Source organism: Ochotona curzoniae, unplaced genomic scaffold (genome assembly GCF_017591425.1).
Source record: "Ochotona curzoniae isolate NIBS_2020 unplaced genomic scaffold, NIBS_Ocur_1.0 contig_523, whole genome shotgun sequence".
Classification (NCBI taxonomy): Eukaryota; Metazoa; Chordata; class Mammalia; order Lagomorpha; family Ochotonidae; genus Ochotona; species Ochotona curzoniae.
In genome coordinates, this window is record NW_024466459.1 from 7062517 (window position 1) to 7620658 (window position 558142).

General features: G+C 52.2%; 7 protein-coding genes and 1 pseudogene across 14 annotated transcripts; 4 read left to right on the forward strand and 4 right to left on the reverse strand.

The window, feature by feature from the left end:
* Positions 1 to 88490: 88490 nt before the first annotated feature.
* Positions 88491 to 88618, forward strand: LOC121162684 (annotated as a pseudogene).
* A 13126-nt stretch (positions 88619 to 101744) lies between these two features.
* Positions 101745 to 384140, reverse strand: SLC39A11 (solute carrier family 39 member 11). Of its 3 annotated transcripts, none has more exons than XM_040989575.1 (10): positions 384063 to 384140; positions 379547 to 379665; positions 376521 to 376559; positions 339292 to 339447; positions 284512 to 284638; positions 213498 to 213668; positions 159709 to 159778; positions 106559 to 106657; positions 104249 to 104407; positions 101745 to 103255 (listed from the first exon to the last, which is right to left on the reverse strand). In XM_040989575.1, the coding sequence occupies exons 2-10, from the start codon at positions 379652 to 379654 to the stop codon at positions 103177 to 103179; spliced, it is 1008 nt and encodes a 335-aa protein (XP_040845509.1). In that variant the 5' UTR covers positions 379655 to 379665; positions 384063 to 384140; the 3' UTR covers positions 101745 to 103176. The 3 variants fall into 3 exon arrangements, with proteins under 3 accessions (XP_040845509.1, XP_040845508.1, XP_040845510.1); XM_040989574.1 differs by having other exon boundaries at positions 284491 to 284638; XM_040989576.1 differs by having other exon boundaries at positions 383958 to 384140.
* Positions 384141 to 430297: 46157 nt separating this feature from the next.
* SSTR2 (somatostatin receptor 2) lies at positions 430298 to 431544 on the forward strand. The gene has a single exon (XM_040989405.1). It carries the CDS (start codon positions 430373 to 430375, stop codon positions 431480 to 431482), a length of 1110 nt encoding a protein of 369 aa, XP_040845339.1. The 5' UTR covers positions 430298 to 430372; the 3' UTR covers positions 431483 to 431544.
* Positions 431545 to 454701: 23157 nt separating this feature from the next.
* COG1 (component of oligomeric golgi complex 1) lies at positions 454702 to 466170 on the forward strand. 3 transcript variants are annotated; one of them, XM_040989579.1, is made up of 15 exons: positions 454702 to 455063; positions 456415 to 456423; positions 457119 to 457351; positions 457466 to 457647; positions 457778 to 457948; positions 458654 to 458810; positions 459236 to 459446; positions 459722 to 460510; positions 460944 to 461090; positions 461478 to 461636; positions 463479 to 463606; positions 464242 to 464350; positions 464727 to 464836; positions 464918 to 464993; positions 465994 to 466170. In XM_040989579.1, exons 1-15 carry the CDS (start codon positions 454746 to 454748, stop codon positions 466129 to 466131), a joined length of 2937 nt encoding a protein of 978 aa, XP_040845513.1. In that variant the 5' UTR covers positions 454702 to 454745; the 3' UTR covers positions 466132 to 466170. The 3 variants fall into 3 exon arrangements, with proteins under 3 accessions (XP_040845513.1, XP_040845512.1, XP_040845511.1); XM_040989578.1 differs by lacking the exon at positions 456415 to 456423 and having other exon boundaries at positions 457110 to 457351; XM_040989577.1 differs by lacking the exon at positions 456415 to 456423 and having other exon boundaries at positions 454703 to 455063; positions 457110 to 457351; positions 465991 to 466170.
* Positions 465111 to 481767, reverse strand: FAM104A (family with sequence similarity 104 member A). Of its 3 annotated transcripts, none has more exons than XM_040989580.1 (3): positions 481547 to 481767; positions 476475 to 476574; positions 465111 to 467388 (listed from the first exon to the last, which is right to left on the reverse strand). In XM_040989580.1, exons 1-3 carry the CDS (start codon positions 481765 to 481767, stop codon positions 467149 to 467151), a joined length of 561 nt encoding a protein of 186 aa, XP_040845514.1. In that variant the 3' UTR covers positions 465111 to 467148. The 3 variants fall into 3 exon arrangements, with proteins under 3 accessions (XP_040845514.1, XP_040845515.1, XP_040845517.1); XM_040989581.1 differs by having other exon boundaries at positions 467280 to 467388; positions 476475 to 476492; XM_040989583.1 differs by lacking the exon at positions 476475 to 476574 and having other exon boundaries at positions 467280 to 467388.
* A 1489-nt stretch (positions 481768 to 483256) lies between these two features.
* CUNH17orf80 (chromosome unknown C17orf80 homolog) lies at positions 483257 to 492523 on the forward strand. Of its 2 annotated transcripts, none has more exons than XM_040989584.1 (4): positions 483257 to 484787; positions 488438 to 488545; positions 489094 to 489201; positions 492046 to 492523. In XM_040989584.1, the coding sequence occupies exons 1-4, from the start codon at positions 483296 to 483298 to the stop codon at positions 492165 to 492167; spliced, it is 1830 nt and encodes a 609-aa protein (XP_040845518.1). In that variant the 5' UTR covers positions 483257 to 483295; the 3' UTR covers positions 492168 to 492523. The 2 variants fall into 2 exon arrangements, with proteins under 2 accessions (XP_040845518.1, XP_040845519.1); XM_040989585.1 differs by lacking the exon at positions 492046 to 492523 and adding an exon at positions 490178 to 490341 and having other exon boundaries at positions 483258 to 484787.
* Positions 492524 to 496876: 4353 nt separating this feature from the next.
* CPSF4L (cleavage and polyadenylation specific factor 4 like) lies at positions 496877 to 503111 on the reverse strand. Its single transcript, XM_040989406.1, has 5 exons — positions 503009 to 503111; positions 502706 to 502756; positions 501003 to 501155; positions 498084 to 498179; positions 496877 to 496974 (listed from the first exon to the last, which is right to left on the reverse strand). Exons 1-5 carry the CDS (start codon positions 503109 to 503111, stop codon positions 496877 to 496879), a joined length of 501 nt encoding a protein of 166 aa, XP_040845340.1.
* Positions 503112 to 514295: 11184 nt separating this feature from the next.
* CDC42EP4 (CDC42 effector protein 4) lies at positions 514296 to 517270 on the reverse strand. The gene has a single exon (XM_040989409.1). It carries the CDS (start codon positions 517049 to 517051, stop codon positions 515966 to 515968), a length of 1086 nt encoding a protein of 361 aa, XP_040845343.1. The 5' UTR covers positions 517052 to 517270; the 3' UTR covers positions 514296 to 515965.
* Between the last annotated feature and the right edge of the window lie 40872 nt (positions 517271 to 558142).

Consider the following 558142-nt stretch of genomic DNA (forward strand, 5'->3'; position numbering starts at 1 on the left):
GAACTCTGAACTTGAGTTAGGTACTCACCAATTCACAGATACTGACTCCGCCCAGAGCGTACCCTCTTAGTGGCCCTTCATAACGACCCCACTGTCAATAATCCTTACTCAACATCTTCCAACATCCCTCCACAGCTCCCTCATCCCGCCTTCCATTTTCCTTCCCCCTCGTGTCTCTGCTGCCCTCACCATCACCAATTACACATGAGTACGCCTGAGTATTACCGGTCTTTCCTTCTCAATATAGTCTCTCTCCTACTAACATAAGTTCTGCTTATTTAGGACAAGAACTCCAGCAATAAGAATGCGCAGCGCGCGGGGCCAGAGCCATGGCATAGAAGGCTAAGCCTCTGTCTGTGGCACCAGCATCCCATATGGGTGCTGGTTCGAATCCGGCTGCTCCACTTCTGATCCAGCTCTCTGCTAACGCATCTGGGAGAGCAGCGGAGGATGGCTTAAGCGTGGGGGCCCCTGCAACCAAGTGGCAGACCTGGAAGAAGCTCCTGGTTCCTGGCTTTGGATTAGCCCAGCTCTGGCCATTGCAGCCATTTAGGGCGTGAATTAGCAGGCGAAGCTTTTTCTCTCTCTCTCTCTCTCTCTCTCCCTCTTCTCTCTCTGTAACTCTGCCCTTCTTACAAAAATAAATATATATTTTTAAAAGAGTCACACACCCAGCACCTAGTGGCTTCTTAAAAATACTGGGTTGAATGAATGAAGTTGCAGTCCCTATCCTCCAAGGTGATCCAGAATACCCTATGACACTTGAATTCTGAAATACATTTGTGAATTTAAAAAGAAAGAAAGAAAAAAGGACCCTCCATGCTCGCTCCCTTTGGGCTACCAAGAACTTTTATTCAGATCATGCTGGCTTTGTGAGTTACACGTATATCATAATCTCTCTCTCTGGAAAAAATGGGAATTTTCTTTGCAGGGAAATTCCTGTGCTCCCGAGTGATAAATAATCGCCGAGAATGTCCCTAAATTTTCAACAAGTGTTTTCATGTCATTTTTTTTTTTGCACCTCCTATTTCTAGCACTTTCTCCCAGGAAGATAGCGTCTGCTGCCTTGGGGACATGAGCAGAGCCATGACCCTCAGTGCACAGCCAGCTCCAGGTGGACCGCCCGGCCTGAGGCTCACAATGTTCCTGAGGACACGGAAGATGCTGCTGTCACAAAGAGCCAGTGGAACCTTCTCCACAGGGGCCCAGGACCAGAAATGTAACACTTGGTTCATCAGACACATGCAGTTCAACTTTTGACAATCGAACACCGCTCCAGTTCTGGTCTTTCCGCTCCAGTTCTGGTCTTTCCGGGCGTGTAAGCGGATCCTTCCCTCCTTCCCCCCAGGGACACCTCGAAGCAAGTTTCCACTGGGACAGAAAGTGAACCGAAGCCTTTAAGAGGCTGGTGCAGGGGACACGGAAAATCCAAAGATTCTGAGTAACAGGATGCTACCATTTAAAAGGGATGCTGTCATTCCAAAGAAAACCAAAAAAACTATTGGCGGTGCCATCTGCTTTTGTCTGAACCGTTTACAGAATCAGTTAGGACAAAGCATCCTGTTCTGGCGTTTCAACTGAAAAAATCCCCGATTCACCATCTTGCAATCCTGTTTCAAGGACCCCATCTGAAAAGAAACTCGTCCCTCAGTGACACAGAGCAAAACAGCACGTGGCCCTCTTCTCAGGGACGGCATGGCCCCGTGGCACACATGCTCCATCAGACACAGAAATCCACCAGCTAGGCTCCCCGGAGAAGCTCGCTGTGCAAAGCAGGCCCAGGGCCATCCTGCCTGCTGCCCCGAGGCCATTCCCTTCCAGCCTCCAGAGAGACAGAGCACGGCCCAGGTAGAACACGTGGTCGCTGTGCAGACGACAACTGACAGTCCCAAAAGGGGGAAAAAACCAAACAATACAAAACCATTATTGATAACAAACACTGAATACTTGCTTCTGAACTCTACTGGTTTCAAATGGAACTAGCTGACCTCCCTTGGCTGATGCTAACAAGAGAAAATCACAGGGCCCCGGTCATGAAGGGTTTCCAACAGGACCTGGCTGGCCACGCAGCAGGCTGTCATGAAACGTCCCCAGCGTGCCAGGCCCACCCTTAGGAGGGTGCCCAGTACCCTTAGGAGGGAGGTATCACGGCCTTGTGATAGAGATGAGAGGCTCGATCAGAAATGGAATTGTCTTTGTTAAATGACTACATCATTCAGTACTGTCCACACCCCACAGAACCACACATACACACACGTACACACACCAAACGTGTGCACAGCCTGCACACTACTGACAGAGGCCTCCTACAAAGCCGCTTCCATCTCAGCACTGCCTACTTCACCAAGCTTTAACAGTGCCCACTGCCTCAAAATACATCTCCCATTCCTAGTCTGGGCAGCTGAGGGCTCTTCACTCCTAAGGACTCCAGCAGGTAAGATGAGCAGACACCTGGGAGCCCACCTTGGTGACCCACAGCCACACTGTTGTTTCAGCTATCCGACCGGAAACAGCAAATGGTGTGGCGAAGAGCCAGACAGATGGCTTGCCTTGAGGCTCTCTGTTGAAACTCCTCAAGACCGCTGTTACAGCTCAGAAGCCAGCCAGACGGTACTCACAGCATTGGGTGTGTTGTGTTCTACTGAAACTTCATTTGCAACAACAGGTGACAGAGCGGGAGCTTGGTGCAGCGGGTTGGTCCTGACTCCAATTCGGACTTCAGCTACCAGCTGATACACCTGCTGGGAGAGGATGTCTCTGGCAGCTGGAGCCCCTGCCGCTCCCAGGACGCACTCCAACGCAGCGCCCAGGGTGCTGGCCTCTCTCCTCTTCTCTCCCTCCCTCCCTCTCTCTCTCTCTCTCTCTCTCCCTTCCTGCCTTTGGCCTTCTGTTTCTCCCCGTCCCTCTCTTCCTGCGTTTTTTCTCTCTGCCTTTCAAACAAAATGAAAATCAGTAGTGCATTCAGAAAACATGCAGGTGACAGGATGGATTCAGTCCTTGGGCTGAAGCTTGTGCACCCTGAGGGAGAACCTCAGTTCCTGGACTCTCGGACTCCGAAGCCCACAAGGAGAAGGGGCCGGTACCCGCACGGCGGCTCTTGGGAGTTACTGTGCCAGAGGAGGAGGACAGACTTGAGAATCACAGCTCCAAGACCAGCTCTGCCACGCACGTCCACAGACACTGGCTTCATCTCCCTAAATGAGTTGTCACAGTGACATCATGTATCCTGCAAGACTAAAGCTGATTATTTTAAAAATACACGTGCAGGGCCAGTGCCGTGGCAAAGAAGGCTGAGCTTCCATCTGAGGTGCCAGTATCCCATAAGGGCACCAGTTCATTTCCTGACTGCTCTACTTCTGAGCCAGCTCCTTGCTGGCACACCCAGGAAAGCTGCAGAGGATGGTTCAAGTCCTTGGGCCCCAGTAGCCTCGTGGGAGACCCAGAAGAAGCTCCTGCTCCTGGCTCCACACTGGCTCAGCTCCTGCCCATGGTGGCCATTTGGAGAGTGAGCCAGCAGATGGAAGATCTCTGTCATTCCTTCCCTCTGCAACTCTGCTTTCCAGTAACAATAAATACATCTTTACACATACACACACACACACACACACACTGCAGGAAAGTGAATCATCTTGCTGTCCATCCACCTATTTCAATGGCAACGACAACGTTCGTGTTTCTCCTCCCAGGAATTGAGTCCTACAGTGCAGTCAGGGACATCTGTGCAGACCCAGTGCCAAGGCTCACACCACAGCACTGTTCTGGACCTTCGCTGCTATCAACAACAGACACCTAGATGTCCCACACAGGGGACTGGTTCCATGACCCAGAACACTCAGGATGGGTTACCAGGCAGAGGAAGACGCTGCTGGGCTGCATTCGTGCAAGCATTCCCTGGGCCCTGCGGGTCTCCAAGACCCCCTTCCTGTGGGCGCTGGGCAGTCTGCAAGACAGCCATGACTTTCCTAACAATATTGAGATGGCGAGCGCCTCGAGCGCTGAAGTCACTTCTCAGGATGAGAACTGCAGCAGGAAGAGAGGTGGCTGTGTTGGTGGCTCCGTTCTGACAGTGCCACCCTACACGAGCCACTTGCACCCAAGAATAGCTGGGATGAAGCAGGAGAAATGGTTAGTCTTATTCACCCTGGACCTGCGAGCATGCCTTATTTTCCTATCTTTATATAACAGATTGGATGTACGCATGAAACACTGCTTACACAGGCTAGAATGCAACTTTTTGTCCCCCAGAAAAGCAACCGGAGGATGACTGGGTTGCCAGCAAAACTCACTGTGTTTTTCGCTTAGCACCACTTGTACTTTACTGACAGACAAATGATGGGTATTCGCACTTGGGTATCCAGCAGACGTTTTCCCGAGAATAAGTTAGAGAAATCTGTCATTTTGAGAGAAATAATAATTGTGACTAATGATAGTTGGAGCATCAATCAAGAACGAGAATCTTAGAGACCTCACCTTCGTCACCCTGACAGTGACAGTCCCGATACACAGAGATCTTTCCAACACCAATGATGAGACTCAGAAATGGGATTTTTGACATTTTAAAGTGAAACGTGTCTGTATTGGCCAGACCACTGGGTGATAGTTCAAGATCTGGCACAGGCAAAAAAATAAAGTAAAAAAAAAAAAAATTACAAGTTTAGGGTTAGCACTGAGGTACAGTAAGTGAAATCTCTGCATGTCAACATCCCCTACGGGCACCGGTTTGAGACTCTGCTGCACATCTTCTGACCCAGCTCCCAGTTAATGTGCCTGGGAAAACAGCAGAAGATGGCCCTAATAGCTTGGATCCCTGGACCACATGGAAGACCGGGAAGAAGTTCCACACTCCTGGCTTCCACCTGGCCCAGCCTGGGCTACTGCTGTCACGTGGGAGGAGTGCCAGCACACTGAAAAACCTTTCCTTCTTTCTCTCTCTGCCTCTTCTCCCTTTAATTCAACCTTGCAAGTAAATACGAAAATATTTAAGAAAATCCAAAATGGTCCAATAAACCTTAATGTACCAGAATAAGAAATTTCATTAAATGATAAAAGTTTACATTTACATTGTAACCAGCTTTAAAAAGTAAAACAACAAAAAAAAATTGAGTTTTGATCAAATACCAAAGAATACAGTCACCATTTTCTGACAGACCTGCAAATACAGCCTTGCTTTTTTCTAAACACTTCACGTGGGTACTTCTAAATGTTCAAGTAAAACGGAATTAAAAGATGTCTATTCTGGCGCACACCAAAAAAACTGGAAATGCATGCAGGGTTTTTTTGTTTAATAATATGCATCTTCCAGGAACTTCTGAAGTACCCTCATGTCTAGACAAGGCTGGCTTGTTTTTTTCTACTTTACAATATTTGTGTCTCCAGACTGAATATAGATAGGAGAATTCACTTCTTTCCTATTAAGCCAGACACACAGAGCTTTGCGACAATATTTTTAAACGCCACACTTCTCCTGAATTTTTTTAAGAGATGCAGTTATTTCTCACAAAATATTATAATACTAACATGCAATGGGTTAAAAATTATTTTTTTGAAATTAGGATTCTTTTTAATGTTGAAGATTAAGGTAGTAAAAATCAATATTTATGCCATCTTAGCTCTTCGGGGCTCTCAATAATTTAAAAGCACAAATGAACCCTGCAACTCAATGTTTGGGAATCACCACTGTGGTTAAAAAACAAAACAAAACAAAAACTCAACAACTGGGAGAAGCACCCACAGAATTACACTAATTAAGGATAAGAACAGACTGTAAAAGATTTAAGCAAATACAGGCAATTTCATTGCCTTCTGCATACTACTTTCTCAAATAATTTTTATTTACTTGAAAGGTAGGAAGAGACAGAGATCTTCTCCTACAAGTACCTGCCACAGCCAGGCTGCCATCAGGAGCCAGAACCCAGTCTGTCTGAGTGTCCCACATGGGCAGCAGGGGACCAAGAACTTGGACCATCATGGTTGTCTCTCAAGGCACACACTAGCAGACAGCGGAACTCAAAGAACCCAATGGGGACTTGGACGCAGGCACTCTAAGACGTGGGGTGTGGGCCCCCCAAGCAGGATCACTTGCTAGCATCTTCCTCTATCTCTAATGCACTATGAATGCACACTGGGAATTCTGAGTTTCCATAGCAACAGGAGATAGGGGCTCAGGTAGACACATGCCCTAAAAGTTATTTGAGGTGTCCCCTTCTCTACACATACTTACGAATGGTGTGTATGCACACACACAAACGCTCGTTTCATCAACTCCCACACTAATACTGCTTTCCACGACGCCCAGAGTATCTCTGGTTTAGCTCCAGAATAATATCAGATTCTTAAAGTGAAATGACTTTTTCTCCCCAGAAATGGTGGACCTAGTAAAATCTCATCTACACGCAACCATTTCCATTAACTCATTTTTTAAAAGGCGGTGGCCAAGCACAGCCAGGAGAGAAGGTGGGGAAATCATAAAATTACAGCCACCCAGGTTAGGAGTGTGGGGAACAAGGACAAAATGTGCTTGCCTCCTGCAGGCAGACAATAGCCAGGTCTCCATGGCATCAGAAGGCACCACGAAAAGAGTCACTGGGCAAGTCCTGCCTGCTCTCGGGCTGCCTCCTTCTTGCTGGGTGGCCGTAGAAGATGTGTTTCTGTGGCCATTAAGAGATGCTAATGAGCATTCCCAAGACTCCAAGGACTGCATGGGCAGGGTCAGAGGACACAGGGGGGCTCTGAAGAACTTCTGGAATGGAAATCCTGGGTTTCCCAAGAGGAGAGCAGCCAAGCACCCAGGAGGCGAGCTGCGCAAACCAGTCTTGTTGACATACAAGGGGCCGGAGCGGCCAGCCCTGCTTCCCTCAGGCCCAGCACACAGCCCCTGCATGATTTCCTGGTCAGGCCTAAGGCACACAGACCCCTTCTGAGGTTTTCCATGCCACCGCCTCTCCTGGCCGCTCTGGCAGCTCCACATGGCTCCCTAGGGCCGCATAATTAGCAAGCTCCAGTCCATCCGTTGCCAGGCCTGGTATGCTGCGGTTGCCCACTCCCAAACCCAGCCCCATAGCCCCCTCCTCAGCCGGCGCCACTCTGCACACATCCCCGCCCTTCCTTCCCCAGGCACAGTTGGCCAACAGTGGGTCCCCACGCCCCCTTACTGGGGACACATTTCCTAATCCGCTTGCAAACGCAGAGGCGAGACTGCAGAGCCTGGCTGTCACCACCTGGGAACCGAACTTAGTCTCAGCTCATTCAGAGATGGGAGAGAGGGAAATGCAAGGAGCCGAGACTAATCCCCACCTCTCACCAAGACCTAGTCCTCTCTGGCCTCCGCTGTCCCACCCCCACCCATCAGCAGCCTCACTGCTGCCAGGCGGAAAGCTCTCCAGTGGCCTTTCGGTCCACTCTCCCGCCTCTGGGTAGAGCTGCCCCCGCCACACCAAGGCACTTCCAAAAGTCCACAGAAAACAGAATCAAAAGGTACACTTATTTGGCAGTCCCAAAAAAAAATGGAAAGTCCAGCATATTTTGCTTTCACAGTATGCATTTTTTTTTTACAAGCTTTATGATGATCTGTTGCACGCACAGGCTTCAAACATGCTTTTCTTTGCTCTCAAATACACAATCTTCCAATTCCATGCACTCTATGAAGTCCCCTGGAAGTTCCAGCACCTGGTCTGGCGACTTTACGAGGAGTCACACCCATACATTTGACAAGCTGTATTAAGCACACAACACCCTCACTCCGCCAACCTCCGTGCCAACTGGGTACACTCCCCTAGGTACCCACAGACGCCATCTCCTTCCCCAGACTGTCACAAAGGACAGGACAGGAGCCGCCAGCGGGAGGGAAGGTTCCGTCTTCAAGAACGGGGCCTAAAGGAGCAAGCCCTCCCTTTGTGTTCCTAAGTTTACTTTCAGCCTCAGCAGGCGAGAGGACTTTTTTTTTTCCCCAAGAATATCATAAAAAAAAAAGTTATATGACTTTAATTAAATGCACTTATTAAAAGGGTGAAATACTTGGAGAGGCCATTTTTTGTGCTGCAGGCACATTTTCCAGCGTGCTGTAGAGCGTCTGCATCCGCCCGCTCGAGGCAAGTTTTAATGCACGAATAAATCCGCACCTGATGCGCTGACAGATGATTATGCAGTGTAGCAGCCAGCAAAAGTAAACACAGGGGCGAGTTTTAACCTCTTGCAGTCACAGAGCTTCCCCTGCCGGGCCCAGCTCAGGTGTACACAAGGCCTGGCCAAAGCTTTCCACCCAGTCAGGCATTTTCCTGACCTGGCCCCTGTGCTAGCCAAGAGGAGGCTGCTCTTCCGGCATGAAGAGGGGACAGGAAGATTGTCAGATCTGCAATCCCTCCCTCCCCAAAGACCCTACTGTCCATCCTGTTTACATTGCAGCTGTGAGATCCACAGGCTGGTGTGCCTCGGGACTGTGCCGCGATCTGCCAGGGCACCACACTGATCCGTGGAGCCAGCTGCCCAGTGGAGTTGGCTCCACAGCAGACAGCCCCGCCAGGTTCTTCTCCCAGCTCTGCCCAACATGCAGGAGTAGGGATGACTGCTAAAGAGCTATGGGGGATGGGGCAGTTTCAACTCCAGAGGTGCAGATCAGCCTGCAGAAAAGACATTTTCGGAATTCAGAACACAAAACGTCTCATCTCCTAGACTGTGCGAAGCCAGGCTCCTTGAAATGAGTGCATTGCAACAGTCTGCTTTGGGCTGTGCTTGTCCTGTTCCAGCAAGCTGGCGTGGGGAACCACTTGTACTGTGAGCCATCTTTTACCAGCTTGGCTCGGCCCAGATTTACCAAGCCCTAGGTTTCCTCATCTGTGTCCCATCTTCGCCGGGGAACTGCAGAGGGGGAGAGAGCACGCCTGGAAGGAGTTGCCTCGTCTTTGGTCCCATTAGGAAAGGAATCCATCAAGACATCACCCTGTCACTGAAGTCAGACCTGTACTCGGCATCTGTAAACAATTACAGCTATTGTTTTTGTGATTTATTGAGTGTTTACCACAATCCTTGCCCAGTGCTAAGTGCTTTAAGACATTATCTCATTGTATCACCAAGTTCTCCAGGTTACAGAGCCTTAACCCATTCATTCTCACGGTGCAGCTGAACCAGTCACCCACGCTAAGACACTGCTAATGCTTCCACCCATCTCATCCCCCAAGTTAGACGAGGAATAGGATGCTTACCCAGAGTATGCTATTGCCCATCACATCAAAACAAAATAATAATAATGAAACCATGACATCAACCACCTTTAACCAAACACAGTATATTATCTTAAATTTAAATTTTCAAGTATATAACATTTCAGACTTTCAAAGAGAATTGATTCTGACCACAGAACAAATAACTCTTACTCTGTCCTCACTGGACAAGATGGGGGATATATAATTTTTTTTTTTTTCGAAAATTCTGGTACCATGAAATGTGTTCAAGTAAATGGAGAAAATTCCTGCACCGGGTGACAGGTTATGGTGAGGCAATCAGCAAGTAACCAGCTTGCCCATTTCTGGAAAGCCAACATCTGGAATCCTGGGACCTGCCATAGGATGCAAGGGAGAAGCTTTGGAATGGGTGTCCCGCACCACCTCTTTAGGGTGCCTGGATGGAATGCTTCCCCCTATCCCAACTGCAAATGCCTAGGCTGCAGCCAGGAAAGGACAACAGCCACATGATTTCTACTTGGCAGTGCACTTGTCTTCTGGGCTTGCATACCCAGCAAAATTCTCACCGTCACACTGTGAGCTTGTGCCCCCAGCAGCCCGCAGCAGCAGTAGAGCACGTCTCCTACGGCCGTGTGTCAGTCTCACGGAGCCTGGACAAGGTCATCGTGGGAAAGAGAGGCCAACCGTGCTGCTGCTGAAGCTGAAAATGCCAGGTCCTTCTATTCCCAGCCTCCCTTGCAGCTAGGGTGGGGCTTAGACCCACCCCCCTAACACTGAGCCTGAGGCAGAAAGATGCAGTGAGTCTTGAGAAACATACTCTAGTGAGGGCAAGGGAATGGCAGGACGCCTCTGAGCACTTCCAATCTGAGCATGTTGAAGAAAGTGTAGCGATGAACACCTGAGCTCACAGAAGTGTGGTGCTGGGCACGATCTGCCCAGAGGGGCAGCTGAGCCAACACAGCCCCATAGACCTAGCATCAGGGGTAGGCAGAGGCAGACATGACCAAGGTGTTGTCAACAGACCAGCTCTACGGTGTATGGGACACATGCTTGGCTGTGGAGTCTCCAAACCTGGTTTCCCCACTCATATGGAGATGCTGAGCTCTGGACTTGTTAGGATGTCATTTTTATGTACTTACTTACTGATTGGCGGAGCAGTGAGTTAGAGGCCCCATCAGCTGGCTCACTCTCAAAATGCAGGTAATGGCTGGAGCTGGACCAGTCCAAAATCAGGAGCCTTGGGGAGGGTTGTTTTTTGTTTTTTAATATTTATTTGCTTGTTTCTGAAGGACAGGTTTAGAGAGGGAAGGAGAGAGAGAGGACCTCCCATCTATTGGTTCACTCCTCAAATGGCCACAATGGTCAGAGCTGAGCTAATCTAAAGCCAGGAGCCAGGAGCTTCTTGTGGGTCTGCCACAAAGATGCATGTGCCAAAGGACCTGGGGCAGCCTCTGCTACTTTTCCAGGCCATCAGCAGGGAGGTGGTTCAGAAGTGGGACTGGTACTCATGGGGGATGCTAGTGCTACGAGGCAGAGAACTATCCTGTGGAAGCCACGCTGTGAGCCCAAGCAGCCCAGATTTGAACCCAGGTCTTCTACAAAGGGGACAGGGACTCAATTACCTGAAGTCACCACTGGTGCCTCCAAGGCTACATGTGAGCAGGAAGCTAGACTTGCGAACAGGGTCACAGCTCCAACCTAGGCATGCTGTTAGGGGATAATGTTTCAATCACCAGGCCAAATGCCCATCCCCAAAACTGCTTTTAGTACACTAGTTTGGATTTAAATTAGCCAGAAATGTTCTCTGTTGCTTGCAAACGAGAAGCCTGTTGACCACAAGATTCCTGTAAACAAAGCTCCCAACGTTAGTACTTGGAAGTTAAAACAGAATGTCTGTTTGGAGGCCTTTAACTTTATTGCACTCAAACGTACACTGTGTGAGAACACAGCTTATGGGTTTTTTTTTTTCCCCCATAAAACAAATGTTGCACTCATAGCAGAAAGCACCACTGCCCATATACCCAGAAGCCCGCCAGCTGTTTCTGTCCACCACTATCCATGACAAGGACAGACACTAGCCTAACTTCCGACACACTAGACTGGCTTGGTCTGCTTTGCGACCTTACGAAAGCTGTACGAATACTGTACTATGTATGTGGTCCCTCACTGATCTGGGTGAGATCTTCATTTATCACAATTCAGCATGATACCTGGGGAGCCGTTTAAACAGTAGATAAACAGACCTCGTTCATTTTTATCGTGACGTAATGTTCTGCTGAATGAGTATACCAGTTTAACTCACCCATCCTACTGCTGGACTTGGGGAGCTTTGACTTTGGGCCTAACTCTTGTGGCTAGGAACAGTCTGGTACACTTTTTGGTGAAATGTGACCTATTTTTGTTGAATTTTCATATTCACAAAATACATACATGCCCAACTAGCTATGCTGCTGAGCATTGCTGAGCAACAGCAACAGCCACTGTACTGCTTTCCATCTCAGAGACGCAAGACACTACAAAAAGATGGAGCACGTACGGAGAGGGTCTGGTATCACGGCACACCGTGGAAAGCCACTGCTTGTGCCATCTGCCTCCCTGGAGGATGCTTGTGCATGTCCCAGCTGCTCCACTTCCGATCCAGCTCCTGGGGAAGCAGCAGAGGATGGCCCAAGTGCTTGGGCCTCTGCACCTATGTACAAGAGCCAAGAGAAACTCAGGGCTTCAGCCAGACTCCATCCTGGCTATTACAGCCAACTGGGGAATGAACCAGCAGACAGAAAACCTGATCCCTCTCTAGCTCTGATTTTCCAAAAAGAGAAATCTTGAAAGACAGAAAGAAACCGTGAGAAGAACAAAGGGGTACACCTTCAAACGAAGACACTTCTCCCCTTCCTCAGAGGCCCCACTGCAGACAGTAAGAAGCACATCTTGGTATTTGGGCTTTGCCCGCCCAGCTTGACCTGGGTTCGGTGGCTCACAGGTCACGGTCACGGTGAAAGTCAAGGGCACAGCTGGAACTGTGAACTGTGAAGACTTCTGAACTCTCAGCCCCTGGCCCAGCCACTGAGCTACACACATTCTTGTTGGCACCATGAGCCCTAGGAAACAAGCAGCCAGGGCCCGGGCCTGGCCCAGTCTCACCACTTCCCAGCACACGCAGGAGGAGCCAGTTGGCAGTGGCCCTCACCATCTACCGGGCCAGCCATCACTTACATTGGGTCAAGAGTGCCAGGCGATGTGAGGATGCAGTGGGGAGTGGTGACAATCTGAAGCAATGGAGAGCAAATGTCTAGGCTTAAGGAGACATTTATTACCCGGCGTGTTGATTTTTGACATCTGGGGAAGAAGAGCCTGTGGCTGCCAGATTTCTTGGCTTTTCAAAGGAAGCTGGGCAACGGGGATTGTTAGGAGACAAGGCAATATGTAACGTCGTGCTCAGGAGGGAGACACTGCACAGGGAGCAGCCACGACCAGACTGCATGAGGCCCGCGGCCCTGCCTCATCGCCTCCAGCTCAGCAGGGCCCACAACAAAGCCGACTCCATCCCCAGCAACACAGAGCACACGTGAGCAAAAACAGGGGACTCTGTCCACAGCTAGAACGTCATGTGGCCCCCTGCCCAGGTCATCAGCATACTTGAACACTTCCAAGTGCCTCCCCAAAGGAGGGGACCAAGCGTCTGGGTCCTTCCCTCCACATCTGGCAACTGCAAATCCCACCATCGTGGCAGGCCACAGGCTCTGCCCACAGCCTGGGTTTCACATGGTGGAATTCATCCAGCTTTAGCTGGAGCACCTAGGCCTCAAAGGCAATTTGTTCACCAAAGAAACCAGCGGGAAAGAAAACTCTCTCAAGCATACCGTACCCAGCTGCTAACCAGCCCCATCAACATGCTCAAGTTAACAGTTTTTTTTTTTATTTTTAACATTTATTTATTTATTTGAAAGTCAAAGTCACAGAAAGGGAGAGATCTTCTACCAATGGGCTCACTCACCAGATGGCTGCAATGGCCAGGGCTGGATCAAGAAAAAGCCAGAAGCCAGGAGCTCCATCTGGAACTTATGTGAATACAGGAGCCCAACTATGTAGGGCAATTTCCACTACCTTCCCAGGCACATTAGCGGGGAGCTGGACTAGAGGTTGAACAGCCTGGAACTGAACTGGCACCAGTATGGGATGCCGACACCGCAGGCAGCACAGCACTGGCCCCCTCAATGGTTTCCTTAACCAAGTGAGCTACGACCATGAGTGAGCCAACCCCACTTCTACTTGTTTCTTGATCACTACGCATGAATCCCTTCCCCGTGTCTGTGCCCTCACTCTGTGCTTGACTGTTCTCGGAATATCTCACGCACACACAATACACATCATCCTCACACAAGTACAAACAAACATCTGTGCACATACGGCTAGCTCTCTTCATCAGTTCCAACGTGAGCAGACGGGAGCCATGGAGCAACACACCGAAAGGGGATACACGCACCTCCCTGTTCTCCTGGCCTCGCTGTCCACCTTCTAGCTGCTGGTGAGTGGTCAAGGTTACAGTCGCTGCTTAGTATCTGTCAGTGTCATACAGTTCCTGAGACAGACGTGCAAGCCGTCGCACCTGCCCTCAGCAAGCAGGCAGCCCCTTCAGAGGGACACAGGTGCTTCCCATGGATGTGCAATCTTGACACCTCACAAGCCAGCTCTGATGAGGAAACGGAGACACAAAGGGCTGGGGGGAGAAGCCATGTGGGCAAAGGACACGTGGAAAAGCCAAGAGCCAAGTCTTGTCCTAAGTCAATTAAGGCTCTAAGGTTCCAGTGTGCCTATGTCCACCACTGGCTACGTGTTACTGCTGAACACAGCAATATTCAACAAATCAATAGCCTAAGTCCTTGATAAACACTGTGAGCTGGCAGGCATTGTGGTGAGGAACGAATGTGACTCTTGCAGCTCTCTGGGATGGCTCCCTCAACAGTGTGCCTAAAGCCAGCATAAAGATCGTCTTGGGAATTCTCAACGGATGCCTGGGAAACACTGTGGGCTGTCGCCTGCACAGAGTCCTGCTGCCACTTAGCAGGCAAGGGACAGACAGGGCATCTCAGCACCACACGGGTGTCCCCCACCCTAATGCCAGCAGCACCCAGTTGAGAAACACTGGTCTCTCCCAGGACGGAGCTGGGATCCCCATGGCAGCAACTCTTTCCTCCCACTCCATTCTGCACATCCGATGCCATCTGTAAGGTCCCGCAGACTCCTTCCTGCTGGCACAGCGGACTGCTTCAGTGTGTCAAGGACAGATGGACTCCAACAAAACTACCTCCCCTTTAGAGCCAAGGGTACCCAGGACACCAGCAGGGAGGAACAACAAGCAGTGTTATGGGGAAGGGCTTTGCTTTATTTAAAATATATATACAGACATTGATTCAAAGTCTGCAATTTCACAGTACAAAGTCATCAGCACAGGCGCTCCCGGGTTCACCTGGCCAGGGAACCACATCAGGGACAGGGAGGAGGTGGACGGCGAGTCTCCCTCCATCCCACTGCATCTGACGGCACCCAGGACAAGGAGGTGGACCACATGGCCACCAGGTGGGTAAGTGCAGGCAAGAGCAGAACCATGAGAGAGAACAGGAAGCTCAGAGTCGCAGGCCGGAAACACCTCTGTTGTCCTCCGACATACAAGGAACCTCTCCCATTAGCCAGGTTCCAGCAAGTTCCATGTGCTAATCTGCTCCACCAGTGGCTGGCAATGAGCCTGGCCTGCTGACAGCCATGCCTTCATTTGGTCCATCCTATGGGTTACAAGTGTAGCCCCCAAAGTGATGGTACTGGGGAGATAGCCTGAGTCTACCTCTCCCAGCCACCACTCCCTCTCTTTGTTCACTCCAGTTCTTGTTTTGTGTCTCTCCCTGTTCTGTTACTTCTTAAAAAAAAAAAAAAAATCAGATGGGAAGTCTGGTATCCCTGCAGCCCAGCTGAACCTAGGCCCTAACCCACTCTGCCCCCCGAGTCACCAATGGCCAGATCCTTGGAGGAGGACCACCCAGCCAGGCCCAGCCCAGATTCCAGAACCATGAGCAGACAAAGCAATGGCTGCAGGGCTGACACTGCGGCACAGTGGGCTAAGCCACTGCATGCAACACCAGCCCCTCCTGCTCCACTTGGGACCCAGCTTCCTGATGTTCCTGGGCAAGCAGCAAGGCTGGTCCAAATGCCTGAGCCGCTGTCACCCATGCTGGGGACCTGGATGGACTTTGGGCACCTGCCTTTGACATGGCTGTGCCACCATCTGGGAAGCAAAACGTTAAAAGGAAGATCTCTCTCGTTCCCTCTCCTTTTGTTACTCTGCCAATCAGTTGTTTTGTTTTTGTTTTTATTTTTGAAGTCATAAGCAGCAGCAGTTGCCACCTTATGCCGCTGAATGAGGGGGATAGTTTGTTAACATAGTGACAGGTGACTTCCACAAGGCCCAGTGGTTCAGGCAGCACAGCCTTCTGACCCATGCCAACCTTCAGATCATGCCAATCCTGGGGCACAGGCAGCTCCTAGGAGAGCACAAAGCTCGTGGCAAATGGAAGGAAAAGCTAAGGCATGAAATTAAAAGCTAATTTCCATGAAATGTTTGAAGTCTGCCGTATGTCTGTGCTTGGCAACAAGAGTGACCTGCAATACGGATCCACAGCCACCTGCACCTCCCTGGATCCAAGCGTGCATGCAACCTCCCTGGATCCAAGCGTGGCTCCACAGTGAGTACCTAAGCAAGCGTAGATGTTCTTACCAGACTCTGGAGAAGCCCCCCAAAGCCCACCTAGTCCTGCAGACCTCTGCAGCGACAGAGCCTGCCCTCACCACGCCGACCATAACCCCTGCCTCCAGGGAGGGCACCATGGATGGACACCGCGGCCCCTACCGCCGTGTCCACCATCAAGAAAGGTATCTGTCCCCAGCATTGTTGTCCTTCTTCCCTGGAGAGGTTTCTGCTCAACAGGAACTTCCTGGGGCTCTTGATTCAGATTCCCGAGGCCAGCACTGCGGTGCCAGGGCCTTCCCACAGGAGGTTCCCAGGCTGCTCTGCCAGGGACAGATTCCCCGGGTCTGGCGTGGGGCTCCGAGAAGCAGTTTGTCAAGGAGTCCCACTGCAGATTTCGATGCACAGCAACACGCAGGATGACTCATCTAGAATCTGTTGGGCTATGCTCCTGCTGGAAGAGCCTCGCTCGCTCTGCACTTCCTTCTAGAAAATGGGGAACCATGCCAAGTGTGCCCCCCGGCCCAGCCTGGTGGTCATTGTCCCTGCGCGTGTGGCGATCCGAGGATGACACTCAGGTCAGGGGTCTGGCCTCCACAGTGAGGGTACTGCCAAACCACATCCAAGTGCCCAACTCGAGCACGCAGCTCTAGCTTCCCGCAAACACTTACCCCGCTACACGGTCAGAGACAGATCAGGGAATGAGCTCCCTGGCGCTCCTGAAGAGACCTAGACTTGCGCAAAAAAGTAGCAAACCCATATTGATCAAGATGACGCCATGTTTCGGGCACTGTCCCAGTTTAAATATTAGAATAGCAAAGATGATTGACACTTCACTAGAACCCTGGCGATTACTATCATTATCCCCATTTTACAGAGGGAAAGACTGAGGCCTTGAGCCACAAGTGCGGCAAAGGTCACAGGCCATGAGGAGGGGTTAGGCCAGGGGTCCAGAGTTCCCTCCATGCCTCTTATCTGGAGAAGATGGCTCCCTGGAAAGCCCCGAGGGCATGTGGCAAACAGGGAAGCCATATGACTGTGGTCGCAGAGAAGCTGGGTACACGCTCCGAGGGTGGGCACATGTCCACTGCCTGAGTCCAACTCAGGAAACGCTAGGTGAAGGCAAAGCAGGTAGGTTTCTTGTTCTCCCAGAACCTGCCCAGCTCAGCAGCAGGAACAAGCCCGTGAAGTGCTAAGACAAGGGTGCATCTTGCAACCTTCTCCAAGGGTGCTGGGCCGTAGAACCTTCTGTGCATCTCAAGGCCTGGAGCCCACACCAGGAAACCAAGTGGGTGGCGAGGACTGGAGATAAGAGCAGAGCCTCTCACACACTTGAAAGCACCCGGGAAACACCTGGGAACCGCGTCATAGTACGCGACTGCCCTGGTACGTGTGGGTGGGGCTCTTAAGTCTGTATTTCCAGCAGGGCTCCCCAGGGCCAGGCTGCAGCCCACTTGGCACCATGGGAGACCTGGAACACTGCTGCCCTGGCTGCTCTGGCCCCTCACACCTCCCCAGGCCAGCCCTGCTCCCACTCCATGGCCCCAGGAGAACGGCTCTTGTGCATGTTTCTGGGGGCTCCGGCCTCAGCTTGTCCTCTGCACACCTAGAACCATTCCGCAGTCTGCAAATGTCATCACAGACCCCTCCAAGATGCCAAACCCCACCAGAGAAGGTCCCAGCCGAGAGGTCTGCACCCACAGCCACCCCGCACCCCAGGCGGTTCTAACGGTAAGGTCCACCCGTGACTCAGGAAGGGTCCAGCTGGAGAGCGGAGTCTGGCCGGTGGGGGCAGAGGAGGTGAAGGGAGGATCAGCAGGCAGCGAGGAAGCCCCGTGAGGTCTTGTGACCGACTGGGCCTCCTGGTGCCGCCGAGGTGGCAATGCCAGCACACACTGCTGAAATACTTGGCCGGTCTCCGGAGCAAACACTGAATGCAAACAGGCCCTGGTGTGTCTCCCAGCAGACTGTGTAAATAAGGGGGAGGGGGGGAAAAAACCCAACTGGCCACAGCTCCCACTTTCAAACACGTCGAAACAAAATAACCCCTCTCCCTCACTCCCTCATGCACACTCTTTACTCTTTTTTTTTTTTTTTTTAATTTCCACTGCGGCCGAGGCCTCGGAGGAGCCTGGCTGGCGGCTCGTTGTAGGCTGCAGCCTATCTGTCCCAACAGAGCCTGGAGCTGGGAGATCCCGCCCTTACTGCAGTCTGGCAGTGCCTACGCGTGCGCACACACACACACACACACACACACACACACACACACACACTCCGCCACCCAACACCTACCCCCCCCACCACACATTCAGAGCAGAGGAACGAGGCCAGAGCTGTTCTTCGGTGCCTGCTAAGAAGGGACCTATAGGGGTACCCTGGGATGGAGCTACAGGTTGTCCAACCAACTGACTAGGCTCTAACTCAGGTGGCCTAGTCCCACGCCACCCGCACCTAAAGGGTGACCCCACAGGATGGGTGCACAGCTCCAGGCATTCAGCCTCATCTCATGTGTGTGTGCGCATATGCACACACGAGGGAGGCTTGCTTGTGGTTTGTTTCTGGTTTTGTATGGGGCTGGAGCTTTGGGGAGGTGGAGTGGAGTAGGGGCACCCGAGCATGAGTCACCTTCAGAGTAGACCCTCCTCCCCATCTCCCTCCCAGCAAGTTGAAACAATTGAGTTGTCTTTCCCCCAGCGCCTGCCAACATCTCTTACTCAATCTTGGACGCAGAGGGCCTTGGAGAGGGAGGCCGGGAGGGGGATCCAGATGGTTGACTCTGACATCAGGCCCAACTGTCAGAATTGCACTGTGGGTCCCTGGACGAGAAGGGGAATGGGGACGGGCTTGGCGGGTGGGAGGTGGCGGCAGACGGGAGTGGGGGGGATGGGGGGCCAGTGACAAGTGAACTGACCACATGCAGCGGGAAAGGCTCCCCCAGCACAGCGTGCCCCTTTTGGGGTTGGTCTAGTCCCCATCCCCACCCTCTTGCTCCTTATTCTTCAAAGCAGGCCTTGGCTTTACTGGGGCGGGTTTTCTGCTAGCGTTTCATGGTTATTATCCACAATCCTCCTTTACCGACCAAGAGGCCAGACTTAGCCGGATCCGTCCCTGTAGCCTGGGGCTGGACAGGAAGAGAGCGTCAGGTCCCACATCCAAGAATGCCATCAAACCCTCATGAATGAAGCACGGTGGTTGGAAAGCAAGTTAAAAAACGTCAGTTAGGAGAGCCAGCCTGAGATGTCCCAGGTCTGCAAGCAGAGAAGGGTCCTCCCCAGCCTCTACCATCTCCACACTGAGGCTTCCCACCCAGCCCCGTCCATAGAACAAGGGCACCCATACAGGAAGTGATCACAGACAAAGGATGGAAAACTCCTGACCACACAACCTTCGCCAGCAAGGAGCCTGGGTCTCGGAGAGAGGTGACTGCGCTGACTGTGCACGCCTATGGACCTTGTGACGCCACAAGCTCTCCCTTCTGGAGTGGACATTATGTGCCTGGCATCCTGACTGGGCACTTAAGTCATAAAGAAAAGTGGATTACAGCATAGAATAAATTCCAGTAGAGAAATGAGCTGCTGGGTGCACGGCCACTGCTTATAAACTCCTTCCCACCTTTCTGAGTTTCCGGAGCTGTTTACGCAAATCCACGGGGTGCAAACCAAGGAGCCCAGGGAAGCGGAGAGGAGAGGAGGGGAAAGACCTTCCCAGTACCTTCCGACTGCAACCTCGCTCAAGGGACTGGGTCCCAGCAGTCGGGGGTCTGAGCCCGCCTGCCCCAAGAGCAAGATGCAATTTCCTGTTCTGGGGGACCCAGCACCTCTTGGACTTTGAAACACCTCTCACCAAATAGCATTTTGATGAGTTAAGTGCAAATGAATCAGAAACAAGTGGATTAAGTTTCCCAGCACACACAGCCTGGACGCGGAGGGGGACAAAAGGCGAGAGGGAAGGGGACATGATGAGGGTCTCTGTGTCACACTGTGCACACAAGAAGTGTCTTGAAAAGAGAATTCTGGATGGGCTTCTGCTGATCTCCATCCCAGACGCGAGGGTTCGGGCCCAGCTCTTGAATATTCAAATGACTCTGAAAAATACTTCTCCTCCTGGAAGGCAGAGGGTAGAGGAAACGCTTTGAAAAGCACTCCTGGTTATTTCATTATTTTTTTCCAAAGGTAAGGCAGTATATTTTTATCCAATATTAAATAAACATTTTTTGTTAATGGTATGTTCAAAGCCTTTGGGTCTCTGACACTGGTTTGGAGATTTTTATTGTTCTGTGTTGGGTGGAGGGGGTGGGAGAGGGCTTTTTTTTGTTTTTCTGGCCAAACGCTCCCGGAAGGCCAGACCGTCAGATCCCACAGCGCCTCGTGGGCTGTTGGTTCTGCTGTCCGTCTAGGAGCGTGTGGGACTCACAAGGGGCTCAGGGACTTCTCCCGAGAGGCAGTGTCTGAGCGGACCATCCCAGGGCTGCTACGCCTGGCAACGTGGTCATCAGCCACCCCCCAGGAGGATGACACAGTCCTCTCCCCAGGGCCACACGGACACCTCGAGGCCTGTGCAGGCAGAGTAGAGACCTGTGAGGTCAACATACCCGCAGGTGCAGACCCGGGTGGAGAGAGGTACCAAAAGAACAAGACCCAAAAGCCCGCACAGCTTTTCTTCACTGGTCCGAGTGCTTTCAACCTCAGCCTCTGCAAAGCAACCCACAGGACGGAGCACGGAACAGTGGGAACACCAAGGGTCTGCCCCATTCCCCGATACTACACGTCTGAGGAGCAGCCTCCTGAATTCTTACCAAGCGAAATAATACAGAAACGCAATTCACGCTCCCCTTTGTTACAGAATCGAAACTTCAGGACATATGGGTTGCTTGTGATAAACCTTAAGACACCACACTTCTTAGGGCCAAGTTCTCCGGGTCCCTCTCACTAAAAGACAGAAGTCCCATGGCCACTAACACTGCACAGCCTCATTCAGTTATTGTATTCAACACACTTTATAGATCGAAACACCAAAGAGAGGGGGAGCCGGTGCTGTGGTGTGGTGGGTAATGCCATGGCCTGTGATGCTGGCATCCCATATGGGCACCGGTTCAAGACATCTGACCCAGCTCCCTGCTCACGTGCCTGAGAAAGCAGCAGAAGATGCCCCTAGTGGCTGGACCCCCATCACCCACATGGTCAACAAGGTCCTGGTTTTGGCCCAGCCCAGCCTCGGCTAAGGAAGCCATTTATGAAGTGAATTAGCAAATGAAAAAAAACCTGATTCTCCTCTCCCTTCTCTCTCTGGAACTTTGTCTTTCAAATAAAAAAAAAAAAAAAAAAAAAAAAGAGAGAGCCACAAAGTAATCACCCAAGGCCACACAGCAAGCAAGCGGATTCAAACCCAGGTATCCTGGATCCCAGTGTCTATACTCTATAATCTATAGTCCATCTTGCCTGCCTGGCTGGCTCAGACTCTGATGGGCAGACAGGCTCAAACACTCCAACAACAAAGTTCTCCTTGTTTGTCACCTTCCCAACTTCAGTTAACATAAAAAAGCTCTCATCACTAACGAAGGAATTGGGGTCACTCGTATCACAGGACACAAATGGATCTTTGGCTAAAAACTTTTTTCAACATTTTTCAGTGTGCTTAGGACTAGGCGTTCGGCACAGTAGCCTGGCTGTCAGCTGGGAAACCTGCATGTCACATGGCAGTGCCTGGGATGGAATCCTAGCTCAGTTCCCAAGTCCAGCTTCCTGCTGACGGTCACCCTGGAAGCCTGGCCTCCTGCATCGGGCCTGGCCCAGCTCCAGCTCCTGCAGGCATTTAGAGAGAAAAGGAGAGGTCAGGAGTGTGGGACGAGGAGTGGATGTGCCTTGCAAATCAAATGAAAACTTCACGTGAAAAATATGCTTCTGTGCTTTTCTTCTTTTGAAATAACTTAAGATTTACAGAAAAATTGAAGATTCCTGTGCCCCCTTCACCCAGCTGCCCCCAACACAAACATTTTAAATAAAGCTGGCAGTTTTTGCTCCAACTAAGAAATGAACATTGGAGCCTGTCTAATAACTACACCGCAGCCTTCATTCTGACGACTTGTGTTTTTTTAGCCACCGACATCATCTTTTCTGATCCAGGACCTGACCTGAGTACCCTGTGGTCTCAAAACAGACTGCCCACAACAGCACACCACACACACCCTCCCTTCGGAATCAACACATGCAATCCCAGAGTGTCATTGTTCCAGAACTTGCTAACATCCCACTCCACGGCTAGCCGGTGCGCTCCAGTGCGAAGGCTGTCGCCGTTGCTTTCATTTTCTGCTGTGCCAAAGATGCAGGATGGGCAAGCCCACCTAGGCTGTGCATGCCAGGCAAGCGGCTGAGACCATGTCTGGCGTTTGCCCTTCCAGCATCTCTCTGCTTTTGCCACCCTCTTCTCTAGAAAGCCTAAACCCCACGGGCCTTGGCACCCACAGGTGAGCAACATGCCCTTCCATCAATTCTGGACAAGGAAAGAGCTTCCTTGGCAAACTCACTGTTCCACTCATTGCCCTAGCAAGAAAACTGTCGGGCTGCCAAGAGTTAACATACTTTGGAGACGCTCTTCTTCCCCAAAACTGGACAAGTGCAAAGAACCACCCAGAAACTTTCATTCTCACTGATTCCAGTTAGTCTTGATCTCCTCTGAACATGTCCAACGGACACTGGCGGCCAGTGGTCACAGTTCAGTCCTGGAAATAGTTTTGGGGTATGGGGCCAACCCCCAAGAAGCTGAACCTCCTTCTCAGCTCCCCGCAGTGTCTGCCGACACTCCCTGAAGGGCGGGCCTCAACAGAGCGCGGTGGAGAGGTGGGCATGCGGACAGGACGACAGCATCCACGCTCGGCCAGGCCACATGGCGCCTCTTGCCTTTCTACGGGAAAAGAGAGCGAGGGAGGCCGGGGATTAGGAGGCTGCTGGCAGATCTAGAGACGGCTCCATATGAGCTGGACATGGGGCCCTGCCCATATTTCATCTTCAAACGCTTGTTCTTCAGTGTACTTTGTTCCCGTGCTTAAAATCATTCCAGAAAAGCTCTATGTTTGGCCTGACTGGAGGGAGGAGGAGAAGATGGGGTGCCTGTGATGGCGGAGAGAAATTGAGCTGTAGTCATCCTGGCTTGCAAAGGCAAGGACAAGGGCAGGCGGGGCGGGCAGGAAGAAAAGCAAAGTAAGCCACTGGGCAGAGGGAATGCTCTCCATGCCAGGACCCAGCATGAATTCACACACAACGCAACCTCTTAAAGGGGGCCACTGCTTTAAATGCTACTGACTCCGAGCAACAGGAAGCAGAGAATATCCTGGAAGGAAAGGGGCTGCAACAGGAGAGATGTTCTTCCGTGGACAGTCTTGTTACTCAGGTCAAGGCTACAGCTTCAGATCTGGCAAGCAGAGGAAACACAAGGGCCATCTCCCCAGCAGAGCAAGGTCCGTGAAGCTGGGCTTTGTCGTCTCCCGAAGGCTCCTGTGAAGGCCTGGGTGAGCGGCTGCTAGAACCTGTTTTTCTTTTGAATTCCAGAAACTACGATGGGTCAGCCCAGGCAGGAAAAAAATCTCATGGCCACAGGGATTAGTATCCACTCAGAAGACACGAATGCTCCTGGATCTTACGCCACCTTCCAGTTGTCAGATTAATAAGGTTTGAGGACCGCATGTCCAGCCTGGTGGCCTGAGTTTATCACGCATGTAATTTTGCACTTGCTAAGATGGCACGTGTAAGGAACTCACCACCCGCTAACTCCCACCCCCTCCTGTCCCCAACATAAGGTAACTACGTGAGCAGATGACTGTTTTCATCCCATTACATATCTTCATTAAATAGGATTTTTATTGGTCACTTGCACCCCAGTAAAGCTGGGGAAAGAACCCCAGGGGTGCACCTCCACTTGTTACCTGGTAGAGTATTAGAGTAAGGAGGGGAAGAGCCAGTTGGTGCTCTTCTTTTTTTTAAGATTTTATTTTATTTTTACTGGGAAGCTCGATATACAGACAGAAGGAGAGACAGAAAGGAAGATATTTCATCTGCTGATTCACTCCCCAAGCAGCCACAACAGCCAGAGTTGCACCAATCCAAGGCTAAGAGCCAGAGGCCTCTTCCAGGTCACCCATGCGGGTGCAGGGTCCCCATGCTTTGGGGACCACAAGCAGAGAGCTGGATGGGAAGCAGGGATTAGAATCGACGTCCATATGGGACCCTGGCACACATGGCAAGGACTTTAGCTGTGAGGCTACCACACCAGGCCCAAAACTGAAGTCTTAGAGACTTGATCTGCATGCATCTCCCAGAGGGCAGTAAGCCCATTTTGCTTCTCTAGATCTCCTTCACCTGGCGGCCATGGAACCTGCAAAACCTTAAACCGAAGCCCACCGGTCCCGAGATCCAGCTGGGATGCTCTGAGCACGTGACTGCTATTCCACGGAGCTGGGCTGTGTTGTGAAGTGGAACCACACTTCCTGGTGTGTGGACTGTAACCAATGCTGTGTCAGTGTTGGGGGTACGTGTGTCCTGATACGCCTGCCCTGTAAGCGAGCTTCTTCTCCGGGGCCGATGGTAGGAGCGGAGGAGCGAGCCAAGAAAAGTAGCAACTCCTTGTGTGCCCCTCTGAGGGCCAGACCACTGCAACCACGTGAAGCAGTACCCAGAGGCAGGCAGTCCGATTCCAGGAGGCCACCCCGCGCTGTGCTACAGGACAAACAAAATATTTCTGCTACAGCCACGGTAGGCCGGGTGCTGCAGGTCACAGGGCTGGATGGGGGGCACCTACTAGGAGGACACGGCTACAGGCCAGGGCTGTCCACGCGTCTGGGTCTCCAGGAGGAAGAAGCAAACGGCAGCCCTGTCCCTCCTCCTACACCATCCATGTTCGTGCTCTCTCCATCTCACCTGCAACTCTCACCCCTACCCCTCCCGTTCCAGGTTTGCTCAAGGTCAAAGCGGGGACCTGTGGGAGAATGAGAAGGCTTTCAATCCCCAGGACTTGTTCGGCTTGGTTTTTCCAGTTAACTTCCTGGCTGAGGCCACTCTGAGAAGCACATGGAATTCCCCCCCATGACCACTGGCCTTTGAAAAACTCGCCCTCTGCTCCCAGGCTCCCCTCCTGCACAGGTCTGGGGGGCCGCCACATTTCCCATATCTTAGAGAAGAGGCACGAGCAGTGGCAGATGGGACACTTCAGGGGAGGCAGCTCCAGGAAAGTCACAATCAATGCCCTGATGTGAGAGCCCAGGGTCCCCTCACACCCCAGCACAAACAAGGAAAGGGACACCAGAGCTGGTGGGCGCCTGGCCCAAAGGCTGCTCTCCATCTCTCCCTGCCCCTGCAACCTCCCAGAACACTGGGCAGTGAGGTGACTCTGACCAGCCCCTCGACCCTTACTCTGCCCACCTAGAAGTGGGCAGGAGGGGAGTAAGATAAGGAAGCCATACCCACAGGCAACTCTGGGCCACCCAAGCCGTCCTGCTGCCACAAACAGATGGCATGAGCCAGGTGGGAGCCAGGGAGTGCACTCACTGAGCTCCCATGCCAAGCTCTCCAGCAAGAGCTCCATGTGGCCACTGGTCCACAGGGTCTTGCTAACAAGCACTGAGCCTGCAGAGCAGCAAGAGACTGCTGAGCAAAGTTAACCGTGGAACTCTGGAGTCACGGCACGTCAAGCAGTTCAGGGCTTGCTATGTGCCAGAAGTGGGAGCCACCAGACAAAGGAGCCACCTCCCCAGGCCCACGGAGAGAACCACCATTCATCACATAGATTCAGTGATGAGTGTTCAGGGTCAGAACACGGTTGCTCCAGCTAGATTACAACTGCACAGAAAGAAATGAAGGAGAAAGTGTCCAACTGCCCATGACCTTGAGGGACTCCTTTCAAGCCTCTCTATCTCATCTATAAAATGGGCTGATATACACGTGACTATTGAAGGGATTAAACCATTGAGATGAGCATGAGGACCTAGCAGAAGATCCGAACTAGCGTCAGTCTGTGATAGCAGAAGGATCTCTCGGAACAAAAAGTGCATCACGCGGGCCCCTGACCCTCCCCATTTGCCCCCACCCCAGTGGTAGCAAAGCCCTAAGGCCCACGTCATTTGTTCCCAGCAGCCAGAAGGCCTGGGCTTTCCCAGAAGCTCCCTTCTTTCTGCCTCCCCTTCATCCAGCCCCATCCCCAGGAAGCACTCTCGCCACCCCTGTGATTTCAGTCCTGGGTCTCTTTAAGCAGCCGCTGCCAGCGCGGTGGGGGATTCATGGTGATTCAGCCCTGGCCCCAAGCAAGTTGGATGCACCATCGCTCAGCCAGGACATGGCTGCAAGCCCACGAGCTGCTGTGAAGGACAAAGCCGTCTTCTTTGGCCTGTGGCCGCTCCCTTCGGCTGACAAGCACATTGAGGTCCCACAAGTCGTCCGTCCCCAAGGTGGACGCACTTGGAGGCTGGCTTTGGGCTCCGGCAGGACTGAAAGCCAGACATCATCCTCACAGGCCTGAGAAAGGAGAGAGTGTGTGTCCCTCCTTCGGGGCCCCTGCTGCACGGCAGCTTGCGGGAACCCAGAGTTACTGCTTGCTCCCCACCCCCGCCCCCACTCAGGGCCAGCAGAGGGAAGGCATTGAGACGCGTTCCAACAGGGGTGAGCTGCAAAGCGGAGGAACCCTGTGCCCATGGCACTCGGCCTATTTCGGTCTCCAAGCAACGGGGCACAAAACCCATCGGCACCTTATCACGGAGCCGGTGAACCAGAAGGGGCTAGAGACGCTCTGCCCCCAAGCCCTGCACCAGAGCCCACGCAGAGGCTCAGACAGCAAGGAGAAAGGCATGGGTTCTGCCCAGGGGCATCACCCTAGGAAGACATCACCACAGAAGGGTGAGGTGGAGGCTTTTCCAGGCAAGGCAAGGCAAGGCAATGTCACCCAGGAAGGGTGCAAGGTCGGGCAGCTCAGTCAAGGTGCCAGAACCACCTTCCCCCTTCGTGGGCCCAGGGGAGCAAGGCTGAGGAGCCCTGACAAGTCAAAGCTCCCAGCAGAGCCACGCAATGAAGAAAAAAGTCTTCCTGTCCTCAAAGAGCACATAGCAAGACCCACTAACCACCATGTGGTGCTCCAAAGGAGGGGAGCTAGGCTTCCCTTTGGCCGCATGGGTCTGTTTTCCCAGGAGTTGTAGGAGGGGCAGTGCCCCCCTGCCATGTCCCCCACCTGACACAGACACACAGAACCCCCGGGTCCCTGCTTGGCAATTCTCAGGGAAATCTCAGGAAGAGAGCTTTGCAAGAAAAATGGAAATCTAACCAACAGAGAAGAGAGGAATTTTCCTATATGTAAATTACACCCCCACAAGTCTGGCTTTAGGACAAAGTCCCCAAGTTCATCCTTCCTGCCTCGCAGCTACCAACAGCTACAGGAGCACAGCACCAAGCAGCGGACACTTTTTTGGCTTGACAGAAGTGTCCATTACAAACAAAAAAGCTACTGCTTAAGGAAATGAAAGCAGATTCAGCTCTGGGATCAGAGCAGAGCCGTGGACACCGCAGGAGAAGGAGCCAGCCCACCCCGCACTTGGAGGCACACAGAACACCCCCAGTAGAGTGGGAGCCACAGCCGGGCAGTGGGCCATGCCAGGGAGGGACGCAGAGCCCCTCTTCCCACGCCAAGCACACACAGGCTGGGGGCGAATGATTCACAGGCATGGACCAGAATGGACAACGAGGTTATGCAACTCACTGAGCGTTCCCAGCAGCCCAAGGGGCAGCCCGGGTCGTCATGTGCCCACCGGCAGATTCCAAGCCCAAATTTGCGAGCTGCCAGGACCAAGAAACGGCGTGGCCAACGTATCATATCATACGACAAATAAGAACACTAATCGGGTCACGTATCGTGTAACAGGGCAACGCCTTCTGCGAAAGAACCGTTAGTTCCCGATCACGCAAACGTCACTTAACTATGATGACTGCGGTGATTCCATAGGTCGGCCCCGCCAGACGCAGTCCATCACACTGCCCAAAACTTAGTTCTGTGACAAGACTGTGTGTCAAGGATAGAAATAACAATGATACAAACATCCTCAAAAACTCGGTAGAGCTGTGCTGAACTTGAATCGGGCTGCATATCAAACCAAGCCCAGCTCCCCCTCTTTGTGTCAGAGATGAGACACTTGGGCACGCTAACTCTTGCACGCTCTAAGGAACCCATGTATCTGTGTGTCCCAGCAGATTAACAGCCTGCCCCTGTCACCAAGGCCTTGAATGGCGGGCCTGCAGGAATGGGGACACGAGTGAGCAGGCCACAGTCCCAGAGACTGGGAGAAATTCCAACAGCAGTGAGGCGGACTGAAACGGAGACAAAGGAAAGAGATGGGGGAGATTGTGTCACTGCCTTGGAGACAAGCGAGCTTTCCTTTGTCACAGCCCAAACCGGGATCTCGGAGCCGGGGGGCCCCACAGAATCTGGAAAGCCAGCACATGCATCTCATTAAAAGATTCTCTAAAGTCTTGTGCACTTTCAAGAAGTTGCCCCAAGATTCTAGAATACCAAAAGGACATGGGGCAGGGGCTACGGCAAAAGAGGCACTATTTTTTTTTAATCTGAATTTTATTAACAAAAAGCTGACTACCCATAACCATTTTAAACACTAGGCACATTCAATTGTCACAGTCTAAAAGAAGTGTTTCACAGGGGCCATCATCACACAGCAGGGCGAGAGCAGGCCGAGAGCACAAATTCTGTTAAGGCTGACTGCGTGGGAAGCTTCCCCCACGCAGCGCACAGAGCCCCAGTGTGGCCAGGAGCTATCAGATTTCCGATCCACAAGTTGCAAGGCCAGAAGCCCCCGTGAAGAGTGGGGGGGGATTTTCAGGGAAGGTGCACAGCACCTGCCCAGCAGGAAGCAGAGCTGCAGGGATGCGGGACGCTAGCCGCTAGCCGGGGCTCTAACAGGCCCAGCCCAGCACTTCCCAGCCATTGGGCCCCGAGCCTCCGGAGGCCCATTTCTCACTGGGTACTGGACACAGGGCCCAGAGTGGTGGCGTGGTGGGCTAAGCGATGAGGGTATCCAAGTTCCGGGGGGCTGTGCTTTAGACCCAGCCAGCTCCCTGCTCATGACCTACAAAATGCAGTGAAAACCAGCCCAAACACTCAAGTCTCGGTTGAAGCCCCTGGCTTCTGGCAATGGCCTGGCCCAGCCCTGGCTGCTGTAGCCATTTGGGAGAGTGACTGAGCAGGTGGAAGATCTCTGTCTGACTTTGCCTTTCACATAAATAAATCCTGAAGAAGAGGCCAGACAGAAAGACCCCAGCTCGCAAGGCTTTGTTGAGACAAATCATCTGTGGGGTCCAAGCTTGCCCTGAGGGTGCCTGCCTCTGAACTCCACAAAACATACACCTGGAAACCATGCCACTGCACACGTCACGACTCCACGAGGACACCACCAAGCCACACACTCGAAAGAGCGAAGAAGGTCTCATCTCAGTTCTACGCTTCTCCCTACCATTTGCAAAAAGTCAAGCTACACCAAGTGGCCCCTCCTGGAGCTCCGTCATGGAGCCTGAGACGGAAGCGTGGGGCCAGGACTCAGCCACCGTGGGTCAGGAAGCTCAGATGTTCCCATCCCCCAAGCCCAGGACCCTCCGAAGGACAAACTCAATGTTTGCAGAGAGGGTGGGGCAGACAGGCAGGCAGGCAGGCAGGTCGCAAAGGGAGAGGGCCTGGCAGCTGCCCTGGCAGCTGCTGGCACTGGCCAGGCCTGTAGCAGTAGCCCCCCGGGGGCAGCAGGAAGGGCTGGAGAGGAGAGCTCCTTCCTCACGCAGCCTCCCCCAGGCTCCGCAGTGCCCACCACCCCCACCCTCTGCCCGCCTGGCAAACCCTGTGGTTACTTTCTCGGGGCTGGGAGTCCAGTGTCCTTGCTCTGCATCACAGAGTCAACACCAATTTATCTGCCCTGGGCAAACAAGGCGGCCGTAAGTGGTGGAACTCTGACAATATTTAATGACTCAGGGTGGGGGCCGGCAGGCTGGGGAGGGCCAGCAAGGAAAGGAAGCAGAGAGCAGGCACAGAACTGCGGGGGAAATTCCGCGTGTGGCGGGGGAGGGGAGATAAAAGGAGGCTGTAAAGCAATTTTGACAGGTTAACAGACAGGTAATATTCCAACGGTGTTGACTTAACCAGGCGAGCGCTCCATGCAGCACCGATTAAGCGGGAGGCAGGAGAGCCGCAGCGGCTCTGGGTTCTGCAGAAACAAAGATGTAGTCAGGGCAAACCAAATAACAGCCGAGCTGAGGCTGGCAGCTCGGCTGGCCTCTCTCTGGCTCGGAAGCCACCCGGAGATGCTTCCTGGAGACTGGGCTGGAAAGAGAACTTCCTGCAGGTGTCTTGCAGGGCCTGGATGTGGAGGCATACATGCGGCAGGGCCTGGATATGGAGGCATACATGCGGCAGGGCCAAAGGGCCCTCACCTCTCCCACTGCAACATAACCAGCCCACTTCTGGCTGCATCAGGACAGCCAATGCTGGTCCTGCCTAGGGCTCCCGGCTCTGGTTACTCCACCAGCTAGCTCCGAACTTCCAGTGCACCCAGCCAGTGAAGCCCCTGCCCTGTTCACCCTCTAATGGCTAGACCCTCATGCAGTTCCTTAACCCCACTGGGACTCAATAGTCCCATCTGTAAAATGGAATGGTACGAAGGCACTTCACAAAGTTCTTGGAGGAATGGGCTTCTAACCTAGGGTCCAATTCCTGACTCCAGCTCTTGATTCCAGCTCCCATAAACTGCTAGCAGTTAGGGACATGACTCAAGTGATCATGTGTCTGCCCTCGCTGTGAGAGAGACGGCACTGGGTTCCCCTCTCCTGGCCCTGGCCAGTCCTGGCTGTCAAAGGCACCTGGGAATTGATGCTAGATCTCTCTCTCTTCTCATTTTTCCCTCCCTCTCTCTCCCTCTGCCTTTCTCTGCTTGCCTCTCAAATAAAAAATAAATTTTAAAAGCCCATAAAAAAAAGAAATCAAAAGTTTGTATCAATACAAAAAATTACTGAATTCCATACATACAAGGAAATCTTCCAAACGCTCATGAAAAAAGTGTATTCTACCAAGTTCTGCATGGGTTTCTTACTTTCTGGCACACAAACATTTGTTCATTTCATTTCTGTGTCCATCCTGAAGGGCCCTCATCACTCTGCAAAGGTTTTCTAAGGACTGGTGCTGGTCATTAATTCATGTTCATTACTATGTTAATATAGCAGATACAATGTTGACCGTATTTGATACACAAGTCTGAGGAGCAAATACAGAAGAGGAGGTTAAAAGGAGCATGGGGCTTGGATCAAAACAGGTACCGAACACGTGTGAGCTGCGGGCTGCGATGCTCTCGGCCGCCTGCCTGGCCAGACGCAGAGCGGGATCCTCCAAGAGTAAAGCCTGGCCCCGCGCACCCACGAACGCAGAGAACATGGAGTACACCCTTGGCCAAAAGAGGTGACACCCCAGCTCTGAGACCTTGGCAGTCACACTGTGCAACCCGATACACTTCCACGTTCCCGTATTTCTCCGAGAACATGAAAGCGTTCGAAGGCACTGAACCAGCACCCAAGGGGTGCCAAGAGTCTGACTTCACTTCCTACAGGGCTCCCTGGCCTCTGCCGCAGGACGCTATTTTGAGGTTGGATTATATATTTTTAGATTATTTGGAAAATCATTGTGGCTTTAAATAATAAAATTCTGAGTGGCACCTGTCAGCCCCGATTACCATGAGTCTGGTAAGCCGCGTGGCTCTTTCTTTTTCATTTCTCTAAGAGCAATGAAGTAAGTGTTACCCAGCAAGGTCTGCAGGGCTGTGTATTAAACACACTGTTAAAGCTGTTCCCAAAGGCGCAGGCCAGAGACCCTGCTACAGGCAGGCCCACGGAGGCGCACCCAGGGCTGGCCTTGTGCTGGCTGCCAGAACCAAGGCTGGGGATCAGAGTCCCACTAAGACTCACAGAGGCATCTGGTCAACCTCCTCCACTCCAGCAGTACAAGACACGGAGGTCCAAGGACACTGAGGACTCGGGGCAGCCAGGACAAGAGGCAGGTCTCCAGCAGGCTCCCTCCAGCCCTCCTCTTCCTTCCTGCTCTACAACCCACAGCTCAGGACATCCCTGTGGCCATTTCTGCTCTGAGGAAAGAGTGTGTCTCCTGTATAATGTGACCATCTAGGTTCAGACAAACCATTTCTTCTCTCACAGTCACCACCCCTGGGCCCTGGGGGTCCATAACTTGCTGACATTCCTGTGGTGGAGGAAAACATGGAAGCAATGCAATGGGTAGCCATTTGTGCCCAAGACCTTAGGGTGAGTGCCTGGGAATGCCAAGGACACATCAGACACTCACCCAAGAGAGAGGAAAAGCTACTCAGGGTCAAACCCCGTTCTGCGTGTGCGTATCTCTGTGTGCAGGTGCCTGTGTGCCAGTGTGTGTGTGTGTGATGGACTACACACGGGGCACAGGGAACCCTTCTCCTGCCAAGGACCATTTGGACGTTTGTAACATCATACACAACTGTCAACTTGCATGTGAGCCCGCTGTAAACTGACTGAACTTCGAGTCCTGCCTGCAGCTGTCTGGGCAGGACCAGACGCAATGAGGCTGAGGTCATGGGTCTGGAACAGACTGAGGGCCAGATGTTCCCCACCTCTGTCCGGGAGTTAGGGACTAGGGCCTATTGAGTTGAGCCTCTGGGTATGGCAGGTATCTGGAGGGACAATTCCCCAGGCCCCTGCATCCCCCTGCAGGACTTGCCAGCATGCACTCAGCGCCCAAAGTCCGGGTCATCCCGCTCCCCTCTGAACCTTCCTTCACTGCCCTGCACAGGGACGTGGTCACTGGAGCAGCAAAGGTGGAAGCAGCGTTCTCCAACAGCAACAAGACAGGGCACACCAAAGGGGGAGGGTTCTTCTCAAAGTCCACGGAAAATGGCCACCCTGACATCACCTCTTCAAAGATGTTTAAAGGGACGACTGTATGTCACAGCAAGCTAAGCTTCCACACGCAGCCCCAGCATCCCCTACGGGCACCGGTTCCAGTCCTAGCAGCTCCAATTCCAATCCAGCTCCCTGCTAATGGCCTGGGAAAGCCAAGCAGGATGGCCCAAGTCCTTGGCGCCCTGTACCCATGTAGGGCCCAGGAAGAAACTACAGGCTCCAGGTCCTGGATTCACTCACTGGGAATAAACCAGCCGATGAAAGCTCTCTTGCACTCTCTCTCTCTCTCCGTAACTCTATTATACAAATAAAAATATACTTAAAAAAAATAAGGTGTTCTAGATCCTTCGATCTCTCCAGATTTGTGAATACTTCAAAAAGTTTGTGGGAAACGGAATCAGAAGATAAGCTTATTTTGGTGCAAAATTATTCTGACATCCACACATCACAGATGCTTCAATTAGCTCACAAGAAAACAAGCCTTGTGAAACAAAAATATGCAAGGATTCCGAATTTTTTTATGGGGGGAGGGAGCTAAACTTATCTTTCAATTCCATTTTCCCAAGAACTTCCTGAGCTATTCAGCATCATACATCACACCCCAGCCTTCTGATTCTACCCACTTAGAAAACAATGAAATGAGCCCCACTGGCCTTGCCAGCAGCTGAGGACTAACCCACGTCACCACCTGCGGCCTCTAAGTCCAGGCTAAACATCACTAATCACAGGTCCCGGGACCCAGGCAAGGCGGCCTGCCAAAGACGGAAGCATCCGACCACACTACAACGCTTTCTGTGCCCTGAACACTGCAAATGAGGAACTCAACCAGACTGTCCACCCAGGGAACCCAGCTCCACCCCTGCATGTGCCCCGCCTCGGCACCTGCAAGGCCCCACACCTGACCTAGGTGCTCAGTCAGGAATATAGCAGGGCAATCAGCACGACCCTGGGTCCACGACACACCTGTATCACAAAGCATCCTTGGGGAGGCAGACATGACAGTGCAAGGACTGGGGTTCCTACACCTGGCTCCTGTCTGCCTCAGCCCTGACACTGAGAAATAAACTGGAAGATGGAAGGTCTTTTACAGTAGATCTTAAAAAACAAAGTATAAATAAATATGTAAGCTTAATATACAGCAATACCCTTTTCTTTCTTTACAGAATTTATTTTTTTCCTTGATTTGAAAAGCAGAGTTGCAGAGAGGGAGAGACAGAGAAAGATCTTTCATCCACTGGTTCACTCCCCAAACAGCTGTAAAGGCCAGGGCTGGGCCCAGCCAAAGCCAGACGCTGCCTCTTGATCTCCCATGTAACTGCAGGGGCCCAAGCACCTGGGCTGCCCTTCCCTGCTTTCCCAGGTCATTAGCAGGGAGCTGGCTGGGAAGTAGAGTAGCTGGGACTCCAACCAGTGTCCATGTGGGATGCCAGTGCGACTAACACCAGCTTAACTTGTTATGACACAGACAAGCCCACACATATGTCATTTTTAAAAAACCCCTCTCTACTCTTAAAGGTCAATCCTTACAGTGGCGTATCTGCCAGCCTTATACAGAAAGGCAATTCTGACACAGGCTGGGTCACAGAGAAACCCCAAAGACAAGCAAAGTGAGCCAGTCACAAAGGAAACAAATCCAGTGTGACATTATTCCTATGAGGGACACAGCGCAGTCACATCCACAAAGATGGCCAGAAGGACCAGAGTCCTACCTCAGGAGCTGGGGAAGGGAAGGGGGCACCGCTGTTGAACCGGAATAGCTTCTGTTTGTGGGGGAGGACGGTAGTGACAACAGCATAAATGTGCCTAATGTCACGGATCCACCACCTAACAGCAGGAACAAGGCTAGGTTTTATGTTGCATATACTTTATCACAACCAAAAATAAGCAATCACATTTTTGAGAAGTCTTTCTCCCTGGCCTGCAAGATGCAAGGAGACTCCTTCAACACACACCTTTACAAGGTTGAGGTGTCTGACAACCCCCAGACCAGTCAAGTTGCCAACCCAGAGGACATTCAGGGGACCCTGGGTGGGGGAAGGGTGTCCAGTATGCTGGGGCTGCTTCCTTGATGGAAAGCTAAACATCCTCTCATCAGCCCATCACCAGGCAGGTTACAGGAAAGCAGGGAGGACCGCTAGGCACAAGCGGTCCAAAGTGCCGCCACCTGCCCCTTCGAAGGGACATCAGGGACAGTACAACACGAAGCCAGAGAAGACACAACACAGGTGAGGCAGAGAAGGATGCCGGGGCAGCCAGCTGGAAGAGGACAGCCTCTGGAACCTTCTCTGCTGGCCGGGCCAGTGGGACAGCTCTCTCTGATGAAGTCCGCAGCTTGGGCCCCTCCGGCACGTGTACCCAGACCAGAAAGGGGACCACGAATGCACTAGAACGAATGCACTAGAACGAGGCTGGTCTTGCCCTTAAAGGAAATAAAGTATCTGGTTTGACAGATAAAGGAAACTTGGACCCTGGACCAGATAACAGGAAATAAAAAGTCTACATAGGACACAATCTCTCCGAATCCAGCGGGGCGCATCTGATGCTCTAGGCAATGCTGGGAACACCTCCCTCAGGAGACAGAGGGCGTCTCCCACTGGGTGGGCTGGCCTCTGGGGCCCCCCGAGCTGTGGGAGAGAAGCACTTCACACTCACACACCAACAGGCACCAACAGCCAGGGCGCTGCCAGAGGCCACCTTGCAGGCTGCTGGCAAGGTGTGACAGCACCCTGACTTGAGCAGAAGTCAAAACTGTATACCCGATACCCACAATTCCTCCATAAAAAGCACACACACAAAGGCGTCTCAAAGGTGCCTGGCAAACAAGCATCGCTGACACACTACGTGTGAACTTCAGGGTTTGTGCACCAACATCAATTTGTCTTTTAATTCTGCTTTTCGTCAAACTTCTTGAAGAAGCCGCACGCGTAGTTTTCCCGTTTTTTTGAATCGTCACAGGTTTGTCTGATGCGCAGCTGCAGCCAAGCTGTTAGGAGGAGTCTCAATCAAGACTCGTCCATTCACCCAAGCTCTCATGCCTTCTCCCCGAACCCACACTCCTGTCATCTAAACCAGCTCCACCACCTGCTGCAGGGAGGTGGCCGACGGAGATCACTTCAGAAGGTCATATCCTGCTTGGGGCGTTTTTGCAAAGCAGCGAGCTCAAGCCAGCCACAGAAGTAACCGCAGGTCTTCTCAAGTCATGCTGGAATCTGCTACCCGTGAGCTCCGGGAACCCAGGTTCTGTGGCACAGTGGGTTAAATCACTGCCTGCAACCCAGGTATCGCAGACAGCAGGAGCAATGGTTCTAGTACCGCTTGCTCCACTTCCAATCCAGCTCTCCAATGCACCTGGGCAAGTGGCAGAAAGTGGCCCCAGGCATTTATCCCTGCCCCCCAGGAGGGAGACAAACATGGAATTCTGGGCTCCCGGCTTTGGCCTGACCCTGCCATAGACACAGAGGCCATTTGCACAATGAAATCAGCAGGTGGAAGCTCAATCAATTAATATCTCTCTCCCCCTCCTACCTCTCCCTGCATGTCCCCCCTCCCAGCTCTAAAATAAAATAAAAAGGACTGGTGTTGTGACAGAGGGCATTCAACTACCAGCTGTGACACCAGCATCCCACATGAGCAGTGGCTTGAGGCTGGCAGGTGCACTTCCAAGCCAGCTTTCTGTACTTGAGAAAACAGTAGATGACAAATGCAGGTACTTGGACACCTGTCACCCACAGGGAGACCTGCATGCAATCCCAGACTCCCGGCTTCGGCCTCCCCACGTGCCAGTCACTGCAGCCATTTGGGAAGTGAACAGCGGGCTCTGTCTCTTTCACTCTCCCTCCTTCCTGCTCGCCCCAGAGCCCAAGGCTGGTGGCTGGTCTCAGGTGAGTCCCCTTCAGTGCAGGTGATCCACTCACTCAAGCAGATATCGCACAGTGCAAGGTCGGCAGGCCCTTCACTGGCGACCCTTCTCCTGACACGCCTGGTCCTCAGGGCACCAACCCCACGCAGGAGGCTCCATCCTCCTGACCCACCATTAGGGTTAGATTTCAACACAGCAATATCACATGGGACACACACGCACACACACACACCAGCCATGGCACTGCCCAACTCTGGGCAGCTGTAAAAGGCCACAAGCAGGGGGACACTGGTCCCTCCTGCCCCTGCGGGCCCTCCTGCCCCCACGAGCCCTCCTGCCCACACGGGCCACTACAGCCACACAGCCAAGCTCTGCTCCTGCTCAGTCTCCCACGCTGGGGACTGCCCAGGCCCCCTGGGTCTGGTTACTTGTTCCTTTGGGAAACTGAGTGCTTTCGTTTCTCGTCCCTGTTAAGAGCCCCATCCACCCTCGAGGACGCACCCAATTCAGAGTCCCAGACCTGGCTCCTGCCCAGTGGAGTTGGGGTCTGGATAGGGGGGAGGCTGTGGTGGCGCCAGGGCTGGGCCTGCCACGGTGAGTGAAGCAGCCCAGCACGCACTGGCTGGGGTGGAGGCTGCTGTGAAGGGGTGGGGTCTACCTACTCCTTGTGCCCTGCATTTCTTCACTGTGAGGTGTCCCCATCTCATTCACCCCTACCCTATGCCTACCTGCTCACCCCGAGAAAGAATTATGACACCACAGGCATTGCTTGCTGGACCAGCATTCCTGTCAAATTTTCTTCATGCACCGTCCACCAGCCGGGGTCCCTGGATGCCCCACCCCATGCAGCCCAAGGTCACTCATTTGTCCTGCACATGTTTACCTCCAAGGCACCTCTTCCCTTGGCTGGCATTTCCCAGACAGTCTGGGTAGTGGCACCTGTCCGCCATGCCCCCATCACTGGAGGTCCATTCTCCAAGACATTGAACCCTGGGCCTTTCCCTAGAGGTCACATCCTCACCACTTCCACCTGTCACCTCTCCTCCTGGGAAGCCTGATACAGGCCACAGAGGCCACACATGCACACAGCTTCGTATGCACACAGCCATGCCTGCACACAGCTTTGTCCCTGGTCATTCTCTAGGTGTATGTTAGCACACCCAACAGGCATGTAGAGCAGTGCAATCATGGCAAATACACACGAGGCCATCCCAGCCACAGACACCATGACATTCCCACTCACTCACTCTTCATAAATGACGCCTTCACTTTTACTCTACCGTCACACAGACATGGAAACAGACACAGGGAAGCTGAATAACTCCCCCCAGGGTGGAGTTTGACTTCCGTGTTTCTTCACACTAGTTCATTCACTCAATAAGCATTTATTCAGCTTCTCTTTTAGTTCATATATTCCCAATCAAAGAAGGAAGGGGACCGTGGATGTGGGCTTTGTGGTGTGCCAGCCCGAGGTACCCTAGCTCCACTTCCACCCAGGGGAGAGCGACCACTGCCCACCCTCCCAGAAGACTATGTTGTAGTCTAGTGACAACGACTTCCTTGTGGATTCCCTCTGGGTGCTTGAGTGAGACGGAGGACTTGACACAGAACTCATCACACCAAAGGTGCTCAACTAACCCTCCAGACACGTGCTCACAGGTTCTGCCCACTCTATCCCTCCAACACACACTCACTCACTCACGCTCACACACACACACACACACACACACACACACACTGCTCCCAGTGGCCTCACAAACCACAGGACACCACACAGAAGAAGACAAGTCTAAGCGGCGAGGTCTACACCACATTACCTTACAGCACCAAAGCCTGGGTTCACCCTCACAGTCGACACACGGGTAGCTTGGGACAGGGTGTCCCTAGGCCTCACAACCCAGGATCACCCCAACCACAGAATCCCGGGACACCTCTGCCAGCCCCTTCCAGAGCTCCTGCACCTCCCAGACTCGGCGTCCTAACACCTCACTAACACCTAACACCTCACTTGCTGCATAAGACAGCGACAGCGGGCCTGGTGCTGCAGGCGGGGGCATTCACTTGGAGCTGTTATTTAGAATCCTGCCTGTACCTATGCACGCGAGACAGGCCAGCCAGGAAGTACAAGGCCAGCTACACACACTTGGAAACATGGATTGATTGCTGTGTAGGGACACCCAACCCAATTCCTTTGCTGTCTTTTGGATGACCTGTCCATGTTCACATGTACAATTCTCAAACCAGCCTGAAAACCAACAGCGCTTCAAGCCAATCAACTCTCAAAGCCACAAGAACCACAGGCCCGGCGCGGTGGCGCAAGTGGTTAAGGTCCTCGCCTTGCGTGCCCGGGATCCCATACAGGCGCCGGTTCTATCCCAGCAGCCCCGCTTCCCTTCCAGCTCCCTGCCTGTGGCCTGGGAAAGCAGTAGAGGACGGCCCAAAGCTTTGGGACCCTGCACCCGCTGTTGCGCTCACTTGGGGAGTGAATCATCGGACGGAAGATCTTTGTCTCTGTCTCTCCTCTCTGTATATCCGCCTTTCCAATAAAAAAATAATAAAAATAAATCTTTAAAAAAAAAAAACAGCGCAAGAGAGCACGCAGACTCACAGCTCCCTCCCTTCGCTCCTAACTAATCAAAGGACTTCAGACATGAACGCAGCACAAGAGAGAATATGCAGTCACAAACACTGGCCCCCAAAGGGGCAGGAAATGCTGTCCCTTGGCGGCCACAACCGCTGCTACTCATTACACCTGCCTCCTGCACAACCTTCCAGGGGTGGCCCCGTGCCTGGGAAGCAAACCTAGCATCTAGTCAGCGAAGCCCCCAGGGTGCGGCGGGCAACAGAGAACAGATTCCTAATGGTGATTCATGCGTTGTCCAGCCCTGCAGATGATGGCGTGGACAGGCCAGGAGACAGACCAGGCCACGTTACCTTTCCAGCTGCAGAATGCCACCTGCCCACGTGCTGGAAGGAACGCCACGGGAAGCAGGTGGCAGCTGGTGCCGCGCTGTACTGACCCTCAGCGTGCTTGTGTCCCTTTTTGGTTCTAATTATCTCCTAAGTAAATGGTCTCCTTGCCTCTCCCTTCCTCCACACTCCCACCCAAACAACCCCAAGTCCCCTCCCTTCGCCCGCACAAGGCATTTTCTGGAAAACTCCCTGGCTCTGAGCTGACAGCACAAAGCAGGTCACAATAACACGGCAGGTCACAGCCCAGGAGCCCCAAAGGCTGAGAGGCCGAGGCAAAGATACGAGGAGGTGTCTCACGTGGCCAGGGTCCATGCTGGACCCACAGCTGGACAGAGAGGGCGCAGCCAGGAGCCCCAAAGGCTGAGAGGCCGAGGCAAAGATACGAGGTGTCTCACGTGGCCAGGGTCCGTGCTGGACCCACAGCTGGGCAGAGAGGGCGCAGCCAGGAAAAGGGAGCACCCCAGCGACTTGTGCAGGTCTACCTGGACTTAGCACGAGAGGCTGAAGAGGGCAGCTGTCATTAAATGGTGGAACCAGCTTGCAAAATTCCAAGCACTTATAAAGATTCAAAAAGGAGACTTGGAAGAAGTTTCTAGGCTCTGAGACAATGTCCACACCAAGCCTCTAGGCCACCCTCCCTATTGTCTCCCATCTACTCCCTCTGGGGTATTGCAATGTTAACATTTGTAAAGCCTTTGAATCCTCCCCCACCTTCCTTTATAGTAACCCACTCCATCCTTCCACCCTTTGCCAACCTCAGGTCCCTCCACGAAAGTCCCCCTAGAGACCTTTCAATATGTAGCTGATGTCTTCTGGATCAGGAGTTGGGAGGGCAGTCATTAACCTCACACCACACCCCGACAGAACACAGAAAACAGGGCAATTTCAAAACCAAACGCCCTTGCAACATCAGGCATACTGATAAGCCATAACCACCCCAGGTCTCCAAAACCCAACCTCCAGCCATCGATTCTGTGCACGAGAAATTCCAACCACGATGCGAAAGAAGCACACTTCTGTTTAAAGCCACACATTGTGTGGCTGTGTGCTCAAAGTAAAAGGCAAAGTTCCCCAAGAACAGTACTGAGGCCAAGTTCTCCTTGGACCATCGTCATCACAAAGTTCCTCATTTTATCACCAAGAAGTAAACACACAGAGGATACAAACTGAAAAAGAAAAAAAACTACCTCCTGCAGGAGGAAAGAGCTCAATGACACTAAGCCAGAAAAGGAGGCAAGAGTTAACACTTTTCATTTTTCAATGTCTGGAGCATTTGCTGGCAGTCAGCAATGCCTCGTACAAGCACTGTCCAAATCCTACTCCTCTAACAGCTGAGAGAGACGCACAGGCCAGTTCACAGATGAGGACGCTCAGGTTCGGAACAGTAACATCACCCCGGTGCCAGCGTGGATGGCCGAACGGCGACGAGAGACCAGTGGCAACTGCCTATGAAGTCAGTCACAGGATCAAAGCTGGGACAGAAGCAGAGGGCAGGGGCAGGCAGTATTCCAACGCCAGGGCATGAAGTGGGGCGTGCGGCCTGGAGGGATGCTCGTGACCCCTATCAGACACATTCATTAGGACGCCTGGCCCCTGCCTCCTGCCAAGGTGGGCCCTGAGAAGCAGCAGGCATGGCTCAGGGTCTCTGGTAATGGGTTTCCAACCCTTGTGGGCACCTGGGGAGTGAAGTTCTCTCTCTCAACAAACCGTTCGGACTACAAGAAAGGGGGTGGTACTTGCCCACTACCAACTGCCCCCCAGAAAGTACCACCCAGTGCTCTCCCTGCCCCAACCCAAGCTGCAGCTCGCCCCTCCTGGACACTGAGGCTGCAAGCACATCGCCCCACCGCCCCTGCTGCAGGGAGTCCTGATGTCCAAGGAGAGACCCACAATTGCATCTGAAGACAATGTCCCTGATCTGCCTGAGACTGCCCCAGATGCAGGCCATGGGACAGGAGGGTGTGTGACAGCCCCGAGGGCTTGCTACATCCAGAGCTGACAGGACAGTGTGCCCAGGGCTGTCATCCTGTGGTCCTGATTTGTGTCAGACCTGTTCCTTCTCAGAGGCTTTTGGGGGAGACAGATGCCCCAGGAGGCTCTGGCCACAGCACAGACCTGCTCGGCGGGTTCCTGCACAACTGCCAGACAACAAAGATCAGATCTCCTTAGAAACGGCACGCCACTCATTCCCCCTGTCACACACGGCTCTTCCAACCCCAGGGAGCAGAGCAGACAGGCTGCAGGGCCGGAGCTGGTGGCTCAGGTTCTCGGAGACCTGTCCTGCATCACCCCCAGGCTCTCCTCGGGCAGTGACCCCAGACCCCACCATTGCATGAAGCCAAACAGCAGGTCGCCAGCTCCACTCCCCAGAGGCTGTGTGACCTCAGCCAAGCTGCTCACCTTCTCGGAACATGCCTCCTCATTCAACAGATGCCAGTGATGTTGGCCTTACAGGACCGTGGAAGGGCGACCCTGGGAAGCTGTGCGGGGTACCCTCTGGGCAGAGGATGACGCGCAGGCCTGACCACAAGGCGCTGATCCCCGCTCCCTGAGACCCGAGCATTCTGGAGCTCCCACACCCTTCTCATGTCAGGCTTCGCAGCAGGATGCACACGAGACGTCTTGTGCAACCCCCCCCCCCCCCCACGGAGGCACCTGCCTGCGACAGGGGAACCGATCCAACCCCAGGGGCTCAGCTTCGCCAACCAAGATGGGCAGGGGTGACAACATCCCTCCAGAGCCGACTGCACTAAGCAAAACCATCACCACTGAGGAATCTTCCCGCCCTGGGCCAGCCACCAGGTGTAGAACTCAGAATCCTACTTGTACTTCCTGAGGCCGGAGACACCTGCGGGGCCATCAGGTCACCAGGACAGTCCGGCCTGTGCGAGCGTCTTTGCCAACAGTCATAGCTCGAATGGGACAGGTGGAATGCAACGGGTCACTTTTGTCTGCCGGGGGTGGGGGAGGGGTCACCTCTACCTTTCTGGAGGGGTGGTCACTTCCAGCTTCTAAAGGCATCTGAAGTCACACTCACCTGTCCCTTCGGGCAGAACTGCCCTGCTCAGCCTCGTACCCCTCAATCCCCCACGGAGAGGACTTGTTCTTCTCTGAAGGCCTTGGGAACTGCAGCGGAGGCACCTGGGTCTCAGCCCAGACATGCCACCCTGCCCTGGCCACCGTATCTTTCTGCCCTTGACCCACTCCATTCCCAGCCCTGGCTTCCCCATCTGCCTCCGCCTTGAATCACAGGGCAGAGCCTCTGTGCACCCACATGCACACACACACACACACACACACACACACACGTCCCTGAAGGGTGTATGCTTCCTCAGTCCAGGCAAAACAGGCGGGAGACCACGCCCTTCATGACTCTGGCCCACGACTCAGCATTCAACATCCCTCAAGACTCAAAACCCCAAGGCTACTCCTTGTACAGGTTCTGTGACGGTGGATCTTCCCCAACTCCAAGAGAAAGAAATCCACGAGGCTCCAGCCTGGAGACCCCAAGGACACAGGGCAGGGGGCAGAGTCACAGGAAAGAGGGGTGGGGAGTCAGCAGGCACAGCCTCATCCCTCAGCCTAGGGGGTCCAGCTCTTGCTACAATGCATCCCATCCAGGCCCGGACTTGGGCCCCGTGACCCCCCCCCCCAGTGGGGCTACATCATCCCCATGTTGCAAGGACCTCAGGCAGAGAGATTAACTGGCAGGAACCCAGGAAAGGCCCGGACACAGTGTTCAGCTCGGGGCAAGCAGCTAATAGCTGTCTAGCTCTTCAGCACTCATTATCTAGGACACAAAAATCAACTCATAACAGATTACAGACTGACCCAGCAGGAAAAGTGGCCATTCCCAGGTGCCTCCCCCATGCTACAGATAAGAAAACTAAACCTCAGGGCGTGGGGCAATGACACCCCTAGGATCTCAGAGGGGTGAAGCAGTAGGGGGGGCGGGGTGACCAGCCCAGGCCGCACAGCGACACCCCCACCTTGAGCACCGTGAACCCAATCGGACAGCCTGCACAGGGCTGCCTTGGTGCCAGGGCTGTGGCCATGACAACCACGGCTGTCTCCTTTGTCCCCGATCCTACAGATTCTTTCCAGAGCCCAGGCAAGCCACCCAGTCCCTTGGACCGCCAGGGGAGAGCAGGAGTTTGCCAAGTGTCATAAAATAAACAAATAAAAAGAAACAGTTTTTCTTTCGCCAGATAATGTAGGTGCCAGCTGCCCTGAGAGCCCCTGGAATGAGGGGACACACACAGGCCCCTTGCTCACTGAGCGAGCCCTGCCCCTGGACACTCGGTCCTCACGCATTGCAGGAGGGGGCCAGCTCCACAGTGCCCGAACACCACACAGAGCCAGGACAGGCCACGGCCGGCTGCCGGCTCTTCACCCTACACAAATGGCCTGCTGTATTTGGCCTGAGGTCCTTCCACAGGGGCACCGGCCTGACTCCACGATCCCTGACCCCCGCCTCTTGGTCACCAACGACCCTGGAGGCCTGGGAAGCCTCTGGCCTATTTGCCGATGTCTAGGAAGGGGTCCCGGAAGAACTCACAGAGGCCTTAATTCAGGACTCCGCTCTATTGGGACTTAGGTGAATAGCTGATTTCCAGGGGCCCTGTTCACTTTGCCAGCTGGGAACAGGCCCCTCCTCTTATCTGAGGACGGCCAGTTCCACCCTCTCGGGAAGCAGCCCAACATGCAGCCCTGGGCCCCTGGGAGAGCCAGGAATCTGGAGTCCAGGGCTGCCAGAAAAGCCCTCTGGTGCGGGCCCGGCACAGGTGGCCTTGCTGAAGGCAGCCTGCCTGGGCACCAGTCACACAGGGCACTAACGTGGCAACTGGACGAGAAACAAGGACTTACACTCAATCCGGGGACGGCACAGGAAGCACCTCTGCAATGACCCTCAGCCCTTCTGCGTGAACACCCCAAAGCCACTTCCAGGAGCAAACCCAGGCCCTTCTCCAGGTCCCTCCTGGTGTGTTTCAGTCACTTACAAAGGTGCTCGTGGGGAAAAAGTGCATTTTCGACAAGCTTCCTGATTTCAATTTTCTTCTCTGGCAGGCCACTGGGCCAGGGCGCAAGCACTGTGTGTCCAAACACCTTTCACTCCCCCAACGCAATTCAGCGGGGGACGGAGTCAGAAGCTTCAGAAACCAGAACAGACAGGCCAGGTCCTCCAGTGCCTGGGCCAAGGGGAGCCTGCCTGAAAGGGCAGCTCTCTGGCAGTGCAGGAACATGCAGAGAGGCTGGGAAAGTGCGGCAGACCGGCCAACCAACACGTGCAAGCAAACCCTAGGGAGGAAGCAAGGACCACGCTCCGGGAAGCACGCGGCGGCTCTAAGGCAATCGGTGGCGAAAACACCACCAATGCGCCACGCTTCCTCCACCGGGCAGCGGCGAGCCGGGCCCACTGGCTCCAAGCAGCGTCTTTGTGCTGCCGGCAGCGGCTGCGCCCCCACCAGCCGCGCGCCAGGCGGGCGGACGCGCCGGGCACAGCCAGGCGCCGGGAGCGACCACGGCAGCCCGGCCCCGGCGGCTGGAAGCAAACGGCTGAGACGCAGCGCCCGGTGGAGCCACAGCACCATCAAGCGGCGACTCTGCGACGGGGCGCGCTCTGGGGTCGGGGTGCGAACTTGGGCCTTGGACTGCAGGGATCCCCAGAAAGGAGGGCCCAGGTCAGCCGCTCTGGGGCCGGACGCACAGAGATCTCCTCATCTCCCTGTCCTGGCACGGGATCGCCGTGGCCATCAGGGACGCATCCTCTTCTCGACCAACTTACTTGGAGCAGAAAAATTTATTCAGGTCCCAAGGAGCTTGGGGCCAGAGCAAAGTGACTTTCAAGGACCTTGGACACATGGCGCAGAGGGACCCAGCGGTTGGTCAATCGGTCAGTTTGGGGGCTCATAGGTCCCGAGAGTCACTGCCCAGAGCCTACACACTGCTGTGCCAGATACCAGCCGGGACCCCGCGCGCCTCCTGGGACAGAAGCAGGGACAAGTTACGGAGTTCAAGATCTGCATCCATATATCCCATTCATCCTCCGCTGGGGAGACCGCACCCCTGCCTGACTATGCTAGCTCCTATGGCCGCTGGGGAGACCGCACCCCTGCCTGACTATGCTAGCTCCTATGGCCAAGTTTCATGGATAAACTTGGCAAAGTAATGAACGACCACTACCCGTAAGACAGAATGATCACAAGGGCACAGTGTAACTCGGGTTATTTAGAACGTGCCAGTGGCTTCTAGGATGGTCCATGGTCACTGAAACCACGGAAGCCAAGGCCGTGGCTATATGCACAGCAGGGGGAGAGGACCCCCGGATGGATTCACTGGAATTTGCTAACAGGACACGTGGTGGAGGCAGGCATGTTGGCTGAGCCCACATCACGGTGTTAACTCCTTCCTGTGTGTTAAGGCATCCAGGACTTCTGTTTTTCAGGAAAGAAACCGGGCAGCTCCAGGGTTTGCATGCAAGGGTTGTCGGCTGGGAAGGGCAGGGTAGCGGGGAAGGCAGCTCCCATCCCAGCCTTGCACCCGGCTACTCCCAGGGGCTGGGACCAGGTTTTATGGGATCCGAAACCTAAAACATTTTTCTGTAGGGAGAGGCAACTTCCAGGTTCACGCCTGGGCCTGGGGTGCTGCCTCATTACCTGCAGGGGAGACACTCCTCCATGAGACTGGCTTCCAGAAGCTACCACCACCACGACTCCCCCACCCCTGCCACCACTCCCACCACACAGTACAGCTCAACTCTGCCCTTCCCAGCCAGGGCCCTGGCCGCTAGAGCCACCTCCCACGCTCGGCTCCTCCCGGAAACTGCCTGGGCTCAAGGTCATGCAACGACACAGTGGCTGCCAAGGACAGCAGGTACTCTGCCCCGCCCTCCTGCAGGAATGTACAACCCTGCTTCCCAGAGGGCTCCCCGGCGGGGCTTGGCAGGACGCGGGGAGCCCTCAGGCACACTCTGCCTGGTCTCTCCTCCACTCAGCCAGGGGTCATGCATCACCCATGACATGCAAGACTGAGTGAGAGTGTCTGGGCGTGTGATGTGCCTGGCAGGCAGGCAGGCTGGCACACAGTAGGCCTGCACGATCACCAGCCAGCTGTCCACCCTGGCCACCAGGTGGTCATTCTCAGCCCTGCATGAACAGATCCTCGGGGTAGGGGGTCCCTCCCCCTCCCTGTGACACACCACGGACTGTTCAACTTCAGGCCACAACACTGCAGATCCACACTGAGACCGGCCACTCCAGGAACCGTCCACACACGGGTCTCCTGCATGCGCCTGGGTTCCACATCACTGCCCCAGAGATCCACCCTCTTTCCCACACCGACAGAGAATTCCCGCATCCCCCAAACACGAGTCAGTACCTGGCTGGGACATGCCTCCCTTTCTCTGTCCACCTTCAAGAGATCAGGAATAACAACAAAACCGCCATCTCCTCCCTGAAGCGCTCCAGGATGCTCCCTGCCATGAAAGCTTGCATTTTGGATGCACGGAGCTCCCTGAGGACACCAGTAAAGATGGGAACTGGTGGTTAAAGGAACCGGTGACCGGAAGACAGGTCCTAGCCCACTCCATCCTTTACCATCCCCTGGGGGTCCCCACTCTCTCACCGGCACCAGAACAAACAGCCCCCATGGGGTGACATCCTGCAGCGCACACTCATAATTTTTAAATATCCTAGAAGCCACCTTTTTACAAAGCCCGAGCAGAGTGCCACGGTGCCTGGGTAGGTAAAGTTGACTCCACTTCCAACCCAGCCTGGAAAAAGCAGGTGGAGACGGCCCAGGTCCCGGGGTTCCTGACACACGGGAGACCCAGCGAAGCCCCTGGCTTCAGGCTGGCCCAGCCTCAGCCACTGCAGCCATGTGGGGGTGGCACAAGAGAGATCTCTCTCTAGTCCCTCTGCCTTTGTAGCTCTCTGATGTATTAAAAATAGTAAGTCCCCAGAAGAGCTTAAATCAACTTTGTAACATTTAACCCAACATATCCTATATCTTTACAGTTTAAGATGCCATCAATATTTTTTTTAAAAAAAAGAGCTATTTAATGTGACTTTTCCAGTGGGAATTTTAGACTCGGCCTGTCGCACGTGAAATGCCGCCGGCCACGTGTGGCTTGTAGTGGCGACAGCAGGCAGCTGCCCTGTGACCCCGCGGGCACCTGGATTCCTCCCTTCTGTGTCTCCCCCATTTGTCCATTTCGCTCCATATCCTCTCTCAGGAACGGTCACTGCTGTGAGCTGGCCACACGATGGCTCCTCCAAGTCCTCCAAGCAGAACGCAGGCCCTGGCCATGGAGTGCCCAGCACAGCACTCACCAAGCAGGCAGCTGGCCAGCCAGTCCCTTAGTGGCCTCCCAGAGACGGAGACAGTGGGGCTGTCTAAACAGAGGCCACCCCCGCCCCGCCAGCGTACACACATGCACCCAGTCCCTTCCTTGCTTTTTTGTGGATCCCGGTTTCCTGTCCGACCTCCAATGTGAGCATTCAAGCACTTGTCAGCCAGGAGGCTGCAGCCCCACGCTGGCCTGGGAGACGCAGGCTGCGCTGGGTTCTGACACCACTGCAGGTGCACTCTGCCCCAAGTGCTACCTCCTCCACAAAAACCAAACTACTCTACCACAGGACTGCACGGAATTACTTCCTGTTCTCCTCCTGGTGTTACAACAAATGAGCATCATATTTCAGGGCTGCTAGAAATACCCCCAAACCCTGGCACTGTCTCCCAACCTGGGGAGGGGTGGGGGCGGCCAAGGGAGGGGCGAGGCTGTCTCCTGCCAGGCAGAAGTGTAAAGAAACAGGAGAATGTGTGTCTTGTCACCTGGATCCTCCCAGCACAAAGGCACGGCTGCACCAAGTCCTGCGGACGCCATGGCACTGCTCTCCAGGCCACAGCTGCCAGGCCAGGGAGCACCACAGACCCGGGCCCCTCCCAGCATGCTGAGCCCTGAGCGCCCCCAGCACATGCTGCACGCAAGACAAGGACAGGGTCTCCGTCAGCTCCAACGCACAGCATCTCACTGCAGAATCAAGGGACATCCTCTCCGCACACAAGGACACACACACTTGCATGCAGAAGGAGACTCCAAGCTCATGCTTCGTGGGAGACAGAGCAGCTGCCCTCTGCCCTTCACATGCCTCACCTCGTCCACCCAAGGTCACTTGGTGCACCTGCTCCCAGTACGTCTCCTATAGGGAAACACCAAGTGCTCCAAGGGAGACCAAACAGCAGGTGGGCAGCCAAGTCCCGGCTGACCACGCACGTCCCATCAACTCAGGTACCCAGAGGGCGAGTGTTCTGTCAGCCCCAGCCAGAGAGAGGGTGCAAGCTGGCACCTGGCAGGACCCAGAGGGGACAGGAAACAACAGTCCGTGCCAAGGCAAAGGGCAGGCCTGGGATGGGTTGGCAGGACACAGGGACCCCTGACCTTGTTCCCTAGCCCAGCTTCCCAATGCATAGAACAGAGCGACACTGTGTAACTGGGGCATCCTGGAAGGAACACGGTGCTGCTGTGACAGCCTTCCAAGCCACCCGCTGTGCTGCCCCTCCTCCTCGCCAGGTTCACATCTACAGCCCCTCCCAGGGACAATAAGACACAGTGTGTTCTAGAGCCTGGAAGCCAGCTGGAGGCTCCCGGCAGCACATCCGGCAGGGGAGGGGAAGACGGCTCACGCATCAGCACCTGACAGGCACCCAGCTGGCTGTCCTGCCAGAACAGGTGGCACTCCCGGCCACCTCTCTGACCCTGGGGAAGGTCAGGGCTCCAGAAGGAGACTTCCACTCCCTCTGGATTCCTCTGACTGGCCTGGCACCAGGGAAAGCTGGGGTACTGGGGAGCAGGGGAAGGAGGAAGGGAGGAGAGGGAAAGCCCTCCCACCCCATTCCCACAAGGATGCTGTGGAAACCAGGGGCTGAGAGGCATCCGCCATCCTGCTGCAGGCCAGCCAGACCCAGCTTGGGACTCATTCCTCCATGCCCACCCACTGCGTGTGAAGACCCATGCATTCCACAGCACACGCAGAAGCCCCAGTCCCAGCCCCTACCCTGTTCAGGTGAGCCAGTAGGATGGCGACTCATGCATTCAGCATCCACACTCCCACCCAGGGTGGAGGTGGGCTCCACCCCGACTCTCCCATGTGACATTGAGGTCCTCACCCCAACACCCAATGACCCTACCCAGCCAAAATCCCAGGCTGCAAGTACACTCGGGGTGACAGGCTTCACACACACACACATACACACACGCTCCAGGAAGCACCAAGTGTGAGCCACTAACCCAATCCAAGTGTGAAAGAAAGTTCCAGAACTGGCTTAGGCAGGGGGAGATGTGTGAGAGCCCACACACCTGCTTAGCGTCAAGTGCTTTATCTGGAATTCCCATATCACCACCAATGCCTAACAGCCCTCACCCTTCACCGGCCCCAAATGGAAAACTGGCACTTGGGGGACAGAGAGGGGAAAGGACCTTGGCAAACAGATGTACCTGAGTCACAGCTGACCCCGCATGAAGGCTAGTGGGGGTAAGGCAACCACCTCTTCCAGTCCATAAGACAAAAGCCTTCTTGGGAGGGCACCCGTGTCAGCCCCTGGGATTGCCCGGTCCCAGGTTCTGGACCCTTGCTCTTCAGAGAGCTGACACAGACGGACCACTAGGTGGCGACAGACCCCGCACATAACCAGACCAGGACCGGCCACCTTGCAGACTGCAGAGCCCTGTGCACGGGGCCATACCCATAGACGGACAGACAGACAGACACACACACACGATGCGTCTCAACACATCCTGGAAAGCAGGGCTGGCAGGCCTCGTCTCCGACAAGCACACTGCCTTCTTCTATGGGCCCATTTTCATCGTTTCCATTTTAAGTTTATCTTGCTTATCTGGAAGGCAGAGACTGAGGGAGACACACAGTCTCCCACCCACCAGCTCACTCCTCCAGCGCCCCCAACAGCCAGGGATCCAGGAACTCCGGCCAGCTCTCCCGGATACAGGAGCAGTGCCTAAAACCTTGAGTCACCGGAAGGGTGTACATCAGGAGGAAGCTGGGGTCAGGAGCCGGAACTCAGCCTCCAACCAGGGGCTTGGGTGGCACGGGACGAGAGCCTCCCACGCATCTGAACCAACGAGCCAGCCTCCTTTGAAGACCCCGTAGCCTGGACTCCAATCCAACTCACCTGCTGTCTGTGTGGTCTAGGACACAGGGTTTATCTACTGCCCTCACTCGCCACACTGAGGGCTAACTCAACAGATTCAAACCAGGTAACTTCAAAAGGGCAGTAAAAAACAAAACTAAAAAAAGAGAGAAGTTTACGGGGCTGGCATTATACTGCGACGGGTTAAGCCATTGCCTGAAACAGCGGCATCGCATAGGAACTGGTGTTCAAGTTCCCGCCGTTCCACCTACCATCCAGCTCCCTGCCAATGTGCCTGGGAAGGAAGCAGCAGATGGCCTCGGTGCTTGGGTGCCTGCACCATGGCCTCAGCCCGGCCCAGCCTTGGCCGGTATGACCATCTGGGGAGTGAACCAGCAGGTGGAAGACTCTTTCTTTCCCTCTGTCTTCTCTAACTTCCAAATAAAGAGTCTTTAAGAGGGATGAAAAAGTAACTTCACTTTCTCTGGTGCTAACAACAAAAAAATTTTTTTTCAACAATTTTTTGCACCCAAATGAGTTTATCTTTTAATTTGGTTTGCCCACAAACTTTGGAGAGTCTCCTTACAGACCAACAGCAAAACCACTCAAGTCTGTGCCCGCTGGCCGGTTGGCATTCCTCCCTACTGGGGTGGGGGTCATATGTCCCCTCCTCCAAGCCCCCACCCCCAGGGGCAGGCCTCCTACGTGTGACGAGGACCTGGGCTTTATCACAGCAAGCCCACAAGCCCTGCTGGACACTGCTCTGTCCTCCACCTTGGGCCCACAGGAGGTCACTCAACAACTGAAGACCCGGTTCCCAGGAGCTCCTCCACTGGTGCCCAGGGGCACTGCCTGGGAACGGCCCACGAGAGCACCCCTTCCAGGGTCCTGATGGGGCAGAGACTCAAACGCCATGCCCATCAGCTGGCACCAGCAGCTCTGTACACCACCTGTGGTGGGAAGATGAATGGCATAGTTGTAGCTGCTATTCCTGGACCAGCGACAGCGCCTGGAGCACAGGAGAGCTTAGCATCCACGCAGACGCCCAGGTCCTGCCCGTGACTCTGGGGGAAGGAGCCAGCCTCCCGCCCACTGGGCTGTGTAGGACCCCAGCCATACCCGTCGTCACAGCCAACAGTCACTACTCTGTGTGGCCTCCTGCAGCGTCACCCTCACACACCTGCCACTTGGGGTTCTTGTCACAAGCTTCCTTATGCAAGCTCGCAGTGAAAACCTACCAAGTTCCAGAAGTTCAGGACTTCCCATGAGCCCTGTTGGGGAGCCAGGATCTCCCACAACACCTGCAGAGGGCAATCCACAAAATGGGCAGACCCGGGCCACATCCAGGCTGCCCAGCCACTGCACAGGGTCCTAGCATTGGCGCCGATCTGAAAAAGCAACTGTAATGACACATACTGAACACTAGAGGGAACCACAGTCCGTGTTTCTGGCTGCCTGGTGCCCGTCCTACTGGCACCAGGCAATGGGCCCTGCAGGAGGCAGGCCCAGCTCGGCCTCACGCCTCAGTCTGTGCAGCCTGGGGGCGCAGCACTGCCACCCTTTATACACTGCCTCATCCCCAGCTGAGCGGGGAGGTCACACTGGACCCAGGGTGGTTTCCAGTTGGGCACAGCACCTCCCAAAAGGCAAATATGAACCTGCTGTTCTCAGGAGTCCCACTGGCGGGTGATAAGCTGGGGTGGGGCTGATCCGGGGGCAAATGGGGTTGGTGGAGCTCGGGGCGGGTCCCGAGGAGCCCGCGTCTCACAGGGCTCCAGTCACAGGGTTTGGTCTGTGGCTGCATTGCACTTTTATAAAGGCACACACGTGTGTGTGCACATGCGTGTCTTTGCCCCCTCCTGTGAGAGGCACCACGAGCCACACTGGACCTGCTTGTTCCTGCCTGCACGGTGCCCTGGCCACGATGGCCAGGCCTCCCTCCCTGGCGTGGCAGTGTCCTTCCCTGGACTGAGTGGGAAGAACGTAACAGACACAGGTGTCTGGCCCCACAGAGATGCCAGGAGAGCGAGGACCGCAGTGCTGTGAGTCCAGGGCTCGGGGATGGAGGTGGGGGACCTTCTCACTGCCCAGCCTGACACCCCCATACAGCTGATGACATCTGAGCCACCACAGCCACCTCTTGAGCCTCATGCAGGCTGAGTGCCCTGCAAAGAGGGCACACAGCAGGGGGAAGGGCACCTCCCTACAGCTTCCCTTACGGGCCACGGGGCCAGCTGGGAGCTGCCCAGGTCAGTCACCGGCCACCCACCACGGCAGGAACACAGCACTGCAAGTTCAGAAGGCAGGCTCCAGTCCCCACCGAAGGGGTTCTCACATGGCAGAGGGCAAAACTCTGGCAGAAAACCATCGCAAACAGGGAACAGCTGCCTCCTAGCCCCACCTGGGCTCCCTCCTCACCAGCCCCGCACCTGCTCCCCAGGCCCTGGATCCACCGGCCACGCAGAGTTCACACCCACAGGCTCCATCACGGGCAGCGTTGGATGTCCACCTTTTCCACGAGCCCAGTGTGTCCCCCAGTGCCTTCTCACCATTTGCAGCTGGAGAACATCCCAGCACACACTGCCTTCACGTTCTCCTCCTTCCAGAGCACCTGCAAGGGCTGGCTGACGGGGCGGAGCCTCGGGGACAGGTGCCGCACCACACAGAGCCAGGCCAGAGAGCAGGACCTGCCGCTGAGGTACACTCACGCCATAGGCAGCACTCACCAAGTCCCTTCTTGCTCACTCCTCCCCCTTCCACTGTCCAGGGTCCCACACTCCCTTCTCACTCCACCTTCCTGGGCCCCCGAGGGACAGGAAAGAGCAGAGACTTAGCTCAGATGCCCCTACGACTTCAGAAAGCACCCAGAGGGACAGACGCACCCAGACGCTCCACGGCAGTCACCCCAGGCTGGGCTAAGGAAACAGGCATCCACACAGGCTGGCCCCATGCACAGACCACGCCAGACAGGCCTGTCAGCCCACACTGGCACGGGCATAGGTCAGCATCTCAGATGGACACCTGTCATTGTGCAGGTCACCTGGGATGGGCTTCCAGCAGGGCTGTGAGGAACGCTGAGAGCCCCCACGTTCACTGCTGTACCTTCTTCCCCCGCTGGCACTCTGGGAATCAGTCAGCACGCGCGCGCGCACACACACACACACCTGCCGCTTGCTCCACATGGCAGGCCTCAAGCTGAGGCAACTGGTGACTGACACAGGGCGCAGCTTGGTCTGCAGCCCACGTGTGCAGAACCAACGGCGAGCGGGAAGCCTCCGGCGTCCTTTACGCAATAACAGTAAAGCCATCACCTCCACCCCTCGCTAGCCGCCCTGTGCCAAGGAGGCACTCGCCCTGCGGTGCCCTGTACCAGGGTTCAACAGGACCAAGAGCATCCCAAACCAAAGGCAACAACCAGCGAGGCATGGGAACAAGCCGTGCACCTGAGGGTGCACATTTCACAGAAGCCAAACACAGACCAGCATTAAGGAGAGATGAGGGCCTGGCACTGTGGCACAGCAGCTTCGGGTGCCCCCTGCAATACCAACACCTCCTACGGGTGCCGGTTCGAGTCCCAGCTACTCCACTTTCCATCTGACTCCCTGCTAACACACCTAAGTGGCAGAAGATAGTCCGAGGGCTTGGCCACCTGCCACCCACGGGGGAGATCTGTATGGTGCTGCAGGCCCCTGGCTTCGGCCTGGTTCGGCACAGCCACTGCGGCCACCGGGGGAGAGAATCCGCACATGGCAGACCTCTGTGTCTCCCTGTCACTCCCCACCTGTCCCCACGCCAACTTCAACTGCCAGGAAACGAATTGCTCCGTCTGTCATTGAGCTTAATTAAGCCCCAAGAGCCTGAGAGCAGGAGGCCAGGTCCTTCAAACCTGGTTGGCAAGCTAACAAGCACAGATTAAAAGAGCTAGAGATACTTAAGATCCCACTGAGGACCCCCCAAACAGCTCCCAACCCTCCCAGCAACACACAGCCCGCACACTAACCCACTCCCTGGCAAGCACTCAACAGGAGCTTCCGGAAGAGGTAGGCGTGCTCCGCCTTCTGAGATCCACTGAGTGAGAGAAGCCAGGGGCTAGACCGTGCACATGTCATTGTCCCACGGACGGCAGGTCCAGAGGGCAAACGCAGAGCAACCGCACACACACAGAGACTGGCTCTGCAGTCCTGCAGGGGCTGGCGGCGGCAATGGAGGCGAGCTGCAGACAGGAGGAGCAGCAGCCGGGGTGGGCAGACACTTCCACCGCTCTGTGATGGTGGCCACACCACTGACCACGCTTCACCTCCAGGGGCCGGGTGGCGTGCGAGTCACACCTCCATAAAGCTGGCCTGTGGCCAAGTAGCAGCCAGTGGGAAAGAAATCAAAGTTGCCTCCCAAACCATCACCTCTGTCACCTCCTCCCCTCTGCAAGCCCCAGCTGGGGGGACTAGACAGAGCACAGGCAGCGAGGTCCGACAGAGCACCTGGCCAGCTGCTGGATCCTGGGCGCCCTGGCCAGCTCCCCCAGCACCAGCTCCCTGCCCTGCAGGTGCAAGCCAGACTAGGGCCTATTCCGCATAGGGAAGCTCTTGCTTCCCAGTGAACAGGTGCCAAGAGAGAGCTGTGGAGAGCCTGGCGCTGCTCACAATGCCTGGGGATACCCTGGGAGCACCAACAGCCCACCCTGCTTCCAGGGCTGGAAAGTCCAAATGCTAGGCCACAGGGGTGGAGGGAGGGCGACCCCTACTTGAAGGAGCTGGGGCCGAGCCAGAGGGCAAGGGGACACAGGCACTCGGGGCAGCGGGGGCTGCAGGGCAGCAGGTGGAGCTGCTGCTTGGGACCCCTGCGCTCCACACCAGTGTCTGCCCTGAGGCCTGGCTCTGCTTTACATCCAGTTTCCTGCAAATGTGCCTGGGAGGTCGCAAGAGAGGGCTCAAAGACTTGGTTCCTGCAACCCACAGGGGAGACCAGGATGGCGCTCCAGGCTCCTGGCTTCAGCCTGGGCCCAGTCCCAACCATTGAATGCACTTGGGAAATGACCTAGCAGACAGGAGCTCACTCTCCCTAGCTCTTGTTCTAGCTCTGCCTTTCGAGTAGATAAAAATAAACATTAAAAACAAAGGGGGCGGGGACGGGATAGAGCAGGCAGGACCTTCCTCATGCAGAGGCCTGGTTTCCAAGCCAGCTCCGCCTTTCCAGCTGTTGCACTAGGGGCTGCTCCATGTCCTCGACAGAAGCAACATGCTGGGATGAAGGGGGCTCCCTCCCCTGGTTGCGGGGATAGGAGCCCCAAGACCCTAAGGACCCAGCATGTTGGCTGGTGCCTGCCAGGGACAAGCAAAAGGGCGGACCCTGTCTGGAGCAAGCATGGGGAAGCCAGCAGGATGCAGAGGGCTGAGCAGGGGTGGTTCCCAGCTACGCCGTCCTCCCCATTCCCTCCGGGCAAACCTCCAGGATTCCAAGGCCCCGGATGCAACCCCAGCCCCAGCCATCTCTCTCTTTCCCTGCCTCCTGCGCTTCGGGGGTCCCAGCTCAACACAGGTGAAGGAGCCCCTGCAGCAAGGACCAGACTCCAGCAGCTGCTGGAGGAGCCAAGGGTCGCATCCTCTCAGGAGCAAGGTCCCCCAGGGCATGATCCTCAGCGGACATCATGGCCCTACACAGAACAGCAAGCTCCTGGGTCATCATCAACAAGCCAGAGTGGACCCAGGGGAAGCCAAGCCCCATCAGTCAGGAGACACAGGCAGCTGGGCCTGGGTCGCCTTGGAGAGCACGTGTGTGGGGATGAGAGGGCACAGCTGCTCCCATCAGGGCGTCAAGGCACAGCAGCCAGGCAAAGGGCTGCCAGGCACCCCAAGAGCACGCCATTCCCCCCTGGCCCCACAGGGGTAGCTGCCTCGGCTCAGGCCTTGCTCTGCCCTGGTTCAGGCCATCCAGCCATGGAAGACAGGAAGCCACTCCACCTTCACCACCACCTCCGGCACACCCCTCCCTCAATGTGCCCTCCTAAACCCCAGGAGACCCCAGTGCAGGATACCCTCAGATGGCGTTTGGGGGTGCCCTCACAGAACAGAGCTGATCAGACCTGGAAGTGCCCCCCGTCCCCCAATGGCTGCCCCGGAGAGCACAGCAAAGGCACCAGTACACTGGAAACTTCCACCATGCTCAGTGTCCGAACCTGCTGGGCAGCCGTGGGGGTGCCACACCCCAGAACAGAAGCAGTGACTCTCCCAGGCTCCCGGGCCTCCCCGGGCCCCGACCTTCCCGGACAAAGGTGCTTTTCTCCTGGCCCCTCGGGGTCACCCTATTTTCGTCAGACCCGTGCTTGTTCTCTGCTCAGGCCCATCTCGACTTGCCTCCCCAGGCACCGCCGTGCCCAGGAGACAAACCCTGTGTAACAAAGGACAGCGCTGCCCCACCTCCCGCCGCCAATTCACTGGCCCTCCCAGCCACCTCCCCCTCGTCTCATCCAAAGCCCCCTTTGCGCTCAATGGTCCCGCTCCCTGAGGAAGGCGTGGGTACACCTGTGTGGAGGAGCAACAAGCCAGAATATCTCTCTCTCTCTCCCTCTCTCTCCCTCTGTCACACACACACCCAAAGCACATGGCTGCCTTGCCTTTCAGAACTGCACAGAGCCACAGAGCCTCAGACTTCACTCCTGGAATTCTGTCTGTGAAACAAGCATCGGCCTCTAGGACCACCCCCCGCCCCCCCGGCCTGGAACGAGCCAGGATGGAGAGCCGGCCCCTTCACCCCCAGGTCCAACACAACAGTCAGCCCTCTCCATCACGTCCTCAGCCGAGGACAGCGAAATGCCCACACTCCTGTCCTGCGCACCGTAAAGCCCAGGGGCCGGGGTGGGAGCGACTGGGCGGGAGGGCTGCTGTGAGCCTGTCCAGCTGTACCTGCCATGCAGCCCCTTCTGCCACTCCCACCTAGGTGTCCCAGCTGCCCTGGACCCTGCAGCAGCACAGCAATTCCCAAGTTCTTGGTCAGTCCAGGGGGCATCACAGAAGCAGCCCCCTACCTTCTTGCAGCTAGCCAGAAGCTAGCCTTCTTGCCGCTATATCTTAGTCTATCACCCTCCCCCACCAATTCCAAGGCCTCGGCCTTTACGCCCAGCTCGATGTAAACTCTGGCTTCTCCCTTTTGTTCATGACCCAGCCCAGGCCTCCCATCCTGTCCAACCCTCACCACTGAAGCCAACAAGCTCACAGCCTTCTCCCGGCTACATCCGGAGTAGCCCCCTGCCCAAGCCCCCTGGACTTCCCTGCATGCAGGCACGTGCAAAAGCAGGGAAGCACTCGTGCTGGGCAGTGCACCTGAGCTATCCAGCGCTGCCTCCAGCCTGCACAGAGCGCCCAGCCCCTGCACGAGGCGACATCCTCACCCCTGTCTCTCCTCTACCTCATCGGGCATTCTGGATGACCCTCGCCCTCTAAGATCATCCCAATGATCACTCCAGCAAGCCCACCTGGGGGTCCCTCAGTAAGATCCGACGGCTCAGATAAGGGAGAGGCCCAGGATCGTTGTGCCCTTGAAATCCAAACCACTCACTGTCCACTCTCCCACCTCTGCTCCACCGACAAGGATGCTGAACTCTGCAGGAAGCCCACCAGGGAGGCACCGACCACCTGCCACGCACCTGCACCCAATCCTCCTTTCCCCCCGGATGGGGCAGAAATCCCTCCTTCCTCAGTGCACACACACACACACACACACACACACACACACACACACACACACACAGACTGGGCTAACACTCCACCCTGAGGAAGCACAGAGCAAGGACAGTCCCAGATCTGGGACTGGGTGCAGGGGCCCCTCCCTAGGACTTTCCCAGGGGAGGGCCCTTCCCAGCCACAGTTCCAGCAAATCTCTGAATCTCACTCTCTCCTGAGCCAAGCAGCATGACACTTCGCTCCAATCAGAGCAGACAGACTCTGGCTTCTCTGCCGCCTCCCGCAGACAGAGCGACACAGCAGGAGGGAATATATGCCTCCCTCACCTGAACCCAGTAACAAATTCCCAGCCAGGGCTAGGAGAAGCGAGACAGCGGGCAAAGGCAGCTGCCCAAAGCCACGGGCCTGGCAGTGCCCCAGCCCTGTGGGGCCTCCAGCTGGGTAGCAGGCAGAGCTTTGCAATCCAGCACGCCAAGGCTGCAATGTGCTGGGTGACACTGGGCATGTCAATGTCCCACCCCCGAGCCTGGTGCTCCAGGCCTGTGCTCGAAGCCCAGCACATCCACGCTGTCCCAAGCACAGTCACACATCACAGCATGAGCAGGGGTCCTTCCCATGGCTGGCCAATCACAGACGCTTCTGGCTTACGTGACTGGTTGGAAACTAAGCAGCTGATGGTACAGGCTTCTCAGTCACAACAGGGACTCACACGCACACACCTATGGTCAAGTTCACCCGTCCAACATCTCCACCCATGGGCCCTAGAAGGTCCAGGGAGTCACCAGGCCTCACCCTGCCAAAATAACTACAAGGGGAACTCAGAATTCCCTTGCTAGAGGTGGACGGGATTTTTATTTTTATTGGAAAGTCAGATTTGCAGAGAGAGAAAAATTTTCCATCCTCTGGTTCACTCCCCAAATGGCTGCAACAGCTGGAGCTCAGCCAATCCGAAGCCAGGATCCAGGACCTTCTTCTGGGTTTCCCTCCTGGGTGCAGGGTCCCAAGGCTTTAGGCCAACCTCCACTGCTTTCCCAGGCCACAAGCAGGGAGCTGGAGAGGAAGTGGAGCTGCCACAATACAAACCAGCGCCCATATGGAATCCCAGTACATGCAAGGTGAGGACTTTGGCCACAAGGCAACCAAGCCAGGGTCAAGGGAATTCTTAAGTAGAGAGAATTCTGTGGGGCCCCACAAAAGCTGTTACAAATCTGCAAATGGCAGAAAAATGTCTCCTCTCTACCCTCTGCTGGAACAAGAATCTTCCAAAATGCACACTCAGGGCCCAGCCACACAGGTAGGAGCAACCAACTTGCCAAGGAGTTTCTGGGTTACCTACAGGGGACCACAGGAGATGGTCACGCGGCCCTTGACCTCATGGGAGAGCTGCCATCAACCAGCCCACACTAAGATTCCCCTAAAAACCTTTGCCGGCCTCCCTGCAGGGGTGGAAAGAAAGGGGGTTTTGTCCTTCTCCCCACCCCCCACCCGGGACCGAGTTTATCTGACACTGCCACCGTCTTTGAAAGCTGAGTGTCCCAGGATAAACGCTCCCTTAAGAGTCCCTTGGCTGGGGACAGAAGGACCCTCTCCACAGGAGAATGGGCAGCTTGTTCTGATGGCCTTTTAATAGGAGGGGCGGGGTGTCCCTTTCACAGAAGGGGCTCTGTCCCCAGCTACAGGGGAAGGAATTCTTAAAGATGCTAAAGGGGAGAGGCAGGTTTTTTTTTTTTTTCTCCCTAAGGGGCGGGGCAGAGATTGGGGGCTGGAAAGAGGAGGGAAGCACAGAAGGGGGACGGGGGAACTGGGGCCCCAGCACACAGCAGCAACAGGGCAGAACTTGCCTCACACCCGGGCCTCCCGCAGCCCCAAGCCCAGGTTGCGGGCCAACCGGCAAGCAAAACACGAGCTTGTGTTCACGCAAGGGATGGCCTCTGTGCTACCAGCTCTGTGGGCTGCTTCAGTCCAGAGCACGCCCCTCCACGACCCTCCCTCCCTCCCCGCAGTAAACGAAATTCTTACCAAGCCAGGAGAAAAGGGTCACCTACTGTGCACATTCGGAAACAAAATCACCATAAAAGAAAAAGCAAAACTGCAACCACCACAAATGACATCCGTGGAAGACAACCAGGCATGCCTGTTTTCCATTTTGATTTTTGTGCATGTTGAATTCACTAAGAAGCCGTGCAGCGCAGCAGCCACCAGAGCTGGGGTTGGCCTGGCCACAGAGGATAGTGTCCATCCAGCTCTGAGACGCAGAGAGAGGCAACTGGGGCATGAGGATCGGGCAAAGGGTATCCAGGGCATGAGGCAACACCCAAAAAAAGATTCAGGACTCTTGGAGACAAAGTCAGGCACAGAAGCACACGGTCCCAGCCCCTTCTCCAAGCAACGCAGGTGCTGTTACAACAGCTAGGGCTGGCAGAACCTGGCCAGAACCCACTGGCTGGCTCTGACCAGATAGCCATGTGGCAACCACATTCTCACACCAGCCAGTGGCACAGTCTGGGCCTTCGATCTGCCAAGGTTTAGTGACCACATGGAGTCCGTCTGAAGGTCAACACCAGGGAGGCGCTGTACAGTCAGAGAAGGCAAGGGCAGGAAACCTGAAGACCTGTGCCGGGAGGCGATAGGACCTGGGAAGCAACAGGCTCAACTGTCAGCACTGCAGACACTCAGGGAAGAGACGGAGCAAAGAGAAAACCTGACAGAGAGCCAGCACGCACCACTGGCGGGGGAGCGCTATTCACGCTTGCCCCCACCCACTGGATGGCAAACTCAGATTCTACAATCGCTCCACTTCTTGAGTGTCCCTGACCACGCAGCGGGAAGAGGAGGCAGAGGGGAGAAGGGAAGAAGCACAGGAGGACAGGAGGAGTGGGCAGGCCACCGGGCAGCGGGCCACACAGTCGGGGACAAGCCCATTCCAGACCCCACATGTGCCACTGCTCAAGCCAACAGAGGCCTCTGGCTGGCTCTTCATCTAGGCCTTGCACAGGGCAGTGTGCACGCCACCTTCACAGCAATCACTTAAGCCAATGAACACTGCAGACTCAAACAAACAAGGCTAAAAGGCACCTGAACCTGCTGGTGAGAAAACAGAAATTTTCTTTCAATTAAACCCAGAAACAACACAACAGAGATGCAACCACACGGCATAAACAGGCAGGGCTGCCCACATGGCCTTTTATAACTGCCCGGGTCAGGCCAAGAAGGGAGGCAAGAGGTGAATGCCACATTCACTCTACTTAGCCCAAGGAACAAGGCATCTTACAACTCCTATCCCCCAACCTGAGGGCCACACGGGGGCACCACCCTCCCAATCATGTCGACTAAAAAGTCCCTTGGGGTTGATTTTGTGGCGTAGAAGGTGGAGCTGCCACCTGCAACACCAGCAGCTGCTTTGAGCAACTGATTTGAGTCCTGGCTGCTCAAGGAAGTGGGAGATGGGAAGATGGCCCAAGTGCCACCCATGGAGCTCCTGGCATAGACCTGGCCAAGCCCCAACCATTGCCATTTGGTGAGTGAACTAGCCAACACAAGATGTGTGTGTGTGTGTGTGTGTGTGTGTGTGTGTGTGTGTGTGTTCTCTCCCTCTCTCTACACAGGAGTGTGGCTCAGGTGGGCAGGACTAGCTGCAGGGCTCCCACACCACATGAAGGTAATGTTAGCCCAGCATCCCCCTTTCGCCACCCCCCAACTTCCAAGCCCAACATCAGAAGGGGAAGACACCAGCAGCGACACCCTGGGAAAGCTCCAGGAGTGAGGTATACCCCCAGCAAAGTTCTAGCTAACCAAGTCCAAAGCTTTAAACACCACAACTGGCTAAAACCCTGACAATGAACCTGTTGGTTTTCTGACCCGGCCAAAACCTGCATCTGACCTCTCAAGCTTTCTCTCCACCCCAAAGCTGTCCCTCTCAATGCAGACGACACATGGTAGCAACTCCAGTTAGCAATCCCCAACCCTGGCATCCCTCAAGGGACTCAGGCTCATATTGGGCAAACAGAAACAGGACAGTTCTGGGGCAGAGGGAGGTACTGAGTTTAAAAAAGAAAAAGGATTTATTTATTTGAAAGTGGAGTTAGAAAAGAGAGAGAGATCTTCCATCTGCTGGTTCATTCCCCACATGGCTGCAACAGCAGGTGCGGGGCTAAGCCACCAAGAGCTTCATCTGGGTCCCCCACATGGATGGCAGGAACCCAAGCACTGGGACACCTTTTATTGTTTTCCCAGACCCTTGGTGCGGAGCTGGACTGGAAGTGGAGTCACCAAGACTCAAACCACCGCCCATACAGGTTGCCTGTGTTGCAGGGAGTGGGTTAACCCACTACGCCACCACGTGAGCCCTGGGCAGTAGAGGTGTTAAAGAGATCTGCAGCTGGGTCCTGACTCTTTCGCTTGTCCAATGGGAAACGAGGTGAGGTTATTCAGACTCGCCCCACAAGGCGGGAGTGAGACAAGAGCAGAACAGTGCAGGCTTTGGGAAAACTCCAGGAAATCAGGCTTCAACACTTCCACATTTCTCCTCGGCAGGAGACGCAGAAGCCTACTTCCAGCTCCACTCCTAGTACAGAGCAGATCTGACGCCTCCTGGAAGACACAGAAGGAAACACCGCCTGAGAGCTGCTGGAGCCGGGGTGGGGAGGGTTTGGGGCCTAGAGGTGAAGACGCTCCTATTCCCTATGAGGCAGCTTGGGTTAGTCTGGGCTCCATGGGGACTCCAACTTGCTGCTCACACACAGCCCAGCAGGCAACAGGTGATGCTCAAATACTTGGGGCCCTGCCACCCACTCCTGGCTTTGACCTCGCCTGGCCCTGGCTACTGTGGCCATTGGGGAGTGGGTCTGTGGGATAAAGGAGTCCTCTCTGTGTCTCTCCCTCCTTCTGCCTTTCACATAAATTAATAAAAGTTGCCAGTGAGATAGTACTGGAAGAGTGGAGGCAAAGGATGCAACAGAACAGGCAATCATGAGACGCACCTTACTTATGACTTCAGCACTTTCCAAAAGAAACTTTCCAAGCTCAGTTCAGGGCCAATGGACACACGGAGTGCCCATTCGGAAGCAGGTCACATGGGTTCTGTCACATTGGGGTGACAGTGGAGAGTCTCCCCAGAGGAGAACCCACCCTAGCTGGTAAGACCATCTACAGCAGCCGGAACCCTCCCCAGGTCACAGCACCCTCACATACTTGCAAAGCGCCCCCTCTCCTCCCACTCACCACCCTCCCTGAAAAGGCTATTCATACTGAAGTTTTCCCTAGAAATGATCTATTACCATGACAATGAGATTTTTTCCCCCTTCACTATGGCAAATGAGGGTGGTTGGTAGCACCTGCCAGGGCAGTATGGCCTGCTTGAAGAGCTCCCACAGCCACTGTTCCTCAAAGACTACCTGTGTAGCATGCAGACAAAGCAAGCAATGTGGGTCCCCCCCAGCTCAACAGCTGGAGATCAAAGCCGCACCTCCAGCAAGGAACACCGAGCAGGTTGGCTTCCAAGTTGGCACACGAACATGAGAACACAACGGAGCCATCTAAACAAACCCACTCTTGTGCGCCTGCTCTGCGACAAGCTCCCCGTCTGGCTTGTGGGGTCCTATGTTGGCAAACATGGGAGAGAGAAGTCTGCAGAGCCATCATTTCCGGCCTCCACCCCGGGGAAAGCAATGGAACGCACGGCCCCAGGTAGTCGGGGAGCAACACCATCTGTCCAGCAAGCTCAAAATGAGGGAGAGTATTTTATCCTTCTTTGAAAAACATCTCAGCTCAAAGGCACCACTCCTAGCACCAAGTCACTATTCCCTAAATAGTTCTGGGCAGATAAACAAAACTTCACCTCAAGGCCACAGTTGGAAAGCCAAGAGCCCAACTGGGTCAGTCCCTTGAGGCAGTCAGACGGTGCCTTAGGTGAAAAATGGTGTCAAGTGCAGAGACCCTACTGAGGAAAGAGCTACTGAGGTTCTGTCAACTTTTGCTGGGCACTGGGCATGCTCCCACCACTCCCTCAGGCACCAGGGACCCAAACTCCTGCACAGTACACTCTCCATTAGGAAAGGATTGGCCTAGGAGCAGACACCAGATGGAATCTCTATTTGCAGAACTGTGACAGTCCTGGGAGGGAAGCAATCTGCACGTACGACCCGGGTGTGAAGCAGGGGACTCCAGAGAACCAGCAGTGCATTCCAGCTCCCAGCCCACAGAAGTGGGGCCCCAGATGAGCCATCAGGGATGCCAAGGCAAAGGCATCCTCCTCACTGGCTCCGCAGAGGCTGGACACCTGCTAACCCTGTGTCTGTCCCTCTAACAGTGAAACTAGAACTGAAAAAGGAGAGGATGAAAAAACTACAGAAAACCAGATCAACAAAGAACAGCCCCTTCCCAGTTACACAGGGGGAAAAAAAAAAATAGAAGCCACGTGGAACTGCTTTCCGTGCAACCTGCAATGCAAAAGGAACAATCCAGCATGAGGATGGATGAGGAATGAAGCCCCACAGAGGCCCAGCAAGGCTGTCAGAGTCACACCAACAATGGCTGGGGCAGCTCAGGCCCTCAGGGACGGGCACAAGCCAAGCCTTGACTTTGAATCATGGCTCCATCCTGCCAAGCTTCAGGGTCTTGGGGTGTTCACGATGCCTCCGCATCGGGCTGACAGGACTAAGTGAGGTACACACCCTGGAAGCATTTTCCTTCTCCAGGCCTGCCAGAAGCTCAGTGCTCCCTCCTTCTGCTTCCAGCAGGCAGAGTCCAGCAAAAGCTGGGATCCCACACAATCCATCCCCTGGAAACCCATAAAGCCACTTCCTACATGTGCCTAATTCCCCAGATGCTGGACCTTCCAATCACAAACAGGGACAGACCCAGCCTCCGGGGCGCCGGCTCAGCCTTGGGAAGAAAATCCTAAAAGAGAGGTGGCTGTCCTCATTCAACACGGACCCTGGCTCTGCACAGAACCCCGCGGAAATCTGACGCATTTCTTCAGCCACTCAACTCTGCGAGACTCTCTAACAAACCGAAACATCCTCACCCAACACACTTCACGATGAAACTGTGACTCTGCAGGACAAGTGAGCAGGCAGGACTGGCCCCTGGGTTCTCCCAGACTGCACATCCAATCTCCACTCTCCACAAAGTGAGCCAGAGGAGGCGATGGAGCCGAGGGCCTCCTGGGAATGCACTGGCAACATGAGGAAGGTACCTGACCCTTGCCAAGGCCACGGGCACAGAAGCACTCGAGAAACTTCCTTGTAAACCACTGAGACCCAAGGAACACGCTAGGTCACCAGACCTTTCCCTGCAGCAGGGGTAACTGCAGCCAATTCCAGGTACCACCCACATGTACACTGCTGCTCCTTGGATCCTGGGCAAAGCTAGAGCACCTCACCCCCATCGGGGACGGGGAGGAAAGAAAGGAGGAGCAGAGAAGAACAATGGCAGCCAAAGCCGGAACCCTTCGGGCACTGCTGCTGGGAGTGCAGATGCCACAGAAGGCAGAACAAGGCTCTCAGAGAATTAAGCATGGAATGACCACATGATCCAGCAATTTCACCTCTGGGAATAAGCCCCCGACCTCTGCAAGGGCAAGTGGATAGGAATTTCGATGCACGCTCACATGTGCAGGAGCCTAGAGAACAGGAGGCAGATCCTGTGGGATTCTGTTCCACAAAGCACCCAAAGCAGTCAGACTCACAGAAACACACAGCAGGACAGAGAGGCCGGGGCTGGAAGGCGGGGAACACGGGGCGTTCCTGGTGGATGACTCCAGGGGTTCTGTCTGTGAGGTAGATGGTGGTGATGGCCATACATCGAGTACAGACTGAACACTTGAGGAAAACAGTGCTACAGGGACAGGTGCAGCGGCTGAATACCCGTGTCACTGGCAACACCCGTGTCCCATAGCAGAGGGTCTGGGTTCACGGCCAGGCTGCACTTCCGACTGCAGCTACCTAAGGCTCACCCTGCTGGGCAGCAGATGGTGGTTCACGCGGAAGACCTGGACTGCTTCTGGACTCGAGCCTTTTGCTAGGCCACTGTGTGAACACCTGGGGAACGAACAGTGGAGAGAAGCAGCTCTCTCTGGCTCTCTGCCTTTCAAACAAAAATAAATGAATGAAATTTCTAAACGGTTAAAACTGTAGATTTTTGTACTCAGCACCATAAAAAAAGAAATGACAATGTTTTTAAAAAGTTCCCAACCACAGAAGCAGTCATCACTGAGGGCGAAGCACCTGCAGCCGACAGGACATGCCATCCCCACAGCCCCCAAGCACAAAGGACCCCCTCTCCCAGAAAGACTGCGTCCCTGACCCGCACTCCGAAAAACCCACAGGGCTGCAAGGCACGTCCCAGCCAGCAGGCAGGAGACGCGCAGTACCTGCAGATTTCAGAAGGGAGGGGTCTAATGTTAGAGAAAGGGACAGTCCACCGACGGCCACTACGCCTGTCCTACGCCAACTCCTTGGTCCACCAAGGAAAGTCAACGGGAACACCAAGTGAGGTTACGGCAAAGGAAAGGGCTCTGAAAGCCAGGAACTGCATGGCCGTTCCTAAGCATCTTCCAAACAGGGCAGGGGTGGCTCACAGAGCCAAGGGGAGCCTGGAGCCCCAGGACCGCAGTGCCTTCGCCCCGTGCTAGGCTCCAGCCCCAGCTGCAGCCACACATGGGCACCTGGCTTCCCGGCTTCACATACAAACCTGCACCAACAGACCCAACACGGGAGAGGGCGAGGATCACCTGCCACTCCAGCGTTCTCCCAGGTCTCTGGATCCTTCCGGACCCTCTCACACCAGGTGATCTGCTCAGATCGGGTCCGTGGGAAGATTCCCAGGCCAAGCTCAGCAGGCCCCACACAGGATCCAGCTGGCTCTGAGCAGGGTGCCCGTCGCTAACGGCACAGCTGAGAGGCCAGGGGTTCCCCTCCCAGAAAGCGAGCACCTGAGGTGCAGCTGCTAATTTGGGGTGGCAGACTCCCACCGGGTCCAAAACAACCCTGGGAGCATGGCCTAGGATGACACAGCCGCACAGCGAAGCAGCAGCAGTCACACGCAAACGAGGACATCTCCCAAGCCCCCAGGCAGGACAAAAACTGCGCATCTCACAACCTACAGCCTGGGACTTCTGCTCCTTTACCATCGGCCTGAATGCAGCCACTTCTGTGTGAACCAAGGACAAAAGGGCACCTGATTTCAAACCATTTATGTCAACACCTATATACCAACAAACCACAAGTGTAGGAAAGAGTAAGCCTAGAAGGCTTCCTGGAGGAGGAACAAGGGAAAACAACAACTCTGGGTTTGGGTTAGCTTCACCAGGAAAAGGCTCCTTGTCTTTTCCTAGCCGTTGAAGAAGACAGCTCTCAGACTGCCACTGTCTTAAAGTACCCACGTGTTTGACTTCAACAAGGTCACCAAGCAGTTCTTTGTGAAGCAAACCAGAGCCTGATGGTGCATGGTGGAGGCAGGCCAGGCTCGGAGCAGGGGGCCCCAGGGAGTCACTAGGAGAGGGGCAGGCAGGTGTCCACAGAAGCACCGTTCCAGAGCGGCTGACTCACTGCACCCCCAAGCCCTCTCCCTGCCACTTCCTGCATGATCGGTGCCAGCGCAGGAGGGCAGAGCGAAACAAGAGGCACTCGGGCTACTGAGAGGGTAGGGCAGGGAGGGTGGAGAGGCCACCACACTGGGAGAGGCAGAGCAGGGCTGGGAGTGGGCAGGTCAAGCCTGGACGCGGGCCAGCAGCTGCAGGTCCAAGCTCCTGGATGCGATGCAGGAGTCAGGGCCCCTTCTGGGCCTTCACAATACCACACAAGCGCTCTCTACCCAAAGACCCTGGAAGCAACTAGACCCCCACAGGAACAAAATCTCTGAAAGCGTCCCTTCCCAGCCCAAGATTCCTGCACAACACCCCAAGCCGGCACAGCGATCCGTGTTCTTTGCATCTGGCCTGACGACCAGGAAATGCAGGATCTGCTGGGCTCGCACCCTGCGCACCTCCACCACACCTGCTGCTCCCCGCAGGTGAGTCAGCCACACGGGCCCTGCCCCTGCGGACTTGTCAGCTGCTTGGCTGCCGGCTCTCACGCACACCGGATGTCATCTGTCTACCCCTAGAGGACAAGCTGGTGCAGACCGCCTAGCCACTCGAGTTTTACTCGGAAGCAGCCAGGGAGGGGACAAAGATACAGCTCTCCCACTTCCACTCAGGGTCCCTTGATGACCCCGCAGTCCGATCCAGCTCTTGGTGCCGCCAGCAGGGAGCGGGCTGAGTTAACCCAGGAGGAAGGTGAAAGTGACTTCTTAGATTCACCCCCTCTCCACTTGCACCACAGTGCCATGGGATCCGAGAGCAGGTCTTGGATGATCTGAGCAAGGACGCCACCGGAACCCGGGCGAGCTGAACGAGGCCTGTGAGTGAGCTGGAAGTACCGCATCAGGACTGACGTGCTGCATCTGAGCACTGCACCTGCTGACATTCGAGGACACAGGGCAAAGGACGGAAATCCAGGCACTGTTTTGGCAACTGTCACAGGAACCCAGATAGACACCAAAATCATCAGCCTCCAGTCTGTAACAGGACAGCCTTCAAGCTAGCTAACGAACCTCAGAGTGGGCTGAGAGCACTGTATAACTTTGTATTTATTCCAAAAGCAGAGAAACACTGATGAAGATGCCCATGGGCTGCTGCCTTTCCTCAAATGCTAAGAGGCCACCCAAAACCAGGGGCTGGGAACCCAATCCACCTGAGCGCCAGGGACCCAAGAACTCGAACCATCACCACCACCTGCCAGGAAGGAAAGCCGGGACTCGACCCTGGACCCTGGCATCGAGGATGTGGGCACGCGATGCTGCCACAGTCGACCACACATTCGTGAAGGCTGAGCCTAAGGGACCTCCCAACAGTGCCTCTCTGGTGAGAAACGAGCACGCACACCACAGCAGCGGCGAGCCCAAGCCTTCCCCACATCGTGAGGCCCTCCTCCTCCTCCAAGCCGGCGGCAGGAAGCAGTTCAGGGGGGGTGGCCCCCCTGCACGTGAGGCTTGATTCTGATGTGCAGAGTCCATCTAGGACATCTCACAGAGGCTGCCCTCCAAACGGTGGAGAAATCCTCCCGCGCCAAAGATCTCCCCAGCGCGTGACTTCTAAGGCTGACAGTGTGGCAATACCTGCGTGGCCAACAATAGGGGAATTGTCAAGCTGACTATGATTCAGTGCCTGCAGCAGGACACAGGACTGCACAGTCATTACACGAGGGAAGCATTCACATAAAACTAAGGGGGGTGGGGGAGCAAAGTCTACATCATGTGCTGCCCGACCCAGACTGGAGCCCGCACATAAGGGGTCCAGCATAAGGGGTCCAGCGAGCCGCAAGCACCTGCTACGACCATGCTCTCCTGACAACACAGCCAACCCCATAAGTCTCACAACACGCCCCCACATGCAGGACCACAACTTTATAAATTTGCCCAAATTCTCAGTGTTTCTATAGGGTCAGGGTAGGTTTTTTTGTTCTTTTTTCCTACTTGTTATATTGCAAGTTGTTTGTAATTTTTTTTTTTTAATAGAAGAGAGCGTGGGTTACTCTGAAAATCGAACAGTGTGGCTGGGGGGTGGAGGGGTGGTGCAGGGTCCCAGCTCAGCAGGATGCAAATGGGTCCAGCCCCAGATTCAGGGTGAACCGGGGAGCTGAGGCAGGAAGGGGGGGGACAAGGATCACAGGGAGGACAAGGATCAGAGGCTCCTGGGGGAGGAGGGGGTACCACAAACACCACCTTCCCTCTCCCATCCCAACCTGGGCTGCCCAGCTTGCTATCTCACCAACAGGTGTTAGCACTAAGGGAGACCCCTGCCAGCAGCTAGGAGTGTGCTGTGCAGGAGGGAGGGGAGAGTGGACACGGACAGGGCTCAGACAATCCGGCAAGTGAGCCTGCAGGCAGCCCACGGGATGGGAGAGGGGTTGGCAGGGCTGGGAAAGCATCTTCAAGAGGAAGACCCTGGCGTTGGGGACAAGGGCCAAGAAGGAAGGGACCTTCCTTGTTTCTCTTGTACATCAGGGGTGGTAAGGAACAGTCAGTCATTCATTCAACAAACATTCACCCCACGCCCCACGAGAACCCGAGAACCCCGTAGCCCTAAGTGGGGTGCGGGGTAGGGAATCACGGAGGAGCTGAGAGAGGAGGAAGCTACGGACCCAGCAGCTCTAGGGAGGCTCCAGTCTCTGTCCACATCCTCCAGGAAACCTTTGCCAAGCACAGCTGCGAGCCCCAAGGGTAGGAGGGTGGCGGGAGCATGCCCAGGGCCACCTCCCCAGCGCCAATCCAAACGCATCTCCGAGCTTCCGCTCCCGCGACCGCCCAGACCCAGTAAACGAAAACGCTCCCCAAAGTCCCCGGGCCCACGGAGCTCCCGTCGGACACCCAGTGTGCATACCCTGAGTCGTCAAGCGGCACGCGCCCGGCACCCACGGAGTCGGCGCGGCTCCCGGGGTAATAACGGGGTCCGGACGGCGACTAGTGCAAGGGGCGCAGGGGCCCGGGTCGCGCACGGGCGCGCTCCCCCAGAGACTCCGTCCAGGGGCGCGAGAGACTGAAGGACGAACCTCCAAAGCAACCCCAGGACGGGGACGGTCGCTGGCCACGGCGACGCCGGCGCCTCCGCTGCCTCCTCGAGGCAGAAGGGAGCCCTCGAGGAGAAGTCCATAGTTCCAAACGCAGAACCCCGAGACTTTCGAAAGCAACACGAGAGACCGAAGAAGCCGAGACCAAACGCGCAGCCAACTCCGCAAACCGCCGCCAAACTTACCTGCAGCTAGGGACCCGGCTGCTCCAGAGGACGGATCCGCGCAGGACCGGCGCGAGGGCGCGGCTCTCTCACTCCCGGCTGATGGCACCAAGTAATAATCCACGCTATGGGTCCGGAGCCCCCCTACCCGTTGTCCCACCAAGGTCAAGGCGCCGCCACCGCGGCCTCTGCGCCCCGCTCAGGCGGGGGTCCCCGGGCGGCCGCATTGCGGTACCCCGGCGCCGAGCGCGCCCAGCCTGGAGCGCGGCTCCCACCGACGGCCCCTCGCCCGAGCCCAGCAAAGCGCCGAAGACAAATCCTCTCTCGGCCTCGGGTCTGCATGCCCGCGGGTTAGGGCGGCTTGGGAATGGCGCGAGAGCCGCGGAGCTGAGCGACAGCCCGAGCCGCGGCCTCCAGGAGCCACACGCAGCCCGCACACCCACGCCGCTTCTGCGCTCTGCACGCCGCGGGGCCATTCGGCCCTTATAGAGCCGCGGGGGCCGGCGCGGGGCGGGCCGAGCGCCGAGGGCCGGGCGAGGCCGAACAGCTCCCTGGGACTTGTAGTTCGGCCTGCCCAGTCACCGCCAAGGGGAATGGTGGGGGTCGCCGCAGCAGTCCCGTTGGAAGAGGAGGCTGAGATACCCGCTCTCGAGGTCACCGCTGCCAGGTCTGTCGAGCTCTGCGGGCGAAAAGTGGGTCACTCTGGCCCCTGCCCGCCCTCCCTAGCGAGTGACAAAATCCAGGTTAAAATTGCAGCTCCCACCTGGCCACTAATTGGCCGTGTGATTTTTAAAGAGGAATGCATTGCCGGTGTGTGCCTGGGTAGCCTCCATTCCGACACAGACAGCGTTGGATTCCACTTCTGAATGGACCTGACCACCCCCAGCTTGAACGTGGACAGCTGCCGTTCTCTATGTATGTGAAAGAGGAAGAGAGAGACCCCTACCCCACAAATGCCCACAACAGCTGGGGCTGAGTCACGCCAAATGCTGAATACATGGATGCAGGGACCGGGTTCTTGAGCCATCACCTGTCACCCCCCAGGTTGTGCTTTGGCAGGGAGCTTGAATGAGGAGCAGGCCCCGGACTCCAACCAAGGACCTCTGATGGCAGATGGAAGTGTCCCCACGGGGGGGTCTTAATCGCTGCACCAAACACCTCCCCCACTCCTGGTCTTCAACCTGAACACCTGTGCTTTCCTTCCGTTTGTTAAGGACTAAGCAAATTTGGCTTCACACTCTATGCTCGCCAAAGACTGCTTCCCTGACACTTACCCCAGACCCCCACCCACCCAGATTGAAAGTCTTGGAGCTGGCCCTGCCCACGTTCAGGCTTCAGTGTTCCCAGCCATCTTGTCATTATTCCACTCCCTCTGCTGGGCACTGCTGACCCCCAGGACCATGGCGGCAGGCCTTCCAGTCACAGACCCTTGTCCAGCAGGGAGCAGAAGTGACGTGGTGCTATCTAGGACGATGTTGAGGGCTGGGGTCTGAGCTGCATCTGGAAGCACTCGGCAAGGGGTGGGCCAGCAAAGGGGCACAAGCCCTAAGAAGGGAGGGCAGAGAGTTGTCTGCCTGGAGCAACGGTGTGGGGATTAGAAAAGGTGGCTTGCAGGGCAGGAACAGAGGGCTTTGGGTGACGTGCCCAGGGCTGCCAACAAAGAGTGCCACATAATGGGGGGCTGCGGAAGACAGAACTTTATCGCCTCACCAGTTAGGAGGAAGTCCAAAATCAATGTCAGCAGGAATGGTTGTTTCTGAGGATGGTGAGCCAGCCCCGGACCCCTGCTTGCTGGTGACCTTCACCTTGTAGCTGGATTACCCCAATCCTCAACTTTCCATTAGCCTACTCCTTGTGTCTGGTCTCCATGTGTGTCTTTCCCTCCTCCCAACATTTCTTTTACCAGCCTATTGGGCGAAGGGCTCTTGATCAGCTACACCTGCAGTAACTGATGGCCCGATCATCCAAGATTACCAAAGAGTAGGATTTCCACGTGTTTGTTGGTGTGAGGAAGAATTCAACCCAAATGGACCTTGCTTCCTGGCAACATGCACTGTGGCTAACCAGTCCTTCTGCTAAGCGTAAGTGTTGATCAAGTGACCACAGGTTTGTTGAGGCTGAGATACCAGAAGAGGCCCCAGGAAGGCTGGCCAAGGGCACCATGCTCTCAGGAACAAGGCATCCGTGTTGAACGTGCCGGGAGGCACACTGGCTGTGTCCCCAAGGGAAGGGAAGTGATCCCAGGAGCGCAGGGGACAGTGCAGAGAGGGTTTGGGTCACTGTTTCCATTTTATAGTCACAATTTTCATTTCTGCTTTTTCTAGGACCTTCCTCCTTAGAATGCCAGGGAGAAGCCCTCAGTGTCACTGCTAGGAACTCTTCACCTACTGTCTACCTTGCCCAGAGAGGAGGGTTCCACAGCAAGGCAAGGAAAGGGACAACTGGTCACCTCCAAATCAAATGCACACCTGTTGCCAACTCCAGGCGGTTGCCTTGTTCCTGCATTTCACTCCATTCCGGCCCCTAGTCTCCCTGAATTCTTCTACAGCAAACATTAGCTACTGGAATGACTCAAAGAAAACACATACACGTAAGGAATCATGTCTTCCTATGGGTTTGGAATTGATTTTCTGCAACAAAGCTGGGACTGTCTCCTCCTTGCTCAAAAGCCCACTGGGCACACCAGCAGGAACCTTGTTTGGCTTCAGATGGATACACAGACAGCAGTATTTGCAGGCGTGAGCACGTGATGGCATAGCACACACACACTCGCGTCTCCTGGCTCTCTCTGCTAAGGCAAGCAGTAACATTCAGCCAGCAATGGGCACTTGATCTAGGAGCTCCACAGAATATATTTGTTTCTAATGTCATTGAATTGAGAAAAGGAAGCGGAGGTACTAGAGAACCTAGGACAGGATCAGGCCATATACAAGACAAGCCTGAGGTGTGTTATAGTGCCGAGAGCCAGAACACACGCGCACACATACACACACACACACACACACACACACACTCAATGATGTGAGAATGACAGAGGCATCCTGAAACCAACTGAAGAGCTGCCTGTGGCCAAAGCTGGGGCAATGATGGAAGCACTCAAGCGACTACAATGGCATCACACTCTAATCCAGACATTAAATCCACATGCGCTGGTGTGTGCCAATGCCATTGACCGCATGAAGATTCATGCAAGGGGGAAATGAACAACTCTTGCAGTCAGGGGTGGAGGGAGGCAATGTCTCCACTGCTGACAGGTGGGTTGCACACAGAGATTCCCTCCCTGAGGACCCAGGGGCAGGGGGAAGGAGCAAAGACTCCTGGCCATCTAGTCATGAGAAAATCCTCAGACCAGTCCCTCCCAGGCAATCCCTCCAACCACCAAGGCCATAAAGCAGGGAGGGTGTGAGGTGCCGTCAGAGCTCAGACGAGGCTAAGGAATCCTGTCCCTAAATGCTCTTCCATGGCTGGCATCCTGGACCACGAGAAGGACGCCAGATACGACGGGAGGAAGGAAATCTGCACATGAGGACTTTGGTTGAAAATGATGCCCCTTCGTGGATTTGTAACTTTTACAGGTGCATCCTACTCTCTCTCTTTCTTTCACACAGAAGCAAAATGTTTTAAGCTAGTGCAGGTCCTCACATTGCGAGCATCTTCAGGTGAACACTCTACACTTTATTTTGCACGTGGGCGTGCCCAAACATGTTATTCTAGTTCAGAAAACACTTCCGACTCACAAACACTCAGATATAAGTCTCACCCACAGTGCTCCTCCCACAAGTCAAGTATTACAGCAAGCCCTCTGCCAAGCTGGGAGCGTTCACAGGCCAGCATCACTCTGCCGATTAACATTTGCAATGGTTTGTGGCATGTCAGGGGATAAAAGTGGTGCTGTCATCACCCTTAATGGAGAGGCACAGAGACAAAGAGCTTCCGTCCACTGGTTCACTCCCCCAGATGCCTGTAACAGCAAAAAGGCGGCACTGGGAACTCCAGCGAGGTATCCTGAAAGGGTGGCAGAAATCTGACGGCTCGAGCCATCCTCGCTGCTCCTTTCTTTTCTAACATATAAAAAGTGGTTTATTTCTTTGTTTTCTTTCAGGGAGAGGAGACAAATAATGAGAATCTCTCATTCTTGGCTGACACCCCTCAGATACCTCTAACAGTCAGAGCTGGGCGAGGTTGAAGCCAGGAGCTCCATTCAGATCTTTAGCAGGGGAACCAGGCAGAGAACCAGGCCCTTGTGGCATCATCTGCTTCCTGCCAGGGTGCACCTTAGCAGGAAGCAGCAGTCAGGAATCAAACAGGTGCTCCACCATGCGTGGGAGGAGGCCATCTTAATGAATGTGCCCAATGCCCACCCCTAAGTTTGCTTCCTTTGCAGGACAGACAGAAGGAGTGAGTAACAAAGTGACTGCCGAGTGTGTTAAGAGCAATAAAGGATGTCAATTTAGGTTACCATGGAAGAGAAAAGCTCTTCTGAGGAAGGGTCCATTTCCCAGCAAATCGGGCCATCATTCATGGGTGGACATGCCTTATGTCTGATACAGCAATGGAGTCGGCAGCTGCCTGGGCCAGCTGGACCTTCGGCACAGATGGGCAGGTTTGATTAAAATGTAATGCACAGGTGACCGAGCAAAAGCTGGGGTGTAGAAAGGAAGAATGAGTTAGAAAGGATGCCACAGCATCACAAAGCCTCACACTTTAGTGCTGTGGGCCCGTCGGAGCAGGTGTACCGGTCCCACTCCCAGGTGGAAGGTGACAGCCAGCTCTGAGGCTGCTCAGCTGAGACTCCACCTTTCCACACACACACACAGAGGAATGCAGCTGGCCACAGGGAACCCCAGAGCCCTAGGCTTGCCGCATGAGGCATGTGAGACTTGGAACCCATCTGGAATAAGCCCCCTCCCACTCACAGAACAGCGGACAGGTGCGGCAACACCTGCAGCGGAATGGGGAGCGTGCGAGGAAGGGAAGGAGCAGAGAGGAGCAGGACTCCTCCACTCCGGGAAACTTTGGAAATTCTGCCTCCACCCCCCACCAAGGAGCTTGGAGAGAGGAGCTAACAATGGCCAGCACGTGCATCTAAGCCCGTCCCCTGCCCATGGAGCAAGTCCACTGTTACACCATCCTGTACAGGTGGGAGAACTGGCCTAGAAAGACAGGAGACCTTCACTTAAATCAGGCAGTGGGTACACACCTGAGCCAGGTTGGGGCTCTAGTTCTTCTAGCTGCACAGCCTGTGACCCAGGTCTTGTAGTGGAAAGGTGTCTGAGCCAGCTTGGAGCTCTGCGGCCCAGACCCAGGGTGGACAGGTGCTTGAGCTGACCAGTGGGTTTTCCCCTAACAGCACTGTCTCCCTGTTGGCCAGACCTCAGCCGGTCTTGAAGAAATCTCAGCTGGAAGAAGGGGGTGGTTCCAGATCAGATGCAATGAGCAGAACCTGGGTTTCCAGTTGGAAAGTAAGTGATTGTCTTTGACAAGCTCATGAGCCATGAAGCTCTTTCGTGGTCTCCAGAGAATAGGTGACAGCTGATGAGAAAGAATCACAAACTACCACATTTTCATGCATTCATTCCATTAAACATACATTAAGAGGCTTCTAGATGCCAAGCCCAGAGCAAGGAAATATGATGGAAAAATTATTCTACAGCCTGGAAGCAGAAGGCAACGCATTCTGCATTTCATTTTGTAGAGGTAGGAAGTGGGACACAAAGAGGGCAAGCAACTCACTTAGGGTCACACAGCGAGGCAGCAACAAGCCCGCCACAAGTCATAGGGTAGCTCCTGTCAGTTAAGCCTGTCAGCAGTGGGCCATCAGATGAAAGGCATGGACTCATCAGGCTCAACCTCATAGCCCTGTTCCGCGGAGCCAGCTTGCTGAGGCCTGTTGTCAGGGTCCCCCTGTGGATGTTCTTGGGAAAAAAACAATCCCTGATGTTTAGGCAGACATCAACCACCATGCAGGGGAGCACCTTGGAGACAACAAGCCCCCATCCACTGACGCTCCTGGATGAAGTGGGGACAGTGCCCCTCCCCACAACAAGGCCTTGGTCCATGTTCCTATAACCCCCCCGACAACCAAAGCTGCACCTCAACAGCTTATTATCAGATCACCTGTGACGTCACAGGGGCCATCTCCTAGCCAAAGAAAGTGAATCTGATGTACCCAGGAGCACGAGTTGATGGACATTGAGCCCCTGACCCAGCAGATCACGACCTGACTTCAGGGTTAGATGAGAAGGAGAAATGCAGCCCTCAGGTGAGCCCACCTGGTTGCAAGCAAGCCAGGATCAGATCATCAAAAGTGTGACACTGGAACTGCACCTATTGGCCTCCTAGTCTAACTCCGTGTTAGTTTCAGGTCAGGGAAGCAGCACCTTAAACTCTTCACGGATGCTTGTGTGTTCTGACCTCCGCCTCCTTGGAATGTGACACCCCCCCCCCCAGCCTCTCTGGTCCCAGAGAGAGCACGCTTCACCTTCCAATGTTTGTCAGATGCTGACAGAGCAAACACATCCCCACTAGTTGGTGGTGTTCTGTGTGTGAAGTGTGTAGAGGCTCTCTCACCTCATCCCCTCAATTGATGGTGCAATTAAACCCATTTCGCAGATGGGAAAATCAGAATGAGGCCCAGAGTGATTGACCTGGGATTATTGGAGTAATCAGCAGAGAGCCAGGTCCCCCAAAGAGAAGCCACTGGGAGCCACACTGCCCGTGCCCACTGCCCATGTCCCTGCCAACTGCCCATGCCCACGCCTGTGCCCGTGCCCAGCACCAAAGAGTTTTATTTTTTATCCTGTTCTACTTTTCTTTCTCCATGGCATTTACCAGCTGCTGGCAGCTGAAATAATTTATTATTAATATATCATGCTTATTATTTATTGCAGGGCTGGGGAAGTTTTTTTTTTTTTAATTTCTGCTATAAATTTAAGGAAATTCTAATCTGTCCTGTGGTTGCCTTGGCAGGGCAGGACCCAGTGATTTCCTGGGATTTTGTGGGTTGGATATTCCCCACCTCTGGTTTATGGCCTGTGGGAGCAGAGTTCTCTGACTACCCTATGCACTCACTCAGCACCGTGTGCAGCCCAGACTTGACACTAACTATAGATTTATTGAAATAATTGACTGGCTAAGGCGTGGACCCACTTCTTTGGTTATTAGTTCAACTTGCGTTTTTATTGAAATGCATACTGAATAGATATGTGTGTGTGTTTGTTGAGTGTCGAACTAGTTTGTGTAACTAAAATGTGGATTCTAGAACAGGCGTCTACCTCACCTTGTGCCTGAACCCCAGCTGTGTCACTGCTAAACAACAGCTTCCATAGCTCATAAAACATGGCCAGTTATAGAATTCCTGGGGTGTGTGTGTGTGTATGAGAGAGAGAGAGAGAAACAAAGCAATGTATTTTTCAGTTTATTTATTTGAAAGGCAGAGTTGCAGGCAAAGAAGAAAAGACAGAGAGAAATCTTCCATCTGCTTGTTCACCTCCCAAACAGCCACAGCAACCAGGGCTGGACTACGTGGAAACCAGGAGCTTTTTCTGGCTCTCCCGCAGGAGAGCAGGGACCCAAAGACTTAGGCCATCTCCTGCTGGGAGTTGGATTTGCAGTGGACTAATCCAGGAGCTGGATTGATGGTTACATGGGATGTTAGCACCTCAAGCTGTGGCTTAATCCGCTATAGCACAGTGTCAGCTCCGAGACAATGTATTTACAATAGCATGGTAGGAAGTGTGATTCCAATGAATATCTGCTATTATTACCATTTTTTGAGGAAAGAGAAGAGGATGAAAGAAGCCAAGGGAAAAACAGGAAGGAGGGGATCAAGCGAGAACAGAGAGGGAGGGCAGGTGAGGGCAGTGCAAGGCAACAGCAGAGGAAGGAAGCCTAGGTGCTTGTTGCAGCTGGGACCACAGTGCAGGTCCTGTGGCAGCCTGGGCTGCATGGACAGGCATTGTCCCCAGGCGAGGGCGAAGGAGTCAGAAGAAGGCAGCTGCCCCTCACTCCCCTCCAGAGCTCCTGCCAAGATGAGGAGCTAATGCAGCCTGCTGGGCCAGAGCAGCCAGGCAGCAGTGAGCCCAGAATGGGACAGGAGCAAGAGTCTCCCCCAGCGTCAGCCCTGGCACTTCGCAGATTCAAGTTCTGATGTGTCCTACATCTCCCACATGCTGTGGGGGCTCCCCCGGCCGAAGGGAAACACTCCGTTCCATTGATCAAGGTGTTGTGTGTGAGGACACTTCAGCACGCTTGTGGAAAAGGCAATTTCAAAATAAGAATACGTGAATACAACATTAAAACAAAATCTGTGCACAATACATACTATGGAAGGATTAGTTGTGGTTCCTAACAGTTTTGCACCAAAATAAGCTGTAATTGTATTTTCCACATACTGTTTGAACAGCCCTGGTCCGACATGCCATGTTTCTCTCCTAAGCTCCTGGTTGGCACATAAAAATGTATTCAGGAGCCAGTACAGTGGCTCAATAGGCTAGTCTTCAGCCTGTGGTGCCAGCATCCCATCGGGGCGCCAGTTCATGTCCTGTCTACTCCACTTCTGATCCAGTTCCCTGCTTATGGTCTGGAAAAGCAGCAAGGGATGGCTCAGGTCTTCGGGACCCTGCAGTCACATGGGAGACCAGGAAGAAGCTTCACGGCTCCTGGCTTCAGACCAACTCAGCTCCTCGATGGTTGAGGCCAGCTGGGGAGTGAGCCAGCAGATGGAAGGTCTCTTGGCTCCTCCTTCTCTCTCTGTAAAATCTTTCAAGTAAATAAATCTTTGGCAGGACATAATCTGAGGCAGAGAAGGGGACAGTCCACCCTTGGTGAGGACTGCCGGCTTCTCTCCTCTGTTCTGAAGCCCAGGTTTTGTTGAGGACTCACTTTGTGCCAGCTCCAGGGAAGCACCCGAGTTAGCCCCCACCACTCGGTGCCTAGCTCTCCCCCGCCCCCTGTAACTGTTTGCGCTCTGAGGACAGTGGAAAGCGAGCGGTCGATGTGACATAAATTGATCTAAGGAAACAGAAAAAGCACATGTGTGTTCAGGGATAGATTAAAGATGGCCACGGATGCTTTGTCTCTCTGTGCTTAGAAGGTGGTTTCATTCCTTCCTCCCTGACTTGGGGTTGCTGTCAGGGACTGCTGTGACCAAGAGACTGTGCTAGAAAGGACCTGTCCAGGTTTCTGAAACTCAGTCATCAGCATCTTGGAGCATCCTCCTTAGGGTCGTGGAGACACCTCGGGGGCGAGGAGGGTACCTGAGTTATTGGAGAGCACTGCGCTGGAGGGCCTGCCTGTGGATGCCTGGGGTCGATTCCACTGGGTGTTAAGGCTGCAACTATCATCTTCCTGGACCCTGGTGGTGAGCCCCCGCCCCCATGCTCTGCCACCACCACCTGAACATCCCAGAATGCTTCACGAACCAGGGACCTTGCTGAGGGACACACTGCCCGAATTCCTGATCAGTGAGATACACTGTAATGCCTGATCGGTGAGATACACCAAGTTCTGGAGTGGGTTTAACCCAGCAACGTGTAACCACGGATCATGGGAAAGCATATTGCACACTGTCACAAAGGCCTGTAGCCCCAGCTGTCCCTGGCAGCATCCTTCAACCCCTTGGAGGACTCCCTGCCTAAGCATGAAGGCAGCCCAGGGCAGGGGGAGCAATCACTTGTCCACTAGGTCAGCGAGTCCTGAAGGCCCTGAGCCCTGCAACTTCTCACTGTGGAAAGTACACTGTGTTGGGCTTCCCATCATCTTTGCCCATAACTAGTCTTGGAGAAGTCACTTCCCCTTTCTGGACCTCTTGTTTGCATCCTGAAGTGGGAGATTTGTTTCCCCCTGTCTTTCCTCGTTTTATAAGATGCCAGTGAAACGCAATGAACTTGTAAAAACTCAAGGCAGTGTTGACATGTATGCACGGAAAGCTCTGCCCTCTGGGGTCTTAAATTCTAAGCAACTTCACAACATCCACCCACAAGTATTCCATCACATAAGCTTCAGACCAACACATCGAGGTGAGGGGTGCCCTGTCATGAGCATGATTTTAGATGCAGAAACACGATCGTGCAGAGTGAATGATGGGTCGTGATCCCATGGGGTGGGTCTCAATGCTGGGGCTTGAGCCTGTATCATCTCATGTTGGGTCCATTATCGCTCAGCCTCCGGCACCACCCTGTTGGTAGGCAAGGTATATCCATTGGCAATCGGAAAAATATGTGGGGTCAGTGTTGTAGCATAGTGGAGTAGCCATCACCTGTAATGCTGGAATTTCATATGGGCAATGCTCCACTTCCAATCCAGCTCCTTGCTAATGCCCTGGGGATAGCAACAGAAGATGGTCCTGGTGTTTGGGACCCTACCACTTCCATGTAGCTCCTGGGTCCTGGCTTCAGCCCTCATCATTGTGACTGTCTGAGGAATGAACAAGAGGACAGGACATCTCTCTCTCCCTCTCTCTGACTCTGATTTCAAATAAACACAGTCTTTTTTAAAGGGGGAAAAAAAAAAACAAGAACAACAGTGAATTCTCCCTACATGAACACTGCAATCAAATTAATTGGTTCTGTCAAACTGTGAATACCTAAATTGATATTGCTTGAGCCTAAAACATCTTTACGGTGTTTTTTGTTTGTTTGTCTCTAAAAATAAGTGATGCCTAAAATTTCCTGAAATGTGCATTGTTCTGCCAAATACCCCCTCCTCCTTCCCACCCTCTTCCATGGTTCCTGGCAAGCGGCTCTCTCTTCTTCCATGGCCTCCCGTTGGTGGTAACATATAGACCCAAGAACAGACATCTGACTTAGGCCAATCTAATGGGGCTTGCACTGTGACGTTTCCTATCAGAGCCAAATAAGAAAAGCAGCCCCTGAGTGAAGGCTAGGAGGGCTGGTCGGTGCTGTTTCCCCAACTAGAGCGAGATAAGGAGAAGGGAGAAAGCAGCTTTTCTGAAGGGTCACTTGCTCTTCTATCTTCTGTGTTTTGCCAGGGGCTATTCATTTATGAGTTTGCTCCTTGGATTCATGTTAGTAACAGTTGGGAATCTTCTTGCAACCAAAAGTGCAGCTCCCCAAACTAGGAGGTCAGAGGTCATAGCATAAGGAGATGCCGACCATCCCTGGGATGGACAAGCCACCGCGTCCTGCTGTATAGGCATGCTTCTCAAAACAGGTGGGTCCTTAGAACTCATCCAGCTACAAACTCTCTCAAGCTGAGGAAGAAATCCCAGCAGACTTGGACACAATTCTCTTCTGCTGCTCACGTCATGAAGGTTGCACCAGGGATGGCTGACCAGGGCTGGGAATCCTGCTCTGCTAGCCCTGCGGGAAGGACCATAGAGGTGGCCTGGGAGGAGCAGCTGTCTCAGATCAGCGACTCATCTGTGTGTGCAGGGGGGCTCCTCAGAGTCCTGTAAGGAAATGAGCAGCAGACAACGCATGAAGGACGGAGAAGCATCCAGAAGTGAAACCCACGGGGTAAGAGAGCCAGTTGATGCCATCGCTACCAGACAACCCTAAGCGTATTGGCCAGGCAGGGGAAAGGCAGGGAAAGGACCAGGAAGGGCAGAGGGAAGAAATCCAGGCCACGTTTCAGGGATGTTTGGAAGGGAAGCTTGGTTTCCGACCCATCTCTAGTTTCCTGTTTCCAAATGGCCACTCACAGCTACCCTTCGTAGCCTTCTTTCTTCTCTCAAGTTCAACTCTTGAGATCTGTTCCCCAGTCTCCTTCCACTCTGCCCCTGGTGTGTACGGTGTCATGTTCCAGCCTGGACTTCCCCAGCTCGCCCCTCCTGCCTTGGCCCTCTCTCCCTCACCTGCACTGCTGGCAGCGACTCCCTTGGATTTCCACATCGCTTGTCACCCAAAGATGTGTTCTTTGCTTTCTCCTCGTCCCCTGAAGACGTCCTGCTTGAACTCACGGAGTGGTACATATCCCATCCTACCCTAGGTAGCCACCAGGCAATGAACTGGTGGGGCTCACTCTTGTTTTCCATGCGCTTGAGGGCAAAGGTCATGACCCGCTCATTTGTGCAGCTCCCCAGTTCCTCGCTACAGGTAGCCAATCCTTGCGCACTGAAGACAGGCCGTGACTGTCGCTCAAGGCCATCTGGCCTGCATCCACCTCTTGGCCTATCTCACGTCTGTACAATGATACAAATCAAGTCAGGCCCTAAGGGAGCCTCACGCTGACTGTGGGCCATGGGGCTCCCTCCATAATACAATTGAACGGCTTTATGGAAGCACTTTTAAAACAGCTTCATAGCATATGCCGGCATGCAAGATTGGGAATAGCTATCGAGAGATTTACTGGATCATTAAACAAACGGGGAGACAATGAACGCTGTGTGTCAGTCTACACAGAGGCATCCAGGGCGCCCCCACCAGCTCCACGTCAAAAATCAGCCCTCAGGCTCCCTGGAACTCGCAAGTCAGCACAAAGCACCCCCACCAGGCGGTCTCTGCTCCATCCAGAGTCCTTGGGACCCCGGAGGAGGTGGGGGAGGGCGGGGTGGGAGAAGGGAGAGGGACTGTCAAAGGTGCTGTCATTTAGCGTCTGTCTCTTTCTTCCCCCTCTCCCTCCCTCCCATCACCCTGCCTCCTGCACAAGGAACCATTGAGAAGGCACCGAACAAATGCTCCCTTATGCAGCTCCCCCGGAGTCTCTGGGCCTGTCGGAGACAGCTGCCTGTAGCACGCTATGGTTACTCATTACCCGGGTTCCCAGGCAGGAAAAGGAGCAAACTTAATAGACCCGAACTAACCCTCAGCTCAAATACTCCAGCCACAAATAAATAAATAAGTCAGGTGTACCAGGGGGCAGGAGAGGTGGGGGGGGGGGTTGGGGAGAGGGCAGCCATGCAAGTGAACTAATGGGGAAAAAAATCAGTTGCTGGAAGGGGGGAAGGGAGGGAGGGATAATGGGAGGGCAGGAGGGAGGAAAACTTCCTTTGGAGAAAGGACAGAGGGCCGTTTGTGTTGCTTGCTTGTCCTTGCTTGCAGAGTGGACTGGAGTCTCAGCTGGCCACCGGGGACCGCGGCAGGAGAGGAGAGAAAGCTTCTTCTCTGCAGCTCTCATGCGCCCACCCCCGCGAGGACGGCTTGCCTCTGCCTACGGCCCGCTGCCGCCACATTTGCTGGATGTGGAGGCAGCGTGAGATGGCCCAGGGGCTTGAACCTCCATCCTGACCCCCAAAACAAACGGTCTAGTTCATGGTCAGCATGGTTCCATGGGACACAGGAGAAGGGGCAAGGACCGGTGCAGCAGGGCAAGAGGGAGGGAGGGAGAGGGGAGAGAGAGAGAGAGAGAAACGAGTGGCATGGAGCCAAGTGCACCTCCTGATTTTGGCATCCTATGTGAGTGCTCCCCTACAGGACCCGTCAGCCCCCACCCCCACCCCCATTAGCAGACATTCAGTGACATCTGGACACTTTCTTCGGCTGTCAGGGTTGAGATGGGGACTGGCATTTAGCACATAGAGACTAGGACACTGCTAAACACCCTGCAGTGCTCCCAGGTTGAAGAACGTTTCAGTCCCAGGGTTGGGGACCGAAGGGACGTGCCCTGGATCTACAGCGCAGAGGCAGCCACCAGCCCAGGTCATCTGTCATTTCTCAGATGGCATCCGTCAGTGCAGAGTGTCCCTTAAAGCCATCCAGACTGGAGGAGTGAATGAAGGAGATGAAGGAGGATGGGCAGAGAGCTGCCTGTTTGCTGCTGCGCTGGGGATCTCCTTGGGATCAACTCGGTGGCCAAGGGCGCATCGCAGACATGACCACCCACAGAGAAGAGGCCCCTGGCTCAAAGCCACATCTTTAGTCCCTACCTGGTCAGCTAACAGACGGGCCATGCGACTCCAGGGGTGAGGACTGGGGGCGTCTTGTCGCGCTGTCTCAGCACTGACCTCGCTGCGATGGGGTCTTGGAAGCTGCATGCATTTGAGGTTTTGTCTTCTTCCTGTTTGAGGATTTATTGCTCTCTGGCCGAGTGATCTCTGAAGACTGGCACCCTTCCTGTCCTTCAGTTCGGTCTGCAGGACACAGTCTTGCAGTCACAGGACCACTGCAAGCTTCCTGCATTTGTTCAGCCCTCTGAGAAGGCGATGTGCATGTGTGTCCATCTGTTGGCGTGCGTCACTGCACATGCGCACATGGGAGCTTTGTACGTGTGATGTGTGCGTGGGGCTGTGATACCTGTCCCCTGCGTGTGTGAATGTGCTAAGTGTTATGTACCTGTCTGTGGGATGTGCGTGCATATACAGTCACTTGGGTTGGTCAACGGCAGAATGAGAAAACTAGAGAAAATTCCAGAGAAAACGACGTCTGAGTGATGCTGAGTGGAGACACCATGGAGGGGGCAGCTGGTCCCATTCGACTCCTGTGAGTGTTGGGAGCTAGGTGACCTCAGGCAAGGTGTTTAACTTCTGTGGGACCATTTCCTCATCCCTCTACAGGGTCATAAAAGGACCTACTTGTGGCTTCCAGGAATGAGTGAGCTCAGGCAAGGGGCTAGCGCAGGGCATGCTGCAAACTCCTGCTGACCCCAGGGCTGCCCTGACTCACACTGCTCCAGGAGTTGCCTGTGCCTGGAGTCTCGCCTCCCTTCCATCTGCTCCTCACTGCCTCCCGGGGCAGCAGTCCCTGGAGTCGGTCCCCACCTCTGTGTTAGCAGTGTCCTCTGCACTGCAGTTGCTGCTGTGGCATCTAGACCTCAGCTCTCCCCACTGCCCCCCTGCCACCCCCTCCCGGGCTATCCCCACAGCCCGGAAGTGCAGGATCAGGCTGTGTTCCTGGGGACCCCCCCAAAGCCTCCCCAGCCCCCTCGCATCCCCCACCGGGCAGCCACACAGACAGAAAGCAGACTGGCTGGGAGCAGCCGGCGCCGTCCTCCCTGGATGCCCAGATGCCAGGCCAGGTTATTGCCACAATAAAGCAATGACAGGCCCTATCAACTCTCAGTCACCGGGCCAGCCTTTCACAACCAGTTTGTTAAAGCTGCCCTGCCCTTCCTCCCCTGTTAGCTCTCTTATCTGCAGTTGGAGACAGAAGTCTCTGGTTTAATTGTGGCAAATTAATTATTGAACTCTAAAACCAGCTCCTCCCAGTGCACACGCCAGTACCTCCCACTCAAGGTGCTGGCAGAATCCCGAATCAGCAGGAGAAGGAAGCCACCGAGTGGCGTTTGCCATCGCCCCCTCCACGAAGCCCTCCCTCACCTTCCATGAAAGGCATCTTTATGATACGGACTGTGATAGGGGCAGGGCACTATGTTAAACCTTTCCTCCTGCTAACCACGAGATGGGGACGGTTGCTGCATGTGCCTATTTTACAGAAGGGGAAACTAAGACATTGACAGGTGAAGTCACACAGGAGCCCAAAGGGTGACAGGCTAGGATGCAAACCCGGAACACGCTCCCAGGCCAGAGCATCACACAGATGCAATACCAGGACTGGAGCCCTCACCTTCAGGACCAGCCAATGACCAGCCCCTCTGCCGCTCTCCGTAAAGGCCTTCTTCCTCCTGCCAGGAGGACCAGTCAGCTTCAGGTTCTTCCTCATCGCCTTTACCGTAACAGTGATTTCACTGCATAGCTAATTGCTAAATATTCCCTAGCAGCACCTTGCTTAGTCATGTCTTTGAACTTCACAGGAGTGGTGTTGGCGACAGAATATATTCCTAGAGTTCCCTCTGCTCCTACAGTGCATGCCTCCTTACTTCAGGAACTTCAGGACTCCTGACTATACCCACAGCCATTTCAACCTATATGGAAGGATATATTATTTGTGAACTGTTTATGGAGTTCACCAAACAGTTTCTTTTCAGCACACAGCCTTCACTTCTTTCTTCTCCTAACATGGCAGGCTCCCTATAATAGGACTCCCAACACTGGACTCACATCTACTAAGGAATCTCTGTGTGTTTCTGGGCAGCCTGGGAAGGCAACCAGTGCCCAGATCGGAGGTCCTTCATGCTTCTTGAGATGGCAACAATACTTTTATGATGGGGCTAAGAACAGGCATTGGAGGTAGGCTCACCTGGGCTTGATCAGGTATTGACAGTGTTGCCAACAAACTCCCAGGAGATGGCTCCAGCAGGAAACACTCTCGCATTTCCAGGTCTTCTGGTGGATTGTAATTCTGCCCCCTGGGTTGGGCACAGCTGGGCGGCTTGGCTGGAGGTTGCCTGTGCCTGAGCTTGGACCCCAAGCCGTGACTTGATACCAATGATCAGCAGCTACTCACTAGGTAGTGGCGCAAAATCCTACATTCTCCTCAGGGTTCTGGGGGCTGACCAGTCTGCTCTTGCTTGGGCTCACGCATGAGCTGGGGCTCCGGTCTCCTGCAGCTGTCCGATAGATGCTGCAGGCTCCCTGGAAGCTCTGTGGTTCTCTTCCTTGAAGCCTGTCATTCTCCAGGAAGTTCCCCTGACTTCCTCCCAACACGACGGACTCAGGATTCCCACCAAACAGCAAGATCCCCGCCTGCAAGGTCTCTTGGAGTCTAGATTCCCAAAACCACACATCTCACTTCTGCCAGTCTCTTCTAGAAGCTGGTCACCAGGCAGCCAGCCCAGGCTCACATCTGGGGTGTGGAGAAACGGCCTCCCCGCCTCCTGAGGACACAGGAGTGACTTCAGGTGATGGAAAGCAGGGAGTCAGGGTGGGGCGACTCCTTTGGGATGGGTGGGGCAGGGCGGTAACTATTAACCTGGCCCACTTCCCGTGGGCTCTGGCTAATGGAGGTGATCTTCCTGGAGCCAAGACACAAGGGCCAATAGTGATGGGGTACAAGGTTTTAATGAGGCCACAGGGCCCAAACCACACCAAAGTGCATGGGGTGTCTTGAAAACATCGCTCCTGGGCTGGTCACTAATATTGCATCAGCCCTTGGCCAAGCCAACATCACCATACAAGGACAATAGGAAGAGATATGTGAATATGAAACTAAACAGGAACCCAAGCTAGAATAAATCTACCAGAGCTCTTGTCATTTAACTGCTCCATTTGAAATACGGGGTATGTTATCCCTTACAGTGTAAAAGTAAGGTGACCACACTCTTAGAAAGCCTCTCAGTGGGGGTGAGCAGCGAGGGCTTGGCCACCCTTGTCTGAGGACAGGATGAGATCCTCACAGTACCCACTGCTCGATATTGTTCCTGTGCCACTGTACAGAGGAGAAGTCACCTTGTCGGTGGCAGTCTACAGCCATACCATCCTGAACGCGCCCGATCTCGTCTGACCTCGGAAGCTAAGCAGGGTCGGGCCTGGTTAGTACTTGGATGGGAGACCTTCTCGGTGGCTGCAGGAGACCCAGCATTGAAGACCCTCCCCATTCTCACTGCCTCCCAAGCCCTCCCTGTCGGACATTCTGTCTCTCTGATCTTACAATAAGAGGGATCAATGTCTGTAAGAGGGAAACCAAGGCCCTAAGTGGTTTAAAGTGATACCTCAGACCAGGAACATGGAGTCCTTGGGCCAGGCTGCAGCAGAGGGGACACGAGAAACAGAGGGGTGACCTATGGAAACAGGGGGTTAACCTATGGAAATGGGAGATGGAATAGCAGTGGATAACCTGTAACCAGAGGGATCCCAAAGAGCATGGAAGAAGATGCCCACAAGGCTCTTCGGTGACCTGGTCGTTGATGGAGGCTAACAAAGAACTGTGGACCTCAGCCCCGAATCTCTCATACTTAGTATGAGGAGCCCAGTGTGGACCTTGGGACTATGGTGCATGCTAACCCATGGGAATTGGATTCCAATGACTCACTAACTGCAGGCCCTAAGACAAGCCATCCATCCTCCTTGGACCCCAATTTCTCTGCTTATGAGTTGCTGTAGTGGTTTAGATCTGTCCCCCAAAAGTTAGTGTGTTGGAAACTTTTTCCCAAGCCATAGGCTGATGGCACTTGGAGGCAGGGCCTCTGGGAGGTAATTACGGTAATTGCAATGAGGTAGGTAATTACGGTTAGACAGACTCCAGCCCCAAGGGCATTCATGGCTCTATAGGGGGAGACCAGAGATAGCAGCCTGGTTTGTCTCACTAGGAGACGCCCTCTGACAAGTTATAACAGGGCAGACACCGGCACCTTGACGGTACCCTCTCTGACCCCCACCCCAGCCTCCGGGACCAATGCTACATAAGGGATGACTAATCTGTTCTCAAGGATATTTCATTAGAGCCACAGAAGACAGATGGAGACAGTTACCTCCCTGGCTCCCCAAGAATCGCTGGACAGGCATGCAGAAGGCAGCGGTCCAGGTCACCTGGCCATCAGCTTTTCCATGAAGACATGGCACAGAGGAGCCTATAACAGAAGAGAACTTGGCATTGGACTTGGCATTGGGCCGGAATTGTGGCATAGCAGGGAAAGTTTTGCTTGTGATGCCAACATTCCATGTGAGCTGCTTCATGTTCCAGCTGCTCCACTTCCAATCCAACTTCCTGCAAATGGCCTGGGGAAAGCAGCAGAAAACGGTCCAACTGCTTATGCCATGAGGAAGACTCCGAGGCGGCTCCTGGCTCCAGCCTGGCCCAGATCACAAGCCTTGCCTGGCGCGTCTCCTGGGGTGGCAGGAGAACCAGATCAGCAGGGACTGGGGTTACCAAGCTCAGTCATTCAGGGGTTCCCTGGGCAGGAGCAGGATGCAGTTGCTAAGTGGGTGAATTGACCAGGATGAGAATGGTGAGGACGGGGCTCCCCACAGCAGAAAGCACCCACACTCCTGCCCGGTTCTCCCAGGGGATTCCCATCCAGAGGCCATGAGCCCCCTACTCCCACATCCCTGTCCTGACCCTTACCTCCTGTGACGGCAGCCAGAAGATAGCGCTCTCCAGATTGGAACATGTTCTGGGCATTCCTCATCTGCACGGAGTCCTGATAAAGGTCCCCTTGGTCTCACAGGGAAAGGGGATGGCAGGAAAATCAATGCCAAACTCTGCACGGTGGGCAATGTTGGGGGAGTGGGCAGGAACTGGGGGGTGCAGAGAGAGGACGAGGTCCCTGAGAGGGGTGTCCAGGTGGCTTGGGGCCATACATCACTGCCCCAGTGTCCCACCCTTCTCTATGTACATATTGACAGATGAAACACAGGTTCTCGTAGCCCCCTCTCTGCCTACTTTCCTTAACCACAAATAAACTGCATGTGAGCTCCTTGTGTGTTATTTAATAGTCTCAAAACACCTTCAAGTCCCAGGGTGCAGATGTCTCGAGTGGAAGGAGACACTGATCCTAATAAGGACGCATTTGTTGGATTCAAGGTTACATCTAGTTTACTGCGTCTCATTTTCGTTCTTACGTCAAGTGCATGGGTTAGCAGCTGTTTTTAATAATCACGGACATTGGTTCCTGCCAGTGAGATACAGAATCAGTGGGGCCTGGGATGAGGAGCAGTGGAAGATGGGGAAGGTTTCTGGTTACACGTGGGAGACTGGGTCTGTAGGAGGCCTCTCCGTCTTTCCACAGGTGTCAGAGGTAACAGCAGATTCAAAAGATGAAAGCAGAAAGATAAACAGAAAGAGAAGACATGGACTTTTTTTTAAAAGTCAGCAATTGATTTGCTTTTCTATTTTTAAGGTTTATTTATTTTTTGGAAGAGTAGAGTAACAACGAAAGAGAAAGATTACAAGTTTTGGTTCATTCCCCCAAATAACCCAGCAGCTGAGACTTGGCCTGGTAGAAGCCAAAAGCTGGGAACTCCATCCTGTTCTCTCCTGTGGGTAGCAGAGCCCTGGGTACTTGGGCCATCTTCTGTTGCCTTCTTATCACATTAGCAGAGAGCTGGGTTGGATAAAGGAGTTGGAGGGGAGCCAAGCTGCGCCTGGGACACTGGATGGCAGAGAATGAGAGGTGCCTCTTACCTTCAAAGATAGGGGATGCAGTGGAGTGAAGAAGGCAGGACTTCCTGGCTGCTGGTGTCCCCGGATCTCCTCACGGACCCACCCAGTGTGACCAGCAACTTCTCAACCCCAACAGATATGATGAGATGAGTTTTCCCCCTTGAAAGAAGCTACAGAGGCTCCTGTTCAGTGAATGAAGACAGACAGACACCAAAGCCTCACACTATGAGATCCCTTCTCATTAGGAATGAGGAGACCTTGAAAAGAGGAAGAAAGGAGAGCAAAGAAGGAGGGAAGGATTGACAGTGAAAGACATTCCATACACGAAGGAGCAGGAATTTGGCAGTCCTGAACGGTCCAATAGCAGCCCAGAACCTGAGAAACCAATGAAGCAACAGTATCAACATTCAAGGTAAAGTGATTTTCTACCTAGGTTTTTCAGGGCCATCAAACAAAGACAATTTAGGATATGCAAGCTCTCAAAAAACTGAGCTCCCCAAGGAAGCTGTGGAAGGATGCGCTCCAGCAGAATGAGGGAGTGAAAGGAGGAAGAGGAGGACGTTGAGGTCAGGCCAGCCTGGAATGCTGGGGAGCAGGTCACTCAGGGAACTGCCTCGGGCAACATGTAACAACAGATTCCTAAAGCAAGCAGGTGCTCACTTGCTCACACGGCATGTGAATGGACGCAGTAGTCCAGGCCCAGGGCAATGCCGCCACCACGCCCCCAAGGTACGTGGTGCTGGATGCAGATTCCATACCCACACCTCCAACCGTGTGGTGCTGTGGTAGCAGCCGACTGCCCTGGCTTCTGCATCCCAGGTAGGAGGAGCAGAGCAACCTGGAAATAAAATGATAACATCTCCCTCAGGACAAAAAAGAAAAAAAAAAGCCTCACTAACTTATTGCTTTTGTGGCATTGACCAGCATGGTCACCTTGTAGCTGCCCTGACGGGTGGTTGAGAAACGGTTTTTTAGCTTTGCTGAATTAGTTTCTATTGCAACTGTGACAAATGACTGTTAAATGGAGCAACTGAACACAACGCAAAACACAGTGGTCAGAAGGGTCCCAAAGGTCTGACTGGACGACACCAAGCGTCACTGGCAGAGAAGGTGTCCTTCTGGAGGCCCCGCGAGGAGAGATTCTGTTCTCTTGTCCCTCCCAGCTTCTAGAGGTCACCTGTCGGCTTCCGTTCCTGGCCTCTTCCTCCACCTTGAAAGGCCGCCATGGGCAGCTGAGTCTTCCTCACACCACATCGCTTTTCTCTGCCTCCCTTTCTTACTGAGGATGCTTGGGTCTGGGAGATGAGCCAAGGTTAGCGGCTGAGCAGCCTCTGACCACCTTGACTCCCTTGGTGTGCAATGCAGGCTGGTCTGGGTTCAGGACTGTAGGGCGTAGACCTCCTTAGGGGGCCGGGAGTCTGCCGATCCAACTGCTGCAGCTTTGTTTAAAAGCTAGGTCATTCCACTTAAGATGGAGGGTGATGTGGAGGTTAAGTAGATGTGCAGGCTAAGGATTACGGCATGGAAAGATATGAGGACACCACAGGGCGGTTGCTCCAGTGCACATAGAACCTCTATTGTACTTGAAGTTCATCAAAGAAATACACCCTTATCTGTTGAAGCCACAATAAGGAGGCTTTTGTTCCAGGAAGCCCAGGGTAAGCCTAGGAAACACGCACAGTCAAAATGAGAAGCCAATAGGCACTGTCCAGAGTCAAAACAGGGAGGACGCCTGGCATTGGGAGGCAGGAGGGAAACAGCAACAGAACCATCTGGGTTGGAATTTAAAGAGAAGGTCCCAGGGTGGGCATTCGGCACAGTGGCTGAGATCCCCGTGGGATCTCAGCGTGCTGGAGTGGTGGGTTCACCCCGGATTTGCTCCTGACTGCAGTCTCCTGCTAACGCATACCCTGAGAAGCAGCAGGTGATGGCTCTGTCACTCATGTGGGGGACCCAAGATGTGTTCTGGGTTACTGGCTCAGCCTGGCTCAGCCCCAGGCACTTGGGGAATGCACCAGTGGATGTAGGAATCTCCCCTGGGAACCAGACTCAGAGTTGAGAAAGAAGGGAGCAGATCCCATTTTTTAATTTTGTTCAAGAAGGTTGTCGTGCTGTTTGATATGTGTGTTTCATTTTAAAGAGATGAAAAGGGATTGGGGCATCTACAGCAACAACCTGAAAGTGCAAGGAAACTTCCTCCCCATGTGGGGCAGGTTGGGAGAGGCACCCCACGGGGAGACTCAGACCAGCTCTTCCAGGAGCCTACCCAGAGCACTGCCTGGGCCCGACCTCACAGCCCAGGCTCCACAGTGCTCTAAAGTTGCTTCCCCCTGCCCAGGACCCTGCAACCTGCACTGCGGTGCCAAGGGCAGAAAGCAGGAACAGAATCCCATTTCTGAGCTGCAGAGAAGACCTGGTGTTTTTTGGTTTTGAGCAGCGCTCAGAGGAGTGCTAGGCAGAGATGCAGAGCCACGATCCCTTTGGCAGGGGAGGACAATGACCACAGGCCATCGGCTTCTCCTAGCGAGGCCCTGGGGGTGGGGGGCCAGGCTGAGATCACTATCAGCCATCAGCGGTGGTGGCAGCAGCGGGCGCAGCTCTGGCATGCTAAGTGTGTGATACACCTGTCCCCACCGGCAGGCAAATGAGTAGGTTGGCAGGCAGGGGCCTGCCCTATGGGACAATGCTCCTCTTTGTCCCCGCCCAGGGCTCCCTGCCACAAGGAAGCCAAATCCGTCAACACTTGTCTGGGCCCCTGAGGCACACAATGCCAGTGATGATACACACTCCCCAGGCAGCTCCAACTGACACGCAACGTGTCAGTCAAACTGCTGGAAGCCAGCGCTAGGGACTTGTGTAAGGTGGGGACGCAAGGTGGGGTAGGAGGAAGGTTCCCATTGCCAGAAGCTAACTGGGACCACTGCCACTCTGACTCAAGTGTTTTCTTGAATGCGGGCCCCTGAGTTGAGAACAATCACTCCCCTCTGCTGGCAGAGGGTGCTTCCAGCTAATCGAGCCAGCAGCATGTGGCTGGCAGCTTCAAGGACACACGGAAGAGAGAGGGCTTGGGAGAGTGTGACTCCGCAGGAATCCCCTGAAAGGGAGCACTGACTGCGTAGTGGCAATGTTCTCCTCTGCAGACGCTATAGAAACTTGGGGATTGGGGCCGGTGTTGTGGTGCAGCAAATTAAGCCTCTTTCTGAAAGGCTTCCTATATGGGAGCTGGTTCGAGTCCCAGTGGATCCACTTCCCACCCTGTGAAAGCAGCAGATGGCCCAAGTGCTTGGCCCCCTGCACTCACACTGGAGACCCAACTGGAATTCTAGGCCCCTGGCTTTGGGCTGGCCCAGCCCTGGCTATTGTTGATTATTTGGGAAGTGAGTCAGCAGATGGAAGATCTTTCTCTCCTTCCCCCTTTCCTTAATGCTTTGTTTCAAATAAATACATTTTTTTTTAAAAAAAGAGAGGTTTAGGGGTTTTGTTTTCAAAGAGAGCTTGGACACAGCATCCGTGGAAGCTGATGGCAAATTTCACAGTGCCGTGAATGGCATGACATGTCCCATCCTCCTTTCCCCACCTCCAGCTGCATGACTGCCCCATACTGTACCAGGACTCTCAGATTAAACATTTCCCTTGGACAAACAGCTTACCCTCTCTGGTGCTCAACACAGGGGGGTTGATGTTCAAAGTCACTCGCCCCCAGAGATGGGTCAGAAGCTAAGGCAAGGCCAGGACTACTGACTTAGTCTTACTCCCCAACCTCTGTGTACTATGCTTGCCACACCCCACCACCAGGCTCATGAGCCACTGGACGAGTTTTAGAAAAGAACAAAAAGGGGTCAGTGTGGTGACATAACAGGTTAATCCTCTGCCTGCTGGCACCAGCATCCCATGCGGACATCAGTTTGTGTCCCAGCTGCTCCACTTCCTGACACTATTCCCTGCTTACAGCCTGGGAAAGCAGTGGAAGATGGTCCAAGTCCTTGGGCCTGGAAGAAGCTCCTGCTTCCCAGTTTCCAAACAGCCCAGCGTCTACTGCAGCCATTTAGGGGGTGAATCAAAGGATGGAAAATCCTCTTCGTGTCTCTCCCTCTTGTCTGTAACTCTGATTTTCTGTGTAAAACAAATAAATCTTTAAAAAGCACACAAAACTATTAGTACTCAGAAGTACTGAATCATCGAGCCAAATAATAACAAGCAAGCTTTTATTGTTTTCGGCCCATAGCCATTCAGAGGAAAGCAATAAAACACGTGCAACTTGTAAGTTCTATAAATTGCAGTTAAATAGGAAGTTACAGCAAATTTATGTAGTTAATTAGAGCTGTAGAGTTTATTATATAATGTCACTCTGCATGTGTGTTCACAATAATGGAATGTGAGGGTTAGAAGGACATTTTCTGTCATAGTCTTATTTCTGTGGCTGTAACAAAATGCACGGGACTGGGTGACCGATAAAGAAGGGAGCTTTTGGGGTTCCTGGTTCCCAAGCCTGCAGAGCCCAGGAGCACGGCTCTGAACACCTGCTGGACTCCTGGCCAGAGCTTCCTGCTGCCTCATCACACAGCAGACAGCAGCACGTGGGGAGGCAGAGCCAGTGGGCCAGAGACCTCTGCTTTCCTAACAACGCCGCACCTGAGAGAACTCCATACTCCAGAAAGGACTGCTACGTTCACAGGGACAAAGCCCCCCAGACCCGTACCCCCTCCTCAAATGCCTCGCCTTGCAGACACCGTCAGCCTGGGACGTTTGGACCCAGTGCCGCGGCACATCAGGTTTACTCACCCACAGCAACAACGTTAGCAGCAACACTGCAGCTGAGCCCTGACTGCTCTGCATCCGATCCAGCTTCCTGCTTCTCACCTGGGAGACGCAGGTGGAGTCCCAAGCCCTGGCTTTGGCCTGCTCCAGCTCCACGTGGGACATTTTGGAAATGAATCAGTGGATGGAAGATCTCTCTCACTCTGTGTCTCTCTCCTCTATTACTCCACCCTGCCTTTCAAATAAATAAAAGTAATTAAAAGATTAAAAGGTCAAAAAAGAAAAATAAAACCCCAAAAACCTGGAATGGGAGTTGTGGTGCCATGGATTAAATGACCTCTCGGGAGGCCCCCCTTGCAGATCCTGGCTTTGGCCTGGCCAAACCCAACTCAATATGCCCCTGTGGTGGTACAGGGCTTTAATGTCACCAATGAAAGATTGGTGGTGGTGATGGGGGGTACTTCTGAAGAACAGCGTATCTTGAATCAAGGTGGCAGGAGTGTTTTAAAAGAAGATTGTCACAAAGGTCTTCCTGAGCGGGAGAAAGGGCAGACTAGCCGCGTGTACTGTTTGTAACTGCATCTGTGTCTGCCACCCATCAGGTGCAGCATTCCCAATGATCTGGAAGACCGTGCTACCATTTTTTTGCATTCCGTTAAGGAGATTTTTGACTTGATTTGTAACTGATATATTGGTCAAGCTAATGTTATCCATTTAATATTATTTACTGAAGAAGCAGAGAATCATACAGACAGACACACAGCTCTCCTGTCTGCTGGTTCACTCCCCCAAATGCCTATACTCACCAGAGCTTGGCCAGACTAAAGCCAGGAGCCCAGAACCCAATCCAATCTAATCTCCCTCATGCATTGCAGGAACCCACACCTGACTCATCACCCACTGCCTTCCAGGGTCTGCGTTGGCGGGAGGCTAGGTTTGGGGCTGGGGTTGGGAATAGACTCTAGGTACTGCAGTGCTTGGGGGTAAGGGGCAGCATCTTAACTCTCCCAAATGCTCACCACCACTTCATCACTTCCTCTTGGCTAGCTTTGTTCTTAGCAGTTGTTGCCGAGCGGAGTTAAGGGGGTGATGCTGAAACCAGCGAGTTCAATACCTCCATCACCTCAATCATGTTGTCATGATAGTCTCATCCATCCACTGGTACTCCTCCTGGGTAAGCTCCTCACCCCCTTCTCGGCTATTAAACATCAAGCATCCTGGGAGTTGGCTCAACTCTTTTCCCCTGCCAAAAGAAGCCCCTGGGCCCATGGTGTTGACCAACAATGACGCCAAGCTACCTCCATGCTAACGTCCCTACCATCCTCTTCCTCGGCTTCCTTTTTTCCATCCTAACCCCACAGCTACTCCAAGCTGGAAGGTGCAGCTCTTCCGCTCCTCCCCCACTACCTTGCATGGCTGGGAAATGAACAAGCAGAGTGATGGAGGCCCAAGGGGCTGGCACTCAAACCTGGCTTTCCCTCTAACCTCAACTACTGAATGGCTCAGCCAGAGACTGCTTTTTCTCCTAGTGCCTGGATCCACCCAGGACATTGCGCCTGGAGAAGTTAACAGAGGAGGATGATGATAGGAAACAAGCATTAGGGTTTTTGTTTGTTTTTGTTTTGTTGTTTGTTTAGGGCTTGGAAAAGAGGTTTCTAGTTTTCAGCATCTGCCAACCTCATGATTTTGCCAAGAATTTGACATTAAGCAAAACACACCCAACCACGTGGTTCCTGCCCTTGCACAGGCACAGCCTACTGGGGAAGGACACGGCGCTGAGGAAGGAGGGTGATGTGAGTTCAAGAACCCTGAGGATATCCAACGCGGGAGCTGCTTCCACCTGTGTCAAAGGGCTTGAGCGCGCCTCCCTCTTAATGTCTGCGTTCCAAAGCAACAACGCTAGGGCATAATTTTGTTCTATAAGACTTTGCTGCTGCTGATGTTGTCATGCAATTCTATTACCCCAGCTTTGACGAGGCGGCAGATGTGTATCTTTATCTAGTTGTGTATTTGGGCAGGAAAGAGGGGTTCTCCCATCCACTGGTTGATTCTCCAAATGCCCACAGTAGCTGGGAGCACGTGAGTGAGAGGAGCCCCACAGCCTGAGCTACTATGATTGCATCCAAGGGTGTGAATTAGGAGGAAGCTAGAACTGGAAGAGAAACTGGAGCTCTCACGCAGGCCCTGTGATGTGTAATGGGGGTATCACCACACCAAACACCTGTCCCAAATAGGTGCATATTTCTTTTTTTTTTTAAGGTTTATTTTATTTTTATTGGAAAGTCAGACACACGGAGAAGAGGAGAGGCAAAGAGGAAGATCTTTCATCTGCTGGTTTATTCCCCAAGCGTCTGCAATAGCTGGAGCTATGCCAATCCAAAAGCCAAGAGTCAGGAGCCTCTTCTGGATCTCCCACGCGGATGCAGGGTCCCAAGGCTTTGGCCCGTTCTCAACTGCTTTCCCGCCCACAAGCAGGGAGCGGGATGGTAAGTGGGGATGCTGGGACTAGAACCAGCGCCCATATGGGATCCCAGTGTGTGCAAGGCAAGGACTTTAGCTGCTAGGCTACCTTTCCTTCCTTCCTTCTTTCTTTCTTTCTTTCTTTCTTTCTTTCTTTCTTTCTTTCTTTCTTTCTTTCTTTCTTTCTTTCTTTCTTTCTCTCATTTTTTGTGATACAATTCTATTGGGTCTGGGATTTCCCCACTCCCCTCCCAAATTTTCATTGCCCAACTGATTTGCCCCATATTATTACAATACTATAGTCCTTCATAAGCAGTCATAATTCCATCAGTCTGTTATTTAACTGTGCCCCAACATTACTGGCACAAACCATGTTAGCCCAGTATCCCATTATCTAGATATGTCCAACAGTTTCACTGGGAGTCCATCTTTGATTTGGAAGTAGGGATGCATATTACATTGTCTCTTCACATCTGAATATGGTAGTCCCCTGGCCCAAGCAAACCAGCCACCCATGTCTCCTGTGTCCTGAGCAGAGGGCAGAGCCTGAGCACCCCCGAGGACACGTCGGGTCCTGATCTTCAGCGGCCTTGACAGGCATTTAATGAAGGGAGTGGGCATTTGATGACACGATTAGGACATAGCCTGGAGCTCCTGTATCCTGTCATAGTGCCCAGGACAAGCTGGCACAGTCCAGAGGTCCCTTGGGGGGTGTATATATAGGCCCGGCCTTACTGTAGCCTGTAGCCTTTCACGGGACTTTGGTGGCCCGGTGCATCCCCCAAAGGTGGGACCGTTGGCCAAGGGCGTCTGGGAGCTAGGGTTGGAACTTCCAGCGCAGCCTCCTTTCGGGCGCCATGCCCTTTTCGTGCCAAGTCCCGGCGCCGCGCGGCTCGCCCGGGTCCGCGCCCAACTCCGCGGTGCCGCCCCGCCCCGCGCAGGTAAACAGGCGCCGGCCCGCGGTGCGATCCTGGGGACCCGCCCCCGGCGCCGCGCCGCGCCCTGGCACCCGGGAGACGCTTGGCACCACGCCCCGGGAACGTGCGCCCGTGCAGGCAGCCCAGCCTCACCTGGCTCTGAGTGGGCCGGGTCACACCTGCCGGCCGCACACCCTGAGGCCCTGCGGGGCTGGTCCAGGGTGCTACTGGGATTAAGTTCCGAGGGGCTGTGTAACAAAGACACACCTGAAATGTACATCTTTGGCAGAAGTCATACCTCAACTCAATGGGAAAGGGGACAGAGTGGCCCAGAGCTCGCAGGTGCTGATGCCAAGGAGGGAAGTTACTTCCTGCATCCTGCTGCCCAGGTGGGAACCGAGCCCGCCCTGCCTGGAGCCACCTGACCCTCACCTTGTCCTTGGCCTGGGTGCAGTGCCGATGCCCATACGGCAGGCAGGTGCCTCAGCACAGCTGATGACAATGTATTCTGCTCTGATCCGGGCACTGCCACCTGCCTCCTCCTCCTCTCCCAGTCATCAGGAGTGGAAGGCCCCAGCTTGGAGAGAACTGGTCCTTCCTGTCCCCCAGTCAGGGTTACCCGAGGCACCATGGCAGTCCTGTTAAGCGGTGCCAAGCAGTTTCTTGTCTTTGTTTATAAATAGACATAGGCAGCGCCAAGTCTCAAAATGATGAGCTCAAGGAAAAGAAATGGAGAACTTGGGGCTTTTGTAGGCCATTCTTAAACCTCCTCTTTACCCACCCCCCTCCCCTGCTTTTTTTTTAAGGATTTTTACTGGAAAGTCAAATATGCAGAGAGGAGGAGAGACAGAGAGGATGATCTTCCATCTGATGATTCACTCCCCAAGTGACCGCAACAGGCGGAGCTGAGCCAATCAGGAGCCAGGAGCTTCTTCCAGATCTCTCATGCAGGTACAGGGTCCCAAGGCTTTGGGCTATCCTCAACTGCCCTTCCAGGCCACACAGGCAGGGAGCTGGACAGGAATTGGATCGGATGGGACATGAACCAGTGCCTATATGGGATCCCGGCACTTGCAAGGCGAGGACTTTAGCTGTTAGGCTACTGTACTGGGTCCTCCTCTTTACCCTTTTACCCAAAAGGTTGAAGAAGGACCTGGAAGACTGACAGACTGAATTTTTGCCCTGGTAAAATCATAAAGAGCACGGGGACTCTGATACAGATGGAGTGTGGACAGACGGCAGAAGCTGAAAGACACACAGTTCCTGGAATGGGCTGTCCTCAAAGGGCCTCGTTGGTCCCAGGCTTGGCAGCACGTGTTTCAGGAGCCAACACACACACACACACAGTGAGTCAACAGGGAACAGGGCATCGCTCGCAGACCCCAAATCCAGACACCGACAAGCACCAGGCGTGAGGGAGGGGCTTCTGCAAGAGGAAGGCGACATTATGGCTGGGTGAGGCACACCTAAGCTTCCTAAGAAGAAAAGTATTTTTTTTTTAAGTGAAAACAGAAAAAATTGAGTATCAATGTAAACACCAGTTTTCTAAAAGGCAAGTCTGTGAGAAACTCCGTGAACTCACCACCATCCGACCCCATTCCCAGACCTGGTCAGCCCTCCGTGGTGTAGAATGGCACAAGGCAAGCTCTCTGCTGGGCCAGGGGCTCGGCACTGGCAGCTGGATGTTGCCATCCAGAACTGTGATGGGTGGAAGGGCCAGGACACAGACTCGCCGTCTGGATGGGGCTGATCCTTGTGGTGGGGAGGCCAAGGCAGAGGTCGCTGCTCAGCAAGCAGTGGGGCTCAGGGTGTGGGAAGCGGCCCCCAGACTGGACTGTTCTCCATCCGTGCCTGACCTCTGTCCTCTCTTGCTTTTGCCGATCTGACCCATTTCCAATCCTGGTTCTTGCCCAGATGCTGTGAGGCCCCGAATGGCTGCCTGCTGTGGTTCGGATGGGGTGTCAGCATTTCCCCGACTCTGTGTGCTGAGGGTGAGGGCTCCAGTGGGGCAGCGCGGAGGCAGTGGGACCTGTAAGTGTTGTAGCCTAAAGTGAGGAAGCAGGTACTGGGGACACTATCTTACAAAGAATGAGTGCCTGTTGCTGTGAGAAGGCAGGGTCACCCCATACACTTGCGTGTTTTCTTCTCACGTCTCCCTCGTGTTGTCATGCAGCCAGGGGACCCTCACCAGTACCAGGTAGATGCCAATGCCATGGTTGTAGACCCCCCGAACCATGGGTTAAAGAAAGTACTCACTGCTAGGTGTTCTGCAAGAACAACACAAAACAGACTAGAACGCCTTCCAGTAGCTTCTTTTGTTGAAGCTGGGGTTAGATGAGCAGCTCTTCTCACCCGAGCTCTCTCCTCGGCTCCCACTGGTGTCGGCGGGGCAGATGCTGGCTCCAGTGTGGGTGAAACGCTCACGTATTTCTCATCCCTAGCTAGAGGCAACTCTGAGAAGGAGTGAATGGAACACGGGTCATCTGCAACCATATGTTTATTGACGTGAATCACAGTTATGAGGTCTGGTCCAGCAGAAAGCATACATTGGCATTACGGAGAACTCCAAAGACATTAAAAAAAATCAAATGTATAACCAGGCCAGCCCCCAGACCAGCGACTGCATCAACCACTCCTCGGAGCACATATTGTTTCGATCATGAGTGGTTTGGAAGAACATACAATGGCCCAGGCTGGGGTCCAGGGCAGAAGACTCACCCTGGGGAGCAGGTGGGCGTGCAAACTCGGGAGAGCACCAGGCCCACACGCCCAGCTCCTGGGCTGTCTGCCTTCAGTGCAGGGGCTGCTCACAGCCCTGTGTGGATCCTTTGAGCTCTGGGGATGGCAGGCCCTTACTGTGCTGGGGACACATGTGGCATGTCACCTAGCTTGGAGAAGCTGTGTGAATAAACAAGGAGGATGGCTTCTAGTCTGGCTCCAGTAATTCTTTAGGGTTTAATTGGAATGATAACATGCTAAGTGGGAAATGTCAAAACTATCTCTTCTTGTTCCCTCCTGAATCCCTGCTGGCTGACTCCAGCAAAGCTCACTGCAGCTTGGGGAGTCAGACACGTGATAATTTAGGCAGTGACCAACGCGGAAAGACTCGTGGCTTATTCCAATGTCCTAGGGCTCGCTCTAAGCATCAGTGAAGGGCTTGATATCCAACAGCGTGCTGGGTCCCCAAGACTTGCAGAAAATGCAGAGTAGAAACATCAACTTGAACACCTTGGAGACTGGACGGCCAGCACGGAGCACCCGGCTGCTGGGCTGCATGGACAGCACGGCCTCTGGTCAAGGCCACACACTGCCCTGTTCTCATAAGGCTCACTGTTTAGTCATCCTAATTCGCTAGTTCCCTTAACCTCAGTGAATGCCTGTCTTTCCCTTAAGAGACCAGAATGAGAAGGAAGACTGGCCAGAGTGGGCCCCCTCTGCAGTGGCTTCCCTCTCACAGAGGTAGAAGCAGGTGTATCCCTCTGGGGGGGGGGGGGCGGCGGTGCTGGACAGTAGCTTGTTGGCTCTTGGTGCCCCAGACCTAGTGTTTGAGGTGGCCACAGGGTCAGCACTGGAGGATCAGGAGAGGTGCTGGCCGTTGTGCTAAGTCCCCAGGCCAGGCTGCCCAGGAGATGTTGAGGGGCTGTCGGTGTATAGAGGGAGCCTGTAGGGATGGAGGCAGGGGTTGCCTCTTGATTATCAGTGGCCAAAATGAAAGCCTGCAGTTCCATACAAAGCAAACCAGCATCACCCTCAAGAGCAAAACAGCAATGGTTCCATTAGAATCAGAATCAGAATCCCTCAGGAGGGAGAGGAAACTTGTTTTAATAGGAAGGAGAGGCGGGTGGTCCTGTGGAAGCCCACCGACCTCCGCTTCCCAGAGCTGCCTTTCCCACGGTCCAAAGCGCTAGGCGCTAGCCCAGGCCGACATCCAGCGACATCATCACCACGAAGCCCAGGATGGAGGTCCAGGAGGCCAGCTTCCCGTTACCACTGGGAGGGAAGGAAAGGACACGGGTCAGCACAGCCCACCCCCTGGGCTGCCGGCTTGGCTGATGGCATCCACTGCAGAGACCAGTCCCGACAGAGAACCTGCTGCTCATGAGGGTACTGTGCACGGGAGCTTCCCACATGCCAGGCAGACTCTTGACGGGGCTATCACTACAATACCGCATGTTCCTGCCAGGGAAACTGAGGCATAGGATACTAAAAGAGGCGCTGTGGTCAGCAGCGGGTGTAATGGTGAAAATACTGCTTGGAATGGCTGCATTCCCAGGGCACTTGGGTTGGATCTCCAGCTGTGCTCTGGCTTCTGGCTTCCTATCAGGAGACTACAAGCAATGACTCAAGTACTTGAGTCCCTAGCACCCAGATGGGGAAATCCAAATGGAGTTCATGGCTCCTGGCTTGAACCTGGCTCAACCAGCACTTGGGGGAGAGAACCAGCAGGTAGAAGATCTCTCTTTCTCTCTCCTTCTCTGTCTGTTTCAAATAATGATGATGACAGTGACGATAAGTGGCAATGTTTTGAAGACATTATCTAGTCTGGCTCTGTACACTAATTTCAAAGTCATTCTGCAATTAAGCCAAAATGAAGCACAGTAAGCCCAGGGAACAAGGGATGGCTAGACAAGAACATGAATATAAAGCTACTCTTTAGCTACTGTTTTAGAATCCATCTCTCCCCCTCATTCTAGCCCCTGCCCCCCAAAAAGCCAAGAGAGAGAGAAGGAGAGTGAGTGAGCACAGGTAGGAACATGGTGGCTCGCTCCCTGGGGTGCAGGGGGTGCACGTGTCTTTTGCTCAGCATGAACTCTGCTCTTGCCATACCTGCCCTGCCCTCCTCTTTCTCTGAGTTTCAGAAAACACTGGTTGGGGTGGGGGTGATGAGGAGGATGCTGGGAAGGGGAGGGCAAGGAGGGAGGACTAGAGAAAGGAGAGGCGAATGGGGCAAGGGCCGGACGATGATCAGGGGCAGCTCTGTACCTGATCTGGGCTTCTGGGATGATGTCATCCATGACCACATAGACCATGGCGCCCGCGGCAAAGGCCAGAGCATAGGGCAGGATGGGCTCGGCCAGCACCACAGCAAAGGCCCCAAAGACCCCGGCCAGGGGCTCCACCATGCCGCTCAGCTGCCCATACCTGTGGAGAGAACAGGGATGAGACATGGGCCACTGCGGGGAGAGCCGAGCTGACCTGCCACGAGCCCATTATGTGGAGGCAACTCCAGACAAGAGAGGTGTGCTCTTCAGCACCATGGCCCTCGCCCTCCTTCCTTGGCTCGCTCAGCCGCAATTACCTTAAGACCACTTCCTTCCCTTCTAGAAATAAACCGCATCATTGAGATGTAGCGGGTCATATGACGCAAGCCCTGAATGCCACACATGCAGTGGCTTCTACTGTGCGCACAAGCCCACGCGACCTGAACCACTACTTCCAGAACATTCCATACCCTGCAAAGAAACCCTAGACACACTGGGAGCCAGGCACCTTTCCTCTCTCCCCACAGCTCCCACTGATCAATAATGTCCTTTCTTAAGCCATGGATCAGCTCCCTGTGGACACATCACAGAATGAGAGTCATGTACTGTGTGCTGCTTCCCCGCTGGCTTACTTCACTTGGCGTGATGCCTGCCACGTGGCAGTGTGCACCAGTACTTCATTCTTCCCTGGAGACGAGCGTCATTTCTCTGTGTGGCCATGCCATGTGCTGCCCAGCCATTCACCAGCCGGCAATGACAGGGCACCAATGGAGACTAGCATGGGCATTTCCCAGGGAGAGCTGTACCCTGATATATAAGGGGCATACTCCCACTGGTTGAGGGGGTGGATCTGCTGGGCCACATGTATAGGAATAGTCCATTCCCTACCCCCCTCCCACCCCGGGTTTCCTTCCATGGACTTCTTTGTTGGAGCTGGCAGGAATGGGCCTCTGCAGTTAGAAAGCCAGCGAGCTGACTCTTCATGACAACAGGAGATAGGCCAGCACTTGAGGCCCGTGGTGGGCAGCTCCAGCTATCAGGTACCTGCACAGGTGGGCCAGCCATAGCTAAGGAGTCAGGACACTGTTCTTACTGTTATTTATCTGCTGTCTGTCTTGGGCAGGATACGCTGCTTCTGAGCCTCAACCCTTCCATCTATACAAGAGAAAGATGTCTTCCTGGCCCAGTGTCCCAGCAGGCACTGTGGACTTCCAGTCCCTCCTTGGTCCTCCCAGGCCACAGGCAGACAGCAGACATGCAGGAGACCTTGTTTTTGCTGCAGAATTCCAGGAGTGGGTTCTGCTTCTTGGTACCCCATGCTTGTATGCACAGGCCAGCAGCACCGGCAGTGTGTGTAATCCCTGGCCTCAGCTTTGTGGCCGCAGGGGGCAAAAAAATCAGTGGTCTGACATCAAGCCCAGACTGGAGTGAGGGAGGGGAGAAAAATGTGTCATCTCAGGGTCTGGGTGTTGACCACAAAGGCCCCACCCCCTCCAGAGCTGGCCCAGTATGAAATGACAGTCATTTACTTTATAAAAAGGCCTCCTTCCCTGTCCTCACCCAAGCCTTCATTGCATGAACTTTACCAGTGGACAAAGAGACCCTAGCTTGTGGGCACAATGTCAGTTCAGTCTGTGAGGAGCCTGCGGACAGAAGGCAGGGGTTTCCATGCCGTGGCAGGCTCGGATCATACACTCCCAGGTTGGAGCTGTACCAAGGTGTACCTGTGGCTCAGAGCCCGGGGTGGAGGGATAGAGAACCTCCTTGTGAAACTTTTGGTCTCAGGGGCCCTGCTTTTGGTCTTTTGGTCGCAGGGGGCTGGTGGCGGTCATTACATTCCCTGGGTAGTGGCTCCTTCCACCATGAAACGGGGACTTGCCGTTGTGGTAGAAGGAACACAGCAGCCAGGGCTCGGGGGTTGAGAGGGACAGCGCTATGGTGACCATCGTCCCACACTGGCTGCACACATGGCCTGGTCATTATGTGGAGGAGGGGCTGCTGCTGCCGGACTCCTGGGGCCAGGTGGCGGGGGGCTGAGTGACGTCACACACTCAGCGTGGACAGCACATGGACTGTCCAGGGGCCACGGAACCAAGTGCCACGGAGAAGAGAACCATCTGGAGCGGCTCAGGTGTAGGCTATCCATCTGGAGCCAAGCTCCCCCCACCTGAGGGTGCCAAGTTCACCCAGGCCAAATCCCCAGGCCGGCTTACAGATGAGGAGGGGGTCAACCTCGCCTTCATGGAGGGCACGGGGACACCTGCAACGGTGCGTGCTTGGCTCCGGCCTCAGTGACACGCTGTGCACTCACCAGAAGGCTCGCCAGGTGGAGAAGCCCGCCCCTCGCAAGGGGAGGCTGACAGCCAGACCCTCCGGGAAATTCTGGATCCCGATTCCAATGGCCAAATTCCTGAAAGACAGAGAAGGCACGTGAAGGCTGTTGCATAAACCCCTGGACTCTTCCCCATGAGCCAGGTGGACGGTCACCTGGGACAGAGGGAGCAAAGAAAAAGGCGAAGCCTGCAAGTGGCCCGGAGGGAGGGGATGCAGGCTGGGGTCCCAGGATGCCCAACCTTCATAGTGCTTCAGTACCAAAGGCCACAGGTTGGCTGGGCATCAGAGTGTCTTCCTTCTGCCCCTCAGCTGCACGAACTCTGCACCACCCACTTGCCTGCTTATGCCTCCCTCCCCTACACGCAACCTGCCCATACCCTGTGGTTCTGACGGGCAGTGTCTGGTACTCCTCTGCCTCTGGGCCTCAACAATGCCTGCAGAGCTCCATGCACACACGAAGGGCTTGGCTCATTCTGCTGCCTACTCGGCCACAGCCCAGGGGCCAGCACTATACTCTGTCATCTGGCTGCGACCTCAGAGATGTGATGAGGGCTTGCAGGTGCAGGATCTGGCCCTGGGCTTGGCTTCTCCCCAGACCCCGTGCGTGGCTGGCACTGTCTCTGCACTTCCGTGGGCCCAGGGGTTTTTGCTCCAAGCTCTCCTGCCTCCTGGTCGTGCAGGACATAGTCAGGGACAGGGGCTGTGCTGCGCGAGTAGCTCAGCTTGTCAATGTCCATCTTTGAGAACTCACTTGGTGCACAAAATTAGGGAGCGGTGTGCAAAAGAGGGCGGGAGGTGGATGAGACACTGCAGTGTGGGACCCAGTGTCTGACCCCAGGAGCTTCACAGCTTAGCCAAGCAGGCAAGAATCCTCCTAGTGGGCTCGGCGCGGTGGCCTAGTGGCTAAAATCCTCACCTTGAACATGCCGGGATCCCATATGGGCACCAGTTTTAATCCCAGTTGTCCCACTTCCCATCCAGCTCCTGGCTGTGGCTTGGGAAAGCAATCAAGGACAGTCCAAAGCCTTGGGACCCCCGCACCCGGAAGGGCTCCTGGCTCCTGGATTAGGATTGGTGCAGCTCCAGCTGTTGCAGAGTAAATCACTGTATGGAAGATCTTCCTCTCTGTCTCTCCTCCTGACTTTCCAATAAAAATAAATAAATCTTAAAAAAAATTCTCCTAGCAAATGCTGCCAATGCCCACACAGCCACCAAAGGGGCAGAAGGCTGAGGGGGTGGTATGTGGGGTGGAGTGCAATTTGGGAGTGATTCCCCAGAGCGTACTTGGCCTGAGCCCTGCTGACAGGTCCAAGGGGTAGTCTTCCCAGAAGGACCTGCTCCAGACTCCAGGGCGTCAGGGTGTCACCTGGCAGGCAGCGCTGGTCTGTGGCCTGAGGGAGCTGGGGGCGGACCAGACAAAGCAAGGAAACTCCGCTTTGCGGTCAGCTGATTCATGCCGGAACCCACCCAGGAGCTCTGGACCCAGGTGAGGGAGTGCAGGAGTCCAGCAGCTGAGCTCCACCCTGTCCTCTCTGTTCGGTCACCAGCCACCAGCTGCAGGCTCTGGGAACCCGGCTGTACTTCCTGTCTGAAGGTCCTACCAGGTCAGCTCTGGCTGTGGTCCCCAGGCTGTAACCTCCAGCCATGACTGCCAAGGACAGCCCTCCTGAGGCATTTCCCATTTTGAAAAACAACAACATTTATCTATTTAAAAGGCTAAGTGGCATACAGAGAAAGGAGAAGAGAGAGAGAGAAAGAGAGAGAGAGAGGATCTTCTATCATCTGGTTCACTCCCCAGATAGCCACACCAGTCGGACCAGGAGCCTGGGCCCAGGTGGCAGGGACCCAAGCACTTGAGCCACCTCTGTTGCTTCCCTAGGCACATCAGCAGGGTGCTGGAATGGAGGTGGAACAGCCAGGACTGGGATCAGCCCTGTGGTACAGGATGCCAGGGTTGCGAGTAGTGGCTTAACATCCTGCACCACCATGGCAACCCCAGGTCTCTCATTTAATCCCCAATTTGCTTGACAACCCACAGCTCCTCCCACGCTTGCTGTTACACCCCAATCATGCGTACCTGCTCTGTCCAGGGCTCGCCCCTAAGGACACCCTGGCAGCAGGAAGCCACCCCTCCCCAGAGCTGCCAGGCCCAGGAGACTCTTGAACAAGAGGCCAACCCTACTAGGATTTTGACCTTGGAAACCTTTAGCTCATCTGTGTTTCATGTCACTCAACAACATTCATCCTGTCCCTTCTCGACAGCTAGATGGTGTTTCCCTGTGGTGCCACCGATAGGCTTAGCAACATGACAGCGTCTGAAATAGTCTCATTTGTTCCCTAACCAGCAAGAGACACGCCCCCGGCAGTCGGCACTGTTGAGTCTGACCCTGCAACCTGTGGCCCCGGCTGACCTCCAGGCTCCATCCTCTACAGACAGTGGGTTCTGGATCCTCCCCAGGTGCGGAGGACACGGAAGCAGGATGTACCCAGGTTTCCCCAAGCCACCACACTTCCTTCTTTGCTGGACAGTGAGCCCTGGGGTGGGCCTTTCTCTGGTCTCTGAAGTGCCTCGCCCAGGGGAGGGACTGCTCAGGTAATCCAGCGGGTGCCTCATTCCCCCGAAATATGCCTGGAGGGTTTTTGGAAGAAAAGGGCGTGTATGTCTGGGTGTCGTGTGTGTGTGTGTTTCTGGGTGTCTGCATGTGTCCAGGCATCGTGTGTATCTAGCTGTGTATGTGTGTGTATGTGCATATATCTGAGTGTCTCTGCATGTCTGCATGTGCCTGGGTGTCTGTGTGTGTGTGTGTGTGTATCTAAGTGTCTCTGTGTGTATGTGCCTGGATTTCTGTGCGTCTGTGTCTCTGTGTGTTTCTCGGAGACACTACCATGAAGGCAACCTGCACCTGCTCTGCCTTCTCAGAGAGACCCCCGTGGTGGGGGATGTACCCCTAACTCATCCAGCCTCTCCCTGCTGCCCCAAAGTGGCTGAAGGAACACTCCCGGGTTGTAAGACTTTTCATGGAGGTTGGGGCTGCAGGTGTCTTTCTGACGAGGAAGGCCAAGGGTGTTGCCAGCCATATCTGTATGTACTGGCTACATGCCGTACCCAAAATGGCGCCGGCCAGAGAAGCCACATCTTGGTGTTTGGTGCAGAGTCACGTAGCCTTCGCAGTACTGCGCAGGCGCCTAGCGCATGCGCAGTGAGCTGCGGCGCGGCAGGCACGTAAACACTGGGACTGACGAATCCAGTCGCCCAGAACCCTGCGTAATCATGACGCCGACCTATCATCGGCGGAGGCGGGGCCAGACAGCACATAAGAGTAGAAAGCCTGCCGGGATCCGAGCCTCTTTCCTCTTCATGTTGGTGTGCACAATAAATTTTACCGCAGAAGGCTTCGCTCGCGTCTGCGTCCTATTGCTGGGCGGTAAGACACGTGGGCGCGACACGAGGGAGACCTGGGCTGGCCCACCACACCCTCTTGCCTGATTGCATGCTGTGCTTCTCTTAGAGTGACTGGGCAGGGTGGCCTCAAAGAAAGACCCAGACTCCCCCATGGCCTCCACTCCTCCCCGTCACCTGTATCACTTTAGATTCAAGCTTTCCAACCTGGCCACACATTTCAGTTAGAGAGAGCTCTAGCAGATGCCAAGGCCCTGGGGCCACGCTGCTGAGTTGCACTGGTGGCCAGCCCTAGGCCGGCAGCTTTTAAGTACAGGTGACAGTGTGGAGAACCAGCAGACTGAGAAGTCACCAGAGGCAATGGAATGAGGATGGCAGTCAAGCACCGCTCCATCACGGGAGCCCCTTCTCTGCCATTCTGGCACGGACTGGGAGCCAAGGACACCATCAGCGACCAGAGAAAGCCTCCTGCAGACCCAGGGCAATCTGACTTGGGGAGAGCAGGAGAGAGGGTTCCCAGGGAACCAGGGCAGCAGGGTCAGAGCGGGTGTCCGGTGGCACAGGCTGTATGTGTAGACACTGTCCAGTACAGTAAAGCTCCATGCAAAGGGGGCAGAGGGAAATGGGATCAGGCTGCTGGGCAGGGCCCTTGTGTGGCCAAGCACTGAGCTGACTCAGGAGCAGTGAGGGCTGAAGGTGGCAGATGGCAAAGAAGGAAAAGGGCCGGCCTCCTGGTGGGGGTGGGGAGGGCGGGAGCTGGAAGAAGCCCTGGGCTTGCTGACCGCCCGCTGCAGCCCCACTGTGTGCCCATCCTAGGCTGCCCAGTGAAACCCTCAGACTCAGTGACTACGTGGTCTCTGTGCTTGGGGCTCCGTGAAGGGGCAGCCCAGATGAGACGGTTCTTTTCCAGGATGGGTGATGAGCATTCGGGGCAGCATTCAGAGGCAGGAGGGAGAAGCAGACTCGAGCAGCCCGTGGCCTGGGCAAGACAGTGGGGCTGCTGTCCTGTGTGTTTTGTTCCTCCCCAGCAGCAACACAAAGACACCATTACTAGCCTGGACCACGACAAATTAACTGGAGGGAAGGGAAGCGGGGATGAAGGGCTCTTTAAGCAAACAAACCACAGGCTGTCCCCTGACCGTGTCCCTTCTGTGACCAGCCAAGCCCCCTCCCCCAGTGGCCTCTCTCCAGCAGCAAGGGAGAGGACCCTGCGGGAAGGGTTATCTGTGGGGAGACAGGACAGGGGAGGGAGGGAAGGAGGCAGGGTGGGCAGGATGGGCAGGTGTCCTAGGTGCTGGGCTGCACTGGCAAGCAGACTCAGAGCACTGCTTTGCAGCGTCCCGCGTTCGGAGCTACAGTATTCACGATGTGAATTTCCTGTCGTACTTTCGTTTTTATAAGGAGCAAGGTGGGATGGAGGTGGAAACGGGACTAGTAAGAAGGGAGGAGGGCAAAGCCAGGGCAGGGGAGCAGCAAAGGCACAGCCCAGCTCAGGGATCTGTCCAGGACCAAGTTTGCTGACCACGAGCGTCTGCTATGCTGAGGAACCAGGGTACCCAGCCTAACACTGCAAGGGTACCTGGCAGGCAGGCAGGCAGGACTCCCGGGGCTAAACTCCCCCTGAGAGCGGAAGGTTCCTGGACACTGGGGGATGAGCTGGTCACCCTTGGAAGTGTTCTGAAATGCTGCGAGGGTCAGCTGTGGTGAGGGGTTTCAGTAGCCACAGGGGGTGTTTATAGAATCCTGGACAAAGCACACAGCAGATTCAAGCCCAAAGGGCATCCTGCTCCAAGTACTCTAACAGCCCCTCTGGCTCCTCTGGGTGCTCCACCCACACAGGTGGACAGCAGGTCAGCCCCTTTGGGCCACCATCTCCCGCTCAGCTGAGTGACACCCGGGGCCAGCGGACACTTTGCTCTCCTGCCTGGGTCTGGTACACAAAGGAGTGATTCAGGCTGGCGAGGGCCAAGAGGGAGGCAGCTGGAAAGTCCCCTGGGAGACAGGGGTGGGGAGGGGGCAGAGGCATGGGGTTTGCTCATAAATATTGACTCTCAGCAGATGGAGGGGCTGGGCCCACGTGGGGTTTGGTGGCTGGTGGCTGGGGGGCAGCGGGTGGTGGTGGTTCACTCATCGCATCAGCTGGGTCTGGATGCCAGGGGGCAGCCAGCCACCCACAGCTGCTGCTGTGGCTGCCTCCCCCGGCCCCCCGACCCCTTACCCTCCTTCTCCCCCTGCCTGCTGGTGGAGGCTTGGAGGCGGTGGCCAGGGTCCCCTCTGTGCCGCCTGGTGGGAGGGGCCTCCCTACCCTGAGCTTCGGAAACCTCAAGCCCCAAGAACAAGGAGGGCAGTCCTGGGGGTGGGCAGGGGGCACAGCTGCTTTTCCTAGGAGGATGGGGAGCAACAGGGGCCTGACTGCTCCCCACGTACCCTACCCAGGCCAGAGGGCTTCTCCTGCATCCTCTTCCTGCTCAGCTTTCCCTGCCAACACCCCAAAGGTGACAATCGGGAGAACACAGGAATCACGGGGCCCCACAGAGGTGGTCTTGCTCCACCCCTTGGTGTCGAGAGGGCCACAAGCTCAGCCTTTGCTCTGTAAGACAGGTGTGACCCCAGCCCCCCTACAGGGCTCTTGCATTATGGCAAAGAAGCACCACTGAAGGTTGCTGCCAGCGCCTCAAAGGACAGCTGTTGTCAAGGTCAGGTGTTGTCAGGGTCAGGTCCCGAGCGGGGCAGTGCTGAGCTAGGAGCTGGAAATGACCACCTGACTTTACCCCCAATTTCTTGTCCAACCCATGCTCTGCCTTTTCTCGGTTTGGGGACCTCCTGGTCAGGATCATGCCCTGAATTAGCAACGTGGCTGGCTGGAAGGCTTGGTTTCGGAGGAATGCCGGAATCTGCTCCGAGGTCCAGGCCCGGTGCTGACAGAGAACGTAAGGCCCTGTCCTCAAGAGCTTAGAATGGAAAGGGGTGGGGCAGAGAAACTCCGGGCAAACAGCAACAGGAGAGCACAGAACCTGCTAGCCCTGAGAGGGGCATGGAGCACAGGGTGAGCGAGGTGCTGGTTCTGCAACCTTCCCAGGGGAAGGTGACACCCAAGATGGACTTGGCAGGATGAGGGCGAAGGCTAGGGAGCGAGATGGGACAAGGCACTCTGACCAGGTCGTCTTTCCTTCCCCACAACAAGCAAAGAGACGCAAGCAAAGATGCTGGAGCCGGAACCCATCTCCCTAGATGGTAGCCTCCCGCAGGGGTCTGCTGGCTTTTGGAGGACAGCCTGAACGTTGTAGGTCTCAGCTCCATGCCAGGCAGCTTCTCCAGGCCAGAGCGTGGAGTCCCATCCCAGGGACCTCTGCCCCATTCTCAGAAGCAGAGCCGGGTGATGCGTGAGCAGCACCCGGGGTTTCTGCTGAAACCCACTCGTTGGCCATCTCTGTTCCAACCTTCGACTCACAAACATCCCAGACCTGGAGCTCAGGGGACGCCTCCAGCATGAGTCAGGACCACACACAGCACAGCAGACCCCACTGCAACGACCCGTGGCTGACGCCATGCCCCTTGGAGGAAGCCTGGGGTCTCAGGCGACGGTGATCATCACCGCTCTTGATCAGATGCTGTAAGCACCTCACACCTAGCGGCATGCTCTGTTCCCTCCACTCCTTCCTGAGCACAGGCCTCTGTTATTACTCCCATTTCACAGACAGGCAAACTGATGCACCGGGAGCTAAGGGACTGCTCCTCGGGGTTATCCAGGTGGGAGATGACAGAATAGAATCGCTTAATCACAGACTCATCTCACCTCTGCAGGGAAAGATGGCTTGCCTGGGCTCAACTCCCAGCAAGTGTTGGGGCCGGGGAGTTGGGGGTGTGAGCTCGCCTGGGGAGGTGAGGTTCCCGTCCACTTGGGTCAGCAGGGAAAGCAAGCCTGGTTCTGGGAAGGGGCTCACAGGAGACCCCCAGGGTTTGACAGAACTGGAACTGCTCAGTCGCAGAGGGGTTTCTCAGTCTCCCTGCGTCCCTGCCCCCTGGCACTTGGAACTGCTGATTCTGTACTACGGGAAGGTCCCATTTGGCAGCACCCCGGCCCCTGTCCCCAAGAGGCCAGGAGCAACCTTCCAGCTCTGTCAGCTAGAAGACACAGCCCAAGTTGCCCGGGAGGCAAAATGACCCCAGAGGAAGCCATGGTGTAGGTTAGCATGCTTCTTTGGCAAATCCCTAAATGAGAGAACCACCCAGGAATGAGCCCAGAAAACTGCTCTTGGCATATGTCACAATACACCATCTGGGCTCAGGGCAGTACGGCCCTTCCGGGAGCTAAGCAAGAAGGTGAGATCCACCCCAGAGTCACAGGTGGGCGGGGACTGGGGTGAACCTTCCACCTGCCATCTCTGCCTATGGCACCCCTTGGAGTTGTGCATTACATGGAGAGTGCTCAGCCTGCGGGTAGAGGAGATGGTGGGGCGAATGGGCAGGTGAGCATGCTGGCACACGGTGGCCTTGCTTGTGGGCCATAGTCTCTGGCCCAGTGAGAGAGGAAGGCTCTGACTGGGTGATCCTCCCAGGGGCGGAGTGCATGTGTGTTTTTGCACAGCAGGCCCTCACACACCATGCTGATTGTTATCGGCTCTGAAAGGCCTGATTGTTTGGGCCAGATGATGATGTCACCGGCTTCCCACTGGGGCAACCTGTTGAGGTGTTTGATGAGCCTGCGGGTGGGAAGGGCCTGGGTGCTCCCCACAGGGCCGCCTGGCCCTACCTGCTCAGCAGGCAGGCTTAGCACGCAAGGGATCTTCCCTTCTCCACTCCCTGCCTGGCACAGGCCATCCGTTAAGAGTCTGCCACCTTCCTTAGATGAAGTGCAGTCGAGGCCCAAGAAATCAAGCCACGAGGCAGGGTGCGGCTAAGGGTGACTCGGGTCATGGTGCTCACCTCTCCTTGCAGGAAATAGGAAGTCCCAGGTATCTTTGGGGTCTCTGCCTTGCCAGGAGGATGCCCCAGGAACTGACCCTGTCAAATGTGCCCAGCACAGGAAGCTCAGGGTTCACATCACCCAGCCCAGTGTGGTGTGCCCAAGAGCAGTATTCCCACAGAAGCCTCAACAGACACGGGCACCTAGAGTGTGGGGCTGCCATCCCCAGCCACACCCATGCCAACCATGCAGCATGGCAGTGGGAGGAGCCAGTCCCCTGTGCTGCAGCTCCAGGGCGTCTCAGACAAAATCCTGAGCAGGAGAAAGCAGGTGGCAGGGTTGTGAGCGCTGTCCAGTCCTATTCATACTCAGTAGCCAAACAGCAAAACCCAGCAACGCCTTCCCGTCCACCAGCTGCTATAAGGCATCCATGGCCCTTTGCCATTTTTATTTGTAAGTTTTGATTTAAAAAAAAAAAAAAAAGCTTTTGAGCAGAATTTAAGGACTCAGGACTTCAGTTCCTGGGTGGCAATTCTTGGAGGGCACAGTGTGCTCATGGAAAATGGCATTAAAAGAGTAATCTGAAAACCCCAGGCAGAGGAGAGGCCTTTATAAAGTTCATGGAAAAGGGTGTTATAAAAATTGCATTAACTTCAAAAAGTTGTACATCAAAACAAATTTACCTTCAAACTCAATTATTCCATGAAATGTTTTGAAGTAGCTTCCTATTTTGGAAAAAAAGAATAACTTCCCATTGTCTTTTTAGAAAGACATTTCTAGGGCCCTGTGCCATGGCCTAATGACCCACCCAGATCCCATATGAGTGCTGGTTTGTGTCCCAGCTGCTCCACTCCCCTTCCAGCTCCCTGCTTGTGGCCTGGGAAGGGAGCAGAGGAGGCCCAAAGCCTTGGGTTTCTGTATCTGTATGGGAGACCTGGAGGAAGCTTCTGGCTCCTAGCTTCAGATCGGCTCAGCTTTGGCCATTGTGACCACTTGGGGAGTCAACCAGTGGACAGAGGATCTTTCTCTTTGTTTCTCCTTCTCTCTGAATATCTGCTTTTCCAATAAAAATAATTTAAAAAAAGACATTTCTAAAACAGATGCTGTGGGGCAGCAGGTCAAGCTGGCAGTTGAGATGCTGGCATCCCATATGAGAACTGCATTTAGAGTCCTGGCTGCTCTGCTTCCAGTCCAGCTTCCTGCAAGTACTTGGGCCCTTGCTGCCATGTGGTGCAACCTGGATGGAGTTCTGAGCTCTTGGCTTTGTCCTGGTCCAGCCATTTGTGGCCATCTGGAGAGGGAGCCAGTGGGTAGAAGACCGACCTCTCAGTCTCTCTCCTGCCCCTGTTATTCTGGTTGTCAAATAAATGCTTCAAGAAATAAATGACAAAGATGTTGTTAGCTGCAGCTGAGTTTACATACAGAGGCACTCGACAAACCCACAGAACCCACAGCCATAGCAGCAGCAGCCCAGGGTCCCCCCACGCCAGGCTCGCTGCCCAACACTGCCTCCCACGAGGGGAAATGACCACGCTCACCTCTGACAGCACAGTCAGTCGTGGTTGTTTCTGAACTTGGTGAAAACAGGTGAGGTACACCCTAAGACCCCAGAGGAGAGCCACCTGCGGTTTGACTGGCGAGGGCCTGGCTTTCTCCCTTCCTGCAGGCGAGGCACGTGGATAGCCTTGAGACCACAGGCCTGGACTCTCAGGGGTATCCCAGAAACATCTGCTGTAGCTCTGGTCTCTCACTACACCCTGCAGGATCAAGCTTTAATTGGAGGGACTGCAACAAACACGCATAGTTTTCCAGTAACTTAGAACACCCCAGCCAACCTGGGTGCTTTGTCCCAACGAGCTTTCAGGGCCGTCAGACAGACACAGCATCATTTTGCATCTCTTAGATGCAGGGACTAGGGCCTAAAAATACAAAATGATAAACCTCAGAACACAGCATAGGAATGAATTGTTTCCAACCCTGCTTGGCTTCAACTTGAATGACAGGTGGGGAGAACCCATGGCAGCCCTGCAGAAGAGAGGATCAGCAACCGTGTTGTCCCCGGTACTGCCAGTTCCACCTCACACACGATCTGACGGAAGCCTCAGAGATCCTTCCAGATCTCTTCCTAGCCCAGTCCAGCCACGCCTCCTCCACTGCTGCCCCAGGTAGGAACTTCCACGGAGCATCCAGCTCCCTGGATGGTGGTAACAGCCTCCTAATGGACCTCTCTGCTCCTTACATCTGATGCCCTTCCCCTCGGCACGCTTCTGCGGCTCCCCACCTCAGCTGGAGGCAAAGCCCAGGTCCTCAATGTAACCTTCCCTGACCTATCCACTCTCTCTCTCTCTTACTTCTTCTACTTTTTCTTTTCTCTTACTCTTTCCCCCAAATGCTTGGCTGCACCTGCTTTCAGGAGCTTTCGCTAGAATATTCCATCTTAGATTCTGTGTGATATTATCTTTACCTCTTGAAGGCCAGGTCATACGACTTCCCCAAGGTTTGATCCCATAAAGATGCTGCAGTTTCTGCCTCTTCTCTCTCTAGACCATTGGCTCTGGCATGGCACCTGCCATGTTGTGAGAACACTCAGGCAGCCATGTGCTGCCCACATGCTGGGGAACTGTGTCCTAGTGCCGACAGCCACTTGAGTGTGTCAGTCTTGGGCAAGCCTTCAGGTGATGGTAGTCCCAGCTCACCTCTTGATCCAACCTAATGAAAGACCCTGAGCCTGGACCACCCAGCAAAGTCACTCCTGGATTCCTAACACACACACACACACACACACACTCTCTCTCTCTCTCTCTTCTTTAAGCCACTAAGTCTTGAGCTGTTCTGCTATATAGGTAACACAGTCATCTTCTCAGTGGAAATCTACCTTAAGGTCCCAAGGTCTATTTTCCTTTCTCTTCTCTCCCTCCTTCCCATCCTCCCTGATAGCGTTTATGACCTTTGAACCTACCGCAGAATGCATTTGTGGTCTATGTTTATTGTTCTTTCTCCCATGCCTGATGTGGCACCCAATCAAGCTGGGAGCCTCCTCTGCTCACCAGGACACCCTAAGCCCCAGGAGCACCAGGTGCAGGCAGCAAGGACACAGATGTGTGCCTGGCTAGAGGTCCAGTGGAAGCAGGGGGTGCTGTCTGATCCCAGCTGCAGGTAGTCACTCAGCAGGGAGCACATCTTAGCTCTCCCGGCCTCAGGTCCTCAGCTGGGGAAAAAAGGGAGGGAGCGAGGAGTGGGGCAGCCCGGGAGCTCTTTCCATTTCCTGAGCTTTAGTGACTCCCATACAACGGTGGCATTGTGAGATTCTGGAGGCTTCCAAGACGGGCCTTCTCCCCTGCCAGAGCTCACTTTCCTCTCCGTACACATCTGGCAAGGCAAAAAACAACACCATCGCCTGGTACACATCTGGATGGCATAAAGCAATCACTCCGGGAGGAAACTCCAGGACAGCCGCTCAGCAAAACTGCAACGCGGGTCAACCCAGAGAGGTTGAAAGGCTCCTTTCTTTTCCATCCACAAAACCAATCTCCTGGGCTGGATCTCAGCAGTTGAATGCTTGGCCACTGAGTAACATGCTCTTCAATGGCCTGGGCCTGCTGTCTCTGTCTCGCTGCTCTCTGTTTGGCTCTTGGCCAATCTGAAACTTACAGAAAGGAATTTTCCCCTCTACTCCCTGTTAAAATCAAACCATACCTTCATTTGCCCACAGGGCATGTGGCTGAGTTCAAAGCCAAATACCACCTGGTGCTGCTGCAGCTCCTCCTCCCCCTCCTCCAGGGAGGGTGACTGCACTGCACACTGACTGCAAACTCCACAGGGCTGCTTGCATGCAGTTGGCAGGGGCTGGCGAGGGAGAGAAAGCAGCTCGGCAGTCCAAAGACAGTCTTACTGTTGAACAGTCAGTCTGGGCTGCCCAGGCAAGCAGGCACGGTGATTGCCTTGCACACGGAATGAACGTTAGGGGCATTGAATGTTAGGCAAGCAGGGTGGAGGCTGGGGGAGGCACGCATGGAAATGTGGGGTGCTTCCCAGCAGCACCTGTATCTCTGGCGATGTCAAAGACCTGTGGTGAGGATGTCTTAGAGCATGGGAAAGTCGACGTGGTAACAGGAAGTACAGATCCCATGGACAGCAAGAGATGCTTTCAAGGCATGGAAAGGAGGTAGGTGGTGTCTTGGGGGACAGGGCATCTGGCAGTCCTCACCGTCATTCTGTAGACCTCCCTAAGGGTACAGTGCGAAGGCAGGAGCCAGAGGCAGGGAGTTAAAGGCCTGGAAGGTTAGCCTGGGACCCTCACCCTTAAGCACCAGCATCCCTCCCCAAGGTCAGAAAGCTCCTACAAGAGGAGACTGCCACTGCCTGCCCTGCAGCCTCAGAGCATCAAAGTACATGGCTTGGACCTGCTGTCCTGCAGGATGCAGGCAGGATTGGAAGAAAAGCAGACAGGATTTCCAGGGTGGGAAAGGCATCCCAGGAGACTTCCTGTCCTTCACCCTGGAAATCACTCTGTTATCTTGGCTTCCCAATGTTTACGGCTGAGGGTGAGAGCAGGGGACGTGGCCATCGAGTCGGGCCAAGGGACAGGGAGAGGTCATCACCGGCCATGCTACCAATGACACCAAGATGGTGGAACCAGTAACCACCCTAATCTCAGCAGGGGTGTGGCCAATAGTGACCACAGCAGGGGTGCCAGCCCTGCTGACTCAGGCGCTGCCCCGTGCCAGGCGTGATGCCACACATCACACATGCATTATCTTATCTTTCTCTGGCAATCTTCCTAGGAAGGACAAATTATCAACCCATTTCATAGATGGAAAAGACTAAGGGTGAGATATCTCTCTTCTCCTAGTTCATCAGCCATGAATAGCACAGCTGGAAGTTCAGCTGAGGCCTGTGGATTCCAGAGCTCCAGAGGCTCCACTGTGGGTCCACGCCACCCATCAGGCTCCCACAGAGTCCAGGCAGAGCGGGGAAGCGAGTTTTGCAGAAGCTTTGGTTTGCATGTGGTTATTGGGAATCAATCAGAGCGTGCAGCCATCCATGAGCAGGGACGGAGCTAGCACAGACACAAAGAAGGCTCCGATTCTCAGCGTGGGTTTCTGACAAGTCTGGCCTTTTCTCTTGATCAACCTTGTGACAGCAGGAGATGAGAATTCCCTGGCATTTAATTTTCCAGGTGGACTTAAGCAGCTCCAGCAGATGCCCTTGGGGTGGGGTGGGGAAGGGCGCTCTCTCGGTCGGGTTCCCCCTGAGTGTGCAAACCCCACGCTGGTGCAGGAGGATTCCTGGAGCTGGCTCTGGCTTCCTTGCACAGACCTCAGAGGGCAGTGGAGCCTGGGGGTGGAGAAGCAACAGGAAGTTCAAAGCAAGGTAAGAAAGCATGATCACAGGCTATGGAGGTCCGTGATGGAGGAGAAGAGCCCCCCCACGTGGCCCTGACACCGAAGCCTCATCGCAGCCTCATCAGCAGCCGCTCGGGCCTCACAGCATGCAGAGCCATCAGCTCTGAGCTGAGACTTGAAAGAACTGACCAGTGCAAACAGGTGTTGGCAGAGAGGGCCTCCCCTCCGGCTGGGAGTGACATGCCGTTGGGTCCATCTGGGAACATGCAATGACTCTCTGTCTTATTTCTGGTGATACCAGGCTGACCACATGGGTCAAGGACTACATGTTGGGATTTCCCCTGGAAACTTAACCGCCTCCCTCCCAGAGGAAGAAAATGCTTGGAGGGAGCTATCCTGAGGCTCCACAGACACCCTGCTTCTCCCGACCTGTCTTGCACTCATTTCAGCTTCCATTGCTGGATCCTGTTCCACAGCAATTATTACCGTAACACACTAATGGCAACGTCCCACCTCCTCCACTTTTACATTAATTAACTGAATTCTGGTACAAGAGAAAGCACATCCTTCCTTCTCCACTTACTTATTTGTTCACTTATTCACCTGCATCAGTCTGAATACAAATTTCTTTTATTCTGTGGATTATATTCCAACACAGTCATTATTTATTTTGTTGCCCAGGTTGGTGCAGCTGTAGCCATCGGAAACACCCTCAGGTTGGCTCCTGCATCCTTCGAAATGTCTCCCATCCTTTTACAAGAATATCTTTCATTTCTGGTACGTCTCTCCCTCCCCCCCGCACCATCCTGTCCGACCCTGCAAAGTTCCCAGATTCTGTTATATTCTCACTTCTTGAATGAATCATTTCTCCAAGGGGTCCTGGTCCCAACTGTTAGATGTCGGTGTGCAGGGGCCAGTGTCTGAGGGTGTGTTCATTGCCACTGAGATATCATTGTCCCTGGAAACACATGTAAGCTAGGCCATTGTCCAATACCAGGTGGGGCTGGCCACATCCCAGCACGCAGTAGGCACTGCCAGGAGAAAGGATGACTTTCAAAACCTCAGGCAGTTCTAAAAACTCAGGGAAAAAGAGGGAGGAGCAATTGCAAACTGACTGCATTGCTAAGCTGGGCGGAGCAAACCTAAGACTAGAGGTGCCAGGGCTCCCTTCCCATGCCCTGTTCTTATCATCTGGGCAAAGAGGGCATGGGGCTAAGTCGTTAAAGGGTGGCGGCTGTAGGACATGGGTGTGTCTTGGAATCATGTGGAAAGCTTAGCAAGGCTTGGACCGCCCGCTGTGGCGGCCACCGTGTCCATGAAGAGCTGTGCTACTGCTGGGGAGACAAAGCTAGAAGGATCTGCTGCGACTTCCCTAGTCTGTGGGCATTCTCCCTGGCAATAGCATTGGGACAAGGAAGACCAGAGGGTGGGAGGAGGCCCAGGGGGAAACACAAGACCCTCCCCTGCCAGTCAAGCCCATCCCACAAACGACACCATCCCTACACGTCCAAGTTTCCTGTGTTCCAGCCTGATTCCCAATGTGAGCTGGCTGGAGCTCTTCCCTTCTGGAAGGGCCAAGCACATTCGGGCACTAGTATCTCACGCACAAAGTGGAGAGTCCGCATGTCAGGGGCCGTTTGGGAACACAAAACATTTGTACCTCTTCTGCACTCACAGCAAACATCTCTACAAAGCTCTGTTATGAATGGCGGGTTGGGTGCCCGTGCGGCTCACAAAGGCCCCTTTAACTCATGCCTGAGTGGTTCCTAAGCATTTAAGTGTCTGCCTGGTGACGTCAAGTGTGGGGAGAGGGGGAGGAAGCCAGAAACTGAATCACCATTTCTAACAGGACTTGCTTTCCTATGGGAAAATGCCTTCCCTGTAAACAGTGGGAAAGGAACAAGAGATGCAAAGACGTGTGTGTGAGAGAGAGAGAGAAAGAGAGAGGGAGAGAGGGAGGGAAAGAGAGAGAGAGAGGCGGAAGTGTCGAGACAGCAGGCACATTCCTCACGCTGGGAAAGCCCAGGAGAACATGCCCCATGCTCCTGCAGTGATGAGAACGAGGCCATTTAGGCATCCAGCAACGCACAAATGCTTCCTGTTCTCTCCCTGGGCCACGAGCACATAGGCCACAAAGAGCAGCACTGAGAGTGTCCTGAGGGCCGCTGCCTGCCTCGGGGGGAGCAGTGAGAACTGCTCACACTGGGACACAAAGAAGGCCAACAGAGTCTGGCTGTGGGGTCCTTCACGGACTCATGAAGGACGCTGGTCCAGTGAAGGGCTGAAGAGTACATAGGGCCCACATCTGAAGAGGGCACACACGGAGGGACCCTTAGGATTGGCAGGGGGCAGGGAAGGGGAGTGGGGAATAAAGGGAACACGTCCTGGCTTGCTTCAAACGTATGATGACATTCACCCAACATGCTTGAATCACCTCAGTGCGCCCGCATAACTGAGAGCCATTTGGATGCACAGCCATGGTGCTATGCACCCATCACCATGACTGACTTCCAGAAAGCTTTCCTCACCCCAACCCCATGCCCAACAGCAGTCACGTACCAGTCCCCTCCTCAACACCCCCCAGTCGCCCATCTGCCTCTGACTCTTATTTCCCACCCTGCAGAGCTAGACACGAAGCCAGGGAGTCTGCTTTTCTTCCACGTAGTGTGTACTCTTCTCAAAGTTCACCCTCATTACATCAGGCCTTAGGATTCCATCCCTTTTCTCAAGAAATATTTATTTATTTGAAAAACAGAGCAGCAGAGATAGAGAGAAAGAGGGAGGGATGGGGAGGGAGAGAGAGAGATGGAGGAAGAGGGATGGGGCGGGGGAGGGAGTGAGGGAGGAGCTTCCACACACTGAGTCATTAGCCAAATGCTCACAACCATTGGGGCTAGGCCAGGCAGACGCCAGGAATTTGCAACTCCATCCAGGTCTCCCACATGGGTGGCAGAGAACCAAGCACTTGGGCCAGCACCAGGTGCCTCCCGAGGGAATGCGTGAGCAGGGAGCTGGACTTGGAAGGGGAACAGCATCTGAGCCACTGTGCCACATGCCTGCCCCTCACTCCTTTGGATGGCTGAATACTCTCCTCCAGTGCAGGTACATTACTGTTGGTTGACCTGTTCCTGGGCCTCTGGCTCTGGTGGACAGTGTCCAGTGCTTCCCTGAACACCTGCTCTCAGGTCTGGTCACCCTGAGATGTGAGGTCATTGAGTCACCAGGGACACCTTGGGCACGTTGCTTAGGAGCAGCTGGAGGCCCTGTGAGTGTGGACAGCGTTTTAGAAGTGCTCACCAGGACTGACGTGGACAGGGGCTGGAGAGGGGCAGGAGTCACGGTGGGAGACATTCATCCAAGTGACACAAACCGCAGTGGCAGTGCAGGAGGACACGCCACGGCTCCATTTCTTGTCGCCTCCAGTGCCCCACAGTTCTCCTCGTCTCGGATTGTCACGGATGGAGTCAGGTTCGCCATGGACCAGGAGGAACTCGATAGTGTTCCATGGTCTCCTTTAGGTAACAGCCCCCATTACGTCCAAGGGAACCTGCCACCATTCCCAGATGCTCCTCTGTACCTGTGGCCGAGGTGGACACTGCTCCCTCCTCCACACAGCAAGGCTCTGCACCCAAAGGAAGCCGTTTATCCCAAAACAGCCTTCGCTCTTTTCTCATCTGCCCTGTTACTTCTGGAACTGTTCAACTCTTGAGTCAGTGTAAAGGAATAAAGGCTTTGGGTTTTATCCAATCTGAACAGTCTAAAACCAATAGCATTATCTCAAGACATGCATTCCTTAGGAAAAAAAATTAAAGTCCCAAATATCATCAACACTAAATAGGAACTGGCACCTGCAACCTTCTTGTAATCCCTCTCCTGGGACACAGCATCCACAGGAAGGGCTGCTGTCCACAGGGTGCTCACAAGCAAAGATGCTCATTCTTGTTCTGTGTAGGGAGCACTCCCACATGGCCCCAGAGCCAATGACTACAAACCCATCACGTGGCATCTGTAGAGTCTTCTAGGAGCCCTGGAATTCCGCTTTGCCACAAGGAACTGTCGTTGGCAAGAGCCTGATGCTTCTGACGTTTCCCATGTAGCTCTGTCCCTGACAGAACTGGGATGGAAGGAAAGAACGGTGGGCAGAGGGCTGGGGAAAGCTCTCATACCCACGGGAGACAGAACTGAACTCTACATCCTGGTTTGTTCCTCTATTCGTCTGAGACAGATGTTGAGAAGTGGCAAGGGCAGAATTAGGACAAGCAAGATTCCCATTAAAAATGTCGATCAAGAGGCAAAGGGCTGAGCGGCTAGAAAATCCCAGTTAGTCCAGGGTGGGGTTGGGAAAGCCACGTGTAGCTGGCAGGGTGCGGGTGTGGCTTGTGACGTCCACATCAGAGTGGCTAGGTTCAAGTTCTGGCTGAGCTCCTGATCTCAGGCAACAGGTGACGGCTCAAGGCCCTACCACCTCCATGGCCAACAAGATGGAGCTCCCAGCCCCTGGTTTCTGCCTGGGCCAGCCCTGAATCTTGTGGGCCTTTGGGGGCAGGAGCCAGCAGATGGGAACTCTGTCCAATTCTCTCTCCCTCAGTGTAATGTCTCTCTGCCTCTTGGATAAATGGAACAGATAAAACATGTCAAGTAGAGCTGCAGAGGGGAAGCATCCCAGAGAAGGGATGCCTCGAGAGGGCCCCGCAGCCCTGTGCCTCCAGCCCTTGTGATTGGCTTTCCAAGAGAAGTCTAAGCCCCCTGGACAGCTGATTCTTCCCAGGTTGTTTTTGAAAGCAGAAAACCATCCTGACCCCTATAACACTGCCCATCTAGTCACTGTGACTGCTGACGGAGGGGCACTGTAAATGCCCGAGCAGTGCCATCCAAGCACTTTTGAAGATTTCACAATCAAACCTTTAAGGGCAAGTATTCACAGTGGCCCCCAAGAAGAGACTTGTCTGCTCTTGCTTCAGCCCCCAGGGAGCCACAGCATTGTTCTCCCGAGTTCTGCAGGCCATGTGGTTTTTGCCAGGCTCCCTCCACAGCTCTGCCACCACAGGCTGGATCCTGGGACCACTCCCCTGTCTGGGCTCACAGAGCAGTGACATTTACACCTGTCTGGACTCACAGAGCACTGACATTTTACAGTGCTGCCACCATATCCTGGTAAAGTCCAAGGCTTAAGTGCTCGACTCACTGCCTGGAGGCATTGCTCAGGTGAGCAAGACAGGCGGACAGTTTATGAGCTAAGTAACACATCGTAAAAGTGAACAGCAAACGCCAACAAGCCGGGGCAGCTGACCTTTCTGACCAGGGAAGCTGGCAAGGCTAGTATCCTGGGTCTTGGCATGCCTGCCCTATCAGTACTGACCACGATGACTGATGGTAACTCTGGCACTTTCTCCTCCAGACCCCAGGGAGTGAGTGTCAACCTTTGGATTTGGAAAAACTCTCTGGCTCAAAGGACTGCAACACTAAACTTGACCTCCCGTGGAAGGCACTGCCATCCACCTGTACCACTGCATCTCTGCTTCCGGTGACCCAAGGTGTCCCTACTGGAGTTCACTCCTTACTGTTTGCAGAAAGGGGCTGTGGTCTCATCAGATGGCCTGGGAGGGGAAGGTCAGCAGAGAAATATTTTGCTTCTACAGCTTCTTGGCCTCCAGACTGGTCCCCAAAGGTCTGTCTCAGGCCACTGGGATTCTATGATACCTGTAGTTCATGGACCACCAGGCTCCCACCCTATTAATTGCTGCTGACCCCAGATGAACTATTTCAGGATGTGCCATGCATGGTGTAGAAGAGGTGATCATGGTCATCCAGTGATCTTAAAGGAATTGATCTTCCTTTATCAGATCGACAGGTGCTTCCTAGCCGACACCGCCCGTGCTGAGTGCAGAGGACACAGAAGTGGCTGCAACATTCCAGAGCTCAGGATCTCACGACAGACGATCAACAGAAGTGAGCAAGTAGGCCTCTGCACACACTGAGCTGGGACCTGAGGCTCTGAAGGGCAATGGCCTCACTCAGCACAAGGAGGTCTTCGGGGGAGGATCGTGATCACAGAGGGAGGTTAGAGACAGACTCTGGGAAGGGGAGAAATGGAAACTGAGACCAGGAGCATGACAGGTGGGGGTGACAGAATGAGCATTGGGGGAGGGGCGAGGAACTTGCCACACCAATGTAAGAGCAGGAATGAAGACCCACAGATGGATGTGGGAAAAACCTGAAGAAGTCCATGGGACTGGAGTGCCACAAGGGGAACTTGAACTTGATTGCAAACATAATGAGCCCCAGGAAAATCCAGCACAGGCTTCCTTGTGAACTTGCATCAGGCCCCTTACCCTTGGTGCTTGGTTACCCTGGAACACATTTAAGTGCCTGAGGCTTTCGGCTAGGCCTAAGGCACGATCCAGGAACACAGAGAAGCTTTTCTGAAATGTTTACAATGACCAGCTCTCCCATCTATGCATTGGACCCTAGGACTGCACCTGCAGACTCAGCCTGACTTAATACACATCATCTCCGCCTTGCCTGTTCCCCAAGCCTCCAGGAGTCTGTGACCAGCTCTGCTGCCAGCCGGCCTGATGCTGAGGTTTCCTAAGACAGAAGCCCTTGTCCCGCTCCTTGTCTCCTACCTGCTCCTAAACCCCCATCCAGTATCTGCAATGCTCACTGTCTGATCAGAGACCTTCTGGAAGTTAACTGGGTATGTACACTCTTTCAGATAGTATCTAATCCTGGATCCCAAATAGTGCCTTGTCCTGGAGCCACCACAACTGCCTCTTGGCAGGCTGGTGCATGCCAAGGTGGAGCTGACAGTCCGAGCCCCTGGTGACTGCCCCAAACCTCTGCCAGACAGGCACAATGACTGCAGATTCACATGAACGGAAACTGAGGCTCTCAGAGGCCACATGTCCCCTTGGTGGGGGGTGTGGGGGCGGGTGGAGGAGTGCCCTGGGAGCCAGACGCGTTTCCTGACAGCCCAGAGGACCCCACTGTATGTACCGACTACATGGCCCTAGTTGAATGATCCCAGCTGGGAACACATTAGCAAGAAGCCAGCAGTGGAGGCCACTGGAGCTGACTGTCAGATGCTTGGGACTGAATAACTGTGAACTTGAGGGGAAAATGAGTGTGCTCCGAGGCTACAGCTGGGCCCTGGGCTTGTGGGGGCCTGTGTCCATGTTGAGCGAGGAAGTGTACTCTGCAGGCACCCAGCACAGCAAGAACAGGCCCTGAGATGCCTGCAGGAAGAGCCCAGGGGAAGTGCAGAAAGGCGCCTTTACAGGAGGTGGAAGCCAATGTCAGGAGTGGGCTGGGTAGCCAAGCATTACTGCAGGTGAGCAAAAACATTTCTATTTTCTAGGCAACCAATGTGACTTTTCTAGCCAGAAACTGTAGCCATGACCGAATGCTAAACAACTGGGCCAATCTGTGACTGCCAGGTGGCCACATGTGTGCCCACAGCTGCCCTTTCCCAGGGACAAACACATCCCCAGGACTCCCATAAGGCCCTGGAGGATGCCTTGATGGCCATTCCTTCCCTCCTCCCCATCACTCAGGGTGCTTCCCAGTGGTTTCTGAATTTAATAGGACTTCATTTAGGCACGAGCAACCCAGAGAGACATTCACAGGGCCCCTGGTAGTCAAGTTACTTCCCATGGGACAAAGAGTGGGCTCAAGAAGACCCAAGAGGATGGGATCAGCATCCTTGTGTGCCAACTGGCAGGTGCCAATCCCTATGAACTAAGCTGCTAGCTGTCATGCAGAGGGCCCTGGGAAGGGGTACAGATTTACCCCGGGTGCAGACCTCTGGGTGCTGTGGCTAGTCCACATCTGACCTTGTTCCCAACGACAAACACTCCTACTTTAGCTGTGATAGCTGCTCACTGATCCCTGAGAGCCCAGACATCTTCAGCCACCTGCTGCTCTATCTGCCTCCAGGCAACCCAGGGCCTGTCAGAGGGCAGCACTTACCCTATTCACAGGAGACATGGCCGAAAGAAATCAGCCACTGTTTGTTTGAGTAAAAGGCCCTAAGAAGTTCTGCAAGGTTTCAACAGGGCACGTGTGCAGCTGGGTGGGACAGGAAAGGCCTCATGGGGCACAGTTGCTGCTGCTGTTGCTGTTTTTGTAGTTATGTAATTTTAAAAATATTTTTTATTTTTGGTGATGTCTATATAGTTGACCAGGGTGAGAAGGGTCGAGGACTAAGAGAGTATGGGTGAGACTGCCATTTCTTCCCCCTTTTCTCTTCTATCTAGGGGAAGGGGGAAATTAGGGGAGAAGCCGACCCCAGCCTCCCCACTGCCCCAGTACTGGGGATGGGGTTGGTCATGGGGACACTGCATGAGCTTATGATCCAGCATTGCATCCCAAGTACATATCCAAAAGCAAAGGGACTCGGATCCTTCTACATACATGCTCAGAGCATTATCCACAAGCAACGAAAGGTGCGACTGTCTTACATGATTGTCAACTCATGACTGGAACACAAAACTGTGGTTAAATAGACAATAGAATAGGATTCAGCTGTGCAAATGAACAAAGCAGGTACATGTCACAACGCCAAAGAACCCAAAGACATTACGCTAAGTGGCAGAAGCTGGACACAAGGACCACACAGGCATCAACAAGATACATCCCCAGACAGGCCCAGCCACAGGGCAGGAGGCAGACGGAGGTTGTCCAGGCTATGAACTGGTTATCGGACGGGCATGTTTCCCTTTGACACAAATGAAAGCTTGGAACTAAGCAGAGGCGAGGGCTGCAGAATATTGTAACTAGTTGCTATATGGATTTCTTTTACTTGAGAGGCTGGCAGAGAGAGAGCGAGAGAGAGAGCACTCTCATCCACTGCTTTATTCCTCATAAGTTTGCAATAGCTGAGGCCAAAGGTGGGAACTCCGTAACTCCATCCTGGTTCCCCATGGGATGGCAGCAGCCCAAATAGTCATTTTCACTGCCTCATTGGGTCTGCATCAGCAGCAAAGGCAGGCATATAACCCACACATGCTGAAGTGGGATGTGATTGTCTTAAACAGCACCTTAATTGTTAGACTAAAAAAGTAACGGCAGGGCAGGGAGGGCGTTGCTTGCTGTGCCATGCAGGAGCAGGGCTCTGTGTGAAGGGAACGCCGCCCGGCTGTGGACGGGGGCACCTGGGGAAGGGCAGGACCCACTTGTCTTCAGGCTGGGGTGCTCAAGGAGCGATGTTTGGATCACCCAGAGGGCTGGGATACCAGGGTCCCCTTGTGGGATTCACTGCAAATTCTAGGACTCCTGTCTTGGTCTTGGGAACCTACAGCTAGGAGGTGAGGACAGAGTCCATCCCTGTGGGAAAGACCTGATGCAGTTTCCTAAAACCGAGAGGGAGGGAGAGGAGGCAAGGAGGAAAATGTGCAGGGAGAAGGCTGGCTTTCTGAGGAGTGGCAGGTTCTTGCTTGGGAACCCCACTGGAGGTTAGGGTTTTGGGGTACTCTTCCCCTTGGCATCTCAAAAAGGATACCCTTCCTCCTATGTTGCCAACCCCTGGGGTTCCCCCAAATCCTCCAATGTGTTGTGACACCCCCTTGAAGTGCCATGTGGTAGTCCCCACCAGGCCATCATCAGTTCTTGGAGAAGGTGACCAAGGTTAACACAGCAGCCAGGCCCAGGGTGCTGCTGGGAGCCACTAGGGAGGACACTACTGCTCCAAGGAGAAGTTGTCACCTGGAGAGCTCTGGAACAGTTCAACTGGCCTCCCAAACAGGCATGCAGGAAGTACCCACAATGGGATATGGGAAGTACCAGAAGGGCCACATCCATGGGTATGGGGAGGTGAGCTCTTAAGGCCCCACTCATGTATGAAACCTTTCAGGGTGAAGGTAGCCTTGGGTGCAGAGGTGAGCATCTGGCTGCTTTTACCATAACACAGGAGTTAAAGTCAGCACTGTGGCACAGTGGGTAAAGCAGCCACCTGCAATGCCAGCTTCCTATATGGGCTCCAGGTCAAGTCCTGGCTGCTCTACTTGTGATCCAACTCCCTGCTGATGGCCTGGAAAAACCAGTGGAGGATGGCCCAAGTGCTTGGGCTCCTAGCTTTGTGGGGACTGACCCTGAAGGTGAAAGTTAGCTAAGCCCCAGTAGGAGGCTGATGAACAAGTTTCCAGAGTGACTCAGGAGCAAGGGACAGCCCAGCACAGGGAGAGGAGACCACTGGCAAACCCTCAGGCTTGAGCCTTGGTGCTGGCGTGTCTTTGTGCTGACCCCGGAAAGTTGCTAACTTCTCTGTCCCTATATCCTTCAGCATCAGAGGACAGGACTGGCCTCTAGGACTGGCCTCATGTCGACCTCCTGCCTGACCGCAGGCCTACCTCTCCAAGACGTATTATTATTATTTTTCCTAGCAAACCTGGCTAACCCAGTGCAATCACTCCAAAACTGACAGCCAGTGGACCCAGGTCCACCTGCTGTCTCGGCAGTTGCCTACCAAGTTTCTACTTTGTGCCCAAAAGGCAAGAGCTGCCATTTTGGTCCTCATTCCACAGTTCCAGGTACCAATCCAGCAGCTGGATCCAGTGTTTGAAATGGAAACAGTATTTTAAATAATTCCATTTGAGGAAATAGTGAACAAGCAGGGTTATTCAAAGTGGAATCTAAACATGAGGAGAGCGTGGGTGTGTGCTTGGCTCATGCCTGCTTCGTGTCCTACGTGGACTTCGCTCACTCATAAAGGACATGTGTGGGGCCCTGGCCTATACACAGGGTATCAGACCACACACCAGAGCTCCTGGAAGGTGCATATTACAGACAAACTGCAAGGATTTTGAAATTTTTGCACCAAAGAGAACCTGATTTTGAACTCCATTTCCCCATGCAATTTTTTTTTAAAGTGCCCTCCTGTGTCTCTTCCAGCAGTGGCAATATAAAGTTTGGTCATCTGTGCTACACAGGAAGTGTGATTTTTTTTGTCCTTTAAGGGCCAGAGACAGAAACCACTTCAACTGAACCTGGAGCCTGAAGCTGACTCTGTGTGTGTGTGTGTGTGTGTGCACGCACACCTGTGATTCTACCGATGTCCAATTCAACTTCTGTCCACATTCACTCACTGCATTGATGTCAAATGGCTCAAATCATACCACAGTGATGGGGTGGGGGTGAAAGAGGGGAATAAAGACTCAACAGGCATGTGACCCACAGAGGGTGGAGGGGGGACGGCACTGCACTGTCCCAGCTGTACTTGTCCATCCACGCGCTCTCATCCCAGCTGGGTTCCAGCCTACCCACGGTCTGCCCTCTTTTCTGTCAAGACGCAGATGCCCGCAACTGCTGACACCACACACCGTTCGGGTCCATCCAGCACTCAGAGTGTTTTAAGGCCTGTCAGCATTCTGTGGGTTTTAGCAGATGCCAAATACCCTCGTAGAAACCAAACCTCGGGACCAATGTGGAAATTCGAGCCCTGGGCCAGAAAGAGACAGCCAAGAGGGAAATAGCAACTGGGGAATCCGAAGGTACAGCCTGCACTGGGCACATGCCTGCCTGGAGCCTACCTGGCAGGCATCCTCTCACCCCACACGGTGTGCCAGGGCCAGGCTTTTCATGCCCCCTCCCCCACCTCCAGGGCTGCAAGGGCCCCTAACCCACCAGCAAGCCGGGGTCTGGGGAACTTCCTCTGTTCCCTCCCATCTTGAATCAAAACAGATGTTAAAACTGGCAGAGCCCTCCGATCTTCAGAGCTCTGTCTCCAGGCAGTGCCTTGATGCCTGGTGGGCTCGTACCCACTGAGAGGCTTAAAGGCTTTTACATATTATTAAAATATTTTGTTTCAAAACTAGATCAATAAACCATTCACTCCTTAGGTGGTCACGCAGTAGAGTAAGCATCTTGCCTTTCCAGAAATGTGGCAGATTCTGTAGCATTGTGGGAAAACTGCTGCCCTCAGCCATGCAGGTGGGGTCCCGACAGCCACCAGGACCCACAGCGCAGCAGCCAGCCCTGGTGGGGACAGATGCCCCAGTCATCCTCCAGTCATGTGGGGGACCCGGATGGAGCTCTAGCTTCCAGTTTTGCTACTAAGGACGTTTGGAGGGAGATGACAAATCAGCCTCTCAATTAAATACATTATAAACAAAGACAACTCCACAGCTTTGCACCACCTATGCTGGCAGTCTGCCACAGGTGCTGTGCAGGCCAAATCTTTCCCACCTGCTTCTGAGAACAGGCGTTAATGCTTGTGTGCTGTGGAGCTCGCTGGTTGCCACAGAGATCAGATGGATGGATGGATGAGAAGCCTGACACGCCTGCTGTCTGCACTGCATGAAGAATGTAATGTGCTGTGTCCTCCTCCTGGTCCTGACTCTCCCGTCTGTGCTGAGTTCCTGAACTGTCCTAGATGTGAGCCCCAACCCTGGGAGCTCCAGAGGAAGAGGAGGGGGAGGCAGTGCTGGGCTTCTGCCTGCAGCCTTGATTTGCGGCCACAGCCTCTCGGGCCACAGCCTCTCGGGCCAGCACTCCCAGGGGCTCTGCAGGCAGTGGGTTCCCAAGCTATGGGCTCAGCATGCAGCGTAGCCGATCTTACAAAGTGCAGCAGGAAGTTAGCATGAGGCTGCAGGACAAAGCAGCAGAGCCTCGGCAATATCTGGCTCTAGTTCCTGTTTAACCGGCTTGCAGAATTGGGGTCTCCTTGGTCTCAGAAGACTGTCACTCTGCCACCTGCTGGGTGGCTCCAAAACACCTTTTCCCATTGCCCTTGTCACTGGTAAACATTTGGGCTTACAAGGGGGGCTGGCTGGGATACTCCTGCCCATCACCTCCAGTGGTTCTTGAGGTTGGCATAGCCCAGGAGGCAGGAAGATGGTACACAGGGCACAGACAGTTGGGGAAGAGGAGAGGTGGGTCCTGAAGGAGTCCCCTCGGGATGTGAGCTGGGCTGGTGGCTTCTGGAAGTTGTCTCTGGTCTGCCTTGCAGATGCTCCAACCTGGCTCTGTGGCCTGGAGGAGGTGGGCCCTGACGCATGTCTCCCCCCGCCAATACCTCTTGCTAGGAGGAGGGGGTACTCTGCTGGCTCCATACAGAAGGAGCCCGGTTGCATGTTACGATAGGGGTGCCCCCTTACCATCTGATGGTGGCGTTTCCCTCCTCCCTTCAAGAAAATTCTGCCCCTGCCCTTGGTCAGATGAGCCATTCCTTGGTTCTCTTTGACAATCAAGGGAATGGCACAAAGATCATAGGTCAGGGATGCCAAGCACAGAAACAAAATATCCACCTGTGGTTACCCTGCCTCCAGTCTGCCAGATGCCTCTGCCCCTTCCTTGATTCATATTCTCATCTCACAGGGCCTGAGTCCTAACCTAACCTAGATCCCACTCTGCTTCATTTCCTGTTCCATTCTTCTCCAGCCACAATGACCCTCCTCCTCAATACTTGCACACTCGTGCCTTCAATGTCACACCCTCCCATCGACAGGCCATGCCAAGGGCAGAGCTGGGCAGTCCCTGGCCACCTGGCATGTGGTAACTGACGAGCTCTGTGGGAGAAATCTCGTTCAAGGAAATGGTAGGAGACTGGCCTCCATTCACTGCCCTCCTTCCCAAGAAGATGTTGTCAAGTCCTGGAATCTGCGATCTCTAGGAAAAGGGTTGAGTTGCGGATAAAACCACGCACACGACAGTGGCATCCCACATAGGAGCACCGCTTCCAGTCTGGCCTGCTCTGTTTCTGATCCAGCTCCTGCAAAGGCAGCAGAGGACAACAACCCAAGGACTTGGGCCACCACTTACAGGAGAGACCTGAACGGAACTCCTGGCTCCCACTGGTCGAGCCCTGTGGCCACTCGGAGAGGGACCCACTGGGAATCACTGGATGAAACATCTTCCTCTCTTTCTCTCTCACACTCTCTCTTTCACTCTGCCTTTCAAATAAACACATAAAACATTGAAAGAAAGGGGAAAAGGAGAGAACGTCTTTGTAGATATCATTAATTTCAGCATTTGGAGATGCTAAATCCCAATGATGGCATCCTAAGAAACAGAGAAGGCAGGTCACAGGAAAGGAGGAGAGGGATGTGGCCAAAAGCCAAGGGCCACCAGGGGCTGCAGAGGCTGAGAGAGCATTCCCTCGAGGCCCCAGGGACTCAGTCCTGCCTGCACCCAGACCTCAATCTTGGCCCTCCAGAACACTGGGAGACCCCCTCCCTGCGACTCTGAGCCCCCCAGCTATGGAAGCCAGTTGGCTGAGGCACAGCTGGAAGGCTCAGCTAGGGGGTGGGGCTGTGGCCGTAATACCTGGATGCTGGGCAAGGGCCAAGCCAGGAGACACAGACAGCAATCAACTGGAGAAAAAACAATTACAGCTTGTGATATGCTCAGCATGGCAGCAGCTTGGCTGGGGGGCTCTTGGGTGAACACGGGTGTGGGGAGGAGTTGGCAGGTTCAGCTGGGGTTCCCGGGGTTGGAGCTTAAACCAGCATCTGGAGCCCCACCCTGGCCTTCCTGGTCTTCCCCACTCCCGTCGTTATGTCATCAGCCCCATTGGCAGCGGGACCGTCCACTGCTGAGTGACTGAGTATCGGCAGTCACTGACCACAAGGGTGCGACAGGCACAGCTGCAGCACGGGAGGTGACCCATGCAAATCCCAACTCCACGGAGACCCAAGGCTCGCGGAGATGAAGTGTGTCTGCCACGTTCAAGCTGAGATCGGACCACACAGTTGGTTTCTTGGGGCCTGGTGGACTTTCTTCTCCACTGTGGTCACCCACAAAAGCCTCATTTGGTGACCGCTGCCCAACACTGGGTGTCCAGGCTCTCTGATTTCCTTACACGTTTCTTTCTAGTTCACCACAACACTCGATCATGAACCTTCTATGTCCAATGGAACAAATTCTCCTCTTTCCAGGCCCTCAGGGACCTGCTCTTAATAATGATATAGTGAAACTATATCACTCCAAACACAATGGTTGATACACCAGGGCCCACACCATCAGCTTGTAACACAACAGCCCCAGGCACCACCTTTTAGCATTTACATACACATATATTTTAAAGACATATTTATTTGTCAGGCAGAGTTACAGAGAGAGAGAGAGAGACTGATTCACTCATGAAACAGTTGTAATGGCCAGAGCTAGGTGAGGTTGAAACCAGGAGTGTAAAACTCCAGCCAGGTCTCCCACGTGGGCGGCAAGGGCCCAAGGCCTCGGGCCATCTCCAGCTGTTTTCCCAGGTGCATTGGCAGGGAGCTTGGATGCAAGTAGAGCAGCGGGGACTCAAATCAGTGCCCAGATGGGACAATGGTACTATAGGTGGCAGCTGAACCTGCTGCTCCACAAATCAGGCCCCTCTAGCATCTAGATTTTATATGCACAACTCAGGGCCTTGGCACAGGATACCTGCCAGAGCCCAGTGCCCTTCACCACCCTGGCCTACAGCATTCTTTTCTTTCTGCTCTTAACTGTCCCCCTCACTTGTTACGTAGGCTCTGCTGGGTACTTTTTGTACATTTGCTTTTACTTCAGAAACTTCCTGACCACTCAGATCAAGAAGAAGGTGTCCCACTTCACTCCCAAGAAAGCCAGGGACAGAGGAAAGCTAGGTGGGGACAGGGAGCTTGGCCCCACTCAGTTCCCCACAGTGGCCACCAGCATTCACTGCCAACAAATCATCTCTAAGAATCCAAAATTCCCCCACCCCGAACAAAAGGCTGGCTCCACCACACAGCCCATCCCTGGTGGTGGCTGGACCCTTCTGAGAAACACTCGGTCAAGGCCAAGCCACATCTTGTGCCAGGGACTGCAACCTTCAGCCCTCCGTGGGACACAAGTCACCACTCTGAGCCTCGGGACCCTGTAACTGTTCTCCTGCATGGAGCCCTTAGGTGGGCTCAGAAAGGATGAGACACTATAAGGTTCGTGGGAAAGTGTGGTTAAAGGTTAGGGTTATTTTGGTGCCCCCCCCCCCCCAACCCCTGAAGAAAATGAAATCCATGCACAGGTTTTCCATAATATACATTTTTACAAATTTTTGAACACCCCCTTTTCACAGATTTCCAGGTTTTTTTTCTTGCCCTGAAATAAAACTCTTTCTATTTCCACAAACTTTCTGAAGTTCCTTCCTCCTCCTGCCAAGTGCCCCTGGCCATAAGCCTGGGGCGGGCAATTTATTAGTAGAAGGGAGCCACACAAGCTGGGTTATCACAGGAACAGCCTTGTCCAGAAACAATGTTGCCTTTCAGATTGTTTTCTGCCCAGGACAGTGGATTTATAAACCCAACTGGTGGTTAGGGACCCGAGCCCAGCTGCAAAGACTGCCTGCCTTGTTCTGTGCGGGCTTGGTCTGGTATTATCGTGATAAGATAAACGCAGATAATAGTTCCCTGGAGGCTGGGAACTGCTGTGTGTCTCTGCATTTTACCTATGCACCGGCTGAAACTGGGGCTGCCGACTTTCCCATCAAAGGGCGAAGGACGATCTGTTTTCTGGCTCGTTTTCCAGAAGGGAAGTTGGACAGGACTCTTTAAGATGTCACATTGGTCTCTCTCCAGATGGCTTAGAAATGAACAGGATTTAGTTACACCCTGAAGGGAGACCCTCACACAGCTTCTCACTTCTTCAGGGTGGGGAAGCTCAGTGATGCTCAGATGGGGTAAGTTGCAGTAGTCACCTGTGCTTGTGCGTGGTGACAAGTCTGCAATAATAACTTGGGGGTGCGGGGAGGCAGATTGTGGAGACTGGGTGATGAGCATACAAGGGTTTACTGTTTGACATAGCCTCCTTTCTTTGTATGTTTGTTTAAAAATGTTTGCTCTACTTTGAAAGACAATGGCTTTAAATTCATTTCCTTTCATTCATTTATTCAACAAGTACTTCCTGATGATGGGGAAGCAGCACTGGGCGGCACAGGTACCCCTTCTCCTTGACGCCATCCCCAAAGTTCCAATCTTCCCACAATGGAGCATCCAGCTGGGGCATCTTCAGCTGTGAGAGAGGACCTCGGGGTGTGGAGGGTGTTGCTTGGGTAGGAAGTGAATGCATTCTAGACTCTGTGGCGGGTTGGGAGGTTGCAGTGGAAGCAGCTGTTCTGGCCTGGTGTCCTGGGGTGTCCTCCAGTCTGTCACTCCTGGGAATGCCCTAGGGACTCAGAACCAGGGGAAGGTTCTGGGAAGGCCATGCTGTGAGTGGAGGTGTCACGGCTCTATGCGTGGACACTAACAGCTGTTACGCTCCCAAGGCGGGAAGGGACTTGCAGAGGGTCCATCCACTTCCCTGCTGTGAACACTTGGGGACAGATGGCTGTCTAATGGGTAAAGATCTCAGGGGACACAGCAATCCCAGAGAGCTAGCAGCGGTGGCCTGTGCTGTGGACACTGCCCGTCAGTGAGCTGTCACTCTCTGTGTTAACTACACCCGCTTCTCGTGATTCATCTGAGGTGGCAGGAGATGGGTAGCTGGAACCCTCGTCGCCTTAACGCTCGGCCACCTCTGTACTCTCAGATGGTTGTTTGCAGAACCTGGATTTAGGCGGAGCCCCACGCTGAAAGTCAGTGCACCGACAGTCATCCTGCTACGGAGGAGGGAATCCAACACCTGACACACAGCGGCTTTCTGCAGCAAGGGAAGCTTTGGGGGGAAAGGAAGGACAATAGTCTAGAATAGGAGCCCATCTCTGGGGCACTGTAGCTTAAGCTGATGCACAGGCTCGAGTCTGGGATGCTCTGTTACAAATCCAGCTTCCTATCTAAAAAGACAGCAAATGATGAGCTTCTGCTAACTTATGTGGAAGACTAGCATGGGGTTCCTGGCTTTGGTCTGGCCTAGCTATGACTGTTGCAGCCAATCTGGGGAGTGAGTCACAGGTGGAAGGTTGGGTGGGGTGTGTGTGTGTGTGTGTGTGTGTGTGTGTGTGTGTGTGTGTGTGTGTGTGTGTGTGTTTGATTCTGCCTTAGAAAAAGAAACTAAAAAAGGGCCCTGTACAATACCTAGTGGCTAAAATCTGTGTCTTGCACCTGCAGAGATCCCATAGGGGTGCCTGTTCTTGTCTTGACTGCTCCATATCCCTTCCAGCTCCATGCCTGTGGCCTTGGAAAGCAGTAGAGGACAGCCCAAAGCCTTGGGATGATGCACCTGCATGGGAGACCCAGAAAAAGCTCCTGGTTCCTGGCATCAGATTAGCTCAGCTCCAGCCATTGCAGCTACTTGGGACTTGGGGAGTGAGCCAGGGGATGGAAGATCTTTCTCTATTTCCTTCTCTCTGTAAATACGACTTTTCAATAAAATAAATCTTTTTTAAAAAAGAAATGAACAAAAAAATATGGAAATGGTTGGTGTTACATCACCTTGCCGTGAGCCTCTACCGGCCTGAAGTTCTATGCTGCAACTGCAGGGCTTAGCGAAAGTTTAGGTCAGTGCCAGTTACAAATCTGAAGTCTGTAGTTTACATCCTGGGTTTGTTCCCTGCATGTTCTGAAGACAAGAAATCCCAGTTCTAACGTGATTCCCGGTTTGCCTTCAGCAGCTAGGGTTAGAGAGATTTTCGTTCTGGGGCCGACAGTCTCGTGTGTCTGATCCACTAGCCGGTGAGTACAGCCATCTGTGAGTCACACAGCTCAACTGAAACCTAAAACGCCATGGGACATTGGAGAAACCAACATCTAGATGTGTTTGGGGGGTTTCTGAAACACCTCCACGCATTGCCCAGAAAGGGCATGGGGAGTAAGCCTAGAGGGGGCCCAGAAGGGGACCCAGCAGATTTAGAGACCTTGAGGTCACACAGTGTGTTCTTGCCAGATGCTGGCATTGAATCTAACAAGTCTGGCTCCCGGGTCTAAGTCCACGACACTGGCTTTGGGAGTCAGCACCACGGTGGGGAATAGCCCCCCACCGACAAAGCCAAGGAGCAGGTGCAGCCACAGGCCCTGAGAAACAGGAGCTTCGAGATGAGGAATTTGGTTTACAGAGCCTCAGACAATGCACTGCTCTTCAACAGCCTTCCAGGCAGGTCCTGCAAGGCCCTGAATTTGATGGTAGACACTACACACACAGCAGTGGTGGTCTCACGTGGTAAGAACCAATGCATCACCCACAGAGGTCCCCTCATTCTCTAGAGTGGCCCCCAGTCCCCTGGGGGAGCCTGCCCTCTCAGTCTAAGCTCCTATGAGCAGAGTGACCCTAACCCTGGACAGTGAGTGAGGGCGCTCCCATCTCTCTGGTCACAACGACTGCTCCAGGAGGAGCATGGGGCCCAACTGGGGGGGGGGGTCTCATCAGACCCCAAGGGAACTATAGAAGGCAGACAGCCTGTTAAGAATGATTTACTCAATAGAAAGAGGGAATGCATGCTCCCCTGTACTGGCTCACTCCCCAGATGTCTGCAATAGCTGAAACCAAGTCAGGCTCTTAAAGCCAAGAGCCAGGAGGCCAGCTCAGGTCTCTGATGTGAGTGACAGGGACCCACCTATTTGAGCCATCACCTGCTGTCTCCCAGCATGTGCATCAGCAGGAGGGCTGGATCACAAGCACAGCCCACACTTGAACCCAGGCGTCCCAACATGGCCTGTGGGCCTCTGAAGTGCTGGCCACATGTCTGCTCCAAGCTGGCTGAGTTCTACTAGACCTAAGCCCAAGGAAAGTATGTGATGGGGAAGGGATTCAGGGCTGTAACCACAATATCTTGCTACCACACAGAACCTGGGAATAAAGCGTAGCTTGAAGAGAATAGGGCTGAGGGAAGAATGAGAAGTCTAAAGGCACCACTTAACCCACATTGTACCTGACACCAGCTTACAGCACCCTTCAGCTCCGTGGAAGAGTGATGTCTGTTTTCTCTTAGGGCAGCCTGTGTTTCTCATCTTACACACGCCGCAAATGGAAGCTACCCTCAGGTCCTTCAAGAGGAGCAGAGTTTGGCTCCCTCTTCCCCTGCGTTTATCTTAAGGGAGAATCGAGAGCGTGAGCGCGAGGAACTCTGCATGTGTTTGATCTACACTGAGCAGCGCAGGTGATTCTCTGAGAAGGCCACTGGGACATGCAGGACTGGCCCCACGCGAGGTCATCACTGGACATCTACCCCTGGTGACAGGTTGCATGGATGAGGGGAGATGGGTTTGGCGCCTTGGCAGGCAGGGGGCTGCCTAACTGAACGGCAGAAGTTGTTCTCCCTGCAAGCCTTCTGCTTGGATCAGCTGCCTTCTTTATAAATTGAGACCTCCCAGACCAAGAGTGGGTCTTTTTCCAAATGGCTCTGTTCTCTGTACAGCCTTCTGTGACTTCATGGTCCCCAGGAGACCTGTCAACACTTCCAGTGCCCAGGATGCGTGGCTGCCAGCCCTCTGCCATCCCTAAGGTGTCTGATCTAAGTGGGAAGGACCAGTGGGCCAGATGGGGTCTGAGATGTCGGTAAGTTCCTGGGGCTGGCACACAGCTGCCTGCTGGTCCCATGGGCTTCAGGTGTGGCATGTTCCTGTGTGTGTTTTCCTGCTGATCAAATTACTTAGGTGTCATTTGTCTGCTTCCCCAAAATGCTATTTCTCGGACTCATTCGGAAACTTGAGTGTGTGGTTTCTGTTTCTGCAGAAGGAAGGTTCACTTGTGAGGGCAAGGGATAGCGGGCGTGCAGTGACCACGGAACCCAAGGACGGTTTCCTGCCATCTTGCTTCTCTTTGGGTTTCTCTGGGACTTGGGATGCTTTGCTTCCCTTGGAAAGCTTCCATTGGAGCACAAGGGCAATTTTGCCAGATCTTCAGTGTCCCGAAATGATTCTCAGAGAACATTCTGGCAGACAGGATGCAAGAACTACACTGCAGACCTTAAAGGGCAGTGGCAAAGCAAATAATGACTGAGCCTATTGGTAAACAGAGCCAGAGGACACAGGGCAGGTCAGCTTGTTCACTCTTGCCTGGCAGACAGAACTGAACGCCTCCTTATACCTGTTTTCCTTTCCCCCCGTGACCCAAGTTGGAGCTTGCTTCACTTGTGTTTACAGTGAGTCTTGTTTGGGGAGGGGGAGGGAAGGAGAAGAAGGGTCCAGCTAGAGTGTGGGAAAGGCCTCATCTTCGGGGGGGGGGGTGATGGGGAGGGCTCCCTGCAGAACAGGAAGTCTCGGGTCCCAGAGTCACAAAGGGTGTGGGCTGCATCGCAAGTCCAGGCTCCCCAGATGACACCCATGTGCAGCCAAGGCATGGGACCACAGCTCCAGAAGCTCCCTCTGGCCTGTTTGGCAGCCATGAGCTGCCCATGGCCATCAGGCAACTGCAGCCTGGCAAATGTGAACTGAGAGGTGCTGCAGACGGAATACATGCACTGGATTTCCAAGGGGAGAAGGCAGACCATGTCCTGAGTCACACCAATCACAGCTGAAATAGTGTGGGCCCGTGCTGAGCAAGACAGCTGCACGTGTATAGGTCAGGACGTGTGGGTGGTGCTGTGGGGCAGACAGGAAATACGGGAGAAATCACTCAAGGACGAGCAAGCCTGCAAAAGACTCACGTGGCTTTAAGCAACGTAAAATGTCATCATTCCCACTGACAAGGGGCTGTCCCATTCCCTCAGGGACCCAGGCAGACACATGCTTGTTCCATCATGTGGCCATTAAGTCACAGCTCTCCTTTTCACCACAGGGAAAATGGCTACAACAGCAAAGGTTATGGCACCAGACAAAAGTCCAAGTTCAACCTAAGGTCTCTTGAAGAGCATCCTTGAAGAACAACCAGCTTCGTGGATAAAAGCTTGTTTTTTTTTTTTTTAAAATCAGTAAGAGGCAAGGCCACAGAATGGAAACATAGACTCAAGCTATCATCTCTGCAGAACCATAACCACACACCATAAATCAGTGCTGGACGTGGCGGCCAGTGTTTGCTGTGGTTCCTACCAGACTGCTGGACCTAGGCTGCTTACCTTGCATTCCTTCTGAATGGTGCCAGCCATTCCAGCTGCTTTCCTAGCTCGAACGTGGCTGGACCAAGGGGTGCCCAGGTAGCCAGCATCACATGCTAGCTATGACTGCAAGAACATTTTTAGATGAAACTAGCATTGTCTCATCTAAACTGCTAAAGGGCTGAACAGAGCAAAAAGACTGACGCCATAGCAGCTGCCTTTGGACTACAATCAGAACCATTAGGTCTTCTAGTTGTCACAGCCACTAGCCCACAACACAGACCTGAACTTGCTGGGTTCCATCATCAGTAAAGCCAATTCTTTTCAACAAATTGCTTTATGAACATGGGTGTTCTTCCAAGTACAGTGGAGTCATGTCTTCATAAACTCACTGTAAGCTGAATGTGTCTTAAGTCAAAAGTGTAGGGTAATACCTCTAACCCAACAAGCACCCCAAATACAGTAAAAACATGCTTAGAGCAGGTATCAAGAGCAGGTATCAACAGCCTAGGATTGGCCAGAACCAGCCAACACAAGCCTATCTTATGGTGAAGTGTTGGATAGCTCACATCACTTATCGAATAGCACACTGAAGCAGAGTGATGGAATCCGGACACTTTCACACCATCCTAAGGTTAAAACATCATGAAGCCTGACCCTTTGTAAGGTGGGGAGCAGCTGTCTACACATCCTTTGGGTTCTGTTTCTGCAGCCAATCTCTGACTGATGGTTGTGCCATTTCTACAATCTGGCCTGCAACTCACTCGTTCCCCACCATCAGAGATGGTCTTACCCGTCCCTGCTACAAGTAAGGGCTCAGCTTCTCTCTCATGGGAGACGGGCTCATATCAGATGCAGCTCCCAAAGCCCATGGACTAGACTGTGGGGGCGGGCTGGAGACATCAATATGGCATGATGTATGATGGACTGGGAGTGAAGGAGCAAATCAGCTCTGTGACCCCTTCTTTGCAACCTCTCTGCCCCTTCCAGCAGATAGCTCCACTCAGTGTCTCTGGAGATGTCCTTCATGAACCTAGGACCGAGCACTAAGACGGCGGTGACAGGCCTCGACGCATGTTCTCACCCTCTCTGGGTCACCCACTGTCTCTTCCCCCCGACTCTTGCTTAACTCATGTGACAACACACCTCCTTTTATCTTTTGAAAATCACTTGCAGGTCCAGGAGACAGCCGATCTCTTCTTGGACCCATGTGTTCACAGACTGGACCAGCGTGGGTGCCTACCCCCGAGGGCCGGGCTTGGACCTGCTGTTGTCTGAACAGAGATGAGCTCAGCCCACACATCTTGTTGCTCTCATCTGACCACAACTGCGCAGAGAAAGACGCCTTCAGGGAACAGTGGTTGTCGGGAGGACCAGCTATGGACCAACTGTGTCAGTGAGCCAGACAGGTAGTAGTAAGCATGTGAGTGCATGTGCAGTAGAGATAAAAATGGGGAGAAGGATTTTCTAAGCCAAATTTTGGTTATTTAAAAGGCTGTAGATTTCTCTTGCTCTTATTTTTTCTATAGTGTCTCAATGAATATCTATTTTCCCCTCAGAATTAGTTCCTTATCAACATAAGTCCCCTATAAGGAACCTGATTTCCTATCTGGGTGGCTTTGGGAATGGTATATATCTTTGTACTTTTATTTTAAAAGTCTAGTCTAAGCTTCTATCTACTGGAGTGCTCCCCAAATGGTGTAACAGCCAGGGCTGGGCCAGGCTGAAGCCAAGAGCTTTTTAGGGGTCTCCCATGTGGGTGGCAGACGTCTAGCACGTGGCTCATCCTCTGTTGCCTTCCCAGGTGCAGCGGCAGGGAGACTGGAAGAAGAGCATTCTGGACATGAACTGGTGTCCCACTATGGGATGTCAGTATCAACCCCTCTACCTCTGTCTGTCTTTCAAATAAATAAGCCTTTGAAAAAAAAAAGTAAGTTCTACTGAGTTTGAGTTTTCAGAAGATGTCCTTAAAGGAAGGCGACCCTAAAGGCAGCGCAGAGAGTGCACTTGTGGATGTCAGAGAACAGCTGCAACTTCGGGCAGCCCCGGCAGCAGGCAGTGTTGGTGAGTGTTGTGCGTGGAGAAGTTTCCGTGCTCTGCTGGGGGAGTATGAGGGGTTCTCGGGGCCCAGACCTGAGCCTACCCAGGAAAGCCACAGCCCTTCCTTGTTTCTCCGTCTACAAAGACTCTCACTCTCGGCCAAAGGATATGCTTTCACATATCATACCAAACCACAGCCGAATCTGGATGCCTTGAAAGTCGATACCAAGGGTCACAGTGGAGACAGGATCAGCAGCAGGATGGAACAGGCCGGGGGAAGTCGGGACCAACAGTTTGGACAAGTGCGACATTAAGAGGGAGTGATGGGGAGAGAGGTGAGGCTGGCAGGGATCAGGAAGGGGTGCCAAGTGCAGGTGGAAGGGGAAAGTCAAGATGCTGGAGATAAGGGGCTAATGGAAAAGCCAACACCAAGGAGGGAAGGGCTCGGGATGCCAGCAGACGGCCCAGGGGAGGGGCAGGTGGGGGCCGAGAAGCAGGTTCAAGCAGGCGAAGCAGGCTCTAACCCTCAGAGCCAGGGCTGACGGGGTTGGGGCCCAGGCAGGCAAGGGCAGGCGTATCACAAAAAATGGCCTTAAGTCCAGATCAGAAACTGAGTGACAAGGTGGGGCCCAAACCCAGGTAAGGGAGTCTTACCTCCCGGGCAGGCACACCTTCCATGAAGCAGGCAGTACCCCACCCTGGTTGACTGCAGATGGAACGGTCTCTGGGGGCAGGTGGCAAGCCGGCCCCGCGTTCAGGCAGAAGGTGGGAGACACGAGCCACTGTCTACTTAACACAGCTTAGCAAGGACTAAGCCCATATAGGCATAGCTCAGAGCATTCTCCTGCCATGCCCTAGCTCTGTAAGCAAACTCTTTATCCTCCTCCGAGTTCTAGCAAAGGCACTGACATCTACCAAACTGTCCCAATCAAAGCACTTGGGGACTTTTCTTTGTCCCCATCCCCCATATCTAATTGGGCCCTTGGGACCACTGGTTACCTACTGAACAGCAATATCAAATCCCTCCCTTGCACCGTCCCTGCATGGCTGCTGTCACCCAGTGATGGTGGCAGTGTCCCTAAGTTCACTCACTCTAGGACACTGCCAGAGCCACGCAGGGGTTCTCTCACTTAATCCCCCAACACTGGAAACCGCGAGCAAAATTAGCAGCTCAATTACACAGAGCCACAAAGCCAGCGGACACACAGGCAAGCTAAAGGATTTTTCAGAAATACACCTGGGTTGGTAAGCAATGGCATTTGGGTCTTGTATCCACTGCAAGGGCTGTGCAGGTGATATTCAAAACTGCACAGTGAGGGCCCAGTATTGGGGCCCAGTGAGTTAAGTCACTGCCTGCAGTGTCTCTGCTGAGGTGACAGGCTGCTCCCTGGGCCAGGTGGGGAGTAAGGACCACTGTCTACAAATGTTCAAGTCTGTGACTCATCCCAGTTTTCCAGCTGGATCCACCTACCTGGCCCAAGAGGGGGCCAACAACAGGAGGGCCCTCTGGATAAGTGACTATGGATGGAAAAGTCTAGAATCACAGATCCAATGTGGACATATTCCGCTGCCTTCCTAGGCCCAGTAGCAGGGAGTTGAATCGGAAGCGGAGTGGCCAGGACCTGAATGGATGCTAACATGGATGCTGGCACATAACACCGGACCCACATTTGTTATCTGTTTCAAGACATCCTCCTTAGGAGCACCTAGGATGTGGGCTTGCTCTCCCGTCCCACCTCAAGGCTCGCTGCCATGGTGCCCCAACCTCAGCACCTGAGCAGCCCGGCAGGGATGTCGATGGTGGACGCTGCAGGCCCAGGGCAGGAGCTGGCTGAGATACATGTGGGAGAAGAGGCTTTGCTGGGCTCCCCAGGGCCCACCGAGGACCCTGAGGGACCAAGTGGCTCTGGTCACTGGTCCTGGCTCAGTAGCCATGTGGCTGAAAGCAAATGTGAAAGACTTAATAGTTGAACTTGACCTCCCTCGTTGGCTGGTCCAGTGGCTGTTCCCTTCCTTGGAGAGAGCAAAGAAGATCTCCCCTTCCTCACTGCCTGTTTCCTTGCAGGGCCCTCCCCCTCGGCCCCCCAGCCGAGGCATGAGGTAATGCCAGCTGGGACTTGGGTGGAGGCCTGGTGCAGATGGCCTGGGCAGGGCCCCCAGCCCTCCGTTCTGGACGGAATTAAAACCCCACCACCTATCTGATGGAATTACACCAAAGAAAGGAAATTGGCCTTTTAAGAACGAGCGGGAGGCCGATGACTGCAGGCCCCAAGAATGCTGCGGTCGAACCTTTGTGTCTATGTGACTGAGCGAGGGCCGCCTTCCCGTGACAAAGGCCTCTTTCTTAGGACTAGTTAATAGCTCCCACACCGGGACAGTCCCGACTCTCCCAGGGGGCGGGTGGCTGAGGAAAAAGAGAGAGCTGTAGCATCCCTCCAGCTTGGGCCAAACTGAATCAGAAGGGACCGAAGAGGAAAATTCTGTCCCAAAATCCAAAAGGAAAATACCCAAAGCCCAGGGTGGACATGATGGATCGGTGTAACAGGCGAACCCCGGGACCCCCGAGAAGGTCATGGGAAATGCATGTCAGGGAATAAAGCCGACAAGAATGAGGCCTCGGGGCTCAGGGGGACCAAGAGAGAAGAGGAAGAAGCCAAGGCAAGGTCAGAGGGGTGGGTCGCTGAGCAGGGAGTGAGGGGCAGCTTATGTGTGTGTGTGTGTGTGTGTGTGTGTGTGTGTGTTGCGGGGGAGTCTCCTCGGCAGCCACAACATAGCTCACAAACAGGTGGCTCAGGTAACAGGAATAGTCTGTCATGGAGGCCACAAGGCGAAGGCGCAGGCAGGGACAGGTTCATGAGGCTCCAGGGCCCCATCCTGCCTTGCCCTCTCTGGGCTCCTGGCAGCTCCTGGCAGCTCCCGGCAAACAGCGGCATCCTTGGCAAGTGCCTGCATCGCTCTAGTGTCTGTTCCTGTTGCCACGTGCCCGGCTCCTGTCAGGTTGTTCATGCCCTCATAGTCTCCTCGGGGCGCGTGCATCTTTCCTCCTTGTGCCCTAGGGGTACCCGTTAGAAAGGACTTAGGGCCTCTACCAAGCAGCTCATTTCAGCTGGCTGTGTCTGCAAAAACCCTCTTGTTCAATAAGGCGACATTCCTGGATGCCGGATTCCACGCTCCTTCTTGGGGCACACACTGCTCAGCAGCTACGTCCTCCCCCATGACCCTGACCACCTGCGCCAAATATGCCCAGCCGGAACAGGACTTTAAAGCTGCACCTGTACCCCCAGCCTAAACCACCGTAGCCACGGTTCCCAGCGCAGCTGACCCCTGTTTCCCAACCAGCCTGCCGCTGGTCCTTCAGCCTGTAGGAGTCTGCAGGTACAGGGCTTGGGAGTGAAATGGCCCCGCGCTTGGACTGCAGCCAGGCCACAGCCGCATGGGTTCAGATCCCACTCCTGCTCCTTCCTCCCTGGGTGTGCCTGGGCACATTCTGCATGCAGCAATGCAAACATAGGGGAACCATCTCCCTCACCAGAAGGAGGCTCTCAGACTGAGAAAACAACGGGTGGGGGGGGGCTGAACGCAAGCAGGGTAACCCGTCGGCAGGCACTTGGCAATGCCAGCCTTCCTGATCGTTGAGGGATTGCCGGCAACCAGGCGGAGCTAACTGCCCCGGGCTGCGGCCAAAGCACCTGCTGAGTGCTGATCTGTCCCTGATAGGAAGCAGGGTGCTGGAGGTGATTCCTCCACCTCCCGGGGCTCGACAGCCACATGTCCACCTGGGGCAGCAGCAAGGACTAAGTGACAGGTGCAAATAGCACAGGAGTAACAGGAGTCCCTGCCACTCAGCCTCCGGTGCTCCTGACCCACCTGCCTTTGCTTCCCAAGCAAGATGCTGTAAGATGAAGGACATCTCCCTGCCCCTGCCCTGCCACCCAACCAGGCCTCTGCTCCCGAGTGGCCCACTCTGCCCAAAGCTGCCCGTATCAAGCTGTTTGGGAGAATGGACATGCCCGTGGTGGGAATGGGGGCGAGGAAAGAAAATCTGTGACATCTCCAGTGCTGGGAGAGCCACAAAGAAACTGCACTGCCCCCTCTCAAAGGGCTTGGTGGGGGCCCGTCCCTCCCCTGCCCCGAGCCCGCTTCAGGCTAACAGAGTGCACGTTGTGCGGAGACCGCTCCCGTGCCAAGACGTCCCAGCCCCGTCGCCAGGGACTGAGGCGGGGGTGGTCGGGGGCAGCGGTGGGGGAGGACAGGGATGCAGCATAAAGGGCCCCTTGTGCTGCTGGCGGGGGGGGGAGAAGCCACTGACAGGCAGACGGGGGACAGCACGGTGGCCTTGCTCCTTGCCTGAGAGGCTCGGGTACGGTAGGGGGACTGAAGTGAGGCCTGAGAACTGAGAGAGCAGAAGGCAGTGTCGTCTGCAGGGCTCCTGGGGGCCGCTAACACTGCCGAGTACAGCCAGTTCCTGTGGCCCGGGATGTAAAGGAAGAGATGGCTGGGGGTGGGGGCGGGGTTGGCTCCCAGCAGGGACACAGGGCGGAGGACGACGGAGGCCGCTGAGCAGCCAGGACCAGAGAGGCCACTCGGTGCTGACAAGAGACAGCTGGAGCAAGTCATGGGGGAAGACAAGAGAGGGTGCTGCTGAGTTCTGAGCCTGCCCCCCAGACATACACCTGCTGATATGGGATTGCCATGGTGACAGCATTCCCAGGGTGGGGAGTCTGGCTGAAGTTTCCGTGCTAATGGTGCGTGGGAGTGGGGCTGCCTTGGGAAGGAAATCAGAATCAGATGGGGTCATGAAGAAGGGTGGGCCCCCGTCTAGGGGTCGAAGGAGGAAGAACTGAGCCGGCTGCATGCTGGGCCTCGCCAGATATGACCTTGAGCACACACCAGTGAGTGGCAGCACACTTTCTGATTCTCAAGATCCTGAGCCACGGAGTTCAACCTTGGGGGCTCAGATAAAAGCAGCGCTCTGCAGCGTGGCAGCTTGTGGACGGTGCCCGAGCCAGGGGGGACCCAATCCTTGGGACTCGGCCCATGGACACTGTCGCCATACAGTGAACTGGCTGTTGGGAGGCCAGTGCATCCCTGGGTGCCGGCTCCACCTACTGGCTGCCCTGCGGTGAGCTCTAGGGTTTTTTGGGTATGTAATTGTTGCCTAAAGACATCAATGGATAAGGTCAATGTGAGTGTGGGTGAGGTATGAATCCTGTGTGACTCCCAACGACGGGTTCACCGAACTTGCTGGCAAGTGTGGGGACTGACACCTGGCAATTTGGAGGAGAGAGTCGGTATGATCTGTTTAGACCATATTGATCCATCAGCCCATATGGGAGTCCTGAGATGGGCTGTCAGCATGGAGCATCACTGACTGCCACACGCCAGTCCACATGGAAGCTATGGCTGAGGGTCTGTCTGGCAGGGTTGGATCCCAGCACCTGACTGAGTGTCGGAACAGGGGTAAGTCACATTAAGAAGGGTCATGACACCATCAAGCACGTGAGAGAATCAGGTCCAGGAGCAGATTCTGCAGGGGAATCAGGTAAGGCCAGTTCACATCACCCACTGGTGAATCCGAGCACCAACATGGAACATGAGTAGGGCCAGGTCTGGTTGCAACACACACCAGTACACACGATGGCTTGGACTGGGTGCTGGCTGGGCTGGGTTAGGCTTTAGCCCCCATCAACCTGAGCTGGAATTAGGGGTGGGCTGGGCCACCCACTGGCAAAAGCTGAGGTGAGGCAGGCCATGTCAGGCCAGGCCATGGCACCTAACCAGCACATGCAAGACACAGCGGGGGGAAAGGGGTAAAGCTGCTAGGGGGAATGTGGAGGGCTCCTCTGCTGGACAGCCACTCCCACTGGAGAGCATGAGCTGGGATGGGAGGAGACCAGACCAGGCAGAGCTACAACACCTATGGGCCTCATGTGAGCTAGATCAGGGAAAAGCCATGATGGGCTGACGGCTCCTACCGGTACAAGCACAAATCAGAGTGGGTGAGGGTTGGTGGAGCTTTGCTGCAGCAACAGCTGGCAGATGCTGGCACTGGGGGTAATTCTATCAAGCTAAACTGCAGAACCACCTGGAAAGTGTACCATCAGGGAGTGGGCCCAGGAGGGAAATAGTGGACACCTCCCTCTTGGGTTACCACTCCCACTGGAGAACATTAAAACCAGGACTGGGGCAGACATGGGTAGACAGAATGGCACCCACCAGCATGTGTGTGGACTGGATAGTGGAACTGGTTGTGTTGAACTAGGCTTCAATACCCACTGACATGTAGGAGAGCTGAACAGAATGTAGGACAGACTGGAATAGTCTGCCGTACATACTGGCAAGCATGGGAACCAGGGCAGGGGGCGGGCCTAGAGGGGGTTATTGGGAATCACCCTGATTAGGCTGCAGCTCCCACTGGTTTGCATGAGGGCCGAGTGTGAGGTGGGCAGAATAGGCTGGACTGCAAAGCCCATTGATTCATGTGGAAGATAGGGCTGGAAACAGAACTGACCCAGAAATTGGAACCACCAGCATACGCATAAGCTGACTGGGGCGACACACTATGCCGGACCCTGTGCTGGCAAGCACACACAGAAACCAGGTGTGAGATCCCCTAAGATGAGGTTTCTTTGAGGATCCCTCCAACTGAACCGCTGATCTCAGAACCCCAACCATGAAGAGAAGTGCAGGTTCCATGGTCTAACCATGAAGTGCAAGTGTCAAAGCTGAGCCTTTAAGGGATGAACTGAATAAGGAGGGACATAATCAGGATTGGAACAGCTAGACTAGAATAAAAATGCTGCTGTTTTGAAAAGTGTCTGAAGCATGGCTATAGATGAACTAGACGGTAATCCAAAAAGCTTGTGGAAATGGAATTAAAAGCTGACTTGATGTTGCTATGAAACCTTTTGAAATCCACACACAGTTGTTTTCATGATATGCATTATCTATTAACTTTTTGACGATTTCTTCTATGCAAGCATTTAAATAGTTTACATCAAAAAACAAACTTGTCTTTATTTAATTCACCCTTCCATGAACTTTCTGAAGTACCCACATACACGGCTCCCAGCTGTTCGAGGTGCAACAGTCTTGCTGCCTTTTGTAGCAATCTAGTGAGCTCTGACGTTAAACAGCCACGTGGGGGCGCTGCCTTCCTGCCTGAACTTTCAAATCCCACTGTCTCCGTGGCTGGTGGCAAGTGTGTGGGAGGGCTGGAAAGCAGAAGGGAAGAAGGGCTGCTGCCATGAGCCTGCTCCGGGATCTCAGACAGGGCAGGCTGAAAGGTTCAAGAGAAGGGTGCTTGTTTACGGAAAGTGAAATTATCAGCACAACCCACAAAGCATTGCAGATGAATGAACTTCCAGTTTCACCTAGGCGTGGAAGGGTGGGGAGTGGGTGCAACTCTGCTGTGAAAGTGAGTGCTCCAGCACCATCCCGCCCTCACGCTGGGTCAGCCGAAGACCACTCTCCAGGGGTCACCGGGCTGGGACGGGAGCAGCCCACCTCAGAGGGCAGGGAGGAGGTCAGGATGCAATCCTGCTAGTTCCAGGAGCTTGGGAGACTCAACCCTGCCCAGAGCAGGTGCAGGGCTACTCAAAAGCAGGCATGGACGGACACCTGGGGCAACACAGCTCCAGATGCTCCTTCGTTCAAGGATGTTCATGTGAACTCTAATTTAAGAGTCTGGGTGTGACGTTGGGGGGTACATCTGGTCAATTTGCCACCTGAGATGTTCTCATTGCCTGCTGGAGTGTCAATCCGAGACCTGGCAGCTCCACTTCCCATCCCAGCTGCCTGCTGATGCATTGGGCAACAGCGTGTGATGACGCAACTGCTTGAGTCCCCGCCAGTCATGTGAAATCATGGGTGGAGTTCCTGGCTCCTGGCTTTGGCCTGGCCCATCCCTGGGTTCCACAGGTAACTGAAGAATGTATCAGCAGGTGGAGGGTAATTTGTTCTCTCCCCTTGGCTCCCAATATTCTACCTTAAGAAAAAAACCCAAATCCACCAACTTTATACTGTAGCTCTGAGATTCCTCCCAAAGAAGTCTGCTCCCTACAGGCAGTTTACAAGTGTGTTTTCAAGAATCTCCTGGAACAGAAGCAGGACTAGATGGGCTGCCCATAGATAACTCTCTACACACATAAACTGGTTAATGCTGAGTTCCAATCAGGAAGATATGTCTGCTGTCAGTTTGGTTGCTGAGTTAACTGACGGAGTCTGTCTTAAATGCCTGTTAATACTCCAACATACATGAGCATACTTCAAAAAGTGCATGGGAAAAATGGAACTAAAAATACATTTATTTTAGCATGAAACCATTCTAATATCCCTGACTCATACTTTCATCATATGCATTTTCCATGCGTTTTTGTGAGCCAGGGCAAAAGATTTAACTGATTCATGCTGCTTGCTCCAACTTGATGCTGACGCCACCATGTGTAATGTAATAAGCTCTATTAGACCCCAATGTGGGCTAATCACCGCTCATGCTCTATCAAGTGGCTGGTTGTGGAGCGTGCATTCATCTCCCCCAAGGACATATGTTCAGAATGTCCTTGTGGCTGGGATCGAGGGAGGCAACCAAGGGTCAAGGCTGGGGAGAAGGAAGCAGTGCTGGCCTTGAATTCTTTCCGGCTCAGAGGACATGGATTTCTGAGTGAGCACCTGGACGCACGTTGACCCAGCCAGGGAGGGAGGGTGGGCAGAGCAGAACCAGCCTGGGAGGGCTCAGTGAAGATGAGGCAGTCAAACGCTAGGCGGCAGCAGTCACACACACATCACCAATATTGTATGGCATCAGAGAGAGCTTTCCAATTCCCTCTTAGGACATTTAAACAAACAAGGACTATTGCTTATGATGGCTCTGACGCCACGGGTAAGAGAAGGGAACTTTTTGGTCCAGGATGCACCATAAATAGGCCACAAGGAGGGGTCATGAAAAACACCTGGTTTGAGCCCCATGTGCTCTGCTTCTGATCCAGCTCCCTGTTAGCGTGCCTGGGAAAGCAGTGGAAGACAGCCCAGGTGCTTGGGACCCTACATTCATGTGGGAGACCAGGTGACGTTCTAGGCTCCTGGGCGTGGTTACTGTGGCTATCTGTGCACCAGCATATGGAAGAGCATTCCCTCTGCCCCCAACTCTAGCCCTGCCTTCCAAATAAATCTATATATTTTTAAAGACCGCTGTTCTCTAAGCATTGGATGTTGACGCTGAGGCAAAACCATGGTCTTCCCAAGCTTGCTATTGGGAGGCAGGCACAGATCCTCCCAGCTTCCTGTGGTAATCCCACTGCCATTACAGCTCACCAGGATCCACGGGCAATACTCAAACAGATGACTGTGCCTGTGTCCCAGTAAGACTTTATTTGCAGTGATGGGTGTAGGCCAAGTTTGGTCCGTGAGCTGTAGTGAGTAGACAAAATGAACAGAAAACTCTACCTGGCTAGTAAGTTCTGTCCACCGATTACTCTTGGTTTTTCCATAGGACTCTGTCGGATAAAGTCATCCCAAGTTTGAAAACACTGTAAGCGGGACACGCATGCCGTGCAGCCAGGCCACTGGACGCCCAGGCTCAGCACCACAGCCCTCCAGGGTGGGGGACTGCGTGTGGTCTGTTGCCATCGACAGCTCGCTGCCACCGTGCCGCGCCATGTCAAGTCAGGGCAACAGCCAATCCAACTCCACATCACAGATCCCGGTGACTGCTCGTGGCTGTCATCACACGCTTGGGACACAGTTAAGCTAAGCCTTCCTAGATCACGGACCATCATCCACCCCGGGCCCATGCTGGGAATCCTTGCCTCAATCCATCTTCCCTCTCCTCTCTGCCCAGGTCACGGTGACACCAGATTTCAAGATGTCTTCTCGTCATTGAACTTGAATTCTCCCATATGCCTTTCACAAAATAACAACATTGGCTGCCAAATGCATTTAAAAGTTTCCTCTGAGGGGTACGGGTTGTGGAGTAGCACATTAAGCCACTGTTTAGGACACAAGTGTCTCATGTCAGAGCGCGGACTCAAGTCCAAGCTACTTGGCTTTTGACCCTGCTTCCTGTTAACACACCTGGGAAGGCGGGCAGCAGAAGACGATTCAAATACCTGGGGGCCTGCCACCCACACGGGAGACCCAGCTGAAATTCTGGGTCCCTGGCAGCAACCCAGCCTGGATGTGGCTGTTGCGGATATTTTAGAGTGAATCAGAAGATGAAAGATTCTCTCTCTCTCTCTGTTTCTCCATCTTTCAAATAAATAAATCTTTAAAAATAAAAGCTCTCCCTCTGCTCAGCCACTTATTGCTATCATCATGACAACTTCCCACGTCTTCCTCACTACCGATACACAGCTGCAGGAAGTCCTGGGATGGTTTCATTGACTGCTGGTCTGTATACCTCTACTTCCTGCTCGCCCCACCCCATGCCAGGTACCCCCATGTCAGCCAGATTCTTGCTTAAACTGCCTTCTGAGTTATACCCACCAGGGCGCCCATCCTTATTGCACCTGTTCTTTGGCCAACATCTAGAAAATCCTCAGCCTTCCTTCCCAGAAAGCACAGGGGAAGGTCTACCTGTCACCTCCATCTGTTGTGGGGTACGAAAGAGGTCACTCCATCCAAGTACAGGATGTACTAAGGAGTCTTTGTTAGCCAAGCTTGGCGTTGGCAGCGCCCGTTACCCTAAGACCCACCAGTGTGTTGGGAGTCCCACCTTCCTAGCCACTAGCTGCAGATACTGGGCAACCATTCATCTGATGAGAACAGAAATTAGCAAACGAACAGTCACAGCGGCCATCCAGTCTGAATCGAAATCACTGTGAAATCTGTTAAACTGAAGACCTATGTTCCAGCTTGCCCAGCAATATAAATGATCCCAAGAGATGTGCAGTGAACAGCCTGGACACACGTGCAAAGCTGCAGACATCCGCCTTTTCCTGGCTTCTCTGTCTGTATCCCGTTAATGCTAGGCCTCACCTCTGCTACTGAGAGTACCCACATTAAAGATACAAAGCCTCTTAGCATCGTATCTTCATCACTTGCCCAGACAGAGAACAGAGGGTGAGGAATACAGACACGTGGGCCATGCCCAGCAGCTGCTTGTCCTCAGAGTTTGCAGAAAGCCAGAGAGCGAGCGGGTACTAGCAGCCCTAGAATCCGAGTGCTAGAATGGCAGAAGCTTGCGGCCGAGAAAGTCCCTCCCCATCATGGGTCTTTGTGAGAGTTTGAGAGGGGAGTGATTATGCAACAACACAATGCTGCCAGATGAGCACCGTCTGCCTCACAGGTGGGCAGAAAGAATTAGCTAGATCGCGGAGGTGTGGCCACCAAACTCGCAGCCCTGAACTAGTTGCCCAAGACATTTGCCAGTCCTGAAAACACCTTGGGACCCATCTTAGCTTTGTCTGGCCTTCTCAGCTGCACACCGCCCCCACGTTCCTGTAGACACCCAGACATCCTCTGAGGTGTCCCTAAGAGAAGCCCACAGCTTGCCTTTCTTCCAAGGGATTCTTGGACAGACTGGCTGTGTCACTTGCTAGTCGTGGGCTGCCGACAGCTTTAACTGCCTGCAAACAAACGATTTTGGCTGTCTTTTCTGTTATTGATTTTCAATTATAGCATGCTGCGGTGAGACACTGGTTCAAACGGTATTGATCCTGGGGCAGCTCCTCTCGCTGTGGCACTCACTCCCATCAGGTGGGGACGCCCCGACACACAAACACACACACGTGTCCTGGCATGTGCACAGCTCAGGTGGTTACCGGTGTTATCTGTGTGTATCCCAGAGGGGCCTGGGGCTCCTCCACCCCAGGGGATCCTATCTCTCCTGGCAGTTCTGACAGCTTTCCCTTTTAAGCGCAGGATCCACGCACCCTCCGGGCACACCACTTCCCTTCCTATTCCAAGCCTGCTTTGCTGAAGGCACAAAGTGCAACACTTGTTTTTGCATTTTTTCCTAAAGGAGCATGTCTTGTGTCTTTCTGGTTTGTTTTCAACCTTTCCATGCCATGTTCTTCATGTGCCCTTCAATCACACAGAACTGGAGTTCTAAGAAATTGAACCTGTCTCTTTTCCTCCAAGACAGGTCCAGTCACGTGGCAACTGAACTGCTCTGGCTAGTTTGCGCATCCCTCTTCCCAAAGATTTTCATTCATCCCTCTCTGCTCTGTCACCCTGCTCCCCGCCCATCTCTCACTAGTGTACTTGTCTTTCTACATTCCCTACTACTTTGATGAAGCCCCATCTTTCTTCTGGTCCCCATCTTCCTTCCCATGTACTTTTTGCACAGATCCTGTAGCAGGGCTGCAGGCATACGAAGGGTGAACCTGGTGGCCCAGCTTTGCTCTCTGTACCATTCCACTTGGCCAGTGGGCCAGGACTGGGTCCACATCTGCTACAGCTCCAGGGCCGCCTGTCTGTATTTGTAAATAGCCTGCAGCAAAGCACAGCCACAGTCCTTGTGTATATTGTCCCCGGCTGTGGTGGCCCATCCAGGGCACAAGTTTCCTCTTGGGATTATAAATAGGGATCAAGCTACGGCACACCACCACCCTGTATTAACCACCAGGGCCAGCCTTTTTCCAATTTCTGTAAGGTCTGCCTCCCTGGACCCAACACAAAAGCACTAAAACGGATTCAAAATCTCCCATACAATGAGACAACCACACCCCCTGACCTCACTGTGCAAACAGGCACAACGCTGGCCCTGAGCACGCACTGAGTGCCAGCCCTGCGGCCCGGCCTGCATCTCGAGGGCCTCTGCCCCTTGGCTACCCAAGTGAGAAGATCTCTCTCCGCTGTCCCGTAGTCTCCGTTCTCCAGGGAGAGCCACGAGGTTGCATGAGCTAAAGTCAGAGAAGCCAGCAAGTCCTGCTTCTGCATCCGCCCCCTGAGCGTGAGCGAGAAGAACGGCGCCCACAGGCTCCTTGTGGATTTCCAAGGAGGGCAGTTCCCCCTTGTCCTTTGTTGGAGCCTGTGTTGAGGCCTCCTCCCCTGCCCCCTTCCGGTGGACACAGCAATGACGGTGGCACAGGCTCAACAACCCTGCCCTGGAATGATGGGTGGGGCGCGGCATGGAGAAGCACCCCGTGAGGCCTGTGCAGCACAGGGTCTCTCGGAGGTACTGAGATGGAGTCCCACGGCCCCCAAGCCAATCCCGGGCACAGGAGCCTGCGAGGGTTTTTATTATCACTGGTGCCGACTGCTTGGCACAGGGTGGGGAGGGCAGAGCCGTGCTGCCAACGGCCTCGTCCCACTTTCTTTAGAAACATGTCTAAAGATTAGCGGAGTGTGCGGGGGTGATGTCACACAGGGATATAGGAGTTGACAGGGAGATGTCACGGGGGGACTTGGTGCTACCAGACAGAGCCTGGCCTGTGAGGTCCATGCCCGGGGCCAGGCTGTCAGCCACAGGCACAGGCCTTGAGTAGCGTGTGCAGCTTCGAGGGAACTTAGCCTTTGCAGGCTTACGAGATCAGCCCCCCCGGGCATGTCAGCACCACCCGCCCCCACACGGCTTGACCCTCAAGTCCCTCATGGTCCAATGAAGTTGAGACCAACATGACTCTGCCCAGGGGGCAGGGAGCCGACCCCCTCCCATGCCGGCACTGTTGCAACGCTCTGCAGGGCAGGATGACTCAGAATGAGCCCTGGCTAGGGGTGACATTTCCTGCATTCTCAAGGCCCTTCCTCCCCCGACCCCCCACCTCCCATCTCATTTGATTTTTCACAACAGGCATCGCTTTAATGATGATGCTGGGGATAAGGAGGGAGGAAATGACCCAGGAGTCTGACAGGCAGAAGGGAAGGGGGCTGAGAACCTGCCAGCCCGCACTCAGTACACACACACATAGGTCTGGGGCCCTATGGGGCAGACACCAGACTTTTAAGTCAGTGTCCAGTGACAACCCCACTGCACACGCAGGATGCCACCTTTCCGGGGAAATGGACAGAGGGCTGAGGGTGACAACATTGTCCTTGTCGGGCACAGAGCCCTCTGCAAATTCAATGCCAGGGAGGATGAAAGGGGAGTAGGCGAGAAGCCAGTTCCTGACAATCACAGCCAACAGACATGGGGCCCATCACCACAGCTTGGGTGTTTCAGTGGGCAAAGGGTGAGTACTCGAGAGAACACCAGTCTGTGGAAGCAGCTGGAAGCCGGGGTTGGTGAACCAGGGGCCCATGAGCCCTCTGACCTGAGTCATGTTTTCATGTTAATGGGCTGACCCATGGGTCCTTGGAGGCCTCTCAGCCTGCTAACCCCAGGTACAGGGCTCCATCCTACCGAACTTTGGCCTGGAGGCTGCTGGCCTCAGGGGCCCTGGGGAAGGTGGAGGAACCATGTGCAGCTCACCAGCATGTTGACCAAGGTACAGTCAGAGCTCCTGAGGCCAGCCCCTCACCTAGGTCCTGTTTAACTCCACCGAGGTGGACAGGAGGAAGAACTGCTAAAGATGCGTGCCAACGGGTGACGTTATGAGTTAGGTATGGGTCTGCGTGGCCTGTGGCGGCTCACTACGACTGAAGGCTTGGTCCCCAGGGCAGCGCTGATGCGGGGGTGGGAACCCCAGGAGGTGGGGTCAGTGGGAGGCATTCCCTTCCCATCTGGAAGCAAGTTCTAGGCCAGGGTTACAAGAAGACAAGTTTGGTTCCACCCTTCCTCTCTGGGTTCCTGTTCAAGATGGGACCATTTGTTCTTAGATGCATTCTAGACACCTCACGATGCCACACAACACCTTCAGCAGGGGCCCAACCCTGAGGGCCACTTGGAGACGCCAAAAATGTGCGCTAAATACACCTTTTCTCTATATGAGTGGATGCTTCAGGTATTTCATTATAGTAACTCAAAGGCAATTGGTGAGAAGACAAAAGCAAACAGGGCATTGAAATGACAGCGCTTTGGCTGGGCCACCTGGGGGTGAGGTAAGGTGTGATAGGGAACCCTGGAGGAGGGATGGGCTATGCAAGACAGCCAACAGGGTAGGTGAGCCGCACTTGGGGAATGCTGAGTAGAAGGATCCTGTGAGAAACATCTATCAGGAGACGGCTGGGAGGGAGGCAGAGACACAGCGGAAGCCAGACATAGTCTCAGATATCACCAGGAAATTCAGTCATGAGTATAGAAGGGTTCCTGGGGAGTGTGCGCACAGGACAAGGCAGGCAGGAGGCTCTCAGGACAAACCCTGGGATCACTGTCCCTTGAGGAAGCTTTGGCCATAGGCCGAGACACCTGGGGGAGTCTCCCCAGAACAGGTGGGAAAGAGAGGAACCAGGAGTCCAGACGGGGAGCGTCCTCACGGACATGCAGCACTGCCCTCGTCTGACTACTCACATCTCCAGGCTTCATGTGTTTCAAGTGCTTAGCACACAGTGTATGATCATGCCAACCTGGTTCTCCCAGTGTCCGCTCCTTGGAAAAAGGACCCCTCAGATGGCCTGGACGCCTCGGCCAGCTACATGCTTCATCTGACCTCAATGCTCGCCCCTCGCCCATCAGTCTGAGCCCCACTGGGCTGGGCTGCTGGACCGCCACGTACAGTCAGCTCACCTGGGTGACAAGCACATCCACACAGCACTGGGGCTCCAGCGGCTGGCTTACCTGGCAGTCTCAAAGGTAGCGGATGCTGTCTTCTTCACAGCCCCAAATCCAACTCCAACAGCAAGACCCTCTGCAAGAGACAGAAACAAGCACAACCTGTGAGGGATAACTTCCCAAAAGGAGCGCCATGTGTCTGGGGTCAGAGAACACGGCAGAAGGCTGCCAATAACAGATCAGTCTAAAGGGACTGCCATGGGGTCTGTGGACCACAGCTAGGAGGCCACGCCTGGCCTCCTGGGCCAAGAAGGCTTTCTAAAAAAAATATTTGAAGATAATTTTTTAAAAAGCTTTATTTACTTTTTTATTGCAAAGTTAGATATACAGAGAGGAGGAGAGACAGAGAGAAAGTTCTTTCATCCGATGATTCACTCCCCAAGTGATCACAACAGCCAGTGCTGTGCCGATCCAAAGCCAGGAGCCAGGAACTTCTTCTGGATCTCCTACATGGGTACAGGGTCCCAAGGCTTTGGGCTGTCCAGGCCACAAGCAGGGAGCTGGATGGGAAGTGGAGCTGCCGGGATTAGAACCGGCGTCCATATGGGATCACAGCAGTGCATTCAAGGCAAGGACTTTAGCTGCTAGGCCACCACGCCAGACCCCAAGATAATTTTTTAAAACCAATAAGAGAATAATACCTCGCAATACATGTAAAATCTAGAACGTTCAGATTTTGGTGTCTAAATGAGGTTTCATTGGTTCACAGTTACCATCATCGTTGAGCTACTTATGGCTGGTTCTGTGGCATCTCAGCAGAGTTGAGCAGTTGTGCTGGACCATGTAAACTATATATCCTATCTGGCCATTTGCAGAAAGCATGTGGTGACTTCCCGCCCCATTCTTTGGTCGCTGATGCAGCAGAAAGCTCCAGGCTGTTACGGCAGACACAGGCCGCATCCTCACTGCTCAGGTCCTCGGGACTGCACTAACTCCGGACATTGCACCTGTGTCCCAAGCAAGAAGAAAGGAGAAAGGCCAAACCCTTTCTTCATGGAGACTTTGTCTCAGTATGTATGAAGGCAATCTGTTCCCCTGGCTGACTTTTCCTTTCCACCTCTTCTGCCAGAAGAACAAGTGTCTGCCTTAGGATGATACGTGTCCAGGCTCCAATTTCATGACACGTTGAGGTCCACCTTGCTTCCCTCCCAACACCATGGGCCAGCACGTGCCACCTGAGCAGGCGGGGTCTTGTCAGGAGGGGCAGCAGGACCGTGGTTACTGGAACGCATTTTTAGCGTAGTTCTTCAATGACCTTCAATGCTCTGTCCCCAGATGAAGGGACCCTGCCATGGTGAGCTCCACAGCAGCGAGGCTGTGGCTTAGCCTGATATCCTGAGGATGGACAGGGTAACTTCCAGTGGTGCTCATGAGCTTGCCAAGTTCACCAACACCACGGCCGGTAGATGCCCAGGGGTGCCAGGGGGTCTTGTTTGAAGATTTGCCATGTCTTTCAATAGTCCCTTGGGCCCCTGAAGTCCTGCTTAGTTGCGGTGGCCAGGACATGAGGGTTCCAGGCTGGCCCCCAGAGGCACATGGGGACAAGAAGACGGGCAACCTACACAAGGATGCTGCTGAAGCTGCAGCTGGGACAGGCAACGCTCGGTCTGCCTCAGGGTCTCCTGTGGCCTCTTCTCCTGGGTCACAAGAAACAGAGCGACAGCACATCTGAGCAGCTGCCATCAGGTCAGCCTGCAACCTGCAGGGAGAACCAGGCCGCCCAGCTCTCAGGGTCCTCATTTGGTCCTGATGCGGCCAAGGCCATGGCCAGCAAAGACCTTCCCCTGGAAGCTCTGGTCCTCTAGTGCCAAAGCTGGGGCGGGGCTGGACACCAGAGGCGCTTTTTTCAAAGCATAAACAACAGCTGGCCAGCCCTTTTGTTACAATGTTCCCACTAATTAGTCATTTGCCGGCAAAGGCTGGTGGCGCTGGAGCTCATTGGGTGCAGAGCTGTGTTGGTGAGCACCGTCTCTCTCAGCATTTGTGCAGCATGCCGCCCAGGTTCTGCCTGAGGCACATGCTCCTGACAGCTCCAGGAGGCCTGGGTGGTCCCCGCTGGGGGATGAGGAAAGGGGTCTGCCCTAAGCCGCATGGCTGTGGCAACCCGAAGCTGGGCCTTGAACCTGAGCACCCCACCCCCAGTTGTGGTCTCCTTTGTCCAGGTGCCTTGTACTGTCCCGTTTGTGGGAAGGGCAGTGGCTTTATCCCTGGCAGGATGTGACCCCTGGGGGCAGCAAGTGATGCCATCTGAACCGTGGGTGCCCCGAATGCCTCCTCCGTCTGACTCACCAGCAGCGATTCATTTGCAAGTGAACATTCTGCCACAAACACGGCTTATAAATGAGCCACCTCTCCCCCTCTGTCCTCTGGGCTCTTGGAAAGCGGCTGGAAGAGGGAACCCACACCTCTTGGTCTCCAGAGCGTACACTGTAATCGGACATAGCGACCCCAATGTCCTCCTGAGCACCAGCTTTAGAAGAGGGAAGAAGAGGGCTGGTGCCATGGCATAGCACTTAAGCCCCTTTACACGTCAGAGGCCAGCGGTGCCCCCTGTGTCCTGGCCTCAGCTGCAGATGGCTTTACTGCTGGCAGAGCTTCGAGGCAACGTCGAGACCACATGCATACCCTGTGTGTGTGTATGGACGCATGTTTGTGTCTCTGTGTGTCTGTGTGTATGTTTGTGTATATCTGTGTGTGTGTGTGTGTGTGTGCATGTCTGGGTCTGTGTGTGCATCCCTGTGTGCCTATCTGTGTGTGCATCTTGCTGTGTGTTCATGTTTATGCGTGTGTGTGTGTGTGTGTGTGTGTGTGTGTGCATGTCTGGGTCTGTGTGTGCATCCCTGTGTGCCTATCTGTGTGTGCATCTTGCTGTGTGTTCATGTTTATGCGTGTGTGTGTGTGTGTGTGTGTGTGTGTGAGAGAGAGAGATCTTTCCTCTGCTTTTTATGAAACCACCAGTTCTCTGCATCTCCGGTAGGCTGTGTGGGTCCCTGAGTCTCCTTGCCAAGCCCCCGGTGGGAACACTCCCGGAACCAGTTTCTGCAAGTTATAGCTGAAAGCAGTTTAACAAATGCCAACCCAAAGGCCACGCAGGAAATGAAGGGGGATGTGCTGGTTTCTCCTCGTTAAGACAAATGAAGATGAAGGTGGCAGCAGCAAACACCCTGTGAAGGCTTCATGTGTGCTGGACAAGGCCACTCCACCACCCCCTGCCACGACCAATACCCGCTCGACCACCCCAAGCCCTCAGGGAGGAGAAATGATGGGTAATGACTGTGATGGTCCACTCATCCGCAGCTCCACTGGGCACAGGCAGGAGAGAAAGGATTTCTGTGACAGCCAGAGGCATCTGGGCTGGGGAGAAAGAGTGGGTGGGCTGTGAAATATGCAACCAAGTCACTGAAGAAAGCTCTAGAAGATTCTAGGTGTAAGAAGGGTGAGAGGAGGGGGGCTCCTGGTGTTCCTTCCAGCCCTGGATGCTCCAGCAGCAAATACGGACTCAGACTGCAGGAACACCTGACAGCGTACACTCGTAGGTTCCCAGGTCCTGGCAAGTCATTCATTCACGCAATCAAAGAGGAACTATGCTGGAACGTGTAGTTGTTGGAAATGGGGGTGTGCTGAGAGGATGCCACCCCTGAGGGAGGCACTCCTGCTTGCCAGGGAACCTGATGGCAGCAGGTGGCGGCAGCGACCATTGAGGCATTGCCCCGCATATACAGGTGAAGAGTGATAGGCCCACAGGTCTCTCAGGGACAGGGGAAGACATCTTGCTTGAACACTCACTTCCGAAAGTCCGTTTTAATTTGCTTTCTTTGGCAGCCGCCACAGGAAGATCGGCTCTCTGTGTTCCCCAGGGAAGCAAGGGAAAGCGAGCCTCTGCAGGTGCAGCCATCGCCACGCTGAGGCAGCAGTGAGCCCTGCCAGACCTCAGCTCCCTCTGGCTGGGTCCCTCTCCCCTGGGGGCCCGGGTGTCCACATCCGGGTTTGCCCTGGATCCAAAGGATGAACTCCCCAAGGCCCTGGGCCAGGCAAGGGGCTCTGCCTCAGCCTGCCAAGTGCAGACCAGCAGTGGGTACCTTAGTAAACTTTTTCCTTTTGTTAAGAATCGATTTTTAACAATGTCTTTTGACAAACAGTAGCAGTATCTATTTAGGGAGTAGATCTGATTGTTCTATACCTGTCTGTACCCAGCATGCACTTATTAACATTCCTTCTCTTTGTCATTACTTCATGAGAGTGGTTAGCCTGTTTTTTTTTTTTTTAAGATTTATTTATTTGGAAGATAGATGAACAGAGGGGAGAAATGGAGAGAGAGAAGTCTTTGATCTGCTAGTTCACTCCCCCAAAACCACGGGCTCAGACCAGGCTGGTGCCAGGAGCTAAAAGCTTCTTCCAGGTTTTCCATGTGGGTGGCAGTGCCCCCAAGCGCCTTAGCCACCATCTGCTGTCTTCCCAGGAGCATTAGCAAGAAGCTGGATTGGAAGTGGAGCCGCCGGCATTTGAACTGGCACTCGTGTGGCACTCCTACACCACTGCTGGTGCCAGCCGGCCTTACTTCATTCTGTAAGCCAGGCTGGAACATGACTGGTTCTTTTAAACAGGGCCACTTTGGAGTGGAGGTGGGGCTTATTTATGTTTTTTGTCATTTGTGTGGTCTTGAGAGTCTAAAGAAAGGACTGTTCTTAATCCCCTTGGAAGATGTTTGAATACAATTAGACTCTGGCAGTTCCTTCAGGGTGATGAACAACCCAAGACACACGCTCGTTTCTCACGCCTCGTGTCTGGCTGCCACTAAGACGTTTCTGGACGGGCAGGAGAGCCTGCAGGCTCGGGTCACGATCCTGCATCGCTGTGCTGAGGCGGGCAGCAGGACACGACACAGGGCGTGCAGGCAGCAGGCGCCTGTGCTGCGACAAGCTGCAGGATCGCAGTAGATAGTCACTGTCAGGGGGAGAGGTCCTCAACTGTCCGGAGTACACCCCGTGTGGTCACGGCCACATTGCTCACACCAAGCCGACGCCTCAGAAGGTGGCCCTGGGCAAGCACTCCATGATTTGGGGGGGAAATGGCCATGCAACTAAGGGTAGAGGATGGTCTCCACCAAGCTGAGCTCCAAGTGGCGAGACACCCCGCAGAAAGGCTCTGTCGGTGGCACCAGGCGCGCCATCAGCTCGGGCAGGCACGGTCTGAGTTTAGGGAGCCATGGGCTGAAGATGCATTTGGTGGATTGCTTTAGTTCCACAGCCCCCAAAAAGAGGGTGCCCGCCCTCTGGGATTTCCATTTTAGCACCTCCTCTTCTTCCTCCTGCTGCAACTCCCCCCCCCCAGTAGTCACACCTGAACCCACCTGGTAGATTTACTCTCAGGCTTTACACACATCACAGTGGCTCCTTCCAGAATCTCATTTTAAAAATCAAAAAGGGGCCATTCTAGATGACACTAGCTACTATTTTGTTAGCCAACAACAACACACCCGCACACGGCAAAATACAGCAAAATGTTCAAAAAGATTTAGCTGATAAATTCCCCAGCCCCACATCCCAGCGCTAGTTCTGCCACTGCATATTTTTTTTTTTAAAGCAGTCTTTGACTGTCAGTGCTTTGCTGGTATGAACACATTTGTGCCTTGGCACTGCCTCGGTGTCGCCAGGCGCCTCACCGATCAGCCTGACTGTGTGATTGCTGTTATAAATGCCGAGGAGCACAGCACACCCTCTTCTCAATCACGCTGTCTTGCCACTTCAACTTGGTAACGTCTCGGTGTTCGATACTGTCCAGAGACCGAATACATACCACCTGCTTCACGCTCGGGTGGATCCATAAAAACCAAAGCCACGTAGAAAGGGGCCTTGCAGTATCGGGGTCGCATCACGTGATTTTCTACATAATCAGATTGCTGTACAAAGAAGAAAACAGACAGACCTCGTCCCCAAGTCTCTTGAATTCTTCCCACTTGAAGACGACGACAAAGCCGGGAAGCAAGGCCCAGCGGCTCCTGGGACAGCACCCCTCGCATTCTTCCCGCCTCCTGCCTTTAACCAGCACCTTCCCCGCCTCCCTTCCTTCCCTCTAACTCTCCCACAATATTTTTTTAATTGTGGTAAAATATACATCAAACTGACCGTGCTAACCACTTCTAAGTGTGTGATTTATTGGCCGCACTCCGGTGCGACCAGCCCTCGCATCCACCTCCAGAACTCTCACTCTGCAAAACTGTCCCTTTGTCTCGGTCCCTGGCAGCCACTGCTCCCCTTCCTGCCTGATGGAGAGGACTCCACTGTCCCCCACAGGAACAAACACACAGCGTTTCCGATGCCAGACTTCCTGCGTACCACACCGCTCGAGGGGCCTGCTCAAGCTCCCCGCAGAGGTGTGTGTCATCAGCCTCTGGATCCGGCCTTGTGTTTGCGTGCCCGCCCTGGTATTCCACACCTTTGGTTTTGCGCCTAGGAATTGGAGGATCATTTTCTATTATTACACTTCCTAGAAAATCAGTGTGGCCTTGCAAGCCTTATCAAACTACCTTTTCTTTCTTTCTTTTTTTTTTTAAATGGAAGCTAGAGTATTCATTTTCAAGAACTGTTTCTTATTTTTAGATTATTCATTTAGAAAATTACCTATGGAGGAGAGAGAGAATATGACAAGCGCATACTCCGCCAGTCACTGGTTCACTGCCCAGATGCTTGCCACAGCTGGAGCTGAGCTAGGCTAAAGTCAGGAACCTGGAAACCAATCCGGGCCTCAAGCACCTGGGCCCTGGTCTCGGGTGTCAAGGACCCAACCACTTGAGCCATGAGTTGCTGCTGCCGGTAGGCAGGCTGTGTACATCAGCAGGAAGCTGGACTCAGTCGTCACAAGCAGGTGCTCCGACATGAGACCTGGGCATCCTCGCTGATAGGCTACTCGCCCGTGCTGATGATTCCTTGTTCATTATCATCAGTTCTTGCTCAGTGTTTGTAACTACCCACGTGAATATCCCGCCGAGCTTCTCACTTGGCAGTTCCTGGAGCCGCCTAGTTTGCCTCTGGGTTTCCTCCGGGTAGGCTGTGCAATCTTTTTCTGTCCTTTTTCACTCTCTGGTGATCTGTCCTTTTGGAGCAGATTTGGGGATGTGGGACCAGTGTGACGAGTTAGAACAGTTACCTTCCACAGCTACAAGTCCCTTCCCCTAGCAGGTCTCTCTGACCAATCTCATAGTTCATTTTAAGACACTGTGGCTGTGGCCAGCATTGTGGCAGAGTGCTTTTAGCTTCTACCTGTGATGTCAGTATCCGGCAACGATCCTGGTTGGTGTCTGGGCTGCTCTACTTTTGATCCAGCTGCCTGCTAATGTGTCTGAAAAAACAGAAGATGGCGCAAGTATTTTAGACCCCCCTGGCTTCAGCACCTCCCAGCTCTGGCTGTTACGCTCATTCGGTGAGAGAACTAGCTGAGTGAGGAGGCCGAGAAGAGTATGGGAAGAATGAAATTACGGGCCGTGGCCATTTATTTACATTATGACACCAACACACAGTTGAGGATGCTAGAACTCGTTAGGCAGCCTCACAGCATGCTGGGCATCAGCCACGGGGACAGAGGACGGGGGGGCAACGCAGGTAGCACAGACCACACCCTTCTTGGAAGCACATCGGTCTAACACATGCAGAAGGATTGCAATGGTGTGATTAGAAGGGGTGTGCACAGCTGTGAGTGTACCCACAGATGCAGCAACAGTGTGAGAGCAAGGGAGTGTGCATGGCACAGAATGCACACACGTACACCGAAGGAGACGGACATTGACCTGTGCTCCAATGCCAGGGTCATCTTCCTGAAGGCTGCACGGCTGCGCCCGCAGGACAGAGGGCCACACTGCCCCCAGGATTTCCCCAGTGCTGGCCTCTGGTTAGGAATGCCAATCCCAGGAGGGTGCACACAGAAAAGCACTAAGGGAGGACAGAGCACTGGCAAGGGGGGGCAGGTCATTTCCAAGTTCCCGTGAGGGATCACAGGTGAGGATGGAGAAAAAGCCCAGAAATTTGAATGGAAATCAGTTACAGAAATCCTTGATAGGTAAAGTGGGTAATTGCAGAGGAGGGAAACCTGGGCAAGCTGGGATAATGGCAAGACAGGAGGAACGCTATGGACCACAGGAGATGGGGCGTTGCCCCTGGCATGGGACAGTGACAGCCGCCTGAGTGTGGCAGCACCACCCAGTGGCAGAGCAGGACAGATGATCTCATGAATCACTGCCTGACGTGTGTCAAAGTGAAAGTCTGGCATAAATGCCAAACGCTAATAAAACCTGCAGCTCAGCCAGCAAGGTGCTGAGAGCCGGGGGCCGCCTTGTAATTAACCTGGGATCAGATCCAAGATGCTACTAGAGCAGGTGGGCGGGGGAGGATTCCGCCTGGGACCTGGCCTCCTCCCCTGCCCAGCTCCATCCCCAGGCCCCGCGCAGGGGCACAAGTTGCTCCTCCAGGCACCGCAGCCACCACCATCACCTCCACGAGGCGGAGAATCTGCTCTCTCACCTGCGTGAGATGTGCCAACCTGGCTGCTAGGAGCAAGAGGCCAAGCACAAGTGGGCTTTTCTTTGGAATATGGGGGGGTTATTTCAGCAGGAACTTAGCGAGAAATAGGATGCCGTTCGGGTACCAATGTGCGCCAGCATTTAGAACTGTAGGTGCCTATGTCACACCCATTAGGGTCACCACTGTGAAGAATCACCCACTGCCAAATCCCAGTGTGGGCAAGGATGAGAAATAAGGAGCCTTCACGGAGTTCCACCTTCACGGTAGAAGATAGCATGGCAGGCAATTCTTCTCATTACTCCTATTCTTCAAAGATCTATTTTCTATTTTAAGGCTGAGTTATAGAGAAGAAAGATGGAGAGAGCAAGAGATCTTTCATCTGCTGGTTCACTCCCCAAATAATTGCAATGGCTGGAGCTGAGCCAGGAGCCAGGAGCTTATTCTGAGTCTCCCGAGTGGATGTAGGGAACCAAGCACGTGGGCCATCTTCTGCTGCTTTCCCAGGCCTTTAGCAGGAAGCTGACCTGGAAGTGGAGCAGCCAGGACAGGAAGAGGTGCCTGCATGGGATGCTGGTGCTGCAGGCAAGGGCTTAGCCTGCTAGGCTATGGTACTGGTCCCAGTTCCTCCAATTATTAAGAACAGAATCAGCATGTAATCCAGCCAGCCCTCTTCTGGGTCCACCCCCTCTAAAGTGAACTTCCAGTTTTGCATGAGCAGCACTACCGACAGGGAGCGAACACGCAGCAGCAATCCGGAGGGCTGAACGTGATGGAATGCGATTGTGTCGGTGCAGACACCTGCTGCTGCATGGACAAGCCCAGAGAGCACGTGCGTCAGTGAGACAGCCAACACAAGGACAAACATCGAATGACCCCACCTAGAATGGCAGGAATCACAAATGTGGGAAATGCGGTGGCAGTTCCCAAGGGCCGAGGGGAGGCGGGAATGGGGGACGCTGTTGACTTTCAGTTTGATGGAATGAAGAGTTCTTGGGCTGGTCACTGACAACGATTGTACAGCATCAGGAATGTATTGAATACCAACAAAAGGCACATTCCCAAATGGCTAAGATGCACTGTAAGGAAAAAAATGCAGGGGAGGGGGTTTATCTAAGATAAGAGTTAAGATCTAAAAATGGCTCATGAACCACAGCTCTCAAGAGTAAGACTTGGTAAAACATGGCAACTGATTTGATGGCAGTGAAGGCGGCGGCACTCCAGCCTGCCATGGTGGCTCCATGGAGTTTGCCACTCACACCTGTCCCTGCAGGTGGCTGAGGATTCCACTGCAGCTCCCCCAGGCACATTCAGAGCAGCCTGTTGATGAAGGGCCGATGGCTGGGGTGGCCTGAGCTTGAGTTCAGTATAAGTTGCAAGACAGTCTTTGTTCCTTGAGGCCACAGAGCAGGCCTTATCCCTCTGCCAAGCGGCAGGCACAGCAACGCAGGGCCCTTGGCCAGGCCACAGTTCTCTCTGCTTTGCATATTCCTTCCATGTCTTCTGGCCTGCTTTTCTTGACCTGCTCACTAACTCCCCGCCACTGAGCACACAGCTTGGAGTTCCCTCATCCAGGAAGCCCATGCTGGCTCCTGGCTGGGGGCCGGGTGTTGTGTGTGATGCGCCCTTGCCCTGCTGTTTGTATTCCCACCTGCTGCTCCCTGCATCTCAGGCCCCAGGATGTAGAGGGGGCTCTACAAATACTCCCGAGATAACCCCAAGAACTGCTCAATCAATCAATCAATCACAGAAGGCAGTTACAGAACTGGGAAAGTCTGGAGCAAGGTTGAGGTGGAATGAAAGGTGCAACGAGTGCACGTGCCTCCTTCACGTTCCTGACGATCTCTGGCCTACGTGTGTAACACACACTGCCATCCCCCTGTTTCATCAACACCCTCCACTTACCCTTACTAACAAGACTCTTACTTAACTCACACACGTCACAACATGTGTTCCTGAAGACACGAGTCCCCTATCTCGCCCCGGGCAGAGGCTGCCCACAGCACAGATTTCCAAGGTTTCCAGGGAAGCCTATTGCATCACTACTATGGACTCGCATTCTGAAGAAAAGTTTTATTAAAAATTACAAAGGGAAGTCCCCTGCCCCCTCTTTTTCTGTCTTGCCTGGAACACAGGCATGATACTTGCAAGCACAGTAGGCAACTTGTGACCAAAGGCAACCAGGAACCCTGCAGGCTAAGGAGGGCAGACAAGCAAGGCTGCCAAGGGCTCTGTTTGGTCATGTGGGCAGCCCAGGGCTGACTGTTGCCTGGATTTCACATGGTGCAAGACACACACAGGTCCCTAGCTGTTTCAACCTGACATGGTGTAACTAGCAACCATTGGATTCCTAACCCGAGATGTTCCCACGGAGGGCAGTAACTTAGAGAGGTCAACAGTAACAAAATAATCTTGGAAAATTCATAGAAAATCACACAGCTACCCAGAAAACAGAACAGATCTGAATTTTCAAGGCGTGGAAGACATTACAGGATGTGCAGACCAAAGGAACTGTTAGTAAACCAACACACACACACACACACATGTGTGCACACATATACACACACGTGTGTTATTAAAATTGGGTCCATGAGTCTCTAAAACAAGCAACAGGGGTTGAAATCAAGAGAAAGCCCAGTGAGTTCACTAATAACACATCTAAAGGGACTGTAAAACTCTTTGAATTTTTAACTAGTGGAGCAGCAGCTGCAGAAAGAAGCCTGTTTCAAAAAACAAAAACCACCATGAGTCTGCATTTCCCTCAAGCTCTTGGTTCTCACAATGTTGCACAGACACATTTCTAAAGAGAGTAACACTACGGTGTGGCTGCGAGACTCGTAGGTTCTGGACGGCCACACTCCGCAGGTGTCCATCAGCGAGCTCCACACTCCTGGGGGAGGTGGCCAGCTCGAAGCCCCAGGGCTGCGCCGCTGCTATCGTCTGCGCTATGAACATCAACGATCTGGTGCGGACATGAAAGGGAAATTGTGAGGAAGCAGAGGCTGAGATACCAAAGCAATTTGCTGCACAGAAACAAGATAAATTTCAAAGGTTGGGAAGTGAGCTGAAACATCCAGCTCACTGATTGATGGCTTTAAAAAAAAAAGAGTAAATATAAGAGTAGGCTTTTTTAAAAAAAGATTTATATATTTTTATTGGAAAGTTAGATTTACAGAGAGAAGGAAAGACAGAGAGAAAGATTTTGCATCCGACGATTCACCCCCCAAGTGGTTGCAAATGAGCCAATCTGAAGCCAGGAGCTTCTTCCGGGTCTCCTACATGAGTGCAAGGTCCCAAAGCTTTGGGCCATCCTCAACTGCTTTCCCAGACCACAAGCAGGGAGCCGAAGGGAAGCAGAGCAGCCAGGATAAGCAGCAGGGCCCATATGGGATCCCTGTGCAAGGTGAAGACTTTACCTACTAGGCTACCATGCCGGGTCCATGGGTGGGCATCTCACATAGGAGTTAGGATGGCCCTCAGAACATGTGCATCCCTTGTTAGAGAACCTGGGGTCAAGTTCTGGCTGTCCCAATGTCAGCTTCCTGCCAACACACACATGACCCAAGTAGCTGGGCTCTTGCCACCACCGCGGGAGACTTGGATGAGTCCCCGGTTTCTGGCTGTGGCTTGGCCCGGCCGCAGCTGTTGCAAGCATTTAAAGGGTCAATCAGTAGTTGGCAGATCTCTACGCCTCTCAAGACATTCTGAATATGGGCATGGGGAACTAACGGAGAGAAGGCAGGTGGGACAGCACCACGGGCCTCACCAATCAGGGCTTCCCCGAACAGAAACATTGGACAGAGAAAGAAACGGAACCTCGGCGATGTCACAGCTGATGTCACCGTCAACAGTTCCAACACATGACTTTCCCAGCCCAGACCGGGTTCCTGCCCACACGGGGGGTCGGGGAGGGACACTGACCGCTTTCCTGGGAGGCTGTACTGGATTCCAGGTGATGTCTACCTCCCTCTACTGGAAAGGGTCCCAGTTTGAAGGTTTTGACTGCCTAGAAGCGGAGCTGATAGCTCCACTAATCCCCAAATGCTCACATCAGGATCGGTCCACGCATGTTTCCCTGCCCGATGCCTGCACGCACTCCCACTTAGAGGGGTGCTGTGGATGTGTCCTGGTGTGGTCACCATTCCAAGCAGCAGGGGACACATGTTCAAGCAGGCCTGAGCCTGCCTATGAGCCCAGGCAGAAAACTCACTTGAAGCAACTGCACAGAGAAAGGCCCGGGTCTGCACTTCCCAGCTCGGAGGCTTGGGGGCTACCTGTGAACGGGCATTCTGTGAACGCCCTCTCTCAAATACATGTCCCTAAATGCACATGCATACACACACAGTCATACATGTACACACAGGGCTCTGTGTATGTACACATATGCAATCACTGCCCATGATGAAAGACACAGGCGCTTACTTACGCATACGCAAATATATACACATGTGTCTGTGTGTAAACATGTTTGTAAGTGGCATATGTAAATGTCTTCTTAAAAAAAGGTGTACTTATTTATGGGAAAGGCAGAGTGACAGAGAGAGAGCGAGCCCTCTTTCAGTCGCTGGTTGACTCCCCAGATGGCCACAATGAAGGGGACTGGTCCAGGGCAAGGCCAGGAGCTCCAGCCTGGTCGACCCACGTGGCAGGCAGAGGCCCAGATACTTGGACCAGCTTCTGCTGCTTTCCTGAACACATTAGCAGCGAGCTGGATGAGAAATGGAGCAACCGGGACTTGAACCCACACTCCGATTGGTGCTGGCCGCTCTGTCATTCATCAAGGAACTCTGTTTTGTCTATTCCTGACAGATTATATGAAATCCAAGTTTTGTGGGGGCATTTTCTGGCGCTTGCTGGTTGGAAAGACATCAAGGAAAATAATCTACTTCTAGAGAACAGCGTGTCTGATGGGATTTAATTCTGTTGATCCTGCTTGTTTATGAAGCTGGGCCCCAGGCTAGAGAACAGAAAGATAGCCTTGGTTTTCATGTGGATGCCAAGCCGTCTCACAGCCACTGAGCTGAGATGGTCTCCAGCCCCAGCCACCTACGCCTCCAGGTACCATGCTCACTGACGTACCCTGCCCCATGGGCAAACATTCACGGGGCACTCTGGGTGGTCAGGATGATTCCTGGATACAGGGAGGCAGGAAAGATGGCTGCAACTCTGACGTGGCATCTCTGATCAGAGAACCGAGTCTCAGCTCCAGCTCCTCTACTTCGGATACAGCTTCCTACTAAAGTGCACTCTGGAAAGGCAGCAGACGGCGGCTCAAGTACTCAGATCCGTGTCACCCACAAGCACGACTCCTGGATCCCACGGAAGAGACTCATGCAGAGTTTTTGGATTCTGGTTGTGACCTGGCCCAGCCCTGCCAGGAGCGGACCAACACACAGAAGATCTCCGTTTGTCTCTCTTTCAGATAAAATAAAAAGTTAGAAATATTATTTAATTTTAAAAAATGCTACTAGGAACATACTTTTCATTTTTGTTGAAAAAGGGATCTTCACAAAGACAGAAGCCAGCCATCCCATCCCCTGAGTGCCCCTGACGGCTGCTCAAACCCCTGCTCTCCCTGGTGAGACTGTACGTCCACGCCACCTCCAGTGTCACAGGGTAACTGTCCTAACTGCCTCCTATTAAGAAAATCCAGAGTGTGACTTTCTGGAAAAGGTACCAGCTAAGTTTTGCATCTGCTTGTCTGTTCTGCCTAAAACCCTCCCCAGGCTCCACTGTCCTGGGATCGAAGAGTTTCAATCGAAACGACAGTCACTTGCTTACCCACTTCCAGGGACTGTTTGGCCTCACCTAAGAGACAATGCAAATCCACTGAGTGCATGCCTCAGTCCATGTCAACCAAATTGAGCAAAATGAAGCATTCATTAACTAAACTGCACTCCAGGCTTCCTGCCTTCCAAACCCTGCTCAAGTGTCTTCCTGCAAAATGAGGTGCCAAATGCCAGGAGCTATGGAACGGAGGAGGGTGAAATGTCTTTCTGAACACTTGCTATTTTTTGGTTGCTCTATTTCACATTTCCAAATGTAATCCTTTCCAAACACCATCACAGGGTGGAGACAGGATCAGTGTGTGCATTTTAGAGATAAGGAAGCCAAATCCCAGAGAGGTTGAGTAACTTGCCCTGGCACCAACTTTCTGCTCTTTTCCCTGGTCTCAGATCAACTGGGGCCCTGACCACCACCATTCACTCAGTGGGAAAAGGAATCCTAATTGTTGGCTGAATTGTGATGTGCTGAGGTCAACAGGCATCCACGAGCAGGGAGAAGCGAGAGGAAGGCAGACAGGGTCCTGGTTGTTTCCTTAACAAGGAGGAGAGAGCACAGAAGTGCAGAGATCCGAGCTGGGGCAAGTGGTGGGCAGATATGAGCAGTGGGCGGAGACACAATCTAGTAGGAGAGTTTCTCAGAATGGCAGCTCCAAACCCACCCACCCCCATCAACAATGCCCAGGGAAGCCAACTGGTAGGAGTCCCCTGCCTCCTTCTCGTGGGTTCATCCAACATGGGCTAGGGAGTAGGGGATTCAGGGCTGTTCTATTCCCAAGTCACCTGCTCTGGACTCTTGGACACATGCACACACTGCCCATGGATCACTGTTGTGATCAATGATACTGCAGGCTGGGACTTGGCCCTGCAATCCAGAACTTTCCACCTGTTGCCTGGGGAAACACCTGATGGAAGGAAGGATGGGAGGCAAAGGTGGGCACCAGTGGGGAGAGGACAGGAGGGAAGGACAGAGAGTGTCGTGCAATGGGGAGAAACAGCATCTGGACCTGCAGGGAACCCTATGCACTCCCAGCACACCATCCACCTTTAAACCCTTCTTGTCAGTTCTGGCCAAGCCCGCTGTACACACAGGTGCTGCAGTGTTCTCAGTCTACAAGTCCTGACTTCTGAAGCTACTTAGGCAACTACACGGATACAGTGAATGAATGGCAGCGAAACATAAAGTGGCAGGTGCTACAGGTCAAAGACGTGATTTACACAGCACTGTCAGAAGGGAGCTGCCCCCAGGGATGGGGCAATCCTGGGAAGTTCTGCAAGGAGCTGGGGTTTCAACACATCCCAACCATTAGGAATTAATTGTCCAGTGACAGTGGAATCAGATCTAACTGGGGGTTCCTGCTATTGGCATGCAGAAAGCTGTACCCAGGAGGTCTGGGGTGCTGGGCGGACCATGGCCCGGCCAGATGAAGTCGCCAGCAATCCTCCTCTGCGTTCATGAGCTTCAATTACACATCAGTGGCAATGTAACCCATCTTTTGAGTTGGGATAAACATGTTTAGGGTAGGCATTGTGCAGTATGGCGAGTCAAGCAACCACAAGCTTGGTTCAATCCTCAATGACTCCACATATCAGATCCTCCTCCTTGATAATGTGCCTGGGAGGTAACAGATGATGGCTTGAGTATCTGGGTTCCTGTCATCAATATGTGAGATCTGAATGGAGTTCCTAGATCCTGGCTGCAGCCTGTTCCAACACCCACTATTGTGGGCATCTGGGGAGTGACCCAGCAGATACAAGATCTGTGTCTCTGTCTTTGCCACTATGCCTTTAACATAAATCTTTAAAACACATACACATGTGTCATGTTCTCTTTGTGTAAGGCATCCCAAGGAGAACTTTTTTTTTTCCTTTTACCATTTTAGCAAAAAGAATCATCTGACTTATAACTGGACCCAACGCCAGAAGCATGATAATGGGAAAGTCCTATCACCCTCAAGAGCCTGGACAGCACTGAACTATCAGCCAGTCCAGGCTGCTCAAGGGGCCAGCTGCCAAGTGGCAGGCCGTGTGGACAGGAATCACAAGGCTCGTGGTAACAGAAGAGGCCCAGATCTCATGGTAGCAGGTGGAACGTGATTTACGGAGGAGTAGGATGTCCCATGGTCTTGGCTGTCTTGTGACTTAGCATTGGGGACACTAGAGGATGCCCATTCCAATAGCACATGGAACTCCTCTTAGGGGATACTTTCCATTTCAGGGTTCCTTCAGCCTGGGAACTCACTCCAGGGACTGTGCCCTGGTGGAACTCTTCCTCGGCCTCCTCTCCCAGGTGCCAGGCCTGTGTCGCAGGCTGCCAACTCCGGCTCCCTCCCTTTGATTCTTAACAGGCATTCCGCACCGCCGCCCCCCCGACACACACCACCATCCCTACAAATCTCTCACATGTCTAATCCCTTTCCTGGGCACCTACTTATCAGAAGACCTGAACAGATTCACCAAAGTCATGGCTTGCAGGGCCTCATTTGCATTTGGACCTAGCCCTGTGCTTCTGCAAGAACAGCCCTGACCGTGGTCGATTCCTTGCGGCCTCACAGTCCACGGTACATGCTCAGTACCTGTGCGTGAAGCGCCAGCTGTTGGCGTGTGCACCCTGCGCTTCCCAGGCGGGCACGGCTGACACACGTCTACACCCTGCACATGAGTAAACTTGTCAGACGTTACACAGAGCATATAATTTAGTTGTAATTCATCTTAATGATGTTAAAAACAGCAGCCAGCACCGTTTAGCACTTTCCACATGCCAGGTACTGTTTTTATATGTGTTGCTCATTTTCAGAAAAATCTTTAACTAGAAAAAAAAGAAAAAAGAAACCTGTTGTAATTTTGAGAAAAAGATCCTTTAGTGGCCTGACTTCTCAGGGAAACCAAGGAACCAAGAGCATGAGTGTGCGGTGAGAATCACCTTGTGTATTATGCTAAAAAATCATTGATTTGAAAAGCAGGGAAGCAGAGAGAAGAGAGAGAGATCTTCCATCTCTTGGCCCACTCGGCCCACTCCCCAAATGTCCACAATAGCTGGGGCTTGGACAGGAGTAGGACCGCCATCCTGGTCCCCCACGTGGGTGGCAGGTATGCAGCCCCTCGGGTCATCTGCTGTATCCCAGGCACGTTAGCAGGAAGCTGGATCAGAAACAGCACTCAGACACGCCATGATTCAGGTATCACAGCAGCCCAAACTGCTACGCCGCACAGCTGGAAACTTGTGCTCGGCTTTATAGGGGCTGTCCCAGAGGAGGGCCTGGACAGTGACACCATACCTGGCCCCCAGGTCACCTGGCAAGGAGACCACCCTGTGCTGAGTCCCTTCCCCACCCCCCAGCATCATTGAAGAGAAGATTGGACAATGAGTAAGGAAGTGCACCAGCTGAGACACCTACTCAAACAGGCCATGCCGTTAACACAGCCATCAGCCAGGGCAGGGAGGAGAGAATCAACATCCGATTTACAGAGCCATCTTCATCTTCCAACAACCAAGGCAAAGGGAATGCCTACGCCCTGTTCATTCTTTCAAAGTGCAATGACGTCCAATTGACCCTTTACTGCCATAACAGCTGGTGTGGGTCTCCCCTCACCCCCTTCCACACCTTTCCCTGGGACCCCACACATTACCACCTCCTGTTTCTTCTCTTCTCCTCACAACCTGTTTGTTGTTCTGGAGGATGACATCCTGGGAGGAAAAGCCGAGGCTCTCCCTGCTCGTCTGAGTCCTTCCTGACGGCGCTGGACATCGGAGAGGCTGCCCCGAGCCCTCCCTGCCAGGAAGATCCTAGTGGAAGGGGTTAGCTGTTCTCTCCGGTGCCTTCTGCCCCAGTCTTCGGGGTGCCTACCTTCATGCCATGCGTGTCCCTTCCTCGTCACACCTGAGCATTCTCGACGCCCGGGCATGCTTGGAAGCACCTCCCTGTTGAAGCCTGTCTACTTTGCACACCTGCTGCTCCTCTCCCCTTCTGACACAGGACAGGCAGGCAGCTGGGTTAGCACCTGCTGAGCTGGAGGAGGTACCGTGTCATTCGGTTCTCCTACTTGACCAAACTGCCCCCTTTCCCAGCACGCCTCTGCTTCATCGCGGACTTGAGAGGAAGGTGCTGTGGAGACATGTATGTTAAGTCCCACATTTTGAGGCAGTCTTGTAAAACTCCAGGGTGGCTTCAAGCACCCTTGCTGCCTTTCATAAAATGAGGTGCTGTTTCCCCTCCTCCACTCCTTCCTCTTTGGGGCCCATTACCCACCTGTGACATGCTCATATGTGTGCATGTGTGTGTTTGGTTTTGAATAAAAATTACTTTATACATGTAGGTGTATGACAAGGAACTGGAGTGAGAATGAAAGCCCCTTTCACCCCCATGACAATTCCAGGCCTCTAGCTGCTCAGCACTGAAGAACCACAGCCCTGCCCTGGATCGCATGCGTGCGTGATTTTGGAAGGCCCACAGTGAGGGTTCAAATCTTCCTGTTGGCTGATGAACCCATCTTGAGGAAATGCTGCCTGCAGTCCTGGCAGAACCAGGAAATAAGGCAGGAAAACCACTTCCCACTCGGCAGGGTGCAGCCTGGGGGGCAGGCAGGAGGAGAAAGAGTGTGGGCCAGCCACACCTGTTCTGGGTCCTGGTCCCTGCTGTGTCACTGCAGACCTGCTGTCCCGGCTCAGTAGAGAGCTCACAGCAGGTGTGTGATGAGCACATGATGAAAGAATGGGCAAAACACAAAGAAAGCCTGGCCAAGAGAGAAGGGGAAGATGCAAGAGCAAGATGTGTATGGATATCCGTGGCCTGAAGGAGCTGGGTGGACAGGCCATCCCTTGGCCCAATTGTACCGCTTTCAAGTTCAAGTGAGAAGAGGCTGCTATAGCCATAGGTTGGTTCTCCATTTTAAAATGCGACCTGTCTGGATGAGAGAAGAGATCTTACACACACACACACACACACACACACACACACACAGAGTGAGTGGTGGCACAGACTTATGTCCACTCCAGTGTGGCCAAAGGCACAGTTAAGGCCTTACAGCAGGCAGACTCCTTGGCCATCTCCACAACTACTGCTAGCTACAACAGGAACTAAATCCTTTGACCCTCCTTGTCTTACAGATGGGGAGAAAAATTTTAAATTCAACATGATAGAAAAAGATAGACAAAGAGACAGGAGCTGGCCACCAGAACAACGACCCAGGGCTCCTGGTGTGGGAGGAGCCTTGGGGCTCTCGGGGGTAGCAAGTGGTCACAGGCACCGATGCCTCCCATGAGCCTGGGTATGGATAGGACCAGCATCAGCAGACCACAGAGTATGGGTGAGGACGATGCTGGGGTCTCAGCTAGCCACTGAGGGCCCCTATGCCTCTCTGCATGCAAAGTGGTGGAGTCGCTGCTGATTTCCAAAGTAAGTGGCCATCCCTATACTGTCTGGGGACCAAGCCCCAGAGACACAAATGGCCTTCATGCAACAGACAGCTGGATCCAGAAGCAGGGGGCAGACAGGCTGGTACCACTGCAGGCTGTCTCCACTAGGATGGCCCCCGCCAAAGTTGCCATCTTCTTGCTCACTTGACCCACACTTGGCTCCTGAGAAAGCCATGCCTCAGGAGGGCTGGTGGCAGCACATCTTGACTCCCTGGAAGGGCTTCGTGATGGGTTTAGGTATTAAGAACTGTGGTTTCCAAGCAACCAAAGAACAAATCTCCAATTACAGCTCCTGATTTTACAGCACAGTCGCTCTAGAGCGGCACATAATGAAGTTGGCCAAAGCTTCACCTCCCTGAGATTACTTGAGTCTGCCAAGGCCCTCTTCACCACGAAGGGAGGACTGTCTTGGCCTAAGCCATGCCTCGCGGGGGACCCCCAATCTTGCATTAATTGGGTACATTAGTTGGCTGGAAGAATCCAATCAGCCAGGTAGTGACCCAGTCATCTGTGGACCCACGGGTCACTTGGTGTGCTCCAGGCTTTATTTTAAAATTTAAAAATCTCCCGTGAAGAGGAAATAGTGCTCTCTGGCCCACGTATCCCACATCTGTCCGGATCTAAATACACACAGTCACCACTTAGTGTCTGGTCTTTCTCTGCCACAGCCCTGGTTAGCCTGAGGAGCTGTGAGCTAAGCCAGTGCTGGTCCCTTAATCCTCTGCAGCCCCTCTCTCTCCACCAGGCCCAGACACTCCAACAGGCCTCCTTTGTTCTGTTTCACCCTGGCTGTAGCAGTCTGCTGACTCATGCCTACCTAAAATCCTAAGGTACTCATTGTCAGTCGAATAATAGCGCCAGGCTTCCCAATTCAAAAAAAAAAAAAAATGGAAAAGAAACCTAATGACACCTGGTCTACCAGCTGGAACCTTCTTGATTTAGAGGGCTGGCTAATGTAACCTGACCACCTGCTCTTTCTGCCAACCCAGCCCTTTTTATTGGCTCCACTACTTTTTAGCTTCACAAAGACCTCTTGCTATGGAATCCCCTCCCTCATCCCCCACCATCTCCTGGCCCAAGTAGCACTTTCTTACCACACCACCACCACTCAAACCCTAGTCCCTTCAACCAGTTTCTGCTAAGCCCAGGTGCTTCCTGGGTCATCGCATTGAGAATTTTGCTATGGGCTAGTGGCTACATCTGCCACATGACCGATCATCCCACAAACCTCGATTTAGTGGGACACAGCTGTTGACAAGGTATTCTCCTAGCTTGAGCGGGCGGGGGGGGGGGGGTGTTGGCTCCCCAAGCTCAGGCAGATGTTTAAATGCCAAAGATGTACTGGATTAATGTTAAATGGATTACAGTACATTACTACACTGAGGATGGAGCTTCAATGCTGGAAGGCCAAGCCTTGGAGGGGGAAAGGATTGCGTTAGGTCTCTCGGTGGGGTGGGGTGGGGTGGGGTAAGAAGGCGAAAGGCGGGGGAGGGGGAGGCAGCCTGATGATGGAGTCACGATGATTCTATCTGTGTGTAAGGAGAAACCACACTGAGGATACAAGACGGGCACGCCCTTGTGTTTCTCTGCTTCCTGGCTCCCTTGAGACTCCCCTGCATCTTCCAACCTCACCAGCTGCCTGGACCAATAGCCTGGCCAGTTGTGGACAGGCAACCTAAAAAAGTGTAAGCTGAAACGCAGCCTCCTTCCCAAGCAGGTCCTCTGAAGGTGACTGGCACAGATGCTGTATTTGTCAATATGGCAGGTGCATTCTAACACTGCCTGCTGGACGTACCAGGCACTCAGGGACAGGATACAGCTGAGCTGGTCCTGAGTGCGCACAGTCCCAGGGGAATAGACACTTCCAGAAAACAGAAACCTCTTCCTTAGGGGCTGCTAAAGGATTGTGTAGGCCTATGATGGCAGCGGAAGAGGCCATGCTACAAGGTGCCAGCCAACTCCAGTGAGGGAACCGCAAGTCTCAACCCAAAGGAATTGCCCAGCCCTACACATGTGGTCTGTGCGTTCTCTGGTCTGCCTGAAATGACCACATCAATTCCCTCCCAAGCCCAGGGATCAAAGAACCTGCCACCAAGCCAGGCTGGAAATTAGATATGAGCCCTTGGCTCTCCTGCTGTCATGAGACTGATGCCAGGCTGCTCTACATCCGTGTGTTCCTGCACCACTGTGTATGCCGCCCCATGCCCATGCTCTGGCCCTGGCCCAAGCCTCCAGCAGCCCTGAGTTGTTTATGATGCATTCTCTTCCAGGCAGGTCCTATGGCGCTGCCACATGTTCACTCTCACTACATCAGCCCGATCTGGAAAGAACTGGAAAATACAGATGGGCCAGGCTCCTGCTGTGGAGATGTGTTTACCAGCAGTAGGCCAGTGCCATACCCTGGCAGACGCCAGATGGCAGAGTGGAGGTCAGCTCTGTGCCCACCACAGACACATGCTCGGACTCTGAGGGAGCCATGGTCCCGGCTTCCATTCTCTGCCCACTGCCATGCCCCCTGCCTCCACCTCCACTCCTGACACTGTCCAATGTTAACCATGCAGCGCTGAGCAAACCTGGGAGACTGGCTGAGGACGGCTGTGTCCGCCCAAAGAGGAGATGGATGACCGCTGTTTACTGGGCAATTTCCAACCACATGACGCACTCAGGGTCCCATTCTCTTCTTACAGTCACGTTCCTCTTACTTTCCAATTCAAGAGGCGGAGAAGACAGAATGAGAGATCTCATCTACACCCCACAGATGCTCAGTGACCGAGGCTGAAGGCAGCAGCCAGGAACCCAACCCAGGTCTCCCAGGAAGATGGCAGGAGCCCAATTACTGGCACAATGGCTGCTGCCTCCTGGGGTGCACATCAGCTGCAAGCCCAAGTCAGGAATGGAGCCTGGGGTTCAAACCCAGGTACTCTGACATGGCACCTGAACATCTGACCACCAGGTCAGGTCTTTGCACCATTCCATCAGTGGTTTGGAGATCTGAAGTCACCTATCCAAGGTGACCGTCCACAGCAAAACAAGGATTGCAAGGCTCACCTGGCTGCCCGGAGCGTGACAGCAGGGGATGGAGGGGGTCTCAGCTTTGAAGTTGACTTCTGCAGTTTACTGTTGTGTGATCTCTCACAACCTCATTTTTCTCTTATACAACATTGGGTCCTCTTGCCTGTCTGCATCTCTAGGGGGCTGTAAGGATGGACTAAGGTCAGGGGTGGCTCTATTGTTAGGATCTTGGATGAGGCCTGAACAAACACACACTCAGGCTTCAGGGCTTGGTAAAACTTGAAAGAACAGGGCCCGGTGCAGTAGTCTAGTGGCTAAAGTCCTCACCTTGCATGTACCAGGATCCCATATGGGCGCTGGTTCTAATCCTGGCAGGCCTGCTTCCCATGCAGCTCCCTGCTTGTGGCCTGGGAAAGCAGTCGAGGACGGCCCAAAGCTTTGGGACCCTGCACCTGCGTGGGAGACCCAGAGGAAACTCCAGGTCCCTGGCTTCAGATTGGCACAGCTCCAGCCATTGTGGCCACTTGGGGATTGAATCAACAGATGGAAAATCTTCCCTTCTGTCTCTCTTCCTCTCTGTGTATCTGACTTTCTAATAAAAATTAAATCTTTAAAAACTTGAAAGAACAATCACAGCATCCTCATCAAACTCCGTACACTCTAGTCACCTTCTGACCCAAAGAGGGAAACCGCAGGTCTCACTCAGGCCAAGAAACAAGAGAGGAGAGTGGGACGGGAGGGAGCTACACCTTTGGAAGCAAACTGGCTTGGAAAATTGCAAACTGCAACAGGGAATGGCACGCTCGCTCCAACAGTGGCCTCCTCCCATCCCCAATTCACGCCATCCGAGATCTCAGAAGCTGACTTTCCCTGGAAGTAAGCGTCCCTGCAGACGTCATAAGGAAAGGTGAGACGCAATAAGGATGGTTCCTAATCCCAGTGGCTGGGAGGACACCGCCCACACAGAGGCAGAGGCAGGCTGCAGGGAGGCCTGCAGAAGTCAAGGAAGAGCTGAGGGTTGCTGGTAGGCAGGAGCGATCCTCTCCTGGAACCTTCCGGAGCAGCTTGGTTCTCCAGACACTCGGGTTTCAGACTTCCTGAGTCAGATGGATTTCTGTTGTTCTAAGTGACCCAGTTACATGGGGGCTCTGTTGTACAAGACCTGGGAGACTCGCGCACTGCATGATGTGGAAAATGCTGACCCCGGGGCCAGGCTTCATGCTCGCTGTCTCACTCACACTCCTTGCTCTCAATAAACACGCACGGAGTGTCAGCCACGGCCCTGAGCACCTCTGCACAGCCAGGAGAAAGTTCTGTTACGGTGGTGACTGCAGATGCCTCCCGCCCCGGCTCTTCCAGGCGATGAACCCATGGCCCGTGCCAGCAACATTCTCCACTCAGCTTCCTGCCTGCCTGCAAATAACCCCATTTCCAAGGCAAATGTGTCGTGTACCCGCCCACATACAGATCTTATTTTATACACCCCCTCCTGCCTCTCTGTCAAACAGGAAAGTAGGGCTTGGGACAAAAATAGGACCCCTTTCCCTGCCCCCAAGAGCAGAAGCTCTGAGGTGGGTAGGGTACTCATGAGGAGGGGGCACCTGGAACATCCCTCAGTGACTTGGCAGGGGGTTAGCGGGAATCATACTGCAACTTACAAATCTTGCTTAGAGTTCTTCCCCCTAGTTGGGTTGGAAGTGGGGATACGAGACACAGTGGACAAGGTCCTGGTGCACAAGGTCCCAAAGGCAGCCTCTGGGCAGACAGATGATCCCACATCTTTAGGGTATGGCACAGCAGACCTGCTCTACTGTCAGCTGCCAGGGGCAAGAAGTTGTCAAATAGTGTGTGGCCAGCAGGTACTACTTGATATTATTTTGCTTAAAAAAACCCTGAAAGTTTCAAGGGAATTCCCCTGGATGAAGTGGACTTCCTAGGGGCATTCGTTCAGTGCAAGGCATAAGACACTATACTCGCTAGGGTGCCTGGGTTCAAATCCCAGCTCTGCCTCTGAGTCAGCTTCCTGCTGATGGTTCACGAAGTTGGGTGGGTCCCTGCTGTGTGTCGGGGACCTGGATGGATTTTAAGGCTCTTGGCTTCAGGCTAGTCCAGCCTCAACAGTTACAGGCATTTGGAGAGAAAGAACCAGAAGATGAAGTACTGATCAATATCTCTCAGGTAAAAACAAGTTCTTAGAAGTCTTTATCAAATGTTGGAATATTTAGGGTCCTACAGTTGCTTCCTGTTCCCTAACTCCTTCCTTACGGCATGCCGGAGCACTGTAAGCCAGCAAACAGGAGCTGAAGGGGAAGGAGGATTGTTTAAGGAAGCAAAAAGCAATGTCACAGAGATCCCAACACGGTCCAGCTGAGCTCACCTCTGTAAACACATGCTGCTGACCCCAGAGTCAAGCCCTTCACCCACATCCCCAGCCCTGCTGCCTCGGCTGGCTCTCTCAGAGGTCCCACGAGCCCCTTCCCTTGGACAGTGCGATGATCAGGGGCTCTCGTGGCATGGGGAGGTTCGTCAGCTTTGAAGTTTCCCATTGGTCTAATGTTGATTATCTTCCTTTGATAGTCTTTCCTTTCCTCTCTATGTATCTGACTTTCCAATAACAACAACAACAACAACAAAAAATCCTGATGCAGCTCTCTGCTAATGGCCTGAGAAAGCAGTAGAGGATGGCCCAGGGGCTTGGGTCCTTGCACCCACACAGGAGACCACAGAAGTAGCCGAGTCTCCCAGCTTCAGACCTGCCCAGCTCCAGCACTGTGCCATTTGGGGAGTGAACCAGCAAATGGAAGATCTCTCTCTCCCTCTCTAACTCTACCTTTCAATTAAAAAAAATAGTTTAAAGAATACTGTCAGCCCATCTCAGACCTACTGGTCCAGCACCTCCAGGTGACGACCATACACACTTCAGTTTAGGAACCGCTGCTCTGGATCAGTACTTACAATTGCAAATAACAACAGCAAATGCACAAGTAGTGCTTCCTGTGTGACAGGTGCTGTTTTTCGTGCTTCACATTTTTTTTCCAAAGATTTATTTATTTGAAAGGTAGAGTGATGGTGAGAGGTAGAGGACACTCTCTCCTTTTTGCTGGTTGACCCCCTCACCCTTCCCCCCCACCAGAGCTGAGCTCCATCCCGGTCACCTCTGTGGGTGGCAAGGGCCCAATTCCCTGGGCCATCTTTTGTTGCTTTCCCAGACACTTCAGTAAGAAATCAGTTTGGAAGTGGAGTGGCTGGAACTTGAATGGGGGCTGTTAATGCAGGACTCAAACTGCAGGCAGCAGCTTAACCGGCTAGGCCACAGCGCCGACCCCAGTGCATGTTACTCCAGTGCTCTACGCATGCTCACTGCAACTCCGTGATGAAGGTGTCGTGATCGCCTCTCACTTCACAGAGAAGAAATTCAAGGTGCAGAGAAGCAGGGTCACTCTCACAGAGTATTCTGACCGCTTCTTTCTCACCCCCTAGGTAAGGCATGAGTCTGGTTCTTGAACGCCCGTCACTGGATGGATGAGATGGGCAGCACTTCACTCCCAGCCCAGGGCAGGGGCATTGCTTGCTAGGCAGGGCCACTCAAAGGTTGCACCTGGTAACAGAAAGGGCTGTGCAAGGTAGATGTTGTCAGGGACAAAAGTGTAAGGTGACCATTGGTCACCATAATGCAGGAGGCAAAGATGGAACAGGATGATAGGGGATCTACCTGGGCAGAAAGCCCTGCCTGCTGGGTGGGGAGTCCCGGACAGAGGACCTCTCAGCTAGGCCTGGAGGGTGCTGGGAGGCTCCAAAATGTCAGGGCAGCAGCAGCAATCCCAGGCCTTATATGCACACACAGGAGGTGCACGCACATGTAGGAGGTGACAGAGATGGCAGCTGTTCCAGCGGCTGGGCCCTAGCTTCAATCTTCTAATCTGCTACCACCCTCTCATCAACTCACACTGTGCCTCTTTTAGAACTGTCTGGTGCGCCTGGTAGACCCGCCATGATTCCCCCTTGGGCCAGTGCACCCTGGCAAGCAGGCTTGGTGAGTGAGGCTGTGCGACGTAAAGTGAGCACTCTTCCTCTGCCAAGTATGGGTTCCCTGAGAGGGTGCCTGCTGGCTACACACGCCCATGGAAAATCAGCCAGGACAGGAACACGTGCACACTTGGGCATCTGCTCAGCAAACAGTACTGGCTTTTTCTGCCAGGATGGTGCCAGGAACCAGACCTGAAAGAGGATGTCAAAATGAGTCTGAAGAAGCTCCCAGGTTGGGGGAAAGGGACACCGGACTACAAGGAGAACATGAGGGACCAACTACCGAGGGCCTCAACATCACCTCCCAGGGGTGTGGCCTGCAGCACGCAGGTTCAGCGGGTCCCTGAAGTGTGCAAGCGACGAACAGATTTGCTGCGTAAGAGGGTCATTCTGGGTGGGGAGTAGAAGGAAGCTGAAGTGAGGACGGGCCGGCAGCCAGCCTCCCGGATAAAAAGGCCACGACCCAGCCACGGCAGGAGACAAGAGGGATGCCCGTGGAACAGACGCCAGCCCCAGACTAGCATACCACTCCCACGGGGGCACAGGAAGGTCTGGGTTTGGCTGGTATACCTCCAGAGTCCCGTGGCTGGGCAAGTGTTCTAATTGCAGCTACACTCTCCTTGTCTTTCACTCACTGGCTCGCCTTCCCCACATGAAGGGCCTGGTCCCCTAAGCCTCTATGAGGACTGAAGGGGTATGCCTTCCTGTAACACGCAGGGTGATGTTGCAATCTGGATAACCTTCCAAAACTTTACATTGATTCTTTCAAAAAATATTTACTGTACTTGAAGTCAGAGATCAAGAAAGAAAGAGAGAGACAGAGGCAGAGAGAGAGAAAGAGAGAGATCTTCCATCCACTGGTCCATTCTCCAAATAGCTGCAACAGCCAGAGCAGGGCCATCCCAAAGACAGGAAGTAAGAGCTCCCCCGGGACTCCCACAAGGGCGCAGGGGCCTAAGGACTTGGACCATCCTTTGTTGCTTTCCCAGGCCACAACAAAGGAGCTGGGTCAGGAAGTGGAAGAGCTGGGACACAAACTGGTGACCCCCTATGGCATGCCAATGCTGCAGGCAGAGGATTAGCCTGACATGCCACTGCATCGGCCCCATCATGTTGACATTGAACTGTCACTGTGATGCTTTCGGAGGTGACCAAGTTGTGGACTGATGTCACCCATCATCGGAGCGAGCTCCTCACGCAAAGGTGGAGTTCGGTCCTCCTCTGAGTGGGCATTCCCTTACCTGTCAGCCTCCCACCATGGGATGATGCAGGACCAAGGGCCTTGAAGCCTTGACCTTGGGCATCTCAGTCCCCGGGTGCATGAAAAATCCATTTTCCTCCTAAATTGCCCAGCCCATGGTATCCTGCTCTGGCAGCAGAAAACATCCGAAGATGGATGGGATGACAGATTGGATTGTGTGGAAGAGAGAGACGAGGGAGGTGGAAGACAAAGGGTAACAGGTAGCTCTTCTGCGGGGCGGGCGGGGAGCGTCGTGCTGTGCACCTGTTCTGTGTGATTAATGAACTAAGAAGCTGGGACAGGGAGCAAACAATAATGAGTAATACATTTTGCTGCTCTGAGAATAAAGCAGACTCCTATCACCTTCCCCCCTTACGGCAGAGCCAAGCAGGAATGGCCCAGCTGGCATTTCACAGGCTGGCCCAGAGGACAGCACAGTGTCTCTGCCTGGAAGGTAGTTTGCAATGTCCCCAGGCCAGGTCACTGTGAGCCTCAGCTGTGCCCAAGGATGGACGTGCTCTGTCCCCAGGCTGGCTCTGCCCATGCCAGGCAGATGGGACGGCACCTTGAAGATGACGGTTAGCACCTGGGGAAATCATGCCCACCTAGCATCATAATGAGGCCCATCACCTTGGCCCACTCGGAGAGGGACATTTTGGAAGCTCATGCTTGTAACTACCACATAGATCATCCTGGTCGGGGGACGGGGGCTGGCCGCAGAGCAGGCAGCAGAGCCCATCAAAAAGCCCTGTAGAGCCAACTGCTGTTGCCTTGTAGATGACCACGTTTCTGGCCAAATAAGAAAAGTCTGACAGGGCCTCAGTCCCAACTGACAGCTTCAGTGCTTCCCATAGTTCACAAGAAAGGGTACAAAAATACTCGATTGGTCCCGGCAGCCCTGTGCAAGGGTTCTGCCCCAGGCTGCGTCTCCAGCCACTCCTTGCTCCTGGGACCCCCTTCTCTGCTGCACCTCACCAGGTTCCTTCCCAAGGGTGGGCCAAGCACTTGCCTGTTCTCACCCAGCTGAGAACTTCTCTCCCTTCAGGGCCCAGTGCAACTGTCATTTCTTTGGCAAGTCCCCACTCTCTCCCAGTGCTCTCTACCCTTCCAAGTTCAAGGTCTATCGCTGTGTAACAAGGTGTCCCAAAACTCTGCAGATGGAAATGCTATGCACACATTTGTGTGGGCAGTGATAGGGAGGAAAAGAGCCCCAGCTGCACCCGCCCACACAGCATCAACAGCGTCAACAATCTACATGGATGTGATGCTGTAGGCTTCGCAATATTCAAGGAACAGGATTCCCAAGAACGGAAGACACTTCCTTACACAGCCAAGCCATCAGCACAAAGGGAAAGAACGACCAAGGCATCTTGCAGAAGCCTCTGGTCGCCATTATCCTTGTGTAAATTGTCTAATGCATCACTAGCTGTCACTCCCACATTGGGTGGTTCTGCAGCCTCCCAGTCCCTGGCTCAGGAATCCAACGGGGTTGAGTCGGAGTGTTCTGGTCCAGGGTCTTGTACATGAGGCTGCTGTCCTAACGCTAACTCGCTGGGTCTGCAGTCAACTGAAGGCTGCCCTGGGGCTGGGGAGTTCCCTTTCGAGCACACCCCCGGGGACCGTTAGCTTGAAGCTCCAGGTCCCAGCATCTTGCACTTTATATCAGAGCTGTAACGTTGCTTACAACGTGGTGGCTGACTCCCCACAGACAAGGAATCCAAGAGGGAGAGAGAGAGAGCGACAGACCAGGGTGGAAGCCACGGAGTCTTTCTGACCTAGCCGCTAAGCTCACACCCTACTCTTTTGACTAGATGTGAACGGCCAGAGCAAGGGGGATCTGAACTCCGCTTCTAGAAGGTAGGTGTGCACCTGTTTCAGAAGGGATGCGCTCAAAGTTCCTTGTTAGATGGCTGCATTGGCTCAGCAGGCACTCAGTGTTACAAGGAGGAAGCCCTGGGCTCGGCCTCAGGCGGCTGGAAATGCCCCGGATTGGCTCAGCAAGCACCGCAGAAGCAGGAAACGTGTTTTCTGAGATGTGCGAGAGCAGCCTGGAAGTCACATCTTACTTATTAAATGAGGCTTCCCTCATCGTGCTCCTGGCAGCAGCAGCTACGGATCCATGCACCCTCATCAGCAGTTCCCCAGGGAAGCGTCCCCCGCAACGTGGGTCCCAGAGTGGGGGACTCGGGGATGATACCGTTTAAAGGCCATTCAAGAACAGGCAAAGGCTATCTATAATCAAATAAGTTTGAACAGCAAGACCTCTCAGGGAAAGCTCCTGCCCAGAAAGGGATATGAGAAGGTGCTAGGCATGTTTCATAGCTCGATCTGCAGAGTGGTGACATGGCTGCACACATACTTGGTTGGTGCATTTAACATCTGTTCCCTGCTGTATGCATGCTACGAATTGATTTAACCAACGGAAAACAAAACACCACTGGTCAGACTGCAATTGCAAAATACCTTAAGCTGGGCAGCTTATAAACAATAGTAATTCATTTCTCATGGCTCTGGAGATTGAGAAGTTCAATATGAAGGCATGGGGCAGACCTCCTGCCAGACAGGGGGCCTGGTTGTCAAGGTGCAGGCTGCTCATGTCCTCCTGCGCTGGGGAAGGGGGGCAGGGAAGCAGCTCTCCAGGTCTCTTTTATAAGGGCACAGCTGATTCTACTCAGAAAGACTCCCCAGGTTCATGACCTAACACCTCCCCCAAGCTCCACCTCCTAACACCACTGGGCACCTGGACTTCAACCTATGAATGGGGCAAAGAGTGCACATTCATTCATTCAGCACACAGTCATCACCCAACGTGATTGCAGAACTTTGTGGGAAAGGATTCCGGGCGGACAGGAACCATGTGCTTCTGAATGATGGAAACCAGACCCGAAGGCAAGGGGAGCAGCCAGGCATTTCTGGCAGAGGGGCAGTGGCTGAGACGCTACGCTCCAAATGCACAGCCTCCTTCCTCCCCTGCCCAGCGTGTCAACAGTGAGATTCCTGGCTACTCAGTCTCTGAGCTTCAACTTCCTCCTCAAACAAGGAAGTGGCCGATGTTAACGTGGAGCCCACTCCAATGCCAAAATTCTTTAACTACTGGGAGAAGGTTGGGATGATGATGATGATGATTAAGCAGAAAAGTAGTCTCTCACTTTCCTCCTTTTCAAGGGAAGATGGCATACTGTCTTCCCTTATAATCCCTTTACCTGACCGGAGGATACGCTCTCAGGGGTCAACACAGGGTGTCCTCCGCCAGCTCGGTGCGATGAATACAGCAGTGGCCGTAGGACAGTGAGGTTGCATCAACAATAGAAATCCCATTAGCTAAGTTTTCCACCAATATCGAGCTTTGGAGAGTCAGCACTTCTACCATCCACTTGCTGGACCATTGGACGACCTGCGCATGCTCCCCCACCTCCACTCCAGGCTTGGTCTTGGAATGATATTGTATTTCCTCTGGCCAGAAGCAAGGAAAATGACACGTGTTATTGTGTGTGGAGAGGAAAGCTATGCCCTAAGTTCCTCTTAGTCTGAAGCGGAGCTCATTCCTGAGAGGAGAGGAGGCTCCGCTGTCAGCTGGATGGGCTGGCGGCTTACTGCTTTCAGATCACTTCCCTGGGCTTGGTTAAGAATCACCACTGCCATGTTCTAGACTCCTTAGCTATGGCTTGAAATCACAGCCACCCCCAAAACCACCGCAGATGTGAATGCTTTCAGAATGTAGAGTCTAGGGGTACATGCAAGCTCCAACAAACACAATGAAGCAATTTACCAGCAACGGAAGGACTGTGCAAGGGATGGTTAACCATGCACGAAGCTCCTATACCGTCTAGCAATGTAAGAGCATTTCTTGATGAGTGAGGCAGAGGGATCCAGCGATAGGAGCTCATGCTACAATCAACAAAGCCATTTCAGGTCCCATATCTGCCATTATCATGTCTAGACAAGACAGCTAGTTGCTAGATCTGTAAAATGGGAATATGTAAGCACCTCAACATGTGTGTAGAAACATGGAGTTTCTTTGGTATAAAAAATATCTACCATGCATTTTTCACACATTCATCCTTTGCATGCAAAGATTTTTTTGTTTTGCAGCGGAGGTCAGCACTGTGGTATAGTGCATTAAGCTTCCACCTGCTATGCTGGCATGCCATTTGAACACTAGTTTGTGTTCCAACCTGTTCCACTTCTGATCAAACTGCCTTCAAATGGCTTGAGAAAAGCAGTGAAAAGATGGCCTAAGTGTTTGGGCCCCCATCACGCATGTGGGCCAGCTGTGGGTGTTGCAGCCATCTGAGGGGTGCACCAATAGCAGATCTCATGCTTTCAAAATAATAAATGACTTTTAAGAAACAAATGAACTTGGTACTTTGAAGTCAAAAAGTGGAATCTTAAAACACTCTAAATAACTAGACTTTTTTGGTCTAATTAAGACATTCTTTTCCTCTAACTAGCATAGATGGAAATCTGCTGCATTCCGAAGTGTAACCTTCATTTCCTGCTATTCTAGACTCTACTCAATTAGCTTGTTTAAGCAGTCTGCTTCTTCATCTTGCTAAACCTGAACTTGGCATAGCTGCATCCAGGAATCAGACCCTGGAACGAGTCACACCCTCCCTTATGTAGGCTCTCTCCAAAAAAGGTTCATGCAAAGTAGAATTAGAAGATGATTTTATTTTGGAGCAAAAAAAAAAAATTAGAAACCCACACATGGAGGGGTCTTTAAAAAGATCTCAGGAAGTAGAAACAAAGACTGTGTGTTTGCAAAGTGCCCTGGTATATCAAGGACAGACCCAGAAAATCTCAAGTTCCTCTTGGCAGCACCCAACCCACCGCTTGTTCCATGGAGAGCTGCTTACTTTGCTTGTCAGCCAGAAGCCCATCTTGGCACTGCCAGAGGATGCTTTTGCCGAGAAAGAGATGAGTTGGTTTTTAACAGGTGGTCAGAGATGATGCCAGGCTAGCACTTTACGCATCACCCTTGAAACAACAAAATGGCTTTAGCCAAGGCTAGGTGGAGAGAGGGCAAGCTGCACAGAGGGGTCCCCAAGCCCCCTACGTACACACTGAGGTCAGTCTCCCAAACACTGTGCTCTTGCAAACCAACCTGACCCTGACAGTGCTACTTATCAACGGGTGGAGGAGCTTTCAAGATGGCTGTCTTCGGAGAGCACAGCAAGATATATATGTTACAAGATACATTCTAGAATTAAGTGCATGCCTAATACAGTCGCCACTTGTGGCTCTTGAAATCTAAGTTAATTAAGATTCAACAGGATCATCTATCCTGGTCCTGGTCACATTCGTCACATTTCAAATGCTCAAAAGCCCCCAGTGGTGAGTGAGTACCATACTGGATGGTGCAGACACCGAGCAGCCCCACCATTGCATGAACATCCCACTGGATCATGCTGTTTCACCCACAGAGCGTTTGATGCACCTGTGAGATTTGATAAGGAGCACTTCCTCCAAAATGGTGATGCTCCCAGTGGTCCCATGGAAGGCAGGAAGAGTAGGGACAACCAATGAGTCAAATATGCCCCCAGAGAGAACTGTCAGAGGGCTCACTGAGGAAGCAGGAGCAGCTCCTCCTGCCCGGGCCATGCCTGGTCACATTCCCCAGAAAACTGCTCCTAGGATAAATCCTGGGAGAGTGCCAAGGTGAGAAGATGGCTATCCTCCTTTGACAGTGGAAAAAGGCCATGACGGTATTTTAGAGGTGACAACATGCAAGTCATACAGAAAACTTCACCCCAAAAGGGTATGCCAACAATGGCAAACTGACTGGGATGGGAATCTGTGCCAAGAAGACCATCATGGTGAGAAGGGCTCCTGTGTAGTCATCCGGAAGGTGCCCAGCCCAACACCTGTGGGTAGTCCCATGAGAAGCCTCAGAACACCCTCAAAATGAGGATTCTAGAAGAAAGGCTCACACTGGACAATTTACTCCTGTAAGGCGCCAACCCTCATCACCATGATAGCCTTCAAAGAGGGCCTCTTGGCACCTGAGATGGACTCATGCTTCTGCAACTGAATGCCCAAGATGGGGTTATTTCTGAAGAACAGAAATTGGTTTCCTACAGTTCTGGGGGGCCAGAAAGTCAAGGGCAGAGGATCCCACATTGGCTGAGGCCCCTTGTGCTGTACTGTCCACAAAGGTGGAAGGTGGACAGGGGGTGGGACAGGGGACACAAGTGAGACAGAACAGAAAGGCGCAAAATTATCCTGTTACCAGGCAACTACACCTGTGATAGGGAACCCATTCCTGAAAGAACAACATCAGTCCATTCATGGGGGTCCAGTTCTCATGAATTAATACCCTCTTTAAGGTACACACCTGAACATGGCTGTACCAAGGATGCAATTTTATGGCACATGAACTCTAGAGAACAAGACCAAATCATCCCCACCCAGATATACTCCCTGGCTCCTCCTCCTCCTTCCCTTCAACCCTGAGATATTTTCAGGGAGAGTAGGTCAGCGTGTAGAAAAGCAGGGAAAGGAGCAGACGCCTGCCTCTTCTCCACTGCCAGCTCTCAAGGCTAGATCAGATCAGGAGCTGTGGGAGGAAAGATGGAACATTACACCGAACAGGACTGGCATCATGGCTGGCTCATCAGCATGGAACATGACTATCAATGCTCATCATTAACTAAAACCTACTGGAAAATACAGACACATCTGCTCGCAAAATCATCCAAGGGCAGGGGAGGGAGAGCCAAGGACAGGTTGCAATGACAACAGATGTGATCAAACGAAGCTGTGGTAGGATTTTATCCTAAAAACTCAGAATGTACCAGAGGCAACACACTAGAAAGTATGGTCCTGGTAGGACACTGGGGTGCCAAAACCCCATGAGGGGATGGTGGGAGCATGTTAACAGCCATGGCATGGGTGCCCTGCTGCTTTGGGAAGGCAGAAGATTGGTCACAGGAACGCCATATGGTGAGGATAATTATCTCCGTCTTGCACAGAGGAACTGGTGATTCGAAGAAACTCAATAACTGGTCCCAAAACACTTGTGAGTGGCTGAGCCAAGCTTCAAACCCAGATGGGCTCCCAGCCACATCCCTGCCGCTGCTACAGAGAATGATCTCGAATGGGGCCCCCTTGGCAAGAGTCTCTGGCATATGACTAGTGTGAGGGTGCTCTGGATACTAGGTAGGGTGGGGACTGTTGTGGTCTTTCAAAATCCATCCTGTTCCTTTCCTCAGAACATTCAGGAATCTCCTTAGGGAACTGACACATTGGTGCTTTATTCAAACCAATCTGCCCACATCTTTGGATTGAGTCAAGTGCTTGAAGTTGGTTGACCAGTTGTAGAACGTGTCTTCGTTTCTTTACTATACTGCTTAGCTTGCACTTGGGCTGGGGAATCTTTATATGTTGGCAGGTGCAGGATGTTCCAATGGAAATGAACATCCAGACACAGCTTTGGTCACTGATGGAATCAGAAGGTCATTATTTTCATAAACCTCTCTACGCCGCTGCTTTTTTGCTCTCTCCCTCTCTCCACCCTCATTCTCTTATTAGGAAGAGGAAACAAAATATTAGCCTGGCAAGAGTACATCTCATTCTCTTTCTTAATTAGAAGCAAACATTTGCAAAGCCCTGGCACAATCACTTGAAGAACATTTGCAAATTATCTCTGAGCACTATGCTAGCCTATTAAGGACAGTGGTGGAGGTCACCAAGTGTTCCAGGCTAATGCGGGGGTGATCCAGATTTGCGGGGGTCTCTGTCAGTCGCATCAGGGGACCCGTAATCCCCTCACTCAGAGCTGGCACAGAGAAGCGAAACATTAACAAACCCAAGCTCTCCCCAGTGTCAACAGCATAGCTCCGGAGCCAATCATCCCAAACTAACACTCCGGAGTGTCTAATGGCTTTTGGGGAAGTGCTCACATGAATAATCATTTCCTGGTAGAGAGTTTGGATTTCATACACCACGACCCAGGCCTAAAGCTTAAGCAGAGACAGACAAAGAACAGAGTTCTTTTTCCAAAAGTAAACATTACTTCTGATCCACTCCTCCGCAGGCAAATGGCTTCTTCCAGACTCTGCAGCCTGGGGGAGACAGTGGGGAGCATATTCAGGGTCATTTTCCAACCTCAAAGCTCCTGATATCAGATGTAACTTGGCTTCAGCCAGTGCCAGAGGCCAAGTAAGAACAGGCTAGCACCCAGTAAGCACCCAATGGGTGCCAGCTATGACATCACCACCTTCCAACACAAGCTTCACCTTTAGATGACTCTGGGGAAAAAGCCATTCCTGGCCTGCGTGCTCCCTGACCCACAACAGTTCCACATACAACTCTTTTTTCTCACTTTATGGCAGTGCAAAAATGAGAGACATCCTGCAGAAACTGTGCCTTGAGTTCTGAATTCTGGTCTTGTCCCTGGCTGGCGCACTGACTGCCACAGTGTCTGGTGAGTCCTGACAGCCTTGAGGTAGCAGCAGACTGTCTGTGCTTGTCCCTCATTCACTCACAAGCTGGAAGGAGAATTAGGAGGGGAAAGCATTGGCAGTAGAGGCCAAAGCACAGATGTTCCTCGGCTGATGGCAGGCTCCCAGTCTGCTGCACTCTGGGAAACTATCCTGAGTTGAAAATGCATTTCATGTGTCTCACCCGCTGCCCATCCTGGCTCAGCAGCACAGCACTCTGGAGGGCACCTGCTGCTCATGTCATGGCAGGCGATGACTGTGTCCTAAGATGGGCTGCAGTGGTCATTTTGCAAGTTGGTGACTAGACTAGAAACCATTCAGTTGTACACATTGCGTAGGTGAACCACATGGCAAATGAATTACATTCCCATACAACCATCATTTCAAAAGATGAGTACATACAAGATGTGAGCCCAGTCCTCATCTGAGCAGCCCACTCCTCTGCACCAGGCAGAGCACACTGGCAAAGTGTCACATAGGGGCCAGCAGGGTGTATTGGCACTAGACACAGAAGCTTGTTTGGGAGAAGAACCTCTACAGCCTTCAGTCAACTCCTCCTCACCCTGGATGCAGACGCCCTGGGCCCAGGGGAGCAGGAACTGTCTTTACATGAAGCAAGGAAGAGCTTCCCATGTGAAAAGAGAGGCCACTGGTATAAGACTACCTTCTGTAGTGATAAAGCGGGGCTCCTGGGAATCCCACAACACAGACACTTAAAAACAACTGGCCGGCTGTTCCTGATACAGATGCCTGGCCTGCAGAAGACAGAGTTGTAAAAACGCAACAGGAAAACAGGGATTCTTTCCAAACTAGGAACACCCAAGGAGCACGGCACTGACCTTGTCCAGGAAGGCACACGGGGCAGTGGTATAGAGATTTCTGCTGACTGCTAAGCCAACCCACTCATTCTAGGTCTTTGAAGGTAATCTATTATCCACGTTGTATAAAAATAAAGCACTCCAGCTGTAGGCAAAGGCTTATGTTGCATTGTACCTAGGCAAGTGTTACACTGCTGGGAGAAAAGCAGCTAATGCCAAATTTATGTTAACTATACCAGTAGGCCAGCATAGCTGCTTATTCTATTCTTTTCTTAAGCTATATGGTGGGGCAGATGCAAGCATACCAACAGACAGGATCTGGGAGGTCCATATGGCACACTGCCAGAGGACAAGCATGGAGGGCTGTGGATTGCTTAGGGAAGCAAGTCTGAAGATGTGTGAGAGGGAGAACATGACAAGTGAGAAGTAGATTCTGAGGGACTTCCACCAACCTGCCTACTGCACTTGCAGGTAACAAAGGGGATGAGACCAACTGGTTTAGAGGAGGGAAACTGGAGGACCTTTGGGGGCCAAACCAATACACCTGTCTGCATGGGACACCTGACCTGGGATTGTTGGTGTCAACCATTGCCTACCAGTGCACACAAAAGCCATGACTGAGGAGCCTGCCTTGCACAGCTGGACCACAGTACCCACCAGTGAGTGTTGCAGCAGGGTGTAGAACATGTTAGGCTGGGCCAGGACACTATCTCACAAGAGAACTGGGTCTGGAAGCAGATTCTGTGGGAGACTGTGGGCTCACTTCTGTGGGACTGTCATACTGGCTGGTTTGCTCATGGGTTGGGGTGGCAACTGGCTGAGGTAGGCATGACCATGCAACCCAACAACACCCATGACTACTGGAGTTGGGAACAGGCCAGGCTGGTCCAGGCTGTAGCACCCACAGGCACACTCAAGAATTGGGTGTTGGGTGGGTCAGAACACAACATCCATCAGCACACGCAAAAGCTCACACTAGGGGGCAGACTGCTGGGTAAGGGCTTAGCATCTGCTGGTAAGTGTGAGATCTGGGTCTGGTGGGGGAACTTCGGGAACTCTCCCAACGGGCTATCACTCCCACTGGTGAGCATGTGATTCAGACCTGGGTGTTGTTCAGGCTGGGCAGGGCTGCTTCACTTAGTATACATACATATACTTCAGCAGGTATGTCGTTTGGCTCTGTAAGGAGTGGACTGGGCAAGACCAGGACAAACCACAGCACACTGGCATGTGCGTGAGCCAGGATGAGGGGAGGGGCATGCTGAGCTAGACTAAGTTATTACACCTATCAGGCTGTATGAAAGCCAGGGATGGGGGCTAGGCTGCAGCACCTGCCAGTGACAGTTGAAACTTAGGGGCAGGCCAGGCCAGGCCGGAGCATCTGATGGCAAAGGCCAAGCTGGGAGATGGGTTATGCCAGGGTGGGAGCGAGCTTGGGCTGTGGTTCCCACTAGTGGGCATGAGAGCCGGGATGCAGTCAGTGAACTAAGCTGGACATGGCTGCAGCATCCCTCAGTGTAGGTGTGGACTGAGTCTGGGGTATACCTGTTTGTGCTCACAAGAGTTAGAGTGGATATAGGACAGGCTGGGCTAGGTCTCTCTTCCTGCTGAACCATGTAAAAGCTGGGTCCAAGGCTGGACCAGGTGTGGCTGGGCTGTAGCACCCAACAGTAAGAATGGAATATGAGCTTGGGCAGGCAAGGCCGCTGTTCCTGCCAGGAAAGGAGGTGGGCTAAGTCAAGCCGGCCAAGGACCCATTAGTGTGTGCAAGATCTGTCACAGAGTGGTGACCTGATAGAGGGGCTTGGGGAAACTCCTCTGTCAGGACACAGTCCCTGCATGTGAGTAAAAGAACAAAGGCTGGGAGCAGCCCAGACCAAGCCAGGCTATAGTAACTGAGCGTAAGTGCCTCAGGTCTGGGGGCAGGCCAGGTTGGGTCATTTCATTAGCGCCCACTGACAGATGTGAGAACCAGGAAGGGTATAGGATGGGCTGGGTTGGGCCACTACGCCACCAGTTCACATTAGGGCCAAGACTGGGGGCTGGCTAGGTTGGGCTAGGCTGAAGCACGTACCAGCAGGAGTCGGAGCTGGGGGCAGGCCAGGCCGAGTCAAGCTGTAGCATCCACTAGTGGATGCCAGGGTGAAGTGAGCCATGCCAGTCTGGGCTGCAGCTCCCACCAGCATAAATAAGACCCGGGGATGGGGGGATGAGCCCCCATCCCAGCATCCCAGCAGGGGAGCTAGACTCCAACGTCCATTGACGTGTACGAGAGCTGAATGGGATGCGGGACAAACTAGACCAGTCTGCTGCACATACTGCCATGCGCAAGAACCAGGGCTGACCTTGAGATGGGAGAGGATCCTGTTATGTGGCTGGGCCCATGGTAAATAGGGGGCCTTTTGAAGTTACAGAGGAGGGTAACAGAAGCCACAAGGTGAGGAAGACTGCACTGCTCACCGCAGGCCCTCGGAACAGACAGGGCTGAGAGCTCGGACATACAGGAGCCCTCCAGAACTGCGAGGAACAGGCGAACTGCCAGGGAAACATGGGCAGATGAAGCTCCTGGCTTCAACCTCACCCAGCCCCAACAGGTGCAGCCACTGGGGAAGAGAACCAGCAGATGGAACATCTCTGTCTCTGTGTAACTCTGCTTTCAAATGAATAAAAAATCTTTATGTGCACCTTTAGAATGTGTGTGTGTGTGCGCGTGTGTGTAACATGGAGAATGGAAAAGGTTGTGGCAGTGCTGGGGGAGGAGCGTATACTGCTTGAAGTGCCATGAAGAAGCCCCAACAGCACAAGAGGAGTTGGGACAGTGAGGAGGATGACGCTGAGTGGTGTCACAGAGAGCCACAAGCATTGGGGTCTGCACCCCTGAGAAGTCAGGATTCAGGCAGCTGCGAAATTCTGTCTATGCCAGTGAGCACTGCTGAGCCAAACAGCAAAGCAAAACGCAGCATCATCTGTCAGCCCAACACCAACTCGGACCAAGATATCAGTGCGTTAAAAACATACGTAGAAGAGAGGATACCTCCTTCCAGTTATCAGAGCAAACACCTTTTACTCTTCTGTCCAGCAATGCCAAAAAAAGGGGGGATGGGGTGGGGATTTGTGGCTTGGTTTCCTTGACAACCTTATCTCCACGCCAGGCAGCAACTCTGTCTCCAAGCAACAGAGGAGCTGCTCTTTAGAAGTGCCAGAGGTAAAAGCCAGGGCTCTTCTGTTGTCTTCTAGGACCAAGCCATGGACCCCTCACAAGGCAGAGCCCCAGGAGCCAGCAAAGTGTCTGGCCTAGCCTCAGACATCCTCACCAAACCCCATGTGCATCTCGGCAGGCCCCAAATGCCCAGTACCCGCAGCTCCCTTTGTCCCCTGCCCTCCAAAGATGGACAGGTACTTGGTCCTTCAGCTGACTTCTCCTGCATCCCTGCTGCCCAAAGCCCCACTGACCTTGGAAATCTCAGTAGGGGAGGAAGGTGAGGACCACACTGCAACTGCGACTTCACTGATTTAGCAAATGAAGGAGCTCAGGCTGGAGAAACAGCATTAGGCTAAAAGCAGACTGAGAGAAGATGCCCACACTCTCGTCCTGACATTTCAGAGGAACTTGCGTGCACCTGGAAACAGGAGGCAGAGCTTTTCAGGTGTGTCCCAGTCACGTCCCTGGCATCTGTGAACCAGGACGGCTCTCCGAGACTACAGAGAAGAGGAACAGAAGAACAAACGATCTCTGTGTGACCGCCCTGAGCTTTCATTAGAGCAAGAGATGAGAGCTTCTGAGTGGCGCACTGGGCAGATGCAAGGAAATGGAATCTGGAAGTGCGAGGAGCCACAGCGCCCGCCTTTGGCTGCCGCATCCAACCATCAGCATAGCTGCCATTGATCTGGTACCTTTGGTTCCCAAAGGAGCTTGAGTCCATGACCCTGGCTTATCCTCATTTCGCCTTCTCTCCAGGATCTGGGAACCCACAGCCTGGGTTGTTCCTACATACACACACAGGCAGTTATTTTCCAAACAATATAGAAAGGAGGAACAGGTGATGACTCCTGACCCTGATTCTAGTGGATAATGGGGAACCTGGGTAGTCTCAATGGCTCCAAATCAAATGCTACTCACAAATCTTTATCCATGAGCTTTGAGTTGTTTCCTAATGAAATTAACGCAACAGCAAAACAGATATGCCCGGGATTCCTCTCCCTGCTTGTTCACTCGCTTGCTCTCAAGCAGGTTTATTGGGTAGAAGGAACTGAATTCATTTTCAAGGCTTCATCGGAGTTCCATCTGGGACACCTCCCTTTGCAAAGCTGAGGAAACAGCACAGCTGGGTGTGGGGCCAGGAGGATCAGCGGCTTGGGGACAATATGGGAAAGGAAGCAGCAGTTAGGATGCAGTGGGGTGGGAACAGCCACCTGCACGACACTGGGCATGCCCAGCTTTGGCCCACAACTTAAAACAAAAGGAAATGGGATCAAATGCACCAAGTTGGGACTTCAAAGAATTTTTGGAAAGAGAATTAAATGTTGTTAATTTAGGTGCAAAATTGTGTGAAGACCACCTCCCCCATATACACACTCAAGATGCATGGATTTTAATTTTTTTCTTGCACCACAATGAACACATATTTTAATTCCACTTTGCCAGGAATTGAAAACAAAAATCCCCCTCCCATTATTTCCCTTTAGTCATCGTGTTTCAGGGGAGGCACCGCACTCTGACCCAACTTCATGGTGCCTGCTATGGTGTTTGGGTCTTTTAAAAAATATTTATTCTTATGTATTTGAAAGACAGAAGGAAGGAAAGATATGGAATGTTCTTCTGCCAATTAGTTCACTCCCAAAATGAGTACAAGAGCTGTGGCTGGGCTAGGGCTATGCCCAAGGCTGGCATTCCAATCCAGATCTCCCACCCCAGATGGCAGGGACCCAAGCATCTAAGCTGTCACTTGTCACCTCCTGGGGTGCACATCGGTAAGAAACTGGAATGGGGAGCATGGTTTGGATTCAAACCCAGGCACCTCAATCAGCATCTCCCTGGGTTTTCTGAGGTACCCTCCCTCATATGCTCCCCCAGAGCCCCCCAACACTGCTGGAGAGGACAAGACTTTCAACAGACAAGGATGAGACCCTGTAAGAGGCTGTGGGGCGGGCACCTCTGGATGGGTAAAAGCTGAAACACACAACCTTGCGCCTGGTTTCCACAGCGCAAAGAGCTGAGCCACTCCAGGGGCGCTGGCTTGAAACGGTCTGGAAACCTAGCATGTTAGTGGGGAGCCCCAAAAAGGCTTCACACAAACCCATGTTGAGAGCCTTTCATGCCCTGTTGTATTTTGTGGAGGGAAAAAACATCTCCTTTCTTCTCCCAAATCCCTGATCTGAACTGATCGCCTCTGGACGGTCTCCATGTCAACCAGAGGAGAGCCCAGAGCAATGCAGGGCTGTTTAACCCAGGACGCATCCATGCTAGATGGGAACTCAGCGGCAGTCAGCACTGAGACAGTGAGGCAGACGGCAGAGGCAGGAGTGAGCCTGGCAGCACGGCGTCTTGTTCCACTCACTGCAGTTCATCAGAGAGGAGAGGCAAATGGAATTTTGATGTCGGAATCTGTCCTTGGTTAATTGTTATTTGCAGAACACAAGTAACATTTTAATTATTTTCAACTCCACACCCTAACAGCTATCAGGGGAATGAAGACAAGATGGAATAAACAGGGACTTATTAAATACCTAATTAATGTGTGCTACAATTAGCATATATGAATACAAATGAGCTGGGACTTGTTGTAAAGTACGCACCTCAGATGTTATCAGCTGATTAAACATGTTATCTGCTACAGCTTTGGAACAAGTTGGACCCACCAAATGTCTTCTAAACATGGGGGAAGAGAGATACCGCAGACGGAAAGGTTTCTTGGTGCCAGGGAATTTTATAAACCAAAAATTTTAGAAAAAAATCACAAAAATCTTTACTGTGACATGTAAGTAAATCAAGCTCATGTCAAACGTCACCGGCAAGCCTGAATGGGTCACAAGTAACTCCGGACTTTCCACTGAGTTTGACAATCATGCCTTTCTGAACATTTATTCTCAAGTGAGAGAGAGAGAGATCTGTCTGCTGGTTCACTCCCCAAATGCCTGCAACAGCCAGGGCTGGGTCAGACCAAACCTGGAAACTCAACTGAGGTCTCCCTTTCGGGGCGGTGGGGATCTAACTACTTAGGCCTTCTTGTGCCTCCCAGGGTGCACACTGGCAGGAGGCTGGAACTGGAAACGGAGCTGGGATTCACTCTCATGTGAAGTGTGGAATCCTGAGTGACACCTTCACTGCTGTGCCCAGTGCCCACCGAAGGATGCCTCTCATGGTGAAGGTGGCAGCAGCCCATCCGTACGCAGCAGGGGCTGTCCCCTGCCTAGCCCCTCCTGCAGCAAGAAAGGGTCTGCATGGACTTCTCATTGCACTCTTGCATGTAAGTCTCTCCCAGCTAAGCAGAGCACCAAACACAAAATCTGGCAAAGACCAGCCTCCCCGTCAGCAAGCACTCCCATGCAAATGCTCAGCCCGCACTCACGCAGGTGGCTCAGTGCTGTGTCTACACACCACCTCTGGTGACACCCCACTGAAGGAGGTATCTGCACTGTCCGATGTGAAATCCACTAGCACTTGTGGCCATGAAGCATCTCGTGTGACTGAATACAGTTGAAAAGCTCAACACTTTTTTTTTAACCTTTTTATTTACTTCTGATTATCTGAAAGCCAGAGAACTGCATAGGGCCAGTGGCCTGAGCAGTAAGCAATGTAGAGACCTAAAAGGTCTTACTAAAGCCACTATCAAGCCAATCTCTATCTGGCCAAGGTAGAAAGACAACTGGAAGTGACCAGAAAACAGAGTCCCGGCAGCACACAGACAAATTCAAATTCTCTTGCTCTACTTTCTTTTCCCCCCTTGAATTTACATAACTCGCAGGAGGATGACATAACAGAGTAGATATGGAAATGAGTCCTGATTTTCACCCGGATCCCAGGGTGGCCTTATGCTGTGGCTGCTGGAAAGCTGGGAAGCTGGGCCCAGGCGTCTGTGTGCCTGTGGTCCAAGGTGGGTGATGCCAGGGGATCTCAAATATCCCTGCCACTTACGTTGGGGATCATGCAGGGATCCCACGGCCGCGGTTCCTCCCTCAGGGCGTTTGTGCCAGTTCTCACGCTCAGATTCAAAGGTGTAATTTCACACTCTGCTCCCAGCTTCTGCTACAGCACACACCCAGAAGGCGAAATGTTGAGCAAAATGTCATCCCATCCAGGAGCCCATGCTAATTATAATGTCAGGCTTCCCACTGACATACACATCGTCAGAGGCAGGTATTACAGTGTTTCCAAACTCCTGGAGCAAATGAGGAGCATCGTCCAAAGACACCTGCTGGAGATGGGAATTAAAGTGATCCGAGACGCCCCCACTTCCGACCAGCCTAATCGGAACCAGATGATCTTGGCGGATCAAAGCAAGGCAGAGGCGGATGGAGGAGAGAGGTGAGGGGTGGGCGAAGGGGAGGCGCTGGAAGAAAATGAGTGCTTTTCTGGTCCCGCTGCATCTGACTTTGACACCAGCTCACTTCTGTGAGACCACGGAAACATGGAATGTCAAGACACATCTGTTTTGGTGCACGAGAACTTCTAAATCCATGCACAGTGTTCTTCATAATATGCATTTTGCATGAACTTAAAATTAATTCATAGAAGAGACAGAAAGGCAGAAGGAGAGGCACCCTCTACTGGTTCACTTTTCCAGTGCCCACAATGACCAAGCCTGGGCCAGACTGAAGCTATAAGCTAGAATCTCGGTCCAGGTCTTCCAGAGGCCTGGCTGGCACCCAACCACCCGAGCCATCATGTCTGCCTCCCATCTCTGCTCTGGAGCTGGAGGTGTACTGACACGGGGATATGACTTTTTTTTTTTAAGATTTATTCTTACTGGGGAGGCAAATTTATAAAGAGAAGGAAAGACAGAGAGAAAGATGTTCATCCGCTAGTCCACTTCTCAAATGGCTTTAATGGCTAGAACTGAGCCAATCAGAAGCCAGGAGCTTCTTCCAGGTCTCCTACATGGGTGCAGGATCCCAGGGCTTTGGGCTACCCTTCTCTGCTTTCCTAGGCCACAAGCAGGGAGCTGGATGGGAAGTAGAGCAGCTGGGATTAGAACTGGTGCCCATATGGGATCCCAGCGCATTCAAGGTGAGGATTTATTTATTCTCTTAATCCCATTTTCCATGAATTCTTTCAAATATCCTATTGCCGGCAACCCAGTGGATGCCCACCTTGCCTCTACTGCCGTCATCCCACTTAGCATTCAGTAGCAAGGTCAGATGCTAGCTCCATTTGACAGCTGGGAAAACTAAGACTTCCAGGAGCTTACTCAATGTGACTGAGCTTGTAAAGCATCTGGTGGCTGCAGGATCTGAGTGCCTGGCCTATGTGACTCCACAGCCTGGGGACAGCCCTCCATGGGGAGATTTGTATGGGATCTGGAGTGACCTCACAAGGTAGTGGTGCTACTTGGTGCTGGGGGAGCCTCGGAGGTGTTCATTCTGCAGTGCTCTGTCCCACCATGACAGGCCTTGGGGTGAGACCCAAGGCTCCTACTGAACTGAGCCCGGAGCATCTGGAGTGAGAACCATGCCAACACTTCAACGTGGTGCTATAGGCCTTCACACTGAATACGGCAAGCTTAAAACGGCAAGAGCAGCTCCTGAGCATTTCTGCAGTCGTCTCCAGAAAAACACTGCGATTGACTGGAACACAGAGCATCACTACAGCCAGAGGAATGTTGGGGATAACCTGTTAGGATCGAGTTGGAGTCTGACTCTATCTAGAACCAGCTGTGTGGGTGTGGCTTTGCTGCTTGGATCTCCATTTCCACATATTTAAGTAACTCCTGGCTCTGGTCTGGCCCCACCCCTGGACCTCCGCAACAAGAACAAGAGCCTATGAGATCCTGCACCTGCGTCCAGTGAGACCAGCTTCAGGCTTGGGCCTCCAGAACCGGAGGACACGCCCTGCACCTGCATCCAGTGAGACCAGCTTCAGGCTTCGACCTCCAGAACCGGAGGACACGCCCTGCACCTGCGTCCAGTGAGACCAGCTTCAGGCTTGGGCCTCCAGAACCGGAGGACACGCCCTGCACCTGCATCCAGTGAGACCAGCTTCAGGCTTCGGCCTCCAGAACCGGAGGACACGCCCTGCACCTGCATCCAGTGAGACCAGCTTCAGGCTTCGACCTCCAGAACCGGAGGACACGCCCTGCACCTGCATCCAATGAGACCAGCTTCAGGCTTCGACCTCCAGAACCGGAGGACACGCCCTGCACCTGCATCCAGTGAGACCAGCTTCAGCTGCTCGACGAGACCGCCCTGCATGCCAGCTTCAGGCTTCGACCTCCAGAACCGGAGGACACGCCCTGCACCTGCATCCAGTGAGACCAGCTTCAGGCTTCGACCTCCAGAACCGGAGGACACGCCCTGCACCTGCGTCCAGTGAGACCAGCTTCAGGCTTCGACCTCCAGAACCGGAGGACACGCCCTGCACCTGCGTCCAGTGAGATCAGCTTCAGGCTTGGGCCTGCAGAACCGGAGGACACGCCCTGCACCTGCGTCCAGTGAGACCAGCTTCAGGCTTGGGCCTCCAGAACCGGAGGACACGCGGGGGATGCTTCGAGCCACTAAGGTAGTGAGCGCTTGGGACAGCAGCCCTGGGATGCTACAGCCCTCTGTTCTGTCTACAGTCTCTCTAAGCAGACAAACTCTTCCAGCAAGGCTGTAGGTGGCTCTTTCCTATGCTTTTATGCACATGTTGAAGGGGAAGGGATACCTGATAGAGACCCGCCTTCTAGAAAAAAAAATTTTTATCTGATCACAAGTCATAAGTTTGTTATAGGAAGGGTCGATTATAAATCCCACCCCCCAAAAAATGCAGAAAAATCAAACCCAGTCATAATCCTACCAGCCGGGAATAATGAGCTCCTGTTATTATCACAGCATCCAAATCTGCGGTTTTTTTTTTGTTCAGTGAAACAGAAATCACTTCAGATGATGACTTCAGCCACGCCTTTTAAAGCCAATATTAGGAGCCATCAGCAAAGACAAGCAGAGTAATGAAAATCAACGGCCGTGCCCTTTCAAGAAGCACGAGCAGCAGCTCCCCGCCGGGGCCTGGAGATGACAGGGACAGCCAGCAGATGAACTTGGCCCTTGACTCTGAAGGAAAAGAGTTCTGTGACTTAGGCAGCCTCTTCCTCAGTGGATCTTCGTCAATGTTCTTACGCACAGAGGGTGGCACAGGTCTGCCCGGACTCTGGAGACCGACATGAGCCAAATGTCTTCCTTTGGTCCCGCCGTCCAGCCATGCAGAATGGCGGAGGAGGGAGGGGGTCTCTCCTTTCCTAGAGCAGAAGTTAACTAAAAGCCATGGGCTTGAGGACATATTACAGGTTGAATTCCTGGAAGGTTTATTAGGTGCTAAGAGGTGGGATCCTAAAGAGAGACGGTGTGGATCTGGCTGCAGGAAGCTGCATGTGTTGGAAGCGGCCAGTGGGTGGGGAGGGCAAACACATTGAAACAACTGCATGTCAGAGCAGCAGCTGCACCAGAAGGGCATGCAATGCGTCCTAAAGGCAGGAGTGATGAGCCTTGCTGAATTAACCACGCACCACTTACGCTGCGCCTCGCAGGATCAGCCAACAGGAGACTTACAAGCAGCTGGAGTGGTTATGCAACAACCCCCTGCATTTTCAAGTGGAATAATAGTACTGGATCGAGATAGCCTCTCGAATCCCCTTAAGTTTTAAATGTAGCTCTCTCGCATCAAGAGCACCAGAACTGAGCCCACTGCTGAGCCTGTAAACTATTCACAAAAAAGATCTGCAGGAACTCAATTGCCGGCGGATGCTGAATTCTACTCAAACATAGATACAGAGAGCTCGTTTTCCTAAGGTGCAGGACTCCTCGGAAGGCTCAGGACCGCGTGCAAAGCAGCACCATGTTCCAAAGCCTGCATCTGGAGTCACTCCCACAGAGAACCTGCTCCTTGTGCATAGTTTTCCCAGGGGGCTGGTGCCGCCGAGATCACTGCCATGCAGGCAGATTCAGGCCGGACAGCAAGGACGCAGCCTGCAAGGAGCAGGAGACATCTCCACTTGGTTTCAGGCAGTGTCTGCCTTTTACCATGCATGCAGGTGGGGTGTGGAGGGGTGGGGTTGCCATATGCCAGCAATCAGTCATTGCCATATCTTCCCTAAAAAAAAAAATCCTTGATGTGCCACACCACTGGACCCAAGACTGGGCTCCTTTCCTGTCCTAGGCCTGAGGGTGGGCTTCCTGAAGATGCTGTGTGTTACGGGCCTTCACACAATTTATAAATAGAAGCTTAACCCCCACGGGGCTGGTGTAGGAGACGGGGCCTCTCCAGCCCAGATCTCACCAGGTTCTGATCCCAGACTTGCAACTTCCAGAACTGTGAGAAATAAATGCCCAAGGTTTCTAAGCCACCAGTTTGTAGATCTGACGACAGCACCCGGATGGGCAAGGATGCACAGACACCGTTCTCTTGTTGAGGGAGCCGGGTGCAGGGTAGGGTCCACAGCTCTTACTGGATTCTTCAGGAGGATCATGAACCTTCATGAAGCTTCAAAATTCACCTGCTCTTGGCTCATGCATTTTCAACATGAGCCAGATGCTAATGTGCCTACAGATGTGTCCTTGCATTCCAGAAGCCTCTGGGACACAGGACACACACAAGTAACAAGCCTGCCTTCTTCCTTCCACTTTACAAAAGAAAAAAAAAATTAAATGTCTTCCCCAGGACAAAGTGGAACCAGAAAGGAGACACACACACACACACACACATACACACAGAGCTTCAAATAACTCAATTATCCACCGAGTCACTGTGAACAGTTGATCTGACAAGTTGGAATCTCAGCTGCTCTTTCCATCAGCTCTGGAGGAGTGTTCCGGGAGAGTCCTTTTCAAAGACAAGCGAGCCGCACGCAGGCTCTTGACAGGGCCTTCATCAAAGGACCTGGAGCCGGCACAAGTTACTGCAGGCGAGTTCACGGCGACACTGGAGACTCGAGGGCTGAGAGCCACAGTGAGGTCTTCGGGCACACAGCTCTGTGCATTCAGACCCTTGGTAACTTTTTACTCAGGGTCGCTGGCCTCGCCTTCATGGGCCAACAAGCCACAAATGCACACCTCTAACCAAACCCCATGCGTCAACTACAAAGCTTTTATCCACCTAATAGCAGCTCCACTTGAGCGCCTGAAGGCCACCAAATCTGTCTAAGCCCGCATTCCTGTTGCTTCCCGGAAATCTGGCTCCAGCCACATCCTTCCCTTCTCAGTCTAGGGCAAGTTCCCCCTTGTGGCTCATCAGCCCCGATGCCTCTGGCTCCTTCCGGGCTCGCTGCTTCCCATGGGGCTCCAGCACGGGAGCCCTGGTCATCCAGGGTCAGCCTGGCGGGGACCGCCGTCACTTCAGACCTGGATCCTGCAGTGGTCTCCATGGGGGCCTCCCCATGGGGCCAATCTCAGTCCAGCACCCAGAGAAACCCTTGAGGGCTCCCGTGAGGCCGTGTGTTTCTCTGCAGAGCATAAGTGAAACCTTCCATACGGCCTTCATGTCCCGGGGAAGCCACTGAGAACTCCTAGTCCCTTGTGCTTCTCCCTGATATTCACCTGCTGCCACCACACTGGACTCTCAGATGCTCTGGGCAGTGCCAAACAAGTGCCAGCCCCAGGGCTCTGCATGGGCTGTTCCCTCTGTGTGACAGGACCAGTCTTTCCCAGAGACATATAGGATTGACCCCCAATGCAAGGGCACTTCGTGGAGGACTCTACCCACGGATCTATTCAAAACCGCACTGACACATAATGAAAGAGCAAGAAATAGATCAAGGTAGACGACACTGTGGGGCAGCATGTCAGGCCACCACCTGTGGTGCTGGCATCCCATATGAGCACCAGTTTAAATATTGGCCACTCCACTTTCAATCCAGCTGCTTGCTAATGTGCCTCGCCAAGCAGCTGAAGATAGCCAAAGTGCTTGGGCCTCTTCTGCCCAGGAGGAGGAGACCAGCATGGAGCCTTCGCTTCATAGCTTGATCCTGGCCCAGCCATGGCTGTTGTGGATATTTGAGGAGTGAACCAGCACGTGGAAAATCAATTCATTCTCTCTCTCTCTCTTGTTCACTCTCTCCCTTGCCCCTCATAACTCTGATTTTCAAATAAATAAAACCCTACAAAAAAGCCAGGGAGGGGCCAGGCTTGCTCTTACAATGGTCCACTCTCATAGGAACTAACCCAGTCCTGCAAGAACGGCACTGCTCTGAGCAGGGTACCTTAGGACCCTCCTCTTAGCCTGGTTCTCATCTTAAAGGTCCACCGACTCATAATGCCATTGCAGTGGAGCCAAGCTCCAACACACAGACATGCAGAGAGACTCACAAATCACACTCAGACCACCGCAGCTTCTGGCCAAGCGAACCAGGACACAGCTCTCGCAAGCGCACGGCAACACAGGGGTGTGACAGCAAGTTCCACTGCTGGACAGCTGGGGACTCAGTGCCCACTGCTAGGAATTCTGGGTCTTCCGATGGCTTTTTGTTCTCCTGGGAAACAGCAAATCACCACAGTAGCACTCAGACGAGGGTCCTTGAATCTGCTTCCAAGCCCAGTGGACAGATCAGGAAGGGCTTCTTAATGGAGGGAAAATGGCCACTCCTGTGACAAAGGACATCACAGGTACCTCTGCCCTCTGATGATGAGCCCTTCACCGGCTCTTCAGGAGATTTGAAATGCGTACAACTAGCCCCTCTCGGCAAGTTGAATCCACCTTGGCCATCTCTGTACTGGGGGGCCCAACCCAGAACTCATTCTCAAGACATCCTGAAGGAGAAGCCCTAGACAGCTGAACTAAAAAAGTTTATTCCTAGCCAAAAAGGGAAAGGGTCAAGAAGAAAATGAGGAACAGACACTGATGAGAATGTGGGAAGGCCAGCCTGTGGATGGTCACACTGTAGCGACTCCCACGGCAAGAGGACACACACTTGCACCTGGACAAACAGCTGAGCCCACAAAGCACTTAGACACAGGTGGGTGTAAGATGTACTGGAAAATACGATGTATGTTAGAATGCTCACTCTTTTAAAAAAAAAAAAAAGATCCATTTTTATTGGAGAGGCAGATTTATACAGAGCGAAGGAGAGACAGAAAAGAAGATCTTCCGTCTACTGGCTCACTCCCCAATCAGCTGTACTGGCAGGAGCTGCACTAATCCACAGCCAGGAGCCTCTTCCAGGTCTCCCACATGGGTGCAGGGGGGAAAAGAGAGGAAGTGGGGAGGGAGGAAGGAAGGAGGGTGAGAGAGAAAAATCATTCCACCTACTGGCTCGCGCCCCAATTGCCTTCAGCAGGCACAGCTGGGCCGGGTTCAGGCCAGGAACCCCAAATTCTGTCCAAATCTCCCATGTGATGGGCAGGGACCCAAGCACTCGGATCACCACCTGCTCCACCCTCCTCCCTCCCCCAGCCCGGCCTTCCACTGAGCGGAAGCAGCTTAGCCAGGACTTGAACGAGGCACCCAGACACCACGCCACGACTGAAGCACTGCACCGCACCAGCTCCGGATCTGCCATGCTGCAAAGATGGCATGGTTCTCATTGTGTATGCAAAAGGATGCCAAGCTTCATGGAGGAACATTCTCGGACCCGCCGTACCCTCTGCTTCCATCGCAGTAACGCCAGGAGTTCACGCAGTGACCTCCACGGGAGCTGTGCAGGGCAGACACCAAAGCTCCCGCGAGCTCCTCCAGGCACACTCTTGGCTCCTGGACCAGGGCAGTGTCACCGTGTGGTCCATCAAGACTGACAGCACATCAGCTGGGAACACTCGCTGCAGGGTCTAGAACTATGGGCAGATCAGTTTAAGAAAATCGAGGCTTGCACAAGTTACAGCCAGGAAGGCAAGCAGGAGAAACTGCCCATGCAGACAGCTGCCCCCTTTTCCGCCAAGCCTTCTCAAGCCCCGGCAGTCCTGAAAGCTGTGTGTCTATTTCGCATCTTACTGAAGACTCAAAACAAGTCAGGTGTAACATCACCCTCACTTCATAGATAAGAAAACCAAGGCTCATGGAGGCGAAACAACTTCTTAAGACAAACACATGGGGGGTGGGGGTAAGCCGTGTAACACAGTGTGTTAAGCAACTGCCTGGGGTTCATGTATTTCATGTCAAAGATACAGTTCAAGTCCCACCTACTCTATGCTTCCCAGCCAGCTCCCTGCTAATGCGCCTGGGAGGCAGTGGACGGTACCCCAACACTTGGGTACTTGCTGAAGTATTCTTTCCCCATCTCAGATGGAGTTCTGGGCTCCTAGCACCAACCTGTTCCAGCCCTGGCTGCGGTGCACATGTAGAGTGAACAAGCAAATGGAAGATCTCCTTCTGTTTCTTCCTCTGGGTCTGCCTTTCAAACAAACAAAATATGTTTTTTGGAGGGAAGATACATTCATTGGTAAGTGGTAGAGCTGCAATTATAAAACATATCCTAAGAAGCAGCTCTCAGAGCCCGGTACCGTAGCCTAGTAGCTGAGTCCTTGCCTTACATGTGCCAGGATCCCATGCGACGCCGGTTTGTATTCCAGCTGTTCCATTTCCCATCCAGCTCCCTGCTTGTTATTTGGGAAAGTAGTCAAGGACAGCCCAAAGCCTTTGGACCCTGCATCCATGTGGCAGACCTGGAAGAAGCGCCTGGCTCCTGGCTTCAGATCAGTTCAGTTCTGGCCATTTGGGGAGTGAACCAGCGGACAGAAGATTTTTCTCTCTGTCTCTCCTTCTCTCTATAGATCTGCCTTTCAATAAAAATAAGTAAATTTTTTTTTTTTAAAAAAAAGCAGCTTCCATAAGTTTATTTTCATAATCTTTTTATATTTACATATTTACTTGTTGACATTTATTATTTTCATAGGATTATTTTAATGCTTAAATGTCTTCTGACTGCACTAAAAAAAGTCTGTTTCTTTACATTACTTTCGAAACAAAACATCACTAAGCCTTTTTTATGCCAATTAAAATGGCCCCTAAGACATAAAACAAATCACTTCAAAATGCCAAACAGAAAGGGTTGGTGAGGACATTTCCCAAAGATGCTCGCCCGAACAAGCAGTAAGGACGGAATTCCCTACTCTCACAAGGCATTGCACAGAACAGGACACTTCCCGTGTTCACGACAGTCCCCCTCCACAGCCGTGCCGGAGAAGCTGGTATCGAACAGAGGGAGCTAAAAACTCGGACAGAGAAAGAGGCAAAGTGGCTCAAGGCAACTGGGATGGGGCGTTTCCATGTAGAATGATCAAGCTACAGCGAGTAGCCCCAAGAGGAAGTCAGCCGACTTCGATCCCCTCCACCACCGACCCAGGTCACAGTCCCCCACGTGCCTTTTTCAGGCAGACAATGCTGACAGAGAGGCTCCCCCTCCAGGCAGGAGGCGGAGGGTCTGGGCCTCACCTGGGATATTATGGATGGTGATGGCCAGGATGAGCAGTGCGATTCTTCTCCAGCTGCTGCCGCCAGGCTGTGCCAGGTTCCCTCGGGAAGACGCCAGGGTCGCTGGGACCTCTCCAAGGCCCGTAGCCGCCACCTTCTTCCGCTGGTATGCCTCGCCGTTTTCACTCTTGTCTGAGCAAGAAAGAGATGGGAAAGATAGTGTTATAAAAACGTGGCACAGCAAGATAAGCCATCAGCTGAGATGTCGGCCTCCCGTTGGAGCATCAGTTTGCTAACGCAGCTGGGAAAGCAGAAGATGGCCTGGAGTTCCAGGCTCTTGGTCCTCACCTAGTCCTGGTCAGTGAAGCCATTTGGGGAGCAAATCAGCAGATGGAAGCTATCTTGCTTTGTTTTTCTTTCTCCCCATGCCCCGCCCCCCTCCCCAGCAGCGAGAGGAAAGATTCAAGAACAGGGAATGTTCTACAAAGCCCTGTCGGCTGCATATCCTTCTGTTTGCGCGTTCATTCAACCGATACTCACCGAACAGACATTCGGTGCCCACGCAAAGGTAGTAAGAGAGTGTGATACCCTGGCAACTCAGGAGCGACTGGAAACCCCGATTCCAGAACTGATGGCCCCTTTGCTTCCTGACTTGGTCCCTGGTGGGCTCCATGCTAATGCTGGGTAAAGCCACAGCAGTAAGACTGGCACCTGTTTCCAAGAGCTTCCGGGGTGTCCAGTGAGGTGATGAGTGTGCTTGGCTTACAATCAGTGAAGACATTGGGGGTTACTGTCACAGCCCCACAGGATAGCACAGCCCACGCCCCTCCTCTCTGTGTCACACAGACACAAGGACACCAACCGGATGCAAGGCATGGCCACCTGGCTTCCAGGGGACACTGGGTGACTGGGGCTGGGCACACAACGTGAAATGTCGCCTGATGTCAAAACAGCCGGGCCAGAAGGCAGCAAGGGATGCAATACTGCAGAGACAAAGTGGACGCCCATCAGCAACCAGAGACAGACACTTGCAGCCAGAGGGCCAGAGGCGGCGGCACACCACAGGTGTCACAGAACACTCAAGAAAAACCTCGAACACTCAGCCCTTGGCTGTCGGGAGCTGACGCCCCTTCAAGAAATCCCCTCCTTGATTTGTTTCTGAATCATGTCATTCTTGGGGCCAGGTTTTTGTCCAGCCAGATTCTTGGGTGCTCCCATCAAGACACCACAATATCCTATGTTCTCCACAAATCTCATGGTTTCCTTAATTCCCTGGCAGGTGAGCCCTCAGAGTGGAATATTGCTTAGATATCAGAAACACAGGAAGACCTCTTCTTTGACCCCCCACCCCGCTGCATGTTTGCTTCCTTGATCCAACAAGTACAGCCGGGAGAGTGGAAAGGTGCCAGGGCAGGCCCACTCGCTCCTCTGGCTGGGAGAGTGGAAAGGTGCCAGGGCAGGCCCACTCGCTCCTCCATGGTGCCCCAGCAGCTTCCTCTTGCTAACTGCTGGCTCTTGGGTCCCTTGGGAGGAAGTAGCTACAAGTGCGCATGCACCTGTGCAATCTGTGTATATGTCCGTGTGTGTGTGTTTCATCACTATGTGACAGTCCTTTTAGAGAGAAAGAGAGAAAGAGAGAGAGAAAGAGAGAGAGAGAGAGAGAATCTTTCATCCTTTGGTTTACTTCCCAAATGGCCTCACTGGCCAAAGCTGGGCCAGGTTGAATCTAGGCACTAGAAACTCCATTTGGATCTCCCACATGGATAGCGGAGCCATCGGCTGCTGCTTTTCTAGGTGCATCAGCAGAAAGCTGGATCAGAATTGGAGCAGCTGAGACTCAGGCCTGAACCCACGCAGGATGCCACTGTGGAGTGGGTGTCTTGCACCGCAGTGCCGTCCTGAGATGCTGGACAAGCTTTGCGATTCTGCACGCATGTGGAGCATGCTCAGTAGACTGGCACTGTCTACATGACCTCAGCTGCATGCCTGGGCCAGGTATGGAACTGGACAGACGGCTGCTGAAGGCCTAGGGGGCAGTTTCTGGCACTGTCCGTGAGCTACCCTGGGCTGGGGCAGAGGTGCGAAGCCTCTTCTGGCTTTGTCAGTGGGATCTTCCAGTTCCTCGCTCACCCGTGAACACACGCGCCTGGCCTACATATCCTCCAGTGAGAGCTGGTAAGTTCTCCCTAAAATGTCTCCTTTTACAGATTGCAGAAGGCTTTTTCTTTTATTAAGATTTATTTCTTTATTTGAAAGAGTTATACAGAGAGAGGGAGAGAGAGAGACAGCAAAACTTTCTATCTGCTAGTTAATTCCCTAGATGGCTGCAACAGGGCTGGGCCACGCTGAACCCAGCAGCTTCTTCCAGGTCTCCCACATGACTGACGGGGCACAAACACTCAAGCCATCCTCTGTTGCTTTTTCCAGGCCATTAACTGGATGGAAAGCAGGATAGCCAAGACACTAATTAGCCCTCACATGGAATGCCAGCATTGCGGGTGGCAGCTTTACCTGCTATGTCACAGTGCCTACAGCACAGACGTGCGTTCCAGGGCAGGACAGAGAGGGAAGACACGACGAACTCCTTCAAGCCCAAGGCGCAGGAACGCATGCTCTGTAACAAGCAAGCACTGAAGGTTGCAATTATCTTTGCCAAGGGCACAAGAGGGTCCAGCCGGAATCTGCCACAGATGCAGGGAGTAACAGAGATGCTGGAGAACCCCCCCCCATGCCTGCATGTAGTTTCAGCAGGGAGATGTGTAAAGAGGTGTCAGCAGCCAGAAAGACGCCTGCCTGGCCTCAGCATCCAGCATGGGTGTGGGAGCATGTGAATGCCGGGCGTACTTGTGGAAGCTGAACAAGCCATCTGGTAACAGCCACTACGAGCCCGCCCCTGAACACAGATCAGCACAAACACACATGGCAGAGGGGACGCCATGCCCTGAGCCACACGTCTGATGGCCCCTCCTGGCAGGCAGCCATGTCCCCACACCACTGGGCATAGTACTGCCCAGCATACTGTGGCCTGCAGAAGACGCACCAAGGTGCCAAACTCCCCTGCCCCGATGCCACCACCACCAGCCAGCCCGTGACAGTGCCCAAGATGGGAGAGGCTGCGGCAATTGGATCCTTTGCCTTTACAAAAGAAACAAGGTTACTGCTGCCCTTCAACACATGAGGACATGGAGGGACAGAGAGGCAGAGGGGTCGCCACAGCTTGCACGGCCATGCCGGACACAGGGATCAACCCGGATCCTCGGAAGAGGTCTCGTGCTCAATCAGGGACCTGTGGTTGCCTGGGACGGGAGGCGGGGTGAGTGGGGACCTGGATGGCCAATCTGCTCACCTGAAAAGGTGGGAGCACTGGGCAAAGAGTTAGAAATTACTTGGCATGTGAGAGAGGGAAGGAAAAGAAAGTACTCATGGAAAGGAACGAGCGGCTTCCTGCGGCCCTGGGGGAGCCCTGCTCTACAGCACTGCCCATGCGCAAGAACTCACCCACTAGCCTGCACTCCCGCACTGCCCATGCGCAAGAACTCACCCGCTGGCTGCACTCTGACACTGCCCATGCGCAAGAACTCACCCGCTGGCCTGCGCTCCCGCACTGCCCATGCGCAAGAACTCACCCGCTGGCCTGCGCTACAGCACTGCCCACCGCAAGAACTCACCCACTGGCCTCGCTACAGCACTGCCCACCGCAAGAACTCACCCGCTGGCCTGCGCTCCCGCACTGCCCACCACAAGAGCTAGGAGTAGGTGGGATGCCCTACCCCATTCAAGCGTGCTTCCTTGTTCAGCACTCCTGTCTGTGTCATGCCTGAATTTTAGCTTGCATCAAGACGAGAACCTCCCCGTCAGCCATCTCTGCTACCAGGAAGACATGGCCATGACAATGAGAAGGCAGCAGAGAGGGGCCGCTGGGCGCTCCCTGACACAAGGAGCAAGTCAGGCAGCAAGAATCAGTGTCTGCAGACACACCTGAGAAGACCGTTTCTTCTTGTTCAGATTTTTATTTTTATTTGAAAAGGAAAGAGGAGAGACAATCTTCTATCCACTGATTCTCCTAAAATGCAGCAATCCAAAGTCAGGAGCTTCTTCCAGGCCTCCCAGGCGGGTGCAGGGCCCCAAGCACTTGGGTCATCCTTTGCTGCTTTCCCAGGCCATAAACAAGGAGCTGGATCAGAGGTGGAGCAGATGGAACCAAAACGTGGTGACCCTGTGGACGCCAGCGCTGCAGGCGGAGACTCAGAGTACTATGTGATCACTGCAGCTGAAGAAGGGAGAAGCAGCTGCTTAGGGTAAAGCAGCTCTTGGCAGGAAACACTTAGCAAAGCCATGCCTGGAACCAAAGCGCTCAGGACGGAGGGGGAGAGAAATGGGACAGCAATCGTGGAGGAGAAGGAAGAACAAGAGAGGGGAGAGGAGGGGAGGGGAGAGGAAGGGAAGGGAGGGGAGGGAAGGGGAGAGGAGCAGAGGGGAGGGAAGGGGAGGAACACAGGACATCTGGGGTCCCTGTGACACTGCATGAGACAGGCCAAGCTGCTGCAGGCCTGATGACGGAATCATGGCCCCCCTAGCACCACCATGAGTTTCACCACACTAAGGAACAGTTGCCAGCCACAGCACAGCATTACCAGCACCCCTGAAGTGTCACTGGAGATGACTGGCTTGGGTCAGCACACACAGGGCCAAATCCGCAAACCTCTGGCAAAAACACTTGCTTTCTAAACCTTATTACAAAGCATCGGATGAAAAGTAGCCATGGCTCCACCACACAGGGCAGGTGCGTGGACAGGATCCATCGGGAGGGGACGAGAAGACGACCATCTGACACGACTGCCAGAGGGTCAGCAGGATCGGGGGGCAGGGAAGGACTCAATGACAAACCCGAGTGGCCACAACGCTTGCCACCGTCCCTGGGAAATGAACCATCTCCCTTATATAATCGGTGCTGTGTCGGCCTGTGAAATATTTGCCGAGCATTGGTGAGTGTCCGCTGGGCACCTGAGAAACCGAGATTCCCAGGCAGGGCTGGGTGTGGGGCTTCTGAAGAGTCACCTGCAAACTCAGCCCAGAGCCCCCCACCCCCACTGTTCCCGTGGTTCCGACAAGGAGACACCCGGCCGGGAGGGTGGTGGTGACTGTCCCCACGCCATCACATCGGTCTCCAGTCTGCCCACTGCTCTCACACCGTGGAAACACCCCCCCGCCAAGGCGCATGTCCCAGAGTGCAGAACCACGGAAGACAGAAGGCACTCGGCAGGATGCCTGGCCCACAGGAAAACGGAAAGAGGAAGTCTGCTTTGGTGCAAAGCTTCTTTCAAATCCATGGCTCATTTTTGTTGTTGTTGTTTCTTCCCCCCCCCCCATATGACTTTTCTGCGAATGTGTTACAGAACCCCTTCATATGCATGGCTTTCCAGAAAGATTCTGCACCAAAGTGAACTTAATTTTAATTCTATGTTCCACAGATTTTTTTTTTTTAGGTACTCTCACACAATTTAATGTACAGTTTCATATTTCTTAAGCCAACATGATCTGCAATAGCTGGAGCTAGGAGCCAGAGACAAACTTAAACCCAGATACCTGTGATATCAAGTTTTTAATAACCCTGGGTAATGCTGCTTAGTTCTGGGCCTTTGTTTGCAAAACCATTTCTTTTTTCATCTCAATTGGGTCATTTTTTCTCCAGGAGAGATAAAGTGTAGTTCTCCCCTCCTGCCACACGGCGGCGCACTCTTTCTGTTCCCTCCTATCTGTGATGGACACCCAACTTGGGAAACTTCTGTTGCTGAAGTCAGGGGGAGAAACAGCAGGAGCTGGTTCTTGGTTTTGGAACTCCGGGAGTCCAAAGTCTTTAGCAGTTGAAAGGGTCTTCAGTGTCTTTCCTTTGAAAACCATCTTTGGCCCCATGGAGACTTGCCATAGATACTTGCAGTCAATCATTTGGCAGGAGAGACGCTGGAGAAGATGCTGTCGGTGCCTGTACTGCAGGGTTCCCTCAGCTCCCAAGTCTCCAGCCAGCAGTCTCACGTCCCGCAGAGCCCTCTGCGGTGCCAGCACGCGGTCACAAGCGTCCTGCCTGGCATCAAACCGCCAGCAGAACACTCAGCAGCGTAGTAAGTGCCATGGGCCTCAAGCGCTGAGGCGGGGCGGGCCAGCTGATCTGCCCCTCGGCCCCGTGAGCATGCACCCAGCTCCCTGCTAAGGACCTCTTCGCTGTATCCACCTGGGAAAACCCGAAGAAGCACGCAGACACACGCCACCTAAAACATCGGAAGAGGAGCTGGTGTGTCTCCTTCTGCACTTTCTGACGGGGGGGTTACCCGGTTGAGAGGCACCAGGTTATGCAATGGTTAGCGGCTTTTCCTTCCCACTAAACACAAGACGGGAATCTCACCCCCACTGGATGAAGTGCCCTTTGGAACATGCGAGCAGGTGCAGTACCACTTCTGTCCTCATATCCCTGCACGCTCGAGCGGCTTCCAAATGTCATTTTCTCACAGCACGGCAAAAGCTTGCATAAATCCAAAGTTCCCAGAAGTTTGCTTCCGACAGGGCTGTGCTGACCCACGCACCTGGCAGCCGGGTCCTCCGATTTCCTCGTCAGCCCTAAGGCAGTCTCATATCTCATAGTGAATGCATTCATTTGTGGGGGAAATGACATTTCTGTCCGGCTCCAGCTCTCTGTCCTCAAGCGAGTTTGTACCTCCTCGGGGCCCAGGCAGGTTTCTCTCCTCGGCCTGAGGAGGCCTCTGCAGCAGTGACAATGTGATTAACTCCTCGCCGGCAGGGGTAATTTGCCCACTAAGGAGACCTGGAGACCCGGCGGGGGCAGCAGGTGTGACAGCTCGAGAGACGCGCGTCCCCCTGGCCACGCTGGCGGCGGGCGGTTCCTTGCCTGTGATTCCCCGACACCTCTGAATGCCTTTTGGGAAAGCGCAGTCCGCTTTGCCCGTGACGCTACGCGAACGTTTTCTCAGGTCAGCAACTCTCAGCATTGGCACTTGATGCTGTCCCGCCCACAGCGCGGAGGGCGTGTCTCTCCCCGCCCCCACAGCCCTCCCCAGCCTTAGGGCTCTTAGAAGCAACACGGGGATTTTGTCAAATGGGGCCACCTGGCAGAAACAGTCTGTGGTGAACCTTGCTGGAGATGTCAGACGTAGCCAACGACAGGGCAGAGTGGGAGTGGGTCTTCAGCCCCCGGGGGTGCAGGCACCTGAGGCCCACATCACAGTGCCTTGCTGCCCAGCTCTGCCTCCTGATTCCGCTTCCTGCTCATGCAGACCCAGGTTGGCCCGTGATGGCTCCAAGTTGGTGAGCTCCTGCCAGTCATGGAAGAAACCTAGACTGCATTCCTGACTGAGGCCTGGGCCTCGTGGGGCGTCTGAGGAATGAGCCATAAGATGACTGCCTGCTCCCTCTGCCTCTCAAATGAATGAATACAAATAAACTAAAAATGTGTACCTGGCTACCCAGCTAGTTATGAATCTCAGATAACACAGAACGCTGTTCAGAAGCGTATCCCACATGTTGCACAGATATATTCATTGCTATCTAAAATGCAAGTTTGACTCGGGAGCCTGGCCCTGGCAGCTGGGCAAGATTGGGCTGCTCGAGCCACTCAGGCTGCGCCCAGTTCTGACGCCGGGCACGCCCCATCTCTGGGAAGAACCATGCAGGCTACTCCGCCTGGGCTTGCGTGACGCCGATCGGGGAGCGATCCCACCGGAGCCTGGGCTGACATCGCTTATCACGTTCAGCTACTCACATCCGGGGCTGAGAAACACTCGGCCTTCGACACCCACGGTCATAACTGCGTGTGCCCCCTCTCCAGCTGTAACGGCTCTTTCCACTGAGCGCTCTGACAATCGCAAGCCACCTGATTCACAGAGGTCAACCGCTGCTGCGTGCAGGGCCCGAGTGGATGGTCATCACAGTCGGCCGTGTTTTTCCAGGCACCTGTTAGTCATCCCAGCCCTACCTTGGATGCTTATGAATAAGCGATTGCTTAGCGACAACACAGATACAAATAGATCTGTGTAATTGGTGCAAATTAAATGCACATGACAAGAGGAGCTGGCTTCACTATTAGCCAAAGATTTCTCATCCATTAGGCAAACCGCCCACTGAATGTCCCCCGGTCCAAATCCAGAAGTCAGGCTATTTCTGCTCTTACAAAAGGAAAAGTCTGCTTTCCGGGCCAGCTCACCGACTTTAAAGGGGCAGACAGCCGCTCTGTAGGCAACCGTGTACTCCTGATGAATCCATGGTGGGCGCCATGCTCCGTGCTTCCTTGTACACCTGAATCCGCTTGGTCAGTGAAGGGCCCCTGGGAGACAGACTGCCACAGCGCTGGGCACAGGGCTCCTGGCAGAGGCCAACTGTCCTCTTGTATTTCTACAAATTTTTGCCAAGGGCCCCCCAACCTTCCTCTGCAGGACCAGAGCTGGTGGCTTCACTCACCACTGTGCACGACCGGGCTGAGGAGGAGCTAAGAAGGAGAACGCCACCTACCTCAGGTGGTGGCCTGTGCCCAGATGTCCATGTCTTTTCAGAGAGGGAAGGGGGGAAGTGGGAGGAACAGGGGAAGGAGGGAGGAGAGAGGTGCAGCCCTTTCATGTGCTGGCTCACCCCCCAGAGCCCACAGTGCCAGGGCTAGACCCAGCCGGAGTCAGCTGCCACAGCCTCCCTGGATGTCTTGCACTGGACGGCAGGGGCCTCGCTCCTCGGGCCATCGTCGCTGCCTCCGGGGCCTATGCAGGAAGCTGGATGGGAACAAGTGCAGAGCAGCCAGGACTTGAGACAGGCGCACCGATGTGGGCTGTGGCTTAACCCGCTGCACCACAGGGTGCTGCAGACATGAACTGAGCTGTCCTGTGGCTCATGAGCAAACACCCTGTGCCAGCCTGCATGCCAGAGTGTGGGGGTGCAAGCACTGCTGCAATGACGTGGTAGCAACTCGGTTCCTGGCCGCTGGCCGCTCCCCCCACTGCCACGCTCACAGCTACCACATCAGAATCTTTGGAAGAAAGGTCTGGGAACCTGCCGTGCAAGCCATGCACTGCCTCCACACACCCCAAGGTCCTTCCTTTGCCCCTAAAAGATTTGAGGCCAGCTAGCACAGCCCGGTAAGGGGACCGAGGCAGTGGGCAGGGCCACATTTGGCCCTCAGAGCTGAGCACCTGAGGCCACACACGACGCTTTTCCAAACACACAGTGGGAGAGGCAAGCGGTTTCAGAAAAGAAGGGGGAAAGGCATGGTAGGGATCAAACCCCTCTTTTGTTACAGGGAGCATGGGTGACCACAGGAGCTGATAAGACAGCTGGGAGCACCAACAGAAACAGGAAGAAAAAGTACTTCCCCGACGCCAAGACAAGTTCTTTTTCCTTCATTCTTTCTCTTTGTATCTCTTACTCCTGCTCTCATCCTGGGAGTTGGTCACCCAGGGATCCAAACTCAACAGTGCCAGTAGAAACTGTCAGTGGCCACCAGCAGGAGAGTGTACCCATTGCCAGGATGTGTCAATAGAATTCCATCCTGTAAACTACAATCACAATAACACTCTGGCCCGGGGCCACATATAGGAGGGGAAAAGTTTAGAACAAAAAAAGGGCTTAATTAACCAAGGGCCCCCCAACTGAAATTCCACGGACATTTCTTAGTGAGTGGGCTTCTGTGCTTGGTTTGTGGAGGGGGTGGGGAAGCTGGAAAACACAGCAGACTTGTTGGAGGTAACAATAACGAGAGCTTTCACTTCTGTCTTTGTGAAGAGGAGGCTGGGAGCTGAGATGTTATCTGGCATGCGGGACAGAAGGGAGGGTTTATCAGACACGTACGCATTCACCAGAAGGGAGCAGGATGCCATGGGGTCACCCAGTGCCAAGCCATCCAGCACCCAGACAGGATCTCTGCATCCATGGCTTAGAATGAAACCCCCAGCTTAGCTGCTCTCCCTGCTGGAACTGCTGGGCCACCTGCCACGAGGACCAGCATGACCTGGAAGAGTGAGAGACCAAGGCAATGAGCCGTCCACCCGCAAGGCAGGCTCTGCCTTCCGCCAGGACTCGCCAGCTGGAGAGGAGGGATACGGAAGCACGGCCAGGCCCGCACGGAGCTGAGATACAGGGAGCAGCAAAGGAGCAGGCCAGCAGCCCTGCGAGGGGAGTTTTACATCCCCAGACAACCACGTCTTCAGCAAATCAGCCGGCATTAAATTTACAGCAGCTCTTTCACTACCTTTGGAATGATTCAATTCAGCAAACGCACTGTCGGTGTGGCCTTCTTGGGTCGCCTTGACCTTCGCTTTCCCGCGCAGCTCTGGGAGAGGCTGTAACCTCTGCCAGTTTTAGCTGCTTCTGACAGTCAGCTAGCCAGACTGACGGAACTTCGGAGCACCTTTGGGCCTCAATGCTCCCCCAGGGCAGCCACAGCCTCAGACTCAGCCCACCTAAGTGCTCACTCATGCCCTGTGGGTGGGCGAGTCGGAGGACAGAGCGGCTAACTCCCGGGCCAGTGTCAATCCAAGTCAGAGCTTCCGGGACAGCACAGCCCAATGGCTCACAGTAAGAATGTCCGTGAGCGAGGAACAAATGCATTTACCCAGAGGAGCAAGAGGTATTGATTTATTTTGGAAGAGTTATAGGAAGAGGGAGAGAAGGAGAGCTCTTCCATCTAGTGGTTGACTCCTCAGAAGCCACAGCGGCCAGAGCTGGGCCAGGCAGAAGTCAGGAGCCAGGAGCCTCTTCTAGGTCTCCCATAAGGGTGCAGGTGCCCAAACACTTGGACCAACTTCAACAGCTTTTCTCAAACCATTGTTAGCAGGGGGCTGGATCAGAAATGGAGAAGTCAGGACACGAACCGTGCTCCTATGGGATGCTGGCGTTGCCGAATGTAACACTACACCACAACACCACAACACTGGTTCCCACGGTAACAAATGGAACAAAACAAAGCTAAACTGGAACGGGGCCAGCACAGTGGCACAGCAAACTAAACCACCGCTCGCCATGCCAGCACCCAGTTTCAGAGAACCAGCTAGAGTGCCAGCTACTCTGCTAATGAGCTTGGCAGACAAGCAAGGGTGGGCCACGCACTGGGAGTCCTGCCACCAATGTGAGAGATCCAGATGAAGGTCCTGACCCTGGGCTTCGGCTGACCAGCCCCAGTCACTGTGGACATTTGGGAGGAAAGAAACAGATGGAAGATCTCTTTCTGTGTCTCATTCTGCCTTTGGAATAAGCAAACAGTAATTTAAAACACACACACACACCCACACACAACTGGGACCCTTCTTAGGTTTGATGCAGATCCATATATACTTTCTCAACTGGCGTCTAATAACACGATTCCACCTAATACTGAGGTCTGAACTCACTGTGTTGTCAGTAGGTCGCTTCCTGCATCTGTGCCTCTCCAGCTAATGTCTTCCAACTAGAGGTCAGGACCGGCACAGGCAGAACGTACAGCGGCCAGAGAACCAAGGACATACACACTCAGGGCTTTCTGCTGCTGTTAGAGGGGGAAAAAAAAGATATGTGTGTGTGTTTGTGTGTGAGCCCAGTTATTTTAGGAGCAGGCACTGTTCTGTGCTCCAGTTAGCTCTGATGCTTGGAACAATAAAAGTTAGCTGGACAGGAATTAGAAATCACACCTTAAAAAACTGGTCACATGTTGGCTGAGCTGAAAAGGGCCAAAACATCTGACTCTGAGACTTCCAGGGTAGAAATGTTACGCTCATGAGTGGTTTCTGAGCCCCTCCTTCTGAAGAAGTTATGTCAGAATTAACGTGTGTGTGTGTGTGTGTGTGTGTGTGTGTGTGTGTGTTTGCAAGTTTCAGGGCCTGGCAGCGTGGCCTAGCAGCTAAAGTCCTCGCCTTGAATGTGCCAGGATCCCATATCGGCACCGGTTCTAACCCCAGCAGCTCCACTTCCCATCTAGCTCCCTGCTTGTGGCCTGGGAAAGTAGTCAAGGATGGCCCAAAGACTTGGGACCCTGTACCCACGTGGGAGACCCGGAAGAGGTTCCTGGTTCCCAGCTTCGGATCGGCATAGCAACGGCCGTTGCGCTCACTTGGGGAGTGAATCATCGGATGGAAGAACTTCCTCTGTGTCTCTCCTCTCTGTATATCTGACTTTGTAAAAATAAATAAATAAATCTTAATAACAACAACAAAGAAAAACCAAGTTTCGGAACCAGGACCCCCTTGCCTTCCCCTCACTTTATTGTTCTTGAAATTTCAGTCATAATTGGCTAAATGAAGAAATAACTACTCATTTTGGTGGTATATGTCCCCACCTGCTGTAAGACCACAGTTCCCCTCTGTTCTCCAACATTCATACATCGCAGCCCCACCACTCCACAGCTCTGCCACGTTGAGGATGCCATTTGCTACCGCTGGCACCTCAGTGTCCACATCTGCCAAGTGGGTCTAATACTGCACACCCTCTATGATTGTTGTTAGGGAGAGAGAGTGAGTGTAAGGTCAGCCTGCCTAAAAAACGGTAGCACAAACCGCCTCTCTGTAGCTGCCATCATGAACCTGCATTTATAAGAGAAAAGAAAGACCATGGCACCCCCAGGACACCTCGTTTACTCTCAGCTCAGATCCAAAAGGGCCGACGGCCCGGCCCACGGCGGAGGGACTAACAAGAAATGAGAGCATGACAGGATTTGGTACAGAATTTTCAAATATCTTCAAATCCCAATTCTCCGTGTTAGCCAAGGAGAATAGAGTCTTGGCTGCTACCGTGAACACTTTTTAAAAATTCCACAATCATGTTGACATTTTCAACTTTCAGAAAGAATCACCTGCTGCTAAAGACAATAGAGACTTTCCATCGTGAGGTAGGGTGCCCTTTCAGTCAGTCTACATTGCTTCGGAATACAAAGCCACGTCCTCCCACTCCATCCCCCTGCACCATCTCATTTTCTTTAAACAGATTTGTTCTTCAGTCATGTCATTTATACTGATACTGGTGTAAGCCAGGCTAACATTAATGCCTGCTTTTACTTCATTAAAAAATATATATATCTTATAACCAGCAGCAAGTGTTTGGTGCCAATGGTTAAGAAGACGCTATTTGGAATACCCAGACTGCATAGGTTCACATCCCGGATCCACCTTGGATTCTAGCACCCTGCTGATGTACGCCCTGGCAGGTGGGGCAGGTGGCAGGAGATGGTCCAAGGAGCTAGGTCCATGCCCTCCACATGACAGACTTGGAGGGAGTTAGGGTTCCTGGTCTACCTGACCCAGCTGCTGTAGGCCTTCAGCAAATGAACCAGGGGATGGAAGATCTCTCTTTGTCTTTCCATGTTTGTCTCCATCTGTTTGCCTCTCAAATAAATGTGTTTTAAAAATGTTACAATCAGAGAGATGAAAAGAAAGTAGGTCATCAACATCCCTGAAGCACACTGGCCAGTTGCTCATTATCCACAAGTCTATAATAAGTTAGACGGGCAAAAACACACCTTAGCACGTTACACCATCTACATACTATATCCAAGGGTAGTTCGTGAAGACGTTGTATTTCTGTTCCCAGTTGGAATCTTTTTTTTTTTTCCCAAAAGTACAGATATATCACTTGTAGAAATTGCCCCCTCGGGAAACTGAACATATAATGGCTCAGTAACGCACCACAAGCCAGCCAAACACTGGGAAGAACACACCCCAGGCCAGCCCGAGGGATTTGTCCATAAACTCAAGGAAAAACAAATTTTTCCCTACAGAGGACAAAATGGTCTCTGGAAGGGACCTTAGCCACCCACTGGAATGTAGCTCCCACCTTCTTTTCCTGGAGCCACTGCACTGTCGAAAAGTTGGCTGCCTTTACTTAATGCATGCAAAGGTATTATGTCACGAAGGCCAGCTGACTCCGCGAAGGCTGCATGGGGACTCGGGACAGGGAGCCAAGGCCTTGAGCTCTGCTTTCTGAGACGTGTGTGTGTGTGTGTGTGTCGGGGAGAGAGGTCGGATGGGAGGCTGAAAGATATAGATTAACTGTGCTAACCTGAGATTTCTTGGCACTAATATGAGCAGAGAGAATCAGTTCTAATTAGTGGAAATAAAATTGGAAATCAAATGGAGTAGAGCTTATCAGTGGAACCAGCGTGTGGACCAAGAATGCTGCCTTAACGTCCAAGGATGGCTGGTGCTGGGGGGAAATCCTAGGATCTGACAGGGCAGAATAGAAGCACAATTTCCCACAACATTCCTCCTTAGAGACCACAAGGTATGCGCAACGAATGGCTTACAAGTGCACACACGTTCCAGCAAAGGGATAGGCGAAAGCTTTAAATTCTTAAGTTCCCGCCAAAGGCAGCAGAACTGTCTTGGTGCAAACGAAGCCTTTGGAAGGACAGACGACACTCGGTGGTGTTCAGATGAGTACTGCCGGCTACCGTGGAAAGAACCACTGGGCTGGAAGATGGGGGCCGTTATCCTCCACGCCTCTGGCAGCTCCAACTGCACAGAGATGGGAGGCCGAGCTGTGTGCATATTGGGAGTATCTGTGAGTAGTTGGGTGGTAGAAGACTTAGACTGATCTGGGCCAAGTTTAGAATCTTTTAGTGGTGGTTCTCACATTTAAGCTTCCCCCACCCCACCAAAAAGGGGGAGTTTAAGCAAAGGGCAGATTCTTGACTTTCATGGTGGACCTGGGCAGGTACTAGGAATCTTAATTCAGAAGAGCAAAATGTACGTTAAAAAACCACTAAGGAAGGACTCCCAGGTTGAGCTCCCAGGAGCCCAGACTTGTTAACTGTCTTCAAGAAACCTTCACTTGTGGCACAATCTCCCTCTGCCCCACATAGAACACACGATCACCTTTCTGCCAACACCGTGTTCCTCCTCTTGGCCTCTTTCCCAGAATAACAGATCCCCACATGCATCAAACGCGGAACATGAGAGCGAGGCATGAGGGCAGCAGCCCGCAGCCCTGACACTGAGTCCCTCTCTGGTGCCCACAGGCAGATGCCAGGAGCCAACAGCTCCCGCTCCCTGCCTCTCTCCCCTAAGCCTACTCGCCCTGCTTTTACAATTGCAAATCAACCACTTGCTAAAATTAACTCACTCGCTTTGCAGGTGTGGTACAGCTGGCCCTACGAAGTCCCTAATCACCAACCTACAAGGCTCTGATCACTGGATTCCAGGAGTTATTTGTAACCTCCGAGAGGGACCCACCTTGATGCTCGGTCTTGTCTTGAGGGTCTTCTTTTCCCAGAAACTCCAGGGCTGGAGAGAATAGTAACCGCCACCTGCATGTGGTCCCTCAGACTGACTGAAGCCCACGTGGTCATTATTAAAATTCCTTCAAGGACACAATATTACTGACCAATCAAAAGGGGGTCACAAGCGCAGCAGATCACCCAGGAACCTGGCCATGAGTAGAATGAGCACCTCTCAGTTGCAACGTCAATCCAGAGGGGCCATTACCTTCATACTTCACCCCGGGGGAGCCCAGGATTTAAGCAATAGCCGCCCAGCAGCTTACTCTGAGCTTTGTAAAGAAACACCTCTTTCTTCTACCACTCCAACGTCAGTAATTGACTCTTGCCAAGCTAGGAGGATAGACTCAATTAGCAGGTTCCTACATGTAGCAGCGACTCCTGCAACTAGTTTTGGGGTCGTTCTGTAAAAGGACCCACTCTGGGAAAAAAAAAAAAGCAGCTTGTTTTTGGAGATCCCAAGGGAAACTCATGCAGAGACCTGCTCCATCAGAGACTGGGTGGGTAAGTTCCAAGGAGAGGTGCCAGGAGGGCCCAGGCTCACCTGGGATACCTCCATTCAGAATGCTCCCAAGTCCAACCCAGACAACCTGAACAGGAATACGAAATCCAGCCCAGACAGAGCCGTCTGACACATTTCCCTCAACTTATTACCGGGTGGCCAGCCACACACCAGAAAAAGGCAAGTCCCACCCTCCCCAGTGGCATCTCTCCCACTTTAAGCCACCGCAGCCCCAGCCTGCGGAGAAGTCAGACCTTGGCTGCTCGGAGCTTGCAGAATTGTGTATTCCAGAGGCAGGTAGCGGGGGTGGGCTGCAGATAGCAGTGCGTGTGCTGCCATGGCAACCCACGAGCCACCCGGGATGGGGAGGAAGGCGCTTTGCTTAATTGAAATCCAGGCAATGTTTCAACATAAGCCCCAAAGAAGTTAATGACCAATTACACTTTCCTCTGTCCTCTTGTCCCCCTGCTTCTTCATGTCACCGAGTGTTTTTAAAACATTCACCTCTGTGTCTCGCCCCACCTCTCCCCCAGGAAAGACCCCTGAAGATGAGCTGTGGCACAAACCTCTGTGCCTGTTCCCCTCCCCCTCCCCACATTCCTACAGGAAACAGCCTGAAACCGTGTTTCTGTGGGCGACCTGCCCATCTCAAAGGAAACTCTGTTTGCTTCAAGTCTTAGGAACCTGATGGCATTGCATGGCCACCGCCCCCACACTCAGGCCATCCAGCACAAGGATTCCCATGCTTTAAAGCCACCAAGAATTGCCTCGAAGGCATTAAAATGCAGACTCCCTTGCCCCATCCTAGGGGAGCTGGTTTCTACAAATCAGAGCAAACCTGAATCTCTGTATTTTGTTCTTCCCCCAAGGGGCCCTGCGTGAACAGATCAAGACCCTCTGTGTGGGAACTGCAGACTAACAGGCTGTTCCTTTCCACAGCGGGCTGAGCATCCCTCAAGATGGATACTGACGTCCTCACCAAACAAGCCGGAGTTGGTGCATAGGTGGGCCCTCACACACTGCCCTGAGCAGCAGACACATGTGGAAAATGCATCCTGGGTCTTGGTCATGAAGTGATCCTGCTCCAAGTTTCAAGGTTGAGCAAACAGAAGAACAAGTAAGACCATAACCCAGAATTATACACCAGTGAATTCAGCACTGGAGAAGGTGGTCCTGGGGCCTGGTGCAACAGCTCGATGGCTAAATCCTTGTCTTGCAAGCACTGGGATTACATATGGGTGTCAGTTCATGTCCCAGCTGCTCCTCCACTTCCCATCCAGCTCCCTGCTTGTGGCCTGGGAAAGCAGGAACGGACGGCCCAAAGCGTTGGGACCCTGCACCCATGTGGGAGACCCAGAAGAAGCTCCTGGCTTCAAATTGGCTCAGCTCAGGCTATTGTGGCCACTCGGAGAGTGAACCAGTGGATAAGAGATCTTTTCCTCTGTCTCTCCTGTTCTTTGTAAAATCTGTGTTTCCAATAAAAATAAACCATAAAAAAAAAGGAAGGTAGGCCTGGGGGGCCAGGGTTGCGGTATACATGTGAAGCCACTGCTTTTAACACAGCATCCCTTAGCAGAGCGCTGGTTCAAGTACTGGCTGTTCCACTTCTGGTCTAATTCCCTGGTGATGCTGCTAGCAGAAGACGTCCCAAGTGTTTGGGCCACTACCACACATGTGAGAGACCTGGACGGGGGGCTCCAGGCTCCTGGCTCCAGCTTGGCCCAGCTCTGATTGCTGCAAGCATCTGGGGAGTAAGCCACAAGATGAAAAGATCTTTCATCTTTTCCATCTACCTTTCAAATAAACAAACCTTTAAGAAGTCCTCCCCAGCTCCCTATCCAATAACTCAACACATGTCAGCCTTGGGTAACCCCGCTGATTAAGTCAGCCTTAGGTGGGAAACAGCTGTTGTATTTTCATGTTATGGCCAAATTGGTGGCAATGTCAAATTACAAATCTTGAAAAGAATGCTGGGACAGAGATGGAAGCTCTGAGGGATGGCTCGCTCTCTGACAGAGCCCCACACAGGAACCAGCTAACGACCGAGGAGGAGAGGCAGCACAGAGCTTTTGAAAATTTAAACTCTCCAGGAGATGTCTGTCCCTAGCATGATTCCGGGCAAAAAGAAACCAGGGTGTCCCTCCACAAACATCTAGAAAAAGATGAATGAGATAAGCAAACAAATGCAACAATTCAAATGCTGAGCTGGAGACAAAACAAGAAATCCCTTAATGAGGAAGAAACCAAAACATAGAGGAGCAAACCAGCAAAGCCAACGCAGGACGTCTCAGGTAAAATGTCACAGGGCCCGGGGGACTGAGTGTCCCAGCTTACGTGAGGACAAAGATGAGCCCCAGGGCCGGAGGAGACATAAGGTAAAACTATAAATGTAAGACTCGTGGAATTCTGCCTCAGTGCAGACAGATGAACCAGGAGCAAAAAAAAATCCATGCAGTAGCAAAGTGACAAAAAAGGAGGTTCGTGTGTTTCTGCCTGGTCTCAAAAAACAAAAAACTGGGCCTGCACCAGGCCTGGGATTTGCACTTGCACTTTTGTGTAACCTAGGAAAAGCCACACCTGGACAATGCCTCAATGGGATCTGGGTTGCCGGCACTCTGAAGGGATTTCATGGGAAGAAACATGAAACCAATAGCCAGGACCTGAAAATCCTTAAGAAAAAGCGCCTGCCAGGAACGTCAAGTTTCTCATTGTCTCAAACCTAAACACCACTCCCCTTAGGTCTGCGCCGAGTTCTACTTCCTCAAAAAATGCCTTTATTTTGCTCTGACAACTGAGAAAAAAAAAATGGACCTGCGCCTGAATTTCTAGGTGGCCGTTTTTATCCTTTTCAGCACTTATTACTCCATTCAGACAGCCTGCATCTGTCTATAGAAGGATGCTATCTGTTGAGGTCATGGTGAATGTCATCCCCTTCAGGCTTTGCCTTGCTCTCTGGTTGCACATTCATTTTCTTGATTTGTCTTTGGTATTTTTTCATTTTCAGTATGCTATGGTTATAGGTATCATTTTGCTCATTTATTTTCATTTTATTTGAAAGGCTGAGAGAGAATCTTTCATCCACTGGTATGGTCTCTTAGCGTCCCCCCAAAAGCTAGGATTGTGGGTCTGACATCAATCCAGGTCTCCCAGGGGGTGGCCGTCACCTGCTGCCTCCCAGGGTGAGCTCTGGCAGGAAGCTAGATTGGAAGAGGAGCCAGGACTGGAACACGGCACTCCAGTACGGGCTGCGGGCATCCCGCGTGGCGCCTGAACCACTGCCCTGAACAGCGAGCCCCTGCGGTTGGGCTGAAGATATGGTGGCACTCTTTCAAAGTGAATACTTCTTATATTATTGTCTTTTCTCAGAAGTTTTTAGCCACCGTTTCTTCACATTTGCTTGTTTCTCACATTTATTTTCTCCCTTGCCAACACTTAATGTTGTCCATCCTCTTATTTCCATATCAGGTTTCCCCTCTATTGATTAGTCACTGAGTTCCAACCTACTTTCTACTTTCTATTTTTTTTATAGATTTATTTTTATTATTTTTTAATTGGAAAGGTGGATATACAGAGAGGAGAGACAGAGAGGAAGATCTTCCGTCCGATGATTCACTCCCCAAGTGAGCACAACGGCCAATGCTATGCCGATCTGAAGCCAGGAGCCTCTTCCGGGTCTCCCACGCAGGTGCAGGGTCCCAAGTCTTTGGGCCGTCCTCGACTGCTTTCCCAGGCCACAGGCAGGGAGCTGGAAGGGAAGCGGGGCTGCCGGGATAGAACCGGCGCCCATATGGGATCCCGGGTGTGCAAGGCGAGGACCTTAACCACTTGCGCCACCACGCCGGGCCCCCAACCTACTTTCGAACCTGTCACATTTTCAGCCAAGATGACTATGCATTTTATACTTTTTGTTCTTTTGGGTTCTTTAAAAAAGTTTATTCATGTTTGGAGACTGATCCTCTATATGCCAGCTCTTCAAATGTGCATCACTGCTGAGACTGGGGCAAACCAAAGCCAGGAACCTAGGATCCCATCTGGGTAGCCAAGGTGGGCGGCACGGGGCCCAAGTCCTTGTCATGGGCTGCCTTCCAGGTGCATTTGCAAGGAGCTGGATTAGAAGCAGAGCAGCGAGGGTTTGACTTGGCACTCCATGTGGGATGCTGGTAGCCCAGGAGTCAGTTTAACCTACTGTGCCACAATGTGCACCTCCTGTATTTTTAAATGGAAAGTAGATCTGGCAAGCAAAGGTTATGCTTCCGTCGGTGGCGTCCTCGGCCACACTCCTAGACACTTGTTTTTCTCCTAGTCTTTGTGACAGATTAGCATTCTTTTTTTGTAACGTATACAGCACTAGTGACTAATTTGGAAGGTACTGAAACAGGCAAAACTCAAAGAGTGACAACAGAGACAATGATAGGGGTAAGCTACAAGGAAGCATCTGAGTATCGCTGAATGGCCAGGATGGGGACAGAGACAATGACTAGTGGACAGCATCATTAACTCGATTATGCATGATAAGAAAAAGTTAAGACACAAGGATGGAGAAAAGTCAGTCCGCTGAATGGAGAGCCGTATCCACATTTTCCCCTTGTGCCCCTCACTGCTGTTGGTGTCTGGTTCCTGACCATGAACCACCTCTGTTCACTATGGTCTTTATGATGTCAATTACCACCCACCGAGGACACACCTCAGTGACAAACTGGGACAACAATGGATTCGCTTCCTATGATCAGGTACCTTTGACTTGAAGGGATGAGCAGGCGGATTTCACTGTATTATGCAAGGTCCCTAAAAAGAGCTCAGACACCCCACTGGGGATGAGGCTCAGGTACATGCAAGTCAATGGACCCCAGCACTGCCGCCCCTCCTAGCTCCCTACCCCACCCCAACTGGCAGCGGATTCCACACAACACCTGCTGACTGAGGGCACACCCGCATTTGTGTAGAACAGCCTCCTGGAAGCATACAGACGAAGTCGGGTTCTCAAACACCGCGGTGCATGTTAAACGCAGAACCCCAGAAAAGCCGGTGCTGGGAGACAGTGGCAGATGCACTCTTAAAAAATGATTTTTCTTAATCCAAAAACACAACACACCAAGGAAAGGAAATGGTAGGTAACCCCACTGCCTGGATAATCCCTGCTGACATTTGAAAGCGTGAAAAGCAACACATATGCAGGATTAGAAATGCAAATAGGACAGCAAGGATGGAAAGTAAAATCAGGAGTCTCCCTCCCGTGCCCCCAAATCTCTAACAGGTAACCGGCCATCCCAGAGGCCAATGAGTTCTTCCAGGAAAAAAACAGCAGTAGCATCAGGACCCAGAGAGCTCTGACCGCCCTTTGCTGACTCTGCCCCTCACCCAATTCTCCAACCACAGAGGCCTCTTGCCACGCTTCTCCATTCTCTTCCTGGCAATCTCCCCTTCGCAAGCTCTCACAGAGGGTCTGCATGGGGACACAGCCATGTGTACGCACAGGAAACTCGGCCATGCGTGGGAGGAGGAAGATTAACAAGCCAGAGCAACGTGACAACTCGGGCACATTGGGGCTCCTTCAGAAGCAAGAGGCCCCTCCAACCCAGAGACTCTGAATCTCACCCCACTGGCTGATTCCAGACCTCTCCAAATCAAGATTCTCACCACCAGGCATTGGCACGGACCAGCTTTTGCTGCCCACTGTATCAAGCTTCTCCCCATGTCCCAGTGGAAGGGCTGGGACAGACTAGAGATGAATTCTCCCACCTCCTTACATCTCCGTAATAACAACAGCCTATCTCATCTCAAAGGACCTGCCATCCACAGAGCAATGGGGCTGCCGGCACGGGCCCCCTTACGATCTGTCCTTGTCAAACATTTGTCTACCTCAAAGGAGATATATTACGTTCAGTTTTGCAGCCTGCTGGGTCTTGCTTCACTTACAACATAGATTTTCTTACATCTGCATCTGGAACACACCCTCCTTCCTTTCAATTGGCCAGGAAGGACTCAGGGGATGCCCATGAGGGACGTCAGCAGGTCACACGGGGAGCCCTGGGCCTGGAAGACTGATGTGTTAATGTGGAATACTTCCTGGTTTCAGTCTAAGTCCCTGTGAAGGCTTCAGAGACACAACACCTGCCCCGAGTGAGTCAAGCCACGGGACACCACTGTGCGTCCTGCACTCAGGCAAAGCAGCCACAGTACAAACGGGCACGTTTTGCTGTCTGGGCCCTGTTGAGCCACCTGTAAGGATCTCATGACAACCACCAGGGGTCAGGAAGCAGGAAATTCGTTCTAACTCCCCTCTGGAAACAGTGTGCCCAAAGGCAACTTGCTTGTTTACCTGCAAAGCATCTTGGGGAAAACCCCCAAATTGCCGCTCATCCATGCTCAATGTTGGCTCACTGTCAGAGCAGAGGAAGCCACACAGAGGCAGGTCAACCGCAGCCCTGGTGCTCTCCGATGCAGAGACCCAGCCCCCTCTCTTTGGGTCACATTCACCAGTCAGCCGGACTCTACCAGAGAGGGGCTCCATAGATAACCTTGCTATTGATTTGCCTGGGACGTCATTTTGCAGTCTCCATTATCTTTTAATTGGAAAAGGTTTACCTGCTAAAGGGCTTATGTTCTCCTTCCTGTAATTACCTCCCCAAAGCCTCGGCCATCAGGCTCCTGTTTCCTGGCTGCGGCAGAGATGACAATGCCCACCACTCTGATGTGTGTGGATGGAAAGACATGCCCGCTCTGGTCTTGGACCAGGAACCTGACACACAGCTCCTAAAACTCTTGCAGATGTCCTTGGTGATAAGTCAGAAGAAGCCTGACTTTCAGACCACAGCTGAGCTTTTGCTAAGGCGATGACTTTGGCAGAGCCTCTGAGGGTGGGACACGGGGGAGCTGCTTGCTGGGGCGGCCGATCACAGGACAGAGGATTGGCACACGCAGCCCATGTCCACACCAGATCTCCAGAAGAGAGGGAATTCTGGTTGAGTTGCTCACCAACCAAAGCTGTAATTACAAAAATGCCTTCACATAGGGAAGCCTCCCTGATAACCCAAGAAATCAGGGTTCGGAGGGAGCTACAAGGAAGATCAAGCGTGCTTTCCCTCTACACCACAGCCTGTGTGTCCACTCTGTTCCCTGGGGATGGAGGCGGGGCGTGGCAGGGCGCACAGCCATCTCCCTTTGCTTTCCCACCACTCTCCAGTTTCTGAGTAGAGGATGGGAACACTGCCTTGGCAGCCAGGGCTGGGGTATCTGCAAGGCTGCCTTAGGAGTGCTGAGCACAGGAGGTGACAGCTTTGATGCTGTTTGCTCATCCAGGGGTTTGTGTGTTGGGAGCGTAACTCCTAGGCAGGTGGTATTGTAAGGCAGGGAGGGACCTTTAAGAGGGGGAGCCTAGTAAGAGGTCCAAGGTTGACGTGGGAGCATCCTTGGAAAGGGATCAGGTGTTTTTCAGTGAGATCCTAGCTAGTTCTTGCAACAGGCCTGGTCTCGTCCACCTTCCTGTTCCAGAATCTTAGTGATCTCTCCTTCCGACCATGTCCTCCGACTGTGCCCAAGCAAGAGCCTGCCCTCCCAAAACTACAACAAGCCCCTTCGTCACAGCCTGCTTCTGGGGGCTTGTTATAGCAATGCAAAACTGACGAATGCATGAGGGCTTCGAAAAAGGTCACAGAAAATGCATGCTACAAAGAACTCTGCATGGATTTCAAAAACTTTAGGGGCCAGAGTAAACTACCCCTGCAATTTCAATTTTCCACTACACTTTCGAAGTTCATTTGCGCAAAGGAGAAAGGAGAAAATCCTGCTGTTTGGCAATTCAGCACTTCTCTCACCTGGCAGGTGGAGGGTCTGGTAGAAGAGAACCTGGCTTCCCAAGAAACTGCCAGAGGGAGCCAAGAGAGGACAGGGAAAGCCTTGGCGAGTGAACAGGCGGAGGAGGTGGCAGCAATGCGCAAGAGCCCCCTCTCCTCCAAGGCTCCAAGGAGAAGGCAGAGCAAGATGGCGGGTGCAAGCTGGACAAAAGTCATAGAGTCTGGGACTCAGTTCATGCCCCCTTAATAGGGGTAAATATGTTTGATTCCCTTCAATGAAGCTAAGGATTTCACAATGGCTACAGGCTGAAAGAAGCCCCACAACCCAACCAACCAACCGACCAGATCCATCACAATGAAGTACAAGGAGAACAGCACAAACAGCAGCAGAGAGAGAAGAGGAGCTGGGAAAAAAACTGGTGTAATTAGACTGGAGGGTGAGATCCCATCTATGAAGGGGAGCAGGGGAACCTCCCCGGGAATGTAATGAAATGAAAGGCAGACACAATTTTAAATCCCGTGCGCATTAATGCTGAAAATATTCCCCTTAATTCATCATGTCTGACTGTGCCAGCAAAGCTGCAGGGCAGAACCTAGGCTCAGAGTTTAATTACACCCAGGCAGAGTGGAGCATTTTTCACGTTCCCGGAAAAGGGATGAACCTCTCACAGTGGCCTGGATGACATGCACCTTTCTGAACAAAGCTGTCACCCTCCTGGGCACTTCCTGGGGAGCCTGTAGGATCCTGGAGCTCCCTGTGGTGACCCAGCAAGAACTAACGAACTCTCAAAATGAGGTGGGGTTCTGTGGGAAAACCCCTGTGATCCAAGGGTGTCCCTAAGCTTCAAGCGTTACTCCACCTGTCCTGTCCTCATCTCCCCAGCGCAGACACAAGGCTCTTGATAGGAGCATCGGCTGTCTCACATGCACGTGGCTCTGACTGCTCATACAGTCTGTGTGTCTATTCCTCAAATCTACAGGAACATTGTCCATTTCCCTGTGGCCTCCAGAAGAAATAAACTGGCAGGCCCTAGTCAGGCCCCCAGGTCCTTGGCTCCTAAGTCCATGTCCCACCTGAGCCAGATATTACCCAATTAAAATCACCCTTCCAAAGGATTCACTTCTTTTGTAAAGAAGGGTAGCAACAATGTGTTAGCTCTTGGGGAACCCTCAACTAGGGACCCAGCACCGAGGGTGGACCCTCAACATAGAGAAAGTCTGGTGTGCTTTTGGGAGAAAGTACTAGAAGAGATTTTGTGATCAGTAATTCATGTCTTTTCAAAATAATAGTGCCCCTGCTCTCTCGCTTTTTCTCTCTCTTTGCCTCATGGGCCCATCCCACCGGGCCTCTGAAAAGTGACTCACAAGGTAAAATGTTTGATGACTTCAAAATACGGAGCATTTCCCTGACTCCTTCAAAAGATGGGCAATTAGATCCTCGAGTACAGTGATTTTCATTCTGGTTGGTATTACAGCAAAAGTAGACCAATGGGACGGGTTGTGGGGGAAAGGAAGCCAGCTCGTCTCCTTGGTCATCAGCGCATGACAGCTGGGTGGGGACCCATCAGTGATTCTCCTAACCACCCCCAATTATTCATGACAGGAGTTCTGCAGCTGGGCGACCAAAGAGATTACAGGTCGTTTTCCTGATGAAAGGGATTTTTTGAGCCATTGGATTCAGAAGCCCCATCTGGAAGCCGGTGGAATGAGCCCAATGGTCCCCTGATGGGTTTAAGCAGAGACTCGGGCTGAGAGGACTTTATTCCAGCTTTGTGGTGGGCTCAGACATTCACATCCAGGGCAAGAGACTGGAATGAATGCTGTCTTCTTTCACAAATGGCATGGGGAGGGGGGAGCTCATCTTTGCAGATCCAGGACTGTCCGGGGTGATGCCTTGACCCCGTCACACCTGCTGACTAAGGTGTCATGACATGCCCGTTCCTCCTTCCCATCCCGTGCTATGGGGTCTGGGGGTGAGAGGCCAGAGAGCATACATCCTACACAGCTTCCAGGGAAGCGCATCGAGGGAGGCAAGTGCACGTCATGTGAAAGTTACCCACGCTTGGTCTTGTCTCTCTCAGTTCTTCTGATGGTCCTCAAATGGCAGAATATCCTTTAATTCAGAGACTGAACTTTCAGAAACTTGCCACAGCATCATTTCACCCACAGCTCTTGAGGGCAGCATGGCTGTCGGCTAACAAATGCTTTCCTATCCTGGGGGAATGAGATGCATTTTGGCTTCGTGAGCCGCTTCTTCCAACAGTTTTATGTGCATAAATGAGAGGATGACTCATAGAGCTTAATTCTCTCCAAAACTGGTTGCTAAATAGCTCCTGGGGCAATCGCGCTGGCTCTGCTGCCTGACCCCAGGATGAATATTCCTTCAAAGTCAGTCAGGATGATGGTGATTCAGGGGCTGCAAACCTAGACATGGCTGCAGGGACATCTCAAGGGGATGCGAGGTGAGGGTCCTCCCAGTCTTGCTTGATTTCTCTGCAATCTTTACTTCTGCCTTGTCCCTCTGGAAACAGGCTTAATGTCATCCCCATTCTCTCCTAACACAAAATTCGTTACAAATGTTCTCAGCACCCTAAGTGATCCATACCGGTGCTCCTTCGGCTTCTGTCTGGAAGATAAATGGGAATGCTGATGGTCTCTCATCTTTGACAGAGAGTAGGGCGGTCTCAGATTCTAGAAGAAAGAATTTTTACCCATCCACCAAGTATACACTTTGGTTTCTGTGACTGGGGAAATGCATCAAACCAGAAAGAAACAACACCACACACCTATTAAACTAAAATGATGAAGACTGGCCATAGGAGATGGAGATGGAGATATGGAGGAACTGGAATGCTCCCGCTCTGCTGGCAGCAACAGGAAAGGCCAGAACCCCTTTGCAAAGCAACTGGCTGATTGTTTGCATGTGTCCGACACACCTGTATATATCTTACACACGTGGTTTTCTACAGGTCAATTTGCAACAGTATTAAACTGCAAACAACCTAAGTGAATGAATACACAAATTTGATGTACCTGTACATGAAATACCACTCAAGGATGGAAATAAAAAGGAATTACCTAGATTGTGCGAATGGAATTCACAGATGTACATGAGTCAAAATTTATCACATTCTATCCTTTAAATGTATGCCAATTTTTTTTTTGTATGTGAAATGCACCTGAATAAAGGTATTTGAAAATGTTTGGAAAACACTGGGCTAGATAACATGAATACAGTTCCTTCGTGGCAGCATTTCCAAAGTCTCCAAGTCTTAACTGAGGACTATTACTCTGCCAACATGAAACGCAATATATGTCATTTCCCAAACTCACACTTCCATAGAATCTTTTCCTTAGTATTTCACAGAGTTGGCATTTCACGGGCTGCATTGGGAAACACAATAGGAACTGGTCCTGGAATAGAAACTTCTAAGGAACAAATGACAAGACGACACCTTCTGAAGTGTCTTCATAACAAGAGAGACTCTGTTTCCATAAACTCCGCCCGTCCGGCCCCAAAGGCTGCAGAATCACATCAGTTTCTCTTCCACAGCTTCAGGTCACTCTGGTTCCCCCCCTGCTTCCACTGTGACTGCATCTGAAACCACTGGCTAAGAGTCACTGGGTGTGTTACTCCTCCATTCCCATGATGTGTGCTGGCAGTGTCTGCTGCCGTCAATAATAAAAATAATAATACTTCTTGGAGCAAGAATCTCCAGAAAATAATCAAAAAGCTTCTCTTTGAACACCAGCTTTAGGAAACACACTGCCTACCCCCACAATTCAGGCAGGGGGCAAGAAGAGATGTGCTTACAAAAATCCAAGCGGGGGATTAGGGAGATGTTCCCTGGGCTCTTAGCATGCCTCTGTGCATTGTCGATTTCCCTGCTCGGCAAGTCTTTTCTCCGACTCTTGGCTTGGCCTCTGAGACTGCAGTTCAGCAGGAACGTGTTCAGCTGCAAGACAAGGTAGGCCTGCTCTGCTGTCTTACTCCATCAAATGCCTCTGTGCAATGGCTTAATCTTATGGTCTGGGTTTCATCTGAAGCTCTAGACATTGGCAAGAAGGAATGTCTAACTCCTAGCAGATGGAATCTGCTGTTCTTCTCCATTAAAAAATAAAATCTCCCACCCTGCCTGAGGGAAGTGGGATGGTCCTGAGGATTCAGGGTCCAGTCCCACATCTCTCAGACAGGTTGGATCCATGGAGGCAGAGGCACATGCAAGTGACCAGGGCACAAAATGCCACCCAGGTCTGCACTCTGGGCAGGGTGAGCACGCTCAAGTCCACTGGCCCTCAATGGGTCTGTTTTCACCAGCTCTGCTTCCCAATGTCCCTCCTTCTTACATCCTCTATAGCCCATCGCAAAGAGCAGCTGCCCGAACTCCTGATGAAAACCACACAGGTGATCCACAATGGTGCCTTCTTTATGGTTGAGTCACACTCCTGGATGACATCTCTTCGTTTATCCATGAGTGGCAGACCTAGTGGGGAAAAACAAATCTCCCATCCAGCGGTTCACTCCCCCAAATGCCTGCCAAGAGCCAGGAGTGAGCTGGGCCCATGCTCAAAGCCAGGAACTCAGTCTAGGTCTTCCACGTGGGTGGCAGGAACTCAGTTACTTGTGTCATGACTGCTGCCTCCAGGGTTAGCAGGAAGGTGGAATTAGGGAACAGACCAGGAGTCAAACAAGTCCTCTGAAGTGAGATGTGGCCATGTTAATTGGTGTCTGAACCACTAAGCTAAGCACCTGCCCACAGCATCCCTGCCCCATTCCCATTGCATTTAACTTGTGTAAAAATGGATGTGTGGGCATCATTAACATCAAAACTGAAGGTGTCATGAAGGGTAGGAGTTTTCCAGGTAATTACAGGAACTCTGGGAAGAATTTACGAGCTCAATCTCGGTGCTGGAGTCATGATGAAGTGACTACATTCTTTCTAGGGCTTGCCTGAGAGAGAACCCGAGGGTTTCCTGATGGCTGAGAAAACCCATCAACTGTAAAGGAGCAGCAGGAAATAAAAGAGTTATCTCGCCTCATCAGAGCGAGAGATTCAGTGCCAGCCCATGATAATGGCTGCTACACACATCCCCACTCTTCCAAACCTGGAGAGAAGGACATCCTGTCTTGTCATATACAGTTTGGAGGCTGAGGAAGTAAGCTCTCCTGTTGCACCCAAGTAGAGACTGCCTTTATAGAGACTCTTCCCATGATCAGGAAACTCTGCGACTGCCCTTGGATGCCCAAAAGGACAGCATTGTCAGTGCTGATGGCCACATGCCATGCTGGTCCATGCCCAGTCAGGCTGTCACCCAGCTAATTGCAGGAACAGGGCATTAGTGCCAATTGCATTTCAGACCACGACTCCCCTCAGCATTGTTTCCAGCTGCCCTGTTCTTCACCTGCTGCAGTGCAGGGCTGTGGCTCAGACTGTCTCCTGCTTCCTGTATTTACATGATATGTAGCCCCATAAACAGCAGCAAAGATGATGACCTAGTGGTGGACAGTCTACTCTCAACTTCATTTAGTGTTCAGTGCAGAGAAAGAGCCATTCCATTAAACTATGTAGGCTATAATTTGTTGGGTTTTTTTTTAAGGCAGTTTTCAGTTCCTAAAGATCAGCTTCCATATGGTTAGTTAGGGCACTGGCAGTGTGCCCTTGGAAGGCAGTTCTCCTACAAGGATTGGCCATAAAGACTGAGTCAGGACCCCCACGCGCTCAACAAGCCACCAGGTGGTCCTTCCTACACATTTGCTCCTCCTATACCGCCATCCTCAGACTCACTGATAGGCTGAGGCTTCCCAGTCTAGACTGCAAAGCTCTAAAACCATGAAAAGAAATACATCTCAGGACCAATGCCGTGGCAGAGCACATAAAACCACTACCTGGCGTGCCAGCATTTCCCATGAGCACTGATTTGAGTCCCAGCTTCTCCACTAAGATCCAGCTCCTTGGTAATGGCCTGGGAAAAGCAGCAGATGGTCCATATGTTTCCTCTGTGGCATCTGGCATCAGCTTTTGCCTGGCTCAGTGCTGGACACCGTGGCTGTCTCGGGAATGAACCAGCAGATGCGAAAATTCTGTCTCTCCCTCCCTCTCTGTAACTCTTTCAAAACAAATCAGTCTTTTTCCAAGAGAAATAAAAATAAATAAATCTCCCTCAATAAGCAGCAGCTTCTCTGAAGTGTTTTTGCTCTAACACCAAAACAGCTAATCCATAGCTGAACAAGCAAAAGAGTTCTTTCTATTATTATTTTATGATACAGCTCCACAGGCTCTGGGATCTCCCCTCCCCCTTCTACAAAACATTTCTTCAGCTCATCTGGACAAAGAAAAAATGCATCATAAGAGGGATGCATCATTAAATATTTTAAAAATAGTGATCACTAAAATAGATTTTCCTGTAGGATACCTAGCTGCCTCCGGATTGAGCTTCACCTTAAAAGCCTGCGTAGATCTTCCTACTGGAGTCCCGTCAAAACACAGCTACTCTCATCTGAGCCTCTCAATGGCTCCTGATGACACTTGTAGGTTCTCAAAGTGCAAGTTACTCCCTGTGGACTACATTTGGATTCTAAAATCAGCTTTTAGATCTTCCCTGCATTTCCAAAGACGGTGAGAGGGAGAGAGAGAGGGAGAGGGAAAGAGGGAGGGAGGGAGGGGGAGAGAGAGAGGGATAGAGAGAAACAGAGAGAGAGAGAGGGAGGGAGGGAGGGGGAGAGGCAGAGGGAAAGAGGGAGAGAGGGAGGGAGAGAGAGAGAGAGATATTCTCTAGCTACTGCTTTCTCCCAATTGTCTTAGTAATCTATAAGCTTACTAAGGAGCTTGTAATGCCAACACTTCCCACATATTCAACTTAAATTGGCATTTACTCAAATCAAAACCTAGCTCTGTGCAGCCATGGGTCTATTCCAAAGCTGAAGATGATTCAATCAGTGGGGTTTTTAAAACCCTTCTAGTATGCTTAGCCAAGAGTGTAGTTCTTGCAGTAACTTAATTACTACCTGGATCTATCCTTCCTCCATTGGGTTTAAGCACCACCTTTTAATTAATTCTTTACAATTTTTATCTGAAAGGCACACACACACACACACACACACACACACACACACAATCTCCCACCTCTTGGTCCAAATGCCCACTGCAGTTCAGATTGAGCCACAGCAGTATCAAGTCGGCAAAAGGATTCATAAATGGATTCATTGAGTGGCAACTGGGCTGGAGATAGCCAAGAGCCAGGAATTCAATATGGATTTTCCACATGGATGGCAGATGCCCAAGTACTTGAGCCATCAGACACTGCCTCCTGTGGCTGGCATTAGCTGGAAGCCAGCACTGGAAGCGGAGCAGCAACTTGGATCCAAGTGGTTTGAGATGGGATGTGGGCATTCCAAGTACCACCTTAACCACTACACCAACCACTTGTTCTTAAGCATCAGTACTGATCATGCTAGTATTCGGGTCAGAAAACCATCTGGTGCATGGTAGGTTTGGGTCCTGTATGTGATTCCTGATCCCCAGTGAACTATGTCAACCAACTGAACCTAACAGAAACAATTGCAGCAATGGGACCACCTCTAAAACTCCCCAAGGCATCCCTTGTTCCCGTGTGGCTGACCATATGCTTCCAGTATTCCCGGCTCCTTCAATCCTGTTACTCTTTGGTCCCACTGTCATCTCTAGTCCATTGACCTAATTACTTTTTTTTTTTTTTGCTTCCATTGTCCCTTCAGCCCATCTCCCTTGTATCCAGCAGTGGCCTCCTTTAAAAAACACCCTGGTACATATCTACACAGGTGTCAGCATTTCATCTACTCCGCACCTGTGCCCAGAGAACTGGATGGGCCTGGTCAAAGGTCTACCCACTGCCATGATGGCAAGCCCAACTTGAAATCTCTCTGAGCGCTGGTAGGTGTTTCTACTGAGTTCCCCCCAGAAAAGCATGCCCCCACTCATAAAGGTGTCCAATCCACACTTTCATTCTTCTCTAAAACTTTCTTCCTTCCAGTTGATGATTTCCATTTCTTAGTTCACTGAGAACTGGAATGGAACATGCTGAACCCACCACCAGCCAATGTACCATGCTCCTCATCCATTTCATCTGCACGCCCTCCAGTCCTGTAACATAATGAACCATCCCATATCCTCCTCTCTCACTTTCCCAACAACTCTTCCTGCAGTCCTCTATGCCTTTAATTTCTCCTGTTCCAGTGAATTTTTTATTCTATATATTCTTTCTATAATATATTCCTCTTTTTAAAAAAAACAGAAAACCTTTCACAGAAGCCTTAGGTGGCTTCCCTGTTCTTCTGACCCACTTACAAAGCCAATGAAAAAAACAGTCCTCAGTAGAATCTTCCATATTCACTGTCTTCAACTTTCCAATCTCCTTTCTCTTTGACCCCACTCCAATCGTCTTTCATTGCCACCATCCCAATGAGATCTCATCAGAGTCACCGTGAGTCTCCACTTCTCAGATTTTATCCAGCTCATCCTCAGCAGTCTCCCCATCATCAGTTCTCTCCCTTCCTTTTTGGACATTTCTCACATGGCTTCCACGAGACCAAATGCTCCCTAGGATTCCTAAGTGCTCAGTTTCCTCTGCTGCATTCTTCCTCATGTCCTAATGTCTAAGTGGAAGGACAAAACACTCAGCCATCTTCTCTCCTGCCTAGGCTTGCCCCCAGGTGACCTCAACCAGCATTGTTTTCATAATTCCCACAGTCATATCTTGAGCCCAGTTCCCACTCAATAAATCCGCCTATGAATCCTTTTGCCAACTTGATACTGCCACTTGGCTATCCAAAAGGTATCTCAGATACATAACCGTCAGCGTTCTTCCACCACAAATGTGTCCCTTCCCAGGCCTTCACCAAGTTGCTTGATGCAAAGGCCTTCCTCTCTCTAGTCCTCCTCACATAGTCCTGTCAGCCAGACCCATCAGATCAACATTATCATTTAATAAGATCATGTTAACAGATTAACATGATCTACCCTCTCCTCAAGCACAGATGGATCCTCATAACCGATGAGCTAGATTCCACCCCGGCCCCTGCTCCCAGGATCACCTCTCCACACAGCTGCCAGAATACCACTTTTTCATCACTTGGGCCAACTCCTGGGATGCTCCTGGACAGAACCCCTGATGCCTTCTTGTCAGGCTGAGGATGAAATCCAAAGGTCCTGTCCTGTCTGCCTTCTGTTGGCCACCTGCTGTTCATGTCCCCTCACCACACACACGATGGCCTTTTGACTGTCCCTCAGTATAACAAGTGCCTGCCAAGCCAGGGACTTCTCACCACAGCTCTCCCTGTCCAGGACACTCACTCCTCCTGCTGATGGTGACACTCTCGTGATCTCCACCTTCATTCTGGTCTTTTCCAGAAGCCTCTTTCAGGTCTCCCATGTGAGTACAAGGTACTGGGGCTTTGCACCATCCTCAATTGCTCTCCAGGCCACAAACAGGGAGCTGGATGGGAAGTGGATCAGCCGAGACACGAACCAGTGCATACATGGGATCCAGGTGCTTTTCGAGGGAGCATTTAGCCATTGAGCCATCGCACCAGGCCCAAGGTGGTAGCTTCATTCAGGTGCTCTGCCATATTCTGTTTATCTTGTAGAATCAGGCATGTTATATTTTTGATCTATCATCTAACTCCTCCACTGAACTGTCAGCCTGTGACATCTGACACTTTGGCTGGGTAAGCCCTGAATTTAAGACAGCACAGGACACCCATGGAGTAAAAGGATGAGTCAATGACTCAATCAGCCGAAGCTAAGAGTTGGCTTCAGGAAGTCTCTGTAGCATTTCCAGGCTCTAACAGAAGGGGCCAAAGGAGGCGGCTAAGGAGGTACGTCCGCAGCCTCAGCAACACACAGGACACCTCCACAGAGCCCAGGGGGCTTTCTCTTGAGAGTGCTGTGTCCCTGTGGATTCCTCTGCACCTGTTTTCCCACTTCTGTGCCTGCGGCAGGTGCTTCTGGACAGGGAAAGCTAGGAACAGTTCCCTTCCCCCTGTGACGACAGCAGTGGCTGCTACATCTATAATTTTCTGTTTAGGTGACATCTTATTTGCATGCTGAAACCATGTCCTTTTTCCTATTACTGATGTAAAAGACGGCTTATTTCTAATTATATTGCAGGCACTTAGGGAATTCAAAGAGCAGAAAATATGTCAGGAACAATTTACCAATTGAGGCTATTTGTATGCACGCTTGCCTGGACTCCGGCAAATACAGAAAAGGTGGGGGGAGTGCTCATTAAAAATGCCAGCTCTCCTCAGTCGATCTCGGCTTATATTTGTTTTCCCAGAACTAAATAAATGCAAACTTATACACTGAATATGAGTGTGTTTTTGGGAGAACTTATTTTTCCCATCCTCAATTGCTCCTGTTTGGCCTTAGAAACTCTATTTTCCTCATATTTAAGGCATTGGTTCAAACACACACACACACACACACGCACTATTTTCTCAGTTTTCTCTAGCCCAGGCATCTGCAGAGCTGGGAAGATCTCGGAGATGCCCAGTTGGTGCCTGAGAATGATCCCATGGATGCTGGAACACAGACACAGTACCTCAGGTGGAGCACATGGGGGCTCACCCTAAAACCTGTAAAACTCTTAAATTAGGAGGCTCAGATGCCTGCAACTCTTTGCTGTCCTTGTCACCGTGCTAAGAAAATGTTCTTAGACAAGAGAGAAGCTTTTGGTCCAACAGCCTTCACAGTGCTGACATCCCATTTGGATGCCGGTTCAAGTCCGAGCTGCTGCTCCAATTCTGATCCAGTTCCCTGCTGATGCACCTGAGAAGCAGAAGATGGCTCGGATGCTCGGACCCCTGCCACTGACCTGGGAGGACTGGATGAAGCTCCTGGCTCCTGGCTTCAGCCTGGCCCTGTCTTGGCCCTGGTGAAAGATCGGTCTTTGTCACTCCCTCTCTCTATATGACTCTGACTTTAAACAAATAAATCTTTAAAAAATAAATACGTCCAATTATAAACACTGCTTTTCTCATCCTTAAATTTTATAAAACAATTTTATTCAGCTTCTGTCCTTTGGATGCGGCGGTGCCACATTCACAAGACAGATTTCTTATGACATCAATTTCTCTCATGTAAGCTTCACTTCTGCCTAAGATATTTAAGATTCAGCTCTTTCATAACCCACATGACACTGTTACTAGTAATATTATCCCCAGTGACAGATAGTCACGTTCACAGCACTAAGATAGCTTTACATGTTGCCTCCACTCATCTTGCAGGGGGGCTGTTGGATTTGCACAAGGTAACCACATGCTGTATTGGTAAGCGTGGCTGGGGCACCGGGTAAAGCTCTAACCCAGCGAAGAGCTTGAAGCAAGTGGATGCATGGACTTGGGCAGATGAAAGATGCAGCAAGTCCAAGAGAATGGAAATGCATGCAGAGGCCGCTGGGACAGTGTGGGTGAGCTCTAGTGAGGAACTCGTCCAGGACAGCCCTAGTTGGAAGAGATGCAAGAAAGACTTACAAAGCCAAATCAGCGGGAGTTTGTTAACGAAATGGATTTGAGGTATTGGGAGAAAAGCAGCAGAGGTAAATGATGCTGGGGTTTCAGGCTTGAGAGGATAAACAGATTCGGTTCCATTCAACGTTTCCTGATACAGGAATAGTAGAGGAGAAGGGAAAAGATGAGATGGGGGAAACACCAGGTAGCAGATTCCAGTTGAGACCCACTGACACATGTGGCTGTTGGACAGACCAGCAAAGATACCCAGCAAAGCTAAGCTGTTTGAGTCTGACATTCATGACAGAAAGCAAGTTTTCCAGGAGAGTTGATTTGGGAAACTCAGTCTGGAAGTTCTAAGTACCCTGCCTGAGCAGAACACGAGTCAGAAGAACAGAGTGCTGATGAACCATAGGCTCCCATGAAACCCACTCAGCGAACCGAGAGAAGCTCCGAAAGAGACGGGTAAGACGCTGCCAAGCAACAAGGGTAATGCCCAGCACGGTAGCCTGGTGGTTAAATCCGATCCCTGCACGTATAGGCATCCCATTTGGGTGCCAGCTTGTGTCCCAACTGCTCCACTTCCCTTCCAGCTCCCTGCTTGTGGCCTGGGAAAGCAGTTGAGGACGATCCAAAGCCTTGTGACCCTGCACCTGCATGGGAGACCCGGAAGAAGTTCCTGGCTTCAGATTGGCTCAGCTCCAGCCACTGTGGCCACTTGGGGAATGAACCAGCAGACAATCTCTTTCAGTCTCTCTTTTTCTGTATAAATCTGCCTTTCCAATAAAAATAAGTAAATCTTGAAAGGAAGAAGGAAAGAAGGAAAGAAAGAAAAGGGAGAGGAGGAGAGGGGAGGAGAGGGGAAGAGAGGGGAGGAGAGAGGCGGAGAGGGAAAGGGAGAAACAAAAGTGAGAACTGCAGCCCTCAGCAAATGCTTTGGGAATCTCAGCACCGTGACTCACCTGAAGAGTGTCTCCCAGGACCCTTGGCTTACTATCCCCTCCCTCCCTTGGCTGAGGACGGAGTGGAAGACGCCCATGGAGGAGGTCAGCGGAGGACTTGAAGACTCCAGCAGCCAGGAGGACAGGGCACAGGAGGCTGCAGGGCAGGCAGCACGCATCTATGCTGTTCTTTCCCCTCGTCCCCTGGCGCTTCTGGGGTGTGTTAATCTGCTCTGACACTAAACCAATCCATCCTCAGAGGGGCCGGCTTCTCATTGAGGGGTACAGCAAGAGAACTGTCTATCCCTGCTCCCTCCTCCCACTTGATGATGCAAGTCTCGACTCAATGTCTTTGTCAATATCCTATTTAAAAAATATTCTGCTGGCCACTCTCTTTGCCTTAGCTTTATTTTATTTCTGTCTGGTTTGATTATCTCGATTGGACATTACTAGCTAGACACACAGCCACACAGGTGAGGGTACTTTAAAAAGTTTGTGGCGGGACCAGCAATGTGATATAGCTGGTTAAAGCCACCATATACATCACCGGCATCCCACATGGAAGCCAGTCCGAGTCCTGGCTTCTCCACCTCCAATGCAGCTCCTTGCTAATGTGCCTGGGTATCTGGGCCCCTGCATCTACTTGGAGAACTGGACAGAGTTTCAGGCTCGTGGCTTCAGCCTGGCCTGGCTGCAGCCATGAGAGGCGATGGGGATTGAACCATCGAATGGAAGATCAGGACAGACTGACTGGATCATTCTCTCTCATGCTCCCTTCCCTCCCCTATTCCCTGTCCTGTCCCTACAACTCTCCCTTTCAAATACACAAGTCTTTTTTTTTTTAAGTGGAAAAATGGAATTAAAATATTTTGATGCAAAAATGCTTTTGAAATCCAAGCACAGTTGTATTAGGAGACACAATCTTTCATGATTTTTTTAAAGTCCCCGCAGATGCATGGATTTCAATAGGGTTGGCACCAGGATAATCTTTGTATTCTAATTTCATGAATTTTTAAAATACTGTCATTTATACATACAAATCATATGTAGTATAGAATCAACATATATAATTATTTCACTACCATTTTTTATTTTGATTTCTGTTAGAATTCATTTTTTTTAAAAAATCAGTCTCTTTCACTAACTCAGGATCCTGCAGGGCTGCTGTTCTGTCTATGTATGTGGGCACCCTGGGCCTTTCATACTGACGAAGGGCCACATGAAAACCACAAGGGCAGAACATGGAGGTACGAACCTTGATTTGTCCCAAGATTGCAGAGAGTAAAATGAGCTTTTGTGGCAACATGAGAAAATGCATTCACAACTCTAGTGGTAAAAAAGTGCTGGTGGGGCCAGAACAGATGTCAAAGAAAAACACAGAATTTATACCCTTGACAGTCATAGAAGGTCAACACATATAGAAAGAGAGAGAGAGAGAGAGAGAATTATCTTTCTGGAAAAGCAAAAGGATGCAGAGAAACAGATAAATTATACTGTTTGCTCCCTTCCAGATTCAGAAGGCTATTGCCCTTCTGATTTGTGGTTATTTTTTCACTGTCTTTTCTAAGTGAGCCCAACAGATTAAATTGAATCTCTTGGTTGTAAGGCTAAAAGATGCTATAAATTTCCATGGGCCCTAAGTTAGATGGCACAGCGCACAAACAACTGGTCAACAAAACTTCTGTCACTCTGCATCCCACACAACCCCCGAAGCTAGGAAGGCAGAAACACTCTTTGGCAACTTTGTTGGCTGTCACCCACAAAACTTCCTCAACCAATTCACTCCTCTGATCCAAGCGATAAGCTGAGGGGAGGCGAGAGAGGAGTGTGGCCAGTGGCTCACTACCAACAACGATGTTTATTCCAGGCAAAGTTCCCTGAGAGGCAATTCTGCTAAGTCAGTCACCAGGAAATGTGGTCTTCATAATGATTTCAAATACTGCCAATCAAAATGAGGGCTTTTATTCCCCTGTCAATGTGATCCTTTATACAAACTCCTAAGAAAACAATACTTCCTTCTCATCCCCCAAATCCCACCCCCACCAAACACAGGGAAAAATGAAAAGGAAAAAGAAAGCCAAAACTATTGAATAAAAGCATGTGGACCACAGAAGCTCAACATAGCAGTAAGTTCCTTGGATGCGCACACTATACAATTTGTTCTTCCAATCTTATCCCTGCTATACTGCATGCTGGAAGACCAACAACAGGAGGCAAGATGAGGGGAGGAGGGAGTTCTGATTTGTTAACAAAATCCCACGCTTACATAAGAAAAACTCTGGTTAGAAAGAAATCGATATAAAACAAGACCTGGTTGTATACTTTGATGATGTCACTGCACTAATGGCATGCTAGAAAGAAGATCCTGCAGGGCGAATCTGGGTACATCGTTGCTGAATGGGAAGAAGATGAGTGAGTTCACTCACTCACTTGCCACCCCAACAAAGGCATTATTCGACTTTCAGATAGTTCCCAAATGCCTGCCGCATCCTTGCTTTGTGCAAGGGGCACAGAGACAGGTGCCAGATGGCATCTGAACTTGAAGAAGCCAGCAGAGAGCTAGGAGAGTTAACGGCTGGGGACTAGCACTTGGCGAGAGCCCCACCAAGAATCTGTTGTGACTGATGCAACCACAACAACTAACAGTAGCAATTTATATAAATTGACAAGGGTATCTGATGCAAAATAACCAATGCTAACAACAATAGATGAGAAAAACTGCAGAGAGGATGTGGCACAAGGAGTGGATACCTCCTCCTGAGGTGGTGCAGGGAGTGGGATGGGGGGATGCTCCTTTTTCATAAAGGAGGGGATACTCAAGGTAAGTCTGCAGGAATGACCAGGCAATTGCCAGGCAGTGGGGAAAACATCCCCAACAGAGAGGCTGAGTTCAGCACAAGATGTAAATAGAGACTGCGGGCTTAAGGCAAAACAGGATGTCCTACATGAAACTTAAGTTTGGACTGGGATGCATTAGCAGTAGCAACCGGTGTGGGTGGGTAGTTCTGTAAAGGTGAAGCCCATTACTCTTCATTCTTCCTGCAGAATCTAGCCTGATGGCCAAAGACCCATGTCTATGCTTAATCAATGGACTACAAACAAATGGATTGATCTTAGGCCGTTTCCAGGTAAACAGCACTCCTGGTGGTAGTGTTGCTGTGACGTGGAATGTCAAGGGGCACGGGATGGCAGGGGAAGCCAAGAGGCCACAGGTGAGAAGCTGCCTCAGAAATACTCCCCAGATGTTGATGCGCTCCCCGCCGTCCACGGGGAGTCCTCCCTCTCCATTTTCTTCTTCCTTTTCTGTTCTTCTGACTCATTGCCCCTCACTGCCGTTTGAAAATTCCACTTTAACATTACAAAACCCAGTTGTGAATTTTCCATAAACTCCTCAGTGGAGAATGGCTGGAAAGGGGTATTTTATTTACCCAAACACAGTAGTTAAATGAAAATTGTTAATATAGATCATGTGCAAATTGCCAAATTTGAAAGAATTAGTGCTTAATAAAGAGCACACAATCCCAAAGCCGTATTATACACCTCTCTCTCTTTCTCTCTCTCTCTCTCTCTCTCTCTCTCTCGGTGTGTGTACATACATTACAGTACCTTAAAACCCAACACTCTTGCTTGAATTTAGACTATTTTCATGCTTTCCCAATAGAGGAGATCTTTACAGCAAGCTGCATGAGTTTACAATGTAACCCAAAGCCAAAGGGACAACACTTGAGGATGAGTGGCCCAACTCTCACATTTGCTCACATCCACTGGGATGGAGAATGAGAGTAAGCAGAAAGTCCTGGGGTGGGGAGGCTGTACAGCCTGTTAAGCTGCTGCTTAGGATGCCACAACCCCTGTGGGAGTGCCTGGGTTTGGGTCCTACCTCTAGCTCTGAGTCAGCTTCTTGCTAATGCCCACTGTGCCACACAGCTCAAGTCTTGAGTCCCTGTCCCCTACTTGGCAGCCCCAGGCTCCAGGCTCCAGCCCGGCCCAACCCTGCTTCTGCAGATATTTGAGAGGTGAATTATCAAATGAAATCACACTCTCTTCCTGGCCCCCTGAACTCATCGCCTTCAACATAAACAAAAACTTTTTTTTTTTAAAGAAACAAAAGCCCTATTATGTCTTTCTCCTAAACCAGGGTTCAGCTCTGATACCCACATTGCTTTCTCATTCTCAAAGCCAAAAAGCACAAAGAGGCAAGTCTTTCGTGTTTGGATGTGAAATTCCATTTTCCTCGTGTCCGATCCTAATTTGAGCCTGAGATCTTACGCTAAGGGTCTGACAGAGCTGGACACCCTTTCTCAAGCCTCCTTTGCCTTAACACTACACTCTCTCTTCGGCAACATCCGCCAGGTATAAAGTACCATTTTCGCCACTGTATCACAGGGATGGGCAAGTCAGGTGGAGGTGGGGCAAGAGATGGACGCCCAGGAAAGGCACAGACCACAGAATGTCAGTGTGTTGTGGGCAGAGCAAAGAGACAGACAGTAGAACAGAAAAGTGCCCACAACTTGCTGTGGCAGAAGGACTCGCCAAGCGGTGTCACTCGAGCCAGGCTGAGAGCAAAACTGGAGTAAACTGCACAACATCATCAGGGAAGAGCAAGCCCTGGAAGGTGCTAGAATGTGTAAAGATCTGAGAGGAGACATTAGGGAAACTCAACAGCCAGTGAGGCCGCAGTGGCAGCTAGGAAGCCAATCCTCCAGCTTAAGTCCTTGAACCTGGCTCTGGCACAATTTGATTTGCACTTTTCCAGGGGCGCTCTGGCTACTTGGCAGAGATGTGACTGTAAGAGGGAAACAGCGGGGGACACGGAGAGGAATGAGGCGGCAGGCACAGCCCTCCAAGACAGAGAAGGGAATAGCGCCAAGTGAGAGCCTCCTTGGTATCTGTTAACAGTTATTGATGCTAGCGCCAACAATAAACAGGAGCTTCCACGCCTGCTGGCATTTTAGAGTCACTGTGCTGGGAGAGTGGACACTAATTATGGAATAGTAACAATTAGAGAGTTTGGCATCTTGCCAGCAACAGAAAGAGAAGTTCCTTTTGCTGAGCAGAATCCAAGCTTTCAAGTACCACCTGCAAGTGTGTGTTTATTAAAGAAAGCAAGCACATTGCCCTCTAGATGGATTTGTTTGCAGGAGGTCATCACACAATAGAAATTCATCAAAATATCAGCAATGCTGATGAAATATGAAAAACTGGATGCCAGAGAAGTTGGAACAAAGAGATTTCTCTGTGTGGATTTAGGAGAACCAAGGTTGAAAGCAAATGCAGTGGCTTTGGTGGCTGGAACTGCAGGTGATGGAACATGGCAAAGATACAAGTGGGGGCTTTGCTCCTGCACCTGCTGTTCTCCACCATGGCAAAAGCATGTGACATCATAATTACAGTCATTGCACGACTCAACATGAAATCCTAAGACAAACAAAGGCAAAGACTGTTGATAGGAGCTCTGCCCTCACAGGTATTAAGCAAAGACATTGGATCCTGCATATGCTGGCTCCATATACAAGCAGTGGACGCTGGGAAATTGTGACATCCCATGTCCCAGGTTAGATCCAGGGGTACCAGGAAAGCAGATCCATGGGAGACAGGCTCCCATCTGCAGATGGCTGCTTGTGTGAACCAAGCCACTGTCTTCCCAGCAAACTTAAAGTCCATCTGCTAACTCACGCCCCAAGTGGCGGCAATGACTAAAGTGGAGCCAATCTGAAGCCAAAATTCAGGAGCTTCTAATGGGTCTCCTGTGTGGGTGCAGGGTCCCAAGGACTTGGGTCATCCTTTACTGCTGCTTTCCCAGACCAAAAGCAGCGGGCTGGATGTGAAATGGAACAGTTGGGATGTGAACCAGCACACATATAAGATCATAACTCTTACAAGGTGAGGATTTAGCCACTGAGCCATCATGCCAGGCCCTTAATAGTCTCTTCTAATAACCTCAGCAACTGTGACTCTCTCCAAGCCTTGTTCACCAGGCTCGAGCCAGCTGGACAGCACACAAAGGCATCCATGCCTCTGAGCAATCAGCAGACACCAGAGCTGTCAGGGCCTAGGAAGCTCAGGTCATTTGTCATCCTATTCTTCTCCCATCAAAACTGAATGAGGAGCTGAAGAAAGAAGATAATGCAGGGAACTACGAGAAGGTTTCAGAGGAACTGGGCTGGACTGGTCTTTTCTTGTTAGCTGTTTAGGAAGACCTGCCTGCACAGAGAATTAGGAGACAAAATACCCTGAGGTCTCACGAGCAGCTGCCTCCTCAGCCAAGCATGCAAACTCAGCTGTCCTGGCCCTGAAGACACTCCGTGCCTCTCTCCCATTCCTGCCACGTGTAAAACAGGAGCCAGTGGCACCATCAGCTTTGGGAACAGATGCTGGTGACACTCCTGACAGAGGCTCAGAGCTACCCTGGGATGAGCAAGCGTGTAGCAGGAGCCAGAAGTCAACTGTGGCAACCACTGCTGGGGAGAGCAAGGTGCTGGAGATGAAGCAGAGGCAGGGGAAGAAGGCTCCATCCACACCGAGTGAGCCCAGAGCAGGAGTTAGGAAGGATCTTCTAAGAAGAAATGGGGAAGGCCTCTTCTCACAGATAACCAACGCACATTGTTGTTACTGAACTTGACTCAGATGGTTCCGGAATAAGGAAGAGTTGACCACAAATGGATTCCCTTTCCGGGTAGTAAAGGACCTCTTGTTAGCTTAGCTTTTGTTTTCCCTGCCAATATCCATTTACTACCTAAAGATTGTCACTCTAAGGAGACACTGGGGGAGCCAAAGGGAAAGGCAGGGCTTGACTTGAGGCAGCTTGGGGGAGTGTCAGCTCGGCCTGCCCATCACCGTCTTCCTAGAGTCCTGTGAATCAAGGGGATCTGTGCTTGTTAAATCCATGGGCACACTGTCCCCTTTCACGCCTTCAGTTGGTTCTGGTCCACTTTGAGCTCTTGATGAAGCATTGCAGATCTCCTGAGGGGTCCTCTCCAGTATGGGAGGTCAGGCACATTCTTAGAGGCATGTGTCCTTAGGAACTGCTTCCCAAATGGACAGCACAAGCACAAACATGCATCACTCTGGACACTCAGTCTCAGGCCTTCTTTTGCAGTGGACTTCCCCTGAGCCGAGCCCTGCAGATTCCGGTCTGATCTGCTCTTTGCGTTCATTTTCCAAGAAAAGGTGCACTTCTGCCTCCACCAGTCCTGCCTCAACAAAGAAGGGTCACCACTTTCATGTGACTCCACCCAACAGCCTATGCCAACCCTCACCCCCACCCCTACACAAGTGCCACCCTACTCCAAGCTTGCTTTAGACTCACAACTCATAGAGGCAACCAAAAGGAGAAGCCAGATAAAGAGTCTAAAATAGCCAGGGTTGAAGCATGGGCTCTGCAGGTGAGAACGGCATCTATGCAGGCTGTTTCCTTCTAGACGACCTTCCTATCCAAATCCAGACTTGGGCCCCAGGGCTCAGCTGGGGCTGAGCACACAAGAGGGAGCAGCAGATAGCTGCTAGATCCCAGTGCTGAGGGCAGCAAGCAGCCAGGCACATCCTGACCTGCTTGCCCAGGATGCTGGTGCCAAGGATGTTTTCACTGGCCTGCTGTGATGCAGGAAATACACAATCTGACTCCAGCTAATGGCAGAAGGCAACTCATTTCCAACAAACCTTGTCTAATGAGGCAGCGCTTCACCGGACTGGTCCAGAATGACAGCCACTGGCACGGCTTCCGCAAATAAATCTCACTAAAGGCTTAAAGTCAGAATGTACTTAGGTCTCACATAATCTTCCCCTTTCCCCTTCTGCAGCCAACCTCTCAGGTCGCTAGGCCATTTCTCTTTCTCCTTCCTGCTTGTGTTCAGCTGCAAACCTGCCTTGTAAACATGTGCAGTGAGTAAATGGAGCACTCCCTCACTAAGTGACGGGTCCTGCTGGCACCAATCCCTGGGCCAGCTCTTGCACCTGAGCCCCCAAGGCCGCCTAATCAAAACTCTGCCTGGAGAGCTCTGACAGCCAATTCCTCAGCATCACGGGAGACTCGGCTGTCCGGAGGACATCAAATGTGCTGATTAAAAGTCCCAGGATCACCACGGGAGAGCTGCTGGCAGGGGGAGCTGGCATTTAGGAAGCACTGATATTTCTCGCATTATCGCGTGGGGGCCTGGGAGGACGCACGAGGGAACTGCTGTTAGAAGAGGATGGATGCAGAGAATGGCACGAGACCTCCTGCCCCCGCGGAGCCCGCAGAACCCAAGTCGGCAGAGACGTCCCTTCCTCTCCAGCATCCTGAAACAGCTGTCCTTTCTCCTTTTCCCCCACAGGATGTGTCCAAACGCCTGCTGCATCACACCTCCTTTCTGGGGGGCTCCCCTGCTGCTCCTCTTCAACAGACCCCAGCACATCTTCCTACTGCATGTTGCAGATCACAGCTATACCACAGGGGCAGCCCAAGGTCCCCTCCAGCACAACAGCCCACATGCACCTGCCACACTGCAGAGCACAGGACGCCAGCACAGGGCAACCACCAAAGAAGGGAGGGAAGGAGGAAGCGGGCTGATCTGGAAGCCGGGGAGACTGAAAGGAGGAAAGTGGTCATCCCCAGCGCGGCTCTCATCCTCCCCACCCTCCTGGATGCTGGTCTGCCTTGGCAAGGTCTCAGGACAGGCCCAGCCCTTGACAATCCTGAGCTGCAGGAATTTTTCTCACTGTGCTTTCTTTTTCTTTTTCTTCTTATTTTGTCATAGTGCTTTCCCTCTCTTCATCAATGGTCCATTCCTGGGGACAGGCAGCAGGTAAGCCCTCAGGCCATGTTCTGGTACCCACCCAGGGCTTGTGCCTTCTGTGGCCAGGGACTCCTATGATATAACCATCCACCCTGATAAAAATGAACCCACATGGGGCCAGGGTAATGGCTCAGTTGGCTAATCCTTCCCACTGTTAGTGGAGGGATCCCATATGGGTGCCAATTCATGGCCTGGCTGTTCCTCAATCCATCCAGCTCCCTGCTTGTGGCCTGGGAAAGCAGTAGAGGATGGTCCAAAGTCTTGGGACCCAGCACGCATGTGGGAGACCTGAAAAAGGCTTCTGGTTCCTGGCTTCAGATCAGCTAGATTCCAGCCACTGTGGACATTTGGAGAGTGAATCATTGGATGGAAGATCTTTCTGTCTCTGCTTCACTCTGTAAATCTGCCTTTCCAATAAAAATAAATTAGTCTTTATAAAAATAAGCCCACAGGAGTGAGTGAGGTGAGCCTTGAGCCTTCATCCTCTCTTAAAGAGCATTTCTAAAAAAGATTTTACTTCTCTGTTTGAGAGAGACCCCGAGACAGCAGGCATTACCATACCTTATTTATTTTCCATTCGTTACAAGATCTAGGGGTGGATCTGGGGCGGTCAGGAGCCTGCATGTAATGTAGTTCTCCTCAGGGGACTGTATCTGCTGAGTGGCTTTGTGCAGCAACAGAGGGCGAGTGGGAAGGTACACGAGGATGGCGAGAAACATTCCCTTTGGGGTAGGCTGATCTGGTGGCCCAGTCAGTTTGGCTATTCCTCACCAACAGCTCACAACGCAGGGCTGGTGCTCAGGAGAGTCCCAAGCCCAAGGACAGGTGGTAATTAGTGTTTCAAGCAGGAGAGACCACCCAAAGAAGATGCTATAAGTTGTAACCCAAGAAAAAGGAGGCGTTTGGGAGATGGACAGATCGTGTTTTTTCTTCTGGTTTCTCAGTTAGGTGAGCAACCGAGCAAACAAGCCTTGCTAAGCTCCCATGTTATCCTCCACAGCCTTGGCAACCCTGCCATATGCTCCCTACAGGGGCGTGCAAGCTTGTGCTCCACAGCACCTGCAGAGGACACGTCCCAGTCCCCAGGAACAGGAGGCTCTGACACAGGGATCACTCTTAGAGCCACCAAGTAAGCAAGAGAACCTGGGCGGGGGGCGGGTGGTGAGTCCTAAGTCAGAAGAGGAAGTGGCTGTTAGTATTATAAGCAGCCTGGGGTCACAAACAAGGTCATTAAATGTGCAAAAACCAGAATCCTTGGCAGGAACAACTTTTACAGATAGATGGAGGAGGACCTACAGGTGCTGGGTTGAGAAGCAAATGCTGGGCAACAGGCGTCAACCAGAGCAAAGCATCGACTAGGTCCCATCTGTGCCCTGGTGTACCACCATGGAGGATGCCGAAGAAGGCACTGAGATGCCAGTGATATAAGTGTTCCTGCAGCCCAGCCTGACCCCATCATCTCATTATCCTGACCCGAGTTCTGTCCCTCGTGTATCCAAGTTCTGTCCCTTGTCTATCCCTCTTGCTTCCTTCGCAAGCGGCTCAGGGTCGTGATGTGGGGCACAGCTGCCACTAACAATTCCTCTAGGTTCAGTTCCAGCAAGGCAGCAAAATACAAATCGCAACTGTTTTATTTCTTCTCAGGGAGAAAAGTAGGAATAAAACCATTCTGGCATTTGCAGCAGCTCCCAAACAGTCCTGATTTAGACACTGAGTGCCAAAATGTCCTCGGCCCATATTGCACATGCTGGTATAGGTTGGTCAAAGTCAGCTCTTAGGTTAATAGGGCAGCTGCAAGAGACTGTGGATGTACGGTTAAAAAAAAAAAAAGAAATTTTCAATGGAAAGCCTGGAGCATCTTTATAAGCCATAGAGAACACAAATGCAACAAAAGCCAAATGTTGCGGCAAGCTCCCTGATCAGGAATGGAGATTGCAGCCGGACAAACTACTCCTGGAGCATGGCAGGGAAGCTGCCTGACAGTTGGGAGGATGATGGATGTCTTTGGCAAGGGGAACAGGCAGTGGAGGGAGTCCCCTCCCTGAAGGCCCAGTGTGAAAGGATGAGCATGCAGTGGGAGGGTAGGGCACAAGGCAACGATTGGTCATTGTGAAAACCAATCAGGTACACCTGGAGTTACGTTAAAGGCTCTAGAACTTCAGCCCAGAGCCCCTTCAAGGTTGGCAACCACAACCATGAGGACCCCTTGTTCACTCGAGAACCAGGGTTCTTCAATCTACAAACACCAAAATAATTGTCTCTTTCCATATTTTCCAAATTACTCAAAGTTCCCACTGACAAGAAACAAATTTAAATGTCAAAAAGTCTGAATCTCTGCATTAGAAACTTAAACTGGGCCGCTGCCAAAAGAAAAGCAATCCACCTACAGAAGCTGGAGGATCTCAGCCTACAGTTCACGGTTGGTTTGGGTTTTGATTTTGGTTTTGGCTCTTCAAATCATTCTTTCCCTCTCCCTCTTTTTTTCTTTTTTTTTTTTTTTCAATAATACAGTGGATTCACTTTAAATTAGGAAAAATGGCTTTTGTTTTTGTTGGGCATTTTTCTGTCTCCTTGGCTTTAAGATTGTCTCACTTGCACCGAATGTTGAGAATCTGCTATACATTAATCATATTTGTTTTTAATAATCTGTATCTTATGATGTGTTGGGGGCCTTGGGTATCTAAGGAGAGACTTCCCCTTCCAGGGCTAGTTACGTTATAAAGACAGTAACAAGTGACTTTGGAGAAGATCTCTCACCAGTCAGCCAGCTCCTGCTGTCAAACCCTCCACCTCTGAGGACACACATCCCTCACCGTGAATCAACTCAGGGCCAGGTAAACTGGGGTCAACCTCAATAGTCCAGAGTTCACTGCAATCATTCAAACTAGACAACCCCAAATGGTTTGCCCTGCCCTGCCCTGCCTTGCCTTTCCCATGGAAACCCCAAGAAAGGCTCTGGCCTCAGTTCCACCCTTGCTTTCCTGTGGCCCTGTTGGTCATGGCATGCCCCCACCCCTTCTCTTGGGAAATACAAAGTACAACTTCTCTCAGTGGCTTTAGCTCTGTGCTGTCACTCAGCCACCTCTATAAAATACAACCATGTGGGAGCAAGTAGAGGTCACACTCCCCATGCCACTCCTGTGGCTACATGTCACCACGCATTTCGTTCATCTGCCAGCACCTTCCTCATCATGGCGGCGGGCACAAGCTGAGCCATGCTGGCAATAACCCACAAGCCCCAGAGTCCAGATGGTCCCAAGCATCGCCAGCCTGGAGCAGCTCACACCCCAGCAGCTCCTGGCCTAACACCTTGGTGACAGTTTCAGCTGAAATGTCCCTGAATTCATTTGGAAAATTAAAAGTCGCTAAGTAGTCTTTTTTTTTTTTTTTTTTAGGAAACCTTCCCTTTCACTTTGAGTAAATAGAAAGCAGCCACCTACACCCACACAACCATATGCCCAAGTCTAGTGCCGTCTACTGAAACATGCATCCACGCGTCTGGCCTTGCCCAGGAATACCCACAGACGCAAAGGAGACCAATCTTTTTGTCTCGCAAGAGGGGGTTGGATGGGAGTTGTCCCGTCCTCTGGAACAATGGGAATTTCTGCTCAGTCAATGAGCAAACTGCATTGGAATGTTCCCTTAAACTCAGTATACTGTCTGATCAAACAGCCGTACTCCCTGGGGTGCAATGGATACTGACACACACAAAAATACACTACACGTGCACACACACTGGAAGGTACAAGCTGATACACAGGCAAACACCCAAACTTAAAACCCTAGGATAGAAAAGAAAGAAGCGAGACATGGGACCTCTATTCGATCACCCTGGACATAAATCATGTCACCAAGTGTCGCCGCAGTGGCTGAGACTGGCTCTAAGATTCTTATGAGTCTTTTCTGCGAGTCCTTCTGGCTGTTCTGATGGCCGGTCCTAGCAGCTCAAGGTTTCACTGCACATGGCACCTGCTCTCTCTTTCCTCATTCTCTTCCCTGGGTCTTACGAATCATTGGCAGCCACATCTAGCTGTCACCACACAGCAGGTAGGCACTGCTACTACTTCTCCAGGATGTTACTGCCTTAAGGCCACCAGACCTACCCTACTTCTAGCTCAGGCACACCTCATCTCTGTCCCCTCCCTTTGCATGGTACTTAGGCAGGAACCCAATAGTCTGGATTATACCACAAGCCAAGTTGAAAGGGTAGGCCCTGGCCACTGCCTGGCCACTGCCTGGTCACTGACATGGTCTTCCCAGGCCCAGAACTACCTGCTTTCTCTCTCCCAGGAGGCTACCCCAGCTCTTCTGCACTTCTGCTTGTGGCAAGCTCCCTGACTGATACCTCAAATACACACAGACGGGCTGAATCCCACCAGCAGATGGTTTTCGGGCTCAAGTGAAAAACATCCCCATGTTGGGCTACATTGTGGTGGACCTGACTTCTTAGAACACCTGCAGGTTTAACAGCACACATGGAAGCTGGCAGAGAAACGAGAGGGATGGGTAACAATGTCATTATCCTCAATGAAAAGAGAGAACCACACCAGGAGAACCATTCCCATGGCGATGCTTCCATCATTGACTGCCAAGTCAAGCAACTGGGAGGGACCAGATGAGTCCCTCTGTCACCCCAAAGCCATCAGGGAAAGATGCAAAGAGTCACTGGCCCCCTGATCTCGGAGGCCCCAGGACAAGTGGGAGAAGACAGCCTCACACTTCCCAGGGAACACCCAGGAGAGACTAGCATAGCCCATGGATGGCACACAGGACAATGGAAAGCTTGGAAATGAGGAAAGGTGGTTAGAAAAGGAAAAAAGTTCCCTAAGGTTTCATCCTTTCCTGAAGGCAAAGCAAAACCTGGGGTTAACCAATTATTGCCCTACTGTTCTCTCCCTATTCCTACCTCACAAGGAAGGAAACAGAAATGACTGATTCCTTGTTTGGCTGTTTCTGCTTTTGTTAGTCTTTCTCTCTCTGCCACAGCAAGTCCTTGAAACACTGGATAAGGAAAGAAGAGTACACTGGCCAAAAATTCACTGTCCACTGTTGCAAAAGAAAAAGAAGGACAAGAGAAGGAGGGGGGAGAGGAGAAGTGGAAGAAGAAAGAGAGAGAGAGAGAGAAAAGAAAGAAAAGGAAGGAAGGAAGGAAGGAAGGAAGGAAGGAAGGAAGGAAGGAAGGAAGGAAGGAAGGAAGGAAGGAAGGAAGGAAGGAAGGAAAGAAGGATGGATGGAAGGAAGAGAGATAGATAAATGACAAGGAAAAAGTTTTTTTCTTTGGGGGAGTGGGGGAGAACAGAAACAACCCAGCAAACCACCTGCTGATAATCATGAAAACGAAGAGGCAAAGAAAGAGAAAGGGAGAGAACTCCGAGACCACTGCATTGAAGACGGACTACAGAAACTGGTTGAGACACACACACAGCACAGGACAGGCAAGACTGGGTCTTCCTTCCAGAAGCAAAGAGGAGGTCAAGAACCAATAACCCCAAAGGAGAGAAGCTCAGTCCCCTCTGACTGTGTTGAACCCACATGCAGTAGAGACGGGACTCTGGGGTGACCAGGCAGAGTGGCTGCCAGGGCTCCACTGTGACAGTCCCTGCTGGGAATGCCTTTCAGAGATCTTGTGGACAAAGTCACGCGATGAATACGTTTGTTGCTGTAGAACTGCTCTATATGCAATGATGCTTGAGCGAAGAGGACCATAAGTTGGAGTCAGGGTTAACTTCTCTCTGGGAGGTCAGCAGTTTCCATAAACTCGGGTGAATATAGTGATATTCAAGAGGACTTCTATTACAGACATTCTATAAACATATGACTTTTTCTGACTTCCAAACATTGCCAGGACCACTACAGGCCTGAGTAAGGTGGAGACTTGTGAGCAGTATTTAAAAAGTTCACAGAAAATGCATATTATTTAAAAACTGCATGCATTTCATCGTTTTGGTACCAAAATAAACTTATTTGATTGTTTCCTATGAGCATTTAAAAGTACTCTCATTAATCCCATAGATACAGGGAGATGCTCTGCCTGCTACAGTTTCACAGTCAACTGACATCGGGCCATGGCCAAACCCTCCAGTGGCTTCCCGCAACCTTGAGCACAAAGGCCAGCATCTTACCAGGACGTGCAAGGTCTGTGCAACCTGTTCCTGTTGCATTGCCCCTCTCCTATCTGTTGTTCCTCTGCTTGGGCCACTCCTGTCTCTCTCGGTATTCCTTGAGCAGGTGTGCCCCCACCTCGAGGCATCTGTGCCTGCTGTACCTCCTTTCTGGAAAACTCATCTCCCCAAACATGATCATGTCTTGATCTCTCACCTCCTTCAGCTCTCTATGTGCCAGGTGTTTCCAAATCATACCTTCTGAATACAAGACCCCTCACCCCTTACACATGCATGACCCTCCCAGCCCCACCCCTGCTTGCTTGCTTTCTCACCTGCAGTTCACATCGTCTAACCTATTAGGCATTCTGCTCACTTAGGACCCGGTGCCTGCCTTTTTCACTGCACTGACAGCTCTTCACAGGCGATGACTTTCTGCCTGTTTTTGTTCTTGTGTTTGCTTGCTGATTACAACTGTGTCACCCAGTGTCTGCCACATACCAATAAGCACAATAAGGGCTTTGTGAATTGCATGAAATGAACGAAAACATAAAGCTACAACTCAAGCATGCAACGCCTTCTCCCTACCCAGAATAACAAACTGGAAACGGGTACTTCATGAAAGCTGGCTGTTCAGGAGCAGGATTAGGGCAGCTTGCCTCTAAAGGCCAGAGGTCATTAGAGCGCTTAGAGTTGGATATATATATAATTTTTTAAAAGTCACAGGTGTTCCACCTTATTCCTGGAGCAATACTTCTAACAGACTTCCGAATAACGAGAGAAAAGTTTCACATTTATTATTCTAAGGAGCACTGCTCTTTCATCAACTCTTTAACCTGCTCCGACTTCTCTAAACAGCTCCTTAAGCGGAACTTAGTGACCCAGAACAGTGCTTGGTGTTCAAAGGGTTAAAAACAAAACATGTATGATTCACTGTCAACCCTAAGGCACGCCCTGGATGAGCAGTGGTGAGTCTTGGGTCAGGCTGGATTTGTGCATAAGCACATGTGTGCACAGACCGTAATCAACAGGCTCAGCCAAAGGTGCCCGAGGACCTCGCTCCTAAAGGCATGGTGTAACCCAAACTCCTCCCCGGCTCCCCACGACTCTGTGAATGAAGAGCTTGCCGCTTCGGCCAGCCTGCAGGATCACAGCCTTCCCCGGCTCCTGTGCCCACACCATCTGCCTGCCCTGGGTCTAGAGTCCTATATATGAGCTGCCCTAACACACTGCCATCACTGATGAAGAGTCTGTCCCTGTTTCTCTGTCTAAAGCTTCCTTCTCAGGTGGGGAGCACTGCACAGCCTTCCTGACACAGAAGGAGAAGGCAGGAGGAGCCGTGAATGAGAGCAGAAGGGACATCTGCTGTCCCAGGACCAGTTGGCCCAGCGGAGTTTGACAACTGAGATATGCCAGCAGCACCTATATGGCTGCTACTGTTCCTTCCTAGTGGACACGCTGATTTAACCTGGCCTGTTTGTGTTGTACCTTAATGGACGTGTGGGCTCAACTCGTTTTACATCTCAGGACTCCAGATCCAGATCTGAGAAGCCAGTCCGTACCGAGATGCCCAAATCTCACTATGGCTGAGGGAGCTAGGCCGTGGCTTGGGACACCTGCTCTCGCCTCTGAGCATTTGTTGGAGTTCCAAATACTAATCCAGCTTCCTGCTAACACACACTGGGAAGGCAGCATAAGATGGGCCCAAGTGCTTGGGCCTCTGACACTCAGGCAAGAGGCCCAGGCAGAGCTCCTGGTTGTTGGCTGTGTCCTGGACCATCCATGGCCGTTGCAGCCATTTGAGGAAAGAACCAGCAAATGGCAGCTTTGTCTTTCTCTCTCTCTCTCGCCAATAGGCCAAGCACACTTCCCTACACGGTACCCAGTTCTGCACATGCCTGAGTGGGCAGCAGGATGTGAGCAGATGGGAACTGTCAGCATCCAAACAGGATTCTTACAGGCACCCCAAGTTTCCATGGCTCCCTATATTCCTTCCCTCCTCTGTGACACTAGACATGCCCTTCATCAGGGCTGCTTTGTCACACTAGGACTCAGAACCAGCAAAGAGAAAGCCGACCAGCAGGCAGGAGATTATCTGAAAACAAAATCAACCTTGCCAGCTAACTCACTGAGATCAAGGGCTGCTGCTTCTGAGACACAGCTGAGTCACACAGCCCATTATGCTCAGGTAAAGGGAGTCAACCCTGTCACCCCTGGCAGCCCACGATCTAAAGAAGGGAAAGTGCCCAGGGTCCCACGGAGCCTTCCGCCTCTGGACCCTCCTCACCTTTCCTGGGAAGGGAGCCTCACAGCACAACCGGCTATAAACAAACACAGCTTCTGATTTTGAGTCAATTCCATCATCTCTCTGTGAGTCATCTAACAGTGAAAGTTAACATTGGAAAAAAAAAAAAACCTAACCGCAATTTTTTTATTTTTTTGTTTTAAGCCAGCATGTCCTTTCTCCTCTTGCTACTTTCTTCCTGTCACCTCTCACCTAACCCTGCTGGCCCCGAGACCAGATCAGCTAAACATCTGCACCCCCTCAAGTCCTTTCCCTCCCTAGGGGAGCAGCAGAACAAATGAACTGAGCCTTCCCTGCCCTGGCCCTGAGGGGGGAAAGAGGGGAGAAGATTGTTTTTGGAGAAGTTAGTGTTACTGTTAAAATGATGGCCAACAAGGAGAAAGTAAGAGTGGCCTTGCTCTTCAGCCTGAGTGATCAATCAACCCTGAAGAACTTTCTAGAAGGTCAAAAGTCTTTTGGATAGAGTCCTGATGCTAGTCTGCTTTGTGCTGCCATAATAACATAACCCAGGCTGCCAACTGCATGAAGAAGCAGATTCAGCTCATGGCTTCGGAAGCTGAAAAGGCCCAGATCAGGCAGCGCGCCCCGCCCCTCGCCCACCCACCCAACCTGTTCAGCCTCAGAGGAGGGACTCCCCTTCCTGCCCCGCTCCAACACCACCACCATCACCTCGGTCACATGGTGGAGAAGCACCAGCAGGTGCAGAAGGGGCCTTGCTGGACATCAGCCTCCCAAAACAGAGAAGACAGCATTCCTGCCTCCCAGGACCTAATCCTCACATAACAGGCCCCATCCCTTAAAGGTCCCACCATCTCAATACTGCCACACTGGGAACCAGGCCTCTTGTTAAGGGACACCCTCAAACTGCTCCCAGACCATGGAAACCATTCTCTCAGGCTGACTGTTGGCAGGAAAATAAACTCACCTGTTCAGACAGGTGCTGTCATACTTATTCACCCATCTCCTTTATTCCTTAAAAAAATAAATAAATAAAGGTTTGTTTCGAAAGAGTTACAAAAGCAGGGAAAAACAGAGACGGATCTTCCATCCACTTATCACTCTGCAGCTCTGGGTCAGGTAGAAGCCAGGAGCTTCTTCCAGATCTCACAGGTCCAAAGGCTTGGACCATCCCCTGTTGCTTCCCCAGGTCATTAACAGAGAACTGCATCAGAAGTGGAGCAGCCTGGACACGAACCTGTGGCCACATGGGATGCTGACATGGCAGGTTAGCTTTGCCCGCTAACACCAAAGACACCAGCCTCGGGTTTTATTTACCTGTTTCATTTTGCTTTTTTTTTTTCCTAAGAAAGAATTCCTCTGCATTCAGATTGGAGTCCAGAGGAGTAGCTCTCTGCTCCTGACCCCAGCAGATACCTAAGGTCTGGGCTGAGTGGAGGAGACGATCCAAAGTCCCAGGTGACAGTGCATAACTTGTGTGTCTCAGCACGCGAGTTGCTAGATGAAAGAGACCCACTTATCCCGCTGAAACAGGCCCCAGACTCAGAGCCATGAAGGAAACGCCCCTTTGTGGATAATGACATCTGGTATTCCGTTTGCACCAGGGTTCACTGATGCGCATCCAAGCCTGCCACACACTCCTGAGCATGCACATGGTGGCATGCATTCCAACGAGGTCCTTCCTAGTGCTGAACGAGATGGAAGGTAATTCCATGAAATTCAGAAACAATTTCCATTTTGCGAAAGGAAGGAAGGAAGGGAGAATCTAGTGACCTTGAGGCTTCGCTGGTTCATCAGCGAGCGCTCCCTGGCAAACAGCATGAAGCAGCCATGCTTTCCTGCCTGCCAGTGCTGCCAATGTGTGCTTCCAGGGCACAATTGCCCATCAGCTCTCAAGGGAGAGCACCTGGGGATGGGGGTACCCAGACCAGAGGCAAAGTGGTGGAGACAGACTTGATTCTCACATGTGCCAGCTTTTGGCTCAACAGGCAAGGAGACATGCCAACACACATGCACACGTGGGACACATTGGGAGGTTCAGCATACCATTTCACAGACACAGGGCAGAGGAGGACACAGGGGACAGCCGTCAGCTCATCTTGGACCTCACACACCCTGGCGGAACACGTGCGGGTCCATGTCACAGCTTGAACGCACTCCTACAGAAGCCTGGCGCCCTAATTCCTAGTGAATGCTCAATGGCTTGATGTCAGTGGCTGCTGAGGGGTGGGTGGCCCAATGCCAGTGTCTCGGAGTGCTTTCCTGCGAAGTGGGAAGGGCTGTCTTTGGGTCACTATGGGCTTGTCATCAGAAGACACTTCTCTCAAGAAGACTGGTTATGTAAGCTGAGTGGTGTGTCCTGCGTCTCTCTTGGGTTCCTGGCTTGAGATTTCCCCCATCCTCATCTGTTCCCCATTCTTATCCCATGCCAGACTGATGGTGCCACTTGATCTTGGACCGTGATCCCCAAAACTGTTGGCTGAAATGAGGTTCCTTCCTTCCTAGGATGCTACCCTCAGGTCTTCTACGGATGATCCCAAACACCTGACTCATGTATATGGTAGAGGAGGAAAACCACCTGCTCCTTCATCAGGCTGAACTTGATGTGCTCGTGTCATTCCTTGGTCCAGAAAAGAGCAGCCAAGTTCCTGTGAGGAAGAAGATCCCAGGTCTAACAACCGGATGCTTTCCCAGACAACTCTAACCACCCACCCCTTGGAGACTATAAAAGAAACCAAGCATCAACACAAGAGGACTTTGTAAGTATCATGCCATTGTTCAACTCAGGTGTCTGTCTTTCCCACAGCTCTGGGAAGGTCAGGACCAAATTCACTGCTCAGACTGCTGAGCAGAATCGGTGGCTCGATGAAGAATGAATGAGTGAGTGAATTAATGACCAACATTACACCAAAGTCCTGTAATAAGAAAAAAACAGTGAGTCCTGGCAGCACCAAGGACCTGACCACATCCCACCAGAAACCTGGATGGCAAATGATCTGGAGCAACCATGGGGAATCCTGTGTTGACGCCAAGCTCTCAAACTAGAACACAATTCCAAAGTGCCCCTTTCAGAGGGTTCAGTAAGAGATGAGAGTGGAAAGAGAACAGAAGAGAAGCCAGAGCAGTAGGTGGGGGAGAGTGGAGACTGGGATTCCTCCAACCAGACGACCCAGGTTATAGCATCTAAATGGAAAAAAATAGAGCTTTTGGGTTCCCACTATATCTCCTGCTTACCCACTCCCTTGTTCCCCCCATTCTGAGTGTGTGCCAACACGTTCCCAGCCTCAAGCAGGGCCTCCCCAGGCACTGGGTTTAAAATGCTGGCGAGAGAGCAGGACGCCTTCACGACAGAGGCAGCTTACAGCTCCGGGAACCTGGCAGGAACTCCTCACCAAAGATGAGATGTCCCTCCTGCTGTAGAACCACAGCTGACCTTCACTCCATTTGGGCATACCCTGAGTGTCTGCTGAGAGCCAGGCACTGTGCTTGGCCAGCCCAGGGCCCTCTGAAATCAAAACAGAAAGTGCTTGCAATCCCACAAAGTGCACTATTCCAGGGAGGGGGTCTCCAGCATGGTTTCCATCTGGGAGCAATGCTAGGAAAGCAGCAAGACCAGGGAACATGCTGGTGCCCAACAAAAAGGTGCCAACCTCTGGGCAGACCCCTCCACAGGCAGAATCTTGGTTGGGATTCAGATCTCCTGGGTCTGACTATGGTACAAGACCCAACATGCCAGACCTAGCCTGCTTGACCAGGGCCCCCTGTGGACAGCCTGCCAGGAGCATGTTTTGTTCAGGATCACATCAGCTTACGGAGAGGAGAGGTGCTATAGGCATCCAGTGGCTGGGGACCAGGGTTGCTAAGCAACCTACAGTGTACAGGACCCAGCGACAGCACAAGTGCCATGGAGCTCCAGATGTAGCCTGTGGCTTTCCTGGGGTGCTTGGGGGTTGAATCCCATGAAACAATCAGGACAGAAGTTCTGAGGATGGTAGACGGGGCTGTCCTATGAGAGCCCAGGTGAAGGAGAAGGGCATGGCCACTTCACGGCACCAACACGGACCCCAGGACAGATGTCAGACCTGCTACCTGGCATTTGGGCAGCATGGCTAAGGAGAAGGAAACAGGAAATCAAAGCCCTTTGGTGGTGACAGCAAATCCTCTCCAAATCCCCTCCCACACTGCCTCCCACGCTGCTCCAGGGGTCTTAGAGCCATGGAAACCATGGATTTAATTTCTATTAAGCATCTTATAGTCTAAAAAAAAACACCCCACGGTCATTGAAAGAAGGCATTGTACTTGGAAAATAAGGCACCCCTGTAGGGTTGTTTTCATTATTTTTTTTTCTTTTACTTATTTGAGAGGCAGACAGAGAAAGACAAATGGGCCGCTTCTCTCCACCGAACCACTCCCCCAAAACACCTGTTTTAGCCCCCAAGAGCTAAAGTCAAGAAACAGAAACCCAACTCAGGCCTCCCACGTGAGTGGCAGGACCCCAATGACTTCAGCCATCATGGCCACCTGCCAGCAGCTATACCAGCAGGAAGCAAAAAGCAGGGGCTGGGGCTCTAACTCAGGTGCCTTCACTGGAATCTTAACCCCCAGGCTCCACATGGGGCCCTCTCAGGGTTTGCCCCATGCACTGAAAAGTCCCCTACAGGGAAAGTAGACATGTTGCCTGCCTCAGTTACACACAATGAAATGTCCCGGACTTGTAGAAAGATTAAAAGATGGAGAAGAATGGGAAGAATTGGGGAGAGAGCCATAGCAAGCTGCTGTCCCGTCAGTCAAGCTGTGTCATCAGAAGGTGCCCCTGTACAGCCCTTGGCATGGCCATTATGGAGTAGCCTTGGAAATCCCATGACCCCCCGTCAGCAGCCAGCAGGAACCCAGAGGGCAGCTCATTAGTCCTGGGGTAGCTTTTCCAACTATGTTCCCCTTGTCGCCTCTGTCATTCCCTTTTCCAGGTTGCAAACATCGCTCCCACAAAGGTTCAATGCCACGGTCTAGGTCCTGAGCACTGGGGTTGAGCGATGGGACAGCTTCATCCCATTGCCAGCAAGGATGGCCTCTGAATTCCTGGTTGGATAAAGGGAGCTTGTGGGATGCCAGTGCATGGTCTGTCCATGTCCCTGCTGTCCTTCCCAGTTCCAGACAGACATGGGATCTGGCCAAGGGAAGATGGATGGCACAACCAAGACTGCTAGAGGATGCAGTGCCAAAGTACAGGTCCCTGCAAACGAAGGGACTGGAAATCCAACTCATGCCCCAGCAGAGGTAGACGCTGTGGTCCCGTGGTTCGTGACCAGGAAGGGTTGATGAGGCATGACCTGAAGGACTGTCACCAGAGCCTGAGAAGTTTATGCCCCCATAGAAGTCCATGGCAGTTCAGATGTGGCCCTTCTACCTGTGGAAACATGTCATTGGACTGTTTATTTTTATTATTGGAAAGGCGGATATACAGAGAGGAGAGACAGAGAGGAAGATCTTCCATCCGATGATTCACTCCCCAAGTGAGCACAACAGCCAATGCTATGCCGATCCAAAGCCAGGAGCCTCTTCCGGGTCTCCCACACGGGTGCAGGGTCCCAAAGCTTTGGGCTGTCCTCGACTGCTTTCCCGGGCCACAGGCGGGGAGCTGGAAGGGAAGCGGGGCCGCTGGGATAGAACCGGCGCCCATATGGGATCCCGGGTGTGCAAGGCGAGGACCTTAACCACTTGCGCCACCGCGCCGGGCCCTGGACTGAGTTTAAATAGCAATGCAGGCTAATGGGCTTCTGCTATGGGAGGTCCCACTCGGGAGCAGGGACACTGGGGTGGCTATGGCAGCATTGGACTGCAGAACATGAGAACACTCTCCACGGAACTCAGACAGGTGGGGTTGGCAGACCTGAGAGCAGCCTCCAAGAGAAGGGAAGAGAGGCAGACCCAATGACAGAGAGATCTAGAGTGGTACGAGCAAAACAGGAGGCCGTGCGGAGAGACACAGAGAGGTAAACGCAAGAGACCAAGAGAAAGAGCACGGGAGACACCGCTCCCCAGGCCGTGACACACCAGGGGGCTGTGGAAAGGTGGGAACGTTACCATGGCAAGAGCCCACAGGAAGTACCCACAGCCCCCTCTGCCACTGCAACTGGTCAACACTTCAAGGACTAGCCCAAACTCCCACTCCAAACTCCGTATCTCATGCCAGAGCCAATCTTGCCCTCAGCCACTGAGCCAGACCTAAATGCCATGTGATTGATTTACTTTAGACCAGGCAGACAGATTTGTGAGCCGTGCTCCCAGGCACAGTACTATTCTTCCCCGTGGCCATGGTGGACCCAGGGTTAAAAGACTGGAGTACAAAGTGGGTGTCTACAAGCTATCAGTCGGAACGTTGGCACTGCACAGGAAGTTCCTTGATAGTTTCCCCAGCCACTAGGCCCCAAGCATCTACTTGAATCCTTCCAGTGATGGAGAGCTCAGTTTAATGTACGAATCAACTGCTGTCCTTTGATCCTAGATAGATCGCTTGCTCTACCTTTTGGCAGAGGAATACCAAGGGCAGACAAATGGATTCTGGTAAACCACGCGCTTGTATGGCTAGCCCATTTCCCAACTCCAGAATCCCAGACCCTGACCGCAGAGCCACGAGCCCACATGGCTATCCCACACTGACTTTAAGTACAACAGTCATGTATATTCACTCCAGCTCCACAAGCACACATCGTTGTCACAGACCTGATTGTGGGAACACAGGCCCACAGGGCTGTCACATATCCTGACTTTAGAACCACAGGTCCACACTCTGACTCTAATCCCCATCACACAGCATTTCTACCACCCAGTAAACTATATTTCTAACTTTTCACACCTGCTTTATCATACATTGTCCCTTAACTACAGATTTTTGTTTCTTCAAAATACTTATGGATTTCTTTTTCTGATAAGAAAACTCCTCTTACCTTAGGAACTCTGTATTCTCAGTACGTATACCCTTGTTCCTGAGCTGGCCCAACAGTAAGTCCCAGACATCAATCTGGGCAACCTGAGAACACCGCAGACCAGAATTGCTCAGTGACTAGAGAACCCAAGAGTGTCCGCCCACCCCTCACTGACTTTTCAATGCAGACAGCACAGTCTGTTCAGTTTGGTCCTCTCCCTTCCCTGCCCAGCCTCTTAGGTCATTGTCACGGTTTTCAAACAGAACAAGACACAATATACATGGAGGGCACACAACATACAAAGCACTAGTCTACACATCCTGCAGGTTGGATTCCAGCTTGTCACCCCAGAAGCTCCGGATCTAGCAGCTGCCAAAGGATAAAGTCAGGACACAAACCCTGCAGGCCAGACTCCAGGACATCTTCTAGCCACTGGTTCACTCACCCAACTGACCGCAAAGGTCAAGGCAGGGACAAGCTGATGCCAGCAGCCTGGAACTCCCACATGGGTGGCAGGAGCCCAAGTACTTGGGCCATCTTCTACTCCTTTTCCAGGTGCATTAGCAGGGAGCTGGATTAAGTGATGCAGCAGGGACATGGACCTGTACGATAAAGCTAGCACTGCAGGCAGAGGATTTAACCTGCTGTGTCCCTTCACAAAAGATTACAGGCACCAAAGAAAATGTTTAGCCAGGAAGCGAGCGCATGAAGAGAGTATTCCCATCATTAGCCATTAAGGGAATTTGAGTTAAGGTGATCAGAGTGGTGGGTGATTGGCCTACTAACTAGCTAAAACACCAAAGCAGAATGCCTGTAGTCAAGCCCAGCTCCACTTCGATGCCAGCTTCCTGCTCATGCATGTGCTCGGGGGGCAGAATATGGTCAGGGCTCAAGTCGTTGGATCCATGCCATCCACAGAAAGAACTCCCAGCCCCAGGGGAGTGAGCAGGTGAAAGATCTCTGTCTCGCTACAGTGATTAAAACACCCAGCTCAAGGAGACAGGAGGTTGATGAGCAGGCCCAGGTCGAGTGGGACACATCCCTCACTTGGTCCCATGCTACCCCACCCTGATGCTCTCCACCCGATTCAAAGCCAGTTCAGCATCTCCCCCCACCTGCCCCACCTGATCCCTCCTCCTCAAAGGCTGCCTAGTCTAGTCTAGTCAGTGGCTTCAGTTTCCTCCCAGTTTCAGAGACTCTAAGCCAACCTACCTTTCTGACTACGCATTCTTGATAATGGTCAGGAGGAAAGAAGAAAGGGAAAAGCCAAAACCCTAAGATGGGAGCAAATAAATATGAAGGAGTCTGCGAATACAGGGCCTAAGGACCTAAATGCAAAGTTCTGGTGCGTCCCCAGTTTAAGGAGCTTCTGGAGAAAAACAAAAACAAAATCTGGAAAACAAAACTACATGATCCAAAAAAGGGTTCTGGCTGCCTCGCTTCCAAGAACTGCCTCCTAAATCTTTGGGTAATAAATGCCCACCAGGAATACCCTAGGCAGGGGGGCTGGTCCTGCCCGGGCCACTTGTCTGCTCTGCTTTCCAAAAACACATTAAAAACACATTTCCCACTTTAATAAACTTATGAGCTGCAACGAATGTGTCAGAAGTCTTATAAATATGATAGAACCTGCTAACCAAGCAAATGTTAAATTTTGCATAAGGAGCCAGTATCCCTAACTCCCCAGCAGACGCTTAATGAATATTTCAAAAAGAGCACCCGCCAGCTGCTCCGAAGGCTCCAGACGAATTAAATGGGCTTCTGTTCGTGCAGGATCAGCCCCCCTCAGGCTCCTTCCCGTTTGCTTCACCTTCCCCGTGTGTAAAAACAGACACAACCCTCCTGACTCCCAGAGCTCTGGAGGCCTGGGCACACAGCAGTTGAAGTGTGTCTGGCTATGGCATCACGCAAAAGGAGAGTGGCCACCATAAGACTCATGTTTGCCCAGGACCTCAGCACAACCTCAGCGAACTTCGTTGTGCCTATGCTTAGGGAAGTAATGGTCAAAGTGGACAAAGTCTCAGCAGAAATGCACCTTCGAGATGTACTGTGCAGCAGCAGGTCATGGCTCAAGGGCCCAGGGGTCTTTGCCCCTCGTAAGGGAGACATGGAATGAATTCCTGCCTTCCAGCTCCAGCCTGACCCATTATGGGCATTTTGGAACTAAACCAGTGGATGGGAGCTCTTCCTCTGTGTCTCTCTGACTTTTGTATAGGTAAATATGTAAATCAATATTCTTTTGTAATTATTAGATTTTTGTAATTATTCCATAATGTATATATGAAAACATTACATATGACCTTATAAATACATACAACCATTATTTGTCAATTAAACATACAAATTATAAAACTGTAAAAAATATAAAATGCCACATATTAAAATTAAATTATAAATATTTAAGATCGTGAAATTATAAATAAAATTACATTATAAATATTTGCATGGTATTATTTAAATCATTTAATATTAATGTTATAAATGTTTAATTTTATAAATATTTATAATAAAATCATATTTGTTTATGATTTCAAATATTCATACTAGAATTATAAAAATTAAAAAGGAAATGATGAGCCTGCATGAGGCAGGCCCTAATCCTAATGCCTGCTGCCTATGCAAAGGCAAGGAGAGAGCAGTGTGAGCCTCGGCAGCCCGGGGCACAGCAGTGCACACAGCGGAGGAGGCCGGTCCCCGGGCAGGGGACAAGGAGTCATGCAGCCTGCAGAAGGCAGAGGAGGCCAGGAGGCAGCCTCCCTCAGCAGCTTCTCAATGTCACCCTTGTAGCCTCCAGACATGAGAAAACAGCTTTCTCTTGTCTCCGAGACGCTGGGTTGTGACATTCTGTAGGGGCATCAATCAACAGAAGTCATGAAGCACTTCTAGACACCGGGACATGTACCTGCATGACACATCTCCCCCACAATGACTAGAGTCCGCCACTTTCGGTGTCATGGGAGGGGCTGCCCCTGGAATGTCATTAGCATGGAACGTGTACCTGTCAGACTCCGTAGGTTCTGACATTTTGGGGCACGGGGTGGAGGGCACTCTCCTCTGGCTAATTTTCAACTTCATGCAATACCTCTCCATCCTGCTTCCTCGACATACTCAACCTAAGCTGGTAAAGACCAACAGAATGAGCCAGGGGTGCAGGGAGAGACTATAAAAGATGCAAACTCTACAGACACCCCCAGGAAGATGGCTCACACACCATACAGGGGTCCTGGGGGTCTGACAACAGAAGTGTGCTGCTGCCCAGCACTGGGGAGTGTAGCTGCACTCTTGAAAGAGAAGCAAGCATGCCGGGCCATGAGCCCTAGGGATGGGGGAGCCCAGCAGGGCCCTGGTCACCTGGCCTGGGTCCTTAGCCTGCCTGCATGGTGAGTGCTGGGTCCATGAGCCCCGGGGGACGCCAGTGCAGTGGAGCCTGGGTCACCTGATTAGGATCCTTGGTCCACCTGTGAGAAGAGTCCTCATCGGTGGAAAAGATGGAGTAGTGGACAGCTGGCCCAGATCCACAAGGAGGAATGCAGCCCACTGAGCCTGCAGGGGACATCTGTACCATCCCAGAGGAAGGAGGACAGGACAAATTGGACAACTACCCCAGCCAAACAATGACAGCAAATATCTGGATAAATGGAGGCTCCGAGGTCAACTGTGTCAGCCAATGGACATTGAAAGGGTTCCCTCATCCTTGGATTGGCAAAATCTACAACATTTCAGAACTATCAAAACTACCTGGGTAGAACCCTCGGGGTGTGCACCACATAGGGAGCCAGGCTTGATATCGAGTGTCCACTCCGTCCCTGGGCACTGGAGTGGTTGGGAGGCTGAGTATGGCTTCTCCCCTTATCCCTACTCCCCTACCCCAAAACAAGGAGAAACAGACATCCGGAAACAATGATCGCACCACACTTTCCCCTAACCCTTGACCCATCCCACTCTGATCAACTATGTTATCATCATCTAAAATTAAATTTAAAAAAGAAAGAAAGAGAACCAAATCCCCCAAGAAAGAAAGGTTCCTTTCATGAAAACAGAAATTGGGACACTGACAGGCATGGAGGGAAGACCAAGCAAAAGCCTGGGGTTGGGGGAGATGCCACCTGCAACCACAGGCCATAGCAGCAACCATGCTGACCGCCCATCCCACAGTGCAGACCCCAGCCTCCAGAAAGGACCAGAACAGAAGTGTCCACCAAACCTCCTGGGCTGAGGGTACTGCATCCAACAGCCCTAGCAAACTAATCAGCCAAATGCCCCAGGCCCTGGCCATGCACAAGCACACTCCGAAACGACTGCCCAGCGGAAGCAGGAAGAGTGGGCGCTAAACATCAGGCCAAACACAACACTCTCTAGAGGCTGAAGCATGCATGAAGTGTGTCCATCAGAAGTCTCCTGAGCCAGGACACACGACCAGCCTCATGTCATGGTCCTTGCACATGGTCCTGTTGGAGAGCCTACTTCTGAGTGACTTCCCTGTCCCTATTCAGCCATGAAACTGAATAGCTCCTGGAAATTACTGCTAACAGTGAGCGATACAGTCATCCTTCTACAAACACAATTCTGTAGGACACAGTTCTTAAATGTGTGCTTCTCTGAGAGACAGAGACCTTCCATCTGCTGGTTCACATCTCAGTTTGTCCACAACAGCCATGGCTGGACGAAGCTAAAGGTAAGAGCTGGGGATTCAGGCTGGGTCTCCTGCAGGGGTCCCAGTACTTGAGCCATCAGCACTGTTCCCCCTACAGATCATATTGTGGAAAACCAGAGGCGGGGCAGGGCATCAAGATTCAGGCACACTGCTAGGGGAAGTAGCATCATACCTGCTGGGCCAAGCACCTGGCATGGTATACGTTAACGCCAGTTTGCTTCACTCTCGCCCTTGGAATGAAGCAGCCCAGGCCACGGGCACCTGCCTGGAGAAAATGGAGAAGGCAGGGTCTGGCTACTTTCCAGTTGCTACACAACAAGTCTCAACAAGAAACCGAGAGGAAAAAAAACAGAAGAAAAGTAACTTTAAAGTGTTCCCTAACCAATCAGATATCGTAAAAAAAGAAAAAAAAAGGTCAATTGCTAAAATGACATGGCAAGACATTAAATCTACATGAATTTCTATAAAACTATTCTTTCATCTTTCAGAGAACTTGCTGAGAAGAAGTCAAGATTTCTAATAACATCTCAGAGGGTTCCGTAAGTGCTCTATTTCAGAGACCTAGTTGGAACGAATCACTCAGAATCTCTCCTCTGTGCCACATCCAACTCTTGATTAAATTTAAGTTTGCTAAAATTTACCCGGAAACAAAAGAAACATCTTGAGGGAAGGCTTGGCAAGGGAGGAGACGCAGAGGAAGACCCAAGCAATTGTCATGGGAGCACTGAAGCTGTTTAAATTAAGCCCACTTTGCTTCCCAGTCCCAGGTTCTTCCAAGAATTCCAGAGCCAAGGAAATCTAAGGCACTGAGAGCCAAATGCGCATGGCTGGTCTTACGGAGAGCAGGGGATGCCGTCTTCTGAGGTGAGATTTCACCCACATAGCCTGGCTACCCTCCCTGAGCTGCCTGAGAGCGTCAGAACATCACAATCCTCCAAAGACCCATCCACGTAAGAATCCATCTGTTGGGCTCAATGTTCCGCTGCAGAAAGCGCTCCCAGGTGAAATGTCGGCACCTCGGGGGTGCTGACAAATGAAGCTGGGGCTGTGCACGTGGCCCAGCAGTCAAGACGCTCAGGGTCCGTGCTCAAGGACCCAGGATGGAGTTCTGGCTCCAACACCTGCTCAGGTCAACTCTGGGAGGACGTGGAAATGCCTTGGGAGCCCTGGTCACATCACGGCTCCAGATGTCGCAGCTAATCAGCAGATGGCACAGCCCTCTCACTCTCTCTCCTTGTTTCCTCTGCTCCCTCTCCTGCTGCCTTCCTCTCAAGTTTAAGGAAGAAAGGGTGGATCCAGCACGTTAGCCTAGTGGCTTAAGTTCTCACTTTGCATGTGCCAGGATCCCAAATGGGTGCCAGTTCATATTCCCAGCTGCTCTATTTCCCATCCAGCTCCCTGTTTGTGGGAAAGCAGCAGAGGATGGCCCAAAACCTTGGGACCCTGCACCCACATGTGAGACCTGGAAGAAGTTCCTGGCTCCGGATCGGCTCAGCTCTGGCCTTGCAGCCACTTGGGGAGTGAACCAGCAGATGGAAAAATCTCTATCTCCTTTCCCTCTGTAGATCTGCCTTTGCAATAAAAAGTAATAAATCTCTTTAAAAATCACAAGAAAAAGAAAGGGCAGTCAGTCATTACTCCGAGGAATGATGCTCAATAGGAACACAGGGAAAGGAGTAACCACAGGCACAAAACCGGCTCCTCTCGGAGACGAGACAGCCTGCAGGTGAACAGGGCAGGCAGGCGCAGCTGAACCCCAGCAAGACTTGGAAGGCCCAGGGCCTAGGTGCTGTTCTGGGCCTGGGCACCTGGAAACCTGCAGTTAGGAAGGGAAACCGTTTCCCCCAGCACTGTCATTGCAGGAGAAAGCCACCCAGCAAATCCACATGGAATCAAACAGACCCAAGATTTTTGGTGTTGAAAACAAACCATCGGCGTTGTTCAGGGGCCAGCGGTTGCAAAGCCATAGTCCCCCCATGCACTTGACACCAGCTCTGCATCGGTTCCATTGTTCAAGTTCTGGCTTACAAATCCTCAGACCTAGCCAGGCGAAGTTAGTATAGGCAAATAAACACTCCAAGAGCAAAAGAATCAGATTTAAGGGAAAAGTTTAGTTCAAACCAGAGCTTCATTTTAGAGCTTCATACGGTCTCTGCCTCTCTCGGCCAAGCGCCCACCTCCCTTGCCCTCAACATGCTGGAAGGAGGGTTTACAGAAGATGCCCAATGTGCCACTTCACCACTAAGTAATCTCTTAACATAAATCGCATCTGTTCCTATTCCACTCTCAGAAGCACGACAGTTGCAGGCAACTCTCCGTCCACTAGGCTTAGAGATCAATGAAATTCACCAATAATAGTAATAATGATAGGAAAGTTCTGTCGGAAACTTTGAACTTCCTACCCACTAACACTAAACCCAGAGCAAGGCAGTTAATAATTAGTTTAAAAAAAAAAAAAATTTTACTTTTTCCTATCCTCCCTCTGGTCTGAAGAGGGTGCTAATGAGCAAAACAAGTTTAAGTTGACAGCTGAATGGGGGAAACCCAGGCACAAAGCCTCCTTTAACTTGAAGGGGATACTAGGAAACAAAATGTCCAACTCGACAGCTGAATGGGGTAAACTGAGGTAACAGAGTCCAAGACCCAGAACAACACTGGAGTAATGGAGAGTGTTTAAAGTTATGGTCCTTGGCCTTGCGAGCATACACATATGCAAAGTTCACTTAAAATATAAACAGACTCTCACACACTTTGGTGCTGATACATAAACCAACATAAAGTCCAACACAGACTAGAACTGTGGTGTGCTAGAGACATACCCCATGACGAGGCACTGCTTAAAGTCCCAGCCCGTCTACTTCCAATCCAGTTCCCCAAGAAAGCAGCAGAAGATGGCCTGAGTGTCTGGGTCCTGGCCACCCACATGGGAGACCAATTTGGAGCTCTACGCTTGGCCCAGTCCTGGTCACTGCAGCCTTTTGGGGAACAAATAATCAAATGGAAAACTCATTCTTTCTCTTGCTCACTTGCTCTTGCTCTTTCTCTCTGCCTATGCCTCTTTTCAACTCCATAATTCTGACTTTCAAACAAACAAGTTTAAAAAGGAACCCCTCGCTCGACTTCCATAACTTACTCAACACATTTGTCCACAGAAATGTACACAGAAAAATGCTCTCTGCTTTATCAGAAAAGACTGGGATTACCCTGACGGGCTACCAAGAGGAGACCCGTTCAGTAACATCATAGGCAATACCAAGATTGGGAGGGATCTATGAATACCAGAGGGACAAACAACAAAACCTACTATTAATGCAAGAATACAAGGCACAGGGATGCTAGATTTTGGACATGCATCCCCTTATACTCATGGATTTGGTCCCCAGAGTCTCACTTCACCGTACTAAGAGAGGGCAGACTTGATGGTATTTGCAGGCAGGGTGGTCTTGGGGAGTGGGGGACAACTGGGTGGGTCTGGCCATTAGGTGGAAACTCTCTAAGTCCTGGTGGCTCCAACAGAAACCATGGACCAGAGACCAGAGTCATACACACACACGCTCCTTGTCTCCCACTGGGCAATCTGCCATTTGGGACTCTGCCACCAAGACACTCTGACCAAACTCTCACCAGGGGAGCCCACTTGATCTTGCACTGTTAGCCTTTGGAAAGTGGGCTACCTCAGGCATTCTATTACAGGAACAAAGAGCTAATACCAAAGTGACAGCTCCAGTGTGATGGCACAAACATAGCAGTTCTGAGAGGACACACACGGAACTAGCAATAGTGTGTCTGTGATGGGGGACTGGACCAGAAGGAATTTAAAATTGGAAGAAAAAAAAGTTACATCTTTAATGTACTCATTTGAACGGTAGAGAAACAACAGAGAGACCTGCTGGCTCACTCCCTAAATGCCTGCAACAGTGAGGTCAAAGCTCAGACTTTGACCCAGGGGTCCCATAGGGGTGTCAGGGACCCAGCTGCTTGAATGTGCACCTCCTGGGATGCACCTGCTTGCGTGTGCACCTCCCAGGGTGCACCTGCTTGAGTGTGCATCTCCCAGGGTGCACAAGAGCAGGAAGTTTAAAGAGCAAGCCAAATGAGGACTTGAACCCAGGTACTCCAGGATAGGATGCAGGCATTCCAAGTGGCAACTGTAACTGTATTGCCCAATGCCCGCCCCTACTTTTCATTTTAAAAATCCATGCTTGTCATATTTCAACTTAGAGTTAGTTGGAAATGGATGCATGGAGAGACAGATGGGGAGACAGAATGATAATTTTAAAAGAACTTCTGGTTTAGCAAATTTCCAGGCTATCCCCCCGCTTTCAGAACAGCTGATCCCGTAAAACATTTGGCGCCAAGACATACGCAGGAAAACTATCTCATAAATGCTTTTCCCGGCTCAGGCTGCTGCCATTGCTCTGAGCAGCTCAGCTTCTCTCCCACACTGTCCTCTTGTGGGCTTCTCCCTTGTGGAACCATTTCTAGGACAGGATAACAGCAGCGCCAATGCTATTTTCCAAAGGCTGATGCTATTTACTAAATACCCATTAAACCCGTCTCCAGGCTCCGTTTACAGCACACTTAAGGGCAGATCCAGATGGTACAAATAATGCATATTCAGGCTCGATCTGCTGATGAAGCCAGTCATCAAATAGCTGTTATCAGTTCCAGAGTCCTCAGCCACCCTGACACCCACGGGTGCATCCAGGTGAGAAGAGATGGCTGGGCTCTCCTGGGTCTGGGCAAACCATCCCCGCGCTCCCCCAGAGCTGCGCCTGCCTTCGTAGCTGAGCAGTTAGCAACGGCTCTGAGGGTTGCCTGGTAACCTGGTAACGAGGGCTGCCCGGTGTTCCTGAGCAGGGCACAGGTGTGCAGCTCCCACCCACGCAGTCCCTGCTTGCCACTTAACCCTGGCTTGACCAAGGCAAGTCAGCAGAGCCGATACTCCCTGGCCTGCCTGTTTACCAAGGCTGCCGCTGGAAAAGGCTCCCCGGAGGAGCCTGCCACTTTGGGCCCTTTTTTGGACAGACAGGTGTCTGTAACCTTACAGATGCACGAACGGGACAGAATCAAGTCTGGCCAACTTTGTTATGCAAGAGAAAGCTCTGTGAAGTCTTCCAACCAGTGAGAACTGCCAGAAAGGGCCTGTGTCCCTATGTGCCTGCGACTCACCATCTACAACACCCCACCCTTGTCTCCAAAAGCACTCCCTGACCACACTCCAGTCAACGGGAGCGCCAAGCCAACAGCAAAGGCAGTTTGAGGAGAGGCGATGTGCGTGATGGGAGGCAGAGTGCAGACTGGTCCTTCTTAACCCTCTATGGCTTGAGCACACGGTAGATGACTTTTTATTTCCTGATTATATCCCACGTGGAAAGTCGTGGAAGGCAGTGAGGATTAACCCAAGTGGAGAAGATACTGTGAGCTCTACAATGAATAATTCATGTAGCACAAAACCCGAACACAGATAATTGAGAACGGGATACGGTGCCGCTGTTGCTTTTTTCCATTTGTTCTCCCTGAGCCTAGAGATGGCAAAAATATCCAATTAAAATGCCAGCATGGACACGGGCAAAGACCATGACCAGTCGCCAAGTGTCTCTTCCTCCCCTCTCTGGCAAGCGAGCCCCACAAGGCAGGGAAGTGTCTGCGGTTCGACCTCAGGTTGAAGGATTTTCCTTCCTTAGGTCATGGCTGGCAGCTGGGAGCTTGCAGGTGCAAACACAAGATTTCTTAAACGAATTCAAAGTAAAAGAGAGGCGCACAGCCCTCACCACGGAAACTGGCCTTTCAGTGAGTCAGATGCCCTTAATGGAGAATGGTAATGGAACAGGGAGGCAGGTGTCTGGAAAGGGTGGGTTCCATCCCATCCTCTACAGCTTCCCCAAAGGCAACAACCTAGATACGTGTTTCCCATCAAGACAAGGGAATGACACCATGGCTCCCCTGGGCTGTCTGCTGCTCTTGGGTTTTCCAGATTAGACAGGGTGACTCCGAGAGACCTCTACCATGCCCAGGTAAGTTAGAGAGAGGAAAGTCAAGTGGACTTAAACATCAGACAAGACCCACACTTGCCAGCTCAGATCAGTCCCTTCCCCATTACTGAATTCCTCGTCCCAGGTCCGAGTTAGAAAGACTGTCAGCAGAGGCCAAACCGCCTCTTGTGCCCTGGACAGGTGATTTGGGGAACAAAGAAGGAAGGTGCAGGGTCAGGTGGCAGGGTAGCTCTATGCAACAGAGGAGTGAGTCACAGGGAGGGACAGGATAGTGTGCTGGGCATTTCACCCCCTCCAGCTCTGAGTCTAAACTTCGGGACGGCTCTGTGTGCACATGCCAGGGAGCTTGCCTGAATGAAGCCCAGCTGTACCTATCCGGATGGAGAGTTCACTGTCAGACAGGGGCAGTGTGGGGCCCTCAGGATCAGACTTCTTCTTCATCAACATGGGGTCGGAGTTCAGAGCCAGGGCCATCTGGGGGTCTTCCGCTGCTGCACCCTGAAACAAGAAGCATGCATGTCACCAGAGCGTCCCGCCATTTCACCTCCACTACCTTCATCCGCCAGACCCTGCAGCCACCCAGACAGCTTGCCCAGGACTGCCAACAGCACCGGGGCCGCACTGAGCCACAGGCTGACCTGGCTGCCATTAGGAAGATGATAAAGCTTCCTGGTGAACGACTTTCAGGGTTAAAAATGACAGAATCTGAGGAGTTAATGCTGCTCCCAGAAAGATGGGGGCCCCACACCAAAATGCCCCTGGACACCTCAGCACTGGCAGGCAGGTGCCTAGAGTGCCAGAGTTCCTGCTCTGTCAAAAGCAGCCCATTGGGGAGTGCTCCCCCTAGAGGTTAGGATTTCAATATCTGCATTTGGTCCACAGCACCAGGTACAAATAGTCCCAGAGTTACAGAAGCTTCCATTTCAAACAGGTGTGTCTAATATGACAAAAAGGCTTATAATGTCTAAGAAAATATTAAAATGGTTTTCTTGGCTAAGCCTCTATCATGAATAAACCACACAAAAAGTTATGTCAGGTTATGTGTTACATACAAAGTATTATTCATATAGTATTATACATATATTCACACACACTCACACACATCATTGCACATGCCCTTACCCATACACAAAACACACATTCTCACATATTCCATTTCTTCACATACAGAAATCACACCTTTACCTGTAAACACATCACATACACTCTTACGCATCCACACACGACCTACACACAAAACACTCGTTTTTAAAGTGTTGGAAAGGCAGATTTAAAGAGAAGGAGAGATAGACAGAAAGATTGTCCATCCGCTGGTTCACTCCCTAAAGGGTCACAATGGCTGCAGTTGAGCCAATCTGAAGCCAGAAGCCAGGAGCCTCTTCCAGGTCTCCCATGCAGGTGCACGGTCCCAAGGCTTTGGACCAAACATCACTGTTTTCCCAATACACAGGCAGGGAGCTGGATGGGAAGTGGTGCAGCTGGGACATGAACCAGCACCCATGTGGGATCTCGGTACTTGCAGGATTAGTCAACGTTATTGCACTGGACCTACAGAACACTTAAATACACACCCTCACATGCACACACAACATGCATTACACACACACATGTTGTACACTTACACCCTTATACAGGTACACTTGACACACATCCTTGTCAGGAGGATCAGGGACCTGACAGGGAACAGGATGACTCTGATGCTTCCTCCCATTATTGCTTTCCAACTTCAGGTCACCAATGAACACCTAAGCCCTGGCCCTCGTGTCTGCCACTTGTCCAACACGCCCATGTCGTCCTGACCTTCTGTTTGCCAAGTCTCCATGATGCACCTTAATAAGGTGCCAACACCTCACATAACCTTATTTAAAAATGGAGGAGCCTCCCCGTCTGGTTTTTAAGTGGCCCTTGTTACAATTTGCCAGGCTGCTCTGCAAAATGCTGGGAAACCACCTCTTCTGCCACACCAGGAGGGGCAGTTGCCATGCTCCATCAAGATCAAGGTTACCCCTGCAGATGGTCAAACGATTCCTGAAAGCAGAGGCGGCCTCAAGGAGGCCAGGCCCAGCCCTTGCTCCCCAAGTGGCAGCTGGAGCCTGCGCCGTGGGCCACAGAGTGACAGTTCTTTGTTTGCCTGTTATGCTTTAATTATTTCTAATCCGATATCACCTGCTGACATCTAAGAGCTCATAGTGGCCATCAGAGAGCGGCTTCCTGTGCAGAGGGGGCAGCTGCTTGCCTCTCTTCCACCTTTCTTCTTCTGAAAACACGACAGAAGAGTACGGCGGGTGGGGGAGAAGGAATGGGAAAGAGAATTAGGTTTACAGCAGGAGGGAAAGAACTGGAAAGAGAACCAGGCATTACAGCAGGAGTGCCACATCAGCGCACACCGACCGTGGCTTAGAGGGGGCCTGCTGGGGAAGGCACTGCTTGCATGTGGTTTCTGCTGCAGCCCCCCCCTCCGCCCCACCACCACCAGAATCCCAAGCAGGAAACAGAACAGTGAGCATTTTGGGGTGTCACAGCTAGGGGAAGTACTGCTGGTACCTTTGGTGGGAAAAGATCAAGGATGCTGCTAGCACCCTACAGAGACTTGCCCCGACACTGCAGCGTGAGGATGCAGAGTCCTGCTTCGGGGGGAATTTGGGTCTCCTGTCGGCGCCCTGCACTGTTGCCAGCCACACTGGGAAATCACAGACAAGCTCTCTCACACACTCGCCTGCCCTTCTGTAAAGAGAAGAGCCAGCCAGCTTTTCTGGAAAGGCTGCCTCCCCTCCCTAAATACAGTGAGTTTTTGATTGGCTCTTTGTTGTGTTCTGGAGCGCTTCTTGGCAGGCCAAGCCCTCTACCCTCAAGAAGGCCGCCTTCCCCCTCCACACAGATGACCATGAACCAATCCAAACTCCACCAGCAGCAGCCCAGGAGGGCCAGCCAAGGACAAAGTCACAAAGAATTACCAGCCAGAGCTTGAGGCACTCTCCACCATGGCAGCGTGTGCTGGGTTCCAGCCCTGTGCCCAGCACTGTTCTTGGCATACTGTGTAAGGCCCAGTAGCATCACGTGGAAGCTACAGAGACTTAAGTGTAGCTCTTAAGGACACCTCCCTCCAGACTTCCCTCCCCCGACTCTCCGACCCCACGCCCTGGGACCCCCCAACACTCCCCACCCTGCAGCAGAGATCTTCCTCGCAGTTTCAAACAACAGCCCAAACACGGGGGGAGAAGCCAACCCAGGAAACCCCAGCTGGGCCAGAGGGAGCTGTCAATCTGCCAAGGTGGCACCACCCCTAGCTCATTGCCCCCCGCCCCTCGCTCACTGCTCCACACACACACACACACACACACACACACACTGCAGATGGAGGGGGCTCATGTTTCTTCAGCAGAGCTTTCAATAAACAGTGTTAGCCTATGCGGGAGGACCAAGACTCCAGGGAAAAATTCCTGCCTGTACCCCACCCCCAGGGCAGGACAGCCGGCATTTCTAGGGCTTTCCCTTCAAAATCTGTGTTCTGCTTTCCTATTCACACTGCATCACCTGACTCCTATAGCCCCTAGCGGAATCCCTTCTAGGCAAATACTTGAGGATGGTCAGCCAGTTTTCCCTCATGCCCCTCCTTCCCCCCCAGGTCCCTCCAGGGATGCACCCATGCCCCCACCCAGGGCTTGGGACAGTTCCTGTTTGCTGGGTCACCCTGCAGTTTGCAAATGTCAAGTGCCAAAGGTCCAGACTCCTTAGCTGCAAGAACCTCCCCTTCCTCCTCCTGAAGGCTTTCTCTCCAGCACTTTCCCCTCCATTCCCACTCTCCTCTGAAGCCCTTCTCTCAGCACGAGTCCTGAATGGGTACCTGGAGGCAGGAGGCCACAGTAGAGGCCCTGAAACCCCTTGGGATTAGAACTGGCCCCTTAACATCGTGCAGTCTGGGACCAGTCCTTGACACAGGATAAACTGAGCAACCTCCACACGCTCTTAGAAAGACCATGCAAAGAGGAGGAAAGACAAGTACTTTCCTGAAGGCAAAAGAAGTGGAGGGGATGGGAAAGGACAAAATAAAAGAAAGCCAGTGAGGCAGGCAGGAGAGCAGGAACTTACCCTATAAGATGTCTTATGTGTAAACAAGTGGCCTAGCAGTTAAGACACTCTTATCCCGGCCTGGAGTGATTGCCTGGCTTAGACCCCAGGTCCCGGATCCTGACTTCAGCATACTGCTAACGCACAGCCTGGGAAGCACGGAGAGCAGCGCTAGTGACTGGGTGCCTGCCACCCTCCTGGGAGGCCCAGATTGAGTTTCCAACTCTCAGCTTCAGCCCAGTTCGGCGGTTGTGGGCATTTGGGTAGTTAACCAGTGAGTGAGAGCTCAGTCTGCCTCTCAAATAGACGCTTTCAAAAAGGTTTCAGGAAGCAGTAAGGATGTCTCCCTCAGGAAATCAGGTCCAGATGCTGTCCATCAGGGCTTGTTCTGCTGTGCCAAGTACAAGGATGACAACTGTGCTGTCCTCTTCCTCAACCCCACCCTGTAACTCATCCCCACCCCGTGACTCTAGAGCCCTAAAGCAACAAGTCACAAAAGGACTGGGTGAGAGTGCCACTGAGGGAAGCAGCTGTTGCCAGAGGATATCTCTGAAGGCAAACTAGAGACCCCCAGGCACAGCACAGCTGGATCCTTTGCTGGGGGGATAGGGGGATAAGGACCTGCAGCCTCGCAACCCCAGATCTCGTAGCCAACAACTGGACCCAACAGCAGCCTTCAGGCAGTGTCCTCACCACCAATCCCTGGGAAAGCAAAGCAAGCCCCCTCTGATGCGCACAGGGGGAGAGCAAGTAAGTGCGACCCCTGCCAATCCCACACCTGCCCTCTGCCACGGCAGCTCAGGATGGAGGTTCTGGTTACCCACTGCCGAGGCTTTATCCAGTCCAGCATGAGCTAAATTTCTCCAGCCCCCAGAGAGTGCAGTCTCTGAGTTTTATCACCAGGCCAAGTGACTGCCAAGGACCAGTCAGGAGGTTCACTGGTGCCCCTCCAGCACAGCTCAGGTCAGATGCAGAGTGACACCCACAGTGGATGAGGGGCTTCTGTGAACCTGGGAGGTGTTGGTGGTGTGGAAGGGTCTGGCAGACAGCCTGCCAGAAGCATTATATGAGCCCTACCTCTCCCCACCCCCGCTTCCTGGCCTCAGCTTCCGCCTCCTGCCATCCCCGCTTAATCCAGACACATGAGGTGGTGGTAAATAATTGATGCTGTTTTTATTACCAAGTAGTTACCATAATAATGACATTCATAACGCAGTCTTAAATTATTCCACATAATGGGGAAAAAAATTAAATGTTGCCCCTTATCATCAGCCAGAATATAAATGGCGCTTACATAATAGATGGTCATCTTCTGTGGGGGGCCTGGCAGCAGTGGGCAGCCTGGGGCCAGGCTAGTTGGCATGATAAGCAGCCAGCTTCAGAGCAAACAGGAACTTGTAGTGGCACAAGATAGGGTCCTGCCTTGAGCCTACCAAGCAGGTCATGGTCTTCCCTGCCTCAGTTTACCTATTCGGGGATGGTAGCCCTAATCAGGATCCCAGAAGACAAGGAGGATGGCCATTCAAGGTCCTGGGCCTCCGTTGTTTCTATAAGATGTCTTCTAAAGGCTTATCGATTTGAAAGGCAGAATAACAGAGGAAGAGGTCTTCCAGCTGCTGGCTTACTCCCAAATGCCTGCAGCAGACAGAGGCAGCCGAAGCCTAAGCCAGAACCGGAGAACTCTACCTGGGTCTCCCACAGAGCAGCAGGTGCTCACAGAGGCAGGAGCAGGAAGCTGGATCAGAGGTGCAGAGGGGACAGTGTGGCCACACAGAAAGTTAAGCTGTCACCTACGATGCTGGCATCCCATTGGAGTGCTGGTTTATGCCCCAGCTGCTCCACTTTTTTTCCCCTTCTATTTTAATTTTAGGATACAATTCCATAGCCTCTGGAATTTCCCTTACTGCCTCCCCAAGTTCCCTCCCCCCAACTTATCTCTCCCATATTATTACAATAGTATAGTCCATCATAAGCAGTCATAAGCCCATCAGTCAGCTGTTTAAGTGTATCCTGACGTTGCGGGTACAAACACTGGCAGAGAGCCCAGTATCCTACTGTCAAGATACTTCCAACACTTTCATTGGGAGTCCATCTTTGATTTGGAAGTAGAGATGCTTACTGCATTGTATCTTCACATCTGGATATGACAGTCTCTATTACACAGTTACTATACATTCCCTCAAATGCCAGCTGCTCCACTTTTAATCCAGTTTTCCGCTAATGTGTCTAAGAAAGTCAAGGAACGTGGCCCAAGTACTTGGATTGTTGCCATTTAGTCCTAGACTCCCAACTGCAACATGCTCCAGCCTTGGCCACAGAGGCCATTTGGGGAGTGAACCAGCAGACTGAATTTTTCTCTCTCTCTGTGTGTGTGTGTGTGTGTGTGTATGTACCTCTAATCCTACACTTTCAAGTAAATAAATACATCATCAAAAGCAGCAAACAGAAGCAACAGCAGCTCTGAGCAGGTGGGACTTGAACCAAGCACTCCCCTACAGGATGCAGGTGTCCTGAGCAGTGGCTTGCCCTGCTGTTTTGGGAAGCCCTTTCCCTCCCCCCACTGAAGTATGACTCCTCCTGCCCTGACAAGGCACTGGGGTTGCACCACTGGCTCAATTTCAGTTCTTGCCCTGTTAGCAACCGCTCTACCTCAGTCAGTGATCAGCCAGGCCGACTGTAAGCCTCCAGCTGGTCTGTCCTGGAGGCTTTCACGATTCTGGCTGTGGGTATATCACCTAGCGGCAGGGCTGTCCCACACTGGAGCAGTCTGCTTGGAGTGCTAGCTCCCACTTCAAACTCCAGCCTCCTGCCAATGACAAACCCTAGGAGGTGGCACTGGTGGCTCCAGTGACTGAGCCTTGCCTCCCACAAGGGGATCTGTGCTCCTGGCCTCCCAGCTCTGGCCCTTGTCTGGCCCAGTTTGTGTGTGCATCTGAGAAGGAAACCAACTGTTGACAACTTCCTCCAGGAAGCCTTCCTGCTAGAAACACTGGGCCTCTTCTGGGTCAGCCACTTGTGTCCCAAGACACTTGTGTCACTCATTTACCAAACTGCAGAGTAACCTGCCAGTTTCCTTGGCCATGTCAGAACAACAGGGCTCTGAATGGAGGGACTGCGTCCTCTGCGGCTCTGATGTGAAGGCCCAGGCTACTGTCTGTTCAACAATGCAGTTAGCTAACTGGGATGAACCATGCTGCAAGCCCTATGCTGTGTAACAGCAGCAGCAGCAGCAGCAGCAGCAACACAAAGACCCAGGAAAGTGCAAAATGGCTAGGCCCTTATGAAGGAGAGTGGGATTGGTGCAGAGAGGGAGGAAAAGGCTTACAGGTGCACAACAGCTGATGGCCAGCAGTGCGGCTTTCATGGCTTCCTCGTTCATATTGACTGAGAAAGAGCTCCGTCTTGGCTTCGAGACCACATTGGGACAGGGGGCTTCCCTCTCAGGACTTCACCCCAAGGTCCCTCCTCCTTTCCTCTTTCTGACAGATCTTCCCAGCCTGCAGCCCACAAGCCCCCCAAGGCTGCATCTTCCAGGCACTTTCCCCTTCACCCCCACAGCCTGGGCCTAAAGCTTCACCGGAGCAGGAGATGAAACACACATGTCCCCTGCTGGAGCTGAGGTATGAACGAGGCCATCTCTCGGTCTATCTTTTCAGGAACAAAACTCTATTTTCGGCTGCTGTTCCCAACTGAGCCTGTTGGATCCCATAAGCCCGATTCGCTGGCTCCGCACAGGCCTGCACAGAGACAGCTCAGAAAGGTTCTACACAGCCTGCAGAGAGCCCTGTACGCCAGGCAGTGACTCTCCCAAGCCAGCCGGGGCTCCCATCGGCGAGCTGGGCAGAGACATGGAGTCTGGCACAAGTTTCCCAATCAGTATGTTGCATCACCTGCTTAAAATATCACATTTCTTAAAATAACAAGACGAATGGAAAGTACTGCAAGCGTCTAAGTGGAACTAGGCGCCAGCTTTTCGATCCGCATTGGTCGTCCCGTGCTTTTAATCTAATCACAGATTTGATTAAGTCACAGTCACGTGATCTACGTGGAGTCTTTTGTGATTTCTCTCCAGTCTGAGAACCTCCATCTGGCGTATCTGTCCCGACTGACATGGAGCTTTCAGATGTTATCTGATTGGACGGAAATGTTATGCAAATAGCCGGTATGCTGTATCGTTTAAGGCATGAAGACAAGGAAAAACAAGTTTGTATTTGCTCAGCATAGATGTGAGTTTTGTGTCAAATATTTTCAATTTGTTGCTGGTGAGCCGTGGATACTGAACCCCTAGGAGAGGTGGGTGGGTCATGTTCTTGTTCACTGGACCTGCAGTGAATGTCCATGCGGCGGGGAGCTGTGGCCACGGCAGGGACCACTGTAGCACACGCACACGGACGTACATAACGCTGCCCGTAATGCGAGGGAGTCATAGACTGCAGGCAGCCTCTGCAGGGCTCCGGACCACAAGCACACAACTCCAGATGTTCATGTAAAGAAAGAATAGCAACCATCAGAATCCCTGAGGTGACGCCTTCGTGTGCCAAATCCAACTGCTGGATGCCTCTGCCTCTGTTGGCATGTATGCATTGCATGAAGTTGCTCCCCAACAATACTACTGCATCTGTTGAGGCTCAGGAGAAGATGGTGGGGGGAGACTCAGTAGATCCGGGGCAGGTTGGAGCCAATCACAGAGTTGGCTACGGATGAAGGAGGATTCCAGATGGTTCTAGAACAGCACTGGAAGACTGTCTGAGATAACGCTGCCAGGAGCCAAGTTTGCTGATCATGGCAGCCAAGAATATTGGCACACTGCAACTGGTGGTGACTTTTAGAAGCATGTGCCCTATTTCATTGGCTTCTGGTGTTTCTGATTTTACTACATTGATTTGTACTGACAGCTTGTTGGTTTGATGATAGCTCAACTGCCAAAAGCCTCAGGCCTAACTTATACCTAATTTTATGTTCATAAATATTTATGCTTATAAATGTGGGTAGAACTGTTATGGTTTGAATATGATTTGGCCCCAAAACGTATATAAAACTTTAATCCCCAAACTTGTAAATTAACAGAGGAAGGTGGAGACTTAATCCAATTATATCATTAAGGAAGTGGGTCCTAATGGAGGAGGGTCCATAAGACCCTGAGGGTTAGCTGGGAGCGGTAGCCTAGCGGCTACAGTCCTCACCTTGCACATGCCAGGATCCCATATGGGTGCCAGTTCTAATCCTGACAGCCCTGGTTCCCATCCAGCTCCCTGGGAAAGCAGTAGAGGATGGCCCAAAGCCTTGGGACCCTGCACCTATGTGGGAGACCAGGAGAAATCTCCAGGCTCCTGGCTGCAGATCAGTGCCGCTCCAGCCGACACAGTCACTTGCAGAGTGAATCAGTGGAGGAAGATCTTCCTCTCTGTCTCTCCTTCTCTCTGCATATCCGACTTCCCAATAGAAGACCCTGGGGGCACACTTTGAACGCACTCCCAATGCCTGTGTGTCTCTCCCCCTGCACCCTCTCGCTTCCTGGCTCACTGATCATCCTCTGTAGTTTTCTGCTATACATCACAGTCCTCTCACCAAAGCCAAAATCTGCCCAAAGTCATGACATTTATACCTTAGACCCCTAAAACTCAGCCAAATAAGTTTCTTGGCTTCGTAAGTTGGGCTGGCTGCCTCGGGTATTTTGTCATGCTAACAAAGGAAAAGCCTGTCTAACAGTGTAACGGTACAGTGAAACCAGCTTGGGGACTAGCACTGGTGCGGTGGCTCAGCCACCCCTTGCAGTGGCTGCACTGCATCCTCCATTGGAGTGCTGCTTTGAGTTCTGGTGGCTCCACTTCTGATCCAGATCTCTGCTTGATGTACCTGGGAAAGCTGAGGAAGATAAACCAAGGATGTGGGGCCCTGCCATCCATGTGGGAGCCCAAATGGAGTTCCTGGTTCTACACTTCAGCCTACACTAGTCCTAGCCACTAGGGGATCAATGCATGGAAGACCAATCTGGCTGTGTCTCTTTCTCTCCTTTTCAGATGAATAAATCTTTCTTTAAAATAGCTTGAACACACTTTGGGGATGAGTGTGTTTTTATTTTCTTTAAAATGAATCACTCAAACAGGAGAGCCACAAGCCTGGATGCAATTCTTGTCCTCCTTGCTTCCCTCCCAACTGACTCAAAATGGAGGGATTTTTCTGCCTCCAAATTTTGCAATGAAACTGAAAAACATAACAGTCCTTAGTGACCCGATAATTTGTTTCCTACACTCAAAATAACAAGAGCTATTTAAGTTACCACTCTCCAGGCCTCCACATTGAACTGGCTGAGCAAGACACCGTGCATACTTCCGTTTGCAGATAAATGTCTTCCTGATGACTTGTTTTGCCCTAAATTGCCGTTTCCCAGAGTTCCCTGTTCCATGAAGATGCTTCAAAGAGATCTATGAACTAATATATTCAGTAAAGTATGTGAAAGCAGAGAATGACCCAGAGAGCCCAGAGTAAAGACCGTGGCTTCATGCAGTCCCACATCCGCCATACTCACTTGGACATATGTACGAGCGACTAATATTTAGCAGATGCAGCCTGAGGATTTCCAAAGCAATTTGCTTTGGGGTTCATGCTCAGAATACTCAGCAAAGCACTTCTCATGCTGGAACATGATCATTTTGGAGCTCTTGGCTTCAAACTTTCATCACTTGCACAGAGAAAGGTCTGAGTTTATCATCTTTGAAGATGACTCGGTAGAACTTTTCACACAGACACACTCGCACGCACATTCTGTTACAGTCAGAGCAGCTAAGGACCAGAAAAACCAAGCAGGCAATTATTCTACAAAGACCCAGCTCCCTTCCCCTTTTTTTTTTTACCACAATCTTAAAAACATAAGAATTAAAACTCTAACCCTTCTATTATGAATGCTGGAAAGAGATTCTTATCCCAGCACTGCTGGGGGAGAAAAGCCTGAAGTTTGGCTTCTCACCAATCTTTAGAGCTTTGACTATCAAAAACAAACAAACAAACAAACAAAACGATTTTTCTCAACTGCAGAATAAAAGGAGAGGGAGACATGGAGGGAAAAAGAGGGAAGGAAGGGAGGGTGGGTGAGCTAACAAGCAAGCCAAAGAGCCAGCCCCTAGACAATCACACGCCATAAAGCAGACAGAGCTCTCTACTTCTGGAAAGAAATCCCAGTGTTAGGACAATGCAAAGTGGAAGCAGAGAAAATGAGTAGGGATGGAAATAAACAAGCTTGGTATCGACCTTAAAGCTACTTTACAAACAGTAACTCGGCCTGCACAAACCCTCTGCTCTGTAACATGCTTAGCTTCCAACATGCTTTCTCTTCTGTTCCTACACTCAATCCTCAACATCTTGCGACTACAGCAGATTGCAAACATCACGATCCCTGTTATGGGCCAAGCCATGATCCTTCCCCTCCAACCTGAGGGTCTCTAACCCTCCTCTAACCGGAGGATCTCAGAATTCAACCAGGTTTAGAGACAGGGCCTGTAAAGATACGATTAAACTGAGATCCTTAGGGGAACCCTCATCAGATATAACTGGGGTCTTTGTAAGAATTTTAGATACAGAAGAAAGATGGTGTGAAGGGACTGGAAGAAGACACACCTGCAAGCCAAGGAGGCAGGCCTGCAGCAGAGCCTCATGACCCTGCTCGGGAACCAACACTGCCTATACCTGGACGTGGACGTCCAGCCTCCAGCAACATGAAACAGAAAATATATGCTGCTTAAGCCACTCAGTTTATGTAACTGCTAAAACAGACCAGACCTGGAGAACAAACATAACCACTACTCCACAAGTGCAGGAAGCTAAGGACTTACTCAGCATGGCACAGAAAGGTTTGAACTCTTTTATTTCCAAATCCCACCATTCCTCTGCACCCCGTAGCCCCTTGTGGGCAACTGGCACTGCATTGAGCAACCTGGAATCAAGACACAACATCAAGGGTAGACGCTTGGTTCAGTAGGTAAGATGCTGGTGGAGGCACCCACACCTCACATTGGAGTGCTGGGGTCTGATAGTCAGCTCCAGCTCCTGACTCCAGCTTCCAACCAAAACACTCAGGGAGACAGTGGTGAGGGTTCCAATAACTGGGTTCCTGACACCCACATGTAAGACCTGCCTTAGGATCCCGGCTTCAGCCCATCCCAACTTGGAATCCTAGCTTCAGCAAATGGGGGCTCTGTTCCCCCACCTGCTTCTCAAATAAAAAAATACAGAAGTAATACAGAGCTATGGTATGTATGTGGCTTTGTGTATACACTGGGTGCTATGTTGAGAGCCACATGGTGAAGAGAGCCTGATGCTCACACTGGGGGTAGTAATGAGTAACTCCTCTTAGACTGGCTTGCCTCGTTGTTCCTGGCAGGAGCCCAGAGAACAGAACCATGACCTCAACCTCTTCTCAGCCTGTCCATGGCCAGACAAGAATAAATCACTCCAATGATGCAAGGAGATGGAAGATCCAGTCTCCAGACCAGACCTCCCAGCCACAAGACAAAAAATTGGAGGAAGTTATATGTTGTGGTTCCAGAGGACCCAAGATGAAAAACACAACACAGGGAGGTTGGTCCTTGGAAGGCATAAAGATTCCCTCAACACAAAGCTAGAACGTTGAACCATCCAATGCCTGCCAAAGGCACAAGCAGCTAAGGACTCAAAGAATAGCACACTTGCCCACAAAAATGCCAAGGGGACATCAGTGTTGGTTTCCCAAGCCAGCTCAGGCAAAGCACACCAATGCCTCTAATGAGCTGGGCAGAAGCCTTAAAATGGGCAGCCTGGAGGACACCAGAGGGGTAGTGGACATAAGGAGATGAAAACAGCACAGTCACCCCCTCTCATCCTCAGGCCAAGATGTTCCTCAACGCCACAGCCTGCGACCTCCATACCCCAGACAGAGCCTTCTCATCCTATGGGACTGTGCCCACCCAGGTCTAAAATCTCAAACCAGTTCTGAAAATACTTGTTGATATCCCATCAACTGCCACCTCTGAGCGACAGCTCATGACAGCAGCATGGCTTGCTGGGGTATTCAGCCCAAACCAAAGCTGCAGCCAAAGGTGGTCCTCCAGGATTTGGGGGATGGTGGGCAGTGCAGGGGAGAGTGGAGATTCCAGAGCTGTTTTGTGCTGAGGAATCAGTGTGGGACCGTGGGACTGTCTGCAAACCACTTCAAAAGAAAAGCTGTGGCTTTGAGGAACATATTTTGAGTTTTTGTTTGTTTGTTTGGAAATGAGGTTTCATCCATGGAATCTCCCTGCTTGGAACACAGTTAATTATTCAACTTATCTCAGCTTGAAGGGGACTTGGCAGCTGAGCAGGAACTGAAGCCTTTTGCTTCTGACAGGTTCCTCCGCTTTCTGCTGTGATTGGGAGGTGGACATTGTTCCTCTGTCTCTCTCTTACATTCCATAGCAAAGCACCGCATAAAAACAGCACCACTGTTATGAGCCTTCTATTATCAGGCGTCCTGTCAACCAGCAGATCTCAGCTCTGGCTTGTATGAGTTCAGGGTCTAGGTATGGCATAGGCTGGCTCCTCAACTCCATTCCCCAGGCTGTGGCTGTGGGCTGTGATTTCACCTGAGAGTCAGGGTCCTCTGCCCAGGCACTGGCGGGTACAAGAACTCAGTTTCTTGAACATGAAGGACTAAGGTCCCTGTTTTCTTGCTGACTGGGGCCAACAGTGTGGAGCAGTGAGTTGAGCTTGAACTTGCGATGCCAGCATCTACATGACTGTTGGCTCACACTGGCTGCCCCACTTCGGATTCAGCTCCCTGCCAACACGTCCAGGAAAGCAGTGGAAGATGGCCTGGGAGCTAAGGTTCCTACAGCTCACATGGGGATCTAGCTGGAGTTGCAGGCTCCTTCCTGGCTTTGACCTGACCTAGCCCCAGCAGAGGCAGCCATTTAGGGAACAAAGTAGCAGCTGGAGGATCAATCTCTCTCCTTCTCTCTAATCTTTCAAATAAATAAATAAATAACTCTGCCAGCTGGGGACAACTCTCCACTTCCAGAAGCTGCCCTCGGATCTCACCATTTGGCTTCTCCATGGGCAACTTAAATGGCTGCTTGCTTCTTCAAGGCATGCAGGAGACCTTGAAGAGGGACCATCCTGTGTTCAGAGGCTGACCATAGCAGGTCAGTGCAGGATAATATCCCTTTTGACAGGTTGACAACGGATTAATTGATGCCCAATCCATAAGCTAACGGCAGGGAGAGCCCACCCAGGGGTGGGGATGGTGCAGGGTCCAAGCGAGGATGTACAACCCAGAATGCTATCCCTCACAAAGCTCCCTCCACTGATACCTCTGCCATCATGAGATTTCTAGAGTCTACATGTTCCCTTAGGAGACTAAACCTGGGGCAACATGTTATGCACAAGGAGCGCTGTTCTACCAATTCTTTGTGGCCCAAATTTCCAATGGGAACTCCAACCGCACAGCACTAATCTCATTTCATGTGATTTGCTGGGGAACGCCAAGAGGGCAGTGTCCAGACACTGTGCAAGGCAGAGGCAGAAGTTCAGCCACTCCGGGAAGACATCTTGTGGGGAAGCACAGAATGCACAGTGCCCAGGAGCCCACCACCAGGATCCACAAACATGTTTCAATTCCTTCTCAAACCAGAAGACAACATGAGAACAATGCTACATTAGGCAGGAAGTGTGTGTGAGAGAGCGGGCCTAAGGAAAATAATGCATCCCAGAAGCTGGGGCGCACACGTGGCAAGTGGCCCAGTATTTGACACTACAGAAGTCCTGGTCTCAGCCTCTCTGCAACCAAGCAAAGCTTCCCTGGGAAACCCTCTCTAGTTACACAACTAGTTACTCAGTACCAACTAGTTACACAGTGTGATAACACTGAGCAATAAAGCCTTGAGAACCCATGTGACCACCCTGAGTACTGAAACCTTGGGAGGAATATTACCTAATTCACACTCAGCAACCCCTCTCCTGGAGAAGGAAGGAAAGGAGAAAGGACAGGCAGAACTGGACCCCAATCCAGTATGTTCCAGTCTGAATTCAGACGGCACACTCAGCTCTCAGCCCTTTCCTGCCAGCTGTCCTCTCTCCATTCAGCCCTGAAAGCTGGCTTTCCCCAGCCTGGGTGGCTGACCACTCCCAGGTTCTGTCTGTGGGTGCCCATCTGTGCTGATGGATGCCCTGCTGTTTTAAACCTTGCTACCTTGCTGGCCACTGCCCTCTGTCTCATATCTGAATTCTTTCTTGTGTGAAGACAAGAACCTATTCTACCCATCTCCATTAACAAGTACGAAATTATGAATCCAGGAGCTGATGTGGCAGAGTGCGTTCAAGTGCTGCCTGACACCCCAACACCCCGTGTACACACTACACGGAGTCCCGGCATCTGATCCACCCCCTGGTAGTGCACCTAAGAAAGCAGTGCAAGACAACCCCTGTGACTGGGAGTGCCTCGCACCTGGGAGATCCCACACTAGTTTCCTGGCTTCACCCTGGACCAGCCCTGGCTGCTTCAGCCATTTAGGGAGTGAATCACCAAATAGATCTCTCTCACTCTCACTCTGCCTTTGAAACAAAAGCTATTTTTTAAAAATGAGTCCTGCCTGGGTTATGCTCCCCTTTATATCAATGCAGTTCTAAAACAGAACATTCCATCTTTTCCTGTGTGTGTAGAGGGAGGGCACTAGGAAGACAGAAGCTCCAAGGTCCACAAGAGACCCACGGGGCAGCATCCTTTCAAGGCTCACCTGAGCTTCCCCATGCTGCAAGTGCCACCGCAGGTCCAGAGGGAACCCAAGGAGGCAGGAGAGCAAGGTCCTACCATGTTACCCTTTTGGAGGGTGCCAAGTGACATATCAGGACAGACCCCAAGCCCTGTCCTGTGTAATTAGCTTAATGGGAACAAATTAGCCAAAAGCTACAAACACAGGATTAACCAGGTCGTGTTAAATCTCCGGATGAGCAACCTCATTCTGGTTTGGATCCCTGATCACACGGTAACCTCACCCCTACCAGCCTCCTGACAGCTGTGGGCATGCAGGAGGCCTCTGGGGGCTGCATTAGATTTAAACGAAGCAATTAAAATTCTTCCCCAATTCCAAAAAAAATGAGTGTAAAGTTAATAATTATTTCCCAAGATATCAACAGGATCACCATCAGCTTTCCAAAAGCAAAAGAGGAGTTGAAGTCAAGGATGTAAGTTAGGCATGAGTGTGACATCCCACGTTTGGAGGTGTCAATGTGACACACGTGACCATTCATAGGAAAGGGGTAGGAAAATGGCAGAGAACTGGGGCAAGGACAGACTGGAAGGCTGCCTGGAGGAAGGTGTGAGGAAGAGACTGATACCTGAGAAGGACACCTGGGCGGATGACCAAAGACACAGAAAGAAGTTGTCAACACCCAAGTTCTTCCAGTAACCAGCTTGACCTAGACTCTCAATTCTGGGTTGTGAACTTTGGGGTTCAGACTGGATGATCCCCCAAGGGTTGTAAAGCTACAACTTCCTACTTGCAGAAAACACACACACACACACACACACAAATGCCAATTCCCACGCCACTGAAGGAAGAATCCACCCCTCTGGCTGCTCCTCACCCATAACCTTCCAACCATGAACTTGGGATGAAGCTTATCTCAAGGACGAGACCTTAGCTGCAAGGTGGGTCTTCATTTAGCTGGACTGGCTCCCAGCAGGAGCCCTAGAGAGAGTCCAGAGGAGGTCACAGGCTGGCACGTCTGCTGTCTTGGGCTGGCACTGCCTTTCCTAGACAGAGCATTCTAGTGGGAAGGGTATGCCTGGCTGGGAAACATACATACTCGTGTGTCCCCGTGCAAGCCCATGTCAAAGACAGGCCACAGCGTCCTGAGTTCTGGGAACACAGGGCCCCTGGTTCAGGGGTGGGAGGTGGGGGCTGATTTTCCCATCAAGCTGTCCTCAAGAAACCTGACCGCAGACAAGTAACAGGGCCTGCATCTTAACTGGAGCCCACCCAGGATGGCCAGCGTTGGGAAGGATGGGCAAGTCAGCTATTTCCCAAGACAAGGCCAAACCAGTTTAGCAGCAGCAAACAGGAACTGAGCCACCCACACAAGACTTCCCAAGGGACCATGGACCATGAAAAGAGAGAGAGGCAGACTGAGGAGGTCAGAAAATTTCCACTGTCCGCCATAACCAGCCCATGGGGACAAAGCCAACAGCCTCTTCCACACAACACAAGGGCTAACAGGAGACGAAGACGGAAACGTTCTTGGTCCTGCTTGCTCTCTCCCGCCATCTTCCTCTCCCCCTCTCCTCCACTCCCCTTCCCCATCACTGTCTCTCTTCCACAACTCCCTCCTGGTTCACTTTTTTTCAAGATTCATTTATCTATTTGAAAGGTAGAATGACATGAAAGGAGGAACAGAGAAAGACAGAATGTCGTCCATCCAGTAATTCACTCCACAGGCGTCCACAACAGCCAGGTCTGAGCCAGACCAAAGCCAGGAGCCTACCATTCTCTGAGCCCTGGCAAGGGCACAGGCAGGTAAACAAACATTTGGACCATCATCTACCACCCCCGGAGCACATTAGCAGGGAACTGAGTTAGGAGATCAGGATCAGATCAGCTAGGGCTCAAACCAGCACTCCAATATGGGAGGCAGGGATGCAGACACCACCTTAGCCCACCGTGCCACAACACCTACTTGCCTGTATCTCTTTCCATTTCTCTCCTGTCCTCCCTCCCTCTCACCCTCCCACCACCATGGATCTCCTATGCATGCACATAAGTTCTACAGGTCTGTGCACACATACACACAGAGAACAGTCCAGAACAAGCATGCCAGGCTCAGTGAGGCCAGATGGTCACCAATGTTGATCTTAATCGTTAATGTTGTAAAGTCATGAAGCTCAGAGGGCAGGAGTGACACTGCACCCACAGGGAAGTGGCTTCCTTTCACAGGCCCCAGCATGGGCCCCTGGTTGCTGGTAGACTAGCCCGGAAGCCGCTCGTTCTGCAGGGAATCAGGCCAAGGATGAGGTCTAGGAATTAGTCACCAGGAAAGAGGCCAGCAACAGCCCCGGAACAGTTCCTTGCCCTGGAGCCAGGGGCTTCCCAGCACCTAGGGACACTTACCTTTTGTCCAAATAACTTTAAAAGTTCCCCCCCAAAAAGACTCATTTTCCTTTAATTCTTTCAACCATCTCTTAGGAAAACACCCAGGAAACCTAATGAGCACCCCAGGTCATTTGGTGGGGCTGGAGGAGAGAGCTCAACAGAGTACACACCAGGGTACTTCAAACACAGGAAGAAATGGAATTAAAAGGAATGGAGGCACTGTGTGGTGGCATAGCATGCTAATCCTCTACCTGCAGCCTGACATCCTGAACTGCTGCCAATTCAAGTCCTGGCTGCTCCCATCCAGTTCCTCACTTGTTGCCTGGGAAACAGTGGGGGATGGCACAAGACCTTGGGTCCCTGCATTCACATGAGAGATCTGAATGAAGCTCTGGCTCCTGGTTTTGCATAGACCCAGCTCAAGCTGATGCTCCTATTTAGGGTGTGATTCTAAATGGGAGACCTCTCTGTCTCTCCTGTTCTCTATAACTCTGGCTTTCAGGTAAAAATAAATGAATCTATTTTTAAAAATGAAGGATAAGTTCGAGTAAAAAATTTTTGAAACCCACGCATAATTTTTGTTCCTTATATTTATTTAATTTATTTGAAAGGCAATGTGACAAGGCAAAAGGAAAAAAATGGAGATTTCCCATTTGCTAGGTCACTTCCTAAATGGCTACAGGGGCTGGGACAGACCAAAGGCAGGAGCCCAGAAGCCCATTTGGGTCTTCCACATGGGCAACAGGGAACCACATCTTTGGGCTACCTTCCGCTGCTTTCCCAAGTGTATCAGTGGGAAGCTGGATTAGAAATGGAGCATGTGTGGGGGCTGGAAAGGGGCGGTTGGGTTGAACGAGGCTTCAGTGCCCATTGACATGTAGGAGAGCTGAATGGGGTGTGGGACAGACTGGACCAGTCTGCTGTACACACTGGCAAGCACAGGGACCAGGGCAGGGGTTGGGTTGAACTAGGCTTCAACGCCCATTGACATGAATGAGAGTTGAATAGAATATGGGACAGACTGGACCAATCTGCCGTACATACTGGCAAGCATGGGAACCAGGGCACAGGGCAGGCCTGGTGGGGGTTATAGCGAGTCACCCCAACTAGGCTCCAGCTCCCACTGGTTTGTGTAAGGGCCAAGTGTGTAGTGGGTAAGATCTGGCTGGACTGCAACATCCATTGGTTTTTGTGAAAGATAGGACTGGAAACAGAACTGACCCAGAAATTGCAACCACCAGCATATGAATAAGCTGATTGGGGTGATGCACTGTGCCGGGCCCTGTGCTGGCAAGCACACACAAGAATCAGGTCTGAGATCCCCTAAGATGAGGTTTCTTTGAGGATCCCTCCAACTGAACCGCTGATCTCAGAACCCCAACCATGAAGAGAAGTGCAGGTTCCATGGTCTGAGCACAAAGTGCATGTGTCAAAGCTGAGCCTACTCAAAGGCTCAGATGGAGCAGTGGACAGCATATCCAGGTGCACATGGAGGATATGGCAGTCTTTTGAAACCTGCAGAGGATACCTGGTACCACAACAGAGGACAGAGAACAGAACAAATTGGTATCTACCCCAGCCATGTGTTAGCAGTGAAAATCTTGGCTAATGGAGACTCTAAGATAGACTGTGTCAGCTAGTGGATTCTGGAGATATTTCATCATGCTTGGAATGGCAAGATGGGCAGCAATTCAGAACTGGTGAACTATCAAGATCCTTGATCAAGACCTTCGGAGCATGCCCCATGTCGAGGCATGGGTAGGAGGCTGGGTGAGGCTTCTCCTTCATCTCCCCCTTCTCCCAGATATAGAAAATATACATATATATCAATGTGGAAACAATGGTCTTGCCCACTTTCCTGTAGCCCTTGACCCTTTGTGCCCTATCAATTATGTTAAGATTATCAAGATAAAATAATTACAAAAGGGAAGAACAGGAAGAAGAAGGAGGAGGAGAAGAAGAAAAAGCAGTGGAGCAGCTGCTGGGACTCCAACCTAGCTTACCCCTCAATGTCACAATGCTGGCCCCAAGCTTAGCTTTCCTATTGCATGCATCTTTCAAGAACTTGTTGAAGATCACTCAGATGCAAGGCTTTCAAAGAAAAAAAAAGTGCCAAAATAATCTGTTTCCCACAAACTCTGTGAGGTCCCTGCTATATTCTCACCTGCTCTATCGGCAAGGGATTTGATTCTCCCTCTCCCCAAGGAGCCAGATCCTCCAACTCATGCCTTTCGGCTTCTTGCAGTCCCACTGGGCATCCATGCCAGTGGCCATGCTGCCCTTTATTTGGGTTGGGAGACATGTGCTTGTTGCAGGTGGCAAGGCCTCAGAAGCAGCAGCACATGGCCAGTGGCCACATGCTGCCAATGGAGGCTTCCCTTGTCTGTGTGCAGCAAGCAGAATTCTGAGCATATGTGTCCCTGGATTGCCAGAGAGTTGGGAAAGGAAACCGCTAATAAGAGACAATGTGCAACAGCCCATCAGCTTCGCAGCTCCGTGAAAAAATCAAACTCTTGACATCTTGCTAGAGGCAAATGCACTGATGAGAATTAAGTCGGCTGCGCTACCAGCATTTGCTCTCCCTTACTCTTCCCCCTAGAAGACTCTGGCTCTATGCCCACAAAAAGGTGACTGGTGAAGTCTACTGGTGGGTCAGGGTCAAGGGTCTGGGGAGTTCTTGGGTGTTCCTGGGCCTCTCATTTCCCCAGGTACACAACTCCCAGAATGACAGCTCGGCCCACACTTGGCCCATGTAACTGGGTGCACAGACCCAAATGGGTTGGCAGCTTGTTTTGTTCAAGAGCAGACGGTTCAGTGCATGGAGGGGCAGTGACTGCCTTTTCAGCCACATGGAAAGACAAAGATGTTTGTCTGAAGCATCCGGAGCTTGCAAATCAGAGCGCAGGTTTTGAGCCCAGCACAGAGGGAGCTGCAGGTCCAAAGTCCCCTTCCAACCTGCCGACGTGGGAACAATGACTGTGCTTAACAGGGCACCTGGCACCAGGCATGAGCCCTTGGGTAACATGCTCTGTGATGATCACCGTTATCAAGTGAGACCTTCTTCCCGGAGCTCTGTTAGCAGGCTCCAGTGCCTCTGCTCCCTCCTTGCACTGTGCAGGACAATCCTGGCAGCCTGCATCTTCAAAGAGGAAGAACCAAGGGTGAACGTGTGTGGGCAGTGAGCGGGAGTAAGGACTCACAATCCCAGGGGGTTGGGGCAATGCTCAGACGGGTCTCTTCCTCTTCCTCCAACCCCCACCCCAGCTGACTGGAGCCACCCTGCGATCTGCCTTTCCCACCAATCACAAGCCTAATATTTGCCCAGGAACAGCAGTATTTGTATGCGTTGCCATCGAAAACCCAATAAACACGGCGACGAAGAGGCTGCCCACGCACGAGGCATGAGGGCAAACACAGCAGCTCAGCCGTGCAGCTGACTGACCCTCCTCTGCCCCGTGCCATCCAGGGGCCCTGTGGCCGACCGAGACCTCATCCTTATTTTCCATTGCTACAGGCCATGGGGAGCTCTGAAAGGAAAGGTCGCTGCCATCTCCAAGTTTATTCTCCCTATTTGCCAAACATGGATATTATGTCCAGGGGTAGATAGGCCCTCCTCTCCCAGCCTACGGCAACCACAGACCTCCGGGGACTGGCATCGGAAACAGGACACTGGTCCACCCATTGAAATCCCTTCACTCACACATTTCCCCCTCTTGCCCTCCAGCCTCATCCCTCCTCCTCTGCCAGGGTCAAGTTCTGGCAAGACCTCCCAGGAAGCGCCTTTTCTGTTGCTGTTGCTTTTTCCAGAAGTCTAAAACATATGCCAAGATCCTGGCAGGAAGGAAAAGGAGGCTGTAATTCTCGGGTAGCAGGTCTACCTCCTTCAAGCTCTCTGTGGCACCCCCCACTGAGCCCTGGGTGCCCACCGTGGATGCCAGGGAGCCCACTCCAGACATGCCCAAGCTTGCTTCTACCTAGAGCTTGAACTGACACTAGAGAACTTACAGCTATCCCCTTGGCCTTGCACAAAAGGCTGCTCAGATGATGAGCTGCGCCTAAATTTGATAAACAGGAACAGAAACACCCGCTGCAGTGACTTCAGCAAACAGAGAGGCTGTCTGGCTCGGCAAGAAAGCCAGGGGTCACCAGCCAGCTGCCACCGTGGCACCGCTTCTGCCAGAGCGAACCAGACCCCTGGCAGCTGCCATGCTCTGGGTATTGCCACATGCTCCAGGAAGGAAGAGGAGGCAGGCAGCCCTCCCTTTCCCCAGAGACTTCTGCCAACCCTAGCGAATGGTATCCCCAGATGTGTGGAAGGTTGCAAGATCAGGATTGACAGCTGGGCATGCTGCTTGGCTCCTGGAAAACTGGGGGGTCAATTAGAAAAGGCGATGGATCAGCGGGTGTTGGTGGGTGCCCCAAAGTGACAGTTTTAGCAGGTGGGAGCTTTGGGAGAAATTAGGCCAAGGTGAGAACTGACAGAAGCCTGAGGAGCTCTCACTGGCCAGCTCGCGGTGTTTCGTTAAAACAGCCAGGATTGAGACGAGGTGGCCGGATGGTTAAGGTGATGGACTGCTAAAACAGCCAGGATAGCCTAAGACAACAGTCTTGCGCAGCAGCTGTCACAAAGGTAGAAAGTGGACAACGACTCACAGGGATAGGTGACAGGGCCTGGGGTCAAGGTTCAGACAGGCTGGCCAGCGGCAGGTGTCAGCAAGGCCCATGGCTTTGAGAGAACATGAGGGAAGATGGCAATGTAAGCTCTCAGTATTCTATGAATTTGAATTACTGCCTTAACTGAAGAGTTGTTACTATCCCTAAAGGGATTTCCAGGCTGCACTTGGTGAACGAAGGAGTTGAGGCATCATCCAAAGCGATGTGGGCTTCAGGTGGGGCACTCCTCTCCTGTCCCAGTTTACCGCTTAGAAAGAAAAACATGGAGGCAGACACTTGGCCTAGCACATTAAGATACTAGCCAGGGTGGCCATGTCCCACCTCCGAGTGCCTGCATTCCATGTCTAGCCAGGCTCCTGACTCCAGTATCCTGATAACACAGACCCTGGGTGATGGCGCCAGCACTTGGGTCCCTGTGTGCTCATGGGAGACTGAAATTCATTTCCCACTTCCCACTTTCAGCCCGAACCAAGCCCTGAAGTTTTAAGCATTTGGGGAGTAAGCCAGCAAACACGAGCCCACCACTGTCACCCCCCAAGCCACTGAAGCAGTCATTCAATTAAATTTAAATTTAAATCAGAAAAAACTATCAACTGGTACAGTGGAGGAAATATGAGTCACAAGTGACAATCACTGCTAGGAAAACTATACCGGGGGTGGGAGTGGGGACTTCATGTGGAGAGAGGCAAGGACATTGTCCTAATGGGCCTCAGGATGGCACAGCCCCAGGGCAGGCTGCTGGGCAGAGTCCCTGAAATGGCTGTGAGAAGTTCTGGGAATTCAGGGCAAAGGTCCTGAAATCAAACGAGCAACAGACACGTACTCCTGAGATGGCCGAGTCTCCCCTGTAGGATCGTGCTGGGACGAGGCCTCCATGCAGAGCTATCATCTTGACATTGGCCCTAACAGAGAAACTGGCCAGGAGCTGTTTAAAGCCACTCTGTGTGTGACCATTTCTGCAGGGTCAAGCTTATGCAGGCAATGGCCACTGCCCTGGGGAGATGAGCAAAGAGATGGAATTTAGGCGAAACAGCTGCAAAAGCAACAGAGAAAGCAAAGAGACCAAGAGCAGACAGACGGGGCAGAAGGGAAGACACACAGAAAAGAACTGGAAGGTACTGGCATAAAAGGAATGGTGAAGCAAAAATGTCCCCACATAGTACAATGGCTCTGGGGAAATGACAGTTGCATGAGCAGTAACTGCTAAGGGTAACAGCTCCCCAGGACATGGCTGAAATGGCCCAGAGAATGCCACCACCCTGCCAGCTGCCTCGGACCAAGACACTGATTCCATTAGTCTATCTGTGCTCCAAGGAGCCTCCCCCACTTGCAAGAGCCGTGGCAATCAGCAGCGAGCTGTTCACCACCAGAGGAAAAGCAACAGAACATCAGTCCCCAGCTTCCCTATCTCATCACTGACTTCTGAGCTGGAAAGGTGGTTAGCAGCCTCCTGGGCCATCCCCCAGCCTGCAGATGTGGGCAGAGCGACTTGCAGAACCTGGCTGCCTCTGGCTTCCTGGGATTCAGGCTCCATCTGTAGAGTTAAGACAACAGTCCCATCTTCCCTTACACTTCTCCTCCCTCGAGTCTTTCCTCCCTACTTTCCTACCGTCCCTCTTCCCCTTCTTTGTTTCATCGGACATTGGCTGAGCATTTACCCAGACTGCTCCACCTGCTCAAGGTTGGTGAAACAGCTGAGCGCAAAGCTGGAAAGTGCTTGTCCTCCAGATCTACACAGCTGTTGGCGGAGACCTGATAGACAGGAATTAGGCGGGGGCTCTAGTGTGCTCATTAAGACACTCACGGGAGGCCCATGCCCCCCAGCTGGAGTGCCTGGGTCCAGTACCTGGCTCTACTCCCAACTCCAGCTTCCTGCTAATGGGCACCCTGGGAGACAACAGATGACGGGCTCAAGGAGCTGCTCCCTGTCACCTGCATGGGAAACCTGACTCCCAGCTTCAGCCTGACCCAGCCCCAGATGGATTCATTCGGGGAGTCAACCATCAATCACTTATACTCCCAATCTCTCCCTGACTTCCTTCCTTTCAAATAAATTTCTATTTTGTTGTTGTTTACAAATAAATAACTTTCTAAACCAGGAAATAAAGTAATTAGCTAATAAATGAAAGATGGCAAGTTGTAGAAGAGCAAGCTGGTCAGGTTGCAGAGGAGTTGGGGAGAAGGGTATCTGTGCCTGGAGGCAGCTGTGTTTGAGCTACCAAAACATGTTAGAGCCAGAACAGCAGGTGCAAAGGCTTGGAGGTGGAACAGGGCTTGGCGAGCTCAAGAAGTGTGAAGGAAGGGCATGAAGTCCAGGTGCAAAGGAAAGTCTCGAAGATTTGAAGCAAGAGGGATACTCCACGGAGGGGACCTGAAGGAAACAGGAAGAGATGTGGCTGAGCCAATATGGTGTGCCCCACTGCCAGCGCACCAGTTCACTGGGTAGTGAGAAGAAGAAACACAAAGATAGAAGGAGAGGCCATATTGTGACATGAAACCAAACCCAACCCCTCTGAGGTCTATCACCTGAGGTTCTCCATCCTTGGGAGTCCTCTGACTCAATTTGTCTCCACGTGGCAAAAAGTTGGGAGTAAGGAACAACGGAGTGGAGGCAAAGTGTCTGTGCAGCTGAGTCAACTGGCTGGATTATCGAGATCGCATCTATTTCCTGAAGAGGGAAGGTCCCACTGCCCTGGCAGTTGAACCTGCACTTGGAGGTTTGTTGCCCTTTCTTGGTCGTCAAAAGGCTTCTGAGGAGTGTCACACTGTTGCAGCAAAGGAGAATCAGATATCGGGGTTTCTGCATTAAAGTGAGACTAACACGACTCGAAAACGAGTCAGGTTAAAGGTGGACTTCTCTACGCACATGGAAGTGTCCCCCTCCAGTACAAGATTTCAAGGCACCCAGATTTGTTCAAGTAGGAAGCCAATCTTTTCTTTCTTTCTTTTTTTTTTTTTTCAAAAAAGAGCTTCAGTTAATAATAGCTGGGACCAGAGCTGTGGCAGAGCAGGCAAGACGGCCACCTGTGGCATGGCATCCCCTCAGGCTCTAGTCTGAGTCCTGGCTGCTTCACATCCGATCCAACTCCTTGCTAATGGACCTGGGAAAGCAGCAGAAGCTGGCCCGAGTGCTTAGGCCCCAGAGGGACCTGAATGAGCTCTGGCTCCAGACTGACCCGGTTCTGGTTGTTATAGCTATCTGGGGAACAAAGCAGCACACAGACAGACTGATTATCTCTCTATAACTGTATCTTTCAGATAAACAAGTACATTCTTAAAAAAGATAATAATAGCTAATATCTCCTGAATATTAGGCACTGAGCTTATTATTACTTCATATGAATATATTCACTTAATTCCCTCAAACAAACCTATGGAGCAAACAACATCTTTTAGCCTCATTTTATCAATTGAGACCTTGGCTAACTCATTTAGGGAATTCTAATGAATCCTGGAGCAACTGGGAAATAAAGTTCCATTCCAGATCGCTGCTCCCATAACTACCGATGCCAGAAACAGCATGAATCATGCTAACTTTGAGTTAGTTTAGAGTCATGAATAAAGGAGAGCTGGCTATCAGTCCTCAAAAAAGGGATTCACAAAGGCACCCCAACAGCCAACGAGAGTCAGCTTGCTCCCCAGTTAAGCCTCCTGCACAAAAGTCAGCTCCCTCTTCTTGAAAGGTATGTGCAGGAACGGTCCAGACACAGGCCTCTGCAGAGCTGCCTTGCTGGGGCTTGGCGACTGAGGCCGCCTAGATGAGCCATGCCCTTCTCTGCCTCCACTGACCAGTAAATCAATCCTGTGGCACTTACTTTGGTATCCAATTTGAAACCATTGTCAACAAGGTGCAAGTTGGGGTTTCTTGCTATTGTTTAGTTAGAAAAAAGAAAAGCCAAGCTCCAATGAAATGGATGAAGCCACTGCCTACCACACTAGCATGCCAGTTCAAGTCCCTGCCACTGTGCTCGTGGTGTGGCTCCTTGATAACGTGCGTGGGAAAGCTCGGGCTCCTGGCACCCACGTCGAAGACCAGATAAGGGTTCTAGGTTCTTGGCTTTGATGTTCACCCAGCCTCAGCCTTTGCAGCCATTTAGAGAGAGCCTCTCCCTCTCTGCTTTCCACAGCTTTTTAAAAATTAAATGCATATATATGTATATGTACATATATGTATTACATATCCATAGTTGTAAGGCTCAGACTTCAAAAGTAAACAGCTATTTTTCCTTCACTACCCAAGCCCAAGATGGTGTCAGCTGGCCCGCAGTTGCTGCCCTTAGACCTGCTGACACCAGTTTAGGAGGTTTAGTCTGCTTGACACTGGAGATGTTCTTGCCCTCGCAGTTTCATCTTTGCACATGCTTTGCTGAACTGATGAAACGTCTTAGGTATCTCCAGTGGGCCTGTCCTAAATTATGGTTTTCCAAGGACCAAAACGTGATGAAAAAAATACCAGAAAAAAAAAAATCAGTTACTGCAGAAGCCAGACAAATTGCTGGGTGGTGGCAGGGATGGGGGTAGGGCAGGGCACACAGATCAAAGAAGCAAAGTCCCCCACAAGCACCTATTTCTCACTAAACACACATAGTCCCACCTCCAGCCACAGAGGTCAAGGCCAGAGGCAAAGGCAAAAACAGGACGGCGGTGGGGTCCCAGGATTGTGTTTCTTTGGAACCACATCCCACATGAATTTCACAGGAAAACGAATTGCTTTTCTCCCAGCATCAGATTTCCTCGGCCTCAGGAGCAGTCACCCACGGCCACTGCTTCCCACACCATGAAGAAGGGGATGATTCAGCACAAACACGGCCCGAGGCTGCGCCCCTCCTCGGGAACTGGGGGGTCCCAAATCACACCGAGAGCTCTGTGACTGTAAGCAGGCTGCCTGGGACAACTTGCAGTTTTCCTAAGAAAGCTCTGTGCATTGAAGCTAACAAGATTTCCATCACCCCCTCAACCGTGGTCTCATTAATATAGAAATTTTAAAAAAAGAGTACCCAGATTAAGTTGCCGCCTTCCACATTAACATTCCATTTCAGACTGCCAATGCAAGTCCCAGCTGCTCTACTTCCAATTCATCTCCCTGCTAATGCACCGGAGACAGCGGCCACCCACTGGGAGAGCCCACCTGGAGCGCCAGGAGCTAGGTAGGTGCCCAGATCCTGGCTAAGACTTGGGCCAATGCCAGCTGATGCAAATGTTTGGTGAGTAAACCAGCAGATGGAAGAGATCTCTGTCTCTCCCTGTTTGTCACTCTGCCTTTCAAATAAACAAGAATCTTTGGGCGAAAAAAATGAAAGGGAAAAACTTATCTTCCTCCTCAAAGTTATTCAGAAACAGAACATGTGGTCTAGCAAAACCCTAAGGTTCCACTTCATAGAACTGTCCAGAAGAAGGGTCAATAAGACCAACGATTAAACAATAGCCAAGAGTTCCTTGCTGGGTGTGACGTTCACAGCCAGGGGGTCACCAGGTCTTTCCTATCCTCAGGTTAATTCTTGGGGTTCACCTCCTCATTCTCACCAATTTAATCACATACCTCCCCCCTGTACACTCAGTTTTCCAACCTTCTATAAAACGACTCAGGTTGCCGGGAGCACTCCATTGTCCTAAAAAGTCTTGGGGCTTCTGGAGTTAGACAGAGGTAGTTTGGACACCCAGCTCCAGCATTCTTTTCAGACACTAAGCCCAGGGTCCCATGGGTAAGTTTTGAGGTCATAAGTCACAAATCATAAGTCAGTAGAGACTGCCTACCTCCTATGGTGGTGTGAGGTTCAAACAACAGCACCCAAACTTTGTGCTGACCCCCAGGCCTGGCCGTGGAAGGCACAGACTAAAAGCACAAGTTCTACTTCGTTCCCACCCCCACCCCCACCCCCGGTGCACTTCCTCTAGCTCTCTGGTCCATAGGGAGCTCCTGGACAGGATCCTACTCTCAGATGGACTCACAACACCTGAGCTCACTCACACCTAGAGGCTCCCCAGGTTCTGACACTTCTGGATCCAGCCATTGTCATTACACAGCAGCTGCTCTGATGCTCCCCTCACTCCCACAGCTCGCAGTTGGTCATCACTCACTCACTGAGCATCGAGGAGGCTGCCAGAGCCAACCCTGAAGATAAGGACGCACTACAAAAGACCCCTGCAACCCAGGGGTTTGCAATCCAAGCATGCAAATGGTGCCACACAAAGTAGTGTCTCCATGCAAGCACCCCATTAGAGAAGAGGGGTCACTCGGGTCATACCTCTAAGATAAGATTCCCATAGGTAGGTACTTAGCCTAGAGACATACCACTACAAGCATCAGAGACCACCCCTCAAAATCCTAAATCAATGAGAAACTTCCATGGGCAGATGGGAAAGTGGAGGGAAGGAGGACGGGCCAGAGACAAGGCCCGTTCTCCCCTGGAAATGGGCCACAGCCTCTTAGCTCCGGATGACTAGCACCAGGCTGCAGCACCAACAGTCTCGGCTGGGACCCCAACCCTGCCCTGCCCAATGTCCAGCACCAACCCCCAGCTGCCGGGAGAATCACAGTCAAGATGACTCATGTCTCTCACTATCTACCGTGTAGGTGCCCAGCTGGCTTTTCACACCAGGAGCCCACCCACCCTGGCCATGGATGTCACTGCTTCCCCTGCAATGGTGTGAACACCGGGTTCACCATCCCCACACATCCATTCATCCACTTAGAACCCAAAGACTAACCTTGAGATGGAAAGTAACCCCTTAGAAGAAATACTCCATGACCTGGCACAGCTTGGTTTTATGACAAAGCAGGCCTTCGAAGCCCAAGGCAGCACACATGACAAATTCTGAGCAGCTGCTGAAGAGCTAGTCACACAGAAATCTTTACAAAAAAGAAGGAAGAAAGAAGCGTCTTGCACTCATGAACTTCCTCCCGGCTACCCCAATTTCAGTGTCGAATGTGGCAGGAGAACGTGTCGTGGCAATGGCTGTAAATGGGCCCTTTGTCCAGAACGTCATTGCATCCGTGAGCTTTCTGCTGTTCGCAGGCAGGCAGCCCCGTCACTCAGGCTGATATTTCAGGAGGAGAAAAATAAACCAACACCAAACCAAAAATAAAATGTAAACTTGCCCCTGAGTCGGTGGGGCCATGCGCAGGACAGACACAAACCTGAGGGACAACCGACATACCCGACAAGGAAAAGGCGCACGATCCATGTAACAGGAGACATGGAAAAGAAGAAAGAAGACAAGAAAGGAACAAAATTTGGAAGAAAGTAAAAATCATTATGCTTGAAAATGTTCTCCACGTACACAACCAAGGGAGAGTGGCTGAACAATTATTAACAAATATAAGTTTTCGCTTCAATGGCTCAGTGCAAAATTAGTTTGGAAAAATCAATACTTTTCCTGCACGAAAACAACAGCCGGATAGAATATGTCATGAAAGAAAACATCCCATTTGCAACAGTAACAAAAGGAAATGAAACACCCAGACACATATTCTACCAGATAGATGGAAATTCCTCTCAAGAAAACTGAATGTGTTACTGAGGGAGAAAATTAGCAAATGGCATGCTTCGTTCTTAGAAATTCCTTATCAGCATCAAGTTATCATGGCTGCCTACCTTAACCTATAAATCTGAAACAAAGCTAGTAAAACTACCTAGATATTTCTGAAACTAGAAGACTGTCTCTCAACTGAATATGAGAAAATAATGCCATCAACATAAATAAACTTTGGACAACAGAAAGGGAAACAGGGGGCCTAACAGATAAATAAAATATAAGAGTAAAAAAAATGGAAACAGTACAGTGGCAAGGTAGAAAAGATTACAACACACTACATAAAAATATAATGGGGGGAGTGGAAGGAGGAACAGTGCCCTGGTATGGTAGGTTAAGCTTCTACCTATGGCATCAGCATCCCATATGGGCACCTGTTTGAGTCTCAGATGTTCTAGTTCTGCTCCAACTCCCTGCCAATGTGCCTGGGAAAGCAGCAAAAAGATGGTCCAAGTGTTTGGGCTCCTGTACCCCAAATGGGAGACCCAGAGGAAGCTCCTGGCTCCTGACTGGCCCAGCACTGGCTATTGCAGCTATTGGAGAGTAAATTAGTGGGTGGATGACCTATTTTTCTTTCTCTCCTTCTCTCTCGGTGTAGATATGAAATGTGTCCCAAAAACAGAATTTTAAATTTTCCAGTAGCCACAATCAAGAAAGAAAAGGGGCTGGCAATGAAGCTGTCCCCTCAGGGCACAGGGATCCCATGGTGGGAGCAGCTGGTCGAGTCTCAGCTCTGCTTCCTGCTGATGAGCATCTGGGGGGCAGCAGGGGAGGATCCCAGGATGTGGGTCCCTGCCCCTGATGGGAGGGAGAGACCCACATGGAGTTCCTGGCTTGTGTTTGCAGCCCGGCTCAGCCCTAACTGTTGAGGGGCATTTAGGAAGTGAACCAGTGAATGGAAGATCTGGCTGATGGCTCTTACAATAATAATTTTTTTAAAAAAAGTTCTATGAGATAGCATTGTCACCTATCTTTATTAACCAACATGTAAAAGGAAGGAAGGAAGGAAGGAAGGAAGGAGGGAGGGAGGAAGGGAGGAAGGAAGGAAGGAGGGAGGAAGGAGGGAGGGAGGGAGGGAGGGAGAAAAGGAAGGAAGGAGGGAAGGAAGGAAGGAAGGAGGGAAGGAGGGAAGGAGGGAAGGAAGGAAGGGAGGAAGGAAGGAAGGGAGGAGGGAGGGAGGGAGGAAGGAAGTAGGAAGGGAGGGAGGGAGGAAGGAAGGAAGGAGGGAAGGAAGGGAGGAAGGAAAACTGTTGAACCTCATAATAATGAGGGTTTGGGGTAAAGGCATTTTCACAGTTGCTGGCGAAAGCATAAACCAGCCCCACATCCTACAGAGGGCAACTTGAAATTTTCTGTTACAATGGAAAACCCACAAACCACTGGTCCCTAAAGATAAAACAGCCCCAAGAATGTGGAAAATCCCAGCTGGTGTGTTTAGAAACATGTACTACAGACAAGTTCCCATGCACCCAAGAATCTGTGGCCCACGCTTTTTCCTCCAACAGAGCCCCACTTGGTCAGTCACAGGTTATTTCTGGACAAGAATAAGGCAGACTCTACCCCTAAAAGCAATTGTCCATTCCAAGCAGATTCATATGTGTCGATTTGCCCATCTGGCTTTTTAGTCCACACAAGGTCAGCAGATGAAATTCTGCTTTGTCTGTTTCCCAAAAACCTTGCTCGTAATACTTCACAATCTTTGGATTTTTTTCCCCCTTTAAAATGGTGTAAAGGCTTAAGTCACCTGGGAAGAAATCTGAAAAGAGAGTTATCCTCAATTTCTCTAATTTGCTGTCACGGCTGTCTCTACTATGCCTTATTTGGCAGAAACTAGGTGCTTCAATATTAGTGGATCTATTCAAAGCAGTTGGCTGAATATTTTTTCAAAATGGCTCTTCCTTCTCAATGTTCATGTTGAAGCAGCTGGCATTCATTCAATCAAGTGATGGCCACAGTGAAAGTGGTATAAACAGTTGGGTTCAAACACCGACTTTCTGAGACAGTGACGGGGTAGGGTTTCAGACCATGTGTCCCAAGCAGCACAAACACAGAGCGCCTGTGAATCAACTCCAGGTCAATCAGGAGCATGTCTGTTTAATAAAGCGGGACAGTCAACTGCATTGCTGTTTATAAGGGTGAACAACATGAAACAACAGGGACATGGTTGAATAAATACTCCATTGGATGGAATACTATTCAGTTGTTTTTAAAATGCAGCAGCGTGGGGCTAATGCTGTGACAAACCAGGTTAAAATACGGCCTGCAGCACCGTTATCCCATAGGGATGCCAGCTCAAATCCCAGCTGCTCTACTTCCAATCCAGCTCCCTGGTAATGTCCTTGGGAAAGCAAGGAGAGATAGCGCAGCTACTTGGGGCCCCAGCACCTAGGTGAAAGGACCCAAAGAAGCTCCTGGCTCCCGGCTTTGGCCAAATAGCCATGGCAGCCGGAACTAGTTGCAGCTGATGTTGGGAGCCAAAGCCTCAGTTTGGATTTCCCAAGTAGGGGGCAGGAACTCAATCATTTGAACCATTGCCACTGTCTCCAAGGGTCTACATAAGCAGGGAGCTGGAGCCAGGTGCAGACCGGGTTTAAGCAACACCCTAACTGCCTGGACTAACACCTCCTCCAGGTGCTGCGGCAGCACGCTCAGGTGTGAGAACCCCTGCAGCCGAGTAACACCTCTTCCCAGAGCAGAGAAAGGCAAAGTCACACAGCACCTGGCTGCCCTGCCCTGGCCCTGAATCATCAGCCAGCGGAGACAGAATGCTAACCAAATAAGGACAGGGGCCATTTGTCCATCTGAAACGTAACAGCACCCCATGACCCTTTCATTTGTGTCTCAAGCTAATGATTCTGCTAACTAATAACCGCAGTGAACTGCATGCAATTGCTACAACTCTCTTGCAGAATTGATCTTCTCTGGCAAAGAACAAAGAAGTCTTCCCACTCACGAGACAATCTGCATTGATCTGTTGGTCAAGGCGCATCAGGAGGACCAGGCCAGAGTCAGGGGAAGCCCACTAACCAGCCTGGGTCTGCATCCTACCCAGGAGTGTGCCCACCTTAGCACAGCTGAGGCTCCAGTGCCAGGTGCCAGGCACAAGGCAAGGATGAGATCACATGTGGTGGCCTTGGAAGAACAGCCACCAAGTGGAGGCCATGCCACTGGAGGAACAGGAACAGGAAAAGATTCTCTGAATTTCTGCTCACAGTCCAGCTGGCAAGGAGGGCTTGCGCAACATTATTCTGTGACGTTCCTTTCCTTACAGCCCCCTGAAATTTGCAGAGGACCCTCATTTCATTTTCCTCTATGTAATATCAACATCTATATTTTTAGTGTGGCTTTTGATTGGATTTGTTAATGCTCTGGCTATCCATGTCCTATCTTCCTGATGGGGTAGAATGTATACACACCACCACCAACAGTGATGTTTTATTCCTAACCCACAGGGTTTGTGAATACAACCTTACCTGGAAACAGGATGTCTGTAGATGATGGAGTTAAAGTAAGATCATTAGGAAAGATACTGATCTCAGACAACTGAGTCATTAAAAGAAAAATGTTGGGGGATGGGGGGAATGTGTACAGGGAGATGCACACACACACGAGAATGGCATACAAGGATGAGAGTGAGGATGCCACAAGCCAAGGAACTTCCAGAAGTCAAGAGAGGACCTGAAGCCTAGTAACCAGCCAAGAAATACAACTCTGCCAGCATGTTGATCTGAGATCAAGATCTAAAAAACACTTTCTAGAATATTCTAGATGCCCAAAGAAGTCACTAAATTCATGTTGTGTAAGCTACTCAAACTGCTGTGAACTATTGGGACAGCCTTGGGAAACTACTATGTTCCCCACTGAGACTCGAATCTCCTGAAGCACAGGATGGGCCAACGGGCCACCTCCAAACGACACATCACTGGGCAGGACATGTTGAAGGAATGAGGCACACAGTGGCTGGGAAGCCAGAAGGACTAGTGGTTTCCAAACCTGGAGGTGCAGCCAAAGCCACTGTGAGGTTTTCACAAAGACATGAGAGCTCCACCTCAAAGCCCCTCATCAGAATATCAGAAGGTTGGCTGTTACGGGCCACCTGCCAGGCACCTGCCAGGCACCAACCCACAGGCCCTGCCAGCGCCCTTCCGGATGTGTGGCCCATCACTGCTGCATTCTCCAGCTCACAGCAGCACCTTGAAGGACCCAGGGCCAGAAATGTGGGTCCCACGGGACAGTGAGAAGAACCTCAGGCCCAGCGGCAGCTGGCCAATCAGACCACGTCTTTGCATGCATGCAGAACAATCTGGCACGAGAAGTGTCTGCAGATGCTCAATGGCGATAAGACAAACAACGATGAAGGAAGGATAAATTCATTAGAATTACTAGAGGGGCAGCACTCAACAGTAGGCAGTAATTTGAGCACTGCACCTAGACTCCACACCAACACTCTGAGCCTCAATTATTTGACCTATAAAATGAAGACACCACAATACCTGCTTCAGTGGGGTCATGTGATCTGGGTGGGTTAATACCCACGCAGGAGTTAGAACAGTGCCCAGGGCATATGACAGCACTCATGAGGTAACCACCAAGCATGCTTGTGCAAGGGTGCCCAGTTTGACTGAACGAGGCACTTGATACACGGCTCTTGGATTTGCGACAGAAATGAACTGTGATGAGCAATTAACCCCGTAACCTACTAAAGAGATCAGTGAGGTTGACTTAGCACTCCCATGGCAAATTTAGACATATTAAAGACACTCTGTTTCCCCCAAAAAGAAATAGAATGGGCTATTATGGGACTATGTGGATTACATTAGATTTCCTTGAAATTCTCAGAAAGCAACGAATGCTTTTCTTGGCCTAAAAACAAACTTCTGAGTCAGAATACTCCTTCCGTGCCAAATCAGGTCCCCGTCTAAAAACCGTGGAGACAAACAGAGAAAGGTCAAGTCCCAAGTTATGCAGGCTCAGTTCCCCCATCCAGAAACACCACCCCTCGAGATAAGCAGCAGGTAGAGGCTGTGGCCACACACATTCCTGTCCCAACTCTTAGGGGAGCCAAACTCCTTCCTGTCCCTCCCCTTGGATATGGTTAGGAAGAAAAGAAACCAGAAGAGAGATCCACATGAAAGACGGCGGCCAATTTGTGTTTTGTTTCTTTGTGAGCTGCAGAGATCTAAAACAAATAAAAAGAAAAATCCCCAGGCCTGTGCTTTTTTGCTCCATGGCCAAGTGTGCATTCTGCAAGAACAGCTATCTTTCATTTTGTGAAATCAAAGTCTTATTTACAATAAACTCAGCTCCATTGTTAAAAATAGAAGTATCATACTTTAAAAAAAAAAAAATGTTCCCCCCTGCGTAAATTAAATTCTGGCTAAGAAAAGAGTCAACAACAAACAATGGGATGACCTGATTAAAAAGTGAGCCAAGAACCTGAATAGACGTTTCTCCAAAGATGATACGCAGACAGCTAACAGGCAGAGGAAATATGGTCAACGTCCCTAACCGCCAGAAAAATGCAAATCCAAACACAATGAGATGTCACCTATAACAATTAGAATGGCTCCTAGTTGAAGAAGAAAAAAAGGAACAGGAAGGAAGAAAGGAAGGAAGGGAGGGAGGGAGAAAGGGAGAAAGGGAGCAGAGAAAGAGAGAGGGAGAGGGAGGGAGAGAGGGCGGGAGGGAGAGAGGGGGAGAGAGGGGAAGAGAGGGAGGGAGGGAGGGAGGGAGGATACCAAGTATTTTAGAGGTCATGCAGAATTATGAAATTTGTGCAACCAATATGAAAAAAGATTATGGAGGCTGCGGAAAAACTGAACACAGGGTCAGCACTGTGGCACATTAAACACCCTGCAGTGCCAGCAATGCCAGCATCCCATATGGGCACCAGTTCAACTTCTGATGGCTCCAATTCCCATCCAGGTTCCTGCTAAGTCACTTGGAAAAGCAGAAGAATATCGCCCAAACGCTTTGACCCCTGCACCCACATGGGAGGTCTTGATGAAGTTTCTGGCTCCTGGCTTCAGCCTAGTCCAGCTCTGGTCATTGCATCCCTTTGGGGAGTTAACCAGAGTAGGAAAGATCCCTCTCTCTGCCTCTCCTTTGCTCTGCATCTCTGCCTTCCAAACTAATCCAACCAATCCATCAACCCGACTTCCTGATAAGCAAATCTATCTGAAGGAATGGCAAGGCAAGTCTCAAAGCGTTATCTGCCCGGCCAGGTTCCTATGAGCACAATTGTCCACAGTCAAGACACGGAAAAAAGCTAATGTCTAGTGATGATCCAATGGATTTTTTTTTTCAAACGTGATAAATTCTGCACACACAGAAGTCTCAAAACAAAAGGCTGTCCTGTGACGGGGTGAGCCTGGATGATGCCACTAAGTGAAATGAGCCAGTACCGGGGAGGAGATGCTGTTCTGAGCTCCCGCCACAAGGGCTCCGGAGGCGTCAGAGAAACACACTAGAAGGGAGGTTGCCAGAGGTCGGAGGAGTGAGGAAAAGGCAGCTGGGGTTCATGAGTTGGGGAATGAACCTAAACATAACTAAAACAGCAAATGTGATGTGATTCCTACCATAAGACACCCAACAGCGAAGGCAAGAGCTGACCAACCTCCCCAGACGCTGCAGGTCAGCACGCACAGCACTGTTTGGCCACAGGATCCCATGGATCCCTGACTCAGGACTCTCTTCCTCTACTTGTTTAATCCGTTTATCTATGATGAAATGATTTTTCCAGGATTACAGCGTACATCTCTCTTGTCTGGCTTGGAACAACTATTATGCCTTATAACGTAACACCAGCAAGGCTGTCAATTTCCATTTATGTCAAATCGTTTTTGCCTACACCATCCCAACACAAGACTTAAGGATAGAGATTATCTTGAACTAATCTCATCTTACAGCTTTGATTTTTACTTTCTAACAGAATTTTAAAAGGGCGTCCACTGCTCAAAGAAATTCCCATTGTTCTCAGAAAGTACATGGATTCATAATAACAATTGATCATGAATCTTCACCACCTGTAGTTAATGCAGGAAAGACAGTTCTTTCTCAAACCACTGTTTTGAGATGAAGAATTCTGCACTGAGAAAGCAATAAATCCTCACCTAGGACATTAGACTCCAGTACGGAGCACCCATCAGTATTAGAACCCTGAACACTGCTAGCCCAGTAACAGACTTCACGTGTGGATATCATAAAACTTAATTTTGTAGAGACTTATCCATCACTTAAAATGAAATGAATGCTCTTCTTACAAGAGGCTCTCTAATTTCTTTTGTTTTCATCGGCTAAATAATTTACACTTTCGATAAGTCATCCCAAATTACACAGCAAAGAGATGGATTACACAGCACGTATTTATTATCAGACTCTTTTTCAGATGATGCTGGAAATGGCGTATCCATCTCATTACAAGGAAAGCGTAGCATCGCCAGCCTGCCACCTATGTGAAGGCAACCAAGCACTGGGGGCGTGGTCCTGCTTCATCTCACAGAACCCTGAGAGCACAGCAAAGCCACACCTCAATGACTACTATAAATATACTTTTACAACCCAAAGCCTGCACAATGCAAACAAACTGGACTCTCAGGAGTGGTCCCATTTAGAGATGTGACAGCCAGCACTCTAAAATAACCAGGAAGAAGAATCAAGAGGGCTTTGAGTTCAACAGTGTGAGTATATTCAAGGTAAGCATTTCCTTCGCATATCAGGATTTTCTAACAATCCTCCTCTGTCACAACCAGTGCACATAAGAACTCACACACCTGCCAAAAGCTTTACATATTGCATAATAATCTAGACACAAAAGTTTAGGGTACTGGGGCCAGCACAGTGGCATAGCATTTTAATTCTCTACCTGTGACACCCAGCCATTCCCTATGGGCAGCAGTTTGAGTTCCAGTTACTCCACTTCTGATCTAGCTCCCTCCTGATGGCCTGGGAAGCCAGTAGAGGATGGCCCAGGTCCTTGGGCCCCTGCACCCATATGTGAGACCCAGAAGAGGGTCTATACTCCTGGCTTCAGACTGACCCAGCTCTGGCCATTCCAACCAGCTGAGGAGTGAACTATTGGATGAAAGAGGTCTCCCTCAGACTCTCCTCTCTGTGCTTCTTCAGATCAGCTCAGCTGCCGCCATTGCAGCCCTCTAGGGAGTAAGCCAATAGATGAAAGATCTTTCTCTCTGTCTCTCCTTCTCTCTATAAATCTGATTTACCTTTCCAATAAGAACAAATAAGTCTTTTTTTTTTTATTGAGACTACCTCTTGTACCCATTATAGATATTCCACAACTGGAAACTTTCATGAACGTCTTTGAAACTATATATTTATATTTTAATAGTCATGCTAATATAGTTTATAAGTGTATATAAAATGTGTACTTTTTATACAATTTCACGTATTAGTCAAATGATAATATTCTTGCATATAGCATTCCGCAACTTGTTCTTTTAGACAGCAATTCATTATGCCGTTTATAAACTTAACAGTTTCTTAAAAGATTTACTGAGGGGCCAGCATTGTAGTGAAGCAGGTAAAGCCACTGCCTACAATGCCAACATCCCAAGTGAAAGCCAGTTCGAGTCCCAGCTGCTCCACTTTCCATCCAGTGCTTTGCTAATGGCTTGGGAAAAGCTGTGGAAGATGGCCCAGGTGCTTGGGCCCCTGCTACCCACCCAGAAAATCCGGATGAAGCTCCTGGCCCAACCTTGGCCATTGTGGCCACTGGAGAGTAAATCAGCAGGCAGATCTCTCTTCTTCTCTCTCTCTCTCTCTTTCTCTCTCTCTGTTTCAAATAAATAATTTTTAAAAATGATTTCTTTCATAAGCAAAGTGACAGGGGGAAGAAGAGGGAGAAAAAGGGAGGGAGGGAGAGGAAGAGGCACGTTCCACGTGCTGGTTTACTGCTCAAATGGCCCAGCCCAAAGCCAGAAGCCTGGAACGAACTGGGTGGCAGAGGTCTGGATTCTTGGGATATTCTCCACTGCTTTCTCAGGCACACGAGCAAGGAGCTGGATTGGAAGCACAGTGGCTGAGACTCAAACCAGCACTCAGATACAGAATGCTAGAGTCACAATGGGTGGCTTAACTTGCTGTGCCACAACCCCAGCCACTACTGCAATTTCATTTCCATTCTGCTGACTGCTGATTTTTTTCCCCGATGTTTTCATCGTTACAAGAAATGCAGCAATGAATATGATGAGGCAAGATTCCTTGTGCAAGAATTTGACAGAGCAGATACCATACTGAACCCTGGAATTCTTGTTCACCTTCAATCCTCTGTTGTCAATAGCATTGTCAATCATCTCTCATTTTTGTCAAACAAGTGAGAATTTAAATTGAATTGCCCTAGCCACTAGTGATAGCAAGTGTCTTTTCACTTATGTGTTGGTCCTTTAGGGTTTCTGCTCTTAAATTCATACAGAAATAGTTGTGTCATTATTATTATTATTGCTATTATTACTAGGAGGTTTTTATAGCTTTTGGACAGTGGTCTTGTCAGCTATACGCACTGCGAGGATCCTCTCACAGGCTTTGGCTTCTGTATCACCAACTGTTCTACTGTGTCATTAGTCAGTTGATCTATGAACCAAGCTAAGTGACAGAAAGCAGAGCGGTGGTGCGGCGGTTCCTTCGGGTCAGCGTGTGAAGTTCCATCCCCAGGAGGCACGAGGGAATTTTGGAGAACATGAAAATCTCCAGCTTGGGTAGCTGTGAAGATGACACAGGAATGTACCCTTGTCAAAACACACCAAACCATCTACTTAAAATAATCACCTCTATCCAGATGCCCGGGTTCTACCGCATTCAAACATAGTCAGGATTTCCGGGAGTGACATCTAGAATTCATACTGAAAAAAAAAAAGCCTCCACAAGTATAAGCAGGGTCAGAAAGCACGGCTCTGAGTGACTGTCAAGCACTGTTAACTTCACCAGGTCGGTTTGTTTGTCTGATACAGTGTGAGAATTCTGAGGAGTTTTGATTTTGCCAACATGGGCAAAAGATGGCCCAAGTGCACAGGTCCCTGCCCCCTACCTGGGAAACTCGGATGAAGCTCCAGGCTTCAGCCTGGCCCCGCCCTAGCCATGGCAGCCCTCGGTCCTTTTCCCATTAACTTACAATTATAATTATGGCAGGCCCTGTACATGGTCTCTATATATGCAGCAGCCTGTGGCCAGTCTTGCTGCTGCATTCTACATGGTTATGTGACAATGACACATTGCTTTAATGACCTGCAAGTTGAAGTGTCTGGGAGATGGGATCCTTGCTCTTTCTCCCCTTCCTCCTCACCCTCCTTCAAAAGTGTCTTCTCTGCCCCTGTCCTGTATTCTGCTGTGCAAACTGCTGGATCAGCTTCCCTAAGTTCTACCCAAAAGAAAATAAATGTGTAGGATTTTAATTCGTTGTATTAAATTTACATTTGAGGAAAACAGCCAATTTTTTTCAGTGTGTTCTTCCATCTGTAAACAAGGCATCTTTATTTCCACAAATCTTTTTAAACTATTTAAAAACAGTTTCTCATTTTTTCCAGTAACATCTTAACAGTATTATGCTTGCTTTGTGCAACAGTCACCAAAACCTGGAGGAAACTCAACTGTCCACCAACAACAGAAGGAATGAATAGCATTCTGTTCTCATAATGGAACAGCACACATGAGCCAATATGAATTCACAGGCAACAAAGTGGGCAAATGGTACATCTATAATATTATTTCTACAATACTGAACAAACCATAAAACAAAAGAACATATACATAGTGCTCCCATTTTATATAAAGCTGAAGAACTAAATTTTATTATTTAAGGCTACATACATAAGTAGTGCGGGGAGTGCATATGTTTTGTGCAGTGATTAAAACAGATTGGGATGTCTGCATCTCGTCTCAGAGTCCTGGCCACACTTCTACTTCTGGCTTTCTGCTGGTGCACACCATATGGAAGGCAGCAGGTGGTAGCTCAGGACATTCAGGTCCCGGCTACCTTTCTGGAAGACCTGGAATGAATTCAAAGCTCATGGCTTCATTCCGGTCCAGCCTCAGCTGTTGAAGGTATTTTAAGGGTGAACCAGAAGGGCTGGTCTTGTGGCGTAGTGGATAAAGCTGCCACGTTACAATGCTGGCATCTCGTACGGGAACCAGTTCAAGTCTCAGTGGCTCCCCTTCCAATCTAGCTAATGACCTAAAAGAGCAGTGGAAAATGGCCCAAATGCTTGGGCCCCACAACACCATGTGAGACCTGAAAGAACCTCCTGGCTCCTGCAGTAGGTCTTTCAAATAAACAAAATAAGTCTTTAAAAACAAAAACAAGAGTGAGCCAGTGAATGCAGTCTTGCTCTTGCTCTCTCTCTCTCACTCACTCTTTCCTTTTCTCTCTCTGCCTTTCAAACAAATAAAAATAACTATCTTTCAAAAGCAAGGAATTATCACAAAAACTGGAATAAATGATTTAGCAGGTGGATAGGATTCACCAAGAAAGGACAGCACAAGGAGAAGGCTGCTATCTCCTGCTGAAGTATCTGCTTTACGATGACTTGCTCTGCAAGGGGCAGTGTTGTGACACAGCATGTCAAGCCATCCCCTTCAATGTCAGCGTTCCATATCAGAGTGCTGCTTCAAGTCCTGGCTGCTCCGCTTCCAATCCAGCTTCCTACCAATGTGCCTAGGAAGGCAGTGGGATCTGACCCAAGTACTTTAGCATCTGCACCCATGTGGGAGACAGAACGAAGCTCCTGACTTTAGCTGTCACTGCCATTTTGGAAGTGAATCGGCTCCTTGCTAGTTTGCCTAGAAAAGCAGAAGAAGATGGCCCAGGCACCTGGGTCCCTGCCACCCATGTGGGACACCCAGATGGAGTTCCAGGCTCTTGGGTTCAGCCTGGCCCAGGCCCAACCACTGCAGATGGAAGACCTCTTTCTCTATCTCTCCTTTTCTTATCACCCTACTTTTCAAATAAACAGATTTAAAAAAAAAGGATACTGCTCCCTTTGTCTAAAATGCATATCCTATTGATTCCTCTTAAATAAATCCACCTGACAAGCTGACAAATGTCAACTTAATCTCTATGTCTACACTTAGGCACCAAATCCAGGAAGCCTCCCATGATGCCCCAAGTTGACAGGGTCATGTGTATCCAGCACCCCCATCTCATACCCACATCTACACAATTACTGCCCTGTACAGCAAAGTGCCTGGCACCAAACGTTGGCATGAAGTGAGTCACAGCAACACAGAAAAGAGGCCAGTGGGGCGTAAGGAGAAAAGGGAAGCAGACTCATTGTTTGGCATGCAAGACTACAAATGTCTGAAAAAGTCTCTGAAGTCCAGACCCACGTCCCAGTGTGGTCACCACCTGCGGCTGCCCTGGGATGCTCCTAGGAGTCACTGCACACAAACTCATCCATCACTGAACCACAGAACAAATTCTGGAGGGTCCCTGCCCAAACAACTCAGGAAACACACCAGGAACGCAGATTGTGTGGGATACCCTGATTCTGGGAGGTGGGAGGCGGTGAGGGGCATTCACTATGATCACAGAGAAGGACAAAACGAGATGAGGAGGATCTTTTGAAAAACCTATTTATTGATTTACATGGAAGACAGAGATAGAGAGATCTTCCATCCACTGGTTTATTCTCCCAATGGCTGCAATGGCCGGGATGGGTCCAGGCTAAAGCCAGGAGCCAGGAAATCCACCTGGGACTCCCACATGGAAGAGGGCAGGGGTCCAAGCACCTGGAACATCCTCGGCTGCCTTCCCAGGCACATTATCAGGGAGCCAAGTCAGAAACGGAGCAGCCAGAATCCAAACTCTGGCGCTCGAGCCTGGCAGGCTGGCATAGCAGCATGGCGTCAGACCCAGAAGAAGAGCAATTTCCCAGTAGCTGTTGGGAAGAACTTTCTGACCTGATCATGACAGAGGTCTGGAACAGAAAACGGAAGTGTCTGTGAAGCCTCCCTGGGAATTAAAAGGACAATGAGGACGAGGTCAGTGCTGATTTGGAGAGGTCAGGAGGTCAGCCATGAGCTAAGCATGGCCCCACCTCTCAGGACAGTGATGGGTAGAAAGTTCTCAGGCTGTAACCTCTCCGAATGGCTCCTGTTTGGAAAGCAAACACCTGGGCTCTACAAGCAAGATGAGCGTCTCCTTCCGGAACTACCGATCATCCCATTATAGGCTTCACTTTCTGACTGTCCCTCTTTCTCACTGCCGCCCTAAAAAAAAAAAATGCATTCAGCTCCCCAGCCATGTCTCTGTCTACAATGCAATAATACTGGATCCTCCCACGCTGTGAGTCTGCTGAAAAATTAATTAAAAACTAGACAGAACGCCAAGAGGCCTTTTCAGCACAGGAACCATGCAGGGCTCAGCTCTTGGGGCATAGAACCCCCTTACCATCAGAAAACCTGCTCAGCACCTCGCACCCCAAGCCATGGAAGGCTCTCATTTCAGAGCCTTAAAGGAGCCGACGTGAGGGTTTGGAGGGAATTTCAGACACGTGTTTAGAGCACTAAGAAATGAGCATTAGCGTTCCTTCACATGTGGGAGAAGCCATGGAAGGCTCCCTCTCCTTCTGCCCCCTCTCTCCCTCTGCCCTCTCCCCATGCCCCTCTCCATCTCCCTCTCCCCCTCTTTCCACACTAGTCATCCTTTTTCTCCAGCAAACAACTCCCTCCTAGTCAGCAGGCCTCTGCCCACATGTCAGCCACATGTCAACCAGAATGACAGGTATCGGCCTTAAGACAAGTTGGGGCAAGTACCCCATTGCTACCAGACAGAATCCAAACTCAGACATAAGAAGGAGGAAAAGCATACAGGACAAATCAGGATCTATGGTCTCAGAGGCCACGGGGAGGAATTCAGAAGTCACCCAATGTCATGCACACACCTGGATGGTTTCTGCCAAGCGGGAGGCAGGAGGAGAGGACTCAACACCTTACGCAGAGCCCATAGACTCCCCTGTGCCAGGACAACGGAAAGGCTTGGAGAGAGAGCAGATGTGGAAAAGAGGGGGTTACAGATCATGGTGGGCAGTGACTATCAGAAAGGTGAAGTTACATCTGAAATCCTCTGTGTGTCTGGCACCTCTGAAATACCAACACCATGGTCACTAATGGTTGCTGAACTCTAAGGATGCCCAGGCACTCAACTAGGCATATCTGCATATATTACCATGTACATCAATTCCAAGATGCCACCTACTGGAAGACACACCTCTACTACAGGTATTACTAGGAAAGCCACCTTATCCACTAATCAATGACTTGCTGTTGCCTATGGACGTACCCCCTTTTCAAGATGGTGACATGTGAAAAAAGAAAAAGTCTTTCGATGAAATGAAGCAACCCACTGAATCCCTACCAAAAACTCTGTGAAGGAGATCCAATGAGATTAAAAGGGAAAGATGCTTGGAAGCTTGCTGAAGCCCCCATGGCCAGCAGCAGCAGAGCATGCAGCTGACCTCAGCCAGGGCGGCTCCAAAGCCTGTGCTATTGGCAGCTCTACCCCATGCCCAACCCACGTGTGCACCAGTCTCTATTCTGAGACTTTTAGATAGGCATTCCCACGAGCAGTTAGCTGGCGGGGGCCAGAGAAAGGACGATGACGCTCAAATTTCCTTGCCACAGAGCACAGGGCAATGGCAGCTCCTCAGAGTGGCAAGAGGAACAGGTAACCAAGGGACGAACTAACAATAGATGAGTTTCCCGTGGGCTGCTCCAACAGATCTGCCCAAACTTCATGGCTTTAAACCAACAGAAATTCATTCTCTCATCGTTGTTGAGCCCAGAAAGCCAAAATCAACATGCCATCAAGCTGTCAGGGAGGCTATACTTCTTCCGGAGGAAGTCCCAGAAAAGAATTTATTCCTCACCTCCTAGCTCAGCGCTTCACCCCTGCAGACCCACACCCCCACCCCACCTCTGCTTCCCACTTTAAAGAACCTGTAAATACTTTCAGGGGCCACCCTGGAGCTAATCCAGGATTGTTTCCTCCTCTCAAGATTCTTGACTTAATCACATCCCTAAAGATCCTTCTCCATACAGTAACTGCTTGGGTTCTGGGGATAAACATCTGGCAATGTTGAGGGCCACAGCTCGACTACACACACAAACCCAAGGCAGAAGGCCTTGCTGTCCCTCTTTTCCCCACCCCCACCCAACTGAAGGCAGAAACCTGAGCCACTATGAAAACAAGTTGCTGAAATGTTGAGTTGGCCTTCAACTTTTCCTAACTTGTGATAAAAGATACAAGCTCTACCCAAAGTATCATGAAATGCTTTGTGGGAGCAACTGTGGCTGAGCGTACTACTGCTCTCCAAGAAAGATATGGCGAATGTCCTTGGGAAGATGCGAGCGGATGTCATGGAACAGCATCTTCGATGGAGATTGACAGAGAAGGACAGCTCTTAGCAACTGGGAGAGGGTGGCAGGAAGGGAACGGGACTGGCACCTGCTTCAGCGAGCAGGAAGATAGAACCAGGCTGTCTTAGGGAGGCAGGATGTGTGACAGCAGATCACAGCAAGACTCTCCTGCTCTCTCATTGTCATCTCTCTTTCCCTCCCTCTCCAGCACTCACTCAATCAAGAAGGTTACTGATCACCAGTTTTCATCATGCCTGGGCCCAAAAAGCTGCATTTTAAAAAGCAGATCATTCCATTACACACAAAAGTTCCAGAAGGCAGAATCCCCCGAGGGAGAGGTTAAGTGCACCGTTGCAAACAAGTGATTTTGTAAATGCAAGCCATTTCACAGAAGGAAGAGTCAGCCAGTCCAGGAGGTCACAGCTACACCTGAGAAACCCTGGAGCAGAGTTAAGTCCAGTCACCTTCCGGTCATCCTGGACCGCTTCTCCTCACCCACTTAACTCCTTGACCACTTCTCCGCCTCAGCCCATATCCGGCTTATCATCCAATTATCATGATTCCTGCCGTCTGAGGCAACACGCAACTAAACACCGGGATCAAGAGCCTCCTGCTCCCTACTTGAGTGCTAATTAAAACCCTAAAAAGAAATGTCTGTGGCCTGAACACAGCCAAGTCCCTGCAGCAGACATCAATAATGTATGCAGAAAAATAGAAACTCTGTTTCAGAAACACACAGTAGCTTCTCCCTCTAACAGCCTTGTTGCTAGCTTTCCATGAAAGGCAGGAAGATTTGAGGGAGAAAATACAATGAGGCCCTGAGTACTTGCAAAAAATCTAGAACAAATGCTTTAAATTAATCCCAATGGGACAGCGAGTGAACAACTACATAACTGGGTAAGTTATATGAAGCAACAATTTTGGGGGACTGGATGACAGACGATGCAGGGCCTATGATCCTTTCATGACAGGAAACATCTGAAGGAGCCGTCCCTGCTCCCCTGGACGCTCTGCGTGAGGAAGACTGGGGCAGCTGAAATTGGCCAAGCAGGGAACCCCCACCAGAAAGCTGCACCAAGAAGGAGCTCCAGAGCCCTGCACAGGGCTATGCTGCACCAGCTGCCGACATCCTCAGCTAGGCACCTGGAAACAGAAACGCTGCGAGGCCTGGAAGACCATCATTGGCTTCCCCAGGCATGATCTGGGGCAGAACACGATTTCAGTTTTTCCAACAACTGTAATTAAGTGGGCTCCCTCCATGCCACACGCAATGTGGTCAAACCATCCCCAAACTTTACTCACTCTTTCTTCCCTGATTCTAAAACTCTCTTCCTTCCCCTAGGACTTTGCCTCCCCAAGCTGATCTATAGCCCAATCAGTGATCTATAGCCCAATCAGTCAGGAGGCAGTGGGTGACACAGGCATGGCCAACCAAGCCGGACGTGGTGGTGACACAAGTGCGGCCATGTCACCACTCATAAGCACTGATACATTAGCCTCTCAGCCCGAGATCTCACTGCCAGCCGAAGACACAGGGCGTCTGCTCCCCTGTGGGTGGAGGAAAGTCACAGGAGGCTGTGGAATGGCTCCAGAGGCAGAAGGAACAGTCCCATCCACAGCTGCTGCTTGCCCCTGGAGGGACACTGCTGCCCAGTGGGACCGGATGCCAGTGTTCTACAGGTGGGGCAGGACCTGTGGGCTCCCAAGTGCCAAACGCCTCCCTGGGGACAATGTACCACCCCATCTGTATCGGAGAAGACTGAGGGTCTCTGTGCTTGGGGAATCCTTTCCCAAGGCTTCCCAGGTTGACACTCAACAGCAGTGACCCCTGTTGCTCTGAGCTCATACTTACTTCGCATTGCAACCTGAGGCACTAATCCACACTGGGTGCCACCAGCATGGGTTAGCCCCCAGTCCAGGCACCTTGAGGTTGACATCTCGGTTGGAACACTCATCCAGGATCTGCTTCTTCCTGCTAAAGCAGAACCTGGGAGACGACTCAGATGGCCGTGTCCCTGCCAACCACATGGGAGACCTGGGCTGAGTTCCTGGCTTCTGACTTCACCCTGGCCCAGCCCCAGTGACCTGGGAGACGACGACTCAGATAGCTGTGTCCCTGCCAACCACGTGGGAGACCTGGGCTGAGTTCCTGGCTTCTGACTTCACCCTGGCCCAGCCCCAGTGACCTGGGAGACGACAACTCAGATAGCTGTGTCCCTGCCAACCACGTGGGAGACCTGGGCTGAGTTCCTGGCTTCTGGCTTCACCCTGGCCCAGCCCCAGTGACCTGGGGAGTTTGGGAAATAAGCCAAGGTGGAAGGGGTGTGTGTCTATGTATATCTTTCTCTATTAAATTACCAAATACATAAATATTTTTAGCAAAATTCAGATGTTGAAGCTCTCACCACCCCTAGTAGCCAGCTGGGAATCGATCTTGTTCTCTCCCTCTTACAAATAAACAAATAGTTTTTTGACTCAGATGCAGTGGTTCGGTTACATGGTGCCATTAGGATGGCCCTGGTCCAGCCTGACCGGGGTGCTTCCAGGCAGAGCAAACAGGGAGCGACGCACACACGGAGGAAAGGCCACACAATGACAGACAACAGGCAGCTGTCCACGAGGCCAGGAGAGAAGCTGACAGCCCGATCTCGGACTTCCAGCCTCCAGGACGGGGGAAATAAAGGTCTGCTGTTGGAGGATCTGGGCGAGTGGAGGCTCTAGGGTAGACTATGTTAACTTAGGGACCTTGGAAGGATTTCCTCAACCCTGAGCAACGAAAGCAACAGCCTCTCAGAACAGTACCCTCAGAACGTACTCCACGTCAGGGACCCTAGGATGACATCAAGTGGCCGTCCCCATCCCCAGGTACTGATGCAGTTAGGCTGCTGGAGGCAACACTCTTCCGTTTTATCCCCCTATCCCCAGATACAGGAAGGAGAAAACTGTCTCATCTACTTTCCCCCATTCCTCTACCTTTACCATGCCAATCAGTGGCCCAAATGGGTATACATCCTTCTCAACTATGTAAACATCATCAAATAAACATAAAAATTCCTGCTGTTGAAGCGAGCCAGCCTTCATGGTCTTTTGTTAGCACAACCCAAGCTGTATACAGACATCCAGAGACTTAAGCGAGAGGTCCCACTGCAAAACAATAACCTATTTTCAAGCAGACAACTTATTTCAGAGGCAAAGTGAAAGATTTTCCACCCATTGATTAGCCTTCAAAATGGCTGCAATGGCCAGGGCTGAGCCAGGCCAAAGTCAGGAGCTCCATCCAGGTCTCCCACGGGAATGGTGCAGGCCCAGGCAATGGGCCATCTTCCACTGCTTTTCCAGGTGTATTAGCAGGTAGCTGGGGTGAGGTAGAGCAGGCAGGACTTGAAACTGGCACTTTGATATGGTATGCCAGCGTTGCACATGACAGCTTAATTCATTATGCCACAACACCAACCCCAAAACAGCAACCTTTGACAGCAGCTGCCCAGTCCACCCCCACACCTGGCCTCTCCTGTGTTGCCCGGTGGGAGGCTGTGTTGCAATGCGAGGGGTTCTCTCCAGCCCTGCCTGGCTGTCAACAGCAACCGCAGGACACACTCCTCACAGCATAGAATCATAGCACATATCATAATCTTCAGCAAAGACCAGGTGAAAACGCTACACGGAGACGGAGGGCCAGGCTCAGCTTCCCCGCAAGGCTAGCCAGGCTCCTCCAGCAGCCTGAGCTTTAGCTTACATCCTCTCTGTGCGTCCTCCTGCAGGTCTCCTTCAGGGCTCCTCCAAGAGACACCTGCAGTCTCTTCTTCCCTTCCCCCTCCTCCTCTGCTCTCCTTCTCTGATTCTTCTGGGAACCAGGATCAGCATGCTGAGGACGGGACAATCTAAGGAGGGGAGAAATGCATTCCCTCTGGGGATGGAAATGGCCCCCTGCCACATCTGTCACTTCCAGACAGCTGCCACATGCAGCTCCTCGCAGCAGCTCCAAACGGCCAAAGGTTGAGTACACATTAACAGTAGACGCACCTTCTGTTAGGTGCAAGTTTGCCTTCAGGCATCTCCACCATCATCACAATGAGAACTAAAAGCAACGGAACATAATCTGAGATTTGGAAAACGTGAGAAGATGGAAGTGGGTTACTCAGAAACCTGCCTGAGCAGGCTCAGGGGCCAAGTCTGAGAGAGAGAGAGAGAGAGAGAGAGAGAGAGAGAGAGAGAGAGAGAAAGAAAGCGCACGCCAACCTTAGGCGGAGGCACCAGCACTCTCGGGGAACCTCTCCCTCAAATACCAAGAGAGAGAAGAGAGGACGGAGCAGGGAGCACCTAGCTCCCAGGGAGGAGACTGCCAAGCCCAGGGCAAGCTGAGAAAAGCAAGCAGCAGCAGCCTCGTAGGCAGTGTGCCCCACTGCTTCCTGGGAAGCACACAACAGGACCACATCTCCAGATATACACACATTCAGCACACAGGAACACAGGCAACCCAAGGACCCCAGTACGAGGAGACTGTAGTATGGCCAGCATCAAGACAGCAGAATGCTGGCCAGGCATTAAGATGACAACAAGCGGGCCCAGTGCAGTGGCCTAGCAGCTAAAGTCCTCTCCCTCAAGGTGCCTGGATCCCATATGGATGCCGGTTCTAGTCCTGGTGGCTAACCTTCCCATCTAGTTCCCTGCTTGTGGCCTGGGAAAGCAGTTGAGGATGGCCCAAAGCCTTGGGACTCTGCACCCATGTGGGAGACCTGGAGGAAGTTCCTGGTTCCCGGCTTTGGATTGGTCCAGCACCGGCCCTTGTGGTCACTCCCTTGGGGAGTGAATCATCAGACGCAAGATCTTCCTCTTGGTCTCTCCTCCTCTCTGTATATCTGACTTTGTAATAAAATAAATATTTAAAAAATCATACATTTGAGTAATCACACAAAAGACAAGGCTGAGACTGACTTCAGCCATGTGCAGCCCTGGGGATGGAGAAGGGCGCATGCTCAATAGAGTCGATTCCAGCCTACGCCAAGGTGACACAAACAGTACCAACAAGTGCAGAGGGGGTTTCTCTGTCAGTATGTTCAAAACGCATCATAACCGGTTTTCAGGAAAGGCAGGAAAAGACTAGAACAATACCCAATGAAATGAAGACTGCGCTTGCTTAACCAGCTGGTCTGGCAAGCAGGTGAAATCGGGCAGGGCTGTTACATCAGACTTCTTCGAAATTATTTTAGAATGAGATTCTTGTATTATAAAGTTGTGATGCAGATGTGACAAAAGACACAGACACAAGACTCGGGGGCACATGTAAGACCCTCCATCCCAACCCTACCCCTCGACTGAACCACCAGGAGAACATCACTGTGCTAATGAAAGTGAAGGCTTCCTGCCTACCGCTACTCCATAACTTTCCAGAGAAGCAAAACGTGCATAGGTCATGAAGTTGTCCGTGTGTGCTGTTCTCCCTGGGCCCACCTTATTCCTAAGGACTGATGTTATTTATCTGAAACTGACATCGAGATTCACTGGTTCACTCCCCTAGATGGATACAATGGCCAGGGATGTGCCAGGCTGAGGCCAGGAGCCTGGGATTTCAGCTGGGTCTCCCACGTGGATGGATGCCTGAGTACAAGGGGCCATATTCCACTGCTTCACTGTTTGCACCACAATGCCAGCCCTTCCCTAAGTCCATGTTAAGGGGACGCCAGGCTTGGGCTGGCCCTGAGCACCCTTTGCCATCAGCCAGCCTCTCACGGGGCCTGGCAGGCTGCACCACCCCTGCCTCCGCTCCCCCTTTCATTAAGATACCATTTGGCAAAGTCTCTGTAAACCCCTGTCCGCTCATTCCCCTGTCACAGCTCCCGCGCAAGCCTCCTCTCCTTTATTCCCAGATAAATAAATGGAAATAAATACCAGCCCGGCAGAGAGCGACTTGATGCATCTCAAGTTAACAACACAGCGACGGCTTCGGCCTGACAGGTTGTTATGAGTAAAACCTTTTTCATGAACAAATAGTTTGCTTCGGGCTGAGCAGAGCGGGGATCAAGGGATACAGTCAGATGTTAACCACCTCCTTCCCATCAGCCCCAGAGCGTGGCTGCACTCCACAAGCTGAATCCGTGCCTCTGATGTTCCCAGGAGGTGGGACCTGGGCTTGAACTGTGCCGGGCGAGGCACCACCGCGATACCCCTAAGCCACACTGCAGCCCATGCTGGGCAGTGACGTAACAGAGATGGGGTGACATTCTTTGGTTCTGCCAAGGGACACAGAGATGCTGGGGTCATGTGTACACAGGTGCTCCCTCTTCACTGCCTAGGATGGCAGTACCCACCCCCCATATTTAAAAAAAAAATCCTCTGAAGCTTCTCCAGCAGATTCCTCGTGCTCCTGGGGCCACATGTGGGACAGGGGAGCAGTGTCCTAAACTGTAATGAATCAGGGACTGAAAAGTTCTTATGCTGAATGTACCCAAAGAAATCTCCTACAACCTCAAAAGCCAGAGATGCCAATAGAAACAAATATCCCAAGCAAACGCATTCCCACACTGAGGCACTGCCAACCCGTAGGACGGATTCTTTTAATTCCCTGGGGTCCACCAGCCACATCAGGCAACCTTAAGAACCCCAGACCCAAACCCAGCTAGCACTAGCACTCAAGCTGCCACCCTTTCTGCGTGGCACCAAGGGACACCTCTCACTGGCCACGTCTGCAGGCTGTTCCCAAGCACGACTCGGATGACGATGTTTGGATCCAGGGATGGCAGCAATTAGAACGCTCATCCGTTTGCAGCGCCTTCTCACATGAATTCCCCAGAATCAGTTTTCTTCTAAGAGCTCCCAGAACACAGATGCAGTAACAGGTGGCTCCCGAGACCCTGGGTACTGGGGACCCATGGCCCCTTCCTGAGCCACTACCCTTTCTCCCCAGAAGCCCCTCGCCCTCTCTCACACCATTCCCAGTTTTCTGCATCATCTAGCACTTCCCTCTGGGAGCATCTCCACATTCAAAGCGTTAGAACAAACATGAGCCAAAAGGTTAAAAAAAAAAAAAAAAAAGAACCGCTTCACAGTACAAATTGGTTGGCCACTATTTACACTGCCCAGAGAAAGGCCCTCCACTGAAACAGCTGATCAAACACAGCTGACAGCACCCCTCCAGGCTCACACACCCTGGGAGCAGCAGAAACGACCAAGCGTGGCTGCGAGGATCCCCTGAGAAGAGGCTGTCTTGTGCGCTCGGGTGGGAGAGCAGGAGGCAGCTCGGGAGGAGCTGTGGACTGTCACCCGGCCAGACTGCTGGCCGCTGGTGAGCTGGGAGTGCCGGCCGCCAGGCCTTCCTGTGAGAGCAGATGACCACACTCTGAGGACAAGTTCATAGGTAACCAGGGTGCACCTGAGGGCAGAGCGTGGCAGTCCTGGCAGGGGCAGGAAGATGGACTCCCAAAGTTCTCACCACAGAGAGAACACTCAACAGCCAGGAGGCCGGATGTCCAGGAGGCACACATAGACATTGCCATTCAAGCTGCTAATGAACAATTGATGACAGATGGTCTTCCCTCCGGCACAGTCTTACAGCTGTCCACTCCAGCGTCACACCCGCCTAGCCGGTGGGGAGAGCTGTCCTTTTCTAACACAAATGGTGACTGCCCGTCCTAGGGTACACGTCCATTCACCCTGGCGAGCCTGACTTAACTTTAGCTGGCACGATCTGACGAAAGAAATGGCCTATGACCCCATTCACCCCCGACATGGGTTTTTCCTGCACCTCTGCCCTGATTACTCAGGGAACCCAAGCACCAGCTCAGGTGCACTTCTGTCGGCCTCTGCTGCGTACCAGGGTCAGTGTCAAATAAGGCTGTGTTGGCCTGGTCATCTCTAGGACACGGTCCAGCCAGGCTCTGGGCTGGGTGCTCATAGCTGGCTCCAGGCTGTACTTGCTACTGCGTTCTCTATGAGCAAGCCCCTGCGCATGCTCATTCCCAAATCCAACTCACCAACGTCATCTCAGAAAAAACATTTCTGGCTCACCCCCTGAATTCTGTGCCTTTGAGCATTTTGATATGCTTACAATCTGCCAGAGCCTTGCTCCTCAGATTTCAAGGAGGAGAATCGGAGCAGAATCAGCAAGCGCCAGAAACTGAGGTCAAACCCAGACCGTGCTGGCCAGCCTTCCTACCTCCTCCTCCCGGTCCTTCCTGATGTGCTGCTCGGTCAGGGCCTTACGTGAGAGTCAGCTGTGCTGCCATCTTCCTGACACCATTGTGAGCCCTTTAGGGGCCAGGGTCATGGTCATGGTCACTCACTTCTCCCAAGACAAGGCGTGCTCCTGCATGAGCGTCTCTCAGCAAGTTTATGGGGAAACAAATGGAATTAAAAAGATTAAGTTTATTTTTGGTGGGAAAAAAAAATGTTTGAAATCCCCATGGAGGATTTGTTTTTTTTTTTTTTCATTAACACACATTTCCCATGAACCTTCTGAAGACTTTTTACATGCATGAATTTTAAATGGTTTTTGAAATCAAAACAAGTATATGTCTTTTGAAAGCCAGAGCTACAGAGAGAGAAAGAAAGCTTCCATTTACTGGTTCAATCCCAAATGTCTGCAATGCCAGAGCTGGACCAGGCAGTGGCCAGGAGCCTAGAACCCCACCAGGTCTCCCACAGGAATGGTAGGGGTCCAGAGCCTTGGACACATCAGCACAAAACAGAAAAGGAAGTAGAGCAGCCTGGACTTAAACTGATGTTTACATGGGAAGCTCATCGCAGCCAGCAGCTTAACTTACTGTGCCACAACACCAGGCTCCCCTAGCCCTAAACTTATCTGTTAATTTCATTTCTCCGTGAACTTTTTGAAATTTTTATTTATTTTATTTTATTTTATTTAAAAGAGACAAACATAGAGAGAGCTCTTCTACTCTCTAGCTCCCTCTCCAAATGCCTACCAATGGCCAGGGCTAGATCATGTGAAAGCCAGGGGACCAGAACTTGACCTAGGTCTCCTATGTGGGCAGCAGGGACCCACGTGCTTGAGCCATCACCTGCCACTTTCCAGAGTGCTCATGAGCAAGAAACTGGAGCGGAAGGTTAAACCCAGGCAGTCTAAAACGGGGTGCCAAAGACCATGCAGCACCCTAACCATGCGCTGAATAGCCACTCCCACCCTGCCAGGTAAGGGTTCTCAAGTACCCTCCTATATACACAATATCAGCTACTGTCAACATTGTTACTGAAATCTGACATTCAAAATCTGTATTGGAATGTAATAAGGGGAGTCTTATTAACAAGAAATTATTCTCTTGAAGGAAGAAATCTCCACGGAGTTCCTCTAACCCTTGTCTGTTTAGAGGCCATTTACTGTTTAGCAGAGACAGACAGCCAGATACACCCTGCACCAAGCTGGACACGTGCTGCTGTGATGGGCCAAAAGGAAGCTGTACTCACCAGGTGCGGCATCAGGAGGTCAGCCAGGTAGACGAAGGTGGCTCCCAGGGTGAAACCCACAGCCACTGGGAAAAAGGCGAAGGCACCAAAGCCCCCGGACGTGGCCATCTCAACCGCCGGAGCCAGGAGGGACCAATAGGAAGCTGCCAACATGACCTACAAAAACCAGAGGGAGCCATGTTAAGGCAACTGCATATGGCTTTACAAGCAAGGAACTCAGGTGCCCTCTGTGGTCCAAACAGAATCCTCCCATCTCATATGGCCTTGACCCCCAGGCATCATCCCAAACCAAAGAACAATATTGAGAGTTCACAATATTGTTGAGAACTCAGTGTAGGTCAGACAGAGGACTATGGGAGGATGGAGTCCAGGTTACTGCCCGGCAGCCTCAAGCACAAATCATCTGACCTTTAAAGGGACAGGTGGCAATATCTGGAGACATTTTCAGTTGTTGCCTTGAGCACGGGGTATAAGGGTTTAAACTGCAGCTGGTATCCAATGAGTGGTGCCCCAGGGCACTGGTTCACATCCTACAGACGCCCGCCACAATCCCTGCTAACAAAGTATTATCCAGCCCCAAAGGTCAGCGATCACGTTGCTGAGAAATCCTGTTCTAATTGAATACTCTCAAGACAAATTGCTCATTACTTCATGAGCCCCACTGCATTATAACGCAGCTCTAATTATTACAAAGTTCTTCCTTACGTTGAACTGAAACCCGCCTTCCTTCCATTTTTATCTATTAGCTCTTCAGCTGCTCCCTAGAGCGCCAAAGACAACATCCTGCTTCTGTGATCTATGGCAGCCTCTGAAATATGTGAAGTCGGCCCGTAACTCAACATCCTATGGTTCCATCCATTTCCTTATCTCTACAAAGGAAGAGGGGGACTAATAATGACTGATCACCAGCTGCATCCAGGGACCAAGCCCTTGTGCTGGATCTCCTACATATCACCATTGTAACAAACACTTCCTAAAGCTCTCATGGAGCTGAGTCTCTCCAAGTTGCAGTTTTGATTGGTCCAAGGTCGCCTAGGCAGTAAGTGTCAGATTCAGAAAATCAATCATTCGAGGATCACAATCAACTCAATGAATAGAGCAACACGCAGGAAAAGAGAAAAATGGGGTTGATCTCAAGTGTCAGCAAGCTCCATTTGATCAGAAGTTCTTTAGCACTGACCAAGTCTGACACTCCCCCACAGCCATTTACTCTTACAGAGGTCATGACACCTTCTTGGCTGTGGTACACCCACTCCCCATCACTGTCACTGTGTGACAGTCATCAACAACACACAAAATGTTGCCTTGCTGCCACATCACCCATCTCCAAAATGACATCCTGCGTGACAGCACCAGGCATTCCAACAGCAACGATCAAGAATAAACCCATGCAGGGAGCCACAGACTCCCTCCCCCTCCACCAGTCATCATTCACACACAGTCAACCTGCTTAGAGCCAAGAGGGAAAAAAAAAAAAAACCTTAGTGTCCCCTTCCCCATGGAAAAACATCTTCTTCTAAAATTCCCAGTGGCTGTAGACAAACACACAAGGTGCATCTACTGTGATTCTAAGAACACACAGGAATCCCACCATCCTAGCTAGCCCTCTGTGCCAGGTCTGCTCACCCCTCTCTGGACCCCACCCTCTGGAAACCTCTGCTAGTCTCGCAGCCTCACAGGACTGTCTGCCACGATGCCACATGCTGGGTGTGTCAGGGTCTTTCACAAGGTCACCGCCACAGCTGCAGCTGCCCCGGAAGTGACCCAATGTTAGTCATTATCCCCATGGCATGGGAAACTCCAAAGGAGACAATCTATGTATGCGTGCAAGCCACAAAGAGGCCAAGGCGAGACACAGTGCATGCAAATGCCTAAAGCTTCTGTCTCCAAGGAGAACCATGGCTACCGAGTTATTTGAAGGGAAGTTAGATAGCTCGGCACCTGTGGCTTTAGGAGGATGTTTACAGGGTCTAAAAAACAAAATTGTAAATCACCTTGTATTAATCAGATTGTCCTTTAAGGTACGTGGTAAACACAGAGTATAGGAACCGAGTACCTGAAGTCCTGCCACAGGAGGTAATCATTAACTAAGGCTGCTAACTCTGTATTTGATCAATAAATATGTGATGCCAGGGTGGGCTCTTCGCTCTGGTGCTTCTGAGCCCAGAGACCCTTGGTCCCTGCTTTTCTCAAACATACTGCATGGGGGCTCTCATTCTTTCAGTACTGTACAAAAGGCAGGGATCATCTTACGGTAGATGACTACCTTACACTAAACAGCAAAGCATGCCCACAGGAGCATGCACTCAACATGCATGTCTTTTCATGACTTCACAGCTCATTCCTCTCCAGAACTGATCAAACAGTCCGTTATCTGGGCATACCACTTGTTCATCTACCTACTGAAGGACACTGAAGGACACCTTGGTCACTCCCTGACCACCAGCATCCCGTATCAGAGCACTGGTTTCAGTCCTCACTGCTCCACTTCTGATACAGTTCCCTGAAAAATGTGTCTGGGAAAGCACCTGTGTGGGAGGATCAGCTGGATCTAGGCTCCTGGCTTCAGCCTAGCCCAGCTCTGGTCATTTCAGCTCTCTGGGGAGTGAACCAGTGAATGAAAGGGATCTCTAAGAACTAAATCAATATTGTTAAAATGTTGGGTATTGTTTTTAATCCAGGTGAAACTTACATATTAACTACCTGATACAGAAGCAGTACGCCATGTGTCTAATCACCCCTCAGTTATCCCAGCTGCAGGATGGTGAGCCCCAACGGTCCTTGGGAATGGACTCCCAAGGCAAAGTCACTGCCAGCCAGTGCCCTGTGACCCCCACTCGGACTAGCAGGACCATCCCTGAGACCAGTGGCAACCATGACGAGGCAATGGCTGGGCCTTCCCTGTTCCCCACCTTTGTCTACAAAAGCAATGTATAATTGGGTCTTGGTATACATGGGAGGGGCCTCTCTGTACCCAAAAATCTTTCTTTGCTTCCTTATCCCACTCCCAAAAGATGAGAGGCCGTATGCTGTAGCACTGCATATTAACCTGTGATGCCAGCACCCCACGTAGGTGCCCAGTGCAAGTTCTCGTTGTTCCACTCCCTATCCTTGCTCAAGGTCTGCTCCTGCCTTCGTGTTTGTTGCACACTTTCTTGGCCCTCAGCCACCATCATGACTGTCACTTCCATCTCTACAAATGGGAGAGTGAACAAATGAATGACCTGAGCTGATTCAAAAATTGATGTGGATCTTACGGAGAGTTGCCCAAGGACAAAAACACTCAGAGGTGGACAGGGGTGACAACCTGTGTTCCCCAGGGCTCTCTCTCCTTCTCCCCACTGCCCTCTGCATCCTTCCTTTTCTTCTGAGGAAGAGAGGACTCACTCCTTTGGGGCCACATCACCTGGGAATCCTGCGCATGCCCAGGATCGAGGCTGTGCTGGAGAGCCAGAGCAGCTTGTCAATATCCATCATCTAAACGAGTCTCCCTGTCATCCTTGCTAGTAAAGGGAGCAACGAAGGTCAAGTCAGGCCATAACACTTAACACTCGCTTTTTGGTCTATTGCTAAATTCTAAAGCCATTTTTTTTCCCCAAGATGAAGTGCTCACCACCCAAATGCTCTCGCTTCTTTGATCAACCCTGGCTAAGTATTTATTTAAAATAATGGAGTCTGGCATGGGTATGGAAAGATGACCTTTTAGCACATGCAAAGCTTTATAGAACACCCACTCAAGAGTCACTGATGCACTCACGGACCCATTTAGAGTTAAAACAGAATTCAGGAAATCACATGGTCCAAACAATCTATTTGGGCCCAGCACTATGGCTCAATTGGCTAACTCTCCCTCTTCAAGCACCAGCATCCCATATAGGTGCTGGTTCATGTTCCAGCTGCTCCACTTCCCATCCAGCTCCCTTCTGTGGCCTGGGAAAGCAGCAGAGGACAGCCCAGAGCCTTGGGACCCTGCACCCATGTGGGAGACCTTAAAGAAGCTCCTGGTTCCTAGCTTTGGGCCAGCTCTGATCGTTGCGGCCATTTGGGGAATGAACTAACAGTTGGATGATCTCTCTGTCACTCTTTCTTTCTCTTTGTAACTCTGCCCTTCAAATAAATAAAAATAAACCTTTAAAAAAAAGGGGGGGCGGTGTCATGGTGTAGTAAACTAAACCTATGCCTGAAGTGCCAGCATCCCATATGGAAGCCTGTTTGTATTCTGGCTACTTCACTCATGCTTCCTGCTTATGGTCTGGTAAAGCAGCAGAGGATGAGCTCAAGTGCTTGAGTTCCTGCACCCACATAGGAGACCCAGAGGAAGCTCCTGGCTCCTTGCTTCACTTTGGCTCAGCTCTAGCCATTGCAGCCATCTGGAGACTGAACCAGTGATTGGAAAACCTCTCTCTGTGTGTCTCCTTCTCTATAACTCTGCCTTTCAAATAAAAATAAATCTTTAAAGGAAAAAAAAAAACAGTCAAAGATTTCCTGCAAATCCCAGAGCAAGCTGATGCCCCCCAAAGCTGGCTGCCTCATCCCCAGAAGGCGGTACCACCCTATGCCCCTACACAGGCCCACAGTCATTTAAGAAATCCTAAGAACTGCAGAGTAAGGACCAGGCTGAAGTCCTCCCTCAATCCCCCACCCCAGGCAAAGAAACCTGGCAGCCAAGTCCCGGATGAAGACAAGCAGCCACCACTTCAAACCACCAACCGAACATTCCTCAGTATTGTGATAGTTAGTCCAAGCAAACCCGGGGCTAGGAAAATGCTGACAACCAATAAACTGTGGTAATGAGCCTGTTAAACACTTACCTTTGGAAGATAAATCAGATTTCCTGGGTAGGAAAGCAAACAGCTATGGGATTCACGTTAGGAGTCCCTTCCAGAACCCACCTGAGGCTGGGAGTTCAGTCCTAAACGCTGGGCTGGTTCTCACAAATGAACGAATAAAAGACACACCTTCCGCTATGGTCAGCTACACTTAGCCCAGACATGGATGCTCTGGCACACTTAGGATGCCAGCAGCCCACAGCAGAGCGCCCATTCGGCCTCCAGTTCAGCTCCCTGCTAATGTACCTGTGGGAGAACAGATGCTGGCCCAAGGACTTGGGTCCCTGAAACCAGATGGGAGACCTGGAGGAGTTCTTGGTTCCTGGCTTCAGCCCGGCTCAGTCCCAGCTATTGCAACTACTCAGAGAATGAGCCAAAAGATGCAAAATCCTCCCCTCTCTTGTTTGTTTGCTTGTTTGTTTTTAATAAGAATAGTCATGGAGACTGCATGGTAGCCTAGTAGTTAAATCCTCGCTTTCCATATGCCGGGCTCACATATGGGTATAGGTTTGTGTCCTGGCTGCTCCACTTTCCTTCCAGATCCTTGCTTGTAGCCTGGGAAAGCAGCAGAGGACGGCTCAAAGCCTTGGGACCCTGCACCCACGTGTGAGAGACATGAAAGAAGCGCCTGGCTCCTGGCTTAGGATCAGCTCAGTTTCAGCCATTGCAACCACTTAGAGAGTGAACTAGCGGACAGAAGATCTTTCTCTGTATATCTACCTTTCAAATAAAAATAAATTTGAAGGAAGAAAGGAAAGACAGAAAGAGACGGGGGGGTGGAAAGGGAGGTATGGAGGAAGGGAAGGAAGGAAGGAAGGAAAAAAGGAAGGAAGGAAGGAAGGAAAAAAGGAAGGAAGTAAAGAAGGGTGGGTGGGTAGGTGAGTCCTGGGGTTAGGCTATGGATAACCAGTTAAGCTGCTGCCTGCAACACCAGCGTTCCTTTGGTGTTGCTCCTGACTGCTCCACTTCTGATCCAGCTTCCTGCTAACACACCTGGAAAAGCAGTGAAAGATGGCCCTGCATTCACATGGGAGACAGGGAAGAAGCTCCTGGCTCCTGGCTTGAACATGGCCATGGCCATGGCCCAGCCCCAGCCCCAGCCATTGTGGCCATTTAGTGAGTGAACCAGAAGATGGAACCTTTCTGACTCTCTCCACTACCATCCTTCTCCACCTCTGCCTTTCAAGTAAATCTCTTTTTTTTTCACCCTTTAAAAAAATTATTATTATCATTTTATGATACAGTTCCACCAGCCCTGGGATTTCCCCCAGTCCCTCCCCGAGTTCCCTCCTCACCTCACTGAGTTCCCCTGTATTATCACCACAGGCATATGTCCATCATTGCGGGCATGGACAATGGCAAGAGTCCAGCATTCTACTGTCAAGATAGAGCTAACAGTTTCATTGGGAGTCCATCTTTAGCCTGGAAGTAGAGATGCATACTGTATTGTACCCTCACATCTGGATATGACAGTCTCCATTACACAGTTACTATATATCCCCTTAAATGAAAAGCCACAACACAAAATCAACAACAGGAAGAAAAATAGATATTTACAATGCCATGAAGTTAAATAACATGTTATTGGATATGATAGTCTCCATTACATAGTTACTGTACATCCTCTTAAATGAAAAGCCACAACACAAAATCAACAACAGGAAGAAAAGAAAAAATTAAAAACACCATGAAGTTTAATAACATGCTACCCTATGACTAACGTGTCACTGAAGAAATGAAAAAGAAAATCAAGAACCTTCTAGAGGAAAATGATGTAGGTGTGCCCTGGGGGCCCATGCCTGGACCTGCAGCAAAGACCGGAAGTTCCCCAGCAGCCCTGCAGCCCTGCAGCCCTGCAGCCTTGCACTGCAGTGTGCAGACAGGCCTCCAGGGACATGAGAGGAGACAGCGTAAGGCACAACTGGACCCAGGTTCCCCCAGAGACCTTGCAGTCCAGCAACTGACCCCTCTGAAACTCAGGGGTGACCAGTGCAGCCAAGAGTGAGTATTCAGTGGTGAAGACAGGAGGAAAAGTGACGTTAGGCTATAGGTGGTGCAACGGGGTGCCCAGCACATCACCCCCTCGCCACCAGCCTCACCTCGATCCACAGGGAAGCCATCACTGAAGTGCAGGAGAGAGGTGCCAAGTGTGCCGCCGATTCTCAGAGAGCTGTCCGCACAATGCCTGCAGCTTCTGTCACGGGCTCTGACCACTGCCTGCACACCGGAAGGCCAAGCAGGCCCACTGGTGGAACATCCGCAGGACACACAGGTTCTTTCTCGCACTCCCTAAGAGGCAAATCGGCCACGGCCGCAAGCCTCACCACCTAGCAGCGCTCAGGAGAACCATCTTTCGGTTCCAAATACCTTCCAGAAGGCCTCAGAGAGACGTATTTGATAAAACTACTCATTTCTCTCTGGTATCAGAGGTATCAGCACAGAGTAATAATAAAAATTTTTTAAAAGCCAATCAGCTAAACACGCAGCAGGCAAAGCTTTTCATTTCTTCCTAAGTGTTCATTTTGGGACAATTTCAGCTCTGGAAATAAATCCAAATGAATGTAAGAAGAGTCCCTTAAGGAATCCATCAGAATACGCCGGCAGGCTGGGGGTGCTCAAATAGCTCCTTTCTTATAGAAAGGACAGCTTCAAATTTGGAAAGAAAACTCTAAGCCACAGAGCAAAACTTCCCTCTTAATGCAAACAGAGGTGATTACACAGAGCCATTCGGGTGCCAAACATCACCATCAATGACTGACACCTCTGAAGAAGGGTTGGTAGAAGTCCACACGAGGCAGGAATATGAAATTCAAAATAACAGCAATCAACTCAGTGCCTGATGCAGGGCAGGTCTCTCTTAAATACCTGTTGAAGCAGATGAACGTGGACTCTGCCCTCTAACAGGTTACTGTGTAATTAAGGAATAAGCACCCACTTGCAATCCATGAGAGTCAAGGCAATAATTACATAGTCCAGAAGCCAAGTAGTGTCTCGTAAGTCTATCTGCAAGTCAGATATAAAATGAACTCTTCAATCAACAGAGATCTAGTTGATATTAAATATTATGCAAGACCCTGAGGCCTGCAGGGGAGAAGTGGAGACCCACTCAGATCTGGGTTCTGCCTTTTAGGATCTGGTAGTCTGCCCTCATAAGAGAGACCACAAAAGACAACAGAATGGGACAGTGTAACGGCTCAACTGGTTAATCCTCCACCTCCAAGCACCAGCATCCCGTATGGGTGACAGTGTCCCGGCTGCTCCATTTCCCATCCAACTTCCTGTTTACAACCTGGGAAAACAGCAGAGGACTGCACAAGTCCTTGGAATGTGGGAGAGCTAGAAGAGGCTCCTGGCCCCTGACTTCAGCTCAGCTCAGCTTTGGCCACTGTGGCCATTTGGGGAGTGAACCAGCAGATGGAAGATCTTTCTCTCTGTAAATCTTCCTTTCCAATGAAAATAAATAAAATAAATCTTAAGAAAAAAAAAATGCAACTGATATAATAAATAAAGAAAGTTTGCAGTCATTCTGAGAAAGAAGGCATCCACCCAGTGAGGCAAACAAACAGAAGTCAAATATCCAATGAGACACCTGTGGGCCTCATGTGAGCCCGATCAGGGAAGAGCCAGACTTGGTTGACAGTCCCTACTGGTACAAACATAAAGCAGAATGGGTGAGAGTTGGTTGGGCTTTGCTGCAACATCAGATAGCAGATGCTGGCACTGGTGGCTAATCTATCAAGTTAAACTACAGAACCATCCAGAAACTGCATGATCTGGGAATGGGAGTGGCCTAGCAGGAAAACAGTGGGCACCTCCCTCTTAGGTTATCACTCCCACTGAAGAGCATGAAAACCAGGACTGGGGCAGGAGTGGCTGGACAGAATGGCAACCACCAGCATGTGTGTGGGCTGGATAGTGGGACTGGTTGGATTGAACTAGGCTTCAATGACCATTGACATGTATGAGAGCTGAATGGGATGTGGGACAGACTGGATCAATCTGCTGTACACACTGGGAAGCATGGGAATTAGGGCAGGGGGTGAGCCTGGTGGGGGTTATTGTGGGTCAACTACCCCAGCCATATGCTGGCAGTGAAAAACTGGGCAAACGGAGACTCTTAAGATGGACTATGTCAATCAGTGGATTCTGCAGCAATCTCACCATGCTTGGAACAGTAAGACTGGCAGCAATTCAGAACTGTTGAACTATCAAAACCACTTGAGGAAGACCCTCGGAGCATGCCCCCCATCGGGGACCTGGGATGGGTGGAAGGCTGGGTGGGGCTTCTCCCTTTATCTCTCCCTTTACCACAGATACAGAAAAAAAGAGAATGTGGAAATAATAGTCTTATCACTTTCCTGTTGCCCTTGAACCTTTGTGTCCTAATTAACCATGTAAAGACTGTCACAAATAAAAAAATAAAAGATATGTACAGTGAGGCATTGGAAGGTCTTCTCAAGCCTAGACACGGTTTGCAAAGAAGAATGGAGGTGGACCTTACTGGCTGGAAAAAGCTGAATGAGCACAGTGAGGATACTGTTGTGGGGCTAGAAGGCTCCATCCCACCCATTGCAAGGCCGGGGTGTGTGCTGGGGCCAGAGAGATAGCCAGGTCTGGGGAAGACAACAGCCTTCAACTTCATATGGCCGGTGTGTCCCTTCCAAATCCGGTTGCACATTGCAATCAACTGGAGTTTCCATAACACAAGTGCCACCACTCTGCCACAGCCAGCTGAAACAGATGCACTAGGGCAGGGAAAGGGGCTCCATGATTCCAACCCCACAGGTGACATGGAAGCAGCTTGGCCAGGATTCAGCAGATCAGTGTTAGGGAACCACCACAGGATCTACAGCAGTGTGGAGGAGGCATTCTGGAAAGGCTGACACACTGGAAACCATCGGAGCAGCTTCCGGGCTACAGATATTATCCAGATGTGAGGCCATGAGGAAGCAGAGAGACTGGGACGAAAGAAGGAAGGCAGGAGTGTGTGACCCTCCAGGAGGAGGCCGCCCACTTCCCTCAAGGATCGAGTCCTACATCAGCAAACCGTCATGGGCGGCTACACGAATTTTGCACTGAGTCGATTTCCAAATCTGGGTCTTTGATTACTAGTCAGAGCATGGATCAAATTTGCGTGGGGGCTACATCTGTGTTTAATTTGATTTTGTCAACAGGCCTTCCTAATATACCAGCTTCATGTGATTGTGCAGAAGCAAACCTAAGAGCAGGAAATGACAGTCAGTTATATTCAGCTTCAGTTATGCTTATTAACATGAAGACTGCCTTGACTGACCCGCCATGCTTAGCTACCCCTACCCAGTGAGGACAGTGAGCAACCATACTGCCCCTGCTCTCCAAACGAAGGAAGAACCCTTCAGCTGAACGCAAAACAAAGCGGAAGGATGAAAACACAGCCATGTGACCCACGAATGCCTCTCCTAGGCATCTGCCCAAAAGAAATGAAAGCATACATCCACACATGGACACACACAAGAAGGTTCTCAGCAGCCCCACATGGGAAGAACCTCCATCAACAGGGAGAAGAATAAACACATCTACTTTATAAAACAAAACACTTCTAAGTAATATGGAAGCTAATGACCAATATCACAGCAACAACTGACTGAATCTCAAAGTCACTGCACACAGTAAAAGAAGACCTCACCATCACACTGCAGGACTACATTTAACTAGAAGGATATATGACTTGTATCACTATAGCTTGGTTTAGTATATCCTTCTGCAAATTCCAATGAGTGCCATTTGTCCCAATGGCAACGTGCTGGCCATCTACAGTTACTTTGCAATGCTTCCTCTGGGGACAGGCTTGAGTCATCCAATGCAATCAACTTAGTACTTGACCGAGAGCCAGAGCATCCTTAATCCTAAGAGCCAGCCATATTAGACAAGCATGGCAGACATGCCCAGAGGGATCAGCAAAACCCATTCTCAGTGGCCCAACATCCTTGGTGGGTAAGTCCTTGACCATAGCGAGCTCCTCTTTCACTCAAGATATAGCTGAGCTTCAACTCTGCTGGCCAACAACCTGAGTCCAAGAAAACAGAACTGAAGGGGAGGTATCCATCAAACCCAGGCCTGCTGTAAATCTAAGCTCCCATTTTCAAGTGCAATTCAACTCAACACACTTGTGTGAGAAGCCCACCTGGCCTGGAGCACCGGCAATTATCTCAGCTGCTCTTAGAGTAAGACTGCTGTGCTCCAAAGTCAAATCATACCCAACCTCTATTTCAGTTCAGTATTCCTCTCCCACAACCTGTGACTTTGAACAACAGAAGCGTAAGGATACTATCCCTTTAGACCCCTCCAGGCAGAGCCAGAGAGCTAGATGAGCATGGGCTGCCAGAACCCTTCAAATCCATGCACACTCAAACAACAGGGTGCTGGTGGCAATGGGGGTGTCCTTACCAAAATTTGTCGCCAGCCGCTCACCCAGTGAGAACACATTGCCCCAAGCAGCCTCCCTGTGGCACCCAGCCTCTGAGCCATCAGCATCCTCTCAATTTGGGTCCATTGGAGAACCACTGCACCAGCTGGTCAGGCCTCCTCCACCCCACCACCACACTCCCTCCCACGGATCCAGTCTGTCCCAGGCCTTGCTACCGAGGGAGGCCCTGCCAACATTGGAGGGAACAGAGGAGAGGGAAGCTGGCTAGCTCATTGAGAAAAAAAACTCTACTATTGAGGAATGAGGAGTTCACCCCACTCTCCTCCTGATGCCTCATGGGAACTGACAAACCACCAACCAACTGGCTTGTGCCTTGTCCTGGCTCAAACTGGCAGTCAGGCTCAGGGACCAGACAGCCTGGCCCGGACCTGCCCAGGTAACGCATCCTGCCCTCACCCCTCTCAGGATATTCCCTGTCTGCTACATGTGTGGGCTGCATCGTCCTCCCTGAAACTCGGAGCTCCCAGATGCCTGGGCTCCCAGCTCCTTGCCAACAACCTCCTCCAGTCCTCCAGTGGGTGGCATGGTTCTGAATGATATCAAGAAAATAAAGCAATGCCCTGGGTTAGATAGTGAATGGCAGGACTCATTTCATTTGTATTTAAAAAAAAAAAAAAAAGAAGAAGCAGCAATCCAGGGAGGTCTTCTCAGAAAAGGTGACATGTAAACTAAGACTTGGCGAGGAGCAGGGGCTCCTTCAGAATTCTAAGTAGAAAGAAGGGCAAGCTGAAGGTCAGAACAAGTGTGGCACAAGGCAATGACCATGGCTGGTGCATACAAACCAAAGCAGGGAGGGCTGGGAGGGTGAGCGAGAGGAAGGCAGGGCCCCCACAGACCGTGTGGGCAGTGAGGACTTTCTGCAGAATGATGCAGGCTGATCGCATCCCTTTGAGGAAAGACTGGCATTCCTTACAGCTCACCCCAGCCACAGGGGACAGCCAGGTGGAGATGTGAGCATGGAGAGGAGTGGGCATAGAAGAGGCAACAACCGAACCAGAGTCGGCGGCGAGGAGACCCCTCCAAGAGCAAACTGGGAGGTGACGGAGACCCAAGCAGGTGCCAACATCACGAGTGCAGAATGATGGGGGGACTGGGGGAGCGTTTTGGAGGGAGAGACAACAGGGCTCAGCAATGGGATACACAAGACAACGGCCTGTGAAAGAACATGCAAGTTTCCTGTGGCTGCAGTAACCACACACAACAGGAACCAGAGAGCTTGAACCTCATAAATGGGCTCTGCAAAAGCCCCAAATCAAGATGCTGGCCTGGGCTCCGATCCTTCAAAAGATGGAAGCTATGCAGAGGAAAAGGGCTGCCACGAGGGAACCCAGAGAGGGAGGAACTGTGCAACCTCACGTGTAATCCAGGCTAAGCCAGCTGAGTCAGATAGGCCTGAACGCAAACCCCTGGGATGGGAGGGCAAGCCTCTGTGATGCCACCTGTAAAGCAGGAGTAAGAGCCCCCCACGCCACCCAGTTCTCACGAGGCCTAAATGGGCTAAACTGTGCACCTGGCACACACTGCGCTCTCGAATGTGAACATGCGATGCAACCCCCTGGTGTTGCTGGGGGGACCACAGCAACCAAGAAGAAAGAGAAGACTCTTCTAGGGAATGCAGAGAATTCAGCAAGATCACATCTAGAAAAGAAAATCCCAGCGTTACTCTCTGAGAGAGAGAGACTACACAGAATAAATCCTGAAGGAAGTCAGGATGCAGAAGGGGAAGAAAGGATGGGGGATATAAGAGAGTTTGAAAAAAAAAAGGGAAAAAAATTGCTTATATTTGTCTTGTTGTTAAAGTCGATGAAATTTCTCACCACGCAGCAAAAGGATGATAAAAAGGGGAAAGAGTGGAAAATGAGACTCCACCAGGAAGTCCAACAGGCAACCAATAAAACTAATAGAGAGGCAGGACCAGGCCAGCAGGGCACTACTAACGGAGCACAAAACGATGTTAGGAGAGCTGGCGGCCACAGGTGCCCAGAAGCAGATACTGAGAAAGAAACTTATCCAGAACACTTCTCAAGAAACAAACAGAAGAAAATACTTCTAGAAACAGAGATCAGGGCCCTGCGAGGCAGGGGTGGAGAGCCCGGGTGTTCTCGAAGTTGTTTAGTCCCAGCTGCTCCTGCTAATGGATGCCCCTGCATCCTTGACCACACAATCATGATTCAAAAGATCGAACCTGCTCGCACGCCCGACAAGTCATTAGTTAAAAAGGACACAGCTACAGGTGCGGTTCAAGGCACTTCAGTTAGACGTCATTCAAAGCAGAAAACAAACAGGATGGTGGAGTCACGTGACAGAGCGGTGTGCAGCCTCCAAAGTCGTAAGGGGACGTTCAAGCTAAATGAGGCCAAAGGGCACGTTTTCAAACATCACGTGAAGGAAGACCCATTTTCTGTTTTTCTCATCATTCATGAACAAAGCGTGAAAGATTGAGCCACTGAGAAGAAAAGGCTTGGAGGAGTTAATCCACTGAGGGTGAGTAAGACAGGTACTTATTAACACCAGGGGTGGCTCAACAAGTTAATCCTCTACCTAACAGTGCTGGCATCCCATATGGGCACCGGTTCTAGTCCCAGCTTCTCCATTTCTGATCCAGCTCCCTGTTAATGGCCTGGAAAAGCAGAGGAGGATGCCTCAAGTCATTGGGCCCCTGCATCTTCCTGGGATACCTGGAAGAAGCTCCTGGCTTCAGATCGGTTCAACTGCAGCCATTGTGGCCACTTGGGGAGTGAACCTGCAGATAGAAGACCTGTTTCTTGGTGTCTCTCTACTCTGTAACTTTAAAAGTAGATGAATCTATCAAAAAATAACAAGAGAGGACTACCCACTGGAGGAAAAGTGGTCCAAAGCCATCATACCCGCGCTGACTCACATCTACACTACTCCTCATGGGTGTTCTATACATCTGATACAAGGTAACCCTAACCAACAAGTACTGGGCAGTTATGCCAATCCATGTGCTGCAGATACTTAACTCATTTTATCTACACAGCAATCCCATAAGGAAAACAACAGGATCACTCCAGTTGGTAGAGGAGGAAACTGGAGCTTAAGCAAATCCAGGTTCCCAGCCCCAACTCCCACACCCGGGAGCAGAAAAACCAGGATCAAACCCAAGCAAGGCCATCACAGGGTTCATTCCAGCGACCCAATCGAGGCCTACTAGATCTCTCCCACCGTGTCCACTGTCCCCCCACCCTGAGCTCACCCTAGATGCCAACAGTTTGAGATATTTCCTGGCATGACCACACATCCTGAGAAGTTCATTGTAATTAAATCATGGGGAAATTTTGAAAGTGCTTCAGAGATGTAATGAGTCTGCATTCAAATAGTTTCTTCTTTCACTGGGAGAATCAGAAAGACCCGTTTCCTCGTAGACTCAGCAAGAAAGTTTTCTCGCTGCCTGTTTTAAGATTTCATTCCAAAGCTCCAGTGACGTGAGTCCGCATGTTGGGGGAGGGGAGGCACCAAACCTGCAGGCATTGCAGGCCAAGGAAAATCCCAAATGGTTACAATACTCTCATTCAGTAAGGCGCTTGTGGCCAGCTATGTCTCCATCCCCACAGCAGGCCCAAAGGCGCGATGGTGGAAAAGATGGCCTCTGCCCTCTTGGGTGCTTCTGCTTTAGGGAGGAAAGATAACGAGCAAATGGGTGACAGCATCTAGAGACAAGCTCCAAGACATGCTGTGGATTCTGATCAACGGGACAACCAACAGGATCCCGTCTTGGACGGAGGTGAAACATTAAGGAGTGAGTACGCAATCACGAGGGCCTGGAAGGAACCAGGTCCCCAGAGGAGACCTGAGCGAGCAGATGCCAGGACTTTGGAGCAGAGCCCATTGAGCGAAGCCAAGCCAGAGTACAGGATTAGCAAACACTCGCATCACCAGCAGTCCAACCTGCACGACCGTGGGAGCATCCCCATGCCAACTGGCTTAGAGCCGACCCTCGGCGGCCAGAGGGGCTCCTTCGTGTGGGGGCCCACTGAGGGTGCTGGGTGTGGACGTGTGACACTGCAGTGGGAGACAGGGAGCGAAACGCAAATATTTAGCCATACGACAACACTCAAAGGAAGCCCGATCTGCAAGGAGCTCATATTCAGCTTTCCCCCTCCATCCACCCACTAAAGCACTTGTTATTTGTTCACTGAATCCAAAAACAAACACCAGCCACACAGGCCAAGAATGTTTCCTCAGCATCTCTTCTGTTTGCTCTCTCAGGACAGCCAATACACTCCCATACACACACACCTGCCTGCAGGAGATTCCACTACTTCCACTTTGCTCCATCACACTCATGCATTTTATTTTTTTTTTTAAAGATGTATTTATTTTTGTTGGGAGGGCAGATTTACAGAAGGAAGGAGAAATAGAAAGACCTTCCATTTGCTGGTTTACTCACCAAATGGTTGCAATGGCTAGAACTGCGCCGACCCAAAGCCAAGAACCAGGGGCTTCCTCCAAGTATCCCACATCAGTGCAGGGTCCCAAGGTTTTGAGCCGTCCTCTACTGCTTTCCCAGGCCATAAACAGGGAGCTGGATGGGAAGTGCAGCAGCTGGGACACAAAGTGGAAACCACATATGCAATCCCGGCACTTGCAGGGAGAATATTAACCAACTGAGCCATTGCACTGGCCCATCACACTCGTTTCTATAGGACACATTACATGTGCTATGAACAACTAGTTTGTAACTCTTAAATGGCAGACCCAGCAGGCAGGAATTTTTGCTTGCTTTCTTCACTGCTTCATCCCTAATGTCCAGGATAGTGGCTGGCACCCAGTAGGGAGGTGCCATAAAAAAGTTACACAATCAGGGCTGGCACTGTGGCATTGTAGCTTAAGCTTCTGCCTGCAGTGCCAGCATCCTAGATGGGTGCTGGTTTGTGTCCCAGCTGCTTCACTTCCCATTCAGCTCCCTTCTAATGACCTAAGAACGTAACAGAGGGTGGCCCAAGTGCTTGGGCCCCTGCACCTAAAAGGGAGACGCAGAAGGAGCTCCAGGCTCTTGGCTTTGAACTAGCCCAGCTCCAGCCATTGAGGCAATTTGGGAAGTGAACTAGCAGACGGAAGTGCTCTTGCCCTCTCTCTCTCGTCTCTGCAAATCTGCCTTTCAAATAAAAATAAATCCTACTTTTAAAAGGTTGTACAGTTGATGTAGAAGCTTACAGCAGATAGCACACACAGCCCACCCACTCACTGCTCATACAGCCACTGCAGACAGCTGTAGGGCCACTGGCAGCTCCCTACACGCCCCTCCCACTGCCCTGAGCACCCCACGGTCAGCTCAGGCCAGGGCCCAGGCACGGGATGCAGGCTCCCGCCTTCACCTACGATATCCAAACATAGAAACCCACAGCTACAAGATTCCTGCCGGAGCCAGATGAGACAACGGATGGGAAAGCGTTTTTGAAAACTACAAAGCAATAAACCAATGTCACTTATTGATACCTGGGACTCACATGCCCCTAACATGTGAATGTTCTTGTCCATCAGCTCCTGGCCACCCCTCTGCCCTGCACTCTTCGTGCATAATTGCAAAGTGTTTGGCAAATTTCAGCCTGTAATGCATTTAAAGTCTCCGCCCGGGCTGCAATTGCATCTCTTCCTCCGTCTTCAATCCAATACTAATCCGGTTGCCCCCTGTTTATACATTTAACAGATATACATTTTTTCCACCCTCCTGCAGAACTAACTCACTTAGCTCCAGGGCTGTCCTGGTTGATTTCTTCACAAGAAGAGCAGAGCTCCAGGGGCTGAGAGACATTCCCGAAGAAATGCCACAGCAAGAAAGAGAAACCAGGAAAGAAGAAGGAATCGCACTAGCAGGCAGGAGTGAAGCACCCGCGCCCCTGCCCACACAAATCTTGCTCTGAGACCTGAGGTTCCCAAGGGACTAAGCAAAAACCCAGCAGAAATCCAGCAAGCTGTGACCACTGGCCACCGGGCACAATCAGGTGCGAGATTAAAAGCCAGGATACCCTGACAGCAAAACTCCGCTTCCACCATCAAGGGTTAACACAGATGCTTCCCTGTTGTTCTGGCCTCTGTTCTGCAGGAGCATTCAACCATCACAACTGTTGGTCTCCCACCAGGGGCACAAGGCGGGAAGGAAGGCAAGGTTTCCATCTCGTCCTGAAAGAGATGCCTGCACATCACAGAACAGGTCAACACCCTTCATGCTGACAGAAGGCAGCTCAGCCGCATACTCCTGCCAGGCCTCTGGATGCCCCCGACACTGAGCCATGCCAACTTGGGGTTTTGCTTCCTGGTCTCAGCTACCCCAAAGAGGGGCTCCTCTCCCCGAAGGAATCGGGCAATCTTACGAACACTTTCCTGGGGGGCTGCAGAGGCCCCAGGCCTTGGCTGGGCACCCTCAGGGACGGAACTGCTCAGGAAGCTAGGCAAACCTCTCCTTCCATCCACCATCCAACCTTCAGCCAGGCTGAGGAAGGCATTGCAATCAGCCTACACCCTGAGCAACTCCGGGCTCCGTGGTTCTCACCACACTTATCAGGGGCAAAGAGAGGGAGAGAAACTGTTGCTTGGCCCTGTCCTCCCACAGCTTTGCCCAGATGTGCACCTGAGCAAACCCAGCACGGGCTCCTCTTCATCCCACCTGTCCACAGCACAAGTCTCTTTATATCCTTCAGGTAGACTTGTCAAGTAAAACAGATTCCTGCAAGTAAGGAACAAAACTGATTTTTTATTCTAAAAGGGAAGTTTTTGATCCTAACTTTTGAAAAAAAAAATGTAGGAAATACAAGTGCAGGTTAACAAAACCAAGAAAGAATGAAACTTAACGCTACCTCACAGTTAATATTTGCTTCCAGAATAACAGAACCCTGAGGCTCAGAACGTAGCCCAAACCCTTTAATCTCACAGATCCAGAACCTCTTCTCACTAGCCTGGGCCTACATTTCAAGTTAGCAGACTGACTGAAAGCTTAGGAAGCCAGACTTAGCTCTTAGGATAGAAGACAGTGGCCAAAGAGAAGCTGAAGGGCAGGAGGAGGCAGAAAGCAAGAGCAGTGGAAGGCGAAGGACAGGGTCGAACAGAACAAGGAGTACTGATTCCAGAAGGACCGACCATGAGCAGGCTGTTGGCGAGTGGGGCCACAGTGTTTTACAGGCTCCTCCCACCAAGAACTAGAGTCTACACACACACACACACACACACACACACCCTTAAGTCAAAGTGAGCCTGGCAACTTGCTTCGGCCAATGGTATGCGGCAAACATGGCTTTGCAAGAGTTCCAGAGTCTGTGTCTACAAGGACCTTGTGGTCGCCACCTTTCCCTTTTGAGACTCTCACAGCAGCCGGGTTAAGGGAGCCATGAGCAGCCAGGTGCATATCCCAGTCACCGAGCAGTACTGAGACCCTGGGCCTATGACTGCGGCCCTTCCTCCATCCACCAGTCAGATGGGGCTACCAGATGGCTGTACCCTCCAGAGGAACACCATAGAAAACCAGAACCAGCAGAAGAGTCTTCCAGCTGAGCTCAGGCCACAGATCAGAGAAGCAGTTATTCTTAACTTAAGCCAGCAAATGTGTGAGTAGTTTTTGGTTTAACCATATCCCAGGGAGTATGAGGATGTTTGCTGCATGCTGAAGTGTACAGGCTCGGTTGTAGTGTGCTGGTTGCTCTGTACTCATTGAACCCAGTTTGGCAATAGCACCCACTAAGAGCTGGAGAAACCACCCGCTCCTGTTATTTATCAGTGTTGGTCTTCGTTTTTACTCCAACGGGGAGATAAAGAATAAGATACATGAAGTATGACTGGCTGGGGAGCACACTGCATCTCCCTGGCAACAGGTCAGGCCCCAGTTACTCCAGACCCATGGAAATCCACTCCAAGAGCATTGGAGCTGTGGGGGAGAGGGACTTCCTCCAACCTCAAGCCTAAGACGACCTTACCAGCCTGCCTGCAAGTGAGCTATTCCTCGCAGGGTGAGGAGACAGACAGAACCGGGAGCCGGGGATGTTCTTTGACAGAGAGCCCAGTGATGCCTGGGGCCAGTTCTGCTCCTGAATATTTCCAACACGCGTCCTTTCATCCCAGTGCCAGATTGAGCTGGGTTTTCTATCATGACCCACAAGGCCATGGCTTGTACACAAAGGCTGAAAGACTTGTTTTCATTGGTTTTATTGTATATCCTCTGTACTATGTGGATTCCTTACCAAGTTCACATCCAATTCCTCCACTTAGAAAAAGAATACAATTCCTTCAGAAAGCAGCATATAAAGTATATGCTGAGAAAGTGAACCATTCACAGCATCAGCACCCAAGCCTCCTCTGCACTAAGCTATGTGGCCGAGAGGGCTACCACCTGCCCACCTCACCTGATGTTCCTCCCTCAGCAGGAATGGTAAGGGAGAGCTCCTTTAGTCCTCAGAGACCAGAGACCGTCCACGGGAAGCGAGAAAGCCAGGGGACATGCGAGAAACCAAGAGAGACAGAGAGGGAGCACCTCCCCAGCACGGGCTTTTAAGGGGCTTTAAAGTGGAGTGGGTACGCAACACCACCCCTGGCAGGTCCCAGGCAATGAGTAAGTACCCGCTGACTTAGAGGTGGGCAAGAGGATTACCCAGCCAGGGGAGGTGTGGCTTCCAAACTAAGCCAGCTGCCTGCCTAAGACCGGGTCAACACCAGCAAAGGGAGCTGTCATGCAGGCTGTGCAGGGAATCTCCCTCTGTCTCGTTGTTTTGCTGCCTGGAGGCAGATGTGACCATCTGAGCTCTGGCAGCTACCTTGAACCAGAAGGTTCAAAAAAGAGGCCACCTTTGAGAACAAAGCAATTAACAATCTAAGTCACTCGTGACTCCACGGACCTGTTTTCTCCTGGTCCCTGGGTTTCTTCTACAGGGAACAAGGCCTTCCTCATTCAAGCCATCAGTTTTTGAGTCTCAGTTACTGTCAGTCAAACCTCACCATAATGGATGCAGATGACCAAAAGCAGGGCAGCAAGAAACCTCACATCACCATCAGTACAGCTAGCTGCAGGTGTCTGGTTGCCATGGAGACTATCCCAACCACACATAGATTCCAAAGTACAAACCCACTCAATTGAGAATGGCCTGATGGAAAATTAAAAAGCCCCTGGTCTGTTTCAAGCGGAGCCTATCTCAGCCCCTAAGCCAAGATGGGAACAGGAAACTCCTCAGTGGTGGCTATAGGAGAGCTGGCCCAAAGAACACAGTTCTGATCAAAGACTCAAACCTCTTTGGCTTCCTCCACAGTCCAGGGAAGGTCACGTCCACTGGATTCTCAAGACAAACCTCTTCCTTTTCTCTCTCACTTCCAACCTCCAAAGCTCCAAGTCAAGTTCTCACTACCACATTCACCTAAGGCAATACAAGAGCCTCCAGCCAGCATCTCCACCGCCGGCCTCCCCAACATGCTCCCTACAGCCGAGCTTTCCACCACCAACACAGATCGCAGTTCCTGAAAGCACAACCTTAACTTCGTGCACAAGTCTCCCCATCAACTGGAAGAACAAAGCACAAGTACCAACTCGCCTCCACAAGACCCCAGACTGTCCACAGCTGAGCCCCAGCCCATTTCTCCCAACCAAACCAATCACAAACACCTGCAATTTTCCATTCCCTCTGCCCATACTTCAGACCCTTCCTCCCCCCGTTCCCCAACTGTCAAAACCCAATCTCTCCATCCCAGTCAAGCTACTCCTATGAAGTTCTCCCTAACTCCCACCTAGAAATGCAATCCTGACCCTGGGGCTGCAGCATCTTTTGTTCATTACCTTCTGAACAACCACGTGCTAATAATCTTATGCAGGTGAACAACAACAGGTGAACAAGACCTTGAATCCCCTGCAGGAATTACATTCTGCTTCTTTGCAATTTCTCCCTCAATGCCCTGTACTAAGTAGGTGCTTGGGGCCGGCATGATCGTCCAATGTTGAATCATCACTTTGTAAGAGCCAGGATCCCATATGGGCACCAGTTCACGTCCTGGATGTTCCACTTCCCATCCAGCTCCCTGCTTATGGCCTGGAAAACTAGGAGCAGATGGCCCAAGTCCTTGGGCTGCTGTACTCATGTGAGAGACCTGAAAGCAGCTCCTGGCTCCTGGCATCTGATTGGCTCAGCTCCAGCTGCTGCGGCCATTTGGAGTGAACCAGCAAATGGAGGATCTCTCTCTCTCCCTCCCTCTCTCTCCTCTCTGTAAATCTGATCTGCCTTTCCAATAAAAATAAATAAATCTTAGAAAAGTAGGTGTTCACTACATGTTTGGTGGAAGGGCCCGAAGAGGGTTCGCTCCCTGCTTCCACTCTCTGAGCAGCTGATCTCCAAGGAAGAAGATAAGTGGTTGGTTATTCTGCAGGCAGAATGCATTCTGTACCATTTCTAAAATTACACAGGCCTCTGATGAAGCTTTGGGTGCTGGCTCTTCTCTCCTCTTGCATGCAAGCCAACACTAAAAAGCAGTCATACGCAATCCAGCAGCCATTGTATGAACACCATGCAAAGATCAGATCTTGACACGCAAAGGCCAACTCTGATGCCCCATACCTTTCCCAAAAATAATAACTAAAAGCAAGACTGAATAAATGCTTTTGAGTGTGATTGGTATTAAGATGCGACAAAAAAAATGTAAATGAAGTCGCTATCCCATGATTCAGATTGCAGCAAAAGAAGTTTTTAACAAGCTAGCTAAACACTCAATTAGGTTATCTAAAAAAAAAAAAAAAAAGTGTAACGTCTTACTTCAAAAATCTTAAGGAACAAACTATACTCCCACCATCTGTCTGGATTCAGAGAAGAGTTTGCCCTGTCTGATGGCAGAGAGATGGTGGCAATGACTCCCACAAGCTCCTGCCAGAGACAATATGTGATCCAACAAGGTCTGTGCCGGCAACCTTAAGACTTCCAAGCAGCAAACAGCCCATCTCCCAACTTTCTTTGACAACAGCCAAGGGCCCAGAAGAAGAACCTGACCGATACCACCTGATCAGCTAGAAAATGAACCTGGGAGTAGAGCAATTATCTCCTCCCACAGGCTGGTGTCAAAATCAACCAGTCCTGGGGACCAAGACTAAGGCTGTGGTACAATGCCACAGAGCCTGCAGCAGACAGAGCTAACAGCTGGCACCCAGAAGCAGCACCTCCTACAGGGCTTCTCCCATCCACTTTACCAGGCTCTAACCCTTGTGGCTAGTCCCTCTCACCTTGCCTCAGCCCCAAGTATTGAGACAACTGGAATCTTAGCAGCCCAGCTCCAGGAATCCTCTCAAAGGAGCCTGCTTGTTTTCCAAACACCAGCTCACCCTTCTGGAAGCCACAGTCTCCCCAAGAACAAGGGGTCTTCAGTGTGTGTTGCACAGTGCCATCATGAGCAGAGCAGCTGCAGCCTTATAGCCACCTGCCTCCCACCTTCCTCCCACCTGCAGCTCCACAGACTCTGCTGCTATGAGGCCAGGATGCATCCACCAAGAGCACTGGGCTATGTGTTCTTGTTTTTAGCTCTCCTTGTAACTCCAGCTGTGCATCTAGGATACAGAACCATCACATCTGAAAGAAAGCAACTTTGGGAACTCAGGCTTTGTGGAACAGAACTGCAAGCACGTCAGGCCGAGTTAGCTCATTCTGCTGACCACAGCTGCAGGATGGAGTTGGCTTGAGCTGGGAAACCTCGTTTCCCTTCACAACCTCAGATGGCACACTTTTGCCCTGGACCATTCGTCTTAAACCCTGTGCCTGCGTCACACATACAGTGGAGCAAAAGAGTCCACCGAGTTCACCATGCTTCACTGCAAAGCCACCACCTGAAGAGTCTCCAAAGGGCCAGCTCCACAAAGGAGCACAAAGTCATGAGCAAAGACTTCCTTTCAGAGGTTCTGTCCCCCCACCCCCACCCCAGCCAGGCAGGGAACAGCCTGGGAGCTCCAGCACAGGCTCTGTCAGCAAACTGTTGTGGTCCTGGTGCTGCTTGCACAGGCTTCAGACCCTCCCACCAACCCTCAGGAAAACCCTGCCACACACATTGGTTCAGATGCTGGCACAGTTACGGTTCTAGTTGCTCCACCTCTGACTTTGCTTTTTAAAACTTTTTCATTTGTTTTATTCATTTGAAATGCAGAGAGACAGCAAGTTCTCCCATCTGCTGGTTCCCTTCCTGCATGCCTGCAGCTGCCACAGCCAGGCCAGCCTGGAGCCAGGAGCCTGATCTGGGTCTCCTGCACAGGCGGCAGATATCCAGACCCCAACAGAGGCAGTCTTAACCAAACACCCACCCTAATCTGCATCTGAACACTTAAACCCATGCTCCAAGGCCTTGTCAAACTTCTGTTTCGCACTCACACACACTCACACCTTCTTCTCATGGAGAAGGATACCCCAAAGTGGCACTCATGTCCCAAGGAGAGGGCTTAGACCCTCTCCACGCAGCTGCTGCTTGACTCCCAGTGGGGCAATGCATGATGAGTTGAAATATTGGAAGTTGAGCTCCCTCCTTGTCTCCCATGTGTAGTCAGGATCCCAAGACTTTAGGCCATTCCCTACTGCTCTCCCAGGCCACAAGCAGAGAGCAGACTGGGAAGTGAAGCATCCAGGACATAAACTGAAGGGAGCTCCTGGCTCCTGGCTCTTGGCTTTAGATTAGCTCAGTTCCAGTGGTTGCAGCTGTTTGGGTAACTGATCCAGTAGATGGAAGATCTTTCTCTCTTTCCTTCTCTCCATAAATATGGTCTGCCTTTTCAATCAAAAGAAATAAATCCTTAAAAAAAACATAAGTTGAAAATGCAGTGGACACTGTAAACTATCAAACATCACCACTTGGCCTCACATACCTTAGACATGCTCCGAGCACACACACTAGCCTCCAGTTGGGCAAAAGCACCTAACACAGAGCCTGACAACCAAGTGCCAAAATAGTGCATGGGATTTACTCAATGCTCGTAGCCAAGAACCACTGGCAACACAGCCCAGCCATGGCTGTGGGTTGCTCCCGGTGTGACCATAGGACTGAATGGGAGCTGTGGCTGCTGCCACTGCCCCAGAGGGCAAGAGGGCAGCAGGCTGTGTGGCACTTCCTGGGAAAAGATGAAAGTTAAAGCACAGTTTCTACTGAACACCTGTCACTCCTGCATCACTGTGAAGCTGAACCATGTTATGTCAGGAAGCGTGTGCACACTGGGCCCACGCCTGCGAGGAAAGAGGCAGGGGGGTGGGCTGCTTCCTCCAGAGAAGGAAGGGAGAGAGCCTGGGGAGGAGCCAAGGGGAGGGAGGCCATGTCTTAGGGGGCTCCGTGCAGGTCTCGGACTACACCCCCCTACATGTTCAGTGGGGTGAGCAGGCACACGTGGGCTCCTCCACCCAAAGGTTGCTCCTTTCCATCGCTGCACAGAACATAATCCATATCATTTCCTCCCCCACACTGTGGGTAATGACACTGGAAGTCTGAAGCATGAAATTGAAAAGGAAAAATGATAATAATGTGTCACTACCATCCTTTTCTCCTTTCTTCCTCCCTCACCTTGCCACCCCTTCCCCTTAACCAACCTCCCCCACCCCCGCTTCATGGCAGCAAGACTTGGTTTTCCTGCCCGTGTGGCTCAGGAGTCAGGCAGTCCTCAGTGGGAAGGCCTCGTTCTCCTGACACAAGCCATCTAGGAAGACGACAGCTGTCACCACAGTACCTGGAGCCCACCAAAAGCCACTGGTGCCCGGGGCAGCCAGGAGCGCCAAGCCCCAAGTCTGGCTGGTCTCCCACAAAGTGTTCATTGCCCGGCCTGGTTTGAAAACCACCACAGCTGAGACACAATTGTTTGAGATCATAAGGTGTTTGCAGCCTCCTCATGGGAGCATTTCAGGGCCCAGTCTCCAACTGGAATACAGGCCATTGTCTCACAGCATCGCTCTCTAGAAACCAGCATAATGGAAGCAGCAGGTGCCGAGCTATGGGCCCTGGAATGAGGCTCTGAACACTGGTGAAAGAAGGACCACACACACACACACACACACACACACACACACACAATCTCTTCACATACTGGGGACCCCCGCCCCACCAGCAGGCAGCTCCAAGTCCTCCAAGCCACATTCATACGCCTTGGCCTCTTTGCTAAATATTGTATTCATGAGCAGCCTTAGCCCTCAGACAGCCATCACCACCTCCCTGGCCACTGCGTCCCCTCACAGAATAGGAAAACCTGCAGGGAGAGAAAGCTAACAGCCCCCAGGTTCCCCAGGCCTCAAAAAGCCAACTGGAGGCAGGTGGTCTGCCCGGTCTGAGTGATACGGGGGCAGGATATGCTCTAAACCCAAGTGCTCTCTGGCTCTCTCCTCACTTCGGGGAGGCCAGCAGCCTCAAGGGGTCATCCTGGGACCCTCAGCGCCCCTCAGTCTCATGAAGGACAAACTCTCAGCTCTGCCAAGCAGACAATCTCGGTAAAACCCTCCTCAGAACCTGCAAGTGCCCTCTGTCCCTCCACACTGTTTCATGGCACTATGGCCCACCCTGTTTCAGTGTGGTCCAAAAGACCTCAGCTACCAACTCCGTGGGGAAAAAATCTCCATTAGGGAACACTAGGCCTCCCTCCTGCTTGCCTGATAAAGAGCCAAGGAAACATCCTTTATTGCTCTCACTGCGGGATCTGTGGAGCCCATGGTAAACAAACAGGGATTTCAGAAGATCCAGTCCCTTCTCCTGTTTACTGGGGAATTTGCCTTCCCAGCAGCCCTGCTGCAATCGCCTCCCGGCACCCCTCACACTGAGATGGAAACCCCTTTCTTCCACCAAGTTCTCCGTGGAAATGGGGAACAGCCAGCCATCCTCATCCCTCCAGACCCAAAGCCATTCCTGGAAAGCATCAATAACACCCAACAGAGTCAGTCACTTGAGGAAACCATGACTAACCACTTGCCACCCTGACACAAGTCCTGCCGAAACCTCCCTGGGAAAACTGTGTCTTCAAGGAGAACAGCTCCCTATGGGTTAATAGGTAATAATTGCCTTTTCATGCCCAGAAGTAAGTTTCTCAAGTGCTAGGCTGCTTTCTCCTCTGTAATTTCATGGCCATGGTTACTCCACATAAATGTTTCCTCCTCGCAGCACAATATGTATGCAGTGATGCACAGACTCCTCACTGGTTCAAGCCACCCACATGTCCCAGGCACAGGAAATGAAAACTTCGACCCCTCTAAGCTCACCCGCTTTCAGAAAAGATATTCAATTAATATATTGGTGCTCAGTAGGAAACTATGAACTCTAATAGATGGACCAAACTCTAAGATCCTTCATGATGCTCTTACAGGCAAGCACATGACACCTAAGAGCCTTTGCCACACGCACCTCTTTAAAGCTGTAAGGCCATGAAGCTGTCGATGAACTAGCCAGGCCCAGTGGAATCAACTGAGCTCCTGGAAGGAGTTGGCCCATGATCACTCAGCTAAACCCTGGAAGCCTCTGCCTTGTCTGGATTTGGTCCTAACAGTTGCACTGTCTAGTAATTACTCTCCTTGGACTTGTTTCTTAGCTGTAAACAGAGGCGGTCAGACCAGATATCAGCTAATAGACATGGTAGTTTAAGAGTGGGAATGCTACAATCAGAGTATGGGTTCAAATTCTGGGTCAGACAGTACCAACCAGTGAGTGTGAGGACTGGGGGAGAGCCATGTCAGGCTGGGTGGCAGCACCCACAGGCACACGTGAACTCCAGGTGGGCCTGGTAGGGAAACTTGGGGAACTCCCCTGCTGGGCTGCAGCTGCCACTGATAAGCATGAGAGCTAGAGCTGAGGGCAAGCCAGGCCAAGCTGGGCTGTAGCACCCATCACCATACATGTAGGCCAGGCCTGCAGGCAGTACACAGCACAGGCCAGGCCAGGTTAGGCAGCAACATCCTTAAGTTCACACGAGGGCCAGGGCTATGGGTAGGTTGGGTTGGGCTAGGCTGTCACATCTGCTGGCTCACATGAGAGCCACAATAGGTACAGGCCAGTCCGCTAGGCCACAGCAGCCACTCGCAAATGCTGGGTCAGAGTGGTAGTCATGTCAGGCTGGACCACAGAGCCTTCTGGCAAGTGCAAGAACTGGGGCTCGGAGTAGGCCTGGCCTACTTAGAGAATAGTGGGCACTCCCTTGCAATGCTGCAGCTCCCAATGGAGATCACAAAATCCAGGGTTGAGGGCAGGCTGGGTTGGAAAAGGCTATAGCAACTATCAATATATGTGTGGGCCAGGTCTGGGGGCAGGTCAGGCTGAACTAAACCACAGCACCCATAGATGTGCATAAAAGCCAGACGGGATGCAGGATGGGCCAGACTTGGCTGCAGCATATGCCAGCACATGCAAAAACCAGGGCTGGGATTAAGCCTGCTAAGGGTTATGCAAGGTCACTCCAATGAGGCCATGGCACCACTTGTGTGCATGAGGACTGGGTCTGTGGCAGACTGGGCTGGGCTAGGCTGCAGTACCCATCACTTTATGCGAGATATGGGGCTGGGGATGGAAATGACCGGGCAGCTGCATCCACTGGTATGGGCTGATACAGGTGATAGACCAAACCTGACCCCAAACTAGCTGGCCCACAAAAGAGTCAAGTCAGAGGTCATCTACACTGCTAGACTCAAACCCTGGCCACAGGGAAAATCAGAAGATAAGTAATCTGTTCTTAGATACATGAATCAGGACTGAGCCTGTGCAGTAAACAGCAGGCCCAGCAGCATCACAGCCAGCTCACCTAGGCCGGCAGAGGATGGACAACTCTCCTGGCCAAGCTTTGCAGCAAGTGTCTGGGTCTAGGGATGCACTAAGATGGACTTGGTAAACCAACAGACCTCGGAAAGACTTTTTCAACCCCGAGGCAACTAAGCCCACAATGCGTCAGAACTATCAGAATCACTCAAGTAACATCTTTGGTACATTCTTCTCCACACTGGAGTGTCTAAGGCATCACCAAACGATCACCCCCCTCTCCTGGGAGCTCACGTAGTTTGACAGCAAGGAGTGGCCCCTCCCCCTCTTCCCCAGCAGATACATGAGAAAAAAAGAAAGAGGAAGAGAACCAAAGCATTTATCCCACCCACCTTCTTCATTCCTTGACTCTCCTACCCTAATCAGAGGCCAATATGGCCATGCATCCCTCTCAAGAATGTGCATTTAAAATACAATTTTAATTTTTTAAAAAAAAAAAAAAAGCCCTGTTCAGCTCCCTGTGTGACAGTGAACAACTTACTTAACCTCCCTGGACCTGCGGAATGAGGTTGAACAACAGCACCAGGTACACACCTGCTGGAAAGTTCAATTAGATGACGTAGCTCAAGTGCTTGGCACAGCCCCCTGTATAGACTAAGCTTTATAATCACCCAAGATCTCTTCCAGCTTTTATATAGTACTGCTAGGATTCTAATGAGGAACAGAGATTTTTTTTGTTTGTTTTGCTTTTTAATGGCAACAGTTCGCCCTATTAAGTTTACACCTCAGGCCAAAAAAAAAAAAAAATCATGACAAGACACAGGCATTGAGTAGAAAGAGATAATAATTATAGGAAACTTGGGGAGTGATTTAAGAAGTTAAGGGAAAATCAGGCAGATGCCAAGAGTCATTTAAGAAGATCAGATTAACACATACAAGGCCTTGCTAATGCGAAGGAAAAACAAGCCATGAAACAGACTGCTTGGCATACTGGAAACACACTTCTTCTTTGTCCCAAGGATCTCAGTGACAGAAACTCTGGTCCGGGTGAACAATTACATATTAGATAAACATGCCATTGCAGCATTATAACAGGGGTTCCACATGGCTGATTCAATTCACACCTGCCCACATGCACAACCAACTGCAAGACCATGTTGCAAGTACTGTGGGTGCAACCACCCCAGCCCCACCTTCGCCTTTTCCCAAATCCTGTCTTTGAAGCATCTCAGAGCTGCGTTGAGGGAGTAAAGCCCCTAGGACACCTGGCACGTGGCACACTCTATTCTAGTCCTGAGCCTATGGCTGCACACACTGAAATGTCCCCAAGGAGGCACGCTCAGCCTGAGTGGTCACCTCTGAGGGCAAGGGAGAGAGGCGCAGAAACTTCCTTCCTTCCTTACAAAACTGGATGTCTAAATGTTTCCAGTTCCACTCGTGGCTGGATGTGACACATCCAAATGGCCCAGGCCAGGGTTTCGTTCCTCCTGACATCGGAGGAAGCCTCTACCCACCAGGCACCAGTTGTGACAAGCAGACAGACTAAATGTCTCCCAGGGCGCAGAAGTCTCCCCCGCTCTGCCCCGATCTACTCCGCAGGGGTGGGGGAACTACCGCCCTAGCCAACAGGTCTGTCACATGTAAATTATTACCCCACAAGTCCACACAATTGCAGCTGCTCACAAGACTGACTTCTGACTTTGAAAGTCATCAGGAAACCAACCTCTGCTCCCAGGAGCTGCAGCCTCTGAACCCTCTCTCCTTCATTCAAAAATCACGAAGCAACACCTGAGCAGCAGTGCCACTGAAGGCCCCTGGGTCTGAGTGCCAGTCACTGCCCATATCACATGTTCATGTTGCTCTGTGCTTCCTGGGTCCAGCCAGGAAGTCTTCCATACAACCAGCTCAGGCTCAAGTCTGGAAAAAAAGGTGACTGGACTTAACTTCACATCCTCCCGGTTCAGCAAATGCAGCAGTACACTCATCTCAGGGCTCCCCACCTCTGCCAAGGAAAGTACATCTCAAATCTTCATGTTCTAATGTTCTAGAATTCATTCTTAGGCCTCCCAAGACAAGTTCTGTTGGCTTGCTTCCCCTTCTTGTCTCACTGCAGGTTTTTTCCATGCGTTTTCGTTTGCTCGGTTGGGTTTTGGTTTTTGCCTTTTGCTCTCAGCATCTTGCAATGACTTTGTTAGTGTCCATTTACTCCTTCTCCATTCTTTGGAAGGCACAGAGAGCAGCCCACAGAGACCTTCCATCTGCTGGTTCACTCTCCAAATGCCCACAATACTGGGCTTGGCCCAGGCTGAAGCCAGGAACCAGGAGCAACCTCCAGGTCTTCTTCATGGGTAGCAGGGACTCAGGTTCCTGGGCCATCCTCTGCCACGCCCCAGGTGTGTTAGCAGGAAGCCAGAACAGGCACTTGGACAGGGGATTTAGGCCACTCAAGCAGTGGCTTAACCCACTGAGCAACAACACCCATTCCTGTAATACCTCTTGACCAAAAAAGGAACAAACCAAAAAGTCTGCCTCATCAAAACCAGGAGAACCAGAGTCTCAAAGAGAAGCTCTCCGACTTTCCCTTCACCCATGTGTAAGCCGACACTTGGAATGGTTCCACCTTAAGTTTAAGGTGGAAAAGGTATCATTTCTAGCATTCAAATATTGATTGGTTTATAACAAGCTCTCTCCCTCTCTCTCTCTTCCCCCTCAGTCTTTTCAATATATCCGGTAGAATCTAAATAGCACAGGCATTGTATTCCTGTCATGACACACTTTATAAATGTGACACATAAATTCAGCAGAATGTCTTTTATGCACTTTGCTGCTGTTTCTGTATGAGAATTTACCTCCGTAAAAATAAATGTACCATGAGGAAACTCTTTAAGAGTTAAAAAAAAAAAATTATCAGTCCCATTTTGTTCTCATTGGCTTATATTTCAATTACATCTTCCCGCAGAATTTTCTCCTACAGCAACTTTATATTTTATGCTAGAGAACCTGATTGATTTCTTCATTATACTCCTCTACCACATAAGTACCTATATACAATTCAATTTAATTTTTAAAGACTTCCTGTGAGCTTGGGGCTCTAAATGCTTAAACGACAATTTCCTGGATTGATTTGGCACTGCAGCTATTACCAGTGCAGAAGAGATTCACAATGAAAAGTTCAAGGATCACTGTCTTGGAATCACCAAGCATTCAAACGCTGAACATTCTTGGCAATGCATGTTGGTAGATACCCCTGTGTTACTGGACTGGGCTTTTTTTCTTGTGTTTTCCAAGTCATTCGTCTACCAATGGATAATTGAGTATTCACTGCTGAAAGAAGACATGGCTAAGCATTAATTTTATTCCTATGTCCCTTTTTATTAAGATAAGCAAAAATATATTTCCCAAGGATCCTTCCCTCTGATGCCTGGACATTTTGCTACCCACAAACAACATAGGATGGGAAGAGCGCTGTCTTCCTTGTGAAGGTGGGAGAGAGCCACTGTGCTGGGGTATGGGAAAGGGGAAGCAGCCGGCTCAGCAGGCTCAAGCGGAGCTGGTCCAGGGTCTAGGGGGACCCATGGGAACTGAGGACCTGGAAGCTGGGTTTGTGAACACGCTCAACATACCCGGGTACTGCTCCAGCAGTCTCCACCTGCTCCGGCAGGCACAAAAAGGCCCTACCCTGATAGCTGCTGACTTGGGGGAGTCTTCCAGTTCATGGGACAGCAAAAGTAAGGGAGAGGGATGCATCATGATCACCTACAACAGAAAACCACAGGGGCGGAAGTTGCTCAATGGTTAAAATACCCACCCCATCATGCCCAGCTTCCACAGCCACCTCCCTCCTGACTCCGACTTACTGTTCACCCAATGTTTCTTTCAAATCAAGAAATATTCTTTAAAAATTTTTTAGAGGAAAACCTTGTAGTATGTAACTTTTGTTAGAACTGATGCAATCTGAGCCCAGCTTTGCAGTGTGACAAGTAAAGCTGCTGCCTACACCATCAGCATCCCATATGGATGCAGGTTCAATTCCCAGTTGCTCCACGTCTAGTGTAGCTCCCTGCTAATGTGCCCTGAAAAACAGAAGACAACATAAGAAATTGGCTCCCTGCTACCCAGGTGGGGGACCTGGGCAAAGCTCCTGGCTCCTGCCTTAGGCCTGGCTCAGTCCTGGCCATTGTAACCATTTGGGGAGTGAATAAATTAATAGAAGACCTCTCTGCGTCAATCCCTCTCTCTGTAACTCTGACTTTGAAAACATCTTTTATTTTATCTTTTATTTTTGATGAGGTTTACATAGTTGACCAAGGTGGGAAGAGTCAAGGACTAGAAGAAAGTAGATGAAATTATTGTTTCCAAATTTTCCCTTTCTTCCTCTTGTATCTGGGGGAAAGGGAGAGATTGGAGAGAAGTCACACCCAGCCTCTCAATCACCCCAGTACCCAGGGATGGGTAATGGCCACCTTATGTCGTCCCAGGGTCCCTGATGTGGAGTATGCTCTGACAGTTCTATTCAAGTGATTTTGATAGTTCTGAAATGCTGTCGATATCACTGCTCTAAGGATGAGGAAATCCTTCCAAGGTCCATTTGCTGATACAGTATCCTCCAGAGTCTCCATTCGCCTTGGCTAGGTAGCTGACCAATTTGTTCTGCCCTCCTTCCTCCAGATGTCCTCTGCTGGCCCCAGTGGACTGCCATATCCTCCATATGTATCTGGGCATGCCATCCACTGCTCCATCTTAAACACTGAGGAGGCCCAGTTCTAACACATGTACTCCACAGTCAGACCACAGATCCTACAGTTCACTTCGTGGCTTGAGTTCTGAGTCCAGTGGTTCAGTTGGGAGAATCCCCAAAGAAATCTCATCTGGGGTGATCCCAGACCTGCCTCTTGTGCTTGTTTGCCAGTACGGAATCTAGCTCAGTTTGTCACCCACATCAGCCCACACAAACACTGGTAGTTACAATTGCTGGGTAAGTTCTATCTCCAGCTCCATCTCTTACATAAAACAATGGATGCTGCAGGCCAGCCCAACTCAGCCCACCACACACCTGGCCCTCGAGTACACCAGTAGGAGCCACAACTTAGTCAGAGCAACTCCCAATAACTTCCACTAACCCCCACCCCCAGCCCTGGTTCCTGTGTTTGCCAGTATATACGGCAGACTGGTCCAGTCTATCCCACTTCCATTTAGCTCTCATACACATCAACAGGCACTGAGGCCTAGCTCAACCCAACCAACCCCACTATCCAGCCCACCTTCATGCCAGCAAGTGCCACTGCCTATCTAGTCAGCCTGTCCCCAGCCCTGGTTCTCGTGCTCACCAGTGGGAGTTATAGTCCATCTAAGAGTTACCCAAAGTTTCCCTACTGGGCCCACTCCCAGCCCTGGGTGGTTCTGCAGTCTAGCTTGACATGACTTGCCCCTAGTCCCAGCACTTGCCAGTTGACGCTGAGGCAAAGCCCAACCAGCCTGCACGTAATCTGGCATATGTCTTCACCAGTGGATATAGTCAATTAGCCCAGCCTGACTCTTCCCCTAACCCAGTTCACATGCAGGCCAACAGGTATTATAGCCTTGTCTGGCCTAACCAACACCCAGGCCTGACCCACACACCCATCAATAGAAGCTACAGCCCATCAGAGGAGTCCAAGTTCCCCCCACCAAGCCCACTCCCTAACCCAGATCTCACATGTGCTGGTGGGTGCTAGTCCCTTACCTAGCATAACCTGCCCCCTTTCATCCTGGTCTTTGTATGAGCTGGTGGATATTATAGCCTACACCACCCCATATACCCTATTCTTGGGTGCACCTTCAGGTGCTGCAGACTAGACCAGCCTGGCCTGATCTCAACTCCAGTAATCATGAGCATCAGAGTCTGATCCCAAGCCCAGTACCCATGAGCATCAGAGGGTTCCATGGTTATGCCTAGCTCAGCCGTCACCACCCCCAGCTCTTAAGCAAACCAGTGGAAACTGCAGTTCCAAAGTGGTGGGTCCACACATCCTCCAGAGTCTGCCCCAAAACCTGGTTCTCTTGTGCTGGTTAGTGGCATGGCCCAGTTGAACACTACCTGTTCCCTGTTCCAACATTCACTGGCAGGTACTATAACATAATCCTACCAGGTAAGCCCCAGCCCTAGTGTTAGTGTGCACTGGTGAGTGGTGGTCAGCAGTGATCCATGCTAACTAGCCCAGCTCAGGTCTCCTACATGGGTTGGTACATCGGTTTGACACATAAATGTCCTCCAGCACCCATCCTCCCAACTGCTTGGTCTCAGCACCCCCACTTACCTGCAAGTACACTGGCCTTGTTAATCAAAGTCCCTCAGAAGTTGTTCCTTGCCTACAGCATACTCTCTGAGTGGTCTTCATTCCCACACATCTCCTTACCCCTTTCCCTAACCAATCCACAGACCAAACACATGGCGGGATCCCCAGGTTGGTTCCACCTGCCTGGAGATGAGTGCCCAGGTCCCCACACAAACTGGCAAGCACCATCCCTCAGGCCCCCCACAAGCCCTCACCCTTAGGCCCTCACAAGTATGCCACAGGGCGGCCCACATCGCACAGTGGCACTTGTGTGGGCAGCCCAGGCTGGGCTGGGCCCATGGTGCACAATTCAAATAAATCTTTTTTTAAAATTGTTATAAGTTGCATCATCATGATGCATTCATGCCTGAAAACAGAAAATGGAATGAACCAGGACTAGAGCAAACAGGAGATACAGGGGACTGTGAAACAAGTTAAACAACACCACACAAAGCAATCAGCCAAATTCAGAATATGGAACATTCTAGACACAAGTGACTGTATTCCTACAGCAAACTGTCAGTGTGAAAAAACAATCAGATTGTTGAAGAATAAAATAAACTGAAAAGAAAACGAACAGACTCAGCATGAAAATCTTGTCTGGATTTTGATTCTAGCAAAACTATGTACTGAAAATACAGAGAAAATTCAAGTATATATTGAATGTTAGATTATAGTAAGGAATTACATTAATTTTGTTAGGTATGATAACAACATAATTATGTTGTTATTTTTAAAAAGTCTTTCTGGAGGCCACCGTTGTGGTATGGCACATTCAGTTTCCACCTGCAATGCAGCATCCTATGGAGGCACTGGTTCAAGCCAGATGCTCCATTTCCCATCCAGTTCCCTGCTAATGTACCTGGGAAAGTGGCAGAGGATGGATCAAGCCTTTGGGCTCCTGCACCCATATGAGAGACCCAGAAGATGCTCTGGGTTCCTGGCTTCGTCCTGGCCCAACCCTAGCCACTGCAGTCATCCAGGGTGTGAACCAGTGGATGGAATATTCTCTCTGTCTTTCCTCCTCTCTCTTTAATTCTGTCTTTCAAACAAATTTTTAAAAATAGACTATTTTTTTAAAAGATTTATTTTATTTTTATTGGAAAGGCGGATATATAGAGAGGAGAGACAGAGAGGAAGATCTCCGTCCAATTATTCACTCCCCAAGTGAGGGCAATGGCCGGTGCTGCGCCAATCTGAAGCCAGGAGCCAGGAGCCTCTTCCAGGTCTCCCGCGCGGGTGCAGGGTCCCAAAGCTTTGTGCCATCCTCGACTGCTTTCCCAGGCTACAGACAGGGAGCTGGATGGGAAGCGGGGCCGCCAAGATTAGAACCGGCGCCCATATGGGATCCCGGGCGTGCAAGGCGAGGACCTTAACCACTGCGCCATCGCGCCAGGCCCAAAAATAGTCTATTTTTAAGATTTATATTTCTTTATTAGAAAGTCACATTTACAAAGAGAGAAGAGAGACAGAAAGATCGTCCACCTGCTGTTTCACTGCCCAAGTGGCTGCAATGACTGGAGCTGAGCTGAGCCGAAGCCAGGAGCCTGGAGCTTCTTCCAGGTCTCCCATGTGGGTGCAGAGTCCCAAGGCTTTGGGCTGTCCTCAACTGCCCTCCCAGGCTACAAGCAGGGAACTGGAAAGGAAGTGGAGCAGCCAAGATATGAACTAGCTCCCATATGGGATCCCAGAGCAAACAAGGCAAGGATTTCAGCCACCATCTAGGCTTCCACACCGTGCCTAAAAACAGAATCTTTTTTTCTTTTAAAGTCATTTCATTGAGGATGTATAATAAATTTACTGGTAACATAACATGATATCTAGGATTTGCTTTTATAATCTAATCCCCCATGAAGACTGGAAGACAAATGAAACAAAGTTAGGAAAACGCCAAGGATGAAGGATACTGGCTGAGCAGCTATTTGGCGAGATGGGTGAGATGTCACTTGGGATAGCCACAGTCCACATCAGAGTGGCTGGGCCACGATCTCACCTCCACTTCCAATCCAGCTTCCCACCAGCACGCAGCCTGCAGGGCACCAGATGAGAGCTCACACACCTAGGATGCTGCCACACATGTGAGAGACCTGGACCGAGTTCCAGAATCCTGCCTTCAGCCTGGCCCTAACGCATCTGTTTAGGGCATCTGGGGAGTAAAGCACTGAATGGAAGACCTCTCTCTCAATCTCTTTCTCTGCCTCTATCCTTCAGATAAATAAATATTCATTGATTGCAGTTGGATAATAGGTACCAGCAATGCTTACTTAAAAATGCTTATATTAAAAATCCTTTTAGGGCCCAGCACGGTGGCCTAGCAGCTAAAGTCCTCGCCTGGAACACGCCGGGATCCCATATGGGCACCGGTTCTAATCCCAACATCTCTACTTCCCATCCGGCTCCCTGCTTGTGGCCTGGGAAAGCAGTCGAGGATGGCCCAAAGCCTTGGAACTCTGCACCCGTGTGGGAGACCTGGAAGAAGTTCCTGGCTCTTGGCTTCGGATTGGCACAGCACCGGCCATTGTGGCCATTTGGGGAGTGAATAATCGGACAGAAGATCTTCCTCTCTCTCTCCTCCTCTCTGTATATCTGATTTTGCAATATAAAATAAATAAATCTTTTTTTTTAAATCCTTTTAAAGGGAAGGAAGAAAGTGGAAGAAGAAAGAGAAGAAAGATCCAGGTTAACCATGTATCAGGCCAGGCCCACGTGTGCTCAGCCTTTCCCAAGCATCTTACTTCATGAGTCCCGCAGCAGCGGTCACTGCCATCCGAGCTAAGCAGGGGCCTTCAGCAAGTAAGGAAACAGACATGGTCCCAAGCAAGGCTAGGGCCTCCCACTCCAGAGGCCACACAGCATGCATCCAGACCACGTGAATAGAGATAGGGCAGGGCGCTGCAGAGAAATGTCACAACCAACGTGTCTCTGTGGACATTTCTCACGCTCCGTGCTACTTACCCCTGCCGCAAAGCCAAGGCTCCCATCCAGGATCCGTCTCTGGAAATAAAATGGAGATGCTTCAGTTGCTAAGGGGTAACAAGGTAAGGCTTCCTGGGACCAGGAGGCCCCAAGAGAGTCACAGTACACAGCGCACGCATGGAGCACACGCACCCTGAGTGTTTAAATGGGGCCCAAACCAGAGGAGTCTTCTTTGTTAAACTTCCATGTGCTAGGTCTGCACTGGCCTGTGGGCTTTCTCTGAATCAGCTCTCGCTCCCTGGGCATGATGGTTATACACCTCTAGGAGGCAGTGGTCTCTTCCAGCATATGGGGGGAATCACCCAGTGCTGGCAGGCAGCTTGGGGAACAACCCAGACCCTCACACAGGTGTGGCTGCAAACTGGCACAATCACCTTGAAGAACTTCTGATGGCACCAATGAGCCGTGACCACAGCCCATGCCATTCTTGGGTACCACGATGCACGTTCACCAAGCCCACACACAAAAGTGTGCACAGCATCACTCTTATGAGAGCCCAAATGCTCACCGATACTAGAATGGACTTTTTTTTTTTTCAAAGAGTAGAGGGAATAAGATTTACTGCAAAGAAAAGTACATACTTGAGGAAAGTAGCCAGTCTAAAATGAGCTTTCAGAATGGATATCCTAACATCATCAAGTCACAGGCCACAACAAGTCTGTGTTGTAGTATAGTGGGTTAAGCCACCTCTGGGGAGGCCCACATCCAAAATCAGAGTGCCAGTAGAAGTCATGTGTGTGTGTGTGTGTGTGGATTTTTTAAAAAAGATTTATTTACTTTTATTGGAAAGGTAGATTTACAGAGAGAAAAAGAGGCAGAGAAAAGATCTTTAACCTTCTGGTTCACTCCCCAAACAGCCACAATAGCCAGAGCTGAGCCAATCTGAAGCCTGCAGCCAGCAGCAAGGAGACTCTTCTGGGTCTCCCACATGGGTGCAGGGTGCCAAGGCTTTGGGCCGTCCTCGACTGCTTTCCCAGGCCACAGGCAGGGAGCTGGATGGGAAGTGGAACAGCTGGGATGTGAACTAGAGGAGGATTATCTCACTGAGCCACCACATCAGGGCCCAAGGCAAGGCTTAGCTCCTCTTTCCAATCCAGCTTCCAGGTTCCTGCTAATGGACCCTTGCCGGCCAGGGTGACGGTGCTTCAAGTATCCCTGCCCCCACGTGGGAGACCAAGATGGAGTTCCAGACCCCTGGCTCCAGTCCAGCCTGGCCTTTAGAAGTGCTAGCATATGGAAGAGTCCCTCTCTCACCCACGTGCTCGCTCTGCCTCTCTCTCACTCACTCTTTCTCTTGCTCTCATTCTCACTCTCACTTTTGCTCTTTCAGATGAGTAAAACTAAACTTATGAAAAGAAATAGTCATATGAAAAAAATGGCATACATAACATGAGCACACACCCTCTCCCTGCAAGCAGGGGCATAGGATAAACAGGAAAATGGACAGGGTGACGTCAGCCAGACACAGAACGACACCTCCTCCAAGTTCCCTCCATCTCACTAACGGACATAAATGTGCCGGTGGAGAGAGAAGGGAGACATCCTCGGAGTGCAGGGTGAGGTTCAAGATCGATACCAGGAGGAGCTGCCAGATTGTCTCCTGAGCTGGGCACAACCCTCATGGGTACTGGTGAGAAATGATCAAAGCTTACGCTCCTAAAACACATACTTCCCTACACGCACCTAGCACTTCAGTAACCAGATTGTCGGTGGCCTCGGAGAGATGAACAGATAAACCCACGTGGTACGTGTGTGTACACAATGGGCTATTGTTCAGCCGTCCGCGAACATGACATTCTCACACACCGTGCAGCCTGGAGCACTGCAGCAAAGCTGCCCTTCACGGACTCTGTTCACGTCACACATGTTGCACAACTGAAACTTACACCCATTCCACAGCAGCTTTCTCACTCCTCTCCTGCCCCGCTCCATCTCTATGAATGCAACTCCTCTAACTGTCCTGTAGGCCCAGATGCCCAGGAACCAGTCACTCCAGGCTGTGTACTCCCAGCAGACAAGCTGGCTCTGAAACTCCCCAAGGAGGGAGGGGACAGAGGGGACAGAGCAGCGTGGGAGGCAGGGGCCTAAACACTGAAATCGCCCCCTCAGAGCTGCCTCTAACACGACAGCACCTGCCCTGCCAACTTTCTAGACGTGGTTGCATGTCCAGAGACATCTCAGGACGTGTTGAAACAGATCTTCAGTCCCTTCCCCGTGGGCCATTCTTACGGTTTCTATAGTTACAGGGCTAAACAACACGAGGACTGTGCCTCCGTCCCACGGATGGCACTCAGCCTGCAGACTGAAGGAACTCAGGACTACAGGAGAGTTTCAGCATACAGACATGCGTGTGGGTCATGCAGGGGTGCGGTGTGTGAGAGGGGTGTGGAGTCACCGGGTGGGCCACAGGGGTGCAGAGCAGTGTAGGCTGGTATGCAGGGGGCGTGTGAGTGAGTGAGGGTGCTATGGATGAGTGGCTTCATGGAAAATGCATGGGGGTCCACAAGGGAACAGGACAGTGTGTCTATTTGTCTACTCATTCCAAGGCAGAGGGAGTAAAAAGTCCGGGAGGTGGGATCAAAGAGGAAGAGAACTGATCTCCCTTCCTCACCTCACCAACCAACAAACTGAACTCAAGGGGAAGGCAGCTACCTCTGAAACTTCCATGTTCGTTCAGCCATGCATAGGACCACCCACATTTGCAAGAAACCAGGTGAAAAGCAGACATCCGGCAATGGGGCAAAAGAAGGCAGGCCAGCAGGCTTAGCATTCTTTTTCCCTCCTGGCCAAGTTGTCAGTCATCAATGGAGACAGCATCACACATACACCTCCCTGCAGTGAGCAGACACCTGTTCTACCAGCCCAGCAGGGAGATGTGGGGCCCACGTAAGCGGCCAGCCAACAACCTCAGCCCAGCCCCCAGCCCGGAGGTGTGGCCAGGAGCATTAGAGTGCCTGCCCCATGAAGTCCCCACAATGTTCTAGAACTGGAGTGAGGCAACTCACCTGTCCACTAGAGAACACGAACACAAGAGCTGACCCTGCCGCCGTCATCCCCCAGGTGAAGAAGGTGCCCAGCAAGGCCTGGAACACGGGGTTGTGGCCGTGGAGCATGCTGGGTACAGCTGTGGGCAGAGGAGAGAGAGGGTCAGCTGCCAAGGGTCTCTCTCAGCAGCTCAGCTCACACATGTCCTCCATCCAAACGCGCCTGCCTGAGCTGGCCTCCATCCTCAGCCGACCTCCGTCTGGCTTGGCGGCACGCACCATCTTACCTCACCACGCCAGCATGCCACCATGGTCAAGCACACAAGCTGGACCTCTCTGGTGCAGACTCCTGAGGCTTTGAAAAACATCTAACTCTAAAAAGACGCCTGGAGAGACAGCACGGGGGGCGGGGAGAACCCATGCAAGGGGCTGCAAGATGGAACAGTCATGCCAAAGAGAAGACGCACAGATTGGCAGCGGGGAAGGAGTGCAGCCTAGGTGAAGGTGCCTGCCAGGCTTCGCTGCGTACTCTGCCTCTTCTACACGCCTCCCACCCCACCCCACTCCGTCCTTCACACCCAGACTCCTCGAACAACAGGCGGGTCCCTCTTCAAACCTTTCTATCACACATCCCATCACACTTGCAGCAGCTCCTGGCTGGCCAAAGGGTAAGCCCCACCAACTGACCTCAATTCTTCCACTGAGTCTTCAAGTCACTGCCTCCCTTGTGCCTGCCCTGTCCGGGCACTGAGTTCTCCACCTCCCACAATGCCCAGACGGTCCCTCCTAGAACACTTTCCTTCTGACTCTCCAGGCGCCAGGGCCCTGTGGTCCACCAGACGCCAGCTTCAGGAGGCTGGCTTTCCTGATCCCCCCAGACCCCAGCTGATTGCACACCTTTGGGGTTCTCTGTGTGCGGCTTCACCTTCTGCATCCTTTAAAGCCCTAGCTGCCTGAGTCAGGGCCAGCACGTTTTCCCATTCGGCAGCCCTGAAAACCAGGGCACCTGAGAAAATATTTACTAGATTGAAAAAAAACCTGCTTACCTGGACTGGGCCATCAGCAAGGACCAACCAACAAGTCCAGGAATGGTATTTTTCCCAGCCAAGGCAGAACATGGAAGTGAGACCATCGCCCACCCACCAGGACAAGAAAGTGAAGTGCCATTCCTCCATGTGGGCCCAGAAAATTTCTTCCAGCCTTCAACACATTTAAAGTTCTAGCTCTGGAGTGACAGGGCACCTGGTGTCTCCCTGTGGAAATTTACAAGGCACAGAAACCCATGTGGTAAAAAGCACAGTGGGGCACAGACCCTGGGGCTCAGCACCTGGCCTCAAAGGGCTCATTCAGCTCACTGTAGGCCTGGCAGCACCCGCGGGACAGACACTACCCCTCTGGGCTCACAGGCCTGCCAGGCCTCGGTGCGCAGGAGCCAACAGCCCTAGACCTGCAGATCAAGATGCTGCCCCCATTTCCCCCGAAGGAAATTACTGCAGCAGATGTTATGCCAAGGGACTCAGCAACATAACTAAGTTCAAATGTGAGAAACACTGCTGGCCCATACAAACACAGGTGAGCCCCCAGTAAGCCCAAATGAGCCCTGGCCCATCCTTGGGTCAGAACACCAGAGATGGGGGGGGGTGAGCGTTATGGTACAGTATGTTAAGCCACTATCGGCATCCCATGGGAGCATGAGCTCAAGTCCCAGCTGCTCCCCTTCCAATCCAACTCCCAACCAATGTATCCAGGAAAGGAGCAGAAGATGGCCCAGATACTTGGGCCCCTGCCACCTGTGTGGGAGACCCACATACAGATCAGATTCCTGGCTTTGGCCTGATCCACCCCCAGCCATTGCAGCCATTTGGCCAGTAAACCAAATGGAAGATTCATTCTCTCTCTCAACTTGCCATCCAAATACAGTTAACAGAAATTTAAGAAGGCTGGCACTGTGGCATAGCACGTAAAGCTGCCACCTGCAGTGTGGGTATCTCATACAGGCAGCAATTCAAGTCCCAGTTTCTCCACTTTGGACCAAGTTCCCTGATAACATGGCTGGAAAAGCAACAGAAAGTGCCCCCTGTATCCACATGGAAGACCCAGAAATAAGCTCCTGGCTTTGGTCTGGTTTGTCATTGCAGCCATGAAGAGTGAATTAGCAGACGGGGTATCCCTCACGCTCTGTCTTTCAAATAAATAAATCTTTTTAAACATTTTAAAAAGAACATCCGACATAACTATGGATTGATTCAGACTGGTTCCCATCACCTAACAGGATTCAGATGGTGACTAATTCAATGAAAATGAAAACATTTCTGGGGGGGAAAATCACCCTTTACGTCGATCCTACTGTTCGGTCCCCCAGCAAGGAGTGGTTTGTGTTTGTTTTTAAACCAGGACATCGAGATCATTACAACAATCACCTGCAAACAGACATCCCACCTGGCTGTTATTGTCAAGTCAGGCTGTCACAAAAGACTTTGCAGTATTTGAATGTGTCTTTTGACAACTACAGCTGACAGCAAACATCTTCCATTCACCACAAAGTCAACGTGAACGTGGAGTTGGTAGGCTGGGGCAACAAGTAGTTAGTGGGACAGGAAGTGCGTCACACCCATCCAGAAATGTTTGAAATGCTGAATCACCCTGTCCTTGTGTCTGCACAGAAGGTCAGCACCTGCCATGAGGAGCACCCTGTGTCACTAGGAACTGTCGCCCTCTCCCATCCCCCACGCCTAAAATGTATAAAAGCCCAGTGCTGTATACCCTGGGCTGCCATTTCCGTACACAGTCACCCTGCCATGCGAAGTGGTCCCAGGCCATCTCCCACCAGAAACAGTCCATCAGACCCTCTCCCCCAAGTAATAAAACCATTTGCCTTGAACTGTCTCTCTTACTCCCAGTCGCCTTCAAACCTAACACTCCCCACTAATACCTGAGATGAATGCCATGGAGCAAGAGTAAGGCCACCATCCTTCCTACCCCAAGAAGAGCAGCACGTATGTGCACTGCAAGACCAGCACCCCTGCCAGGAGGTACTCCCATTACTGCTTTAAATCTCCACTCCTCAGGGGCACCCGTGACACCAGCAGCCCACGTGGACACGAGCTTGAGTTCCCAGCTGCTCCGCTTCCCATCCAGCTCCCTGCTCACGTGCCTTGGGAAGCAGTGGAAAATGGCCTGAGTTCTTGGGCTCCTGTACCCACTCCACCAGATGGAGTTCCAGACCCCAGCTTCAGCCTGGACCAGTGCTGGCCATCCAGGGAACAAACCAGCAGATGGAAGAGCTCTCTTCCCCTCTCCCTGCCCTCTCTCCCTCCTGTCCTCTGTAATTCTACATTCCAATTAGTTATTTTTTTATCTAAAAAAAAAATTAAATAAAGGTTCACTAATCGTAGGGTGGTCCAAGGACCAAGGGACGGTTAATTTCTTGGGAAGTAACTGGAAGTGCGGAACACCAAGTGCCACCTCAGGCTTGCTAAACCATCTTTGACGTGTTACCAAATACCACTTGTACTTCTTGTACACAGTCAAGTGTGGAAAGCACTGAACTAAAACTAGAACATCCAGAGCTTAGCACAGTGAGGTCTCCTGCCCTGGGGGAAACTGACAAGCCAGGACAGGCAGAGTTCTGGGTTTTCTGGAAGGCCTGAGAGAACAGGTACTTCCTCTAGCAGGCAGACCTAGGACCAAGAGGGGGGGCCAGCCACAACACCTCCAAAAGCAGCTTACACAGAGGGGCCCAGATAGCTTGCGAGCTGGCTGGCACCATAAACCTTGATGGGTTAGCAGCCCAGAGCATCACCCCTCCCTGCAGCCCACCTGCCAGGATGCCCAGGCAGCACCACATTGGCATGGTCTAAGCCTACAGCAGACTACTATGGCCGTTTCCCAGATGCCTCAGACTGCTCTCCGTGGGGTTGGTTTGTTTGCTTTTCCCTCCCCCTTTTAAACCTGCTGCTCCACTTCCACGTGGCAGCTTCAAGATTCTGGAGAAGTAGATGTGGCACTGGGGCCGCCTGGGCGAAGCTGCACACGCTGGCATGCAGCGTGGGGGACCACCAGGTCTGCACACACTTGACCGGCTGGTAAAGTTTCCTAACCACTCCCTGTTCACAGTGCTCAACCCAACTGATCTAGGAATGGGTTAAAGATGCAGGACCACAGGCAGACCAGAGCAGGTGCCCAGCCAAGTTCAAGAATGAGTGGGAGGGGCCCCAGGAGCGGCTATCTCAGCTCCCAGGGTTCCCGGGACGCCCCCACATCCACCGGGAGGTGATGAATGAAGGGGCTCCCAGCCGGCCTCCGGCTGTGAAAGGAACAACGTCACCGGCCTCCAGCTCACCCTGGAGAGGGGCAGAGCCGAGCTCCCGACAGTCGCCCCCGACCGCCCTGCCACCTGCCAACGCCCCAGACCCTGCTCACCCAGAGGAACCCCCTTCCCAAGCTCCAGGTAGCTGCCTTTCCAAACCCTAAGGGCCCCGGCCCCCGGGGCCTCCAGCCCAACCCCAGGCACCGAAGGAGACAAAAGCCGACTCACTAGGGTGCCCTGTCCAGCCCCCACTCCACTTCCATCAGCCCTGGCCGCCGCTCGCAGGCCGGCTCCACGGCCGCTGTCACTTCCTGCTTCCCTCCCGGCACACGTGGCCCTCGGCCGCCCCGCCCGCCGTCGCCCGCGAATCCCGCCCGGAGAAGAAAATTCTCTGGTTCACAGCCTGCTTGCAGGCTCGGGAGCGGAGCCGGGCGGGCAGCCCCGAGGCCTGCGGCGCAGAACTGGGCGGTCCGCGGCGATGGGCGGGGAGAGAGCCACTCTGAAACCTGCTTGGTAACTGGTGTTTCTACGCCCTTGGCAGCTGGTTCCAAAGCAAGCCCTGAGCCGGCAGCCGGGGAAGCCATTGGGGGAGAGGGGACAGGGACACTAGGCGATATCTCCAGCGTCCATTATCTTAGGTGAGTGACCCTCAAACGGAAACTCCCATCAGAATCCCCTAGCAACTTCTCAAACGCAGGGCGCTGCACCCTGCCCCTCCCTCGCGGAAGTCCTGGCTGGCTCTGTCCTTCCCACCCTGGCCAAGATCTGTGGCTGCCAAGTGCTGTTTCTATGGGAGCCACCCTTTGAGAGCCGGTCAAGGGCGACGTGCCCCTCCCTGGGCCCTGTGAAAAGACCAGAGAGGGTAGGCTGCTAGATGTAGCCCCGAAATACCGGACAAGCAAATAAAAAAGAGGATGGGTGATGCCTGGTTAAATGGGAATTTCAAACAAGTTCTTTATAAGGACATCCTGTGCAAGATATCTGGACACACCTGTGCTAAAGATAGGGTCACTGGCCATCCACAATTCAAACCGAGCTGCGTGTCCTGTATTGTATTTGGCAACTCTAGGCAGAAAAAGAGTGCGTGGCCACAGTGACCACGGATCAAAGCACTCCCACAGAACAAGACTCATCTGCCCCGGGACACTGACAGCCATTCCTGGGACTGTGACCTCCAACCCCCCCCCACCACCACCACCAAGGACTTCTGCAGGCCAGAAGACCAGGCCAGCAGGTGCAATGCCCCTCACCTCACCTCACCCCTACTCTTCTGTCCCCTCAGAGCAAGATCTAGTAAGGCCAGAAGGCCTGTGAGAAAGCCATTACAGGACTCCCACTCTCCATTGCTTGGAATTTCCCTACCCCTAGGAAACTAGGAAATCCACAAATCTTGGTTCTAGGACTTCTGACCTCCAGAATTCTAAGATGATGAATCTTTTTCTTTTCTTTTTTATAAATGCATCTTTTGTTCCATCGAAAGGCAGAATGACAAAGAGAGAGAGAGGGAGAAAGATCTTCCATCTGCCCTTCCCATCTCCATTCCTCAAGTGGCTGCCAACAGCCAGGGCAGGGCTGTTGACTTCTGTCAGGCCTCTCGCATGGGCGGCAGGAGCCAAGACTGTGGGTCACCAGCTGCCGAGTCCGAGGCACGTCAGCAGGAAGCAGGGGAGGAAGCAGAGCAGCTGGGACTCAAACCAGTCCCGGATATACGGTGCTGGCTTCACAAGCAATGGCTTGACCCACTTTAAGACAATACCAGCCCACTTTTCTTGTTTTAAGCTACTGGATTTGTTACCATTTGTCACAGCAGCCAGGGGACACTCACATAATTCCTTTTGCTTGGAAATAAGTAATTTTGCCAATGCTCTTCTCCAATTTCATTGACTACTCCAAATCTTCACCTACCACCATTACCATACAGGACCAACCACCTGGTGCACTGGGAGACTCCTTGCTCAAGGAGCAGTTGTGGGGATGAGGGTGGGGTGAGGGGATCATGATTAAAGTTGCTGAAACAGAAAGCCTTTTTCTGACCTCTGTACCTTTCCTCTGCCCACGTGCAGGCTCCATGGCTGATAAAAACCTAAGTCTAAAAATCAACTCATGAAGCATCTCGGGCCAGTGAGAGCAGAGCGTTAAAGCGAGCACAGACCCTTCTGAGAGGCCCTGTGACCGTACAGGTCACACTCCTGCCCGTGAGGTCAGCTGTGCCCCTGGAGCTGCAGGGAAAAGGACCAGACGAAGGAAGCTGCCATGTGCGGCTGTAGGAACCAAGCCGACAATTCAGCAAAAACATACAGGGTGAATTTCTAACGTAGAAGGTTCTGCATGCAGAACCAGAGCTGGAGCAAGAAGTCTCAAGCAAGCCTGCAGAAGGGAGCCAGCAGCAACCCCAGCAGTCTGGAGAAAGGAGCCAGACACCCTGATGGGGGGAGGCTGGGCTTGGGGAAGGGAAGGTTCCACTTCGCCTGTGAGAGGGAGAGGTTAGGCAGGATGCAAGCTGGGGTGACTCCACACTCTGAACTCTGGGTCTCCAAGCACTCCACTCAAAACCATGGATGCTGGCTCAAAAAATATATATATTTTTAAGCCTGTGGAAACCTAAATTAATAAGTGTTTAATTTCATGCCTCTAGAATCTTGTTAATTGTCAACTTTGGAATTCATAAACATTTAATCACTCAAGAAGCAATTTGAGGGTTAGCTTTTCTCACTTTGAGAGAATTCCGACGAATGCACAATGACAGCCAAGAAAACACTACCAATCGAAAATTAAATAAGTTTGAAGCCAAATAATTTCAAAAGGAAAATTATAGGAGTCTCTCTGATTATTTCATGCTGAAAAGGTTCTTAACGTGGAACATGGGAGCCGGTCAGAGTGGCGCAGTGTGAAGTTACACTCGAGAAACACAGTCCTTCCGGGGCTTCTGCGTATCCTCACAGGCCTCGGGGAATGGAAAAGGATGGAAGGATCCAAGACACCGACTCCTCTCTCAGGACGGAGTCATCTCCTGCGGCTTCATGAAGCTCAGGGAGGGCCCACTGTAGGGGCGGGGTGGGCACGGGTGTCCCTTCCCAGGGACAGGGTGGGCTCTTGCTGCCACCACCACTCAGGAGACCAGAGCTCCAATCCTGGAGCCTGGTGAAGAAAGGACCCCACATGAGGGGCGTGAGAACTGCGCTCCTGGACTGCAGACAAGAGGTGGGAGTCCCTCCGTCCCTTGACCCCCATCAGGCCAGAACCACACATGAACATGGACATCTGAGAAGCCCTGGGCAGTGGGTGGAACAGTGACCTCCAAACGGAGGGCTCGAGTTCCAAACTCTGGTGCCTGTGAATGGAACCTGATTCCTTAGAAAGGTCTTTGCAGGGCCCAGCGCGATAGCATAGTGGCTAAAGTTCTTGCCTTGCACTCGACAGGATCCCATATAGTCCCCAGTTCTAATCCCAATGACTCTGCTTCCCATCCAGCTCCCTGCTTGTGGCCTGGGAAAGCAGTTGAGGACAGCCCAAAGCCTAGGGACCCTGCACCCACATGGGAGACCCGGAAGAGCTTCTGGCTCCTGGCTTCAGATCAGCGCAGCACCAGCTGTTGCGGTCACTTGGGGAGTGAACCATCGGACGGAACATCTTCCTCTCTGTCTCTCCTCCTCTCCGTATATCTGACTTTCCAATACAAATAAATAAATCTTTAAAAAAAAGAAAGGTCTTTGCAGAAGTGATTAAGGATCCTGTGAGGAGATCATTGCGGGTTACCCACATGTGCCCTGAGTCCTAAGTCACATGATCCTTGTAAAAGAGGGAGGAAAGAAGACAGGGGACATGCAGCGGGAACGAGGAGGTCACATGAAAATGGAAGCAGATTATCAGGGCAATGGAGCCAAGGAATGCTTGGAATGCTTGGAGTGACCTAAAGCTGCAGGAGACAGGAATGCCCCCCCCAATCTTGGGTCCCCTTTGAGGAGGTATATGGCCCTGCTGACACGGATTCAGACTTCTGCGCTCCAGATCTGTGAGGGAATACATTTCTGCGGCATTAGGCCACCCAGTGGATGGCATTGTGCAGCATATTGCTACAGTAATCCTAGGAGATGAATACATCCATTCTCCAGCCATTTCCATCACTAGGAAGATGAGGACACCCCCAGGCAAGGCTTTACTCTAATGAATTTAAGGACTTCTTATGTAGCCTTGATTTTTTTAAATATTTATCTATTTTTATTGGAAAGTCAGATATACAGAGAGAAGGAGAGACAGAAAGAAAGATCTTTCAGCTGCTGATTCACTCTCAAAGTGGCTGCAACAGCCAGAGCTAAGCTGATCTGAAGCCAGGAGCCTCCTACAGGTCTCCCACGCAGGTGCAGGGTCCCAAGGCTTTGGACTGTTCTTGACTGCTTTCCCAGGCCACAAGCAAGGAACTAGATGGGAAGTGGAGCTGCCGGGATATGAACCAGCATCCATACAGGATCCTGGCACATGCAAGGCAAGGACTTTAGCCACTAGGCTACCATGCCAGGGGCGGTGGGTCAGATTGACAGAGAAAAGGAGAGACAGAAAGAGATATCTCCCTTTAGCTGGTTCACTCACCAAATGGCTGAAATGACCAGAGCTGAGGCGATCTGAAGCCAGGAGCAAGCAGCTTCATTCTCGTCTTCCACACAGATGCAGGGTCTCAAGCCTTTGGCACATCCTCTACTGCTTTCCCAGGCCATAAGCAAGGAGCAGGAAGCGAAGAGGAGCAGCCGGGATACAAACCAGTGCCCATGTGGGATCCTGGCACTTGCAGGATAAGGACTTAGCCATTGACCACAATGCCAAGACCTTTATCTTTGATTTTTAAGACACAGGGGGAAGGGCCCAGCTTGACAGCCTAGTGGCTAAACCCCTGCCTCACAGCCAGCATCCCATGTGGACATCAGTTCATGACTCAGCTGCTCCACTTCCCATCCAGCTCCCTGCTTGTGGCCTGGGAAAGCAGCAGAGGACGGCCCAAAGCCTTGGGACCCTACATCCATGTGGGAGGCCCAGAAGAAACTCCTGGCTCCTGGCTTCAGATCAGTTTAGCTCTGGCTATTGCAGCCACTTGGGGAGTGAACCAGCAGACAGAAGATCTTTCTCTCTGTCTCTCTTCTCTGAAATCTGCTTTTCCAATAAAAATATAGATTTAAAAAAAAAAAAAACTAGGGGGACAATCAAACAAAGCAAAAAGCCTGCCTCTGTGTTTTGGGGATTCTCTCCACCTCCGCAAGGGACAGCAGGGCACTCATTCGGCTTCATCTGTTGTGATCTTCTTCATCTTTAGTGCTGTGTGCAGGACTGGCTTGTAGCCTCCCTAAACTTCATGCACTGAGGTCCTAACCCCGACGACCCGAGAATGAGGCTTTTGGGGAAATGAGATTTCCACTGGGGGCAATCCAGTGAAGACAAAAGTGGCCCTAATCCAGTACAACCGGTGTCCTGATGAAGCAAAGAAATATGGGCACAGAGAAATACATAGAATAAAGGCAACAGGAAAATACCTGGGAATCAAACAGCCCTTGTCCAGCCAGGGAGCAACCCCGGGCAGGTCCCTCTCTCACAGCCTCAGACAAGTCACTTTGGGTTTGGACTTGGAATCTCCAGAAGATATTAAACCTTCCGTCACTTATCTTGAAACAGACACCTATACCCTTAACGTCTTTGATGTCATCAGGCTCCACCCCCTACTTCCTTAGCAGCTGAATATTCCTCTGTTTTGATGATTACAAATCAACTGCTTACAAAAAAAAAAAAAATTAACTCACTCCATTAACGGAGTGGTGCAACGATCAGGCTGGCCCTACACAACCCCGGCCACAAGATTCAGCGTTCAATTACCATCTGTAGAGTTAACAGCCTGACTCTAGACTCTATTCTGAGACGCCTTGTGAGAGCTTCAGGCCTTGGTCAAAGTCGTACCTGTGCTGTTCATAGACTCTACTTGGGTAGAGCTGCACTGGCCATCACAGCCTCTTCAGAAGAACAAACACATCAGCCTCCATCACCGACCAGTTCCAGAATAGCCCACAGATATCATGAACCAGAGAGACACTCAAGACATGACCTAACTCCAGAGTATTCAGTCCCAACGTATACTACAAGACTCTTGCTCCCCAGCCCTCCTGGGATTGAGGACTAAGCAACAGCTGCCCAACTCCTTGCTCTGTGCATTGCAAAACTGACTCTTACTCTCTTCCATCACACAGGCTCAGTGATTGGCTTGCCACGTGTCAGGCAACAGACCCAGGTTTGGGAGAAGCTACCAGGTCTGGGGGTACTTTGTTTGTTCAGCCCTGGTAAATAAATACGCTGCCGAGGGTCCCCATGGCTTTCCACCACAGAGTTCAGTGCTGACGAAGAATCTTTGAGAATGTCTGGTCCAAGTCCCTCACTTCCCAGATGGGAACATGCTGAGCTCGTATTATGAAACAGGTTGGTGCCGGAGCCAGAGCAGGAACCCACATCTCCCCCTGGCCCCATTTCCCCCATGCTTCCCACACTTATGAGCCCTTAATCCTCCCAGGCTGTCAGATTAGAGTCAGAGCTTGGCAGATCAACCATGAAAATGATTATTACAAGCAGGACGCTAGGGAAGGGAGTCAGACACCAAAGCTAATAAAATGTCTCCAGGACGTTCTAGGCATATCCGCTAACAAACAACCAAGATTTTCAGCCTGGGTCTCAGCATTCTGAAAGCAAGAGGTCTAAATACAATTGCTGTCTTCATGGTAAGGTTTCTATAGCTATACTCATGTGCTCAAACATGATATTTTGATCAACGGTCAACCACACATACCATGGTATGCCCATAAGATCACAGGACCAGGCCTGGCACAGTAGCCTAATGGCTAAAGTCCTCATCTTGCATGTGCCAGAATCCCATATGGGCTCTGGTTCTAATCCCGGTGGCCCCACTTCCCATCCAGCTCCCTGCTTGTGGCCTGGAAAGCAGTCGAAGACAGCCCAAAGCCTTGGAACCCTGCACCCACATGGAAGACCTGGAAGAGGCTCCTGGCTCCTGATCAGCTCACCTCTGGCCGTTGTGGTCACTTGGGGAGTGAGTCCTTGGATTGAAGATCTTCCTCTCTGTCTCTCATCCTCTTTGTATATCTGACTTTCCAATAAAAAGAATATAAATCTTTAAAAAAATTACACAACCAAGTGATGCAAGCACCTCTAAGATATTTTTACACAATGACAAAATTACCTAAGGTTGCAGTTCTCAGCTTGTGTCCCCATCATTAAGCCATACATGACTGCATTTTTTTAAATGTAGAATTGAGACTTTTAAAAAATATTTTTAAAAGGCAGAGTAATAGAGAAGAGGAGAGTCAGAGAGAGAGAAAGAAAGATCTTCCATTTACTGGTTCATTCTTCAAATGGCCGTAACAGCTAGAGGTTGGCCGGTCCAAAGCCAGGAGCCTGGAGCATCCTTCAGGTCTCCCACGTGGGTGTAGGGGCCTAAGGACTTGAGCCAATCTCCTCTGTTTTCCCAGACCATAATCAGGGAGCTTAATCAGAAATGGAGCAGCCAGGCCACAAACCAGTGCCCATACAGGATGCCAGTGCTGAAGACAGAGGGTTAGCCCCCTGTGCCACAGCATCAGCCCCAGAACTGAAACTTTACACAGAGTCACGTTGGCTTTGCACCTGATGCCACAATCACCTGTGAGAACTCAGAGTCCTGCTCCCTCTGTGGGAAACCTTAACAGGAGCCTGCAGCAGTTAATAACACACCCCGCAAAGCCTGCCCGTAGAAGGCACTCCAAAGCACCAACTGTCTCATTAAAGAGAATGATGGCGCCCTGCAAGTTGCTCCGTGCTCTCTGCTCCCACTAAGGGAGCTGACCCCGCAGTAGGATTTCTTAGGAACCCAGTTAATAAGACAATTCCAATTACAGGGAGGAGGATAGAAGCTGGATCACCCTAATGTTCAACAATAGAAGGGAAGTCACATAGATTATGGAGCACAGATGGAGTGGACTTTGCTACGCAGCTGGTCCAAGTGGCAAACACTGAGGCCCCATGGGGAATATTTACATCAGGTTTAAAAAGAAACGCACAAAACATTGCCATTTCTTATCATCACAGTGATTTAAAAAGCACGCATGTCACAAAACACTGGAAGGGAATTCATCTCCACTGAGGTAGCTGGGGCACTTGGAGAAGAGGAAGCAGGAGTTTTCATTCCTTCCTGTAATGTTATGTTTCTCTTATAATTTAACAATACTTTCCTAATGTATTAAAAAAAAAAAAAAAAAGCTTGACTACAGGACAAGGCTCATTGAACCTAAACGATTACCCAACCAAGAAACCAAGACTCTCAGGCAATAAACCAGATGCTCTGTGCTTCTCTGCAAAGCCACCTGAGTGTTGGAAACACCAGCCCTGGGGAGAGCCACACTCCCCAGAAAACTCCCACAGGTCGCTGTCATCCATCATGTCCTGAGAATTTTCTTCACCTCATTAGCTCTTCCACAGGCCAGCTGCAGAATGAGATGGTCTTCACGCGATGAGAAGTAAGACCCAAGGCAGGCCCTGCCTGCCTTCATCTCATCCCCTCCTGGCTCCCACTGTCCCGGGAGCCCCAGGGGCCAACCTCTCACCCGGCGGGGCAGGGCTCACCCCTCGCAGTTTCGTGGACAGATGGCTGATGGGGCCCTGACTCAAGCAAAACATCTGAGCCTGGAGTAACAGCCGCTATGCAACGCAGACTTCACTCCGCTGGTCGTCCCAGATGCTCCCAAGCCACTCCCAGGGAACCACGAGTCCAGGTCCAAGTGTCTAGGGCTGAGGCCACTTCTGTGCTCCCTTTGGCCCCAGAAAGTTACAAAAAGTGAGGCTTTCTGTAGGGTTCCTGCACCTCCCCAGAGCTGCCAAATCGGAGCCACTGGGCAGTTGGATCTTCAAACATTGTCTCCTGAAGGTCTGCTTCTGGGGTTGAGAAAAGGTCAATCTGGTTTCTTCCAGAACCTTCCATAGCCACAGTGGGGAAACCCCCTCTAGAGGCCCACGTGATGTCAAATTCCCTCTGTATGAATCTATTATTTAAGATTTAATTGAAATAAATCTCTTATATGAAAGGCAGAGTGACAAAGAGAGAAGGAGGGACAGAAAAAAAGAGAGAGAGATATCTTTCATTTGATGAATCACTTCCACAACAACCAGGGCTGGGCCAGGCCAAAGCCAAGAGTCGAAGACTCCCTCTGGTCTCCCACCTGGGTGGCCGGGACCCAAGCACTTGGGCCAAATTCTGCTGCCTTCCCAGGTGCATTAGCAGGCAGAGCAGCCAGGACTTGAATCAGCACTCCAATGCAAGGTGCCAGCATCGCAGGCAGCAGGGTAACACACTGCACCACAATGCCAGCACCTACATGTTCAGATATACAGAGAGGAGGAGAGATAGAAAGCTCTTCCACCCACTGGTTCACTCCCCAAGTGGCCACAACGGCCAGAGCTAAGCCAATCTGAAGACAGGAACCAGGAACTTCTCCCGGGTCTCCCATGCGAGTGCAGGATCCCAAGGATTTGGACCATACTCTGCTACTTTCCCAGGCCACAAGCAGGGAGTTGGATGGGAAGTGGATCAGTTGGGACACGAATCGCCACCCATATGGGATCCCAGCACATGCAAGGAAAAGGACTTCAGCCACTAGGCTACTGCCAGGCCCCTACGTGTTCATCTTGACGAGCATTCGCTATCATGTTAGCAGCTATATGCTAGTGAGCAGTCACCTATTATTATTTCTGTATCCTTATCGACTGCCTTTTGGAAATATTCATCAATGATCAACACTGTACTAGGCATTCCTTTTAAACACAGGAACCCCAGATCGGCAATCAGTGCTGCCAGGGGTGAAGAACAAATGAAACACAGGATTAAGGGATTTCCAGAGATGTAGGATTGTCAGTTTTCATTGAGACAATCCTAAGCACACCAGGGCAACATGGTCGCTGCCTACAGAGCGTTGCAGAGGGTCTCCCCAGTTGTCCACATCAGATGTAACACTGAGGATCCTAAGCACAGTCCCTCCGTGGGCTTAGGAACATCAAAGATCAGGCTCACACCTTGCAACCCAACGTATGGTCTGTCATCCGCAGCCTGTGAAACAATCCTAGGCCATTCCCTAACCTGATGGAACCAAACTGCAGCCAGAGCCGCAGAAATTCCACGCAGTCACGTGGCAGGGCAGGAAAGGGCCGGGGGCTGTCCCTGAAGCAATCTGGGTGGCCGTGCACCTGCTGTGTCTACCATCGGGGGAACTGCTCCAAAGTGGTACCAAGTGAATGCCAATGTCTTTTCAAGATATATTTATTTCTTTGAAAGTCAGAATTACAGAGAGGTGTGGGAGAGACAGAGAGCGAATCTTCAACTACTGCTTCACTCCCAGGTGGCTGCAACATAGCCAGTACTGAGCCAGGTCAGGGGCAGGAGCCAGGAGCTTCATCCAAGTCGTGCACAAGGCTGCAGGGGTCTAAGCACTTGGGCCATTTCCCACTGCTTTTCCAGGATCATTAGCAGGGAGCTGGATCAGATGTGGGAACAGCTGGGACACAAGCAGACACCCACAGGCCAGCTCTGCCACAATGCTGGTCTAAAATACCAGCTTTTTTTGTAGTGGTCCCAGCATCACAACACAAGAAAACTGTGTGGATGCTGTCCGAAGAGTCTTTTGGCCTCCCCTCTTTCCTTCTGAAGACTTCAAGAAAGAGAGTCCCGAACAAGGTGTGGAATTCAGCAGTGGGAGAATTAGGCCAGAGTTTCCCAGCCACAGCACAGCTGAGGCTTTGGGTTGTGCCATGCCTGTTCGAAGCCTTGGCATCCCTGGCCTCTACCCACTAAATGCCAGCCTTCTCTCAGCCATGGAGATGTCTCCAGACACTGCATAGTCTCCAATAAGCAAGGCAGCCACCGGGCAAGAGCCAGAGGCTTAGATGAACTAGAGACACACTCAAGGAGGAAGAACTAAAAGAAGACATGAGGGAGTGCCTGCCTGCCTGCCAGCCTGCCTGCCAGCCTGCCTGCCTGCCTGCCTGCCTGCCAGCCTGCCTGCCTGCCTGCCTGCCTGCCTGCTGGGCAGTCATTAAAGTCCTCAAAACTGGGCCATGCTGATCGCACAGCTCCTGGAGGGAACCAGCGCCCACCCCTGTCCAGGAGGAAGCTTTCTGTCCATGACACTAATGAAGACAAGCGGCCCCCAGCTGCCGGCAGGGCTAGCTGTCTGCCCCCTCCGCCTAAAACTGTTCTTCATTTAACCCATAGCGTGCCAGGAAGGCCTTGGTCTGTTTATTAGTGCACCATACTGAACAATTCTAGGGGTTTGCTAACAGCCTTATCTGTACGGGGGAGAGGGGGAAATGGGTAGTTAGAATCACCAAGGCAAGCCATCTGGCTCAGTCCCCTGCTGTGGTCCTGTTAGGCAGAAGGCCAGCCCAGCCACGGTCACTTGCAACTCCCGTCCCTGCAGCAGCCAGGTGCTATCTAAAGAGTGGCTGGCTCGTTCCTCTGCCTCCAGGCTGGCCTGGGCCCCTCCCTGCAGACATGCAGAAAGGGCTATGTACTATATTCTGTCAAGTCTTTGCTTCTAAAGCATTTAAATATTTGAGAATCAGAAAAAGAGAGAGAGAAGATACATAGACATTCACTGGGTTGTTCCCCAAATACCTGCAAGGGCCTGGGATGAGCCAGGGCCCAAAGCCTGAAATTTAGCAACTCAGTTCAGGTCTCTCACACTGGTGGCAGGAGCCCAGTTACCTTGAGTCATCAATACTGCCTTTCAGGAGGTGGCACAGGTATTAGGGCCTGATATCAAACCCAGGTGCCACATCCCAACTGGCTTCTTAACTGGTAAGCTGAATGCCCATTCCCAGTTGTGTCTGTGCTGAGACACTCTCATCTCTCTCCCCGACCCTCCATTTAGCATCTCAGAGGCCCATCTCACAGCGATATCATAACTGCCATCAGCCAGTCGATATCAGGTGGACAGCAGCCATTCCGGCCAACATGTGCTTCAACACCAGAACCCTCGGCGTGGCTTGTATGGTGTGATAGAAAATCCAGGAGAGGCAGAGGGGTACCATGACCCAAAAGACAGTGAAGGCCACAGGGTCTGGGCAAGGAGATAAGGAATCGGTCAGCTCTCTATCCGTACTCCTCAGAGTGCAGTCCCTGCACATCAGCAACTGATGAGAGATTGCACAAGATGAGACTGTTCGGGTCCCGCCCCAATCTGACTGGGCCAGCGTCTCCAGGGGTAAGGTCAAGCAGCCCAGTGGGCTGTTCTGATGCACGTCCAGCCGAGAAGCACTGCCCTTCCACATACCTGGCTTATGTCGCTAGACTCGCCTCCCATCAGGAGATTAGCACCACAGCTTTCAGTCCTTACAAGGACTCGGCAGAAATGCTACTTTGCCAATATTCCACGCTAGGCCTCTATTGTACTAGGGGTTGAGGAGGAAATAATATCTCAAGTACTCTGGCTTGAGAAGTGGTTTGAGAAGGATTAGATTTGGGGACAGCACCATGGTTCAGCTGGTTAATCTCCACCCACAAGCACCAGCATCCCAGATGGGTGCCAGTTCATGTACCAACTGCGCCACTTCCTGCTCCCTGCATGTGTCCTGGGAAAGCAGCAGAAGATGACCCAAAGCCTTAGGACCCTGCACCCATGTGGGGGACTTCAAAGAAGCTCCTGGATCCTGACTTCTAGCTCCGGATCATTGCAGCCATTTGGGAAGTGAACCACTGGATGGAAGACCTTTCTCTCTCTCTGTTTCTCCTTTTCTCTATAAATCTGTCTTCCCAATAGAAAAAAAAAATTTTTTTAAATAAGAAAAATAAGCATCAGATTCACCTATGAAGAATTCCCATTCCAATTAATTCATATTTTCTTTATATCAATGCAAATATGTGTAGTTTCCTTTATGTGCATGCATAAGACAAAACCAAGTCTAAAGAAGTTTTTTATTCAGTAAAAATTCAACTCTCTAAGTCTTAGTAAGGATTGTAGTTTTGGGGCCATCTCTTTTTTTTTTCTTTTTCTCTCTGGGTGGCTTCCTGTGTCCTGCCCTGTGATCTCTCCCGCCTGTGCTCCCACACCTGTGCTAACACCTGCAGCCAGGCCTCCAAGGTCCTGGGCCAACTCAACCTTTTCTTTTTCTTTGCAAAGCATGCAGCTTCAGTTGTTTTGTTACAGCAACAGAGACCAGACTCCTACAGTGATCCTACAGGAGCCGACAAGAGGCTAGAGCGAGTGCCTTACTCCTGGCAGACATGACTGAAGCCGACGTAGATATATCACACAAATTGGTACAGACCATCTGCCAGGCGGTCTACACCGGGAGCACACTCTAGGAATGGCACTAGTACATTCAGCAAAGTCTTTCCTATTTGGAAAACACCAAGGCAAACTTCCCTGGCCTTTTGCTATCATTTCCCTTCCTTGTGTTCTTCCAAAACTATGCCCAGTGAATTCACAATTTCATCTACCTGTCTTGGGCCTCTGACCCATCTGGGACCATTACTGTCACCAAGGCCAGTCAGAACAAGTAACGGTCCTTGGTGATTTCTGGAAATGACTTAATCCTCCATCTCCTGGTTCCCGCAAAGAAGCCTGCATTTGACAAGTAAAGATTTGGGCCATGAGATTTATACCTGCTGCCGCCCAAACCTGTTGCTAACCCCACCACCCCCAAATCCAGAGCTGAAGGGCACGGAATAACCAGTTGCACCCAGAAGGCCAGGCTCGGCTGAGCAGCCAGGGAGGGGTCAGAGAAGGTCGCCATTGGCATTGAGCAGAGCCAAAACCACTTCATGATGATTTTTCAGCTGGGTACAGTGACCTTTCATTCCATGTTTATTTGGAAATGACCTTTAAGCAGCAATCAGCAAAAAAAGAAAAAGAAAAAGAAATGTTTCAAAGGAACAAATTAGATAATGCAGATGTTCCCCAGTGGTGAGTTAGGCTCAAGCAATACAGCAGAAAATAAAAGCAGCTTTGCCCTGGACAGCCATGGCTGCTGTGTCCATTAGACTAATAACTGAGCAGAGAGTTCTTGCAACCTCCGCCAGCCAGCCAGCCAGTTGAGGACCCGAAGCCAGGGTGACCTGGGCAGGAAACATGATTATTTTCAGAATTTAATCCAAAGTACCGCTTGATATTTCATCTTGATTCCCTCTGTGGCAGAGGTTAACTGTGTTATCTGGGTACCTCCCCCAAAAAAGTGTTCAGCATCTTGAGGAGAAGATCACCAAGGCCTGGGACAGAGGGCAGCTTGTTCCATCCTAACCTTATTCTTGTAGGTGACATTGCTCATATGGACATATATTCACTGACTCCCTGTGGAGTGTCTACCCCACCCTGGATGGTCTGCTAAGTGCAAGAGAGGCCTAAAACCTGTAAAATCTCTCTGTCTCTTTTTATCTCTGTCAAATGAAAAGTTGGGGGAAAAACCCCCACGGAAGGAAAATCAGCCTTTCAAGATCAAAGTCAAGCAGACAACCACGCTATAGGATTCAATCCACCTTGGCCACGATTCCTTTTTGTGTGTTTTCTACCCACATGCCCTGCTCTTCATTCCTTCCTCCTCTTCTATGTTCCTCTCTCTTGCTTGGTTCTAATTCTACCCACGATGGTGCTCCCAACAGGTACCGAAAGACAGTTCTCGGAGCGTAACAACTCACTCACCCCAAAATAGCACCATGCCATAAAGGGGCCTCAGAACCCAGGGCCTCAGCCTCTTCCATCCCCTGCTAGGGAAAGCCTATGGTGTTCTAGGTCTCATTCCCAAAGCAAATGCCCACTTCCTGCCTAGGGGATCCCCTGGAAGAGATCCACCAAGGAACTGTGAGCTTTTCTCCTAGGAAGGAGATTTTCCACAATCTCCCCTCTAGGGATCCATAACATTTACCACATCTGCCAGGACATTGACTGCCTCTCCGAAGGCTTCCAAGCAGCAGGTGGTCTGAGCTCAAGCCCCACCCCCAAGGCTCTTCTGGAGCCTATGGCCTGCTCCCTGAAGGCCAACCCTCAGGAGACTACTACCAGAGGCTCTAAGGCCCTAGTTGGGGTACCGGCAGCTGGGGAGACACAAGGTACCCCTAGAGCATCAGAATGGCTCCCTGGATGGACTTGTCTCTAGAGACAGGAGCAATGTGAGTGTAGGAATTTCGGCCCATCCTTACTGATTCCAGGTCCCAAGCCAGCCAGGCTGGGCAAGGCACAGAAGTGAAACTACAGCCCAAGCAGCAGAAGGAGGGCTGCCGGAAAGTCCCAGCACCAGCTGGGGTTCTCCATCCCCATCAGCTCACTGCGACCCTTCACATGACCTCTGCAGCCCCTAATGCAATGCAGCCCGAGAGGTTAAACTGTGTCGCAGAAGTCTGTAATCATATCATCCCCCAAAAAAGTCACCCATGGGGACTCTGGAGCCTAAAATGTTCCCAGCAGCACTGTTTGCAAGAGGCAAAAGGTAGAAGCCACCCAGAAGTCTGCCAGCTGACGATTGGAGGGACACAGTGGGACCCACACACATAATAGAACATCATTCTCTCGGGACTGAAGCCCTGAACCGGCTCTAAGGGGTGGGGTGGGGGTAGGCGGGTGGGGGTGGGCAGCGAAGGGGAGGGGGGAGGGGGGAAGGTAAGCCTCACACACATTCTGCTCAAAGTCCTACCAGCCAAATATAAAGGGCGGCAGATTGTATGGCTCCGTTTACATGAATCAGCCAGAATAGATCCCAGTATAGACCATGAACACAGCCTGGTGGCTGCAGGTGCTGGAAGGAGCAACTACAATAACTGATTAAGGGCTAGGGGGTTTTCTTTCAGGGTACTAAAAATGCTTTGAAACTAGCAACCCAACATTGTGAATATGCTAAATGTCACTGCCAGGTTGGCTCACCATGGTGAATTGTGTTCTGGGACTTCCTGCTCCGTGTGAAGGCTTACCACAGTAAGCTCCCTGTGTGGGTTCCTGCAGACTTGCATGATCTGGGGAGGCCTGGCGAGGGGGGGCAGGCCCTCCATCTCCAACCTGGAATCCCAGATGCCTCTTTCTAAAATAAACACAAGCCACAGCTGAAAGGTACTCTTTTCTGGCTTCTCTGGGGACATGCTCTGTCTTCTGTTTTTGACCACGTCCTCAAAAAGACTCTTGGCTCCTGAGGGCAACACACTGGCCCCCCGAGGCATCCCACTTACCCTACTCACTGAGTGAGTGAATGAATGAGATCACACAGCATATCCTGTTTACATCTCTTCTGTCTTTAAAAAGAAGCGCTGCAAGTATGTTGGCAAGAATGTAAAACACTGTGGCTGGTATGAAAAACAGAAGGTTCTCAAGAAAATTAGCAACAAAATGGCCATATGATTCAGTAATCCCACTTCAAGGGACACAAGGGTACTTCAAATAGCTTGTGGAAAATAAAAAAGATTAATTTGCTCTGGTACAAAAAAATTGAAATCCATGCATTTTTTTTCATAAAATACATGTTCTGTGCACTTTTTGGAGACTTCACAAATACCAAAAACTTGAAAATCAGGTCTTGAGGCGATACCTGCACACCCCAAGCACTGCAGAATTGTTCCAGAAGCAATGGAAATGTGCGCTCGTGGGTAACTAGGTAGAGACGAGGTGGTGGATACACACCATGGAAAAGCAAGGAACCCCAGGCACCTGCTGTATCCCAAGCCGACCACAGAAGAGCAAATGCCACATGATTCTGCCCCCCTCCCCAGGGGAGGTATCTGAAGTGATCAGATTCATAGGAATAGGAAAGCAGAATCGAGATTGCCAAGGGCTGGGCCAGGGTGAGGCCAGGCCAGCTGTGGAGTAGAGAGCTTCAGCTTTGCAAGGGGAGGATTCCCAGAGCTCTGTTGCCCACAAGACACCCAGAACAGACAGCAAAAATGGTGATGGGGGGAGGCAAATTTGACATTCTCTGCTACAGTTTCACTAAGCTGCAGATACATGGCCAGGCATAAGCATCATTATGGCCGGCAGTGAGAAAGCAGCTGTAGCCGCAGGAACCCTGTTGCCAGGTTTCGAGAAGGCACCCCGCTGGTGGGTGAGGCCTTGGCCAGCCGAGGCTGGAGGAGTGCCAGCTCCAGCTCTGGTCTCCAGGAACCCATCAGCACAGATTGGAAACGCACTCCACGGCTGCACGGAGGTGCAGTGGGACCATCGCTACAGGCTTAGGGAACAGGGGTCATTAATGAGAAAAGTCAGCTCAGGCACTCTTCTGCCAAGCCTGGGGGTGTGCAACACTCAGTCCAGAAAATGCCAAGGTAATTTACAAAGTGGGACTTTGTTGGAAGGCTGCGGGGTTCGCTGGAGGGAATGGGCGGGGACCACTGGGGGACATGCAAGGCTGCATGGTTTGAACTGTCAGGTAAGGGAGGAACCTTGGTGTCACGCTGGTGAAACAGTTGGCAAATGACAGCCATGGTTACCATATGTTTTTACAAATAAAGTTTTATTAGAACGCAGCCGTAGTCATCAGTTAGGTAATGTCTGTAACTGCTTTTGCTACGAAGAGGAGGGAGCTATGACAGAGCCTGTACGACCTGCAGTGCTGGTAATATTTACTCTCTGGCCATTTATAGGAAAACTTTGCCAGTCCCGGCTCAAAGGAGAGAAAAAGAGCGTCATACTTCACTTCCTAGCCCGAGGGCCCACGGTTCCTGCTCCCATTTGTCTCTTCCCGCTGTTGGACATCCTCACACAGAGAGAGCATTTCTAACGGGTTTTAGATGCTAATGACAGCGCTCCATCTCCCTCTACGTCCCCCCGTCCCCCTGCCGAGTCACCGGCTTCACTGGGTGTGACAGGGGCTGCTGTGAGGCTATCACACGCCCAGGGCACTCCCAAGCCTGCAAGTTGAAGATGGGGCAACAGAGGTGAACACGGAAGCCCATCTAAGGGATGGCTGTGCTACTCTGCCCACAGGCCAGGTCACTGAGGAAGGATAAAGAAACTAGAGACCATTTTGAAAAGCCAACAAAAATTGTGGATGTTCTCTCTGAAAAAAAAAATTATAAAGGTAAACGAGTGCTTGTTTCTTAGTATTCATGGGTGACTGGTTCCAGGGCCTGGTACGGAGAGCAAAACCTGAGCATGCTCAAGTCCTTTAGAAAAGGGAACAGTGCTTACACATAGCCTATGGACACACATCCTCCCATCCATTTATTTATCTATTTTTATTTGAAAGTCAAGATTCACGGAGAGAGAAGAAAAAACAGAAAATGAGAGAAAGAGAAATTTTACATCCTGCTGGTTCCCTCCCCAAATTACAACACTGATCGGGCCAGGCTGAATCCAGGAGTCTGGAGCTCCTTCCAGGTCTCCCACACTGGTACAGGGCCCAGATACCTGGAAAACTGGAAGAGTCTTATTTATTTATTTATTGGAAAGTCAGATATACAGAGAGGAGGAGAGACAGAGAGGAAGATCTGTCTGATGATTCACTCCCCAAGTGGCTGTAATGGCTGGAGCTGTGCCAATCTGAAGCCAGGAGCCAGGAGCCTCTTCCAGGTCTCCCACGTGGGTGCAGGGCCCCAAGACATTGATCCATCCTCCTCTGCTTTCAGGCCATAAGCAGGGAGCTGGATGGGAAGCGGGGCTGCTGGGATTAGAACCAGCATCCATACAAAGGGGATCCTGGTGCGTGCAAGGTGAGGACTTTAACCACTAGGCCACCACACTGAGCCCGACAACAATTTCTGATATATGGTTGATAGTCTCCCCATCTTAGAGATGGCGGAATGGTGGAGTTGCTAGATTTAGCAAATTTTCAAAAGTACAACAGCTAGTTAAATTTCAATGTCAAATCACAATATTTTATTGCAGGCAGGAACCAAATACTCAGACACTGGATGTCCTGTATTTTATGCAGCAAACCTAGAAGCCTTTCCAATAAAAAAAAATAAATCAGGAAGGAGGGAAGAAAGGAAGAAAGGAAGGACAGGAGGAAGGAAGGAAGGAAAGGAGGGAGGAAGACAGGAAGGAAGGAAGGGAGGAAGGGAGGGAGGGAGGGAGGGAAAGGAAAGGAGAGAGGAGAGGAGGGAGACAGGGAGGAAGGGAGGGAGGGAAGGTCAAGGCGCCTGTTGCATATCTGAATGGCTCCATGCATTCCTTCATGAAACTCACAAAGCCTTCCCTAAGTACCTGCCCATGGTGTGACACTTCAGCCAGGAAGGAGAGGAAGGCTGGCAATGAATGCGGTTTTTCAGATATCCCCAGAAACACTGAGACTTTATTGTGTTTCAAGGCCAACCTAGAAGTTGTTGATAGCATACTCTTGGACTAATGGGCTAGCTTCGCGGCCACATGGAAAATCTAAAGGCTTCATCACCAAATTCCTGCTATTATGTAAATTCAACGGCCCTTGGCATCTGGGAAATGGCTGAGTATGAGATTCATTATAACTAATTTTTTCTTCTGAACTTTCATGATCTTTGGAAATTTCAATTTATGACCCAATTTATTAGCAAAAAGAAGTAAAATCCTTCCAGAATACTTTTTAATATTTTTTAAATTACTTCCAAAACAATTTAAGCTTAAAATCACTCATGCAAATATCTTGTATTATTAATCATAAAGATATCTGGTATTATTTTTTTGAGCTTGAACCTCTGGAAAAAAAACCAAAAACCTCTCTTAATCCTGAATCCATTTGCTGAGCCTACTATTGTCTTATTGTATAAAGACATGGTTCAATTAAAGGTATACATAACTCATATACGGAAATACATGAAAGCAAGGATGCATGCATCTGAATTTTTGACTTGCTAAAAATTATCTCTGACTGATTTAAATGGAAATAAAATTTATCAGACAGCGATTGAGTGGCATGTAGAATCCTTGGAAGGGACTGTGCGATCAGACACCAGGGTAAACAGTCAGCTACAATCCCATGCCTACTCTGGGAACAGAGGTTGTGTAACACACACACGTTGCCCCTCTGCAGGCTCCACCACAGCACCCGGTCCCTGGAGGCAATAAACCGCTGCCATGCATCTCTACAAGCTGCCCACCATTGTCCCCCTGCTCCCGTTCACAAGGCTTCACCCTGACTTGTTCCTGACACCCGTTTGTCATGCCAAGTTATCCAACCTCAGGCACAGGTAAATGTGCCCAGCAGTCACCGGCTCAGGGCACTCACGCCCCAGCCGCAAAAGATCCTGGGAAATCCAAAGCCTGATTGTTGCCCAAGAGGGCCGGGTCCCATAGGGTGGGTGAACCTCCAAGGGAAGTATATGGGACCCACGCAGGATCCCCAGGCACAGGCCAGTGCCACCTGCCCCACGCATTCTGCTTGGATGCCATTTTGGTAGAATGACCAGCTCATTCCAATCACTGCCCCTATGGTTTCCAAGGACTGACTGACACCTGAAATGACTTCCTAACACCTTGTTTTGGCAATAACTCACTTTTTTTTCTACTTTGTGATTTTTACTTCTGGTGTGTCTGCCAGCTCTTACTTCCCACTCCAGATGCAGAATACCAAAACAACCTTAACGTCCACCGATTTGTGACAGCAAATCACAGTAGATTACAAATTAGTATGTACACCAAGCATAAAACATAAATACTGGCTTGGCTATGATAGCAACACCAAGCATAAACATAAATACTGGCTTGGCTATGATAGCAACTCTGCAAATTTTTAAATTGATAAAGCACAGTACAAACAGCAAAGCAGGAGTAACTGGGAAAAAAGGCTGGAAGATGCCTAAGTTCTTTGCACCACCAAAAAAATCAGCTTCTTCTATCTTTATATTCTCTCCCTATTTTCACCAATGCTGTGCAATTTTTATTCCTATTGTAAAAAGCCATGTATGTGGTACAAGTCATCCAATGTAGATGAGATGAATAGCAATGTGACCATTCCATAGTCTCACCAACCATTTGCACTTGAGCTGTGGCCTTGTGTTGACGCCATGCTTAAATGGCCTAAGCTGAAACCCACAGGACTTTTCAGGCTAATCCCTTGACCTGACTTCCCTCAGTTTCCTCATCCGATTTTTTTAAAAATATATATTTTATTTGTATTTTATCGGGGTCTCCTGTCCCGCAGAAGAAATCACCTGACACTGGAGAGCATCTCAGAGGCACTTTATTCAGACCTTCCGTTAAAACCGTTATGTCCATTAATTCCGTTACGCTGAAGCCCCTCCCCCGCCAAGCCCCTGGCTTATATGTCAATCCTGCCCAATCAGCTTAAAGATCACCAAGGCACACCAATCAGGGCAAAGGGCCAATCACAGGGCAGGAAATTGTCAGTGCCCCCAACAGTATTTGAAAGAAAGAGTTACTGAGAGAAGGAGAGACAGACAGAGAGACAAAGAGAGAGAGAGGGAGATATCCTCCATCTGTTGGTTCATTCCCCGAATGGCAGCAATAGCCAGAGTTGAGCTGACCAGGAGCCAGGAGCTTTGTCTGGGTCTCCCACATAAGTGGAGGGGCCCAAGGACTTGGGCCATCTACCATTGTTTGCCCAGGCTGTAAGCAGAGAACTGGGTCAGAAGTGGAGCAGGCAGGATTAGAATGGGTGGCCATGTGAGTGCAAGCAGGCAGAGGCTTAGCCTATTAGACCATGGCACTAATCCTCCCTTCACAGGGTTAAGCTGTTATTTCAGACCCCAGCCTTGTATGGGTCATTTTACAAAAATGATGCATTTCATTGACTCAGGGCTTTAGAGGGAGCTTCGTGGAGGAGGTCAGGTGTGTAGGAAACTCATCTGGTGTTGCCTGGCAATGGTGCTATCTGTGAGGTCACTTTGGGCCTTGCAGTCACCTGCTGGTTGCACACCATCCCAGCCCTGGGACGTGCAAACAGCAGCCTACACAGATGGGCCAGCAGGGGATGACCTGATAGTGCACACAGGTGGCAGTGGGACAAGCACATCAACCATCACAGATTGCAAACCTTGGAGGCCAGCAGGTAAGCCCGGCCTAGCTGAGTGGGAAGGCTCCTGCTCGCCATGTGCGGCCTGTGAGGACCACTGTGCTCTGCAAAAGGAGAACTACGGACATTGTGGATGTCTGCACCGCTCTCTCCCCTCCACTCTTTCTGGTAACAGTTGGTCAGGAAAATGAGGTTGATGTGACATCACCAACACATTCCCCATCTCCGCACAAAGCACACGCTCCTTTTCTTGGGTCACCTCCAGACAGCCAGGCTCCTGGGCGGGGGGGGGGGGCAGGTTTGTCCTGCTTTCTCTCTACTTCAGGGACATCCAGGCAGCTCTAGGACCCTCCCGTGGGCCTGCAGAAAACATGTTCTGGGCGCAGGTCGCAGATGACCTGTCCTCTCTCTTCCTGGGCTCCTTCACAGGGACCAGGGGAAAATGAAAGACAACATGGAAAAGGAGCGTAGATTTCAGACAGAGGTGACAACCCGGGTTCTCACTGTATGCATAGGGGGAAAGTGGTAACTGAGATGACAGGGCTGTGAGTGATCTTGATTCTGGTAAATCATTCCACAATGGAGGCACATATCAGAACACCACGTGGTACACCTTAAGTAGATGCAATTTTTACAATAAAGCTTAAAGGACAAAAATTAAAAAAAAAAAAAGAAAGAGCTTGTGTTTAAGAGCCAAAGTGCCTTCCAATTAAGCAAAAAATTAGTGAAGAGAGGTTAAAGAAGTTACTGACTCAGCTGAAGTGGAGTGGGGAACTCATTTCTCCCAAGAAGACAGCTTCCTGGGGTGTTTGAAGCTGAAAAGGGATTCCACACCCAAAGTGTCTTCATGAGGCAAATATTCAGATTCCCTCCTCCTTCGCATAACCTCCCTGCATCAGGGCTAAGGACCCTGAGAGCTCCTGCCAGTGATGGCATGGTCAGCAGGGAAGAGAACGGGGTGGGAAGGGGGTTGGAAGGTAGAACAGGTAAGATCTTTTCCTGGGCCTGACATGATGGCTCAACTGGCTGATCTCCCACCCTGTAAGCACTGGGGTCCCATATGGGTGCCAGTTCATGTCCCGGCTACTCCACTTCCCATCTAGCTCCCTGCTTGTGGCCTGGGAAAGGAGTAGAGGACAGCCCAAAGCCTTGCGACCCTGTACCTGTGTGGGAGACCTGGAAGAAGCTCAACTCTGGCCATTGCTGCGCTTGGCGAGTGAACCAGCGGATGGAAGATCTTTGCCTCTTCTCTTCACTGTAAATCTGGCTTTCCAACAAAATTTAAAAATCAACAACAAAAACAAACAACAGCAAAAATCTCTTCCAAAATTATGAATGGCAAGATCCAGGACTGGCTTCCCCCAGTAATCATAACCTCTCTAGAGAAGAATTGCCCAAAGCCACTCTCTACCCCAGGTGTTGCTATTGACAGAATGTGGACACACACACACACAGAGCCCAGTCCATATGCTGAGATCCTTATCTTTAATGTGATGGTGTTAGGAGGCAGGGTCTGGAAGGTCTGTAGCTCATGAGGATGGAGCCCTCATGAATGGGATAAGACACACGAGAGAGGCTCACACACCCCCTCTCTGCACCATGTGAAAACACACCAAGAAGGTACATATCAGCAAACCAGCAGTGGACCCTCACCAGACTCTGGATCCTGGACTTCCCAGACTCCAGAGACTTCAGAAATAAATGTCCTGTAAGCTGCCTGGTCTACAGCTGTCTGTTAGGGTAACCTATGCTAAAAACAGGAGGCAAGACTGTGAAGGAAAGGAATGGGATGTGGTGGTCCACTGGATTCCACCTACTAGGAGGGGCTGACAGAAGTAGAACTCACTTAGTCATGTGCTCACTGCCTGCTGTCCCTCAGGAACTGGACTGACCTTGGAGAAATGGCCTGCGAATCCTGTTTAAATGCAGATTCCTAGGCCCTCCTCATGCACTAAAATTACAAACATGAGGCTGGTCCAAGTTCCCAGGACATCCTTGTGCACACCGACATTCCAGGACACACAAAGACAATAAATCAGCAAGCCAGTGATGGTGAAAGATGGAGAAGACAGAGCTCATCATGCAAAGAGCAGAGGAGTCACATTTGCCATGGTTGCTGCAAACTGGAGTGGACACGGGCCTTATGTGCTTTGGGGATGGAGTACAGCTCTGGTTTGCTCCAGGCTCCTGGAAAGGGCACATCTCTCCCGTTTTTCCACAAACCATTCCCAAGACATTTATTTGAGATGCAGAGTGATATCTAGAGAAATCTTTCATCTACTGGTTCATTCCCCAAATGGCTGCATTGGCCAGGTCTGGGGTCAGGCAGAAGCCAGTGAACAGGAATTACATCCAGGTTTCCCAGGTACTTGGACCACCTTCTCAGGAGGTTACCAGAAAGCTCGATCAGAAGCAAATTATCCCTAACTCAAACTAGCTTGGATACCAACCACTCAAGCAAAGGTTAAATACACTGTGCGGCAGCACCAGCCCCAGCTGTGGCGTTTATACCTTCTTCCAAATGATCATCAATGTTCTGAGCTCTTATTCATAAAACAGGCCATCTTTTCCTAGGATTTCCTCTTCTCAAAAGTATTCTAGGAATAATGATAATGTCCCCTGGGTTCCATCCAGGTAGAATGTGAATATGGTCACTTCACCTCCAGAGCAGGGTTGGGGATTGACTTACACTGGGCAGAGCTGCCTCTTGTTCCTCTGCTCCTGCTGCAACTCTTCCTCCAACAGCCACATCACCCTGCTGCCCTGCTGGTGATTATCACTGGCCCTGGGTCACCAGCGTGCCTCCCCTAGACCAAGGTACCTTACAATGGCCCCCTCTATCTTGCCTGACCAGCTCCTTTGTGGATAGGACCATAAAGGGGCTGTGGTCAGCTGGCAATGCAATTCGTCCACTCCTACCATCACTTACTCATTCCCAGATCACACGGTCAAAGGCAACGAGTAGAGGCAAGTAAAATCCACTATGATTCAGGTGGGTTGGCCTCCTGCCACCCCGGGGCCAAGTGTCCACTGGTCTCTGTCTGTACTGGGTCTTCCCTCTCCCTGATTCCACCATCCTTCTGGACCCTTCTGTGTGATCCAAGTAGAGGGACCTGTTAACTCTCATATGTTCTGAAACACAGGCATAAATGCCCCTACAAGGTTCTTAGATTTGCATGAGCTCAAGCAGCCCCACCAGTAAAAACTTGAGCCCTTTCTATATCAGAAGTTTGCTGAAAGGCAGGATGGGCCAGCTGTGACAGACCTGAGCATATAGAGACGCTCAACCTTTCTTTTGTGTAGAACCCAGCTAGGGACGCACTCTGGACAGGGCAATTCCTTGCTGGTGACCGAACCAGCACGAGTCTTCATCCTCCAAGCCCCATGTTGCTCAGAGATGCTACAGAAAATCTTCAAACCTAGTTAGATGATAGCTCCAAACTCCAAGCTTCCCAGTTGCTCTGAGTCTCCAAGGTATCCCTAGCTTCTTCACGTCCCTCAAGTGTGGGGAACTCCTTGCCCAGTCACTGCTCCTCTGCCTCAAAGGGGAACACAGAAGCAACTGGTCAGTGAATAAGTTGGTTGCAAAACACATATGAGAAGGGTAAGGAAGGTGTGAATGAAGCTGGAGAACTTAACACTGTGTGCTCTCAAACTCGCAAGTCAGCATGCAAAAAGACAAGGCACAAAAACCTGAAGAGAATAAAAAAATTCAAAAATGCACCTTCCACACATGTACACATGGATTCAATGGATTTACATCAAAGGCACAAAAGTAATTCAACAGAGAAAGAATATTCTTTGTAACAAACGCTGCTAAAACAACATTCAGTTGCAACAACAAAAGAAAAGGCTTGAGCCTGCTTCACAGTCTACACAAAAATTAATTCCAAATAGATCAAAGAGTTAAAACTGAGACCGATGAGCCATCAGAAGGAAACAACAGAGCAAATGTGTCCGGCCTCGAGTTAGCGGAGGATTCACTTTGTTGTTCTTCCTTGCGCTCTTTTTAAAAGTCAAGGATTTCTTATCTGCCAAAAGCATGACCCATGAAAGAAAAAAAAAAAACCTGATTAACTGGATGAAGAAGCTATACCCTTTGAAAGAAACTATTATTAGAATGAAAAGAGAAGACACATATGAAAATATTTGAAAATTACATATGTAATAAAGGGCTTGCATCCAGAATATACAAAAAACTCTCAATAACCAAAAACAAGAAAATTCAGCAACAATAAACTCAATAACTCAACAATCAGAAACATGCCAAATAAAAGTTGGGGGAAGGTTATGAGAGCATTTTTCACTGAAGAAGATACATGAAAAGATATTCAACATGATCAGTCACTGGAAAATGCAAACTAAAATGATATTGAGCCATCACTACTTATCTGTTACCATGGCTAAGAAAAGTGATATTACCAAGCACTGCTGGAAATCTTGTACATTGCGATGGATATGCCCAGGGAATTAGCCACTCTAGTAATTAATTTGCCAGCTTCTGAAGGCCAACACAGACTATATAACCTCATAATCTCTTCCTAAGTATTTAACCAACCAAAATGAAAAACTTAGATCCACACAAAAATGTATACGTGATAACTGATTCATAACCTCATTCAAAAACTGGAGACGAATGTGGTATATCCACACAGTGGAATTCCACTTTGCAATAGCAAGAAATGCACTCCCAGGACCGACAATACGGGGGAACTTTAAACACGTCAAGACAAGTGAAAGAAGCCAAACACCAATGGCTCCTTATTGTATGTATGACTTTCCCCTTTGAGATGGGGGATTCACCACTGGTTGCCAGCAGCTATAGGGTTAGAGGAAAGTGACGCTGACAAAGGGTCCCAGGGGAAGTGGAGAGGGCCTCTGATTTCCTAACTGCAGTGGTAGTAACAAGGCTTGTGTGTATTGACCCAAACATAGCCCTGTAAAATTCAAAGGGTGTATTTTACTGCATGTGGATTTTAACTTCACTTTTTTAGTGGAAAACAAAGAACATGAATGGAGTCCCTGAACATCTGTCACCTATCTACAAACTGTTCCATACCAACATACATCCCCATCTCCTCCCATTCCGTCTCAGAGTGGACTATACCATCTCTCCCAACAGCTCTGTTTGCAGGGCAGCCATGGAACTGTACTTCTGAGCTCTGCAAGAAAGAACCACCTGCTCAGTTTCAAGTTCAACAGGCCAAAGGCCTCCAGCTGTTAGCTTCCTCAGGCGCTTTCTTTTTTTTTTTTTTAAGATTTATTTTTTATTATTATTTTTTTTATTGGAAAGTCAGATACACAGAGAGGAGGAGAGACAGAGAGGAAGATCTTCCGTCCGATGATTCACTCCCCAAGTGAGCGCAACGGCCGATGCTGAGCCGATCCAAAGCCAGGAGCCTCTTCCAGGTCTCCCACGCGGGTGCAGGGTCCCAAAGCTTTGGGCCGTCCTCGACTGCTTTCCCGGGCCACAGGCAGGGAGCTGGAAGGGAAGCGGGGCTGCCGGGATTAGAACCGGCGCCCATATGGGCTCCCGGGCGTGCTAGGCGAGGACCTTAGCCACTTGTGCCATCGCGCCGGGCCCCCTCAGGCGCTTTCTAGCAGGCAAGCCGAGAGTACCTCCAACTTCTCAGCCCTCAGGCAGTGAATGATGGGGCACATGGCACATGCCCACTTCTGCCCAGTGGATATTCCTCCTCATCAGGACATGGGAGTGTGACCACCCCCCAAAGCATCATATGCTGGAGGCCTGAACCCCAGTGTGATGGTGTTGCAGTATTGGGACCTTTAAGAAGGGGGACCTACTGGAAGGTTGTTAGGTGTGGGAGGGGGCCCTGCTGCAGGAGGGGTCAATGCCATCCCATAGAGTAGATTACATGTCAAAGAATGGACTGTTATAAAGCAAACCCAACTCTCCTTCTTGCTTCCTGTCTCACCACGTGACTTCTCTCTCCTTTCCCAAGTGCTTGGCCTATGATGCCATTGGTCATGCTGTGATGTGGCCAGAAGGCCCTTCCAGGGCTGGGTAGAGATGTGGGGCTCCAAAATTGTGAGCTAAACAAGCCTCTTTTCTGTACCAAGCCTCCAGCCCCAGATGTTTTGTTACAGCAATCTGAAATGAGCTAATCCACTCCTCCAGGAAATCTTTGTTCCTGAGCTCCCCTTGGAGCTTTGTTAGCTATGCATTGCTTGCTGCCCAGCAGGGCAGACAGACAAGATGCACAATAAAAACTCGGGATCAGGGATCTTACTTGCCTAGAAGGTGGGTGGGAGCAGGGAGCCTTCACAAGATGACTCTGGTACTCATCCAGGAGTGAAAACCAAGAAGATGAGAAGGGTCAATGTGATGGCTCAACTGGCTAATCCTCTGTCTGCATGTGGCAACATTCCATATGGGCACCAGTTCGCATCCCTGCTGCTCCAGTTCCTTGCTTATGGCCTAGGAGAGCAGTGGAAGACGGCCCAAAACTTTGGGACCCTGCACACCACATGGGAGACCTAGAAAAAGTTCCTGACTTCTGGCTTCAGATTGGCTTAGCTCCAGCCATTGTAGCCATTTGGAGAGTGAGCCAGCAGATGGAAGATTTCTCTCCTTCTCTCCTTCTCTCTGTAATTTTTCCTTTTAAACAACAATGAGACATATCTGTTTTTATAAACTAAACAAACAATAAACATTTCAACATAGTAAAACAAAGTCCAGTACAGACTACCTGTTAGGCGTTCTGGAAAAATCTGGCAGATTAAACACATACCATTTTCTCCTCTTCCTTCCAAACCCCTCTACAATTATAGTAAAGAAATGTTTTTCTAGCAAACTTACTAAGGTGCAAGAAAATGTCAGGAGAAATGACAAGCAAGACAATACCAACAAAATGTTGGAGCTTGGAAAACATCCAGGGATGTAGCTGACTGTAGGACAGAGAAAATGGAGGCTGAGCTTGCAGGGCTAAAGCCCACTCAAGCTGCAGAACCACAAACATGCGGTGCCCTGGAAACTCCAGGAAGGGTTGCAAACAGTGGGCTGGTTGGAGCCTTGAAAACCTCACCTTTGTGGTTTTCCTGCAGCAACCCCTGTCCCCCATCCCAGCTTAAAACAAAAGTGTCAGGCTGAAAAAATGGCTGGTTGAAAATCAGATTCTGTCCCAGCTGTAGGTAACTGCCTAGGTTGCCTTGTACCTAGCCAAGTATTACAGTGCTGGGAGAAAAGCAGCCATTAGCCGCCAGGCGTTCTGGGCCTGGTTAATGCCAAACATGTGTGAACTATAACAATATGCCAGGAGTGTGCTTTATATATATATATATATATATATATATATATATAATTTTTGAATTATGTGTTACAATTTCGTACAGACTGGGATTTCACCCCAAACTCCCACCCCCGACAGATTTTTCCCATTTTACTACAGTAGCATAATCCTTCATAAGGAATTACAATTCAATCAGTCTCTTATTTAAGTGTACCCCAACACTGCTGGTACAGACAAAGTCAGAGAGTCCACCATTGTCTACACATGTCCAACAGTTTCATTGGGAATCCATCTTTCGTCTGGAAGCAGGGATGCATGTTTTTGTTTGTTTCTTTGTTTTGTTTTGTTTAAGATAAGTGGGGAAGGCAGAGAACTCCAGGTCAGGACATGCCACCCTGGTCCCAGGCTGGGGTGGGAGGGCTGCAGGTTGCCCTGGGAGAGGTTCTAGGGACATACTGAAGTAAGAGTAGCTGAGGGCATGTTTGACAGGGAAGGAATGATTCCTGGGGTCTTCCACGAACTGGGCCACTGCACTTGCAAGTATGCAAGGGATTGAGACAGAGTGGTTTAGAGGAGGAAATTGGAGGGCATGTCTGGGATAGGCAAAGGCACCACCCATGTGGGACACCTGAGCTGGGGTAAATAGTATCACCTACTAGCCACTGGCACATACAAAAGCTAGGGCTGGGGGCATGCCTGGCTGGGCTAGGCGACAGTACCCACCCCTGAGTGTTGGAGCAGGGAGTGGGCCATATCAGGCTAGACTGCAGCACCCAAGAGAACATGAGAGAATCAGATCTGGGGGCAAATTTTGTAGGGAAATTGTAGGTTTGTCTCTGTGGGACTGCAACATCCATCATTTTACATGGAGAACCAGGGTGGTGATGGGCCAAGCCAAGCCGGACCAAGGCGCTCACCTGACAGGAACCTGCCTGACACTCCTGGGCTGAGAATGCACCTAGTAGAAGTCTAGAGACTCCCCTGATGAATTGCAGCTCCCATTGATGAATGTGAGAACCAGAGCTGTGGGCAGACAGGTTGGGCAAGGTTGCAGCACTCATTGGCATATATGTGGGCTGTATCTGGGGCAGAGAGGACAAACTGGGCTGGGCTCCAGCACCCGGTGGTGCTCACAAAAGCCAGAATATGGGCCCAGTGCAATAGCATAGTGGTTAAAGTCCTCGCCTTGCACGCACCAGGATCCCCTATGTATGGATACCGGTTCCAATCCCGGCCGCCCCGCTTCCCATCCAGCTCTTTGCTTATGGCCTGGGAAAGCGGTTAAGGATGGCCTAAAGCCTTGGGACCCTGCACCTGCATGGGAGACCCAGAAGCTCCTGGCTCCTGACTTCAGATTGGCTCAGCTCCAGCCATTGTGGCCGCTTGGGGAGTGAACCATCTGACGGAAGATCTTCGTCTCTGTCTCTCCTCCTCTCTGTATATCTGACTTGCCAATAAAAAAAAAAAAGAATAAATCTTTAAAAAAAATAGACCTTGAAAAAAATATTGCTTGGAACACCAGGACCCTTAACTGAATACCTGGATTCAAATCCCAGCTCCACTTCTGGGCTCAGCTTTCTGCTAACGGGCACCCTGGACAGGCAGCCCCTCTTACCCAGCCGGAAGGCTTGAACTGCATTCTGGGCCCCTGACGAACGCTTGGCACAGCCCCTGCTGTTAAGGGCACTTGGGGAATGAACCAGCAGATGGAAGAATTCACCCTCTCTCTCTCTCTCTGGCCTTCAAATTCATTATTGCAAACATGTTTTACTGAAGGGACACATCATCACTTCCATTGACTCCCATGAGTCACTGAGATCAGGGTGGGAGATGGGCACTGGTAGGGGTGACCCTGGAGGCTGGCTACTCCACCCCCTTTCTCATCCCTGGGGTGATGCTCCTGCAAGACAGAGAAGCAAGCCAGACACGGGGCCAGAGAGAGAAGCAAGAAGATTCACGGTGGACAGTGAGACAAGGGGAGCCCCGGATGACGGCAACCAGGAGTCCCGAGACCCAGCAGTGGCACATCCATGCAGAGGACACCCAGTGGAATCTGGAGAGCCGCATGAAGCATCCCTGGAAGGAGGCCACAGAGCTAGAACTGAAGCGAACAGCTAAATCAAGTTCAAGACTTTCCATTGGCAGAATTCGAGGGTGAATCATTGACAAGTGCATACAAAACCAAGCGCATTCAGAGAGAGAAAAACAAATTTTTTTTTTTACAGAGGTAATCATTAACTGCAGGGGAAACAAAAGGCCCTAACGAGAAAGGCCGCAGAGAACAGCCTCGGCTCAGCTCGAGAAAGGCCGCAGAGAACAGCCCCAGCTCAGCTTCCAGTCACATTTCCGTGGTTATAACAATGATCAACAGCAACCAATGACTTAGCAAAAAAAAAAAAGGATGACTACACTGGGAAGGGAGGGAGTCGGGATTTCAGCATCCAAGGGGTGAGCTGGGCTTTTTCATTGTATAACGTCAGCAGCATGTAAGATAGGCAAGTGTGAGTGTGACCTCCATACAACACAAAGCTCGCTAAGGCAACAGAAGAGATCAGAGGGAAGAACTGGAGGAGTTTGTGTGTGTCAGAAACGGAGAAGGACAGAGTCCTCTGGATTTCATTAGCCACCTAATCCTTCCATTTGACTTCTTAGCCGTGTACAAATAGAAGCAAAATTAGATTCTAAAATAAAAAAAAAATCTCACTCATCAAACAAATCCTTCCACAGTTTGCACGAAGGATCTGCATATATTTGTTATCAGCATTTCATTTGATATCATTTTAGAAGACATTAACCAGGATGAGTAATTGAAGCGGCCTGCGCCTATCAGGGCCACAGTGCTGCCTCCCTCTTGCCATACTAAAGAAATGCATCAAATGCTCATTAAGTCTTGCACCACTAATTGCTTTTTGACAGACTGCCAGTTTTGTAGTAAGAACGAGAGACAAACCCGGTCTTAGACATGACAGCCCATTCTAGCCTGCAGCTTGGGAAGGATTTGGGAGCCCACGGAAAGCCGTCTCGTTTCTGAGAGGTCTGCAGGGACGGGGAGGGGGAGAGATGGGGGGGCTCTCCAAGAGGTCTGCAGGGAAGGGGGCTCTCTCAGCATGATTGCCCTGAGTGCTTTTCAAACACTCCCCAAAAATCAGGAGGGCTTCTGAGCTCCCCCTCCTGACGTGCGCGTGGCCGTGAGGTTGGCGACGAGGCCTAGACATCAATCTTCGCTGATATGCTGTTCCTGCTTTTTGGGTGGATGGATGGGTAGATGAATGGATGGGTGGGTGGGTGTATATGTGGGTAGGGGTGAAGCATAGATGGAAGATGGATGGATGGATAGCAGGTGGCTGGATAGATGGATGGCGGGTGTAACGATGGGTAGGGGTAGGGAATGGATGGGAGGTGGGAGGATGGGTGGGTGGCTGTAAGGAGGGGGTTGAGGTGGATGCAGGAAGGACCCTTACGTATCTGCACAGGAAGACCATCCACACCAAGTCTTCAGAGCATGAGCACATGAGCAGTTCTGCTTTATGCCAATTGCCTGAGAATGTTGGCTATTTCTAAACAGTCTGAGATTCCGCTCATTTTGGACACAAAAATGGGCATTCAGTATTGCTGCAGCTCGATCACTTTTTGGAACTTTATCTTTGAAAATTCACTTTGGGGCCCAGCGCGATAGCATAGTGGCTAAAGTTCTTGCCTTGCACGCACCAGGATCCCATGTGGGTGCTGGTTCGTGTCTCAGCTACCCCGCTTCCCATCCATCTCCCTGCTTGTGGCCTGGGAAAGCAGTTGAGGAAGGCCTAAAGCCTTGGGACCCTGCACCCTGTGGGAGACCCTGAAGAAGCTCCTGGTTTCTGGCTTCAGATCAGCTCAGCTTCAGCCATTGCAGCTACTTGGCGAGTGAACCAACAGATGGAAGACCTTTGTCTCTCCTTCTCTCTCTCTGTAAATCTGCCTTTCCAATAAAATTAGTTAAATCTTTAAAAAAAAAAAAAAGAAAGAAAGAAAGAAAATTCACTTGGGAGCTGAACCCAATGTTTAGAATGTTTAGAATACACGGATTCATGCCAAGTTTGCATTTGGTGATGATAGATGGCATGGGGGAGGGGGAGAGGATATGATTTTTAGAACGAGCCATGTTCTGTTAAGTCACGTCAAATAGTTTACATGCACATAGAAGAGTCACAAAAATGACTGAAGTCCTGTTTCAAGGACCCTGCTACTGAAGGAACCCTGTGGTGAGTCCTTCTGCAGGATCCCACCGTGAAGCCGAGCCCATCCCTGCAGCTACCTGCTCTGTCAGGTCACACTGGATTCCTACAATGTCCTCACCCACCTCTGCCTACGTCCCAAGCTTGAACAAAACATTCAGGAGAGTTCAGTGTTGCAGCAGGCTGGAGACAAAGCCCAAACACTGGTGCTTCACAGCCCCCAAATAAGAGTGTCTTTCAAAGACAAAGGCTGAGCGAGTGATGTGACACCCAGACACTCATTTTCTTTGGCAGCAGTCGCAGGGACAATCTGTCAGGGCAAGGATCTGGCTGCGAGACAGTAAGGTGGGAGAGAGGGAGGAGGGGGAGACAGGCAGCCTTCTGGGGGCTGTGGGGGCAAGAGAAGACACATGAATGGGGTGTTGGGGGTGAGGCAGCCTCCTCCTCCTGCTCTCCGCTCTGACCATCTGCTCTGGGGGCTCAAGCAGGTGGGCACCGTGAAGCAGGGGGGACGGGCAGCAGGACCAGCAAACAAAGCCAATGAGCCAGCTTCCCCCAGGGGAAAAGGAAGACACCGCCAATGAACCCTCACCTTTGGCAAGTGGCCAGCTCCCATGGCTGGGGCTTCAGCTGGCTGAGCAAAGCTGCCCCTGGCCCCACAGCTGAACCCCGCCTGGTGGACACAGGTCTCGGTCAAGGAGGGAAGTCCATCCTCCCGCCTAGCAGTGCTCCCATCACATTCAGAGAGTGCCGCCTTGGGAAGTTTAGCATGTGGTACAAGAACAGGTGCTCAGCTCCTCCGGATGCCTTTGCAAGACCCTTAGATAGACGTGGCCACACCCTCCCCTCCAGCATCCAGGCCTCTGGCCAGCTCCTCCTGGGCCAAGGCTCCTACAAAGGCCACCCCAATTGTAGTTAGGGCCCAGGGAGAAAGGAGATTCTATCAATGACGCCAGAGGGGGGGAAGCCACCAAGGCCAGGGAGACAACAAACGACTAGCTTCAAGGCACTGCCTTACTCCGTCCAGGCTGCAGCGCTGCTCCAGAGGGGAGGGCAGGGGGGAGAGCCGCAAAGAAGGGCCAACCCCAGGCTGTGGGCTCCCTTCTACAAACCCTAGTGCCAGGGACAAAGGCTGCCCAGGGTGGCGAGTTCTGCGCGCTCACTCCCCCCCTGGGCCAGCCTGGGAACTGCAGCCTCTTTAGAAGCCGAGGACTCCAGCAGAGATGCCCTACTCATCAGAGGTTTTGTTTTTGCAGTTTCCCTTACATGTGGTCAGCAACGATTCAGAAACACTGACTAGAAAATTCCAAAAATAATTCATAAGTCTCCAATAATGGATATTGCAGTATATTGTTATGATTGTTCTATTTTATAGTAGCTTTCTGTGCCTAATGTGTACTTTCTAAAGATTAATTTAGTTTTATTTCAAAGGCAGATTCACAGAGGGAAGGAAAGAGAAAGATTGCCTGTTGGCAGGTTCCTTCCCCAAATGGCAGCAGTGGCCAAAGCTGGGCTTATCTGGAACCAGCAGCATCTTCTGGGTCCTCGTATGTGGGCACAGGGTCCCAAGCACTTGGACCCTCCTCTGCTGTTTTCCTAGGGTATAGGCAGGGAGCTGGATTAGAAGTGCAGCAGGTGGGAGATGAACAAGACACTCAAATCAGGAACGTGGGCGAACCTAGCTACGGTGTAATCCACTACAATACAACACCTGTCTTGTAGTTTACAAACTAAGCATTGTCATAGGAGTGTATTTGAAAGAAAAAAACATAATACGTGTATGTATGGGGCTTAGTAGTAGCCACAGTTTGAGAAAGTCCTGGAGGTCTTGGTATACCTTCCCTGGGACCCAGTGGGCTGCTGTATATCAGCTGCAGTTACTGCATTAGCGTCCACCTTACACTTCCTGGGGAATAGGGCCACTGGGGCAGAAATTCCTGACTCAGAGCAAGAACTTTGGGCTGAGATAAGAGCTGAGAAAGAGCCCCACCCCTGCCACCTCCACCCCCCACACATCAGGCCAGCTTCTCCACTTTGCATACCCAAAGCCCCATGACACCTTGGCATCCTAGGTCCTGTAGTTTGGTCCACCAGAACAGGAAGAAAAGGACAAGGAATGTCTCCAGTGCAAAGATGAGAATTCGGTGGGACATCTCCCTGGGGAGACCTCTGGCTGCTGGTGACAGGTAAAAACAGAGACCCCAGGAGGCAACAGGCTAGGGGTGGCGTGATGCAGGCAGGCACTCCGTACCTTGGGTTGGGATTAAATCCCATCTCTGCTGCTGCAAATGCAGACGAAAACCATGAGGTAAAGCTGCTGCCCTCCCCCTCCCCCGCAAGGTGTGCAATGCCTGTTCCCACAAATGACACTCCCCGAAGGGCACTGAGAAACCGCTCCCCCAGCACTCCCAGAGTGCTCGCCCCAGCACCCACTAGGAGCCTGGAAGGGGCTTTTGCTGATGAGGGGGCACCACAATTCCAGTCGTCCATTGGAACAGAGCCCAGCAGCCCCCAGGCCCATGCCACACACAAACCCTGTGCATCACTCTCTCATCCCTTAAGCAGGATTCCCAGGCTGATGGGGTTCCCCTAGGGTCCCTGAGGGGCGGGGCAACCTTCCTCCTCTTGAGCTGCTGAGGGTTACCTGGATATTTGTAACATCACTTATGGTCCATACAGAATTATCAACCTAAAAAATTAGCACGCTACAGGGTGATCGGATTTTGCCTCAGCAGGAGCGAACCAGATGGTTTTATGGGTTTTCTCCAGCCCACAAGCTGTGTGCTCCCAGCCCCACCCTGTAAGGGAGACATGCAACTGCTTGCGGCCTGGCCCAGACCATCCTTTCAGTCTCTCTCAGTTCCTCCACCTCTAAAAGGAAAAGGCTGGACCCTCCTCAGTGCTTATCTGAGAGGGCCCAGCACAACAACCTAGTGGATAAAGTCCTCACCTTGCACATGCTGGGATCCCATATGTGTGCCAGTCATCCAACTCCCTGCTTGTGGCCTTGGAAATCAGTCGAGGACGACCCAAAGCCTTGGGACCCTGCACCTACGTGGGAGACTCAGAAGATGTTCCTGGTTCCTGGCTTTGGATCATTGCAGCTCTGGCCGTTGTGGCCATTAGGGGAGTGAATCAATAGACAGAAGATCTTCCTCTCTGTCTCTTCTCTCTGTATATTTGAGTTTCCAATAAAAATAAAATAAATCTTTTAAAAAAAATTATCTAAGAGCCCTAAACCAATTCTCAGGGCCCTCATCCCAGGTCTGTCCCACCAGAACTTCAAGGGCTGCCGTTGGGGCATCGCAGTGATTCTCAGTGCAGCCTGGCTGCAAAGCTCTGCCCACTGTGTACCAAGGGCCACTCCACTAGCACAGCAGGAGCACACTAGCCACCTTCTGTCACCTCACTCAAGTCCTCAAGGAGGATGAATAGGAGTCCTCAGAGGTCTAGATGGCTGGCAGGTCCTCAGAAAACCTGGAAATGATCCAGAACTCATCCCCAAAGGCCTCCTGATGTTGTCGGACACCTGCTAGGGACAAGCAATTAAGGCTGCTCACAGGGCAAGGAGCAGGGCCCCAATCGAGGGAATCACCTCTGATAGCTCGTCTCCCACATGTGTCACCCCACAGATCTGCACATTCAAACAGGGGCGGGCTCTGTCACGGGCAGCTGTGTGGCCTTGGGGCAGGGTGTCTCGCCTCTCTGTGCCTTGGCTGCTTCCTTCACAAATAGGGATATGAAGAAAGGCGGCAGTGGGCAGAGGCTTAGGGAGAGTTAGATGAGATGATATAAGGTGTTATTTACACGGAAGCTTTGTGGGGCTGAACAAATGAGTGCATGCTGAAAGAACAAAGGCTTTCCCTACTACCAAGACTTCTCACCAAGACAGTCTTACCTGATGGTTAAGATGGTGATGTGATGGTGATGTGATGGTGACATGCTCACCTGCACAGGTGGAGTGGGTGCGGTGAGATCACAAGCACAGCGGACACTGGGCAAGTGTCACCTGCAGCTTGTGGGCAGGCAGCGTGCCCCAGAGTGCCTCTGCTCCAGCTCCGTAAGCACTTCGCAGAACGAGCACTCCAGGAAAACACGCTCTGGAATAAGCCGCCCCACAGGAGGACCCCATGTTTTCCAATCTGGGCCAGGATGATAGCAGCAGGGACTGGAAATCAGGGGGAGTACAGCAGGGGAGAGGGGAAGTACAGACACAGATCTGGGGGACACCTCTCTTCCCCTAGTTTTCATACTACCTGTGGGAGTGTCCCTGCTGCAGTGGCAAGCGTCTCTCACTCCTCAGAGCTAATTCAACTCTTGATGTTGCCTTTCCCTAACCAAGGAACCTTGCACAAGTCACCTGGCCCCTCTGGGTCCGGAACCTTAAGCAGTGGCTGATGGGCTATAAACCTAGGCATTCCTAAGGTACCGCCTCCCTCCTGGACTCCATGTCAGTATGGGCTCCTGCTGGATTGGAGGAGGGAAGAGGAAAAGGAATAAGAAACAGGTCAAGGGGTCTCTGAATCCTGATTTGATTTCAGAACTATCTTGGGGAAGTTACCGGAGAGGCCCTACACCTGCTCACCTACACAGCCAACGCGTTTATTTATGCTAAGAAAAATGGTGATGTGTCAAGAAGGACTTGTAGCATCAAGGAGTGGGAGAGAGACAGAGAGTGAGCGAGAGAGAGAGAGAGAGAGAGAGAGAGAGAGGAGGCTGCTACCTTAAGCCATTGTGTATCAGAAGGGTTAACCCTGATGCGTGCCGGATCGGGGTGCCAGATCACCTCCTCAGTTGTCTTCCAAGCTACACATCACTGTCCCAAGGCACCAGAGAGGACTGTTCGTTCCGGCAGGTACAAGATGCAGTCTCAGAATCAGCATCCCAAAGCTGACATTTCAATTTGGGTAAAATGCAGATGGCTTGTGGGGGACCAGGGACTGGCACAGCTGCCAACAGGAGCGTCTTCAGTACCGGATCCTCATGCCTTCCATTCTCCCCAATTTGCAACTGATGCCCTCTGCTGCCAGATGCTGTTCCTTCCCGCCCAGGGGCCCCAGAAACCGCATTGCAGCAGCCCCATGGAAACAACGTGGTGTCTTATACTCCTAACCTGGACCAGCAGCCTTCCCTGCGCAGGCTCTCCTGCTCTCCTGCAGGCCTGATCACAGCACTTGCATTCAATGTATTATTCCACCAAGCAGTAGCACAACCCACTCTGGACCTCCTTGTTCTTAGAGTGATCCCTGGAGCCAAGCAGCATCTCCCCTGAGCACAGGCTGAGCATTAGCCTTGGGCTATTTGTCCTGCTGCTGTTCTTTACTTCCTGCTGTCTGTAGTCCCTCTGAAAAGTGCTGAAAGGGGAAAGGTGTTACTTAATTACTCCAAAGAAGCCAGTGTGGGAAGTTACCACCTCCTCTGGGCCCCTGTCTTTTTCAGGCTGGAGGCTGTGTTACTTAGCTACTGACCTGGATGGATTACAGCCGGAGCAGCTCCCTGTGGATAACAGGGCAGACTGTTCAGCAGGTGGAGGAAGAGTTAAAGAACACGAGGAGCCCAACAGGTCACAGGAACTTGGAGTTGGCTGCAGACAGCAGCTGGCAGCCAAGGCAAGCAGCTCTCCCAAGGCATGCAGGGGAGAGACAGGGAGAGCAAGCATGCACGAGGTGGACAAAAGTCAACACCACTCTAGGTGACACACTTCCTGTCGCCATGGCCAAGGGTGTTCTGCCAGCTGCAGAAGAGAGAGCAGTTTCCCAGGTGGAAGCCCCCCACCCCGCCCCCCAGACTGGCTGATGGAGAGAGTAGGGGGCAAGGCTCAACAAGAAACCAATGGAAAGAAACTGTACTGCATTTATTTGTCCAGGTCAATGAGGTTCTCACTCAGCACTCAGGATGCCTTGTGGGGAGACAACTGTGCAGCGGGTCCCCCGAGGCAGCCTGTGCTGTGCTGGTGCCCCCCAAAACCACCAAGCGGAAACCGAGAGCCACATCCTGCCCCAAGGAGGCTGCCTGGGAGAGGGGGTGGGGAGGAGATTTTAGGAGCCTGCCCTCCCCCCACCTCACCCCCCCACCTCACCCCCCCCACCCCTGCACTAGAAAACAAAGCCGCTGCCTGCAGTGTCAGCATCCCATATGGATTGAGTCCCAATTGTTCCATTTCCCATCCAGCTCCCTGACATGTGCTTGGGAATGGCCCTTGCACCCATGTGGTAGAACCAGATGACGGTCCTGGTTCCTGGCTTCGGCTGGCTCAGCCCTGGCCACTGTGGTCGGTGGGGGAGTGAACCATAGAACAAAAGATCTCTGTGTGTCTCTGTCTCTTTTTTAGCTTTCTCTCTCACTCTACCTCCCCAATAAACAAATCTAAAAAAAAAGGGGGGGGGTTGATTAGAAAAGCAAAATGACAGAGAAAGAAGAGAGAGAGATTGGCCCACTTTGCAATTTATCACCATGGCTATGCTTGGGCCAGGAACTCCAGCCATGTCTCCCAAACGGGTATAAGTGGCCGAAGTGCTGGAACCATCAGCCACTGCCTCCCCACGTGCTTTAGCAAGGAGCTACACTGGAGTAGCCAGGAACCAAACTGGCACTCCAATACAGGATCTGAGCATCCAAAGCAGTGGCTTAATCCATTGCACAGCAATGCCTGCCCCTAGGGGTCACTGGCTTTAAGCTAGGGGAGGCAACAGGCACCTGTGTCACCAGAAGGCCCAGAGTACTCCTGAGCTCAATCCCACGTCACCACCCTAGCCCTCTCCCCATTGGAGAGCAGAAACTCCTCAATCCTTCCCCAGAGAGTGGCCCACCCAGTCGCTCTACCCTGCCTACAAGAGTCTCTCTACCGAGAAGCTCAGACTCAAGGCAATCCCTGGCTCAGTTTCCATCCAGACCCCGTCCATGAGCCCCGTCCCCTGTCACAGAGCCCAAGCCCCTTCATGACCAACATCTCAAAAGCAGAGGAGCCCAAGGGAAGCCTGAGCCCAGCACAACAGCTTCATTGGCTAATCTTTCATCTAAATGCTAGCATCCCATATGGGTCCCGATTCATGTCCCATCTGGGAGGCCTGCTAGAAGCCCCTAGCTCCTGGCTTCAAATTAGCTCAGTTCTGGCCATTGTGGCCAGCTGGGGAGTGAACCAGTGGGTGAACGATCTTTCTATCTTTCTTTCTGTAAATTTGCTTTTCCAATTGATGGCTGCCAAGGGAGGGGCTGGATCCACTGGCTCAGCCTTCAGCCCCGAGTAGGGAGGGGCCACAGGAGCCAGCTACACCATGGCGGGATTCCAGTGACCAGTGACACCCCTGAACAGAAATCCCTTCCCTAATTAGGCTACAAACAGTCCGTCTGCCAGCCCCCGTGTCCAGGGGGATATAAAACTCCTCAGCTTGTCTCTCGGCCCTCCCTTTTCGCTTCCTCCCTCTTTCCTCCATGCATCGTGAAGGGGGCCCAGGAGCAGATTTTCCAATAAAACTTCCGTTACAACTTTGGACAACTTGCTGATATTATTCCACCAGCGGGTGGGCGGCGGTCATCATCTAACACCAATAAAAATAAATAACTCTTTAAAAAAAAATCCAAGGGAGGACCCCCAGTCTCATCCTTCTGAGCAGCTGACTGCTGCCTCTCTGGCTGGCTTAGGACACCTGCCCACCCCTAGGCTCACCCACTTTCCAAATGGTTTCTGGGTTTTTGTTTTTCCACTGGCAAATTGGAAATTGGATAATAGAGATAGATAGATCTGGCAGTTCAGCCCACGGAGAGAACTAATTGGGATTTGCTTTCTGTTTTCCCATGGGGAAAACCAGTAGGATGGCGATTCAGTGTGTGTGTGTGTGTGTGTGTACTTGGATGAGGGTGGGGAAAGGACAGCTGAAGGATTGATTATGACTTATTAAACTATTGGAACAGGGGCTGAATCATCACGATCAAAAAATAGGTAGCTGCAACTGGATGCGACACAACCCCCACTTCTTGCCTGTTCCCTTAGCGCTCCCGCACAGCACGGAAGAGGAGGAGGGGTTGCACTAGGTCAGACCAGCAGGTGCCATAGACAAGGCTGCTGTACAGCCCAGGACGCCTCCCTCGGCGCCGGGAAAGCCTGGGAGAGTTGAGGCCAGTGGATCTCGTGGAGCCCTAATGGCTCCTGGAACGGAATCCCCGGGGAGTCAGGTGCTACTAGCCCGCGCACCCTGCGAGGCTGGCATGGAGAGGTGCTACGCCGCTGCTCCACCCCTTTTCTCCCTGCAGTTACACTGCGCCCTGTGGTCTACAACCTGGCTCCCCGGTGAACACTGCCTGGCAAACTCGTGACTGAGAAAAAATCACAAAAACTCCCCAGCTGCTCCCAGCCATCACGCCAGCTGCCTGGTACGTGCGGCGAACCAACGCGTGGCTGCTGTGACATCGGAGGGAAAGCGAAGCTGTCCTGGTCAAGAAGTCTCCAAGGGACTAAAATTGCTTCAGCCTTCACGCCCCCGCACGTGGGTGTCCTCTGCCCCCCATACCCCGCTGTCCGCAGTCACCCGCAAGATTCTTCCACCTGTCTCGCCCGGGTTCTTCTACAGGACCTGGCGGGCGGAGCCAAACTGCGGTGACGTAACGCGAAAGGGGCGTGGGGAACTGTGCCGAGGGGCCCCCGCCGGCCGGCTGGCCCAGTCCAAGCGGCGCAGCAACCAGCGCGCGCGCTCTCATCGCCACCGGCACCCCGAGCTCCTGTCTGCGGCTGAGCACCAGGGTTGTGCGGGCTGGCGAGCCCTCGAACGCACAAGGGACGAGCAGAAGCCAGCGCGCAACACCCAGACACCTAGCACCAGTCCCGGCCAAACTGCTGCGTGCCGGGAGCCGGCTGGGTCAGAGGCAGGCAACCGCGGGGTGCCAGCGAGCTGAGCCAGCAGATTGCAGGGGAAGAAGCAAAGGTGAGGTGTGCGTGTGCTCCCATGTATGAGAGAGAGAAGAGAGAGAGAGAGAGAGAGAGAGAGAGAGAAGCACACCTGTGTCCATCTGCACTGGTGGTGGGCTGTGTGCCCATAGCTGTGCTTTAGTGTGGGTCCCGGTATACGATTCCCCACCCTTGTGCCCTTTGGGGATGAACCACCACGGGTCTCCGGCGTGAGTAGGGTCCGTAGATTGTGTGTGCTGGAATGAACTTGACCGCACAGCCTCAAGCCCGCGTTCTGGCGTGTGCCTTTCCACCCCGGTGTCCATCCAGGTGGTGGCTGCGACCGGGACAACTTCTTTCCCAGTCGCCTACACATGAGCCCGGGCTTGAGGAAAGCGAGGCCGGCGGGGAGACTTGGCAGCGGGCGGCTCTTTGGCCAGGGTGCGCGCCGGAAGATCCCAAGCAGGTGCCAGCCCGGGGCAGGCGGCGGCGTGGAGCGGAGGAAAAAGGGACTTCTCCCTTCGTTTTTCCTGGCCGGGCCAGGCCTTGAGCGGTCTGGGTCTGCACCAACTCCCTTAGCCCTCAGGGCAGCTAGGACTGACAGAATGAATTTGGAGAGCGCCCACCATGTGGCTCCCCCCCGCAGGGAGCCGCCCGCCAAGCCCCCGGGATATTGTCAGCCGCCCCCAGCTGTCCCTGGTGCCTCCTCCCCATCGGCGTTTTGAGGCTGGGGTGCTGCACCCCAGCCTTCGCTCTCACTCCCTCGTTTCTGAAAACGACGGGGAACCCACTAGGTCACCCCCTACTCCGAGGATCCGCGAGTTGGCTAGGCAGGCGAAGGATATTGGGTGCAGGTTGGAGATGGGCGGGGTTGTCCTGACCCCCAGGTTCCCCTAGCCAACGCCGCCCCCGGCTTCTCCCAGGTGCTCCAGTGCCACCGCTGCGGACCGCAGGTGGCCCGCACTCTCCCTGCCCAGAGGGGAAGGGGCCGGTGGGGGAAGTCACTCGCCAGTCGCGGAAGGGAAAATGCCCCCCTCCTTTCAGCATACCGGGTGAGGACGGATGGGGAAAGAAACCAGATTAGGACCACGCTTATGTCCGGTGCTGGGTTCCCCCTCCCAACACATAGTTTTTGGGGTGATAAAGCCCCTTTGGGAAGCAGGACTACTGTCGCCCTCCTCCCCAGCGGAGCCGGGATCCAGTCCCTCAAGAAAGCAACAACAGGGGAGCACTTCGGTTTCCTTGTAATCCAGAGCTGGAAAAATAAAGCTAGCTGAAAATCAAACTTCCTTGCACATTTAATGTAACCAGAATTCAGCAAGGAATCGGCTGCCTGGCGTTTGGAATCCGCAGTGTGTGGGACCACTGAAAACAGAGTCACCTGGAGACCCTAGGCAGCTAGCTGACAGCTCGTTCATTCCTTCCTCGTCTCCCCTCCCCATCTCCCAGCCAGCTCCCCTTCCTGCCTCGTCCCTAGGCGCCAACCCTGTCCACCCCAAGAGCCTCTTCTGAAAGGGGGCGGGGGAGGGGGACGGGGATCCTCGTGCAACGTGCAGTCGGGTCCAATTCGGTGGAAACTGGCAGAAAGGGCAGAGCAGGGCTGAAGAGAGGCCTGAATGCAACCTCCGACACGCCCGCACCTCCACCCAGCCCCTCTCCAGAAACCCTACTAGTGCATCTGCGGGTCAAGAGGCTGCATCTCCCTCGGCCCCTGCAGTGCACTGACCCGTGGCACAGAGATGCAGCCCTGGGAATATCAGTGGTTAATGCGCACTCCGAGTGCAGGCAGCTTAAGCAGGATTCCAGATCTGTAGAACTGAAGCAACTGACAAAATGGTTAGAAACAGAGTGCAAACTACCCAAGTTAATCCGGGGACAATAGAAACAGCTTTTTTATAGCTTTGGGTTTAATGGCTGCCAGCTTGTGTGTGTGTGTGTGTGTGTGTGTGTGTGTGTGTGTGTGTGTGTGTGTGTGTTTCTTCCCCAAAGATCAGTCACAAAGCCCCGACCTCCCTTCACAGACAGCTGCATGGCAGGGAAGTCGGTGCACCTGGCGTCCACTGTGGCACAGGTGGGCAAAGCCCCTCTGGTCCTTGCGCCTGCTTAGGGCTCCTGCCACGCAGCTGCAGTCCCTCCAAGCATGAAGCGGCACACCCCAGATCTGGACTCAAGCCATCAGGGAAAGCATCCAGGGATGGGGCAGCGCAGTGGGGGGGGGGGGGCGGTAGTCAGCCAAGAGAATGAGCCCCACTGACTGCCAAACATGCCACCCTCTGTCTCCCCATTCTTCCACCTACGTCATCTGTCACATCCCCAAGGCGCAGTTCTAACATTCCTCTGGGAAGCCCCTCTGCATCTCTGTTCACATCTCTACGCAGTGCACACACTTTAAGGATCAGTTTCCTTGCCTGTCCCTCCGCGCCTCACCCCGCTGCCCATCACGCATTGTCCCCCTAGCGGCCACCATTCACTCTGTCTCATTCACTCTTGTATCCTTGTCACCCAATCACACAGAGAAACCAGCCCTCCAGTTGTTATTTTTTTAATGCCTGAAGATAAATCACTGCATTGTCTTACATCTTAAGCCAAGCCACTAGTGTTGCAGTGATTCTTGGAGCCTGGGGGTCACCCATAGGACTCAGTCGCTTCAGACTAAAGCCAGGTGGTTTTTCTGTCACTGGACAGCCAACATGATGTGGAGAAAAGCTTCCAAGGCTTCGGCTCAGGTGGTTTATGTTCAAATCCCAACTCTGCCAGTCATGCACAAGGGGCTGCAAAAAAATTACTTAAGCATGCTAAGCCTCAGGTTCCATATCTTTAGAATGAGGAGAATCGGGGTGGACATGGTGCTGTGACAGGTAACCGCCATTGCCTGTGATACCAGCATCTCTCATGGTCACTGGTTCAAGTCCTGGCTCTTCTACCTTTGATCCAGCTCCCTGGAAATGGTTCCTGGGAAGGCAGGAGAAGATGGCCCAAGTCCTTGCACCCCTGCAGCCTCATGCAGGACCTGGACAAAGCTCCTGGCTCCAGCCTAGCTCAGATCTTTGCAGCCATCTGGGGAATGAACCAGTGGATGCGAGATCTCCCTCTCTCTCTCCACTTTGCCTTTCAAATAAGTAAATAAATCTTTAGAAATAAATGCATAAATAAAATGAATATCATTGCCCCCACTTACCCCCACCTCTTAGGATGGTGATCATGAATGACAGAGACGGGTGCTTAGAGACTGGCGTTGCCACTGACGGCAGAGTCTGCTGTTATCTGTCCTTCAGCAGGGAGCTGCTGGCACATTCTCTGGGCTGTCAGAGGCATTCCGGAGCATGTCTCGCGCAGGGTCTTTAGGAATCAGCCCTTCTAAGCTAATGAGGAAGTTAAGCACCGGGTATTCAAGGAGCAAAAATGAAAAAGAGAAAGAAACATAAATGTTTTCAATGAAAGCAGGCCAAACTTTTATTTTTAATACTGAAGACAGAAAATTGATTCACTGAGTGGATAGATTTCAATAAACTGGAGATAATGAGATGTCTTAGAGAGGAAAAAGGGGGAGGGGAGGATAATAGTCAGGAGATCCTTGTTAGCAGCCACATACAGTGTGTGGTGATTTCACAGGCCTCCCCAGCCCTACGCTGGAACAATGAGTGTCAAACCAGCCTTGGGCCGGGCCCCGGGTCATGGGGGGTCAGCACGGGACCCCAGACCTCTGCTCCCTCTCCATTCCGGGCTTTTCCATGACTGGATTTCTAAAGGGAAAGATTCCAACACAGCCATCAGATCAGCATTGACTTCCTTTAGGGGCCTGGCCACCAGTGCCAGTGCCAGACCCCTCTGAGGTCCGAGGCAGAATTTCTTCTCCAAGCTCTGGGTCACCCCCACTTGGACCAATCACCTGTTTAGGGTGTCAGGGTTCTGAGCTGTTTTTGTGTGTTTATTTATTTTGAACCCAGGACCAAGCCCACCCACCACACAAGTGTCCTCAGAGATGATGGCTTAACCCAAACCGTTCCCTTACTATTAGAAAAACAACTCAGAAAAGGAGTGTGCATGGACCAAGGCTGTGCTGCTTCTGTGGCAAGATGACATGCTTGTCACTGTCGAAGTATGCCTGAGAGGGTCAATCAGAAACTGGGCAACTTGTTGAAGCTCAAAGAGCCTGGGACTGATGGGCCAATCTCCCTTTTCCCTTCCAGATGTCGCAGTGGATCCTAGGTCTCCAGGGCCCACTAAGGTGAGCATAAGGCCCTTTCAGCCCAGAACTGCTCAGCAGCCATGGATATGGCCTACGAGCTACCCAACGGGAGCCAGACATGGCTGTCCTCTCCATTTGATCCCAATGACTCAGTGGCGGCGGCCAACCGCTCAAACCAGACAGAGCCGTACTATGACATGACGAGCAATGCAGTCCTCACGTTCATCTACTTTGTGGTCTGCATCGTGGGGCTGTGCGGTAACACACTCGTCATTTATGTCATCCTGCGCTACGCCAAGATGAAGACCATCACCAACATCTATATCCTCAACTTGGCCATCGCAGACGAGCTCTTCATGCTGGGCCTGCCCTTCCTGGCCATGCAGGTGGCTCTGGTCCACTGGCCCTTTGGCAAGGCCATCTGCCGGGTGGTCATGACTGTGGACGGCATCAACCAGTTCACCAGTATTTTCTGCTTGACGGTCATGAGCATCGACCGTTACCTGGCTGTGGTACATCCCATCAAGTCGGCCAAGTGGAGGAGGCCCCGGACGGCCAAGATGATCAACGTGGCTGTGTGGGGTGTCTCTCTGCTGGTCATCTTGCCTATCATGATCTATGCCGGCCTTCGGAGCAACCAGTGGGGGAGAAGCAGCTGCACCATCAACTGGCCAGGTGAATCTGGGGCATGGTACACAGGCTTCATCATCTATGCCTTCATCTTGGGATTCCTGGTCCCCCTCACCATCATCTGTCTTTGCTACCTGCTCATCATCATCAAAGTCAAGTCCTCTGGAATCCGAGTGGGTTCCTCCAAGAGGAAGAAGTCTGAGAAGAAGGTCACCCGTATGGTGTCCATCGTGGTGGCTGTCTTCATTTTCTGCTGGCTTCCCTTCTACATTTTCAACGTCTCTTCTGTCTCGGTGGCCATCAATCCCACTCCGGCCCTTAAAGGCATGTTTGACTTCGTGGTGGTCCTCACCTATGCCAACAGCTGTGCCAACCCTATCCTCTATGCCTTCTTGTCTGACAACTTCAAGAAGAGCTTCCAGAATGTCCTCTGCTTGGTCAAAGTGAGCGGCACAGATGATGGCGAACGGAGCGACAGCAAGCAGGACAAATCCCGGCTGAATGAGACCACAGAGACCCAGAGGACTCTCCTCAACGGAGACCTCCAAACCAGTATCTGACCCGCCGTGGGGGAGAGCAAAATAAACAAGCCAGGCCGAGCTCTACCGGCCTGCAGTGGGCTCCCTACAGTACCCTCCTCCTCCCCCTCCCCGCTCCGACCCACCACACTTTTAGAATAGGAGAGCGCTCAGCATGAGTCCAATTGAGAGAACAGTGTTTGGATGGAATCACTGGTCTGCTTCAAAGATGGTGTATTAAACTGACTTATCTCCCCTAGAAAGCGACCACTGAAATGCAAACGGACAGCTTGAAAACGCCTCAAGAGGAACTCACGCCCGGGTCTGAGCCTTCGAAATGCTAAAGTCCAACAAAAATAGAAAAAAAAAAAAGTATCTGTGTGTTTGTGTGTTTAAAACCCCAAAATGTAATCTTGTGTTCTTACATTTATACTTGTATATTCCTGTATACTCTCTGGACAGTCAGACATCATCTCTGTGTTTGCTCTGTTCACACACAGAACTTCAAGTGTGCGTGAGCCGAGGTGGGCCTTTGCCACTCATTAGCATCCACAGGCATGGACTTTCCCTGGAGCCAACACGAGGCAAGCTGCAGAGTCTCTCTTGTGGGTGCTTCTCCCAGGAGGAATCTGAGCTGTTCGCATGCTGGTGTGGTTGTGTGTTTTTGCAAAGAGTGGTAAACATAAGATGCTTTGCATTCTTTTTCTTAAGAAGGGTTCCTGAAAGTGTATAGCTCCCCAAGACCCGCCTCTGCCCTGGTTATCGCCTCATTCCTTTTAGCAGGTAAGTTAGATCCAGAGGAGAAAGGAAAGGGGGCAGATTTGTCTGACGATGCGGAACACTGGCATGTTCTCCCTTCTCAGAGTGACAGAACTGAAGGCGTGTCCACAGCGAGTTTCATGGGCGTGGCCACTGGCCATCGGGTTCAGCAAGACACCGGGTTAGTTACAGGACTGCACTTTTTCCCCTTCTCAACTTGCTTGTCTTTCTTAGGGAGCCACGGGGAGGGGAGATCATTAACTGAAAGCAAAAATTTTTTAAAAAATGGATTAGGATTCTTGTGGGGAAATAACTGTATTCTCTCTAGCATGAAAATAAATGAATAAGAATGGAGCAAAATTACACCTTTGTGAGAAGTATGAGCTTTCTTTTTTTCTTTTTCTCTTTTTCTTTTTTCATGCCAGACCTGGCTTTCTAATAGAAGAAAGTAGAAATGGGATTCAGTCAGTCCTCCAAGGGGTTTTCTGGGGCCCTCACACAAAGCCGGGCATCCAGAAAATGATATGGCATACTGAAGGCCTGAGGCCACTGCCCCCAAAACACAGGTACAAACACACCCCACGGGCCTTGCTGTGCCACCTGCCTGGCCCACTGCACACACGCTCAGTGTCACAACCTTCATGTCATTCTCAGAGAACTCAAGGACTGCTGTACGTAACACTGCCCACTATCTGTTGTTGTTGTTGTTCCCTAATAGGGCTCATGGGTAAGTAGTTAAAAACTGACTGAATGGTTTCCCAGGACTACAGGAATATAAACATGGTTGTTGGCAAGAATGCTGTCATTGGGCCTGGTGCGGTAGCCTAGCGGCTAAAGTCCTCACCTCACACACACTGGGATCCCATATGGGTGCCGGTTCTAACGCCAACAGCCCTGCTTCCCATCCAGCTTCCTGCTTGTGGCCAACAGCCCTGCTTCCCATCCAGCTCCCAGCTCCCTGCTTGTGGCCTGGGAAAGCAGTCGAGGACGGCCCAAAGCCTTGGGACCCAGCATCCATATGGGAGACCCAGAAGAGGCTCCTGACTTCAGATTGGCACAGCTCTGACCGATGTGGCCACTTGGGGAGTGAATTAAGTGATGGAAGATCTTCCTCTCTGTCTCTTCCTCTCTGTACATCTGACTTTCTAATAAAAATAAACAAAGATTAAAAAAAAAAGAATGCCATCATCTTGGGGTTTTAGATGGGAGCATCACGCTTAGTGCCTCACGTATAGATCTTACATGTTGAAATGACCTGTCCTCTTCCGGCTCCCCAAGCGAGCCCCGCTGAGCAGTCGGAACGAACGCGTGCTCCGCCTCTGGCCATTGCCGTACACACACTGCCTTATTTTATCTGTCTATATCATTCTTGCCATCTCACTCCCCCATAAAAAAAAAAGTCCTATTAGATTTATCACAGATAAATAAATCCATGAGAAAACAAAAAGTACAATTATAAAACAAGACCACCAGGAAAACTGCGGCAAAACAACATATGCAGTGAAATCCCAAATCATTACTGGAGACCATCGCCTGCCCAATCCAGCGTGCGGCTTCCTAGAAGCCACATCCAACGGAGAGAGACTGCTTTTTTTTCCTTTAAAATAAAAACAAAGATTTGGAAGTAACGCGCTTAACTCAGCTTTATCCTTATTACCAAATGAGATGTTTCCAAGTCTTTCCGTAATTGCTGATTGTTGCTTAGTGAGATGATTCCAAGGGAGAAACAACGGCAAGGCAAGTGAGACTGATTGTACAGGACCACAGAAACCGGCTTTCAGACAGGTCAAGTTCATGGCCAAACTCAAGAGGAGAAGCTCCCCAGGTCCCTAACAGAGTCCATTAGCGGGAAGATGTTCTTAAGTCCATAACAGTCTTTCAGATCGCTGCCGCCCTCCACCTACTAGGCAGGCATGTTCCCACCACGTGGAAAGGGCACTCCATTTTGGGAAAACTCTCTTTCAAGGATGACTCACTCTCTGATTGACTTTTTTTTATATCTATACATCAAAAGAAGCAATGAATATTTTAGCATGAATCTTAGCAGAATTTTAGCTTGAAAATTCAATCTCATCCTCAAATCAACATTTAATTAAGAAGATTAATCTGAGGGATGCTGGGACCAAACAGTAAGGCACCCCATTGCCTTCAGGGTAGCGGGTCGTGCAGGCCCTGGAAGCTTCCAACAGCATGGGGAGTTAGCACTGATGAAACCTAAGCAGATTTAGTGAGAACGATGTCAGGAAAGGTGTTAGGACATGGTGGCCCATGGGAGGGACATCAGCTCGTGCCTCAGTTACAGAAAGAACTGAACAATAAAGGACATGGGGGACCAGGATTGTGGTGCTGAAGAACCTAGGCGTTTTCTGCCTTTTGTGATTCTATCTTAATGGCTTGGCTGGGGGCTGTGTGAACTCCAGGCCCGATAGTCTACGTGACACCCCGCAAGACACCTGGCAGGACACCTGGCAGGTCACGTAGGCAGACCACTCCTCAGGAAGGAGGTAACCTGGTGTTTGAGAAGATTTGTAGCCCAATAGCTCATCGATTTGTACTTTTTGATAGTTGCTTGTTTCAAACCCACCAATAGAAGCCTGCTAAATCATGACTGTATAATTAATAGCCTGAAATGTATAAGAACTAGGGTCTTGGGCTCTCTCTCCTGGCTTGTGCTTCTTTTTGTTCTCCCTGCAGATCCTAGCAGCCTCGGCTGCGGCTGCCCCTCCCCAGCCCAGCAGACCTAGGCTGGCAGACCTAGGCTAACCTGAATAAACCACCTTTATGCCTTAGCACCAACTTCAGACTTGATGATTATCTGGGGATTTCAAAATCCGGTACAACAATGCAGGGTTTAAATTGTCACCCAGAATACTGGCATTCCATACGAGCATCGGTTCAAGTCCTGGCTGCTGTATTTCCAAACCAGCTCCCTGCTAAATTGACCTGAGAAAGCAGTGGAAGATGGCCCAGGCACCTGGCTCCTGCCAACCACATCAGAGACCCAGATGGAGTTCCAAATTCCTGCATTCCACTCAGCCCAGGCCTGGCCATTGTAGCCATCTGAGGAATAAATAAGAAGGTTCTCTCTCTGACTCCGCCTTTCAAATAAATAAGCTAAGGGCCCGGCGGCATGACCCAGTGGCTAAAGTCAAATAAATAAGCTAAATCTTAAAAATAAAACAAACAAATAAAAAGCGTGGAGTTGAACCTTTGTGGGATCCAGGCCATGTCCTGCAACATGGTGAAATGGTTGCAGACAGGAGAGTGTGGGCTGGTGGGCGAGGCTGCACTGCAGTCAGCTCGCACAGATTTAAGGACCTCTCCGGGAACGAGCACAGCTCTGCCCCAGCACCCGAGACAGGAGTGCTGGGCTGGGCGCGACACAGTCTGCTCCCTGAGGAAGGCAAGCCCTACTGAGAGGTGCACAGCCTCAGCAGTTGTAAATGGAACTCTTGAAGGAAGGCGTGAACTACAGGGAAGGCGGCCATGAACTTGGGCCATGTTACAGAACGGCAGCAGGAGACTGACTCTGCATAGGACTGGGGCAGCCTGCGGAGAGCGGCTGGTCTGGTTGGGTGTCCGAGAGCCAGCAGCTGACGCGCCAAGCGCTGGAGCTCCTAAGCCGGGACTTAGATCCATCACTTAGCTCCGTGTTTTTACCAGATTCCGAAACACTGAATTTCCCATCCAGACCTCTCCTTAAGTGTTTGTTTTGCTCCTAATATGTGAAATGCTGGAAACAGCCTCCTGGGCAGTCTCTCTGGCTCTCTCTCTCTTTTTTTCCTAGCAGTTTATCTACAAAGGAAGGAGGCTTCGGGGACAGCACATTCCACTTACAGCTGAAAAGCTTTTGTAGCTGCTGTTAGCCAGGTGCTCCGACCATTAGGGCTGAGAATAACAGGTCAAGGTCAAGCTCCCACCCCCACTGACACCATCAAGAGCTGCCGAGCCCCCCTCCTTAATGCAGTGGTGGGCGAACACCTCCAGATATTCTAGCGTTTTCCTCCATCACATGCCTCTGTCTGCATGTACCCGCCCTCAGCTGAAGAACAGGGCTAAATATTAACCAATCAGACCAGCAAGCAGTCCTGACTCTCCCAGGACCAGGAGTGAGTGCTACACCTTGAAAAGCCGGGGCTGGCTCTCCCAGGCTCAGTGAACTTCTGCCTCCTGTTGGACAAAGGTGAGCAGCGGGAAGGCAGCCCGTGGACACGGACTCTGAGGCTAGGCTCCAGGTGGGTGCACGGTGAGGATCTATGTGGAGGACGAGGAGAATTCCTTCTCCATCTCTGTAAATTGGGTTTTTTGTTTTTGTTTTCATATTGAAAAGATGGACTGGGGAAAGAAATGGTCTCTGTTCTGGCTGGGAGAGGTGGCTCACTTCAACCCCTGATCCTGCTAGGACTGGAGGCAAAAAAGGAAATGTGCTGCTTGGACAAAAAATTAACCGCCCAGTACAGGGCCTGGCATGGTGGCTCAACCGGCTAATCCTCCACCTCCAAGCACCGGCATCCCATATGGGCGTTGGTTCATGTCCCAGCTGTTCCACTTCCCATCCAGCTCCCGGCTTGTGGCCTGGGAAAGCAGAGGATGACCCAAAATCTTGGGACCCTGTACCCACACAAGAGACCCAGAAGAAGCTCCTGGCTTCAAATCAGCTTAGTTCCAGCTGTTGCAGCCATTTGGGCAGTGAATCAATGGATGGAAGATCTTCTCTTTTTAAAATCTGCCTTTCCAATAAAAGTAAATAAATCTTTAATAAATAAATAAATGAGACAAAGAAAACCACCCAGTTCTGTAACGCACAGCCCATCAACCAAGAAATTGGAGCTGGCATCCTACAGCCTTGCGTGGCCCAGTTAGCCAGTGGGACAGGGAGGACTTCCCATTGCTTTAGCAACTTGGCAGTGCAAGTCACTAAAGAGAGAAGAGGACGTTCAGGGTGAACCCAGACCTTGAGCTACAGGGACACAGCAAACAAAGCTGCGGAGCCCTAAGCACACAAGCAGGCAGGGCAGCTGCAGGCCCGAAGGGAGGGAGAACAGGTGACAAGGAGCCGGCATGGGTGCTCTGCAGGGACAGTGCTGCCCTACGTCAGCTCTCTGAACTGCCTGCCGACTCACTGAGAACCAATGCCAGGCAGCACAAGCAGAGGACTGAGCCACCAGCTCCTCACAGGGCCGCTGCCCGCAGGTGATGGGACAATCTCTTTCCCAAGATAGCTAGTTTCCTTTGCAGGAGTATAGGTTTTTAAAATGGCTTATTTTTGTTGGCAAGACAGAGCTACACAGAGAGGAGAAACGGAGAGATCTTTCTTCTACTGGTTCACTTCCCAGATGGCTGTAACTGCCAGAGCTGAAGTGATCCAAAGCCAGGAGCCTCCTCTGCTGCTTTCCCAGGCCACAAGCAGACAGCTGGATCAAAAGTGGGTTGCCAGGCCGAGCGTGGTGGCCTAGCGGATAGAGTCCTAGCCTTGAACACGCCAGGATCCCATATGGGTGCCGGTTCTAATCCCGGCAGCTCCACTCCCCATCCAGCTCCCTGCTTGTGGCCTGGGAAAGCAGTCGAGGACCCTGCACCCGGGCGGGAGACCTGGGGGAAGTTCCTGACTCCTAGCTCCTAGCACCAGCCGTCGTGCTCACTTGGGGAGTGAATCATAGGATGGAAGATCTTCCTCTCTGTCTCTCTTCCTTTCTGTATATCTGACTTTGTAATTAAAATACATAAAATCTTAAAAAAAGAAAAGTGGGTTGCCGGTGCTGCAGGCAGAGGATTAGCCTCCGTGCCACCATGTTGGTCCTGATCCCCCTCAGCGCCGCAAGAAACTCAAGTGGCTCTCAGCCCACAAAACCAAGTCGTGCTCATCTGCTCCGTGTTGACCAGCCCATACTTCCCAGGGGCAATGGAGAGGTCCTCCTCCACGGGCACTCTTAAGTCCTTGCTTCCAAGGACACATACACACATGCACGTGTGTGCACTGAACAGGCGCGAAGGTGCCGCAGGGGAGCACATGGGTGACATGGATGCTGCAGATGTAAATGGAGAACATATGTCCCCACGTGTGTGGGGTGTGTGCAGGAGGCACATGCGTGATACACAGGCACACCTGAGTGGCACTGGGGGGGCACTCACTTGTACACACAACACATGTCCACCATCATGTAGGCAGGATTGCCAAGGCAGAGAGTTCTCCAGGATGGAGCAGCTGTGATCTAATTCATCGGAACTCCAGGGGTATTCAGCCTTTGTTTTCTAGACCGAAGCCTCTGCAGGAGCGCAACACGGGGCCTAAGGGAATGTTTTACCCAGAGGACTCTGGGTTTGATCACAGACCACCTGCCTAACCCCTCAAGCTGTACCTGCCAGGAATAGGCCGCCTAGGTTTAAACAACAAAAATGGGCCACAGGGGAGTGAATGGTTTACCGCAAAGCCTGCCCATTTGTCAACCAACATGGACCGCTAACAGCGGTGCCTTCGTATAAAACAACACAATCTCCTTGCAGAAAAATTACCCAAAACCCTTCTTAAATCACTTCTTTGCAACATCTAGGTGACATCTTGGCAGACATCTCTCTCCTGCTTTATGCTCTGGACACACATCTAAGCTGGACACTTGGAGAAAATCAGCAAGAAAATGACCTGTGAGGACATGCCTTTTTGGCCCCCTGTCCACTTCCACAGCCCGGGGAAGCTGCCGTGGCTCATCTAGCTTGCTCCTCGAGGACCTGGCAGCCTGTGTTTGGGAAGACAACCTCGTGATCTCTCTCTCTGAACTGATGTCTGATCTCCACGGCTCATTCTCAAGATTAATTAAAGTTAACGGCGTTCCCGCTGCCTTGCCAACCTGGACTGCTAGCCACCAATGGAGCAGACCTGGCCCGAATGAACACTTCAAATTGGTTTCAGCTTAACCGCTTTGTGGCAGATTGAAACAGTCTCCTAAACATCTCACCCAAACTCCCTGGGAAATGGGCTCTGGGGGTGACAGATCGGAGCTGTCACCTTTATGTGCCAGCCCATGTTTTTGGACCACCTTCAGCTTTCTCATTTATCAACCACCTTCTGCTTTCTCCAAACTCAGGGGCAGCAGGGGTGCGTGCCCCAGCCATCCCACTCACACTGCCTGGTGACTCTGCAGGGAGCGCCCTGCAATGCCTTCTTGGCATTGAAGGAAGCATTTCACTGAGCAGACAAACCTGGCTTGCTCTGGACAACTTGATTCTGGACCATTGGGCAGACAAGGAACCAAGTGTTTAGGAAGTTTGGGATTGTGATGGTCCCATCACTGCCTCGAAGACAAGGATGTAGATCCCAGGGGCTGGTGCTGGGGCACAGCCAGTTAAGCCACCACTTGCCACATCATCATGTCTCCATGAGCACTGGTTCAAGTCCCAGCTGCTCTGCTTCATCTGCTTCAGACCTGACCCCCGCTAGTGCACCCGGGGAAAGCAGTGGAACATGGTCTGAGTGCTTGGACCCCTGACACCCACGTGCGACCTGGATAAAGTTCCTCACTCCTGGCTTTGGCTGGACCCTGCTCCAGCTGTCCTAGATGGTTGGTGAATGAACTGGCACATGAAAAATCTGCTTTTCTCTCTCTGCGTCTCCCCCCACCACTGCTCTGACTTCCCAATGAATAAAATAAACCTTTAAAAAATAAAGTAACTCGTCATTACTGGAGGCAGATGTGTCAGCGGTAAAGCCCATTTTCACAGGTCAGATTCACCTTGGAGAGTATCAAGGTTATCAGAAACTCAGGTACACTTGGTCAGGTCAAGTCAGGAGACCAGCTGCCCTTGAGCAGCTCGTAACTTTAAGACTGTAGGACTTCATTATTTCTCTAATCACACCCTCCACTTGGCGGGAAAGCAGTCAAGGACAACCCAAAGCCTTGGGACCCTGCACCCGAGGGGAGACCCGAGGAAGCTCCTGATTCCCAGCTTTGGATCTGATTGTTGCAGCCACTTGGGGAGTGAATCAGTGGAGGGAAGATCTCTGTCTCTCCTCCTCTCTGTATATCTGACTTTCCAATAAAAATAAAATAAATCTTTTTAAAAAATCATTAAGACACCCACATTCTATATCCAATAAGCAAAATTAAAATACCTCTGCTGTTTGAGACTTCTACAATGCTCCCTTTCAACCACTAAATGGAGACAGTCCGTCCCGAAAAGGAATTTTCTAGAACTGATTTCAAGGGAGACAACATAGAGATTTGAGCCCAGTTCTGAAGGGTCTCATTTTTGGCCTCACTGTGGTGTTTTCAGTGGACCTGGGAAAGCACGGCAAGCTAGCTGAACAAGGGCTGTGCCTTTTCCCTCAGCCTCTTCCCTCCTCATTTCCCAGGTGGTCTGCCTGCGGCTCTCCAGCTGTCACTCACCAATAAACAGCAGTGGGTTTTTACAAACAGGGCATCAATCACCGTCAGAGGAGACGGATCACTCCCTACTCCAGCCCCCACCGCCCTCCCCTTCTCCGCCCCTTCAAGTGGTGCGGGCAGTGCTGTGAGGGTCTCTTCTTTGGAAGGTGACGGAGCTCATGAAACCAATCCTTTAGTCTCCCTCCCACCCCATCTCTGAAGGTCCCATGGTGTTTTCTTTCTCTTTCCTTGCTGATGGATATAAAGAATCCTGGAATATCAGAGGCAGCCTTCATCAGATCTGATTGTAAGAGCATTTTCCATTTTGTGATGTGATTGGTACTTTAAATATCAAGAATAGGTGTGAAGGCCCAGTATGGTAGCCTAGTGGCTAGAGTCCTCGCCTCACACACTGGGATCCCATTTGGGTGCTGGTTCACATCCTGGCTGTTGCACTTCCCATCCAGCTCCCTGCCTGTGGCCTGGGAAAGCAGTGGAGGATGGCCCAAAGCCTTGGGATCCTGCATTCATGGAAGAGACGCAGAAGAAGCTTCTGGATCCTCGCTTCGGATTGGCTCAGCTCCAGCCATTGCGGCCACTCGGGGAGTGAACCAGCGGATGGAAGATCTTTCTCTGTCTCTCCTTCACTCTGTAAATCTAACTTTCTAATAAAAATAATAATTAAAAAAGAATAGGTGTGCACGTGGTCTGTCGCTCCACAGATGATCATGAAAACACCATTTTGAATGCAGTCATTCTCCTCAACATGTCATCCTTGCATGGCCAGTATTGAGATGAAATAATGAAAATCACTTTAGCTTTAAATTATTTAATTTTATCTTTATTTGAAGAACAGACAGATGGGGAGAGATTATCCATCTGCTGGTTTATTTCCCCAGTACCCTCAGCAACCAGGACTGGACCAGGCCCAAACCAGGAGCCCTAATATGCACCCTGGGTCTCCACACAAGTGGACCCAAGGACTTGAAGCATGCCCTGCTTCCTCCCGTGCATTGGCAGAGAGCTGGGTCAGACAGGGGTGCCAGGACTTGAACCAGGTGCTCCTACACAGCAGCCATCCCAAGCAGCAGCTCAACTGTTATGCCAACACCAGCCCTCCAATGAAGCTTGGCAACTCTATGTGTTTCTCTACCAGATGCAACTCCACATTAACTGTAAAAACTGATTGTATAACCCAAACACTAGGAAGCAAAAAGGAAATGCTTCTTTTTAGTGATTTCCTTCGCTTAAAGATTTACAAACGTACCATGTTACAACTGAGCTCCACACGCAGTCTTATTCTCAATGCAGGGACCCAGATCAAAGTGTGTTCACTAGGCTGGCTCTATGGACCCACCTCTTTCCTGCCTGCCTCCGGGAAGGATCCCGCCTGCTCGGGACAAGAGTGCTCAGCAACAAGAGCCACACTCCCCACTTCCCTAGCATCCTAAACCAGACCTAAGCTTTGAAATCTTATAATTTGTTTTAAAACTGTGAAGCCCTACCAATGTTTTCTAGGGACAGGAGAGAGCAAGGTAGGGAGGACGGAAGGAAAGAAAGAAGGAAAGAATAAAGCGGGACTGGCATGATGGCCAATTGGTTAATCCTTTGACTGCAAGAACAGGCATCCCATATGAGCACTGGTTCATGTCCTGGCTGCTCCACTTTCCCATCCAGCTCCCTGCTTGTGGCCTGGGAAGCAGTGGAGGACAGCCCAAAGCCTTGGGATCCTGCACCCACGTGGGAGACCCAGAGGAGCCTCCTGGATCCTGGCTTTGGATCAACTCAGCCCTGGCCATTGTGGCCATCTGGGGAGTGAGCCAGTGCATGGAAGATCTTTCACTCTATGGAATAAAAATCAATAAATATTTAAAGAAATGAAGGAGAGAGACACACTTCAAAATTGGCAAAATTAGGCTGCCATCATCCAGTGAACTAATCTGCCACCTGCAATGCCACCATCTCCTATCAGAGCAACAGTTCCCAGCTGCCCATTTTGGTTTTGTTTTGTTTCTATTTTTTATGATGTTTACATAGAAAAGGATGGAGCCCAGCGTGATAGCCTAGTGGCTAAAGTCCTCGCCTTGGACACTCTGGGATCCCTTATGGGCACCTGTTCTAATCCCAGCAGCTCTGCTTCCCATCTAGCTCCCTGCTTGTGGTCTGGGAAAGTAGTCGACGATGGCCCAAAGCCTTGAAACCCTGCACCTGTGTGGGAGACTCAGAAGATGATCCTGGCTCCTGGCTCTGGATTGGCCCAGCACCAGCCGTTGTGGTCACTTGGGGAGTGAATCATCAGACAGAAGATGTTCCTCTCTGTCTCTCCTCCTCTCTGCACATCTGACTTTGCAATAAAAATAAATAAATCTTTAAAAAAATAAAAGGATGGACAACCACATGCACCACTGATCAGGGTGGAAAGGATCCGTGAATGAATGAGACTGTTTCCAATTTTTTTCTTTCCGTATCCGGGAGAAGAGAGGAGAGTGCTGCTTCCAGCAGCCCAATTGCATCAGCTTCCAGGATGTGGGACGGCCACTCAATGTCCACCCAGGGTCCCCGATGCAGAACATGTGCCCAGGGCAGTGCCCAAGTGGTTTCGATAGTCCTGAGGTGTTGTTGATTTCACTGTTCCAAGGTTGAGGAAATCCTTCCAAGGTCCACTGGCCGATACCTTCGAGTCCACCTCAGAGTCTCCACTTGGCCAGATCTTCATCATCAAAGCTTGGTGAGGAGAGCTGCCCAATTTGCTCTGCCCTCCACAGAACTAGATATCTCTGCAGGCCTCAATGATGTCTCGTGTCCCCCATTCGCATCTGCTGGCTGCCCACTTGAAGGCATCTCCCTGCCAGCGTACCTAGGAGAGCACAGAACACAATCCAAGTCCTTGGGTTCCTGCCACACACATTGGAAACCCGGATGGAGTTCCTGTATTTTAGTTCCAACCTGGCCCAGCCATGGCTATTGTGGTCATTTATAGAATAAACCAGCAGATAGAAGACCCCTCTCTCTCTCATTTTGCCTTTCAAACAAATCTATTTTTTTTTTAACAAAACTGGCAGTCATTGAGTTTCATTTTGTCTACAGATCAATTACTTCCAGATTTGTGAAGCTCCATTTAGTCAGAGTAGCCAGGACACTGTACAACAGATGATGAAGGGGCTACTCGAAAAATGCCTTAAGAACATGCTAAGGCGGGGCTGACAGCAAGGCTGACTGCAGAGAAATACCAAGAGTTTGGAAATCAAGCTCAAGAAAATAACTTTTTATCCTCTTATCATCTTTGCACTCAAATCCAACACATAACAAATTCCCAGTTGCTTAAAATAGGCTCAACTATAAATTACACTGCTAAACCCACAGAATGAGAACATTGTTGGCTCACTATGTACCAGGGCCCATTCTAGACACTGCACCTGCCTCCCCATACGAGTCTTAGAAAGTAAGTGCTACTGATGCCCCCATTCTACAGAGCAGAAAACAAAGTCACTTCTCCAAAGTCTGTGCTCTTGAGCATTTCCCACCATGCTTCCACCTCTGAGATGTGTGACCCTGAGCAGGTGTCTAACACTCCAGGGCCCACACTTCCTCATTCTCACAGCATTCTATAAAGACTGTGTGAAAGAAAAGGTCTTTGTGAGTCTATGACGTTTATCATACAGATGGAGGCGCCTGGTAAATCTCAAGTACTCCTCACTTTTCACAAGGCAAAAAAAAAAAAAAAAAGACCAGAAAGTGGCTGTTAAACGGTTGTCCATTTTCCACAACTCATTACTAGTGAGCCATGGCTTCTAATTGTGCCTTCGTGGAAGGAACATGCAGCTGACATGATGCCGGATGAGAGCAAGTCCGGGCAGAGACTATGTCTGTAATCAGCACGCGGCTTTCTATCTACCCAGTGTCCTCTGTGGCTGGACCAGAGTGGACCAGGTACAACTTCCACTGCCCCAGGCTCCTGAACCAGCCTCCTGCTGCCAAGGCATTCTAGAAACTGGACAGCTGAGAGCATGTTACCAACTGCTGAGTTCTCATTCTTCCTCCAGTGTGTGATCACAGTGAAACCACAGCCTGGGGCCTCGTGCCAATCACAGGGAGAAGATGGTGCCACTCATTCTGGGCATGGGACCATCTGGACTGCTTGTGGGACCAGCCAAAAACAGATGGTACTCTCCAAGGGACTTCACTGAAATGAATGTGATGCCAGAGCTGCCTGGAAGAGGCAGGGGTGGCCAGACAGGCAGCAGCAAGGGAAGGCTGAGGGGCTGGAGGTTTGGGAAGGTGGGCGCCTCCTCCAGTCCTAGCGGTTAAGGGCAGAGGCTGGAATGAGGATGTGAGTGCCCAGCGAGGGCCAAAGCCATGGAGAGAAGGCAGCCCGCCAAGCCCTGGGCTGCAAAGTCACATCGCTGCTAAAATCTTGGTAGGTGTCCCTACCCTCCTTAGACTGCACTCAAGTGGACATCAAGCGCAAAAGGGAGCAGGCCCGGAAAAGTCAGCCTCACGGGTACAGAGTCGGGCGGGTTCCAGAAGAGACGGTTTTGGGGGAAGGGCGCACAGTACCCCAAGTCATGTTATCTCCCATCTCAGAGACCCAGCACTCTCACAGCTGCCAGCACCTTGCAGAACAGCTGCACTGGGCTGGGAGTTTGGTGGCTAACATGCTGGCATTCCGTATCAATGCCAGTTTGAGTCCCAGCTGTTCCACTTCCAATCCAACTCCCTGCTAACACACCTGGGAAACTGATGGAAGATGACCCAAGGGCCTTTGCCACCCATGTGGGAAACCAGGAAGAAGCTCTAGGCCCCAGCCATTGTGAACCAAATGTATCAGAAAAGCGAAAGGCTACTCAACCTGATGTACCCAAATGGTTACATCTCCCAAGCATAGGTTGCAAGTTTGCTCGTGTCTAAGAATTGATATTATTTATCACCCAACCTGGACAAAGCAGATTTGATATCTCTGAAGTACCTGATCAAAACAAACATGGGTCAGCATGGTGACAAAGTAAATGAAGCTGCCACTTGCAATGCTGGCTTCCAATAGGGAGCACTGGGTTAACTCCCGGACGCTCCATTTCACATGGTCCATTTCACTGTCTTTCCTGGAAAGACAGTGGAAGATGGCCCAAGTGCTTGGGACCCTGCCACCCATGCAGAAGGCTACATGAAGTTCCAGGCTCCTGGCTGCAGCCTGAAGCAGCCCTGGCCCTGGTGGCCACTCTGGAAGTGGATCAGCAGATGGAAAATCTCTCTCTTCTCTCTCTCTCCCCTTCTCTCTTTCTCTCTCCCTCACTTTGTCACTTCATCTTCAAACAAATAAGTAAAACTTAAAAGCAAACAGATGTCACACCCAGACTGAAGGGCCAAGGTTGGTAAAGCATCCTGCAGGCACACCCCATCCAAAGCTCCTTGGTTTCTTCACTGATCCCATTTCTGTGGTCTGAGTCTTTGAACTGGAAGTATTCTTCATTGGTTACTGGCTAATACTTAACCATCGTAGGCTGTATGACTCCTAGAACGTGTATGATCATGCCAATGGCTCGTCTCAAGGAAAGGCAGATCCTACAAGAGAACTTCCCACCAGACACGTATCATGAAAGCCAAAGAGTCTCCTATTGTGCCTGCGCGCTCCTGGCAGCCATGGCCTCCTTCCAGGTGAGCCGAGGGCAGCATCACTGTGGCAACCACTTCTTTACCAACTCCTGTCCTCCAGCTGACATCACTCAAGCATGACGGCAGGGACCACATTCCCCTGGGTTTATGCTGACCCTCGTACTAATGTCATGGAGAATAAACCCTGGAGCACATACTGACACACAACACAGGGGCAGCCTGTGGCATAAGGAGGTTAAACATGAATAGGAGACCTTCCTAATTCCAAAAGTGACATTCAGAAAATTACAGAATTGGCATAATTTGGGGTTGGGGTTGCTGGAGAGGGCTGGAGTTAGAACAGAACATGAATCCGGGCATTCTCTAGCTCTCATTTAGGAATTATGGGGTAAGGTGTGGTTTGAATATTCACAAATCCACATCCACAAAGTTAAATTACTGTTCATGTACTCAACCAACAATGAGGTATCTTAGAAGCTGGTAATTAGGAGACACAAAAGGCTGGCTGACCAGATCTTACTGTGGAAGAGATATTCAATAATGAAAGATAAACGAGTAAATGAGCTTGTCATTTCAATCCGTGGTAAATCCTATGATTAAAGTGCATGGACACTTTAATCTGTCTGGCTAAAGGCCAGACAGTACTGGGACTCCCTCAGTGACATGAGGCAAACCACATGCTCTCCTGCGGTCCCAAGCTCTTCTTTGGCAACGTGAAGATGAGCACACGATGTGAGAACGGAATGAAGTCGCTCTGATGCACAGTTCTTCACACTGGCGGACACACAAAGAGCCCTGATGCGGGTCAGCCTTTACTGCTTTGGACTGGGTAGCCCAGGCCGGCTCTCACCAATGTAAACATCTGGGAAAGGAACCCACACAACTGCAAAGGACTTGAGAAGGAGTGAGCCAAGCTTTGCGGAACAGAAGAGCAGCAAGGCTGGAGAGAGGAGAGGCATGAGAAGAGGTCAGGCTAAGCAAGGCCTTCGCAGTCTTTGAGAGGAGCTTGCATTCGGCCAAGAGGGCTGGGCAGCCGTGGCAGACCTGCCATGGTTTTGTGGTGAGGAACATAAACTGAAAGGGAGGGGGGCGGCTGGAGGAGAAGCAGCAAAGAGGTTACTAGAAAGCTGCCAATGAGAAGTGAGCTGCTTGGCTGAGATGTGAGAGGAGCAGGGTCAGCCATGGTTCACGAGCCCATACTGGCTCTCTGCCTGCTGTCAAGCATTGCTGGAACACGGGTACGCGAGTGCATTTAGACGCCACCTGCTGCTGCTTTTGTCCTGCCGTGGTCTCGCTGAAGAGTTGTCACAGCAGCTCCAAGCTCTGCTTTGCAGCATCAGTCTACAGGGCTGGGGAATGGACGGGGTGTGGGAAGTGAGGGAAATACGAGGACAGAGGATCCATTATTCCTGAGCTGGAGCCATGGGTGGTGCCCTTTCCTAAGATGGAGCGGCTGGCCATGTGCTAACAGGGCAGACAGCAGGATGAGGATGCAAGCTTAGACATCTGGGAGGAGACTCGCAGGCACCCAGTAGCTGGAAACACCAAGAAGCCCAGGGCCAGGGCAACAGGCAGGCGTCAAACACCTGCTCTCTCTCCCCATTGCCACTGCCCTCACAGCTTCTCCCCACACTGCTGTGGTGATCCTCTGACATACCTGCTCACACAGAGGGCGATGTCACCTAGACCAAGGCCCAGGACGGCTCCTCGGCTCGTCCAACCTGGAGGGGTCAAGGCGAACAAGAAGAGGCGCCCAAAATGACTGGGACAAAGCAGCCAGTGGCAGGAGGAAGGCCACGGGGACATGAACAGACACCGCCACGGGGACGTGAACAGACACCGCCACGGGGTCGTGAACAGACACCAACAGGAAAGTGGGTGTCACCATGGGGGAGGGCAGCTCTGGCCAACTCTTCAGAAAGGCCCAGGACCCCAGAAACTACCGCTGAAACTGACAAGACACTGTGGATGCAGGGGGGAAGGGAGAGGGTCTAGAGGAAGGGGGTTGCAGGAAATGAGAGATCGTGGAGAAAGCAATGGCCAAAGGCCCGGACACCACACTGTGACAAAGAGAGACAAGCAAACAGCAGATCTTTATAAGACGGGAGACCCTAGAGAACAGTTTTAAGGTCATGGGAATAATCCAGCTAAGATGGAAAAAATTCTAGAGGGAGAAAAGAAAGTGAAGCCTTGATACATGGGAAGAATGACAGCCAGAGATTACCCGGACAGCTCAAGGGATAAGGAACGCTCTGTCGTAACAGCAAAGCAGGCTGATGTGACCGTGTGCTCAGGTCGGCAGATTCAGCGAAGAGAACATGAGGCCGTACCTGGTGGCTCCTTCTCTGTACACAGGGGAACTATTCGTCACCCGAGGCTGTGGGAAGGCAGGGAAGGGAACAGAGCAGGTCTGCAAAGCAGCAGGAGCTGGTGCTGTGGTGCCCAGCTGCTGCGCGCAATGTGGGCATCCCACAGCAGTCCCAGCTGCTCCAATTCCAACCCAGCTCCCCGCTGATGTGTCTGGGAAAGCAGCAGAGGATGGTTCCTAAGTCCTTGAGTCCCTAATACTCCTGTGGGAGACCAACACCCAGGCTGCTGGGGAGCTGGGAGGCCCTAGTCAAATAACCGATGCTTCCACCACAGATGTCACCCCTCAGAGCACACAAGCTGAGACACGCCACCATAATGATGTCATTGGCATCTCCGTCAAAAGTAAACGCCAAGTATCTGAATCCCATCGGGCAATGACGTAGGACTCAGCCTTCCATCCAGCCCAGGCACAGCTCGCGTTGACACCGTGCGTCCTCATCACACCAAATTCCCCTTGCTTCCCTCCTCTTTCTGGTCTAAGCCGACTCCTCCCTGTCTCCTTGCTAAGCCATTTCTCCCAGTGTAGCCAGTTACAGTCTGTGTTCTCATTTCCCTAGGTAATTTCTATCTCCTCCTCTTAAATCTCCTTTCCCAGCATCCTCAGTCGCCATTCCATCCTAGCTCCGTGGAAGAATACCCATCCCTTCAACACCACAAGGCGCTGGTAGAAGGTGTGGAAAGTTCTGCTTGGTTTGTACTTGGATGTACCAACAACACAGCCAGCTTACACGACCGAGGCGGCGCAGGAACAAGCGCCTGGAGTGGGCGGGGTATGATAGGGGCAAGAACTATCTTACTGCTTTTATTATTTCAAAAATTAGGCAATTGATGGTTTAAATTAAAACACACACACACACACACACCAGCTCCTTGCCCTTTCCAATGCAACCTTTGCATAAATATGAAGCAACTTCAAAAAGCTCATAGGCAATTTACTGGTGGTGCAAAAGAAAAAAATGCTGAAATTCATCTCTGTGAGGGGGTCTTCCTAAGTGATGTCAGTCCCCAGCTGCAGACAACGTCCTGGGTGGCATCGTACCTTGGCAAGTGTGACGCTGCTGGGAGAAAAGGTGGTGGTAGCTGGTGGACATTCTGGGCCTGGTGAACTCCAAATCTGTGTCATCCACACCACTGTGCCAACACGGTTGCTTCTTTGTATCTTGGCTTTGGTTTTGTTCTTGTTGTTGCTTCTTAAAGATGTGTGGGGAAGGCAGGGAACACCAGGCCAGGACATGCCATCCCAGCTCCCAGGCAGGGGGTTGCAGGTTGCCCAGGGAAGGGGGTCTGGGGACCTCTTGGAGTGGGAGTGGCTGAGGGCCTGTCTGACAACGGAGGAATGGCTTCCAAGGACTTCCATGGACCAAGCCACTGCACTGGCAGGCAAGTGAGGGAACTAAGAGTGTTTTATTCTAAATAGAGGGTGGGGAGACTCTGTAGTGCTTGTCTGAGTCAGGCTAGGACTCCTGCTCACACGGGAGATCCGGGCTGGGCCAAGCAGCATTGTCCACTGCCAGATGGAAAGCAGGCTGTTGGGCCCGGCGGCGTGGTAGCCTAGCAGCTAAGGTCCTCACCTTGAACGCGCCAAGATCCCATATGAGTGCCAGTTCTAATCCTGGCAGCTCCACTTCCCATCCAGCTCCCTGCTTGTGGCCTGGGAAAGCAGTTGAGGATGGCCCAAAGCCTTGGGACCTTGTACCTGTGTGGGAGACCCGGAAGGAAGTTCCTGGCTCCTGGCTTTGGATTGGCACAGCACCGGCCGTTGCGTTCACTTGGGGAGTGAATCATCGGATAGATCTTTCTCTCTCTCTTTCCTCCTCTCTGTATATTTGATTTTGTAATAAAAGTAAATAAACCTTTAAAAAAAAAAGCAAGTTGGGTGGGACAAGACCATGGCAGAGGCTGGCACACGTGAAAAGCAGGCATGGGAGCAGACCTGGTGGGGGATTATTGGAGGTCGCCCTGACCAGGCTGCAGCATCTGCTGGTAGAGGACCAGGTCTGTGGCGGGCTGGCTGGGCTGCACTACCCATCAGTTCACATGATACAGGGCTGGAGCGGAACTCACCAGGCAGACCGCAGCTGACACACCACACCTGACCCTGCACCGGCTGGTGCACATGGGAGTCAAGTCTGAGTCACCCTGGTGAGGCTTCTTGGGGCGCTCTCCACTGGACTGTTGGACTCAGACGCCGGGCACAGAGAAATTCATAGGATGTGCGGTGGCACTCTGACCTCGGAGTGTGACTTGAGGAGGTTGGGGCTCCTCAGCCGTTGATGCCTGTGCAGGGGACAGCATGTCCAGCTGCACACGGGGGATGTGACAGTCAGCTCATCTAAGCCAGCAGGGGACACTGCCCGCCTCCTCCCTGCACCCACATGGGAGACTCACATGAAGCTCCTGGCTCCTGCCTTTTGCTTGGCACAGCCCTGCTCTCACTGTAACCACTTGGGCGTGAACCAATGGATAAAATATCTCATTGTCTGTCTCTCCCTCTATAATCCTCATTTCCAAATAATTTTTTTAAATGGCATGGAAGATCATTGTACGAAAATAGCTGTATGTAGGGATTTCAAATAAATTAAATTTTTGGCACCAAAACAAACTTTATCTCCTAATTCTATTTTCCAAGAACATTTTGCAGGACCCTGTGATTTTGTGACATGTGCACATGGCATATTTGCAAGCATTTATTGAGCTCTTTGGTTGAGAGCAGAGGTCTACAGGGTCCTTTCGCAGATGCCAGGCCACACATTGCATATAGCACATGGTGTCTATAAAAATCCTTCTATTTTGGGAAATTTCCTGGCTGGCTTTCAGAGTGTACATATGCATATGTGTGTGTGTATATACGTATGTATGTATGTATGTATGTATATTCTTTTAATCAAAAAGTAAAGAGACGCCTGTCCCTCCCATGTTCAGAGTACTGACAGACTCCAGCGTGCAGCACGCAGATACCTGCTCCCTGGCTCGGCCACACTGTGTGCCTTCTGCAGGATCACCCCAGCTTGGAGCCACTTGCGGCCTTGGGCAGAGCGCAGGGGCAGTGTGGAGACCCAGGGGAGGCTGGTCGGACATGGCCTGGGCCGCTTGTCTCCTCGTCTACTGGGAATGTTGTTGAAGTGCAAGGAAGCAGAAAGAGCAAGGATTCCCAGAGGCCGACTGGCCGGGAGCTGAAGACAAGCACAGCCCCAGGCCTGCTGCGGCTCAGACAAGCTGCCTGCTCCTGCAGGACTGGGCTCAGACCAACAAAGCGTGCTGAAAATCCCATGTGCACACTCCAGGTGGTGCTCCAAACTACAGCTATTGCTATGGGCAGAAGGCCTGGTGTGAAGGGTCCAACAGGAGCCAGTATTTGTGTCACAGCATTTGTGACTTAATACCAGCATCCCCTACTAAAGTGCTGGTTCTGGTCCTGGCTGCTCTGCTTTTGATCCAAGTCCCTGCTAATATGCCTGGCAAAGCAGCAGAGGACGGCCCGAGGGCTTGAGTGCCTGTCACCCACGTGGGAGACCCAGATGGAGTCGCTGGCTCCTGGCTTCAGGAGCCAACCACCAGGAGAGTGAATCTCTCTCATTCCAAGGGGGGAGAGAGAGAGAGAGAGAGAGATTTACTTGCCTTTCAAGTAAATAAACCTTTAAAAAAAAAAAAGATTTATTTTCATTGGAAAGTCAGATTTTACAGAGAGGAAAGACAGAAAGATCGATCTCCCATCCACTGGTTCATTCCCCAAGTGGTCATAATAGCCGGGGCTGAGCTGGCCTGAAGCCAGGAGCCAGGAACTTTTTCTGGGTCTCCCACACGGGTGCAGGATCCCAAGGCTTTGGGCCGTCCTCTACTTCCCTCCCCAGGCCTCAAGCAGGGAGCTGGCAAGGAAGTGGAGCAGCCAGGATAAGAAGCAGCACCCATATGGGATCCCGGTGCATGCACGGTGAGGACTTTAGCCACTTGGCTACTGCCCTGGGCACCCCCTTTTTAAATGTGTCTTGTCCTCAGCAGCACTCACATGGAAGCATGTTCCCACTCTAGCATGAGGCAGCGGGGCCTTTAACAGACATGTTTGGCCAGGATGGACCTACGGCTGAGCAGGAATTAATGACATGCCCTGGAGAACGGGTTAGCGATGGGAGCAGTGGGTTGGCATAAAGAATGTACCCCTTCTCTTCCCTAGAGCACAGTGGTATGACAGCAGCGGGAGGTCCTCTCTGGATTCGGCTGCCCACCTTGAATTTCCTTATGTTAAAGAAATTTCTTTTCTTGAGAAACAATTATCCAGCCTCTGGTCACCTGTTCCAGGAAACCAAACGAGATTTGCTTCCGGGACACATAATTACTTAGATGCAATCTCTTGCAATTCAACACGTGCTGTTTAAAAAACCAAAAATCGTATGTCTAAAGGTTTAGAGTCATCACAGTATACACACGCATTTATCCCGAAACCGAGACTGAACTATGGCAATCCCACAAGGGGGCGCTGCCTTCCCCCAGTGCCCGGGGGAGTCTGAGATGCCCGGAGCTCGGAGGGAGCGCGGCGGCAGCCCTCTGTACCCGAGGAAGGAGCGACAGCGGCATCTTGAGGACAATGCGAGGAACTCGGCGAGGACACAGAACACACTTCCCAGTGGGGACAGCCTGTCTGGAAGTCCAGGCGCTAACACCACTGCAAGCCACCTCTAACAGGACGCACGACAGTCCGTGGACTCCGGAGAGCGACGGAACCCTCCAACGTGCACAGCCCAAAGTGTCCACCTGTGGATTCTGGGCAGACAGCCTTGCAGTCAGGCCCTCACAGCAGCCAACGGCACCAACAACTGCAAGCTGGACTGGCTCCCCGGGGCCGAGCCAGCGTGCTTGCGTCTGATCAGCCAGATCCTGGCTTTCACTGCAGCTGTCAGGGTTCCTGGGGGAAAAGATGTGCCGGCCAGTGATAGCTGAATTCCTCCCCCCTCCCAAAAAAAAACCAGGGAAAAAAAGAAAAATCCATTTGGGAAAGCAGAGCGGGCAAAGTGCAGACCTGACACAACAGGGCGATCTGAGTCCGGGCAAGTGGAAGTCACTGGGCCAAATAGAACCAGGAAAGCAAAATGTTACTTAGTGCTAACCATCCCCCGTGAGCCAGCCCACCTGGGCGAGAGGCTGTCCCTGGTGAGCAGCAAGCCCACCTGGCAAGGGGTTAACCATCCCCCGTGAGCCAGCCCACCTGGGCAGAGGGCTAACCATCCTGGGTGAGCCAGCCCACCTGGGCGAGAGGCTGTCCCTGGTGAGCAGCAAGCCCACCTGGCGAGGGATTAACCATCCCCGTGAGCCAGCCCACCTGGAGCTTACCCACGGACCAGAGTAGCCAATGCTGTAGGCAGGCATTGTCGGCCCCTCTGGGCAAACCCAGGTTACCACCTGTCCAATGGAAACCACAGCCCCTACACGCTCGGGCTACCGTCCATCCCACTGGGGGTGGGGAGAGCAGCAGGTGGCCACAGTTTAAGTCCCCGAGTTTCTGCCACCTACGTGGAGATCTGCACTCCAGCATGGCCCAGCTCCTGCGTCTGGAGATGGAAATGCATGCCCTTCCGACTCCCTCCTTGTCTCTGTGCCTTTCAAACAATAATCACTATTTTCAGAAGCAGAGAACCCGTGCTGGAACCCCGAGTCCCTCACACGAGACAGTGCCCTGCGCCTCCTCTCCTCTCTCCAACTGCTGCCTCTTGCACGTGCGCGCCCTCAGAAGCCCCTCAGTCTGTGGCCTGTGGGCTGCAGCAACTACAAACCGGCTAAGACGGCTTTGCAGCGAACAAAAACCACACCCGGGCTTCTAAAATGGCACGGGGGCCATGAACCTAGAAAGCAAGCGAAGTGGCCAGCACGGCCCTAAGGCTGCACCCCAGGAGCCGCCCCCAGGAGTGACTTCGGGCCAGCGGCAGGTGGCCGCCGAGGGACAACGCTTCGCAGGAGGGGGACTCGAGCGTCCTGTGCTAATTCCGACCGAGGAAAGGATGCACCTGCGCCTGGAGAGGTTTCCGGTCACCATCGGCCTCGACCCTCACTGAACCGCCGCGTCTCCCTTTAACGAAGCCTCCTCACGCAGACCCGCACCGCCCCCCGCGCACCCCGCTCCCGGCGGGGCGGAAGCGCTTCCGCCCCTAACCAAGATGGCGGCGGGGCGGGGCGGGAAGGCGGAAGTGACCAGCGGACGGCTTCCCGTACGCACCATGGCGGCCGCGGCCGTCTCTCCCGCAAGGAAACGGCTGGATCTGCGCGACTCCGCGGCGCTTTTCGAAACGCACGGAACGGAAGAGATCCGCGGGCTGGAGCGCCAAGTCCGGGCGGAGATCGAGCACAAGAAGGAGGAGCTGCGGCAGATGGTGGGCGAGCGCTACCGCGACCTGATCGAGGCGGCCGACACCATCGGGCAGATGCGCTGCTGCGCCGAGGGGCTGGTGGACGCCGTGCAGGCCACCGACCAGTACTGCGCCCGTCTCCGCCAGGCCGGCCCGCCGGCGCCGCCCCGGCCCCCGCAGGCCCCGCAGGTCGGTGCCGCCCGCCGCCTTTGGGGGTGCCCCGCGTGTCGCTCCCCGCCCTGCGCCCCTCGCCCTTCGCCCCTCGGGAGGAGAAGCCGGCGGTCCCCGGGATCCTGCCTAGTCTCACTCACCTCAGGCCGGGGCCGCCAGGCGCTCCCTTCCGGCTGGAGCTGACCAACGCCAGGGGTCCCCCGCAGACCGTTCGATTTCTGCTGTCTGCTGACCCCGTGGGCCCCCGAAGCCTTCACTCCGGGGTGCGCCCCCTGCACCCCGGCCACGCGCGCCGCGACCCCTGAACCCCGGACCTGCGCACTGTGGCCCCCTGCACCCCGACCCAGGGCGCGCGGTAGACCCCTGCACCCCGACTCTGCGCGCGTGGTGGCCCCCTGCACCCCGGACCCGCGCGCGGTGCTGGCCGAAGGGGGCCCACACCTGTCAGGCGCCGGTCAGGTCCTGCCATCTCTAGGAGGGTCGACCCTGAAAGGCCAGGGAGGGGTGACAGGTGAACGAACGGGAAAGTCGGCTTCACTGCTTCCTGCCACGTAGCCTCGGGAACTGCAGCCCCGGGAGTGGGAGCCTGTTGGTAGTAGCTGAGTTTTAGAAGAAAGCTGGGTCCAGGAAGCTGGGCAGACGCCCTAGAACTGTGTATGGAAGGCTGGGATCACCTGGGGAGGCTTGGAAATGGAAACATCCATCTCCCTTCTGATGGCTGCTGCCCCTGGGGTGGCCACCACTCAAGGATACAGTCCTGCACACCCCGCCCCCCCCCCAAAGAAAACAGGCTTCTGTCAAAGCTGCGCTCTGCCCTGTTTTGGAAAAGCATTGATGCTTGTGTGAGGTGTACTTACCTGCTTGATCCGTAGACCCACGGTTTGAGTTCAACTGAATACATCCAACCCAATTATTTCTGCTCTGAAGGAGCTTCCGGTCTAGTCAGACAGATGAAGCCAGGGCCAGCTGACCCAAAAACAAGTAATGATGGAGACAAGTGTAGGGCGCCGGTTCACCTGTGTTGCTGGGTGTGGGTCCCTCTGGTGAGGGGGGCTTTGGCAGGTGAAGTCTGCAGCGAGGGGGGAGGGCCTTACTCCTGCTGTACTGCTCTGGCCACATTCCCGAGACCCAGTCGTGTGTAAGAGAATGTCCTGTTCCCCTGGGTCTGGGGTCTGGAGGCCTGAGGTCAGGGTGTTGACCTGGGAGACACAGAGCTGTTGTCGCGAGCGTTTGAGGGCAGAGGAGCCTGCAAGAGTCCCTAGACCCAGGTGAGCGGAGAGGGGCCTGGAGGTTGAGCCACAGGGATGGTCCCTGTGGGCCGACAGAGAAGAACAACTAGAAATTCATGGTGGGCACCCGGCAGGGGAAGCCACTGCCTGTAACACCAGCATTCCAATGTAGGCATAGGTTCAAGTCCCAGCCCCTCCACTTCCAATCCAGCTCCTGGCTGGTGTTGCCAGGGAAGCAGCAGAAGACGACCCAGCCTGGCTGTTCAGCCGCTTGGGGAGTGAACCAACACACAGAAGTGCTCTCTCCCTGTGTCTCTTTAACATTGCCTTCCCTATGAATAACGAGAGGCTGGCGTTGTGGTGTAGCAGGCAGAGTTCCACCTGTGATTCCAGCATCCCTTGAGGGTGCCACTTCTGAGCCAGCTCCCTAGCAGCAGCCTAGGAAAAGCAGCAGAGGATGGTCCAAGTGTTCGTGTCTGCTGCCCATGCGGGAGACCCAGATGAAGCTCCTGGCTCCCATCTTCCGCCCGGGCCAGCCTTGGCTCTTGGCAGCCATCTGGGGGCATGGACGGGCAGCGGGAGGATTTCTGTCTCTCCCTTTCTTCCTGTAACTGACTTACAAATAGACAAGAAGGCTCACTGCGATGAGCCTCTGCACGGGTCTTGGGCGAAGGTTTGTGTGTGGAGGAGCAGTAGCCACCACACTGGACCTCGCTGGCTGCCTGGCGTAGTAGTGTCTGCCTTAATGACACTGCATACCCAGAAATACCCCTCGCTTTCTTCCCCAACTGCCTGACGGGACTTCTGACTGCCTCCTGTGCACCCTCCCCTGCAGCTGCCTCAGCTGTCTGAGAAGTTCTACAGCATGGCCGCCCAGATCAAGCTGCTGCTGGACATCCCCGAGAGGATCTGGAGCTCCATGGAAGCCTCGCAGTACCTCCGTGCCACGCAGCTGCACCTGCTCTGCTGCCACCTCCACGGCCTGCTGCAGCTGGAGCCAGGCGCTCCCTGCCATAGTCCTGTCCTCTCCCGCTTTCCCATCCTCATCCGGCAGGTGGCAGCAGCCAGCCATTTCCGGTAAGGGAATCTCACCCCGCCCCTGCACCTCCAGATGGTGTTCTCTGGTGATGGCCAAGCTCTGCCACCGCTAATGTGGAAAATCCTGTGTCTCCTCCTGTCTTCCTTTCCTAGGTCCACTATTTTGTATGAGAGCAAGATGCTGCTCAAAGGCCAGGCTGTGTCTGACCAAGCTGTGGCCGAGGCCCTGTGCTCTATCATGCTCCTGGAGGAGAGTTCCCCGCGCCAGGCTCTCACCGACTTCCTGATGGCCCGCAAGGCAGCATTTCAGAAGCTGCTCAACCAGCCGCAGCATGGTGGGTGCAGCTTCTCTCCAAACCCTCGTCCTTCGGAGCGGGACAGGGAAGGGTGAGCCGAGGGAGCTGGAAGCTTCCAGAGTGTTCTGGAAAGTTGCTTCAGAGAGGATGGTTTGGTTTCCTCTGCTAGGTTCTGGCATCAAAGCCCAGATCTGCTCCTTGGTGGAGCTGCTGGCCACCACTCTGAACCAGGCGCACGTGCTGTTCTACACCATGCCCGAAGGCCAGCTGCCAGAGCCGGCCCTGCCGTGCGGTTTGCTCTTCTCCACCCTGGAAGCCATCACGGGCCACAGCCCAGCCGGTGAGCTCTTGTCTCGTTCATTCAGTGAATGTTTACTCAGCCGCTGCCACGTGCTGCCTGCCGGGGATGAAGCAGGGAACTGGGCACACCCTCTTCCTTGGCGGAGAGCATGCGCAAGCGGGCCGGGCAGCTGGGCAAGTGTCCGCTTCGTGTTGACACCGGTCATCGCCGTACAGGCCGAGGACAGATGGCCTTAGGAACATCAAGCCAAGGGGCTCTCCAGGGCCCGAGAGCTCACCTTTCACACTTTGTCCCTCTCCAGAAAGGGGACAATTGGCCAGTTCGCTGCAGTGTTGAAAGCTGAAGTGCGTGGGACCTCCAAAGTACCCTGTGTTTGAGTGGTAGCTAGGATCGCGCTACCACAATATGAGGCCTGGTGCCTCGGGAGGCAGGAGGGCGCCCGTGGGATGAGGGCTCATCGGCACTTCCCAGGAAATGAGCAGGCCGTTCAGTGTGTTGGCAACTGCAGTTCTGACTGTGGAGGACTGCATGACACTTGGTTCTTCTGTCACCCTTCCGTTCCCGTGGTCTCTGTCATGCTCAGCCAGGGGCAGGAGCAGAATTACGAGGAAGCTGCCGCCCTTCCGGATGATGGAGGCCCTGGGCAAGCACTGTGCTTCTCTCCTCGGCCAGAGGTCTGCTCAGACCTGGCCAGAACAAGGCCGGATGAGTTTTGGGAATCCTGTTGTTTGCTCCCTTCTCCAGGAACGGGCGCTGGGGTCCTGCAGGGGGAGCTGCAGTCCTGCGGCTGGTTTAAGCACTTACCGGCTTCCATCATGCACTTCCAGCCAGCACTCCGAACCCTCGTGCATCCCATCAGCCAGGAGTACCTGAGAGACACCCTGCAGAAATGGATCCACATGTAAGGAGCCAGGTGCTGGCCTGAGGCCATGGGGAGCCCCCAGCGCCCTCGGAGGGGACTGTCCCAGGGTCAGTGAGGTACTCAGGCCGTCACTGCGTTTGCAGGCAGCAAGCATCCGCTCTGAGAAGCAGGAAGGGGGTTAGCTTTCAACATACTGTGGGAGGAGCTCTGCACGCTTTGCTAGCTGAAGCCGTTCCATGTGGTTCCAGACAGCCTTCTAGGTTCAGGGAAGCACAGGGCAGCGTGTGTGAAGGCTACCGACTCCACACCCCCTGGACACGGAGGGAGCAAGGGAGCGGGGTGGATAGACGTGGAGAGATGGGGACCCAGGTGAGACGTGTTCCAGTGGCATCCTGCTGCGTTCCTTAATAAAGCTGTAAAACCCGCAAATCTTGCGGAGCCCAAGGAAGATGCTTTTCTTGCAGGTGTAAGGAAGACATCAAAAATGGGATCAGCAACTTGCTCCTGTATGTAAAGAGCATGAGAGGTCTCGCGGGGATCCGGGATGCCGTGTGGGAGTTGCTCGCCCACGGGGCCGCCAACCACAGCTGGGACGTGATCTGCCGGCGGCTGCTGGAGAAGCCACTCTCACTCTGGGAGGACATGCTGCAGCAGCTGTTCCTTGAGCGACTGCAGGTGAGGCCCTGGTGTCACGCTCAGTCTCAGGGTGGCCGTGCCACTAGCCGCCAGCCTGCGAGGTCCCTGCCACTTCCTGTGTGCAGTGGTGGAACTCCAGGCTCTGGGGCCGAGAGCAGTCGGCCAGGGCCGTGGTCTCGCACATCAGACACAGCATCTCGGTTCTCTGCCAACACCACGTGGTCTTTTCTGAATGCAGAGGAGGGCATTCCGAACACTGTTCTCACTCTGAGGTTTCCCTAAGTGACTGGAACTGTTCTCGCCTTCTCTTCTAGACTCTGACCAAAGAAGGCTTTGACTCCATCTCCAGTAGCTCCAAGGAGCTCCTGGGGGCAGCTCTGCAGGAGCTAGGAAGCCCCGGCGGTTCTGCTTCCCATAAGCACATCCACTACGAGCAGAACATGGCCCTGTTTCTGTGGTCCGAGAGCGCCAGCGACCTGCCTTCGGACGCTGCCTGGGTCACCGTGGCAAACCGCGCTCAGTTCGCCCACAGTGGCCTCTCCATGAAGGCACAGGCTGTGAGCCCCTGCGTGCAGAACTTCTGCTCGGCCCTGGACTCCAGGCTGAAAATGCAGCTGGACGACCTCCTGGCTTACCTGCCCTCCGATGAGCCCTCCCCGCCCAGGGACGGTCCCCAGCCGCAGGCCAAGGGCCCTGCCTTTGACAGGTACGCAGACGCAGGCACTGTGCAGGACATGCTGCAGGCTCACGCTGTGGCGTGCATCAGGCACATCATGGACTGCATCCAGGCCGAGCTACGGAGCACCGAGGAAGCCGTGCAGGGGCGGCAGGCCAGCCACAGCCAGGCCAGGCTGCACGCAGTCCTTTTCATGGCCAGGCTGTGCCAATCACTGGGAGAACTGTGCCCCCACCTGAAGCAATGCATTGTGGGAAACTCCAGGAGCCCTGAAACACCAGCCAGGGAGGCTCGGGTTCTGAAAAAAGCAACCAAGGGGAACAGTCAGGATGGCATTCCTGCGCAGGCCAAGTGGCAGGAAGTGAGAGAGATGCTGCTGCAGCAGAGCGTGCTGGGCTACAGGACGTGGAGCACCACCGTCGTGAAGGTGAGCAGGGTCCCTGTCATCCACCGTTAGGCCCTGTCTCGTCCGGCCACCTTCAGTCAGGCCCCTCAATGGCACAAGAGTGTGTTTCTCCTACAGTGACATGCGCTTCCTCTCTGCCAGAGCTTCAACTGGAACGCTTTCCCATCCATTCTCAGCCTAGGTGTGACAGGTGGGCAACATGCGTGCTTTCCCTCTGTCAGCTGCCTTCCTGCTCTGGAGCCCCAGTCCTCTATTCCCTGGAACCTTCACGGGTCAGTCCCCTGAAGTGGCATTTGACATCTGTAGCTTCATTGGCCAGGACCCCCATCTGATGATAATCATTAGCCACAAGAAGAGAGGTGTTGGCCACTCCCCACCCGCACAGCCTGAGCTGTGCTGCTGATGACGGGTGACACCAAAAGACCTTACTGGGCTGTTTGCTTTCTGTTGCCAGGTTTTGACGGATGGATTCACACAATCCCTGCTTTCAGAGGATGCTGGCTCCATCCTGGCCACGGCCACCAACTGGGATGAGCTGGAAATCCAGGAGGAGACGGAGTCCGGCAGCAGCATCACCTCCAAGATCCGGCTGCCAACGCAGGTGCGCGAGACCCACTTCCGGAGCCTTGGGCTGAGATGGGGGAAGGACTGCTCAGTTCTAGAAAAATCATCCAACAGCCAACTGCTGAGGAGAAGCTGAAGGCGGGCCACGTGAAGCCAGTTCTCGAGTCTGCCCTTTGCTGTGGGGGCTCTGTGCTCTTGAGACTGTGAGGTGAGAACAGCCTCAAACAGGAGCAGCTGCAGGCCGCCCGCAGCGCTCCAGGCACCAGCCGGGGACTTTGGAGCTGTTGAGTGGCCTGCCTGTTATATGCCTAGCTGCAAAGGCCAAAGTCCCAGCACATGAGCCTTAAAAGGCTAATTTTCCACTTTTGCCTGTCATTTACTGGGTACAGATTGACAAGCTAATGTTTTTGGTCTCTTCTTTCAGCCATCCTGGTACGTGCAATCCTTCCTGTTTAGTCTATGCCAAGAAATTAACCGCGTTGGAGGCCACGCCCTGCCCAAGGTGACGCTGCAGGAGATGCTGCAGAGCTGTCGGGTTCAAGTAGTCGCTGCCTACGAGAGATTCTCAGAGGAGAAAACGAAGGTGTGTGCTGCGGTCAGAGGGGAAGCAGCAAGGAGGCTGCTGGAGTGCGTTTACAGCCAAACCAGACCGCCAGAGCCTCAGCAAGGGATGCAGCCAGGGCCCCGGCTCCGATGAAAACGCCCCATCTGGCGAGGGTCCATGGCCTCCCCATTCTCCAGGGTCAAACGGCTTCACTGCAGCATCTCGGAAGGCCCAGCTTCCAGCCCCACACTGCCAGCTGCACACTGTGCGCTTTGGGCAAATCATTAACCTGTCACAGTTCTGACAGAACTGGACTGTAGAGCAGGTTTGCTCACCTGAGGACAGAGCCCTGCCCCACCCCTACACCCGGCTGCCTCAGATGATGGACCAGTTGTAAAGCTAGGGCAGGCAGCCACTGCAGGGGAGTCCTTGCCTCCCAGCCTCCCACACCCCTGCTCCTTCTGGACAGCAGCCTGCCCTTGGTATTCCCTTCTTGGTCCTGATTTTGAAGGAATTCAGTTATGTCTTCTCCCCATGTACCTCTCCTCCAAAGCTATTTTCCCCTTACGGCACCATCTGCAACCCCTGCAGCCGTGTGTGTGTGTGTGTGTGTGTGTGTGTGTGTGTGTGTCCATCTGCAACCCCTGCAGCCATGTGTGTGTGTCCATCTGCAACCCCTGCAGCCGTGTGTGTGTGTGTGTCCATATGCAACCCCTGCAGCCGTGTGTGTGTGTGTCCATCTGCAACCCCTGCAGCCGTGTGTGTGTGACCATCTGCAACCCCTGCAGCCGTGTGTGTGTGTGACCATCTGCAACCCCTGCAGCCGTGTGTGTGTGTGTGTGTGACCATCTGCAACCCCTGCAGCCATGTGTGTGTGTGTGTGTGTACACGGCACCATCTGCAACCCCTGCAGCCGTGTGTGTGTGTGTGTGTGTGACCATCTGCAACCCCTGCAGCCGTGTGTGTGTGTGTGTCACCATCTGCAACCCCTGCAGCCATGTGTGTGTGTGTGTGTACACGGCACCATCTGCAACCCCTGTAGCCTTTCGTGTGCGTGTGTTTTCAAAGCTGTGTGTTTGAAAAGCAGAGACGAAGATGGATCTTTCACCTACGGGTTCACTCCCCAAATGGCCACAGCAGCCAGGCCCAGGCCAGCCTAAGGCCCACAATCAGTAACCCCTTCCACATCTCCCCCTGGGTGGCAGAGGCCCAAGTACTCTGGGCCATGGCTGCTGCCTCACAGGTGCATCCGCAGGGGACTGGAGCAGAAGCAGGGAGCCAGGCCCCCGGCAGGCACTCACGGATGAGGTGCAGGCATCCTGGCACTGGCCTCAGGTCCTGTACCAGAGCCCTGAGGCCTTTTCTTTAGGGCCAAGTCTCTTCTGTGCTGCTAGGTTTTGGGGGAGGGGGCGGGGTTTGGTTTGTTTTTGAAAATTTTATTTACTTGAACATGATAAGTTCAGAGAGGGAGAGACAGATATGGCCACCACAGCCAGAGCTTGTCTGGTCCAAAGCTAGGGGTGTCCTCCAGGTAGCCAAGGCGGGAGCAGGGTCCCAAAGACTCAGACCATCCTCTGCTGCCTTCCTAGGCCATACGCAGGGAGTTGGATCAGAAGTGGAGTAATTGGACTCAAACTGATATCCGTAACGGATGCTGGCGTCACAGGCAGAGGATTAGCTTGCTCTACCACATTCCAGCCCTGGGTTTTCCATTTTAAGACCCAGTTTCTAACACCCCGATTTCTGTTGTTCTGAGTGAACAAGCTATGTGTAGAGAAAGCCCCTGCTTCTGAAGTCACCAGCTCTAACACCCTGACAGTGAGCTCACACTCCTGTAACAGCTCCTCTCTCCATGCTGGGGGACTTGGGGTGCCTTTGCAGAAGGAAGGAGCGTTCCCGGTCACCCAGAATCGGGCACTGCAGCTGCTGTATGACCTGCGCTACCTCAGCCTCGTCCTGACCACCAAGGGAGAAGAGGGCAAGAGTGGCCGAAGCAAACCGGACCCCAGGTGCCGTGTCCTCCCTGCTGGCCTCCCTGACTCTGAACTCCAGGGCTTCACCGAAGCAGTATGTGTTCAGTACACGTTCTGAGTTTCCATCTGGCTGTAGTTATGCACTGCAGGAAGACACAGCTTCCAGGCAGGCCTGCCACGACGGGAGGCCGTGCTGCTAAGCCAGAAGAGTCAGCGGTCCATGTCTCCACTTAGAGTGGGTTTGTGAGCATGTAACCCTTCCTAAGCTGAGAAGCACGTGCCCCAGGACTCAGCATCCCCTACACCGTGGCTTTACACAGCACACACCTGCACTCCAGCAGGTCATGCAGTGGCTGCCTCCTGCCTACTTTCTGGTCAAGTCAAGGCAGTGGACTGCATCCCTCCGAGTCAGCCTAGCAACTGTGCTGGCGTCATCTGAGCTATGGGTGCCCTCCCTAAAACCAAAACACAGGGAAGGGGCAGCCTTCACTCAAATACACAGTGTTGGAAACCCTTTGGGGATTTCTTAAGTACAATCAACAGTGACAAGTGGGGAAGAAGCCAGCAATTACATTGAATAAAACTTCTTCCAGGCCCTCTGTGATTGATATTACCATGAGAGTACTTTTTATCCTCAGAACAATGTGTAGTGACTGTAATCCTCTCTCCAGACTTGAGAAAGTGACTGACCACCTGGAGGGCCTCATTGACCCGTTTGACCTGGATGTTTTCACACCACACCTCAACAACAACCTCTCCCGCCTGGTGCAGCGAACTTCTGTGAGTCGGGGCAAAGGCATGCACAGTGGGAAGGACCATGGGCTCAGGGGATCAAATCCCTGCTCCAGCACTTCCTTCTCCAGTACTCCGGAGGGACGCAGTGTGGGCAGGGCGCGGTCATTAAGCTGTGAGAGGACCAGTTAAGTGTCACATGCCGGGGCTAGCCTGTTTTCACCACTGCAGGCCTGGGAGAGGACTTGGGAGGGTTCTACCCAGGTCTCAGGAAGAGAAATGACTGTGGAGAGTGATCAAGTTCTGAAACAATAGCCCCACAAGTCCCCCAGGCGGGTTAGAAGGCCAGTGGTGCTGCCTGCCTGAGCGGCATCCCCACCTGGACAGTAAGCCGGCACTGGTTTGTGCTTCTGCCGTCTGTCAGGTCCTGTTCGGGCTGATTACCGCCACAGACAACCAGTTCACCTCGAGGAGCAGTACCTTCCTCTCCCAGGAGCCCCACAACATCCTGCCCCTGGCGTCCACTCAGATGAGGTGAGCACACGGGGCTCCCTCGCCCCCTCAGAGCTACCCCAAGGCTGTCCTGGCCACTCATTCTTTGCTCTTGTCCTGCAGATTTGGGCTGCTTCCCCTGAGCATGACAAGCAACCGCAAGGCTAGACTGAGCAGAAGCATCCAAACACAAGCCCAGGTAAGTGCCAACAGCAGCAAGGGGGCCATCTGTGTCACTCCTGTCCCTGCGCCCCACCAGGCCACCCAGCTAGCTCCCTTTTCAAAGAATCGACATAAAGAGCTGAATGACAAAATGTACTAATGCTGCTTTTAATGGCAACGCAACAGAGCAGTTACAGGTTTTGCTAGCTCGCGCTAAGAGCAGTCTTAAAGGATGCCCATTGACACTACCAAGTAGCCTCAGAATAGAAATGTTTTCTAGAAAATATGCAGGGCAGGATAGAGACCAATGCTCGTATTATTTAGAATAACTGCCAACACAGCAGCGAGATTGTTCTAACTGGGAAAAACCTAGCTCTGGTGAGAACAGTGCTATCCTCCACTGACACCTGCCTGGGTAGCTTCCCTTGGTTTGACCTTTTCTCGTTAACCTGCGTTCTGTTTTGGTAGGATGCCGTCCGTTAAAGCCCGCAGGACTACTCGGGGTACCTGCACGGTGTTGTGTTGGTGTCTGAGAGCTCACATGGCTTGTGTTAATGTGCTTGGTAGTTGCCTTTGCAGTCAGAATGCTAGCAGTGTGTCCTGCCACAGTCCCTGCCTTCAAATTCGCTAAGAATTCTCACCCAGCCTCTGCCTTTCAACTTCGGTAGATGGTACTGGGGGGGAAAGCGCTTGCACACACTGCCCTTGGGTAAGCACAGCTGTGGGGCGCCTTCCCGGCATGCCACGCTCCCTCCGTAGTAAGCAGCCTTGGCTCACCCATGTGAGAGCAGGGGGTGGACGGGAGCCTGTGCTTACCCGCTTCCTAGGACGACCCTTAGCTTCACCTTTTAATTCCATTACGTAACAAAATCTCACGCTCTTTCCCAAAGTCCTTTGCAAATCTTGACATCCAGCCATGTCTTGGTGCTGTCGTGTGTCCCAGCCCCACCTGGGCACCGTGTGGGCTCCGAGTGCAGTGCAGGGGGAGCGGGTGGGGGCTGGAGGGACTAAGGCACTTGCTCTACATCCACCAGCAGGCCGACCCGCCGGCGCCCTCCGCAGCAGAAGACTCGATGCACGCTGGCTCCTTGTTCAGACAGCTGGTCAATGAGGAAGACGACACGGCTACGCCTTCATTATTCAAACTTGGCTGGCTGTCGAGTATGACTAAGTAGCCTTTCTAAATAAATAAATACTACCACGTCAGTTCTGAAGAGGCCTCTGCTCGTCTGTTCCTAGCCGCACCACTCTTCCCAGTGTCGAGGATGGAATGCAGCCCCCTGCTTCCTGCTTGGGATTACTTTAAGCACAGAGTTAATCCCTGTCCAAGAGCCTCACCACACCTGCTAATTTTATCATCAGTGCGGGTACCGCTCGCTTCTAGTCAGCGCCCACCGACGCCTCCGCTGTGGGCTGCTCAGTGAGATCACGTTAGCTGCTGACAGCACGAGGCTGTGAGAACTACCTCTGCCTTTCTTGAGGAACTGTGCGGTGTTTCCTGGTGATGTGGACAGGAGGGACACTGAGACACAACACACCGTGATCTGGGTATCCAAGAGTCACATTCTCCCTGGCAACAGAAATATCTAACAGACGGTTCCTGGGGGTGCTTTGTCCTCAGCCCTAACTGGGTCAGACGGCCCTCTTCCTGAGCAGAGGCCTGGCCACAGAACACCCACATGCCGAGAGGTAGTATGGCAGACATTTCAGTGCAACACTGAATCAAGACTTCTACATTTGGGGGGGGGGGGGGAGGTTTTTTTTTTTTTTTTCTTCCATGGAAATTAGATACTCTTTACTAGTTTATTTAAAAAAATTGAAGATGCCACATTTTTTAAAAGGCTCTTTTACATAAAGTAGACTTACTGGACAGATCTGGAAGTCAGTCTAAACTGGACATACTATGGATTGAACACACAGATGAGGGTTCCTCACTCTACCACCTGGACACGGAGCCAATACCTCCCTCAAGACTCCTATAAAAACTGCTTCAAAGCCCCTTTGAAGTTGCAATAGTGTAGCAAAACCACAAGTAAACAACTACCTGTTGCCCTGGTATTTCAAATATAGACTGAAAGGCCAACAGGCATTTTGTGTGTGTGTGTGTGTGTGCAATTTTTTTAAAAACAGATCAAAGGTTGAAAAATTCGCACAGCACTGTCCCTTCACAGAAGGCAAGCCACTGCGGCGCATCAGGTCGGAGGCCGCCCCCGGAGCTGTAGGCTGTGGAAGTGGGCCTCCTTCAGGGTCTGGTTGATGTGAAAGTACGGGCCTTGGCACAGAGCGGACTGCTCGGGCACGGGCTGCGGGGTGTTGGGGCTGGATCCGGCCATGGTCTGACTTAAGCTGCTCTCTGGCCCGCTGGCTCTGTCCGGGCTGTTGATGTTGCTGCCGCTGCTGCTACTGCTCCCACCACTGTCACTGCTGGAAGACTGAAAGGCAAAGAAGAAATGGTCACGAGCAGCCACTGCAGGGTTCTCCTGTGCTCGCCCGTACTGCGCCCTGCTCAGAGGCAGCTTCCGATTCAGCCCAAGCGCCAGCCCCAACAGGCAGCGACTTTCGAGTTTACAAAGTCCATTCATCGAAGACCTCGCACTCACCCTCACGGCCACTCAGGCTGCAGCGGCCATGGGATGCACTGGCTACTCACTGCAGCCCTGGGAGGGAGTGGGGTCACATTCCAACACAGACTTGGGCTCCCTCCCACCCCGTCTCCACCCCTTTACCCATCTCCACCTACTGTGACCATCCATTCCAGTTCTCAGCCCCAAGAGAAAGTGGCACCCTCGGCACGAACTAAGGTATATCCACGGCAGCTGAAGAAAAACCCGTGGCAATTCTGCCGTCATCTCGTGGATGCACAGGACACCAACAGGCGGCTGGGAACACTGTTAGTGCTGTTGCAGGGTTCAGTGTGGGTATGTGTGCACAAAGGTGTACAAACAAGCCTCCCTTTTTCTTGGATGTAACTACGAGACTTGTGTGTCTCAGCAATTTCAGTAAGAGTCACCTGAAATTCCTGCCTGCCAACATTTAGGTTCTTGAAGGTTAGGTAATGCTAAAGGATCCCTTTTCAATCAAGGAATCTTATAATTTTAATACTATATTGCTAATAAATTACAACTCCAGTAACCTGACTTGCAATTCCTATATTTATAATTCAACACAATAATGTACTAGAAGGAATAAATGCCTCAGAAAGTTAGAATTGTAGTAATTGGACCTGGCGCAATAGTCTAGTGGCTAAATCCTGGCCTTGCATGTGCCAGGATCCCAGTGCGTGCTGGTTTGTATACTGGCTGCTCCACTTCCCATCCAGCTCCCTGCTTGTGGCCTGGGAAAGCAGTGGAGGACGGCCCAAAGCCTTGGGACCCTGCACCCGTGTGGGAGACCTGGAAGTGGCTCTGGGGTTCTGGTTTCAGATCAGTTCAGATCTGGCCATTGTGGCCATTTGGGGAGTGAACCAGCTGATGGAAGATCTTTGTCTTCTCTCTGCAAATCTGCCTTTCAAATAAAAAAAGAAATAAAAGAAACAGATACAAGAAAAAAAAAAAACAGCAAAAACCAAAAAGCAATATTCACAAAGAATCCTTCAGTAACCAAATTAAGATTTGCCATGCTCCACATGTCATTTTGAGCCACTTTAGGATGGGTCACATATTCCCCTGCCCACAGTAACAGGAAACAATCTCCCTACAGTTAAAGCACCTCATAAACGTGTTCCAGTATGTTTCTGAATGAAGTCACATGGTAAAGTTAGCAGCAGAGGTAATTAAACTGAAGACATAAGAGGTCAAATTCAAGACCAAAACTACGCCACAAAAGTCCTGTCCTAACCTAGTGTAACAACCTAGTCCAACAAGCCGCTCGCTGCACTCCCAAGCGCCCATGCCGAGCACACCGCTTCCGGTCTGCTCTCGGCACTGCTCTTCGTCACAGTGCTGCCTGAATGGTAAGGCAAGAACCGGAATCAGTTCCTAGCAAACTTAAGCTTTCATCTCAAGTATTTATGTATACTTTAATACAAAGAATAACATTACTCTGAAAAAAGCTGGAAGTTCTATAAAATCCAACATGTTAGGAAAGATTTCTTTACAATGCTTAAAGGGGTGGTGGTGGTGAATATACTTGCAATTTCTAAGTAGTTTTTAAAGCTTGCAGCTCAACTTTACACAGATATATACATGAATGCTTACTCTTCTTATAAAGACTAAAAACTGTTACCCATACCTAAACCCACACAGTGTGGACCTGGTTAAATTAAAATACACCCAAGTATAAACACAATGAAATTCTATTGGTCACTAATGAAGACATTTTGAATTAAAACACAGAAACATCTTTAACATTTTTTAGTTTATAATAAATATGTATGTCACATAATATGCTTGTTTTCTTTAACATATTCATGTACACACACATATTTATATTCACCCTAAACAGTCTAGCAAGATATTTAAATAAACTTCTAAAATCTAGATTGTCTATTTTACTTCTAATATTTTTACTTATTAGAACTCAAACAATAAATAATTCTTTTGAGGGGAAAAAATGATCATGTTAAGTTAACTAAACATTACTACTGAAAAACTAAGAGCAAGGCTTTGGTGTGCTTGGGAAAGCAGCGAGGGACGGCCCAAGTGCCTGGGCCTCTGCGCCACGTGGAAGGCCCGCATCAAATTCCTGGTCTGAGTGTTCCAGTCCTGTGGCCATGCGAGGAGTGAACTAGTGGACAGATTGTCGGGGTCACTCCTGCTCTCTTTGTTGCCTTTCAAATAAAATAAATCTTTTAAAAATAAAAATTAAAAAGCTCCCAAGGGGCAGACCTTTGGTGCGAGTGTTAAGACCCTCCTTGGTATTGCATTAGGGCGCCTCCGTCATGTCCTGGCTGCCCCGCCAGCTCCTGCCCGGCCTCGGGGGCAGGAGGTGCTGGCTCAGGTCCCTCAACCTGTGCCAACTACAAGGAGACCTGGACAGAGCTGGCTTCAACCTGTGCTCAAGCACATTTGAGGAATGGACCAGTAGATATGAGATCTGTATCTTTCTGCCTTTCAAATAAAAAAAAAACTTTGTTTTTATAAATGGGTAAAATTGCAGGAAGCCTGTCTCAGTTCCCCTAACTCCTGACCTGGGGGATGGCACTGTGGTTTCATAAGCTAATCCTCTGCCATCTGAGTGCCGACCTGCGATCCAGCTCCTGCTTAGGGACTGGGAGGGCGGCAGCGGCGGGCCCTTGGGTCCCTGCACCCACGTGAGACCCAGAAGCTCCTGCTCCTGGCAGGCTGAGCTCCGGCAGCCTATGAGGAATGAAGCAGGGATCTGAAGACTGCTATCATTCCTTCTGCCTGTAACTCTACCTTTCAAATACAAACAAAAAAACAACTTGTAAAGCTCCCTTGCACAGAGCAGACAACAACAGTTTTAAACCAATAAACAGCTCAATCGAATCCAGGTGACTGTACTTTATGTACCATTTCAACACACATAACAGGGTCCATCCATATTACTGTCAAAGGTAAAAACAATACAAGGAAATTTCCAGAAATTCCAGCAAGATCGCCTAATCTTTTATTCCAGTTTCCACCCATTTTTTAAGCTCCACTGTGCAGCTCTCTCAAACACAATTCAATTTCTGATTTCTGCCAACCCAGTTTTTTTCATGTCAGAGATACAGGAATATGTCACCATCTACAAATGCACCAAAAATGTCCAAAATGAGGGCAAAACCCAGCAATAAGTAACAGCCAGCACACAAAATGAAAATGTCTCCCATGGTAAGGATCACCATTAGGCCACAGTTTTTTCGAGGCCACCACACTGGCCCAACAATAATCCTCACTCTGAACATTCCATTTTGTGTACTCCAACTTTTTTCAATTACTCACATACATACTATTCATGCTATGTTCTTGCTGACATTTAAAACTTTCTACAGGACAGTCAAAAAGCCTTTAAATAAGTAGTGAATCAGCACTGTCGGCTACCACAGCAACTTGCTCACACCGACCAAGCAGCCTTCACTTGCTGTTAACCCTAAAGTCCCCATCCCTATCTTTAGATCCAGCAGTAAGACTGCTTTTGTGTTCTGAAACCAAAAAGCCTAGGGCTGGCACCGTGGTGCAGTGGGTTAAGGCATCACAGACCCGTGCACAGAGCACAGCAAGCATAAAGGAAGCTGGGGCAGGGCTGGAGGAAAAGATAGAACACAGAAAGGGAGGGGAAGAGACAAGAAAACACCCCCTTGCTAGGCAAAAAGCAGTAGCCTGGAACCATCAGCAGAGCAGGAAGCAGGGACCCAGAGCACAGCGGCAGGGCCCACGGGCTCACCTCAGGTGGCAGGGAGGACACTGCAGAGGAAGAGGAGAGGAAGGCAGACGGGGCCCGTTGGCTCGCCTCCAGCAGCAGAGTGCTCCCCAGGGCCTTAGCTGAGACTGCGTCACGTGCCAACATTCCAGGGTGGGAAGTCCGTTTGACAACCCATTTATACCCAGACAACTCTCAGTTCCATTTCCACTATGAAAGGACTTAAGGCCCATGGGGAAATGGGATTAAAAGATACTTAATTGGACAAAGAAATATGTTTAAATGCATACACAGGTTTTTACAATATGCAACTTCCATAAACTTCTTTGTCCCAGCTCCCCACTTCCCATCCAGCTCCCTGCCTGTGGCCTGGGAAAGCAGTCGAGAACAGCCCAAAGCCTTGGGACCCTGTACCCATGGGGGAGATCTCTGGATCAGCCCAGCTCCGGCTGTTGTGGCCACTTGGGGAGTGAACCAGTGGACGGAAGATCTTTCTCTCCTTCACTCTGTAAATCTTCCTTTTCAATAAAAATAAATAAATCTGAGCCCGGCATGGTAGTCTAGCAACTAAAATCCTCGCCTTGCATGTGCCAGTATCCCATATGGGCGCCAGTTCAAGTCCTGGCCACCCCGCTTCCCATCCAATTCCCTGCTTGTGGCCTGGGAAAGCAGTTGAGGCTGGCCCAAAGCCTGGGGACTCTGCACCTACATGGGAGACCTGGAAGAGGTTCTGGGCTCCTGGCTTCGGATCGGCTCAGTTCTAGCTGTTGCGGCCATTTGGGAAGTAAACCACTATCTCTTCTAAACCTGCCTTTCCAGCAAAAACAAATCTTTAAATATATATATGTATATGTGTGTATACATATATATATTTCCTCCCCTGAACTAAGAGGAGGCGGCGCAGCATTCTTCTCTGTGCCCTTGGCTGTAAGACAGGCCTGCTGGATCTCAGCGCCTTCGGACACAACTTCTGCGCCGTGTCCTCTGGTGACCGCACACACAAGCATCTGTGTGGGACCCCTGCTCTCTTACTGAAAAGTGAAGGTAAAATCCCTAGTGGCACCCCATGCAGGGCCCCCAACTGCAGCTTCCTGCTCAGGCACACCCTGAGGCAGCTGCGCCGGCTCAGGGGGCTGGCTTCCTGCCACCCCAGCAGACTCAGGGAGCCAGGTCCTGGCCTCCGCCTGGCAGGGCCGTCAGAGGCTGCAGAGGCATCAACCAGCAGATGGGCAAGCATTCTCTCTCTGCCGCTCAAGAAAAGAGGAGGAAAAAAGAAAAAAAAATGTAAAACTTACTAAAATATGAAAAAAGCCAAACAGAAATGAGTTTCTGCTTCCCTCACGTACTTTCGCTTCAAGCATTCAGGGACAGTGAGGCAGACACCAGCTCGTTTCCCAGGTGACAAGCACACGTGGGGAAGTCCAGGATTCCAATGCCTCCCAGCTCCTCCCTCAGTGCTGCCCACTGATCACTACACTGAGGAGAAACATAATTTTTGGAAACTAATTATAAGTAACAATTTTAACTCTCCCTTAGATTTTAAGCAAATTCTTAAATTAAGTGTTTCAAGAAAGACACAGGAAGTGGTTTCTCTTATGTAGGTCATTCTCAAGGAAGTTTATTCTCTGGCCCTCTCAGAGCAAAAGGCACCCATTTCCATTAACACTGTTATATACATTAATAAAATAACTGCCCAAGACTGCATCATTCTCACACACTACTGTCAAGTGGCAGTCCAATGCCGCTGAACTTGACCCTGGTGTGCTGCAAGTATGAGCAGGTCCTCAAGGCGTCCCTTGCCATGGCGATGCCCTGAGCTCCTCCCTTGCCATGAGATGCCCTGAGCTCCTCCCTTGCCATGGCGATGCCCTGTGCTCTGCTCCCTGGCTCTCCTCCTTGCTCACCCCACCCTGGGAAACGCTCCACCAGCAGCAGGACCTGATGACCTGATGACCTGACACAGACATCCGCGCGGACCCTGCAGAGGAACACGGACAATCCACCCTGCCCGTCAGGCTCGGAATCACATAGGGGTTCAACGGGTAAGAACAAATACGAGTGTCCCAAGACACTGAATAACAAGACGTTAGTTTTTTCTGGGACACTGAGGCACAGATTTCAGAAAGAAAGTGAAGGTCATCTGCGCAAACAACAGTTAAACTAAGATTAAAGCACCTGTCTTACCCAGAGACCAAAAATGTTCACCTTAAAAAGAACATTTCTGCTCTGGCGCTGTGGTTCAACAGGCTAATACTCCACCTTCAAGCATCAGCATCCCATACGGGCAGCTGTTCGTGTCCCAGGTGCTTGACTTCCCATCCAGCTCCCTGCTTCTAACCTGGGAAAGCAGTGGAGAACAGCCAAAGCCATGGGACCCTGCACCTTCACAGAACACCCAGATTAGGCTCCTGGCTCCCTATGGGTCTCAGCTCTGGCTGCTGTGGGCATTTGGGGAGTAAACCAGAGGATGCATGATCTTTCTCTGTAAATCTGTTTACCGAATATAAACAATAAATAAATTTAAAAAGGATTTCTACTCTTGTTTGCAGTCATTAAAATCATAGATATAAGAAAACAAATACATGGCTAGACACAGTGCAGCTCAGAGCTCCCGTGCTGCACTTAGACACAAGTAACAACAGACTCTGCAAAGTCCTTTAGCAAATAGTCTCCAAACCCAAAAGAACAGTGGAAACTCAACCACTACTACCATTTTATCATAAGATGCTCACGGGAGCTACAAGTCTTGGGTTTTCTTTCATCCCTGAAATTTTCCAATTATTACATTAAACAAAAGCTCAATTACTTTTCCGTTAATCATTGAATAAAAGAAGAACAGACCTTAAAGAGATGGGGATGAAAAAACCCATAGAAAGTCCAGTCTTCCTATAGGTGGAATTTTTTTAAAATTTTTTTTTAATTGAACAGTCAAATTCACAGAGGGACAGAGAGAGGAAGATTTTGCATCCACTGGCTCACTCCCCAGGTGGCTGGACAGCCGGAGATGCGCTGATCCGAAGGCAGGAGAAACAAGCAGGCAGCTGGAAGGGAAGTGGAACAGCCGGGACTTGAACGGCATTCAAGGCGAGGACTTTAGCCACTAGGCTACCACGCCACGCCCCCATAAATGGATTTTAATCTTAACCTGTTCATTAATATTCCCTAAATGGGCACTCCTGCATGACAGTTACTGATTTCTGCCACTTAGGGGAGTTACTTGAATTACTGGTAAAGACAAACTAAAAATGGGTCAGATCCCATTGTCAGGACGTGATTAAAGGGCACACACTTTCAGTGGTGAGAACTGGGCGGCGTGTGAGCTGTGAGATCACGGCTTTGGAGTCTGTCATTTCTCTGATAGTGCAACACCTGTTGCAGTCAGAGCCTCCACCATGACACAGTGGTTTAAGTCTCCGCCTGAGACAGCATACACACTTCCCATAGAAGAGTTCAAGTCCTAGCAGATCCTCTTCTCATCTGGCTTCTTGCTGGTGTCCCAGCCAAGGCAGAGGATGGCCCAAGTACTTGGACCCTGCCACAAATGGGAGGCACGGCTGGAGTCCTTGGCACCTGGCTTCAGCCTGAACTAGCACTGGAGACTTGGGCATTTGCAGAATAAACCAGCAGATGAAATCTCTCTCCCGTTATGGCTTTCAAATTAACAAACCTACATTTTAAAATTATTTTAGAGTAAAAATCATCAGGTTGGGCCCGGCGCGGTGGCGCAAGTGGTTAAAGGTCCTCGCCTTGCACGCCCGGGATCCCATATGGGCGCCGGTTCTAATCCCGGCAGCCCCGCTTCCCTTCCAGCTCCCTGCCTGTGGCCTGGGAAAGCAGTCGAGGACGGCCCAAGGCTTTGGGAACCTGCACCCGCGTGGGAGACCCGGAAGAGGCTCCTGGCTTCGGATCGGCATAGTATCGGCCCGTTGCGCTCACTTGGGGAGTGAATCATCGGACGGAAGATCTTCCTCTCTGTCTCTCCTCTCTGTATATCCGCCTTTCCAATAAAAAATAATAAAAATAAATCTTTAAAAAAAAAAAAAAAAAAATCATCAGGTGCATAATTTAATAGAAACATGACCATAGAGTTGGCTTCCTTCCCCGTAGAATGCAAACTTTTAGGAAACTACAACTGTAGCCTCCCTGTTCACTGCCCCCACAATACTTAAGAGAGGTTTTGGGGGCTCAGCGCGATGGCTCAAGTGGCTATATCCTCGCCTCGCACACGCTGGGATCCCATATGGACAGCTTCTCCACTTTCCATCCAGCTCCCTGCTTGTGGCCTGGGAAAGCAGCAGAGGTTGGCCAGAAGCCTTGGGACCTGGCACCCACATGGGAGACCCAGAAGAAGCTCCTGGCTCCTGGCTTTGGATGAGACTAACTGCAGCCATTTCAAGCATTTGAGAATGAACCAGCAGAAAGAAGATCTTTCTGTAACTCCTTCTCTCTGTAAATCTGTCTTTCAATAAAAATAAATCAATCCTGGGCCCAGCACAGTAGCTCAATGGCTAAAGTTCTTGCCTTGCACGTGCCAGGATCCCATATGGGCACCGGTTCTAATTCCCGCTACTCCACTTCCCATCCAGCTCCCTGTTTGTGGCCTGCAAAAGCAATCAAAGACAGCCTAAAGCCTTGGGACCCTGTACCCATGTAAGAGACTGTAAGAGGCTCCTGGCTCCTGTTGGCTCAGCTCCAGCCATTGTGGCCACTTGGGGAGTAAGTCAGTGGATGGAGGATCTTCCTCTTTGTACACCTAACTTTCTAATAAAAATAAAATAAATATTTATAAATAATAAATAAATATTTCAAAGAGAGAGGTTTTAAAGACACAAACCTTACATATTCTGCATGCTTCTGGTTTCTACCAAAGTCAAGTGAACCGAAGCAACAAGGATAATGACAATGGCTCTTAACAGCTTAAACTATCAGAAAATTGATTTCTGCAATGCAAAATAGGGGGCTCAAAAACGGGCTTTCAAAGGTCCCTGAGACTTCCAATACAACACTGACAGAGTACACACGTGTGTGTGTGTGTGAACCCAAACATGAACTACCAACCGAACGAGAGGCTGCACAGCTTCTTCAAACAGGAAGGGAATTCTTAGCCATCATCATCAAGCCATCACCTGTTTTTCATTAATAATGTCCTTGAACGATGCGGCCCAGGCTGGGTTGCTGCCATGGAGTGGAGACAGTGACCCGCACGCCTGCCTACCTCCGTGTCCCAGGACTCCTGGAAGACAGCGTTTCGGCTGCTCCTCTTGGTCTGCGGGGGAAGGTGGTGGTCCTCTTCATTGCCATTCCTTCTCCTTTTCCTGAAATTCAACCACAAGGAAGACAAAGACAATCCAACAATGGATCTTAAAAGGAAAACCATGGGGCCCAGTGAGATAGCATAGGGGTTAAAGTCCTCGCCTTGCATACGCCGGGATTCCACATGGGTAGCAGTTCTAATCCCAGCGGCCCTGCTTCTCACCCAGCTCCCTGCTTGTGGCCTGGGAAAGCAGTCGAGGATGGCCCAGGGTCTTGTGACTCTGAGCCCATGTGGGAGACTTGCAAGAAACTCCAAGCTCCTGGCTTTGGATCGGCGCAGCCCCAGCCGTAGTGGTCACTTGGAGAGTGAATCATCGGATAGATGATCTTCCTCTCTGTCTCTCCTCCTTTCTGTATATGACTTTCCAATAAATAAATAATAAATTATATATATATACACACACACAGATACAGGAAAATTGCATGTTTCTCTAGCAAGTGTTCTCAGATGGACAAGAAAAAAAAAATCCGCATGCGCTCCACGCAAGAATCAAGCACGTCAGAAGTCCTGCAACCAGTTAGCAAAGAGATAAAGGAAGCCTAACCTTTAGTTCACTGCCTGGAACTGTACTGTCCAATATGGCAGCCCTGAACCCCACAGGCCCGTGCCAACAACAAACTCAGAATCCATTCCTGGGTCAGTAGCCACATGCCCAGTGTGAAACAGCCTTCGGGGCTGGTGGGTGCTAGCCCTGAGCAACCCAGATGGAGAACATTCCTGGATGGCATACAGTTCTACTTACTGGCCAGGGCCAGCCAGAGGGTTCCTAGGTGCAGAGTTGCCATACCTATTCTCTCAAATTTCAACAGTGAAAATGACAAAAAGCGTTTTGGCAAGTTTTTAAGTTTCTATTTTGGGGCCCGGCACTGAGGCCTAGCAGCTAAAGTCCTAGCTTTGCATGTGCCAGGATCCCACATCGGAGCCTGTTCTAATTCTGGCAGCCCTGCTTCCCATCCAGCTCCCTGCCTGTGGCCTAGGAAAGCAGTCAAGGACGGCCCATAGCTTTGGGACCCTGCACCCGTGTGCAAGACCCGGAAGAGCTCCTGGTGGCTTCGGATCAGCACAGCTCTAGTTGTTGTGGTCACTTGGGGAGTGAATCATCGGATGGAAGATCTTCCTCTCTGTCTCTGTATATCTGACTTTCCAATAAAAAACAAATAAATCTCGAAAAAAAAATAAATAAAAGAAAAAATTTCGATTTCCTACATAGTTATATACTTCCGGGTTAAGGAGACCAGCTTTCTGTGGCAGGTCCTAAACCCAAGGACCAGTGTCTAGCCACTAGGGATACTACGTGATACCCTGCTGAGGCAGGCGTTACAGCACAGCGGATTAAGCCACAGCTTGGGGCACCCACATCCTAATCCCTCACCAGGAGCTGGTTCAAGTTCTGGCCCTTCACTTTTTTTCATTGATTATACTGCATTACGTGACACAGTTTTATAGGCACTGGGATTCCCCCCCCAAAACCTCCTCCCCATGGTGGATTCCTCCACCTCGTTGCGTTACTACAGTTCAAATTCAGTTGAGATTCTTTCATTGCAAGCATCTACCAAGCATAAAGTCCAGCACCTTACTGTCCAGATAAGTTCAATGGTTTCTTGGGGAGACCATCTCTGGTCTGAAGGCAGAGCTGGCACAGTGGCACAGTATTATCCTGATCAATTAAAAGCCCGATATTACATCAGTAACAATTTATAAAGTTATGGAATTAGTTAACATGGTAATGAGTAACCAATGTGTTAAAAGAGAAAAAAATGCAAGTTCTGAACATCCTGTGACTTCTACATTGACATTTCAATTATTAGTTTCTATACAGCTGGTTTCTATACACCTTAACATGGCTACAGATTACTATTCAGCAGTCTCATGTCTATTTTAATTTTAGTATTTAGCAGTTTATAGCATTGAAGCATGATTTTGCTGAACCTGGCTGTTTTTCGGGTAGTCTAACTCTATAACAAGACATATGTCAACAGTTTAGGTGAACAGCTTTAGGAGGGGTGTGCAGAGAAATCTTCAATACCTTAGTGAGGAGTAACTAATCTATGTGTCCCACCCAATGAATTATAAGTGCATCCCTACTGACCGTTTCCTGTCTGTTGCTAGGCTTTCCTTGTTGTTCTCTATCTATTCTAGGTTTTTTGTTTGTTAGTTTTGTGGGGTTTCTGGAGCTATTCTGATGGTCATTACAAGAGGGTGTGGGGACCCAAAGTCGGAACCAGGCAAGGACCAGAGAAAGCTCCTCTCCCTAGTCCCGAAGGAAGTTTACTGTTCTTCTGTTTCTGCGGACCGCTCAGGGCTCCTGGTTGTCGTTCCGATGACTTTGGATCCTGCAAGGCAGGGTTTGGGCTTCTTCCATCCCATGAGGTAGATCCAAATGGGGGTGGGTGACCTCCCAGTTCTCGGCCTCCAAAGGCACTCCATTTCCCCATGGTTTCCTTGGCAGTTGGGATGTAGTTCTCGATGCTCATACTGACAGTCCTCGGTGCGGCCCTTCACTTCTGACCCAGCTTCCTGCTACTAGCCTGGGAGCAAGTGTTTCAGCCCTGGCCCGTCCACAGACATCCACACAGCAGCCCTGGCTGCAGCCCGACACGATGACTGCTCAAGCGTCTGACTGCAGTGACAGATCTCCGTCTCTCCCTATTCCTCCGTCACTCGCCTTCCCTGGGCTCAACTCTCTGTAGTCTGCAACACTCTGAATATGTCTAACTTCAATAACATACACACATTTCAGTTTAGGTCTGAAATGACAGCACATGGTTCTGATAAAACTTTAAGCAACCTGTTATGGGCTACACCAGTTACCTCATTCTAAAATTCAGTTGCTTCAAAACAACATAACTATTTTCACCTAAGTTTCTGCCAGGTTGAAAAAAACAGGAAACAGGTGATGATCGGGTTTTAAGATGCCCTGAGTGGATGGGATATGACCCTAAGATTCAGACTGCTACCTTGGTCCTCACACGACCAAGTGCATCTGCATGGCAGTGTGCTGCCGGAGCAAAGCCACATCTAACGGGAGGCAGGGGACACCCAGGGAGAACTTGGCCAGTGGCAGAAGCCTGTCCCCACACTCTCACTTTATCAGGTGACAACAGCCAATTGCTGCTCTGGGCTGCTGAGTCACCTGATTCAAATGTATGAGGCTGACCAAAATTTGCCATTTCCTTGTTTATAATGGGGAACATGTGCCTGCAGTGACAACATGGGTGTCAAGGAGGTTGCTCAGCAGAGTGAAGGAAGAGAGGACTGGCTGGTTGTGCGCCTTCCAGCTGAACTCAGTGTCCCAGCCTCGGAAGCAGCAGGTTCCTTCTGGACCCAGAGTTCTCTCTGGCCCCCAGAGAGCCCTTCCCCTCACAGAGTACCACAGAAACTTCACCCACTTTCTCATTTGCCTTTTTCTAGACTACTGGAAGACCCCATCCCTGAAACCTTTACACAACACTGCCTGGGAACTGGCAGGATTACAACTGCATCCTCACCAATTACAGCTTTGGGCATTAATGCCACAGGCCAGGCTGTAATTTCAGCAGGCACCCTATCATTGATGGACTCTCCCTGCTGGCTGAGCCGACGGCTGTTTAGCCTGTGGCACTTCTAAGCAGAGCTGACATCACCAATTTCTTTATTCTGCTTACCTCCCATTTTCTGTCGCCTCTTAGACCAACAGTGACACAAGGTGAGAGTACGGGCCTCCATGCTTTTCAGATTTTCTTTAAAGCAGAACTCTTTCTCAACACATACAAAATACAAGAGTTCTTTGATCAAAAGGATCTGTCACAGGCAAAAAGCACGGATCCCTCCGACTCACACGCAAATGCAGCCGGCTGAGAAACAGCCTGAAAATCCACGAGCTGACCTTTCAGCTGGAAACTAAGCAAACACTCAAAGCAGCGCCGGACCGCGAGCGAGCAAGGCGGCTGACGCAGGCAGAGCAGGGCCCGGCCACCTTTGGAAACACCAGGTGAGGGGAAAGAACTAGCAGAAAACCTGCCCAGCACCGCAAAAACACGGTGCCACCACTGGCTTAGCGGGTGAGGACCACCACTGCCACAGTAAGGACACTCCCCGGAGCCAGGACTCAGTACAAGCGCTTTATTGTAGGAAATGGCTCAGCCTTCTCCCGATAGGTGAGCTGCTCCCAGAAGGCAGCAGACCAACTGCATTTGGGAAGAAGGGGTGTAAGCAGCCCCTCGGGGTGCACCCCTGTTCTGCACACAGGCAGGGCCCTCCTGACCACTGGCTCCCTGACCCGAGCCAGGAACGCGGGCTGCTCAGCAGGCCTAAGTCAGGGAGCGTTCCAGAAAGCTCCGGGCCAGGAAAAAACTTGTGTTCCAGACAAGGGTCCCAGGTGAGGCAGAGGCAGAAAACCCAAAAGAGCCGGATCGGGTGGTGCAGGTGTTTCTCCCTGGAGTTTAATTTTTCCTTAAATCCTAACCTGAAATAAACCCGACTGTCTTCAGGCGCCGGCTACCCATCCCAACTTTCTCCTCCCTCTCGGAGAACACCCCGCAGTCACACGGCTCGGGTGGGGGTGGGTGGCACCCCCCGAACAGTTTAGAATCCTGCCCCACCTCGGGATCGGCCCCCCTCGGGTACTCCCAACCGTCGGGGGGCCTCGTCGTCTCCTCCCAGTCGCGGGGTTCAGCAGCCCAGACCGCCCATCTGACCTTGGCCCCCCACCCCGACGGGCGCCCCCAGGGGCCCCCACCTCCATCCCTGCGCCCATGCCCCGCACCCCCCGAAAAAAACCGAGGGACGGCCACGCTGCAGGGCCACCGTCTCTTGGCACTTCCTTCCCAAATAGGAAAGGGACGGCGGCAGAGACCCTCCTCCAGCCGTCCGCGGGGTCCAGCAGGGATGCCCGGCCCTCAGTCCCTCCCTCTCCGCCCGGTCCACGCCGGCTCGGAGCCCTGGCGTCGCGCGCCCCCCTCAGCGCCTCCGGCCAGCGGTCGCTGCCCTCTCACCTGGGGCGCAGGCGCTCGCTCATGGCAGCCGGTGGAAGGGAGCGCCGTGGCGCCGCCCCGCGCGACGAGGGAACGGCCGGGGTCGAGAGCGGCCGGCCGCCACGCCCACCCCCTCGGGCCCGGGCTCTGGCCGCCGCTCGGGTGGACGCGGCCGGCGGGGAGCGCCCCTCGGTCGGACCCGTACCACCGCCACTTCCGGCGTCTCCTCCGCGCCCCCCCATGTCGTCGCCGCCGCCGTGGTACCGCCCCCGTGCGCCTGCGCGGCGGCTCGCCGCCCGGTGACCCCGCCCACGGGACAGAGGCGCGTCCGAAGGGGGAGGAGCTTCTGCGAGAGAGGTCCTCGTGCCGAGGTGGCCATGGCTTTCGCCTGTTCACCAAGAAGGGGTGGAACCCAGGATAAAAAAAAGTAGGCAGGTTTATAATACATGAAATCAGGTCGTTATCGCGGGGTCCAAGGGCTCGGTTTAGCTCTCTGTTAGGGGATAGTTTTCGAAAACTCAGGGCGATTTCTTCAGGCAGCGGCGTGGACGGCCTGCCCTGGGTCCTGTGTCGGGAGTTGGGCAGGCGCTCGAGAGGGGCCCCGAGGACGGAGAGCTGGGGGGCTCCGGGCGGTGCTGGTGGGGGGCTCCGGGCGGCCGGGCAGTGCCTGCGGGGGGCTCCGAGCGGTGCCGGTGGGGACCCCGGGCGGTCCGGCGGTGCTGGACGGAAGCTCCGGCCGCTCCTCAGCCTGGGGGCTGTTTCCGCGTTCTAGGTGTGTTGGGGGGAAACTGCTGAGGCGCCGGGAGGAGCGGATCGGGAGCGGGGTCGTCCGCCGGTCCTCGGGGCGGCTCCCCGGGAAGCGGGAGGAGGAGGAGGAGGAGGCGGCCACCAGCCGAGGGCGAGGAGAGCTTCTCCTCTGGGAGCCTCCGCCAGGCCGGTAAGCCTGGAAGAAAAACCCCTGCCGCCCCCCTCGGGGCAATGGCTGCAGAAAATCCAGTTTCTCCCGGTTTCGGTTCCTTGACTCGGTGTGGTGTGGTGTGTGTGCTGCCAGGTGACCGCTCTGATCGTGGTGCAGTGTGGTCTGGTGTGTTGTGTGGTGCGGCGTGGTGGGATGTTGCAGCGCGGTGTGGTACCAGGTGACCACTCTGATCGCGCTGCGGTGCACTGCGGTGTCGTGTGATGCGTTACATTTGTACATTTACATCTACAAAAAGAATTGCCATAACAAACATCACAGGCCAAGCCCAGGGCTAGGGTGCACAGTATATAAAGATCTTCCATCCGCTGGCTCACTCTCCAAGTAGCTGCAACAGCTGGAGCTAAGCTGTTCTGAAGCCAGAAACCAGGAGCTTCTTCAGGGTCTCCCACGTAGGTGCAGGGTCCCAAGGCTTTGGGCCATTTAGCTTCCTGCCTGTGGCCTGGGAAAGCAGTTGAGTATGGTCCAAAGCCCTGTACCCGCGTGGGAGACCTGGAATAGGTTCCTGGTTCCCGGCTTGGGATCGGCACAGCACCGGCCGTTGCGGTCACTTGGGGAGTGAATCATCAGATGGAAGATCTTCCTCTCTGTCTCTCTTCCTCTCTGTCTCTCTTCCTCTTTGTAACAAAATAAATAAATCTTTAAAAAAAGAAAGACTTTTAGAAATGTAAAATACCAAGCATGCGTATTAAATTTGTTTTAACTTGTTCCAAATAACAGAAAGGAAATACTGACATAGACAAACGATATGCTTTCATATTCTTCATTTCATACAGGCCCTTTGCAGGAAGAAGATGGGTGACAGCCAGCCCAAAATGGAGGTGTGCCCTTATTGTAAGAAGCCGTTTAAACGACTGAAATCCCACTTGCCCTATTGTAAGTTGAGGGGCCTGGCCTCACCTCGTGACCAGAAAGGCCAGCAGTTGAAGCCGGCCGAACTTGCACGTGGCACAAAAGTGAAAGAGCCTATCCGAGATAGAATGAAAGCTCAAAGGGGACAATCAGAGAGGGAGAAAAAAAGTACAAAGTTACTAAGGGACAAGCCAGTCCAGACGAGTGAGACCTCTCCTATACTAGCTGTTGGCTCAGAAGGAGCTGGTAGTACCAACACGCCAGACAAAGACAGCAAGAATCAAGTCCAGCTCTCAGCCAAAATGCTAAATACCGAACCCGAGACGAGTCGCCACGGAGAAACAAACTCTCGGCTTTATGCCCCCGAGAGCACCTCTGCTGAAAAGGAACTTAGCAGAAACGTATGTCCATCAGACAACAGTAGCTGCAGTCATCCCGGAACTGCAGCCTCTCTCGTGATCGGCTCCCTGGAGCCTTCACTGTCAACTCAAGGGGGGATGTACCCCTCAGCCCCACCTCACGATGTGCATACTGCTTCTAGTGACCTAAAACTGGACACAGCTGACCCCCAAAGACAGGGGCTTCTGGCCACACTATTAGATGTGCCCCCTGGTGATTATCACAGCTCACCAAGGAATCTCAGTGATGGGGCTGAGGGACCAAAAATATCCGTGTCAGGCAACGCAAGAGATGCCCTGGGAAGGGCTGGCCCCTCGGGAGTCTCTGCTGGTGTTAGAGACACCGAGGCTGGGCACAAGGACACAGAGTCCCTCGTTTCAGGCGTTACAGTTAACCCGTTGGGGCCAGCCCACGGGAAACGGCATGAAGGAAAAGGACTTCACCTTGAAGGAGAGGCAGGTGGGAGCAAAGGAAATGCCGAGAAAAGCGTTCCAGCCAGAGAAATTCCAGAGCCAACTTCCGCTAGCCTAGGTTCCAGAGGTTTCCAGACTGCTGATTCTGCCACAGAGAAGACATCTCGAGACGAAGGCCTACGCTCACATGTATTCACACCCAGGGAGAGAGCCTACAATGAGTTTCTCTCTGTCCTCCAGGCAAGTAATCACAACCTCACATCTGTGGCCATCAAACTGCTTCAAGAAGAGAAAGCGGAAGAAGCTCGTCATCAAGTCCCGGATGTAAGAGCATCAGTGGAGAGCATGGAACACACCTCTCTGGACCCCACATCTGGCCAACGCACTGCGTGCCAGCAGTTCTTAGAGCCAGCCCAGCATCATGTTCGTAACAGCCCCTTCTTCAGTCGTGTGGACACTGGGGCGAGAAAGACACTTTCCGGCTCTGTGGGGCTGGAGTGGTTTCCAGAACTCTACCCTGCCTACCTTGGACTGAGGGTCTTGCCAGAGAAGCCTCTGTATTGGGGTGCGTTGATCCAGAAGCCTCAGCTCCCGAGCCCCCAGGGGGCCGGCCACTCACCAGGTACAAAAGGAGCTCTCAGAGTACAAGCCTACCTCACTGCTTTGCTTAGATACACCTGGACAGTGCGGTGCAGGCTTCCGGTTCTGAAGAGGTTGCTGTGGCTCCAGGAGTCAGCAGTAATAGTTTATCATTCTTTCTGTCTAGCAGCTGCTGAATGTTGAGCTAAGGCAGGCTGGTGACACAGGTGGTGGTAGGATGTTTGGGGGGAGACATGACCAATCGAGACCAGGTGGGCGTTCAAGGTGAACAGACCAAGAAAAAACAAAATGACTTCCAAAGTCACCTCTCTGGAACGAGCCATGTGTTCTGAGTTTAATCAGGGCCAAGTTGTACAGAAAATCAGTTGGAGGTTTATGGTCAAATATAGTATCAGAATTCACAGTAGCAAAGAAGGCATGAGCAGGTCCTATCTATGGGAAGCAAGGTGGATGAAAGATCAAGGCAGATGGGTGCAAGTGAAGGCTTAGGGAATGAGCTAGTTAAGTATCAGGGGTAGAAGATGGAGCAAAAATTAGAAATCGGACTCCTCAGATGCTCCCTGGAGCCCCTGACCAATAGCTAACGAGGCTTGCAGGAATGTGTCCAACTCACGTGAGTGCCAGGGCATCACCACAGTTCTGATATTCTTGCTTTTTTCTACTGAGCCTTGCATTTAGTTGTTGAACCACCTCTAGTCACAGTGCGTAAAATGTCTTCATTTTTCTTACAGGAACCCTCTTTCTCCCCCCCCCCTTTTTTTTTTTTAAAGATTTATTGATTTTAATTTGAGAGACAAGAGTTAGAGGAGAGAAATCTCCCACCCACGTATTCACTCCCCAAATGATCAAAACAACTGGAGCTGGGCTGCTCTGGGGCCAGGAGCCCAGCCCGGGGGCTTTGGCCATGCCCTGCTGCTTTCTCAGACCGTTAGCAGGGAGATGGCTTAGATGTGAGGAGCCAAGACTTGACCGCTGCTTACCTGGGACAGCAGCACTGCAGATGGAGGCTCTACTAGCTATGCCGTAGAGCTGAACCCAGTTTTCTAGGGTCATCAAGGAGCGTCTCCATCTCTTGGTTCAAGATCAGTGATGCTTTGAGATGAATTTTTTTTTTTAAAGATTTATTTATGTTTATGGGAAAGTTAGACTTAGAGAGAGAAGGAGATACAAAGATTTTCTGTTTATCAGGAGCCAGGAGCATCCTCTGGGTCTCCCAAGTAGGTGAGGGTCCCAAGGCTTTGGCTATCCTCTGATGCTTTCCCAGTCCACAAGCAGGGAGCTGGAAGGGAAATAGAGCAGCCAGGACACAAACCAGCATCCGTATGGGATCCCAGCAGATGCAAGGTGAGGATTTAGCCACTTGGCTATCGCGCTGGGCCTGTGAGATGTACTTTCACAGGAGACCCATCACAACTCAGTATAGCTGATAGCTGATGTTTTGGGTTTCCAAAAAATTGCTAATGGTTGTCTTTTTTTGAAGTTTATTTATTTGAAAGGCAACAGGACATGGAGAAGGGAGGGAGGGAGAATTCCCATCTGCTGGTTCATTTCCCAAATGCCTGCAACAGCCGAGACTGGGCCAAGGAGCCAGGAGCTCCAACCCTGGCTCCCAGCTCAACTGCTTCCTCCCAGGCCTTTGGCAGGAACTGATTCCATCCGTGTGTCCAACATGGCATGTGGGCATCCAGGCAATAGTCTAACCACAATGCCTGCCCTTGATTCTGACACCAAAATAAACTATTCTTTGAATTCCATTTTTGCAAGAATTCTTTAAGTACCTTCATATTTTTTTCTCTCTGAAACTCAATTTCCTTATGTCTGAAAGGGAATATATTGTCCCCAGGCTGACACAAGGGTTATCTGGATAAAACCTACGTAACATGGAAGCCTCCCACCTCACTCAGTTAACCCTATAGCTCTTAGCCCGCTGGCCGTGCCTGTCAAAGGGCTCGCCTGAGCAAGGGAATACACAAAGTGTTGTTTTCTGTCAAGATTCCGCGAAAGTCGATTTTGACGCATGGCCCTTGGAGGGAGGCGCTGTCTGGTCAGAGTGCAGGGCTCCTTGAGGACCAGTGACAAGACTAATCCCAGCTGAGCTTGGCCCACTGAGGGACCTGGCCTTGGAAGGAGATCCTTGCCTCTCCACCCTCGGGAGCAACATCGCAGCCTGAAGAGAAATCCTAGGTTGAACTTCAATAGTTTTCCATTTCATACCAGAAATAGAAGAGCCAGCATTGTGACTTAACGCTGGCCTTCCATACGAGTACCAGTGCATTTCCCGCTGCCATATTTCCAGTCCAGTTCCCTGCTAATGTCTGGGATGAGCAGCAAAAAATAGCCAAAGTATTTGGAACCTATCCCATGGGCCCAGCATAACGACTCAAGTGGCTAAGTCCTCACCTTGTAGCCGCTGGGATCACATACGGGCACCAGTTTATGTCCCAGCTGCTGCACTTCCCATCCAGCTCCCTGTTTGTAGCCTAGGAAAATCAATAGAAAACTGCCCAAAGCCTTATGACTCTGCACCCACGTGGGAGACCCAGAGTAGGCTCCTGGCTCCTGGCTTCAGATCAGCTCAGCTCTGGCTGTGGTGGCCACTTGGGGAGTGAGCCAGCAGATAGAAAATCTTTCTCTTTCCTTCTACTCTGTATATGTGCCTTTCCAATAAAAAATAAATCTTAAAAGAAAGGACCCTTCCTCCATGAGGCCCAGATGAAGCTCCTGGCTTCCTAGCCCGGCAGTGGCCTTTGTGGCTTTCTTGGGGAGTGAATCAGCAAATCAAAAATCTAACTGATTTTCAAATAAATCTTTAAAAACTAGAAACAGAAGCTTATGATGGGCCATACCTTACTCTGATTTACAAGATTACCAAACTAATCCCAGCATTAGTTACAACCTGAAAGCAATAAAAAGGAATTATTTTTCTGATGACCATGTGGGAGGGACCTGGAGTTGAGGGAAAAGTTGTATTCTACCTTTAAGTCCGGTACGTGGGGTTACTGTCACTCACTACTGTATTCTTGGTACCGATAAAATGAAATCTGTTGGCTGATAGTTTGTTAAACAAGATATTCTCAAAACAACTACACCCAAATGCCACACACTGCAGTGTGACACTAGCAGAAAATTCCACACCCACCCTCACATAGCAAGTCACAGGCAAACGCTGGCACAGCAGAAATACTTCATAAAATTGTTTTCAGGCTACATGTAGAAGGTGCACCTAGGACAGAAATTAGCTTTGTATTTACTGTTGGGTTCCAGCCCCGAGATAGCGTCATTATAAATATTCCGATGTTCTAGAATCCGAAATGTGGGCTATTTCTAGTCCCAGACATTTCAAGAAACGCTTGACCTGTGGTATAGGTGGTTACTGTAGCAGGTGGCAGCTACAGTAGGCCCTTTGGGTAAGGATGTGCAGCTGGGTCACCTGGGCACATTGTAATCAAAATAAGTAGAGCTGGGGAGCGGGGTGCTGAATCTTTGGGAAAAAAAAACTTTTTCCACCTGTTGTGGATTCTGACTTTGAACACTTTGCCAAAAGGCAAGGCCAAGACCATTAACGCACCTGTTCAGACTAGACCGTTCCTGAGGGCCAGGCTTGGGGACATGGGCACTGAACGTGGGGGAACTGAGGTGAGCAATCACAGTGGCTTCTGTTTGGAACCGTAGTTCCTTGGTTGGAAAGAAGTTCGACTGCTCTAAGGAGTGTGGAGCCCCCAAGCCGACTCCCAGCCTCCGGCTTGTCGCTGAAGAGGCTCTTGGAAGCTGCACAGAAAGGTGAGAGCGGAGCTGTTGCTGTGGGGTCTGTTGCTGGTCCCGGGCACCTGGAGAGCTGCTGTAGACTTTAGGCTTTATAGCCAGGAAGAGGAAAGGGGGCGGGGGGTGTTGGCCATCTTCCTAGCTTTGTGTTCGTCTTTTCCTTTTGGACTCTGACATAAGGCACCAAACCTAACAGGAGCTGCTGGTGAGCTAGCAGTTTTCATCTCGACCACCCGCTCCCACCTCTCTCTGCCACCTGTCTGTCCCCAGTTCCCACTTTCCCATAATGACTTGCCTCCCTGGAAGCCAGGGCGATTCAACCTCAAGTTCACCGACTGCATCCTCTCCTACCCACGTTTGAAGCTAGCCGAGAGCAGTATAATTTTGCTCTGGTCAGGTCTTTGGGATTTACCCTGATCGAATGCATAAAGTACGCATCTGTTTGTAAATTCTGTGAATTACAATTCCAGTATCCTCGCCAGCCGAGCTGGCTGGACTAGCTCGTGCGGGATGATGGTCCTGCCTCCAGGCCCCTGTGACAGCGGGGCGCGTTTCCCTTCGCACAGGCTGGATCAGGTACAACAGCAGCATGAGGCAGCGCGGCGTTGGCGGCGTCACGATGCTCTTCACAGGGTACTTCATCCTTTGCTGTCGCTGGAGTGTCAGGCATCTGAGTAAGCCATTCCCTGTTGTTTTAGTTTTGTGAATGAGCTGTGGCGTGGAGCTGCACGGGTGCGGGGTGTACATATTTGAAATCTTGTTTATAATGGCCTTTGTAAGACTTGAATGTATAGGATTGCTACTGTCATATCTGATGTTGTCACGGGCCACCTGGCGGTCTGTAAGGGCAGGTGTCGTCTTTGGTGCCCCGTCAGCCCTGGAGGGAGAGGGAACAGAACAGACCATCCCTCAGTGTCTGGGACTGCCATCCACCTTAACCTTCCTGCACCTGAAAATCAAGCACTCTCTAGGAGTTGGAACTGGTGCCAAACTCAGCCAGAGGGAAAGTGCCCTCTTTCAAAGTAACAGTTCATTAACAGAGGCGTTCATATTAAAATGTGTCTTTAACGAAAAAAGATGTTATAGAAGAATATCCCCCCCAAATTCAGTACTTTTCACCAATTAGAAAAATAAGCTTCAAAAAAATTTTAAAAAAAAGAAGATTAAATTCAGATACTTTCAGTATAAAAGAACAAGGTAACCATGGACAAAACAAGGCCACACTATTTTATGTAAAATCTTAATAATGAGTTGGGGTTTGGCTATAATTGGCAGGTTTTGCTCATCAGTATCTGCCAAGTAGGAGGGGGGGGGGTGACAGCAGGAGTGGGGCTGCAAGACAGCCCTACTTGCTGCCCCACACTTTGTTGGGAGGGGGACCCCAACATCCCCCCCAGGGATGAGGCTCAGAACCAGGGCCGGCAAAGCACGCAGCCTGCCTCGGTTTCACCAGCCCGAAAGGGGCCGTGTGGTTGATAACCTGGTATTGGCAGCACGTGTCTAAGGGGAGAAAGTCAGGTGAGGGTCACTCATTGTCCTCATGACTGTCTACCAGTTCATAAAGCACGCAGCGCCAAGTGAGCGTGTGCGACAGACAGAGCCCGTCAGGAGAGGCGGGGGATCCTTACACATCTCTCTGTTTATCCAAAGAGCTGCAGCGCTGGCGTAAGTAATGTTGACCCGGACAGCACTCGGGGAAGCTTGGGAGCTCCAAGGCAAGCGCGGCGCCCACGGCTGCAGCACAGGTCTGACAGGTTCACATTGTGTTGGGACAGGAGAGGAAGTGAAGAGAATAAAATTACTGCCATCTCCAACAGTTATGAAGGAAGTACATTTTTTATGAAGACGGACAGATCTGATTCTGTCCAGATGCTGCTTTGGCTCGTATTCAGGAGGGGATAAAAATTAAAAGTATGGATGTATTTTTGGTGCAAAAATGTTTTTCATCATGCATGAAAAATGCATATTATAAAAAACTATATAGAGATTTCAAATATTTTTGGCACCAAAATAAAGCCAATTTTAATTCCATTTTCCCATGACCTTTTCAAAATCTGCCAGCTTTGCTGATAGTGTCCTTGTGCCAAAATGTGAGATGAGTCCCTCCTACGTCCAGGCTCCCCCCAAACTACAGAAAAGCAGATGGCTTTCCAAGGGCCAGCTCGCACGCACTCATGCGCTGTTTACCCAAAGCTTGCATTCTGCTCTCTAATGGGAAGGACTGCATCCTACCACAGAGCCTGTGCTTGAGGAAAAGCTGTCCACAAGTGCCTCAAGCACAGTGGAACTTTCCATGAGGAGCAGCAAAAGATCAGAGTTGAGAGAAAGAATTACTATTTCAGCATAATGCAGGAATGATTAAGAACTTCACTGGCCACGCTCCCCACACCCACCCAGCCAGCCAGCCTCCTCTGCAAAGGGTGTCCCCTGTAAACGCCCTTGAAGACCCACCTAGAGACCCCATGCCTCCCCGGAGGGCTCTTCCTCATGGCCAGCACCGGCTTGACCACACAGCAATGTTCTCTCGGTCCCCTGGTCCCCCTCTGCTGGCATCTGCGCGCCACAGCCCACACCTATTTTCCCAGATCTTGTTGGCACCCAGCCCTGCTTACTCAGTCAGCTGTTGTCCGCAGCCACGTGGCTGTGTCGCAGCACATTGGCAGAGCTGAGCAACTGCAGCAGGAAGCCCGTGCTGCCCCTCCAGGCCCCCTGCCCTGGAAAGACAAGCCCTCCGCCTGTCAGAAAACACAGACCCAGGATCAGCACCGCGTTAGTAGGAGACGTTTGCACGGGAGAAGCCCTTCTTGTGTCTGGTCTCTTAGTGCCTGTGCTGCCCCCTGAACTACCCAGCACACTTGGCACGGTGGGGACACACCAGGGTAGCCCACTGCCCCTCAGCTTTGTCATCAAGAACAGTAATTAGTATCACTTGTCAAAGTCAGAATGCTAAGCATCAGCCTCTGAAGGAAAGGGTGCTGTGACACGCACTGTGGTTCAGCGGTCCAGAAGGGACACCTGGCTCGGCTTCCGCCAGAGGCGAGCTGAGGTGGGGGAGTGGCAGGCAGGGGCTGCTCAATGTGAGTACCAGGAATTGAATAGACAGGGCAGACAACAGTAAAGCTCTGAGTCATTAAACTAGTAGGAATGAATTATCAGATAAAATGATGCAGGAGAGTTTGAAATAGCCCTTGGCCGTCTGCACATGCTGGAGCTGTTGGCCAAAGTCCTCGGAGCAATGGAGGGAACGTCTTCCTTCTCTGCTGCCATCAGAGTTGGGAAAAGAACCGTAGACCTTTTATTCTTCATAATGTTCAGAGTAGCTTCGTAGAGTTCTTGGGATGTTGACAACCAGCTCATTCTTTTGCTAGACTTAGACCTAAGCCAGCACAGCATGATCGAGGAATGTACTTCATGGCTCCAGTCGGCAGCTTGGCTGTCAGCTAGCCCTGCGATGCATGTGTCTGCTGATACCCCAATACTTGGGCAGGCCTAACCATGCGTGTGACCTGGCAATTCAGGCTGCATCCGGAAGACTAGAGGTCTCTGCCTGCTGCGGAAGCCCTTACCACAAAGGAGGGAAGAGAAGAAATCCTTCCCAGGATCCTCCAGGCACAACAGCCTTCTGCATTTTGTCTCTTAAATAAGCGTCCTGCTCCACACCATCCGCCCTGGTGAAGGCTTCCGTAAGTAATCCGCAGTGTCTTAGAAGTGGGGCGGGGGCCGTCTAGCCTGGTGGTTGATGCCTGCGCCACGTATTCGAGGGCCTGGATTCAGTTCCCAGGCCTGCCTCCAAGTGGCAGGGCTAATTCCTGCTGATTCAGACCGTGGGAAGGAGAAGCTAGGGTTCAGGTACCGTAACCCTAACCCTGGAGAACTGGATCAGGTGCCCAGCTACAGGCTAGCCCAGCACCGGCCACTGGGGAGTGAACCAGCACATGGGAGCGCTCTCTCAATTATTATTTGAATCATCATCAAGCTGTTTTTATACTTTATGCAGAACCCTCCTATTACTACCACCACCACTCTCCATAATAAAAATACTTTTTAGAAGAATGCTAGTCCAAGCTCATCATTTACCTCATCCAAAACTTCACCTGTGAAACAAGTGGGTGTGCCGCGGGGAAGTGGGGGGGCAAGTTACCCTTTTTTCTGGATTGTAAACGGGGATGGCTGCACCCACTCGAGCTGTGACGTCCTCTGTCTAAATCCCAGCAGGGTCCAATCCAGGAGGGACTTCCTGAACGGCCATTGTTCTGCAACCTCACCTGCCGTTAGACTCCATCCAAACACTAAGCTTAACCATGGGGGAGACTCACTTTCATCTGCCTAAACCCAGCCGACATTCACGGGCTTGCTTGGTGCCGAGTTCTCCCCCAAGAACACACACAGACTGCTGAGGCCTCTGTCTGCCACTTAGGCGCTGTGTCTTCAGGACGACCTGCCCTCTGGGCAGACACTCTGGTGTCCCTTCACCTAATATCACCCCCTTGGGACCTTGGGGTGAGTTGTGGGGCGAGGACATCAAGCAGGGTCTTTGCTTACACTATCAGTGCTTGCTTCCTGCCTGAATGCCCCCTTCTTTGCCCAGACCAGCTCCCACGTGGCTTCCTGCCCTGCACAGAGCCCCATGGGGTCTTGGAGTGTGGCAGTCCAGACTCCACAGCCTTCCCCGAGGCAGAAGCCTGATGTCTCAAACGCAGTCTGCCTCTGACCAAGCTGCTGGTCCAGAGGCATCCAGCGCCCCCCGAGCCTGGCCACGCCCCGCTGCAGAACCTCAGCAGCAGGCTTGTTCACATGAGCCCACCTGAGAGTAAAGAGGAGTCTTCAGCCTTCAGCAGAAAGCCCTGCGAGCTGCAATGCTGCGGGAGGAGGAGGCATGGTTCATAAGTGTAATCCAGTCTTGCCGCCTTTTGAAGAACCAGCAAGCATTTCTTACAGCAGCATGGGTGCCTTTTCTGCTGACTTTGCAAACTGTGTTCTTCCACAGGGACACTCGCGCTCCCCTGTTGTTTGGGGTTGGAAGGTGGGAACACGCTCTGTCGGGAGAGAATCTTCCAGAAACAGCCCCTGGAAGCAGGCTCTTCTAAGCTGCTTCCCAGGGCCTACCAGGCTGCTTCTAGAATAATCCCCCCACTGAACCCTTCTTGTATTCTACACAGACTCCCTTGGCCGGTTGTTCAGGAGAGGAAATGGTTGGGGGCAAAGGGGCTTACCCAGGGTCACAGGTCTTACAGGCCCATGTAGCCTCAGCCCTCCACGGCTGCTGCACCCAGCTGGCCCTAGCTGGCAGCTGGACTGCAGGTTGCCACACTGGGTTCCTTGCTTCTCTTTAAACCCATGCACTGCTGTCAGCTTGCACTTTCTCTTTGTCCTTCCGGCGGCCCCCTGACACAGACCTTGTCTTGCTCATCTTCTAGAAGGGGGAAACAGGCTCGAGGAGGTTAAGCAATTGGCCCACATAGGCAAGTGCTTTGTCACACAGCAGCCACGCAGCTTGAAGGGGCATTCAGACTCCTAACCGTGACTTCCCAGCAGGCATTCCTCTGCACCCTTGACCTTCCAACTCCTCAAAGCCAGGCATCTGCCCTTACCCACCAGAGGTGTGGGGCTGGGCCTACCTCCCATGCCACCTTGTTGCTCTTCTCTGTTCTTCCAGAAAGTTCTACTTAGCTTGCCTGCCTTTTAGGGGGCACTGAATTGCTTTAGTGTTCGACTTCAGCAGTGACTTGCCTGGCTTAACATAGAATGTCCCGTGTCACTAGCTGCTCTCCCCCAACCCCAACAAGCCACTATTGGGTGATCCACTGCCCCAGAATCCCCTACATAGGACACAAATATTTCTTAAACCTAAGCCATCCATGGCAGCAGCTGGCCTGTGTAAGAATGCTGTCTGCCATAGGCAGTTTCCTGCAGTCGTGGAGGCGGCAGGAATAGGAGAGGGGCCACGGGCAGCCGGAACCGCCCTCAGGAGTGCACCCACATGGGAGCCCCGGAAGAGGCTCCTGGCTTCAGCTGGGCTCTGCTTTGGCCGTTACAGCTGCCTGGGGAGTGGATCAACAGATGGAAGATCTTCCTCTCTCTCTCTCATCTCTGTATGTCTGACTTTCCAATAAAAATAATTTTTTTTTTCAATCAAACCCAGGGACCCACAAGAAGCTATCTCATGAAGGTGTGATTTTTTTTTTCATCCTGATAAACCAAAAGGTAACAAAGAAATTTACAAAAGAAAAAGAACACCTAGATGTTACCTTCTCCTTGGTCAAATTCTGTCCCTCTCCTTTCCTAAAGATTTACATATACATGGTGACTGCCAGGAAGGAAGCTGGGGAACTCCTGCAGCAGGAGCAGCAGGGGGCGCTGTGTCCTGGGGCAGTCGCCCAGAGCCCCAGCAGGCGGGCACCCAGCCTCCACCCCCGTAGGGTGGGTGGATGTTGGCCACACGCTCAGGCTGGAAGCAGCTTATGTGCAGCTTTAATTGCTCATGGTATGCCTCAGCAGTAACATGGGAAGCTCCCAGAGTCACGGCAGATGGCAGCCCACTTTCCAGTGAGAGTCAGCATGGGCTGCCTTCCTCCAGTGCCACTTCCCTCCTGGTCTCTGGGATGGCCACGAGACCAGTCTGTGTCCCCACTGCTGGCACTCCTGCCCGGCCTGCGTCACACTTAAATGCCACCGCTACATGCAGTCATCATGACCAGGAGTCAGCAGACATCAGTGTAAGGTCAAACAGTGAACATTACCCAGCTGTGCCATCTTGGGCCCAAGAACTGCCACCGTGAACAGCGCATCAGCATCCCTGTGGCAGTCCGCACGGTCAACAAAACAGCACCAGGACAGTGCCATTTACAAAGCAAAGAGGTGCCCTTAGCTCACAGCTCCTGAGGCCACAAACCCCAGAACTGGTACCCGCTACAGCTCAGCTTTGGGTAAGGGCCATGTTCCTCTCCAGGGTACAGGCCAGCCCTGTGGCTTGGCAGGCCTGCAGCACTGGGGTCCCACATGGGCGCCGGTTCATATCCTGGCTGCTCCACTTTCCTGCTTATGACCTGGGAAAGCAGCAGAGGACAGCTCAAGTGCTTGGGTTCCTGCACCCACATGGGAGATCCAGAAGAAGCTCCTGGCTGTGGAGCAGCTCAGCTCTGACCACTGAGACTGTTTGGAGTGAATCAATGGGTGGAAGATCTCTGTCTCTCCTTCTCTCTGTACAATTCTGCCTTTCAAATAAAATGAATCTTAATTTTTTTTTTTAAGGACAAGGGTGTGTTTGCAAACAGGAGTATGACAAAGGAGGCAGAGAAAGAGCATGGGCCAAGCGAGCCAAGCCCCCATGGTAACTAACTTGGGCTTGGAAGGATGAGAGTTCACTGACACTGCAGGAGGGCTCCGCTCACGGCCCGAGCCCCTCCCACGAGGCCCTCCCGCCAACACCTGCAGGTGGCCCCAGTCAAACTCGGCAAAGCATGGAGCTACTCATGTGCACATATCACAAAATATTTTTATTTCTTCCCCCAAGCTCTATTTAAAACCACACTTGGCTCCCCTGTTATAGGAATGCAGGTAGCAGCTCAGTCTGGCCTGCGAGTCGCTGCTTGCACACCCTTGGATGCGGGCTCGCTCATCAGCACTTGGCACGTGTCAGAACCTGGGCCAGCCCTGAGTCAAGTCCTGAGCTGGGTCCTGGAACAACAACTGCACCTGTTATGTACCTATGGAAAAGCCGAGTTTAGGAAGAAGTCCTACCCATAGCAGAGAGATGGTGAAGGTGGGAGGGTGTGTGCTTCCCATAGGGTGGGGGCTCAGCAGGTGCTGGAAGAGGGTACTGGTGCTTGGGACTGTCAGAGCTGGGTTGGGGAGACATGGAAAAAGGGGAGGGAGGCACATGGGCCCCCTGCCTGCATGCACTCACCTTCCTGTAAGTTGGGTTGAATGTAAGATTGATCTTGGGACTAAAGAAATGCAGAGAGAGAATTACAGGCAGACTCGAACCATCCCTGCTGCCCACTAACATGCCCTGCTGCCTAGTTCCTATTTCAGGACCCATCAGGGAGTGAGGCAGCGCTGCAGAGCGTCGGGGGGAGTGGCTGTGACCAGTCCCTACAGCAGTGTGTGAGGGTGGCCATTGTCTGTGCCCACCCCAGCGTGAGTACGGGAATGGGTCCGGCTGGAGTTTGAGCAGCCAATGGCACTGTGACATCCAGGGGTCAGGGCAAGGACACAGGGCAAATGCTGCGGGCCTTCACTTGCCAGAGGCCGCATTCTCTAGCTTGCCAGTGAAGGGACAGCTCTACACACCTAGAAGGCTGGGCCGGCACTCGGGGGTGGGGGCAGCCAGACATGGAGGGGTCACACTTACTGGGCAAACTGGCACCTGGGCCCCTCAGGGCAGAAGCCAAAGAAATAGCGGAGACACATCGTTTTGCGCACATGGCGGTATTTACACAGGGGGCCTGCAGGGCAAAGAGAAAACTGTCAAAACAGTGGATTTGAGGGGCCTGTGCTGTGGCGTGGTGGGTAAAGCCATTGCCTATGATGCCTGCATCCCATAAGTACGCTGCTTCAAGTCCCAGCTGCCCCATCTCCAATCCTCCTCTCTGCTGGTGGGCTGGAGACAGCAGTGGACGATGCTCCAAGTCCTCGGGCTCCTACCACCTGCACGGAAGACCCGGAGGAAGCCCGTGGCTTTGACCTGGCCCAGCCCTGCTGTTCTGGCCTTGTAGGGAATGAGTCGCAGGATGAAAGATCTCTAAGCTCTTCCCTTTCTTCAACACTGGCTTCCAAAACAAATCTGGGGGAGAGGGAGCACATAGATTTGAGCAAAAAAGGAAGCTGACTGGGAAACGCAAAGTGGTGATTTAATCTTCCTGCTGAAGGCCCCCACTGCAAGCCAGGAGACCTAGGGAGGCGGTGTGCAGACACCCCTCAGAGGGTGTCTGGGGTGGCCCCAGCTGCAGGTTCTGAGACGAGGAGGTTCAAGATATGGCCAACACACCTGGTGTCCCAGAGGACCTGCCCCTTCGTGAAACAAAATGTGCTGCCTTTCACTCGTTAGCTCTAGAACAGGCAGCCACGGAGAAGCTGGCCCTCGATGGTCCCGCCTCACACTCCTACCCCAAACCAGCAGAGCTAAGGCCTCGGTACGCACAACGCAGCCTAAAACACAGGGAAAGCAGAGTTCTGGCGCTCAAGGCACAGGGACCCAGGCCAGGAGCCTCCCGCTGACATTTTGGCCAGACAGGACACACTGCAGTAACTCTGGGACCCTCCCCATCCCATGCCGCACCCAGGTGGGCCAAGTGGAGAAGAGAATGCAGATGAACTGGGCACCTCCCTACTGAGGATTTCCTGTGGTCCAGTCACTGCTCACGGCCATGCAGCCTATCACTGCTGAAGGTAGGATCTGACCCCCAGAAACCACCATGCCCACGATTCCCCCTCCTGGAGAGAGAGTCCCAGAAAGGCCTTCTGTGTGGCTCTACACTGCCCAGGGCATCAGCCCCACCCCCACAGACAGCCGCTCTGTGCCGACCACCCAAGCCCCCATGTGTCAAGGCCTCACCGTCCTTGCAGAAGCCTTGGTCATACCAAGGGCAGTCCCAGGACTTGGAAGCTGGCTTCACGTGCAGGAAGGTACAGTCCTTCTTGCTGCAGTCACCTGCAATGGCCCAGCAGCGTGCTTGGCATCGAAGCAGGCATGTCTTAGCATCACTTCCACCTCCTTAACTGGACCCCCCCACTCTTCTCTCCTACCCAAAGCCATTGGTCTTTCTTTCGATCCTTAGCAGTTTAGGGGCTTGTGTGAGAACAGCAACTATATTGCTAAGCCTTCCTACAATCTAAGGAGAGTGGGGCCAAGTGGCAGAGACCCAAAGCAATGAGACGCTGCCAAAAGACCAAGGGTTTGAAGGCAGAAGTTGCCATGTGCTGTGGGCCAGTTCTTTTGACCTGTGCTGTGGCACCCACGCTGCTCCCAGGCCCAGGGCAGCCATTCCAGGGGGTGGACAAGCGGGGCACTGCTTCGCACGGGCCCCGAGGGAGCAGCAGGTTACAGTACCATCTGAGACACCAGCACCCGTTGGGAGCGCCGTCTTGAGTCACGGCTGCTCTGCTCCTTAGCCAGCTTTCTGGCACTGGCATTGTGGCATAGTGGGTAAAGGTGCTGTCTTCAACAATGTGCCATGTAAGCACCGGTTCGAGTCTTAGCTGTTCCACTTCCAATGCAGCTCCCCGCTAATGCACCTGATGAACCTGAGTGCTGGGGACCTTCCACCCACATGAGAAATCTGGAAGAAGCTCCTGGCTTCAGTCTGGCCCAACAATGGCTGTTGCAGCCACCTGGAGAGGAAACCAGTGGATGGAAGCACGTTCTATCACTGTAACTCCTTCAAATAGCTTTTTCAAAAATAAATTAGCACCAAGGTGTAAAGAAGCTGCCCCGAGCAGCGCGTGTGTTTCTCCTACGCCTAGGCTGCGGTCTGTCCATGGAAGAGGCCAGTCTTGCTTGCACCAATATTCCTAGAGGTGGCGGCCTGTAGCAGGGGACACCTGGGCATCGCCGTCAGGGCCGTGGAGAACCCTGAGTGCACAAGGAAGAGTCCTGCAGCCCTACTGCTGTCCAACGAGTGGACGGCTGTGCCTGCTTCCCCTTCCGCCTCCCTCAACGCCGATGGCTCAGCGCTTGTTAGAGCTGCAAGGAGCCTGCTGGCGTCTGTACGGGCTGCCCGCAGACCGTTCTGAATTGATCCGTCCAGGCCTCCACAAAGCACGAGTGCACCTGAAGAAGGTGGTCCTGGTTCCCAAGCTTGTAAATCCCCTTCCTACTGGTCCCTGTTACCTCCCCAGAAGGGGACACCCACCCCATTCCTCTGGGTGTCCCAGCACTGCCAAGGGACGGTATACTGCTCACCACCAGTATACAGCTCTTGGAAGAGTACTGGCCCAGGCCTGGCCTTCCAAGGACTCCAAGGGCCTCACCCCCTACGGGCCACTCAACATTCGACAAGATCTTCAGAATACTCACAGAAAACCACACACGGATTTAAAAAATGCTCTCGCTCCTAAAGAAACCTAACACTTTTTTGTCCCATTTTCCAAACACATTTAAATGCACCTTCTGCAATGCCCTGGCCCTGGCACCCCAGCCTGGACACATGGCCCTGCCTGCCTCTCTTCCTGGCCAGCAGGTGGCAGCAGTGCCTCAGCTTCCAGCCCACCTTCAGGAGCTGCCCACACACCTTAAACTCAACTCTCCCAGGAGCAGAGAAAGACCATCTAGCCCTTTCCACCTTCTCTTTCCCCTTTCCACCTGCCCTTTCCCCTTTCCACCTGCCCTTTGCCCTTCCCACACCTCCCCACAACACCTTCTTCAAGAATGTCGGGCCCAGCGTGATAGTCTAGCAGCTAAAATCCTTGCCTTACATGCACCAGGATCCCATATGGACACCGGTTCTAATCCTGGCAGCCCTGCTTCCCATCCAGCTCTCTGCTTGTGGCCTGGGAAAGCAGTTGAGGATTGTCCAAAGCCTCAGGTCCCTGCACTGCGTGGGAGACTCAGAAGAGGCTCCGGGCTCCTGGCTTTGGACTGGCGCAACTCTGACCATTGCAGCTGCTTAGGGAGTTGAATCAACAAACAGAAGATCTTCCTCTTTGTCTCTCTGCCTCCTCTCTGTATGTCTGACTGGCCAATTAAAAAAAGAAGAATGTCAACCCATGGGAATGAGGAAGATTTTGACTTTCACTTGTTATAACCATAGGTCACACATCATAGCTGAGTTCACAACCACACAGAAGGGTACTGGAGTTGGCACCTGGTCCCAGCTCTCTTTGCAGGACAGTCTTTTGGAAACCACTAGATTGCATAATCCTTAAGGCTCCTTCCAGCTCTGAGAAGCACCGAGAAATCCATGGGGAAGGACAGGCCCTGAAACACACACACACACGCACACACACACACACACGCGCGCCACCCCCCACCTCCCATCCTCCATTCTCTAGTTGAGGTGGTGGACGGCAGCCATGACTTCCCTGTGCGCCTTGAAAGCAGGACTCAAGGCCAGAAGGGAGGTGCGACCCTGACTGCAGGTGCCTCGGGGCGGACCTCAGCTTTGGGGCTTGGGCTTATAGCTCACCTCTCCTCTCCAACAAGCCATGCAAAGGGCTCCTCTAAAGTATGAGTTACCCATAGCAAGGCCACAGTGCAGGTGCTTCCTTCACAGGCAGGCCTGATGCTGCCCTGGCCAGGACCCACCCTGGGGTTCCCGGCTCACTTCCCAGCAGTCTGGAGGTTTCCTTGGCCAGCCTGGGAGAGGGAGACAACCCCCTCCAGGCCCGTCCTTTGGGGGCGGGCCTGAGTCTCCTGGGGCACAACTCTTTTGAAGAAGGCCAGGTTGGTTCCGCTGAGACATGCCCAGCCCCTTTCCCTCCTTCCAGTCTCTGCCACCCTCTCCCCAGGTGAAAGCTGAGCCTGGCAGAGTATTACCGAACTTGGAGTAAAAGTAGCACTCAGGCATCCTAGAGGTGTCGTAGTGGTGCAGGAACCTGCAGTGGTCACCCTTCTTGCACAGCCCCCGCAGCCAATGCTTGCACACCACCGTCTTCTCCCCCCGTTCATGCCGGAAGGGGCAGAGCTTCCCTGTGGACGTCAGCACACCTGCTGGAGTGGCCCCGCCCACCTGCCCATGCCCCCTCACCCAGCCCTGCCCCTGGCACACAGTAGGTGCCCATGATGGGCCTACTGAGTTCACATCTAGAAGGAACAAATGTTGGGGGCCCACAGTGTGGAGCAGCAGATAAAGTTGCTGGCCGTGACACCACCATCCTGCCTTCCTGTATGAGTCCCAGTTGGAGTCCGGGCTGCTCCACTTCCGATCCAGCTCCCTGCTAATGCGGGGAAGAGAGCAGAAAATGGCTCAAGTGCTTGGATTCCTTCGTCCAACGTGGGGTTTGGAGGGGATGGTTTTAGGCCCACCTGCTGTCATCGTGAGCATTTGAGGACTGTATCTCTCCCTCTATATAACTCTATCCTCCAAATAGATAAATCATAAGATTCGAAAAACAAATGTTAAGCTTCCTGACTCCCGAGGCAACTCTACCAGGGCAACACGGGAACCGTGTCTTAAGGCTTGCCAGGGGCCTGGCATACAGCTGTTCCCACTGTGTTCACACCGCCCTCACCTGCACGAACTCTCCCACTGCCAGGTTTCTGAGCAAGCCAGGCCCCACAAACAGCCAACTCTTCCATGGACTGGGGGGCGCAGGGAAGGCATTCGCTCAGCACCCCACCCCAAGGACCCCCTGGCTTTACCTTCCACAGCAATGACAGGGGTTCATAAGAACCACTGCTCTAGATGCTGGATAGGTAGACCAAGGAGACATCACTTCAAGCTTTGCCCGAGCCTGCAGGGTGCTGGCCACCCAAGATCCTAGGCGATTGGAGAGGACTCACGGGCCCTTCCTGCCCCACTGTCACCCAGACAAGGCTCCAAGACCTTCCAGGTTTGACAAAGCCTCTGGATGTCAGTGCAGGTCCCTAACTCGCGCTGATTTCTGACCCTGGATCAGGATCAGACAGGTTTGGGGCCATGGGGGGGGCGTGGCTGGGAACCCCTACAATGGCAGATGAGGCTTGGTTTGGTTTTGCGACTGTATCTTTTTCTGGGAAGAGCCTCAAGGTGGTTTATAAGCCAGCAGAAAAATTGAGAGCCTCCCCCGCATCCCCCCCATATTTAAGTCAGACCTCTTCCAGGTTGGCTGGGTCTGGGGACAGGGGCTCAGCAGAGGGTGGCACGTGAGCCAAAGCCAGGACGGGAGAGGCACGGGATGCTGGGAGAAGCATTTTGGAGACAAAGGCCAGAAATTCCAAAGGGCCTAAGGAGCAGGTGCAGCCATGGGACAACAGGCCAGTTTCCTGCTGATTTGGGGAGAAAGGAGAATCAGACAGAATACGGGGCTGGCAGACTTCTGAGAACGCATGCCCTCCAGGCCTGAAGGCAGGGGAATGGCCACCGGGGCACATATGCTGCTGACGCTGGGGGAATCTTAGGGAGTGGCGGGCTCCTCCGAGACCTTTGCCACCATATAAGATGGAGATTTGGCCTCATCCCTGCCTCGCCTGCCCAGACCAGGCCGAGTCCTGCCCTGCCCTGCCCTGCCCAGTGCAGCCTAGCTGGGCTGTTCACTCACCTTTCCCACAGAGTCCTTTTGTGAAGAAGTTGCATACAGCTGAGCCCGATTCTGGAGGGAGATTGGGGAGAGAGGGAAGCAGTGGGAAGAAGGCAGCTTCCCCAAGCCAAGTTCACACTGTGAGACCCCAAGACTGGGCCCTTGGAGGGCAGGGCAGCTCCCAACCTCAATACTGCATCCATCTACTCTGAAGCCTGCAGCTCAGGTGGCCTCCCTCTAACTTCTCAGTGTGGAAAAATGAGTCCAGAAGAAATGGAAGAGAAAGCCCGAGCAGAGGGGGTGCAGCGGGGCCTCCCCACTCACTGTCCATGCCCTCGAAGGGCTGAAGCCCCGTGCCTCTCTGTAGCTCCACATCCTTCTCGAAGGCGAAGGTGAATCGCTCCAAGCCAGCAATGGCTTCCTGCATCTTCCAGCTCTTGTGGGAGCAGCTGCCTAGCAAGTGCTGGCTGGGTCCTGCAGGTGCACGCTATATAGCTCGTTGGGGGCCCTTAAGGAGCCAGGGTCTGGCGCTGCCTGCCCCCAGCCTCTTCAACAATACCATTTGTTCCATTCTGTTCCTCCAAAGAGGGGTTGTGGGGCCAGCTACCTCACTCCTCACATCTATGCAGGTGCAGTTGCCCCAGGGCCCTGCACCCCCACACTGTGTATAGAGCCCCAGAGTGGAGTGGGAGGTGGGGGAGGGATTAGCAAAGACCCACGCTTTACAAACACACACAGGTTGCTTGAACAAACGTTCCCAAACCCGGTTCAGACCTCACACCTGAGACGCAGCCACAGGCAACTCTAGGATTGCACCACCTGATCCCAGAGGGCTGGCTGCTGGGATTCTGCCAGGGCTTAGGACCCCCGTGATGGGGTGTAGAGGGAGTGTCCCCTCACCACCAGCTCCCCCTCTGCCAGCTCTGCTCTCAGCTGTGGACCTCTGCTCTGGGCCTGAGCCTCAGCCCCAAGTGAGCTCTTCCCCAGGAAGTGCTGACGATCTCCAGAGGAGAAGCAGTTGGATGAATGGTGCTTTGTTTACCAAGCACATAATTCCCAGCCTGGCTGGCTGGCTGGCTGGCTGGCTGGCTGGCTGGCGGAAGTTGCCCAGGGCTGGGTGGCCTCCTTGCACCTCCCCGCCCCTGAGAAAGTGCTTTGTCAAGGAACTTTCTATGCAAATGTTGTTTTATTATCCTTATACCATCCCAGCCCGCAGGGTCCAGGACATGAGGACAAGTGAGGGGGTGAATGTTTTCAAAGGAATATGTTAGGGCTCTAAGGAAAGCAGGCTTGTCCTCCCTGCTCCCTGCCCTGGCCCCAAACTGGCCTGGTCGCCAACAGCACCTGCAGTTCTCACAGTGACATCTCGGCCTTTGATAGCTGGAGAACCACAAACCCAAGGCCCTCCTCCCTGGGCACCTGGATAGAGGACGGAGATGTGGGCAGTGCCCTGCAGGCCACAGCTGGCTGGCTGGCTGGGCCAACGTGAGCCAGCCTGTTGGCTTTTGTTTCCAGTGTTCCGAGAGGTATGTTGTTCTTTTGAACTCTAGATCAGAAAAGAAAATAGCCGGGGAGGTAGACACCTGGAGCCGAGGTGGGGCTGGCAGGGGCCGGGAGGAATCCAGCAGGTTCCAGACGGGCCTCCGTCTGGACTCAGTTTGACTACTGGGAGCCCCAGGGCTGAGCTACAGAAGATGAGGGTTCCTAAGATACAGGGTCCAGAGCAAGGTCATCTGTCAGCCGGGCTCATCAAAGGCTTGCAGCAGCAGCAGCAGCCTTGAAGGGCAGACAGGCTCCAAGAACCCTGGGGCACACGGTTCAGATCGCAGGGCACCCAGTTCAGCTGAGTCCTCCATCGTGGGGAACGGCCCTTCAAGTGCTGGCCATAAGCAGGTAACAGAGAATCACATTGGAGTGGGAGGAGCCTGGGACAGGAGGGGGATGGAAGGCAGAGGATGATGAGGGAGAACATTCCAGAAGGTAGGCTGATGGTAGGAAGGCAACGGGCAACATGCAGCCAGGGGAAGGGACGGTCAGGGGTTTGGTGCAGCAGGATAGGTCAAGGAAGGAAGCGTGGTGTGTATCAGCGATGCTGAACCAAGTGGGGCCTGGGGCTTCTCCGGGCAAGGCAGGAGAAGAGAGTATCAAGAGGGCTGCAGAGCGGGGTGCCTAGGGAATGCTTTAAGAAACAAATGAGAGGGCCCGGCATGTTAGCTTAGTGGCTGAAATCCTCGCCTTGCACACGCCAAGATCCCATATGGGCTCTGGTTCTAATCCCAGCATCCCCGCTTTCCATCCAGCTCCCTGCTTATGACCTGGGAAAGCAGTGGAGGATGGCCCAAAGCCTTGGGACCCTGCACCTGCATGGGAGACCCAGAAGAGGCTCCTGGCTTCAGATTGGCTCTGCTCCAGCCGTTGCGGCCACATGGGGAATGAATCATCAGATGGAAGAGCTTCCTCTCTGTCTCTCCTCCTCTCTGTATATCTGATTTTCCAATAAAAAAATAAATAAATCTTGAAAAAAAAAAAAAAAGAAAATGAAAACTTTTAAAGATAAAAACAAATGAGAGCTCAGGGATATTACCCAAGGGGCTTTCCAGTTCTCTGGTGACCCGAGTATGTGGCTTGTTGGAGAAGGACAGTCGCATGGTCATGGGGCCATGTTGTGGCCTAGCTAGTCAAGCCACCTGCCAACCACATGTGCCACATGAGCAACAGTTTGAGTCCTGGCTGTTCTACTGCCAATCCAGTTTTGTGCTCATGAGCCTAAGACAAGCAAACGCAGTTGGCCTAAGTACTCGGGGCTCCTGCCGTCCACAGCGGAGACCCTGCTGGAGTTCCAGGCTCCTGGCTCCCAGTTTCTGCCTGGCCCAGGCCTATGTGTTGCGGCCATGTGAGGCATGGACCAATGATAGACAGTCTCTGTCTCACCTTCTCTCTATCACCTTGCCTTTCAAATAAATAAATACATCTTAAAATATAAAGATGGATGGCCGTGAGTAGAGTCTCCAGCTAGCTTTTCTCTTCTTCCCATCAAATTCCAGCCCACCTGCCCCCTCTGCTGCCCATCGCACCTGTGTAGACCTGGCCTGCAGGGGGGTGCTGGCCAGCTCTCTTCCAGCAACTCCTTGTTACTTTGGCATAGGAATGATAGTACCAGAGTAGGTATTTGACATGTTGGTTTATGTTAACCGCTGGGATGCCCATATGCCACATGGGGGTGTTGGTTCCAGTCCTAGGTGCTCTGCTTCCCACCCAGCCCCCTGCCAAGACAGACACTGGCAGGCAGCAGAAGACGCTTCGAACCCTTGAGTTCCTGCTCTCTCTGGGGAGACCCAGCTGGAGCTCCTGACTTTGGATTCCAGCCCCAGCTGCGGTGGGCACTTGGACAGCGAACCAGCAGATGGAAGGTCCCTGTCCTCTGCTTTCCAAATAAAATAAATGTTTTTTTTTTTTCCTGCCTATTCAAAATTCATTTTGCAGTCTTATCTCTTTCCAAAAAATCCTAACACCTGGTGCCCCATGAGGGTGCGTGGCAACAGGGTCTCTCTCTCTGCACGTGTCCTCCAGTTAAGGCTCTGCAGAGAAGCTCCTCCTGGAGTCAGCCAGAGTCCGAGACGCAATAGCAAGCGTCCTTAAGAGGAAGAGGAGGGAGGTTGGAGACACACAGACCCAGGGGAGACACATAGACTGAGGAATTGGGGGCCTGGAACAGACCCCCAGGAGGACCCAAGTTGCCAACACCTTGGTTTTGTTCTTCTTGTCAACAAAGAGTTCAAGAACACATTTCTGTGGCTTTGGGCCACCACGTTTATGGCATTTGTCACTGAGGCAGGCCCCAGGCAGCAAACACCCTAACCCAACCAGAGATTCAATCTCAGGAGCCCCCACCCTGGTGCCGCTGAGCAGCTGGGAGTCGGCTGAGCCCTAGAGACACCAGCCAGGGCTGCCGTGTCCCCTCAGGTGCATGACCACCCAGCTCCCAATGTAGACCAGCACTCCATGGTCTAAAACCAGCAAGTGTGGAACTGGTGCCATGGCGCAGCAAGTTAAGCTCTGCCCATGTGCTAGCATCCTATTTGGATGCCAGTTCAAATCCCGGCTGCTCCACTTCTGATCCAGCTCCCTGCTGATGTGCCTGGGAAAGCAGCTTGGGAAGACACAAATGCTTGGATCCCTGCACCCACATGGGAGGCCTGGAAGAAACCCCTGGCTTTGGACCAGCTCCAGCTATTCTGGACATTTGAGGAGTGAATCAGCAAACAGATCTCCCCTCTCTCTGTCTCTGTGTGCTTTTTGCTCTGCCTCTTTTCTCTTTGTAAACCTGCCTCACAAAAAATAAACAAATCTTTTTAAAAACATTTTCTTTATGGGGGCTGGTACAATAGTAGATGGAAGATTTTCTTTGTCTCTCCTCTCTAAATCTGCCTTTCCAATAAAAATAAATAAATCTTCAATTTTTTTTTTTTTTAATTTGAAAGGCAGAGTTACAGAGACAGGCAGAGATCCTCCAAGCACTGGCTACAATAGCCAGAGCTGGGCCCGTCGGAAGCCACGAGCCAGGAGCTTCCTTTGGGTCTTCCAGGTCCATCAGCAGAGAACTGGATCATAAGTGGAGCAGCTGGGACCTGAACCAGCGTCCATATGGAATGCTGGTGCCATAGATGGAGGATTAGCATACAACACCACAGCTCTGGCCCCAGCAAATAAATCTTTTCTAAAAAAAAAAGGCGATGAGTGAACCCCAGGTCAGACACGTGCCGCTGCTGCCCTTGAGGAGGGGCTGGAGCCAGCATCAGGTCGTGTCACGAGAACCTCCCAGTCTCCTGTGCCCTGCAGCTTGTGTTGTCATTTACTAATTAATCCTTGGGCACAAAGCAGACGCTGCACAAATACGGGTGTTAATTTTTAATCGCCATCATTACAGGGCCCTCATTGAATGGCGACTGCAAACCTCCTGGATCATCACCACACTGTTCCTTCCCCTCTTCAGCCGCACGGCTCCCAAGAGCAAGGGCACAGACGGCCTTAGGGCCCGGTGGTGGAGGCGGCGGGGAGGGGTGCTCTTGGCACTCAGTCCTCTGGCCTTGAAGGCCCTGCTTTGCTGGACCGAGCCTGGCCATGCCCTCCTCCCACGAATCTGTTGCAGCTGCCTCACTTCCCACACAGACACCCTGAGTTCATGGAAAAGGTAGAGGCTGTGGCTTTGAGCCAGGCATCCGATCACCTCTCCGAACCCCATGTGCTACATCAAAGTGACACCAACCAGTGAGACCTCTCTGGGGGTTGAGGATAAATAGTAACCATGTGAGTCATCCTTCCACGACATAAGAATTGTGCGACTTTGCACCTCCCCTCCGCCGGTCCTTGTTCCCAATCAAGACATCTGGGAGGCCCATGACTTGATGCTCCAGGACCAGGTGTCTGTCCCCAGGTTGCAGGGGACACTTCTTCACATGGAGCGCCCCTGATGAAAGGCGTCATGGGGCGGGACTTTCTGCTCTGCGAGAGGAGCTGTGGTAAGGTGTGACCTGTTGCACCTGGGGCCCTGGACAGCCACGGGGTTAGGAAAGAAAAGTCAAAGGACTCCCAGCTGTTGTTATTCCGCCACAGGGCTAATGAGCCAGTGTGCCCTGCTCTCTCCACTGCTCTCATCTTTTTATACACATATAAAAAAGACATTGGACCCAGCACGGTAGCCTAGAGGCTAAAATCCTCACCTTGCCCATGCCAGGATTCTGTATGGGCACCAGTTCTAATCCCAGTGGCCCCGCTTCCTATCCAGTTCCCTGCCTGTGGCCTGGGAAAGCAGTCGATAAAGGCCCAAAGCCTTGGGATCCTGCACCTATGTGGGAGACCCGGAAGACGCTCCGGGTTCCTGGCTTTGGATTGGCTCAGCTCTGGCCATTGCAGCCACTTGGGAGTGAATCATCAGATGGAAAATCTTCCTCTTTGTATATATGACTTTCAAAAAAAAAAAAAAAAAGACATTATGCTTTTATTTGAAAGGCCAGTCCTCATGGAGCAGAACACTGCCAGGCAGTAAGGATGCCAGTCCCGCCACGTGTGCCACAGGAATATGCCCTTGTGCATTGAGAAAACACCGTCTGTGTGCAGAACTAGAGTGGGTAATCCAGCTGGTGCCAAGGCAAACACAGCTGGGAGACCCCACCCGTGGGGCCCACAGGTGGAGCCCAGCGTGCAGGGTCTGACTTGCATTTCAGGAAGAGCCATCAGGGTGCACAATCCTGGGGCCACCCTCCAGAGAAGGGCATGTGCACAAGCCCACACATCAGCACCCAGACGTAGCCCAAAGTCCTTGCAGGTGTCGGGGGGCAGGGTTTAAGGCAAGTACAGCATCCCCAATCATGGTGGCTGAGTTCAACTTCTGGCTCCGCCCCCAATTCTAGCATTCCCACTAAGATGCACTTTTCAAGGGAGCTGGTGAGGGCTCAAGAACTTGGGTCCCTGGGCTCCTGGCTTTGACTGGCCCAAGCCCAGCTGTGGCAAGCATCTGGAGAGTAAACCCAGCAGATTGAAGATGTTTCAATATTCCTGACTTTCAAGTAACATAAAAATGAAAAAGAAAGATAAATGAAACAGCACAGAAGTTCAAGGTGAACCATTATTATCAGCAAAGCTGGAGTGTCTATTCCACACCCCAAAGAACAGTGTCACGTTCCCCCAGGGGATGTCTGCCCACACCCACGTGGCAGGCAGGGAGAGAGGCTGCCAGAGAGCAGGGAACAGCCGCTACTGGGACCCCGGAAAGAATTGATTCTCCTGTCCACAACTCTGTGATGGATGGTGGGCCAAGGTCACGCATTTGATCTGCCTTTGGGTCAATTAGGTCTGCAGAAAAAGTCCATTTTCATCACCGCAGCCTGCCCTCCAGTCTGTTATCTCTAAATAATTCTTGGGTCAGAAGGCAGACAGAGTGTGAATGGAAAAAGCCTGCAAGCTCCGACTATTGACAAGGGAGGCCATTGTGCCCGCTTTGTAGACCAAGCCCTGCGGGGCTGGGCGGCAGGCGTAGGAGGCACACAGCACCCCAGTCTGCTCCCTCCCAGCTTGGGTCAGTGGGGTGCTGGGAGGAGCTCAGGAGAGCACAGGAAAGGTGGGAGAGGACCAAGCCCACCCACCCTGAGCTCCCTGGGGGCTCAGCAGCACCCTTTCCCCCAGCTACCCTGGCTCTTGTTTCTTGGGTGGGCTAGAATCCCATCTCCCCCCGCCGCCACCACCAACTTGTTCCAGACACGGAGACAGACACCTGCTAGCTCACTTTGCTTGGGCTGCTGTGAAGAATCTGTAGACAGGGTGGCTTCAACAACAGAAGTTTATTTCTCAGGGTCCCGGGGCAGTTTGAGAGCAGGGTGCTGGCAGACTGGGTTCCCAGGAGGGCTCGCCTCTGGGGCTTGCCGTAGGCTGCTTTTGCCGTGTACTCATCTGAGCTCCAGCCTCGGCCTCTCTTTCCCCACTCACACACTCGCTCTGGGGGCTCCACCTTCACGACCTCAGCCAACCCTAACACCTTCTCAAGGCCTGACGCCTGTTCCCCATCACACTGGAAGTCAAGGCAGGGCACCAGCGCTAGGTCCCTCTCTCAGCCACAGCTGCCTTCTTGCCATTTCCACCTGAAGCAGCTTCTACACGTCTGAGCCCAAACTGACCCCCCATGGCCACCTCCCTGCACGTCACCACCACCACTAAGCAGCTTCGGCCCAAAGCCAGGGATGACCTTGATTCCACAAACATGCTCATCTCTGCTCTTCACGTCCCAATTCCTCCTCATCCTCAGGTCTGGTTTAAAGACCACTCCCTCAGGGAACCCCTAGTGTCCATCGCCCATAGTTCCCCCCCCCCACACCGTAGCCCTTTTCTGTCCCAGCACACTGTCTTCACCCCATGGGAAGGGTCCCCCACTCATGGCTTGCTGCCTGCTGGTCTAGTTCACCAGTTCTCCTGCCCAAGCTTCTGCAGCTAGCCCACGAGCCTGTTTCCATTCATCTCAACATGAGAAGAAAATATATGAAGCCAAGGATTTCAAGATAGAAGGATTTGACACGTAATCTGAACACCTTCCTCTTAATACCACCAGTCATGAATAGAACATGCAATGACCTCTACACGCTTGTTTCAAAGGCAGACAGGCAGCGAGAGCACCCCTTCGCCAGGTCCTTGCCCACATGTTTGCACCAGCTCAGGTGGGGCCAAGCCGAAGCCGGGGGAGCCAGGACCTCAACCGGGCACTTTGGCCTGGGTGATGGGATTGCAAGCCCTTGAGCCTTCTTCTCCCAGGGCCTGCACCAGCGGGGAGCTGGAACCAGGAACAAAGCAGGAACATGAGTTCAGGAAGTTTTGAAAATGTGGTTGTCCCAAGAGATGTCTTAACGACCACATTTTAGTGCCTTGTATGGAAGAACAGACATGAGCCGGAATGAGTTATATCCTCTCAGAAGGCTTGGCACCCGGTGGGCACTACCTAGAAAGCGAATGGGTCTGAACGGTAGATGTTGCCTTTCACACTGTCTGCCAGCAACCGTGATTTAGCTGGGGACAGGGGGTGGCAGTGTGGTTGAGGCAAGCACTGACAAGCCAGCACACCCACCCCCTAGACCTGCAGCCCTCAGGTTGGACTGCCTCATACCACCTCCCCGACCTGTATTCCAGGTGAGACGCTGGGCCACCTGCCCTGGGCACCCTGTCACAGGTACATGGAAACTCTGGTGCAACCAAGAAGCAGCGCTTTCTCAATCACAGAACGTAAGCCACAGGTGACTAGTTTCTCTAAGCCTCTTCCTGTTTGTTTTTGCTTTCGAGTTAAAACCAAATGTAACTTGGGAATAAAAATGGAAATGAGGAAATAACAAAACACAGTGTCTTGGTTTTTAGTGAGACACGGGGCAGTGCCTGCAGACATGGTCCAAGCCCACGGGGCTGCTCCAGCATCCCAGAGCACGCAGCAACACAGAGCGAGCCTGCCCCCCAGCACTTCCGGGAGGTGAGTGTGCATGTGTGGGTACCTGCAGTCAGGATGAGCAGCTTGCGACACCTGTGGCTGGCCCTCCAGACTGGTGTGGCTTCCTATACCTCGCCACCAAGCTCAGTGGACACACAACAGCTCCGTAGGGACAGCCTGGAGGGCCCTGCCTGCCTGCACGTGTCCAGCAGAGCTGCTCCAATAAAATGCCAGATGGTGAGCACGTGGGTTTAAACAGGTGCTTACGGCTCAGTTACAGCAGCAAGGAGGCCCAAGATCAGGTGCCCTGGCAGCTTCAGTGTCTGGTAAGAACCTCTTTCTGGTTCCAGTCGTTCTTCCAGGCAGGGAGGACAAGGGGCCTTTCTAGAGTCTCTTCTGGAAGGGCCTTGGACCTACTTCTTCCGGTTCCAACCTCCAAACACGCCAACTCCTAATGCCATCACCTTGGAGGCGGGGTTTCACCATGTGGATGGGCAATGTGGGTACAGACATTGAGCCACAGCATCTGTCCTGTTAGGACCTGGACCACCAACCTCCCAAGATGCCACAAGATGTCCTTTCAGATCTCAGTACCAGGAAGAGCTGAGCCCCTTCTAGGTTCATTACAAGCCTGTGGAATCTTGGAACAAGTGAACTTCTCTCTGCTCTGGCTGAGGGGAAGCCGAGTCCAGTTTGCAGGCTGCCTGAACTGCAGAGGCCCAGGTAGAGAAGTGAGCTGTGTACTACCCTCAGTGCTGCTTTTCCAGATCTTTCTTCCTCTGACCTATATTTATCCTATTGTAATTTTGTCTACCGTTGCTAATCCTTTCTGGAAAGAAAGCAGGACATGATAAGAACATATGTGGCTCAGGGGAGTCCTGTGGCCTTGGCAGGTTTTTTCTAAAATACCAACAGCCCTCCCTGTAGGCTGGGGTTCTGCTGGGAAAGGCAGTTGCCCTCGGCCTTGCCGGGTTCCTTCCCGGGAGTCTTGGAGACCAGCAGCCCGGCGGTGGGAGCAACAGGTTACGGAGGCAATGCCATCCTCCCTCCTACACACACACAAACACACCCTCCTTCTCAGGCTCCCATCTGTCTGTTGGCAGGAGGCCAGGGAGCCCGGGGCAGATTGCCAAGGGGAAGTACATGAACAGGCACTCCCCATTTGTACTCCCAACTTTCCTTTTCTGGCATCCTGAATAAGGGCCTGAATTATGTTCAGGTTAACATTACAGGCGAAGGGGTGCACTTGGGGGCAGGGGACGGGGCTGGCACCTAGCCAAGAGCCCGTGGGGAAGCTATGGTGCAAGGACAGAGATGAGCTGGGGACATGGGAGCAGTGCACACCTGCCGTGATGCCGCCATGCCCCAGGCTCCCTCCCCATTCTGCGGCCACACCCGTGGGTCACCTGCCACGCTTCAGGGTCCAAGCAGGCCAGCCCTGTAAATTCCACCATCTGTGCTGTGCTCCACTTACACAGGGCATGGGTCGGTCCCTTATTCTCCCACTCGAGTGGTCTTGTGGGTCTGTGACACGCAGAGGGTGTGAACCTGACCCTCAGCTTTGAGGACTTTAAGAACCTCCACTCTTAGGACAGCACTGATGGAGCAAGGAGGGGCAGCCTGGGTGGTGGTGACAATACAGTGTCAGGACAGCAGTGGGAACACGGACCTCAGGCTGTGCACTGTGAGGGTGGGGCTCTTGCCCTGCCTTGAGGGGAACAGGCCACCCTGCCAGCTGGAGCGCTACTGCTCTGTCCAGGCCCTGACCCTGCTGGTCATTCTAGTGAAGGATCAGGCAATTGGCCAGGGTTAAGATTTCGCTCAGGATGCTTGGGTTCCAGGACCTGGGTTAGAATCCTGACTCCTCTCCTAGATTCCAGCTTCCTGCTGATGCATTCTGGGAGGCAACAGGCTCAAACTGGGTGCCCGGCACCTGCGTACACACACACACACACACATAAAACGTGTGACCCAGATTTGAGTTCCCAGTTTCTGGCTTCAGTCTTGGCCCAGCCCCAACTCTGGCTGGCATTTGGGGAAGTGTGCCGGGGCACACTTAGCTCTGGGTGGACCAGTTCTACTTGACTCATTTGCAAAACAGGGGTGATAGGAACAGCGCTGAGTTTGCAGTGATGCGAACAGGACAGAGCCTGCATAGGACAGCCCCAATCACTAACACATCAGCCCCGCTGTACGGGTGGAGGAAGAATAGAGCAGCGGGATCGGGCCATGGTGGACATGGGGCTTGCTGTTAGCCCACTGCCGTGCCAAGCTGCAGATGCCCCCACCCTGTTCTGCCTGGGCTACACGTGACCATACCACCTCTCCCAGTCCCCCTCATCCCCAGTGGGGTGCAGCTCTACTTCTCCCCGCTTCTCCCCTGCCCTGGTGGCCACCGCTCACCGGCCTTCATGTTTTGTCCTTCTTGGAGCAGGTCAAGAAGGCAAGGGCCCCTGATGCTCCCCAGTCCCCACTCATCCCCCTCCACCTGATCCTGTCCTCCTCCAGCCCACCCCACGCTGAATTAACCCCCTCCCAGAGTAGAGACCATGCCACGGGTGCTAGAGGGTGTCTTTAATGTTTGCTGGCTGCTTTAGCAATATCATGGAAAAAAAAAATACACAGCTTAGAATCTGGGTGGGATTGGCCTGGGGGATTTCAAAGGCAGCTGGTGGTAAGGAGGGAGAAGCTAAGGAGACCCCTGGGTTCTTCCCTTCCCCCCACCCCACTGTGGGAGCTAAACTATGGCAGAGTGCACCTGCAGGCACAGGGCACCAATGGAGTTAGTGTCTCAGCAGCGTGGCCTGGTAAGCAATGGGGGACCCCAGGCTGCAGCCTGCATTCCCACCCCCATCAGCCCAGGACCCCCTTGCCGTAATTACTTCCGTCTCTTGCCTCTCCCCCTTCCGCTGGCTACATGAAGACCCAAGCAGGGAGAGTGGGAGAAATTGGGTCAGTCTGTTCCCAGGAAAGAAAAATACCAGCTATCACTGCGCCCTTCCGAGGGGGCCCACTCGAGTTTCTCTTCAATGCTTTCTCTCTCTCGCTCTTGCGTGTGCAACCTGAATTTTAGAACAAGGGACAACTTCCAGGTATTACAAAAATGGAATTGTGTGTTTACCTGAAGCTCAGATTTTAACTCCACATTCTTTGTTGTTTTGCTTTTGCTAAATCTGGCAGGGCCTCCCTGAGGGCCTTGGCCTCTGAAGTTGGAGCGGGGAAGAACTGAGAACGGAAGGGGAAGTAGTGTGTGTGTGTGTGTGTGTGTGTGTGTGTGTGCGCGCGCGCACGCATGTGTATGGATGGGCAAGGAAACAGCACAGCCAAAACACACCCCCAGCACCCTCCCCCCAACCCAGGGTGCATTATTAAAAAAAAAAAAAAATCAGTTTCCAGAAACTTCCTACACTGGCCTCTTCCAGGTGTTAATAGCTACTGGGGCAGGGCCCCCTGCCCTATGCGGCTCTAAGTTTTGGAAGCACTGCGACACAGGTGAGCTGGCTTCTCTGGCACAGTAAGTCCACTCGTATTCACTGGGAACTGTCAGGAGACCTTGAATAAAGCCTTGCTAAATGGATTCGGCTGTTCCTTCCAGCAGCGGCAGGACAGGTTCCGCTTCCCATGCTATTGCTGTAGAATCATAAAGAACCAACCAATCCACAGGGCACTGCCCGCTCCCTGTCCACAGTGTCACCTCTGAAGGCCCCCTTCTAGAAGATTCACGCAGCCCGGAACGGAGAGTGGGGCCTCCTTCTGCTCCCATCAGGGTCTCTTCCCTCTGCAAGGAGCTTTGTGTAGTGTTCATGGCCGGCCGTCCTCTGAGGGGGAGCAGAATTGTAAGGGGGCCCCCACGTCCAGGACAGGAGCCAGGAATGGAAGTGAGTCGAGGGCCACATTCTCCCCCAGCCACCACCGATCACGGCGGAGAAGCCCAGAGAACAAGGCTGATCAGCAACGGCTGCATGTGGCAGGAACTCGGGCAGACATCTGGCAGCCATTTGGGGCCCAGTGGTGGGGAAGAAGCCCCAGGAAGGAAAATTGAATCCAGCTGCAAGAACACAGCCCCCCGGGGCCAGGGCAGCTAGGGGAAGGCAGGGCAGAAGGAAGTCGGGCTGGCAGACGGCACCCACTCGAGCTCAAGTCTTCCCAAACCCTTTCGGCCGCTGCTGCTGCTCCCTCCTCCACGAGGTCCAGGGCCTGTGGTCCAAAGCCAGGTTCTCGGCTGTCCATGCACGTAAGGTCAGAGGTGGCAGGGGACGCGGCCAGGGAGAAGACACAGCTGAGGGGCACAACAGCCACCTGTCGCCCTCCCCAGCCCTGCCTCACACACGGATCTCATCCTCTTCCTCCTCGTCGTCCATGAAGGAGAACTCCTTGTCCGGCTGCCTGGGCAGAGTGACCCGGGCTCGATCGGGGCCCCGGAAGGCAGGGCTTCGCTCCTCCAGGACGCCGGAGGTGCAGCTGGAGAGGGAGCTGCTGTCCCTCGTGGTGTGGCTGCCCACGCTGCGGGCCGAGCCAGGGCTGGGAGCCGCCGCTGCCACTGCCCAGCCCTCATCCTGCAGAGTGTGGGAGGGCACGTCCGGGCCAGCTTTGCCTCCTTCCTGCCTCACCAAGGCAGGGGCTGCTGTGGCGGAGGCCAGGGCCCGGCTGACACTGCCGGGGCCCTCATCATCGTCACGGTAACCGCCATCCTCTTCCTCTTCTGGGTCCCACTCCTCTTTGTCCATGATGCTCAGGACGTCGCCCAGCATGGAGGGCCCCAGGTCGATGTGGAACGACATGATGGACTCGGCATGTTTCAGCCCGTAGCTGGCTTTGGGCACCACAGGCAGATCGGTGAGGTCCCCGAAGGCCTGCTCGTCCAGCAGGGGGTCAGGGGAGGTCGGGCCAGTGGCCCCGTTCCGCCGGAGACCCCCTTCCCCGGTGTCTACCTCCGCTTCCCCCTCCGCACAGCCCTCCCCAGCGAGCGCCTTTTTCACAGGGCTGGATGAAAGGCTCTTGGGCAGTTTGCCGGAGCCCTTCTCGGCTGCCTCCTTCTCATTGAGCTGGGGAAGGGACATGGCGTTCTTGACGAAGAGGGCCGAGTCCCGCAGGGAGCCCAGCATGTCCCTCTGCTCCCGGTCCCCCCGGGTCACCGACTGGGACCGCTTGCTGCCACGGAACTTCCGCGACAGGAGGCTGCGCTTGGAGGACGTCGAGGAGGCCTGTTCGTCCAGAGATTCCCCGTCCGGCTCACCCGTCTTGCTGTTGAGGAAGGAGGTATCACCGAAGGCGTCCCCGGCGCGGCCCACGTGCATGGTGTGGCGGAAGTCGCCCAGCGGGGCGCTGATCATCTCGGCGGTGAGGTCCACGCGGGAGCGGCGCTTGGAGTGCACGGAGCTCGACACCAGCTGCTTGAGGATTGGCATCTTGCTGCACAGGAAGGGAGGCGGTCCTCCCTAGCGAGCAGATGGGTCCGGGGTCAGCAATCGCCTGGGTTCACGGGGCTGCAACCAGAAAACAAGGACCAGGGGGTCAGCGTGAGCTGTCTGCACTGCACAAAAGCCCGAGTACTGAGCACTGAGCCAAGAGTCCATTTCCTCACAGCCCACAGCTTGACTCTCAGACTCTCAGCAGGGGTGAGAGGAGGAAGAGGGCAGACTTTGCACACCTGGTCAGGGCTCCAGGAGCCACAGACATGCACTTCTGTCCCAGACAGAAAGGCTCTTTCTTGTAACTGACAGGGCTTCTTCAGATTCCACACTCCAGGATGTTGTTACAACAAACAGGAAGGTGCAATGCCAGGGAGCCAGCGGGGATTGAGGCTGTAAGTTCTTCTTGCTGTCTAACCTCGATCCTTGAAGACTTAATGGCCACCTCAATCCGAGTGGCAGTCCTCAGAGAGGAAGGAGCAGACAGGACGCGGGCACTGGGAAGAGGAGGATGCTGTTGGGCTCCCCCACAGGCGGGGGCTGTCCGGCTTTCTCTCTCTGACCCACAGAACCAGCTCCCCAGCCTTGCAGCTCTGCAGTGTCCCATACACAGGGATTCCAACTGTGACACCTTTTCATCATGAGGCTCCAAGCTGTTCGTTGGGGGACCCATCCCCTCTAGGGAGAAGATTATGACAGTCCTCCCTGTAGACCCCGGGAGCCCAAGAGAGCCTCAAGGTGCCACCCACGCAGGAACATCCGGCAAGGATCAAGCTCAAGGTCAGTGTTGGGAGTCAAACCACACCCTTTCTCCGCCACAGCTTGATAGAACACAGAGAAGAATTCATCAAGAAGAATGGGCGAGGGTGGCCCTGGGGGTACTCTCCCCATGCCTAGCCCATTCCCCCTTGGCTAGCTGCTGCCCCAAGTTAGGCTACCACGTGCCACCTGACCCCTTGACATATCCCTAACAGGTCTCTCTGCCCTCACCCTCCACCTCCAAGTTAAGCCCCTGCCTCCTCACTGCTCCCCTGTCCTACTGACGCCCAGCCACCTGCCCTCTTCCTCCACTGCACCCCAGCATCCCAGGGCCCAGGTGGGACACTGCTGCTCCCAAGAGGCTCCACAGCCAGGGCATCTTCCCAGCCATCTTCCCCACCCCCACCCCCAACCCCGGCCCGTGGGGCTGTTGCCTCTGCCCACAGGCACCAGCTCTATTGTTCTATCCCTGTCTAACAATGAATTGACCTTCAAACATCCCAAAAAGCCAAACCCTCTCTGCTCTTCTGTCCTCCCCTTCACCCTTCATCTTGTACCAGAGCTCAGCTCCAGGGCTCCACCACCCCAGTTCCATCCACTCCTGACCACCCCCACACAACACAAGTGCCGCCCCTCCCAGTCAGACAGCTTTTTCTCCGACCAAGTGCCTCCCTCCTCAGGCCATCAACAGCATTCTCAGGCAGGTGCCCGCATCTGCTGCACGGGTGACGTGGGCTGGCCCAGAGCCGGGCGGCACTCTCCAGGGAGGCCTTGAACTGATCCTGCCCTGGTACCATCTGTCCCTCTTCCCCCACTAACCGCTCAGGGGGAGTTAACTTCCCCTAACCCTAACCGTTCAGGCACCGCCCTGGTTCCTCCCCATTCTCTCCCAAACAACCTGACATTGAACTGGCCTGACCAGGGGTCGGCAAGGGCTAGAGAGCAAACCTTCTCAGCTTTGCAGCCAACAGGCACTTTGCCACAGTGCCTTGAATCCCTCCTTAGCATGAGAACACTGGCCGGGCTGTGCGCATTACTGGACACGGCTGCATTTCAATAAATTCCTTTTTTTAAAGATTGATTTTATTTTTATTACATAGAGAGGAAGATTCCAATAAACTCTTGACCAAGAGCTTCCAGGGAGGTGCACCTGTCCCCCACCCCTCTCTCTTCTCCGTGGCTATGGCCTATTTATAACACACCAAAGGAAAACATCACCTTTCCTTACACCAACAGAGGACAGGCTGGACTTGGAGTCCGGGCTGTACCTGCAGAGCCCTGAGCAGCAGCCTATATGGCCTTCTGGGCCAGCTGTGGGTTCCCAGGACAAAAAGGAAGGAAGGCAGGGAAGCAGGGTCTGCCTCAGCCATGCTGGGCTCCGAAGGAAGTGAAATGGCACAATCCCGGCCATGTCCTCTGATTTATGCAGTCCCCATAGTGGACAGCGAGGAGGGAAGGAGGGCCATGATTTCTGCCTGCCTGTGACCTGCTCCTGGCTCTGCCCAGAACGTGCCAGAACGCACACCTACTGCTGCGCCACACCCAGCTTATAACCCAGAGGACAGCGCTGGCCTGGAAACTGACGCCCTGTCCTGGGTTCTTGGCCGACCTTGCCCCGGGGGGCAGTGCTGTTCAGTGGGCATCACTAACGCATGGCTCCCTGTCCTTGCCTGCCCCGCTCCTGCTCTTGGCCAAGGCACAAGGCTGCTGCCCCCAGACAGCTCTTGCTGGAAGCCAGTCTGAGTCCCACCTGCTCCACTTCCCATACAGCTTCCTGCTCCTGCTCCTGGGAAGGCAACAGAAGATGGTCCCAAGTGCTTGGGTCCCCGCCACCCACCTGGGAGACCAGAATGGAGTTCCTGGCTGCTGGTTTTGACCTAGCTTAGATCCAGCTGTTGTAGCCATGTGGGACAGAAGGTGTCCGTCTCTCCCTCTCTCGGTCAAATAATAAATATGAATCTTTAAAACAAATAGAGCAACAACAATAAAAAATAGCAGAGCAGATTCTAAAGCCCGCTGAGGCCGTTGGTCAGGTCATTTTTATCACAGAAAGCTTAGCAGCACCCCTGGCCTCGACCCACTGTACCTCAGTACCCCAAGTCATGACAACATGGTCTGGAGGACATAGTCCTATGTCCCCTGGGAGGCCAAGCCCGAGTGAGAACTACCCGGGGACTACAAAGCATATAAACTCACCACGGAAGCAGAAAGAGGCAGTGGGGCAGGGAGCAGGGTAGGAGGGGTGGGGTGAGAGAGGCATCAAAGGATGGTGGCCTGACCACTCTCACGACAGCCTTCGACTCCCCTCCACCAGGATTCCCCCACTGGGAGATGCTGCGCTCTGCGAAGTGGTCATTAGAAACAAGCTTTGGAAAACCACAGGCCCAGTGGCCCAGTACCCCTGCCTGGGCACACCCAGGGGAGAAGGGTCCCCACTACCCTAGGGCCCCCTCTCTCCTGACAGCCTTGCAATCTAAAAGTCCCCAGGGGACACTGCGATGCTCATCCACTGCCACCTTGGCCAGTCCCCAGGCCGTGTGCTTCTTCCAGGGGTCTGCTTCCCCGGGGCGTGGGAGACCCCACCCTCAGCGTCCAGCTGGCAGGAGGCTGCAGTGACTGGCAGGACTGGCCCTCTGGGGTCTCAGAGTCCCAGCTCAGACTGGACAGACACAAGAGGCAGGTTCGGGGCTGCTGACCCCTCACCTTTGGGGTGCTGGGTCCCTGGTCTTGCGGCTTCTAACAGAGAATGACTGTGAGTGAGAAGACAGAACAGCCTTTTAGCAAGCAAGTTTGGTGGGGAGGGACTCGCTCTGGCCAGAGGGCTGGGATGCTCCAAGGGGGCAGCTACATGCTTTAGGAGACCTTGAGCGCCCACCCAGAAGGGAATCCTGCCATCGGGAGCTGTGGCTTTAGGAGGTGTGTTACCAAGCCCTGTGACTCAGCTGGGCAAGTGGCTAAAACAGGCTGCCCAATGACAGGTGGCCACACCCATACCACACCATGCCACCCTATCCCGGAAGCCACATCCTACTTTCCCAGCAGGGCAAGGGACAATGGAGCCGGCTCTCTCCGGTGCCCCTGAGCTCTGGAGGGCCAGACAACTTTCTCAGCCTCATGCCTGGAACAACAAGGGGACACTGCTAGCCTGGACCCCACAGCCAGCCTTGCTGGCAAGACACAGACAACAGGACAGGCTGGACCAATGCAGGCCATTCGAAATGCCCAGGCAGTAGTCTGGCATGGCTGGCCAGCCTAGCCCAAGGGAGGTGCCAGCCCCAAGCTCTCCTGGGGCAGTCACACAGGCCCACCATCTTGTAGCTGATCTGCAGCTCACCCCGGAACACAGAGTGCCCACTGCCATGGGCAGCTAGCCTCCCACTCCATCAGCCCTCCCCCGTCCACCTGACCCCAGTTCCAGGCTCCCGGGCTGGACAGTAGGCACCCTATGGTGCAGGATGACTCTAGTCATGGTCTGGGCTGGCTACAAGAGGCTCTGCTTACTGGCCAGTCACTCACTGACTCACCGGATGGCATTAGAGGCTAACTTCCTGTGAACCCATCACTACTCATACTTGGCTGGTACTCACAGCCACGTGGTCTGTACCCACAGATTCTATTATAGCCTTAAGATATTAGCGCAAGTGGGGGACCCTACATCTGTACTGATCAGAGATGCACCCTTTTTTTCTGCCATTATTCCCTAAATGAAAACAATGAAACAACTATTTGCATGTCATCTGTGTTGTGTTAAGTGCTGTAAGTCATCTAGAATATTCTAGCTAGGGGCCGGTGCCATGATGTAGCACATCAAGCCTCCGTCTGCAGCCTTGGCATCCCACGTGGGAGCTGATTCAAGTCCTGGCTGCCCCACTTTCAATTCAGCTCCCTGCTAAAGTGCCTGGGAAAGCAGCAATAGATGGCCCAAGCAGCCACACAGGAAACCTGGAAGAAGCTCCTGGCTCCTGACCAGCCCAGCTCTGGCCATTATGACCAATCCGAGAGTAAACCGGTAGATGGAAGATGCCTCTGTCTCTTGCCTTCTCTCTCTCTCACTCTCTTTCCAATGAAACTAAACAGATCTTCTAAAAAGATGGAGTATTAGATCTAAAGTCTATGGGGTGGGCTTAGCAGTTAAGGTACCAGCTAAAATGTGCTTGTCCTGCATCAGAGGGCTTGGGTTTGAATCCGTCCCTGCTCCTGACTGCAGCTTCCTGTTAAAACACACACTGAAGGCAGTGGTGACGGCTGAGGTCCCCGGATCCCTACCACCCACGTGGGAGGTGACACTCCGCTCCCAGCGCTGACCCTGGCCCAACTCTGGACTTTGCAAGCATCTGGAGAGCTTGCAAACGAAGGGGAGCGTCCCTCTCTTTCTCCCTTTTAAATTAATGCATAACTTCTAGCAATTTTTTGAAAGCATATGGAGATACGTTTAGGTTATAAGCCATACTAGGCCCTTTTATTTGAGGAAGTTAAGCAGGGTGGATCTCAGATGTCTGTTTACTTAGGGCACAGCTGCAGTGCCAGGGTGGGTAGAGGGGGACCTGAGCCTGCACCCCAACAGCACATGCAGATCTCAGCATAATAAGGGCAATGGGCCATGTGGGTGTGGGAGAGAAGGTGCTGGGTGCTGTTCTCCCGGGGAGAGGACATGACGAGCTGAGGACAGGCTGGGGCTGGGGAAGGGAGCTAGCCTGTCAAGCACAGCCCATCCAGCTTGTGGCATTCAGGGAATAGGGGCCAGGGCCTGAGCCCCACGGGAGCCCGCTGCCTCCCTGCCAGCCCAGGCAGGAGGCTGGATGGATGGCACTCGCAGCACACGAGGAGACTTCGCCCACTCACTGGCAGGCATGTGACCCAATCCACCCACTGGGAAGCTCCTGGCAGGGTAGGTCTGGCCAAAGGGACCTAGGAGTTCGGTGTGGATACTATTGTAGGATCTGGATACAGAGGGGAGCTATGGTGTGAGTGAGGCAAGGGAGGAAGGGACACACCTAGGTTTGCACTGGAGGCAGAAGCACCCAGGGCTGACAAGAGCCCAGATGCAGGTTAGGGAAAAGGGGGTACCAGGCCTTCCAGGGGTGGCTTCAAGCCTGGACCTCCCTTTTTCTTTTAAGACTCATTTATTTAAAAGGCAGAATGACCCAAAGAGAGAGGAGAGACAGGTATTCCATCCACTGGTTCATTCCTCAAAATGAACAAATGGCTACAAATGGCGAGGGCTGGGCCCAGGAGTCGGGAACTGCATCTGGGTCTCCCAGTTCAGTGGCAGGAGTTGAAACACTTGGGCCGTCTTCCACTGCTTTGTCAGACACACTAGCAGGGAGCTGGATCAGAAGCGGACTAGCCAGGACCTGAACCGGTGGCCATATGGGATGCCAGCACTGCAGGCAGCAGCACATGCAGAGTCCCCTCAAGTCTCCTTTGGTGTAGGCTGGTCTGACCTGGGTTAGGCGAGGCCACACTCCACCCACAGGCAGCTCTGCAGGGCTGAGGACCCCCGAGAAACAGGAATGTGCTGAACTCTCACCAGCCTTGTCCTACAAAGATAAGCCACTCTCCTGCAGCCGGGCAGAGAGGAGCTAATGAATGGGAGAGAACTGGGTATCTCTCAAACATTGTTACATATTCCAAGGGGAAGTTCAACAGAGCTGCGGTGAACTTTTCGCTGACTTTAGCACCATTCTGAGTATTTCAGTTCCTTCACACGTTCGTTCTGCCAAAAAAGCCCTCACGTTTGAAAGTGTGCTGTTTGTACAAAGAGGTGAAAGGTGCATTTCTGAAAATATTCTCAGCCTCATTAACCACAGCTTTGTTTTTTTTTCTTTAAAAAAAAAAAGCTTTATTTATTTATTTGAAAGGCAGAGTTACAGAGAGAGACACACACAGAGCTCCTGCAGTCACTGGCTCACTCCTGCAACACCACAATGGCCAGGAACGGGCTGGACAGCCCCAGATAGAATGTCCTGTTCCCAGCTGTGGGCTGGCCCAGCCATGGGCCATTCATTGCAAGCATCTTGGGGTGTGTACTCACAGATGACAGCTTTCTTTGTAACTGCCCCTCAAATAAACAAAATTCATATTTCAGAATGTCCAGGGTAGAAGTGTATTACACCACTAGCAGTACAACTCCTGTCCCAGGTAAATACCTGGACTGCCTACCTCTTTAAAACAACTGAATGTGCTGGGCCTGACACAGTAGCCTAGTAGTTAAAGTCCTTGCCTGGCACACACAGGCATCCCATATGGTCGCTGGTTAGTATTCTGGCTACTCCACTTCCCTTCCAGCTCCCTGCCTGTGGCCTGGGAAAGCAGTCGAGGACGGCCCAAAGCTTTGGGACCCTGTACCGGCATGGGAGACCCAAAAGAAGCCCCTGGCTCCTGGCATTGGATTGGCTCAACTCCAGCCATTGTAGCCACCTGGGAAGTGAATCAGTGGATGAAGATCCTTCTCTCTGTAAATCTGACTTTCCAAGAAAAATAAATAAATCTTATATATAAAAATAAAACCCTGAGTGTGCCCAGGTCATACTTTCAGAACAGAAAGACCAAACGAAAGGACTTGACCTAGGGATGGACTGAAACCAGACCCCGCTTTTCAGGAATCCATCCATGAAACTAGGACCCCCATCAGCAGTGTGGGTTTCACATAAAAACACAATGTAACATATGGCTTATGCATGCATTTTTACAGATCATATACATGCCTGTTGCATGCCATCTTAATAAGGTTTAGTCATCCTCTTAAAAAGAAAATCTGTGGCCTAGCAAATAAGGCCACTGCCTGCAGTGCCAGTATCCCCTGTGGGTGCCGGTTCAAGTCCCGGCTGTTCCATTTCCGATTCAGCTCCCTGTTAATGCAGGGAGAGATTGGCTCAACAAGGGAGACGCAGAGGACGGCCCAACAAGGGAGACGCAGAGGACGGCCCAACAAGGGACACGCAGAGGAAGCCTCTGCCTCTTGGATTCAGCTGGGCCCATCCCTGGCCGTTGCAGCCATCTGGGGAGTAAACCAGCAGAGAGATGTTTTCTCCATCTAGCCCTCTTCACAACTCTGCTTCTCAAAGAAGTAATAAATAAATCTTTTTAAAAATACATATCAACAGCAGTCCTGGTGGGCCCTTTGCACATCCGGGGATCTCCTTACATGCTCATGGGGGGAGTGGTCCAGTGTCCCGGCTTCCACTGAGATCACACGACGACGGAAGACAGGCCGTCAGGCGGGGCATTAGGCAACCCAAAGGCCTTGCTTAGGCTGCAGAGCCAAGGAAGCCGCTAAAGGGGAGGGGGGGGAGGGCTGTGAGTGACCCAGGTGGTCCTGGAGCCAAGGCTCTCACACCCCTTCCCCGTAACACCTGGTATCTAATTGCCCAGCTGGCCAAATGAGGCTGGGAAAGGTCTGGGAGGTGCGGGGTGGGGGTGAATCCCCTCCCAGTGAGCCAGAGGGGACTGGGGACCATCAGAGAGGGAGGAAGCTCCCCAGACCCCAGAGCTGCTCAGAACCAAATGACCCTGCGCATCTGCATGCTATGGCAATATTTCCCAAACAAGGCTTGCAACAAGCGTGCGCCCGTGACTGCACATGTGAAAGCGGCCACACCCCCGAAACGTAGTCCCGTGAAAGAAGTCCACGGCACAGCCATAGATAAACATCCGTGGGGTACATTCAAACACGGGGGGGGGGGTGGGGGGGGGAAGGGGGCATATTCACAACAGGGCAGGATTGCTCAACCAGCAGGGAGCCCTGAGACAATAAGGAGCCATTTGCCTAAAGGCTTACCACCCAGCAAGACAGGGAGAAACATGCTTGGGTGCTCACAGTGGGTGCACCCTTCATGAATGTGAAGGCCCAGAGGGCACACAGAGACAGGAGCAGCTTTGCTGGGCTTGAGGGGAACACTGACTTTTTCTTACAATGTGGCAATGCCGTTTTATTCATAATGAATGAACGAATCTCAGAGCAAAGGCTTAAGGAAAAAACTACCTTCCACCGTCCACAGCTCCAGCGCACTGGATGGATGGAAACTCACTGGGGATGGAGTGAAAACGGGTCCCGGTTCCCAGTCACTCATCCCGCCATGTATGTGTGCGTGCATCCCGCCCCCTCCCCTGCCCCTTGCTTGTCCCTGACACCTCCTCTCTTGCTCGGCCGCGTGATCCGCAGGGCGGCTGTGTTCCTCAGGTCCTTGGTTTATTCTGAGCTGTCCGGGCAGAGAAAGTGGGCAAACATCTAGCAATCTAGTATCAGAGGCAAACAGACCAGACCCTCCTCCCTCTCCAGCAGCTGCTTCCTGACGCTCACGCCTCCTCAGCCGAGCAGGAGAGGAGCGATAAGCATCACTCCCACCCTGCCGGAGACTGGCCTACGTCCAGGGACACTGGAGCTCCGAGCCGGGGGCCAGCCTCCCACGCTACCCACAGCAGGATCCTCTCAGATACAGCCTGGCCGGGTGGACGACTGGCTCCTGCCCCTTCTCCAGCTCCTGCCCAGCTTGCCAGGTTACTGCAAGGGAGCTGAGGACACAGAGGGGGCAGAGGTCATACAAGGGCTACCAGTTCCCAGCTGCCCAAGGATGAGAAAGATTGGTCCTTACAGAGGTGGCATTCAAAGCTTTTCTGATCCCTTCTCATCCACATCCCATTCCCTGCTCTGAGAAGCCTCCTGGTGCCCTGCTGGCATGGCATGTAGCAGATGAGGAGGATCCCCGGAAGCAGGAGGGAGATGGGCACAGTACCCTGCTCTACCTCCCAGAAACCCTGCCCTAAGAAGCCCAGACTGAGCACCCATGCCACCCTCCCTGCTGGCCAGTCCACCCTTGGCACAGCCCATCTCTGCCCAGAGGCATCCTGTGCCATGCTGAGCCTTTCCTAGCAAGGACAGTAAGAAGGAAAATGCAGAGGTTGGCATTGTGGTGTGGCGGGTGAGTGACAGATAACAGTTCCAGGTACTCCACTTCCCATCCAGCTCCTTGCTGGTACGCCTAAGAAGACTGGATGAAGGCCCCAGTGCTCGGGCTCCTGCCATCGCAGTGGAGACCCAGATGGAGTGTGGTGGGTTCCTGATTTCAGCCTGGCCCAACGCCAGCAGCTTTGCCATTTTAGAAGTCAATCAGTGGGGCCTAACGTGATAGCACAGTGGCTAAGGTCCTCGCCTTGAACGCACCGGGATCCCATATGGGCACCGGTTCTAATCCCAACATCTCTACTTCCCATCCGGCTCCCTGCATGTGGCCTGGGGCAGTCAAGGACAGCCCAAAGTCTTGGGACCCTGCACCCGTGTGGGAGACTCAGAAAGAAGTTTCTGGCTCCTGACTTCAGATCGGCACAGCACTGGCCGTTGCAGCCACTTGGGGAGTGAATCATTGGACGGAAGATCTTCTTCTCTGTCTCTCTTCCTCTCTGTACATCTGTCTTTCCAATAAAATAAACAAAATCTTAAAAATAAAAAAGTTAATTAGTGGATGAGGGATTCTTTCACTGCCTTTTACAAGAAATGTTAAAAATAGAGAATGCAAACTGTCTGAATACTTTTATATTAGACTCAGTTAAACATTTCACTCTTAAAAAATGTTTTCTTCTATGCCAGAGTTAATTTATCTTTTGATTCTATTTTTTTGTGCATTTTGGAAGTATTCTCGCATAAGCACTTACTGTCACAGATGGAGAAAGACAACCATTGTTCATATTTGGGTTGAAATATTTACATGGTAATAAATCATGCTACACTGTTTTAAATTAAGTTCTCACAATCTAACATTTTACAATCAGCCTCCTGCTACATCTAAGTTGTTTTAATCTTGGTTTGAGACTTCCTAACTGGCCTTCGGGCAGAAAATGCCCGCGTCCTGACCCGTTTCCAGAGGATGCATTCTTAGCAGGAAGTTGGTTTCTCGTTACCTTCTTGCAGATCCAGCAAAGGAAGAAGGGTGGCATCAAACACTAGATACTGGGTATTCTTTCTTTTTTTTTTTTTTTAAGATTTATTTATTTTTATTGGAAAGACAGATGTACAGAGAGGAGAGACAGAGAGGATGATCTTCCATCTGATGATTCACTCCCCAAATGGCTGCAATGGCCGGTGCTATGCCGATCCGAAGCCAGGAACCAAGAACTTCTTTCTGGGGCTCCCACATGGGAGCAGGGTCCCAATGCTCTAGGCCGTCCTGGACTACTCTCCCAGGCCACAAGCAGGGAGCCAGATGGGAAGTAGAGATGTCGAGATTAGAACCGGTGCCCATATGGGATCCCGGTGCGTTCAAGGCGAGGACCTTAACCACTACACTATCACGCTGGATATCATCTCACTGACTTGAAACCAACAAAAACGCCACCACCGCTACACCTGACAAACTTGTAAACTACATTTCTTGGATTACTAAGGAAGGTTAGCATTTAAAAGAAAAAAATGTACCGTTGGCACATTTCTTAAATCTTAGGAATTGCTGGGGGAAATCTTTGTCTGTTTTCATACTCAAGAGATTCACTTTTTCCAATGGATTGGTAGCTGTGATTCCTTTCCATGTTAAAGGGTATTCGGGGCAGGGTTCTGCGTCACTTGAGATGCCAGCTCTGAATCTGAGCACTGGCTGGAGACTCCACTGCTTGGCCTCTCCCTTCTACTGGCCTGGGAAGAGCAGAGCTTGAGCCCCTGGCACCCGTGTGCAGCACGCTGGCGAAGCCCCTGGCGTTGGCTCTGGCCATCTGGGGAATGAACCAGCAAGCAGAAGATCTCTCTGCTCTCTCCATTACTCTCTCAACACAAAAAGAAAAAAAAATAGAAAATAAATATACATAATAATTTTAGTTACCGATTCATTACAGAATTGAGTTTTATTTTCAGAAGTAAGCCAATCATGAAACATCACCTCTACCAAAGATTAGATTCTGGACTGATCCGAACTTCCTTTTCTGGTCTCAGGTCTGTTATTTCTCACCTAGATCCCCCAAGGCCACTACATCTGACATTGTCTGAATAACTGACAGAGTCATATCCCAACTTTTTAAAAACATTTTCTTGGCTTTTCTAAAATCAGATAGATTCAAGAAATATTTGATAAAGTTCCAAAAAAAAAAAATTCCTTGGAATGATACTGGAATTGAAAGAAAACAATAAATAACTTTGGGCAGAAATGAGTTTATCACAACATTAACTTTTCACAACCAGGCAAATCTTTCAGATGTCCATCCCATTTTGTGCCTTTTCTATCAATCTGACATCTCTTGTCACGTTTATTCTGGGCTGTTTCACGGCCTCTTGTTGCTACGAACAGACTCTGTACCCACTTTCCTCCCTATAAAAATGATTGACTTCTTTCTTTGGCAGAGTGACACAGAGAGAAACTGACAGACACTCCTTAGAAGTGTAACCATCAGGCCTGGTGTGGTGGTCTAGCAGCTAAAGGCCTCATTTTGCATGTGCTGGGATCCCATATGGGCTCCAGTTCTAATCCCAGCAGCCCCGCTTCCCTTCCAGCTCCCTGCTTGTGGCCTGGGAAAGCAGTCAAGGACGGCCCGAAGCATTGGGACCCTGCACCCACGTGGGAGACCCAGAAGAGGCTCTAGCATCCTGGCTTTGGATTGGCACAGCTCCAGCCATTGTGGCTTCTTGGGGAGTGAATCATCCATCAGATGGAATATCTTCCTCTCTGTCTCTCCTCTTCTTTTTGTATATCTGGAGGGTATATTTTCTGCTTTAACTTTTGGATTAGCATGTAACACAGTTTTATGATGCATGCTTTTTTATTTTCTGATTTTTAAATGCCACTCCACTAAACCCAGGCTGCCTCACACAGTAGTCAACTTGATTACAAAGTATTTTGGGCTCCTCAAGAAGACAAGCCTACAATCTGTCACTGTGCTCATTTGGCCTCCTCCATTCCTCACTGGTATCTGCTACAGCTGCTATAGTGTTCCACACTACTACGAAAGGAAACATCGCCGGGCTGCTTCACAGACAGCGATATTCTGAGCGCCAGTCACGCCACAGCCACCTGCCCCAGAGGACCAGTGAGTGGCTAGAACGTTGTTAGTATGGCTGGGGAGCTGTGGCTTTTATTTGAGAAGCAGAGAAAGAAAGAGAGTCGCCCAGTCCTGGTAGGCAAACTTGGGGAACTCTCCTGACAGGCTGCACCTCCTGTTGGTGAGTGGTAGAGCAGGACTAGGAGTGGGGCAGGGCAGGCCAGACTGCAGAGTGCTACAGTATTAATATGGGATAGGACTGGGGATGGGGCAGACTGGGCCAGTCCATGGCACACAGTGATACAAGTGAGAGGATGGGTTGTAGGCCCGGCTGGGTCGGATACCAACAGTTGCCAGTTCACATGAGAATGAGGGCTGGGGCTGGGACTGAGCCAGGCTGGGCTAGGCTGCTGCACCTGCTGGTAAGTGCTAGGACTGGGTATGAGTCATGTCAGGTTGATCAGAGTGCCCCCTGGCAGGCACAAGGTCTGGGGCTTAGAGCAGGCTCGATAGGGAAAACATAAGAGCTGCCTGCTGGTGAGCATAAGAGCCAGGGCTGGGAGCAGGCCAGGCTAGTCAAGGCCACAGCACCCACTGGCCTAAGTATGGGCCAGGTCTGGGAGCAGGTTAGACTGAGCTAAGCTGAAGCACCCATGGGAGTTCATGAGAGCAAGATGGGTTGCAGGATGGACCAGGCTAGTCCTCAGCACACTGCAGCATATGCAGAGACTGGGCTCAGGACAGGCCTGGTCAGGGTTACTGGGGGTTGCCTGACTGGGCCCCACTACCCACTGGTATGCGTGAGAACTGGGTCTGTGGTGGCAGCACTCATCAATCAGTGCGAGAAATGGGGCCGAGGGTGAAACTGACCAGGTACCTGCATCCATTGGTGCAGGTGATGGACTGAACCTGACCTTGTACTGGCTGGCACACACTGAAGTCAAGTGTGAGGTCAGGCCAGGTGAGATTCTTTGGGGTTTCCCCCACAACTAAATAGCCGGACTCAAACCGTGCCCACAAGGAAAATCACAAGATGTGGAGTCCAGCCTTGGAGTCCATGTTATCAGAACTGGGCCCCCTCAGTTCCAGAGGACTGTGTGGTAGACAGCATGTCCAGAAGCACAGAGGACATGCCAGCTCACCTAGGCCACCAAAGGACGTCAAGTGCCTCGTCAGAGGATGAAAAACAGAACAGATTGGACAACTGTCCTGGCCAAACTTTGCAACATGTTCCTGGGCCTGTGGATTCACTGAGGTGGACTTGGTCAGCCAATACACCTTGGGAAGATCTTCTCAACCCTGGAGCAATGAAGCCAACAACACCTCAGAACTATCAAAACCACTCAAATAACACCCTCGGAAGATTCTTTCTCACATTGAGGTCTCTGAATTCATTATTAAATGACTATCCCCCATTCCCAGGTACTGATATAGTTTGTCAGCAAAGAACAACGCCCCCCTCCACACACACGGAAAAAAAAATAATTGAAACACTTGTCCCACCCACCTCTTCCCGCTTCAACCCTAACTGGAGACACACATGGGTATGTATCCCTCTCAATTACATAAACAATATTTTAAAAAGAAAAAAGAGAGAGTGAATGCCCATCTGCTGGTTCCCCCTCCATCTCCTGCAGGGACGAGGTGGGAAGGGGCTAGAGGGGAGCAGGCCAGGTGGGGCTGGGGACCAGGAATGCAATCTACATCTCCCAGACAGGTGACGTGCAATGCCGAGGAGCTGGGGTCAGCAGGATCCAAACCCAGGACATTCGGATGTGAACTCAAATCTAATGCTAGCCCCACGTCCAACCTGGAATTTTTTTTTTTCTTTTTTAAGATTCATTTATCGGGCCTAGCACGGTGGCCTAGCAGCTAAAGTCCTCACTTTGAACATGCCAGGATCCCATAAGGGCGCCAGTTCTAATCTCAGCAACTCCACTTCCCATCCAGCTCCCTGCCTGTTGCCTAGGAAAGCAGTCGAGGACGGCCCAAGGCTTGGGACCCTGCACCTGCATGGGAGACCCAAAAGAAGTTCCTGACTCCTGGCTTCAGATTGGCTCAGCTGCAGCTGTTGCGGCCACTTGGGGAGTGAACCACTGGATGGAAGATCTTCCTCTCTGTCTCTCCTCCTCTCTCTATATCTGTCTTTCCAATAAAAATAAATCTTAATAAAAATAAATCTTAAAAAAATACACTGGGGCGGGGGCAGCACTGTGGCACAGCAGGCCAAGACACTGCAGCACAGGTGTCCCAGATGGGCGTTCGCTCATTCCCGCCTGCTCTACTTGCCACCCGGCTCCCTGCTAATGTGCATGGAAGGCAGCAGGGGATGCCGTGCACCCCTGCCCCCCAAGTGGGAGACCCAGAGGAAGCTCCAGGCTCCTGGTTTCACACCAGCCCAGCTCCAGTCATTGTGGCCACGTGGAGAACAAACCAAAAGATGGACGATCACCCTCCCTCTAAATCTCTGTCTTTCAAATGAATAAACATATCGTTTTTAAAAAACTTTTTTAAAACATTTATTTTTATTGAAAAGTCAGATATACAAAGAGGAGGAGAGGAAGTTCTTCCAGCTAATGATTCACTCCCCAAGCAGCCACAATGGCCGGAGCTGAGCCAATCTGAAGTCAGGAGCCCAGAGGCTCTTCTGGGTCTCCCATGTGGGTACAGGGTCCCAAGGCTTTGGGCCGTCCTCGACTGCTTTCCCAGGTCATAGCAGCGAGCTGGATGGGAAGCGGGACCACCAGGGTTAGAACTGGAGCTCATACGGGATCCTGGTGCATGCAAGATGAGGACTTTAGCCACTAGACTATCATGCCGGGCCCTGTATATACAACTTCAAAAAATTACACCGGGGCGGGGGCAAGTGTTATGACTTGGTGGGTTAAGATGCCGTCTGCAATGCTGATCCCATATTTAAATGCTGGTCGGTGACCTGGCTGCTACATTTCTGATCCAGCTTCCTGCTAACGAGCCTAGGAAAGCAAAGGCGGGTGACCCGTGCGCTCAACCCTGATGGGAGTTCCAGGTTCCCGGATCGCAGCCCAGGGCCAGCCATTGTGGCTGTCTGGGGAGTCTCTCCTTCTGTCCATAACTCAAACTTCCAAACAAACAACTCAATGTTCACCTCTCTCAAGCTTTAAAACAGGCTCCCGGGAAACTGGACCACGTGACCTGTGCTATTTGTATCCCGCCTGATAGAGCGGTCCCGCAGCCCCTTGCATTACTCATCACAGTCAGCACTGGATTCCTGCAGATGTTCTCCGCTGGGAAGGAATTCACACTCCTTGCAGCCTGCAGGAGGACCAGGCAAGCCTGTGCATCGTGGCCAAGCGCTAGCTCCTGGATCCTTGTACCCTTCAGTTGCTGGAAGACAGAAATGCGAGTTCAACGTACACTGTGCCTTGTGGCGTAGTAGCTAAGGCTGCTGCCTACAACGTGAGCAACCCATACGGGCACCAGTTCAAGTCCCAGCTGTTCTACTTCCAACTCAAGTTCCCTGCTAACGTGTCCAGGAAAGCAGTAGGGAACAGCCCATGTATCTGAGGCCCTGCCACCCCCACAGGATACCTGGAAGAAGCTCCCGGCTCCAGTCTTTAGCGTGGCCAAGCTCTGGCCATTACAGCCAACTGAGACTAAGCCAGCGGGTAGAAGATCTTTCCCTTTTTCAAATAAATCTTTTAAAAAGTGAAGACAGCTCTATCAAGCTGTCTCCCAGTGTGCTGGGACAGCCATGGTGTGCGATGCAGCCCAGTCTAAAAATGCTACTGTGGCCCTACCCGTCTCCAGCCTTAGGCATGGGCCCTTAGGAAACAGGCTAATCCTTGGGCCACAGGTCACAGTGCAAGTATGAGAGAGAGAAAAAAAAAAGTCCACATGCTTAAACCACTTCTTAAAAACAAAAACTGACAGCAATAGAAAACCTTATCTCATGCATTATGGGCTCCATTTTACAGATAAGAAAACTGAAGGCAAAGGTGGTGAACTCACCCAAGTCACACCAGGAGTGCGGACAGAGATGCTAGAAAAATCCAGACCTGCCGGATTCTACACTCCGGGCCCTTGGGATCCTGAGCTAGCCCGCAGGCCGCAGGGCAGACACCAGGATCTCTGGCTGGAATCTTGCTAACACAGGTACCCAGAGCGGCACCTGCCAGGCTCCCGTCCCAGCCTCAGGGCGGCCTCAGAGGGAGTTCTCGGCCTGGCTTCCTCACCTCTGCGTGACTTCCCTCCTCACCCAAACCCTACGGCTCAAGGCCTTGGAATTATAGGCTAAGACTGTCCTGGTACAAGGCCTTTTGAAAGCCATGAAGAGTTTTCCAGAAACTGCATCTTCCAAGAACTTGCTGGACATCCTCTTGGGTCCCGGGCCAGAGGAAGGAAGGAGGGCAAAGGAGAAAGCTCATCTTGGGAATCAGGACAGGAAGAGAAAGGGACCAAGATCGGGGAGTGACAGGAAGTGCGAATCAAGACGATGGGGCGCCCGTGACTCAAGGACATCCGGCAGCTTTGCTTGCCTTTGGAGGGCCTTCCTGGAAACGTGTGCTTCCTGGCGCTGGTCAGGAACCTTCCAGCAGGGAGCACTGCCCCATGCAGGGGAGGGGCCTCCGCCGGACTCCGCCCGAGATCGGCCTGCTGGAAATCAGATCTGTTCGGCCTGTTTGCTTTCACTTGGCTTCTCCAGGGAGCCCAGCCACAGGAAGGCTCAGGCTCCAGAGGTCTCTGCGGGAGGCAGCAGTAGGGCTCGCCCGCTGCACAGCAAGCTGGCAAATCTTCCATTTTAAGTCTGCCCAGAGCTTGGGGTTCAAGTGCTGAACCCCGTGGGGTGTGATCACAAGAGGCCGACCACACTGAGCAATTTGTCGATGCCTCGGTTTTAAGATCGCATCATACACCTCCCAGCATCACCAGGAGGATTGAGGAACCAAGACACACAGCACTCAGCCCAGGATGCTGGAACTGTGTGGCTGAGTGGGTGGAGTACTGCCTGTTGTGCGGCATTCTGGTTCCAGTCCTGGCTGTTCCATTTCCAATCCAGCTCCCAGCTAAGGCACTTGGGAAGACAGTGGAGCATGGCCCAGGTCCCCGGGACCGTAGGCCCACACTGGGGACCTGCAGGAAGCTCCTGGCTCCCGATCTGCCCAGCTCCGGCCCGTAGTCATCTGGGGAGTGAAACAATGGATGGGGGAATCTCTGTGTATCTCTCCCTCCCTTTCTCTGTAACTCTTGTTTTTTAAACAGAAGAAATAATACATTTTTAAAAATCAATAAAGCAAGCCCGGTGCGGTAGCCTAGCTGCTGAAGTCCTTGACTTGCATGCGCCAGGATCCCATATGGGAGCCAGTTCTAATGCCGGTAGCCCTGCTTCCCATCAAGCTCCCTGCTTGTGGCCTGGGAGAGCGGGAGAGGACAGCTCAAAGCCTTGGGACCCTGCACCCGTGTGGGAGACCCGGACGGAGGAGGCTCTGGGTTCCTGGCTTTGAATCAGCTCAGCTCTGGCCGTCTTGGCCGCTTGGGGAGTGAATCATTAGACAGAGGATCTTCCTTTCTGTCTCTCCTCCTCTCTGTATACCCAACTTTCCAATAATAATCATTAAAAAAATCAACAAAGCATTCAGCCCAGCCCTCATACTTTCCAAGGATGCCGGCAGGTGCCCTGCAGGTTGGGAGGACGGAGGACACCTCCAGCATAGTCAGGGAGCACTGCCCCTGGCCACTGTCAGCCCTGCAACCTTACACGGGACATCTCAGGCTGACGTACTTAACTGAGGGGTCCTGGTCCCTTGCCAAGTCTCAAGGGCTCTGGGTGGCGGGTGTGTGTGGAAGGGGCCCCCAGCTGCTGCCCCCTCTGCAGTCCCTTCTGGCACGGGGAGGGGGGAGGGGGCACACAGCCCTCAGATCTTATCTCCTGCTTGATCTGACCTCCTCCCACCTCCTCACCTTGGAACCTCCAATGACGCACGATGGAGGAGCCTGGCTTTTCTCAGACAGGACTTAAGCTCCTTTGATCTCAGTTGTAGCAGGATGGGGAGGGGATGTAGGAAGAGACAGGCCCCTCATTCCTGGAGCTATCCCTAGCAGCTTCAGCGAGGTTACCCGCAACAACGACAGCCTGCACTTCCACACACAACTACATGCACAGCTAGCCCCCAAACTCCTCGGGGATCGGGGTTCTCCCTTCTTCCATTTCAAACTTCAAGCCCTTTTCTAGGAGCGGGGGGCAGACCTCTTTCTGAAACTGCAGGGCCAGGGGCATCCATCCAAGGGAAGCAGACCATGTCACCCCCAGAGGGGACCCAAGGCAAGAAGCCTGCATGACAGAGGCAGAAGAGACAGGAAGAGAAGCTGGCTCATGCCTCCCCAAAGTGGGCACTGGGAAGATGAGAGCCCGGGAACCCAGGCAGGGAGGCTGACCTCATGGCCATGGTGGCAGAAGCAATAATGGTTCAGCACCAAGATGCCCGGGTCCATGGCGTTTCTGATGCCTCCTGCCCTGAGGATGAAGGCCGGAGGGCATACGGGGTGTGCACAGTGGCTTCTTGCAGGCTGGGATAAAGGACACCCTTGGAAATGAGATGATGGAGAGAAGCCTGCAGCTCACTTCTTCCTGGCAAGGGAGGATATTGGATGCCAGTGCTGCCATGGTGGCACACAACCGGCAGCTGCCAGCTGGCAGTGCCCGGGGGAGACTCCAGGGCCTGCTAGCTGGAAGGAAGCCACAGCAGAGTGTAGTCCCAACTTCCAGGAGCCATGAGCAGCAAGGTGGGAGGCTGATGCCTCAACTTCTTTCATAGTGTGTGGCTACCTGAGGTCAAACTCCAAATCTTCCCAGCTCCGCCACGCAGTCCTGCCCAGAGGGCTGGCCTAGGTTGGCCTTCTGGGAGCATCCTGGGGACACTGGATGGAGCTGGCCCTCCGGACACTCAGCCATTCACCCCCCTGCCTCCCCCCACACACAGTTTCCCTGGCTCCAGACTTTAGTCTCCCCTCCCCCAGTCACCTAAAGTTTTTCATCACACGCAAGTCAGAAGATCCCAGTTAAGAGCAGGTCCCGCCTCCCAGATCCCAGATTACTCAACCCCTCACCCTTCGGTCTCCAGCCCCAAGCCTTATCTCTGTTCCAGCCCTGCTCCCAGCTCCTCCAGGGGTCACTCTCACCCCCACCCCCAGCAGCAGCTGTCCTGGACGTTGGCTCATTCTTGACCCCTCCACTCACTCCCAGCTCCACCTGAAGGCGGTGGGGAGCTGAGATGGGGAGCAGGAAGACACAGAGAGAAGCCATAAGCAAACACCTTGCTCGCCACACCTGGGCACAGGCCGGCCCCGCCTCAGAAATCAGCCAATTTCTCAAGGGTCGGAGTTCGGAATGCCTGGGCCAACAGCCAACTCCAAGCCCCTCTGGAAAAGCTGTGGAAAAAACTACAACTCGGATTTCCCCTCCCAGGGTCACCTCTGCCCACCCCCTGCCCCACTAATGACCCCCCCACCCCCATTTGCTTGTGATTCCCCAGTCTCCAGCAGCTGGGGCTGCTGGCTGTTCAGAGGCAGCAGCCACAGTAGCCTGGGTGTTTATTCATCAGACCCAGCACTGCTGGGTGGGCCCAGCACGATGACTCAATTGGCTAATCCTTCTACAGGCGTCAGGATTCCCCTATGGGTGCCTGGTTGGAGTCCTGGCTGCTCCACTTCCCATCCAGCTCCCTGCTGGTGTCCTGGGAAAGCAGCAGAGGACGACCCAAAGCCTTGGGACCCTGTACCCACATGGGAGGCCTGGAGGAAGCTCCTGGCTCCTGGCTCCGGATAAGCTCTGGCTGTTGCAGCCACTTGGGGAGTGAACCAGCAGATGCAAGGTCTTTCTCTGTCCCCCTCACTTGGAAGGAACCTTCTCCCACGGCCCCCTCTTGGTCCCTGCAGGGACCACCAGACCCAGGGGAGAGCTCACTAGTGTCTCAGACCTTGAACTTCCCCCTCGGTGGGAAGCAGCAGCTGCTCTCAGGGATGGGACAGGCAAAGTCCAAGTTCAGAGGAGATAAGCCACGCTAATCAGTCACCTGGGGGGTGACAGCCCACACAGCACCCCATACTCAGCACCAGCACGTCTCCCCGACACCCAGGAGAAATGGGGGCCTCCCTGGATGGCGGTGGCGGCCCCTGGGCTGCCGGAAGCCTGCTTGGGTCTGGCTTGGCTCCAGCTAAGTCCCCATTTCTGGGAGAAATCCACAGCTCCACTCCCCCTTCCTTTGTGCCCTGTTCTTTGTTCTCTTAAAATTCAGTCCATCCTGCCGGTGGTCCCCTCCTCCATCCCTGCTCAGACAGGGGGCGGGGGCTCCGGGGAGTTATTAGAAACCCAGGCCGTGCAGAAGTTGCCTAGTGGAGGGAGGCCCTGCCGGCTCACATTCTCCCCCACCCCCTGACGGAGGAGAAAACCCGCTCTGGGCCGGACCCCTCCATGGGGTTCGGGATGGGGGGAGTCTCCCCTCCAGCAAGCCAGCTTCCTATGTCCCACTATACAAAGTCCTCATCAAGGAACTCCTCCCGAAGTGACTTCCCAGGATCCGGGACAAGGGTGGACTCCATGGATCTCCAGGAGGGAGGCGCGGGGACGTGCTGGTCAGATGGCAAGGGGCAGAGCCCAAGAGGACAAGTTCCCGGACAACAGGGCAAGGAAAATCGCCGCGTTTCCGCGGCTCGGCGGCACCAGGGACCTGGTGTGGGTTAGGAGCGAGCGCCCCTCCCCCAGGCAGTCCCACACAGTGACACACTGTCCTCTCCCGGCCCTACCAGCCTGCGTCCCCGGTTCCCTCCAAGCACTCGGCCCTGGTGGGTGGGCGCACTCACCCGCGGCGGCCAGGGTCCCCCAGCAAGCAGGAGAGCAGCTCCAGCGGACGCACCCGCGGTCCACGGGGCAGTTTGGTAGCTCCGGCTGGGGGGCGCTCCAGGGAGGGGGCGGAGCCGGCCGATCCCCAAGCCCCGCGGGCCCGAGCGGGCGGTTAAACCATCAAGCGGCCGCTCCCAGCCGGACACCCGGAGCGCTTCGCTGGGGCGCAAGCGGGAGCGCGGGTTCCGGCGGCGAGAAGCCGGCTCCGGGGCTGCGAAGGGGCCACGGCGCGCCCCGCCCCGCCAAGAGGAGCCTGGGCCTCTCCCGGCCTTGGCCTCCAAGTCTTCCGAGCAAGGCGGGCGGGGCGGGCGCCCGGCAAGGGAGGGAAGGGCTGGCGGGGAGGGGAAGGGGGGCGGAGAGTGTCGGTTCCCTGGGCCAGTCCCTTCCAGACAGCCCGATCGCTCCTTTCTCCACGATGGGGCCACACTAGGCGGCGTGTGCCGCGGCGCGTGGACGAGGGAGGGCGTGCGCGGCCGCCACGATCCTGGTCTTATTCACCGGGACTCAGGGCGCACACGCCCCTCTCGGGGAAGCCGCACCGCCACACACCCCAATTCCTGCGCCGGAGAAACGGGGGGTTGCCCGAGAAGAGGGTGCCCGGGGCCGAGCCAGAACCCCGAGTCCCGCGACGCTGTGCTGGGGTATGCCTGCCTTCCTCTTCTCCCCAAAGCGCGCTCCACTGGAACGCGCGGTGCGTGGTCCCGGGTCCCAGGCACCCGAGCCTCCCCGGGTCGGCGTGGGGTCGTCCTGCGCCCTTCTCCCCGCCCGACGGCACCCCCACTCACGGCTTCCTCCAGCCCCTCAGCGGGGCTCGAGCCTTTTGGTGCCACGCAGGGTGCAGGCGGCCAGGGCGGCTGGCGAGTCGCCTACCTCGGTTCCCGGAGACCCGAGCGCGGGGCGACTGCGCCGTCCGGTCCGTGGGCTCGGCGCGGCGGCGGGGCTGGCGGCCCATGTCAGCGCCGGCGCTGCTTTCCCTCTCGGCCTGGGCTGTCCGGGCTGGAGCCGCTCGGACACTCCCCTTCCAGGCTCCTCCCGCGCTCCCGCCCGCGCCCTCCGCGCTCATGTCACGGGGCTGCCGCAGCCAATGGCCGCCCGGCCGCCCGGCCTCCCCCGTTCAAATCAGAAGCCGGAGACTCTTGGAGCTCCAAGCGGGGCGACCCAAGATCGGGGGAAAGGGGGTGCAGGGAGTGTGACACCCGCACCCCGCGCCACCTGGCTTCTCCAGCATCGAGAGCGCCTCTCTTTCCGAGGGTTTTGCGCGAGGTCCCTTTAAGGCTTTGCCCCGAGGCCGGCGGCGACCCGAAACCTAGACGCCCCGCCCGCCCCGCCGCCCCGCGCGGGGCCCCAGGACCCACGGGAGACCCCAGCGGGAGCGCGGGCGCCGCCTGGTTTACGGGTTCTTCCCGGCTCCCACCGCAGGCGGCCTGCTCCACCAAACAGGACCCGCTGAGGCCGCAGGGCTCCTGGCAAGCCCGAAAAGGGATTAACGCCGAGTCCCCTGGACTCTGTTCTTGGAATAGTTTCGACTTGTGAGACCAGAGCGTTACCAAAGTAATAAATGCGGGCGGTGCACCGGTCAACAAAAGGAAAGTGGACCCCCGCGCAAAGTTCTCTGGCAAAGGCAAAGGCTTGGGGGTGCAGACATGCCACGCCTCCCCATTCCTCCCAGAGCTGCACCTCTGCTTGGGGCCCCAAGGGCCCACGGGAGACCTGAACCCCGCATGCTTGCCCTCCCTATCTGGCCCTTCTGTGCCCAAGGAGCATTCACGCATCAAGAAGTGCAGATGGATGCATGCCAGGTGTGAAGGGGATTTAAAGAGTCAGGTGTTTGTGGCATAGTCCAGTAACACACCACTTGTAACTGCGGGCTCCCTGTGTCTGAGCACCTGGTCCATCTCCCTGCTCGTGCACCTTGTCAGGCCAGCAGAAGATGGCCTGTATGCTTGGGCCACTGTCGCCATGTTGGAAGTTCCCGGCTCCTGGTTTCAGACCTGCCAGTTGCTGCCGTTCGGGAGAGTGAGCCCACAGATGGAAGATCTCTCTCTCTCCTCTCTGTGTCACTCTGCCTTTTAGTAAACAGTCTTCAAAAAAAGATTTGTTTATTTAAGAGTTTAGAGAAAGGGAAAAACGTGCAGAGGAGACCTTCCATCTGCCGGCACGCTCCCCACATGGCCGAAATGGCCAGCACTGGGCCAGGCTGAAGGCGGAAACCAGGAGCTTCATTGGGATCGCCCACACGTGTGGCAGGACCCCCAGCACCACAGCCATCTTCCGCTACTTTTCCCAGACCACGAGCAGAGTCAGATCAGAATGGAGCAGGGACGGGCACTAGGACTCAACTGGCTAATCATCCACCTCCAGATGCCAGCGTCTCCTAGGGCACTAGTCTCGGCTGCTCCAGGAAGGAAGAGAGAAATGGAGCAGCCAGGACACAAACCAGCGCCCTTATTGGATGTTCATATTGCAGGCAATGGCTGGACTCAACTATGGCACAGCACCAATCAGCCTTAAAAAAAAAAAAAGCAATATGCAAACTGGAGTAGGCGGCGATCCTTATGACCTGGAGTGGGGCAGGGGCAGAACTCAGGAAAGGATGGGTTGGAGGAGGCGTTCAGGCACCTCTGGTTTGGAATTCCAGTTCTGCCCCCTGGCAGCTGACAGAATGTCCACCAGCTGCCCCTGTGTAATATGGGAAGGGCAATCCCTGGCTGGGCCAGGGAAGCTCCAGTGCCTGCCCCCAGGCGGACCAAACCTCTGAGTCCTGAGCTACCTTCTCCTCCAGAGAGCCCAGCTTAAGTCTTACCAATTCCCCAAAGATTTTCCTGATGTTTTTCTAGAAACACCTTCTCCCCTGTGTCTTTTCTTCTAGATTTAGTACCAAGTCTTGCTCCTTGGGGTGTATTTATTAGTCATTTCGTTTCCTTTTGACAAGTTTCTTTGAGTTTGGTCGACATTAGATTCCTTCTCCGAAAAGCATACCCCCAGGACAGACACTTTAGGTCCCTTTGTCATTCTGCTGCCCCTTATTCAAATTCAGGCTCCTTTAGCCAATGCTGGATGGTCGGAGAAAGTTTGTCCTTGGGAAGTCCCAGCTTGGGCCCTGTGAGGCCCACCACCCTTTAGGAAGGATCTGGGGCCTGCAGATGCCTCTGGCCAGCATCCTAGAATTGTGGGAGACCGGCTGGGAGGGACAAGCTGCCCATATTCCCTGCTGCGTGGACTCCCACTCCTGCGAAGCGCTCAAGAAGTTTCCAAGCAAGTTCTGCTCCAACCTTTTAGGCCAGAGCTGCCCATGGCTAATCAGAAGAAATTAGTCAAAGAAAAAAAAAAAAAAACCCAAGGAGGCTTGAATATCTACCTTGAATTTTCTGGCAAAGTCTAAGCTTCAGACTTTGGGGAAGGATTTGAAGTCTTCACTGAACCTGGGGTGAAACTTGACCTACAAGCCTTTAGGCCTGGGCGTGTGTCTCTGCCTGTCTGGGGAAGCCAGGACCTGCCTCTCAGCCCTGGGGTGCTGCGTATCCCAGCGATTCTGTTGGGCCACTCCTGCTTATGTGGCCCCTCCCCTTCCAGGATGACCCCGCCCCCTCAATGGGGCCCCTCCCTTTCCATTGTGCCCCTTCTGTCAGTACATTCTTCCTGGGGTTGGTTCACACTAGTTTCTGGGCACTTTGTTCGCATTCTTCTGTCCTAGCCCTAAGAAGGAGATTGGGTTGGCAACCCCAGTCCCTCTCTGCTCCTAGCCTCCAAGTGTGACCCTGGGCAGGTCACGTCATCTCCAAGGGCCCTCTCCATTCCCATCCCCAGTCCCTTACTGAATGGACACTTCAAGATGTGGGCAGAACCCCCAGCCAGCAGGGTTTGGTCACTGCACGTGTTCATGTGTTGGAAATTTACTGTGCAAACTTGAAGGTGGAATTCTGGAAGGTGACTTGTATTAAATGAGGTTCCCAGGGCGGTACCCGCTGTGATATTAGTTGCTTTGTGGGAAGAAGAGAGAACCAAGCTGGCGGCGGCAGCATGTTCTGTATCCTGTGCGATAGCTGCACAGTCTCCCACCCTCCAGCCAGAAGCCCCTCCCCACATGCAGCCCCTTGGCCTTGGACCCTCAGAACCTAGAGCTGAATAAATCCTTACTCTGTCAGTCACCCAGGTGTGGGATCAGTTTCAACAATAGCAGATGGAGGAGCGGCCTATCCCTTGGCTGTGGACCTGGCCTCGGTCTAGCCACTTCCAGTCTCCCTCTGTGCTGCCCAGCTCTTGGAGACCATCTAAGGTCCTTCCCTGGGGCTGGGCCAATCCTTGGTGAGCGTCTGGAAAAATCCCAAGGAGACCCTGGCGCTCAGGAGCAGACTCATTGCACCCCCTGGTGGAAAAGTACCCCCATCTGGGGACTCATGGCCCAGGCTCCAGGTGCATGGATGCAGCCAGAGAGACACTCTTCACCTGCCTGGAAATTCTCTGGGAATGGGAAGTGGGAGACAATGGAGAAGATGGGTGAGTGGGCTGTGGCAGAGCAGAGAGACCACGAATGCTCATCAGAAATAGAAGGGTCCAGCACAGTAACCTAGTGGCTAAGGTCCTCACCTTGCACATGCCTGAAGGCCATATGGGCACTGGTTTGTGTCCCAGCTGCTCCACTTCCCATCCAGCTCCCTGCTGGTGACCTGGGAAAGCAGTAAAGGATGGTCCAAAGCCTTGGGACCCAGCACCTACATGGGAGACCCAAAGAGAGCTCCTGGCTTCAAATCAGCTCAGCTCTGGCCATTGTGGCCACTCGAAGAGTGAACCAATGGATGGAAGATCTTCCTCTCTGTCTCTCCTTCTCTGTAGATCTGATGTTCCAATAAAAACAAATAAATCCTAAAAAACAAAACAAAACAAACAAACAACAAAAAAGGACAGAACACCTGGGGGTCCTGCCTAGCGTGTCACCTTAGGAGAGTCTAGACCATGGGATGAAAAATGTCACATGCCATGGAAGCCCCCAATTAATGTTTTAAATTAATTAATTAACTAATTTGCAAATCAGAGTTGCCATGAGAGAGGGAAGGAGAGAGATCTTTCATTCACTGGTTCAGTCCTCAGATGGCCAGAGCTGAGCCAGGCGGAAGCCAGGAACCAGGAGCTTCCTCAAGGTGTCTCATGTAGGTGGCAGGATCTCCAGCACTTGGCATCCTCTGCTGCTTTCCCAGGCACACTGGCAGAGAGCTGAATCGGAAGTTTAACAGCCAGGACTGAAATCAGTGTCCCAATGGGATGCCAGTGTGGCAAGCTTTAACCACTCTACCACACCACAGTGCTGGTCGCCCTCGTTACTGTTGTCATTCGGGTATTGCCATAAGCTCTCAGCTCCTGGTCGCCATGGTTCCCTCTGTGTCTCCTCCAGGGAAAGGACTGATGGCTTGAGACAGTCCCAGTTCATAACAGGCTGCCTCTGTTTCTCTCACTTCTTAGAACCCAGAACTTCCCTGACCAGTGGCCCTGTGAGGGGTGGGAGAGGTCAGCGTGGCCCCGGGGTGCTCCAAAGGCCTACAGGGCTGCGGCAGGAGCACAGGCTCTGTGGCCAGACAATGGGTTCGACCCAAGTCACTCGTGTTCCCCTGGGCTTGGTTTTCGCATGTGGACATTGGAGACCACACAGGTCACCTCATGGCGTTTGGCATGACGTTGCTGGATAAGGCGCATCCAGCTCAGTGGAATTGGGGCCACAGGGATGGCTCACTGTGTCAGCCAGCCGGGCCAGCCCTGAGCAGCCACCCTTGCACACAACAGGCCTGTCCCTGCTGGTGGTTCCCAGAATTTAACCAACAGAAAAAAAAATGACCAGCATTATCTGCAAGAGGCTGTCTGGGGTTTCTGATAAAGGACTTTTGTCAGGCTCTGGGTGGGGCAGGGATGGGGGCTCACCCAGAGGGGCCACGCCTGAGTCATTGTCCCAGCAGGGCGACAATGCAGAGGTCCAGCTCTGCTGGGGAACAGCCCAGGCAAGCCAGGATCCCTGCCCTGCTGCCAGAGGAACGGAGGGGAAAAAAGGAGGTGAGTGGGGCGCACTTCTGTGTGCCTCCAGTGCCAGCCTGTCTCCTCCCAGCTGGGTAGCCAGTGTGACTTATCTGCAAGGTAGAGTGACAGAGAGAGGGGGAGACAGGAGAGAGATTGTCCATCTACCGATTCGCTCCCCAAATGGCTGCAACATCTGGGGCTGGGGAGCAGGCACCCATGCCCTGAGCCAGCATGGGTGCCTCCAGGGTCTGCTCTCAGGCAACCTGGAGTCAGAATTGGAATTCGATATTGAACCTGACCGCTCCAGTTTGGGCTGTGGGCAGATTCCTTGCTGAACTAAACACCGGCCTGCTCCAGAACTGTTTGAAGATTCCTTTGTATTCCTCCCACTTCTCTGATAAATACCCTCAAATTACATAGTTGCTCGCTCAAGGTTCCACGGAAGTCTGGACTCTGGGACAGAGAGAACTAGGCAGCTGGGCCCTCTAGCTCAGCCTGGACAGCCAGCCACGGCGGACAGGAGCAGCTCCGGTGGGCAGATGCCTTTCTGCCCAGGGAGCTTTCCCCTTATTTCCAGGAGGACGAACTTGCCCTCCTTGAGGGTCATGGTACTGACTCAAACTCCCCACAATCCCCCTCACGCTTGTGCCCCCAAAGCCTCTGCCCACACTTCATTAAGTCCCTTCCTTGAAGCTCAGTGCGTGGCCCAGGGGTGAAGAGCAGGAAGATGGGAACTGCAGGTGTCACTCAGCATCCTCTCAATCCGAATGTGATGTGACACCTCAGCCCAGATGTTCCATGTGCTTAAAGGGACAGCCTCCTCAAAGCAGGGAGTTCTCATGCCTGGGCCTTCTCTTTAGGTTGTGCCCACCGTCTCCCTCCTTTGGTACAGAGTCCCCATCCACCCAGCATCTGGGCCCTGGGCACGAACCTCTGCCCTTAGGGTTCCCCCTGCAACTGACAAGGAAAGGCAGGCCCCTCTGGAAAAAAGGGGCTTCTAGAAACCTCTGTCTTGCCTCCCTGGCTAGACACTGTGCTGTGAGCCAGTAGCTACACTGAGGGGTGAGGGGGGAAGGGCCGGCAGCTCCGTGTCCCTTCAGGGTGGCAAGGGCAGGGGAGAGGTTCCGAAAGGTGCTCGGGGGCTGGCACCAGCGGCACAGCTTGCTATGACGGCTACAGGGTTTGTTTATTTCAGTCTTCAGTTTTCAGTTTCCTAAGCGTTGACGCGTGTGTGCACACGCACCCACTTTTGTCCCAGGAAGCCTTAATAATAACTCAACCTGGTCTGACATCAAGGCCAATTCACACTTCCCAGCATGATGGCTCGATCCCGCAGGACGCTGTCCCTGTCCACTCCCTGAGTCCTCTGTCACCTCTAGTTGTTCTCCAGAATATAGCTGTAGTTGAAGAGAAGTGACACAGGAGGCAGGCTAAGGGAGCAGATGGCCCCAGGGCCCAGGCTCCCAGCCCAAACCACAATATTTCTCCGAGTTTGCCAGTGAAATTCCCCAAAATCCTCCAGCAAAGCAAAACTTGGCTCGTCCCAGGTCACGGAGAGGGATCAGGGCAACAGAGCGAGGAGCAGGATGCTGAGAGGGGACAGGAAGAGCTGCAGCAGAAAGCATCTCCCCTTGGGCTTTGAGCAGGTTGTGTGGCTACTGTAGGCAGGGTGATACAAGGTGAACGAAGTGTGGGTGATCTCCACACTTCCTGCTTTTGGAAGTAGGGGTGCTACCCCCAACTCTGCTGAGCAAGGTGGTGCTGCTGACTTTGGGGTTAAGGGAGAGGCTGGCAACCCCATCTGTGCCCTGGATAACGTGGGGAAGTCACAATGCTAGCTGAAGCACTAGGAAGGCCCCAATTCCTGGCAGCTTCGCTAAGAGGTAGGGTACTTTACAAATAGTTGTACCTATGCGAGCTCACTCGAGTTCCCAGAAAACCTGTGAGATCCACACCCGTGGTGAGTTCTCTCTCTCTCCTTGCCATCATACACTTCCGCAGCCACATGGCTTTTTCTCACCACGTTCCATTGCCATCCTGTGCACATCTACCTCTGCCACAGGTGTAGGATCCACCCAACAACCTTATCTTTCTTTCTTTTTAAAAAAATGATTTATTTTTATTGAAAAGTCAGAATTATAGCGAGAAGGAGAGACAGGAAGATCTTCCTTGTGCTAGTTCACTCCCCAAGTGGCCACAACAGCCAGAGCTGAGTACATCCAAAGCCAGGAGCCTGGAGCTTCTTCTGGGTCTCCCATGCAGGTGCAGGCTCCCAAGGTTTTGGGCCATTCTCTGCTGTTTTCCCAGGCCACAGCAGGGAGCTAGATGGGAAGTGGAGTAGCTAGGACATGAAGCCGTGCCCATACAGGATACTGGTACTTACAGGGAGAGGTAGTCAATTGAGCCATAGTGCTGGGGCTCCACAACCTCATTTTTTTTTAAGACTTATTTTATTTTGATTGGAAAGTCAGTTATGCAGAGAGAAGGAGAGACAGAAGGATCTTCCATCCAATGATTCACTCCCCACATGGCCATAATGGCTGGAGCTGAGCCAATCAGAAGCCAGGAGTCAGAAGTCTTTTCCGGGTCTCCCTCATGAGTGCAGGGTCCCAAGGCTTTGGGCCATCCTCCACTGCTTTCCTAGGTCACAAGCAGGGAGCTGGATGGAAAGTGGAGTTGCCAGGATTAGAACCTACGCACATATGGAATCCTGGCGCATGCAAGGTGAGGACTTTAGCCGCTACTATGCTGGGCTCCAACAACTCATCTTAACCTGATCATCTAACCATCCCTCTCCCAATCCAATTAGCATGATATTCACAGATATGGGATTAGGACCTCAACCTATCTCTCTCTCCTTTTTTTTTTGAAGTGGGAGACAATTCAACTCGTGATGGTGACCTTGCCTTGAGACTCAGAGCTCACTTTACTTCGTGGACCACCCGTGCCTCCCCTACTCCCCCAGGGTGCGAGGGGAAGGGACATAGAGCCAGCTGTGGACGGGAGGAGAGCAGAGGACAAGATGAGAGGTGCTACTGCAGCCACTTTGAGACGCTCCAATCTGCCTCAACCCTGTTTCCATTGCTGTTTGAATTGCTGGCATTGACGCATAAGGGGAATTTACCTAAACTTGACTCTGGTGCTTGAAACAGAGCTAGAGGCTGACTCGTTTCCCATGAGAGCTGCCCATTTAGAAGGCTGGCAGAGTCTCCAGCCAAGCCACATCCTGGGTCTTCCTCTTCTGGGGCCAGTTGTCTATGGCCATCCTGCACTGTGTGGAGTGCTGGTCTCCCATCTGCTCAGCCTGCTTCTCTCCTACAGGTCCTAATTGCTGGCTCCCTGAGCATCTGAAGGTGACTCCCCCCACCCCATTCCCCACAGTTCCCCTAGGCTGGGAAGCTCTCTGGGGCAGAACCCCAGGAACTCCCCCTCAGGTGAGTTTATCCTGTCAGGACCAGAACAAGCCTGCCCCAGGAAGCCACAGGAGGCAGCAGCCATGAGGCCTGCTTCCCTCTGATTCACAGCCAAGTGTCTCCAGGACTGGTCCAGGCAGGAGCCGGAGGCTGGACAAGCACAGGCAGCTGGCTGATTACAGAGCGAAGGACTGGGCAGGAGTGGGGAGGCCGCCAGGAGACTGCAAACAGATGTGGTCATCACATCCACGCGTGTGGCGCCCGTCCCGCCCCCGAGGGTCTCCTTCCAAGACATGACATCAGGGGCTACTCCAGAGGAGATTCCCTGGAGCTCCCATGGGCCTCCACCCGCAGCTTCTAGCAGTTTCCCGGGTCTTCCCTGCTATTGGCCAAATCCCTTTGTGATGAACGCCCCACAGTAGGTGAGGCCCTGACGACTTCCATGTCAGATCATGAGCCATGATGGAGAGCAGTCCTCCTTCCCCACAGAGGTGGAGGTGTCCTTCAAGAGTGTGGGAAGTCCCCTGGGCCCAGGGAGCCACAGCTTCTTCCAGCTCAGACCTAGGTGGTGGTGGCCCTCAGGCTGGAACAGTCCCCAGGGGGTGGGGATTTTGTGGGAGATCCCAGCTCTGCCCCCTTGGGCAGGTTACTTGCCTTCTCTGTGCACCTCCCACGTCTGTGAGAGAGGCCTTACGTCATGCATGCAAAGTGCTTACAGGTAGGTTCTGGCTCATATTTGCATGTGCTCTGGGGGTATCCAGGGTTGCCCCTCTAGTGCTGAACTCATAGGGCTCCCACTGAGGTTGGTGGACTTGGAACCTGGCTGCAGAGCAGTGTGTCATTGGTGAGGACAGAAGCCTGTCCTGCCCCAGGACAGGCTGAGATGGCATAGGACCTGCCTCTCCTGGCGCAGCCTGGCCACGCCCTCCCTGCTCCCCATTATCATGCACCTAGTGTGTCCCTGGTCCCCCACCTGCACGCAGAGAGCAGCAAGGAGGATGCAAGGTCCCAGCCCTCCAGCCTCAGTAATTACTCATAGCCCAGAAGGGCCTTTCTGGAACAAAGCAAAGGCTCATCATTTGCCTCTTGGTGAGGAGTGCAAGCAATTTATCAAGAGGGGCTGTTAGCAGAGGAGAAACAGGAAAACAAGCGACCTGTGGTCACCAAGTTGATTCTGCGAGGGCTGGCGTGCCTACATAAACCTGAGATGGCTAGGGGCGAGAGCTGAAGGGAGACAGTGCCGTGCCCTCAGTGGCGGGTGGCGTGTGTGTGTGCGCGCGCGCGCCTGCCTGTCCCTGCTGGGGTGTGTTTATGTGTTGGGGGTGTCTGACCCTGGGATGCTACCGGGCTCTGCGAGTTTATCATCCACCCAGCGATGCAGGATGCACATCAGGGCTCTCACTTACTTCGAGACCCACCTCCACACTTCACAGGGCTGGTGGCTCGGACACTCCGGTCCTGGCGGCCGGAAGTCCACTGCCGAGGTCTGGGGGAGTGGCCTTCCTCCCCTCCTCCAGTTCCTAGTCTGGCATCAGCTTCACTCCAGTCCCTGCCTGTATCTTCTCACGGCCTCTCCCCTCCGTGGGTGGCTTTGTGTCCTCTAAATTTCCTAGAAAAACACCAGTCTTTGGACTTGGCCTTCACCTCCCCCCAGTGCAATGTGGCTTCATGTTAAGCAATGCCACCTGCAAAGGTGCTGTACCCAATCAGGTCACGTGTTGAGGTTCTGGGTGAGTGTGAACTTTTGTAAGGGTGTGGTTCAGCCTACATCACTACACGTGACTTCCTGATCTGAGGTCACTGCTGAATCCCACAAGGGTGCACTTGACCCCCAAGGCACTTTAGACCAGGGGTGAGCAAGCACCTGGCCTGCAGGTTTCTGCCATGGCCCTATGAGCTGAGACGGTTGTCAGTGTTTGAAATGATTCACGAAAAATAAAAACCAGCATGTCGTGTTCCATGATACACAGTTCTGATTTCACTGTCTATAAATATGATTTGTCAGGCATATTTCATTTATGCCCTGTCTGTGGCTGCTGCCATGTTAGGGAGACAGGGGTGCCATGCCAGAGTCAGACATATTTATTCTTTCACCCTTAAGGAAACGCAGCTGACCCCTGAGGACATTGCTAACTGTGTTTTACACCTGGGTCAGCCACCTGCCCAGAGAGTGAGTTTGTTTGTTTATTATTTAAAAGATTTATTACTTTTATTATTATTTTAAAATATTTTTTAATTTTTATTGGAAAGGCGGATATACAGAGAGGAGGAGAGACAGGAAGATCCTCCGTCCGGTGATGCACTCCCCAAGTGGCCGCAACGGCCGGAGCTGAGCCACCTCCTACAGCGCCTATACTCCGTATCTGGCTCCCTACTACTGCACCTGGTTCAAGTCACTTGGGCGCTTGCGCCTACACAGGAGACCTAGAAGAAGCTCCCGGCTCTCGGTTTTCACCTCAACCAACCTGAGCTGTTGCAGCCATTGGGGGAATGAATTAGTAAATGAAAAATCTCTTGCTGCCTCAGCCTTTCTTTTAACAATAAGTAAATGATTATTTACTTTCAAATAATTAAGTAAATCTTAAATAAATAAATAAATAAATGCCTGGCACGATAGCCTAGTGGCTGAAGTCCTCACCTTTCACACACAGGGATCCATATGGGCACCAATTCTAATCCTGGCGGCCCGCTTCCCATCCAGCTCCCTGCTTGTGGCCTGGGAAAGCAGTCGAGGATGGCCCAAAGCCTTGGGACCCTGCACCTGTGTGGGAGACCCAGCTGGAATTCCCAGCTCCTGGCTTTGGCCTGCCTCAGGCCTGGCGATCATGGGCAGCTGAGAAGTTGTCCCAGTCAATGAGCTCTCTCTCTCTGCTTTTCTAATAAATAAATACCATCTTAAAAATAAGAGAGGGTGGGACTGGCATAGAGGATAGCAGTTCAATGTGAGTTTCAGATAAACCAAGGACAATGTTTGTGGCTAAGTTTGTCCCACGCAAAATTGGTTTATTTTCTTCAGCAATCCTGGCACGAGTTCAGACTTCCCACCGTCAAAGCCTGCAAACTGACTAGGAACCCCCAGATTCCAAAGACCGGGGCAGAGTTCCAGGCTTTTGGCTTTCGCATGGCTCAAGGTGCAGTCACTGTAACCCTTTGAGGAGATGTGTATGTGTGTGCATTGTGTGTGTGTGTCTGTGTGTGTGTCTGTGTGTGTGTGCATCCGTTGGGATTTCCCCCCTAGAGTCACAGGTTGATTGAATGCGTCCCTGAGATCCCTGTTGGGAAAATTTGCCTGGGAGATGGCACAAACCCTTAATTTGCATGACCCAAGATTTGCAGAAACCTCAAGAGGGTGGCCACCCTGTGACCTTGGACTCACCCTATAGGAGACGCAGCACCGGGGAAAATGGATTCACGGCTCTTCCCTGCCAGCCCCTCATCCCAAATCACAGATGCATCCAGGAGCTGCTTGCTGGTCCTCTCTCAACGCCCCAGTGCCACAGGCCCCAGCGTTTGGCTGCGGGAGGAACATGATGCTGGGCTGGCAGCCTACTCAGGCTAACAGGAGGAAGAGATAGTTCATGGATCCATGGGGAAGGGAGCTTATGAATAATTACAGTGGGACAGTAGCTTGGTGCTCGGTGAAGGCACGCAGCAGTCAGGGCGCGTGGTGCCTCCTGGACCTGCTGAGCTGATCCCAAACCAAAGAGCCGCCTGGAGGTGTGGTGCTGCAGGCAGGTGGAGGGGCAGGTGCTGCAGGGAAGTGGAGGGGCAGGTGCAGCAGGCAGGTGGAGGGGCGGGTGCTGCAGGCAGGTGAAGGGGCAGGTGCAACTGGCCCAGCCCTCTGAGGAGCTGGTCGTCTGTTTCCCAAGGGCCGCCATTCAATGAATAAGAGGCGCCATTCTGTTGTCTTCTGAGTCGTGCTGATGCCAGCCCGGACACACAGCTGTGCACGTGTACCCAACCCCAGGGCAGATTTCAGGGCTTGACAGCCAAAGATATCAGTTTTCCCACATCGCTCCGGAGCAATGGGTAACTAGCATGCTCTGGGCTTCAACTCCCTGTGCCCCGTGTGGCCTGCGATTCTGGTAGGGTATTATTAATAAAACCTGAACCCGGAGGGCCTGGAAGTCAATTCTGAGAGTTGTCTAGCTATTTCCATTTTGGCTTCCTGGAATCCAGCTCAACTTCCAAGCAACTGACTCGATGCAGCCCAAAGAGTCTCTAAATGGGAGGTGAGAACAGTCCTGGGCCACCATGCATGGGTGGCTGCAGAGCATCAGCAGCCTGGGTGCAGGTGCTGGGAGCAGCCCTGCTCGGGTCTGCTGGAGCCACACAGGCCTAAGAAGCTTGCAGCCCACAGCTTGAATCCCCTTGGAAACCCCCTCTACCTTGTACCTTAACAAGCCTCCTTCCATAACCTACAACTGTAGCTTCAGCGTCTCTGCCTTGCGAGAGCTGAGCCGTCAGAGAGACAGAGAGCAATCCTTGGTCATCAAGGTGTGAAGAAAGACAGTTGGAAGCTCTGATGGTTTGGGGTTTGTCCTTCCACACACCTGGCAGGGGCAGAAGGTCAGCTCTGTCTAGAACTCAGATACTAGGCCACAGGGAGGGTCATGGAGGCTGGTAGGAGTTGACTGCTGGCTCAAAGGGAAGCCCAAGGTGTGGGGTGGAGCATCGTGGAGTAACAAACTAAGCCTCCATCCCATATGGACGCTGGTTTGAGTCCCGGCTGCTCCACTTGATCCAGCTTCCTGCTGGTGTACCTGCAGGGAGCAGCAGAGGATGGCCCCAAATTCCTGGGCCCCCACACCTCCATGGGTAGAGATCCAGAGTAAGCTCCTGGCTCCTGGCTATGGGCCAGCCCAGTTCCGGACATTTCAGCCATTTGGGAAATTAACTAGCAGATGAAAGATTTCTCTTTCTGTCTCTCCTCACTCTGTAATTTTGCCTTTCAAATAAAAATAAATAAATCAGAAGAAGAGGAGGAGGAAGGAAGAGGAAGAAGAAAGCTAGAACTAGTGGGGTCCCCAGTGTGTCAACCTGAGGCTATGTTTGGTGATCAAAGTTACATGAAATTGCGTTTCCCGGGTAGCAACTCTGAGAGCTTTGAGAAGCTCCGTGCATTCTGGGAGAACTCCCTGATATGTTCCGGGGAGGCCAGCTTCTGTGAGAGGAGGGGGTAGCGCGGAGTTCTCCAACCACCCAGCCCAGTGTGCTATCTCCACGCCGATCTCTGCGTCTCCTCAGATCTGCCTCTCTCTCTCTCCCTCTGTGCATTGCCTGCTGCCCCAAGTCCATGCCCTGCCCACCGTGCAGTGCAACTGACTGTGGCAAAAAAGGCTGTAGGTGGCTAAGGTCCATGCAAACGGGGGCTTCGACTGGGGAGGGGCTGGGCCTGGGATTCCAGCATGAATTTGGAAGAAGGCTGCAATTCAGGAAGCTTCTCCTGGTCTAGAACAAAAGTGCTTTGTGTGCGCTGCCCTCTTGGAGGGTCCAAAAGCCTTTCTGGCAAATTCTGTGCTTGTCGTTGATGTTTGCCTCAGCCCCGGCGGTAGATCCAGATCAATTGCTTCCCCTGGGAACACCACAGGGCACCCTGTTGTCTCCCTTTGACAAGGGACCATTCTAAAATCAGAGGCCAGGCCCACAATGGCTTCCTAGTTATTTACTTTGAAGTAAACATCTCCCAGGGCATCAGACCCGGAGTGACTTCTAATGAAGGCGTGGGATTCCAAATTATGTGTAAGATAAAAATTGTATGTTGTCAAAATGACTCTTGAAAACCCCTTAATCAACTTGACAATTGTTGACCAAGTACAGTACATATGGTTTGTACTGTAATGTGGACAGAATTTCCCTGAACTGACCTCCAGTGAACCGACCGGTCATGGTGATGGATGCCCCAGGTTCCTCCTCTGGTGCTCAGGGTACCCTAAAAGCCGGTGGTAGGAGGCTGCTTTCTCCCCAGCCTGTGCCCCTCTGCTCCTAGGGAACCACACTGCGTGTTTACCAAGTTATCCCAAACTTGTTTATGCCAGCTGGACTTTTTCTAGTAATTGCATGATTTTGTAAACTATGATGTAAGCGGATAAGTGCGGGGGAGCAGAATCGCTATTTCTCTCAAAATTATGGTGAATTCTTTGGAAGAGGAATGCTTGGGTAAAGGAAAGCTGCAAAAAAAAAAGAAAAAATTAAAGACTGTGGAATAGTCAGGGGGCAAGAGCTGAGAAATACAAGGGCAAAAAGAGAATTCAGGATTTGGTTTTCTGGAATCTGAAATTCCGATATATGCTTGTTTTATTTTAGAGGATCTGGGATGATCTGGCGATGCATTACAAGCGTGATTTATGCAAAGCAGATGGTAATTCTTGGAACCAATCTTAAAAAGAAGAAGAAGAAATGAGTAGTGCCAGGGCCCCCATGTCAAGGGAGGTGAAAACGGGGCATTTCACAGATGTGTAAATACCTCTGCTTTGTTTGTATTGGCTGAGCAGTCGGTGTGGATGGCATCTGCCGGGCTACACAGATGGACTCATGAGTGGCACCACAGACACTATTAAACTGGTTTTTTCCTTTCCTCCTCTTCCTTGAGTAATGCATGCAAGATACCCGTGGTAGCGCACAACATCTCACTAGCGTAAGCTTGAGCTTTATCCTAGATGAATGGCCAGGGTTAGGTGCGCCTGACAACACGGCCTTTCTTGGCTTTGGAACTCACTGGGGCTACCAGCTGGCACAAATTAAAGCTCAAAGGGGCCAGGGGCTTGCCTGGGTGTCTGGAACCAGATTGCTTTGGAGGAAATCGCAGTCGCCCACCCTACCCCAGGGCCAGTCTTATACTCTCACTGCGTAGCCAGGTGCTGTGTGCCCCTGGGGCTGTGGCAAGGAAGGCAGGTGTCACTCACAGGGCTGGGAATGTGTGTCAGCGGCTGCTGCTCCATTGTTATCACTGTGGTCCATCACTACCGCTTGCTCCATGCAGACTCTGATCAGGGCAAAGTTTACAATAAATAAGACCACAGAGCTTACCTGGAGGCACGGGTGTCCACCCATCTGTGAATAAGGGCCGGTAGGTCAGCCCTTCAGCTTTCCCTGTCAAAAGTGTGATGTGGCGAGAAACAGGTGTTTAGGGAACGGATGGGCTGGGTGTGCCACGGGGACAGGGCTGTCCGTCTGCCTTTGCAGAAACAATCACTCCTGCTTCACAACTTCAAAAAAAAAAAGTTTATTTATAAAATACTGACAGTTCAACAGGACACGGGACTTCTCGTTGTATATATTTCAAATCAATTTCTCACCTTTCATTTAAAAAATAAACCTGCTAACAAGCTATAGGACATATAGATATATATATATTTATATTTTCTCACAGATCAGACACCTGCCATAACGAATTCTCTCTCCATAATTTTTTTATTATATATCTTTTAAATCAAAAAAATAAACATTTGTGTCGAGATTCTTTTCTTTTTGGAGTCTCTGTGGGTGACAAAAAGGTGATTCACTGCAATACTTTTGGTTTTTCTCACGGAAACGGGCATGGGGTCCCCAGCCTGTGCCCGGGATTGCCTGGGAGCATGCCCGGGGGGGTGCACCCGGGTAGAACAGCACAGAAGCACTCAGAAGCTGGCAGAGCTGCTCCGAAGGCCTCCCCTCCTCCCTCCTTAGATGTGTACATCAGGGAGGCAGGAGGTGCCCCGGCCTATGCGAGGCCCTGGCACCCTTAGAAGCACCACCCAGGGAGGCGCGGGCAGTGGCGGAATGCCTCAAGGAGCATGCGCCAGGCAGGCGGTCCCGCTGTGCCCCTCTGAGTCACGGCAGTGTCTGGTTTAGGCCTGGGAGAGGGAGGGCGGAAGGGGGAGCGGTTCAAGCTGGCTAACCCCACGGAGCCCTGGGAGGAAGATATTTCTGGAAGCCACAGCGTGTTTTTGGTTCGTCTCGGTCGTCTGGGTGTGGAGCGCCTGGGAACGCAGGGGGCATAAGCAGGCAGGCGGTGAAAGGCCAGCCCCGGAGTGCCAAATGTGGCTTCCTGAGCATGATGCCAGGAGCTGTCCCTAGGGCAGAGCCAGGCTACGCCCAATGGGCCAGGTATGTCCCCGTGTGACCCTTCTCCCTGTGTGGTCACCGGAGCAGGAGCCCTAGCAGGTGCAGGGGCTCCCTGTCTCCCATGGGCAGTGCCTGTCATGTCCTTCAAGTGTGGCCAGGAGTCTGGCAGGAGGGCTGGGCACCTCCACTGCCCCAGGATATGTAAACAAGGACAGGGAGAGGTCTTCTTAAAGAACACAGGTCCCACAACTGGGTGCTGGGGCTTCCAGGTGTGGCCAGGACAGTGATCCAGATGGGCAGGTATTGATGCAGGGCAGGGGGGGGCCCAGTCTGGCCTCCTGGGCTCATCTAGGGATTGGCATAGTGTCCTCCTTGCCTTATACAGCAGATGCCAGCTGTACCCCAGGTGCAAGTCAGCCAGGTCACCTGTGCCTTACAAGCAAGCAGCGTAGGCCCAGAGGGGCTGCAAGAGCCTGTTGCTACACACACATACACACACACGAGTGTGCACCTGTACATACGTGTGCATGCCCGTGTGCACACAATGTGTGTGTGGGTCAGCTCGAGTGTGAATGAGCAGGGAGGGTGGGGCAGCGCGGGGGCGAGCTCAGTGCACCCCGTGACTCATTCACAGAACATGGGTCCCTTGTGTAGTACAGATGACTCCTAGGCCGGGTCTGTGCTCAGCCCTGCTTCCTTCTGCAAAAAACCCCAATGGGCTGGACTTCAGTAATCCCCCATGCAAACTGGGAACTTCCTTAAATGGTCAAATAGCAGAGAGGAAAGAATGAAGCTGTTACCAGAAAAAAAACCAAAAAACAAACAAAACCAAGAAGGTGAGAAGGGAGGGGATAGCACAGTGGGCAGGCCCTGAGGCAGCCAGATGTGCCGCTGGGCAGGGAGTCTGCAGAGGGCCCAGCATCCTGCTTCCTGGGGGCTCGACCTCAGCCCAGTGTTCTCTCAAGGAGAGGGACAGTGGTGCTTCCTCCCAACACTCCCTTAGTAGGGTCCCCACCATTCCTAGGGGTGCTGGGGCAGTCTGCCTGTTGAGCCACCTTCCATCTTCCCCCTTGACATTTCCCAGGAGTTAACAGCATGGCAAGGAACCCTGGTCCCCCCGCCCCCCATCCCCATAACCAGAGTTAACGACTGCAGCAGGTGCAGAGTGGGGTACAGTCTCAAATTCCCTGACTCTTCTCACCCCCAAAGTAGGGTGTCGCCTTCCTGCTGGTAGGACCACTAAGGGCCCCACAAAGAGCACCCCCATCCCCGGCTGTCTGCACTGGAGGGAGGTACCCGGCCACCCCAGAGTCGGGTGTGGTCTCAGGGAGGTTTCTCAGGGCTGGCTGGGGTCCCCAGCGGTTACAAAGGCCCCTTCCAAAACCTCTGCTCTGGTAATCCCAAGATAATGGCAAGGCCAAGGTCACCCAAAGCAGCTTTCTCCAGATCAGTCTTTGTGGCTGGTTCTCCCACCATCAGCACCCTGCCTCTCCATCTCATACCACCTGCCCCTCTCCTGGCCAGCCTGGCCGTGAGTCCCCGAGGCTGTGTGTGGATTCGGACGGCAACTTCCCATAGGCGGAACCTGGCTCGGAAAACACTACAGGAGTCACATTACTCTTGGATCCTGCGAAGCAGGTGCCCTGGGCTCTAGACAGAGGGCCTGGCTGCCCCTCTGGGCTGCGAGAGGCAGGGGCTGGGATGGGCAGGGGGTGCGGCCAGGTTCTCTCTAGGACAGGAGCCATAGACCCCTTTCTTGCAAGTATACAGGAGGTGTGCGTGTGCTAGGAGCAAGCAGGTGCTACCTGGATTGGAAGAGAATAAAGCTTTGTTCTTTCACACTCGATTTCCTGCTAAGCCTCAGCGCTGAGCACCCACCCAGCGCCTCTGCTCCCAGGACGGGGCCTCTCCTTGTCTGTGCTCAAGAAAGCGGCTTCCAACACAGGGAGGTGGCAGGGCTCCCAGGCTGGGGGCCTCTTCCTTGCATTCCTAATCAAAAAAATATGCAGGAACAAGGAAGTTGCCAAGTAA

What these genes read in the sequence shown, in the direction of transcription:
- COG1 (XM_040989577.1), top strand. Translation starts at nt 454,746, where the DNA reads ATGGCGGCCGCGGCCGTCTCTCCCGCAAGGAAACGGCTGGATCTGCGC. An exon ending in GGCCCCCGCAGGCCCCGCAG is followed by an intron (nt 455,064 to 457,109) that starts GTCGGTGCCGCC and finishes CCTCCCCTGCAG; the next exon opens with CTGCCTCAGCTGTCTGAGAA. An exon ending in GGAGCACCACCGTCGTGAAG is followed by an intron (nt 460,511 to 460,943) that starts GTGAGCAGGGTC and finishes TTCTGTTGCCAG; the next exon opens with GTTTTGACGGATGGATTCAC.
- FAM104A (XM_040989580.1), bottom strand. Translation starts at nt 481,767, where the DNA reads ATGGGGGGGCGCGGAGGAGACGCCGGAAGTGGCGGTGGTACGGGTCCG. An exon ending in AGCGAGCGCCTGCGCCCCAG is followed by an intron (nt 476,575 to 481,546) that starts GTGAGAGGGCAG and finishes GTTGAATTTCAG; the next exon opens with GAAAAGGAGAAGGAATGGCA. An exon ending in AGGAGTCCTGGGACACGGAG is followed by an intron (nt 467,389 to 476,474) that starts GTAGGCAGGCGT and finishes TTTGCCTTTCAG; the next exon opens with TCTTCCAGCAGTGACAGTGG.
- SSTR2 (XM_040989405.1), top strand. Translation starts at nt 430,373, where the DNA reads ATGGATATGGCCTACGAGCTACCCAACGGGAGCCAGACATGGCTGTCC.
- CUNH17orf80 (XM_040989584.1), top strand. Translation starts at nt 483,296, where the DNA reads ATGGGTGACAGCCAGCCCAAAATGGAGGTGTGCCCTTATTGTAAGAAG. An exon ending in GGGGGCCGGCCACTCACCAG is followed by an intron (nt 484,788 to 488,437) that starts GTACAAAAGGAG and finishes TTGGAACCGTAG; the next exon opens with TTCCTTGGTTGGAAAGAAGT. An exon ending in CTGGAGTGTCAGGCATCTGA is followed by an intron (nt 489,202 to 492,045) that starts GTAAGCCATTCC and finishes CTGGCAATTCAG; the next exon opens with GCTGCATCCGGAAGACTAGA.
- CDC42EP4 (XM_040989409.1), bottom strand. Translation starts at nt 517,051, where the DNA reads ATGCCAATCCTCAAGCAGCTGGTGTCGAGCTCCGTGCACTCCAAGCGC.
- CPSF4L (XM_040989406.1), bottom strand. Translation starts at nt 503,111, where the DNA reads ATGCAGGAAGCCATTGCTGGCTTGGAGCGATTCACCTTCGCCTTCGAG. An exon ending in GCCCTTCGAGGGCATGGACA is followed by an intron (nt 502,757 to 503,008) that starts GTGAGTGGGGAG and finishes ATCTCCCTCCAG; the next exon opens with AATCGGGCTCAGCTGTATGC. An exon ending in CCAAGGCTTCTGCAAGGACG is followed by an intron (nt 496,975 to 498,083) that starts GTGAGGCCTTGA and finishes TTTGCCCTGCAG; the next exon opens with GCCCCCTGTGTAAATACCGC.
- SLC39A11 (XM_040989574.1), bottom strand. Translation starts at nt 379,654, where the DNA reads ATGCTCCACGGCCACAACCCCGTGTTCCAGGCCTTGCTGGGCACCTTC. An exon ending in TCGTGTTCTCTAGTGGACAG is followed by an intron (nt 376,560 to 379,546) that starts GTGAGTTGCCTC and finishes TTTTATTTCCAG; the next exon opens with AGACGGATCCTGGATGGGAG. An exon ending in CACCATCCATAATATCCCAG is followed by an intron (nt 159,779 to 213,497) that starts GTGAGGCCCAGA and finishes TGTCTCTTGCAG; the next exon opens with AGGGTCTTGCTGTTGGAGTT.